Source organism: Oreochromis aureus, linkage group 20 (assembly GCF_013358895.1).
Source record: "Oreochromis aureus strain Israel breed Guangdong linkage group 20, ZZ_aureus, whole genome shotgun sequence".
Taxonomy (NCBI): Eukaryota; Metazoa; Chordata; class Actinopteri; order Cichliformes; family Cichlidae; genus Oreochromis; species Oreochromis aureus.
The window spans coordinates 23,846,987-24,381,990 of NC_052961.1; the positions used below are offsets into that span (position 1 = coordinate 23,846,987).

Sequence of the window (535,004 nt, forward strand, 5' to 3'; positions counted from 1 at the left end):
GTTTGATTCAATGTAATAATATTATGTAATAATGATGATAATAATAATAATAATAATATTAATAATAATAATAATAATAATAATAATAATAACAAAGATGGTAAAATTGTTGTAATAAAACTACACCGTCTAACAAAATGTCTCGTGTAAATGCAGTTTGTTTTCTGAATTGTACATTAACAAGTTAAGAAAATGTTGTGCTGAATGTAGCTGTGTTTGAGCAGATTCTTTTGTCGAGAACAGAGATCTAAACTTTACCTTTGAGTCCTTACATCGATCTGCTGGATGCACGTAACGTAAAGACGGTCTTCCTCTGCCTGGAGCAAACAAACAAACAGGTGCAAGGCAAAAGTCACAGCTGCAAAAAGAAAGCCTGCAATCTGGCTACCTGCGTTCAGGTGATCTGCCAAAGCAGTGTGCGCACGGTTGTTGCTAACTGTGGACATAGAAAGTTATCCAAGAAATAAGCAGCACGGCTGTTACAAATGTGAACACAGAAGGAAACAAAAGAAAGAAAGAAAAAAGAAAAAAAAGAAAGAAAGCATGGACGTCTCTCCGGTAGGACTCTGCTGGTGGAGGCGCCGTGCATGCGTCAAACAGCTGCTGGCCGCTGCTTGTCCTGAGGGCAACATGGTTCTTACACACACACACACACACACACACACACACACACACACACACACACACACACACACACACACACACACACACACACAAATCATAGCTTGTAAGCTTGTAAAGTTGCAACCACAATCGAGCTCGAGCCTTGGACCTGTTTACGTGTGCGTGTGAATTAATGAAGTTAAAAATAACCTCTGCAGCTCCAGCAACACACGCTGAGGTATCAGTAGCGGCAACAGCCTAAACACAAAGTTTCTGTAAGTCTTTAAATTAAGAAAGTAGTTTTTATAGCACGAAAAAAACCCCATTTAAATAAACAGGAACAAAAACAACAAAATAATATTTTATGTTAATTATAAATACTGTAATAATGATCAAATTATATTAAAAAATGTAATTCCAGTATTACAATACGACCTTGACCTCGCCACCATACCTCACTGCGCTCACCGCTGTGCTGGAGAAAACCAAGCAGTCGCTGTTAAAGGGGGTAAAAATCCAAGAGGGTGCTGGCAGGAGCTGAATGGGGCGGGTGGAGGGGTGAGAGGGGGGTGGGTGGGGGGGTGGAGGGGTAAGGGGATGGTAAGGGGGAGGGAGGGTGGGAAGGTGAGATGGTGAAGAGAGAGCAGGAGGAGGAGGAGGAAGAGGAGGAGGGGAAGAGATAAGTGATCTAAAGGGGAGACGATAGGACAAAAAAAAAGTGATGATGATGAATACATTGGAAAGTTTTTTGGCCCCGGCGAGGGTGTCAGATTGAATGGCCTGTGCGCATGTGCGAAGGTATCACAACTGACAATGCTGGTGAGATGAAGATAGTGTTGTTGCTGCTTCTGGGCTCACGGAGGACGACGAGAGGAATCTACAAGCCGACAAGATGAGATCCAAGGCGAGGGCGAGAAAACTGGCCAAAAGTAGGTCTTATTTTTTTCCCCCTTCTTATCGCTTTCACCCACCGGCTCCAAACTCCCTTCTCCGTAGATGTCCACTGTGTCCTTGTCATTTGCCATATCCTTAAGAGAGGATAGGACTACTCTTTGTTCAAAAATAACTTTTCCGCTGTAAATATGTCCCGTTTCGGCCGCTCAGTGTCGTTTCCCTGCATGTTGCGGTCTTGGCTTCGCTGGTTCCAGTGTCAACAAAAAAGAAAAGTTTTCATGTGTGATGAGAAACGCCGCTGGTGTTTTAGCTGATTACACTCCGATAAAAGGCACAGATAAACACTGTCTCCCATAATTGAGCCTCATCTCGTATTTTTGCTCTTTATCGGTTGTCGGGGGCTTCCGCGAAGGCGCAGATTCCTCTCCTGAAGCTACCGAGAAAGTTGTCGAAATGGATAGTAACTTTTTTTTTTCATAGAGCCGTTTCAAGTCTTGTGAAATAATATTCCCTGCTTTTAAAATAGTGGGCGCTGTGGCACTGCTCTGCTGCTCGCTGCAGAGCTCACACCGAGCCTGGGCTCACTCTTTCATTTGCCTGCAAACTGAGACGCAGAGATGCGATTTTAGAAAGGAAAGAGCAATATTTTAATAAGGACTTTTCTTCTTCTTCTTTAATTCGATCCTGCTCAAATCTCAGCAGATATTGCTCTCCCGCTAATTTGTTTCGTCCCAAAACCCAAGGCCACCGGACTGCAGCAGCAGGCTGTTTCCTCCTCGAGGGAATGCCAATCAATAATGTGTCTTGAGAGCGCCCATACGACGACTTTTGTGGGCTGCTGGTCGCGTCACACGGAAAATTCATGTATTCGGTTCTTTTTTTTTAGTGTGAGTGTGAACATGAGCACTTTGTTGTTGGAAATGGACCATGTTTATCGTTTGACATTTGTTTGTTGTTGGTGGGTTGATTTATGAATTACATTTACTTAAACCGCCGATTTTATTCTTGCATGAATGCACTTTGGCTTCCACAGCCCTGCGTGGATCACTCGGCTTTATTTATCCACAATTCATTTGAAAGACAAATGCTTCACAACATCGCGATTTCTATTGCGGGCCTGTTGTCATTTTATTTTGTTTCTGCCTTGGTGTTTGTTTTCTTCCAAACCATAGTGACTTGAGCTGTGGTTTTGTGAAAGCTTGCATTCTAGTTTGTATGTTGTTTTATTATAATGGGGGAAAAATATATTATTTTAGGAATATGCTGTCTCGTATGTTGGACGTGCTTTATTTGGGTGTTTCCAGGCCCTTTCAGAAAACTTTGTAACTTTGCCTCCCTCCCTGTTAATTCAGCGTGAACCTCGACCTCACATTAGACGCAATTAAGGCTTTTCAACAAAGTCATTTCAGACCAAATACTCCGTGCCAAGCATTTGAAACAGACATGAAATGTTTATGTATTTATTTATTTATTTTATTTTTTTGGAAAAAGAGCTTTACTTACGACACGTCCCAAATAAATCTGTTCTATTTTAGTGCTGTTTAATTCATTTTCAGGGAGGGGGTTTCAGCGCTCTTTCTTTCAAAGGAAAAACAACGAGAATAAAAACAATAACATTTTCCCCTCTCCCCAGTTTGCAGTCGTGTTCTTGTTGTTATCGTGTCACTTTCACACGTTTGCCATACACGAGAGGACAAAGTTCCCGTACAAGTTTAAAACAAAGCAAGAAATACATATACATAATGTTTTTTTTAATTTATTTATTTTTTCAAAGAAAATGGGTTAAAGGAAAAAACGTAAACTAGGCTGCTTTGTGAAAATACTTAAACGTGTGGAGGACCCAGCCTATTGCCAGTAATTGCACTTGGTCTTGATCTCTAAACAGCCTTGATAGTCTGTTGATCCGGGTGCTAATGAACACAAATACCTGGCTTTGTAGCACTCAGCACTGGGAGCCTCTGCAGCTCACAGGCCTCCAATCTGTTGTGTTGCAGCGGTAGGAAAAACAGAGCAGACAGAAGGCATGAAAAATATCATGTTCTTCCTTAACATTCAAATCGTGCAGGCCCACAACTTTTGAATGCGACGCGGGGGGAGTGCGTTCCCCCCTTTTTTGATGCTCGGGTAAAACACTCTCTTCTGCAGCTGAGTACAGTAGGCTGTAGGCCCACGGCTATTATGCAGCAGCTGTTTTATCGTTTTATAATTGTTATTAATATTTTTATATTATTATGTTATTGTTCTCGCGGACACCGACTGCACATTAAAGGCCACGATATTAGAAACTTTTCACCTAAAACGACTATGTGAGCGCTTTAATGCAAAGTGGCATTGATCTCTAACAAGCTATGTATTAGTTCTGGTGTGTTGACATAATACTTTCGCGTCAGCATTAAAGTGTTGATGAGTGTTTTTGTGTTTTGTTTTTAGGAAAAAATGGTTTTACTTTCTGTTCCTCAGATTTTTTTTTTTTTGCTGAATATTATATGAAAAGGTGCAACTTTTAATTTGAGATCAACGTCTATTGTATTTATTAATTTTTTTATTAAAAATATTAAACAGTCTATTCTAAGCTTTGATTTTTATTTAATTTAATTTAACTTTTTTCTTAACTAGTGAATGACTCCATGGAAACACTCGAGCCTTAACGCCACATCTCATTTTATCGAACGGAACGGATTTGATATGGGACTTGGCCTCTTGTTATCTTAAAAAACTAAAAAATCAATACAGCCAATCTAGCTGAGAATAAAGACGCAAAGTGACAATATAATTGCTTTTGGCGTTATTCACGATGAGGTTATGCGTGAGTATGTGTGTGTGTGTGTCCGTGCGCGCTACAGAAGGCTGATTGTGTTTGAAATGTTTAACACCTTGCGGCGGTTTTATTGTGGTATTCTTAGGGGTCCACATGTAGCGTTAAATTGTGTGTGTGGGTTTTTTTTTTTTTTTTCATCAATTAAGACTTCCGGTTGAGTGGGCGTACATTTATTTTCAGGTATTTTTTTTTTAGTACACAGGTGAGAGCAATACATAAACACGCACGCGCTGTTCTCTTCCTCTACTGCGCTAAAAAAGGTAATTAAAAAAGAACCGTGTGCTTTCTCACTTATGGTGAAATGGAAAGCCAGTGAATTTACGCAGATTATCGATTTTCTACACCGATTTTAATCTTCTGCATAATCAGAAAATAATTCTTGTTTTTGTACAGTCTTGCTTTTGTGATTTTGTGTTTGGAAAGATGTGCACAATTTCAGACAGCTTTCCTCTCTCACGGCCTGTCTCTGTCTCTTTCTATCATGTACTAATCGCAAGATATCCTATTGATCTTCGTGTTAAAGGCCCCTTATTAGATGGACTCCCAGTCATGAACTTGGCCTGGCTCAACAGCTTCTGATGTTTTGACAGAAGTAATAAAACCCAACCCATAACACTTTAAAACCAACAATGGTAGCTATGTTGAACTTCTGGCTAAACGTTCAGGGACCCAATATGTTACTGCTATGCAGCGGTAATATGTGTCAGATAGCACTCCTTCATGTTCACAGATTAGAGCCTGGACATAAAAATGATAGGATCATCAAATGCAGAGGAAATCCACAGTAGCAAGATTTTCTTTCTTTCTTTCTTTCTTTCTTTTTGTGTGCGTGTGTGTGTGTGTGTGGGGGGGGGGGGTTACTTTTATGAAACTGTAAATCTCAGTTTTAGTTGCTTTTATTTTGAAGTGCACCGGTCAGTTAGTGCAGACAAATATTGTTAATGACTGTTATTTTGATGGTTTGAGAATAATTACAGATTTTTATCTGTTCCTTTATGAATTCTGGCAAAATCACTTTCAGTGCATTTACAGTACCCACAGAGACATTTGTTTATGCTGAATGTCAGTAACGCTGGATAAATTGTGAAATAAAAATACCTGTGAGATCTTTGCTTTATTGCTGCAGACCGTGCATAGCTAAAACAGGGAGGGAAACTTGAGATTCTTGTGGTTCCATAGAGCCCATTTGCATTCATGTGTGATGATGTGAATGATCTTTGCAGCACCGATTCAGGCATCACCGTTTGGCTGTCGACGAAATGTGCAGACCTTGCTACTTCTGCATACTACAGCCTATTTTTTTTTCTGTTACAGACATTGTTCACCACCTTGTTATGAGGATGACATGCTTTGCAGTGATTTCTAAAGTGAAGTTTTCAATATAGTTTTCAATTTATTTTATTTTATATGGTTTTGGGGGATTTTGATCTGAGCATTTGGACTGATTTTAGGACCATTTGTGTCAATTTCTGAATGATTGAAAAATTGTGTAGCCTGACTAATTGCATCAGTCCACACTTGGCGAGGCCACGTTTCCTACATAAGTACTTGATTATAGAAGTTTTGGATTTGGATGTCATTTCCTCATTTTGAGTGTGTACATGTGCAGATTGCAGATTCGTGCATGTCGTGAGGAGGGAGGTTCTGACTGGTTTTCCATGTTTATTTCCTTTTATGATAATTTTTGTCCATATGCATTTAGTAAAATGCTTTTGTATTGACATGTAACTGTGTAACCAGAACACACTGTATGATGTCCTTTGAAAGGAGTAGCTTTACAACTGACAGTTAGAAAGCCAACAAAGATTTATGTGTGACTCATCTGTGATTTTTGCATGTTTGTAACATATTAATTTGTTGCAGAGGAAGCTTCTCTAGTCGAAGTTAGGACAAGGTCATGGTTATGGTCCGTTCAGTGTCTCGTCTTGAGTCTCATGGAGTAACATATGGTCACCATTTGATTCCTATGGTGAAAATAGTTTTTATGTAACCGTTCCCGCAAGTCTGCATTGAGCTTAGAAAGAAAACTTATATGATCTCTCGCACCTGTGCCAGGAATACACACAGGTGATAAGTAAACAAATGATTAACTGATGATTTAAGCTATGATTTACTACAGCTGTAATGCTTTTAATAGAATAATTTATCGAACTTCAAGTATATCAGTTATTATATACAGTATTTTATGGTTCTTTTTTTCCTCGGACTGTTTTTGGTTCCTCCTTTTCCCAGCTCAACAGTGAAACAGTGTCTCAGGAGAAATGCTTTTATTGTTATTCAGTCAGTTAGTCTTATGAATTTGCTGCTGCTGTTTTGGCCAAGTGTTCACTGGAAAACAGAGACTCCAATCTGGTCAAGGGCAACTGCCATAAAATGTAAAAAAAAATGTAATAAAGTGGATAATGAAATAACACGTGAATCAAACAAATTACAGAAAGCCTTCTTCTGTCTTTCAGCAATTATGAGGATGAAATTACTTGTTCGCCCCTTTCGTCATTGTTTTTTTATTTACTTCTATTCTAACATTTGAATGTCACATCCATCATTTGACCAAGTGATCCCCAGCACGTACTACAGCACTCCCTATCGCATTACCTTCGAGCTATCTTGATATCACTTCAAATGAAAAGCTTGTGTTGGCTTAATTTTATATATGGCCAATAAATACCTTCTTATCTAGTGTATTATTTCAATCTGCACAAAAGAGACAGAAACAAAGACATTGATTTGGTTTGGGTTCTCAGAATGACAATAAATGGCTTCTGCTTCATTTTAGCAGAATTATTGGTATAGTTTTAGCGGAGTAGTGAAGTCCCAGTGACTCCTCGCTGTTGACTGGGTTTCACTGAAGACTTGCTTTGAAACATTTGACTTGCCTTTCATAGTTCCCTGCTTTCCAGTGACACATACACAAGCACGCACTGAAGCCATGCATACAGTATAATGCAGATGGATCCCGCCTGGTCACACTTACACACACACACACACCTCAGTGGTGACAGATTTTTTGTGCATTGGTATGCTTTAACCCCAATCAATCACAAACTAGAAAGGTTGAGTGTAAATGTCATCCAAACAGCAGGAGCCGGCACTGTTGGCTGACTAAATGCGTGCAAGTGTGTGGGAATCAGTGTGCGCACCATTTTGTACAGTTATTGGAGGTCCTGTCACTGTTTGGAGCTTTGACCTTGGCCAAGTCTGGCACAGCGATGGGTGGGCACCTGGACACACGCAGGCGCTCTCACACTGAGACACACACACACACACGCACACGTATACACACTCACACAAATTTTAGCTCCGTGCATCTTTTTCCGCTTCGTTGCTGACCAAGTCAAATTTTGAGTTGATATACAAATACCATTTTATTAAGCTCTTGCACATGGCTCCAAATCCCATTCATTTTATTGATACGTTTACCTCACCATATTCAGATGGCAAAAATGTCTGTTTGTCCACTTGCGCTGTGACCTCATCTGCCATGTTTAGAAAAACAACAGTCTCCAAATCACTTTGTAGTGGGGAATCTGACATGCCTGAGAGGGTTTCAGATATAGTGCTGATGTTCACTTTTTCCTGTTCTTTTCAGCCCCCTGTTTTTTTGTCTCTTCTTATGCTTTTTGTTTTCAGCCTGCAGATGGGGGCAGGGATCTTGGTAAAAATAACTGAACAGAATGAGTCATATGTGTTAATGAAAATGAGGTGAAAAAAATACGAAAGGCCTGAAGTAAAGAGCATTTTATCTTGACCCATGGTTGCTTATCAAATTATGTCCAGCCACTGGTGGGTCATGTCTAGAGTATTAAAAATACATCACGACTGCTGGAATCATCCCATTGGAAATATCCCATCTTTACTTCCGAGGATGCTGATTAACGCTAAATGATTAGCTCTATGAGTGTCTTGTGTGATTGTGTACCACCCACTGCTAAACAGTGTGTGTTGTTTGCAAAACAAGGGGGCAAATGTGTCGACTCCCTAATTAGTGTGTGCTAACAGCCCTCATGATTCCCCCTTGCACTGTGATATCCCAGGGATTGCTCAACATTGTGACTAGTCTTATCTGAGTCTAATCCTGATTTGTTTGGTATTAACCCTCGCACTTTCTCCCTCATTCCCACTCACTTCTTTCCAATTCTACATCTCCTTTCCCTTTTATCCATTCATGAACTGACCTTTATGTTGCTTTCACTTTAATTTACTCCATGCTCTCTGCTCACTGCAAAGCTGTTTCCATTGTGTGCTATATTATTTCAATATTGCCAGATCTTTAATCGCAAGGAGACGACATATGATCGGCTACTTTTTGTGATCCAAATTAAGGATTCAGCAGTTGTAATGGCGAATTTCCAAAAAAGAAACAGTCACTGAACTTTTTCTGTATATACATACAGAGCTTTTTCAAATGCAGTGTACTAAAGCATATTTTAAATCAATATTTTGGTATATTGTGTGATCCATTTGCCATATATAGATATAGAGTGTACCTATGCACTGCAAATGCATGAAAACTAATACTGCTACTAATATGCAGGATCTTGAAATGAGCTATTGGTGTGACCTACCATCAGCCATCAGTACAATGTAATGACAAGGTGACACAAAACCAGCATAAAAATGAGCATAAAAATGCATTTAGTGATCACAAAGAAATGTGGCACTTCATTTTCCAGTTTTCTTCTTCTCTTTGTCTGAATCGTAGCTCGTGCCTCCATACTCACACATACTCACACATACTCATGCAAACACATGCTGTCTATTTCAAGTCCCAGTCCGGCACAGCTGATGATGGTTCATCCTGTTCTGATATGATAAGCAGACAAACTGCTCTGTCCCCTGGGCTGTTTGCCTGTCTTTGGAAACAAACAGTGATGTGTAGAGGCAGTGTGGCTCTAAACTCCCACTGCTTGCTTCCCCTTTCATAAGACCGCCAGTTCAAAGCCTTGGCTCCATCTCCACTTCTATCTCTCCTGCTCCCTCCCTCCCTCCTCCTCCTCGCTGTCTTTCTCACTGTGGTTCGTCATTACCACAAAGATGGGCAAGCAGTGTCTCATTAAAGGGGATTAGAGACATCTCCATGTCTCGCGGGGGCCGAGCGGGACATTTCTCCTCTCTGGTCAGCCCCCCCACCCTTTTTCTCTCAGAGATCAGGTTCTTTGATTTGGCCAGATAAAGACCTCTTTCATGTCGGTTGGGACGGTTAGCGATTACACTGTCAGGCCCATCGTTTTGGTGCGTTTGACAAATTTGTCATGCTGGGTGGGGCGGGTGTGGATTGTATTATGAGAGGCGGGGGTTGTACATGGAGATTCACAGTAATTGAGCTGTCATTATCCAGTGACCCTGCCAGGCTCTGGCGCATAGGGCTCACCGATTCTCTATTTGTTTCATACTTTCCTAACTTTCTCTGTGAGTATGATGGATAGAACAAAGAGGAGGGAGAGGAGGAGAGAGTGGAAGCTGGGTAGCAGTTCCCAGATGAATGCCTCTGCTTATTTGACCACCTCTCCTGAGCACTCCTGTCCATGAAAATTGGCTCCACTACATCGCTGCTGCAAGTTTCTTTTCTCACCCAGCTCCTCCCTGATGCAACACAATTAGGCCCATATCACCAGCTGCCATTTATTTTCATACAAAATGAAAACTGGTGGCATGTTGATTACTGAATTCCCCAGAGACAAAGGGCCACGATTGGTGTGGTTTAATTTCATTAAGTAGAGTGTGGTGCGCGGGATAAATATATTAGTGCAGCCCCCCCCCGCCAATTTACCTCAGTCACTCTGTATGTTAAACAAATCTTTTGGTGTTACAGTTGTGAAATTGGAATAAATCTCACGGAATGGTTTGGTGAAAAGCATCTTTACACGAAGCACCTACGTTTGTTCTCGACTGCTCTGTGTTTTTTGATCCATTTTCTGTTTCTTGCGTGAGCCTTGAAACATGAAATGAAACCCATGTTGGGCTTTCTGAGTGTGGTTATGCGCTTTTCCCAAAAACACATATAACCATTGTATTTTGGTTATGGCTTGGTCTGCCCTGTGTATTTGAGATGTGGGCTAGAAAGATGCAGTGTGGTGTGAGTGAAAAAAAACAATCTTTTCCTGGCGGGATAGTGTGACTATATTAGCGCAGAGATTTTGATGAAGGAAATAAGAGCCGTCCTTGTTAACCTGGAGTCAGATTGGTTGTGAAGCGATGAGTAGGGTGGAATGTGTGTGCTATCGTTCGCGAGTGAGTGCACACTTGTTTGTGTGTGTGCGCGTAGGTGTTGGAGGGGTCTTGGCTAAAACATTTCAAGATGGCCCATTAACTGGCGTAGGCCCGTCCCCTCCTGACACTAGGATTCCTCTGTGCTGACCCCTCTCCTCCACCTCTCAGCCCCTCTGTCCCAGAGGCCCCCAGCCTCATCCTGCCAAGTGTACGGTTCCAAAGTAACGATGAAGCTGCCTGCGTGTGAAAATATTGAATTGCAAAAACATCCCTGGGTGAGAGGGTGTGTGAATGGAGCTTTCAGCGCCGGGCCCGACCCGGGCTCTGCGCTACTGACTGACGGACAACAAATGGCATTTTGTGTCCAGAGAGAGCAAGGGAGCGAGAGAGAGGGGACAGAGAGGAAAGGGGAAAGAAAGGAGGAGAAGAGACACAGTGAAGGGAGGGGGGGGGTCTTGAGATTTTTTCAGGCCTCTTCAGTCTGGGGCCCTACATGCAGGTCTGAAATGCCTTATCACATGACCTGTCTGACCCCTGGCCCCTATTCAGCTAAGGCTGTCAGGCTGCTCTCAAACAGGGAGCACAAAACCTCATAGCTTCAATGGCTACTATTCACCCCCTTGTGCAGCCCTTCTCCAAAGGTAATAGGTAAAAGTAATGTCAGTGACCTTCACTTTCCGTCGCTCTACAAGAGGGCAAAACTCTTAAGATTCCCAGATAATGTCAGAGGTAGGGTGGCCGTTTTCGCTCCTTATCCACTGCCTCTACTTAGCTGCCATGAGAAGAAGCGAGAGAGCAAACTGACTTGCCTCTTTTAAGACAAAGTGTTGTTTCGGTTAAGGATACATTTTCTAATTCACATCTTGAAAGTGATGTTAGCTGAGTTGGAATATGATAGCGTTTACAAACAACGTGATGCCATTTTTGTTTTGTTTTTGTTGCCATGCGCTGGGAATATACTTGTGCCTGTGTGTTATCTAAGCGTGTGTGGGACATTAGTGAATTTCTGATGTCTCAAAGGAGCGACTGGGTCACGGTATGACCGTAACCTCCTGTCTCGCTTTGCAACCCACACACTGGCATCTCTCCCTCTGTCTCTCTCCTGACCGGTCCTAAGATTCTTTCTTTTCTTCTCTTTTCCTATTTCTCCCCTCCTTCTTTGGAACACTGGAGTTTCTCTCTCTCTCCGGTCCCCTTTGAAAAGATGCGGCGTCTTTGTCCGGCCTGATAAAGGATGCCATAGTTCCCCTTTTCCCCTTCTTTGTGGCCCGGGGCTGGCGGCTCCTGTAGAAGTGCAAATGGTATCCTCTCGGAGGGGCTATCCCCGCGGGCCCTCAAGGGCCCTCTCTCTCCTCCAGGCTTGGCTAATTACCACCGTGCCCCCACCTCCCCCTCCTTAGCTCCCTGGTCCCTGGAACCATGGACGGCACATTCCCACAAACAGCACCTGGCCTTCTTTTCTCCTGGTCTGCTTTGATGGCTGACACCCCAGACTACCCCCCTGCCTCCTTCCTCATCCTCTTCTCCTCTCCGCCCCACTACCTCATCTATCTCTCTCTCCCTTCTTTTAACTTCTTCTTCTCTCACTTCTCTCGCTTTCTTTCTCTCTCACTGACTCTCATTAATAGAGGTTTTAAATTGCTTTCTGACCCCGGCAAACCGCTCTTGTTGAAAAGGGAGATGTTGAAGAGGAAGGGCAGCGGATGTGAGGAAGAAGTGAAATAGATGAGAAGGGGCAGGAGAAAGTTATCTATAGTCCATTATATGTTTTGTGAGATGTGTATGTTTACTATTATATATTCATATTATTATATTAAAACATGTTTAAGGAAGACTGGTGGAAAACTAGTGGCTTACCTAGATCATGGCGTCTAAATCATGATCATGATGAACTTATACAATCTAACAAAAAACTGTACTATTAATGCTCTTATTGAAGTGAATGGTTGTTTTGCTCAGAAGAGGTTTAAGACTGATATTTCATTTGGAAGTTCACGGTTTATAAAACTTCATCAGAAGCGGACGCAGGTTAAGTGGATTTCAGTGCAACAGCAATGCACGCATGCACGCTCACAGCTGTCCGCACACACAAGCACCAATATCTAATTTAGTTGCATATTTGTGCCCCTATAGCCATAGGCCTAATCAATGACCAATCTCAATGGATTTGACCAATTCATAGCTGGCCTTTGTGCAGTCGAGTGATCCCAGCGAGAGCGTTTGGACAGCTTTCTGAGGAAAACAAATAGCTCTATTACAAGCATGCGTCTGTGTGATGCTCAGTGTCCCAAAGGCAAAGTGCTCAGCCTATATTAACTTTATATTCTCCATGCTGGAAAAGGTTCACCTATAGACACAGTCCAGAGATAAGAGCGCTGTCATTTAGAGTTGAATAACCTGATTCTGAACTGTTGGATATCACATAATCACATGTGACTTTACAGGAAGGAGAGATTAAAATACTCACGGCACTTTTTTTTTACTCTTTCCAGTCAAGAAACACACAAGTGCACACAAGTGCACACAAGTGCACACACACACACACACACACACACACACACACACACACACACACACACACACACACACACACACACTTAACCCTCCATTCAACAAAGAAAAGACACACACAGAAGCTAGGGGTGGCACTGCGAGCTGCACACACCCAGACCAGTTACACTTGTGTGGCAGAATTTGGTTTTGGTTTGTAAAACTGGGCTTAGCTTGCAGACTTTAATGCTACATGGGTTTGAGTTTGATGTAAGGCCCCATGCTAGCTTAAGAAATACTTCAGCTGGCTTCTGATGGATGTAAACTGAGCTAAGATGGGGAAAAAAATATTGCTCAATCATTTATTTGGTTCACATCAAAGTGAACAGAGATTGGAATTGAGAATTTTTGATTCCCTATTTGTCACATGAACAGCTATTATAGTTATAGAGTTTTACGACTCATGAGAGATTTAGTGCTACTTTCTTTTGCTGGCAATTACATCTGCTCTAAAACATCACCAGCTTTCTAGTCTGGCCCTTCTAAGCAACTTACTGTTGCTGCCCTTCCCTGAAGAGATCACACATCATCACCTACAGGACTCGAGCGATGCCACGAACTGGGCTGCCTCTTCCGGGTCTGTCGTAACCAAATAAGCAGTCATTGGGACGTTGGGTGATGGATGGTGGATAATCCTTGCATTTAAAGGAAATTCCACAGTTGGATTCACTTTCAGTTTGTAATCTTTGATGCATGCCAGAACTTTTTTTGTTAATAGGGTGTGCATGTATTGTAACTGCTGTAGAAGAGCATTAATCTTGGGACACAAAAGGTTTTATTAGGGCTTTGGTACAAGCGATACTCTGTGTTCACACTGATTGACGAAACGGTGGCCTCAAAATTTTAATCAGGCAGACTATCTTTAAAGTCTGAAATGACATAATTAGAATTTCTAAGTTTGGTTTAAGGAGAGGCTTCCCAAGCCTTATGTCTCCCTCACTTTCCACCTCTCTCCTCATCAAGTCTAGCCACATCCTCTTTTTCGAAAACAGAAAAGGAAAGAGGAAGATCCAGTTTCGGAATTGTGTTTTATGAGTGGTTGAAACGGCCACTTCTGCGGTTTTTGTCTGTCCATGCTGACCGTTCGACTCAGAGTTCTTGAGGTTTCCAGACATGCCAATTAAGCAGTTTTAATTAGGAAGATGTTGTTCCAAACAAATGTTTGCACTCAAGGACCTGCATGTTGGTTAAGTTTGGGGGTGGATTCCACGGGCTGTTACTGTTATTTCTGTGCTGTTTCAATTGGCTTTGCAAATCAGTTTCTCTTCATTTTCCTGAATGCAGTAAAAGTTCACTTCGATGACCGCAGGCACACATGCGCATAACTGACAGAGGCATCTTGTTTTTCAACAGCACTGAAGAGCAGTAAGTGCTTAAGAATGGTTAAGCAATGACAAAGCAAACAAAAGAGGCAGGTGGGTGAGGCTTCTACTGGCCTCTTGTCAGACTTTGCTTCATTTGAATTTTTATATACGGCAGCGTTTTGTTTTTAATGACGTAAAAATTCAAATTTTTCTTAAAAGACTGGGACATGAAGTTAAATCTCCATTATTTCAGATTTCTGCTAGATTACCTGTTTTTCTAAGTCATTGGAAAGAAAGGAAAATATGATTAATCAATGAGGTGAACGCATTAATGGCGGCATTCAGATCCACATGTTTGCACCATTTTCTTTGATATAAGGTAAAATTTTAAATTGAAGTTAGGTGTCATGGTTTCCATCCCTTCTTTTAACAGCTTGTAATTCATTAGCTGGACAGTTTTTTCGGGGCATGACCCACCTCACAGGAGGGATTTTTTTTGTTGTTTTTGTTTTATTTGTTGTTGCTTTTAAAGAATTGTAGGTAACTTTGATGCCAAGTTCCTCCACAGCAAAAGGCAAGGACCCGACCCAGCACATCTGAGAGTACTTTGGTGAAATAACAGCAAATGTTTGTCTTGTATTGTATGGCACGCTGCTGGAGGAGCACTAAAGCCCCTTCTTCCAGCGCCTAAAGCACCTCTTAATAAAATAGTCAAGAATAACTCCTTCACCTTAATCTTCCCCTCAGATTACTGCACTCAGGGCGGGAAATTAGCAGCAGGCCCACACGCTTCCCTTTTCCTTTGACACTGTTCCATCTTTATTTGTAAGTGCCTCACTCTCTTACTCCTGCTTTCTTTCCCTGTCCATTGTAGGACTGCTTAGTTGTTTTTCTCATGTCTCTCCTTCTCTCTGCGAGGTAAGATAGGTGAACTCTGCATGGCGGCAAGAATGGCATTTTATTGGGTCAGTATTAGAAGCAGCATGAGGCTAATAGGTGGCTACCTTTTCCATGGTCTGGTCCTCATCAGTGGAGAAAATGGGCCTAAACAACTAAACGTGGCTGCTGACAATTGATAGGAGCCCTTTTAAGTGGATCTACTTAGCTGAGGGGGCTTGGAGGATATGTGTGTGGCTAAATGCTCATGCATGTACAATATGTGGACATTTGCTATTGCATGTTAATTAGATGCTAGCAGTTGCAAACACACACCAGCACAATCCTTTGGGGAGCTGGGAGTTTGTGTGTGTGTGTGTATTTGTGTGTCCTTTGTGTCCGGGAGTGTAACCTACACCTTTAGAACCGCAGCGGCAGTAGCTTTGAGCGTAGTTTGTCCTGCCGTCTGATCTTCGTAACCAGAACTCTCCTTTACTGCTTCCTGTCCGCTTTGCCCACCTTTCTTTGCCCGCCTGCCATCTGGGTCTACCACGAGACACACGCGTGCACATGCACAGTGCAGCCAGGACAGTGGCCGTCATCCTCTTAACCGTGTCTTTCACTTTCAGCCGAACCTTTGAAACCAATAGCACAACGACGAGATGCAATCAGTGGAATCCATCTATAATCTCCGCTTTCTTCCCTCCTTGTTTTTTTTCCTTTTTGCTGAAAATTTTAGAAAATTTAAACAATTTGTCTTTCGTTTGTAAGATTTTGGTAATTTTTGAGCATTTAAAAAATGTTACAAAATATACAAAATAAGTGATTCCAAGAGTTAATGTGGGGGTTTGAATTTATGTAAAACTACAGGGAGCAGTTGCACAGTTTTTCTACAGCTTTCCCATCTGTAATGTCGGAGGCAAGGAATTTTAATTTCAAAAGTCTCTTTTAAATTGTTGAAATGTTTGCAGCTCATTTCCACAGCAGAGAGGCTCATTAAACTTTGAACATTCAAATTGCACCTTTTAAATTCTTAAGTCTGACAAATCGAATTCTATTGTTTGAACTCTTTCCTTGTCAAAGTTTAGACTGCAACATATTTGAGTCTTTTTCTGTTTATTTTCAGAAACACAGCACCCTGTATCAAAAACTACTGTCATCATTACTGGCTGAAAGTAAAGAAGCAGTGGTGTGACTTAAACTTTAATCCTCCATTAAACTAACATCAAAGCGTTCTAGTACTCCAGTGGGGTATCTAAATTACGTACCTGTGTAGATAGCGTTTCCGAGCAGGGGGCACTGCGGGTTTTTAGTATCAGAGGTTCTGGTTGACACTTTGATCACTTCCTCCGCTCTTCATACCTTCATTGTGTTCAAGATCACATCACACACGGACACACACAACAGGTCTGAGAGGCAGTGTCAGGTGTAGCGGGGGAACAATGCAAGGATGCGTAGAGAAGAAGCCAACATGGTGTCTCTTCTCCTTTTTCAGTACCTACAGTTACAAAATCCGTGAGTCCTGTTTCTTACTCGTCTGAAAAAAAAACTCAACAAGTAAATCAAACTGAAAAAAAAATATGGGCTTGAGCATCTTGTCAAGATTAGTTGTTTAATGCATGCACATGTAAATAATGAAATGTTTTTGCAGTATTTTGACCAAATAATAATTAAAGATAATTTACAAGTATGTCTTTGGGTAAATACTTTTAATTTTAGTTATTTTTCTGCTCATTTCAGAACACATATTTCATAGTTTATTTTACACATATTTAGCATAAACAGCTACTTTATATATATATATATATACATATATATGTATATCTCACTATTAAGGTTTATGAAACCACATTTTCCTGCAGCATTCCTGACCAGAAGAAATACCCAGAAAAAATATCTATGCCTTTTTTTGTAATTCAAATATATTTTTTGTTTGGGAAAGAAATTGTTGTAATTGTTCAGGCTTTATAAATATAGGAGTAAAATCCAAAATTGTCATGCTTAGATTAGTTGTGAGTTACCTATAGAGCCTACACACTCAGTTAAAAGTCATCAGTGTTTTTGTGTGTTTGAATGCTAAATGTGATTTATAAAAAGGATTTCATAAAGTGAAGGCTGCACAGAGGGTAGGAAATACCTGTGGAAATGAGTAAATATAATTGTTTCCATGGGTTGTTCATAAAACAACGAGGGTGGATGCAAGGTTTCGGCAAAAAAAAAAAAAAGTATTTATTTCCAGTGCCGCAGGTGCCCACTCACAGCTTATTGGTTTTTTTGGATGACTCCTTTACTTTAAGGAGAGCAATTTATGTCTCTCTCTAGTTTCTCTCCAGAGGCAAGGGCTGAAGTGGCTCGCTTATTTTAGCAGGGTCTCGTGGTCATGACTTGTGGTGACATATTAATTGAGCGGTTCCTCTAAAGAAAAGAAAGGCCAGTGTCTCGATTGGTCCAATGGTGTTTGTAGAGCTTTGAAAATTGGTTTTGTTTGGCTAGAAAGCTCTTCGGTGTTTATTTACACGTCAGAATGTTTCAAACGGCTGCTGGCTCACTCTCCTCTTTCTGTGTGTTTGTTTGTCCGCGTGTGCATGCCTGGTCAAATATATGCTGCATTTTCTCAGTTGCCTACATGCCAGCTGTATAGAGCCTGTGTGAAAGATAAAATTATCGGGCACAGAGAGAGCGAGAGACAGAAGAGAAGAGGCGAGGGAGGCAGTTTCCCTGGCTTACCTGGCTCTTGAGTTTCCTCGTAGCTAGTCGTCCTTACGGTCCTCCTCATTTATTATTGAATACATTCATTCACACCGTCCTCTAGATCGCAGTGCAGCTTCTACAGACAGTCTGGTCAGAGTCTGTTGCCAAAGAAAATAGCTTCCTGGATTATTTTGCACTCACAAACATCTCTGTAAAAGAACAGCAAGTAAATTCAGATTTAACAGTTACCTCTTTGGGGTTTATTTGTTGGGACCAGAGTTAGGCTTTATAGCAAAGGCCATGTTCTGCAGGGAAAAATGAAAAACTGATACTTATCTGGCAACGTCTGACATTCTTTTTCTTTGTGCTCAGACTTCGTAACTTGCAACTGGAGGCTTTTTGCTGGACAGTTAGGAAGAGGGTGGGCGGCGGGGCAGTTGCACTGGCCAAGACAGCATGGACTCAGTGAGTCTCTTTAATGATCAAGTCCAATATTCCTTGAGTTCTACCTCTGACACTACATGTGTGGCTTTGTAAGGAGAAAAGTACATTTTGCTTTCCCAGCTTCTCTCCAAGGAGTGATCTAATCAGATTGCTGTCATGTGTGTGTGTTCATTCTTATGAGCTCATCATTGTGGCAAAGGTGACCACTGCAGAGTATAAACTGTCATCAGGATAATTTACAGATTTGTAAGACATTTCCTCTGTCAGAAATACATTTAGCACACACACAGAGACTCAAACACATGTGCACGCACATGCACAAACACGATAAATGGCTAGTTTCTTTCCTGAAAGTGCTGAAAGGGAAAGGAGCTCAGCTGTTCACCTAAGCCAGTGAGTGACGGAGAGCGACTGATCCAGAGCCTCGATTTGAACACAGTTACCAAGACAACAATTGTTTTAGCTGGCATTTCTGCGGAGAGGAACATTGAAATAACAACATGAAACCACAACAGATTAGCCAGCTGGAAAGCTGAAAAAATGACACATTTGTTCTGTATTTGTTCTGTACCTGTTTCAGGAAAAAAAACACAATAATCTTCCATAATCTTCTTTCTTTTATTTTTGTTTTCCATCAACTGTGATTGGATTTTTTTTTAAGTGTAGTTAGAGACTAAGGAGTAAGTTTGTGCACCGTAGAATAAACATTTTGTAGAATGCACCGTATAGGTTGAACGGGCGTTTGAGTTGACTTAATAACTCTTGCAGTCTTTCTGCCTAACTGGAGTATCAATAATGAGATTTATCTTTCTTCTCCCGCAGCCTTGATTCAATTATCTCCATCTCTCTTCTGCTTTCTCTTCCTCCGGCTCCCTCCCTTTTTGCCCCTTCACTGGGGATCCGTTTCCAATTGAAGGCCGGTCATGCTTTGTGTTTCTCTTTGTCATGACAGGGTTCCTTAACGAGTGGAGGCTCCCTTCCACTGTGGCTTAATCAGATCTGGAATAGAGCGAGGGAGGGAGGAAAGGATGAGGAGTACAGAGGTGGGGGTAACCAGGTAAACGTGGGGTCACAAATAGTTTACCTCCAGATCCTCATTGTCTCCATTTCCCCTTTTTAGGAAAATTAAATTTGTGTGGTCCCTCCTCCTCCTCCTCCTCCTTGTAATGTGTGTTTTGTGTCCAATCTGAGATCTTTGAAGTTTGAAGGGTCCCTTGCCCCGCCACATGCCAAACCTCAGGAAACCCCCCGACTCCAATACCCCATGCCCCTTATCTTCCCCCTCTGCACCTACTTCCAGACATACCTCATTACCTGAGGCCGTATTGAGTGGCGACTAATCAAATTGACTCTACTGGTTTTCTGCCATCACAGGAAGTGCTGGTCAGCGAGGGGTCATTGGTTCAGTGCAAGGCTACAGAGAAAATGTTATGAAGTGGAAGCAAATTAATTAAAGAGACCTTTAATTCGTTCTAATAGGTGTATTCTCAGTTACCTCTTTCCCCCCTTTTTCCTTTGTACAAAAATGTTCATGACAGAAATTTTATATTGACAGAAAAGGGATCAGATTAGTTAGTAATGGAAACAGATTGTACTGTGTATGAGCAGTGAGCCTTGTTACTCGGAGCCTCTCTCGCTATTACCTGCAGCTGTTTAAAAAATACCACAGAACAAGTAAACTCCATTAAAGAAGAAGAAGAAGAAAAAGAAAACAACAAAGCCCCATTTTAACATGAAAGCAAAAAAAAAAAAAAAATGAAAGTGAGGGAGAATTCAGAGAAACAGAGTTGAGTCTGTTTACAGCTGGCAGCTCTGGAGTGTGAACATCTTGAGGTGAGCCTCTGGCTAACTTCAGAGAAGCTGTGAATGAAGTCTTTCTTATGGCTGGTGCTATGCAAATGTATTCATGCGTACATACGTAGGGTAAGCGAACACGTGCACAAAGCGCCTCCTCCGGCAGAAAACCACAAACATTTACACACTCACTTCACTTGTTGGTGCACATGAGGGAGGAGATAGGGCAGTGCCGCTGCAGAAGCAGCTAAAGGCATTATTTGGCAGCTTTGCATGGGCTATAACCAGGTATGAGGAGTGGTGTCTTTCGAGGGTTACTAACCGTTTTTATTACTGGATGGGAATAAATTGGTCAAAGAAAATAGATGTCTCCATGATCTTGCCAGTACATGCCTTAGTATTTCCTAGACATTTTATGGAAAAATTCATGCCAAATGACTAATGAGCTACCATTTGCTGCTCTCTCAGATGTTGTTACGCAAACATTTTATCTCTCTCATTGACACGTGAGGCTTGCAATGAGCTGCTGACAAAGGAAAAGCAGAGAGAAATTCAGCTCCGCAGGATACATGGATGATGATGGGCTTTGGTTTTTGTTGGAGTCAGACCACAGGAGACTTTCCTAACCAGAGTACCAATGTAATGTCGTGTTATCACACAGTGATGCCCAGCGTACAATATTTTTAGCAGAATAATCCAGCTTGTTTTATTCTTCGTGTGACAGCTGTCATCGGCCTGTTCTACAATAGCTGTATCATACAAGTTGGCATATTTATGATCTGCGTTGCGATGGCCTTAAAATCCACGAATTGTTCCGTTCCACAGCTGAGTCGTAAAAGTTGGCCCATGTGGAAAATTTCAGGCAGGGCCACAATAACTTTTACAGTGTATTGTTGAACAGGCCATTTATATATTCACAAATAATCAGTTTTGTCTGTTTTTTGTGGGGTTTTTTGCACACACAATTCAATTAAATGTATTTGTTTAAAAAAAACCTGATTCTTTTTTCTTGTGGTTGTGTTTGTGACAGCTAATTTGACCTCTCATGACTGTAAACCTTTGAGTGACACAGAAAAAGAAAATTGTGATCAAGGCCTCCAATGGGCAGTAGAAAGACATATCTTTGGTAAGCGTCTTCTGGATTTGGCTTTGGGTTGACCTCTCACCCAAATTAAACTTTGACAGTTCCCTGCCTCTCCTCTCCTCCCTCAGCCTCTCTTCACTGCCCACTGCTAGGCACTTTTGTTTTCACATGGCCGACTTCTCAGGGAACACGCTCATATTTGTGGCTTTTGGGGTTGGCAGCAGAGTGTGCTGTGCCTATAAAGTTTTTTTCACTCAAACTTACCCCAGTACCCAAATTGAACTGTTCAGTCATTTCCTGCCATCCCCACTCAACCACCTCCCAGTCCCAGAGTTGCCAATAATTCAAATTTCACTGTTGAGTCCGCCTGGGTAAAACATCATGTCCTGTGGTACGGCGTTTACACTGTGCAGTAGTCGTCCTCTCTGAACTTATAAAAAAAAAGTCCCTCCAAAAACACAATCACTAAAAACCTCTTCAATCCAGATAAAAAAAAACTTGACAGATGGCTTATGGAGCCTCCAACAACTTTTGGCTTCAGAGGAATACATTTGTTTAAATGACCTACAAAGCAAAAGCAAACATTTTGGTCTTATTGAGTACCCACAAAACCGTTAGCATGAGCACATGGTTAGGGGAATCCTCCAAGACTAGGCCAGGCTCATCCAAAGCGTATCGCTTAATGTGAGAGAGAGAAGGAGAAATGCAGAAAGAAAGGGAGAGAGCAAGATGGTTATCTGAAGTGAGGTCAGAAATGAAACATGTCATAGCAAATTAGACCCATGTTGTTTGAATTACTTTGGCCTGCTTCTTAAAGAACAGTCTGCCCATGGAAAGGGGGGGAAAAAAAGTGGACAGAAAATGTGTATCGAGTAGGAAAAGCAAGACACAGACGGCGGGAGAAAGCGGGAAAAAAGAAGACATGGGAAGCGATTTACAGTGGGAGCAAAAGAGATAAAGACATGGGATGATATGAAAAGAAAGAAAAACAGCGCAAGTTAGTAAGAGCGAAAACAGAGAGACAGAGAGAAAAAGCTTGACAGAAAAAAAAAAATGTTTTCTCTGGAACAAATAATGTGACTTGGGCTGAGTCATGGGCCTGCTGAGGAATGATGATGATGATGATGATGATGATGATGAGAAGAAACCTTGGACTCATTCCTGTTTCGAGCTAAGTTTGGGGCATCATTTACCAAACTACTGGAGAGGGGCCCCTGCGTGTGTGTGTGTATGTGCAATAATAACCACATTCTCTAAGCATCTTCGGCCACCGGGGCCTGTTTTTATAGCTGGGAACAGGGATGGGCCAACACTCGTTAGGAGGACTATTTCGGCATATGGGAGGGAAAAAAATGAGGGGAGAAGGATGACCAGAAAGGGGTGTGCAGAGGGACAGCGTGCCCGCAGCCTCACCGACTGGCCCATCCAATCACTCCGGGTTGCACCAGAGATGAGAGCTGGCTTTCTCTGGGAAAAAGGCCTCCTGAGACGGGGATTCGAACAGGCTTCCCGGACAGGATTTCACAACTCTGCAAGAGTGAGAAACACACTGAGAGCATTTTAAACAGTGACAGAAAGGGAAAGTTTAGCCGGGTCGACTGGAAATTACTCAATAAAATATTTCGAAGAAGATGTATCCTCATTATTCTCCCTGTGCAAAAGCAAACTCGATTCTTTTCGCTTCTCTCATCGACTTTATTTGAACACTGTCAAATGTATTCTGCACTGATTCCTGCCAAAGATGGAGACGTCACCAAAGCACAAATGATGTGTACATTTATGTGTGCGAGTGCAATCGAGAGATGGAGCAAGATATCTCGAATTTGGCGTATTATGTAGACGGTTATGCATGCACACGTGCACTAACACTCACACACACAGACATACACACAAAAAAGGGGAAAAGTGCAAAACAACCAGGGATAAAGCTGAGCTGGTAATCTGTCCTTCAACAAAGGAATGCTTTTACGAGACACGTGTATTTGTCTGTTTGTGCGTGCCCGTATGTGTGCGTAAATGTGTGTGGCTGTGACTGTGTATTCGCACGCCCACAGTGTAAGTATCTCATTTTGTGTTTGTATTGTGTAGCAGTATGCCACAGTGCAAGTCATGCCACCATAAACACAAGGGGGGGGGACAGGCGTCTTTGAATAGCAGCAGTGTGTGTTGGAAGACATCAGGCGGTGAATCCATCACGTTACCACTGACAGGCCCAAGGATGGGAAATAAATATTTACTCTAAGCTTCCCCAAATCACATCCAGAGATTTCTCTCCGTGTCTCTTTCTTTCTGTCTCGTCTTCTTCTCTTCTTCTTGGTTTCCGTCCCTCTTTATGTCTCTTGTTTGCTTTTTTAAACTCCTGTTTTTCCTCTTTTTTCTGTGTTCTCTTTGATCTCTTGTTCTTCACCTGTGCATTGTTTCACTGAGTCTGTCTCATCCTCTGTGAACCAAACACAGCACAGTAGTGTAGGGTAAGAGTAGGGGCCCATGTAGATGTTAAACACAGGTCGTGTTTCCACTGGAATACAAAAACCCCCCCCAAACGGTCCAAACCTATACACAAACATGCCCATCATACGCACACAGGGTCATTCGGAGATATCCATCTGGGATTTGTCATGTCAGACATGGCCCATGTCTCTCTCTTCTGTAATTATGGCAGTATTTATTTTTTCAGATCATCCCGCTGGGTTAGGAGCGTCCCGTAGTGTGGTTTGGACTTGGAAACACACTCCGTCAAGACATCCAGCTTAGCAGAGAAAAGGGCACGCAGTACATTGACTAGAAATTGGTAACCCATAATTCGGAGATTTAATGTAATACGAGTGTGAGCTCTGTATTTCTTTTGAGGACGTGTGCATGTGAATTTGTGTGTGCAAAGAGCGGTCGGTCCAACTACGGCAGAAATGGAATAAGGTGGTAATTTTTCACAGCAGTGTTTGTGCGATGCCAAGGTAGTGATATTCAATATTATAATGCTTTATTGCATTACATAAAACTTATGACCCACCCACGATGCTTATGTGTGTAACAGCTCTTGCATGTGTAATGTATTTATAAGTTCAGACTGTGTTGTTGTGCATAATCTGTTAATCTAAATGTTGAGAATCGGAGGACACTCCTTTGTGCTTTGTGACATTATAGTGGACACTTTATACTAGTGTTACTCAATTTAAAAAAATACTTGATGCGTGTTGTACGTGAGAGATATTCATATTTTTCACATATTGTTCACAGATCACTTAAATAATACTTAGTGATAAAAAAAGATAATTCTCTGTTTTGGCACTTTTGACAGGTTTAAATTTCAGTTAGGACATCATTTACTGCTGATTTTACAGAGACACAAAAATCTAATATAATTTCCTTTATATTTACATGTGATCATACAGGTATAAAAGTTTTTTTTTTTTTTTTTTTTTTTTTACCTTATCACTGGTCGTGCAATTGCAAGCCTGCACTAGAAATGAAAAAAGTAGTATTTGCCCCCCTTTTCAGGGCATATGAACGGCCTATTTAAGGTCATGCCACAGCATCTCAATTGGATTTAAGTATCGATTTTGACCAAGCCAGTCCAAACCCTTAAATTTGTTTATGTTTGAGCCATTCAGAGGCAGATTTGCTGGCGTGTTTCAGATCATCTGCATAACCCAAGTGAGCTGGAGCTTCATGAACTGGGCATTCTCCTTCAGGATTTTCAGGTAGAGAGCAGAGTTCATGTTTCCATTAGTTACGGCAAGTCACCCAGGTCCTGAAGCATCAAAGCAGCCCCAGACCATCACAAAACCACCACTGTATTTCTTTTTATGAAATTTAAGAGGACTCGGACCTTCCAAAAGGTTACATTTTGTCTTGTCTGTCCACAGAATATTTTTCCAAAAGTCTCATCAAGATGTTTTTTTAGGAAGATGTGAGCCTCTGTGTTTTTTTGGGCAGCATTAGTTTTCTCCTTGAAACTATCCCGCGGATGCCATTTTTACCCATTTTCTTATTGTTAAATCATGAACTCTGACCTTAACTGAGCCAAGTGAGACCTGCAGTTCTTTAGATGGTGTTCTGGGTTCTTTTGTGACTTCCTGGATGAGTCATCGATGTGCTCTTGGAGTAAATAGGAACTTAGCAGAATTTGGCTTTCCAAAAAATGTGATTAATCATAATTGACTCATGATTTAACAAGTGGGGCAACAGGGCCAGGTAGGCTTGGATAGCTTTATCCCCTTAGTTAATCAAATCATCATTTAAAAAACACATTTTTGTATTTACTCAGGTTATCGTCATGTAATATAATTTTTTTTGGATGATCAGTGTGACAAATATGGAAGGGTCAAATACTTTTTCACTGCACTGTTTAAATCTGTGAATTTAATTTATATGTGAAGGGAAAGTTCAGTTGGTGTTTAAGTAGTCTTTTACACTTACCTACAGGTCGCCTCTGAGACCTTTTTCTCTGAAATCAATCAATTGTTTGAATTAAAATTCACCGTCAGCACAAACTACATCATCTAGGTTACTTGTCAGCATCTTTATAAGACTGAAGTTTTATGGAGACAGGATTTATTGAGGGGCTGGCGTATATTAGAGTCTATTGGGTAAATGGTGAAATTACCCCATCTGAACCCTAAGCCTGGAAAATCCTGCCCTGTCCTTAAGATGTCTGTGTCTGTTCTTACCCTTTTCTCTTTTCCCTTTGGGCTGCACGACTCATAGTAATGACTGTGCGTGTTTGTGTTTGTGTGAGTGTCTCCCCAGCTGAGTGGAATCACCCTCTGTCCTGGGCACATTCAGTGAACTTGGCACTCACAGCACCTTATTCAACACTCCCTGCCTCCTTTCACATTTTCTTCCCTGTCTGTCTGGCTCCTCATTTGTCTTCACTCCATTGCCTTACAAACCCTTTACCTTCTCACTGTCTTTTTTTTAATCACTTTCATCTAAGCTCCTTTTATTCCACCCTTGACAAAAAATACAGATGAGCCTCCTTAGAAAAAAAAATCCAACAAGATAGAGATAATGGTTTACGTTCAATCGGCCCGTGGTGCTAATCAGGGACCATCGTGGGAAAAGCACAGAGGGATGGGGGCGTTGGTGATGGTGGAGTTGGAAAACCAGGCCCATTGTCCGAGGGAGATTAAAGTCCCCGAAAAGGCAGCATTGTCCACCGACGGGGATAAATCTTCCTCCTCCCGTCACTCAGGCCCTGAATTCAATTCTCCTCAACCCTTCCTAAAAGAGAGGCTTATCTCCTGCTCAATAGCTTGTTGCGCTACAAGCCAGGCAGGAATGCACCGAGTTGTATCCCTGACACCCGCTCACTGAGTTAAAAAGGAATTAGGGGTGAAAAAGAGAGAGTGAGAGAAAGTGAGTGCCTGAATTGTGACCTCTATTTTGCCAGAGGATGTGCGCTGGGAGGCAGATTGAGGTGCAGATAGAAGCTGACAGAAGGAGAGGGGACAAGAGAGCGGGATTGATTGACTGCTGCCGGGGGATAGAGGCCAATGGAGAAGAATAGAGCCCTGCTCAGTCTCCTTTCTCCAGCGCTGCGAGCAGCATGGTAAACTGCTGCCCCATTGGACGACGGACAGCGGAAGAAACCACTTGGGAGCTCCTTGCACGCAGTCTTGATGAAACCTTACAAACTCTCTGCCTACTTCCCTTTCTACGCTCTCTTTTGTCTGCTATTGCTACAGCAGCATCTCTCCAGCTCCAGTGCAGGGGGCATCACCAGTTGCTAAGACCCACTTCTTCACAAACTTGGACACTCTCACACCCCCTCCAAACAGATTCAATTCAGACCCCCCTGGTCTCAAGAAAAGAGATAGACACAGACAGAGAGAAAGGATGGTTGATAAATAAAAAGAACTTGCACAGACTCAGGCCCATAGTCCCGCTCTGTTTAGCTAGGGGAGAAAAACAACCCCAAGCGTCCCCATTTTTCAGGCCTTTTTTCTTTCACTCCACCCCTGTATTAGAGAGATATCTCCAGGAAGAGACACAACAACAGAGAGGAAAGAAAGCAAGAAAAATGGATGGTGAGAGGCGGAGAGATATCGATATAACATTCACTGAATGCCCCTTCACTGTACCACTCGTCTCCATAGAAAAAGTGGAAATAAGACTTTTTTTCGCCCCCTTTTCATCCCATCGTTTAGACTCCTTTGCCCCTTTATACCCTGTTGCTCTTGTACAAGAAAAAAACACAAGAAAACTGTATTTCTCCACTTTGCCAGCTATTTTGCCGTTTGTTGTTTTGCTTGCTCTGTCCTCGCTTTCACAATGCACCCCTCCTACCCTTCACCCCCTATTTACCATGACTTGGCTCTGCTTAATGACTGCGCTTACACCTGCTTACAGGATTAAATTAATTAGCACGAAACGGGATCGGTGGAGGGAGTTTGGGGGGTAGGAGGGAGGTGGAGAAGAGGAAGAGGCGGGGGTGGCAAAGGGAGGACAACAACAGGGGGTCAGGAGAAAAGTACAGCAGGAAGCGGGCACAATAAAGAACAGGCTGCTTGGTGGCTGGTGCTGGGCCTCATGTTCGGCCGGATGCTTGGGGTGGCAGCAGATGAAAGAGGGGGGCTGATGGCTTGTTTTCAGAAGAGGAAACAAGGTTGACCAAAGAGACGGGTTGGTCAGTGTGTTACAGGGACAAATAGTCTCCTGAAAATGTTTGGGTGTGTAGGGTCAGAGGTAACTGCGACCATTGAAGGGACGTGTCTGCACATTGGCAACACTGCCGCCGCTTTTTCTTTCTGCTTTTGGTACAGAAGAAAGACAGACTGTAGTTCAGAGAAGTGGCACCCAACTTGGTACTCAGAAGTTTTCATGGATAAATCTGATGCATGATAGTGGTTAGAAGATGGTAAAAAGCTAAATGTTGGTGCTGCTGTTGTGAAATACTAGCTAGTCGTCAATTTCTGGTTTAGGATTCAGATAGAATTCGAAGAACAAAACACTTCTCAGTTGAACTGATCACTTTAGTTAAAAGTAATAGGGCAGTGTATGGAGGCTTCATGTGCAAAACTAATTAGGAATCATTCACACAGATTACCAAACAACAGCAAATATGCAGAATTATAGAACAAACTTGAAAAAGACACAAGCGAGAAAAAAAAGAGGCTTAGAGCAATACCAGGAGAGAATACGTAACCACTGATCCAAGTATCGAATTACTTCCAAGATTCATCCTGATTTTCTTTGTAAGTCTTCACGTAGTATCTCCCATATGGCTAAAATATCATCCATCTAGCCAACCCCATGAATCCTGCCGTCCATTATGTGATTACTTACTTTCACTTTTGATTGATTCAGTCTCATAACGTGCTCTTTATTTAGAGAGGAGTTTGTAAAAATGCACAGACCTCAGCTTTGCCCAGCCATTCCTTCTTGGGCTGGCCTATCCTCTCCTCTGTCATCATTTCTCATGACCTCAGTCTTCTCCCTATCCCTATATCTTTGTCCCTCTCGGAAAGCTAGATGTGTGGTTATAGGGCTGTATCCATCACAATAAGCACTTACAGATGGGCCTCTGCTAGCCTTGTCGTGCTAGCGCAGTCAAATTTCTTCCTTTCTGAAGTGCGGGTGATGTTACTCTCATATTTGCATATCTGTAGACATCTGTAGAAAACAAAAAAACTGGCATTTGCAGGTCTCCAAAGATACACTAAGGTGTTTCTTAGCTGACTTGTAATTATTGCAATAATAATTCTGCATGACTGACAGCACCAGATGTCCACGTCAATGACAGTAAGGCTTTGAACTTTGAAGAACTTTGTGCCAGTATTTAAAAAATGAGAGGCAATAACTCACATATGAACAAAGAGTTATCCTTACATACAGGTTTTAGAAATGGTTTCATAACTACATGATTTATTCTGCTATGCCTATTCTACTACTCTTCTACTACTATGCCTATTATGCCTATTAATGTCTTTGATCCCAAGCAATGCCCCTCATTCTCTACCTCATCACTCACTGTCCTTCATTTGGTTTCAGAGTGTCCCCTAAATGCCCGACGTGTAATGCAAATGTTACACACACGCACACACACACACATCTACGCATACCAAAACACAAACAAGGGGCCTAGTGACAGATGCGGTGTGGTCCAGCCCTTTGCATGGCAGTGGTCACTTCAATCCCTTCCATATGACAGTCATTAGGCAGGACGCACATAATTCTTGTAGATCCCTTCTCTGCCATCTAACACACACAAACACACCAAAGCCAAAAGGAACACACATAAACTCCCCGCTCCGACTCCCACAGTGCCTGGCTTAGCACATTCCATACCTGTATTAGCAAACAGCTAAGCTATTTGCTTGCCTTTTACTAGTGTGTGGTGCTCTGTCTTTGTGTCTTTAGCTGTGCACTAAGCAGAGTAGGCGTACTGCAGCACAGTTGGACTGACTGTAGGGTGTTTGAGTTTCAGCATTAGAATCTACGTTCCCTCATTTAAACATAAAAATATTCTGGCACAGTATTTCTGTGTGTCTGATGTTCAGACTTTTGATAATGAGAGCTGCACTTGTGGAGCTGAGTGTCTGGGATTGCTATTTGGGTGTGAGTCTTGTGGTGTGTGTGTGTATCTGTGTGAGAGACTTTACAGCTGTGACAGTGTGTGGCCTTGCCAAATCGCGCCTCATGCTGATAACACCCTGACAAGATACAGGCAGACAGTGTTGGTGGACTGTCACAACAGTTTATTCACCAACAGGTGAGGACCAGAAGCTGTAAAAAGTTGAAGATAAGGACGATAAAATATCTTTTATAACAGCGTCAGTGTGTAGCTATAGTGACAGATATTTTAAGAATCAATCACCACACAGTTTATGTTCGAGGTCACAGGAAATCAAGCGTCAGTCTTTATTGTTGAATAATTGTGAATGTAGTGGCCAAGTTTTTAAAATTCCAATTTGTATCTTGATTGTGGCAGAAGAAGAAGTCCAGATCAGCTGCAAAAATAAAGAGGAAATAACATTCTTTAAATTAGGGATGTCACAATAAGCATATTTAATGTTCCCCGTGATCCTGAAAAATGTAATATCTCTATAATGCCAGTGATACACATATGATAATATTGTCAGTAGCGGTGTTTGTCTGCTTAAGAGCACTCTGAAACTGAAACCACACCATAAACAAAGTTATAATATGATTTTGACTGTTATTATTATCAAAATAGCTATCAAAATAGTCAAATTGTAGTGTTACTATGGTTATCTGAATTTTTTTTAACCGCTCTTAAACCTATATATGATGCCTTTTCTCTTGTCTTCTCCCTCCTACCTCTATTTTTCCCTCTTGCTTCAGTAGAATCTCAGTGCACAAAGTTTAGATGGTTCAATGGCTACCCACTCGCCATCCCCTGCTGAATGCAATCAGCAGACACTGCTGGTAATAACTTTCACTCACACTTTTCCCTCCTCTATCTTCTCTCCTTGCTTCCCTTACATCCCCTACCTTTCTTTCCAGTGATTATACTCTACCTACCCACTGACCTACACTGTTGGATAAAGGTGTTGAGATGAGTGACTGTTCGCTGCGCCATGATAAATCATATGGTCAAAATTAGTATTCATTCACCAAGAAACTGCAGAAAAAGAGAGAAAAGAGGAACAGGAATTGGGAACAATACGTAACACATATTTCCTTTTTCCCACACCGATATTAATGCATTTGATAATATATCTATATTTACACTAAAAGAAAAATTGCTGGTATTCCTCTTTTTGGACAAAAAGGCTTTCAATGTGTTTACAATATTCTTATTGTCAGGATAAATGAAGAAATAAAACAAGAATATGACCTTAAAACAATAATAGAATAATTGAGTAACACAGTGTGAGAAAAGTCATTATGGCTGATGGTCTATTCAGTGTCCCAGAGAAGAATGGGGGATGTATCAACACAACCTGCTGCTGGCTTTTTGAGATTTTCTGGTCCTGACAAATTGAGAGATAAACTTTTACAAAGTCTATAAAAATCTGCTTTCATGCCTGTTTCTAAAGCTATCTGGAAATGCCTGTCATATATAAGTAAACAGGCAAGGTGAGCTGTTAGTCTGTTAAGGTGGAATTGTTAACCAAACCAGTTGATGACAAACCTTTCGTGGATTACGAAGAAAAAGTTTTTATGTGTTGTTCTCATGGACACCTTTTTGTTTGTGTTTTAACAGCACACATTAATCAACATTACAGCATTGTCCTCTGTGGTATTAAGTCGTGTGATTGCTTGTTGTCGCTACTGCATGATCCAAATGATGTCATTGAAACAACAAAAGTGAAGGTGGTTGCCTTCAGAACTGCCATTTGCCCCAACCACAAGATAAATTGCACTCTCAAATTTAGCATCAACACGGGCAGGGGTGTGGGGGGTGGGTGCAAAAAAGACAAAGCAAACAAGGGCCAATGGCATCAAAGCAATTAGTGGCTTCCCAGGTAACGCCCCCCCCCAGTTCTGCCCCACCCTCATCCTCTCCTCTCTTATCAGGCTAATTGAAGACAAGCTCTTTGAGACTGACACACAAAAGAGCCAACGGTAGAGTGGCATTTCAGACTCAACGGGTGGACTGGAGAAAGGGAGATGGTGTATTCTATAAGCACCCCCACCCATCTCCTCGTCTAAATCCCTTTTTTCTGTCTTTCTTTTATCCCATGGCGTCTCATTCAGGGCCCTACTTGACATAGCTCGACCTCTGAACCCAGAGTTTATGAACTGAAGCAGCAGCTATTTATTTGGTGTGGAACTAATGTGTGGCCTTGTCATTGTGCAGAGATTTGAGGCGATGTTAGCATTGTGTTTGAGTTGCTGTGTGTGCTTGGATAAGCTGGTGGTCAGCAGTGCTAATGCTATTTCAATGCCACTGACAACTAGGGTTGAGTGAATTGTTATTTGTTAGTAAATCACTAAAGATATGGCAGAAGAACAAACACGCGTTTTTATTTCTTTTTTTTTTGACCGGTCAGGTTTACCCTTCCACCAGGATTAGTAGTTATTGTTTTTACTCCCCCCAAAAAACCCTTCTATAGCCTTTGAAGAAAGTTCAAGAGCAGGGGCCTGTATGACAAAGGCTGAGCCACTTTCAACTGGGATAGATCAACACCGTTGGTACCGAATGCTGCAAGGCTGACCACCTCCAGAGCAGATTAACTTAACTCAGGAGAACCAGATCACTGAAAATATGGAGTTTCCAGTTTCGCTGGATGCTAACACAAACTCGAGATTGATGATATATTGGATATAATGCTTTTTGGTGGTGCTATAGCTTTACAAATTCAGTGTTACCATTTTACCTCAACTCATATGTAATTCATTCAGGGCTATCCCTGTCTAGCCCTATCCACTTTGTATCTTACTTTTGAATGCGCTCATAGCTGGTAAACCCAGAGCCAACATCGCCGGTTAATAACTTACTCAGTGATATCCAGGATGCTCAATATTAGGGTCAGTGCATGATGAGTCAAAGTGAGTAAACAGGCTGAATGTCTTCACAGGCACGAAATCTCGATTTTCTTGTTTTAGACCAATGTGAGCACAGGCACCTGTCTTTTTAAAAGTGGAAAAGGATTGCACCATTCCTAAATCCAAGCCTCCACCCACTGTGTAAACAGCGGTAATCTTTATAAAAAGATGAGTGTTCATCACTCATAGTTCAAAGGTGAGATTGTCACAGCTGTCTCTGTGAGTATTTATCAAATTCTGTGTTGTTTTCAACCCTACCTTCTTTGATCTGTCTTTGCTGCTAACGTTTCTAGATATTTTCCATCTATTCAGCTCTTCAGATTTTTCAAGTAAAGTTGAAAAATCAGATTTTTAAGTCTTTTATTTCTGTTTTTATATTTATACACAAATGTGTGTTTACATTTTATTGCCGTGTTTGCAGTGTGTGGCAGTAGGACTCTACTGCTAAAATCTTGAAACATAAATTCATGTCTTAAAAAGAAGAAGATTAACCCAGGTTTTTTTTTTTGTCAGTAAGATGGGTGCCTTGAAAGGTCTAAGTCACAGATTAACAAGCCATGGCCTATCTGTGCGCTACCTGCCCATGTTTGTGTGCAGGTGTGTATGTGTGAGCCGGTAAAGTTTTTGAAGTGATTGCGTTGTAGCAGTCTCTTTGGAGGACATGCTGCTCCAAGCAAACACAGAGCTCTGCTTAAACAAACAGGGGAGGACAGGAGAGCAAGACTAATGATGGGATCGACACAGCTTACGTACACATGCATGGACACACACTCATACACAGATGCATGTATGCGCTCACAAGCCCACTAGAGCAAAGATGAGAGGAATTTGTCCCCGGAAGAGGAGTGGTGCAGATAGACTTTTCCTTCTTTTCATCATCCTTTAAAGTGCATCTATGTCTCAACGTCACGTTCCAGCTCCCTTTATTTACTTCTGGGTTTTAAACAAGGCAAACGCATTGTACGATAATGGGCTATTATCTATTTTTTTCACATATTTTAACTGTTTTCGCGTTAACAGTACTTTGTTTTGATGCTTTATGCTCGGTCGAGCTTGCGCTAGTGTGCAAACGTGCACGTGTGCGTCTACACGTGCATGAGCCCACGCCTGCCTGAGCACCCTGACGTTATTGTGTAGCAGAGTCCTTGACAGAAGTGAATTAATCAGACCCCTCTAGCCCATTTGTCTCTATTTGGGGGACTAATTGGAAAAGAAGCAGGTGTTAATAGGGAGAGGGGAGCGCCAAGTGTGTGTGTGTGTGAATTTGCGTTTCTTTTGCGCCTGTGTGCGTGCACGCATGCATGTAATAGAAGTCTCAGAGCTAAGTTAACCAGTCTTAATTAGGCGTGCTCAGGCTCCAGCCAACCTTATGTATTTTTCACTTTATCTGAGATGAAGGCGATGCAGCGAGCTAGAGGTGGAGTCCGGGGAAGAGCAGGGGATCGCAGACGGCCTTTTGCTGCCTGCCCAGCTGCATGCTCACAAAAAAACTAAATAAAACATTAAACATTCAAACTAAAACATCAGCATGTCCACACGGATGCGAGCGGTAAACACACACAACCACACAAAAGTTGAATTTGCGATACCTCATGCTGTTTAGAGTGGGCACTGTGTGATAGACAAAGTTGCACACCATGTAGAAGATGAGAAAGAGCGGTCTCCTGTCTGCAGACGTTTACCTCCACTTCTGGTGTGTAGACTGTTTGTTTGAGATGCTCAATTTCGAGTGCATGGCAGGCCTGTGTCCTGTCCTGAGGGTAGCAGGCGATAAAGTTTGAACCTGTTTGGAAGCGCAATCAAAGGCCCCACTAGCTCGTTAGCTCCCTGCATATTTAGCTGTCTAAGTGATGTCAGCAAGTTTTAATGGACGGCAGCTTTTCTCAATTACGCAGGAGGGAGGCAAGCAAACTGTATCCAGTGCTACATGCGTATATGTGTGTGTGTGTGTGTCTGTGAGAGCGTGTGTGTTTTTGATGTGGTGTTTACTCAGTTGAAAGCTGTCTCCTGTGTGGTCTCGCCACAGAGTTATCCCCCTCCAGATCACACACACGCTCACCTGAGGCAGTGTACGCATGTTTGTTATGCACAAGCGAGCATGCGTGTCTTCAAGGAGACAAGTAGGTGTAGGTACAACATGTGATGAATCTCTATAAATCTTTAGGGGGGGGGGGGCTCGCAGACATATAGAGTGGACGCGCACACATATACAGAGATTCAAGACGTAAACATACAACAAAATCTTCCATAATATTTAGATATTTCCCTGCAGACACAACTCCAGACATACGCGTACACCCGCACACACAAAGACACATTGTTCTGAGTGCTTTCCGACCGGCTTCATATCTGTTTTTGCTTCAGTGTCACACACACTCAAACGCACAGCAGCTTGGGTGCTTCGTCAATTAAGCACCCAAGCTTAACGCATTCCTGAACCGTATATCTGCATGAATATGTGGACAGGCGGAATCTAGCATTAAGCATCAGAAAAGTTCAATTTCAATCTTTTAACCAGGTTTAGAGTATATTATTTTTTTCAGGCATGGGCCGTCTATGGCTTCTTCTGTTTGGACAATATTTAGCACGTTCGAAGTTTGCTTTCTTTTGTTAAAGGGAATTTTGTAAGAAAACGTTTTTACATATAAAGTATCAAAAAGGTTTTGTTTTTGTGTGTATTAGGCCTAAAAATGAGAACTCTTGAGACGGTCCCTCGTCCCGTCTATCTAGTGAGTCATCTGTCTGACTTTGTTTATTCTCTGTTGTCCTTGGCAGATCCTTGTAAGAACACAGTAATGCCATTCTAAATTATTCATTTATCTCAGTCCGGTTATTTTACATTCGTTTAATCGCTACAGATCTTCCTACTCTAGTATAGCTCACATTATTTTTCCTTAATCCCTCTTGGCTCTTTCCTTGTCCATCTCTTAATTCTTTTCCTCATCTGTCTTCCAAAGCCGCTCGCAGCTGGTTTCTCCGACACAGTCAGTTAAAGTTTTAGCTGAACTGAGGAAAGCTGTGAAGGTGTTTATTTTTTTCTATTTCATTACATATTTACTTCTTTAAGGGAAAGTTTTGTCGAAATTGTTCAAAGCTAATGGGTGTCTTTGTGTGAGCGTACGCCTGTGTATGTAATGGGTGTGTTAATGTGGCAAAATATGCATCTATGTGAACATGCTGCCCTCCTGAACCTGGTATGCCCCCTGACACACACACACACACTCACTCACACACACACACAGTCAGAGGTGGGATGGCTGCAGGCGAGGAGGCAGGTCGGCAGCGATTAGAGAGGCTGTGTGTGTAATGGTTGCCATGTGCGGACCCATCTCATCCGCCATTACACACACATGCAGCGCCTACCGCCCGAATCCCTCCAAGATACCATACACTTTTAAAAACATTAGCCACTAATGCTTTAATGCCCTCGTGTCGACGTGGGGTTGACTGGAGCTAAAATGGCAGACACACAGGAATGCTGGCTTATTGTAGCCTGTGAGGATGGGCGCTGGCTTACTTTTGATTCAGACGTGATGGAGCTGTAGCCTGGCTGAATGCTCCTCGAAATATTTCACTGATGTGTTAAACACCATAATGCACTCACCTTGTTTGTCTTTACTTATTCTAATTCCCTTGCACTTGTTGTGTCATTTTTTACTATATTTACATTGCGCATACTGAAGTATTATTTTCGCCGGCTTAGATCATTAATCACAGGCTTCCATGCAAAATGCTGACCGGTGTGGATATTTACATGAGAATGGTGTGGCCATGCTGCTGAGCGAGTAATGACTAACGAATGCTGGGCATGGCTAGTGGCCTTTCTCTAGAGCGTGCCAGGTGTTTGTTCCAGGTCAGGCTGCATGAAAAACAGCATCTGACCTTGAGATGGGTGGCTGAAACCAGAGTTACCTGCACCACTTCTAAACGCCGGGCACCTGAAATAGTCTGAAGCCACACCTCTCGGCTCCCTCTTGTTTGTTCACTTATTCTCCTCCCTGTACCTGTTGTTCTTTATATATATATTTATGTATATTTATAAAAATGGGAAAGTACCCTCCTCCTGTGTCTTTTCCCTCATCTCCTCCCACTTCCACCTTGTGCAAATACAGAACCTTTGGTCAGTGGACACTGAACAGCTTCCTTGTCTGTGAGCTCGGTGAATGCAAACACCACCAGAGAGGGCACAAAAACAAAAGTGTTATTGCGAGGGATTCATTGTGTCAACATCTTAGTTGGGGAGCTCCACAAGGAGAAAAGGGAGCACAGTTTAGCTTATTTACTGACAAAGGTAGAGGCCTGTACAAGAGCGCTATTTAATGTACAGTTCGACTTTACTTGGAGCTGGTTAACTAATCAGTAAAATCAACATTTTTCTCACGAGAGGTTGCTGAGATCCTCCATTCAGTTTCATTACCCACACGTTGCTGTACGCATGTTTCACGTTCACAGGGGAGGCATGAAAAAATTCATTGTTCACCCAAGAGTTTAGGCGGGCAGGAAAATGATGTTGAAAACAAAGTCTTTATGCTAGCCCCTGTGAATATTGCCACTGAGAGGTTTGTGGCCAAGCCTTTCAGATATCGCAGCCTCTCAATGGTACATTTGCTAAATATTGTTGGTCTCTGTTTCACTGAAAGTAGAATTCCTTGGCGTCTGAATGCTTTTCTTGAGCTTGCTCCAGGAAGGCAGGGCAGTGAGACAGACATCTACATAGAGAAAGGCCCCACCTGACCTACAACACACACACACATACTCACACACTAGAATGATTAGGTGTGGCAGAAACCCACTGGAAAAAAAGACATTATCAGCGCCACATTTTTCTACTCTGTGAAAAGTAATTGTTTCTCGGATCTTGATTAGTAATTTAGGGAAAAGAGTGCTAATGAGACTGCTGGTAACTTGGCACTTGAGTGCAATTAGCGAAATCAGATTGAGGTTATAGACACTGTAAGGTGCTCTCTCCCTCTCTCACTCTGTCAATAGAATAGACTTATTTCTTCCATGTGTCCTGTAGCTGTGTTTACGTTTGAAACCAATTATCTGTTACACCTAAAGTTGAAAAAACTAGAGGTAGAGAAACTGTCTGTTTGTCTTGTAGATGTATTTTGATTTTAAGAATTAGTCTTCTGCATATTGTGCACAGAAGGGAATTTATAAATGGATATGTTTAAAATGCTAAAAGATTTTTGGCAATCTAGCTTTAGAGAAATCAATTCCCTTTTAAAACGTTGTAGTAAAATACATGGGAAAAAAAAGTTGTCTTCCTAAATTTGCATTGTTCTCTTTCAAATGATTCCTTCAAACTGTAAAACTTTTTGTACGTTTACTAAATTAACTAATCAACTATCTGCCTTTTGCTACAATCTATCACCCTTCGCCTTTAAACATTGACCAAGCAGGGATCAACTTGATCGATATAGAAAGAGCTCTCGCTTTTCCCCCTGCTTTGTTAGACTTTGTTTCTCTCTCAGTCAGTCTCCTTCACAGTTGACCTGTCCCCCGGGTAGGGAGATTTATTAATGCCAGTTCTTTTACCATTCAGTGGAATGCAGGAGGAGAATTTTATAGAGGTTCTTAATGAACTTGCTGCCCAGTGTTGGGCTCAGCACCAATTAGCACAGCTTTTAATTATGGCTCTAATCAGAGAAGCTGATGGAGAGAGTCCCTTCAACCCTTGAGTACAAGTGGCCCTCTGTGACATGCAGATACACGCAGGCACATGTCCACAGTATGACTGATTAAATGGAGAAAGTAGGCTTTATTAGAGAGTATATGTATTTAATAGAAGAAATAGTAAATCCTTACCCAGCCTCCCATCTCATTTATCTTCAACTTGCCTTGTTTTATTGTTGACCCTAGATCTGTCTGACCCAGCTAACAGGGATATAAACAGAGCTGGCCCCAAAATAGCCTAAAATGCTTTTATTTAGAATCTCGAAGGCAGCAAGTCAAGGGTACATGTTGCCTCCATCCAAAAGCATGAAGCAACAGGAAGAGAATGTCTACTCGAGGAGTCTGCCAACTTCCCAAGCTGAAGGGAAAAATTGGTATTTTTATTATGAAGAAAGGACTCTGACTGTTTGACTTAGAGCTCATAGAAAAGTTCCTTTCTGTCACTGGGGAAAGAGAGAAGACATGCGACAGGCCGAAATCAGTTATTAATGTGTTTCTTTTCTTGAAAAAGAAGCACTGTTTTTGCCTCAGTGCCAAGCTTGCTTGATTCGGTGCTTCTTTGTAGTAATAGCAGTGGAGGTTAAGCTCCTCGGAGTGCACGTGCTATTCTGGAATTAGTTTGACTTCTTTTGGTAAAGACTGTCAACAGGACCTGGAAAGGACTCCAGCATTACTCAGGCTTCTCAGGAATATTAGAGGGCAATATGTAATTTTTGGCAAAAAAAGACACTCGTAGTAATCTGAGCTTTGTCCATATGAATCTGATTAAGCATGTATTGTAATATCTGTGCACACTGTCTGCTTAAGAGGTGAAGCGTGAAAAGCGCAAACACAACGCTCCATGGCAGGGGAGGTCACACTAAATTTAGTTTATTAAAAAAAAACAAAAGAAAAAAAAACACCAGGATCTGATGGACCCTTGTTTGTTAGAGGTATATAAAGAGGCATTAGAGAAAAGGGTGCTGCCACCATCAACGAAGCAAACATTGATTACCGTCATCACAAAAAAGGGGAAAAGACCCAAGGGTGTGTAAGCATCATCCTGTTTTGCTAATGTAGGTTGATGTGAAAATTATTTCTAAGATGAGTGTGAATGAGTAAGATGATTGCATTATTAATAAACTGCAATCAAGTAGGATTTATTCATGGTTGAAACTCTTTAGGAAATATAAGATGTTTCATTAATGCAGCCATCTCACTCCGCACCGAAAAGAGATTTGATGGTTTTTTGAATGTTTTTCACTCTAAAATGGGACAATTGATGTTTATTTATTAGATGGAAGACTGAAGGAATAAAGATGTCTTATGATTATGGAAGACTGGATGATTATTTTTGAAAATTGGGTAAATATATACAACATAAATATCCATCTTTGTGTGTTGAAAGCAGTTCTTTCTAAGATCCTGGATCAAAAGCCAAGGTCACGTGGCTCAGCTATTCTCAGCATGGTGGCTGAAATCAGCGACCTATGAAAACCAAATATGCAAATACACCACCCACAAGAAAGTTACAAGTTATCTTTAGGATTTTCCTAACAGACGCACTGAAAATCAGTGAACACAAAAAAGACAAACCCAACAGACGCAGCAACAGAATGTTTTCCAAGAAAGAGAGACAGAGAAAAAGAAAAGTGTGCCATCACTCAGTTGTGTTAGAAAATAAGCCAAAATGTAAGTAACCCCAACCAGGACAAAATTTAGCAGTTTTCAGATATGCATTACAGTCCAAAACCTTTCTAAGCATTAGCTCAGAGAAGTGAATGCAAGAATGCACATCCTGTGAAGGCTGATTGGCCTGCACTGGGACTAGGACTAGCTCACTAGTACAAAGTCTGTACGATATCCAATTGCGTCCACGTGAGAATACTGCTGCAAGTGTCTGGTGAATTCACAGGGTGTCATGTGTGCTGTCTGTTGTACACCCTATCCAAGCAGCAACATCTTGTGAACCAAACAGAGTGTTTTTCTTCTATTAGCAAGAGCATGTTTGAAGTGGACAATATCCTGCTGTGTGCTAAAAGTGACGATACACCATCCATGACCATTGTCCTGAATTCAGAATTGTCAGATATTCTCTATATCTTATCTGGAAACATTTCTGTTGACTCTGTTGTTTAACTCTGTTTTGTTCTGCACAGAGTTGTGTGTGTGTTGTTGGGTGCAAGTATTTACAATTTGTTTGTTCATGTAGTCACATGTGAGTACATATGAGCACATATGAGTATGTGCAGTGCATAGATACTTTCTTAATCAGCTTCTGTTTTGTTAATCAGAATATATTTCCTTATCTCGCAGTGCACTAATCTTTCTCTGTGATGTCACGCTTCGATATCAAGCCTGAAATATGGGCATTGGTTATGTGCATGCACTGCTTGAGCGTAATTTCTTACCTGCAAAACCTGCAGTGTAAGCTAATTTGCAGTTGTGTCTGCATGCAAGTATTTATGAAATTCTTCCATATAACACCTGGTATTAAACATGGCAGTAGACCCTTCTTAGAGGTGTCAGGACACAGAGAAACAGAGCATTTTACTGTGATTCCTTCTTCGTCCTTGTCATTTTATCTCTATTTCTTTCTTTGGCCTTTTTCGTTTTGCATATTCACTGGGAATTGTTAGCAAAGCTCACCTACTGTTTCTAATCAGCTGCTTTTGTAGTTCCCCAGTAGCAGAATGTAGCTCACCCTGGCAACACTCGCATACACACACTTATCAAGAAAAAAAAAGCACTTTGGGGAGCATTTATAAGAATGCCTTTTCCATATCTTTGCCTTTGCACTCTGTCTCAACTTTGGCACAGATATAGGTAGATACATGCATGCAATCTTGTGCACATACAGCCAGTGTGATAGCGTAGCAGACAGATTGGCATTAAGAATGACAAATAGAGGAAGATAGATAGTAAGGTAGACAGAGAGAAAACGGCCCAGACAATGACCCTCCTTGAAACTTGTTAGAAATCGCGGCATTCAGCATGGCACTGGCATGGCAAACTTTAGGAGAACAGCCCATCTGTCTCTCAAAAGCAGCCCCTCTCCCCTGTCTCTTTCCTCCTCTCTCTTTTTTTTCCGTGTTTCTTTGTCACTCTCCAACTTGGTTGTACTTCCTGTAACCCTGGTAGCCTTTATTCCTTTCATTCAAAGAATGAGTTTGTAGTTGCACTGCAGCTCCCAGCACATTGTGTTGCTTTAGTGCGTCTGCGGTCCCTTTTCTGCTGTGGGCATGGAGAGAATCGAAACTATCTTCCTCGCTTTAACATTTAGTTAAAAGTGTCATTTAGAATGCATTGTACCGTGTGTATGCGCTATTATATTTGCATGCAGTAGTTGTGTTGTGAGAGATTGCCAAGATGTCATGCCAAGACAACTTTTTTGATAAAATATATATTTTTCTCTTTTTTTTCTATTCTGTTAACTATGACATTTTCTCTATTGTTAGATGTTTTTTTCCACAGAAGAACAAAGTCCTAACATTAGGAGAAGTTTTACACTAAGGACAGCTAATGACACAAAATATAGAATAACACAGAGTAAATATGGATGGATATATCTATATATCTTTTTCATGTAGTGTGTAAATGCCCTTTCAATATACAAAGTATGTTTATAAAAGCAACATATAAGACAATATAACTTTTTATATGTTTATGTCTAGAAGCCACTTTCTGTAGCTGTCTGTGTACAAATTGAGGCTGATTTCAAAGGGTTCTAATTCTTTCATCACCTGCTGTGTTTCATTATATCAGCTTGTAATTCTGAGCCCTGATGCTTAAACAATACTAACACGCACACACAGACACGGGCACACAAACACACATAACCTAATTAAAATGGTCTGGTTAAGCACCATGCGTCAGGGCATAGTAGGGTAGGTGTTAGGCTTTTGGAGGAGGTGGGGTGTTGTAGGCTGGGAGCGCACAAATCTCAACTTAAACGTAAAGAGATTAGACAACTTTTGCAAGATATTAGCTGTTCAAAAATGAGAAAAATGTCCCTAAGCCTCTTGTACAAGCGCTGCATGTGGACAAGGCCCCCTTTTGTTTCACAGGGAGGCATGAAGCAAAGTGTGATTAGCGTGTGTGTGTGTGTGTGTGTGTGTGAGTGTGAGAGAGAGTCACCAGGCCTGTGAGGTATAGGATGCGAGGACAAGACAAGTGTGTGTGGCGGCTGCATCACCATCATGCCATGTATGACAATAAAATTATGGTTAGCCCACATTTCACTCAGGTTCTTCAAAACATGAAGTGAAATAAAAAAAAAAATAGTGCTCTTAAGCTGTTTTATGACCACTTCCCAGATTTAATGATAGTCAAGTGTTATCGTGGCATATAATGAAAATGGGAATTGTAGACATAACTCTATAGACACAAGGTTATTCACCAGATACTTGACCTCATACATGTAAGCCACTGTTTAGTATCAAATCAAAAGGCTTATGCTACTGCTAAAATAATGTAGTACAAGTGCAACTCATGATAAGACATTGCATGGTGCCTACGTGAGTGTGACCATCATGCACTGCTCATACATATGAGGCCTTATAAGGCATATTTTACGTGACATTCAGGTAAATAAATGGTGTTTATAACCATGGATAACAATTTGTCAGTATGAAATAAATAAGTTGAATGATCAGAAGGTGGCACTCTGCATGGAAATGTTACCCTGCCATTTGATTTGATATTTGAACTTATTATTTGTTGTTATCAGATTTTTTAAAGGAATAGTTCATCTATATGCATAAACACATAAAGTCTGTGGTCATACTTGATGTGTGTTAAACACCCACTGACTGTATTTGTCTGAAGCAGTATTTTGTGTTGTTTCTGTCAAGCTTTAGAGGCCAAGAGAGATATGGAGGGATAGAAGAAAGGGCATTTAATGATGCCCTCTCTGCATGATAAGGAGAGCCACCAGAGTCCCTGGTGTGTGACATGGCCTGGCCCCTGTCATCACAGAGCTCCTGTTGTGGCTGAGAAATATCCTCCTCTACCCCTCCCTCACCCTCACCTACTTTCTCTCATCGCCAGAGAAGGGGGGGGGGTCAGACAGACAGAGTCCAGACAGAGGCCATGTGAGTATGTGTCATATGGAACAGATTTAGTGCTAATGACCCCCACCCCTGCACCAACGCATCAGCCCCGCCCCAGCGCTACACACACGCACATACTCTGTGCCCACCTTCTGCCACCTATTCCTCCAACCCCCAGCTCTCATTCCTCCATCCTGGCCAGTATCATCCCTTCGCGAGCAAAGTGGGTTTGTTCCAGCACCAGTGTCCCATGGCTTCACCCATTCAAGCACAGTTGCACCCTTCTCACCCACTGCCTTCCCCCCTTCCTTCTGGTCATCCCTCAATGGCGTCTTGGAGTTAAGACAAAATTAGGTCATACAAATTAGGACATTAACTTTGTTTGATTTTAATGTCAAGTCTCATTTTAGGAACTGGGAGCATTTAAAAATCAAGCGCTTCCCCAAAAGGGGCTGGCATACACCTTTGAATTTGCAAACCTTCTTCTAATATATTCTATTATATTCTACTGTTAGCTACAAAATGAGGGTAGGCCTTGGTTCTGAAGAATTGAAATGAGCTTTGACTAAGAATTTGGACTTAACTTCAGTTCAACTTGAATGATTTAAAACTTGCCGTAAGATCTTTAAAGTTTACTTAAAACATACTCTGACTGGTCTAGAAATACTCCAGGCTGGGGCAGACTCTAGGCTCTCTTTGAACCCGTAAACAGGTGTGTCTTTCTGCAGGTTGGGTGTAAGGAGCTGATACTTTGTCAGGTTAGGACGAATGAAGAAAATGACTGAAGTGTCATTGACAGAACCGGGGGGGATTAGAGAAAAGCGCGACTATCCAGGGCAGACAGTGTTGAAAAGGTTTAAAAAAAAATGTGAGAAAGTGTCGACAGAAGGTGGATTTCGAGTAAAAGTGCTGCTGTCACTTTAGATCCAAGCAGCAATCACGCGTCCTGAAAAACATTCTTCACTGAAAGTCTCAAGAGCCCCATTTTCACCATTTTTTACAATGAATAAGATATATTGTTGTATTTAAATGACAATGTGGAGACGGTGTTATGGAGCTTCGACCACTTTGGGACTTGACCTCAACATCGACCTTCACTCAGCCCATCGGGCCTCTGCACTTCCCCTATCTATGTCACATTGAGTCTGGCATTCTTTCACGTTAGCGCATCGCAGCGCTGCAGATAGGTCTGCCAGACACCTCCTCTTCTCTTCTAGTATCTCTGCAGCACACTCACACACACACACACACGGTTAATTGGTAACCAGAGTTTATGAGTAGCTGGGAACTCATAGTTTGACGACGCAGTACGAAGACGCGTGAGATAATATGTCGGCTTTCGGTGAGTTATGATTACACATGTGAACGTTTGAGATGTATGTCTGAGGTATGGGACTGCGTGAAATGTGGGTCAGCGTATACGTGTTGTAGTTTGAGGTTGTTTCGAGTTGTGACAATGCTTCTAGAGAGGGATGGTCACGGGCTACTTGGGATAATACTAAATATTTGTTTAGTGTTATCATGTGAAGTTCCTTTAAAGCACACGTTTAATTTCCTCCTGCTGAGAAATGCGAACATCTATAACCGCCGCATGTGCAACACATCCTTTTTTTTCATATCATTGAACAATAACTTAGCGAAGGATTCTCTTTTAGACGGAAGTTATTTTACCCCTCTGCCTCTTCAATCAATATCAATAAAGTGCTCTGGTAATCTATTTTTACCCTCCTTCAACAACTCAGAGATCAATACTCATCTGTCATGGTTTCACCGCTGAATGTTATCACTTGTGCTGGAGATTAGCCTGCTGGAGCATCTTATCCTGACATTTTCTGTTAGCCTGAGTTATGCAGGTTGGAATCAGAGATCCCTGTCTTTTGCTTATAGGTTATATTTGTCCAGTGATCACATATCAACTTCAAGTAACAGAGGAAGATCCCTTAAATATTACCTAAAATGTGGCCCACTTTCTTTCTTTTTTTGTTTTTATTTAGTTAAGAACTTATGATTTTTTTAATTTCCTTTCAACATATCTGAATATTTCTTCCAAGGATGTCTCTGTCAAACTTTTAAAAAGCAAAAAAAAAAACATTCTTGTTCGAAGGTGTTCCTCTTATTGTTTTACAATTTATTTTCAATGTGATTTACATAGCGCCAAATCACAACAACTGTTGCCTTAAGGTGCTTTTTATATTGTAAGGCAAAAGCCCAACAGTATTAGACAGAAATCCTCAACATTCAAACGACCGGCAAGGAGCAAGCAAGTGGGAAAGAAAAACTCACTTTTAACAGGAAGAAACCTCCAACAGAACAAAGATCAGCCCATCGGCTGTGACTGGTTGGGGGTGAGGTGAAAGACCAGGGAGCAGAGCGAGGTAGAACACACCGTTAGAGTTTCCTGTTTTGGTCAGCTTTGCCTTTTTTTCTTCTGAGCCTCATGTCTTCAAAGTTGTTAGTTACACAATGGCTCTTTGCTCTGTTTAAGTATTTTTTGTATCCTCTGACTATAGCGTTTTCCTCTCACTGGTCAGTTAACCTGCCTGGTTAATGGGAGCCTATTGCTCTGTCACAGTAGTGAAGACGGTCATCCATATCCCAGACTGACACAGCACCCAACCAGGGCCATCCTTCATCCCATTCTCATCCTTCAAGCCCTGACCACTCTCTTCCATCTGTCTGTCAGACCGGGACTTGACCTCTCACCTTTGGAGGCCCGCCCATCTTGTTACCCCTAACCTTCTCTCAATTGTGCCACTGGCCAGCAATGGTTAATGTGTGTGTGTGTGCGTGTGTGTGTGTGCATCTGAGATCATTTTTTTTCAAAACTGTTTCTGAAAAGCCTCTGAAAAGGTTTTTGTGATATTAAATAGTTCATTTACGCTTAGTTGGATGTAGTTGGAGTAGGATTGGGTCACTCCATTTTAATATTGAGTATGAGTTTGTTTTTCTTTTTAAAAAAACAATAGAACATCAATATCAGCCAGTTTTTCCATTTTGAGAACAACGGCATTAATATGTTATTACTGGTATTTTTTATCTGTAGAAGCAATCACTTAACTGTAGTCAGTTCACAAATGCATTCTTCTGACATGTAGATATCTTGAGATTGACACTATTATGAGAATCAAATTCAAATCAAACCACTTCTAGCAATGATTTTGGTTTAATGGTGAGCTTGATGTGGCCCATTTGGACCGGTTCAGCATCCAGCCCAATTTGATGAATGGTTCTAGCTAAGGTAGCGTCAGTGCTCCCTTGCCCTTGTTTCTTCACACACACACACACACACACGCACATGCACACACACACGCACAGCCACTCATTGCCACCAGACCAGCCATGTAATTGATGACAGAGGTCTAACATTTGCAAACCAAATGTGGAAGAGGGAGAAAGCGCAAACTCTACTTCTAACACCTCTTTCTTTCTCTCCTTTTCTATCTCTCTGCCTCTCCACCTCCTCTCACTGTCTATACGCCCACTCTTTCATTAGGCGTTTGTCACATTGATATGAAGGGCCAGGGCAGCATTGTGACATGCTCAGAAGGCAGTATAAATATTTGATTAGCTCTAATGGAAATCGTCACAGGGCGCTAATTGCACCACACATTATCTGAGGTGCAGTATCAGCAGCGGACATCCCCTTTGATCCTCCCTCTGTCTGCCCCTCTCCTCTTCCTTTAACCCATCGAAGCCTCTTTATTCCTTTGTTTATGCAGTTTATTTTGGGTCATATGTCATTAAGTGACCTCACCAACCCACCCCTCCTGCCTTCCTGCCTTTTATTGTCACTAGCCTGTCTCGCTGATATCGTTCTCTCAACGCACTGTGACGTCGCAGTCTGCCTCTGCTCTCCTCCTTAACGTATTTGTGTTGTTGTTTCCATATTTCCTTCTGTGAAGTAGGTGAGGCAAAATAGCGGCAAGGGCTGCATGCCCACGGAAATGTATGCACCCACGGGTGACCAGAGGACAGTAAACAGAAGGGAAACCACATGGACGCTTGCTTTTATCTGCAGCCAGTTCAGGATGTAAAACTAGCTATACAGACATGAAATATTACCATGGGAGGGTTATAAAATATAAACGGATATTAATGAAATAAAAATCAATAAATTGCTGGTGCTGGGTATATACTTTCTAAAGATATGATGATTGGATGCATATTTAATACAAATTTTACGCAAAAAAAAAAAATCAGGCTTTATAGCCTGAGAATAATTTTTTCAAACAAATTGAAAGTCCATATTTTAACCATGTTTTCGTGTAGCTATTCCAGTAAGACTCAGTTTTTGTTGCACCTGTCACCACTCAGCTCAGTAAATGTGCTCGTATTACTGGCTGCAAGCCTCCATTTACTTGCGTACTTCCAGTGTTGCTTTTAATGCGAGCAACTCTGTTTTTTTGGTTTTGTTTTTTTTATAGCTGCTTCTAATGCATTACAATTTATTTTCTTAACACATCCTTCCTTAACCTTCGTTCTGTTTGTGTTTACTTGTTGTTATTTACGGTGCGTCTCCAGCAAAGATCTGTGACATTGTTTGCTGTCGCTCCCCTTTCTTTCTCTCTTTCTCTCACCCTCCCTCAGACGCTTCCATTTAGCCAAAGACAAAACAAGTTAATTAGATCGGAAGTGCGGGCCTATCAATGGGGAATCAGTATTCAGATCAAGACCTTGTCTGGACACAAACAGCAGGAAGCCAAACAAGACCCCAGCGCTGCTGAATGGGAGGACGGGAGAGGGAAAGAGACACGGAGAGAAACAGAGAGAGTGTGAGAGCCTGTAGTTGGTAGGGTGAATGGGGGCAAAATGCACTGTTTGGCTAATTCTGTTGTATCTCTGGGTTCCCTTTCATATTTGTGTGCCTGAACAACACCTTGTCCTTGTAACACAAAGTTGGTATTGTTTTGTATCATTTTTTATTTGTATTTTTTAATGTTGGTTCTAAATTTGTTTATTTGTGAAGTTTGATTTCCTTCATGTATTCTTCTTACCTTGCTCTGTTATTAAGCATTGTGAACTTGACTTGTTTATAAAGTTGCCACTTCCACCTTACAATTAAGCAAGATGCTACTGCATGCTGCTATTGTTAGGACACTCTGAATAACATTGAAGGTCAGTAATGTAACTTTTAAACACAGATGACAATGACCTGATTCATAGTTTGTAAGCTTTTAGCATTATCCCCCAAAAACAAACATGCCAATTGCTGTACTCTAAATTCAATTCAATTATGCATTGGAATTCAATACAATTTTATTTATATAGCGCCAAATCACAACAAAAGTCGCCTCAAGGCACTTTATATTGTACAGTAGATCGCACAATAATAAATACAGAGAAAAACCCAACAATCATATGAATGTAAGTAAGTATTCAGTGCAGGATATGTAGTGTGTTGCTACTACACTACATATAAGGGAACGTATGCATTTTTGTGAATAGCAAATATAGTAGCACATACAGCAGCAGATATAGAGATGGGGGAGAAGCGGGGAGACGAGAGAGGAGAAGGAGAAGAAAGTGGAAAGGGGAGGGGGTGGGAGGTAGAGCTCCCATTATCTCGTGCGGAGGTCCACCTGAGCTAAAGACAGCCATTTGTTCCCAAATCGACCTGTCGACCCCTCCTAATTACCAGCCAATTATTTCCAAATGGACCCACGTTCACCCCACACCCTGCGCACTTAAAGTGGAGAGGGACAAAATTGCCTGCCTCTGTCTTTTTCATTCTCTCCATGTCTGCCTAACCCTGCCTTTCTTTTACTCCTCTCTCCCTCTCTCTTGTTTCTGCTGGTTTTTTTATTCAGTCGGAAATATTTTTGCAATTATTGTTGCACTCAGTTGCCTAGCCATATCTCACACATACACACACACACACACACACACACACGTGATGGTTGTATGTGTGTTAATTAAGAGTCGTAATTATGGAAGGAAGTGACACTCGACCTGTACGTATGCATGTGCTGGTGTGTGATGCATGTGCATAGGTATTTGATTTCAAGGAACAGGACACATTTTGATGAATCCATTTTTTTGCCACATGCGTGCATGCGTAGAAACACAGCAAAGAAGTGAGATAGAGTACAGGGATGAGAAGCAGTTACCTAAGCACATCATATCTGCATTATGTATTTATATTCTCTCTTCTCTCTGGCACCGGTCAGTCTCAGCCAGCTGATGTGTATCGATGGGTCTGGCATTCAGGAGCCACCCGAAGGAGAAGAAGTCTGTGGCTATGTTCCCAGAATTCTTTGTGGTTGGCCTCCATTGTTCTCAACCACTTGTATACAGTATTGTCAGACTGATTGTGAGCCTCCGCTCGCGCTCTCTCTCTCTCACTCCGAGGACAGCTAAAAAGCGAGTCGAGCAGAGGAGGGGGACGGAGGTGAAGTGGATGAGGAGGAAGGGAGCAGTAAGCATTGTGTCCCTCGCTCGCCATTCTCCTGCCTTCCCATCTGTTTCCCTCTCTTCCTTCCTGTTTCTGTGGGATAGTGAACAGATTAGTAATAACACCGCCACCGCTCCTAATAGGGGAAGTCATGGTCGGGAAATATGATGGATAGGTTTGAGATATCATCTGGCTGAGTGGTGCAATAGTTTTGAACTCTGACACCTAGCTGCTTGCTGAATTACTTTGATCACTTTGGTGCAGACTCAATGAGCGTGTGTGAAAGTCAGAGTGTGCTGTATTATTATAACACCATGCTGATGTGCGTGAGAATGCAGTGTTTTGGGTTTTTTTTTTTTTACATTTTTACTAACTATATCAAAGTAGTCAGTTTATATGTTAATGCACACACGCCTGACTGCATCTCCATTTACACGGGATGAACATGTGACATGCATAGTTTTCATTCTCTAGTTCTCTCTAGTCCATTACTTGATGTCATTAACATCCTTTAAACAACTAAAATAAAATCCGATCTATTGGAGGCTTCGGAGAACCACTATTTACTGAAGGTATTGCTTTACCTTTCATACTTACATGTCTTTGTATCCCTATATAACCTGTTCTTTTCCTGCGATATAAATCCTATTGAGTACTAGCTTAATAGCCCCACGGGGATCATTTGGCTTCATTTGATCTAAACTAATATGCATATTGAGGAAAGTTCACAGTTACATGGCTTAATGTGTCTGTGTGTGTTCTGCTCATAGTGGGCAGAGACGGGTCTGCGTACCGGCCTCCTGGCTGAGTTTGAAGCTAAGTGGATTAGCATATCTCCCATGTCAGTTCCATTCACTGTGACAGGCTGATGACATGGGACTGTGTGATGGCCGTGACCCACCTGACGTCCAGAGCTCAGGCCTCCCAGCAGGTGGTCTTAGTCTGGTAGTGAGGGAGAAAGCAGGAGTGAGAGATGAGGGAGTTCTCATTCGTTATTAGAGTAGAGATGGACCGCAAACATAACTTCCTGCAAAGCTCTGGGTAATTTCTTGGCTTTTCTAAAAGTCTATTAAAGTCTGGTCTTATTTTATCTACATTATCTGCCATTTAGTAAATGCAAATACAAATTGATAATAGAAGCATTATGTATAGTTTGCATTGGATAATGCCCTTCCTACAAATTCTGTATTTTAAGTTAGATGCCAAATGACAATATATATATTTGCATGTTGCATGCTCTCTAAGACTTATATGCAATTATGTGTTTTATGCAGTCTTGTAGGATGCACAGCACTACACCGCAAACAATGGCTGATAATATTAAAAGTTTAGTTTTATTAGTTTATTTTTTACAGTGGGACAACTATATTACATCAACTGTTCAACACACCTCACCATTTATAGCCTTAGCTGGTTTGCAATGCCCGTCCCTATCTGGGCCTTTAAAACACACACAAAAAAATCAATAAGGTGTACAAACTATATAAGGGGTGCGCACATGTATATGTACAGTTTGAATTCAGAATTACATAAGGTGTAGTTACACTGCATTATACTTGAGGAAATGACTTTGACTTTAAACAGGAACCCTTCAGCAGCTCCACACATTCAACTCCATAAGAGCTGATAAGCTTTAACCTTGAGTACATTTGCTTCGCCGTAGTATAAATAACCTACTTTAACTGTTCAATAACAGAACTCTAAAGTTAAACATATTCAAGTGCACAGAGACTGAGTGCTGAATTCTGTTGCTCACATCAGCCTTTCGTTTTTCTGCTGTACCGTCTTCTCTTTATCTTATGTCCCTTGTTTCCCTCACACCTCTTCTTTTCCATATCTTTACATTTCTTTCTCCTTCCCCAAAGACCAAAAGTCTCCCATGACCCTTGTAGTCATCTCGCTCTCACTCTCATACTTTTCGCCCACCACCTCCCTTCCCTTCCTCCTCCTCCCCCACCACAGTCTCGTGCCGGCCTAGCCAGGCAATGCTAACACTTTTGTCAGGGTGATTAATAGCGTGCTCGATTGTCGTTAATTCACTGGCTAATGACTGCAGGGAGCGAGAAAAAGAGAGGAGCAGGAGCAAGGCTAAAGAGTAATAGACTGATGTATCGGTGTATGCTGCGTCCAGTCTGCCAAACCACACTGACTAACACAGACACACACACACTCAGCATGCACACACACCCAAGTGCATCCATGTCGGCTAGGAAATCTGTTGGCCATGAATTCCCTCTCTAGATTTTCATCCAACTATGATAATCAGGCAGGTCAAGACATAGAAGTATTACTGAGGTGGACACAAGACGATATTGACCAAGATACACATAAATAACTGTGATTATTATTTCACATTTTACACATTAAGACAATATAGACCCATCCTAAAATAAAAAGTTCAACTGAATAAAGTGCCCTGCTTCGAAAACATACATGCACACATACAGACGCACAAGTCAAACCTCTCTTTTCCCTGGTTAATTAGAATGGATGGGTTTGTTCTGAACACTGTCTGCCTTGGTGCTCCCCTAGCTGCTGTCTGGCCTCCCGAATGGCCTGCTAAATGAAGCTGCACAAGAAGTGGGTGTAGGGACTCTCTCTCTCTCTCACACACACACACACACACACACACACACACACACACACACACACACACACACACACACACACACACACACACACACACACACACACACACACCTAGAGACTCACATATAGAAACGGAAAGAGATCGACAAAGCACAGTGCGAGAGTCTGTTCCTGAATAGTGGAATCTTTTAAAGCAACCATACGTTCTGTTATTCTGTTGCCTTAGATGTGATGTTTTTTGATACATTAAATAAAAACTGTTGCCATAAATTATTTGCCTCTAGATTTGATTGATTTCTGTTACTTCTGTGGATAGTGACTGTGCTGACTACCTTCCACCGGTAGTGAGGATGTCTTCATAAATCGGACTCACCCTCTTTATCCCAGTGAAGCTGTAAAATTAATTCAAGACTTGCTTTCCATGGTGGTGAAACTTTGACTGTGGTGTTTGACATTCAAACTTTGCTTCACCGCCTTGTTTGTGTGGATGTGCTGTTGACCTTCGCTCCTTCGTTCAGTAGCCTCAGGGAATTGGAAATATAAAACATTTAGCAGTTATGCTGATTTATCTTAGCGTCGACTTTGGCGTCCTCTTTAGCAATGCGATGGTCTGATACGTTAAAGTAATGAGAATAGCTTTGTTCTGCCTGAATTGTTTGTTATTGATTCTGATGCTCAGTTTAAAATAGCTGATTTAGGTGGTCTCTGTTATTGTGACGTGTAAATGTAAAGGGTTTTGCTTAGTTTTCACTGTTAAATCGTGTCTAGACTATTCACTGTTGTTTGATTCCTTCTTTTCACCTTCTTCTTCTTTTTTCCCCTGCTGCTTTCTTCTTTTGCACTCAGTATTCTTCCTGTTTTATCCACCTCCTTTCTTCCCCCTTCTCCCTCCTCTCTCCATCCCCACCCCCTGGGTGATGTTTGCAACTCAATTTGGCAAATGTAACTCAATATTGATTATTATTAATATTTATCATGTTTGTGAACATGTTTTCCTAGTGCTATTAATCTGCCCTGTTAATAAATGTCTGCAGCAGCCTGGTCCCCAGGGTCCCTTGGGACTACAGGGCCACCACACACACTTATACACGCACACGCAAAAACACACCTGCTCTCAGCTGCAGGAGGTTGCCTGCTGTCTCCTACTTGCCTGGAGGCTTCATCTCAGTGTATACACACACTCACACATGCACTTTATTGGAGGATGGAATGGCTCTGGGCTGCTCAGCACAAATGACACATCAATACATCAGCCATGTTGTATTGATGCTACACACAAACATAAAAATGCACACTCACTCTCTCCATTCTGAGCTGCAGTGACCAAAGACTTATAGCCTTATAGTCACAGACAGTAAGTGATGCGACTCAGACAAAGAGACACCAATATTAAAGTAAATGTTGTAAATTCTGCCAAAAAACAAGGTAATTGGTTCAGGATGCGTGTATTTAAACCTTTTGAGAAATGAAAATTAAATTTCAGTTTTGTTCTCACGACATTTTAGTCATGTTAGTACTTAAAGAAATAAAAATCACCTACTTTTTACCGCACTTTTTGTCAATGACATAAGCATTGTAAACTGTGGCTTGTAAAAATGTAAACTTAATAATAAAATAATGTAGTCCTATAGTTCGAGTATCTTATTGCTGAGACTGTTGCATAGCAAACAATCCCAGTATATGTTGCTGTCGGATAAATTCTTTATTATAGTTATTATTGTTATTGTGTAATTATCTGCAGCATTACATGAGCAACCCTGTGGAGGGGAAACGGGCCTTCAGATGGTGCATTGGCCTTTTTCTTTCTTTCTTTCCTTCCTTCTTACTTTCCACCTATTCCAAAGTAGCTGTGTTATAGTTTTAAGTGTTGCTTGGAAATGCTCCCTGGTGCTTTTACAAGGGGAAACAGTGTGGTGTTCTTGCTCGGAGAGCCTTTCGCGTATTGCAGATGATCGTGCCCCCAATGCTCGCTCACTAGTTCCACCCACATGGAAATGCACAAACCTTCTCCACTGAATGCCCTCCTTTGGCCGCCTCGTCACATGCTTCCATTTACACGTCATTTTGAATATATGGTACCCCAGTGTCACTGTGGAAAAAATCACTATTGTACACTTTTCTTTCTTTCCTTTTTTTTTACTGCTCACTCTTTCTACCTTTTAATTTGCCCCTGTTTGATTTTTTACAGCTGCATCCCTCCTGTTTTAAATGGGGAAGTGGGGGTGGTGGGTGGCAGTAGTGGTAGTGGTGGTGGTGGTGGGGGGGACTCTCTTTGTGAAGGCAGAATCATCAAAAGCCTTACTACAGAGGAACAGGTACCAATATCGCTCTGTAGCCCTGTGACGCAGCTAAGTGGGACCACATTGACACAATATAGTGGCACAGGCAGCAGATTACACTTGGCTTTGCACACTGGCCCACATGCACACAGAGCTCCCACATCAAAATGTTTGGTCATTTATTGCTCAACCACCTAGCTATTTTTCATATCTGTCATGGTCCACACAGTCTCCCTCTGCCTTGATTTTTTAAAAAATGTTTTCATTCACCAGACGATCTTTTCCCCCCATATTTGGAGCCTCTGCTGAATTTTGCATAGTTTTGCCTTTTCCCTGGATATTGTCTTTTCATCAGTGGCTGGCTTTCTTTTTGAATTAAACCAGATCAATTTACGGCCAGCCAAAAGATGCAGTCTCTGTGTGTACTGGAGAAGGCAGTGAGGGAAATAGGATGTGTGTGCTTTATAATGGCCATCAATGGGACACACACACACACATTTTTTTCAGCTCTCTTTTAATGTTATCATAGCCACAGCCATGACCTCACCATGCTGCTTATACACCTGGCTCTGAATAATCGGGCTATTTTTGGCATCTGTTCTATCCTGTACTGTGCAGTTCTTTTTCTGTTCAATATTTGTATCCCCTCAAAACAAGAAAAAAATGCACCTTTGAGCAACAGCTTTACAAAGATTTGTAATTTTTTTTTTTATTTTCACTAAAGGCATGACTGCTTACTCTGCAGGAAATTAGTTGGTCCTTATTATATGCATTAGCTCCTTTCTCAGAATTCGTGTATGCCGTCAGTGTTGTTTCCTCCTTCTCTTCAGACTACATCGATAATACAGCTCAGTCCATATGCCACAAGGCACATGTGTTTGTGTGCGTCCAGGCAGACGGCAGAAAATTACTCCAGATCTCTATCTTTATGCATTTAAGTCTAGAGTGCTCTGATTAAACACAACCACAGAACAATTTGCCTTTTGCAAGGCCCTCCGATTAAACCGCTGATTTTCAGCACCGTGTCAAGTTATTTTGCTATGGCAACGCTGATTACAATGTTATCAGCATTTCATATTTTATTATTTTTATTCAAAAAAAAATCCTCAGTAGCTTCTTCTAATCTTGAACGGATGTTTTCTTTAATATCTTGTGCTATTGTTGTTTGCTTGTTGTTGCAATAAATAGTTGATGGTGTCAGATGTGTACTTTAGGCTAGTGACTGTAAATGCTATATCTGTGTCATATCTTGTTCTTTCCCTTTGACATGTAGTAATTATGAGATATCATCTTTACCTACAACACCATCTGATCTCTTGCGCATGTGTTTTGAGTACAGTAACAGCTCCTTCAGTTGCAAACAGATGTGTGTTTGTGTGATACCCCGCATCTGTTCATACGTGCCCTAAAATCTTTGTTATTGCAAGCCATGCTACAAAGCAAAGAGCTCCGTTTATGGCACGCATTTACAATTTATCAAATAAATGGGATGCCTTCATGTGGCCTGTGCCTGGCTCTCAGGCAGAGCAGAGTAGTTTTCCACTGGAATAACAGCCGCTGAACAAGCAGCCCATTGTAGCCATGGCCAGCACCGGGACCCCCAAGGTGCGAATTAATGATTGACCCCTGATGTAATCAGGATAAATAGCTCCCCGTAAAAGAGAAAGAGATGGCGTAGGGGAACAGAGAGAGAAAGAACAACATAAGGAGCCAGGGAGAGGAAGGCACTATCTGGCCTGGGTGTTTTTTAAGAAGCCCTTAGGGAGGTGAACCTAACATCTCTTTCTGGGACGTTTGAGACCCAGAGCTAACACACAGCTGTTTAAAAGCAGCTCAGTCATTGGTTGCTGGACTCTTTGTCTTTTCCTCTTTGTTTTCTTTCTCACCCTTCGACTTATGAGCCTGCTTTGTTTTCTCATTTGCAGTTTCTTTTTTTTCCATCATCAGTTGAACATGGTATTACAGATTGGCAAAGAACATTCGTCTCTGGTCTCACATGCTTTAAAAAAATCGTTTTCTTTTTAGGAATTAACAAAGTTACGACTGAAAGTTGAACATGTTTAATATCACACCGTGCTTGCCATTTCTGCTGTGGTTTACTGCGCCATGCGTCTCACAAAAGATGTTTTGTTCATTAAGATTAAGAGGAATTTTTTTTCTTTCTCTCTCCTTGTTAGTCAATTATTTGACGTAGCGATCTGTGCATTTCGGGGTTTTTTTTATTCATAGAGGCTCTTAAAGCCAAATGGTATTTAATAGATTTTCCGAGGCTGTCTCTCTGCTTGTCAAAATTGCTCTCAATGGGTCAAGTGCCAGTGAGAGTGGGGGAGTGAACAGAAAGAGAGAGAGGGAGAGAGGGAGTAAAAAAAAAAGTTTAACAGTCTGAAAACACTTTTGATTGTGTGGAAGGAGCAGCAGATAGGGCTGAGTTATAAAACTTTAATTGATCTGTGAAAAGTGGAAGCTACTGCTGGCTCACATGTTCCAATGCTTAATTGCACGCCTGGTCTGAATCCCCATGAAACAGTCATCATTAAAAAACGGGTTCCTTTCCAGTCAAAATCACTGGGATGACGCAAAATCACTAATAAAAAGCTGACTTTTACTGCTTCAGCTTTATGTGATAAGTTACCCAAATGTATGTGGACACGCTGCAGGTTTGCCAGGCCCTCGTCACATGCTTCCAAAGTTTCACGTTTCGCATTTTAAAGTTACATGTCTAATTACAAGATAGCAAAAAAAAAGGTATCCACTACACACTGTGTGCTTTTCTACACTTTCTGTAACGACTGTTTTGTTATTTGGATTCCCTAACAGCATATTCAGCCTGTATCTCTCTGCCTTTCTGACCTGACATAACACAGAAACAGCATTTTAGAATGAGTAAACTCACGGAAATAAAACATCCCAATTGTTAATTGAATTCAACTTGCATCATTTTTTAAATTAAAACCTCTCATTACAAAATAATATACTTCCACACACTAACAAGCACATTTTTAAAATGTCATGTTGCAGCTCCAGTTAAAACCTGGGCAGCGACGACAGGCTTGGCAGCAGGCTAGATGGAGGTTAGGAGGGGGGAAAGCGCTTGATTGGAACCACTCCTGCTGTAATTTTGGGCCTAGTTGGCCTGCTGATTGCCAGTCCCTGTGTTTAGATAGCAAAACTGCAGTGGTACTTTGACTTAAGACACCAGGACTGTCTAGAGAGGGATAACAAAGAGACATGTATAGATGCGCTTAAGAAAACACACAGAGACACAAACAAATAGGTACAGATCTGTTGAGGGCTGGATTGAAAAATGTGCATTTATTTCATATTTATAAGCTTTCTTCTCCCTTGATGCCATTGGTACTGATTCAAATTCCAATGTTATGCTATTTACAAGGGAAAATTACTACACATCTTCATCTGCTTTACTGAAAACTTGATATGCCGTACTAAAAAGCCTCTACTCAAAAACAGCCTAAGGGAATGATACTCACCAAGAGGCTCTAGTGCATACAAACTTTCATTTTACACAATAAATGCCTGAATTATACAATATGAAAAACAAAATCATGAAATTTGAAGTTACCAAAACCATACTTGCTGTTCTTGTTTTCACTTATGTCAGAACGGCAGGATCCTGGAGCGCCGGCACAATCATGTTGTCAGGTCTTAAATGTGAAAATAATAATGGGCGACGAGGCCCACCAGGTCAATGATAGATATAACGAATTATTTGTAAGATGAGTCCTGGCAGGACGTGGTGACCACGATTAAACTGAGAACTATTCCCACGAAGGACTTGGCCACTATCTCTGTGTTTCTGGCTGTTCTCAGATAACCTCTGGAAAATCAGTGAACTAAGCATTTTGTAGCTGAAGCCAGTCAGATGGATAAGTACGACTTTCTGAGGACCACTAAATTTCCTCATTGTGCTGTGTGGTTTGCCGACAATTTAGAGGTTAGGACATTGAAGTGCATTTTGTAACTTAAGGCCAAGAGCTCCTTGCATGCGTAGTATGCCACTGGGCTTGGAAATATGATTTACAGTATTTCAATTTCTGTCTTCAATTCCAGGGAAGCTATTCACATAGATTTATGGCTAAAACCAGATTTTCTCTTCCCGTCTATAATGCTGGCATCGAAATCCAGGAGGTTACAGATCCTGTCTGACATCTCTGTGTGTGTCTTTGTCTCCTAGATGACAGTGAGCCAGTGGACAGCATGTACGACACAGAGGCTGATCTGCCAGGTTTAGCGGCTGGCAGCGGAGGTGGCGCCGACAGCCCAGAAGACGACGCAGAAGACGGCATCATCAACATGTCCCCCTTGCCCTCACCGACTCCCTCCCATCCAAACAGCAACCACCACCACCTGCTACACCCCCATATCTATGCCTCCCACCACCACCATCTCCACAACAATAGCAGCAGCAGCAATGACCAGGACTTCACCACACCCAAGGAGGGCTCGCCCTATGAGGCGCCTGTCTACATTCCTGATGACATTCCCATTCCCAGTGAACTGGAGCTGCGGGAGTCCTCTGTGCCCGGTGCAGGTCTGGGTGTATGGGCAAAGACCCGCATAGGTGCTGGTGAGAGGTTTGGTCTGCACAGCACAAAGCATCATGTGGCCACAGGCAAAGACAGTTCCTTTGGATGGGAGGTAGGAACTATCACAGCGTCTCTGTGCAGTCATTATAGTTGCTGTTCTTTTAATTAGTTTTATTTTATTTCACATAAACTGTGGGTCACTTTTAATCCGCTACTGGTAACGCAGTACAACACAGTAAGACACGAAACAAAATAGAAGTGAAGAAAGTAACTAAAGCAATGAGGCACTTTTCAGATTTCACATTTCCTCAAGAGAATCTGTCTCATCACCATAGATGCCCATTCTGTTTCCATCATGTGTATGATTGGACCTCATCTTTGATTGTCGCATACACTCAAAGTCATACGCGCACAACACACTTATCCAGAACTCCGGCAGCGCAGCGTAGCAATGTCAAATGGAAAAATCTGGCTGATTAGCGGTGGTATCAGCTTTTCTGGGCGTCGGTCTGAAGCGAGCAGACTCATTTGGTCACGGCATCTGATATGGAAATGGAAGAAGCGTGGCCCAGTGCGGTGGCGGCATATTGAACTATTAATTTTCATTTCAACATGACATTAGAGGATATTGAAGTTGCTTCAGTAAGCTCATTAAGGAAAAAAAGAAACTCCTGGTCTCTGTCTCTCTCCGTCTCTGTCTCCCTTTCTCAAATGCCTAATTAGAGGTGAAATATGCTGGCCTGCTTTTCATTTCACTGACTCCTTGACTGTTCGTTTTTCAGGAGGACTGTCATTCACGTAGTCTCATATTACATTCATACATAACAAAGGATAGAAGCCTGGACAAGTTAATCATTGGAACATCATTCTGAAAAGGGCAGGATGTGATTGAATTAGACACCAGCAGCTGATGGGCACAGTTAAAAAAACTTTAACCAACAAGGCAGGGAATTTTTTTGAGAATGTTGCCATGGTTTCATGCTCTATACTATGCAATACATAGTTGGCTCACGTTGATCAAAATACCATCAAAAAAAACAGTGAGATGAAAATTATGTAGATAAATTAACAAAAAAATCCCAAAGGATTCCCATCATAGTTTCAGTCCGAAGAAGTCTTTTTTTCTTCTCACCAGTTGTAGGAGCATGCAGGCGATTAAAACACTCAGGCACACGCTATGTGGCAGTGTGCCAGGGTGAACATATTCCTTTTTAAACTTTGTATTATGGCCAGCCATTTGGGGTGCAAGAGGCTTCTCTCCAAAAGCTACACACTCCCCATAGCGCTCGTGTTTTCTCTCAGTTTTCCCTCCTCCTTCCTTTTTTTCTCCCCAGACACCCGGCTAATGCATATTCATCAGCATAGCTTTAGCTCTTTTGCTTTAGGATGAGGCTGACTTAAGCTCTAAAGAGACACATCCACACGTCCCCACCAAAGTGCCCTGGCAAAAACACTCGCACCTGGCCTAAAAAAGGAAGAAACCCAGCAAATTTAACACTCTGTCTACTCCTTTTGGGCTTTTAAAGAGGAACATACAGTATATCTCAGCATGTTGAAGGATATTACAAAGATAGTTTTCTGTTCAATTGTCAGTTTCAGTTTCATAAGCCACCCGGAAAGGTATGTACGCGAACACAGCCAAGATTCAGCTGATGCTGGAACATTTTGGCGTTTTGTGACATTTTCAATATAGTCTTTCCAGATCAGTATGCATGTTGCTATTAGCCTGAGGTCAGTTTTGTTTCTCTTCAAGGTAAAATCTTTGATCTCTGCCTCCCAACCTGTCAAAAGGGAACAATAATTCCATCTTCTCTTCTTTCTCCTTCTGAATAGCCATTGGAGGACTGACCCTGGCTCAGGCTGTATTATTTTTTAAAGATATCCTGTCTGGGCTGGGGCTGGAAATCTTCAGAGGCTCTTCTCTCCCAGACTCTTATCACAGATAGTCATAACAGTCAGCCTGTTGATAGTCATCAACAGACTCCCTTAGGAGTCCCATACACCCCATTTCTCCCCCCTTTCACCATCTACTCATCTACTGCCCCTGGTCTTAGACAAATAGACAGGCGAGGGAGTGACAGAAGCTTGGCTAAGTACAGAAAGATGTAAGTGGACACGAGAAGGCTTGATGCTTTTTGATAGAGGGAAACCGTAAAATGCAAAAAACCCCAAAATGTTTCGAACAACATCAAAAATGCAGGAAGATAACGTGAGTGTTCGTTAAAGGTCCGTTGTGTGTTTTAACAGTCCCCTGCCAAAACACAGTGATGTGTTATGAGAGATAATAGGAGAAGTCACCCGAGACCTTTGTGTGATAGTATCTAACCAAGACCTCATATGTTAGAACTCAGCAGGTACTGTGACAATTTAGATTAAAAGCTGAATGTAATTATCAGAGTGATTATCTTTGCATAACTGTGCTTCCATTTTATTTAAAAATACTTTATTTTATTTAAAGATTTATGATGTTGGGTGAACCCCAAAGGCAACACCGCTCCTCCCCCCAAACAATCTTGGTTTCTTCTTGATGACAGCCTCATTTTAAGTTATAGAATTATGTAAAAGTCAAAGGATATTGATTAAACTGTAAGTGTAGCCCTGTAATTCCTAAGAATACAAAATTGCTAAAATTGCAGTCACAAGGTTTTCACCCATCAACAGTGATATAATCCATCTGCAGCAGCATTGCTGCATCCAAAACAGCTTAAATACACTGTCTACATTTCTGTGGATTTTTGACTTTATTTTTTATTTGTTCTTTTTTACTAAGACTGGCAATAACTCATCATGTTGGCTTTGTAAGCTCTGTGGTCTACCAGTGAACCCAAACAGCTCAGTCACATGCTCGATGCTTTAGTGCTCTCTGGATCTCTGAGTAAAAGTCTAGATGGGTGCAGAGAAACACGGAGTAATAGAAAGAGAGTGTGAAAGGTTAGGAACAACAGAAAGAAGAAAGGGAAAGGCAGAGAGGAAGCCTACTATTGTCTGTCCTGGGGCACTGGGAACTGGAAGAGGTGTTAACTCAGACTCATTTTAGTGAGACGGACAGCTCAATCTAAGAGCTGCTTCGCTGCAGGCCATGGCCATTCTCTTCTGTCTCAGACGCCCTCTCTGGGCCAGCACTGAGTCATCCATTTAAAAACCATTATGCTCCCCCTTTAGCTAAACATGATAGAACGCCAGAGCCCCAGGTCCACCTTATGTGTGTGTGTGTCTCTATCTGGTTGGGTGTGTAGGACTGCTAACCCCTGAGGATAGGAAGGCAAGCAGAGAGAGGCAAGGCCCACAGAGAGTCCAGTGTAGGGATCTAACTGTCAGAGCGACTGCTGCTATTATCTAACTGGTAGATTGGCTTGACTTGTCTATTGATAGAGACATGTCACCATACAGTAGCTGGAGGTATTGTGTTCTTCACTGATTGGCACTGACTAGACTGTATGATCATACTCCCTTAGGTGCTCAGATGGCAGGAGGCATATGGGCAACACATCTGTGGTTGTCTTTGGCAGCCACACATGTTAATAAAAAATTTACATTTACTATAGAGCTAGGAAAGCTACTAACAGTGTTTCATATAGAAGTCAAGAGATAAAAGGTTAAAAATGCAACTTGACTTTGGTCTTTAGGAAAAAAAAAAAATACATAAAATCAAATCGCTGTTTGTATTATGAACATTTGTTAAGGAAACAAACCGTGCGACCAAGCCCTTTCAGTGCGATATTAATGGTGTTTGCACATTCTCCTTGCCCTGTGATCACTGGGCGTATCTTTGCAGCTCTGAATCATGGCTTTTAAAACTCACCTATTAGGTTTGTCTTTTCTCTCTATCTTTTGTTTCTCCAGATTGTGCTTGCTATCTCACCAAGTTTTTGCGTGAAGGTCACACATCAAGCCTTGCAGCACATTCTCACCAACTTTGCGAAGACAGAGCCATTTGCTTGTCTGTTTGCTACCATTTAATGCTCATGTAATTAGCTGTTGTTGGTGTTCTGGCTCATTGAGTTTAGGGGATTTAAATATTTCACAGTGGAATACATTAAAGGGGATTATTGTGCATTTTTACATTTTGATATGCGCATTGATGCTGACCCTTTGGACAAAGTCAGCACATATGTTTTGACATATAGAAATGTGTGCTTTAGAGTCCATTTAGTGGACCTTGGGATGACTTTGTTGCCAGGCAAACTTCCTTCTCCCTGTCCGTCATTCTTTTTCTGTTTACTTTTTGTGGGGTGATTTTCCATATCAGTATCATTCATCCAGTGATGTGTGGAAAGAGGTGAAAAGAATGCTAGCTCTTCTGTTTAGCCAGTTATTGACTTAGTGATAGGCTAAGTCTTCTGGCGGGCACTCTAATGTCGCCTACGTCCTACGTGACAGATACCCATCCAGCTATGGCAGGATGTATCTCCCTCACCATGTGTCAGGCACTTAATAAATAGTGTCACAGCTCACTTTTTTATTGTTCATAACCTAATCGCTGAGCTAAGCTAAGGCCTTCTTTTCAAATGCTTTGGAGGAGAAGTCCTGGCGCACCCTGACACTTATCTGTCCCGACCCACCTCTTGTGTCTTGAAGTGTTTGCTTGGCTTTTGTGTTTTGCCCGAGGAGGGCAGATGGCCAAGTTCTTATGCCCCACAGGGCATTCAAGGTGCAGTTTGCAGCTTGTCTGATCTGTTTGCCTTTCACAGGAAGGTGTTCGTTATCTTGATGTTTACCCTTAAGGTGACTGGCACTGAGCTGATAGAGCAAAAACTGCCCGACTCTACCTGAGGACAGCAGACACATCAAGCAAGGATAATGTGAGAGATAGAGAGAAAGAGCTGAATTAAGGCAGCAAGTCGCTGAGTCATTTCCTGGTTGATTTGTGGCTAATGCGTTTTGCAGTTTTTGCACAATGACAGCCATGATCTGATGTAACAGTTGTGTTTAAGATCACATTAACCAAAACACTGGAAACAATATCATTTAATTTGTTTTCAGTGTGAATGTCATGGTTAAACCGACACTATGTAGGTTATTGTTTGGCAACTCTTCATGTAAATATATTCATTATCATGTTTTTTAGTTATCAAATGAAGACCATGCTCTGAGAACCATGTGGCCTTGAGCTGAAAGTACTTCTTAGCTGGAGTAATGGCAGACCATGTTAGCTTCATGTCCTCAGATTTTGCTTTGTTGGAAAGTAAAAGGGAGTTATATTTTTAAATTTCACATCCCCTAAATAACTGATAAAAAAAAAAATAGCCGCTAATATCATACAGTTATGAAGCTAGTTGTGACTAACATCTTCTGCCTTACAACAACTGCTGTATTTTGCCCTTTGGGGAAACTAAATTTTGCACAGCAATGGCACAAAAAAATATCAGCATGATTAGAGACTACTGATTCTAGATTAGTTGTAAAACACATATTGTTGAGTTTTGCTACATTAAATCTTTACCAAGGATCTCTAGTAATTATTGTTAGTTTTAGAAGAAAGTATTCCCAACATTTAATAAAGCTGTGAAAAAAACATAATACTGAATTTTACTGCTGTAATTAAAAATAATTGCAATATTGAATCTTTTGATCCAAGGAGTGTTATTAAAACCTCAAGATTCTGAAAACTATACATATGTATAAAAATTGCACATACAGTTTTCGTGATGCTCATATGAAATCATTTGTTAACATAAGGAGTTAGTTTGGCACACGTGCCTACAGTCCCACATCATAATGAAAGGGATATCAATTCTGTGGTTTCTAATAACAGTATTGACCAACACTATGTGGTTTTCTGTCGTCGTTATTTGACTTTGACAGAAACCCCAAGTTTACACACGGAGCAAAAACACCAAAGAGAGAGAGAGTGTAACACCACAAATCCTGGGCCTGTGCTGTAATATCTTCCATTCAGATTCATTTTATGTAGGTTTTAAACATGCCATTAGCCAATTTAATCCAATTTTCCCAGCTTTCGGAGCACTCCAATGGAACAGATTCCGTCTAATATTAAACATATGGTATCCGTTGCCCCTGGAAACGCCACAGTAGAGCAGTTTTTTTTTTTTTTTTTTATAGGGACCTGTTAAAGACAAGCCTCCTGTGTCCCAGTGCAAACCATTGTCAATTATGTTCAATGAACATTGTAATTGATAATGAGGAAGCAGGGCAGCAAATTAAATGTCAGGTTTGATTAGAAGCCTGATGCCTTATCATTTGTTCATAACTCGTTACCAACATCTGTTAATTAGTTAATAAATTAATCAGCTGGGCTCAGATGAAAAGTGGACGGGCTCCTGAGGAAGTACACGGGGCAAAGTCATCTATCTTTGAAGGAAGTAGAACTCAACAAATATTGTCTCTGGGATTTGGACTGTTTTTACTTGGTCACTGGTTTCAGACCTCAGCCACTTGAGCCAAGGAGTCTCAGTGGATCCTCTTGTTTGCCCGAACAATCTCCTCACACATTCGCACCACAGTGCTATCTTTTATTGCGTGAGGCTTCCTTTTGCAGTCATGCTTTAAACTTTAATTTAAAAAATCCTCACATCAGGGCATCAGTAGTCTGTGGTGAAGCACAGGTAACTGCCGTCCAATCGTCTTCTGCCCTTCTCTTTCTTTTCAGAGAAACCCCATCGTTCATCATTCCTCCGATGAATAGTCCCATCAGTTACAGCCTCGAGGCAGAAGCAGACAATGACACTGTTCTTTGCTTCACTGGAAAATGATGACATTTGTCAAATGCTGTTTTTGTTGGTATTTTGAATTATGCTCTTCTGAAGAAATGGCCTTCTGTGCTTTCAGAATTTTTGCTTGTCTACAGAAGTCGAGGTACGAGTCCTCCAATGTGAGACCACTGCTGGTTCCAGATCACTCACTTTCTTTCAATTTCACTCACTTTCCCCCTTTCTTTCGCCCTCTCTCTCCATTTAAATCTCAATCCCTTATGCTGCTTAACATTTCTGTGACTCAAGCTGGAGGTGGTGACCTAATAATCAGGTTCCCGTGGCTGTTGTGATTACCATTTTCCATAATCAGATACACAACATGGCCCAAACGCCTTAGCTGTAGGAATACTTATTTTCATTAGCTTCTTAAGGCTCCTGTGCTGTACTGTAGACCTCGGTGCATGAGAAGTGAGCCTAGGAGGAAAATGAAGCACACAGCTGTGCCTTTTAATTACTTTTTATTAGGTGCAAAGACTAGCGTTCTACACAGTGTGTGTCTTTGTCAGAGTTAAACAGGAGTATAAAGATCCCTCATGAGCATATGATTGACCGTAGAAGGAGATGTAGGACTCGTATTGACCAGTATTTCATTATGAAATTAAAAAAAGGTTCAGTTAACTTTTCTGTTCTCTGGTTTTGCAAGTGTATTTGCTTTTAAGATCTCCAGAAAAATATTGATATTAGTCTTTGTGATTCAACACATATATGTACAGCCATGAAAACTGTACAAAACTACATAGTAATACATCCACACAAGCATAAAGAGGCAGAGCCAGGTTAAAAAAAAACCTTCTCCAAAGTTTTTCTTTCCTTTACTCAGTTACGTAGCATAACAGTGTAGAGTTAGAAGTAAAGCACCATGACGACATTAGATCTGAAAACAGTGTTGAATTATTGAAGTGTCAAACATGCTCCGACGTCTTTACTTTGGAAAGTCTCTGGAATCACTTCAGTGTTTCTTTTTTTTTTTTTTTTGCTCATTTTTTCCACTACTGTCATTTAGAGCAAGACCTGGCGTCTTGTCAGCAGAGACAACATGGAGGTTTTGACAGAATCATGATTTATAGGCACCTGTTCAGTGCGTCTTGTGCATGCAGATGTTCATGTCCACATTTCTGTTAATCATCTTGGGCACTGGTCCATCCTCCTAAAATCACAATTCTCCCAGCAAAGACAAGATTCCCTAAGCAGTTTGTTTTTACATCTTAATTTAGTGTGAGATCTGCTGTCAAGATGACAAATAACATTTCGAATAGACGGTTCTCAGACATTTAATTGATAATTTTATCCCCTCATTTGATTTATTTGCATTCTTCTGAAAACCAGTCATTGTAAATCTCGAGGTTTGTTGTGCATTATGAAGCTCGAGTGTAGTTGTGTGGTCGTTAATGTTTCTTATTGTCCTCATCTGAGAGCAACTACACAAATGTAGAACAGATTGAAAAGAGCTTGGACGTGTATTGTTAAATATTGAGTGATTTGCAGCTAGAAATGTTTATGAAGGAACTCCCTGCTTGTTTGTGTGGTAAATTGGGCCTTCGTTAACCAGAAGATTGATTCATCATGGCTGAAACCTAAAGAAGGGTTGGTGTCGAGTGAGCGTGACGACAATCAGCCACGTGAAATTAAATAGACTTATAAAGACACTTTTACTTTCATCAGTTTCTGAGGTCAAAAATTGTTTCCAACAGAGGAGCAGGCACAGAAATAAACAGCAAATGGAGCTAACAAAAAAATAAGCAAATGAGAACAAATCTGCCGAGTTCTGATTAAGCTGAGTTCAATTTGGATGTCAGCAAAGAAAGGGAGGCTGAAAGAGGCTAACTTGGCTTGTGCAAATCTTCTTAATGCTCCGAGCGGTGTACTGCAAGCCCCTCAGTCCTCCTGTCCTTGATAAATGTCATATGATTCTGCTCTGTGCCACTCTGTCTTGAGAGGAGGTGACCTGATGTCGGTGCAACTGGTACACAGTGGTACTGAGACGCTAATAGGTCTGAGCCATGTGAAGTTAAGCAGTTATGCCAAACAACAGAACAAAAGCAAAGCACTGTCATACTGCTGGAGTTTGGGACTGTGTGCCCTTAGGTGCACATAATACCAGCATTCAACTTATAGGACAGTCATTGGGAATTACAATCTGTCCAAGGTTTAACTACTTCCATAATAATAAAACATTCAAATTTTTAATATAATTAAACAGGTGATTTAAAAAAATATAGAGAGACTTATTATATAATGTTATGTTTGCTTTTATTTTATTGAGTTCTTTGTGTTTCCGGTGACAAAGCTTGCTCCCCTCTGCTGGCCGAGACCTCACAATGGCACTTTCTGATGCCAAGTGCGAGTGTTTATAATGTGCAGCTGAGCACGTTTCTTCATAGTGTCAGACTTTTTACTACTGTAGAGACACATACAGTGTGTACAGTGCAAGAGCATGCCAACTAATGCACAAAGCACTCACACATTTTTCACATACGCATGGTTTCACACGAAGCTTACCAAACTACTCAAGTAACACAAGTCATCACTTTTCTAACCCTTCGTCTTCTTCCTCTCCCGTGGAGTGGGCTGAGTGGGACAGGAGTCCCACCATAACTTGCTTTTTTAACACTATCCTTTCAATTTTTTGTCACCCCCTTTTTTTGTTGCTTTATACCTAATTGTGTAAGTTTCACATCTCGTGTTGAGCAGTACACTTAAAACACTTATGTCCAGTTCTAATGCTCACAGGTAGGAGACTGCGGTCTCCTTTTACATGCCATTGTACTGTCGAGTGTTAATCTCTGTGCTTTCATGTGCTTTTATGACAAAATACACGACACGCTTTAATTATACCAAGATTACACACTCAGATCTTTTCTTTTGTGAGTCATTGATTTTTCAACCTTCTTTCTCAACCTTACACGGCCTCTCTCGCTATTTCTCCTCCTTTTCTTTCTGCTCCATCCTCCTCTTTTCCTGGCCTCCGGGGTCCCAGTGCTTCTAATTCGGCCTTATCAGTGAAGTAATTTAGCTGCCACAGCTTGGGTTTCTGTTGCGCGGCGAGTGGCCCCATTGTCCTGCCCTGCTGTTGCTGAGATAAACCCTCAGATTGAACAAAGTCCGCGCTGACCTTTACAAACTCCCAAATCTCACTGTGTATACCCCTCCAACAGAGATTCTCTCTACCTCAAGGCCTTTTCTTTGGGTGGCAGGGCTTTGGGCACATCAACTGGGAGGAGGAAGGGGAATGAGGGTGTGTGCGTGGGTATGTGTGTGAAAGAGTGAAAGTGTGTGGGGTTAGGGTGGATTGAGTGAGCGTGAGATGGACAAGGGAGAGGGATTAAGATGGCTGACTGAGCCTGTCTATATTTCCAATGGCACTTCGCTCTAAGAGGGAGGCAGAGAAAGGAAAAAAATGCACCGCAAACAAAGCATTCAAGTGTGCATTTTACAGACTCCTTCAGACTGATGAAGGGAGCTTTGAAGAGCAACATTATCTGTCCTTTCTCCCATGCAAAAATATGATTTCTCTTTGATGTACAAAGTGAGTTTGTGGTTGTTTTTCTTTTTGTCCGAAACAGCTCATTGAAAGAATTGTGGCAAATGCTCAGTTGATCCCCATTTCTTACCTCCATTGTTATTTATCATGTCCTTCATTCCTTGGCAGACAGCCCAAGAGGAGTCTGTTGGGATTTTTGCTTTGACCCACAGTGAAACGACTAGAGTGGAACGGTTTAAGCCAAGTGGTTTGGGCAGTGGGGAGGTGGGGTCATTGCTGTGACAGCGAGGTTTGGGCCACAATGCAGCAGAAGTACCCTCTCCACTGTGAACTACTGTCATCCTTCAGAAGCCACTCAACGAGCTCTCCACAGTGCAAATCCTTTCTCTTCTCTATTCCAGCTGTCTGTCTGTCAGTTAGACACAGGACCTCATCAAAAGGCTTTGGAGTCGGGATTGAGGAAGACTGTGGAGGGAGGCAGGGTGGGAGGGGAGAGAGGAGGAAAAAAAAAAAACGTGCTGTTACTGTAGTGGGTGGTAATGCTAAGCAAGGTAGCATGCCATGGGTGGGGAAAGGAGCTTAACACGGTTATAAGTTCAGGTGTGAGAATAGTTGGTGATGGAGGATTGGAGTCAATCTACACATCCCTCCTCTTGGCACAGCGACCCATTGTGCATCCCACTCTCTATCCCTCCATCCATCCTGCTTCCTTTCCACCTCCCCCCACTCACAGCCACCTGCCTGCAAGCCACCACCAGTGTTCCCAGGGAGATGAGCGCCATGGAGAAGAAGGCCCACAAGGGATTAACTTTTCACATGGCTTGGAGTCCTCGTCTCAAAAGACCTGACAACCCCAGACGGCTTGATTAAAAAAGAAAAGAAGAGAAGAGGAAAGGAAAGGGGGGAGGGAGGGCAAAGGAGGAGGAGAAGAGGGGGAATTCTTCACATGATGGCCCTGAGAGAGGGATTTTGGATATTGGGTGTCTTTTTTTTTCTTCGTCCAAAGCCCCCATGTCTTGGTTGAGAATGAGCAAATTGTTCCTCCTGTTCTTTCACCATTCCCTGTGTTGCCCAGCCTAAAGATGTGGGTGGGCATCCACTCACATTATTGACTCCATAAGGAAAGCCTATGGATAAAAGCAAGAAATCATGGAAGTGGTAGCTTTTGATTACACTTTTCATCCTCTTTTATTCTTCTTTTGCCAAATGTACATCAAGAAGAAGATATAATAGAATATTCAGTGATCAGTTGCAGCTCGATACAACTATATGATAACATCACAATGTATTTATCCATCATTAATCTATTATCAAAACCCTTCTGTTGTTCTGTGTATGTCAGCATTGCATTACAGGCAAGGAAGACATTGGCAGAGGGAGTCGGCCAACCGTTGCCGGCTTAAAGTTCTAGTGTTCAAGTGGCAAGGCGCCCTATTTCCCCTCACTCTATCCCAGATAAATTGGGCATCTCAGGTTTGTCTGTGAGAAAGAGAGGACAAAAATCAAAACAAATGCTCCCACTGAAGTGAAGATGGGAGAAGGGTTGACTTTCCTCTCTGGCTAACGGATCAGCAACTCAACCTTGCGGGATAGCGGGCCACTTTATACCTCCCATCTTGTCCAAGTAACAGAGTGGCCCGACAGAGAGGTCAAGAAAGGTAGCAGGGTATCATTTTACAGATCACCACTCACCCTCTGGCTTCCTCCACATGGCTCACTTACCCTCTTCTCATCTCCACTGCTGGGATAGACTCACCCTCTCTTCCCACACCCCTCGGGTAGGACACAAACATTCATTGAAAACGGTTTCGTGGAAGTTGCATCCACTTTCTCTCTAAGGTTGCTGGCTGATCACATCAACAACATCCTCGAAATTCCCACATTTCATCAGTTATTTAATCAGTTATTCTGTTATTTATTTTTTCAGTTTGAACTTTATTGATTTATTTGGCATTCTTTGACTTACAAGCAACAAAAGGCTTGAGGTAGGAACAAAAAAACACAAATAAAACACAGAATGTGACAGGAACAACAATAGACTAGGTTGCATTAAGGGAGAAATCCAGATCAGGAAAGCTATAGGAAAGTAGATTTAAAGAAATCTAAAGGCATGTTTAGGATGACTACTGTAGAGCATATGACAGGAACCAGGACCAATAAACACCACACTTATTTCTGACTACTTTTGTAGTAGCTGCAGTGTTTTAGTCATTTCAGCTATCAATGCAAGAAATATCAAGAAACATCATAGCTAACTGAATAATTTCAGTCTAATATCAATCCAGATTTGTAATGAATAAATCTGCCCAGTATGGCCCTAGACTCCAACACGGTTCTGGACCTGTTTTGTGTGCACTTAACTTTAATTTAAAGCTGATTTCCATCATCCAGGATGGTTTAGGCATTCTTTCTGGTCTGAACAGAAAGAACAGAAAGAACAACTGTAATATTACAGTAATCTACAGGTAGCTGGTGGTTTTTATCCCAAGAAACATATCTTGAACCAACATAGAAAATAAACACGATCAAGACCGATGTCCAGTTAAGTATGAGAAACACAATAAAAGCATTTAATTAAATATATTTTATTTAAATATCAACAATAACTGTTGTGTATTAAATATCTGAATGTGTGATAAAAAATAACAAGAATAATGCAAAATGTCAGATTGTGCAGATTGTGTCTTAATCATAATCGTAAAGCAAATAATTGTGGAAGTTATGGACAAACTTTGGAAAAAAATACACACGCAGTCTCGCAGTATGAGCAGTAGGGCTGCACTTTGTGTTAATGTGCGAAAAAGTAACAGAAAGTATGTAAAGTGTGTGACCTCTAATGATACCCACACAGAGCTTGAACCCCCGCTATTCCTAAAGCGACAAAAATGACAGAGGAGATATGATACACTGACTCATATTCTTCTGACCCTCACACTAAATCAGTATCCAATCAGTATTTCTTTGTCTGAGCACTCCTTCCCTGCAGCACAGCTATCATTAAGTGACTCATTTAGGCCATCACAGGTGTAGCCTGCTGGTGGCTTTTAATGGGGAATGTTCTTTCTACTGTAATGCATGCTGAAGTAGCTGGGGCTAATGTGACCCCTATAGTTTGGCACTGCATTAGTGCCAGAAGACCCAGCAGTGAGCCTTTAACCTGGGGACGACAGGGCCATGATTATGTTCACCGCAGGGTAGGCTTGGCCAGAGGACAGTCAGCGATACACACAAAGGGATATGCCTACAGTGACTTACTCAGACACAAGGGTAATTACTAGCTTATTCACTGTAAGTTAGTTATATCTGTAGTCATTATGCATGACCAACTTTTAGTTCAGAGAGCCGGCTCCTCTTGTCTTTATAGGGTAAATTTAAAGAAAAAAGCACTTAGAAATGTATATACACAAGTATCTCTCCTTTTCCTTTGTGTAACTTGTTGTTGATTTTAATTTTTGAACATGAATAGAAAAGTAAGTAAGCATACATGCATGCTAGGATATGCAAACACATAAAAAAGGTCTAGCTCACGTAAAATTGGCACACTTACTCTGCCTGTCCCATTTCCCTTTCACCACTTTAACAGCTCTAAAGTTACCATGTTTACTGTCTCTGCTCACTTACTCTTTCTCTCACTGTCCCTTTTGGACACAGACACCAACACACACACACACCCACACACACACACACACACACACACACACACACACACACACACGGAGGTTCCAATCGTATTTCAAGACAATTCTCTCTGCTCTTGCTCTTCTTGTCTCAGTATCCTGAGCCACTAGACACTGAATGGACCACAGGGAAAGCTGATCTCACAGACAGACACACACGGTGCATGCACACATACGTGCACACTCACAAAGCTGCGTGTGGTCCCACCATTTCAGTCGTCACCGTGTTTTCTAATGCTTCATCAGGTCCCATGGTCAGGGTCTCGGACTTAAGACTAATCTTTTAAATTCCCTTCACTGTTTCATTCCCTTTTGTCTGATCAGAAGTCACTTGCCCACCTTTATCACTTTCTCTTCTACTCTTTCTTTTGCGAGGCTTTGTCCCTGTGTGACTGTTGAAGGTTTGGTTGTTTTCTTTTCCATCTTACTCTCTGCTCTTTCTATTTTCTTCCTTCTTCTCCTGTTCGCGCTTTGCATAATTTAAATCAGAATTCCCATGTGAGTACCTTGCTCTTGACCTAGCTTAGAAAGCTCCTGATTGCTTTAATAGCAGTCTTTGGACCTGGAAGGTGGGTGTCTTTAAGGAACTCTGGTGAGAATCATGTGTGTGTAGTGCGTACTACCAAAGGGTGGTTGATTAGAACTGACCTCAAGAGTGTCAGGGGGAAAAGAAGCACAAATATGCAAAGTGGGCGTGTGTGCTTGCATAATTGGGCCAGAGAGGAATACAGCAAGGTCAAGTAGAACAAATGGTCAGTGGAGTGAACACTATGAGTCTATTAAAAAAAAGAAAAAACTGAAAAAAACTCACAATATACATATGCATGTTTAAGGGGTACTGGTCACTTTGAGGTTAGAAAAAGGATGCTGTGATGGAGAAAGTTGTCAGTTCTGTTCCTACCCAGGGATGAGTAGAGACTTATGGTTTGTATTGCAAAGCTTCCAAATGGAAATGAGTGTATGAAGTATAGCATTGCTGAAATAAAAAAAGAGGCTTCATGCTTTGTGGGCTTACCTTTGGTAGAGTGCAATTTAAAATTTCAGCCGGCATACACAAAAGTATAAAAGCAAAGCAACATGCTTTGCAGAAGAGGCACAAGTGTGCACAAGGCTAAGTCCTTCAACAGTGGGATTGCCCTAGCATTAGCAAAAGTCAGGAGGCCCAAAGTAAGCCCAGCTAAGGTTGGGGTGAGGCCTGTCAAACCCAAAGATTGAGTTTGAATTAGGCACACCATTCAAAGCTACTGAAAGGAGTTCCTGAGCCTCCTATTCTCTGCCAGCAAATTGGGAGGAAATCTGGCTATTGTGCAGAGTTTTGAAGAGGCTGCCGATGGGGAGGGGGCTGCACACTGTGCTTACCTATAGACAAAGGGTCCTGGGACATCCAGGAGAGGCTTTGAAATCGCTTTTGGGTAGAGACAGAGGCAGCCTGGAGTAGCTCCTGGTGTGGAAAAGGTCAACAGTTCTCTGTCAATGTAGACACCAAAAAGAAGGAGGCTAAACTTGAGATTTTACACGAATAGAAGCAATATGAATAATTGCAATTCAACAAAAAAGTTACATTTCTCTAATTTTGAACATGTAAATACGTCTAATATATTAGTTATACCATGTATTTCAGTTAGTTCACTTCAACTGATGCTCTTTTTATAATCAATTAACAAACATGGGCTTTAAAGTGGTTGATGTTAGCTGAAGTTATTCACTCCATTAGGTGCACGTAGTAGATCACAGTGTTGTGTAGTAGAAGAAAGACACACTTCCCAGCAGTGGTGCTGAAACTGCACCACTGTGTCACAACATAACTACATTTCTCCCTCTGAATTAACCTGGTTGTTTATCCAGTGAACTAAATGTTATACAGTACATGGCAAGAACCAAACTGGTATCGCAATAATACAGTAACACTTTTATAAGTGCCTTAACTCCGTATTTATAAATTAAAACAAAGCAAAAGCACAATAACAAAAGATATTGAGTGTATTTTCTTAAGAAACGTCCCAAAAAGCAGTAAACCCACCACTAATGTACATATTAGAGATAGAGATTAGAGATTAGAGATAACATACTAGCAACATATGTTATAATATTGTCATAATTTTGTAATATTTGTGAAAAGAAGTGCTTATTCTTCAAAACAAAAGTCTGTTTTATTTGTTACTGCATTACGCTTGTATAATATCTAGTCCATAATATGGGGCACCAAACTACATGCATACTGTTACATAAATTGGTCGGAATCAAAACACATCTTCAGCAACGAGGTTCATTTACTGTGGAATTCAGTTTTCCGTTGTTTCACTTACCATGGCAGCAGCTGAGCTTCTTGTGTGTGAAAAAACTAACAACAAAGCAACTTGTAATGATGATGATGATAATGATGATGGTCTTCTTTTGGCTGCACTTTGATGGATGAGGATTGATGTGACCTTCGCTGAATTGTGTGTGCCTGCATGTGTTTTTGCGTATGAGAGAAGACAGACAATCCCTTAGGCTAAACAGCCCGGGCATCACCAGACTCACACATAAACACACACGGTTTAATGGGCAGACTTATGCTGCAGCTACCCTCTTCCTGATCAGCAGTGCAGCCCAGGGCTCTTCCGGAGTCTCTCTCCCCTACAAGAGTCCAGCTCCCCACGTCTGGCCTACTATACCAATGCCACCCCTCTCTTCTCATTTTTGTTCTTCCCGCTTCGCTCTCTGTCTCTCGCTCTCTCATTAATCAATGTCAAGCTGTCCAACAACAAGGCCGGCATTCTTTCGGTTCCTTGCATATGTCATTGTGACCCTCCCTCCCCCCACTCCACCAAGTGAGCCGCCACCATCTTCCTTTCACATGGCCGCAGAACTGAAACCGGGGCCCGCTCTGCCAGCTTGAAAAGGTCGTCCAGCAAAAGGAAGGGAGAAAGGTGAGGAGGAGGCAGTTCTCTCACTTCTGTCTATTCTTCCTTCATTTCTCTGCCTTCACTAAGCTGGGGGCAGAAAAAAAAGTACCATAGTCTAATATAATTACCTTGAGACGTAGAGTAAAAAAAACCCAAACTTTAGATGGAGCAGTCAAGGAGTTGGAGGAACGTGCATGTCCCCACTGCACAAACTGACGTCGGAGTGACGTCATTTATATGTAATTTTTGGGTGTCCAGTTTTGTTCCACTGAAGGGCTTTTTAACATCTACTGAACATCTAGTGTTGATGTCTGTTTTCAACTCATTTTAGACGTCGTTTTTATACTGCTTCTATAGGCGCTGTAGTCCTGTGTTTCCAAAGGGTGGAGGACGTGTTTTCTATAGGCTACCAGTTAATTTTTCGGTAGCTTTGTTTACACTTGTGAATGCTTCTCCACATCATCATCTGCAGCTGAGAAAATCAAATGAAGTTATTGGAAAATGATGTGGAACAGTACGCCTCCTTCTGAAATGGGACTAGATCATAACAGTTATGTGTGAAGGAATGGAGAGTGATGATGGCGTGCTAAAACAAAAGTGAACAGCTACACGGTGGATTTCAAGCGCAAATGTCCCCACTTTCTCACATGCACTTTACAAAATCTGCTCATTGACAAAGACTGTCAAGCAGATAGTTCAGTTCATACATACACACTTGCACAAACTTCTCGTACTTTCCGTCACAACTTCTTTCACTCCAGCTACAGATCACAACCACATTCACTTCCTGTTACAATCATGAGATCTTCACAATAAAACAGGATACTGAAAATTAACTATATATAATGCAAATGCTCTTTTAAACTTATTAAATGCATTGGATCCATCTTCCCTGCTTCTTTCCACTGACCACTTATTTGCACAACTGGTCATTAGCCTACAGAAACAGTCAAGTAGGATTCTTTCTATCAAGATATGCCACATCAGGAAAGTTTTTTTTTTGTGTGTCTTGAAATTTTAAGGGTCTCTGCAGAAGCAAAAGTAATTAACCTCAATATACTGTCCTTATCAAACAGGAGAAAGGTAAGAAACGCCTTTATATAGATGAAATTAAACTGATGTTAGCCACACTCACAGATACATTCACATGCTATTCACATTTTTATACACACAGAAACCTCAAAATCAACACCTGCAGCTTCTTTGTGTATCCCACGGACTGTTTTATGGTTACTATTACTCATGGGTGTCCATTTCATTGTCACAGGATGCTGTTTCCCTTTTTTCCATACTGTATTTTCACTATTAACCTAAAAAATGAACAAACCCCTTCAGAGACCCTCCTATCACTAATACCCTTTTTAAACACTTAACTGTCCAGGTTTACATTAAATAATGAGGCCACTTCTCGCATGAGCTCCTCAGCATGCTGTTTGTTTATAAAGAAGCAGATTGCCTCCAAATCAGCAATCATTTAATGGGTGGGGGGGGCATGTGCTTGCAAATCCTTTCTCTCTCTGTGCCCTCCTTCCCAGAGCATCTGTATGTATTTGTTGTACTAATGAATGGAACAAAAGTTTCCGGGGGCCCAGCGTGAGGGGGGAGCAGTCTGTGAGGCAAAACAGTCGTGGTGAGCCTGAAGTGGACTCTGCTGAGTGGTCAGTTGCTGTGAGGTTGACAGTGAGAGAACAGTAGACAGCGAGAGTGATGGAGACTTGACCCGGCAACCTCTCCCCTCCAACCCCTCTCTCTCTAAATGATAGATGGCCGTTCCTTCTTCTGCACGTCAAAAGCTTTTGCCCCCTCCAGACCTCCAAGGTCACATGCTTGTTCTTTACACATGTCCAAATACACATATGCTCACAAATGGCACATGGAAATACTGATGAAAACACAATCATTCTTTTCATCTGTGCCTGTGGTCAGAGATTCAAACGTCTCAGCTTCAGACTGACTCAAACCTCTCAGCTTTACCTGCAGAACTTGCCATAAACACATATATACAGACATGTGCACTCACTGTCACTCCCACTGAGACCTTTACCTTCGGGCAGCAGGTATGGATTTGTTAAGAGTTAGAGTTAAAAGAATGGACAGACAGATCAGTAGAAGGGCAGGGAGAGAGGCAGAGAACAGTGCAGACCAGACACTGAGCAGTAAATTACTTTGCCAATCAATCTTTCCCCTGGGTTCCCTTGATGAAAGCTGTCCAAACTTTCCCCCAGCACTAAGTAACCCTCCCACAATTTGTCAGTAGAACGCTGGGAAATAGGATGTACAAACAAGTGGCAAGATTAAATGTTGCTGCAAGGGTAGAGCGAAGGAGAGCAAAAGAGTGAAAAATTGGGAGCTCAAGCTGGAGAGAAAATGTGTCGTATGTGTGAAGCGAATGGGATGGCAGTGTTTGGATTAACAAAAAGAGAGGGATGTGTAGTGGGATGGAAAGAGACACTCATACGGTATAAAATGTGGGAAACTGTTAAGGAAGATTTGCACTGAGGAATGCATACTATTTTCCTCAATTTGGCTTCGGTAGCCTCTGACACAGACGTACACACACTCGCATAAAAGCTTAGGCTCACGGGTCTCCATGGGTGGTACGATGGGGTGATACGCTGCGACTCAAAACATGCCGGGGTGATACATTGTGACTCAAAACATGTGACACCTCCCAATTACAGCATTTTTTTTTAAGCAACACTGGCTACAATTATAGAATCTCTCCCCCCCACGCACACTCACACACACACACACACACACACACACACACACACACACACACACACACACACACACACACACACACACACACTCACATGCTACACACAAACACACTCAGCTACATGCACCCATAGAGCCTTTTCTCTTTTACACTTGTTTTCTGGCAACTTTCAGAGTGCCTCTGCCCAGAACAGTGAAGGGAGACTGAGGACTGTTGGGAATGTTAATTTGGTAATTTGTTGTTTTATATAAGCAGAGGACTGATGGTGGCGGTGCAGTGAAGGCAGCGCACACACAGTTGGTGTGTTTGTCTGTTGGGGGGTGTGGTGGATGTGGGGTGGGGGGGGGTTCGGTGAAAGGAGAGGATAACTCTGGGTGACAAGGTCCGGAGCAGCGATGCAGATGACTCCCGACCAAGTTATTTTTCCTCGAGAGAATTGGGCAAAAATGCCACGACGGTTGGAGAGAAAGAAGCGCCCCATGCCCATAGAAGGTATTAAGATGTCTCTGATGCATAGCTGCCCTCCTCCTCCTCTTCCCCATGTCTCTTGCTCTCAGTTACTCTCTCACTTCTAAGTCTGGGATGGTGGCCAAGTGCCACCAAGGACACTAAGGCTAATAAATCATCCTCATTTCAACATCTGTCCAGTTCCAAAGGGCTGCCCACTGCCACCACCCCACCCCTTGTGAAGATGGGTCCTTGGCTTTATTCCTCTTTCAGCATCCTTCCATACTCCCCCACGAACACCCCCTTCCAGACTGACAAAACGTCCATTGTCCCATGCCCAAGTGAAGAAGAGACCCTCTTTTCCCCTCTTTGACAAAAGCCATCTGAAGCCAAGATGGGGACTGCCAGCCGGGATGCCTGGGACCCGGCAGGGGTGCCCCCTCTCCCCTTTTTACTCTACTCCCGCCTTCTGGTTCATCCATCCCTTGCGCTCGCTCTCTTTTTTTCCTTTTAATACTCCCCTCCTGTGGGGGTCACTCACTCAGCTCACCCCCCACCCTTTTCATAGTGGCGAACTCTCAGCCTTGCATAAAGACATCAAGTGACAGCAGTGAGAGAAAACAGCCAGATTTGGCAGAAAGAGATATTCGACATGGCTGTCAGCGGCCATTCTGCATGCCTTTTGTTCCCTTGGGTGTAGTTGAAATAGATAAATAAACAGTCATAGGCTGAAAAGCTGGGATCAGAAGCTTGTCGCATTTATTCATATTGAACGGAGAAGAAAAAGAGGCAAAAACCTGCTGCTGCCAATTAAGAAGAATGAGACAAAACTCAATTCACACTGTTTAGATTTGTTGTCATGACTGAGGCTAAAACTAAGCTATTCAGTGGCTTTCTGTGGTTTGCTCTAAAGATGGCAGTAGGTCTTTAGCATTGTGGGTGTCTCTGTGCGGCAGAGATGATCCGTGAAGTTGTCTTTGGGCTCATCGGTTAAGAAGCACTCTCGCCACGGTTACTCACAAGGCTTCATTTACTGTGAATGCACAGTGTTTTTTCCCAGCACCTCCAGTTCACCCCCAGCAACAGGGAGTACCGCCCATAACTGTGGATGGGCCAAGCTCCAGCTATATTCAAAAGACTGTCTGCATATGTAAAGAGCAAAGTCACACCACATTGGTTTTTCAAAGCAGACATAATAAACTGAGTTAAACTCTATGCTATATATATATAGCATGCATCATCTGCTTCTTGATGATGCTGATCTTGCTTCTTAGCCCAACTTTCTTTACGGTGAACATCTGAGCAACTGCTGTTCTTCTCGGCTATTACAAGATATTATTACAGATGAAGTCAAGTGAACCAACACAGTTGTTTGTTGAAGCCACATGAACTCAGCTTGCTGCAGGGACTGAGCCTCGAGTCATCATCGTGTCCTGGTGCTGATAACAAGGGTTAAGGGTACGTGGTAAGCTGTGGACACAAGTGCAATAAATCTTAGACCAAAAACAAAACCTAGCCAGTTGGCTAATCCTGGTCTCTGATGGTTGGTTGCCAAGAGTGTGAGCCGCTGTTAGGTTTACTTTTTGTAGTTGCTGACTGCCTGTCATTCAACATCATTGGTAAGAGGTTGTAAACATAAATTGATGAAGGAAAGGCAGAAACAACCAATCTGGAGGTACAAAGTAGTATTATAAGATAGTACAAGCCAATGCTTGACATAACTGACATAATGCCTAATATGCATAATTCTTTGAACTGCATAACACTGTTATTAAATTCTGATGATTGATTTTGAAATGTTTTAATATTGTTGTAAACTGATAAATCTTACATTGGACCCTTTACAGTATTTAGTTTCACTTTTCAGTGTTTACTGGTGGGCCTCAAACCTTAACTTCATGCAAATGTTTTCATTTTGCTGAAACTGCTCAACCAGAGAAGAACATTTACCAATAAGGTCCTGTGATGAATTACTCAATTAGTGTTGGTGGCATTTTTGTTTCATATTTTATTCTGAATTATGTAGATGGCGGCACTGTAATTAATGTTTCTTTTTTTTTTTCTTTTTTGTGGTTTGGTCATTATGCATGGAAATGTATTTGCTTCTAATTTAGAGTTTAGAGTATTAGCTCATTATAAGTGGCAAGGGTTTCGGGATGGGAATATGTCTCCGCAAAAGGTTTTTGACAAAAAACTTTTTTTCCCCCAGTGTCCATTTATTGTTTGGGTTCTTAGCATTTCTCATTTGCATAATATTATTCTGAGTTAATTCACATCAGATGTCATTATATACAAAAAGATTATGTCAGTTCTGATTTAGTAAAAGATGATCTATAATCAGATTTTCTGCTTCCTTGCAAATCATATCCTGTCACTGCGCTTCTCTAACCCTGCAAAACATTTACATTTCCAATTAGGCACCGAGAAGAATAGCTAATTTACCACAGCATGCAGGCGCCTGATGTCTCAATCTGCCCGGTGTCACCAGTGTGAAAAGGAGTACTCTGTAATCATGCAGACACATTCACTTATAGAGACGCACATGAAAGAAAACAGGCTGTACGGAGTATGAGAGTTGCGGACAGACCCAGTCCAGCAAGGGGAGTGCACGAAAAAGTTAAGACATGAAAAAAGAAAAATAAATAATCGACTCACACTTAAAAAATGTGAAGAAGGGTCTTATTGAGGCTCTAGAGCAGCAGGACAGGCAGCAGTTCAGTAGTGGCCCCAGATTGACTTGTCTCTGAGTGGACAGCCAGCCAGCTCCTCCACACAACACCCACATTGTCCGCTGTGCCAACGAGCCAGAGCAGGGCTCCACTCCTCAGGGGGCTGACTGAGACGAACACATTATAGATACATGTTAGCCTTGGCCCGACCTTCTGTATACCGTGTGAGGCATTCAGCGGAAGGGAGACAGAGGAAGGAGGGAGGAGATGAGAAATGAAACGCATATGGAAGTTATTGAAAGCTACATAATGGATAAGCCTATCCGACAGCTTAACAGCCTCGAAAAAGAAGGTCTTAAAAAGTCTTATAAGGAGAGGACACACATCACTCTTACCCCGACTGAATTTTAGATGCTGTGAAATGAGATATGCTGTTTCTGCACAGGGATGAAAACAGAGAGAGATAAAGGGAGAGGGAGGCTGTTTTTTGAGACGAGATGTTTGCAAGAATCCATTGACTTTGTAGACCAGTAGCTCTGTCTTTAGCTGTCTGGCAGAATCATCTTACTTGAGCTTCCATCGCTTTCTTGGTGCATTGTGAGGCATCCTTGTTGATCTGATGGGAAACCTCAGAGCTGCAGTATTATCATGCTGTTTAATAACCACCCGTAAATTGCAGAGGTTCCTCCCCATGCCCTGTTTTTTGGGTCTGTTTCCCAAAAACTAAAAATCGTTACTGGCGCTGTCTCATTTTTACCCATACTCCTTTTTCTAGCCTGCTGCTCAGTACACATTGTGTTTTAATACAGTGTGTGTAATAATATAAAATGTTTCTGTTTCAGCTTTTATCTCTCCAATGTCATTAACAAGCGGCTCAGTGACGGACACTCCCCACTCTATTTACGCATCTGCAGACTTATTCACTTAAGGCCCATCAGCTGCCACAGTCTTTATCTCGCCTTGCGATAACACTGTTAACAACAGTAATGCGTGGCGCAAAGGAGCCACTGGAACTGCCACTGTCGGGGTGAATAAGTGAGGTCAAGGGCTTTTAGCACCTGGTGATGTTGCTCCAGAAAGGCTCCAGCTCTGCTCTATGGTCATTATACTCCTGTGAAATGTGCAGCTTAGTTTCGTTTTTAAATCTCTTCTCTAAACCCTTCTCTGTTTCTGTGCTTTCCAGTGTTAGCAGAATTGGGAATAAGAAAAAAAAAATCTTGATGGAACTCGGCAGGACTGAACGGTGCCTTTTCTCCCCACATGCCTTAGGGAAAACACTGGTGTTATTTTAAAAATCGCACTGTTAAAGATTAATGTGGGCCTTGAGGAGTGTGTCATCGTTCCTTAACGACAGGGCCGAGGCGCCGAATAAAGCCAACACTGTTCTGTCCCTCAGCCCAAGGACAGATAAGTTTCCTCCCGCTCCTGCTTTCCCTCGTCCTTTGTCCAGTGGCTCTCTCCCCCTAAATCATCTCCTGGAACTGCAAGGGCCAAAATGGGCAAAAACATTAATGCCTGTTGGCTTAAAAATCTATTTCTTCTTTTGTCTTGGTCTGGGCTGTTTCTGTTATTTAAAATAGATGAACGAGTGGGTGCAGAATAGAATACATCCTGGCTTTGGGGATATAATAACAAAAAAGAAGGTCAAGAAGCTATTTGCAAACATTTTCCAAGCTGATTGCTCTTGTTAGATGACTAATGGAAAGTCCCAGCTCTGAGTTGTGACTATGCAACTCCCCCAATAAAATCATCAGTCATCATCCCATGGACAGGCCAGACAGTCAGACAGCTATAAACTAGGGTTCATAGACCAGAATGGCGCATCCTATCTGTACATATTGTACTAGGATGATCGTGAGGATGATGATGAAAAGCTCTACAAAAAAAAAAAAACTGTTTCACGGACACCGGTGAATAAAATGATAAGTGTGATAAGACCTGTGAGGTTTGATGGGTCTCATGTCTGAGGTGTGCAACTGGGACTTAGTGTCCCTTGCTGAAGGTTTGTGCTGATAACGGAAGTGCTCGATAAGCTGGGCAACATGAATCTTAGTGACAGAGATAGTCTCTGCTTCACTCTAATAGGGCTGTAAAAACCTTGGCCTTATATGGCTTAGCTAATAAACTCATTTTTGATGAGCACGAAGGTCAGAGGAGTAGGTATTAATATTCACCTGCACAGAGGTGCATTTTCTCTTCAGCAGTCTGACGTAGGAGCTTATAATTGCTGGTATTGATCGAACAGTTTTTGGTTTATATGCAATAAGAGCAATTGAACTTTGGAATGACATGAGGTATCTGTCAGATATTAAAATTTTACTTGGCAGCGTCTTGCACCACAAAGTCCACTCTTGTGCAGACTTTTTTTTACGTTCAGTGCTGGGATAAGCAGTAGCATCGTATCATTGCTTTTGCAACATCATAACCCCACACTCTTTTGAAGTCTGATACCATGTGACACTTCAACTCATCTTGGGTTTTGATGGCAAAAACATCAGATAATGGCCTTTGTACAAGGGAGTGGAACCGCTACATTATCTCCAAACAGTTATATCTTATATCTTTGAGATGTCCACAAGGCCAAACCAACATGCCAGGCTGATGAAAGAGAAACCAAAGATGTAACTGTATCACTGTCAAGCAGTGGTGGGCAGCATGTCTCACAACTTTGCTTTTACCACCCATTACTGGTTTAACCCAGACAGACAAACTTTAGGTCAGCTGAGGGGAAAAAAAAGGACAGCGGTGAATCATCTTACTACAATGTTCTTGGACACTGCTGCTATAATTGAATTCATTAGCTTCATTAATCATAAGAGCTTGACATTTATTGTGGAGGTGATGGGTTAATCCTGTGGACTTAGAGACACTTCCTGAGGTGATAAATGTTGCTATCTCTCGGGAGCAAGGCTAAACAGAGTATGACTCCAGGAAGACAGAAAAGAAAAAAAAGCCAGACAGAGCACAAGAGCCCCATAAAGGTGGCCCTATAGCAAAAATCTGAGAGAGCAAATCGCTAAGTGCAGAAAAGTAGATGATTCTTTTCCACAACCCGTTTAATCAGTCATATCTTGATGTTACCTTTGTGTTTTTAAAGTGCAGCTGCTCTTCAGTCTGTTTTTCTTTTTCGTTATTTAGTAGACATAATTTTGTAGTCACCGTCTTCGTCATTTGGATCGTCGAGTGTGGTCATTTCTAAAATCCCCTGATAAAAAAACTACCCATGTAGTGAGTACAGAAAGACTATAGAGGCTTTTAAACCATTATTTAGAACATATGCAATTGCCAAATACTTAATGGCTGGTGAAATAAAAACATATGAAACTAAAAAAAGGATTTTGGGACCATTATTTGCACTTGGCAATCAAGTATGTTACCTTTTCTTTTTCTTTGTATAAACCCTATGCTAAATTTCTGGCCACCATAGTAAAAGAAGTCATTTATAGCCAATATCTCCAGACAGTATCTTTTGGCAGTAGCAACTAGCTTAAGTGCTCTAGTCTTTATATGTTTCCACCGTGTAAATAATCTGATTGGCCACCAAAAGAAATCACAAGGATAAACAGCGCTCTAAGTTACAGTCCATTTGTTATATACAAATGCTTTTTGTGCTTTATCGTCACATCGTACTCAAAATAGCACACATGCTAATAGCAGCCATTAAAACTATTAAGCTGCCATTATTATTGCTGGTATTTATATTGTGCACAAGCTTCAGTTAGGGATAATTGCGTTTGAATTTATTCGGTAAAAAAACAAAAAAAGCTTTAAAGGTTTTTAACTTTGTTTTCTGGTTACAGCTGAGAATGCTGACTCAGACTTAAAAAAGCATTTTTTTATTCATTTGATGGATCTGTTTCTGTAAAAGAAAGGATATTCTTAACCAATGCGCAGCTTTGTCTTAGTCATTTCATTGCGTGTTTGTTGAAAAGTATATTAGCACAATAAAAACAAAGCGCTATACCATTTACTTTAGTCCTACTGATAACCTAAGACCTAAGTCTAAATGTCTTGGTAAACACAGAGGCCAGGACCACTATAAAATGACTACTCAGAGTAAAGACTGGCTCACAAATGTGTATACCCACACTAGATTGCACCGAAACTGCTGGAGGTGCTTCATAATTGATCTGGATTACTGTTAGTACTGTAATTATGTAGCCTAATGGTTCTAGTATGTGTATAATTTGTCACTGTTTGGTGCATCAGATCAAACATCATATTTCCAAAGTAAACTGCCGGGCACAAACAAACACTCTCATACTCTTGAACAGGAAATTCATGTTCAAGCCTTGTTTGTTTATCTGCCAGAGAAATCTCATCAGCAAGTTACTTGGCATAGCTTTGGCCTTCTCGGGCATCATCGTAATCATCGTGTGTAGGACTTGACCTTGGTATAAACCCATGAAACCCTTAAAAAAGCCCTTACTTGTCTTAGGCATTTTCAAGGGGATGCCTCACTAACATACACAGCACATATGAAAGCCAATATACAGACTTGTAAAATACAGTTTTTCAAGCAAAAACTTCCTCAAAATGTCTTTGCGTTTTCCTCATTTTCTCCTGTCTTGCATTTTGTTGAATATCTGTCCACATGTAGTCCCCTTGTTTGAGCAAGCCTATTCTTTACATACATATACTGGGTTTAAAGTAATGAAATGAAAAGCTACCAAACCCTTGCTGTTTATGCTGAAATGTGCTTATGTTGTAAATATTTAGCCTGACCCTGATAAACTATATGCAATTTACTCGCCAGTTGTCAGTCATCACATGACAATATCTCAGTGGTTGCTGTCCAGAAAAGCCTTAATGTGATGAGAGATCTCCCTGTCTGTGTTTCTGTGCCCTTTTCTACCTACTAAAAGGAATTCCTGGTTTGAATTAGGGATTCATATTGGGACAGACAGTGTGGTCTGATATACGTAAATACACAAATTCAGTTTGTAAGGGGAAATAAAGATCTGAAACATGTGACACTGCTGAGCTGAATAGCAATATCAGATTTACGCCATGCATCGATGTAAACATTGAAATATGCACTGGATGTGTTTGCATTTTGCTCAGCTGAAATGAAAAGTATCTGTGGCATGACCTTTGATTGAATTTATATGCCCCAAGGTCAAGACTCTAAATCTTACCCCATAACCTTGTGCTTGCTAAGAGGCAATATGTGTCACAGAAAGAATAGGAGATCATAAGAAATAAAGCAATATGATTTTTCTTCCTGCTGCCACGTGTCGATAAACTGCAACCTTTATCAAAATGAATAGGGAAGACGCAATATATCATTATCTGAAAGGCATGCCACAGCAGCTGCCGATGCTGTGTAGGCAATCCTCTTAGGCCAAAAGGTAGGGTTATTTATTGGGTCTCAACCTTGCGGCTGTCACACCATCTGCTAGCAGAAGATCTATTGGCACGCCTTTATTCACTTATGATTATTACTGATCATCTGCCCAAATGACCTATCAATAAAGTGGAAGCCAAGCAGATAATTTATCTGTATGGTTCTGTCGATATAAAGTTCAGAATCAAAGGCCTTAAAAGGATAAGGGGTCTTGGACGTCAGGTGATGAATGGTCGAACAAGGCGCCCATGAAAATATGGCCCTTTTAATAAATTTACAAAATCCAGCTCTCTTTCCTCCTCCCTCCACCTCCCTTTGCATTCCTTTTGCCCTCTTTTTCATGAAGTGAGCTTCTTTCCCAAGGTCTGTTTGCTAAGTGCAAACCTCAATTTGAAACATCACTTTCCTACAAAGAAATGACTTCAAACTCTGCAATTGTATGAACGCAAATATTTGATCTGCTCAATCGTACTGAGTGTGGCATCTCGACTGCATGTCTAAGCAAGATCTGCGAATCATACAAGACACTGGAATGATGAGACAAGCCTGTCCGGGGTCGGTGTAAACCTCTGCCAGTATATTTTCACTATGCCATTTTCTTCATAAATCACACAAAGACTCTCAGGACACACGGGGTCAACGCTTGTTCTGTAAATATCAGCCGCTTGTATTTGACAAGTGGCCGTGACTTTCCAGAGTCACACAATAGTTCTGAGTGTTTGCCTTCCAAATCTAACCTTTGTGCACTAATCTCTATCTCACCAACAGTTCTCAGTTCCGTCACAGGCCGCACCCTGACCCATCTGGGTGTAGGATTGGGTAACAGAGAGCTTTAACGCCATGCAATAAGTGTCTGATCTCCCTGATCCTTTTTTAGTTTTTACTTTTTTTTTTTCATTTTTACTGATAAAGTGTGTAGTTTTCTCGCATTAAGTTTAACAGAAAGTGTAGGTAACACTAGGTAATCAGTGGTTAAGCACATAATAATCTTCTATAGCGGCTAGAAAACGAAAGAACGGGAGAAAGAGAGTGAAACTTTCCTATCAGCAGTGCCCCTGATGTTTGCCTTGGCCAAAGCACCTTAAGTCTTCCACTTATTAAAGGCATCATATTGTATCTGATGGACGCCCAGTTTCCTGGTATTTAGCAGTGTGAATTTCAGCCCTGTTTCCTCTTCTCCTTCCTTGGTCTTCATACTTACCTACTTAATCTTTGCATGAAACCTCATTGTTGAGGTATGTTTTTAAGAAGTCATAGCCCTGGTCTTGTTTTAGGTCAACTGTCAAAGCCACTATCTCTGGGAAGTCCTGAAATAGCCACATTTTACCCCCTTTTAAAGAGCACGCCAGAGAAAGGACTTGGAACAACAAGCAGGCACTATCTTACTTGATGCTAAAAAGCAGACTCAGTCAGACAAGCATCCTTACTTAAGCAGTCTCTGGCAGGAAAGTGTAAAAGGTTCATTATCAGGGATTCCAAATGATAGCAAGAGACCATAGACAAAAAAAAAAACAAAGGAGACTTTTTATCACTTCTACTTTTGTTTTTGTTTTTTCTTTTCTTTTTTGGGGTAGTTGTGACATTTTATTGATTGTAGTGCTGCGAGCAAATTTGCAACTGTGTGGGAGTTAGAAGAGTTAGATCCATTTGTAGAGATTGTGTTTGACATGATGGTTAGTTCTGATTTTAAAGGCTCCAACAACTTTTTTGTTCTTTTCTTTTCTTTTTTTAAAATTTCTTGCTCAATGACAAAAATATGTTTTCTCAACAGCATATTATTCAACTCAACCCACAGTGAAAGACCGCTTCCTCTCCATCTATACGTCAAAAAGATCAATAACCCAACCAGGGCATTGCCACCACAATGAAAATCTGTCAATGTGCCAAGAAGCTCCAAAAGATCCCAATAAATGCGTAGCAAAACTTTCAATTTGTGGCTTTCTTGGTGTGGCACTTGCAGCCAATGGGTTGTCAGTCAGGGCCCTGGTTCAAAAAACCCTGAGGTTTGTTTGCTGCTGGTTCTTTTTGGAAACTTGTGGCTTTGTGACATCCTCGGCCCTCCATTGGGCCGTGTTACTGTATTGCCTCATATTATCCAGGGTTGAGGAGAATTGTTTTTGGCAACAGAATGCTAACATTTTCCTACGATGCAAACCTCCAAGTGAGGCCCTCTTCTTCTACTCACTCCAATGGATGAGCAAGCTTTGTTAGGTCCTTCTCTACCATGGGAACCATGGGTACTTTTCTGATCTTATACCGGTGAATTTTGTGACTATGAGAATAGTGTATGGTTCATTCTTTAAAGGACTGATTGTACATGCAAAGCATACATATGTGCCTTTATGGGCTCTATAAAGAGACCCCGTTTGGGGTTGTTTTGCTGTTTTTTTAATAGAATGATTTTGCTCTGTCATGTGTTTTAGACTGTGACAGAGCTTGCAAAAACAATAAAGCAGTCCACTCACTGAGTGTCTCTCGCCACGTCATGTTTTCTTTTGTCCACTTGGTCGTCATGTCCTGTCAATACGAATGGTGCTAAGGTGGCGTTGAAAAACTCCTGACTCTGTCCAATAACAAAAGTTGTGCTATGAAAAACTAATAATGGAGGGGTTTTCCCTCACGGTCAGGTCGAAAGCACACGCCACAGACACAGTCTCACATGTACAAACACACACAGTTACGCATATTCCTAATGAGGGTCTGGACAGCTCTCGGTGGAAGGATTCTGCAGGTGGCTGCACTTTCATCAAGCCACGACTGGATTTGTTTATGTTTGAGGTCATATGGGCCAGAGAGAGACATTTGTGTGCCCAGACACACATTTTACACACTCTGTCTAATTACCCTCACTTCAGTGTTTTCTCTTTTCCATAAGACATATTGACATGTCAGCATTCAGCAGGCTAGATACAGAACAAATGGACAATTTTACCTCTCTCTGTGTGTAGTGGAAAATCTATCCCTCTCAACATAGGCCGGTCTGTATTTCGACCTGTCTCTCCAACCAAGAGTAAAGTCACTTTGAGGCGACGGTGACACGTGCAATAAATCATAGGTCTGCCAGTCAGTGGCCAATCACATTTTCCTTCCCTAATTAATAGCTTATTTATTTGTTTGGCAGAGTCCTGCTGCAAGGGTACAATATTCGTTGCATGTGTTTGTCTGGTAAGTGTGTGAGGGTATTATGTGAGTCAGTGTGTACACACAACTTGCCAGTGTTGAAAGAGCATCTCCACCTGTCTTTGTGAACTTTAGATCACAGAGTACCCTGTTAACCACTAGTCTTTATATTTAACTTCCAAAAAAAATGGGTGGCTTCACAATAGACAATCTAGATTACAAATGCATAGAAATAAAATGCAAGGAAGCTTTATAATTAGTCGGCCATATTTCTGACAATGAGCTCAGTGTTTCTGGACTCAGAAGGGAGGTTTGGACGAAGGAGTGCCCACACAGTCCCGACCCCCAACCTAAAGCTGAAAGGCATTAAGGCATCAGTAAAACCACTCATGTCTGCTTGCATGTCTTCTAGAGTTTTAGGTTACTCTTGCACAATTTGATACACACACACACACTTGGCATGTAGCTGAGCAGAGCAGAGGGAAAGTCCAGAAATTGTCCTATAGCTGTTGAACGCCTGGTAGCATTTTAGATGACCCAGCCAAGCTGTTGGTTTTGTAAACTGTTGCAGCTGGTTTGGTGTATTACAAGAAATGGGACAGCACACTCCAAACTGCAGCCTCTCTCTCTTACACACTTTCTCTAGTTTACTGTCACTCTATTCCAAGTTTTAAAGTTCACGAGCACTGTTTTTTTACCTCCCAGGCAGACGTAGAAATCGGATATCTTTCTTTCTAATAAATAGTCATGTTGAAATCATGTTAAAGCCGACGAGGCCTACTTTTGTTTCACAAAATTAAAAAAATTGTCTGTTTATTTTGTGCCGGTTTGTGACCACTTGTTCCTTTAAATCATGACGTTGGCATCTGTGGCTGCTTTTTTCATCAAGAATAAACTTTGTCGTGGTTTCGTTTTTTTCATCCCTATGCCCCTGTAATTTACTAAACTGAAATAATGAACATAAAATTGGATATACAAGAAATGCTTTATAATAAAAAAAAATAAATAAAAAAAACGCACAAAATTGGACGATCGGCAAAGCTTGGTCTTTTTTCACTGACTTATGCTAACATGCCTGTAACATAAGTTACCAAATCAGCAAGGACACTTATATTTTCATCTAGCAGCGCAGTTTCTATGTGCACATTTTGAAAACAAGGGAGCTACAGTCGCAAGTGAAAATTCTTCAATTTGATAGCATGTTTACTGTTGCTTTGTTTGGAGTGGATTTCACAGGAACAGGATGCGTCTGTAAAGGTTTAGATGATGTGTACAGTAAGTAGGTTGAAAACACTTTTGTAAGTGTCTGTGGTGTAATTACTACCATTTGGTGAGGCTTAGAAGCACATCCCTAGACAGCTTAATGTAGAAAACCATCGATTAAGGTACATCCGTGTGCATATGGCCCATCTGGTTCACTGTTTGGCAAGGGGGAGGGAGGGAAGAAGAAGAAAGAGTCAACTTTTCTGCACTACTATGTACTAAAGTTCCTTTTTTTTCAATTTTAACTAAAGAATAAACAGTTGGAGAAACTCACAAGCTCTTTTTTTTTCCTGAGGCTCAAGCAAGTGGGCATAACCTAAATCTCATGCACATAATTCATAATAACTTCCTGTGAATTACAGCCTTGTATTGAAAGGTGCATAAAAGACATCGCTGTGAGCCAGAATTTGAAGAATAGCTCCACAGTCTACATGGAGATTCCACAGCAGATAAATATCTCTTTTCCCATCACGGTGGGCCGCGTTGGTTAAGGAAATACAAACTTTAATATGTCAGCTCTAATATAAGGGCAGCCAGTCTTGTCACAACGCCCAAACAACATGCATACTGTTAAAGGGCAGATGGGGAGGATAGTGAGCAGGAAAAGGAAGGTTCAGATATGCTTTAAGTCTGCACTTGGGGAAGTTTTATAGGCCTAATTTGACCTAAACTCAGTAAAGTACTATGCTGATCCTCAGCTCCACCCCAAACTGCTCTGAAAACAGTCTGCATTTCTTCTTTGATCCTCATTTACCGTCAATGGGCTTCAGAGAGGGAGAGAAAAAGACAGGCAAACTTAGAGAGACTCTGGGTTACCATTCTATGTGAAATGCCCTCTCACTGCAGTAGAGTAGCCCCATCTCTTCATCATTCCCCCACTTCCTTCATTTCCTCTAGCAGACACTGGGAGCATTCTACCACCCATCTGCCCCCAGTAAATATTGCTTGAAGGCTTAATTATACACACACACACGCTGACACACACACACACACACACACACACACACAGATATTCTCAGTGAAATTTCCTGCAATGCTGAAGTGGAGAATTAACATCAAATGCGGGGTATTCATTCATCAGAATGTGTGCAGTGTTATGTTTGCTTCTGTGTGTGTTTTTGTGACCTCTTAGTCCATTATTATATCCCTCTGGTCACATTTGTAGCCCAGAGGGTGTGTGTGTGTGATGAACTGCGAACACCCCGTGCTTTTGTCATCAAGCACCGACGGTCAAACCTTATTTGAAGTGCTGGAATTGATGTTTTCTTTTAATGCTTTGACAAATGTATTTGACTCTCAATCAAAATCAAAACTTGTCTGGCACACTGAAAAGATATGTATATTATATATGTTTTTGTGTTTGTTTCGCAGATGATGAATGACCATGAGGATGACTCCCCTGATAGCTGCATCAAAAAGGTAGGATAGTTATAAATCGTTATACTTCTGTGCAACCCGGATTGCTCCCTGAATAACTATTCTGCTGGTTTTTACCAATAAATCAAAACTATCAGATTTCTTGGGAGGATGAAGTAATAGACTGGTATTCTGTAGCAGTCACAGAAAAGTGGGTCTTTTATTCCACATTTGACTGTGTTTGTGGGATCTAAAAAAAATCACTGGCCTCTGTGTGAGGTCATATGAGCTTATATTTTATTACAAGAACCTCCACTAGCAATTTTTTTAAAGCTCTGTGATGAGCTCTGTGAAATGTGTTCATCCTGTTGCCCATCAGTAATGTCCGTCCATGTGGTGCACTGCAACTGCATTCATTGGCTAGCGTTTAAGTGACTAAAGCCTTTATTATCACTGAAGACTGAACAACAGTGATCTGCATTCTAAGAAACCCTCTCTTCACTCTGATAAAAAAAGACTGACGCGCACACACACACACAGACACACACGCAAACACACTATGACCGATACGTCTCATTGACCAGTCAGTGACCACTTTATGAGGTGATAAATTTATTGAAGAGGCTGGGCAGTTTGATTTTATGACCAGTGTCACTAGGTCAACAAAGAACAGCAAGAGAGTTCATGTCCATCTAATGGTCCATGAAAGAACAATGGCTTCTGGAGAGGGCACGCTCTTTCTGAGAAATACTAAAGCCATTGCTGGCATAGCCAACTCAAGTCAGTGATTGAGTAGTCGGAATCAGTTGTTGAAAAACCAACAGCAGTAAGTTATATTGTTTAGCAATACATATTTACAGTATCCCACCAAAACCATCGAAACCCACTGAGAGCTGATTTTTTTTGCCTTTAGATTGCTTGAACTTGTGGTACAGTAGCTCTCAGATCTTTGAGATGGCATTGGTGCAACATTTATTATATTTATACCTTTGTGTTATCTTACATGACAAAATGGTCAAATATGAGTAGGCTGCTTTTTTAATATAAAAATCTGACTACCTTTGAAAAAGTAATTGTGGAAGAGGACAGAACATCTGCATGGCAAAATTTACTTCAAGTCTTTTTAGTGCAGTTTATAATTATGGCTCTTAGAAAAGAAATATGAAATAAGTGTACTCATTTGCATTTCAGGTCAAGGGTCCTGTTGCTGCGCCATCTATAAACAGGCAGGCATGTAAATCACTGACTGCTTGGTTGATTTGAAATCCTACATTAGTCAATGAGCTTATTTTAAGAGTTGACCGCAAGTGGTTTGGGCTGTTCTGTCTTCCCCACATGTTCATACAATGTGGAAAAACCTACTTGGTTTTATAAACTACCAACCACCTTCCACATAAGAGTGACCCATGCACTCCACTCTGCACGCACATGATCTCATACACACACACACACACTCACACGTAGTCCTCATGCTTAGGCGTTTGCATACATGCAGTGATAGGAGCATAGAGTTGTAATGTGTATACACTGAGGCTCACACAGATGACAGAACACAGGCTTACAACATGCCTACCTATGGTTAATAAAAAAAAAGCCCAACAGACACACGCACAAAAACACACTGGCCACATCTCATTATGCAGTGTGTGAGTTGCGGTGGGCCCTCATCGGGCGGTGGCAGACCACATGCCTGTTATGAATATGAATGAAATTATGCATGAGCCATTCCTTATGACATGACTCATTCATCCGCATGCAGTCACACACAAACAGAGGGCATGCACGCACGCACGCACACACAAACACCGGCTTCTTCTGCCTCTACTGTGTCATTACCATTGCTATGCTTGATTAAGGCAGAATTTTAATTTAGTCGTAACTTGTGAATAAACTAGTTCATTGCAGAGAGATGTGTTTGCATAACTGCCGGTTATTAGTTCTCATTTGTTATACTGCGTCACATTCCAGCGAACAGAGTTGCAGTTATGTGTGTATATATATATATATATATATGTATGTTACATATAGTATATTTTATAGATAGTGATGCATATCTACATGCTGCTACTGTGTGCATTATTGAGTTATCATTAACAATTTCAGATTATTTTGTATGGGTAGGCTACCAGCCTCTGCACAAAATGGGCAGAATGTGTATGACTTGATGAATAAGATGAGAATATGACTCACTTTTGGTTTCTTTGGATCCTGTAATTTTATGGTAATTTGGCATAGTAATATATGACTTTCTTTTTTGTAGAAAACTATGCAGCAAATTAAAATTAGATTAACAAAATAAATGAAATTTCAAGAAAAATAAAAGCACAAATAGATCAGAAAAGAAAAAATCGAAATCAGCACACGCTCTCTCACATTGCAAGAGATTTAATAGTAACCCTACCGTAATCTTATATAGAAATATAAATTATGTTCGTCCTTTCCTTGTACTAACATTCCAGTTAATTTTATATTAATGTGTCAGTCTGAAAGGTGAGTAAAGGCTAGAGGGAGGCACCATTAGAGCCAGGGACAAGGCAGGGGATAAAATAGAAGCAAAGATAATACTGCAGTTTCTTTCTTCCACTTACTAAAAGCTGCCCAGTGCTGACCTTATAGCTGTGTGTGTGTGTATGTCTGTGAGTGTCGATGTTTGTATGTATGAAGTTTTTTACTGGCTTCCATGCATGCATCTTTACACCACACAAACACGGCAAATAAAAAGGTCTGTTATCTGAATCCCTCTTTTGCTTACTCTCTCCATCTTCTTCCATTCATTTTATCCATCTCTTTTTCTCGGCACATAGGATGGTGTTGTTGTAGCTATAGATTGCTATCAGGGGCTATTGGTGATAGGATCAGGGATTGTTTGGTTTGGTCTGGTCTGGCTATACAAAACAGGACTATCTGTCTGTTTAGCTGTCTAGGCCCTGCTTATGTATATTCCCTTTCACACACTTCACATACACTTAAGTGTATGTGTGTGTGTGTGTGTGGACATTAACAGGGTATTGGAGGACTTGTGTTTCTTTTTGGATTTCTTGGATTTAAGGGTGGTAGTTAGATACGGAGCAGGGGGAAAGACCACAGTCTGTGCAGTGTGTGCGTGTTCGTCTGTCTGTGGGTCTCTGTGTGTGTTAATCCTCATCTTCAGAAGAGCGCTGCTGTCCACACCGACGTGTGTAAACACTCCAGCAGATCAGATGGCAGATAATGACTTCCAGATAGACACCCTCCATTCAACCAGCAGAGAAAATCAATGAGCACTGATTGCTTTTTTCCCAAGACGATCATCTCCCCCGAAGGGCTACTATCTATCTCTCTCTCTTTCTATCTCTCTTTCTCTCTCAATTTCTCTGTCTCTCTCGCCAAGCCCCATTCATTCACCTCTCAATACCACTGAGATTGAATCAATTCACACTGCTTTTCACAGGGGATTTTCTGTGAAACGATACAGGGAAATATCTGTTTAAGACAATCTCTTAAATCTCTGTTAGTCTCCTTGTCGCTCTTCCTCTCTTTTTTGTCTGACAAAAGGTGGGCATAGTCACCTAATGTATCAATATTGGATTGAAGCATTCCTCATAGTGAAACATGACTTCATTCTGTGCTCGGCAGGGATCCTCATTTATACTTTTATTCACACTTAAGCACCAGACTTTATTTAATCTGCAGCGTAATGCAGTTTGCAAACTGGAATATGACATGGGTTGACAAGAACTTTGACCTAGTAGGTTTTTCCCATTCCATGTTGAAAGCCTAGGGAGCCAAATGGGGATCAGCTGCAGCTCTGAGTCTATGGGTGTGTGTGCACACACACTGAGTATCTTTTTTTTCTTGTCCATATCAAGCTGGGGAATTGAGTCTCTAAATACACAAGCTAAATGACCCTAAATGTATGAGGGCTATTATGTGGACAGAGGGAGGCTCATGGGTCACAGAAGTGATCCAGCGCTTCGGGCCATGGTTTACCCTCGTCCAACAGCCTCACACTCCCCCATGCCTCCGCCTGCTTAAATAGGCTCATGATTGATTGATAATTATGATAATTTGTTTGAAATGATTATCTGGATATTATAATCACTGCCACCCCAGTGTGCCACGGGGGCAAGTCATTTTTCATAATGCTGAACGTCACAAATACCCCCTGGTTTCAGGGGGAGGCTCTCTGCATGTGTGCTTCAAACACAAACACACGCATCAGCACAAAGCGTAGTGCAGGTCTAAAGTTGGATTGTACAAAACATCTCTGTTACACTCAGAGGATGTGAGGTACGCATACACTAATGGAGAGCTGAAATGAATAACTGCAGGTCTTTTTTGGGATAATTCAGTAATTTTAAGTCAATTACATGTCATCAATTCATAAATATGAATTTGTGTTGCTTTTCTGTGAAATGTTATATTTTTTTGTGGGCTGGGAGAAAAAATTCTATATAGTTAGATAGGTAGTCACTCACTTATAGCTCTATGCATGAACTTCGTAATTATCAAAAAATATATAAACCATTCCAGGATCAGGAAGTTCCCAAACATCTTCTTGTCATTCTCAGGCAGTGTGCAAACACAGCACAGCTCCAATCATCCCGTCTTCCTTGTCATCTAAAGGAAAGAAAAGGGAGGAGTGTGCAAGCATGCGTGTGTGTGTGTGTGTTAGGTGTTCGGGGGGCTGCAGGAATAATATTTGTGGTTTTTGCTTCGCCCCGAGATGACTTAATGATGATATGGGTCTCTTTCTTCTGCTGGGCAGGGTTACGTTTTAATGGGGCCTGACTGACATGTTTTCACTTGGCTCCATGCCCCCCACCCCCTCACCCACCAGCACCACCACCACATCACCACTGTCATCCCCTTCCCCCCTTTAAAATATACACCACGAAATGCTGCACTGTGTCTGGTCCAATGAGAGGAAGAAAGTGTTCTGAAACCAGGAGATAATCAACTCTGAGCTTGTAGATAGTTTGTGTAGAGCTTATGGAAAGATGAGGCAGGCAGATATGCAGAGAAATCATGTATGTGAGCAAATGCTGCAGGAAGATCTTCTAGCTTATAACCTTTGCCTCCTGATATTGTACTGTGTATAAAAATAAAAGGTTGATAAGTACATTATCTGTCTTTCAAATGCCCAAAATGCACACTCAGCTCAGTCTCTACAAACTGAGCTGTTTAATGATGGTTTATCAGTTACGTAGCAATAATGCTGCAAGAGCAATTTAAGAGGCTTCGGGTGAAGCTAAAAAACGTCTTAGAAGCATCAAGTATTTAATCCTAGAGATAGATTTTTTAATATATTTATTTATTTATTTTTTTCAGGGGGGAGGGGGTCTCCTAAATGTGTCTGCACTCACTGGTGACAGTAGAAGATTCATTTCTCCAGACTTTGTTAGCCAATAGTGTTGATTTGTGGAGGGTCACATGCTCCAGACAAAGTCAGGGTTGTTGGAAAAGAGGTGGGGAGTAGGAGGAGAGGTGAAGACAGAAAGAAATGGTCTTTCTCTTTCTCTGCCTGTCTTGTCTGTGGGAACTGTCCCAACTATGGTTACTGCAGAATGCTGTCATTATGCCTTGTGAGGAGCATTCACTCAGAGCCTGCTGCTGTGTGTTACTGTACTCATGTGTGTGTGTCTGTGTGTGTGTGTGTGTATTTGCTCTCTCGAGTGCCACTTTTAACTCCCATTGGCACTTTTAACTTGTGTGTGTGTGTGTGTACAGCGTGTGTGGGCCTTGACTGACGCATCTCTGTTGTTATCGTCAATCAAAAACCAACGTCACATCGGAGTGAAGCGCTGGGAGAGGAATTCAAGTGGGAACGAACGAAAGAAAGAGTGGAACAGATAGAGAGAGACAGAGCGAGGGGGCGGAGGAGAAGCACGAGGTGATCGGAGGCACTTTCACATCAGCTGGCTCTCTGACCTCTGTCTTTCTCTCTCTCTATCCCTCACTTTATTTTCTTCTGCCTTTCACTCTCCATCCTTCACTCATTCCCTCTCGCAGTCTTTGTCTCGTCGTAATCTCTCTCCCAGTGGCCATTCCCACCACATTCTCTAGGGTCACCCAACAAAAGAAGGAGGGTGATACTCTGACAGTTGCGGGGGCTGTCATATGAGTTTCCTCACACATATTGACCTCACACATTCAATTTTACTATGCTTGCGGGGACACTCTTACTCCCTGACTGCAATCTTCTCAACACAAGTCTAAAAGTATAAAAGACTAAAACCTCCCTCTAGAACGGTTGAACTTATTGTCACCTTATTGTCATTTCATGTAATATTAGTCAGGTTTTTATATAAGCCCCTATGAATAATGATAAACAATAGTAAACAGGCTGTGAGAACCATCATCAACCTGAAAACATTTTGCAATTTTTTTTTGTTTCCTATTTTTCAAACTTTAAATCAGCACTCAAATCCAGAAGCCCCCTCCCTCAAACAGTAGCCTAAATGAACCATCACACAGTTCCATCACAGCTTGGGCTACTTCTGCAGATCTGTAGTCATCAGTGTGTAGCATTCAACTTTTGTCTGTTTCCCGAATTTGGTGCTTTTCATACATTGTTTCAGAAAGTGGAATTTCCTTTGATGCTCATGATTCTCTTAATCCTAATGCAGAATTCTTGTCTTGTGTGATTCTCTATAAAACACACACACACAGACACACACACAGAGTCTTGTCTATCAAAAGAGCAGTGAGTCCATTAAGGCAGACAGAGTGAATGCAGAGGGTCGGCTGGTCGAGCACGGGTGATAAAAACATGACGATCCACATAGTGTTGCCACAGAAACTTAGAAGCATGGGGGAGGGTGAAAGGAAAGAGTTGTGTGGTCCTGCTTGTCAAAAATAATATAAAATAGTATAAAAATACTTTCACCTGTCGAGTGAGGGAGATAAAGATTCATCTGCACTTTGTGCTTTGATCATAGCTGTTTACTTGATTTAGAAAAGAGCACGCCGACTCTGTCAAGACTTTGCATAACTTTCATATTTATTGTTATTTTTCCCAACGCTTCATCAATCAGCCCGAAGAGAATGCCAAAGAAAGGGAGACAGAATGAGAGCCGGCGAGCAGTTGATGCAACTCCATCTCTTGCCAGTCTATAGATAGACTGGCAAGAGATGGAGTTAAAGCAAGAGAGTATGTGTCAATAAAGATGGAAACGCTCAGAAACCAACAGACAGCCGGAGGCAGGGGGATGGGGGGGCATGACAGGGAGGAATGCCAGAATGCCCAAGAGAGGCAAGAACTGCCAGCCCAGTCACAGACAGGGCCCGTCTGGAGAAGAGAGACAGAGAGTGGGGGGAAAGAGCCTGGCCCTGTCAATACAAGGTCATGTGAAAAAAATACCGCTCTCTCTTCACCCACCCACCCGTCCGACCATCCTTCCCAGTGTCTACGCATCACTTTGCCCTCTGGAATATTTTAGGTAGACAAACCACGTTAAAAATTCATCAGAAATTAAAGAAGAGAAAAGGAGGAAAGTAAAAGAACACGAGGAGGTGGAAGAGGAATATAAAAGTGAAGGATGTGGTCGTGGCGGGAGACAGAGGGAGTGTGTCTCAGTGTAACAGGTCTTAGGGGAGCTTTTAGCCACAGGGTGGTAAGTGAAGCGTGTCATGTGTTGAAGCAGCTCTAGTCAACTATCTTGATACTTCCACAAAGAGCCCCAGATACACATACAGATATTGGAATACTATATGTGTGCTTGTGTGTTTTAAGCCTATCTGAGCTCCAGATAGGCCAGAAAATGTATTTTTTTAAAAAAATAATAAGTAGTTCTGAAAATGTATCAGTGACTTTCTCTAAAGCCAAGAGGATTTTGCAAATGGGGCCCTGGGTTGCTCTTCAAGATCAAAAATGCAAGATCCTTAACCCCTCCCAAAAATGCTGGTAACAGCTAATGGGGATCCAAGTAAATCAACACAAAGATTACACAAAAGATCGAAAAACACACTTTTATGTAAAGCAGGTAAAACTAACTTTATGACTCATAAAGCATCAGTGTATTTTTCCTGTTTTGTCCTGCTACAGATGTTAACACTAAATAAGAATATTATACAACCCTGCAGACTTGGAGCTTATTGTTTTAGCAGTGCATACATTTTGCCTTTGAGGTAGCCGTAGTTCCCAAGTACAAGGACACATCCTCACCACTAAATGGCTGAGAAAGAAAGTGGAACAAACACCATTTTAACTGACAGACATCTTCCCCGGATGTTCTTGGAGAGCAAAAAGGAAGTAAAAAGGTAATAAATACTGTCTAATGTTAGAAAAGCTTGAAGCTTGTCAGGAGTGGTTTTTACTTTTTAGTCTTGGTATTCACAGTGTGTGGTCTTTGACTTCACAGTCAAAATTGTGGCATCTCTTTATTGGGTTTAATGCATTAAATTGCTGAGGTAAAAATGGTTTTAACCATAATCATATGCAGGTTATTGTTTGAACTTTGCAACTTTTTACTGCTTCAGCAGATATTGTTGATATTAATAGCTCTTCTGGGTTTAAAAGGTTTTTTTTAAACTCTAATTACACATTATTATATTGCTGCTAATTGATTTTAAGTCATTTAACGCTTTGCTGACAAAACCCCTTTTCCAAAGTGGTTCAGACATCTTGATTTAGAATACACAAAAGAGAAGTGAAATATGTGGCGTTACAGCTCCTCAAAACAACTCATTTTATGGGCTGATTTTTCTCTATAGTTGATGGTATCTGTACCTGTTGCTGCAAATTAGGATAATCCACCCTCAAACACATTGTGAAAAGCAGGGTTTCTGTCCTCTCTATCCCTACTTTATCCTTTATCCTCACTTCCTTCCCTCTCCCCCTCCTTTCATCCTTCCATCCTTCCCTCCAATCTCGGCTGAACAGTATGGTCTTTGACTGAGTCTTAATCTTCATTACAGGGCATTAGTCCACTGGGGAGGCCCTGTCTCGTCTCCCCACAGCGCAGCCTGGCACTGTCCCACAAGGGACGTCCTGCCACGGCACAGCACAGACACCCTGCCAACCCCTCTTGCCTCCCACTGGCTTCACCTTGGTTGCCCCTTCGCTCAAATGAACTGTTAAATAAACGGCAGGCCTTAATCCACATGAAGGAGTGGGGGTGGAGGTGGCGGGGTGGATGGCATGGCTGGTCAGAAAGAAACAATAGAGTTGGCCCTGGACGCCTCCATTTAAAGCAACCATCAATCATACTCACCATGAGATTTCACTCGCTTTCTTTTTTTTTTGATGTAGATTTTATCTTTCATGATTAAATCCCAGGGAATCAAGGCACCGGTAATCTGAGGCATGTGGGCGAGCGCTCATATGCGGTCCATGAGCATGGCCTAGCGTCTGATGAAGTATCTGTTAGGTGTTTGTCGGTGTGTAGCCTTAAGCAGGAGCACTAGCTTCCCTTTTATGCATGTCTTCAAGCTGTCCCCTCTGCGTCGTTTTATTCATCAGAGCTCTCGCTCGTGTACATTAATGCATACGCGGTTATACTGCATACATAGCGTATCACTTCTTTGAGCGTGCTAACAAGGACAGTTGACTTGCTGTGAATTAGATAATTAAAGAGGATGGCTAATTGAGTAAACAACCATCGGGGCCGTCACCCCTAATTAAGTGATTACAAGGAAGAGCACACTCAGCCAGCACAGTGCCAATTAACACACACACAAACACACACGGAGACACGTGTGAGGACATGGAGAATTATCTGTTAGAGAAACAATGATTAGGCTGAGTGGGGGATCCCAGGAGAGGCAGGCACTGAGAGGATATCACACACACACACAGATGCAGGCAGGCTCACACAGAGCATCCTCCCAAGAGAGGGTATTCTGTGTCCTAGCAGTAATTCATAGTGGATAATCCTTTTATTCTGCTAATAACACTGAAACTAATGGGAGAAGTTCACTGCAGTCACAGAGCGTGGCCTACACGCTGCTGATATGAACCCTACAGACAGTGCCTTGGCACTGAAGGAAAGAACTATCTAATACGACAGTTAGGGATCAATTTACATGAAATTGCACATCCTTTCTTTGTCAGTGGTGATTACTGTTTTAAGTACTTGCGGAAAAAACAAATAGCCAAATGTAAAACTCCAATCAATGCTTCTTTTTTTTTTACAGAGTACAGAGTACATTCATGTCATATTTTGCTGTGTTCTAGTGTCACATATGTCAGTAGTCAAATCCATTTTATGGGAATAGACTATACACTGGGAGTGAACCCCACTCAAATCTCAGCTGTGACATTTCAGATCAAGATGCTCATATGGGGATATTATCATAGAGAGTGTTTCCCTCGGGAGAATTATCCAGAACATTAACCAGGGAGTCAAAATTATTATTTTGCCCCATTTCTCCTTGGGGAATATAGCAGCATGAATATGACATGATTTATTTGAATATAAGCCATATCTAGTCAAATATTTATGTGGCTATTAATGGCTTTGCTCAGAGAAAACTGATTCAATCGGGAGAATGCGAAAGGTCAGGCTGTAATTGAAACTATACCAAATTCAAAATCAGATCTTTGGGTCCAAAAGTCACATTTAATTTCACACAAAAAGAGATTATTGCATGTTTTCATAACTCGTTTTTAATCAGCTGTTTTTTCCTTAATGCGCCAGGTCAGATGTAATATTTTCCTGAATGTACAGGATTTTCACAGCAGAGCTCAAAAGCAGATCAGCTTGGCTTAAAATCCACTTACAATGAAAAAGAAGAAAGAAGAAAAAAAAACATGCATTAATTAAGAATCGCTCCGGGGATGAAGTTCAATTATTTTTGGGGCAGAAAAGATTTTCCGTCTCGGTCAGGATAACTGTGGTGTGGTGTTATCTGCTAACAACAAGGCCAGCCTCTCTACTCCCCTACCAGCACCATTGTGAGGCTGATTTAAGATCCCCAGCTAATGGGCATACCTGCCTGACAAACATGACTTCTTAGCAGGTGACTCCTGTCAAGTATGTCTGAAATAACAGGTAAATGAATTAGCAATAAAATGGACTTAGGGTTAACAGGCAGGGGTGCCCATTATTACAGCTCCTAATCACTAAAGAGATGCCATTCACTTGCCTTAAGAAGGCAGCATTTTTCACCGCTTGCTGGCCACCGGCCCCCTCAGAGCCACAACACATTTCTAATGGAAGGCTCTCTGCTTGAGTTCCAACCTCCCGAAAGCCCCCAACCATTTCTTTCTTTCACTCTCTTTTCTCTCCTCCACCTACACCCCACTCCCCCCTTTCTCTCCTGTAAGATTATCAGTTTTGATTACTGCCGGCAACAGGCTCTTACCAGCGGTCGGAAGCGGCGTCTTACAGACCTGAAAGGCCCTCAGCAGGTTGCAAGAAGCTTTTGAAATTATGGGGCTTGGCTCAGAGGGAAAGTGCTCTGCGCGCCGCTTTGTGGCCATTTAATCAACTCCTGACTTTTGATAGTCAAATAATGGCTAATTACAGTAGCACCTGCCCACAGGGTTAAAGGGTGGAATAGATTTAATGAGAGAAAGGGAAGAAAGAGATGGAGCGAAAGAGACAAGAAAATGAAAGAGAGTGAGGAGCAAAGAAAGATGGAGAGTGTGTACTATTATCTTCATGTCTTTCTGAATGGGAGCAATGAATCACTAAGCTCTGCATGCTCCCGTGTGCCACCACCTCTTCCTCACAATTAGGAGTTGTTTTTCTCATATGGAGCACATGATTGACGAGGGTGGCGTGGCACTACGTGAGAAGAAAATGAGACTGAGAGAAGCAAGATTGACTTTGATTAATGGTTTGTGTTTATATATATATGGAAAAACACACAAAAAATGTTGAAGGATGCTTATCTGAGCTTGCATTTTTCTTTCCTGCCTATTGTGATAGGTGCTGGGGTTCAGCTCAGCTAACATGTATTATTTCGGGACAGCAAATAGTCTTTCCCTAGCACGAACAATAAGTTCATGGCTGCAGAAACTGACTGTGAATTAAAATAATTCATTTACAATGAATTGCTTCATAAAATTGCTCCCCTCAAATTTTCGGTCCATCTTTGTCTGCTTCTCCACGTCTCCAGGGAGGCAGTTAAAGAGATAATGAGTGAAGAAGAATGGGGCTATTAAAGGGACAATTTGATAGTTCACACACCATATCCGGCGTCCAGAAACAAGATGTGCTTGATCGGGCACACCCAACAACCCCCCCGAAGCGCGCATGAACACACAACCAGCTGGGCGGCAGATCAAAGCATATTAAAAATGACCTATGTGTCAGTGCATTGATCTAAGACCAGGTGGCACCCATATATGCAGGCCGAGTTGCTTGTTTGCTTTTTTGCCCCCTCCTTTTTCTCTCTTTCTCTCTTGCCCTCTCTCTCTTCCGCCTTTCTTGTGACCAGCGACAACTTAGTCCCGGAACTCTATTGTTCAGGCACAAAGGCTATGTAAAGACACGTCAGCGATTACAAAGCTGCAATGGCACAGCTCAATTACTCAAACGTTGCTGTGTACCATGGTGGGATACATGTGTTTGTCGGTTGAGTGTGTGCGTGCTAGAAAAAAAAACAAAAAAACGTCAGTGTACTCACAGTGAGTGCGTCGCCCCTGTGAGATATTAACCGGGTTGTGGCTGTGTCAGCAGCGCCGCACTGTGTTTTTACTCTTTCATGTTCCATTTATTTGACCTCTGACCCTCAAACACACAGCAGCCCCGCTCCAGCCCCCTTCGTGCACACCTCTGCACCTTTGTGCACAAACACGTGCACACACACGTGCAAACATTCACCCACCTACACAGACACACACATATCTTCAAATGAAACAGAGAAATCCATTTCTTCTCTTTGACCCTCTCCCTTTTTGAGCTATTACAAACCATATTTGCCCCATCCAATCAGTTTGATTAATCATGCGCCAGACCAAAGGCTTGCAATTAGATGACCAGAGCATTGTGCCCCTCTCCTCACATAAACACACCCGCGCACAGACACGCACACACACACTGGCGCTTGTGGGGAAGTATTTCCCCATAGACGTCCTCAGTGTGACAGCACCATAAACTGGCCATTTATCAAAGTGTCCCCCCAGTGCGCACACACACACATACACACATTCACTCACACACACACACACACACACATTCACACACACACACACACACACACACACACACACACACACACACACACACACACACACACACACACACACACACAGATGATTAGAGAAGTAGTCCCAGGCCATTGTCTTAGTGGTGGAAAAAGCTATTTGTTAGTAGCAAATTGTCATTTATTCATGTAACGAGACATACAACTTATCATCTTCCATTTTTCAGTTTTCTCCGGCTCCTGACTGTGAGTTGTCAGTTATTATAACATTATTATTTCTCATGTTGCATATGTAACTGCATATCAAACAGAAAGGGATTCAGCATGGCTGGCTTTTCAGCAAGCTTATTATGCTTTTGACATGTCATTATTAAATAATATGTATAAAAACAATCCATGAAAGTTTTTTTTAGTGCAAAATCTGTTCAAGAGGTAGTCCCTGTATGCCCTGAATCCGAGGAGGCACATAAATGTGTTTGTTTCTGTGCTGGAGAGTCTGTTGCCCTTTAGTAGTATCCACATGGCTAAAGTAATGCAGAGCCCCTGCCATTCTTTATGGCACTGGGTCAATAGTAATAATAAAAGAGATATTCATAGACATGTGGGGGGGCTTTCACTCTCCTATATCAGTTGAAGATTTAAAAGCCCCCGTTTTTTTTCTTCTTTACTATTTTTTATCTCAGTATTTCAGTCTGTTTACTCAAAGTGAATGTAGTGGTGGCAACAAAGCCAGCTCTGCTTCAGCCTATTGATTTCTACACACATGCATATTTCCTTTTTAACTGCTCATGACATTTTTATAAATTATGGGGTTTTTTTTGTTTGTTTGTTTGTTTGGTTTTTTTTGCAGGTGAGTCCTCTATCAGTACCTAAGTACATGGCCCCATGCACAGTAGGAAATAAAGCACAGTAGATTAATGTCTCTCTTCACAGTTACAGCGTCCGTCCGAAACAGCTATTCTATCCATGCAGGCGGGTCTGCAGCGGCTCACTGAAGCCTTTTTTATTGCTGGCCTGTGTTCCGGAGGGCACTCTGTGTCAGTAATCAGGATATGGGGGTTATCCTGGCTGACCTATGTATTGAGCCTGCTAGTGCAGCCATTTCCAGTGCTAACACAAGGTAAAAGCAGCAATTTTCTCTGCTGCAAAGGGAGCTTCTGGACTCTTGCCTTTAAACAACATGGCAGGCCAGGAATGAGCTGGCTGCCTGACCTGGCATCAAATGTTTAGCAAATGTTTCTAGAAATATTGAAGAAGTACAGTCAACATTACGACCATAGAGAGTTTACGCAACATGCAAGTTATGCAGCAGAGAAATAACACAGATTCTTAGTATGAATGGTTCTTTGGGTGGTTTTTTAGGGTTCAAAAGACACTCTGCAAGTAGAAAACAAGTATTTCTACTTCACTATGGTGTGCTCCTCATTTCTTATATGTTTTGCATCATTTTTCAAAGCCATGGTTATTACAACTGAAGCATTGTTAGAAATATTGGTATTCAGTAAAGAGTTTTTGCAAAATGTCCATCAGCGTCAAGAAGGCCAAGACGCTCGTTGAGGGAGGGAACAACATGGCAGTTGATTGTTTTCTAAAGGAATTAGCTTGGCCTGACCCTCTTGAGCCTTGCCATCTTTTGAATGGCTGACACTTTATTTGTTTTGTCCCTATAACAACAGAATCTCCCAAGCACCACTCGCCCTGGTATTGTCACAAGCAGCGAGACTCACTTTTCCCTTCCTTGTCTCTGTGACAAGGGAAAAAAAAGCCCCAGGGTTTTTACACAATCACAGGAGGCAATGCAGAGGTATGTGTGTGCTGTGATAAGACAGAGCGATGGGAGACAGATATGAGAAGGGCAGTGGTGGTCACGCACACACACACACACACACACAGACACACACACACACACACACACTCACTCACTGAGCCGCACACACTGGTCCAGCTAGTGTCCAGAAAGGAGACTCAGGGAACATCGTGCTGTAGATGTTAGTGATGAACAAAAGAATGCCATAATGAGAAAATATACTAATGTTTGAACATGTTTCATCAAATATGTCCCAATGAGACAAATGTTTCATGGACACAGTCTTTTCTTTTCACATTTTGTGTGCATTCTCTGTGCACTGGCGTTACTTGCATGTCCAGCTGTGTGCAGGCGCCCCCTATTGCTTAATATCCTTTACTTTCCTCTCTGCAGAAAGGAAAGACATGAAAAGTTCCACACACAGATATGCATAAACTTCCCTAAACATGTGTGTGTGTGCGTGTTTGTGTGTGTGTGTGTGCGTGTTTGTGTGTGTGTGTGTGTGTGTGTGTGTGTGTGTGTGTGTGTGTGTGTGTGTGTGTGTGTGTGTGTGTGTGTAGCAACAGTGGTGTTATCGCAGATATATTGCAGATCATATCATCGTATCTTCCACTGTGGATCATTTTTATCAAAAATAATGTCAGACTTTAATAGTGAAACAAAGGTGCTTAGCTTGCATGATCTCATAATAACTCTCCACATCACTTCCCTTTTTCTGCACACACACAAATAATTCTCACCCATCAATCCCCGCATGACCCCGTTTCAAATTCATTAACAAGGCTTCAGAACTTGCAGACACAGCAATCACCCCAAGCAAAATAAATTCCTGCGCCAGAGGATAGAGAGAGCCTGTGTATTTGTGTGTGTGTGTGTGTGTGTGTGTGTGTGTGTGTGTGTGTGTGTGTGTGTGTGTGTGTGTGTGTGTGTGTGTGTGTGTGTGTGTGTGTAAATTATAGCAGTGCTGTATCGTCCACTGCAGAGTGGTGCGAGGAATCTGTTTGGACAACTGCTGGATGTTTTGGTTCCCCCACAGTGTCTTGGAAAACCAGGCAGCCGCTGTATCTTTTACAAATTAGCTCGTGTTGTCTACCAAGCACTTTCCCTTATCCCTGGTCTTAGGCTTGTCTGCCCATTGCAGCACAACCCTGGCTATGTGTGGGGCTGCCAAGTAGGGTTAACAAGAGGAGAGACAAGGAGAGCCCAGGAAAGATAACTGACATAATCTTGTCTGACAGTTTTCATGTTTTATTAAACAGGTACAAATGCTTTATGAGCACGATAACTGAATGTAAAGTGTTACATGTCACGTCTGAATTTCAAACATGACTGTGTGATGGTTAAAGATGACTCTGTGTATTTAATTTCAGCTCTTGAAAGTTATACTTTTTGAGTTCTGTGATGTCTGTGAACCTTTGACATTGCCTAAGCTGTTTAACATAGCACAAGATGCAAAATCTCGGTCATTTATAGCCATCTAATAACACATGGCATCCCTAAATTTCCTTTTTCTACACTGCAGCTACTCCATCTACTCTCTTTTTTCATTAAAACTGCAACATGGGCAGAATTTGTGAGCTTGAATTCTTTTTCTGATTTTTATAGTGATCTTGTCAAAAGCAGAAGAAAAGGGACTCATTCATGGGGCAGGACAGTTAATTACAAAAACAGAACCTGTTAGAAACACGGCACCAGAAATGAGGCTGCAGTGTTGAGGTTCGACTCGGTGTGTAAAGTTCTTTCCATGTGCTGTCAGTTGTAAATGTCCATCTGCGTCTGGTTAGCAGCGCTGCTAAAGGCTACAGTAGGCTGAGGTGAGAGATATTTGATGGAGAAGGTCAAAGCTAGTCATGTGACGAGTGGAGCTGCTACACACAGAGATGTTTTTACTACTGATTTATGATGTAAAAGCATTTGGGCTGGGAAAGCGATAGAAGAGAACCCATATGTGAGTCAGGCAGTCTATTAGATGGTGTTGCACAGAGCTAAGGGTGCATCTGTAATGAAAAGTAAATTGCTCATTGCCAAGCTCCATTTTTGGTTCGGGTTATTAGAAAAAGTATGGACTCCGATGTACATGTCCATCTTATTGAGGCTAATTTATTGCCTGTGCTGCACTTTTAATAACAAAAGTACCAAAGCGCTGATTTTTTTTTCTAGGCAAAACAAGCATGTGTAAACTTTCTATGTAAGAAATGTTCATAAACACTGTAGAACGTCTCCAGGCTTTTTGGCTGTTTGCTGTGTTTTGTCCCATTTTGTGGTTTTAATCATTTTTTTTTTCTCTTATATGCCATGTGTATTTAACATATGGACGAAGTGAGTGGTGAGCTGTTCAGTGGATTTCTTTCCATTTTTTACCAGTTTAATTGAGTACTATGAAAACACATAGGCAGTTATAGTGATTGAATTTGTAAATATTTAAAAGAAACACTCAGACCTTCATGCCTGTAGGGTAAAAGGTTGCTAAAAAGTTGGTATTTTGTCAGGAAATGCAACTAATATTTTTCCCTCATTTATTTGCACATTTTATGCTATTTATAAATGTATGGAAGAGGATGGAACATTTGCACTGTTTAAATAATGTGATTCAGTGCTTGAGGCTTCAAGCTGGAGAGAGGCAGATTCATTCATAGAGGCTGTGTCATCTTTCATACATACTGTGTAAGCGGCAGCAGTGTAACAGTCCATACATCACTAACATATGTCTCCTTATCAGTATGACATTCATTAAAATGAAAATGTCACATAGTTTGCAGAGGAGCAGGGAGACCGATGAACTTTGCAGCAGGAGTTTTTCTTCCTCTAAAAGATAATGTCAGCAGCTGCCGTGAACATCAAATGTGTCTTACACTGTTATAGCAAAGATGAAAAAAGCAATTAAAAAATATTCTGTTCATAGACTAGTAAAGAGTGTAATTACACTTAATGTATACTGCTCTTGTTCTGTGGTGGCTGGGTTTGTTGTTAGAATAATCTCCTTGTGACACTCGGGTTTCTCTCACTGAAGAAAACTGAAAAATGATAGAAGAGTCATGAAACCTGCAAGTTTTTGACAGCTGGTAAATACCAAAGTATCAACAGGCATCTGTTGTAATGTTTATAGTTATAAATGAGCACTTTTAACTAACCCGGGCTTGTCTGTAATTGTAACCAGCAGTTACATGAAAATAACATAAACCAGAAGGAGAATTATTTCTGGTCTGTATTCATCCACTTTATTTTAAAGGGTCCTGATGAGTGGCTGTCAGCTATCTCCTTTGCCAACACACAGACCATGTGTTAGTGGCTGTTATCATGGGCACTGAGTGGATATTTGTGGTAAATAATACCCTTCAAAACTTACTCCAGTTTTGATATGTTATTATGCTAAAAAGTTGGTAATTTTTTTCCCCCCAAAATTAATAAGATACTTATATTCTTGACTAATTCCCCAGACTGAGTTCAGAAATTTTCTCCAGCAATGGAAGTTCCACCCTCTCTGTATCTCTCTATGAAAAGCACACAGGAGGCAGAGGTGAGAAATAACAGAATGGCCAGAAACTTTTTTCTGGGGCCTTCCTGGGTCACTGAGCGACCATCTAACATGTCAGTGACCCTGGGTTGTTAACCACTGCACGCGCACACGCTCCAAGACCAATACAAAGTTTGGTCTTTGCAACATAAACACATGCATATGCATGCACACTTGCACACTCAGAGCTAGACACCCGAGGGGGAATGTTCTCTGATGGCGGTGGTAGTAATTGAATCAAGCCAAAACCAAACTCTGCTCACCCCCCTCCACTCCCTTGTTACATTTCCCCGCCTGCCCTCGCCTCAGCTTTAAAAAGGTAAGCCTTATAGCTGATGGGAAGCAGATGTGGACTGAGCCCTGCATGGTAAAGGTGCAGAGTCAGACCCCCACATCCACCTCTGGCCAGGAATATATCTTCATTGAGGGGAATAAGGGTGTCCACTTACATCTGGTACAGCACATCAAATCACACTCATCTGTGTGCAACGGAGAGCAAAAGGGTTAACAATAATGTTTTCTGTGTGTGTGTGTATGTGTGTGTGTGTGTGTGTGTGTGTGTACATGTGGGGACCCCTGGGATGTGACTGACACCCATCCCTATCACTAGACCCTGACAGTTCTGCACGTCTGGCTCCAATATCCCTCCCACTGTTTCTGCGGAAACACCATCCCATACTGCCATCCATCGCATAGTAATACTTGTTAGCGCGTGCATGAGTGTCTGAGTGTGTCTGTGTGTGTGTGTGTGTGTGTGTGTGTGTCACTATGTCGGCTTAAGCAGTAAAATTGAATTGTAAACTTCAAGCTGACAGCTGAAATGGAAAGTTGAGACTTGTGACCTGTCTGATATATCTCTCTTCAAATGGAAAGGTAAACATTTAGGTGGATCTGTAAAGCTTTGCCCAATATATATATTTTTCTATATTAAATATGAGAAAATATGAGTGTTTTTTTATACTCTTAAATCTAAATGATGTCAGGGACAGTGGATAACATGGTCATGTCAGGCGCAAGTCTGTGAACATGCTGGCCTCACCCACCGTCTGCTCAAACCTTCAGTTTAGAAGAGGAAGCCAATCAAAAGGAAGAAGCCTCAAAAGCCTATATGCCTTTAAAATAGCGTGTTACACAAAGTGGATGAACTGTATCATTTGTAGTATAACTGTATAAGGTAATAAGCATCATCTTGACCTGTAGGCTATGTCATCTTGAATTGATCATGCAAGCTTACCATAGAAGAGTCCAAGAATGAAAACATTAAAACATCTCTCATAATCTGCTGATGTCTTTTTAGAAATCTCACAATGAAGTGCACTCAAGAATGCTGATGAATTAAATCTAACTATGTATAAACTGTTTTCAGGCTCATTTCAGGAATGTTGTCATGGAATTTATCTACAAGAATTGAATTTGTTAATTACCAAATATCCACTCCAAATAAAATAATATAAGGTAATCTTGAAAATCCCCTCTTTTTAACGCAAGATCCAGCGCTGACTTTTTCACCAACATCAGTTTGTCTTAATTATGCTTTTTTACCAGACATTTTCTATTTTGCCCCTTTCAGGCTTTACATGTGTAATTATGGTTTAAAATGCTATATGTTGGGCCTAAATCTGGCTTGTTTCTTCAAAACCTCTGGATTGCTTTCCAACAGCTTACGTTGCTGTAATTCTCTCCAGCTGTTGCTTAAAACCTATAGAGGATGGCACAGTAGGCATGGAGCACTGTTACTAAAATGTGTTTAACACTTTGTCGTTTGGCTCTGGTTACACTAATAGTGTTTGATGAATAAAAAAGGAAACAATTCTTTTTACAGTAGAATATTGTACCTTATCAAAATTAATTTTCTTTAAATGTGAGTTTGCTTCCTGTTGAGATCAAATTTGGGGAAATTTAGCCTTCACCTTTTCCTCAGAGGATTTGTCCTGTCACTCTCATCAGCTCTTAGAAAACAAGAAACCAAAAGAGATACTAGGAAACAAGCTGTTTGCTTCCAACTGTGTTGTAAAGCCTGAGATAACAGAGGAATTCTTGCTCCTGTCACAAAAAAGACTTCACTGTGCACTTTACATATTAAATTATTTTGACTTTCTTTATTAGAGTTGACAGTTCACATGTGAATATATTATTCCTATTATTATTATTATTTTTTTTATTATTATTTTTTACTGTTTTCTTGTTACTTGATGCTTTTTGGCAGTAGCTGTTATTTGTGTCTAACTCATCAGTAATGACAAACATAATCATTCCCTTAATGAAATTTTGAGGTGACACACTTGAACACTTGAGTACTCCCCCAAAAGAACAGGCGCAATTACCATTTCTCGTGTAAAGGAGGAGGCTGATTAAGGAACATTTATTACATTTAACTTATTGATTCTTGTAGCTGTTTCACTCCTTGAAAAAAACATTTCTAGCTTTGTCAAAGGAAAACAACAAGATCATTCCCAATCTTACCTAAAGTTTTCCAGTTGTTTTGATTTATTTCCCAGTCAAAACACAGGAGCCTTTTAGACCACTGAATAAACGTGTCTTTAAAAAGTATTTTTAAAAGTTTCACTGGTGCGGAAGGAGGCTTATTCCAGTTTGCATAAGGACAGATTAAATTTAAGACGATCCTGCATACCATGTCGGATTTCACTTAATCAAAAATAGCAAAAGACTTCACAAAACAACAAGGCATCCAGGGCATCCAGTAGCAGGGAGATAGGTGAGACTCTGATTTAAAGATGGCAGAAAAGACTGACCAATAAAATGCGGATAAAGCAACAGAGAGGGAGTCAAAATACTAGACAAGCAAGAAAGAGATATGCAGGGAAATTACAGACTAGGCCAAAAGAGAGCTAAGAGCAAGAGCCAAAAACAAGGAAGGAAGGAAACGAGGAGATGCAGAGGCAGCGCAAGAAGAGACGTCCCAAGAGAGAGATGGGTAGGGTGAGTTAGCGAGTGAGTAGCCCACTGACAGACAGACTCAACCGGAGATGAGTGGGGAAATTCCCTCTGTGCACACATTCAATAAAATCACCCAGCTGCACAGTGTGTGTCTCTGTGTATGCACACAGTGTAATCGAGACAGTCAGAGGGTGTATTCAGTTTATACAGTGTTTTCTACCCTGAGGACTCCCTGTCTATATTATGTCATCCAAAAGCACTTATACAGACCTTCTGCTGGAACACACACGCACACACACACACACGGTCCGTCTTTTTCACATTCACTGATACACACATACACACACGCACACACACTGAGGCCCTAATAGGCTTCCCACTCTGTCAGATGGCCGGGAGCTGTTCTGTTCGTTCGGATATATTTTGGCTACGGCTTCCTGTGTGATTTTGTCTTAATATTGTTCCAGGCTGTATCTGATGACCTTAGCACACATATGGTTTTTATGTCTGTCACACAAACACACATTTGCATCCTTATATATACATCTTTACTCCTATGACTGCAGATATCAGTTTAAATACCTGTATAATGGAGGATTTCAACATAATTTACAAAGCCACTGGAAATTACTTTGTACATGAAACACAGATAAACTCCTCAACAAAACATTTTCATGTCCATGCTAGGAGCTGAGATCATTGATATCTGATCGGTGAATGGACGTTTTGGTGCCTGAACTTAAGTTGTCTTGATACTTGATGAGCAGCTCTGGGTGGTGAAACAGTATAGATATAGAACATACATATTTTCTTTATCTATATCTTCATATGATATCACATATCATATGTTGACTCTACAAAATGCTTTAGTTCCATTCCCATGCCATTCAAAGACTTTGGTGCTCATAACTAGAAATGCATGACTAAGCCTCATGCATTTTTTTAATATACATTCATCAAACTAAATGGTAATATTTCTTTGTCCTCAGGTACTAAGATCTTTGCTACTATTTGGAGATCTCAAGTTCCAGCAACTATAATCTGTCTCTGACTGGTTCAGGCCACAAAAAGAACAAATACATGCTTGGTCATTTTTGTGCCTCTTTGAGCCCAACATTTAGCTGTTAGTGCTTAATTGCATGTAGGTTTAAAAGAGAACCCTTTTAGTACTCTGAGATAACACATAAGTAGGAATGACAGTAGACGTGAATGAAGACACAGGAGCAGAGGGAGAAAAGATCCATGACTTATCGCGTCAGCCTCCCACAGTGCGGGACTAAATATGACACCTCTTCACCCCAACCCTGTCTTACAAGAAGAGTAAGAGAGAGAGCGAAAAGGAGAAAGAGACAGAATGCTTGGTAGTGACCCACCTCGACCCTGCCAGCTCTTCCTGACCTCCCTTGTAGCCCCATGCCGCTTAATTCTCCCTAATTACATTCCTCACTGACAGAAAGTTGGCCCCTGACCACCCCTGCAAAAGGCCCAGGTAGCAAAACTCGCTATAGCGCGGCCGGAGGATTCATCCACTGTGGAGGTGAAGGCAGGGGGGACAACCGGTGATGACAAATTAATTAATGCAAGTGGAGTAGAAAATGCGCAGAGATAAGTAGACATACACACACATGCTTAGGTGTGTGTGGCTACCGTGCATTGGTTTGACTGGCATATCCAGTGGGCTCTGTAATGTGTTGATATGGCAGGCATTGATGGATGGTGTTTTGTGTTAGACTCAGCAGTAAGTGGAGAAAGTGGGGGCAAACCTGCTCCACACTCACTTCTTAGAGACTGCAGCATGTGTGAATCTCCCTGTGACAGCCTGCAGTAAACTTCGAAACGTTACCGGATATTGGAAACAGCATAAATAAGCTAAATTTAAACTTTCTGAAAGTGGAAGTATAAACAGCAGTTTCACGTAGATAGAGCCCCTTGTACAGAAAGAGGGAAGTCTGAAGGCATCGCATTATGTGGTGCGCATGAAAATGCAAGTGCTGCTCTCCAGCTCATTGTTTTTACCAAGCGGTGCAGTCTCAGGCCAATGTTTGGTTCAGCTGCACGGTATAGAGTTACAGGAGTTTGCCAGCATTTGTCTTTACAATGTAATTAAGGGATTTTTAGGCCCTATGGCCTCAGAATGACAAACCCCTCTTGCTCGGGGAGCTAAATGCGTGATAGGAAATCTATCGACAAATAGAAAACTAATACATCTTGTAGCCACCCCACAGGTTGATGCTTTTGAAATACCTTTGATTCCTAGCTTATTTTTCTATATGTGTTTATCAGGGGAATGCTGGTGTTGCCATCAAGTTGTATACTTCTGCTACGTTTAACTGTAACATTAGTAAGCGATTTCACTCTCCACTCAGTGGGCCACACAAATTTATCTCAGTCTATTAGCCAAAGTTCAAATGTCACCTCTGAAAGAGTGGATTGTCACAGAAAACCTGTGCATCCCCCTGGCAATTACCAAGCCTAAACTCAATACAACAGTGTAGGCCTGCATTTGATATTCCATAAACATAATGGTCTCATGTGACTGTGTGTAGATAAATATCATGGTCTTAGCCTCAGGGAGAGAAAAGGGGGGGACGCTACTTTTTTTTTAATATCACATAATACAGCTCTTGTGTTTCCACAGAATACAAGGGGGCCTTCTCTTGGCCCCCTCTACTAAATCCCTCAGCTATCTTTCAAACAGTGATAGTTACGGAAATTAGTGGCGCAGAAATCCATAAGCGTCCATCATCGGGGGGCTTATTAGCGTCTTTGTGAGGTTATGAGGGGAGGACAGAAGGCTCGGAGCACCGCAGGGGCTCGGCTGAGAAGCTACCTTGACATAACACGCAGACACACATGCACAAGGACATGTGCACTCAAACTGACACTCAGAACTATGCAGGAAATAAGCACAAGTAAACATCCTCATGCATAAATAGACAGGGCTTAAAAAACTATGACTTTTTTCTGGTTCTGGTGAGAATGTAGGAATGCACACTTGTGTTAAGGAGACTTGAAAAAGACTTTTTGCCACAAGGAGGAGTAAGTGATTTGGTGTTTTCTGTCAGTGAGGCAGAAAATACTCCTGTGAATGGGCGTCTGAAGAACCATCACCGGGATACATACACCTAGCTGACTCTCCATTCCTAACTAAGGACAGTATGTGTGCTGTCTAACTATACTAACCTTATTATTTATCAACATGGCTTCTGATTTGTTTTTTGTTATCATATTTTTGGTAATTATGGAAAAAAAATTAAATTTGTTTTTTATTAACTGCCCTTTGGTCTTGTTAAAATGATGTCACATTATAAAAAACAATTCAAAAACTGAATTATGGGCATCTGAAATGGCCATTGGGAGACAAGAAACCTTATTTACTTCAAAATCTCCAAGTCTTTGCTTATCTTTGGGCAAGTTTGCTCTAAAGCACACACACACACTCAGAGATTCACAAGCCCAGCAGAATTTCCATGCTATAGAACTTCCCAATATACCCCCTCCATCTCATTTCAGTTTATGTTGTGTGCATGTGTATTTGCTGTATATGTGTGTGTTTCTGTGTGTGTGTGTGTGCGCATGTGCGGTTGTTTGTTGGGGTGGTGGGGGATAATAAATGGCAGCAGACATGGACATCGATTTTGGTAATAACACGGAGAGCAGAGCAGAGGCAGTGGCAGACGTCAGCCTGAGGTCCATCCATCTATGAAACAGGACATGCCAGTAATAGGAAAACACCACACACCGTTATGGCCAGGGGCAAAGCACACAGGCAACTTATCACAGCACTGAACTTTGATGCTTCGTCGCGCGCAGGGGAGAAAATATATATAATTCCATTATTTCTTCACAGATGATGAGACACAGGCTGTGTGTGTGTGTGTATGTGTGTGTGTTTGATGTGCAGGGAGCGTTGTACCTTTGTGAACCCAAAAGGAATCTTACATCCGTACACACACACACACACACACACATACACAATGGAGTAGTAGACTGTTTCTGCTGACTTGGGAAATGCACTTGTTTATTTATTGAATTATTATAATACCTTTTTCTCCCCCCCCCCACATATGTGCTCTCTAGGGGCATGGCCAATTGACTGCTTTGTGAGTGTGAGCATCTGTGAGCTGAAGTACACCTTATATGTCTTTGCAGTCGCACCTTAATGTGCATGTCATGTAACTGGATTGTGCATTTATTTTCAGGGTTATTTAATAAATCAGGAAAAAAGTCTCCCATCTAAAGATGAGAATGCAAAGTTTTGCACATGCCAAGCTTGCTGCTGAACGGCAAGCTGTTGATGTAGGATTCAAGGCAAAGCAGAGCTTCTTTAACACGGCTTAAAAACGGCTGCTGGCCAAACCTCAGCTTCTATCTTCAGAGCAACATTCCTGACACTAAACTTGATAAAACATCTGAAAACTTTGCAGCGGGTTGAACTAACCTCTACAGTGACAGTAATGAAGAACATGGACTTGATGATTTACATGAAAAATCAAGTGATGAAATAAAAAAACATGTCCATTTACATATTGTTACGCATCTGGAAGAATCACAGAGAACTTGTGGTTTGAGATAAAAGCCTTGTTAGTGGAGACCATAGTTTGATTTAACCAGTAAAACAATATTTTATGTTGTGATTGAACCAATGCCAGCTCAAAATATTCAATATCAGACAAAAGTCTGGTCCTGTTTTTCTTGGCTTTTGAGTGTGTTGATCTCCATTTCACGCCAAGAAAGACAAATATCATTACATTTGTTGCCTTTTTTCCCCCTAATTGCAAAACAGCTTCTCCAAATGGAAAGAATCATTTATCATTATTTTTGAATGATGCCTTTAATTGAAGCTTGGATAACACTCAAATATACACAACATGGAGGGATTTATTTTGTGGCGAAAAATATTTCAGTAACCGTTCAGTTTGTAAATTGTCATGCTTACACACAAATGCATGCACACTTATGCCGGGTCACGTTGACGAGGACTCTCCCTGATAGACTTCATTCCTTTTTTTTTTAGGTTTTTAGGTTGTGTGCACAAAACACACCCACCTACACCTCTTTAATGAGCGCATCGGTGCTGTGCTGTGACAGCCTATCGCTCACTCTCATCCAGAAGAATCTATACTGCACTTCATCTCTTTTATTCTTTCACTCACTTGTCTTTCTTCTCGTCCTCCCTGTTTTTTCTGCCTTGTTGGCAGCACAGTACTGTTTACGTCACTCTTCGTGTATGTCTTTCAAAGATAGACAGAAATATATCATGTTTCTGAAGTGAAATTCTCTTTTAATGAGTTCATTTGCACTTAACTCTCAAGCTAATTTTCTTCTTTCTTTGCTTAATCTTGTATGTGCACAACATGTTGGCACAGTATGTGTCCAATGTTTCTCTTACAGCACAAAAGTGCTACATCACTTCCTCCTTTTTTCGTCCAGCCTTCCGCCCCGTTCTCCCTCCCAATAAACCAATTAAAAGTGCTGATTCAAGCTAAAATATTCAGCTGAGATGTGTGTAAGAGAAAGAGAGACCGAGACAGAGGGGCTTATGGGTAGTTTGGTTAAAGGGATCTGCAAATGGTGTGAAAATTAAGTGCCAGTAATAATTGGAAGCTTGCCTAGAGAATCCAAATATAATCTTACAGCAGGAACTCTTGTAATACATTGGATCTGGAAATGGGCCCAGAACACGCACACACATATACACATACACACATGCACAAATGCTCACGGTGGTTTCTCCTCGTCTCCTATAACAAGGGAAGATGGCATGCCAGATGCTGACAGTGCTTGCAGATGTGCTGGCCCCCTGTTAAGCTTCCAATCCTCTACCCCCATTATCTCCCATGTAGCCAAAAGAAACATGGCTTATATTTTACCTGGCTGGCTCCAGAATTCTTCTGTTGTTTCATTCACTCTGTGTATGTAACTTGGTATCAGTAAAGAGCAGTGACAGTGCTGATCCAAATTTCTCATTGAGTGATTTCAAACAAACAGTCCAACTCTCAGTCCCATAGAAGCTCAGTTTTCTTGGTAAATGACTTAAACATTTAAGTGATTAATAAAATTGCTGATAGCTATTAGAATCGAGGAAGAGCCGGGTTCTTCATGTCCCGCAGCCATCTCTAGCAGGTGCCAGCAGCAACTTGTCAATAACTGTTAGGAGGAAGCCGGTGGTCGGCCCGTGCATTCCAGCGGCTTGCCTACCTCAGGTCCCTTGGCTCGCGCTTCATGGCCCGCCACAGAAATGCCAGCTTCTCTCTCTAACTCTTTCTCTTTCAACACAGACACACACACACACACACACACACAGCTGCTGGACCTCACACTCCACCAATATTGTATTTTTAGCTGTTGCTGTTTTGAAATCCCCATTTAGTGCCCATTTTTTTTGCCTGGTGGCAAGAGTTAAAGGTTTATTTTAGGAGCGCTTGTATTTCAGGCCCTGGGAACCAGGTACTGCAATCATTCTGTGAGGTTTGCTCTGCTATAGCGGGAGGAAAGAACTTCCTAAGCAAGGCATCTATTTTTTTCTGTAGGTTGAACTGGGGTTTTTTTTTCCCCCCTTCTGGAAGTTTATGGGATTTTTTTTTCCAACAAAGCAAGTTTGTGGGTTGTGATGTGTTCCTATTTAAATCTGTGTTTCTGCTTGGGATTGACTACAAAGATTTATGGAAACATGATACGGACGTTTCTTTTTTGAATCACATTATTATCATGCAGTCAATGAATGACATATTTAAACAGAGATGGTGTTATGTCCTTTTTTTCATACCCGCATTTGTGTGTATGTGCACACATGCATGGCAGGATGCTGCTGCTCTCGCTAGGCCTGCTCTTTGTCACTGTAATTCCCCCAAATGAGGAGGTGGAATGAGTCTCCCTCCTTTACTGCTCACATTTACAGACCCCATATCAGATGCCTTACTCTCTACCCACCAGCCGCAAGCACTTCATTTTTATACTGGCCCACAGACCAAAAACCCAGCAAGCCTCAATCCAGCTGCCATTTGGGTGCACAGTTCTCCCCCACCCCGCCTTGCTCTGTAGGCTTCCAGAGTGAGCCCCCCCACCCTTATTCAAGCTGTAAATGTTTTTTTGAATTACTTCATGTTTTTCCAAGCAAAAGGAGGTGTAGCATAACAATAGAGAAAGGTTTACGTTTAGTCTCCGTGCCTGCTTTGCCGCTCTGACACTAGTCTTTTCCTAAGAATGTGGAATTCCTCCTCCTCCTCTACGTGAACCCATTTCCCGTTTTTGCAAGTGCTACACTAAATCTTCTCAAACACCTGCCGTTTATTTTTCTCCTGTGTTGTTTTCTCTGCTCTTCTCTTCGCTCTGCACTTTCCACCTCTGAACTGTGATTATTTTCCCGGCATCTCCCATGACACCTTGTTCCTCTTTGGAGAATCTTGTCGGAGCTTGTATGTTTATCTTAGAGTCGGCAGTTTTCAATAAACTCGGCCCCTGCACTCCGGGATCGTGCACATATATTCACAATCACGTCTTCCTACGCACACACAGGCATTGATAATTAATGTAACATAAACACGTAGCCTCACACATACACATGTATTAGTCACAAGTACCGTGTAAGAAAATAATCACGACAGAGAATGGAAGTTTTAAGCATTGAAACATCCCTCCGCCTCTTAGTTTAGATGGGAAAATGAACTGAAGCGATCTGGAGGACAAACACCGGTGGCCATTCTGTAGACAGATGAGACTGCAAGCCGATAGCGGCTACCACGTATCCTGTTACCTCACATGTTCTGCGATTTCATGAGGCGGCTTCTGAAAGTGGTAGGAAGAAAAGTTAAATGTCTGGATAAAATAACTGATCACGAATCAAGAGAAGAATCAGATGTAAGAGCAGTTCTTTCAGGGTTTTGCATTCGCATGAACCTATATAGCCAGGACTAACGGGAAGACAGGTCACACAGGTGACTCCAGGGTTAAAGGGGCATCTGGAGGCAGGAGATCAGACTTCACATGGACATGCACACAATACCCGAACAGAGAACAAGCCACATCTGTGGACTGTGAACAAGCCATAGCAGGAGGGAAAGAAGGGCAGAGACAGACAGACAGAGAAAGAAAGCTGAGCTGCTGGACCACACAGATAAAAGAGTGTGCTCTGTTCTTTCTCCTATTCAAGGAACCTGAAGGAGGAAACTCCACCTTTGGGATTAAGGCTTGTATTTCCCCAATTTACTGCCATGGCTGCCTAAGACAATATATTTCTGTTCTGCTCGTTTTGTACTATTGCTTCTCTTCTCTTCTCTTCTCTTCTCTTCTCTTCTCTTCTCTTCTCTTCTCTCTTCTCTTCTTCTCTTCTCTTCTCTTCTCTTCTCTTGAACCCTAGCATTAAGAAACCACTTATTAATCCACTCACACACTTATATTACTGTTTTCATATAAATAAATACGTATGACACATACTTCTTTCCGGCTCACGATTAGCAGGGTTTACTTTATAACATGCTATAAATAGATATCTGTGTATGAAGCAAGCTAGTGTTTTTTCACACAATTTGTATCTTTTTTACACACTGTTTTTATTTTACAGTACAGATGAACTGTATTGTGATCCTATATGGTATAACATAACACGAGGTCATGCTCTGGTCCATTTGGTGGTGGAATTATCAAATTTGCTGTGTACTGCCCCTGAACCACCCTACCTAACCACAAGAGAGACCTCAAGGAAGAGATGAAAGGTCTACCCAAACGTGAACATACACACACACACACACACACACACACTGAGTCTGTCCCAGCAAAAGGGGATGCTCTGCACATTCCACCTAATTGCTTGTTTCAAGCGGAGGCTGATTGCGGAAAATTATACCCTTTGCATTTCCCCTGTGTTCCCCCCCACCCCCTGCCTTTTTTTTCTTTGTGTCTGCACATATGCATACATGTCAAACGACCAAATGTACAGTATGTGACCTAATATGTATTTCTGGCTATGTGTGACTGCTTCCATGTGTGTCCATGATGTGTGTGTGAGTGCTTAAGGTGTATAAATACATCCATCCAATCTCTCATCTATTTGCATGGCCATTTTATTTGCATGTACTTTTGCACACGTGCATTTTTGGGCTTCCCTTCCTTTTTTTGAAGCTTACCTTTGAGTTCAAGCTATTTCTACTTTTCCACAGATGTCGTGTGCTCACTATATGCACACAAAAAAAACGCTTAATAGAAATTACATGTGAACATGCATGGAAGTGCATGTTTCAAACGGGACAAATTTGGCTTCCTGGAGTTGTAGTTGGATTATAGCAGGAAATGGTGTGTTTGTAGCCAAATGACTGCAATGATTTGGTTAGTTTATTAAAATACTAGCTAAATATCAGAATATTGCTGAGAGCAAGTCATTTAAAGGTATTATATTGAGGAGTAAATGTTAGTTTTTTTATATGAAATACAACAATCTATCCAATGAAATAAAAATGACCCTTCTTGGTCCTTTGTTACTCTTCCTCTCCCCACCTCTTTCTCCAAATATGTAGCTTTCTAACACTGACTCCTGCCAGCATCACTAAGTATATAAGTGCATTGGCCAAGAGCAACGTATAGGTCTAGGAAAAGCCACTTAAAGTGTGTGTGTGTTTATGTGTTTGTGTGGGGCTGTGAACTAGGTGCCTCTGGCCACAAGGTAGGCTTTGCAGGAGAGGTTGTGGTATAGTCCCACTACTGTAACTGCATAAGTGAGGAAATTAAATAAGTGGACTTTGGAGAAAAGGTGAGTGTAGACTTTGTGTGTGTTGAGGTGGCTGCTATATTTAAATTAAGCACACACACACATGCAAAGAAGGTGGCGAGTAAAGAAAATGTCCTAATGCTACACGATTCTGACAAACAGCAGCACGTAGCAGTAACTATATTAACAGATTCAATGCATTTGTAAAAAAAAGAAGTGAAGTGTTTAAACATGAACATACACACATATTTTTCACACTCACACACACAGAAATGTAAGTAAGTACGTGCCCAGTCTGGTCTGAGGGGCCTCATCTTTTTCTAACAAGGCCTCTCTTACAGTATATTCAGCCTTGCCTGTCTGGTGCATTTAAGGGGCCAAGTAAATCTGTCATTTTTAGCCCCTGAACATTCAATTATTCACACATGCATACACACACACATGCGCACACGCACACACCATCAGAGCCTCGCAGCTGGAAGGAATTAGGCTGTCTCTCTCTATACCGGGAATGATAACCTCCAATACTCACCGACCATGATTGGAGAACTATGAATTTAGCCATTAACAATATATCTGTTAGTCCCTATTGACTAAACCTGGAAGGACAGAGAACCTTTAGGGATTAGGTGAAAGGTAAAACTTGTCGCATGTCGGGGAGTTGAGCTACTGTATCCTTTAACTGGACGTTGGAACGGGTGGTGTGTGTGTTTACACATATAGCTCCACGGGCAGTCCAGCTAAAACAAACATGAGCTCGGTACAGTTTTCTCCACCACAGACACACAGCTCTTCATTGTGCCTTTCACCGCAGTGCAACTTATATTTTGTTGTCAAATCTGAAATTTTGGACACACGGAAGCCAGCACAAGCTATGCTGACATCTTGGCTGTTTCATATATACTTAAGTCTCAGTGTGAAACTTTTGCTCCCTTTGCTGATGTCAAACTCTTTCATGGTTCACACAAAACATTTGTGCATCCCCTGGCTACACAATATTGTATACCACATAGCCTGTATTTAAAATGTTTTTATTCAGTGATACACTTGACATCAAAAGAAAATGAGGACAGCAGGGAGAGAATAAGATGGTGAAACATGTAAGGAATGTGAGTGTGGAGATCCAGGGTAATACGCAAACAGATAAAGCGAACAGAACCTCCCTGTGTGGGTTTTCTCCAGCTGCTCTGGTTTCCTCCCACAGTTCAAAGACATCCTTGTTAAGTTAACTGGGAATTCTAAATTGCCCATAGACGTGTGTGTAAATTACCATCTTTCAGGGTAAGTCCTGTGACAGACTGTGTACCCCGCCTCTTGTCTGAAGTCAGCTGTGATAGGCTCCAGTGATGGATAGGTGTTGGTTAAAAAACGTTTAGCTGCCTCTCAACTGTCTCCTTTATTTACCCAAAGAATCAGGACGTTTTAGAATAGCAGTGCTAATCTGAAGCCTATTATAGTGACACATTCACCCTCAAAATGTATTTAAAAAAAACGAATCAGAAAAGCTAGCCAAGTCCTTTCTGTGGTGAAAACAACATGTTTTCAGATGGTTTTTAAATAGTGTATTGTAAATATTATGAACCTGTAAGCCGCATGCTGGAATTAATAATGCACTTGATATTAATGATAATGTGTTTTAAATATGTTTCAGTGTGGTAACTACAACTAACCTGCACTTAATTTGAACATTTTTCAAATGAAGTCTTGTGTAAGCAGTAACTTTCACACATATCACAGCTCCTAACTTCTTTCATCTTTCAAATATACGCAGTCAAAAAACGAATGAGCCCATCAAACTGAGGTGGTTATCACAGACGCACCCAATCCTTTGATAATCACTATTGGATCATATTTTATGTCCAAAACAGGAAGTTTACAGACTCTAAACAATCACTAAAAAAATGAACAAAAATAAAACCCCTGCAGGTAGCTGTAAAGAAATTGGACTGTTGTGTCTGTTCAATGAACTCACCGCATTTTTCCTAAATTCACTTTTCAGGAAGAATCTGACATCAGACCTGAAGTGTTTTGTTCCAAAAAGGGCAAGTGAAATAAAGTTTGTGAGCAGCCGTAATGTCTTGATCATCTGTCCTTCCCGTTTCAATGTGATGTCATTCACCCGCTGTAACCTAATAGCATGCCTTTAGCGTAGCTTGCTGGCATTACAGACTAGATGATAATGCCTATAAATACACTCAGCGGCAGCAGCAGCCAGGCGCTGTCTGTCTATCGCTACCCATCTCACCATTTTGGAATGTATGACCTAAAATAGTCATATATGACCACATTTGTACACAGACCACCTTTGTCCAAATTTGACTTTTGAATCGCAAACTAGTGTAGTTTCAACCGTATGAACTTTAAAACGTTATTCTTTTGAAATTATAAGCACATAGACAGTATATACGTTTGATTTGACTTCAGTGTGAACAATAGCTATAGTGTTTTAGGTCTTTTTAAGGTTGTATTTTCTGCTTTTTGATCATTGAACTATTGGACCAGATCCTTAGGGTCATTTCTATTTTTAGCACCTATTCTATTCTTCTATGTTCTATATATTTCCTTTGCTATCCGTTGTTTTCCTGCTCTTCCAAGCAGGTTTAATCCATTGTTCTATTCATTAATCAACATCTGTGCACATGCGTGTGTGTGTGTGTGTGTGCATGTGTATGTGAGTGTGTGTGTGTGTCTGTGGCAGTGAGGGGAAGCAGGTTACCTAAACGAAGCTACTAAGAGAGCGAAAATGAGAACAAGGAAACACAAGGAAATAGGCAAGAATGCAGTGTCTCAAAAACATTGAGGGCATACAATTTTGTGTAGGTGTGTAGGTAGCTGTGAATATATGCTGTGTTTGTGTGTGTGTGTGGATGTGTGTTTGTACGTGTGCATTTGTGGCAGGTGCTTTCCTCTGGGAGCTCTCGTTGCCAGGAAAGAATGAGGATGTGAATAGATGTGAATATAGGATACGTACACTCGGGTGCACCTGCAGAGATTGTGACAAAGACCACACACAACAAAACAAGTATGCACACACACTAACAAACAGCACAGGAAGGAAACACGAGATTCCAGCGCACATTATAACTTCATTTCATTGGTTTGTTTCCAAACAGGAAAAAAAAACTGTAAGAAACAGCCTGGATGTTATTAATGTGTCGATAAAGTCCCTGCAACTCGTCTGTAATCGGGTCACAATTTAGAGTTTCTAGGAAAAAAAAAAAAATCATTTAACTATTATGTTTTTCTAATCCTTTACAAGACGTGTGGGTCTATGTTAGTGTGTTATGTTATGTTAGTTTCACATTCACATTGGTTGTTTTATCACTAAGATTATGTGTTGTTTTGTGTTAGTGAAAGTTTGATTTCAGTGGGTTTGGAACATTTTGGTCTCTAGTCTTAAGACTGTTATCTTGAGACATTGTGAAGATAAATTAATCAATTATCGAATGAGATCAATAATGAGTAATCGGGAATAAAAGTAACTGTTACTTTCAGCCCCAGGATTTTTTTCTCACTCTGTGTTGAGCAGTAACAGCACTGTCCCTGGAGTACTATGTTCTACTGCTGCTGCACTGTATGTTATCACAAGTGTTTAGACAGTTGGACTGCAAATAGACTGCTTTAATGCTGCTGAACACACACACACACACACACACACACACACACACACACACACACACACACACACACACACGTACACGGACGCACACCTTGGTCTCGTTGTCCTCCTCCCGAGGGAGCCGTGGTCTCCATTCTCTCCTACTGGCTGCTGCAATGACTGTGGGGTCGTGGGGTCTCCCAGATAAGACCGCAGGGGTTTTGTAAAAGGAAGCTTGACTTTCAGAGCACAGGAAGGAGGGATGAATAACCCGGAAGAAAGGAGAAGAGTAGGGAGTGAGGTCGAATGAAACTCCAAACCACCTGTGCATCTGATAAGGCAGCACGCATTAAGGTGAGCGTAAGAGAGAAGGTTAGGAGGGAAATGTCAATAAATGCCCAGAGAGAAGAGAAGCGGGAGCTAGAAGGAGAGAAATGAGAGGGACAGAAAAAGAAAAGCTGAATCTATCAAAGAAAGATCATGCACTATAAATATGACAGGCTGGGAGAAACAAAAGAAAATTGGATGAATGAATTATCAATGAAAGAAAGACTAAAGCTGAAGACTTGAATAGATGATCTTTGCCACAACACAATGCTGCTTTGAAATAGAGAAGTTCACAATCATTGGAAAACACCAAAAAGATTTACACCCAGCACGCTTGCCAATAGCCTCCTGATTGAAATGTGTTGTAGTTTCTGCTCATTGACGTATTGAGCGGTTATGACAAATGAAGTGTGGGGGACCTCAGGTAGCTCTGCGTGGAACCATTGATTTTCACTGTCCTCACAAGGCTTGATTGATAGGGCAGTGCTGGAGTCATTAGATACATTTTCAACCAGCATCTTAATACATACACACATACAGACACACACACTCAGACTGTGGAGTGTTTGTGGATAGAAAAAGATGGGTGGGGAGTGAACAGAGAAGCAGTCTGGGGGAATGAACTCCAACATTGCTTACACTTTAAACCCTTCATTTCATGAAATTAAGTCATGCATGCTGTCATACAAGTATAGACATTTCTCGTACTTGTCTTATTCAAAGATGAGGCAAGAATTTTGGCATAACGGGAAGCTAAATAAATCTAAAAATAAACCATTTGGCTGGAAGATGTTCTCCACAGGTCTGTGATCAGGCCTGACCCCTGTGCCCTGTTTTCATAAGCTCTGTATTTATGGAGGTGCTGTGAACCTAAGGCCAAGGTGGATGGCTTACTTTACAGATCTTGCCATAAAATATGTGAGACTTGGCAAGAGAACTTGTCTACCTTTGGGATCCAGTTGCAGATTGGGTTTGTTTTAACCGGGCCTGGACAAGATGTGCTCCCAAGAGAGACATACAGGGTCACATTAAGCCATAAAGACATAGATGCACAAGTGCTGTGAAGTTGTGTGTGGAGATCACTGTCTTATTTTGCTTAAAAGCCTGAAACAAAAAACTTGCCTGCTTGTGTACTCTCTGCTTGTATCATTAGTCCTATAATGTGCCATTAGGCAATGTTCTCATTCTCTCTGTTGTGTCTTTACAATAGTCCTCTCCTGCTATAAAACACAAGAAATAGTCCTAAAGTTGATGCTGACATTTACCATTTAAATAATGATAGCGCCAGAGGGCCATCTTGGCCACTGAGTTGGAAAATGTAACCTTTTAAGAGGGATAAGTCAGGATGTGATATTTTCCTTCAGAAATTAAGCTATTTTCTCACAAAGACAATGTAAGCTGAAAGTGATACAATTAGTAGAGAGGGTTGAAAGCACTGCAAATTTAAGATGTTTGTTTTGTGAATAATTGAACATTTTCATTGAAGTATTTCTTTCTTTGTGAGTTGGTACACACACACACAGGCTACGTGCCCACTTAGCATTGACAATTTCATGCAATTTGTAAGGATTTACATGTGTCAGGCTTCGGTGACCAGTGACAGAACTTGTATTTGTCTTGTATTGTATTTGTATTTGCCTTTATTTGTTATTTAAATCTTTTCTGTAGCCATTTCCACTTGGAGCCTTGAAAGAATTGAAATAATTGAGTCTGCCTGAAGAAGAAATTGTCCTGAAATGACTCCTACTTTGGTAAACTAGAGGCCTCCACTTGACGTAAACTGCAGAATTACATGGAGTAAGAACGTCTTTTATCAGAAAGTATTTACAGATTTTGTTCTCATTTAGCTTTTTTCATATTAAATCCTTTTCCTGCAGGGAAAAAAAGCATGTGTGTTTTGAGGCCTCTGTGAATTTCCTGGAGGGTCTTTCCAAAATGTCTGCCCTGAAAGGTGAAAAATCCGGTGGACATGCACAGGGGAAAAAAATCACAACATATTACATCTGACAGATTGAGACTCACGTGTGTTTGCGTGTTTAATTCTCTAGAAACTAGGAAGTTTAAAAGTTAACAACTCTCATTCTCCCACAGTATCGCACACAAACACATCTGCACACACCCGAGGTCACAATCCAAATTCTGTGACTTGTTGGCCTTTCTCCCAAATGAAGCATTCCACGGATCAGCGAGCCCATCAGCCTACCCTCTCCCTCTTTTTGCTCAAATCTCAGCAATTATATTTGACATGTAACATCAATAATCTCATTTATTTCTGCCCCCCACCCCACAAACGCCCTCCCCTACTCTCACCTAACCAACCAAACACGTGCACACTCTCATGCAGACAAACACACGCGCGCACACAGAAGGGTCTGCTCACTCTCTTTCTCTTATCTGTGTCTGCAGGAAATGTGAGCCATGCGGCATTCGATAAAAACAATTTTTTGCACCATTGATCCCACAGCGCTTGTTTCTCCCTCCTGTTTTTCCTTCCTTGTTGGCCCTCCTGTATGAAAATAGTATTTCTGGAGAATTTTTAGCTAAACAATGAAGTAAATGTTAAGAGTTTTATAAAGAGCCGTGGGAGAGAGACTGTGGCAACTCGCACAGAGATTAAATGAATAACTAGAGAGGAAAAACAGCACGTTGTAGTGCACATATATGCTATATGCACATATACTGCATATAGCACAAATTGCATGCCTATACAAAGTGAATGTGCGTCTGTGTGCAGGTACGAGAGAATGAGAAGTGTGTGAAAATCTGTCTATGCCTGGCTTTTCATTTGGACACTGATGGCATTGTCTGCACTGAGTAAAGAAGCCATGCAGGCTCAGAGGGTGCCACTTTCAGCTCCCTCCACCACAGTGCCACAGATCAATATAGCTAAAGTCACCCACCTTCTGTAATCATTCTGTGTTCTGCTTCACTCCCCCCATTGGCCAGGTTGTTGTTTATCCTATTATAGCTCTAATTGCCATGCTTATGGTAACCTTTCTTCAGCTTGCAACCCCCTGCACTAAACTAATGGGCAATAGCACAGGAAGGCTATTGCAACCAAGCTCATTTGGCTTGGCTTATATGCCCACATGGACACCTCAGTGCACCACAATGCCCATGTCTATCATTCTCTTACTGTTTTTCTCCTTTTTCTTTATGTGGCTTTCCTTCTTTCACAGCTAGCTAGCATTAGCACTCAGTGCAACATGGGGCACAGAAGCAGGTTGCAGCTAATGAGTTACCTTCATGCTCTCAGTGCCATGGCTTTTTAATTAGTGTTGCAGTGCTAAGTGTCCTATGCGAGCCCTTTCAAAGCCCCCTTTCTTGTCATCCATCACCCGTTCCTTTTGTTTGTCTTTCATTTGCATATATGCACAGACCCCAAATTAGCTAGTGGCTCGTTAATTGCACATGTGGGAAAGTAAATGGATGGTAGCATTGCGGGGTGGAGGTGCAGTCAACATGTTTACCTCCTAAATACCTCCCAGGACTACTGAGCTCAAGCACACGGGGAGGTCATAGTGAATACACCCCTCAGGCTTAAAAGATCCAATTTGCTGTTTGGAGTAATTAGTACAACTAACAAGCTCAAGCCCACATTCAGACAAATGAAAATCCATTTTGTTCGTTTTATTGTGGTTACAGAATACATGCAAGATTGCTGGTTTATCATGCCCTCAAGTACTGAAATGCTACCAACAGTACAAAGAGTAAAAAAAAAAAGTACATTTCCAGAGACTGAAATAAATATTTTTACACAAGGCATTTTTTAAGGGTGAAAATTTCCTTATCTATTATACCATAAAATTAAAATGCATTCTATTCACTTAACAAAGTCTATAAAATTAAGTTTATATGCCTGTATTGACTCCTCTTAGCTGAACTGATCAATAGTGGGTCAATAATAGATAATGATGTCTAAGTGCTGAGAGATGACCTGTTGCACCTTAGGTGTCCTTAGTGTTATTGATCAGCTTCTATTCACTGGCAGTAGATTTTGTTGTTGGGTAAAAGTCACAGGGGAAAGCCTCACATCTCCAAATTTTAATGCTATTCAGGAATGAAAACTGCGAAATTTGCAGTTTATTTTACATAAATTAAACAGCAACTACACTAATAATTATAATCGTTGGTCCAACTGAGAGATTCAGCCAGCAGGTTCCTAACAGAGGATATTAAGCAACGATCAGGATTCTGAAGATTTAAAGGATAACAGATGTAAATAAAATATTAAAATTTAGTCTAGATTCCACTGGTAATGACAGAAAGGGCTAACTAAGAGCTAAACTAATGTCGTCACGTATCTTGGAACAAGATACAAGCCAAACAACAGCAGTTCTGACTAAACTGTAAGCTGTCTTCTTACTGATTCTGGAGTGCAGTACGTTACAGTAATCAACTGGAGGCGAAGGACATGTGATTGATTTCCTGAGCCTGAAAATGAAAGAAAAGGCCTCGAACTAAGCTGAAGAAAACTGAACTGCATTAATAAAAAATAGATTTTGGATGTGCTGTTTATGAGTGAATAATGGTCCCAAAGCACGCACAAAATGATCAATAGTTTTGTGATGAGCAGCAATACGTTTAAAACCTGGCTTTAAAAAAATGATTGGAATCTGTTAAAATCTGTCAAAAGAAATCAGATGTGTTGGGAGTTTCTCTAAAATCTAAAAAAATAAAATAAAAATGTATTCAACACTCATGGATTGACTGAAGGTTTCTTATGAAGGAGACCAGAATATTTGGAATTACAGGGAAAAAATGAGAGAGGATAGATTAAGAAAACCATATTTCCATCCTTTTATCGCAACACCTGACTCTGTGAAAATAAATTACAGGGGAATTCAATCATCATCAGTGAAATAAAAAGGGTCACCTTATCATCACAAACATGCTACTACACTGGAAGTGGTTTGCAAAGTCTTGAATATACATGCATTAACCTGCGAGTGATTGACAAAAACAAACTCTGCATTCTGAAAACATCTTTACATGAGTGATCATTCCTAAAGTCTTTGCACATGTATATGACATTTCTTACTGATTGGACCTTTTAATCAATGCATATTGTGGGATATCTCTGGAATGTGTGAGCAGCTGTATCGGTGCATGTGGCCTCCTTAACAACAAAATACATGATCTATATAATTTTTTAAGCAATGCCATAACTGTAAGATCAGATTGTGGCCTTTTTTTGTATTTTTATTTTTTGTTTGAGGTCTTGTGTTCGTGCACTGTCTCAAACAGCTACACTGTGTGAGGTATATTGTTGTGTTTGTTCCCACTGCTGATTGGCCAATTATGCCTGATTGTGTTCCTTTAGGGAAGCATTCTCCAAGAGTTGTTAGTGAATGGCCAAATTATGCCTTAGCTTTTAATGTGACCACGGGGAGCCTCAGACTACTCCAAAAAGTTTTTTTCATCTTTGCAATGCCACAAGTAACTTGTAATGACAGCATTATTAGTCAAAGGATAGTTTGAAAGTCATTGTTATTTGCTGGTGTGATTTTAATGGCGACTCGGACGCCGTGGGCCGTTTAAGCTTTAATGAGAAGTTTCCAGGTGGGAGTTAAAGTTGGGCCTGCGCCCTTTCTCTGTCCCTCATGACCCTTCTGTACCGAGCCAAACTCTGTGCATCAAACAGCCACTGCATTCAGTATTTCATGTCATTTATTTCTCTGCAATGAAATGAATAATATGTATATATATATATATATATATATATATATATATATATATATATATATATATATATATATAAATATATATACATATAAAAACACTACATTTTAGAATAAATATGCACATCAAATCTCTGCAACCACTGCATACTGCCTTTTAATTGTTGATGCTAGTTGGCTTTTTGGTGTTCAGTGTGTGTGTGTGTGTGCGTGTGCTTTGTTGTAAGTCATGAGCTCTAAAAGAAAAGTATGCGATCCTGGAAGCAGTAATTAAGCGATACTCTGTGTCCTCCTTCTGTCCTCCTCCTCCATCTCCACACTCCCTCTGTGTGTGTGTGTGTGTGTGTGTGTGTGATTGATGACACTACTAATGGTGTGTCTAAACACTGGCTGCCCTGTTATCTCTTATCTGACAGAGAGGAGAGGGCTCATGTCAGCAGCCGCTCTTCCTCCTCATTTATCTCCTCATTTCTTCCTGCCGCACCTTTTTTTTCTTTCTCCAAAACAGCCTGCTTGTTTTGAATTTTTTGTCGCTTGTGGTTTGCGATAACTTTTAATTTCTCCTATGTGTAGTCCATGTTCATTGTTGTTTAATCTTTTGATAAATTTTGAAAACTGTTATCTAGTGTTAAAGGTCGACATCTTCAAATTGCTTTTGTTTAACAAAATCTTTTTGTGACTGATAATTTTATTTTTATTTGTGTTTCCTGGAAACATCTCCTCAGTTATAAATAACTTCAAAGTCTCCCACTCTGGGCCCCATTTACTCCATGTGCCTCAATCACCCTAATGTGCCTGTTTAGGCATTAGGTTCTCTGAGGGGGGCCCATATCCATCCATCTCTTCCTCCATATATCCCATCATACATTAAAAGGCAGATAACTGACACACTGTTAATATTGTGTCTAACACGAACCAGATGACTGCAGGACCCTTTGCACCACAGTCCGCTGCCCGCAGCTGATTTGACCGTTTCCTTTTCTCTTGGGTTAAGGGATGAGCGTTCTTAATTAAAAGTTAGATATATGGGCCTCTGGGTGGAGATGCTCGAGCAGGATCCATTACCTGCACACTGGGGGCCCCGCCAGAAAAAGAGTTAGGGCGAAGGTTAAGACAGTGAGATGAGATATCAGGCACGGGGGTATCGTGAGTCTGCTGGTGCTGCATCTTGGGTCAAAATCCAAATTAAGGGTTTGCAAAGAAAAGAAAGAAGTTGTTATAGTGGTTTGAGCATGAGGTGGTGGCTGCGGGCGCTAAAGCTAGCACAGAATTCAATGCAGGCCGAGAGGTGCTAACCGTGATCTCAATAGCCGTATTGTGTTCGCACTTGAACGGGAGCCAAAAAATCCTGTGAAATATCAGAGCAGAAAGAGGGAGAGAGACGTGTGGAAATGAAACAATGGTTTACACAACAGTGAAATGGGTCTTTTCCTCTGTTTCTTGCCAGCAGGCCCAACACTCAGAGAGAGAAAGCTTTATTGGCCTTCATGTCCTGGCTAGTCTCAGCCCCTGGTTTCGGGGAAAAAGAGGGGAGCACTGGGCTCTACATGTGTGTAACGTGACGTAGAAGCTAGTGTTGGGCTGAGACACACACTCAAGCAGCCACACAGAGAGCGCTGACGAGAACACACACATGAAATCAGTCCGTGGCAGAGATGAGAATAGCCAGATATTCATCTAATCCTCTATGAGGAGAGCAACACGTCTCATAGCATCATTTATGCCTCTATGCCTACAGCTAATCTTAGTGGGCATTCTGTGCCTCACAACTGCCAGACACGGAAGTCGAGAGAGCATAAATGCAGTGTTTTTTTTCACTTTTCCTTCCTTTTTTACAACAAGTAGGAAAAGAGAGGATTTTAAATATATTTCAGAGGAAAGAGAACAAAGCTGCCTATCACTGGCTTGTTCTAGCAAAAGTAAAATCTCTTTTTTTTTGGCAAGTTAGCCTCAGTTAATTTCATTCCTGTTTGCTTTTCTTTTTATTCTGTGCCCGAATGCAATTAGAGTATTTTGCAATATAAAAATTCACAGCCTGAAGCCAGTGAGTTTATAAGTCAGAACTGCTTTTTTTCTAACTATAATTTGATTGTAATAATAAAGTTGTATCCATTCTTTTCATGTTTTCCTGTCATAGAAGCACATTTTTTTTAATGATAAAACAATCGCTTTGCATTTTTCTTTATATGGAGTACTGTGAAAAAGTTTTAGGTACCAAAAGTTGTTGGCTCAAAAATAAATTTTTAATATCATATAAAATGCAGTGAACAGAAAACTAAAGTTTGGTTGCTTTAGAACAGCAAAAGTTGACACATTTGGATATAGGTTCCTCCAGTCTACAGAAAAATACATTTTTGTTAAGCTGATACATCTGCCTACCTTTTCTTTTTTCTTTTTTTCTTTAATTTGAAAAAGACGTTGGCTAGAAGTCGATCTAGCAAAATGGAGTATTGTGTTATAGTGATGAGGCTTTTGTTTTTATTGAGTCATTTATTTGTAAATATTTGATTTTCAAGCAAATCTTTTAATCTCGGGTCATCAGACCGAGGAGTAAATCCTGGCCGTACACTAATGGTGAGAGAAGAAATTGGAGTCTGGTTGTTATAGAGAACCCAAAGTTAAGCTCAGATGGTTCCAATAAGGCCCAGGCCTGCAGCCACACAGGGGTTCTGCCACATGCTGTCCTGGCCAGCTGCTCTGAAATACTTTTTTTTTTTTAATTCTTTTCTGTGGAAGGGAGGGGGCACTAATATCTTGCACAATGCATTTTTGCTGATTTAGCCTCTCAAATTCAAGCTTCCTGCAGAAACCAAGGTGGACTAAAGGTGATGACAACAGTGAGAAGGAGACACATAATGAAAGCACAATCTGTCGCTGTCTGTCAATCTCTTGCTCTCTTTACTTTGAGCACCGTTTACTGTATCTAAGTGTTCGTGTTTCATCTTTTCTCAGCTGTCTGCCAACACATGATGTCACTACAGACAAGGACAATCCAACTTTCTACAATGCTGCATTAAAATGGCTTTCTCCCAAAAGTGAAATTTAAAGAAGATGGTTGGAGACATGTGATGTCTTCTGTTTTGTGTCAATCTGCTTTGCTGAGATTCAAGGAATGAGGTAGCGGATAGGACAAATGCTGATTTGATATTGAACAGCAACTGAATAAAAAATTTGAGGGAGGAGGGGAAGAAATCTGTCGGTTCTTCTTGGAATTGTCTGGTTTGGATCACTAGGAACATGATTATGAATGAATAGATTTATCAGTGTGTATCTGTGTGGCTGTGGTCTCTGCTTCCATTTCCCCTTCATCGTTCTCCACGGTGTTATATAAACAAATAGCGAGGAAGTTTCCTTTTGCTGCCCTTTATCAAAACCTCTTATTACTACCATCTGCTGAAAATCTCATCTTTCCAGAGCTTACCTTGGAAGGACTCCTTTATTTAGGTGTTAATAAATAATTGATAGTGTTACAAGTTCTGCAAATGTGTCCTAAACAGCACTTCCCTATTTGTGTGCGCACAGTTCCAGGAATTGTCCCATTTTGTGTTTCGCTTCCGATGTCAGTCAATAGCGTGGAGGTCAAGTTGTGCCAGTGTTGAATGCCAGTTTCCTCTCCTCATTATTATTTCTTATTATTCTTGGCATGGATGTATAAGATTTGACTGATTTAGTTGCTTCTTTTTTTTGTTAAGGAAACTTTAAAAAAAATCACCATCGTTAAGAAGAATATGATCAACAACGCTTATAAATATTATTTGCTTAAATATGGAGATCTGGCTTTCACTGTCCTCATTAATATTTGACCAATATTTTTGGTTGTTTTTATTTTTGTTTTTTAAGATTACAAAGCATAAAAAATGTTTAAAGCTTTACATTATGTTACTTTTGTTGTTGTTGTTGTGGTCGTGGTAATATGTGTTTTTATTTTTTCCTGATTTCTTATACTTCAAAGATATTAATTAATTTCTTTTAATTAATTAATCTGTGGCTCAATTCACAAATATACTTGTTCTGGTGACAGAGGCAAAGTTTTATAAGGATATTATATATTTTCTATATTTTTAAGGTATAAGCATCCAGAGCATAACACTTAAAAGACAAATACAAATGAATGACACTTTTAAACATCTGTTATTCTAATTCTGTATATAAAATGTGAGACAAAGGCAACATTAGACATTGTAGTCAATAAACAGCCACTTTGCTCAGTGTGTGTTCTTTCCAGCCACTAAACACATACTTTGCTCTTTCTTCCTTCCTCTTATTAAATATTTGGACAGACTTTGTTTTTTTCTTAAGCCTGTTAACAATTGTTGTAGCTGACTTTTAAACGCCGTAAACATTCTTTATTAAATGTATGATTTCTTTGACAGAGGCCACTATAAGAAAGCATTTCCTCAGTCTGGCTCTAACTGATTCAGTGTGTGCGCTCCTGTTTGTCACACACATAAGTCTAGTTGTTATCCTTCAAACACTGCCGACAGAGTGTGTGACCCTGATGCACCGTTCATATATTTCCCCATTTGCGGTGCACCTGTTTCTCTATAATGAGCCAATATATCTGCTCACTAATTGCCCTAAATACATATCATAAAGACCTGCCTATAAAAGGCTGTGCAACAGTAAAACAGGCATAGTGTGATGGGAACTTCTGTGCACCAACACAAGCGCATATACATATATGCTGGACATATCACGTGACATAAAACACACATGTACATGGGCAAAAAGTCACATACACCTGCATATATATATGTATACATGCATGTGCATTTACACACACAAACACACACACTCATTCAGCGTTTAACAAGGGGCTGTAAATAACACAAAGCCATTTCATTAACAAGGACCAGCCTGAAAACTCACTGCCCCTCTTCTCTTAAAAACATGCACGCTTCCTGTTTTAAGTTACTCTAACATGGCAACTCTGCACATGGCAACCTGCTCATTCAAATGAGCTGCAGGGGTGAGCAGGGGGAGACATGGAGTGGCATGATGCAAAACAAAAAAAATGCACTAAAGTTGCAGATGCATTATCGCTGGCTTAACTCTTAAAAAGCTCCTATTCTCTTCCAGTTAGATATATTGCCCATCAAAGTTTAAAACTAAATTTATTGGATATGCATTTCATGATAAGTACTTGTTTGCGATTGGCAGTCCAATAATGCAAAAATAAACAATGTCATAACAGCTGTAACTTTACAGTATAATAAAATGTGCCTCTGTAGTAGAAGCAGAGTGAAGTTTTTTTGGCACAACTTTTTTGGCACAACTTCAGCTGCTTCCAAGGTGCACGGAGGAAAACGCCTAAAGACATCAAAACTCCAGCAACAGTTGCAGAATATAAAACAACTTTATTGCTAGACCAACATGTTTTGGTTTGTGGTCACTATGACCCTGATGAAGGCCACAAGCAGAAGCACACTGGTTTAAACGTAGTTCTATATAGTACAGATTAGTATGGTACAGTACAGTATAATAGATACAACTGATTCCTGAATCTCCTGATAATGTACTAATCCATATTTATCTGCTCTGTATATGTGTATATATATATATATAAATATATATATTAATGTATGCATAATATTATATTATTCAGTCATTAGACTACGTTAGGTAATATTTGCATATACTGTATATTGAGCTATTGTAAAGAGCCAAGCAAGAAAACAAAAAAGATTTGACGTGATCGTGATCAGACCAGTGTTGGGGACACCGGGACTTTTTTTTTTATGGCATGTTTTCAGTGTCGCACATGCACACTCACCACAAATGATAGCTGTGTGACGGTGATTGTAGAGACGCTGATTTAATAGGAGCGAGTCGGTTCATTAGTGAGCAGGTCCACATTCTGACACTCAAAATGCAAGCAGACACACACGCTCGCACTCTCACTCACACTACAACCCAGATGGCTTTTACAAGGCCCCAGGCCCTCTCTGGCCTGCCCGCCTAGTTTTTAATTATGTCGATGGCCGCCCTGGCCAGATAAAATGGGTCACATTTAACAAGCCTTCACTCACCTTCACACACACACACATGCTGGCACACACTGCCACACCTCACATGCATGCATTTTACTAGTGATACAGCTAAAGCTCACACAAAATACTGAAACGCACTTTTTTCAGTGGTATTCACCTGTGCCTTTGACAGAGACAAACTCTAAAGATGTGATATTCAGCGTGGCCTCTTACCTCAATAAAATGTGTGTACTCCGTGCAGGCCTGAGTGTGTATGTGTGTGTGGATTTACAGCCTGTTTCCTTTTTAGCTGTCATTAGGCTGCCAGACATGGCTACACAGGTGTACGATTACCAGCATCAGTAATAAGCCTTACAGACACACACACACACCCTCACACATTCACTCTATATTTAAAGGTCCAATCTATACTCACAGTAGGGCTCCTCCTGATGAAATACTCTGCCACTGACTCTCTTTGTTTGGACTCACTGATTTCAAAGTTTTATTGCTAAGTTATTGAACATGTGTTTTAATGCATTTATGGGTTTTGAAGAAAACATTGAAATAATGTTCGAATGTCACTGCAGTTAGTAGCTACACCAGCTCATTCGTTGGCCGCCTGTTTATTTGTTGCATTTTTTTTTTCTCAGCACAAGTGAATTGGTGTTTGTTTGTTCGAGAACAGCGTGTGCATGAACAGACAGGAAAGATGAGACGCTGTGGTTCTGACAGATTAGGAGAAAAAGGAAAATGTGTGGTGTAGAGATGTGGAAGGCTGAAATCAATTCGTGCTGTTTGGACATAATGTCTGGTTAAATCTCTGGGCTGACTATTTTTTTCTGGTTAAAAGGAATGAGTCATGCTTGACAAATACTGTCAACTTCATTGATCATATTATTTCAGAGGCGTGCTGAAAGGAGCACATTTCTCTGGTTGGTTACAGTGCTTGGTGAAAATATCATTTTGAGCTAACTGACATCTGCACTTATTGTTTTTTTTAATTTCTTTTTGTTTCTAATTTATCAATTTATCATTTTTAAGCATTTGATTTCATATAATTGCTGTTATTTTCTATTGGATGAAAATGCAGTCAGTAAGAGTTTGTGTGAGAAATGATGACAGTGTTCCTGATTGTTTTATATTTTTTATATTATAAAAAAATAAGAAATTTGTGAATGTTGTTGTTAAAAAGAATGGACAAGTGTATAACTGTGACAAAGGTGACACAAATAAAGAAGTAATAGTTGCTTTTTATTATTATTTTTTATGACGATGAACACTGATTTATTTTGTTTACAAAGTTTATTTGGGTACTAATAAATACGAATAAATACTTCAACTCCCACGCTAATACGTCAACAAATTTAGTGTTCCGATTTTACAGATATTATAAATAATAACTTGAAGTACAATCACAGTTATTTCTTTTTTTTCATCACACCTCTTCATTTCCTCCTCCTGTTCTGTTTTGTTTTTCCACTTCCCTTGCGGATCATCCTCACCCAGCTTAAGTCCACTGAAGTTTCAAAAATATGAAAAATTTCTTTTATTCCTTCCTGTCTTCTTCCCTCGGTGTAAGACGGTGCTCACTGGCACGACCCCCTCCTGTGTCTCTCCACTTCTTACGTCCGCACACATAAACATGCACACAAATGTGGACAGACACACTCTTTTAGATCATTGAGTGATGTGGCATGGTAGGTTCTTCTCCCCACACACACACACACACACAGTCACACACACCCACATAAGAATGAGCACAAACACACTGGAAGCTGTCATGATCTGTACTCAATCAACCACTTTATTAGCCTGCCAGTTTGTGCGCACGTGTGTGTTTGTGTGCATGTTAAGAGGCCTCCCAACTGGAAACAGACCCAGAAAGGATACACACCCCAACACACACACTTCTTTATTTCTTGTTAGTCTTCCTGCACCTTAATTTGTAACACCTCTAACAACCAGCTCCGCAGCCCACTTCACAGCCACTCAATCTGTCACTGCTCTGTTCCATGACTGTCCTTTTTCTCAGGGTGAAACAGAGTGTATTCATGTGTGTGTCCATGTGTAATTCTTTCTCTTTATACCACTTTTATTATCTACAGCCACCATGGCCGTGTTTATATATTTAAAAATCCATGTACAGCTATAGAGAGGGCAGTTTTATTTCTTTTTGCACTTCTGTTTTCATGCCAGGCTGCCCCCTGCCTCCTTTAAGTTGAACTGCACCCAATCCTCCATATCTTTCTTTTTCTTCGTTTATCTCTCTGTCCTTGTTTTTTCTATATTTTCACACATACCCACTGTAGATCGAGCAAGATTGATACTTTAAAAAAATCTCTTGTTCTTTCTTTTTCCTCCTTGAAACAATGTTTTTTTCATTTGTTGGCAACCTCCCCGGGACATTAGCAGATGAACCAGGAGAAAGTCTGCCATTCTCTACATGTTTAGAGTGCTTATTTTCCATTTTCCAGAGCCAGAAAAACTTTTGATTCAAAGAAATCTTTCAGCTAACTTTTGTTGAAAAAGATCCTGCTTAACTGCCTGGTTCCTTCTTTATTACCTGAACCAATGTGTTAGGTTTGTTGGTCTGAAAAATGGCAAATCAGTACGGCTCGCTTATCTCCTATCCTCCAAAAACCTTGAAACGAAAACAAACGTTTCTCTATTTTCTGGGGGGGAAAGTAAAAATAAAGAGCTCTCGGTCCTCTACCACACATGTATACAAATGCATGCAAACAAGGGTGTGTTCACACGTTGAACACCACATCAGTGTGCAACAGAGCACTAAGATCACACTTTGTAAAAATATTCCCTCAGAGACATGCAATAACCCAGGAGTTATGTCTCACATGCTTCTATCTCAAGCTCACATCAAAATCACAATCACCACTGCGCTCTGAGCTGCCATTTCCATTTTCTGTCCTCCTTCAAACAGAAAATAATATGTACCTTGTCACCAACGTCTACCCGTACGAGCAACTTTCCGCCACTAATTCAGCCCAGTGCAGCACACACATCCGTCAGATATAACTGGCGGAGGAGAGGGCATGCCGAGACAGCCATTAAAGGTTCCTAGCTGTCAAAGGTTCCCCTTTGTGTTGTGAGGAGAGGTATAAGTGTCGTGCTCTTATCAGAGCTTCCTGTGGAGTTTGCTCTGCATCCTGTCCACTTAGAGCTGCTTCTCTTTCAGTGAAGTCTCATTGTGTCTCTGTGCACATGAATGTGTTGGTGTGTGTCTGTGTGTGCATGCTGTCAAGTGAGTCATTTTGTAATACTGTTCATAGTATAGGTCAAGTTCTGAAATTGCTTTTCTTAAAATGTTTTCAGTGAGGGTAGTACTGTATATCAGTGATGTAGAAGTAAATGAATGTGTGAACAAACATACTAAGTAAGACGGATCTTTGTCTTTTAAAAATACATTATTGTATAAATACAACTTCTACGATCTCAGTGATTAAATATAATTACAAAATCTATGAATACCAAAGCAATAAATAGATGGTTTTACAATAAACTGGTTAATTGTGTATGATCTTTGGTAAAAGATTGAAGGATATTCAAGAGAATCTTTAAGAGATTGAGATCAAAATAATTTGCCAGCTCATTCTCCTTTTGACCAAATGAGAAGAACTGAAAACTGAGTGAAAAGATTAACGCACAGCTACCATACATTCAGCGGAGATGGGTTTGGTAATATAAAGACTATTTCTGATATCATTACAGCTACAGTGTCTGCGTTCTAATCACTGAGAGAAGCTTAGGGGAAATCTTTGAGTAGCCGAGTTTTCTTTCGCTCGCTTTGTTTGGTTGAAATTTGTTCACACGTGGAGCTGATGATTTCCAGCCGGGTCCTCCTCCTCCTACTCCTCCATGTTACATGTGGATGGAGGAGGTTGAATGGGTGAAAAAAGGTAAAGGTAAATAAACAAACAATCAGCCGCAAGCTTGTTCTGGCTCTCCTTCTCTGTTGCCCCTCATTTGAAGCCTTATAAATCAGGCTTCCACCCCGAGACAGGGTGTTAGCAGGCCTCCCAGACTACACACATACAGGAACACACACAGGTCTGCTGCTCATTAAATCCATGATCAGATCTGTGGGTGTGTGTGTGTGTGAGTGAGAGAGAGTGATGCAGTAGAGTGAGGGGGGCACGAAATGAGACTGTATGAATACAACTATGCCCAACATATAGACATTGCAGTGTTCACATGTACATGTGTCCAAAAAGAAACTAATAACCGCACACACTCTACACCTGGATCGCAGCTTTTCTCCATGTGTTCATAAAACACTTATGATACCTGTTGCAGCTACCTTGTAACCTCATGACAAGTGCACTTTGATTCCACCGGCAGCAGGAAAGATATTGGGTGAAAGACTATAGTGTGTGTGTGTGTGTGTGTGTGTGTGTGTGTGTGTGTGTGTGTGTGTGTGTGTGTGTGTGTGTGTGTGTGTGTGTGTGTGTGTGTGTGTCACTGACTGCTTTCACACATAAAATGAAGGCCTGGACTCTGTCAAGCCAAGTGCTTGGACTTTAAAGTGCACAGTGAGGAGACAGTAGCTGTAGATCTGAGGAGCATGAGGAATGGAGAAGTTTTTTTTAATTCATTGGCTTGTTCGGTTGACAATATATATATATAGAGAGAGAGAGATAGATAGATAGATATTAGGCTTCTGAATATCTGAGTGTGAGTTATGGGGAATGCATAGAAGCAGCTGATTTGCAGTAAACTGTCTCTTTCCACACTCTTACAATCAGGAAACACACAACAGCTGCTGCAGCTTTCGTTCTAGCCTCGCTGAACGGCGTTTTCAAACACCTTTAGGTTTTAATAATTATTTTCAGCCAAGGCGCTAACAGGCATCATTGTTCTAAAGAAGGCGCAGTCACTGTAGTTACTTCGGTAAACTCACACCTTGGCTTGAAAGTAGCACGGCACTGCTGTTACATCAAGCTGTTGCCTTACCGTGCATACGTGCGTCCGCCTAAAACAGCTGCCGTATTCGTACAAGCACGCACATGGCGGTTCTTCCACACCTCCGTCCAGACCCTTTACATATTTACTCACCAGACTTGGCACCTGCACCCCCATCCACAAAAATACACCTTCCGCGTGCATTCAACAACAAGAACATAGGCATTCACACTTTACGAGCTGGAGGGGAAAAAACATGAGCATGGCTTTAGAAAAGCAGGCAGTTAGAGAAGTTCGCGAACCTTGCACATCTAAAAATGTCAGAGGGTTTGTTGGTTCTTCTCCATCACACCTCGATTTCCTTCAGCAGGCATTTCACTGTGATTAGGAGTGCACCGTGTCATACTAGAAGTCAGGGCTGAACTCAAGCCAGGCTGATTGGTAGTTGTAATTAGAGGAGTTGCTCAGTCTCAGGCCAGGTCTCCCTGGAGGATTCACACAGGCTCAGTATCACATGTAGGACCAGGGAGAAATCGGAGCTTCGATCCCAGCTATGTGGAGAAGAGCCCGGTAGTTTCTGCCAGCTCCAGATTTCCCATAACCAACCAACTCCACCAAGCAAACACAAATTTCCACCACCAAAGATTCCTGCAATTTCTGCGCAAATTTCTGTCTAATCTAAAAATATGAACATTTTATTGCAAAATTTCTGTCATTCCAAAATTGTCATTATTTTGCATTTTACTTCAGGAATCAGTTTAGATTAGCAGACTTTAATTCTCATTGGCAAAAGCTATAAAGCATTGTTAGTCACTCCTGGTTTTCCCCCTCACTCTTCACTTCACAATGAGCCCCTCTTCTGTTCTTCTGCTCCTCCTCTTCCTGCTCCACCACTACCTCCATCCTCCTTCATTCTCTGTGAAAGCAGGTAACGTGAAACCCACTCTTGGAGTCTCAAGGGTCTGCAGGGGTTACAAAGGGTGATCAATATGTGCCAGGGAAAGTCTTTAGACAAGTGAAAGACACCACAGTTTGTGTACTCCCTCCTCTTTTCCCTCTTTCCTCTTCTTGTTGTCAGGATTGACAAGGTTAGGTGGCCCTAACACCCACTGACATGTTAGCTCTGTGCACCTTAAAGTTAAGTGACATCAAACCCTTGGCCCACACACAAATATTTAATCACTGTAAACACACCAACTGCATAACTACACTAAAAATCACTTGATTAAATCAAGTCAATTGAATAGTCGTTGAAAAGAGTCTCATGCTCGTTAAACAAACTGCTTCAGTCTGTTTATTTTTTAATATCTAACCTGTCACTTTTCAACAGGTGGTGGACGACATGGGCAACGTGAAGTTTGCACTGGACACGGGACCAGATGCCGCCGGCAACAGCTGGCTCAAATACGTCCGCTCTGCACCGTCATTTGAGGAGCAGAACCTCACCGCCTGTCATCTCACAGGAGACCAGGTGGGTGCCATGACAACATTGTCCCGTTGGATCCGTAGTCCAGATACGAAAGAAATCGCACCACACTGTCAGAAATGGGCAGAGACGAGTGGGGGGTGGCAGTTATTCCTTCCCATCTACTAAGAGTAAATGCTGGCTTGATGTGTGTGAATGGGTGTTTTTGTGTGTGTGTGTGCTGCAGAAAAGTGTGTGCTAGTAATGACCAAGGAATGGCTCCATTGTGTGTCTGTGGCTGGGCCGGTTGCCAGTGCTGTTAAGAACTGACCCATGTAAAGAGGCTGAAGAATAGTCTGACACTCCTGAGTCCCATAATAACCGTTATCCAAGGCGCAGTCTTCTTCTGTGGCGGCAGCAGTTTCTCTTTTTGCTTCTTATCACCCAAACACCCCCACCCACCACCCCCTTCTCGCTCTCTCTTTCTCCCTCAAACCTAAGCGAGCTGTATCGGATCCTTTTGGAAAGATGCCCAGCCATTGCCTATAAAACCCCAACTGCTTAACTAGGCCCTAACCCTAACCCCATGCAATGCGTGTACCACAACTTACACTGCTGCAACGTATTAGCATAATTCTCCGTTTCTGTTCATAACACAGAGACAGATTTTTTTTTTTCTTTCCCTATTTTGCTCTGCTGACTCTTGTCCCAGTTTCTGCAAATTAAATACTGGTGCTGTTACTTAATACGCATTTCACTGTCAATTCAATCTGCGTCCAAAGGAGAACTGAGGATGGGATCTTAAATGAGATGACACCAGAAGCTAAGCAGCATGACAGTAGCCAGATCCGGCCGTATGATTCCTCTGCGTGTTTCCACATTCTCGTCACTCCGCTCTCATTTGTTTTCTAATCCCTGCCTACGCGGCCCTTCCTGACTCCGTCTCCAGCCGCCTGTTCCTTGCCGACTCTGTCTCCTTTCTCTATCCCGGTGTCTTGATCTGCCACCTGTCACCCTGTCACACCAAGGGGACAGGCTGGTGTGTCCATTTAAGCTTCAGACATTAAGTCTGACCGATAGAGAGAAAGGGGGCTTGGTACCAGGCGTAAGAGACTGAACGCACGGGGGCCTCCGAGATTGACAAGCACCAATTGGCTGGCAACACCAGCCCGCCTAATCCTTTTAAGATTTTCACATCAGTGCCCCCTGCCACTGCCACACAATGTCAAAGAAAGAATCAGGGCACCAGAGAAAATTGTGGAGAATTATCGGACCACGAAAAGGCCACGTGCACGATTGCTTTTTGATGTGTTTTGCAGTTGTTTGTACTTAGCGAACGGCTTTTGCTTTTGTTTGCTTGCCCAGTTGCTTGGTGTTGTGGCTCGCAGGTATGACCCTATCATTTATTTACAAACACAACACAAACACACACACTCACACTCACACACACACTTATGTGCAGCCACTCAGTGCTAAAATGTATAATTTAAGAGACCATTCACTGATTTTTCTTTTTTCTTTCTTTCTTTTTTTATAACTGCATGCACAATACATGAGTTTATGGAAATATGTGCACACTAGGCAAATTCAAATGCAGGCAGTAACCTTTTAAAGAGCAAGAGGAGAAGTTATGGGGTTGTTTGTCATTAATGATGCAAGATGAACAAATGTGTGCATGACTGATCATAATTCAGACATTTGTGGCCGTGCATTAATTTGGCATTGTTTTTATAGATTTGTCTCCATTCTGTCAGGTGTGAATTTCTTATTTTTTCTGATAATAAGAATATGGCTCTCTGTGTAAGCATCTACAGACAACTGTATCAGTTGCATTCTTCTCAGTTAAAATCCACACATCTCCAGCAATTGCTCTCACTTAATATTGCTTGCAATTTCACCTTAATGCAATATTCACGCTCCTTAAAGATGGTTGAACAAAAGCAGACGAATCAACAATTTCCCATGTGTGTGTGCCTCTGTGTGTGTATGTGTGTGTGTGTACGTGTACCTAGATTGTTCTCATTCATTTATAACCACAAACAATTGGCCAAAATGGGTTTGCAAGTGCACCCATTCACTTTTTCGAAGGCCAAGTTGCACTGAGAGGTGGAAACAGCTGAGAGAGCTATGAGTGGCATGTGAGATGGGTGGGTAGCTGATGGGGGGTTTAAGGAAAAGATGAACCTTGTCCACCTTCTTGTCAACTTTTCATCTTTTGTGTTTTGGAGTGGAGCCCTTTCCAGTGCTGTTTGATCTGCCCTTCTACCCCCGGACGGATCCATCAATTCATAGAGACAAGTGTGTGCATGTGCAAGTGTGTGTGTGTGTGTGTGTGTGTGTGCATGTGTATTAGGCCATAGTAGGGGATTGTTGGGGGCCCCTGTGGCTGGCATTGATCGATGAGGCATCTGTCTGCTGAACACTGGACAGAGATGGGAAGAGGTCAAGACAAGTCTATGTGATCAGACCTTACTGTAGGACACACACACACACACAGAGAGAGAAAGAGAGACAGAGTGAGAGAAAAGGCGAAAAAAAAATCAAATTAGGCATCCAAATATTAATTAAGAATGTAATTAAACCCTCTTAATTATTAACTGACTTGTATTCTTTAAAAGGAAAAAAGTGTCATATTTTCTGATAATGTTGCAATTAATAATCTTGACATAAAACCGGAAAGATGTGTCATTAATATCATAAATTAAATTACACATAAAAGAGCTGCAACATAAATTAAGCATAAAAAAATAGAAAATAAAAAAAGACTTTTAGGGATATTGCGACGCTCTTCATCGTGTTTTACCTCAGTGCCCACATTCGTGTCTGAACGAGTTCTATTTGTTTTGTTTACCCGCTGTAAATACGATTTAATTAAATGTTTGAAAAATAATTAGCGATATCCGTAATCGATATCTTTTTTTCGTCAAAATAACTTTACGACGTCACACAAGCCTCATAAAAATAGAAATTCTACTCTTTTTTTTACGTTTTATTAAAATGCGATCTTAAACCATTCAACTCTGTCAAATTTTCTTTTCTTCAAGCAATTCTTTTTTTCTTTTAGATGAAAAAAAATCTAAGAGGCAATGAATTTATGTTCAAACCAAAAAAGTGAAGCACGAAGCAAAACTTAAACTAAGAAAATAAATAAATAAAAAGGCCTGTTGTGTGTCTGTGTGTCTATGTGCTTGTTTAAGCATGTGTCCGGCCTATGAATGTGTGTGTGTGTGTGTGTGTGTGTGTGTGTGTGTGTGTGTGTGTGTGTGTGTGTGTGTGTGTGTGTGTGTGTTTGTGTGTTAGAGTGACCGACAGAATGACTGCGAGTCTGTCAGGCTGCTTTATCTATTATTTACATCAATAGTAGATTTATCAAGCGGCCAAAGCGGCGGCTGGGATCGGAGATGCGGGGAGGGGTCTGTGCCGCAGATCCCTCAATCCTTTTGGCTGGAGATAAGACGAGGAGGAGTGGCCGACGGGTAACCGAGAGAGCACTAAGGGGCAACAGGGAATCACTAATGAGAGAGAGAGAGAGTCAGAAAGAGAGAGAGAGAGAGAGAGAGAGAGAGAGAAAGAGTGCGAGAGAGACTCATCATCATCATCAAAGACGCGCTCACTGACTAGATTAGAGAGTAACCCAGCAGAGGAGCGTCAGGCTTCATCCAACCAAACGGAGCGATCACCGACCGTCTCCAGCTCCTCCCGACCGACCCGCGACCCCTTCTCCCCGGCCCTGTGCGCTCTAGCGCCCCGCTCCCTCTCGAGCAGACCTACTATGGGTTGTGTCGCCAACTCCACCGGGACTGAAGTGCTACTGCAGCTGGAGGCTCTCCGCAGCGCCGCGCAACTTTCTCAACTGTTCCGTCTCACGGAGAAAAGAAAGGTCAGGTCGAAAAAGCATAGAGAGACAGTAGCCTATTTGTGGTAAATATAAATACGTTGTAATAATAATAATAATAATAATAATAATAATAATAATAATAATAATAATAATAATAACAATAATAATAATAATAATGCGTGTAGTTTTCGTTGATTTTAGGCCTTTGCTCTTTGTCTCCTCTCTCTCATCTGACGAGCGCTAAGTCTTAAAAGTTACTTTCCCAGCCTCTCTGTATGTTTGTGTGTGTGTGCGTGTGTGTATGTGTGAAAGAGTGCTTCTGTCCGTCTTGTTGTGGTGACAGTGTACAGCTGGTGCAGAGCGCCCCCATGCGTTCACAGATCACGCCTGAAGTGGTTTGCGCTGTGTCATAATAAGTAGGATGCACAGAGCTGCAACATGTAGAAGTGTCATGTAAAGATGATTTATTAAAAAAAACACATCAACTTTGAATGTTAATTATCATCTTTATAATTTATTTATTTATTTATTTGTATTTTATGAATCGAGATTTAAGCTCAGTTTGGTTTCCTGTACTGTTGGTTTAGGCCTCGGCTCTGACTTACCTTTAAATACTTTAACTTGAATCCGATTTCTGTTGTATTGAAGCAAAACAGCGAAAAAAATGAAACCCTAGTGTCCAGCAGTAAATTATGTCCGAGCACACTTGTCAAATGACCTCAATAAAGTGATTTGTCGTGTGCAGTTAAAGACCTGACATTTCCCGGTTTGCTGCAGCTGTAAAACAAAAACGCACGACAGAAGCGGGTCTGTTTATTTTTGCTTTGACCCGTCAATTTCTTTTAACAAATGCTTTTGTCTGGATTTCTTATACAATTTCTTTCGGGTGTTTATTTATTTTTTAACAAGAGTGCAGATCACGTTTCGATATGTAACAGAAACCAACATTTACGTATTTCCGTTCGTTTTATTTCACAAAGTTCGGGTAAATCTGCAATTAAACAAACAGCTGATTGTTTTGTAAAATAAAAGAAGGGGGAGTTTTTATGTTAGTAAAAATGAATTGTTTAATATTGTGAACAGATGAGAATGAATTATGTTTCAATAGGAGGACAATGTAGCTTACTTTATATATTCGTATTTTTTCCCTCCCTGTTACCAACCACATTATTAGAATAATATTGGGTTCCACGCGGGCCCTTAGCTGCGACAGTAAATATATAGGGGTCCAGACTTATTAATCCTTTCCTGACCTAAGTTAAAGTCTCCCTTGCCTTTTTCTCTCTCTCTTCAGATTTATTATAAAGCTGTCCGGGACATTGAAGCAGGGGAGGAGCTCTTAGTGTATATGAAGGACGGTATTTTCCCTGAGGGATCCATGGCACCCAACCTACAAGGTAAGATTAATGCGCGTCATTAGCGCACGTTTTAAACAAACTCCAACCTGCATCCTGTGCCGCTTTCGCGGTCAACACACTCCATAACTGGGGGAAAAGACACCACTTCTCCCTCCAAGATTTTTTTTTCCCTACTCAAGAAATGTGAATTATTCGAACCATAAATTTCCAGGATGGAATTAAATCCCGCATTAAAGCATATGGTTGAAGGCCGTTTTGGATCTGTCATTTAAAATAGGCTTGCCAATATAGAAAGGATACCCGTAAGAGTCTGGTCTGAATTGTGCTCTTTTACAATGCTGCAATATAATGGGCCTCTTTGCCTGAAATGCTGTATTAGGGCGTCAATTGGCACTTGTCATATTCCATCCTATGCGAGTAGAAATTTTCTGTTAACGGAAAGCTAAGATCAAACAGAAATTACTCGGTAGCCGTGCATATTATTAAGAACATATTATGGGAGCAAAGGGAGAAAAAAAGCGTTCATAGGTAGACCAAGAGGGGGAGATAGATTAAAGGCATTTAGTCGGGAAATATTAGTTAAAACGCTGACTCGTTTCAACCACCTCAGGTCTTCATCAGAGTGAAAACCTTCAAACAAACACCTTAGTGCTGGAAAGGTAAGGAAATCACCATAAAGCGGACTGGCATCAGAACACTATTACTATCCTAAAAATGAAAATGAATAAACAATAGAGTGAAAGTCATGAGTTTAATTAGTGTCTCACCGGTGTGCAGCTTTAAGAAGGCTGTTGGTTAGAGACGGTTTACAGTCTACTTCCTCAGTCAAACTTGGATATATAGGTATGAGGTTTCCGTTACAGCGGTTTTTTAGGCGGTCGGCCCTTCTGATGGATTGTTCATTGACTTCTTTTCCAGTCCCCCCCACCTCAGCAGCCTGCCATTGTATTGGTGTTCAGCAAAACAGTCTAATCAGGAGTTTCCATTTAGATGGCACTGTATATTTATGTTCGCTCGCTCTGCCTGTCTGGCGTTTCTCCGTGCGTCCAAGCGACTTCTCTGTAGCGATTTCAACCCCTGGGAATCCCGAGTTCCGACTGAAAAGAAATGGGGAGAGAGATGCCTCTGTCTAACCTGTTTAAGTTGTTTCAGCGTGTAATTTAATTAGTGCTTAAAAATAATGAAGAGAAAGCTACAAAACAGATCAGATCAGAAGGAATTTTTAGATTGAAAAATTACCTGTCAGTTAATTGAATATAATAAAGCTTGAAGCTTTTTTAGTCTCATTGTTGGATTAGTTAAAGATTATACACAATATAAATAAAATCGTTCTCTTTCTTTCTTTCTTTTAATAAATTTCTGTGTATTTTATTATGACCCTTTCTTTAGATCTTCTGCCGTAAGTGCTTCGTTACACCTTCTTTTACACTGTCCTCTTGAAATTGGCTCACATTTCAAAGTGCGTCACATTTCTAGGTGCTCTCATCCACCCTTCTCCTCTCTGACTGGGTAACCTGATTCACTGTACTCAGTGCCTTTCAACCGTGCCCGCCTATGTCAGACTGAATATGTCCAATATTTTATCTCGCAATCTAACTTGGACAGCTGTTCACTTTTCTTTCAAACTTTACTTAAGCGGAAAAGGGTCCGTAGTTCCGCTGCGTTTTCTTTAAACATCTTGGACTTATTGTGCTGAAGTGCTGTTGTCAGGTAACATTGTTTTGTTGTGTTTCCAGTCTTTCTGGAACCACAGATGAAAAAAAGAAAATCTGATTACTGTTACTTGTCATTGATTAGAAAATTGTGGAGGGAGAACAAGATGTTCGTGAGATGCTGTGCAGTTCACCAGCTCCCCACCACCACCACCCTGCATGATGCACAGTTTACGCACAGGTCTCCGTGCCAAAGATGAAGGGGAGGGAGGGGGGGATACAGGAGCAAAGAAAGCTATATTATTGAAAAGAAGCAGATTGACATGTTGTAGGAGTGTGTCAAAGATGGAGCACGCTTATACATGATTTGTTGAATTCATCTGCCTGTATGTATGTGCATGAGGGAGGCAGACAGAGAGAAAATTTCACCTGCCAAAATGTCTGTGTCAGGGCCAAAGTATTTGGCTTTGTGCGTTGTGTAAGAGAGAGCTGAAGGCACACAGAAAAGAACATGTAACATACAGATGGTTTAGAGTTTTATGATGCTTACAGTATATGTGAATCAGCAACACTGAAATAAAAGGACGAGCAGTGAGACAAAGTCATCTCACCGTTGTGATGATCGCATCCGATTTGTTTTTCCTGTCTCCCTGCATTTGTGCGAGCAAGGGAGTGAGGCAGCGGGGTTGAGCAGGAGCTTGGCAGCGCAGCTCTGTTCTCTGTGTCCAGCTTATCGGAGAAGGAATTTGAAGTGGAGGACTTGAGGAGTCCCCTGAGACCTCACCCATGCTCCCAGATTAGCTGCTAAACTGCACATAATTGTGACTCCCTTCGTCTCCCAGAGAGCTATTAGTCTCCACTTTAACCCCCCACCCCCCCTCCACAAAACCCACACAAGCCAGACTTGCTGAAAAAACACAGGCACACCGAAATGCACATGCAAGTACCTTTGCTTATGTGCATCCTAACATTCACGCACACCCCTGAGTGTCCTTTTAGGTGTTTCCTTTCATCTTTTATTACTTGTGTTCCTTTTCCTAGAGGGTACTTGTGGGTCCTCGTTGTATATGAACCATGTCTTTATTTTTTTTTTCCAAAATATTTTCCACTCTTAAATGTCGCAGACAAAAATTATTTTGAGTTGTTTGTGCTGCAGAGGCAATCATACCCAACCCTCTCACGGTAAAATGCTCGCTCCCTATGAAATACGTCCACACAGTGGTGTCAGAGTGGCTAGTTAGTTTAGTGTTTGAGCTCTGTGTAATGGTCCATTGACCAGAAGGTCATTTATCCTTCTCCCCAAGGTTAGACACATTGATGTTGCTACACTAATGCCCTTTTAATGTGTCCAAGAAGTTCCAGCTGGATAAACGGCCACATGCAGTAGAAAGCAGGTGAGCCATGCACTGTAAGTCATTTTGGATAAACTCATTTAGTACAGCTTGAATTGATGGATGGGTGTGTGTGGCATGTTGGGACACCTGGGGGGCCGACTCAGACGCTGGCTGCTTGGGTCATGCCAAAGAGGGTATGGCAGGTTGGCGCTGAAATCACCATGGGGTCGGCGCCACCGTGGCCCTGCTTACCTCTGTTCATTTTGGCTCATTTTGGAAACATAAGCACGGTTACACACACACACACGTGCGCGCGCACACCCACACGCGTACACTTATTTATGCATGTGCACAAAGACACTCCGCTGGGCTTTCCCCTGATCTGTTGAACTTGGCGTCGGACTCAGGAACTTGCTATTGAAAGAGCTGGTCTGAGTTTTATGCATTTGACCTTGTTGGTGAGAAGTATTGTAAAGGTTATCAACATGGAAGGGGAAGACCAGCCCCTATTGTTTCCTCTGTGTGCTATTACACCAACACTCTAAAGCAAACACTTGTTTTAACAAGTAATTAACAGTTTTAATGACGGTTACATTTCACTGCTAATTGATTTCCATTTTATGGGGTTGCTTTCACCATTTGTTAAACCTGTCTATACAGCTGCGACTGAAACACAAAATAGGACGAGATTCTTCTTTTTGCTGTGTGTTATTATCAGTTTTTATCTTTTTATACATTTTAGACATTTGGTTCTGCATCTCTGCCAACATGCACTCCTCAGGAGTTAGTATACTAAGATGCAAATAAGCTTGTTCTACATTACACATTTTGATATTGTGTTGAATCTGATAGGGGAAAAAATGCAGTCTTTTTTGCACACATTAAAAGCACAATTAAATGTCAGCAATTAGCGCTGCTTGTAGGTGGTCTTAGCTTGTAATTAAAATGTTGACAAAGTTGATAAAGTTACAAAAACTAATTATTAATAATTTCTATTTACTTAAGAATTCCTACATCAATAGTGAAACTTGAGAAAAGGTTATGATGAGAAATGTTTTTTTTTAAATACACATCTCTTAATTACGTAAATGTTTGATGTACTATTCATATAGAAAGCTGCGTTGTGACTAAACAAGCCCTTGTGTATGCGTGTGTTTGCGTGCAGACGAGCAGATGTACCGCTGTGAAGACTGTGATGAGCTGTTCTCTTCAACACTTGAGCTGCGGCGGCATCAAAAGTATTCGTGCTCCAGTGCTGGCTCCATCTTTGACACACTGAGAGACGACTTCAAACAGGAACGTGAGGACAGCGATGATCCTGTCCATGAGTGTAAAGACTGTGAGAAGATCTTTCCCAATGAGTACAGGTGAAGTTCGGCCCATTCACTGTGCAACAAATGTGATTCATTGACTGATTTACTGATGAGCTTGTGTTTTCTCTATCAAGTCTGGGACAACACATGATAGTTCACACAGAAGAGAGGGAGTACAAGTGTGACCAGTGCCCCAAAGCCTTCAACTGGAAGTCCAACCTCATCCGTCACCAGATGTCACATGACAGTGGCAAGCGCTTTGAGTGTGAAAACTGTGATAAGGTACAGCACACCCGCCACGTAAGTTGTGCACAGGACACACAGGCTTTATCTGTTAGTAGTTCTTTAAGAAGACAAAGAAATGAAAAGTCTGCTTATGTTTTTACAAAATACAAAAAGGGGAATTTTGTGTAATTTTTTAGCATTGTTAGTCATGGCATACATTGCATTTTTTTATACACTTGTTTTAAATTTCAGGTGTTCACAGATCCCAGTAACCTTCAGCGTCACATCCGCTCTCAGCACGTGGGGGCCCGCGCTCACACATGCCCTGAATGTGGCAAGACCTTTGCCACCTCGTCAGGCCTCAAGCAGCATAAGCACATCCACAGTAGTGTCAAACCCTTTAGCTGTAAGTAAGGGCTTCGGAAGTTAATGATCACCTTTTTCATAACAATTCCTTTATTTGAGACTTTTTTTTCCTGCCTCGTTTAACCTCACTCATTATCCAGTCTCTCTTTTTTTTTCTATGTACACCAGCTTGTTTGCATGCTCTGAACGAGGCACAAAGGTCGTATTTGTCCTGCAATAAATTTCATTATACAATGTGAATAATAGATTTGATCTGGTTACCTAAGCTCTTTTTTGTCAAACTTAAAACAACATGACAGAGCTTAAATTGGAAACGGAGTGTTTTACAGTAAGGGAAAAAAACAGGCCTCACATATGTATTTTATTCTATCTGTTACATGTGTTCAGTAATTATTTGGAAGTAAAATATATACAAAGTAAATCGAGACCACTTTTTTCAGATTGTGTAAGTTATGCTGTCCATATGAACTAGCTCCTTCCTTTCCTAAAACCTTTCTTTTCAACAGCCGTTTACATTTAAATGTTCATGTTACTGTTGCTTTGGTATACAGAGTTAGAGACAGTGTTAAAACTGGTTTAACTAGGCCCTGGTGGGCTGCATCTTTTTGTTCCCCCAGGCGAGGTGTGCCACAAATCCTACACCCAGTTCTCCAACCTCTGTCGCCACAAGCGTATGCATGCTGACTGCCGCACCCAGATCAAGTGTAAAGACTGTGGGCAGTTGTTCAGCACTACCTCCTCCCTCAACAAGCACCGTCGCTTCTGTGAGGGCAAAAACCATTATGGCTCTCCAGCAGGGATGTTCAATCCTGGCATCCCCATGAGCTCCAGCCCCATCATGGCTAAGGCTAAGTCCCACCATCCCCACCTTTCTGGTCTAAACCAGTCAGGTTTAGGCTTCACTGACTACTTTCCTTCCCGACCTCATCCTCATGCTGGCTTGCCCTTTTCCCCAGGACCCCACGGCTTCCCATCCCTCCCACATGGTTTCCCAGGTATTTTTCCCCCATCGCTATATCCACGACCTCCTTTATTACCGGCCAGTCCACTGATAAAGAGCCCGCTGAGCAGCAGCAGTCAGGAGGTGAAGCTCCCTCAGAGTCCTCTAGATGCTCCTCCATTGTCTCTAGTTAGTTCCACAAATGGCAATGGCATTAACAGTTTGAGTCAGCATGAAGACAAAGAGAAGGAGAATAAACTGGATTTGTCTTCTAGTGGAGAAGCCAAACCAAAATCAAAGATGGCAGATATGTCTGACGGTAGTGACCTTGAAGATGTCAATACCACAAGTGGGACAGATTTGGACACCACCACAGGTACTGCTTCAGGGGACGGCTCTGACCTGGAAAGTGATGGAGAGAGTGAGCGTGAGAGAAGTGGTAAAAGAAGGAAGCCGTCTGGCACTGTATCAAGCCAAGAGGCGCACCAGTTAGAAGACACAAACCGTGCATTGATATCAGCCATGTCTAGTTCAGGGAACCTGTCGATTGATCGTCCGTTTCTTGCTTCTGCATCGCAGCACTCCTTCTTCCCCCCACCCGATGAGCAAGCCCTCCCGCCCACAACCACCACAAATTCTAATGCAGCCACCACTGATTCCATAAAAGCCATCGCTTCTATTGCAGAGAAATATTTTGGTCCAGGTTTGATTGGACTTCATCAGGAGAAGAAGATGGGTCCACTGCCCTATCATTCCATGTTTCCCTTCCAGTTCCTGCCCAACTTCCACAACTCCCTCTACCCCTTTAGCGCTGATCGAGGTGCTCTCAATCCTAGCATGTTTTTTAAAGCAGAGCCCAAGTCGCCACGTGAGCAACTGCACAAGATGGTTTCTAGTTCCCCGGCAGCTCCTGCTCCCACAGTAGAATCACCGTTCGATCTCACCACGAAACCCAAGGAGGCCAAGATAGCTCCTTCAACACCAACAAACACCTCAAACCCCAACAATAGTACTGGGAGCAGTAGTGGACATTTAGCAATATCTAGCAGTGAAGAACAGCCATTGGACCTCAGCATTGGCAGCCGGAGCCGAGGGAGTCATAATGGTGTACCAGCTGAGCCACATAATCGAAAGAACCACATCTATGGAGGTGGAAAAGGGGTCTCAATCAAGGATGAAACTCCATCTGGTTTTCCACACCCTCATTCACAGTCTTTGCACCAATCAACCATCACCCAGCACCAGCACCAGCAGCCCCAGGCACAGCCACACCAGCCACCACCACTGCACTATGCCAAGCCCTCAGCATTCTTCATGGACCCCATATACAGGTATTTCAGCCCGGATTAGACCAGACACTTCCACAACCAACATCAAGGCATTTTTGTAGATGCATTGAAGAATATGAGGTTGGGCATTCTAGATGAAGTTTGACCTTGGTACGTAACCCTCTGCCTTGATATTGGTCCAGCAGGGTGGAGAAGAGGAAGCTACTCGACCCGGTAGGAGCTCTGAAGGACAAGTTCCTCCGGCCCTCGCCGCCACTCTTCCATCCCCAGGTACATAGTGCACACATGATCACGTCTCAAACCAAGCTAGCACTTTTTTTTTCTTTTTAAGAAACAGTAAATGCTACGTGCACATTAAACTGAAAGTACACCAAGAGACTAACAAGCAGGGGAATTGACCGCCAGGTATTGCATACAAGCTGATTATTCCCAGATAGTATTGACTATTATTTTCAAACTATGTATTATGTGAAAATACCTCACTCCTGCCTCCCACGCTGCTTAAACCTGAATTGATAGGACCCAAGCGCCATCATTCCAAAGTGTTGATGTTATTTTCTCAAGGGTTCTGTATGATTTCTTCCTTTGTTTACGGAATGGCGCCTGTGTACCTCGTCAGCTTTACCTTTTTTCAGAAGACACAGCCTGTTATCGCTGCCCTTTGATAATCAGTCACATTGTTCCACTGTCCCCAGACCTTCCCCACCTCTACATATCTTGATTACAAGCAATGATAGTATTAATAAAAGAGAGAATAATAACCATTTGAATTGTAACAAACTGCCTCTCTTGGCCACGCTAATCTTAGTTGTGGCATTGTTTTATGTAGTGGGAGCCCACAGGCAAGCTAATAACTCAAACCCCTCAGAGTTTTTTTTTTCTTTTCTCTGTGGCTGGCTGGCTGGCTAGATAATAACACCGTGTCCGTCAAGGACATCCTGTGTTTGTGTCCAGGAGAATGGGGGGCTCTCATTGGGGAAACGGTTTAATCTGACCTGGAAATCTGTGTCCTCTATCAACCGTGACTTTGCAATACACACATCTGGTGCACATACAGACAGATACATTTACACATGAACATGCGTTCGCATATCCCACATGCGTGATGTCATATCGTTAGCCAGCATAGATTTTTTTTTTTTTGTAAGGTAAATTGCAAGAATTTTTTTTTTTGTATTGGTACCTTTTTTCAATTACAAAATCTTAAAAACATGATGTCATGACAAGGCTTTAAGCATCAAACAGATTTCCTTTCCTTCTTTTAAAATCTCATCTCATCATCTCGTAGATTGCGAACTTTTCGCAGGCTGCCCTGCAAAAACTTTTTTCATATTTGAGCGTCTCAGCTGTGATCCTCTCAGTGATCCAAACACAATGCCACCTCTAATTCAGTCTCATGACGGAATCACCCCGCTCCCCCTTGCACCCGTTCTCAGACTGCGAATAAACACATCGAGACGGAGTGTCTGTCCCTGTGTCTCTCCCGTCCCGTATTCACTAAAAAAAGGAAGGATGTAAGCTGTTTTTGGCAAATAAACTCCTACATAACTGGCCTCTTTTGTTCACAAGCTTCTAGAGGGGGAGGGAAGCAGCTATCAGTTGGGGGTATCACAAACTATATTGTATTGCTCCAGTCATGGCTCTTGAATGCCTCATTTAGCCAGTTTGCAGGCTTGCAACAGCAGCTTTGGCAGAAGAAGGTAAGAAGTAGAGAACAAAGCATTAGTTGAAGCTGAGGTTGTACAGAGAGGGGGGCACTGGAGGAATAGTACTTGGGCATTTGTGAATGTGTTATAGGTCAAGGAGGTGGCTCGCCTTGAGTACAAACAACAAGGCTAACCTCTAATATGCTGCTTCCTCAAAGCTTCCTCCCTGTATCTTTCCCTCACTCCCTGTTCTTTCTTAAATTGTCCCTTTGTTTTCAGTGCTTTCTTTTCTTTTTTTAATACACATAAACATGCTGCCATCATTATGTAACACACGCTACGTGCGAAAAATTAAAACTGCCCTTATAAACTTTCTAATTTGAACCCATAACACGGTAAATAACAACAAACTCTGGTTGAATTATTTTTATCCAGTTTTTAAAACATGAAACAAAGAATTTCTCAACTTTTTTTAATCTTCTTATTCCCTAGATGTCAGCAATGGAGAACATGACAGATAAGCTGGACGGCTTTGGAGCACTAAAACTGGACGCACCGCCCAATTCGCTGCAACACTCAGCCCATCCACTGTTCAACTTCCGCTCGCCACCACCTTCCCTCTCAGACGCCATCCTTCGCAAGGGAAAGGAACGCTACGCGTGCAGGTCTGCACCCCGTTTCATTTAAACTAGTTGCTGGAATATGTGCAAACGTGAAAGTGCACCATGTCGTATGCTCACTCATCCTCATTGTCCTTTTGCTCTAGGTACTGTGGGAAAATCTTCCCTCGCTCAGCAAATCTCACCAGACATTTGCGGACACACACAGGGGAGCAGCCCTACAGGTATTCATTTCTATTTTTAATTCAGAGAGTCGTGAAAGTTTCTAAAATACCCATAGATGACATATTTCCCTTTGTCACAGCTATTTTTCAAACCTGCCGTTACTTTGTTTGGTACGTCGCTTTCTGTGAAACTTCAGAGAAAAAACAAAGTGAATACTTTTAAGCAAATCACAAGAGCCTTAAGTGGTTTCTTGCTCAACTCAGCAGATAAATAATACAGCTTTAGGGCCCTTCTCACTCTACTGCTCTTTCAGCTGACATTTAAATACCCCTGTTCTTCTTCGTCAGGTGTAAATACTGTGACCGCTCATTCAGCATCTCATCCAATCTTCAACGCCATGTCCGCAATATCCATAACAAGGAGAAACCCTTCAAGTGTCACCTGTGCAACCGCTGCTTTGGTCAGCAAACCAACCTCGATCGCCATCTCAAGAAGCACGAGCACGAGAACATTCCTGGTCAGTTTGCAACTGCAATGATGGCTGTGCGAGCTAGTAATGTAGTCTTTAAACAGGAAGTGTTTGCTTGAATCCATTTTCACACGTGGGTTACTGAAAAACAGTAAGGAAAATGTAAGAGCATAACTTATACAAAACCTTTTTGTTATCATGTTTATCTTCCACACAGATTTTTGTAAACATTTTTTTTTCAGTGTTTTGCCTCTAATATTTTCCTCAATTAAATAACTGTGTGATGATCATCACACTAATGATGCTTGTGTGTCTTGGTATGGCATGTGGGCTGTCTGTCCGTGTGTGTGTGTCCATGTGTTTTTATGCATATGGATGTGTGTGTCTGCATCTCTTTCCCCAACAGTGAGCCAACAGTCTGGGATGCTTTCCAACTTAGGAACGACCATCTCCTCGCCAAACTCAGAGCCAGAAAATCATGCACTTTTAGATGAGAAGGAGGACTCGTACTTCTCAGAAATCCGCAACTTCATTTCCAACAGTGAGATGAACCAGGCCTCCAGCTCCACGGATAAGAGGTAAGACGAAAACCCGCTCACACAAATTATATTTGTACCATGATTCTCACAGAGATCTCTAACGATTACTTTCCATCCATGCGGCTAACTCTTTTCTGCCAAGCTTCAGTTCTCACCCGACCTCATCCTAAATTTAACATTAATCCTAACTATAGCAGAAAGAACTTGTCAGATGTTGTCAGGAATGTTGTAATGCATCTCCCTTATTTAGGACATCTAATCTTAGGCATGAGAACGCAAAAAAACAAACAAAAAGTTTGTTCAGTTAAAGTAAACAGCTGCTCTTCTACATCTCTAGCGCCTTCCTCCTTCCCGCAATCAACAGTACAGACCCAAGAAATTGGTACACAGTGCTCCCTAGTGGCTAGAACACACTTGGTGCCATTGCACTAAAATAAATGAAAAAAGAAAAGAGGTCTTCTTAATTTTTCACCTTTCATTTTTTTATGTAAAACATAATTGTAATTGTTCAGTGTAACAATTTTCACACATTTTAGTTTCTTTAATGTTTAAAGTTTAATTAAAGTGTTTGTGAAGGTCATGCTCAGTTATAAATACTCTGCAGACCAGTAGCACAAGTGATAATCCTGTTAGTTTCTCTGCACTTTAAAAATTATATGACTTGCTTAAAAAATAAGGAAAAAAATTTTTTTGTAAGCATATTTTTAAAATATGTGCATAAAAATAGAAACTTCCTGCTTTAAGTTCTTAAATGCTTTTAGAGTTAGCACTTCAGAATGCCAGAAAAAGGCAAGAAATGTGTTTTGGAAAATAAAAGAAGGGCGATTTTCTGGTTTGCTCTCTTGATTCTTCGTCTCATTCTGGATTCCTTTCTGGTAGTCTCACTTTCTGCCTGCCACTTCCTCATTCTCCCCCCACACCCCCTTTTTTCTTGTCAACATGCATTATGTCCAAAAGACACAGTGGCAGTTTAGCCCCTCTGCCATCTGGGATCAATACTGAGTCTCATCCACAACAACCTCGTCTGACATTTTAATATCTGTAATTCAGACTAAGTGTTGTGCTTTCTGTCCTCCCACCAGACAGCCTGCTGTTTATTCTCCCTCTGAGTGACTGAAGTCAAATGCTGAACACAAACACACATTCATGGATGACTATCTATAATCACTCCTAGCTGCCCCCACATCACAGTTCCCCACCCCCTTCAAAATTCCCTTTTCAGCATCATAGCCAGTCAAAATAAAAGCCCCTGGGAGCCTTTATTTTTGTATAAAACTTTGACCTGTTTCCAAACTGGTGATGCTGCAGTTGCTGAGGCAGCACTGCTGCTCACAGGGTGGGACAGAATGAGAAAAGTTAGGAAGTATAGGTGTGCACGCATATTTTCAGCTCCACCACAGTGTGTAAGGACTGAGGGGCATCTGTCTCCCCGCCTTTGGCTTGAGTTTTAGGTTTGGATAAAACTAGAGTTGGAGCTGCTCCCTCATCTGAGACTGGGCTGCAATAGCTCTCAGTTTGGACCCTGAGGGGGACTCGGGTTGAGGCATTTATCTAAGAGATCCACTGATGATTGAGCTCTTCCCCTATCCACTCACTGTGTACCCATAGCCCCAGTCTGCTAACACAAACACCCAACTGACGTGTTTAGACTAAATGACAAAACCCAGGGCCCCCTATGTCAGAGCTACGCTTCTCTCTCCATTCGCAGGCATGTACTTTTTCCCCGCCAGCCAGCTCTGCAATTTGATTATGGTGATATTTAATCTAGACTGAAAAAGAAGAACCCCTCCCCACTCCCACAAAGTCCCTCTACCCACATTCACTCACCCAGTCTGCGTGACCCAATCCTGTCCCCGTGCACCCCTTCCCAGAGGTAACCCTGTCTGATTTGATAAATGTCCACTGTGTGGCAAAAAATGAAAGGGGTAAATTTGCCATCCCAAAGGAAATGATATCATGAGCCATGACATCGTGGTCTGGGGGTGATGGAAGCGGGGGAGGTGGTATTGGGGTGCAGGCTGGAAAATGTACAGATGGCAGGTCGTAATGGTAGTGTGCTGATAGCCTGTTTGCAGCCAAGCCATCATCTTCCTTCAGTCGTGCAAACTGTGTTCCACCACTACAATGCATTGAGGAGTGTAGAGGACTTAGTCTGAGGTGGACCATGCCCTGGTCTGTTTGTGAGGAGGGGGTCAATTAATCATCTGTGGGCCATCGGAAAAGTCCAGGCAGACTGTCAGCACCCATGTTGTTTGTGTGGACTCGGGAGTTAGACTTTGCATGCTGTCATTAGATTATTTTTGTTTCTCTTGCTACTCACGATGAGTCAGATCGTTAAAAGGTTAGGAAATGGTAACAGCCGCCCAGCCAGCTCAAGAGTGGACATAGCCTCTATCTCACATTTTGATCATTTGTGGTGAAAAAGTAAAAAAAAGATCAGGAATTTACACTAGCAATCATATTTTTTTTTTTTAAAAAAGAAAGAAAGAAAGAAATGAAACTCCCGTTTGGTTTGTCTACATGTGTTTTTAACTAAAATCCAGGCCACTATACTGCCCATGATTCAACTTTTCTGTGTTCCCATTGTTTCCCTCTGGCCCCTCTTGATTGGCTTGGGAGACTCAAACCTCTTTAACTCAGATGTCGCACTTCTAACATTTCCTCCCTGCTCTGACCTTTGCTCCCTCCGCAGATCAGACCAGCCTGAGGAGGAGCACCCTCCCAGCCACAGTTTGTCCAACTCCAAGCTAGGTCTCCAGGGTCTGGAGGAAGAGGAAGAGGAAGTGGAGGGTGACGATGAAGAGGAGGAGGAAGGCAGCCTGACGGAGAAGTCGCACGACGAGGCGCCCGAGTCCCCGTCTCCTGTCACAACAGGAGTGTATGAGGAGGATGAGGAAGAGGAAGAGGCAGAGGCGGCTCCATTAGCGATGAGCTATGAACACACTCGCAGGTATTTGTCTGTTTTAAATTTGCAGAAAAGGTCAGAGTTCATTGACAAGATTTACCCCAACCTATCCCAAACAACCACAGAAATGTACAGCAAATGTTGAGTTTTAACAAAATTTGCAATACTTAACAAGCTAACTAATGCATTTTCTAAAGAGCGCTGTAAATCGACAGGGGCAAACAGGGATAACACATGTACTAAAAATGTCCCCCACACAGATTCTCAAAAACGTAACCCAAAAAGTCAAGTGCTTTGATTAGGCTAGTTTCTTTAACTACTCTTTAAACGCCTCAACCCTTTTCTTCCAGTTTATTTCCGCTGTCCGTTGATCCCTTTTATTAATCATACCTTTACTTTTCTCTTCACTTCACGTTCTCCCTCCCCTAATTAACTCCATCCCTGTTTTTTCTATCTTTCCATCAATTTTTCCTATCCATCCTCCAACCAACCCATCCACGCTGCCCTATTTCTTCCATCCACCCATGCTTCGGTGTGCAGGTGTATAGAGGAGGAGGGCTCTCTCTTGGACCTGGAGGCACTGCCCAGCTTTCCCAAGAGCTTGGATGGTTTACGTAAAGCAGCCAGTGACGAGCAGCCTTTCGATGTTAAAGACATTTTTAACACTTCACTAGAATCTGAGGCATTGAAAGAGACATTGTACAGACAGGCTAAAACCCAGGTATGTGACTGGCTTTTGGATGTCCGTTAAAAGAGGGAGGGACGAGTCGCTCAGATAAAATAGGAGGAAGGGCAAAATATGTTCACTGGAAAGAAAGATCAGGGATGAGATGGATGCTTTTTTTCAGGAGCTAAACAGCACCTCTTTTCCTACTTTCCTATATCTTGAATTTCACTTAACTTACTAACACATCACCTACAACCTTCTCTATTCATTGCTGGTGTATTAAGTCTTAAAACAGTTTAATGAAATTTTGTTACAAGGTATAAAGTCATGAAATTTGAGGATAATCACACTTGAGTGAAACACCAGCAACCAGATGTACTGTAATCCTTTCATTTCTGGACGTGTCGTTGGACACAATGAAAGCTTACTGAAGTTTCTGTATCTTCTTAAAAATCATCGGTCTTCTTCTTTCACAGGCTTATGCAATGATGCTGTCTCTCTCTGAGAACAACCCTTTGCACGCGCCCTCCCAGAACTCTCTGGACGCTTGGCTGAGCATGGGAGGTGGACCGTCTGAGACGAGCAGCTTTCACCCACTCAACCACATCTAAGCGAGATAGCGAGAGAGAGAGAAAAGGTGGGAGGAAGAGTAGGAGGAGGAACATTAGTTTCACAAAATGGAAAGAGACTGAGTGGACATGAGTGGGGGCAAGACAAAGGAGGATGGAGAAGATTTCATTGTCATATACATTCAAGATAGAAAGAATGAGTTTGTGTGGATGTGTGTGCTTGTTTTGTGTGTGTCTGTGTGTGAGTGTTTGTTAAAGAAAGAAGGGGAAGATTTTCCCCCAGGTGAAGGGTCTTGCAAAGACTGTCAAAGCGAACGCACTGCTAAGCTCCTGTTGATGTGAAGGACATGATGAATGCTTCTCAATAGCATTGAAACTCTGCATTACTCTGATCCTCCCCAAGTGCACAAGGCTTACCGCAGCATCACAGAGACCCTGCGTAAGGCTCTCATAAAGACTCTTAATGACTGATATGTCTCTAAAGTCTGTATACACCGCCTACTACAAACACTGCAGCGACATGCTGCATTGGCACTGCATGTCCACAAGGTGGCACTATTTCACCAAGAATAGAGTGAGAGTGTTGACCATCGTCTCCATGTTTCCCCCAACAACCATGGGTGACTCATTTACTGATTTTGTTTCAGTTGTAACAGCAGAATCAACAATAGCGCCACACTAAATGTTACTTAAGGAATTGGCAGATACAATAGACTGTTGATTTTTTTTAAAAAAGAAATTTATTCTATGTTCAAATGTGCTTTCAATGAGTTATCTGGGCCACTAGCCATTGTAATTGGTTATTCAAACTTGATCATGCTGAAAATGGATTTAAATCATGTTCAGAAAAAAAAAATGAGGAAAGTCTTTCTCTGCTTGTTTCATTGTCATTTGTTAATTTTATTCACATTAATTTTCCTTTCCTCTTACACAGTATTGTTTCTTTGTAGGCACCGCAGTGCTTAATTGTTAATATAATTAATTTAGAGAAGGACCAAAATTGTATGATATGTCATATGATGTACAAATTAACCTAGATGTTCATAGGAAGAGTGGTATGTGCCAAATAACCCATAGAAAATGTTTTGTTCTCTGACAATCATTTCATTTCCAAGGGGCTTGCATTTGCTGTCATAGTTTGTTTTGTTTTGTTTTTTTCTTACTAAGCGCTTATATATTTGATTTCAGAAGTGTGTGTTTGTATTTATTTTTGGTTGTTTTGTCATGGCAGGGGGAGTGAAAATGAAGAAGTCATTTTATCTCTCTGTTCTTGTTGCTGAAGGAATGGTAAACTATCAGAACACGAGGAGATTCTGAATCTCTGGTTTTGATGGGTTAGTGTGCCAAAATGAGAAAAAAATACAAAATCAAAAAAACAACAAAAAAAAACAAAACATGAAATTAATTGTTTTTATTTATAGTGAAATATAGCTGTAGTTAGTCTTAGATCCTATTTGGCATTGAAACATCCTGCAGTGTTTAGCCTTTTTATTTCCTTGTTTTAGTTGAACCATTTTACCCAGTAGGCTGAATATGTCTTGTTCAAAATGGTTCAAGTACTAAAGGGGGCAGGCTTGGACAACCTTCGTTATGGATGTCATGAAAAGGGCATTACATTGTTACACTATTGAATCTGAGTAGTTTCTACAACATCGAGCTCCCCCTTTCATCTGTTTGAAATTTAATACATGTCTTATAACCAACAAATACTGTTGTTTTTTGTTTTTTTTAATGAGTTGTCCAATTTTATACGGTCCAGAATTCAAAAGCACACAACAACAACTGCACGAACATGGCATAATCACTGACTATTTGAGAAGAAAGACAACAACTCATTAAACCAAAAGAACTGATAAAAACAAACCACAGAAAGTATTAAAACGGGCATCGTAATTCTGCTGGTCGGTCCATTCAAATTAAATGTCTAGCTGTCTAGCTGGATGGGGAAAACCGAAACACTTGATAACTTCTTAATCTGAAATTCTTCTTCTGAGATCATACTGAAAACTCATTCCATATGGTCTACAAGGTAGCTGTGCCGTGGAGGGGCGTGAGTAATTTACTGTAGATAGCTGCAAAAAGGTGGAGTGTGGGCATTGTTGATCACTGTTCCTCTCCGCATACTGGGACTTTCCTAACTAGGCCTGATGCTGTATTTTGAAACTAGCACTTAAATCATATGGGTCCAAGCCAATAATTGATCATGCTTAGGTCCCTGAATGTTAGAACAGATACATTTGGTTTCACTTTCACTAGATGGGCATGTTGTGCTCAACATGGAGAGGTAAGGATAACAGAAGCACTGTAATTTTTCTTCATGACAGTAGGTGGTAGTGTGATGCTAGGACTGCTGCATCATCTCAATTTTCTAAAGACAGATGTCTTCTTTTTATATAATTCTACTGAATGAGATTCCATTCATGGTAAATGCATTGCTTTCCAACTTGTGGTTACAAAATGTAAAGACTTGGGTCATTAAGTTTTAAGGTTGACTGTTTGTAGTAATTCTTGTCATGGACTACTGTAATAAGTACGCGCTGTGTAAAGCAAAGGAACTGAAGGCATATAGGTATTTCATTTTGCCAGCTTCAGAACGTAATCTGGCAAGTGGTCACTGAAATATGTTTCAGCAAAATAGAAGATGGTTGCTGTTTGCCCCCGCTGTTACAGGAGAAAGTAAAAAATATACATAGTTTCTTTTTAACTGTATAGTATTTTAAAGAATGAAAAACATGGTGCATTTGTCTGAAGAAAAAAAATCATTGAAAAATATGGGTTTAAATGGATGGTGCTTGTTTTGTTAAAATCTGAGTTGTATATCGCCTCTGTTATGTTTATTGAAAGCAAACAAAAAAAAAAGTTATTGTGCATGACGTGTTAGCAGTCATAATGATGTCCATTTGTGAAACGTGTATCAAATCAAAAAATTTAAAAATTAAAAAAAAAGAAAAGAAGGAAAAAAAAAGAAATTCGTAGATGCACTTATTGTACATGTGGTTAGGTTAGTATGTTTGACTTCAACTTCTGACTGCCTTACAGATGTTTGGACAGGTGGTCCCGAAAGACTTAGAAAAGACTTGTCAGAGAAGACATAATGAAAAACAATAAAGGATTGTAGAATAATATTGAACAATTCTGAAATTGCAGTTCTTTTGATGCTTGTGATTATTGCAGATGTACTTTAGAGAAATTTCATTGAAAAGATATGACTCTGATGTTAATTCTGTAGAATAGCAATGTATACCAAATGTAATCTTTCCAATGCTATGAAGAATTTATACATGAAATTGATATGCAATAAAACCTGTGTGCTTTTTAAATGAGTCCTCCGTTGTTTATTTGTGGGCTAGAAGTGCCTGAAATAGTCACTGCTCAGCAAACATAGGTGACAATGCTTCGAGCAGCTTCCCTCCACCCAAAGCAGCCACTCTAACCAGTTCAGTCTCCTGTTTGTGAAGCTAAAGGAGAGTGAGAGGCTGAATCGAGGCCTGGTGTAAGATACTGTCAATAAGGTTTATTTTCTAAAAGAGCATTTTTGCTTCTTACTAACAGAACTTACACACAGTATTATTTGCCTTGACCGTACTATGTAAGTCCATTTAAATTACTTATTTTGCTCATTGTGTGAAAAATATTGAAATTAATTATCATATAGCTATAGAAATTGTTTTTTGTCATAAATATAACCTTCTCACCTTTAACCCATGGAAATAAAAAAGTTGAATTAAGTGTTGGATGTCCAGCCGATTGGGCACCTGGAGGAGATTAACTTTAAAAAAATTTAAAAATAAAAATTATTGTAATTCTTCCCAAATTGCAGTTTCTGTTGATTAAATTGTGTTTAAGAAATGGCGGTTTCTTTTGTAGTTGTCGAGGTCAAACAAAAATCTAGAAACCCTTTTAGATTTAGATGTAGTTAAAAGTGCAAAACTACTGGGTAGAAAGAAAGATTTGATTGACACTGTCGTGCCAGTAAACAAACACGATCTACATGAAAATGTAGTCAGAAGGAAACATTGCCCAAAGGTTCACAATCAATAACTTATCACTTTTTGAGGAGGAAGGAGGAAGTGTGGAGGAAAAATGAAACAAAAAATCATAATGTAAGGACATATTTTGTTAAATATTCTTTTACTGCTGTGGGCTTTACATTGAGGATTATATTAAGTTTTGGGTTGTTGTTGTTGTTTTTACCCCAAATCCTTTTTATAAGCTTTAAGCTTCTTATAAGCTATTCTTCTTTGAAATTTAGTACATAAATCATTCTACAATTAGGTTAGGATGTGTTTTAATTGAGCCATTAACTCAGTTTAAACACAAGTCCAGCAGGATTGGAGGTGAATGGTACATTCAGGAGAAATGCGTTCTGTGATTTGAGGTCCAAGTGCAAAATATGAGGTTAAGAGTTGTGAAATGGAAAATAGATTTAAAAGCAGTCAGTATCAAAGTCAGTTGCATAAAAACTTTAACTAAGCAGGTGCTGCATTGTTAATGTTGTAAGTTAGTTGGAATAGACTCTTTCATTTGGGAGAAAGTTAAACTGCAAATAAGTTGGCAATAATATGTGTTTGTGATGCATTAGTTGCAGCTTGTCCATATTTCCAATCAAATGGTGGGAACGTATGTGTTGGATGAAGTCTGTGCTGAGGTGTAGTAGTGCAGGTGTAAAACAGAAGCCATACTTAATGGCAGCCAGGTGTTGATGTAAGAAATCCAGGTGTAAGCCAAAGGTGTAAACTCTGTGGGACATCGCAGGAGTTTTTCATGGAGTTGAAAAACTAAACTTAGCTATTTGTTTAATTGACTGTAAATTGACAAGCAAGGGTTTAAAACAGTTACAGTTACAGTTACAGTAATGCACAGCTTTCTTTCTGTATTTGCTTTCTAAGGAAATAGATCGTGCTATATTAACATGGTTTTATAAATCACAAGGTATTTACGTGTAAGTGCATTTAAACTAAATTTGTGTTTAAGTTCTGCGTCTGATACTATTCAACTTTTTAAAAAAGTAGAAGAAGAAGCAAAAGAAAACATTTAAACCAATCTCTCTTTTTAAAAAATAAAATTTGCCAACAATTAAATAAAAGGCTAAACAAAGTAAGAAAACATGATGATAGTTTACATAATTCACATATTCATACTTGTGGCTGCTCAGTCAGCTTCATATCTAGTAAAAATGCAGAGTAACTAATACACTGGTAGAGTGTGATTGCACTGGTATCTTAGGCTGTTTTTCTTCTCACATGGGGAAAAGCAGATGTCCACTGAAGGTGGTGTGCCGGTTTACATTGTCAACAATCGAAGCGCCTTTCCACAGTCGCAAAAACACCACATCTCCTACCTCTAATAGCAATGTGACACCATTAGAAGAACTGACTGAATGAGGACTGCTCGAATGTTCGTATGCAATAAAGATGTGCTCTCCATTCTTGACCAACACAGCCCCTGTAGGATGTGGATGATGTCCAAATACGTAGAATTCAAAGTGGTACGCTCCTCTTACTGGTGCAGTGAAGGAACCTGTGGGACGTTTTTTTAAATTTAAATGGAGTAAACATTGTCATCAAATCAAATTAATTCTAAAAAATGTATGTATTTGAGTACCTGTGTGTGAATTATAGGCATTTCCAATATTGGAAACAACATATTTGAAGACCAGAGGCACGTGTGTGTTAAATGCTCCAATATCTCCTGAGCCTGAGCCTGTGGCTGAGAAAGCCACACGTTTGACTGAGAGAGAGAGAAACACACGTGTTAAAGTGACTGATGTTCCAGTAACTGTTTCAATAATGAGATTGTTTCCTGTTCAACAAACCTTCTGCTTCTCTCTTCAGGGCCTCCACCTGGTTTTCTGTGATGTTTGCCCTACTTTTAATGGTGATCAGCTCTCCTCCCTGTGCTGGAATTAAATGAATAATTACAATTTTTTTAAAAGATACTGTTTGACTGTGAAAATTGTTAATAAAATCACTTGTTGCTAAGCTTTTGAGCTAACTATTTCTCCGTGCTACAAAATGCACCTGGTTGAAGTGGGATTTGGGTTGTTTTTGGTTGTTTTTTGTTTAATGCTGTCTCTGTACACACCACAATGGATTTTACAGTTTTTCTCAGTTGCTTTGGTGCATTTCTCACAACAGAATTAAACTTTGCACAATAGTTAGTTCAACCTCCACAACATGTAGTCGTTTTGGCACAACCTTGTGGCGGTTTCATGTTCATTTCGTCCAAAGGCAAATGCCTTTGGACATGAAGCAGTTGAGTAAGTACAAATATCTAAAGAATGGTCACTTTTGACTTGCTATTCATCACTATCTCCTTGCTTCTATCATGAATGTCACAATTATTTATACTTGTACCGGCTGAATAGTCATTGTCCATACAACTAATAGTCTTCATGTCATTGCTTGTGTCAGTGCACTCAAAATTGTTGAACATCTTGTCAAACAATTTGTACATCCATTTTGAAAACCCTATTTTAAGGAGTTTCCATGAAAATCTCCATAAATTACTTTTCTCAGGTGAACCTTATCTCACACTAATGAAAATTGGTGTGTGTTACTCTTACTTGCAACCAATGAAAAGCCTCTTCTACACAGTCATAGGTGAATCGCGTTACAGTATCCCCTACTCTACAAGTATATATATAATGTAAACCAACAGACAGGATTGGCATGAGGTGCATACTGAATCTACAAAAGCTTGTGATGACATCACAGCAGAGTCCTGCAGAGGGTGGATTCGCCACTCCAGGAGATACTTTCCTCGCTGCATTGCGAGGATAACATCTGTTGAGATGTAGATGAAAATATGTGGCCAGACAGACAGGAACGTCTGGATGTGTCAGAATGATTTACTGTACTGTTACATGTGCTGTTTATTGTTCACATTAGTGCACAGCTCTACCAAATGGGTGATTTTATGTTTACATGTATTCTACAGTGAACAAGTGACTGTAGCATATTTTTCTTTTGCACAATTCTGTAGGATTACAAACACTTCTACACAATGGAAATGTGAAACGTACGTATTCAGTGTCTCAGTTACTCCCAAGACTCCCATAACATCTACAGTGACTTCACTGCACATTTCAGATGGCTGTACAGGTAGGCCATAGTGCTGTCGTCAGCATTTTCAGGTGTCACCAATTGTTTTTGCAATGGGAAACACTGAAATTATAAACTGTCATAGTGGAAACATGACAATGCCATTTGACTATCTTGTTCATACAGATGGTGTCAAGACTTTTCATTTTGATGGCACTGGCAGTTTCATTGACATGGATATTTGCTTTTGCGGTATGGATAATCAATTCTGTGCATGTGACGTGCTTTTGCAGGCTATCCACTAGGTTTTGCAGTTTGCACTAATTGTTTTGGGAAATGCACTAACTGCTGTGCAAATGTTGATGGTGTTCTGAGAAACGCACCAAAGCGACTGAGAAAAACTGTAAATTGAAGAGTCAAGATGTGAGTGAAATGCAGGCGTGCAGCTTTGATTCAACGTGTTTAATAAAAGTATTGAAATAACTGCTTCTGTATTACAGCCATTTTTATTGTCCTCTATTTTCCAAGGCTCAAAAGTAATTTGACAAATTAACATAATTTTAAGTACAATCACTTCATGAAGTCAAGAACCCACAGACATCACCAAATGCTGTCTTTCCTTGAGATGTTCTTCTAGGCCTTTGATTCAGTTGCTGCGTGTCACACTCAGTTTGGGTAGAAATCTATATCTATCTATATCTCTCTGGTCCTCATATTGAGAAATCTAGCAAACTACAGGTCCCTTTCCCTTATGTTTGTCAGGAAACAATGAGGGAAAGGGCCTCACCTGGCCATGAAAGTGGTTATCAGTACACTATCCAATTATTTAAGAGTCTTTGAAAAAAAAAAAAAAAAATATATATATATATATATATATATATATATATATATATATATACACACACACATATATATATATATACATATATATATACAGGTAGATAGATAGATAGATAGATAGATAGATAGATAGATAGATAGATAGATAGATAGATAGATAGATAGATAGATAGATAGATAGATAGATAGATAGATAGATAGATAGATAGATAGATAGATAGATAGATGAGATAGATAGATTTATATTGGCCCATTTTCTGTCGGAGCCAATAGCCAGTTGATCGTTACTGCGATTACTGCTATTTACAAGCTACTTCAGAAATGCACTGCAAAATTTGTTGTGTGTGCTTGTAAGTGAACTCACTCCTCCAGTATTTGACATGTGAATATGATAGGACTCTTATTTATACTAAAACTTACATATTTATTGGGGAAACTGTCCCTCACAGGACATATATCCTGTTTCTTAATACAAAATGGAAGTAACCAAACATGCATCGCATCTTGATTATTACAATTAGTTATTCTATAGGCTGAGCAAATCATCCCTGGATCACCTGAAAAAGGTCCAGAATGCTGCTGTATTGCTACTAGTTAAACTCCAACTTGAGTGTGCTTCTCACTGATAAATAATAAGGTAAACATCTATGTTTTAGTGTTCTTGCTATGTTATGTTTAGAGTAACTTAGTTCAATGAGATTCTCTTGTCCCACCCAGTTTTCCTTAATTTTTTGAATTTGTTTTCAGGTACAGTAAATGTTTCCTTTGAAACATGACTCTTCTGACAATGTCCCAATTTGTTGCTTATAGGGAGTAAAATCTAACACAGCAACCAGACACAGAGAAAACCCAATAAAAATAAACTATTCACCCAAAACTAACCTTGGTGCTGTTCCTTCAGCTTGTCCAACTCTGTCTTTTGTAACTCCAGTTCTCTGACCTTAGCTGCCTGTGCTAAAAAACAGAAAAAAATTAAAAGTAAGACATAATTCAGTGAATCAAAGCAGCAGTTTCTTGTGCCATTACATACTACTGTACCTTCATTCTCTTTCTGTAAGTGTCTAACCTCTGCTTTCAGTTCAGCCAACAAGGCACTCATCTCTCTCAGAACAGAATTGATGTCAGGTTTACATGTTTGTTCAGGGTCAGAGGTTTGTGCTGTTTCCATTCCCCGATTTAAAAGTGGAATAATTTTGCTGTCAGGGTTTATTTCAAGTCGAACTGTAGAGAGAGTGCAGATTAGCAGCAACAATGGAAAAAAATATTGTCATGTTGGATCTCATGGAGTCTGTGCAGTTCAGTGTTTTTTCTATCTTAGCTCCAGCCTTATATAGTGTCTTTAGTGTCAGTGACTGTCTGGTCAATCATTACCATGGATGTTTCATCAGAAACATTCCCGGAGACAGCACTGTTACTTTGGACTTGTTGTATTTACACTACCCTTAAAATGTTGTAACTATAAAAAAAATCCCTGTTTTTTTAATAACAACACATTTTTCTTTCATCAAATGAAAATAAAATATTTTAAATCAACTATAGATGTGATTGTGAATGGCTGTCTGTCTTTCTGTGTTGGTCCTGTGGTAGACTGGGGCTCTGTCCAGGGTGTACTCCACCTTTTGCCAAATAACAGCAGGGACAGGCTCCAACAAACCCACATTTGAACTCTACAAGTGGGCAAGAAAATAGATGATGGATTTTACTACAGACAGAACTATTCTGCAGTGCCAGTGCCAAAGACTCACGGGCCTATAAACAAAAATTCTTTTATCTAGAAATTTGATAATCAATAATTTGGTTGGGTTTAGACTTTGACTCTTGGGTGTATGTGTGTAGTGTTTTCCAGCGGTTTTGTGGTTAAAAACAGTATATAGGTACGGCTACAAAAAGGCCTCTGTGACTTAGATACAGGAGTGATTAATGACTCTTATTGTATTTAGGATATGTAGCATATTTTTGGTTGTTTTTGCTGTTGTTTTTCTTTTTACATATAAAGCCAGTGTTCTTCAAAACGATTTCAATAATTCGGTACTTCTAAGTGTTGACAAGACATTGCATGGCATTGCCAAATAGAGTGGTCCCCTTCATTTCTCAATACCTCTTCAATCACTCAATCAATTTAATTTATATATATATATATATATATATATATATATATATATATATATATATATATATATATATATATATATATATATATTTACAGATATAAAGACCAGCATTGACCAGCCATTCAGGATGTGAGGTTTATTTTCCTTGTAGCAAAGACAATGTACTATTCCTTTAGCTCAGTTGTGCACACGGCATATTGAGTCTATTCTCACTGAATAAACGGAGGTAGAGTTGGAGCCTCCACCTGGTTTTCTGTGGTATTTGTCTTAGCTTTAATGGAGATCAGTTCTTGTGACTGTGCTGTAATCAGAGTAATTGGTTAAAAGAAAAAAAACAAGCAAAACCTGAGTTCCATTGTAAATATTCATTACTTTGGATTAAGTTACTGAAAACATATATTTAAATATATCATATTTCATGATGTCCAGAAAAAAAAACAGACCGAGCTTTTTCCTCATCGTCTTTAATTTTTCATCATTTTTCACTGCTGAGTATATATACCTTGATATTGTTCCTTCAGGTTGTCCACCTCAGTCTTTTGCAACTCCAGTTCTCTCTCCTTAGCCGCTTGTGCTAAATAAATAAATAGATAATTAAAAATAGCATGATATAATATTTGCAGACACCATGCCAGTGGTTTAATTAAATGGATTCTCATACCACACATTATACTTTACCTTCATTGTCTTCTCGCAAGTATCTGACTTCAACCTTCAGTGCACCCAACAAGGCACTCATCTCTCTCAGCACAGAATTGACATCAGTAACACAGTTGTGTTGTTGATCAGAAGCATTTGCTTGTCCTCTCTCCTGCGATCCAGTTTCCGTTAACTTGTCAGACTCTGTTTGAAGCCTGGCTGTTGACAGGAAGGTCAGCAGCAACAATAGTGTCCAATTTACTGTTGTTTCTGTCTTAGGTCCAGCCTTATATAGCGTCTTGATTTTTAGGAATTTTGGGTCAATCACTGGCAGAATTATTTTATTATGAACACGTGCAGGAGATAACACTTGGTACTTCTGACCTACTATGGCCTTGAGCTACCCCTCACTTCCTTTTAGTTTTCTTCCAATGAGACAGACTTTCTTGTTATTTTTCTTAAATAGTCTTGAGCAATAGTTCTCCAGGTTTTCTGAAAGCCTTTCAAAGTTGTTCTTTGGACATAGGCTGCTTTTTGACTCATTTAGAAGGAGTCTGTCTCAAAAACACATAATTGGTTCGGATTTCTTTAGTTGAATCTATGAAATAGACCAAAGATAACATAGTTTGATGGACAATGAATAGTATTTGTACATCAACAAGATGACTACCAGCTGAAGACTTGGCATATATCAGCATGGTGTGCAGTTTCGTTTTTTTAAGAAAAAAATGAGGAAACTCTGCAATTGGAGGACAAAAGAAAACATGGCTGGCCCAAAAAACTATTTACAGCAGACCAACAGTTTGCATTGCTGTTAATAAAGTTGTATCTTTTCCATTGAAGCACACATTGTGATGGAAATCAGTAGATCTAATCTACTGGTTTAACTAAATCAACTTGCAGCCACTGTTAATCTATTTGAAATCTTTGACTAAGGTTATTGACTGCTTATTAAGTACAATGACATTGAGAAACAGCATCAGTACTAACTGAAAGTTTAAGAGATCAAACTTATTCTAATCATAAAGGCATGTCTCAGTCTGAAATATGGCTGACTGAAGGCTTCAAAGGGGAAATTACAAAACGCAAATGTATTTGACAACATCAAATACATTTTGTAAACAGTACAGAATTACACATTGGTGTGTTTAGATGAGTCAACTTTTCTAATTGTTCACTTCTAATGAAAAAACAAAGTATTGAAATCAAACAGCTATGCTTTGGTGTATGTGTATATGTATATGACAGCAGTAAACAACCTTCCACAAAAAAACAAGTTACAGTCATAGACAAAACATGGTCTTCCTCAAGGTGTTAAATGGTTGTAATTTCATAAAACATGGCTTGGAAGACAATTCAGATGAGCATTAAAGACCATTTTCTGTTCTTCCTCAATAAACTGATAACCCAAGCATGACAATAAAGTCTGGATAATAAAGAGCAAGGAGACAAACAAAAACACCCACTTTCATCCACATGTGATCTTCGCCCCCCATGTACATCAACAACTCTCTGAAAAACAAGTCAAAGTCAAGCTCAGATTAAAAAAAGTTATTGTTTTACAAATGTGTTGACCTTTCCAGTTAAGTTAGTCACGATGGACTGTTCTGATTAAGCCTTTAAAAAAAAAAAAACCCAACACAAAACAAAAAACAGTTCAAGATTAATACTCTTTCTCATTTTGGTTAAAAACAACAACAACAAACGAAAACTCTAATCAGTACAAATCATCATTACTAGTCTGCAACCTGCCCCAAGACTAATGTACACCCAAGCATCAGGTAAAGCAGGGAGACAAGTTTATTTTAACACTGTAATATAGGTACAAAGCATTATCGTTTGACTTCCGAAAAGTCTCTTTTTAAAGCAAAATGCTGGTTTATTAGATAATTTTCATTTCTGGGCAAACTGCTTCTTAAACAGTACACTCTTTGTAAACCTGTATTTTCAGCTCACAGTTCTCCAGAGTTTCCACTAGAGGGAACTGTTATAGTTAATTTCAATATGAAATAATTGTGAGCGTTAACTTATCGTCCTGAAAACCGAATGGAAAAAAAGTATCTTTAAGTTACTTTTTTTTGTCCACTACAAAAGGCATAATGAACTGACTGGGTCTCAGGAGCACACCTAGTTCGTCATTTCTTATTAAGGTGATTGTTTTCAATTATATTTAATGAGTAATATTTGAAATACTGATGGGATTTGGCATAAAATTTCCAAAAATGAACATGGAAGAGTAAATATAAAAAAACTGTCCAAGATTACAAATTAAAAAAATACTTCCTTGATTAAATATCAAGCTACATGCTTGATTAAATACTGCTGTAGCACTGCGTTCTCAATAAACTTTTATACAAAGGAAGTTTAATATTCTTGATACAGCTTATAAATGTAAATATTATTACAGCAAAACTCTTAATACTGATAGATCAGTTATGAAACTTCCTTTGATGAGGATATACTACAAATGATTTAGACTGAACAATGTCATACACACACACACCTTCATACATCAAGTTACTTTTTGCATAGTGCTCAGTCTTTGTTGTCATTGTTGCAGTTTTGCATTGCACTATCTTGTGTCTGTATCGTTCCGTTCTGTCTGGTGTTTCACTGTTTTTTGCAATTTTTGCGCGCTTGCACTTTATGTAATCCTGCGTTGATTGTCTGTTATATGTATGTTATATGGTCTTTCACCGTGTACTGTACCACTGTAAATGGGTGAAATGACAATAAAGACACTTGACTTGACCTGACTTACCTGGTCAGGAGGTTATGAACCAAATGAATCTTATTACCATATTATTGTAGTATAACTATCGGGTTGCTGTGGCTTTAACTGTGATATAAAACTTACATGAACAGCATATTCAGGGGTATTATAGCAAGTGGCAGTACAATTATTGGATAATTACATGATAATAACTTCAATAGAATAATGCGATAAAAACTAGATCATTACTTTAGATCCTTTCCGTATCATAGCAGTGATAATGATAAAAAAAAAAAAAAACTGAACCAACCAATCCAAACACCTGCTTTAAAAAAATTAATTATACAGTAGATAAATTATTTACTGGTAATTAGATGGGTCAAAAACACCGTGTCCCTGAACTGAAGCAACAGGGAACTACTTCCTCGTTACCCCCACAATCACAACATTATTTGTGCGCAATGGGTAAATCTGCATCGTCGGGAGGAGATTTTTAGATCTAACAGTCGGTGCACATCGTTGGGAAGCTCCGGGAAACGCGTACGTTTCATTATGCTTCAGCTCAACGACGCAATGGAGCCGGAGAGTCCGGGCGCTGCGGTTCTCCACCCTGCAGAAACCGAGGAGGGGGTCGAGGTTGCCTTCACGCCGCCCGAGGCCGGACGAAGCTTTGGACACGCTGCTTCCATGGCCTGCTGTCCCCCGTTACAAACGCTGACGCCTTTTCATGTGCATAACCCCACCATCCAAGCGAAAGTGAAGGACTACTTCGTGTTCAGAGTAAGTTGCTCCATCCATTCCAGCTTGCGATGATAAGCCCGTTTGTTTTTATATGATCCACTCGCACTTATCGTATGCTGCTTAGGTACCTTTAAGTAAACACGACCACCCCCAGCCGTAGGCGTCAGTGCAGGGCAGCATGTTGTGACAATCACAGTAACAGATCACAGGGAGGATGAGGCTCAGATGATTTACGGTTGTGTGATGCTGATCTCAGCCAGGTACCATTGAGCAGGCGGTGAGCGACATCAGGACTGTGGCACTGCCGTCCGAGGATGGAGAGGTGCTTAGTGTCTGGCTGCTGGCTGAGTAAGTATCCCGGAGGCATAAAAATGAACACTTGTGTGAACTACTGTTTTCTACAGAATTGATCACTGGAATAACGAAAAGGAGAGACTTGTGCTGATAACTGATAGGTGAGTCAGAATCATACCTCATCTTTAAGTGTACATTGTTACACTATTGAATCTGAGTAGTTTCTACAACATCGAGCTCCCCCTTTCATCTGTTTGAGATTTAATACATGTCTTATAACCAACAAATACTGTTGTTTTTTGTTTTTTTTAATGAATTGTCCAATTTTATACGGTCCAAAATTCAAAAGCACACAGCCACAACTGCACGAACATGGCATAATCACTAACTATTTGAGAAGAAAGACAACAACTCATTAAACCAAAAGAACTGATAAAAACAAACCACAGAAAGTATTAAAACGGGCATCGTAATTCTGCTGGTCGGTCCATTCAAATTAAATGTCTAGCTGTCTAGCTGGATGGGGAAAACCGAAACACTTGATAACTTCTTAATCTGAAATTCTTCTTCTGAGATCATACTGAAAACTCATTCCATATGGTCTACAAGGTAGCTGTGCCATGGAGGGGCGTGAGTAATTTACTGTAGATAGCTGCAAAAAGGTGGAGTGTGGGCATTGTTGATCACTGTTCCTCTCCGCATACTGGGACTTTCCTAACTAGGCCTGATGCTGTATTTTGAAACTAGCACTTAAATCATATGGGTCCAAGCCAATAATTGATCATGCTTAGGTCCCTGAATGTTAGAACAGATACATTTGGTTTCACTTTCACTAGATGGGCATGTTGTGCTCAACATGGAGAGGTAAGGATAACAGAAGCACTGTAATTTTTCTTCATGACAGTAGGTGGTAGTGTGATGCTAGGACTGCTGCATCATCTCAATTTTCTAAAGACAGATGTCTTCTTTTATATAATTCTACTGAATGAGATTCCATTCATGGTAAATGCATTGCTTTCCAACTTGTGGTTACAAAATGTAAAGACTTGGGTCATTAAGTTTTAAGGTTGACTGTTTGTAGTAATTCTTGTCATGGACTACTGTAATAAGTACGCTGTGTAAAGCAAAGGAACTGAAAGCATATAGGTATTTCATTTTGCCAGCTTCAGAACGTATTCTGGCAAGTGGTCACTGAAATATGTTTCAGCAAAATAGAAGATGGTTGCTGTTTGCCCCCGCTGTTACAGGAGAAAGTAAAAAATATACATAGTTTCTTTTTAACTGTATAGTATTTTAAAGAATGAAAAACATGGTGCATTTGTCTGAAGAAAAAAAATCATTGAAAAATATGGGTTTAAATGGATGGTGCTTGTTTTGTTAAAATCTGAGTTGTATATCGCCTCTGTTATGTTTATTGAAAGCAAACAAAAAAAAGTTATTGTGCATGACGTGTTAGCAGTCATAATGATGTCCATTTGTGAAACGTGTATCAAATCAAAAATTTAAAAATTAAAAAAAAGAAAAGAAGGAAAAAAAAAGAAATTCGTAGATGCACTTATTGTACATGTGGTTAGGTTAGTATGTTTGACTTCAACTTCTGACTGCCTTACAGATGTTTGGACAGGTGGTCCCGAAAGACTTAGAAAAGACTTGTCAGAGAAGACATAATGAAAAACAATAAAGGATTGTAGAATAATATTGAACAATTCTGAAATTGCAGTTCTTTTGATGCTTGTGATTATTGCAGATGTACTTTAGAGAAATTTCATTGAAAAGATATGACTCTGATGTTAATTCTGTAGAATAGCAATGTATACCAAATGTAATCTTTCCAATGCTATGAAGAATTTATACATGAAATTGATATGCAATAAAACCTGTGTGCTTTTTAAATGAGTCCTCCGTTGTTTATTTGTGGGCTAGAAGTGCCTGAAATAGTCACTGCTCAGCAAACATAGGTGACAATGCTTCGAGCAGCTTCCCTCCACCCAAAGCAGCCACTCTAACCAGTTCAGTCTCCTGTTTGTGAAGCTAAAAGAGAGTGAGAGGCTGAATCGAGGCCTGGTGTAAGATACTGTCAATAAGGTTTATTTTCTAAAAGAGCATTTTTGCTTCTTACTAACAGAACTTACACACAGTATTATTTGCCTTGACCGTACTATGTAAGTCCCTTTAAATTACTTATTTTGCTCATTGTGTGAAAAATATTGAAATTAATTATCATATAGCTATAGAAATTGTTTTTGTCATAAATATAACCTTCTCACCTTTAACCCATGGAAATAAAAAGTTGAATTAAGTGTTGGATGTCCAGCCGATTGGGCACCTGGAGGAGATTAACTTTAAAAAAATTTAAAAATAAAAATTATTGTAATTCTTCCCAAATTGCAGTTTCTGCTGATTAAATTGTGTTTAAGAAATGGCGGTTTCTTTTTTCTAGTTGTCGAGGTCAAACAAAAATCTAGAAACCCTTTTAGATTTAGATGTAGTTAAAAGTGCAAAACTACTGGGTAGAAAGAAAGATTTGATTGACACTGTCGTGCCAGTAAACAAACACGATCTACATGAAAATATAGTCAGGAGGAAACATTGCCCAAAGGTTCACAATCAATAATTTATCAACTTTTGAGGAGGAAGGAGGAAGTGTGGAGGAAAAATGAAACAAAAAATCATAATGTAAGGACATATTTTGTTAAATATTCTTTTACTGCTGTGGGCTTTACATTGAGGATTATATTAAGTTTTGGGTTGTTGTTGTTGTTTTTACCCCAAATCCTTTTTATAAGCTATAAGCTTCTTATGAGCTATTCTTCTTTGAAATTTAGTACATAAATCATTCTACAATTAGGTTAGGATGTGTTTTAATTGAGCCATTAACTCAGTTTAAACACAAGTCCAGCAGGATTGGAGGTGAATGGTACATTCAGGAGAAATGCATTCTGTGATTTGAGGTCCAAGTGCAAAATATGAGGTTAAGAGTTGTGAAATGGAAAATAGATTTAAAAGCAGTCAGTATCAAAGTCAGTTGCATAAAAACTTTAACTAAGCAGGTGCTGCATTGTTAATGTTGTAAGTTAGTTGGAATAGACTCTTTCATTTGGGAGAAAGTTAAACTGCAAATAAGTTGGCAATAATATGTGTTTGTGATGCATTAGTTGCAGCTTGTCCATATTTCCAATCAAATGGTGGGAACGTATGTGTTGGATGAAGTCTGTGCTGAGGTGTAGTAGTGCAGGTGTAAAACAGAAGCCATACTTAATGGCAGCCAGGTGTTGATGTAAGAAATCCAGGTGTAAGCCAAAGGTGTAAACTCTGTGGGACATCGCAGGAGTTTTTCATGGAGTTGAAAAACTAAAGTTAGCTATTTGTTTAATTGACTGTAAATTGACAAGCAAGGGTTTAAAACAGTTACAGTTACAGTAATGCTCAGCTTTCTTTCTGTCTTTGCTTTCTAAGGAAATAGATCGTGCTATATTAACATGGTTTTATAAATCACAAGGTATTTACGTGTGCGTACGAAACTAAATTTGTGTTTAAGTTCTGCGTCTGATACTATTCAACTTTTTAAAAAAGTAGAAGAAGAAGCAAAAGAAAACATTTAAACCAATCTCTCTTTTTAAAAAATAAAATTTGCCAACAATTAAACAAAAGGCTAAACAAAGTAAGAAAACATGATTATAGTTTACATATTTCACATATTCATACTTGTGGCTTCACATCTAGTAAAAATGCAGAGTAACTAATACACTGGTAGAGTGTGCTTGCACAGGTATCTTAGGCTGTGTTTCTTCTCACATGGGGAAAAGCAGATGTCCACTGAAGGTGCTGTGCCGGTTTTCATTGTCAAAAATCCAAGCGCCTTCACACAGTCGCAAAAACACCACATCTCCTACCTCTAATAGCAATGTGACACCATTAGAAGAACTGACTGTATGAGAACTGGTCGAATGTTCATATGCCATAAAGATGTGCTCTCCATTCTTGACCAACACAGCCGCTGAAGGATGTGAATGATATCCCAATACGTAGAATTCAAAGTGGTACGCTCCTCTTACTGGTGCAGTGAAGGAACCTGTGGGACATTTTTAAAAATTTAAATGGAGTAAACATTGTCATCAAATCAAATTAATTCTAAAAACGTACGTATTTGAGTACCTGTGTGCGAATTATAGGCATTTCCAATATTGGAAACAACATATTTGAAGACCAGAGGCATGTATGTGTTAAATGGTCCAATATTTTGTGAGCCTGTGGCTAACAGAGAGGCTGAGAAAGCCACACGTTTGACTGAGAGAGAAACACACGTGTTAAAGTGACTGATGTTCCAGTAACTGTTTCAATAATGAGATTGTTTCCTGTTCAACAAACCTTCTGCTTCTCTCTTCAGGGCCTCCACCTGGTTTTCTGTGATGTTTGCCCTACTTTTAATGGTGATTAGCTCTCCTCCCTGTGCTGGAATTAAATGAATAATTACAATTTTTTTAAAACATACTGTTTGACTGTGAAAATTGTCAATAAAATCACTTGTTGCTAAGCTTTTGAGCTAACTATTTCTCAGTGCTACAAAAGCACAGAGAAATGGGATTTGCTAGGAGACAATTAACCAAATACTAGTGTGGCTGTATGTGTATATTTTAGCATGCATGTATAAATTATGACCCCCATGTGGGTTACAGTTACTTGTGCATCCAATTCTTATTATTTAAAGTAATTAAAGATGTATGAGACACCATCATTTCACCCTGGAAAAACTTTAAGAAGTTTAAAGAAATGATTAAGAGCTCAAACTTGCTATGACATTCATGTCTGTGATGAGTGTATGCAAACTTGTGAGCACAGACGTATATACCTTGGCTGTCTTGCTTCAGCTTATCCATTTCTGCCCTTAGCAACTCCAATTCTTTCACCTTAGCTGCTTGTGCTGACAAAGAGAGTGATAAAAAGAAGAAGAAGAAATAAAAGAGATGATATATGGTTCAGATCAGTAGTTGGAAGCACTTTTCCCATTAGTATAATAGCTGTAATATACTACTGTTAGGTTTGGGTTGTTTTTGGTTGTTTTTTGTTTAATTCTGTCTCTGCACACACCACAATGGATTTTAAATTGAAGAGTCAAGATGTGAGTGAAATGCAGACCTGCAGCTTTGATTCAACGTGTTTAATAAAAGTATTGAAATAACTGCTTCTGTATTGCAGCCATTTTTATTGTCCTCTATTTTCAGAGGCTCAAAAGTAATTTGACAAATTAACATAATTTTAAGTACAATCACTTCATGAAGTCAAGAACCAACAGACATCACCAAATGCTGTCTTTCCTTGAGATGTTCTTCTAGGCCTTTGATTCAGTTGCTGCGTGTCACACTCAGTTTGGGTAGAAATCTATATCTATCTATAACTCTCTGGTCCTCATATTGAGAAATCTAGCAAACAAATACAGTTAGAATCAACTACAGGTCCCTTTCCCTTATGTTTGTCAGGAAACAATGAGGGAAAGGGCCTCACCCGGCCATGAAAGTGGTTATCAGTGGAGAATAAACCTAACCTGGGTGTCTGTTGTCTTGTGTAGTCTGGAGATGATTGAATGTTGGGGTGGGTATAGTTTCCTTTGCGGTGGGGTGGGGTGGGCTTCCCCAGGTCCTGTGGGGCTTAGCGGTGCTGCTGCCATAGGCCCCGGTCTGGATGGGCCTGGGCTCCCTTGCCTTGGTGGGTACTAGAGGACGGGGTGCCTACTGGGGTCAGCGGGGAGTTGGCCCTAAGGAGAGGCATCTTGCCCTCCCTTCTTTTCCTCCCATCCCGGCTGCCTCCCTCTTCCCGCTCCACCACACCCACCCACACAGGTAGGGCCTTGGGGTGCGGGTGTGTCACCAGGGTGCAGGGAGGCATTCCCCCCTCTGTCCCCTTCTGGCCACCTGTGCCTCAATTTTATTTCACAACTTAGACATCCACATTATTCACACTCTCATACACACACACACATATATATATAGGGCCTTGAGGGTGACCACGTTAACGGCGCCCAGAGGACGGTCTGTGTATTCAACCCTACCTCTGGCGCCGGTGCCCACCTCTCAATTTTAAATCCATGTAGACATTGAGGGTTCTCGGGAGGGGCCGTGCTAACACCTGCTGCTCTCTGGCAGCAGCACCATGCCCCCCTTGTTTTAAATGCACTTTAGAACAACACGCAGCAACACTACACATGAGCGGGAGGAGGGAGGTATGGGGTCTTCACACACCCCGTTCTCTACTAGCCATCGGGGCGGGGGCTGGGAGGAGGTGTTGGCTGTCCGATTGGCCTCCCTGCTGCTGCGGAGCCTGGGGCAGTCTGCTTGCCTCCACCCCGGGGAAAGGGTCACATCTCTTGGGTCTGGTGCCGTTTCCCCTCTGGGGGCGAGGGTACCTGGACCCGGGGCATAGAGTATGTTTGGGGAGTATGATTGTGTGTACATGTCTATGTATGTCTATCCCTACGTTGGGTGAGTGCTGAGTGTTTGTATATGTGTGCATGAGGGTGGGAAAGCATGTTTATGTCTGTGTGTGCCTGTTTGTCTGTGTCTATATGTCAGGTCGGGTCTTAGACTCCACCTCCTGGGTACTCCCAGGCCCTCCAAGTGTGGAGGCCTATCTCCCCTCACCACACCCCTGCTGGTAACTGATGCCCTCAGGGGTTGGTGCATTGGTGGTTCTTGGTGTCCGGGCTGGGCGCTCAGGTATGCACCAGCTCACTCCCGGTGGCTACTTGGCGGGGCCTGGTGCCTGTCGCTCAGTCAGGCCTCTTCCGGGGCAAAGGGGGCCCTCGGGCCTCGGGGCCTGCAACTCGGTTCACTCTGGCACAGCTGGCTGCCGGCAGAGCCGGCGGGCACGCCAGTCCAGCCCCCTCTGGCTTCTGCCCGTGGCTACTGGGTGACCCCTCGTCTGGGGATCTCCTCAGCCCTTCCCAGGAAGGTGGCACGGATGCCCCTCCGGTGGTACTCCTTGGGCTCTCGCACTCTGGGGCTTCTGGATGTCTGGAGCCTGGATCTCCTCCATGCCTGCTTCATGCCCTGGGGACGGGGCTATGGGCCTCCACACCCTCTAGCAGACCGTTACATGGGGAAACCTTTTGTATACAAGCGCGCGTTGATCCACACAGGTGTGCACACGGGTGTTCACTGTTCGTAGACATAAACTACACCTTTCTTAGCTGCTACTTCAAAGCACATTGTGCGCTGTCTGTCCCTGCGTGCTGCACAACAACTTTCAATATTTAGTATTTACTGCTGTTCACACTCAGCTAGATTAACGTGATGGTGTTGTGTTTAGTATGTTGCTTTGTTTTTGTTTGGTTTTTTTTTGCTTGTCTTCTCTTCTTTTTCTCTCAACAGGTGATCCAGGAGATTTTTTTTTTTTCTTTCTCTTTGTCTTTATAAGTGCCCTTTCTCACTGTCCCTTTTCCCTTCTGTTTTTCTTTTCCTTCCTCTCTTTCTTTCTCCCTTTCCTATCCCCCAGTCATGTCTGTCCCATCTGTAACAACTGAAAATAAAATAAATAATAACAACAAAGTTTGATCAAATGGACCAATACGGCAATGCCATGATGATCCATTTGGCAAAATAAATCCATTTGGTATCCTTGTTGGTCTTCAGACAACAATTCTGACGGCTAAAGAACCAAATGGGACAGACAAAAAAAAAAAAAAAAAAAAAAAAAAAAAGAAAGTGGTTATCAGTACACTATCCAATTATTTAAGAGTCTTTGAAAAAAAAAAAATATATATATATATATATATATATACACACATATATATATACATATATATATACAGATAGATAGATAGATAGATAGATAGATAGATAGATAGATAGATAGATAGATAGATAGATAGATAGATAGATAGATAGATAGATAGATAGATAGATAGATAGATAGATAGATAGATAGATAGATAGATAGATAGATAGATAGATAGATAGATAGATAGATAGATTTATATTGGCCCATTTTCTGTTGGAGCCAATAGCCAGTTGATTGTTACTGCGATTACTGCTATTTACAAGCTACTTCAGAAATGCACTGCAAAATTTGTTGTGTGTGCTTGTAAGTGAACTCACTCCTCCAGTATTTGACATGTGAATATGATAGGACTCTTATTTATACTAAAACTTACATATTTATTGGGGAAACTGTCCCTCACAGGACATATATCCTGTTTCTTAATACAAAATGGAAGTAACCAAACATGCATCGCATCTTGATTATTACAATTATTTATTCTATTGGCTGAGCAAATCATCATCATCATCAAGAAAGGTCCAGAATGCTGCTGTATTGCCACTAGTTAAACTCCAACTTGAGTGTGCTTCTCACTGATATATAATAAGGTAAACATCTATGTTTTAGTGTTCTTGCTATGTTATGTTTATAGTAACTTAGTTCAATGAGATTCTCTTGTCCTACCCAGTTTTCCTTAATTTTTTGAATTTGTTTTCAGGTACAGTAAATGTTTCCTTTGAAACATGACTCTTCTGACAATGTCCCAGTTTGTTGCTTATAGGGAGTAAAATCTAACACAGCAACCAGACACAGAGAAAACCCAATAAAAATAAACTATTCACCCAAAACTAACCTTGGTGCTGTTCCTTCAGCTTGTCCAACTCTGTCTTTTGTAACTCCAGTTCTCTGACCTTAGCTGCCTGTGCTAAAAAACAGAAAAAAATTAAAAGTAAGACATAATTCAGTGAATTAAAGCAGTGGTTTCTTGTGCCATTACATACTACTGTACCTTCATTCTCTTTCTGTAAGTGTCTAATCTCTGCTTTCAGTTCAGCCAACAAGGCACTCATCTCTCTCAGAACAGAATTGATGTCAGGTTTACATGTTTGTTCAGGGTCAGAGGTTTGTGCTGTTTCCATTCCCCGATTTAAAAGTGGAATAATTTTGCTGTCAGAGTTTATTTCAAGTCGAACTGTAGAGAGAGTGCAGATTAGCAGCAACAATGGAAAAAAACATTGTCATGTTGGATCTCATGGAGTCTGTGCAGTTCAGTGTACAACAATAAGCTCCAGCCTTATATAGTGTCTTTGGTGTCAGTGACTGTCTGGTCAATCATTACCATGGATGTTTCATCAGAAACATTCCCAGGAGATAGCACTGTTACTTTGGACTTGTTGTATTTACACTACCCTTAAAATGTTGTAACTATAAAAAAAAAATATCCCTGTTTTTTTAATAACAACACATTTTTCATTCATCAAATGAAAATAAAATATTTTAAATCAACTATAGATGGGATTGTGAATGGCTGTCTGTCTTTCTGTGTTGACCCTGTGGTAGACTCGGGCTATGTCCAGGGTGTACTCCACCTTTTGCCAAATAACAGCAGGGACAGGCTCCAACAAACCCACATTTGAACTCTACAAGTGGGCAAGAAAATAGATGATGGATTTTACTACAGACAGAACTATTCTGCAGTGCCAGTGCCAAAGACTCATGGGCCTATAAACATTTAACAAAAAATCTTTCATCTAGAAATGTGATAATCAATAATTTGGGTTTAGACTTTGACTCTTGGGTGTATGTGTGTAGTGTTTTCCAGTGGTTTTGTGGTTAAAAACAGTATATAGGTACGGTTACAAAAAGGCCTCTGTGACTTAGATACAGGAGTGATTAATGACTCTTATTGTATTTAGGATATGTAGCATATTTTTGGTTGTTTTTGCTGTTGTTTTTCTTTTTACATATAAAGCCAATGTTCTTCAAAAAGATTTCAATAATTCGGTACTTCTAAGTGTTGACAAGACATTGCATGGCATTGCCAAATAGAGTGGTCCCCTTCATTTCTCAATACCTCTTCAATCGCTCAATCAATTTAATTTTTTTTTTATATGTATATATATATATATATATATATATATATATATATATATATATATATATATATATATATATATATATATATATATATATATATATATATATATACATATATATATATATATATATATATGCTGTAATCAGAGTAATTGGTTAAAAGAAAAAAAAAAACGAGCAAAACCTGACTTCCATTGTAAATATTCATTACTTTGGCTTCAGTTACTGAAAACATATATTTAAATATATCATATTTCATGATGTCCAGAAAAAAAACAGACCGAGCTTTTTCCTCATCGTCTTTAATTTTTCATCATTTTTCACTGCTGAGTATATATACCTTGATATTGTTCCTTCAGCTCGTCCAGCTCAGTCTTTTGCAACTCCAGTTCTCCCACCTTAGCAGCTTGTGCTAAATAAATAAATAGATAATTAAAAATAGCATGACATAATATTTGCAGACACCATGCCAGTGGTTTAATTAAATGGATTCTTATGCCACACATTATACTTTACCTTCATTGTCTTCTCGCAAGTATCTGACTTCAACCTTCAGTTCACCCAACAAGGCACTCATCTCTCTCAGCACAGAATTGACGTCTGTGTTGTTGATCAGAAGAATTTGCTTGTCCTCTCTCCTGGGATCCAGTTTCCGTTAACTGTGGAATAATTTCATTGTCAGACTATGTTTGAAGCCGGGCTGTTGACAGGAAGGTCAGCAGCAACAATAGTGTCCAGTTTTCTGTTGTTTCTTTCTTAGGTCCAGCCTTATATAGCGTCTTGATTTTTAGGAATTTTGGGTCAATCATTGGCAGAATTATTTTATTATGAACACGTGCAGGAGATAACACTTGGTACTTCTGACCTACTATGGCCTTGAGCTACCCCTCACTTCCTTTTAGTTTTCTTCCAATGAGACAGACTTTCTTGTTATTTTTTAAATAGTCTTGAGCCATAGTTCTCCAGGTTTTCTGAAAGCCTTTCAAAGTTGTTCTTTGGACATTTAGAAGGAGTCTGTCTCAAAAACACACAATTGGTTCGGATTTCTTTAGTTGAATCTATGAAATAGACCAAAGATAACATAGTTTGATGGAAAATGAATAGTATTTGTACACCAACAAGATGACTCCCAAGTTATCAGCTGAAGACTTGGCATATATCAGCATGGTGTGCAGTTTCTTTTTTTAAAGAAAAAAATGAGGAAACTCTGCAATTGGAGGACAAAAGAAAACATGGCTGGCCCAAAAAACTATTTACAGCAGACCAACAGTTTGCATTGCTGTTAATAAAGGTGTATCTTTTCCATTGAAGCACACATTGTGATGGAAATCAGTAGATCTAATCTACTGATTTAACTAAATCAACTTGCAGCCACTGTTAATCCATTTGAAATCTTTGACTAACGTTTCTGGCAGAAAACTGCTTATTAAGTACGATGACATTGAGAAACAGCATCAGTACTAACTGAAAGTTTAAGAGATCAAACTTATTCTAATCATAAAGGCATGTCTCAGTCTGAAATATGGCTGACTGAAGGCTTCAAAGGGGAAATTACAAAACGCAAATGTATTTGACAACATCAAATACATTTTGTAAACAGTACAGAATTACACATTGGTGTGTTTGGATGAGTCAACTTTTCTAATTGTTCACTTCTAATGAAAAAACAAAGTATTGAAATCAAACAGCTATGCTTTGGTGTATGTGTATATGTATATGACAGCAGTAAACAACCTTCCACCTAAAAACAAGTTACAGTCATAGACAAAACATGGTCTTCCTCAAGGTGTTAAATGGTTGTAATTTCATAAAACATGGCTTGGAAGACAATTCAGATGAGCATTAAAGACCATTTTCTGTTCTTCCTCAATAAACTGATAACCCAAGCATGACAAAGTCTGGATAATAAAGAGCAAGGACACAAACAAAAACACCCACTTTCATCCATGTGTGATCTTCGCCCCCCATGTACATCAACAACTCTCTGAAAAACAAGTCAAAGTCAAGCTCAGATTAAAAAAGTTATTGTTTTACAAATGTGTTGACCTTTCCAGTTAAGTTAGTCACGATGGACTGTTCTGATTAAGCCTTTATAAAAAAAATTTAAAAAAAACCCAACACAAAACAAAAAACAGTTCAAGATTAATACTCTTTCTCATTTTGGTTAAAAACAATAACAACAAATGAAAACTCTAATCAGTACAAATCATCATTACTAGTCTGCAACCTGCCCCAAGACTAATGTACACCCAAGCATCAGGTAAAGCAGGTAGACAAGTTTATTTTAACACTGTAATATAGGTACAAAGCATTATCATTTGACTTCCGAAAAGGCTCTTTTTAAAGCAAAATGGTGGTTTATTAGATAATTTTCATTTGTGGGCAAACTGCTTCTTAAACAGTACACTCTTTGTAAACATGCATTTTCAGCTCACAGTTCTCCAGAGTTTCCACTAGAGGGAACTGTTATAGTTAATTTCAATATGAAATAATTGTGAGCGTTAACTTATCATCCTGAAAACCGAATGGAAAAAAAGTATCTTTAAGTTACTTTTTTTTTGTCCACTACAAAAGGCATAATGAACTGACTGGGTCTCAGGAGCACACCTAGTTCGTCATTTCTTATTAAGGTGATTGTTTTCAATTATATTTCACGAGTAATATTTGAAATACTGATGGCATTTGGCATAAAATTTCCAAAAATGAACATGGAAGAGTAAATATAAAAAAACTGTCCAAGATTACAAATTAAAAAAATACTTCCTTGATTAAATATCAAGCTAAATACTTGATTAAATACTGCTGTAGCACTGCGTTCTCAATAAACTTTTATACAAAGGAAGTTTAATATTCTTGATACAGCTTATAAATGTAAATATTATTACAGCAAAACTCTTAATACCGATAGATCAGTTATGAAACTTCCTTTGATGAGGATATACTACAAATGATTTAGACTGAACAATGTCATACACACACACACCTTCATACATCAAGTTACTTTTTGCACAGTGCTCAGTCTTTGTTGTCATTGTTGCAGTTTTGCATTGCACTATCTTGTGTCTGTATCGTTCCGTTCTGTCTGGTGTTTCACTGTTTTTTGCAATTTTTGCGCACTTGCACTTTATGTAATCCTGTGTTGATTGTCTGTTATATGTATGTTATATGGTCTTTCACCGTGTACTGTACCACTGTAAATTGGTTATGAACCAAATGAATCTTATTACCATATTATTGTAGTATAACTATCGGGTTGCTGTGGCTTTAACTGTGATATAAAACTTACATGAACAGCATATTCAGGGGTATTATAGCAAGTGGCAGTACAATTATTGGATAATTACATGATAATAACTTCAATAGAATAATGCGATAAAAACTAGATCATTACTTTAGATCCTTTCCGTATCATAGCAGTGATAATGATAAAAAAAAAAAAAAACTGAACCAGCCAATCCAAACACCTGCTTTAAAAAAATTAATTATACAATAGATAAATTATTTACTGGTAATTAGCTGGGTCAAAAACACCGTGTCCCTTTAACAGGAAGGAAATTAAACGGGGGAAGTGAAGCAATAGGGAACTACTTCCTCGTTACCCCCACAATCACAACATTATTTGTGCGTAATGGGTAAATCTGCATCGTCGGGAGGAGATTTTTAGATCTAACAGTCGGTGCACATCGTTGGGAAGCTCCGGGAAACGCGTACGTTTCATTATGCTTCAGCTCAACGACGCAATGGAGCCGGAGAGTCCGGGCGCTGCGGTTCTCCACCCTGCAGAAACCGAGGAGGGGGTCGAGGTTGCCTTCACGCCGCCCGAGGCCGGACGAAGCTTTGGACACGCTGCTTCCATGGCCTGCTGTCCCCCGTTACAAACGCTGACGCCTTTTCATGTGCATAACCCCACCATCCAAGCGAAAGTGAAGGACTACTTCGTGTTCAGAGTAAGTTGCTCCATCCATTCCAGCTTGCGATGATAAGCCCGTTTGTTTTTATATGATCCACTCGCACTTATCGTATGCTGCTTAGGTACCTTTAAGTAAACACGACCACCCCCAGCCGTAGGCGTCAGTGCAGGGCAGCATGTTGTGACAATCACAGTAACAGATCACAGGGAGGATGAGGCTCAGATGATTTACGGTTGTGTGATGCTGATCTCAGCCAGGTACCATTGAGCAGGCGGTGAGCGACATCAGGACTGTGGCACTGCCGTCCGAGGATGGAGAGGTGCTTAGTGTCTGGCTGCTGGCTGAGTAAGTATCCCGGAGGCATAAAAATGAACACTTGTGTGAACTACTGTTTTCTACAGAATTGATCACTGGAATAACGAAAAGGAGAGACTTGTGCTGATAACTGATAGGTGAGTCAGAATCATACCTCATCTTTAAGTGTACATTGTTACACTATTGAATCTGAGTAGTTTCTACAACATCGAGCTCCCCCCCTTTCATCTGTTTGAGATTTAATACATGTCTTATAACCAACAAATACTGTTGTTTTTTGTTTTTAATGAATTGTCCAATTTTATACGGTCCAAAATTCAAAAGCACACAGCCACAACTGCACGAACATGGCATAATCACTAACTATTTGAGAAGAAAGACAACAACTCATTAAACCAAAAGAACTGATAAAACAAACCACAGAAAGTATTAAACGGGCATCGTAATTCTGCTGGTCGGTCCATTCAAATTAAATGTCTAGCTGTCTAGCTGGATGGGGAAAACCGAAACACTTGATAACTTCTTAATCTGAAATTCTTCTTCTGAGATCATACTGAAAACTCATTCCATATGGTCTACAAGGTAGCTGTGCCATGGAGGGGCGTGAGTAATTTACTGTAGATAGCTGCAAAAAGGTGGAGTGTGGGCATTGTTGATCACTGTTCCTCTCCGCATACTGGGACTTTCCTAACTAGGCCTGATGCTGTATTTTGAAACTAGCACTTAAATCATATGGGTCCAAGCCAATAATTGATCATGCTTAGGTCCCTGAATGTTAGAACAGATACATTTGGTTTCACTTTCACTAGATGGGCATGTTGTGCTCAACATGGAGAGGTAAGGATAACAGAAGCACTGTAATTTTTCTTCATGACAGTAGGTGGTAGTGTGATGCTAGGACTGCTGCATCATCTCAATTTTCTAAAGACAGATGTCTTCTTTTTATATAATTCTACTGAATGAGATTCCATTCATGGTAAATGCATTGCTTTCCAACTTGTGGTTACAAAATGTAAAGACTTGGGTCATTAAGTTTTAAGGTTGACTGTTTGTAGTAATTCTTGTCATGGACTACTGTAATAAGTACGCTGCTGTGTAAAGCAAAGGAACTGAAAGCATATAGGTATTTCATTTTGCCAGCTTCAGAACGTAATCTGGCAAGTGGTCACTGAAATATGTTTCAGCAAAATAGAAGATGGTTGCTGTTTGCCCCGCTGTTACAGGAGAAAGTAAAAATATACATAGTTTCTTTTTAACTGTATAGTATTTTAAAGAATGAAAAACATGGTGCATTTGTCTGAAGAAAAAAATCATTGAAAAATATGGGTTTAAATGGATGGTGCTTGTTTTGTTAAAATCTGAGTTGTATATCGCCTCTGTTATGTTTATTGAAAGCAAAAAAAAAGTTATTGTGCATGACGTGTTAGCAGTCATAATGATGTCCATTTGTGAAACGTGTATCAAATCAAAAAATTTAAAAATTTAAAAAAAAAGAAAAGAAGGGAAAAAAAAAAGAAATTCGTAGATGCACTTATTGTACATGTGGTTAGGTTAGTATGTTTGACTTCAACTTCTGACTGCCTTACAGATGTTTGGACAGGTGGTCCCGAAAGACTTAGAAAAGACTTGTCAGAGAAGACATAATGAAAAACAATAAAGGATTGTAGAATAATATTGAACAATTCTGAAATTGCAGTTCTTTTGATGCTTGTGATTATTGCAGATGTACTTTAGAGAAATTTCATTGAAAAGATATGACTCTGATGTTAATTCTGTAGAATAGCAATGTATACCAAATGTAATCTTTCCAATGCTATGAAGAATTTATACATGAAATTGATATGCAATAAAACCTGTGTGCTTTTTAAATGAGTCCTCCGTTGTTTATTTGTGGGCTAGAAGTGCCTGAAATAGTCACTGCTCAGCAAACATAGGTGACAATGCTTCGAGCAGCTTCCCTCCACCCAAAGCAGCCACTCTAACCAGTTCAGTCTCCTGTTTGTGAAGCTAAAGGAGAGTGAGAGGCTGAATCGAGGCCTGGTGTAAGATACTGTCAATAAGGTTTATTTTCTAAAAGAGCATTTTTGCTTCTTACTAACAGAACTTACACACAGTATTATTTGCCTTGACCGTACTATGTAAGTCCATTTAAATTACTTATTTTGCTCATTGTGTGAAAAATATTGAAATTAATTATCATATAGCTATAGAAATTGTTTTTTGTCATAAATATAACCTTCTCACCTTTAACCCATGGAAATAAAAAGTTGAATTAAGTGTTGGATGTCCAGCCGATTGGGCACCTGGAGGAGATTAACTTTAAAAAAAATTAAAAATAAAAATTATTGTAATTCTTCCCAAATTGCAGTTTCTGTTGATTAAATTGTGTTTAAGAAATGGCGGTTTCTTTTGTAGTTGTCGAGGTCAAACAAAAATCTAGAAACCCTTTTAGATTTAGATGTAGTTAAAAGTGCAAAATTACTGGGTAGAAAGAAAGATTTGATTGACACTGTCGTGCCAGTAAACAAACACGATCTACATGAAAATGTAGTCAGGAGGAAACATTGCCCAAAGGTTCACAATCAATAACTTATCACCTTTTGAGGAGGAAGGAGGAAGTGTGGAGGAAAAATGAAACAAAAAATCATAATGTAAGGACATATTTTGTTAAATATTCTTTTACTGCTGTGGGCTTTACATTGAGGATTATATTAGGTTTTGGGTTGTTGTTGTTTTTTTTTTACCCCAAATCCTTTTTATAAGCTAAAAGCTTCTTATAAGCTATTCTTCTTTGAAATTTAGTACATAAATCATTCTACATTTAGGTTAGGATGTGTTTTAATTGAGCCATTAACTCAGTTTAAACACAAGTCCAGCAGGATTGGAGGTGAATGGTACATTCAGGAGAAATGCGTTCTGTGATTTGAGGTCCAAGTGCAAAATATGAGGTTAAGAGTTGTGAAATGGAAAATAGATTTAAAAGCAGTCAGTATCAAAGTCAGTTGCATAAAAACTTTAACTAAGCAGGTGCTGCATTGTTAATGTTGTAAGTTAGTTGGAATAGACTCTTTCATTTGGGAGAAAGTTAAACTGCAAATAAGTTGGCAATAATATGTGTTTGTGATGCATTAGTTACAGCTTGTCCATATTTCCAATCAAATGGTGGGAACGTATGTGTTGGATGAAGTCTGTGCTGAGGTGTAGTAGTGCAGGTGTAAAACAGAAGCCATACTTAATGGAGTATGGAGTTGGAAAAACTAAAGTTAGCTATTTGTTTAATTGACTGTAAATTGACAAGCAAGGGTTTAAAACAGTTACAGTTACAGTAATGCACAGCTTTCTTTCTGTCTTTGCTTTCTAAGGAAATAGATTGAGCTATATTAACATGGTTTTATAAATCACAAGGTATTTACATGTGCATAAAAACCTAATTTGTGTTTAAGTTCTGGGTCTGATACTATTCAACTTTTGAAAAAAAAAAGGTAGAAGAAGAAGCAAAAGCAAAAGAAAACATTTAACCCAATCTCTCTTTTTAAAAAATAAAATTTGCCAACAATTAAATAAAAGGCTAAACAAAGTAAGAAAACATGATGATAGTTTACATAATTCACATATTCATACTTGTGGCTGCTCAGTCAGCTTCATATCTAGTAAAAATGCAGAGTAACTAATACACTGGTAGAGTGTGCTTGCACAGGTATCTTAGGCTGTTTTTCTTCTCACATGGTGAAAAGCAGATGTCCACTGAAGGTGCTGCGCCGGTTTTCATTGTCAAAAATCCAAGCGCCTTTCCACAGTCGCAAAAACACCACATCTCCTACCTCTAATAGCAATGTGACACCATTAGAAGAACTGACTGTATGAGGACTGGTCGAATGTTGGTATGCAATAAAGATGTGCTCTCCATTCTTGACCAACACAGCCCCTAAAGGATGTGAATTATGTCCATATACGTAGAATTCAAAGTGGTACGCTCCTCTTACTGGTGCAGTGAAGGAACCTGTGGGACGTTTTTTTAAATTTAAATGGAGTAAACATTGCCATCAAATCAAATTAATTCTAAAAAATGTATGTATTTGAGTACCTGTGTGCGAATTATAGGCATTTCCAATATTGGAAACAACATATTTGAAGACCAGAGGCACGTGTGTGTTAAATGGTCCAATATTTTGTGAGCCTGTGCCTAACAGAGAGGCTGAGAAAGCCACACGTTTGACTGAGAGAGAGAGAAACACACGTGTTAAAGTGACTGATGTTCCAGTAACTGTTTCAATAATGAGATTGTTTCCTGTTCAACAAACCTTCTGCTTCTCTCTTCAGGGCCTCCACCTGGTTTTCTGTGATGTTTGCCCTACTTTTAATGGTGATTAGCTCTCCTCCCTGTGCTGGAATTAAATGAATAATTACATTTTTTTTAAAAGTTACAATTTGACTTTGAAAATTGTCAATAAAATCACTTGTTGCTAAGCTTTTGAGCTAACCATTTCTCCGTGCTACAAAAGCACAGAAAAATGGGATTTGCTAGGAGACAATTAACCAAATACTAGTGTGGCTGTATGTGTATATTTTAGCATGCATGTATAAATTATGACCCCCGTGTGGGTTACAGTTACTTGTGCATCCAATTCTTGTTATTTAAAGTAATTAAAGATGTATGAGACACCATCATTTCACCCTGGAAAAACTTTAAGAAGTTTAAAGAAATGATTAAGAGCTCAAACTTGCTACGACATTCATGTCTGTGATGAGTGTATGCAAACTTGTGAGCACAGACGTATATACCTTGGCTCTCTTGCTTCAGCTTATCCATTTCTGCCCTTAGCAACTCCATTTCTTTCACCTTAGCTGCTTGTGCTGACAAAGAGAGTGATAAAAAGAAGAAGAAGAAATAAAAGAGATGATATATGGTTCAGATCAGTAGTTGGAAGCACTTTTCCCATTAGTATAATAGCTGTAATATACTACTGTTAGGTTTGGGTTGTTTTTGGTTGTTTTTTGTGTAATTCTGTCTCTGTACACACCACAATGGATTTTAAATTGAAGAATCAAGATGTGAGTGAAATGCAGACCTGCAGCTTTGATTCAACATGTTTAATAAAAGTATTAAAATAACTGCTTCTGTATTGCAGCCATTTTTATTGTCCTCTATTTTCCAAGGCTCAAAAGTAATTTGACAAATTAACATAATTTTAAGTTCAATTGTTGCATGAAATCAAGAACCAACAGACATCACCAAATGCTGTCTTTCCTTGAGATGTTCTTCTAGGCCTTTGGTTGAGTTGCTGTGTGTCACACTCAGTTTGGGTAGAAATCAGATGACTGACCTGGTCATTGGAGAATATCTGACTTATTTCCCTCGAGAAATTCTAATGTTTTCTCCAGCTCTTTTATTTTAATGATGGCCTCTCTTGCACTCATATCTCTCTGGTCCTCATATTGAGAAATCTAGCAAACAAATACAGTTAGAATCAACTACAGGCCCTTTTCCCTTATGTTTGTCAGGAAATAATGAGGGAAAGGGCCTCACTTGGCCATGAAACTGGTTATCAGTACACTGTCCAATTATTTAAGAGTTTCTGAAAATCATGGCCTACGTACAACAATCAACATGATTCCTAAACAGCTAATACATATACACATATATATATATATATATATATATATATATATATATATATATATATATATATATATATATATATATATATATATATATATATATATATATATATATATTATGGAATGCCGTTTAGAAAATATTATATATATATTACAATCAAAGTCTGAATATATAGAATGAAACTTGAATATATAGAATAAAACTTGAATATATAGAATGAAACTTTAATACATAGAATGAAACTTGAATATATAGAATGAAACTTGAATATATAGAATGATCTTCTGAATATATAGAATGAAACTTGAATATATAGAATGATCTTCTGAATATATAGAATGAAACTTGACGTCAAGGAGGCGCTTGCGCCATCTAGTGTTTTCCTTGTTTGTACCTGCGAGGAATGGCACTATGAGCCAGTCCGCACGGAATCTTGTGGCCCAAATTCTAAGTAATGAGGAGCTAATAAACACCCTGGCAAATGCATGTTCTGGCCAACCTAATATTAGTACCAGTGTACCGCATCGTACTACTGATGAAGAAATTTATTCACTTTTTCATCGTGGAAGACCAAATGCAGTGAACCTCTCCGGTCAGATAGCCCCTGGTTATCCAGCTAACGTTATGGAGAACGTGCCTTCCACATCACAGGAGTGCCCCACAACGGGTCCCATCTACAATCTTAGACCTTTCACTCGAAAGGGCCCAAGGCAGAAGAGGTAAGAACAGAACTAAATGCACTGAAATTACTAGTGGAAGGTTAGTAATTGCCCGTAGGTTTCAATTGCTCGACGAAGCTAAGTAAACAAAAATATCACAAAAAAACAAAACAAAAAAACTGTGCGATAGACTGACAGCGTGTGGAGACTAAACTGTGTACAACAGTTAATTTGTTTAATTGTGGAAACATGCGATTTCTATAATATTTCAGGTCCCGTAGGCTTAATCTGCAAACATCGTGTAAAAGCAAAGCACATCAGTTGTTACAGTACATAGTTTTTGGCAGTATCAATTTAATGAAACTTTTTTTAAAGCAACAAAAAGTACTCCGTGAATTTAAGAAAATTTTTTATGTGATTGTTAAGTTTCTCCACCCACCCATCCCACTATCTTACATCATCTATCCATCCATTCATCCATCCATTCTCTTCCACTTATCCAATTCAGGATTCCAAGAGCCTATCCTAGCTACCACGGGGCTAGAGGGTGTTTATTAATGCAAATTGGACATGTGTACAGCATGGTGTATTTTTTTAATTAAATGTACTTCATTGATCAGAGAAATGTGAGTATATTACATGCAGAAATGTTTACTTTACCTTTATCCTCCATTAGGTTTCCAGCACACAGCTAAGCAGGTCACATTCTGTGGCTCAGTCTTTCACCAAAGAAGTGATTCTCTTGCCAGACCATCTAACTACACATGTGCCAAGGCGTAACAAAAAAGCTTGGCTTTTTGAAAATGGACATATAAAATCTGCACTGGAGTTTAGCTGTGACTGGGACTCAGACAAAGTAATGCAGGCAATAAGGACTGCCTTCCAGCCAGTTGTTGAAGGATGCAGGTAAGCTTTAGATCCTTTTTTATAAAAAGATTTTTTTGTTACTTAGATTATTATACTATTAAAGGTCAACTTTGGGTATTTCCAAAAAGGATCTGGGAGCACCAATCAGATGACTGGATTGATATCTTTTAGAGTTAACAAAAATTAAGCCTTTTAATGTATTGTATTGTATTGTAGTCTGTTAGCCTTAACAAAAATTTCATATACACTATGTTTTCTTCCTCCCCTAGGCTACAGATTCTGCTGGCATGCCACACCAAACTAGTTGAGCCATCACTCACTTCCAAACAGACTTTGAATGGAGACCTTGTGAAAAAACTGTTTCATCAGAAGTCAATTTATGTCAGACCTGACAAGGTCATCTTATGTGAGGACAATGAATCAGTAAGTAATCCTGAGCATTTCAGCAAATGTATGTATGTTCATAAAATGAGAGTCAAAAAGGCAAAGATGGATTTTAAACTCCCTTAAACATTGTCACTTGTATTATGTTTTAATAAACATATTACTAATATTTATTATGCCATTTTGCGGTCAGTATAATGAAATGTATTATCTGTTTTAATTTACAGACATATTCTGATGGAGAGAGTAGCCATACAAGCAGGCAGGATTTCACAGAAACGTTGAATACTGACAAATGTGGTAAATATTTCTATCTAAAAGTCGCTCCAAATAAACTGGAAATTAAGTTGGTTCAGTGTCTGTTACTTAGTCATCTTAGGCATTGTGTCTTTAGTTAAGTGTCAAGTCTTTGTTAAAATCATATTTAAATTTAGTTTAATATTTTGAGCAGGAAGAAATGTACCCCTAAATACATGAAAAGTAAAAGCTATATATGTGATTAGATGTTATTCAAAAGTTAAACTCCTGTTCTTTGTGTTCTCACAGTTGAAATTTCTAAAGAAGTTCCCTCAGCCATTCCCATTGTTAACACACAGTCCATGTCTGTTGATGATGAGGTCATCTGGTGCGTTGCTACCCAAGATGTTTGTACTGTTGAATCTTCCATCTCTGCTGACACCCTCACAATGTCCACCAATCCTTCTATCATTGCTACTGATGAGGATGAGCCTTACTCCAGTGGAACATCTGCCTCTGTCAGTTACAACACACCTGGCTTATCAGTAGGTTCTTCTGCCAGTGTTACTGGTGACACACGTGTCTTCTCTAGTAACACCTCCAGTGTGTCCAATGGACCTACCCAGCCAAGTTTATCCAGCACATCCTACAGGTATGTGTTTTGTACATGTTTGTATCTTTTAATCTTTTGAGCTATATTGTGCAAAAGTCATGAGCCACCCCTGCTTTCTTTGTATTTTGCTGGAAAAATAGGAAAGAAGCGCAGTGATTTACTGAAGTCTACAAAATTATGTCTACAAACAGACATGGAAGCGCAGTATATTAGAGTAGAACAAAACTTGTAGAATTTTAATGAGCTTAAAATTCAAAATGTGATATGAGCTACTTTAGTCTTCAACATAGCTTGAACTCTCTTATCCAAGCTTTCTTGATGGCGATGTCTTCTTTTTATTGAATTTCTTTAAGCATGGTTCAGGAATAGTTTTCCAGGCTTTTTGTTCTGTTCTCTGTCAAGATGATCCCACACAACTTTAATAATGCTGAGGCCAATCTATGTATTGTGATAACATAATTATGTCAACATCATTTATATGTAATTTAACTAAATAATTTACAAAACATTCTGGCTTTGCAGTACATATCTTGGCCTGTTTGAGGAAGAATACCTGTCAGATGACCCCGAGCTCCAAGAAGCCATTTCAAGGTCTTTAGACTCAAGTGCAAGTGAAAGGTCAGTACAATACAAACTTTTACTTGTCATGTTGAAAGGTCAACATATTAACCATTATTTTATGTTTGTTGCGGAAAAGGAGTCACTTACTGTCTAGTTTTGGATCAGTTTGAATAAGCAAACTACAAACTGCAACCTGTGATTTCTGTTGTCATTTGAAGATTACCAAGGCTATCAGATTAATTATATTTTACTTGATATATGTTTTGGTTTATTTTTACTTTTTTGAATGGAGGTTGGTTGTCAGTGTTGGATCTTGTTGTTTTGCTTGTATTTATATAGTGTATTTATACTATTTATAAATAATAGTGTATTTATGACAAGATCAAAATTTAAACTTAACTTAAATTTAATCTTTTTTCCATTATCACAAACATTCTTGATTTGTATCTCTTTTTTGTTAAATATCAGTTACAGTCTTAAGGATGGTACATCATTATTCTGTTGGTGGGTTATTGCCATTGAGACTAGTATATTTCTTTACTGGTTTTTTTTTTTTTGTGTGTGTGTGTGTGTGTGTGTGTGTGTGTGTATGTTTCAGTGACGTCCAGAGCTTAGAGAGAATCTTGGAGCAGATTGTTACTAGAGTAAATAATGACAGCACTGTACGCTTCAACATCATAAGGCGAAATGTGTGGGATGGAGCATCCAGAGCCCTGGGCAGATCCAATTTTTCACCAGAGAAAAAAATAGATGTGAAGTTTACTGATGACTATGGAATATCTGAGGGTGCTGTTGACAATGGAGGACCTACTCGGGAGTTCTTCCGACTTTGCCTCTGTGAAGTCAAGGACAAACTTGGCATCTTTGAAGGTCCACCCAATGCTAAAGTTCTTACGTGCAATTCTAAAGGTACTTATGATTTAATTAATTGTTGCCATTTGATTTATTTTACATCAATACATTATACATCAATTGGTTTGTGATTACATGTACGAGTTTAGTATCTCATACAGTTAACTAAACACATTTTTTTGGCAATGATAAAATTTTTGTACCACCACAGAGGATTATAAAAATTAAACCTAGATTGACTGAGGGGCAGATTCTCTGCTTTAATTGAAAGGTTTGAAACAGTACTGCATATTTAGAAATTCTGGCCATTTTTATACATGCTCTCTCATTTCTCAAAAGTAATTATTCAAATGACTGATATGGTGTAATTCAACAATCAGGAGATGCACTTATGAATGGAAACACAGATGTTTTAAAACAAGGTGCAATAGTAAATAACTGGAAGGACTTTTCCAGAAAACATCTAAAAGAGCTATGCTATGCTACTATGAAGATATGGACAGATGACACCAAGATTAACCAAAATGATGGAAGGAGAAAAGTATAGTAAAGAAAAGAATAGCTCAAGTCACACATAGTGGAAGCAGTGTTATGACACGGGCATGAGTAGCTGCCATAGAACCAAGCCACTACTGTTGTCAATGATATCACTGGTGATTTGTGAGGTGTAAAGGGCAATCTGTTCAGATTCAGCCAAATGCAAATGCTAAATTGATTGGACAGTGTAAATTGATAATAACCCAAAGCATACCAAGCCAGCTCAGTTACCTGATCTGACTGTAAGGCTGTAAAGAATATTAAAGAATTTTAATCCTTGTATTAAAAATAATACATAAAATGGTGTTAGCTTTCAATCACTTGTCTAAAGCAACCATCTTTAAAGATGGTGGATAATGTATAAAATTGACTGTAATTCCTAATCAGCTGGTGCCATTTTTTAAATAAAATATCTCGAAGGAATTGCACTTCAGTATCATCTTGATTGTTTGGTTTTAAAATCCAACGTGGTGGTGCACAGCAAAATTAAGATGATTTTGTCATTATCCAAACTCTTATGGGTGCAACTGTATGGGTTAATATTTTTCAGAAATAACATTTGGTAACTTGTACTATAAAAATGCCACAGTAACAAAAATAGTGATGCAAGCTTTTGAGATGATGTTTTATTTTATTTGTTAACAGCAATGAAAGATAATGGATACTACTATGCTGGCCAGATCATGGCAATGTCAATTGCCCATGGGGGACAGAGTCCATGTTTCTTGTCTGAACTCTTGTATGAGTGTCTTCAAAAGGGTCCAGACAATGTAAAAGTCAGCAGTGAGCATATTACTGATGAGGAAACAAGGTCACAAGTGCAGTCGGTGAGCATATTTTCCTTTGGTTCTTTCAATTTCATTGTAGGTCTTTTTTTGCTTGTCCAGCATTTTTACTAACACTTTCCTAATTTTTCTTGCCCGAGTCCTACACCTTTCTAGTAAAAGATCAAACATTTTAATGGCTACAAGAAGGAAGAACTAAAAATGTGTGTGGCAGGTTATGGTTCTGTTGGTTACTGCCCAAGAAACTCCAAGTTTCAGTTTTCAGAATTTAATGATTGGACTTGTTTTCCAGCTTAATAACTTATACCTCAGCCTCCTGATGGGTTATGGGGTTTCATAGGGTTAATGTACTAATTAAACACTGAAGCTACTAGTTGTGTATGTTCTACTAAATAGTACAGTCAAATAATTCATTTTTAATTTCCTCATATTGTTTTTAGATCGTACAGGCCGAGAATGATCTACAGCTGCAAGATGCAGTTGCACAGGCAGCCAGCTTGATCAGTCTTGCTGGTCACAATGTTTGCATAACACTTCAAAACAAACAAGAAACTGCTTTGGATCTGGCTCACTGGTATGTCCTTCAACGGACCCGTGCACCTTTTGAAAGGTATGTCTAAACACATACTGTAATGGTAAAAATTAAGCCTGTCAAACTAAAGTCATTGTGTTGTGAAACAATGGTATTACCCTACTTATCTTTATTTGGTGGTACAGGTCTGTAGCGCTCCATTCTAGTACAGTTCATAACAAAACAGATATCTTTCATTCATGAAATTAAAATTCACATAAAACGTTGTATCTGTGCCAATGTAGGCATGTGTTTAAATATGTAAATAAAAATAGAATAAAATTGAGTAGCATTTGGGTTGACTGTAGGCTGACAGAAAAGTTATGCCAATGGAAAAAGAGATCAGATGTATTTGAAAGCAATTTGTCACTTTTACTCCAATTCATGACAAGTCCCTGTGTATCATATTTCAGCTCAGTTGTTCCATGTATAGGCATTCTTTATCTGTATCTAAGACAGTCTGGCCCTGTAAGGGAAAAATGTTCTTCACCCTGATACAGCAGTCCACAGGAAAGTAAAATGTAATTAGTTCAGAAATGTCTCTTAATAAAACCTCAAAACCTCTTGTTATGATACAGGTTCCAAATCCCATCAAATACAAATATAATAATAGTAATATAAAATACAATTTGATTTTGTTTTATTTTGGCTAGGTTCAGAGATGGCTTGAGGTCTCTAGGTGTCCTAGATGCTCTACAGACATACCCTCTTCAGATGAAGTGCCTTTTCGTGAAAGCTGGAATGGCTCTGAGAGCAACTGATATGGAGAATCTATTCCAGATCATTCACTCTGAACGAGGGAGTAATGCATTTCAAGACGAGTGCCGGACCCTGGCTTTCTGGCAAGACTATCTTCAGGAGGCAGAATGTGAGTTTACTATTTGGCACAATGTTTGACCATGAATCAAAATTCTCACTTTTGTGCAGCAGCATCATGAAATTACAGACATAGACGCCATAACAAAAAAGGTAGATAGATAGTACTGATGCAAGTGCTCGATTTACAAAGAACATTGTATCCAAAAGTGATTTCAGTTTGACTTCAGTGTATTAACAGGATAAATAAATAACAGGATAAATAGGAGGATAACTAAATAAATAAATTATTACCAATCCTGTATACTGAGTACAAATAATAGGCTATTTCTGCATCCACGTACGTTTAATATGTTGTGGTCTCCACTAACTTCTTTTTTTGACATTGTGGTTTCACTGTATAGCCTAAATAAGCTTCATGTGTGTCTTTCAAATTACAGCTTAATTTAAAAAAATATACGTTTCACTTTTGATTTAATCTTTTGGTAATTTAATGTATCTGTACATCAATAGTCTTAGTCAGAATCTCATTATCATTTTGTATTTTTCTATCTTATAGTTGAAAATGATGTCTCTTTGGAAGATATTCTTGTTTTCTGCACTGGATGTGACAGCATACCAGCCCTGGGTTTTTCTCCAAAGCCAAGCCTTGAGTTCGTCACTAACTGCAGATTTCCAGTGGCCAATACTTGTGAAAATATCCTTCGTATACCAGTTCATGCAGTGTACACTACTTTCAAATCAGACATGGATTTTGCAATACGGAATTCACCAGGATTTGGAAGAGCATGATGTGTTTCCTTAAGGATTGTTGACATGATGAGGATTTTTTTTTTTTTTTTTCTATTTTGCATATGCATTTTTAATTTTCTTGTTTTTTGTTAATGTTGTTAAGCCCACATCAGAGTACACCCTGGACAGCAGTAGGACTGTATAGCCTAAATAAGCTTCATGTGTGTCTTTCAAATTACAGCTTAAATACCAGTTCATGCAGTGTACATTACTTTCAAATCAGACATGGATTTGATAAGTCAAGAGAATGGATGGAATAATTTTGTTTCAGTTTATACATGTGAGGCATTTTTTGTTTTTGATTGTAGTTAATTTGTTTTCCTGCTTATATGGCATGTTTTGTCTCTGATATGACCCATAGTAACATTAGATTATTTAGTACCCCTGCAGTGAGCAAAATAATATGCCACAATCTCATTGTTATATAGAATTAAGTTTTCTCAAATGCTTCCTCTGTTCAACTATTCCACATAATGTGAATTTTCAGATGAGATGAGTTAAGCTTTATTTCAGTGTCCCATTTGAACATTTATGCTTTACACAGAACTTTGTATTAATATCATTTACTTTTTAGCTTAACTCACAGGTTTAAAAAATGTTTTTGTTAGGTTTTGGTAAAGTTTTGAAAAGTATTACAGTAACCCTACATACTAAAAGGTGGAAAGACAGTATCTCCAACACTGGCAGCAAAGTTGTCTATAAATGTGACAGACATTGGTTTGATCAAACTTGGTTATGTTACAGGTTGAAATATGAACATTATATCACACTATATGACATTACAATCTTATCAAATTATTATATGTTATCAAAATATTATAAACAATAATAATAATGATAATAATAATGATAATAAACATAACCTGGTTTGCAGGGAGTGTTTTAAGGATTTTGTTTGCATATTTTACTATACTACTTGATAACACATGCTCATTGTAGATTGTTTGTTTGTTTTTTTTCCTCTTTCATTTGTGTTTTTTTAAGACCAGCCCTATTACTGCAGAATATTATTTCCTTCCTCTGGGTACTGGAAATACACAAATAAAGTGTTCTGTCTTCCTACTTTTTATGTAATTTGTGTCTTTTTTTTTTTTAAAAAAAGAGAGTTTAAAATGTATAACATATTTTATTTAATGAATGAATCATAATTCCTGTTTATTAACAGATAAATTAGTACATCATACAATCATATGTAACATATACTGTAACATTTTGTACTGTGACAAGTATGGTTTGTCATGAAAAAAAGTGTAGTCTAAACACTTTATTTGTCTACTTTTATGATTTAAATGGCACAAGTGAATATGAAGATAAAACCAGTCTTTTTACCTTACCTTACTTTTACCTAAATAATAGTCTTGGACCTTTTTCAGTATCATGATATTTCACAATTTTTAGTGTCTGGCACTCAAATACATTTTTTAATTAACACAAACAAATTTACTAATAACTTAACTGAAGCATGCGATGCTGTCAAAAAAACTTCTATCCCATGATTTCCATCGTCACTCAAGGGGTCGATCTGCCTCAAGTCAGCCGTCAACTGCTGGTGATGGTAAGAACGATGTCTGAAGTGCACTTGACTGAGCGGTCTGTGATGCTGAGGAAGTTGCAACATTCCAACAGTCCACAGCTGCAGCGGGGAGTTATTTTCCATTGTCCTTAAGCTGTGATGGTTCCACTGATTTACAAATTCATCCACAGATCTGTTAATTCTTGGAAGATATACATGGTGAAGAGCCCTAATATGAAATGGGTCAGTGCTATCTAAAATCCCAACATTTTCCATAAAGAGGAAAAGGTCTTTAAAGTATGCTGACACAACTCTGTTTAGTTCACCCCACAATCTTTCAATTCTTTGATTATGCACACTTCGTCCAACCATAAAGCTTCTTCTGTTTGGCCCTCGATGTTCAATCATAAACCGTGCAATATCAATATTCTCACTGCCAGCATCACCCCTGACACGTTGTGGGAGGCCAAAGAGATCAACGGCGCTCTGGAAAAGTTGCATAGCAGTTGATGCTCTGTTATCTGTGCAGCATCTCATGTAGGTAATGCAGCGACTATAGCCGTCAACTCCTCCATGAAACACAAACCCCAAGGATTTAACTTATGGTTTGTGTCAATATGCCTGGAATAAGAAGAAATATATTATTATTATGACACTAGATGTACATTAAAATAAAGGTCTGTGACTTTGACATTGTACTTCTGTCATGTAACCTATTTCTGGAGATAAACAATATTTTAAACCCAGACATTATACAACATTGTTTATTAAAACACAAACAAAATATTATATTACTACAATGCAGGAAGTAATAATTAACATTAATCAAATTTAAAAAGTGAAAAAAGGCATACCACACTTGATTTGGGACAGTGACATTGTAGACCCTCCTCTGAATTGCTCTCCGTCTTCTCAAAGCTCTTCCCACTGGATCAACTATTCTTAAACGTTCTCACTCGCCACCGCTGAACTCTGATTCCTCTTCCTCTCAAACTACCACTAATGTAGGATTCTCCTGAGCCAGGGGTATGTGTAAGAATCTCAGTAATGAGATGATCAAGATCCACATTTGAAATATTATTAAAAGTTCCATAGTCCACTAAACCTAGTTGTATCCTGTGGTTGTACAGTGTTCGAACATTTACTGACAACATTTGAGATATGGCCATCCAACTAAACCCCAAGTCTCGCATGTCAGTCAGCTGAGTAGCTGGTATGTTGTACCTAAAAGAGTTAGACACAAAATAACAAATATGTTAACTTCTTTCTTATTTCTTGCATTCATTATCTTGTTTGCCATCTCTTGACTCTCTCAAGTGCCATACACATTATGAATAAATTTGTTTCCATTTTTATCACTTACCTTGGCCTTCCTCTTTGAGATGTAGAATGGTATAATGAGCCCATAACATGTGCTTCAGCTTCTGCTCGAAGTGTTAGCTCAGTTGACATCTCCATCAGTGATTGATAAATTCCCTCAAGAAGTGTGCATAATCTTCTCCCAGAAACGTTTTGTTGAATATTATTCATGAGCACTAGAAATGTTGCAATAATGAAAACGTGTTCTTCAAGGTGACGTAGTATAAATTCCAAATTATTTCTACCATTTGTAGTTTGAACAGCTGTCGCAAAACAGTTGTCAAGCTCTAAAAAGTACTGAAATAGTTCAGCTGATGCCATTTTGTAAAGGCAGAGATTTCAGAAACACCTCATCTCTAAAAATGAGGTTCATACATTCTATATATTCAAGTTTCATTCCATATATTCAAGCTTCATTCCATATATTCAAGTTTCATTCTATATATTCAGAAGATCATTCTATATATTCAAGTTTCATTCCATATATTCAGATGATCATTCTATATATTCAAGTTTCATTCTATATATTCAGAAGATCATTCTATATATTCAAGTTTCATTCTATATATTCAGACGATCATTCTATATATTCAAGTTTCATTCTATATATTCAGAAGATCATTCTATATATTCAAGTTTCATTCTATATATTCAGAAGATCATTCTATATATTCAAGTTTCATTCTATATATTCAAGCTTCATTCTATATATTCAAGCTTCATTCTATATATTCAGATGATCATTCTATATATTCAAGTTTCATTCTATATATTCAGAAGATCATTCTATATATTCAAGTTTCATTCTATATATTCAAGCTTCATTCTATATATTCAAGCTTCATTCTATATATTCAGAAGATCATTCTATATATTCAAGTTTCATTCCATATATTCAGAAGATCATTCTATATATTCAGATGATCATTCTATATATTCAAGTTTCATTCTATATATTCAAGCTTCATTCTATATATTCAGATGATCATTCTATATATTCAAGTTTCATTCTATATATTCAGAAGATCATTCTATATATTCAAGTGTCATTCTATATATTCAGAAGATCATTCTATATATTCAAGTTTCATTCTATATATTCAAGCTTCATTCTATATATTCAGATGATCATTCTATATATTCAAGCTTCATTCTATATATTCAGATGATCATTCTATATATTCAAGCTTCATTCTATATATTCAGATGATCATTCTATATATTCAAGTTTCATTCTATATATTCAGACGATCATTCTATATATTCAAGTTTCATTCTATATATTCAGAAGATCATTCTATATATTCAAGTTTCATTCTATATATTCAAGCTTCATTCTATATATTCAGATGATCATTCTATATATTCAAGCTTCATTCTATATATTCAGATGATCATTCTATATATTCAAGTTTCATTCTATATATTCAGAAGATCATTCTATATATTCAAGCTTCATTCTATATATTCAGATGATCATTCTATATATTCAAGTTTCATTCTATATATTCAGACGATCATTCTATATATTCAAGTTTCATTCTATATATTCAGAAGATCATTCTATATATTCAAGTTTCATTCTATATATTCAAGCTTCATTCTATATATTCAGATGATCATTCTATATATTCAAGCTTCATTCTATATATTCAGATGATCATTCTATATATTCAAGTTTCATTCTATATATTCAAGCTTCATTCTATATATTCAGATGATCATTCTATATATTCAAGTTTCATTCTATATATTCAGAAGATCATTCTATATATTCAAGTTTCATTCTATATATTCAAGCTTCATTCTATATATTCAGATGATCATTCTATATATTCAAGCTTCATTCTATATATTCAGATGATCATTCTATATATTCAAGTTTCATTCTATATATTCAAGCTTCATTCTATATATTCAGATGATCATTCTATATATTCAAGTTTCATTCCATATATTCAAGCTTCATTCTATATATTCAGATGATCATTCTATATATTCAAGTTTCATTCTATATATTCAGACGATCATTCTATATATTCAAGTTTCATTCTATATATTCAGAAGATCATTCTATATATTCAGACTTTGACTGTAATATATATATAATATTTTCCTAAACGGCATTCCATAATATATATATATACATACATATATATGTATATCTATGTATGTATGTATATATATATATATATATATATATATAGATATATATATATCTTTATATTGGAAGTGAACTCACTCCTCCAGTATTTGCTGAGACTGTGATAGGACTCTTATTTATACTAAAACTTAAATATTTATTGGGGAAACTGTCCCTCACAGGACATATATCTTGTTTCTCAGTACGAAACTTTTATGGGACCCCTAACTTCTGAATGTACTTCCTCCATTAAGAGCCTCGGTGTTACTTTTGACAGTGCTTTTAAATTTGATAAACAAATCAGCTCCGTAGTCAAGGGATCTTTTTATCACCTACGGATTTTAGCTAAAGTCAAGTCCTACCCGTGCAGGAACGATCTAGAAAGGGTGGTCCATGCTTTTATTACTTCACGGCTGGACTACTGTAACTCCCTTTATGCTGGTTTAGATCGTTCCTGTCTGCATCACCTCCAACTGGTGCAGAACGCTGCTGCTCGCATGCTGACCGGTTCCAAAAAGAGAGACCACATCACTCCGGTCCTCTGCTCTCTCCACTGGCTCCCAGTTGCTTTTAGGATTGATTTTAAAATTTTACTGCTGGTTTTAAGGTTCTTAACGGTACTGCACCTCCTTACCTGGCAGAGCTTCTTAGCATTTACTGCCCCAGGAGATCTTTGAGGTCAGCAGACTTGATGCTTTTAGATGTTCCCAGGTACAGATTAAAGACTAGGGGAGAGAGGGCTTTTGCTGTGGCTGCACCCAGACTGTGGAACAGTTTACCCCCTCACATCAGATTCTCCACCAGCCTAGGAACTTTTAAAACTGCTCTTAAAACTCACCTCTTTTCATTGGCTTTTAGCAAGGTTTAACCTATTGTTTTAATTTATTGTTTTATCAGTGAGGTATTTTATGTACCTGTGTTTTATAGTATTTTATATTTGTATTTTATTGTACAGCACTTTGGTCAGCCTTGGTTGTTTTTAAATGTGCTTTTTAAATAAACTTGACTTGACTTGACTTGACTAGTTAAACTCCAACTTGAGTGTGCTTCTCACTGATAAATAATAAGGTAAACATCTATGTTTTAGTGTTTTGCTATGTTATGTTTAGAGTAACTTAGTTCAATGAGATTCTCTTGTCCTACTCAGTTTTCCTTAATTTTTTGAGTTCATTTTCAGTAAATGTTTCTCTTGAAACATGAGTCTCCGGACAATGTCCCAGTTTGTTGCTTATAGGGAGTCAATTCTAACACAGCAACCAGACACAGAGAAAACACACTAAATATAAACTATTCACCCAAAACTAACCTTGGTGCTGTTCCTTCAGCTTGTCCAACTCCGTCTTTTGTAACTCCAGTTCTCTGACCTTAGCTGCCTGTGCTAAAAAACAGAAAAAAATTAAAAGTAAGACATAATTCAGTGAATTAAAGCAGTGGTTTCTTGTGCCATTACATACTACTGTACCTTCATTCTCTTTCTGTAAGTGTCTAATCTCTGCTTTCAGTTCAGCCAACAAGGCACTCATCTCTCTCAGAACAGAATTGATGTCAGGTTTACATGTTTGTTCAGGGTCAGAGGTTTGTGTTGTTTCCATTCCCCGATTTAAAAGTGGAGTAATTTTGCTGTCAGAGTTTATTTGAAGTCGAACTGTAGAGAGAGTGCAGATTAGCAGCAACAATGGAAAAAACACTGTCATGTTGGATCTCATGGAGTCTGTGCAGTTCAGTGTTTTTTCTATCTTAGCTCCAGCCTTATATAGTGTCTTTAGTGTCAGTGACTGTCTGGTCAATCATTACCATGGATGTTTCATCAGAAACATTCCCGGAGATAGCACTGTTACTTTGGACTTGTTGTATTTACACTACCCTTAAAATGTTGTAACTATAAAAAAAAAATATCCCTGTTTGTTTAATAACAATACATTTTTCTTTCATCAAATGAAAATAAATAATTTTAAATCAACTATAGATGTGATTGTGAATGGCTGTCTGTCTTTCTGTGTTGGTCCTGTGGTAGACTCGGGCTCTGTCTAGGGTGTACTCCACCTTTTGCCAAATAACAGCAGGGACAGGCTCCAACAAACCCACATTTGAAAATAGATGGATGGATTTTACTACAGACAAAACTCTTCTGCAGTGGCAAAGACTCATGGGCCTATTAACATTTAACTAAAAATCTTTCATCTAGAAATGTGATAATCAATAATTTGGGTTTAGACTTTGACTCTTGGGTGTATGTGTGTAGTGTTTTCCAGCGGTTTTGTGGTTAATAACAGTATATAGGTACGGCTACAAAAAGGGCACTGTGACTTATGACTTAGATACAGGAGTAATTAATGACTGTTATTGCTCAGGGGATTTTTGTTGTTGTTGTTGTTTTTCTTTTCTTTCATATATATATATATATATAGTATATATATATATATATATATATATATATATATATATATATATATATATATATATATATATATATATAAAGCCAGTGTTCTTCTAAAAGACTGCAATAATCCCCTACTTCTAGGTGTTTACAAGACATTGCATGGCATTGCTAAATAAAGTGCCCCCTTCATTTCTCAATACCCTTCAATCCTTCAATCAATTTAATATATATATATATATATATATATATATATATATATATATATATATATATATATATATGTTTATAAATATAAATATAGCATAAATATAGCATAGCATATCTTTGTTAATACTTCCCACAAATGTTCCTCAGGACCAAAACAACTCAAACTTAGATTTATATGTCTCTAATATTTTTTTCAACATTCTTTTGCCCATCCAAAACCTTTACTCTGATTAGCCTGTTCAATGTGTCTTTTTTTTTTTGCAACTCTGCTTAGAAGTCCAGCATAAGTTACTTCTTTACTGATGGCAATTCGACCAGCAGATTGCTGTTTTGCTAAGGCTATTTTATGAAGCTGCCATTCAGGATGTGAGGTGTATTTTCCTTGTAGCAACGACAATGATGTATTCCTTTTGCTCAGTTCTGCACAGGGCCTATTGAGTCTATTCTCACTGAATAAACGGAGGTAGAGTTGGAGAGGGTGTAAAAGAGGCTGTAACCAGAAGTTTACAAAAGCCTGAAAATACAACAGCTATGCATTTATTTGATGCATTGTGTGTTATGTTGATGATATCAGTAAATCAGTTTCAAATATCATGCTGGTCTGCGATGCCTGTATTTATTAGCAGCACCTGTAGTGTTGATGGTCACTAATGGATAGCATACTTCTTACATCTTTGTTTACCATCTTCATTTTGCCCTCTTGATGTGATCACACTCATTTATGCAAAAAAAAAAAAAGTAAAATCAAAGTCAACATTGTTGCTGTGTCAAAACAACAAATAAATTAAAAAAAACAATTAAAAAATGTGGTAGCACATTATAGTAAAGTCACACTATAAAGCATTAGTAAGGTATGTTAAAATCTCCCAGTTCTTTTAATCTTTGGGCTGAAGGAAGGACAATACTCGGTGTATAAATGCTCAATCAACAATTATTTATTTCCATATAATTCAACACTTAAGAGCATAAGAACCATCATGATGGGGAGACCTGCCTGCAGAGGGTCACAGCAAGTCTCAAAATGGTGACGGGTTACTCAGCTTCTTATAGCCCCTAGTGGCCCCCACCTAGTCATAAAAAGCCTAAACATTCACATGTTTTCTCTCTTACGGCGCCTAAGTTATGACCTCGGCTCCCTGTCTTTCTGCTCTCTGTAAAGGTGGGGGTATGGAATGTGGTCGTCTCTTCTATTATCGGCACAAGGTCTTCTGCACACAACATTCTCTTCATGATTCAGCAGTATGAAATGTCAAGAAACAGTGTAACACATTCAACAGTGTCGAGTAATACAGGTCAATCAAATAGATCTAATGATTTTCACACTCTTTTAAGTCAGAAGTATAATGCAAACTAAAACTACATACTGATCACACACTCTATATTAAGGGGTATAATATGATCTACAGCAGTATCATAATTCAACTACTTTGATTACAGATATAAGGTAACATATGATAACAGAATAATCTCACAGGTATTAGCAAGTGCTTAATTCAGCATTTAAATATCATAAGTCCTCCTTAGCATGTCATTTAAAAACAGATATGTTTCTCCATCTGTTGCACCATGTACAGCTATCCCTGCTACTGCATCACTGCTAATAATAATCATAGTCATAAAATAGCATATGTGTATTTCTAAATGTCAGAGGAGTAATGCTATAATGCTATATAAACACTATAAAAATGATGAATTAAGACTCGGGATTATGGGTCCATTGCTCATGACCGTAAACATTTTCTTGGAAGAGTCAAAATGGTAAGAAATTCTTTGAGACAAACAGCCGGGACAGAGAGCAGCACAGATTATGTTGGAGGCAAATGAACATTCAAAACACAAGTACACAGGTCATCAACATCATGCTCAGAACACTAAGCAAATACTGCTGCTGTGCCACACTGGAACTGATAAATACAGGGCTACCATTTGCAGTTTCAATACCAACACTGATACTTTCAACCTATAGAGGCAGCTTATTGAGGGGTGTTTACTATTACTCCATTTGCTGTTTGTAATCTGCACTGGTACAGTGCTGGCTCAAAACTACCTAAAGCTTCCACTAGAAAGCAATGTTGCTTTAATTTTAAGACTTGCTCCCAACTTAAGTAAAAGTCCACAAAGAAGATGGTAATATTTCATTAATATATACTTTATTATGGTTATGATTCATACAATTATTATCCAAATGACATCAAAACTGGATTGATTTAAAGATTTAAAGGCAAATTGGGAATTGTCTTCACATAAAAAGTTTCTACAAAGCAAACGAAAAATAATTTCCCCACTTTTCTTAGAAATTTCTGCACCTAATTAAATCTGGCACAGGATTTATATTATTCGGTGCTTTGGTGCATTGTGTGTGTGTGTGTTAAAATTAAAATTTCAGTAGTGATTTTATGAATAAAAAATACTAAAACATGTTTTATTAAATAAAACTCCACACAATGTAAGAGAACTTGATAGTATTTACTTAAATGTGCATTTTATTATGATTGTTGCAAAACATGCCTACAGTGTTTATACACAGGAGAAAGAAATAGATTGTTTCATGGATTTGTAACTAAATTGGGAATTCTCCTTAACACACAGAGCACTTAACCAATAAGTTTTCTGCTGAACAAAACAAACAAAAAATAACATCCATTCCCATGATTTTTTTTTTTTTACGAATTTCCGCACTTAATTAAATCTGGAACAGGACTTTCATCTCTCAGTGCTGTGGTGCATTTTGATGCAAGTAAAGATATGCAAATGAAAAACATTCTTTGATTGTTGCAAAAATTATTTTTCTTTTGCATTTATGTCATGTTTATACAAATATCAGTACAGAGAACATCTTCAAAGCAGAAGGTGCTATGGTGATTTTCACTGCCAAAAATCCTTGTTAACCAACTGATACAAAAAAACTCCTAAGCCTGGTGGAAAAACTTCTGAGAAGAGTTGAAGCTGTTATAGGTGAACGTGGAGGGCTGACATTATATTACACCCTTTATATTGACAATAGGATACTATTGTCTCACTCAAGGCGAGGGAGACAATAGTGTTTGCTCACTCAAGGCGAGCACATTCTTTGGCAGTATAATGTACATCAACATTAGAGCACGCAGAGATAAAAGCTGATACATGAAAAAATAAGCTTAATTTCTGGGCATTTCTCATTAGTCTCATTTCTTTTTTTTATTACTCTCCACTTTGTTGGAAAAGTTAAATATCACTGCCAAAGAAACAGGTAGGCAAAGACTGAGGCTGCAAGCCTTCCTGGCACAATGAGAGCATTCAGTTAGTGAGAGATGTGGGTTACCCCTGGATTATAAGTGATCCATTAACTCATTCCTGCTTGCCAAAATGTTGACATCTGTTCATCTCAGGCCAAAATGTAATAACCGATAATTTCCCCGGTGAAAAAACATTAGATTTTTGTTCAGTAAACACAGTAATGATGCTTTATTAAATGGTTCCCAGTAGTGCACTACCACTGCTTAAATGGTTTGTAATCTGGACTGATACAGTGCTGACTAAGAACTAACTAAAGCTTCAACTAGAGAGCAATGCTGCTTAAATTTTAAGCCCATATGAACTGAGATATTATCTCTCTTTCTGTCTCTGTCTCTCTCTTTATCTCTCTCTCAAGTTACGTAAAAGTCCACACAATGTAACAGAACATGCCAAGATTTAATTTAATATATATTTTATTATGATAATGATTGCTGTACAGCTTACTCGATAAACAGAACACAAAGGTTGATTCTTTCATAGATATAAAGATATAAAGGTAAATTGGAAATTGTCTTCTTCACATAAAACATTTCTACAAAACAAACCAAAAAAATAAAATAATTATATTATGTACAGTTGTCTTAGAAAATTCTACACTTAATTAAATCTGACACGGGACTAACAGTCAGGTGCTGTGGTGCTTTTTTAATGCAAGACATGCAAATGAAAAACATCTTTGATTTTATTTCTTGTTGCAGATGTTATTTTTGTTTAGCATTTTTGTCAGTCAGGTTCATACAAATATCAGTACAGAGAACACCTTCATACTGCTGTGGAGTCTGCACGAGCAAACTAACAACTGTTTTCTGCTCACATGGTAAAAAGCAGATGGCCACTAAAGGTGCTATGGTGATTTTCATTGTCAAAAATCCTTGAGTTAACCCACTGACGCAAAAACACAACATCTCCAACCTCTAATAACAATGTGGCACCATTAGCAGAACTTCCAAAATGGGAATTCTGGTGTTCATAGGCAATAAAAATATGCTCGCCATTCTTGATCAACACTGCTCCAGTAGGATGAGCACCATGACCATGTGCACCAATGTAGAACTCAAAGTGGTAAGCTCCTCTCACTGGTGCAATGAAAAATCCTGTGTGATGTTAAAATCAAATAGAGAATTGTCACCCACAATCATCTCAACTTTGTCATAAAGTCAGATTTTTCTTTTTTTCATAGATGCATACCTGTATGTGGATTATATGCATTTCCAATATTTGAGACGACACGTCTGAAGACCAGAGGTGTGTGTGTGTTAAACGGTCCAACAGTTCCTGACCCCGCAGCTAGCAGAGAGGCTGAGAAAGCCACTTGTTTCACTGAGACAGAGGACAAAAGCACGTTAAAATGAGTGATGTTACATTGACTGTTGCAATAATGAGCTTGTTTCTAAATTCACAAACCTTCTCTCTCTCTCTTTAGAGTCTCCACCTGGTTTTCTGTGGTATTTGTCTTAGCTTTAATGGAGATCAGTTCTTGTGACTGTGCTGTAATCAGAGTAATTTGTTAAAAGAAAAAAACGAGCAAAAACCGACTTCTGTTGTAAATATTTATTAATTTGGCTTCAGTTACTGAAAACATATATTTAAATATATCATATTTCATGATGTCATCATTTTTCACTGCTGAGTATATATACCTTGATATTGTTCCTTCAGCTTGTCCAGCTCAGTCTTTTGCAACTCCAGTTCTCTCATCTTAGCCGCTTGTGCTAAATAAATAAATAAATAATTAAAAATAGCATGACATAATATTTGCAGACACCATGCCAGTGGTTTAATTAAATGGATTCTCAGGCCACACATTATACTGTACCTTCATTGTCTTCTCGCAAGTATCTGACTTCAACCTTCAGTGCACCCAACAAGGCACTCATCTCTCTCAGCACAGAATTGACGTCAGTAACACAGTTGTGTTGTTGATCAGAAGCATTTGCTTGTCCTCTCTCCTGGGATCCAGTTTCCGTTAACTGTGGAATAATTTCATTGTCAGACTCTGTTTCGAGCCTGACTGTTGACAGGAAGGTCAGCAGCAACAATGGAAAAAGCATTGTCATCTTAGATCTCATAGTGTCCAGTTTACTGTTGTTTCTGTCTTAGGTCCAGCCTTATATAGCGTCTTGATGTCAGGAATTTTGGGTCAATCATTGGCAGAATTATTTTATTATAAACACGTGCAGAAGATAACACTTGGTACTTCTGACCTACTATGGCCTTGAGCTACCCCTCACTTCCTTTTAGTTGTCTTCCAATGAGACAGACTTTCTTGTTATTTTTTAAATAGTCTTGAGCAATAGTTCTCCAGGTTTTCTGGAAGCCTTTCAAAGTTGTTCTTTGGACATAGGCTGCTTTTTCACTCACTTAGAAGGAGCCTGTCGCAAAAACACATAATTGGTTCAGAATTCTTTAGTTGAATCTATGAAATAGACCAAAGATAACATAGTTTGATGGACAATGAATAGTATTTGTGCACCAACAAGATGACTTCCAAAAATTTGAAGAAACTCGGCAATTGGAGGACAAAAGAAGAAGTGGCTGGCCCAAAAAACTATTTACAGCAGACCAACAGTTTGCATTGCTGTTAATAAAGGTGTATCTTTTCCATTGAAGCACACATTGTGATGAAAATCAAGTAGATCTAATCCACTGGTTTAACTAAATCAACTTGCAGCCACTGTTAATCTATTTGAAATATATCCTTGACTAACATTTCTGGCAGAAAATTGCTTATTAAGTACGATGACATTGAGAAACAGCATCAGTACTAACTGAAAGTTTAAGAGATCAAAAGATTATTCTAATCATAAAGGCACGTCTCAGTGTGAAATATGGCTGACTGAAGGCTTCAAAGGGGAAATTACAAAACACAAATGTATTTGACAACATCAAATACATTTTGTAAACTCATAAAACTGATAAGACAGCACTTATCAGAAACATATCATTTATGGCATATAAACAGATAACAGATCCATTAGTCCAACAGTACAGAATTACAATTTGGTGTTTAGTTGAGTCAACTTTTCTAATTGTTCATTTCTAATTTAAAAAAAAGTACTGAAATCAAAACAGCTATGCTTTGGTGTATTTGTATATGTAAATGATAGCACTAAGCAACCTTCCACAAAAGGTTGCAGTCATAGACAAAACATGGTCTCCCTCAAGTTCAGATGAGTATTAAAGACCATTTTCTGTTCTTCCTCAATAAACTGATAAACCAAGCATGAGAACAAAGTCTGGATTATAAAGCACAAGGAGACAAACAAAAACACCCACTTGAAGGCTACAGCATCCACGTGTGATCTTCGCCCCCCCATGTACATCAACAACTCTCTGAAAAACAAGTCAAAGTCAAACTGAGATTTAAAAAGTTATTGTTTTACAAATGTGTTGACCTTTCCAGTTAAGCTAGAGAGGATGGACTGTGCCGACTGAGCCTGTGATGGCATAAAACTGTTACAACAGAAAACTCAACTTTAAAAGCAAAAAAACCTAAAACAAAACAAGAAATAGTTCAAGATTAATATTCTCTGACATTTTGGTTAAAAACGACAAAAAAACAAACAAACAAACAAACAAAAACTCTAATGAGTACAAATCATCAATATCATCATTACTAGTCTGCAACCTGCGCTAAGACTAATGTACACCCAAGCATCAGGTAAAGCAGGGAGACAAGTTTATTTTAACACTGTAATATAGGTACAAAGCATTATCATTTGACTTCTGAAAAGTCACTTTATAAAGCAAAATGCTGGTTTATTAGATAATTTTCATTTCTGGGCAAACTGCCTCTTAAACAGTACACTCTTTGTAAACCTGTATTTTCAGCTCACAGTTCCCCAGAGTTTCCACTAGAGGGAACTGTTATAGTTAATTTCAATATTAAATAATTGTGAGCGTTAATTTATCGTCCTGAAAACCGGGGGGTCTTTCAGTTTTACTGTTTTTGTCCATTACAGAAGACATAATAAACAGGTTGGGTCTCAGGACCACACCTCGTTCGTCATTTCTTATTAAGGTGATTCGTTTGTTTTCAATGATATTTAATGCCTAATATTTGAAATACGGGTGGCATTTGGCATATAACAACCAAGAAAATTTCCAAAAATGAACATGAAAGAGTAAATATCAAAAAATGTCCAAGATTACTTAATTAATTAATTAATTAATTAATACTTCCTTGATTAAATATTCAGCTTAATGCTTGATTAAATACTGCTGTCGCACTGCTTTTTCAATAAACTTTTATATAAAGGAAGTTTACTATTCTTGATACAGCTTATAAATGTAAATATTATTACAGCAAAACTCTTAATATTGATGGATCAGTTATGAAACTTCTTTTGATCAGGATACAGTACAAATGATTTAGACTGAACAATGTCATATACGCACACACACCTTATACATCAAGTTAATTTTTGCACAGTGCTCAGTCTTTTGCACAACCCACTGTCATTGTAGCAGTTTTGTATTGCACTGTGTTGTGTCTTTATAGTTCTGTTCTGACTGGTGTTTCACAGTTTTGTTTTGGGTTTTTTTTTTTTTTTTTTTTTTTTTGCAATGTTTGTGCACTTGCACTTTATGTAGTCCTGTGTTGACTGTCCGTTATATATAGCACCATAGTCTTTTACTGTGTACTATATCACTGCACATGGTTGAAATGACAATACAGGCACTTTACTTGACCTAAAAGAAAAAGTTTTTTTTCCTTGCCATTCCCAGACTTACCTGGTCAGGAAATTATGAACCAAAGGAATCTTATTACAATATTATTGTAGTATAACTATCGGGTTGCTGTGGCTTTAACTTTGAAATAAAACGTACAAGAACAGCATCTTCACGAATACTATAGCAAGTGGCAGTACAATTATTTAATAATTACATGATAATAAGGTCAATAGAATTATGCGATAAAAACTAGAACATTACTTTAGATCATTTACGTATCATGCAAGTGAAAATGATGAAAAATGGAACCAGCCAATCCAAACACCTGCTTTAAAAAAATAAATTATTTACTGGTAATTAGCTGGGTCAAAAACACCGTGTCCCTTTAACAGGAAGGAAATTAAACGGGGGAAGTGAAGCAATAGGGAACTACTTCCTCGTTACCCCCACAATCACAACATTATTTGTGCGCAATGGGTAAATCTGCATCGTCGGGAGGAGATTTTTAGATCTAACAGTCGGTGCACATCGTTGGGAAGCTCCGGGAAACGCGTACGTTTCATTATGCTTCAGCTCAACGACGCAATGGAGCCGGAGAGTCCGGGCGCTGCGGTTCTCCACCCTGCAGAAACCGAGGAGGGGGTCGAGGTTGCCTTCACGCCGCCCGAGGCCGGACGAAGCTTTGGACACGCTGCCTCCGTGGCCTGCTGTCCCCCGTTACAAACGCTGACGCCTTTTCATGTGCATAACCCCACCATCCAAGCGAAAGTGAAGGACTACTTCGTGTTCAGAGTAAGTTGCTCCATCCATTCCAGCTTGCGGTGATAAGCCCGTTTGTTTTTATATGATCCACTCGCACTTATCGCACGCTGCTTAGGTACCTTTAAGTAAACACGACCACCCCCAGCCGTAGGCGTCAGTGCAGGGCAGCATGTTGTGACAATCACAGTAACAGATCACAGGGAGGATGAGGCTCAGATGATTTACGGTTGTGTGATGCTGATCTCAGCCAGGTACCATTGAGCAGGCGGTGAGCGACATCAGGACTGTGGCACTGCCGTCCGAGGATGGAGAGGTGCTTAGTGTCTGGCTGCTGGCTGAGTAAGTATCCCGTCATCATGTTTATTATCAGGCAGGAGGCATAAAAATGAACACTTGTGTGAACTACTGTTTTCTACAGAATTGATCACTGGAATAACGAAAAGGAGAGACTTGTGCTGATAACTGATAGGTGAGTCAGAATCATACCTCATCTTTAAGTGACTAATATTTAATGAGATATCAGGTAGCCAATAACATTGTCTTGACATTCTGTGCAGGTCCCTGTTGGTGTGCAAGTATGACTTCATTAACCTGCTGTGTCAACAAGTAACCAGGATCTCTCTCAATGCTGTGGACACGATCTCAGTGGGCGAGTTTGAGTTTCCACCCAAATCCCTCAACAAGTATGTCAGAATTTCAGCTTGTCAACAGCCAATTAGTATTTACCCAGTTCCATTAGTAAATAAATGTGTAAACATTACAACATCAACCTTTAATATTAGCAAAACAGAAAGATGTGTCTTTTAATTGTTTAAATAGTAATAAATACATACAAAAAAAATGTTTCCAAACTCCACACGGAAGTAAAATGTAAAAACTTACAAAATGTCTTTTGTTGTGGTCCATCTCTGTGGTTGTGCTGCATGAATGTCATCGACTGTCTGATATTCTAATTTTATTAAAACTGTTGTATTGTCAAACAGAAGAGAAGGCTATGGGATTCGTGTCCAATGGGACAAACGTCCCCGGGCTTCCTTCTTTAACCGCTGGAACCCCTGGTCCACAGAGATGCCCTACGCCACGTTCACAGAGCACCCCATGGCCCATGCTGATGAGAAGGTGGCCTCTCTCTGCCAGGTACACTTACTTTAACTAAATGAGGTCAAACATGCATTTTTATTATTTCCGGTAATAGGCTACTTGATGTTACGAAAACTAAGCGAATAAAGCTAAAAACTGTAAGGTCCTTTCTGTGTTGTGAAACAATGGTGACGGCTGGTGAATGGTTGTTTCAAACAACAAACAGTCACAGTTCAACTGGAGACAATAGACTGATTGCTTGCCTTAAAGATATAATTCAGCCCTCGAGATAAAGACAGTTATTCATACTTTTCAACTTGGTATATCAATAGATATTTTTAAAGCCATTTGTTTATATCTTACTGGCAAGACAACAGCTGTGCCTTGGGCAATTTCTCATCCAGGCATTGCTACATGCAGTGAATGAAGCTCATTCTACTGCAAAATCTCAAATGTATTCTTTATTCCAGAGCAACCTCAGATACTTAACTCCAGACAGCAACTCCTATTTTAATAAATATATAAATTGTGCACTTTTGAAGTGGCTGTTTATTAGGTTCATATTTTTTCCTTCTACTTCCCAAGTTGGACAACTTCAAAACCCAGCTCGTGCAGGCAGTGAAGAGAGCCCATAAGGAGCACCCCATCCCAGGTCGAGCTAACGGTGTGCTGATCCTGGAAAGACCCCTGCTTATTGAAACATATCTAGGCATAATGTCCTTCATCAACAATGAGGCTAAGCTGGGCTACTCCATGACACGTGGCAAGATTGGCTTCTAAATTCAGTCGTTTCTCCAAACTACAACAGTTCAACTCATGTGTCTGTGTTAAACTACACTGTCTGAGGGAAGCTGCAGTGTAATGTGTAACATGTCTGTGCGTGTATGCAGAATCCAAGAGATGCCCACACACCTTCCTGAGTCGGTGTAATGGTCAGCCAACTGTACGTAAATGATGCACAGCACTGTACCAACTGTCTACTCATTCATTTTTTTGTGCCCCTAGTCCCCCCTTTCTGTCAGAGTTCCACACAAGTGTGCCCCACACACACACACACACACACACACACGACCTTCAGGAGTGTGTGGCCAGGCTATAAGAGTTGGGAGATAAAAGGCACAGCATGTACTTTACATTGAGCTTCTTGAAGTCTCACGTTTCTGGTTTAACCACTAAATGACAGACTGTCAAAATGAATGTGATATTTAGAACAGTGAAACCGTATCAGCGGCCAAGATGAGTTCCACGTTTGCTACATGATATGGTTTGTGTTTGCATTATTTGGACCACAGAGCCATAGAGTAGCTTCTTGGAATGGAAAAGCAGCTGATGAACTGAGTTGGCTCGTCGTGTCACATAATTACTCAAATAAATTTATGTAGAGATATGGAAGGAAACTAGATAGGAGAGCATAGCATCTGCAAGGCTGTGCACTGGGCTCAGCTTTGGTACTGATTTGCAGAATGCATGGGCTTGTTCAGTAGTAATGATGAATTACATATCAAAACCCTCTCTCTTGTATTTAACCCGTGTTTTATTTTCAGTGCTTATATTTACCTAAATGATGTCTTTGCTTAGAGCAGGGAGCTACCGTTTGCAGAGCTGTATTAGCTACAATAACAAAAATGTTCTTTTTATGTCAGAAATAATATGTGCAATGTGAACATGTAAATCTTTGTTTGTTTTGTGAGTTGCCATTATGGTGCTGCAATTTGCATTTGTTTTAGACATACATTTGCACTCAGCTGCATTAAACTGTGCAGAGGGCGGGTTGGGTTACAAAGTGGCACACATGCAGATAAAGCTTTGCATAAGTACATTAACTTCCTAGAATGTGTGCGTTGTGGATATTATTGTCCAGCCAAAGGTTACAGACCATACTTCCATGCATCGCCAATACCGACAGAAAACATCTCAAAATGCCTTTTTTTCTGGTCTTATTTGTGCATGTTCCCTGCATGTTCAGTCTGCATGACAGGTGTTTTTTTTTTTTTTAAAGAAATATCCCAAGTGAATCTGTAAATACTGATTGTTTTGTTCATATACATTTTTTTCAATGCATTTGACTTAAATGATCTAAGAATATGGCTATACTATTAACAGTTCTCAACTATTTTATTTAGGGATATTAACTCATTACTACAAATACGTGAAGGTTTTGTTTTTGTTTTAGATATCTGTAGCACAGTAGCCACTATGGAAAATTAAAAATGCCTCCATTTTTAATATCAGGGCTGAGGCTTGGGGTGGATATAGAACTGCATTACGATTACGTTTGTACTGTCAAGGACTGAAACTACATGATTGAAGTTACAGTTCAAGTGGCTTTAGAGCAAGATGATGCCTTGAAGACAAGAAATACTGTCCTGATATATTTAGTACTGCCTGTTGCTGTTTGGATTTCTTACTGACATTTCAGTCTGGTCATAGCGGGTAAAGCCTTTTACAAGTAATGATGCAGTATTTGCAGGTTAAAGATAATGCAACTTGTTTCATGAAGAACTGCTTTAAAATTACCAACTAAAGAAAACTGTCTCATGTCTTTGCTCATGTCAACTGTGCGACTACATTTCATCAAGATACCTAACTGTAACTCAGCTACTGATTTCAGTAACATGACATACACCAAAAACAAATCATCTTGATTAAAGGCTGAACACACTTTTAGAAAACTCCCATAAGCAACTATATTTATGACAAAGTTTATTTAGAACAAATATAAAATTTCAAGGTGAAACAGGAAATTATAACACTAATTGAAATCTATAGAAAATTGGAAACTTTCACATTTTCACAGTGTTTGCAACTAGTGCTGAGTACATATTTATCAGTAGGAATCACTTTCAATGTTCCAGTAGCCCACACTTTTAAGAGCAGCTACAGTCCAGCATATGCAAGCTAACATGTTCAGGAGTGTTCTCACTGGTCATTGACTCAGCTTGTGTACAGCTAAATAAGACTGAACTATGACCCAGTTATTCTTCTTTTGTGTGCTTTACTTGTCTTCTTCATCAGTTTCCATGTAGCACAAACACAGCTGCTCCTTTCCAAGCAGTATCAAGGAGTTGCCACTGCAATGCCAGTTCAGAGAATGAACTTGAAAACCACCTGGCAGGAATAAAAGTGACTGTGATGTCAATGCCTTTACACATAAACATGCTCATAGTAAGAAATCAGTATCTAAAAATACACTTCAACTTTGTGTAATGAGATTTTCAATTTCAGGGACATTTAAAGCAATAAATGTAAAGAAACAACAGAGACATTCTACATGTAAATACAGAGACAGTAAATTGATTCTATTTTCAATTAAAAACAACACAATCTTAAACTAAAGGCAATATGTGACTATGTTGCTGTGAAACTACTTGTTCGTTTACTAACAACTTGTCAATCAAAAGTTGTTATTAAATGAACCTACTATGGATAAGCCTCCTTTTTGAAAGTATGACCAAAATAATGTCCATGTCTGTAACAGATGGTATGCCCTCACAGACTCTGATCTATGCATCACTGAATCAGTAAGGGTAGGCAAATAAACTTTGATGAACAACTATCGAAGGTTATCCATGATGCCCAGAAAAACCTGAGCACATAGAAAAACTGTCCAAATATATTTCAGAAAAACTGGTGTAGTTACAATACTTTAGGGTTTCTTGTTTTCCTGTAGTTTAGCAAACAAAATGTTTTTTAAAATGGTTTGGTCCACTAAGAGCAGCCTGCATTCATTGGTCCTTGTTTTTTTCTTAAACGTCTAACCGAGATCCACACTGAGTGCTCTTAAGCTCAGTGCAACGAAGTGTAGATGAACTAGAATTCCAGCCAGCTCTAATTTTGTTGTTAAAAATTTTGGCAACAACCTTTGACTAAAACTAAACTTTGATGCTTAAATTATGATTAAAACTAATAATGTTTAAATCAAAAGACTACGATTTAAACTAAATCAATATTTGTTGATTTCCACTCTTTTCAGCCATGCTGTTTTAAACAATTTGAGAATAACAAAGCAAAAGCATGTTTGGTGTCAATCGTAAGTTCTATTTCATGATATCAGTGTTTAATATTCTATTAGTGTAAAATATAAAATGAATGAATTTAACAGCGACCTTGTGGTTACCATGGAGATTAAATAAAACGACAGGATGGTTTACTGGAGTTCTGCTCCTTTCCTATATCTGAGAACAATGTAATTAAGCTTTGGACTCCAACTACTTGAAAGTTCAATTGTTTTAGTAACCAAGGAAATTACCTTCAGTAGGGACCTGAACAGCAACACAGCCTCCTGGAGACCAGAGATAGAGCTTGGTGTTGCCAGTACATAGTGCCAACCGGGGGTGGCGTGGGTCCCACTGAAAACATCGTACAGCTGATGTCTGCTCCAACACAGCCTCCAGGCTCATCTTCTGCATGTTCCACACCCAAACAGCACTCGCCATATTGTCTGCAGTGACAAAAATAGTCATACACATTCAAAACCACGCTCAGCCGAAAGAGCCAATACTAGTATCATAACAAATGTACACAAAAAGGTCAGTCAGTTATGTACTATATAGGGTCAAAATTATGCAAACAAGGTCAAAAACATACAACAATCTTCTTTATTTATTTATAGAGCACATTTTCAGCCATACATAAAGCAGCCATACATAAAGCAGCACATATTTAGTTAAATGTCCCTTAGCACACTGCACCTTGCACCATCAGCATAATTCTGGTTGAAACTGAGGTAATTCAAATCAACTTCCTCTCAGCTGAGGGTGAAAGCAGTTTCTTTTTAAAACCTCTGCAAGTGGAGTTACAAAATACAGTTACAGACACAGCTAAGGTTGTTTGAACTGATGATGCAGGAATCTGCAGTTGTTTAGAAATGGCTCCAGGACACATTACAGACTTGTGTAATTCAGTTTCTCAGTTCTGCACTATACTTTTGCCTTTGACAAGTTAAGAGGCTTTTTGGGACTTTCACCACCACATATTTAAGAATCTAAGTGAGTGCAGATTATGTTGTGCAATCATTTAGGCCAAGAAAAAGAGCTGTTCACAGAAATGATTCAAAGGTCAGTATTAATAAAACATTCCTGTCAACAATTAGTGCAACAAGAAAGTTCAATAAAAAAGGTAAAAGAAAAAAAATCTCACCATTTTTGGTGGCTAGATAGTGATTGTCTGAGCTGAATGCCAAAACAGAGACACCAATTTTGGGGTTGGCTCGGTCTGGGTCTGGTTTGACCACAGGAATTTGGACTGGCAGTGAGCATATCTCATCTAGATGAGGCAACAACAAAGAGTTTATTAATGAGACAAAATTGGTTACTTGACCTTGGTAATTTTAGACAAATATCACTTTAAAAATGAATACTGCTTACGTACATTTACTCTGGGTGTTGAAGAGTGTGCTGCCAGTAGTGATGTTGTGCAGAGACATTTCGTCAGTGCCAACAGCTGGCCTTCTCTCCACTTCTTTATACACAGTCTAAAACCACAAGAAGGAGTAATTAAATGACAATCAAACAATGTCTTCCAGGCCCATCAAAAACGCTCAATACTCACAGCTTTTGTGCTTTCCACTGTTGCAGGGTGCTCAAACTGTGCGATTTTTTTCCATGTGATATGATTGATGATGCGCACCTGACATAAAGATAAAAGTGTCTTAATTTCACTGATACTAAAAATTGCACACAACACATTCTGCTCAAAATAAAAATGAACCTGAAACTATACTAAAACTTTTATTTAAGAGAGAACTCTAGAAATTTTACACATCAAAGTCTCCTTATAGGTCTTAAAAATCAATGAAAAAAGTTGTGAAGCTTTTTATGACTTCAGGAGGAACTGCATGAAATTTGTAGCACGGAAGACCTCATCTTAAAAAAACAAAACAAAAACAAGCAATCATCAGGAAAGAAGCAAGATTTTTTTGACATCATCCATACTTTTTCATCATAGCTGCCAATTGCAAGGAACTGGCTACTGGGGCTCCAGGACACAGACTTGACACCCAGTGACCATTCATAGGCACTGTAGGTTGACAGCAACCGGCCATCCAAAGAGTAGAGCAACACCTTATACTGTGTAGAGGATACATAGATACATACACATGAAACAGCATTAATAATAATGCTTTTATTCTGTTGCTAGCACTTAAGTATAGTGGTTAAGACAACCTTTAGTAGACATAGATGTTGCAGATAGAGGTCAGTGTGCTTCATTATTAAATTTAGAAAGCAGTATATTTTTTTTAAATATATGTGGATTCCCTTTAACTTATGCATAACACATCTCTGTAAATCTGTTATGTTAGGTGTGGGAACTACAGAATGTCTTGTGTTATGACTTTTTTTATGACTTTTTATACAGCGTAATTACATTTTGCAGTATTCCTGTTTCCAATATTATGAGACTCTTGTGAGGTGATCAATACAAATTTGTCCTATCCTGCATAAGTGTTTACATAAAGAACACTTGTACCTATTTATAGTACACCAACCATGCCTCAAAATTTAAACTGCAGATAATGTTGTTTTATAATTTAAAGCTGACTCTTTGATTACTGTCTTCCTAAACTGGAGTTTTTAAACTATCCACTTGCCATTCTTGCCAGGGTACACTGTGTTAACACTGGGTTAACTGAGATAGGTAATTTGACATTAGGTAATTAGGTAATTAACTAACCTCTAGACAACTGTCCCATACTGCCAGCACACAGCCATTTGGAGACCACTCCAATCCTGCCAGGTCCTGTGTCTCAGTCTCAAAATGCTGTAACAAAAAAGTGGCATAAATGAAGTTAATTAAGACATTCATTAAAAAAAAGTTAATATTTTAAACTTAATTTTTCCTCATATCTAGGACAATATAAAAAGATAAAAGGAAACAAAATAAAAAATATTTCAGCTGTTCCCAGAAACACTGTGTTGGGTGCCCAAGGTTCATAAGTGCACACAAATACCAGTCTGTCTGATCTGGTTGAAACAGAGATAAAAGAGAAATCTCGGTAACTGACTCTTAGTGCTCCTGGCTCCTTTCATCAGGGCCCATTATAGGCCCTGTTAAAAATTATGACCCAGTGACTTGCACAGCTCTGCCCTGCTGTAGTCTTGTCGTTTAAGTTGTAAACTGGATGATCTCAGACATCTACTTAAAAACAATGCAGCTATTCAAGTAAGAGACATGAATGCTAATGACTTTATTAAAACTAGAATCTATTCGTCTTTTATGGGATGAGCATTTGCTGCGTTACAAACATGTGCCACCTGCTGCTAAAAAAAGCATAAAAGCAAGTGTCTCTCAGCAATTTGTCCCTTACAGCACATACTGTTTTTAGAACTTTCGGACTAAAATTTAAGTACATCAGATATAAAGTAGTTCCTCAGCAGAGCCTGCGGAGAATGATTTCAAATCCCATGTTTTGGAGGGAAATGGGGAAAAATGAAAAAGCAGTAGACTCACACAATGAGATCAAATCAAACTGGTATGAACAAATTACACAAACACCATAGATTCAATTCTATGTGTTTTAAATATAATGTAATGGAAAGTGGCTGTGCCGCTTTAGCAGCAAATTTCACGTAACAATAAAGGTAGTCATAATGTATGGTTAATAAGTCTATATCTTTTTGGGAATCTAAATTAAGGTCCCTTTCACTGTAGTTTACATGTCTTACTCAGTTGATGAGTACATTTAAATGGCCTTACAAAAAAATCTTATGCAGCTGTAGTTCCACTTACCCTGAGTAAATGCCAGTCGTCACACACAAATATACTAACAAAGTCTTTGCAGTCACGACGTTCAGCCAAGGCCATATAGGACCCGTCTCTGCTGAAATCTATACCTGTGGGTATACAAATGGTTTCTATGGAAGATCAAGAGGGAATTTGAACAAATTCCAAAGAACAAAAAGTGAGGAAAACAACTCTAAAATGCCACTTTATTTTCCAAAAACCCCTCACTGGTAAAAGGGACCGTATTAACAATTTGAGCATCAATGACACATACAATAATCACTTTTCCTTCACAATTTTTATAGAGAGTATTTAGTCATAGTAACAGAAAGAATTTCAAAATAATATCATCTTTCTTTAAAACATGTCTATGTAACAGTTAGGAAAAAAGACAACTGTCCATTCTGATCACATAATACATGGCTTAATCTGATTTTCATTATCTAATTCTTTGGCACCATAAAGTCTGGTATGCAACCATCATGGCGATATTATTTATATGACAGCTCTGAAGATACACAGGTTGCAGAAGGGCATGGTATTACATGTGGAAAATGGGGAGAGTCAGACACAATCATTTTTCCACTAGTTGTTGACAGGCCTGTTATGAAGAGCATGCCCCATTTACTGAAGAGAGCCACAGCTGTCAGCATAGAGGACCATAGTTTGGACCCATATCCTTGGGTAGTGCCACAAGGTAAAGAACGGCATGTGATTCATGGGGAATGCCAAGGCATTTAGACTGCTGGCCATGTCCTCAGGTACACTCGTAGTACACATACATTCATATCATATCAGTTTCATACTCACCTTTCTGACATGCTTTGGGATACTTGATGTAAGATACAGCTTTAGTGCACAGTGACCAGACGGTGATTCTCAGCTGTAACCAAAACAGAGAAAACAAAGAAAAGGAAACCATATATTATCTTCCAAGTTAAATGATGGAAAAGATCATTCTACCAGACAATAAAAAGAGTGTAAACACATCCATCCCTTTAACCGCAATGACAAATTCAAACTATCTGACCACTGGTCTTCAATAAGAAAATTAAATTATAAGTTATTTGGTAAGTGTTACATCCATATGGCAAGTGGTTGTCAATAGACACTAATATGATGTCAGTCAACCAGAACACTTTTCTATACATAAAGATCAGCTATGCAAATCCAGACTGCATTTCCCACCATGCACTTTAACAGCTGTGGAAGGACTGTCTTATGTCTTTGAAGGGACAAAATCTCTGTGAGAGTCAATCAATCTATCATTAGACGATGGCCTGGAAAGGCCAAGTGTGTGGAGTGTTGTCAATCAGTGTGCTTCCCCAGGGAATGAATACACATGTTTAAGAGCTGTAGCCACTGAAAGGGACCAAAAGAGGTTACCCTGTTTAAATTAAGACTTGAGCACATAAAATTAACAGATACAAAACAACATCTCAACACATAGCAGGAATAGGACCAGTCAATTTAGTAGCCAAGATGTAATGTCAGACATGTTTGCCACAAGTGTGACAAATTGACAGCAAGTTGTGTGCATTGCCACAAATGAGAAGCAGCTATCTGACCACAAGTCGGCATAACAAAGAGAACACATGTGTTAATTCTAAGTTTTGACAGCAGTCACTTAAATACCCAGCGGCCTCACTTCAGCCAGACTCATGCCAACAAAAGCAAGTGGCCAAACATGACAGATAAGCTGATCTAAGGCGTATGACAAGCGGTATCTTGACCTTCAAATAAGGAGCACCAGAAGACTCTTGGGACACTGTTACAGAATACGTGGTTTGTACTGCCTATGTGTTAAGGTGTTCAGAGATTGACTGATGAAGTTAGATTCAGCAGCAAAACTCAACCTTGTTGCCAATTTTCCCCAGTGTTCACTATAATACAATTGCAACATTACCATTCCAACAACAAATTTCTAAAACTTCCAGATGCTAGAAAAACAAGTTTTGTGATATCTCATCAACGCAAATTTTCTGGGCTGAGCAGATGAATCACTTTTTATGTTTTGTCTCCAGTTTTGTGCAAAGGAATATTATTTTTGAATCCTCAATTAAGACTGAAAAAGAATTTTTTCAGTCTTAATTTTTAAGACTGGTCAATGTGAATTTTTTTTCAATACTACAACTTTTTTGTAATTGTAGTATTACATCTGTTTAAATAGTAATGGCAAAAAGTATGCTGAACAAAAATGTGAATTACAATTTGAACACAGAACAGCATTTTACTACAGTTAAAAAGGCAAGGGCTTTTTTGTATAATTTAAGGTTATTGAAGAAAAGCATTTTTATCCTTGGAAATAAATGGTTTCATTTGAGTCTGATAATATGAGTAGAAGTAACAGCAATAATAAATTATTCTTCAAATAACACTTTATTTTTGGCAGTAAAAAAATAATGTAATTTCCATTTAAGAATGGGCAGAGCTAAAACTACTGAAGTGACAAGGCTTCAGTATCATCAGAGTGTCCAGACAGATATTTGAAACGGTCCAAGTTTGTCACCTGACTGGACTGAAGTGTTGACCCGCGTGTTTGGTCCAGACATCCAGCTGTGTAGGCTCTGTAATAACACCACACCGCACGCTTCCTGGACATCCCCTCAGACATGGTGCCATGACAACTAATACCAACAGCGCTCAAACACAAACAGACTTACACTTCTTAAATACCCTGAATCCACCACATAAGGGGCGCTGGGAGATCAAGACCCAAAGGCAGTGTAACTTTAAACCTGGTGGAGGAAGGTTAGCATGAGGAAAATAGGTGAGAAATGCTTTTCCGTGTAGAGTGAGACTCTTATGTGGTAAAACTACCCTTTAGATAAAGTATCCTCACCAAAGGTAAGCAGAAACGTAGGACTACGGTCTGGGGGCAGGAGTGGTGTTAAAGACAAAACTCTCCTAAAAAGGCTGCTGTTTATTTATCAGAGAAAATGGTTACGAAAAGCCCTTGGAGACTATACTAGAAGGTGGAGCAAATAATAATCATGACATATTATGACAAGTCAATATGCTTAAAATGATGTCAAATATAATTAGTGGGGTTCATTTATACCACTAAATACATGTAATATGTAATAAAAGGTATTCTTACAAAAAAAATAAAATCAAAATTTGGGGACCTTCCCATCAGGAAAACCTGTAGGCAATATGATAACTACAAGAATGTAAATACTACAGTTACTGACAGCAATCTGGAATAAAACGTACCCATCAGCCATTCTTGTTGCATTCTTATTGCGCGCCTAAGCGAGTGTGAGAGAACGGTCGAGTGTATTTGATGCCATATAGGCCTATCTGTCAGCAGAGGATTAGTTTGTAGGCATTCCACGTAGGAAGCCATCTCAAACCAATATAGCCTATTTCTCCTGTTACAGCCTTATGATGCTACCAAGGAACAGGAGCCTTTCACAGCCCACATAGGGTATGGGTGAGCTATTGTCCCCTGCTGCAGTGCTTAGGCTCCCTAAATTTACAGTTCGGTCCGGTAGCATTGTTGGCAACACTGCCACATTGCTGCCAACAATGCTACACGTTAGCAAGGCTCCAGCTGTACTAGTAAAGAATTCTAAGGCTAATCTGATCCCAACAATGTAAAAACCATTAGACAAGTCAAGCTCAGCACTGTCCTTGGCTGGACTTTTTCCACCCTCATTTAGTAAAGCAGGATTAATGTGGATGTGCGAGTGGCATTTTGTGAGGTCCTAAGATAAATGAATGGAATTCAAACAGGAGACCAGTTGCGTGAAGTCTCACAATACATAGGCTAAGTTTCAGCAATGTGACTTTGTATTACATCTATGACAAATGTTTTAAAAATTTGGGCAAAAACAAAGTAGTTGGCTTTAAGGTGCTTCATTTCACAACATTTCAAGTAGTGGTTAGTGGTTCTGACTTCTCCTACAGCTTTTGTTAACACTAGATGGAATATATATAATCATTTTGGTACAGCTACAATGACAGTTGTGACCTAGAAATTTGAAAGATCTTTTGCTTAAAAAAAAAACAAAACAAAAGAAAAAACAACTGAGACAGCCAGACAAACACAGACAGCAGATTTATTGATACATAGACAGACAAACACATACACAGAGGCATGATCCACACCACAGGCAGCTGTCCCTAAACAAGTTAATATAGCAGGCTGTTTATGAGTGGGTTGAAATTTAAGCCTGACACGAACACCCGCCTGGCACAGTCTTAATGAAATCTTGGGCTGGGGTGAAGGTAAGTTCAGTGGGCTCTCTGGCAATGCCACAACAAGTTCCTAATTTTTCTCTGTTAATTAAATTGGTTTTGAAACCTGCACCACAAAAGGCTGCTCAGTAAGCAGCAAGTAAACCTACTTACATCCAGCCAGTTATGAGAGAGATGGGAACTACAGGTTTTTGACTGCATAACCGCAAAGATTAAATGCTTATACTAATATAAATATATTTTGACAAAAACCTAGAGTTTTTGACAATGATTAAAGCTCAGTGTTACTTCAGCAGAAGGTTTGCACAATAACCATATTGAGCAGCAGCTTCACCTGTCACAGACAGACACAGCAGCTGCAATTGTTCACACAACAGTGGCACTCCATGCTGTCTGACATTGGCCTTTTAAATTGAGTAATGACCATTAAATGTAGCACATAAAGTATCATATCACCTCTCCTTTCCACAGTACATGCAGAATATTTTCCTCAAGTGCCAGTGTATTATAATCGGTCTGACATCTGTTTGTCTTGGAGCTTGTCTGTTTTTTGGGGCTCATTTCTCAGATTTGTTTACCAGAACTACTTGGTTTGATTTGGTTTGAACAAAATAGAACATTAATTTATAGATACACCGTTCTCAGACTGAACTTACATTTTCACTTGTCTTGATAGAAAGATAAAATAATCTGCACTGGGTAGACCTTTCAGCCTTAGCGGTTCTACAACGAACGCTAAAACATCAATGGCACAAAGCTGCCATATGACAAAAAAGGGAGCAACTTGGGGTTCCTTGCCCAAGGACGTTTCAACATAAAGAGGGATAGGGACTGACATGGGAAACCTCATCTACTACCTGATCCCAGTGACAATATCAGTACAGCACAACATACTCCAACAAACTCACAAAAAACAGCCTTCAAAATAAAGGAAAATGAGCTCTACAAAAAAATTCCATATAACACTGATTTCAGGCTAAAACTACAACAATTCTTTCTATTCTAGCATAATTTTTCTTTTATAGTTTTACCTTTTGACTGTGATTTGAACCAAAACTGCACTTTGCTATACCACAAAAGGTGCAAAGCTTAACAACTTAATATTAGCTACATGTAATTAATGAAAACAATCATTTTTTTTTGTCCTAATGATGGATACAACTTTTTTCCTCTTTTCTCCTTTGGTTGCTTTTAAGGTTTTTTAGAACCTTTTTGCAGCACTTGGATATTGGACGAAAAGGTGATTAAAATGTAAATAAAAGTAACGACATCAGTTTCATTTTCTAATAGCCACATATAAGTTAATTAAAAAGGCAAATGTGTAGTTGAGAAATGAAAGAAAGAACGCTGACATTTTGTTAGAGAAACTAAAATTAAGTATCAAGAATCAATAATCATCACAGCAAGGCACTGGCAGCAAGCAATTTAAATGAGGTTATGTGGAATGTGTTCACAATTCAACGTAGAAACATTAGAAAAATGAGTACAGTTTATATTAACCATTCAAAACTGCCCACACACATGCTCAAATGCAAGATTACTGCACTAAGATTGTCTATTCACTAAGCTGTAGACAAATGCCATAGCTCTTTAGGGGAGGAAAATGCATTCCTTTCAAATTCTGTTCCTTTTTAAACTTTACTTATCAATAAGATTCTGACTGAAACAAAGCAGACATACCACAGACACTTGCACTCCTTGCACTCTACTCCAGACAAGACACAGTTGTGTATTAGACCACAACACCTGTTAAATGATTCCTGGAATCAGGTTCAGTGTTACTGACATGGCCCACCAGTGCCTCCGTCGTATTCCACAAGCCCCAAGGGTAGCTGCTATAACAGCACCCCTTACAACATGTGCTTACTATGGAGAGAATATAAGAGGAATTTGGAGGCACAGACAATTTATTTGGTTTGTACTTAGTTTTATATACTTGCGCAATCTCAAAATCTCCTCAGCTGGAATTTGGTGGGTGCATGTACATACTGCATGTTACTTCAAATTTCAAATATTTTTAGTAATGACATAAAACATAAAAGATGCAATCTTAAAGACTTTTGTCTGTACTTCCCCCTTAGAAAAATAAGCTATTTCTGGTATCAAATATGTACTCCTGTTTTGCAAGGTCATTATTGTGGAGTGAAGGAATGTCCATCAGTCATGACTACTGATGATTTCCACATACTATGTATTCTTGGATCTGATGTTTAGAGCATACTACTATCAGCTACAAGTGAACCACAACTAATAGTCAAATAGTCATCAAGGATGGAAATGATTATAAAGTGCCTTGAGGCAACTGTTGATGTGATTTGAACTGCTCATGTGATTTGGCACTATACAAATAAAATTGAATTGAATTTAAATAAAATGAAATGAGCATTTTGGCTCTTGTCTTATAAAACATATTTCTGCTTGGCTTTTTATTTGGGCAGTAAAAGTAACAGCCATATAAAGTATTAATGTTATTCATTTAACCTGCTCCTGGTTAGTGTATGGCATTTCTGATCTGGTTGGTTTTATTCCATCAGTGTTGGTAAGCCTACAGTTACTGTATTTTTATGACCAATAAAACATCATTAAATAGACTTGATGCCAAACAAAATACCAGACCTCCATCGGAAGGGCATATATACATTGCACTCGTGTTCCAGAGGTACTTGAAGCCCATGTATGACAGGACGCTAACAGGAGGGCAGCTATGAAATCAGGCTGAATACATGTAGCAGGTGGGGGGTGTAGGGGGCAGTCAAGAAAGGCTCTGGTGTCTGGCTATTTTCAGGTCCCCCGTTCCTTGCAGGCCAGCAACAGTTGAAACCAGACAAGCATAAAACACATTTCCATGTGCATCAATGCACACACACACATGCACAAACCAACTTCACACTTACATGGAACTCGGTGGTGTTGAGAATGTGACGTCCATCTGGACTCCAGCGTGAGGAGACTAGTCCTATTGAACCCTCATCAATCTTGCAGTGCCAGTCCGGCTGTTCAAGAGACCACACCTGAGAAAAAAAAAGTCAGAAGGAAGACAGAGCGCGACACCAGGACAGCAAACGGCAATTACTCATGACATCCTTTACACACATCCTCTAACTTTCTCAGTTTGATTTCAAACAGTAAGAACGCATCAGACACAATGAAAGACTGGCACTGGATACCCTTTCAAAGGTAAGCAACTTGAGCTACGATGTGCATGAAACTGACATCACTTCAGTAACAATAATTACTGCAATTCTGTCACTTTGAACACTATCTGATCATCCTAAAATAAAGAAGTTAAAGCACAATAAAAATAAACAGCATGGTTCTAGATCATCCAATGACAGAAATAATGAATATTAAAAGTTATTGCACCTTTTTGAATGCTAAATAGTGAGTTTCACTGAAAGCAGTCTCAGACTACTTCATCTAATGTGGACTCTACTGTGTCCTTAAAGTAACAGCAATAAGAATGTATGTATAAAAAAGTTAATTAGTATACATTTTTAAGACTAAAAGAAGGATGTACATGTGATTGAGACTTTAAACGGGACATGTCTGAAGCCTCCAAAAATTTAAAGTACAATATACAATCTCAAAAAACTACAACTGAAGATACGGAACATTTGTTCTGAAGAAGTATTTCTGTATGTCATTAAATCATTTCTAAATTTAGGGAATGTGGCATTACTGGTCTATTAGTAGTTTGATTAAATAGAGCCTGTGCAACTAAAATCCACATACATCACTTTAGTAATCAGTTTCTATCGATCCAAAAAAAACCCCCAATATTATTTATAAGAATTTGTAATTATTTGTATAATCGTGAACAGTGTTCAACTTGCAGACTGATCACCTTTATTCACAGCACATAAATGGTCAGATAACCACATTACTTTTCTCTCAACCTACCTGTACTAGTCCTCTCTTGTACATAGCACACAGAATAAAGAGAGAATCAGAGGACCACTCCATATGGGATATTTGGTCAAGGCAGGTATACAGGTGCATAATCTGCAAGGTGCTCACATCTCGCACCACTAACCTGTACTGCACACATGTAGCCTGAGGAGTAAAGCCAAAGACAACAATCAGCAAGGAAATTACCTATTTCCAGCTTATCCATAGAAATAGGTAATTTAATGGTAACATAACAATGGTAACATAACAATGGTAACAGTAACATAACAATGGGAATGAAAAAGATTTCTTTCTACCGAAACAATTAAAATACTACAAAAAATACATACTGCACTACTCAAACACTTACCAAATACTTTCCATCTGGGGAAACTTTACAAAGCTGATTGGACTGCTTGAAGACCTCAGAGAAATTCATCTTACAGTGACAATTGTTTTGTCACCTATGAAGCACACTTCCAACTGAAATGAAATTGATTAAGATATTAAATCTTTTACGGTAAAGGTCAAAGGTTGGTTAAAGGTAAATCAGCTGTAGTAATTTCAGCTAATATTATTTTATTATTATTCACACTTTTGGAAATATGTTTCCAAAAAAACTTTTCTCTATTTTTCTTACACTATATTTTCCATAACTTTATTTATTGTAGTTATAATTTATTATATTTTTATAATAACCTGTGCATTGTGAACATAAAAGCCCAACAGGGGACACGGGTTAGAAATTAGCAATAAACTATGTGCAGCACATCAGTTTCCTGCTCCGCACTGGGACCATGTTAAACGTCATTGTCCTTTTCAAATACATAAAATTTAACTAAAACAACTGCAAAAGATTTGCAATTTGTACCACTCATGCCAACTCACGTAGTTTGCAGGTATTAACACGTGATGGCGCTAAAGGTCCAAGAAAATAACTAAGCCTCAAAAAATAGGCATGCAGAAAATACACAAAAAACTGTTTCCTACAGGAAAAGAACTCGACTTATATGGCAACTACTTAGCTGCGTAAAACGGACTTAATCCTTTCCCACATCGAGCATCATCACAAACAAAGAAATTTTCGTAGCTATCTTGGTTTAGCTAACTCTTAAGAAACACCTGGAGGAAACGAATTCGTCGAGCGAAGCATGTCTGAACGATGTGTTTTACTGCGATTTTTGTCGTTGGTATAAAATTATTTAACCAGTGGATAAGAACTGACCACTACATGCTTAAGGTAAAGTTAGATGTTTAACTAGCTGTCACCAATGACTGAGCTCGCTCAAGGCTAGCATATAATGCTACTAGCAACGAAGGACTCTATGGTAGCTTTCGACCAAATATCACCGTTTAATGCAAACACTTACTTCCAGCGTTAATTGAGTTGTTTTTGTCACTTAAAAGATTAACGCAAAAAGTTCAAGAAAGACTTCAGAAAAGTTTTTTCTCCACATGACTGCCTTCGGGTGCATACACTGTTGATTCAATTGTTGATGGTTTGTTTGGATGAATACATGACGACATACTGGTGTTCTCCAATCAGCGTCTGCTGTTAGAGTTTTCTTGCCTTCTGGGAAATGTAGTTTATAATTGTATTTTCACTCGTTTCCTACTGCTTGTGAGCGTGTGTTTCTGTACCAAATCAATACAAACCTATAAGCATCATATTATCATCACAGGGGTATGGGCTTTTAATCGTGTAGTGTAATTTAGAATATTATACATTTTTTTCATTTCTCTCATTGCCTTAAGTTCTTCCCCATCATGTTTATTTCGTTCTTAATTGTATCCTACAGTTGTATATATACATATGTGTATGTATGTATGTATGTATGTATATATATATATATATATATATATATATATATATATATATATATATATATATATATATATACTTGAATGTATAAAGGGCAGTCTAACACATTTTTATTATCCCCCAGCATCATCTCCCGGTTGAGCCAAAGCTTTCCCGCTTATATGCGGCTAAACCGCGCTACCGCCTCCCTGCTCTCCCAGCGCAAAAAACGCTTCACCTCCTCCTCGGTCACCCTCAGCAAAGATCACACTTCTCTGGAGAGCATGCAAATCAGTTTTCCTCTTGAATCCGGTTAATATTGCTTCTCAGAAAAGTCAATCAACTCTAGTCATTGTTATCAACCTGAGTCAATCGATTTTTTCCATTTTTTTCCCCTTGTTGCTATTTTTTATGGAGGGTCACTCTCTCGGCACGTTCGATAATAAACAGACAGCTGCTGGACGCAACATATTTCCTGGGTGTTTGGCTTGGAATAAGAATAACCTTCAGGTAGGCTCACGTCTATTAATGTTTAATGAGCTATATGTTACAAATGGTGCAGGTCTGGATTTTACTTGTGAGCATTTTTTCCTCCCAAAATGTGACACATAGGCTGACTTTTTAAAGCTTATTCACAAGACGTATTGAGAAATGTCAAAGGATGGGTAAGAGTGAAATGTAAAAAATAAAGTAAAATATTACTGTCTACATTAAAATCCTTTTGGTTATTTTGTTGATCAAGGTCGTGGTTTGGATAGCCTAATGGTCTGTTTCACATGGCTGATTCTTAGGGCAATAGCCAATACAAATAATAGGCCCGCTACCAATAATGATAATAATAATGATTTAAATTTAATACTGGGCCTTTTGAAAAAGCATTAGCGTACAGCAAACAGAGCCTATGCAGACTATAAGGCCTTTGTTGCAATTTATTATTTGATTTGAGTAACCCACTTATACTTTTTATCTTTGTATTTCTTTATGAATTTTTTGGGATACATTTCAAGGTAAAACTTTCAATATGGTCAAGGAGTGAAACCCAAATGCTACTTCAACCACGACAACGCTATGAATCCTCAATATTTCACGTGGCCCTAAGGAGGACCGAATCTAAGACCGTATTTTTAAAAATTGATTTATTCTCAATTGAGACTCTTTTCTCCGAATAAAATGGCCCTTGGGACGGCACCGTGTGTGTATGTGTGTTGTCATGGGTGCTGTAACCCTGGAGTGGAGATACAAAATAGAGACAGGTGAATATCACAGAGGCGCAATGTCATATTCAAAAGGAGGGCGAGAGTCAGGAGATACTATTACTAGCAATGTTTTATTGAAATAAAACGGTAATGTTTCTTATATTGGAAAAGTCGACATTTACGATAAAAATGTATATAAAATCATGTTCAAATCAATAATAAGTACATGCCAAATCGTGCCAACGGTACTTTCATTCAATAGGCCTATTTCATTTTGAACCTTTGTTTTTTTTGTTTTTTGTTTTTTTCAGGTTTGAATGATCGACTTTTAGTATCTATCTATCTATCTATCTATCTATCTATCTATCTATCTATCTATCTTGATCAGTTAAATAATGGGCTAAGTGTAAGTTTTTTTTTTCCCTGTGGTGCGGGCTAAGTGAAAAGGAGGTAGGCTATGCGTCCAGGTGGAATGCCAATTAAGCTTCTCAAAGTGGGGAGCGGAGCTGCTGTCTTTTCTGCTGCTCGTCCCGCATTGGTTCTTTGTCAGATCCCCTGTGCGAACATACTGGTTGATTTGGGATTTTCAAGGCGGCACTGAAGGACGAGCTAGTGGGAGCTGGTTTCTGCGGCGGCATACTCCGCGGGAACAGCGGGAACCTGAAGCCACACAGCTGAGCTGCAGCTCCACAGTTCCAAATCACAAGTGTCCACTTACGTGTGCGCGCAGCGGGTCTCTTAAAGATGCGCAGTGCGCCTCAGTATTGTTTTAATGCCAAATGCGCTGGTTTTTGTGCCATGCATAATCCGCAAGCTTAATGGCCACAAGAACAGTTAAAACAAAAAGTAAGGAAACTAAGGAAAGCAGCCTTTGTTCAGGACACATGACATCACTTTAGATGTTTACTGGGTTGGATATCGTCAATCGATTCCGTACAGACCAAAGTGAAAAGACCTCTGTTACTTGGAGATAAGGCTATAGGGTGCAGTAGACTTACAGATGAAACTTAAACTCCTAAATTCGTAGAATTTGAAATCTGTATCTCCAGCCACACTGGCTAAAAACACCGAAGATTTGCGTTTATTTATGTACTGCAATTTACATCTCTCCAGCCTTGCACCTTTGCCACAGTTTTTGCCACAATCCTGCAGAGGGGTTACTAAGGAGATGTGACGCGCCATGGTGGGTAGCAGTGGGTAGGCCCACAAAAAAAACGTTTGTAGGACCAAATATGCCCGACAGGCTTTTCAGTTGGATGTGTTCGTCAGCAAATCGAGCTGGAGACTCAATGGAAAATCAAGACATCCCCTTATCGCCTTTCCTGGTAGGCCTGTAGTCCGGTTATGCTTCTATTCTAGGTTTTTGCAAACGAGGCTAACTTTGACAGCTCGATACTTAGTTAACACTGCAAACATGCCCGGATGTGACGAGCACCTTCCTAAATTTCCACAATCATGCCATCATTTTAACTTAACAAGAGACGATACTATGTTTTCTGATTAAAGTTGCGTTAATATTGTGAACCGTGAAGACCTCTTCGTTCAGGAAATCAGATGCGCATCTACTCAGAGCTATCCTGACTTGCGTTTTTGCTTAGGTGACTCCAGTCTGAATACATTTTCGAGTTGTAGTGCAAGCGTTATTTCCAGACAGAGGCGGAGGATGTGAGGTTCAGCCTTTGAGGGACAGCCTCCCCTCGGAGTGAGACGGTGATGAGTGAGGCAGGCCCGGGCAAGCCCAGGCCCCAAGATACCTTGTGCCACCTCAGTGGGACTACATTAGTGCGATCACACCTGGATGAATGTGCGTTTGTGGTTTGAACTTTTGTCTAATATATTTTTTAACATGGAAAAAAAACGACCATATATTTGGACTTGCACTTTTTAATTTTTCAAGTTAAAACTCAGTTTTTCGGTAATTGTCTCAGTTACTGCCGCCCTACATTTTTAATTAAGAAAAGAGATCTTTGTGTGACTGTCCGTGCCTGTGTGTGTTCTTTGTAGAGTGGTCTGCCCCTCGCCAGACTACCCATCCTCTAAGATGTCCCAGTCCACTGTTACTGAAGAGGGAGGCACCTTTGAACACCTGTGGAGCTCCCTGTGAGTGTCAACATTACCTTCTGAAAACTGATATACTTCCCATCATGTTTTCCAAATTATATAATGATCTGATTAAAAATGTAAGTGTATCAAGTTAAATATATGATATATCTCTCCATTATCTAAAATATTATTTTGTTACACGGACAAATCCTAATATGTGAGTAATTTTAATGGCACAAATTTATACATAATATGAAGGAAAGTGACGTCTTTTTCCTGTGTAACACAGTGAAACTATTAAACATGTTTACTACAGCTAAAGATAAATACTTGCCTTTTCTAACAGCTGATTTCATTTTTCCCTCTGTGTGTGCATTATTCAGCAAACGCTAAAAAGTACTGCTGTATTTTAATATGTATTGGTTAAAAAATGACAATTTTTCTTACTGCATAATGCGCACAAAAAGAACAAAACTGTCACTATGAGAATTCAGACTTGATTTCTCGTGTTATGATATTTTATTATTTTGGATGACAGGTTATTTATGCAAGTAGGATGATATCTTTAAATTTCACAAATTTGCTAAGAAAAAAGTATATTAGCATAAAATTATTTTTTATTAGCAGATATTTCGTTTTTACTGTGCTGAAAGAATTAAAGATAAGCAAATAGTCCAAAATCTTTAAACTAAGCAGCAATAGAAAAGGGGAAAAAACCCACATTTGCCTGCTGTCTTCCTCCTTAAGACACACAGCAGGAAATCTACAGCTGAAAGGCTCAAAAAGAAAAGAATCAGGTTGTATAATAATAATTGTAAGGAATATAAAGGATCATATTAGGTTAAAATTTATGGAAGAAAGGATAAAAAAATGATAGTACTTTGTAGAGATAAAGGGTATACTTGTATTCTATGACTTGCATGGATAAAAAGTCCTTTTTTTCAAACTCTTCTTTTTATATCATTCTCTCTATTATATGACACAAAAACACACTTGTGCTATAATTACTTTTTGAAATCCCACATTTCATTAATCATCTTATATGCATTGTGTGTTCACAGAGAGCCAGACAGTACCTATTTTGAGCTCCCCCCAGGCAGCCAGCCAGGTGAACAACCAGTGCCGTCTACCAGCAACCCGGGGAACCACCACAGCACTGCAGAGGTCTCCATGGATGTCTATCATATGAGAGACATGAACGAGAATGTTATGGTAGGAAAATGACTTCATCTCACACATTGTGGTCAGGCTTTGCTTTTATGTAGAATCTGTTAAGTTTTTCTTCTCATTATAGGATGTGGTAGTTTATCTTGTGAGAACACACGCACACATCTAGGAATGTTTTATTTTGTTTCCTTGTATTTTCCCTCCAATGCTGAGGAGATTCCCTTCTGTGTTGTTTCCCTCTCCTCTGCAGCTTTTTCCCTCTCTATTTCCCTTCTGAGTGGCCTTTAGGGACTGTGAGATGTGTGTGGTGTGTGTGTGTGTGTGTGTGTGTGTGTGTGTGTGTGTGTGTGTGTGTGTGTGTGTTTGTGTGTGTGCGTGGAGAATGGTCATTAAATACCAAGCAACAGCCCCTTGCTGCTCCACTGCAGAACCATCTGTAGGCTGGGGTGTGTCTGTGTGTACATTACAAGCATGCACACACCGTGCAGGTGTATCCACCTGCTGGGGTTACCATCCACAGAAAAAAATGCATTTTTTTTTTACATTCCCATTTACAAAAAAACAATTGGGAAACCTAAAAATGTGACCAAAACATAGTATAGTGTACTGCAAATTCTTTAAAACTTATATTTATGACAAGATGAAAGAGAGACATTTTTGTTGTTTCTTGAAGAATGTAGTCATTTTTAACAAGACTCTGTAAAGTCCTGTGAATCTTTTTCTTTTACTATCAGTCTCTCACATCACTGTGGAGGAATTGTGGCCCTCTTTTCTTTGCAGCCTTGCTTCAGCTCATTAAGGTTTGTAGGCATTTGTTTATGCACCAAAGCATTTACTTGGTTGAAGTCTGGACTTGTACTGGACCATTACAACAACCTGATTCTTTTCTTTTTGAGCCTATCAGTTGTAGATTTCCTGCTGTGCTTGGGGTCATTGTTAGATGACCAAATTTCAAACAAGGCCTCAGCTATCAGACAGATGGCCTCACATTTGACTCTAGAATACTTTGGTATGGGTGATTCAGTGACTGCAAAATAATCAGGTTCTGTGCCTGAAAAAAAAAAATGCAAATGATCACTTTGCCACCACTGTGCTTGACAGCTGCTATGTTCTTCTTAGATGGGAGAGGCTTTCTCTGGGCAACCATTCCACACTTGCCATACCTGTTCGGTCCTTTTCTAATTCTACTGTTACCTGAGGTCTGCAGAATTTGAGATGTAGCTCTTTTTGGGGAAGTTTTTTTAGTCTTTTATATTCTAATGTTGAGGTGAATTTACACAAATGTCCACTCTTAGGAAGATTGTGGAATTGTGCTAAATGATTTAGCGCAGAACACAGGCAAAATGTAAGCTTTTATAGAGGTGTCACACCTGCTGGTGATCCATTCATTCTTATTTAAGGATTTCATAGAGTCCTGTGAAAACATTTTCAGTTTGATGTCTGCAGAATTAAAAGGTCAGGACAGGGTCACGTTTCTCACTGTGCGACATACATTTTTATTCCAACAATAATTTACTTCTGGGAGACTTAAACAGCATCAATATTATGGATTACCCTAATTATTCATAAGATGATGAAGATTGCAGAGCTTTTCCATTATTTAATTGCTCCCTTTTTTGACAATGTTTTGCTATCACCAAATTCAAAATGAGCTTAAAAATGTACAAATAGATTCAAAATATAGATAAATTAAAATGTGTTTCACTTATGGTGTCTTTTGAGTAAAATATTAGAAATGAGCTTTAAATTAATTGAATACATTTCCCATTGTAGGCTGTGTGATTGAAGAAAAAGAAGGTTTTGACTTGATTAGAGATTCAATAGCAGTTTTATCATTTCTCAGTTTTCTTAGTTTCTTTTACAGTTTTTACAGAATTTATTATAATATACACTTCTCATTTTGCCTAATGGTTCACTCCAACCACTTGATCTTTCAATATGAAATCAAAAGGAACTCCTAGCTACACTCAGGGTTCCTCCCCCTTCTGATCTGGAGTATTGGTCAGATCTAATCTTTATCTGGGCAAGCCTGGGCCTGCCAGGCTGGTTAATGAATAGTCATGAGAGAAAGAAAAGAGGTGGAGCAAGGATTTGTTGTTAGATGCAAAACAAGGAGAAGGCCCAGTAAAGTAAGGGAAACAAGTGGAGAACAGAGGCAGGACATCTTTTTTCCCTCCATCATGCCCTGCTCTAGAGCAGGTTCACCTAGCAATGGAGAACTCAGCTATTACAGTCACCCTTGAACTGAGTCTTATGAGAGACATCATAGAAACACAGCTTATTTTTTTAGAAGCTCTAAGATGCTGTTGGATGTGGTAAGTGAACGAGTGTAATTTGCTGATGTTGGGTCATATTCCATCCTTTTTGCATTTGGAAACTGCACACTTAGAGGAGAATATCTCATATTACTTTGTTTGAAGCTTGGTTTTCGTTGTAGAGCAACTGTTTTTCAAGTCGATGGCAGTGCTCATTACTCATCATGCTGTTAAGACGCACGGATGTGTAAGATGTGCTTGAATTGGAGCTGCTCTTGAATTAAAACAATTTGATTAGTTTGGTGGAGACATGGAGTTTTATCACTCCTTTGACAAACTGGATTTTTATGGAAATTATATGATAAAGCACAAGCAGACCTCTCAAACACATCCATATCATATCACTATATTCCAATATTAATCACTGGGTTTTAGAAATTGATCAAAACAATAATGTTATTTACTTTTTGTTTGAAAATTCTCTACAGAGAATTACAGCGTCTACAGATCACTGTGAAAATAAAATTTATATCCTATTCCTGCTCTTTGGAGATATTCCCAATAGAGGGCAACCTTCTTACACCACACACCACTCTTTACCTCCACTTCTACTCACCTCTGTTTAACATAGCTGGTGTCGTTTAGACATGCTTCACTTTTGATATAATACCAGACCATTCATTTATGCAGCACAGTTATTCTTTTTGGTCATGCTGTTTCCTTATATCAATTGGAAAATATAAATAATTGGGATATTGTGTTGTTACGTGCTGAAAGCTGTTTCATTCAGTAAGTGGCTCTGAAAACAGGTCATTAGGATTGAAACCGTCTCTTTATCCTCAGCCTATTATCTTTCACTCATCTTGACAGGGGAAGGTTGCTGCTGCTGCCTGAACTAAATGTTTTAAGCCTTTAAAACTTTTCTTTGAGTGGCAGCTACCAGGATGACTGCCCACAGGGGACATCAGACGCTGCTGGGCTGGGAAGTGTAAACACTTAGACACATCGTATCGCACAAACACATTTACTCACATAGTTGCAGTGGAGGTTTTAGCTCTGTTTCAACTTGTTATGGATTGAGTTTTGGTATTAAGACCAAGCACCTGTGAGTGTGAGTCTCTCTTGCTCTCTCAGTGTGTGTGTGTGTGTCTATGTGGGGGCGTAGGCGTGGGTGTGTGTGGCGTTTTCTGTTGTTGACACATACACCTGGGCTTCTCTTGTGCCTCTAAAGCCCCTTTGATAATACCTATTAGATGGAAAATTTCAAAGGTGGTAAGCGCTAAGATACTAGAGGGATGTCAGAGTGATTTGTATGCACCTTTCATGAGAAGACAAATAAAAGCATTAATGCTGATATTTGTCATGCTACACGTTATATACATGTTCATCTAAGTTGATGCTATGAATGTGTGTCTTTCTGTTGTAAGATTAGACATTTAAGACATTTGATTGGGAGTTACTGCCTGCATGGCTATTAAGCATCAATTAATTTTCCCTCTTTATCTGTTTATCCCAGTTGTATCCTGTGTGAGGTGCCATCTCACATAAACTCAAGTTAGTGTCAATGTATGGATCCAAGGTCCCACGCATGCATGCATCCTCATTTAACCTGCATCGTTTGCATTAAGTCTTGGACATTGACCTGTGCTTTTGCTTTCAGCTGCTGAACCATGGCATAGAAACACATGAGGTTTACGTATCCTTGTGTAACTGTTAAATGTTGTGTCCTTGTAAGTTTCAGCGCTCAAACTTAAAGTAATAAGTAGAAGAGCCCTGGGGAACGATCATGTGGTGAAGTGACCCAATATAGTTTCAGTTTATGGTGAAAGTGAATAGAACAAGACACAATAATGGAAAAAGGAGAAGTGCAGTGGTGGGCCAGGTAAATGATCACTCAGCTTTCCCGTGTGACACATGATTTCAAATTAAAAAAAGAGGCTGCCTTCTTCAGATAAATGTCCCTGTGCATTCAGATTCATCTCAGATTCATCTTACTTCCAGTCATAGTTTATAGATTTTTTTAACTAGTCCCAGTCTGAGAATTTATAAGCGGTATAACTGCTTTTGTACTAATTAAATATTACTACCCTAATCCACCTTCCCACACAACCTTAGATGAAACAGTTTGTTTAATAATATTCACTGTAATTACGTGCTCATGGATGGATTTTGACTTAAGCGAGTTTCATCCTTCTTTATTAAGGCTACCAAAGTTTTGAAAAGTCTGTGCTAATTTCATGTTGTATTGATTGTGGGGGTACGACTGAGTGGTGGGGGTATCTGACCCTTGAACGCTTGTCCTTTCATATGCTGTTCTTCTTGCCTCTCTCTCTCTCTCTCTCTCTCTGCCTCTCTCTCTCTCTCTCTCTCTCTGTCTCTCTCTCCCTCTCTCTTTCTCTCTCTCTCTGTCAAACCAGACAGTGTTTACTTAGTGCAGGCCTTCACAAGGTGTTTTGGAGCATGTGTGTACATGCACCCCGGCATTGCCGTCTATGTCCGGGCATGCCATAATTAGAATGTCGTACAATTTTTTGGGTTCCCATCCCTCTTTCCCTTTCTGCTTCTCTCCTCTCGTCTCAGTCTATCGTTTCTCTCTCTCCTCACCAGTCCTCACCTTTCTTCCCTGTCCTGGCAGTACATGCGCCTATGTGTGAGTGAGTGAGTGAGCGTGGTATGTCCACTGATGCACACCTTGCTTGAACTCTGTGGTTAGGCTCTGGTCCAGCACTCTCTTTGGTTTGCTGTGTTTGGACGTTTGACTGACTGAAGATTTGACAAATGAGACCAAAGCAGTAGAGGATGTACTACGTGAAGAAGAAGGTAAAGGCTTTTGTTTTTGTTTGGTTTTGGAGGGGTTTTTTTGTGTATGTGTGTGCAATAGAAACGGTTCAACTGGAAGCTGCCATCAGCTTCCAGTTGTTTGACACGTGCACAATGCGGGCAACAAGGATGAATCCAGGAATGTGTTTTCACACTAAAGATTATTTTTGGTTTTCAGAATATTCTTTGCTGCCGACTTTTTCTTGTTCTGTCTCAGACAACTGACTATCTATTGGTTTCATGTTATTCACTGATGTTCAAATTGTTTTATTTTGAAGAGCGGGAGGTAGACTGTGGTGGACTGCAGTTTGTGGTTTCTGACCTTTCTTGAAATCATATGTTTTTAATCCGTTTTCCTTCTACTGTAGCTTTTGAGTTTAAAAACAAAATGCAGGCCTCACACGAGACACTACCACAGTTCAGTACATCAAATCTTTTTTTTTCCTCAGTCATACCGAAGAGAGAAAAACAGAATGGCAGGCAATTAGGCAGATCACTCCTGTGTTTTACAACTTGTCTCTTATAGCCTCAAGGAAGGTACTGTGTGGACCTCACTACAAGTGCAATTCACAGATCCACCTCTACACACCTGTTGATGTCGTTTTTATGTATAAATCATAAAATAGTTACGCATGCCCCCACACACACTATGCATCACGCGCACTACCCACATCTCCCTTCCAAGTGTAACCCGACCTTCCTTTAAGCCTCTAAGCCCCCGTCTCTGTGACACCTCTACCTGTGTCCTCCCTCTGCCTTTTCCCCTCCCTACCTCTTCACCTCCCTCATTGCCGTTTCTCTTCATTTCTTCACAGTCCCAGTACAACTTGCTGAGCAGCAGCATGGAGAGTCTGGGGAGCCGTGCGACATCCACCAGCCCCTACAGCTCCGAAAACGCCTCTTCGTCGGCCGTGCCCACCCCCTCACCTTACTCCCAGCCCAACTCCACCTTTGAGGGCTTGTCGCCTGCCCCTGCCATCCCTTCTAACACCGATTACCCTGGGCCACATGCCTTCCAGGTGTCCTTCCAGCAGTCCAGCACAGCCAAGTCAGCCACATGGACCGTGAGTATACACACACACACACACTGTTGTGGCTATGATGTGTGCTGGTGTATGTCTGTGCATGCAGGCTTCTCTTACTCTTTCTAGCTCTCTGTCTTACTAAGTAACTCCCTCGAACACACATAAACATGCACACAAAGACACTCGTTCACATGGACACTCACTCAAGTCAGTACATGTGCAGGCGTGCTATGTGTAAGCGAAAGTAGTGCACAACTCAGTGATTCATCTTGTCCTGTACTCACCTTTTATGAGTCTTTTCTGTGGTAGTCTTTTGGAAGACTTTGTTTGGTTTCTTTAAGCATTTCCAGTAATGAATAAAAATATCATATCATATCATATCATATCATATAAGTTAATGTTTTAGAGGTAACTTTGATTTATATATTCTGGTGTACTGTCTTTGAGTATATTAGAAATTGCTGCTTCATGTGTTGTTTCATTTTATCAGTGCAATAATCCATTTTAATGATAATGTAATTACACAAATAGTCTTTTAAGGTTGCTTGATTATGGCAAAAATCATCATCATGTTTTGTTTTTTTTTTGGTCAATATCAATAGGTCTTTATTTATAGCCAATGTCTGAGCAGATTGTAACACAACTTCAAAAATGTAGACATTGTGTTATTTTCTTAGCTGACTGTAACTGCATGTAGACTGATTTCTACTTGATCGAACTGGGTTAAACATCACATTGGATGTGATGTTTGCCTCTTCTACTCCTCTAGAATGAGATACATTAACAGCTTTCAGCTGGAATTCAAACTTTTGAGGTAGTATTTTAAAAAATAATTAAAAATCAGAGGAATATTAGTATTGGAAATTTACACACGAGTTATCAATTCTAATGAACGCAATGCACACAACCACTTTGTGATGTGATTGTGGTGAGGGGCAGGTGAAATAGAGACTGTGTGTGTTGTCATGACCTGATGAGAAGTCTGTTCTCCTCAAAAAGTGTCACCTCCAACTGTCTCACAGTTGACCTCCCAGAAACAAGTGAAACAAGAGACAAAGTGCACTTCCTTCTGTGCGTGTGTGTGCGTGTGTGTGCGTGTGTGTGTGTGTGTTTGTCTCTGTGTGCACTGAGGCCTATGAATGTGTCTGTGTGATAGATTGAGATCCTCTGCGTATGTGTTTGTTAAAGTTAATCATGCATGGTGAGCTTCTTCATTCAGCCCTCAGTGATGTAAGAAGATCCTCCTCTGGACATTGGAACTGTGGTCTTTGACCTGTTGCTTTTCTTTCTCTGTCTCTTTCTTCCTCCGGTCTTAGCACACACTCATGGCTGTCACCTCTGGCGCCTAAAGTTCCCCCTCTTCTCTCCTCTGCTCTTCTCTCCTGCCCTTGAGTATACCTGTCATCTCCTTTGTCTAACTTGTATTCTCATCCATTTCATTAAATCTTCTGCCAAAACAAATCCACAGAAACCAAAGAAAGCATGCACAAAAATATTAGTTTGACCTGATGACTTACTGCCATGAAATGATCCGAGAACTTGTTGTGACCTGTTTGGTTTAATGTGATGCTTACTACTTTGCTGTTCAAATTACCCTGCCTTTTTCTACCTAACGTGCCATTTTGAAGTTCAGAATACATCTTTTGACTTCATTCAGAAAGTACATAACATCCGAAAAAGAACTCTAACAATACCATTTAGCTTTGAATTCAAAAAAAGCCTGCAGACCTCTTGTTTTTACAGCAAAACTCCTCTTAATTGTTTTTGAAAACTGTATTTTGAAAACTTGCTACAATTTTAACAGAACAGAAGAGAAAGAGTTTTTTTTAACTGCCTAACAATTTAAGTTATAGCGTCTTGCGTGTGTGTGTGTGTGTGTGTGTGTGTGTGTGTGTGTGTGTGTGTGTGTGTGTGTGTGAGTGTCTGTGCGCTATAAGAAGAGAAACAAAGGAGTGTTTGACTGGCACACGACTTAAGATACAAATGATGAGGCAGCAGAAAAGGATTGTGAGGAAACCTGTGATTATTCAGATGCCTCTGCTGCCATTAAACAGGAGGGATTAGAACAAAAAGAGAGACTGGGTGATTGCTCATAGCTTTGGTGGAGTTTACTGTAATGCTTTGTTTTATCTTGAATGCCTGATTATAAGACCGGCAAATTATAAGTGTTATTATATAGCTATGGAAAAAAGAAAATGTTTAATCTGTGAAATGACGGAGTATGATAATATATGATTTTCTACTGTATAAAGCATTGATTTCTTTACAGGAAGTGTTACAGATGGTTAAAAAAGAAGTTCACCACCTGTAATACTTCCAGAATATGCAGTCGTTTGAGGTCAAACATCCTGGAATATAGACATACACTCTTTCCCAATAAAATGACAACATATTTACATTTTACTGAAAAACTCCAGTGAAGTAAATAAAACAATAATCAGAAAGAAAAGGCATTGCAGTCAAGTCTCTCAGGATGACTACATTTCTACTAATGGTAGGGGATTACCCAAAAGATTGCATGAGGATTTATGTGTGTCTGAAATGTGGATGCAAATATGGGTGTGCGTATTTATGCGAAATTCAGTAAAAGGCCCAAGTTTGAACTTGTTTGGAAAAAAGGGATGACTATAAGACTGAGTCACCTTGTCTGAATGTAGAAAACAGTCCCCGAGTTTCATGTGTATTCCTTGTGGCCTCAGGCAATGTGGAATACCAAATGGCGTAGGGGCATATTCAATACGAGCAGCTTCCTAGCTGCCCTTCTTCATGCCCCTCTGCCTTTTCCTCTCAGGGGAAGATATCTACTTATTCCATCGAGCATTTTTCATTAAATCCCATCGTCTCACATTCCACGTTATCAGTTTAATCAGAATTGCTGCCATTATTTTTCATAGTAGGGATTATCTGATTACTGGGGGTTTCTCCTTAATACTGTAAGGTCTTTGCCTCGAAGTGACTATTGTTGTGACTTGGCACAGAATAAATAGAGTTGACTTGACATCATTAGTGACTGACAAAGCATTAGGTTGTGGTATATAGAACTTGTCATTAGATTAGTCCAACTCTGGTACCTTTCAAAGGAAAAGAGACGAGAAGTCAGGTGAACACAGAGGAGGAGACACAATTCTGTTTTTCTCATCTATCAAAGTATTTCCACATAGAGTTAGTCCATCCAAACCCATGTTAAGCTGCTCAGGTAATCAACCCCCCACCCCCACCCACGTCTAGTCAAGACAGCATCCATTAGTGATAATAGCTCTGAAACTCTGCCGCTCTCCTGCCTCTTGAAGATGATTCCTCTGCTTGGATGCAGGCAAGCATCACCATAGCTAGAAATGAGATCTAACACCTTAGTATTGTCATATAATAAGACCCCTTTCCATACAATCAGACTTTAGTTTGCGTGTAAGTGTATATGCACACGCACGAGTTTTTGTGTGTGTGTCTGTGTGTGTACAGTATGTGGCAGTAGTAGGAAGGGGTGTGATACACTCAGGATGCAGGCTCGAGCATGCACTACACAGCGGCTTGTCAGAAGCTGCTCTTCCCAGCTATTAGCCTCTCTCCGTTAGAACACACGTCCCAACATGTTCTGCACAATGCATCCCTCCCTTCCTTTCCTGATGCATCATCCAAAGCCACATCACCATTGGTTTTCCTGCCAAGCATCAAATGTGGGAAACCAGAGTTGATGAGAAAGAGAATTCACACATTTGGGATGCATGACATTTCACAGGGGAAATAAATGTGCTCCTAGTTGGAGGACTGATCGTTTTGTGTTGTAAAACAAGTGCTTTTGTAGTATACAGTGTTTAAAGAAATCAGCCTAATTAGCTAATATCTTAACTAATTTCACTACAGAACAGGGGCTCTTGTTGATGTTCTGGACTCTTAATTGATAACACAGCTAAGCGCCAGGGAGGAAGCTAATATTTTAAGCATTAGGTCATGCTGTGTGTCCCATAATACTCTGTGTAACACAGTGTTTATGTTAATACTCTAAAAGAGTTAACCGTAAGGCTCCATGGACTGTGCATGTAGCTACTTGAAAATCACTAAAGTCGAATTGTTTTATCTTATTTATGTTTTATTTATTTAAAGATTTTTTTATAAAGCTCTTAAGGTGCCCATATGGTTCCCTCGCAGCCTAAGCGTTACTTTTTGGATTAGACAAAAAAGATTACTATATTGTAAGATTGTAATTCATTATGGTTCATTAGATCTTTTAGCATGGGTGACTTTTAGGTTTCCTATACTAATTTCATTCCAATACACGATGATTACAGTGTATGAAAAGTCAGCTTATATGGTACTGTATATCAGCTCACTGTGTCTGTGTGCATATGAATGTGCATAAATAAATCCGATATTTGTTATGCAAATTTACAGCGGGCAAGCTGCTGCCTGTGAGTATGGATGACAGTTTGGCAATTAACACCTCTTCTCAAGGAACCTGTCAGGGCCTGTCTCCGTTGGTCCACCGTGTAGAAGCAAAGATGAATGGATGCATGGATGGATGGATGGATGAAGAGATGGATGGACAGCTGGCAATAAAATTTCTATCCCTACCATTATGGCATAATTTTCTAAACTTGATCACGCAGGAGTCTTTTGGTGTGTATTTATGTATGTTTCTGACCAAGACAAACACGTGAGCTTCTAATGCAGATCTAATACACTTTTACTGCAGTAAATCACAAACTCAAAATGACACACTGACCAAAGGAAATACAACATTAAAACAAAATCTTGGCAGTGGGAAAAAGCACTGCTCGCAAAACTTGTCCATCAGAAAGTCAGAAAGAATTTTGTAAGAGTTAATAATTTATCACAAAAGCAGTAGATTAAAAAACAGTTTTCACTAAATTGGTGAGTGAAAAGCAAGCTTTTACTTACTTTTCAAGTTTCCTAAAAGTTTCATTTAGGAAAAAAAAAAAATTAGACCACTATTTATCCGAACAACTTTAAACACAACACTACACTTCTTTTGACTCCCAGCAGGATACGTGCCAAATTTCTCCTTTTCTTGTCAAGAAAAGCATAAACAGACAGACGTGTATAAAGAGATTGCTTCATTCAGTTTTTAAATTAATAAATTGTATTCTTACTATTTATTCTTTTACCCCTCTGTCCATTTTTAATTTCCTTTTCTCAGTCACCACAGGATTTATTCCAGCTCAGTGACAAAGCAACTAATCCAAGTTTGGCATATTTGTTCTCCTTCTCTTCCTCTTTCTCTCTACTCTCTGTCCCTTTTATGTGTTTTGAAACAAAGCCCAACTTGTCCATCACTCAGCTTCTCCTGTCTGTACAAGGCGATACACATCAGATACTGCAGTTCTTTTAATAGCACTGCACTTCTGACACCAACACAGGGAGCTACATTTACACACAGAGACATATGTCTGTGTCTGTGTGTGTAAAAATGAAATTTTAAAAAAGTAATATAGGGGAAAAAAATAAACAAAAAAGAAGGAAAAAAGAATAGTGTGGTCGTGATAGCCGCTGTCTATCAGTTACGACTGAACCAACTCACAAACACGTTCATGTGGCCTTTCCTTTTTATTGTTGGCCTCTGTAATGTAGAGATACGTGAATCCCGAGAGTCAGATATCCTGAGAATGAAATTCTTCACTTTTGTCTAATAAATTTCTTACTTTACTATCACAAATAATTCTTTGTTTGTTTGTTTGTTTATTTTAAGAATTGCCAACACACTGACCTATACTTGTCATGTAACCTGCCGTGTTCCATGAGTCTCTCTCTATTATTTCTTCTGTCCGTGTTTCTATTTCTTTTTGCTTTCTATAATCTAGAAAATGCAAAGAGACAACTTCACGCGGACTCTTTGTCAACACAAATGTTGACCTGTGAGTGCTGTAGTTCTCCCATATGGTACACATTTGTATTTCAAGCTCACTTTAGCAAGTCTACACAGGAAAGAACAGACTTTTTATTTTTTTTTCCTGGAAGGTCGTAGTTTGATCACGACAGGAGAGATTTTTAAGATTTTGTGATTGTGTTGGGGCATGTTTAGGCCATTTCATTCCTTGTGATGTCTTTGGGTGCATGTGTAATGGCATTTCCACGTGCACATTCATGCGAAAGCGCATGTATGTGCATGTGGAAATACTTGTAAACTGAGGAATTAGTGAAGACTCTGGTTGTGCACAGATCAGCATATTTTTATTTCACTTTAATTAGATGACTGGTACGCTTCCTGTAAGAAACTTTTTTTTTAAACTATTGTCCAGAGAGAAGGTGTACAGTTACGCTTTTTCTCTATCACTTGCAGTATCTCACATTACTACCCACAAACTCAGTCTGCTGGGTAATTATCATGTATTCATGCTAAATAACACAACATTTACCTTTACAACACAAATGAAAATTTACTGCTGACTGGCTGATGTGTTTCTCTTTTCCATTCATACTCCTCTGCTCTTTATTTGACAACATTTGCTCTCATTCATGGTTTTATGTGGTAATTATAGTGTGCTGCTTTTACACCAAACTTTTTTATTATCATATTATCACCCAGCTCTTTATCTGTCCACCTTGTCTTCTGTCTCTTAGAGACTTATTTTTTTGTCTGCTGATAGGTGACTTAATTGTAGGTTATTTCATTTTGAGACAACAGTCCCACCTCCTGAAAGATTATTTTTGTAATTATGTCACTGGTAGTGTAATGTGTTCTCTTATTACGTTTATATATAACTATTCTTGAGAGCATGAGACGAAAGTCACTGGAGCAAGACTGCAACGCCTCATTGGCCGTGACCTTTTGATTGATTTGTTTTTGCTTTTTTCACAAGCACATTAAATTCCCATTTAGAAGTTCAGACCACTGATTTGAAACTTGACCATGTGTGTTCTTTCTCTACCCAGTACTCTCCCTTGCTGAAGAAGCTCTACTGTCAGATTGCCAAGACCTGTCCAATCCAGATCAAGCTATCCTCCTCTCCTCCGCATGGCAGCATCATCAGAGCCATGCCCGTCTATAAGAAGGCGGAGCATGTGACTGAAGTGGTCAAACGATGCCCCAACCACGAACTAGGACGAGACTTCAATGATGGTACAATCTGCTAATCTCTTCTTTTGAACACAAGTAATTATGCTGACATACTTTATATTTTTTTATATGTCTCATTAGTGTTTGGCTAATTCTTGCTTGCATTGGGGACTGCAGAATGAGCATGTAAAATGCAAGTAACAGAGAGCAGCAGAACGTTAAATGCAGTTCACTTAACAACCACAAGCATCATTAAGAACAACAGTTTTCTGGACGTTATACTACACAATAAACTGTACCGTCTGGTGTCTGCCAAGTTTGGGGGGTTTTCCACTTAGATAAACCAACTCTCTCTCACGTTTATCTCCTCAGGTCAAGCAGCTCCGGCCAGTCACCTGATCAGAGTGGAGGGAAATAACCTCTGCCAGTATGTGGATGATCCTGTTACTGGCAGGCAGAGCGTCATCGTCCCCTATGAGGCTCCACAGGTTGGTGGTAGTGTACTTGAGCTGCAGCGGGTCATAACAGCAGAGATATACATATGCATTGTATCAGGTATTTAAAGATACACAGAAAAAGCCTCTGTTAAAATTTAGTTGTTTGTAAAATGGACATTTTGCAGATATCTCTTTTGCTTTTGGACATTAAGCCAAGAGAAAAGACGAGACATATGATGAACAAGTCAAAGAAACAGTCAGCTACAGTTAAGAATTTAATACGAGGCTCATCTATAAATAAAGATGCCAGACATGTCCACACAAACACAAGACTCATCATGTCTGTCATGAAAAAGTTAATGAAAAGTACATTTGGCTCTCATCACATCAACGTGCGCTACAACACCTCCCTCTGGTGGTGAATTGTTGTTTTCGAAAAAAATTACTTGAGCGATGAAAAGAAATTAGGTTTTATAAATACCGAGACCTAAAATGGTGTACAGTTACAGTTACACTTCTCACCATTATATTATGCTGATGTAAGTACTTATGGTGGGAAAATGTGCACTAATAAAAGCAAAGTAAAAAATAAAACCTTGTTGCTCTGTGTTACAGGTAGGGACTGAGTTTACCACCATCCTATATAATTTTATGTGCAACAGCAGCTGTGTGGGCGGCATGAACAGGAGACCTATCCTCATTATCATCACTTTGGAAACCAGGGAGTAAGGCAACAATTCATATTTCATACACAAACGGAGATATTTGGTTTGACATTTCATCACTTTTTTTAAAACATGCTGCAATTAGTACATTTTCTTCTTCTATATAATCTCTGCAGCGGTCAAGTGTTGGGCAGAAGGTCATTTGAAGGTCGGATATGTGCATGTCCGGGCAGAGACCGCAAAGCTGATGAGGACCACTTCAGGGAACAGCAGGCCCTGAATGAGAGTGTGGCCAAAAATGGAAGTGCTAACAAGCGCAGTGAGTTGAAATAAGACTTTGAAAATGATGGGGAAAAAGTTTGTTTTAAATTTTAGCTCATTTTAGCTTTTAAAGTTTCATTCATTTGTGTTTTCCTAATTTAGTTTTCAAATATATAAACAGTCTAGCCCCAGAGGAGCATGGTGAATGTCCAAGATCTAAATTTGGACAATAAGTAGTCTCCATAAAGATCAACACACTAACAGCTGAAATCCCAGATATTAAATCTTTTACACCCAGTTGAATTGATACTATACTTTGCCATATAATTTCATAACTATTCTTATTTGTAGAATCATATTCTAACTAGTGTACATTCTTAAGTGTATTATTTTAGTTTCAGGTCGAAAGTGTGCTATAGTTTCATGCAATGGAAGACTGTAAATTTTTATATGTGTATTGTGGTTCTAAAAAACCCAACTAGGAACAAGGACTTGAAATTAGCAATATTCATACCCCTCTGTATGAATGAAACTAGCAATAATTATGTGCAGCACATCAGCTTCATGTGAAACCGCATCATCACTGTTAAAAAAAATGTAATAATAATAATTTTAATTGTTGTTATACATCATGCTTGGTTGTTTGCTGTCCAAAACAGTAGTATAAATCTGCTTAATTATGCTTCTGTTTCTCTTATCTGCAGATTTTAAACAGAGTCCAACAAACATTCCCAGTCCAAACATTAACATGAGGAAGAGGCGGCATGGAGAAGAGGAGGTTTACTATATTCCTGTAAGAGCTTTCACACACGTATAATAAGAAAATTTAGATTCATCTATTAGCTTTCTAACTGTCAAACTCACAGTTTGTGAGTTTTTTGCTAATTTATTAAATTGCTGGAACAAATGCACTATTTTTACTGGATGGATTGATTCAGCAGTCATTGATGGCTTAGGATAACGGTTGTGTCATGTTTGTGTGTAGGTTCGTGGTCGTGAGAACTTTGAGTTGCTGATGAAGATTAAAGACAGCTTGGAGCTGGTGGAGCTCGTGCCACAGCAGCTGGTGGACTCCTACAGACAACAAGCACAGCAGCAGCTGCTGCAGAGACCGTGAGTCACTTCAATGCACATACACACATTTGGCTCTACATATAAAAGTTGTTTTTTTTATTTATTAGGAATGTGCATTGGATTTGCCCATTTTGCTGTTGTTCCTGCATGACCATAATATTGTCATTCCAGGTTTAATGTCGCAACTGAGCAACACTCAATAAAAGTAATGTATCACACACTACTTGTTACTTTTTCTTTAAAGTAATGCAGTGTGTTACTTAATTACTCGCTGGAGAAAGTAATTCAGCCAAATTTAGGTTACTGATTTTGTTTTGGTTGTGATAGTTTTTAAAAGAATTTGCTAACTTCTTGGCTAATGCTAACCGAATGCTCAGTCAACGCGATTGGTCAGCTGCAATGATCCTGGTCTGACATTGTTATGATGATGTAGGAACAACATCAACACAGTGCAAAATTGCAAATGCAAATTGAGTCTTGTGTACTTCATCAAACTGTAAAGTGTCTGTCATGCTCAGTAACACTGAGACAAACTCTTTCTCTAATCTCTGCAACATTTGTCTTTTTCCGTTAGGAGCCACGTGGCATCACCCTCCTCCTATTCTCCACTGTCCAACATGAGCAAGCTGCATTCCCACGGAGGCCTCAGCAAGCCACCCTCAGTCAACCAGCTCGCAGGACAGCAGCCCCAGCAACACCACACTGCCCCCTCTTCCATGGCTCATATGGGTGATTATCTATGTGTGTGATTTCATTTCGAGACATTACTTTCAAAGCTGTTACAGTACTTTATCCAGGGTTGCTGCTGTTAGTTTTATTGATCACCCGTCCCTTTCCTACAGGTCCAAACATGCTCAACAGCAACCACATGCAGGCAAATGGAGAAATGAACGGTGGCCACAACAGTCAGAATATAGTGTCTGCTTCTCACTGCAGCCCGCCCCCTCCGTATAACCCTGACCCCAGCCTTGTCAGGTACCTCACCCTCCAATGACACTCCTCCTTTACTCACCTGTAAAAATAAAAAGGCCGGTTGACAATCAGATGCACTTGTCTGGTTAAATGTAAACTAGTGGCATATTAATGCTTTATTTTACTTGGCCATGTTCACATAGTATTTTGTCAAACAGTGTTTTGGAAACGTTCTATTTTGCCACAAAATGTGACAAGACTGAGCTGTTTTTTTTGTTTTGTTTTGTTGTTTTTTTAAACATAATGTTGTGGCTGCTTTGTAAAGGCTTGCAATAACAATACAGATCTGTAAACACCCTTTGAGAGTGCCATAGTGAAGGCCCACTGGAGACTTGGTAGCATGGAAAAAATGTGTATACATGGCACAGTTAAAGTGGAAAAGAACAATAAGTAGATAAGTCAAGTCAGTAATATTTAAAATAAAAGTGAAAAGAACATTTTTTGTTTTGGGGGTTGTTTTTTTCCAGTTTTGGCCCCTTTAATATTAAAATGTTCCTGCTCCGTGCAGAAAAAAATGAAAAACAGAAAACAGCAAAAAAACAAAAACAAAAAACAGCAATGCTTTCAGCTGGCTGGATTTATTATTTCAGGTTTCTGCTAGATGCATATAAGTGTCTGAATCCACATGTTTATCAGCTCTCATTAAATAATACAGCATAACCACTCGAGACTTGTAAAACCTCTGCTATGGATTTGTTACCTGCACTTGAAAAGCAGAAACTGTGTGTCTTACCTAAATTCCTTCACACTGACACTGTGTAAACAGCCATTCTTTGCAATGCAATGCAGCAAATTTTTTTCTTCAAAAGAAATGTTTAATTTCTATTTAATTTTAAACTATATTTTTTTCTTTTTTTTGTTAATTTTACTTTTGTAAGCTATTTTGTCCATTTTGCAGTCATATGACTTGCTCTTGCAATTTTAGCATTTTTGATACAGCAGGATTTGTCTTTTTGTTTTTGCAGACTATTATGTTACTTAAACCGTTAAATTGTACAGCTAGCTTCTTTTTCCAGTTACTTTGTATGTTACCAAAACGTTAACATTCATGTATTTATAATAAAGCTTCTTCATCAAAGCAATAATGGCCTTATGAATCATTAATATTGTATTAATGTATGTTTATGGTTTTAAGTTCACTACAGTACAGCAGATGTATAGTTTCTGTATCCTTTAGTTTAGATCTGTGCCCTAAGTCTCCCTCTTATTTTACTTAGAATAAGCTATAGGGACTTGTCCCCCCTATAGAGATTGCTACAGTAAATCCAGAAAATACTTGTTTTTCTATTTCAGTTTTTCTCAGGAGTAATGTTTTTGTTTAAGTCCCAGTTTTAGGTTGTATCTCTGGTCTAAGCAGGCCTTCTTTTCTCCCCATACAGCTTTCTCACCAGTCTGGGCTGTCAGAACTTCATTGAGTACTTCACTTCCCAAGGCCTCCAGTCTATCTACCATCTCCAAACTCTCTCCATGGAGGTAACCAGTTTGTTCCTGCACATACAATCTACAAGCAGTAGAAATAATGGACATAATAAGAAATGTTACATGTAATTGAGGTTTAATAAAACATATAAAAGAAAGAGAAGAAAAGGTAAAAACAGCAACAAAAAAAGAAACTGCAATAAGAGACACAAAACAGAAAAGTAAAGCAACAAGGTACAAACAAATCCCAGATAATTACTGACAACTAGTGATAATGATTACCTTATTAACCAGGCTTAATACTTCCTGACTTCCTTTTCCATTTTCAAGCAAACACGTAAAGACATACGCACCCTCTTATTGCTTTGTGTTTGCTTTTTTTGCTACACTCTTAAACTCCTCCAATGTCTGTGTGCCCTCACTAGGATTTGGGTGCACTAAAGATACCAGAACAGTCCCGCCTCATCATCTGGCGAGGTCTGCAGGACATGAAACAAGGGGCTCCCCTGCAGCTGCCTGCTTCTTCTCATCATCATGACTATCATGGGCAGCAGCTGCTTCGCTCTAGCAGCAACATGACTGCCTCCGCGATGGCGGCCATTGGGGCTGCAGGTGGGGAACTGCAACGCCAGCGGGTCATGGAGGCTGTGCACTTTCGCGTCCGCCACACCATCACTATCCCCAACAGGTCCAGCGTTGTTGGGACATCAGGCATGACGGCTCCTGATGAGTGGGCTGACTTTGGTTTTGACATGCCTGACTGCAAGGTGTCACGGAGCAAGCACTCCATCAAGGAGGAATTCATGGAAAGTGACATTCACTGAGACTGAATAAAATCTTGGATCTTCTTTCCCAGAAGTTATTGTCAACATGAGCTTACTGCAGTGTAACTACGTGACTAGGGTTGTTAAATATGTGTTTAGGTGCTTATGTCATATTTTGATGATCAACTTTGATCAATTTTGATTCTGAGACATTTTCAGTGTGCTCATGCACTTTTCATGTGCAGCCAGAAGTTTGTGCTTGAACTGTTGTTCCACCTAATATTTGAAGATAACATAAAGTTTACGTCTTCAGTCTTCAAAGCAAAACGCATTGTAACAATATAATTGTCAAAGCAATGCTGAACACACATGATCTGGACTTTGCTTTTTGAGACGCTGATAAGTGCAGAGGCATTTTATTTTGGGTGCACTGTGCAATAAGTAATAACACATTTTTCTTTTACAGCATATATGACATTGTTCACAGTAACATAAATGTCAAAAGAGGTAAATCACCACTGCATTTTGTGTTTAGATGCCAAAAAAAGTTCTCATCTGACTTATTTATATTTTTTCTTTAAGTTGTCCTTCACTTGTACAAATGTATATACTGTATCCTGTAAATGTTTTGGAGTAGATGTTGTTGGAAATAATAGATTCATCATGATGTATCTGCTGTTTGAACCAAATGACTAGAACTGGGTAAATTGAACCCATAACAATGGGAACACAATTGTGTATTTTCAGTGGGTATGATAACGTGATGACTGTAATGTGGTTCGATGTGGTGGTATCGTTTAAGTGTAAAAAAGAAAAAAAAATATGGGCTTTGGTGTTAATAGTTGTACGCTGACACTTATTGTTAAAAATTAGGTGTTGCCTAATACTTTTATTACGTTCTAGAAAATATGCCGCTCATTCTTTTATAGTAACACACTGCAAAACAGATAGGAGACAATCAAACAAACAAACAAAAAGCATACTCAGTATTATATCTTAATACCAGGGATTTGATTAGATTTGTGAATGGATATTATGCTATCCCTGTACATCAAGAAAACTAGATAATGAGCAGGATTTTTGTCCTTGTATTTGTATTTTGAAAACCTTGCAGGGCAAGGTACTCATAAATTCATTATAGCTGACTCTGTAGCTTATCTTCATGGCACTTGTTTGTAGGTATTTAATAACATTCCACTTTAATTTCTGGATTGCCATCCATGATGCTGAATGGTTCTCTTATTGTGTTATATTTGCTTGACCTTTATTTGTACCAGGACGAAGGTTTTTGTCTCCCTTTCTAAGGCCCATTCTTGCAAAGAAAAATTTTCGTCATTTTTCATCTCATTATTACAAATGGTCAGAGAGAGAGAGCACTTTAATGCGATTAAATCATTTAGGTATTTCAGTATTATCACCACAGTGTAAAAAAAACCATTTCTCCGTTTCTTGTTCAGTTTTTTTTTTTTCAAAAAGAATTGTTTACTGGTGTGTTTCTATTCATGAGCGTTCATTCGTTTCTGCTGTTGTTAAAATCACGAATTAAATTGGTTAAAACGTCTGCCTCTACGGTCTCTTTTTTCCAAGTGATAAGGTTTGCAACCAAGTGGTCGGAAATCGTACTGAATGTTAAGGAAACAAACCAACGAGAGGAAACATTCTGATGCTGCGCTGACTTTTTATTATTTGAACCGAGAAATCGGTTCGTTTGTGATCGTTGAGGTCTGAAGACTCACAGCGAATCGAGGTGTTCGGATTTTTACTACTCAGCCTGTGTCCGCGAATCCTCGCGGAAGTACTGACGTGTACACAGCAGTTTACACGAGAAGTGGCTAGTTTAGCTAGCTAGGTAGAGCCGGGTAGTGTCACAGCGGCCGTATCAGGTAAGAAAGAACTGCCATTGACAATTTTTGCTGTAATTGCTAATTGTAATTGCTACAGCTTAGAGACACAAAGAGGTATTGAATCGAAGAATCAACATCGATTGTGATCGCATAAATTACTGAATATGGACGTGTTTAGTATAAAATGGTTATATTTTAACTGTGCTAGCTAGCTAGCTAGCTGTGAAAATGTTGGCAACGTAGCACCGGAAGTGAGTTGTCAATTCTGTGAAGTCCTTGCTGGGTGTTGTAGTTTAAATGTGTCCGGAAACCCATTCTTGCGACCTAGAACTAGTCAATAATAAACTACCAATTATTTTTACATACTTTTACATGAGCCCAATTGGAGTTGTGGGAAATGTAGTCGCATACGTTCATTGTAACGGCTGAAGGCGGTCAAATGAAGCTGAACAAAACTACATCACCCATACAAACGTTAACTGGGGCCAAAGGTAGTGTACGTTTCGATGGCTAGGACCGCTTTCGGGGCTAATTTCTAAGCTAACGCGAAGAATTTTAAATAATATCAGATAAAATAATACCTCTAGTACAACTTATTCAATTTGTAGTGTACACCGTAGTTATTTTCCAGTTTGCAAATGAGCCTATTTTGGTATATATTGCTTCCTAGATGTCATCCTGCCTTCCTCAACCTGTTAGCTAGTTATGCAGCTAATGCTAACCAGGCACAACCACAGCTCCTCACGGTCCTGTTCTTTTCCCCATTAAAATAAAAATAACAAATCATTAAATGTCCTGAAGCGTAATGCGCAGTTATCTAAGCAATGAACCTAGGCTGCAGTGGATATAAATGTTGTTTTGGTGAGCAACCGACAGCGCACCTAGAGTATTTATGATCAGCTCATCAGTTAAAATTCTAGTAAAGGGCCTATGTTAGATTTAATTAACAGAGATACATATTTAAATTGTTTATTTGAAGAAAATTACAAAGATTTTGTCACCTTGAGTATTTGCGCCTTGATAGTTATCTGATTACTCTGATTGACCCGTCTTCTGGACTTGTGCACCTCGCGGATACAGGTCTTTCCGGACAGCCTATGTCTATTGTATTTACTTGTATCACAGTTTACAGAGTATATATTACACAAACTGAAACGAAACGTGTGTTCCAAAATGTGTAGTTCTTGGTAAAATCGTTCACAAATTTTCGTTTTACTGGGTATTTATTTCCAAAGCCTTTAAGACAAAATGGGCACAGAAGAGTTTGTCATTTGTCAATTTATCACCTCCATTTTGTATCTTCAACTGGGGTCGTTGGTAGACATGGTCATGCTGAATAAGAGTATTGTGCAGTACTCTTATTAAAGTAGATTAAGTTCATACACCGCTAATCAAAATCTTTTTGTTGTCCCAATAAGAATGTCAGAAGGGGACAGTGCTGGGGAGTCAATCCATGGGAAAACTTCTGTTGTTGCTGCCTTTTTCACACGAGTTGGACAGGTAACGTGTGAGATCAAGCATATCAGATTCCTTTAAATAGGTTTAAATTTAGGGATGCACTGATTGTGAAAATTCTGTTTTTTTAAAATGCCTTTTTGATCTATCTATCTATCTATCTATCTATCTATCTATCTCTCTCTCTCTCTCTCAATATATATATATATCTGTTTTTAACCAAGTCATTAAACAAAGACATGCCATTTTAAACATTAGTATTGACTGAGCCAAACCTCAGTAGAGAAATTTTTAAAACTGACTTGCAAATATAAGTATGTCAGAACTGATGTTCACAACAGATAAATATGAACTTCATGTTTTTCAGCACTTCTGCAATGGTTTTCTGGTTTCTTTTTGTCACAGGTCTATCAGTCATGGCTAGACAAGTCAACACCATTCTATGCAATGCGATGGGCAGGAACTCTACTACTTACTCTTGTCTACATGATCAGAGTATATCTACTACAGGTAATTGTGTATTTCTGTGTGTTTTTCAGATTTATTTTTAATTAGTCAGCCAAGTTGGAAAATGTTAATGAGGAATTCTAAATACTTAAAGTTTTTGCTTGGCGTATAATAAATACTATCTTTATCAAGTTTAAAATGCCAACTCTTTGGGGCGATCGTGGCTCAAGAGTTGGGAGTTCGCCTTGTAATCGGAAGGTTACCGGTTCGAGCCCCGGCTCGGACAGTCTCGGTCGTTGTGTCCTTGGGCAAGACACTTCACCCGTTGCCTACTGGTGGTGGTCAGAGGGCCCGGTGGTGCCAGTGTCCGGCAGCCTCGCCTCTGTCAGTGCGCCCCAGGGTGGCTGTGGCTACAACGTAGCTTGCCATCACCAGTGTGTGAATGTGTGTGTGAATGGGTGAATGACTGAATATGTAAAGCGCTTTGGGGTCCTTAGGGACTAGAAAGCGCTATATAAATACAGGCCATTTACCATTTAACTCTTTAGTTTGAAATCCTCATTCACCTCTAGTAGTTTTTAACCAATTGTATCATAATTTCAGATCAAGGTTATTTCATTTTGGTATTAGTCATTAAAAGTAAAATAATGCATTTTATAGTACATCTCTCTGTCTTTATTATTGTCTTGTTTTGACGGGGATCTTGGTCTATTCGTTAGGTGTTTATATAATAAAGTTCTTATGTGTCTTGTCTGACTCTAGCAAAGACGTCCTTTAATAAGGTTATTTTCTGATGCTCCTTTTCAGGGTTGGTATATAGTAACATATGCTTTGGGAATCTACCATCTCAACCTGTTCATTGCTTTTCTGTCGCCAAAAGTGGATCCCTCACTGCTTGAAGAAGGTTAGTCAACTCAGTCTTATTAAAGTAGTGTTTGTGATGTGAACATGGAAGTAGGCTACCTCATGGGGTATTACAAAACTGTTCATTTAGACCTTAGTACTTGCATCTAATCAAAAGTCTAAGCCAGCAATTGCCCAATTTTTTTTTTTTCTGAGAATTTTCTAATCCAACTTTTAGTTTATTATGAAAGATTTTAAAATAGTTACTGGAACAATAGATTATTACTGTACACTTGCATATTTAAAAGTACGTATCTCAATACTGAAATGGATGGGTCCATATATAGAGAAAAGGGCACCGCATCTCAGTAGACAAAGTCTCACAGTTTCTTCCCCTGTGCCATCTATTACTACTACTCTTAGGCACTTTGCAAAATGTTCTCTCATCCGTGCCTTTCTATTGTGTGCCTTCCTCCTGTTTTGTATATATTCCTGTGATCTGTTATTTATTCTTGCTCTCCTACTATTTATATTTTATACCATGCACAGTTGGCGTGGAGCACCCAAATGTGGTTTTATAGTAGCACTCTGTTTATGAGCAAGTGACCTCCTTGAATGGAATGTCTACAGTAGTGACTGTTCCCAAAAAATATATGAATTAGCCATTTTTACTGTATGTAACTGAAATTGTCCTATTCCTAAAGTGTACGTTGTTGTTGTCGACGTTCTTGTTGCTGTTATGGGATAACTCAACTGGTAACCTATATTTCCTACAGATGAGGGCCCATCCCTTCCTACCAAGCAGAACGAGGAGTTCCGCCCTTTCATCAGGAGGTTGCCTGAATTCAAATTCTGGTGAGAGTTCAACATGGTCACCCAGGGAAATTGCAAATTATTTTCTTTAGAACAACCTGTGTGCAGAAAGAGTATATTAAGCAAAGCTCATTTAGAAATGGGTGTAGCATTTTAGGGTGAAACTAAAGACACAGAGTTTAATTCATTTTTGTATATTTTGATTTTACCTCATTATCTCAAATTAATTTCTACTTCATTGACATAAAGGTTGTGTCTGTAACCCTGATTTCCAAAAATAGTTTAAATACAAACACTTTGTTCAGATTTTTTAAACCACAACTTAATTTATTTTCACAGCAGCAATAAATTTTACTCACGACCTGCTGGTAGCTTAACTTCGCATCAATTTCTGCTATTTCCCACGTGTGGGACTAATAAAGGTCATCTTATCTTATCTTATTCTGTGCTGTACCAATTTTAAATTGTGTGTTAGGCCTTGAATCTCATTTGCATTTGCAAATACTGTGTTCTCTTATATACTAAAGAAGAAAGAGAGGGAAACACACATTTGCTTGATATCTTTTTCTTTATATCAGATATGTACCTGATACATGAAAATGTCATTTTTGTTCCCTTTACATGTTTATCTGCTCGATTAAAGAAATTTGACTTTCAATGTAACATACTTACCTATGTTAAGTGGATATTGGGATATAACGATTAGAGGATTAAATTATTTGTTCATTTGTTGTTTGGTGGGTTGCTAACTAAACTACAAATTTTAAGTCTTATATTAATATTAAGTCTTGCTAAGAACATTTTTCTGGTTTCTACTCAAATTTGTGTCAGACTACACTTTGTTGCATTTTACACTAACTTCTCTTTGTTAATCTCCAACCGTACCTAGTGATTTAGTACTGTGTAAAAGATTTAGGCAGAAAACAAACAAATCCATCAGTACAAATTATCTTAGATACTGTGGAATACAAAGTACATGTAGCTGGTCAGTTCTTGAGAGAGTATTCAGTCTGTGTTGGACCTATTTATTAGAAAGGTCTCACTCTGTTTTACTCTTAAAAAGAATCTCAAGCCTGCGGTCTAGTTTCAAACTAAACTTATTAAAATGCAAAAGCCTAACCAGATAAAAGTTTTAGTGCTCTGTCTACTCTATATGCAGGCATTCTCTTTCTCTTTATAACTTACATTATCTTGTTTTTCTGTACACGGCTGTACATGGACTCCTTGTTCTTGTTGCTTAAGATAACACTTTGACTCTGACTGTATGTTTGGGGTTGTTGTCATGCTGCTAAATTTAGGACACATTTAAGTGCACAGCACAATCCCCATTTGCTAAGTTACCTAAGTGTTTAGGATGATGATTAATTCTGATTCCTTATTTTAATCAAAACTTTAACAGTGACATTGTTTTTACTGAGTTTCCTACTTTTCTTTTCAGGCATTCAGCGACAAAAGGCATCGTCATCGCCATGATTTGCACATTTTTTGATGCCTTCAACGTGCCAGTATTCTGGCCTATACTTGTAATGTACTTCATCATGCTCTTTTGCATCACCATGAAGAGGCAGATTAAGGTAAGTACAAACAGACATCTCTTTGCTTAGTACATATTGATCATAGCTGCACTAGATTAACAGTAAAAGGGTGCTTTGAGTCTGGAGGAATGTTTTCATCATCCATTGTCCCTATTTGAAACCTTGAGCTAAGTATTCCGACCAGTGACATCACGATGTATTTTGAAACATATTGTGACAAGAAGTATGTCTAACTGAGAAGCCAAAGTAGCTGGAACTTATTAATTAGAAGGTAATGATGACTAAAGCGCAACTCATTTTTGTCTGTTTAGCATTTATCTTAGTGTAATTGTATTTAATTTAAAAAAAAAAACAAAAAACAAATCACCTAGTAATAAAGATACTATATCAAGATATGATATCATGTCATAAATCAATGAAGTAATTTTGTTAGAGCCTACATAGCTGGATTTTGTTTTTTTAATCTCAGAGGAGTGGCCCTCTACTGGCCATTGTAAACAATCATTTCACAGACCCAAGGTTACTTGCATTTTTTTATATACAGCAAGCAAGGACAGGACTATTACAGTTCTTTGAACTCTATTAACAATATTGAACAATAGTCCTACACCAACTGCTTCCCTGCTGTTGCAAAACTAAATCTTACTGTTAGAGTTGTCATTGTTTCTGAAGATATGTTGTTCAAGAGTGAGCTCCCCAGTGTCTCTATGACAGTTTGGTCTGAAAGTGCAGTAAAAACATTGCAGTCCACAAATTGCTTTTGGGTTAGACAGAGCCACAGATTTAACCTTGTATTTTATTGTATGAAAAGGGTGTCATTGTTGTTATCTGCAGTGCAGTTTATATTGTGGTTCTGAATGTGTTGTAAACTATGCTAAGTCACTAAAAGTGTATGCACAAGCCTTGAAGTAATTGTTGCTAACTCTCCTTTTTACTTTGTCTTTTCTAGCATATGGTCAAGTACAGATACCTACCCTTCACACATGGGAAGAGGACATACAAAGGCAAGGAAGACACAGGGAAAGCTTTTGCTAGTTAAAAAAACTCCCACTCTCCCTTCCTCTTTGTTGCATTTAAAATTTATTGGCTACAGCCAGTGGGGAATGATGAGGGTTAGAAATGTATTTTCTTTTTGTCAGCTGAACAGTAACATGAAAACATGAAAAATACAAGTTTTGATCCACAGTGTTCTCAGTGTTGGACGAGGATATGAGCAGCATGGATCAAATTAGTCTAAAAATCTAAAATACTCCCTTTGTCTATTAAGGTTTTTTTTCTGTTTGTTTGTTTTTTGGGGGCTTTTTTTTGTTTTGTTTTTCAGGGATTGATCTGCAGTTACTCAGTAATAGTTAAGACTAAGTGCTACCTTTTGCCTTTCTAACCCTAAGTAAGAGTAACAGTAAAGTCATCAAAACTGAAAGAAATTTGCAGTAAAATGAGTGATTTTTTTTTTTGTTGTCATTTTGTTATGCTTTGTTTCCACTGGTTTATTCCAGTACACCCCCTCTCTAAAATTCACTAACTTTTAATACATGTAATTTCTCATTTACGAAAATATGAGTAAAGTTGTTAATGTGATATCAGATGGAAATGCAAGAGTCTTCAAATTAAAAACTTTCATCTTTGCGATGAGAATATCCTGCTGCTCTGACTTAAATATCTATGGCACTTGTCCTTTGTTCTAAATAAAGATACTTGGAGAAATTGGCCGCTTTTTACGTGAATATGCATTCATGAAGGGCAGTGTATCCCCCCCCCCCAAAAAAAAAACTTCCTGTTAATCTATATCTATGAAATGAATTACATCCAGCCAGCACAATGTTTAAAAACTTTGATTGGACATTTGATTTGTTAGCTACCCTGTATAATTGTGTAATTCAAGGAGAGTGTCACTAATCCCAGATAATTTAGTTGCCTGTTGTCTGCGGTCATTCTTAAATCACTAATTTCTACTTTTCCGCCTTAATAGAGTTTAACTACTGGGAAACTGGGATGAAAATCATTTTGGGTGTAATTACCCCAGGGGGATATATTAGGTGACTGAGCAATTAACATGAAATGGCAAGTCAATGAATTTGCTTTACCTCAGATTTTTAGACCATTAAGTGGGTATTTATTCAAAACATATTGTGTCCTAAAGTGCATAAACAGTATTCCAGATAAATTCATAATGTGGCTTATTTGATAGCAGTCAATCAAGCAAGTTTATTTCAATGACCCCATCTCTTTGAAATATTTAGCAAGTTTTGTTTCAAAGACTGAGGCTCATTTGGAATTTGTAGACTGGCTGTTGTCCTTCACATTCTGTGTAAAATCTTTTAAGAGTTGTGGTAAATGTAGTCATTCCAAGCAAACTGTTGTTCTCTTTCTTTTTCAGAGGAAACATAAGAAAACAAAGATTGAGAGCTTTTATTAAAAGAAATGGATGAAGTGGGTGGCGATCACATACTTTTCTATGAACCAGTTGATTTTTTTTTTTCCTTTTTATTTCAAAATGCTGCAAATCTGTGATTATTCAACTTTGATCAGCACTGTAGTAAGGGATCAAAATTTTCCTGTAAAAAGTTTGTGTTTCAAAAGGTTGTCTGGGTTTGTGTGTGTATATATATATATATTTTAAAATATAATTATTTTTTTTTTTTTAGAATTTTTTTTCATCCACCACCATACTGTTTGAGTGTGAAAAACTATTTCAGTTGAAGTTTATGGAAGTAAAACCGCTAAATTGGGTTCCAGATCTGATAAATTAAATGTTTTTCATGGATTGCATGTTATTTTCTTGTGCTACAGTTACAAACAGAAACTTGATTTTAATAACTTAAGTGTAATTTTTTCACTCCAAATGCTATTAAAGAGGCTGTGTCCCTTTGAACAGTGCATTTGAATCTTGGCTTCATATTTTATAAGTATTCATGGAAAAGGGTAGCCTTGCAACTAAAGACAGTTGGATAGGTCCAGTGCATTTCTGTTTATCCTAATCAAAATTTATTTTCGTACAGCTCTTTCTTTGTAATTGTTTTCTTTTTTAGGTGCATGGCACATATGACTAGAATCTGGATATATTTGGTCACCTCTATAAAATAAGGAAATTCATTGTTATCTTTTGAGTTGTGTCCAGCATTATCAGATTAATGAGACAAAGTGGCCATTCAGCTGCTGATCTTTGCATACTGATTTGTGAATCCTTCAACGATAGATATTCCTCAGAGGCTCCAGCATTACCAGCATCTCATAACATCAGACACAGAGTGTTAAGGTTCACCGTAGACTGGTAAATAGTTTTTGAATTGAGAATGAAAAGCATTGTTGTTTATCAGTGTGTACTGGGATGTTTTCTATATGCTTTGGCTCAATACACTCTTTCAACATCTGAGTTTCGGGTGGAAGGAGATTATTTGATAGGTGGACTTTTTGATATTCATCAGCTGAATGACACTCTTCTTCATCAAAGACCAGAAGCCATTGACTGCTTGAGGTAAGTTAAAGTTTGTTGTGTACTTTCTTGTGATAAAACTAATAAAAACAGGAAAAGTTTACCTGATGCTGATTAAACTGGTAATAGAACTCTTAAACCAGTGAAATGAATTGCTGTGTTATTAATATTTATATTTTTAAAGTCAGCACTGCTGACATAGTCATTTAGCTAGAAATCCTATTTTAAGTGATCTTAATTATTCAGGGATGTCCAAAATTGCACATATTTACTACAAGCAATATTGAAACAAAATGTGTTACTGTCCATCTCCCCACAGTGCACCTTTTATTCTGTCCAGTTATCGAAGGTTTCAAATGATGAGATTCTCTGTAGAAGAAATCAACAATTCTACCAAGCTACTGCCAAATGTGTCACTTGGCTATGAAATATTTGACCTCTGCACAGATACTGTGAGTTTCCCAGGACCTTTAAACCTAATCTCTGTTAATGGTTTAATCCATCCTCTGGAAGAACCACACAAGAACTTATCCAAAGTTATAGCAGTGGTCGGGACTTATACAAGCCCTCAGGCACGAGCTGTAGCCCCACTGTTCATGATGAATCTCATTCCAATGGTAAACCTATGAACTCTTATGTACTTTGACCTTCTTTAAACTATATCAATATTTTTTAATAAGAAATATTCTTTACAACAGTTAAAACAAGAAATGATTTTTTCCATGTTTAAAATAATACAAGTTTCAGCAGCATAAATGAAGGTTCTTGTTACTGATCACAGTTACATTTTCTCTGTTGCTCTTAACAGGTCAGTTATGGAGCTTCCAGTTCAATCTTTTCAAGAAAACAGACCTTTCCCTCTTTCTTAAGAACAGTGCATCCCAATGAAGAGGTCATAAAAGGCATTGTTAGTATTGTCAAGCGATTCAACTGGAAATGGGTTGCTTTTCTTTATGTTAATAATGATTATGGAATCGATGGCCTGGACTTGTTTTTAAAAGCAATTAATGAGACTGACATCTGCCTTGCATATACCAAAGGCCTTGATCAAGATACAGATTACAGTCTAATGTTTAGACAGATTGATGCAGAAAACATTAATATCATTATTGTTTTTGCACCTGAATGGAGTGTTGAAGAACTCATGAAGTCAGTAAAAAGAGAAAATGTTACAAACAAGGTGTGGATAGCAGGGGATGCATGGTCCCTAAACAAAAAGATAAGAGACCAGATGCAAGAAATCAAAAATATTGGAACTGTACTTGGGGTTGCTCAGCCTAAAATGTCAATACCTGGTTTTAGTGAGTTCATACAGTCTTTCAAAGCCCAGACTCACTGTGAAAATGCAGAGCAACAGAAGTTTTGTAATCAAATTTGCAACTGCAGTAGCCTAACTGCTGAGGAAATCATTGATGCAGATCCATCGTTCTCTTTTCCTGTTTATTCTGCTGTGTATTCCATTGCTCATGCCTTACACAATATCTTACAATGTGGAGCTGACGGATGTAAAGACAATATTACAGTCTACCCCTACATGGTAAGCATGCTAATTATTTGATGATTTCTCACTTTACTTTTTGAAAATTATCTAAGAGTGAATAATTGTTCTTATCCATATTAAAACCAGTGATAGTGTACATGAAGTATGTGATAAGCTAACTGGAATCCCAGAGTTAGTTAAACCTGTAGTTAAATAAATAAAAGAAGGCTAAAAATGTGATTTGGGTTACTAGACTTCATCATGAGCTACCAGTGACAAAAGGTTAATACAGGTATAATTAACTAGATTCTCCCAGAAGATTTCCAAAGCATTATCAAAAAACTCTGATTTAAACCAATCTAACTTTACTTGTTAGTCCAATGTCTATATACACAGATGAGGCACTCATCCCTCTAAGTTGGGCCCTACCAGTATATCTGCCAATGCACCATAGAAAATATCTGAGCAAAGAAGACACCTAAATCTGTGCTCATTAGACCATAAACATGAAAGCTGACCTACGACAGAATTATTAGGTTAAGCAAATTGTGTTTGTCCAAACCTCATTCATTGTGAACTCAGTGTTACTGTTGTGTTCCAACATCAGGTTCTTACAGAGTTGAGGAAGGCAAATTTTACCCTTTTAAACCAAACCATTCAGTTTGATGAGAATGGTGACCCCATGTTTGGATCCCACTCAGTCGTTTTTTGGGGCCCCAGTGGTGATGTGCAGGAAGTGGGCTCTTATACTTGTCATCCATCATTCCATTTCTTCATCAACGACACCAAAATTCAGTGGCATACAAGGGCACAAGTACGTAGTAGTAATAAGAAGTTTTTTATTTGTATTTTCAACACAAAGATTAATAATAAAATTAAGTTTTAGCAATTTCGTTTTTTAGACTTCTACCTAGATACATATGTTTATAAGCACACAGCAGCTACCAGTTGTAGGTGTTCAACTGGTAGCTAGATATAACATGCAAATACTTTTACATGTTACAAAACAATTTTAGAAATTCAAAAAAACTGCGTGAATGTATTTACTGACTGGTACTTTCCCCATAATTTACCGTTACAGTAAATGGTAGGGAAGTGCAGTATCTTCTTTCTGACCTTAAATGTAAATTTTTTATAAACAATTTTCTTGTGCAGCTACCAACTTCAGTGTGTTCTGAAGAATGTAAAATGGGCTACAAGAAAACACAACTCAGAATCCACAAGTGTTGCTTCAGTTGCACAATTTGTCCACGTGGGACTTATATCAACAGCACAGGTAAACTGTTTTTGAATGACAGTAGAAAAAGAGTGAAAGTAGTGCTGTCACTTGTAATGGAAGCAAAAGTCATGCTTTTTAAAGACTATTATTGTTTTCATATAGACAAAGCCATAGTTTTCCATTTTTGTTCCAGCCACTGCTCATATCAAAGCAGCCAATTATTAGTCGTGATAGATTTACACTAAGGTGTATAACTGCAAACTGTAAAGTACAGGGCAGGTTTAACATGAAGGAAAATCTTTAGAGAGTATAGTGTATCACAGGTCAAATGTTTGTAGTTTAAAACAGACATAAACCCCTTTGAAGCTTTAATTTTTTAATTCTTGTTATTTTTTCAAGCAATTTTGCATGGTTCACAGTCTTTCCTTGAATGTTGGTACGGCTCAGTTCATAAACAATGAGATGTTATCTCTTCCTCTAAGCCCGCTTTCTGATTGGCTGTGATTTTGTGCTGCTGGACGCCTTTTCTACCGCTTGCCACCACGGAGGTCATGAGAACTGTAACATGACAATGGATGGGTCAAACATCAGAAGGAACAAACATTTGTTAAACAATAATATTTGCTTATTTAGGGGCACAATAGTAGATCTAGTTTTTCAATCATAAGCTGTGCTTACAAGTTGATCAGTCTGAACTTTACAAAATCTTGTGCTTCTGACTACTGACGACGAACGACTAACTAAACGACTAATAATTGTGTGTGTCTAAATGCAAACACAAAGCATACATGTATGAACTCTCAGACAATGGAGAAAGGTATCATGGGTCTACTTTAAAGTTGACCATATGCTTCTTTTCTGCCCATCTCTCTTGTGAAACAGACAATCCCTCCAAGTGCATCACCTGTAACGACACAGAATGGTCTGAAGAAGGAAGTACATCATGCAGTCTGCGGGTAAAGGAGTATACACCATTTACAGACATTTGGGCTATAGGGATCATGGTCGGTGCCTTTATCTTGGTGTTCATCTCACTGGCCTTGTCTGTTCTCTTTGCCCTGAACTACAACACGCCTGTTGTCAAATCTGCTGGAGGACCAATGTGCTTCCTAATTCTAGGTTGTCTCAGTCTGTCTAGTCTTAGTGTATTTTTTTATTTTGGCAAACCAACAGTTGCTTTTTGTATATTAAGATATTTACCATTTTTTTTATTCTTCACCATTTGCTTAGCATGTTTTGTTGTACGTGCATTTCTAATTGTTTGCATTTTCAAAACAGCTACCAAGTTCCCAGTGCTGTACAGCTGGTGGATAAAATATCACGGGCAGTGGATGTTCATTGCTGTGGTGTTTGTGACACAGGCAATCTTTCTTGTTATTAACTTTACATATGCCCCTCCAAGACCTAACATTGACCTGTCTTGGAACTCAAAAAAAATTATACTTTACTGTGAGACTGATTCTAAAGCAGCATCTGCTTCTCTGATTTTACCTTTATCGTTGTGTGCTCTTTGCTTTGTTTTCTCCTACATGGGAAAAGACCTCCCAAAAAATTATAATGAAGCCAAAGCAATAACCTTTTGTCTCCTCCTGCTGATGCTCACCTGGATCATCTTTGCCACTGGGAGAATCCTTTATCATGGGAAGCACATTCAGCCTCTGCAGGGCCTGGCAGTGCTCTCCAGTCTCTACTCCTTTTTGTTGTGGTATTTCTTTCCCAAATGTTACATTGTAATTTTTCAACCTCACAAAAACACACAGCAGTACTTCCAAGGTCTCATTCAGAGTTATACCAAATCAATTAACCAGGAGATGCCTCGAGTAAATATTCGTTGATATAGACAGAGGATTTCAGTCTTTGTATTCTGGTAATAATAGGTCCTCTTTAAAAGAGGATAGGGTGGTGATTGTTTCAAAGAATAACTTCATATCACATACACAATGATCTAAATGTTGGTCTTTAAAATATATATTCAAAAGTTTTGTGTAACAAACATTATTTTGTTTATATTAAATATCATTAAAAACTCATAGGAATTAAGTTAATCAATCTTTAATAGATAAGTGGCAAAGAAATACCTGAACGTATAGGAAGTGACTTATTTTGATGTTGGAGGATAATGAGATGACATGACAAAAATTTTATAAATTTATCATGTACAGGTTTCCTATGGCTACATGTTTAGTTCATCAGTGGACACTACTGTTCTTTATTTTTGTTCTTGTTTTTCCTTTTTTTAATGTATTTGTCACACTTCAATATTTCAGATCATCAAACAAAAAATAATAATATTAGATAAAAACAACGTGAAGAAATACAAAGTCGCTGTGGAGGAAATTTGGCCCAATTTTTTGCGGAATTGTTTTAATTCAGCAATATTAAGGGGTTTTCAGGCATAAACACTTTCTTTCAAGTCATGTCAAAGCATTTCAATCAGAGTTAAATCTGAACTTTAAACGGGTCACTCCAAAACCTTAATTTTTATTTTCCCTTCTGCTGCAATACCCAAATATGTTTGACATGTTACTTGTTACTTTTTTAAAAAAAGGATGTAATGTAATATGTTACTTAATAACCCTCCAGAGAAAGTAATTGTTACACCATTCATTATATTACTTTTTTGTTACCCTGTAAAATGACCTGAAAAAAGAGATTTCAAAGCAACTGCCACAGTAATTTTACTGTAGAAACATGAACAGGTAGAAACGGAAGCTGCAAGCCTGACTGCTCATCACTGCCTTTTGATATCTTTTTAAGATCAGGCTCTGGCTCCTGGGCTAGGGCTGCCACCCACTCAGCTTTAACATCTTTCTGGATTCTTGGCTAGCTTTGTGGCAGAATGCTGTTTGATTCTTGCAAAGAACTGAAGTTTTGTTATCAGTTTAACGCAGTTGTTTCTTTCTTGGATGAAGTTTGCAGTTTATCATTGTACTCTTGTCCTTTTGTGAAATAAAAATAAAAGTATTGTCCTCATCACTGTTCCACAATTTTCCTCCTCCTGCACATGAACTGAAATCAACTGACTGTAGCTTAAGTGCACAGGTTGAAAAAATGTTATTTGATTTTTTTTTCTTTCTGTCAGCTTGGAGTGCAGATATTTAGGATCCTTTGTAGTTCTAGTGTCCACATAACTCCTGACTGTAACTGTACTGTAATTACAGAATTTAATACAGTAATACAACACATTACATTTCTATATTATTGAAAAATGTGATTAAGGTAACGCATTACATTCATCACCGCAGAGAAGGAGGACTGGTCCGGGACAAAAAAAAATTGTCTCCGTCCTACCGTGGTCTACCCTTCAAGCTCAGGTCCTATATCAGAGGATTGGGAGCTTGAGGGTCCTACACAGTATCTTCCTAGGACTGCGCGCTTCTGCACAGAGTTGTTGTTGCTGGGATCTGCTGGAGCCACCCACCCAGTTTGTTCCTGATTTGCTATCACTTTGTATAGCTGCATCTTTCACTACAGCCATCTTCCTCACTACAACCATCTTCCTATATTAATTGATCATAACTGTTGAGGGATGCCCAAAATTTCAAGTATTTACTGTGTATAAACAGTATTAAAACTGAATTTATCAGTCTTCTTCATCTCTCTGCAGAAGAAATCAACAATTCTACCAAACTACTGCCAAATGTGTCTCTTGGCTATGAAATATTTGACCACTGCACAGATACTGTGAGTTTCGCAGGGGCTTTTAACCTATTTTTTTTTTAATAATGGTTTAATCCGGCCTCTGGAAGAACCACACAAGAATTTGTTCAAAGTGATAGCAGTGGTTGGGACTTATACAATGTAGATTTATGTTACTGTGACTGATTATGTTGACATTTCTCTTTTACTTCTTTAACAGGTCAGTTACGAAGCTACCAGTTCAATTTTTTCAAGAAAACAGAATTTTCCATCTTTGTTTAGAACAGTGCATCCCAATAAAGATATAGTTGACCTGACTTTTAGCATTTTGAGGGAATTCAACTGCAATTGGGTTGCCTTCCTTTATGTTGATGATGATTATGAGAGAGATGGTCTAGAATTATTAATAAAGAAAATGAAAGACACTGACATCTGCCTGGCTTATAAGAAAGCCCTGGATCACAAGTCAGATTACAAAGTTATATTGATTTGACCACTGGAACACTTCTATATTTGAGTTTGAGCTGGAATTCATGAAAAAAAAGGTTGGTTGACAGTGTGTATTTTAACAATGAGATAGATAAAAAAATAAATAAATGCACTATATTAACATTAAAGGAAGTGGAACTGTTGATGAGCAAGTGATTGCCTAGAAGTGAAGAGGTCACAGCAGTAACTAGCAGAGTTAGCTGTTTATCAGTAGAGTTAGCTGTTTATCTAAATGTAAGCCACTGGAATAGGCCTTTTTCTTAAATCCAAGTTGTTGTTATTATGGAATCTGCAACTTGAACTTGAACTTACCCAGCAGCCTATATCTAGTGTAAATGAGAGCTTATCCATTCCTACCAAACAAAACAAGTTCGACCCTTTCATCAGGAAGTTGACTGAATTCAAATTCTGGTGTGAATTAAACATTGTTACCAAGAGAAATTGCAAATTATTTTGGTTAGATCTGCTGAATGATTATGTAATGCAAAGCTAATTTAGTAAAGGATCTAGCATTTTGGGGGAAAGCAAAGATAGTGAGTTCAATGCATTATTATATATTTGTTTGTATATCATTGTCTGAACTTCATCCATACCTTATTCCTGTCCCACAAGGTTATGTCTTTAATATTGACTTCTAAAAATATATTAAATACAATAACTCATTTTTCCAAGCTTGACTGATAAACTTCCATTGCAACAGTTATTTTCTTTAAAGAGTTGTCTTAAAATTATTTTGAAGCTAGTTTAACCTCAAGTGTTGCAGTTCTGTGTTATGCTGTTTTATGTGTTTCAGGCCCTGCTAACATTTGTTTATGCAAAGGCAGCATCCTCTTATATACTAAAGTAGAAAGAGAAAACAGTATTCCCGACAGAGACATGCAAGAGAATGAATTTGCTTGATATCTTTTCATTTATCAGACACATGACTGACATATGAAAATGTAATGTTTGCTTCCCCTTTCCTTGTGTTACTCTATGCTCTGTTAAAATATTTTAGTTTTTCTCAGATTGATAAACAAAATTACCATGGTGGTTTTAAAATGATAAGTTAACTATTAGGAACTGTCATGTTTGTACGGTGATTGTTTTAATGACAAAAAGTTGATTTGAATAAATTAAGTGTAATTTTTACTCCCCAAATTGTATTATACAGGATATGTTGCACTGAACAACACATTTGAGTCTTGGCTTCATATTTTGTAGGTATTCATGGTTAACTATATGCTTGCAACAAAGACAACTTTCGATAGTTCATAACTCATATTGTAAACAAACTATGTTTTGGCTATTTATATTCTGTCTCCAAATATCTGAATTTAGTATAAAGTAAGTATAAATTCTTTCTTTCTATGTAAATATTTTTCAGGACTTGATACATTTACCTACACTAAATATGGAAGAAAGTTTAGTTTTGTAAAACATCTAGTGTCATCAGATTAATAAGACAAAAGGGCCATTCAGCTGCTGCAGCTGAGACCATTTTTGCATACTGATTTGTTAATTCTGGAACCATAGGCATTCATCATACATCCTCCATGAAAATGATCACAGAGGCTCAACCATTTCCAGTCTATCCTAACTTCAGGTATAGTCAAATTCTGTTATAGTTCACAGTAGACTGGCAAATAGTTCTTTAAGAATGAGACACATTCTTGCTTATCTGTGTATGCTTGAGTGCTTTCTACATGCCTTTGATCAATGCACTGTCCCAGAATCTGAGTTTCAGCAAGAAGGAGATTATTTAATAGGCGGACTTTTTGATATTCATCATGTCAATAGCTCTGTTCATCATTATAGACCAGAAGCAATTGACTGCTCCAGGTAAGTTAAACTGGATACCTTTTGTGATAAAAAAAAAAAAAAAAAAAAAAAAAATACATAAAACACATATATAAAATGGCTATTATTTAAAACTCTAAGCTTTAACTATAGTCCAGTAGCTGGATTTGGAATATTTCTGTGTCTGATTATCTAAATGAGTCTCACAGATATGAATGTACACTTGAAGCCATTTATAATTCTTTAACTTGTTTGATCTCACCACGAACAAGCACACGCATAAATTTTTGACCTTTAACTGTATTTTCACAAGTTTTACAGCTTTACCAACCGATTAAAAACCTCCCTTGTGGCCATTCATACTACATAAAATAATTAAGCAATAAAGTATTAAATGATGAAAAAACACAAACAACAACAACAACAACAACAAAAAACACAAACAAAACAAAACTGGACAGTCTGGGAAATGAGCTAATGAGCTTGAAGTCCAAAGAGTCATGCTGACAGATTTCTTCGTTTGTCACAACAGCTTTTTCTTTATCACGTAGAAAAAATGTTAAGGATGTAACTTCTTTACACTGACAGAAAAGGGAGTTTCACTGGTCTGGCTCACTTAAGATCAAAGTGGGCTGTATGTGGCCGGCCGTGTAAAATTATTTTGACACATTGGGCTAAAGGAAAAACTATCAGGCATTACAATTGCTTAATTGTCGTGGTTGTTAACATTTTCTTGCTCTTCTGTGTTGACTAGCAATATTTCATCATGATCATGAACTTTTATCATGACATGTCAATGGCCATCTACTGCTCCATGTAAGTTTAACAAAGCTATAACAAATCACAGTTGATATTTCCTTCCTGGATGAAGAATTGTAAAATAATATTACTTCAATAGTTAAATAAATATCTTCTATACTACCCCCCAAAATATTTATTTTTAGCTAACAATTACAAATGATAGAAATAAAACACTATGAAAAGACATCAGAACACATAAAACTGCTCAAAATGCCAAAAGTAAAAATAATTATTTTGCAGAAAAATGTCCCTCATTAGTCTTTAATGGAATAGTATGTGTTCACAGTTGACTTCATTTTAAATACTTTATATTCTATTTAATTGCAATCATTATATTCTATAAATCTTGTGTTTTTAGTGGCTGTTCATGAGCTCAGAAACACAGAACAAAGTCTATTAAAAATATTAATAATAAAAATAGCTGAATTAAAAGGGTTGAGGAGTGTGTGACATGGTTATGTGTCAATATCTATGTGTGGGGGTGGGAAACAAAACAAGAATCAAAAATAAAGGTGGAGTATTGTCAAAGCAGCTGATTAAACTTATTATATTCAGTCATCTCATAGATGCTAATATCAAAGTGCTGCTGAGCATGCATCAGGTCAGCTTGCCTGTTGTATCAGACATGGACATTATCAGAGCTGCAATCCCCTATGCATCACGATCAACATACCATGCTAATTTATGAATAACTTACATTTACAACTTTTTCAAATCCCATCTTCTCTACATCACGCATGTTGGCCAAGGTGGTTAGCAAGATGAAAGTCATCTGCTACGGAATAAATCACAAAGACTAGCTGTACTTCAATATAAAGCACACATTGTAACAGATCTTTGAGAAGTGAGAGCAGAGTCTGCAGCAGCTTGTTTCATGCGCAGGGGTCCTATCAGTTTATCGACAATATGCATGTGCAAATCACCAGAAAACCTGCTGGCCTCTTAGCTCCAGTCATTGCTAACGGGAGATGGGCACAACCACGTTACAAAGAGAGCTACAGTTTCCTGTAAGCATGAAATGGCTTTCAGTGACAATAGCTGACTGCTGCAAGAATCTTTGTTCATTTTATGTTCATACATAACTGATATATGTAGTCAGCCATGCAACATTTTGACAAAAGTTTAAATAAGATTTTTTGGGTTGTGGTGTTTAATTATGCATATCACATTAAAGAATAGATGTTTGTTTAATTAATTACCTGAACGATTCAAATGAAGTGACAGTTTTATGTATCTTTGCTAGATTTTGTTTTTTGGTGAGTTAGTTTTCAACATTCTGTATTAATTATAATATTTTCATGTACAGCTGTGTAAAAATAATTGATTTAATTAAAAACAACAACAACAAACAACAATTCGTATGTTTTTGTCATGTTTTAGGATTCCTGTAATATTAATCTCACCGCTAGATGGCACCACGGCACAATGTCTTTCATTCCTGAGTTCATTACGTTGCTGAAAATGTTCAAACTGTCACTTCTGTCATTACATTACATGTAAATATACAGTATCTTTGGCTTAATTTTAAAAATAGGCCTAGTCCATTCAAAACATAGTAAACATCTCTAAGATAAGTTACTCTAGTGTGAATGAAACCAGCCACTCTACAATTATTTATTTGCTTATTTTCCAACATTGTTCAGGTTGGTGGAAAGGCTAGTATAGGCTATTATTGGATCAGAGATCAAATGTTTTGCTTCGTATTCCTTCTTTTAGTTAATTGTGTACTATTGCTATTGGGATATTTTCTTGCCTCACACTTACTCTATAGTCAGACATAGAGGTACATGCAGCTGCTGAAGGCCAGGTGTAACGTGACCAATGGATGGACTTTCACTTGTATTTTTCCACAGAGGGAGTTTGCTGGTGGGTAGTGGAGCACCAGGGAGGAGGTCAATTGAACAGTCATATGCTAAATACTACCTGGATCTTCTTGGGGGACTGTTGTTAGTTCTGGTAGGTGATGATGGCTAGAAGATCACTGTTTAGTGCTGAAGCAGTGATAGGTTATTTGAGTGGTTTAATGGAACGCAGACTTGTTCAGTAAGTGTAAAGTCTAAAAGGTTTTGTTCAGCTGCAACTAAGGCTTGCAGAGGTGATGAGTCATAATTGTAACAGAGTGTGGCAGGAAGAGTAAGGCTGTAAAGTGCAGTTTGTAATAAGCCACCCACCAGTATCTCCAGCTTTACTGGCAGTCTGCCCTTTTGGCAAGAAGCAATGAAATGACCTGGTTGACCACAGTAAATGCAAACTCTATGCACCTCTGCCACTCCTCCCATGATAGTTGGGCTCACCCAGTTTGCATCAGCTCTGGGTTGTTAACACCTAATAGGTGAGTCGGTTGACAATATGATAACTTCTATACTTCTATGACAACAAATGTACACAGGGTGTAAGTGTGTTGTTATATATTGAACTTTAGCTACTAATTTAAATGATGTTGACAACAAACCTATGTTTCTCTTTAATTTAGTGAAGACTATTGTTTTAAACATACACTCTGAAATCTCACTAGATTATACTGCATGTAACTTAACACGCTCAGGACATTTAGTCTTTCAGTTCTTTCTCTTGAAAAAATTAAATTGAATTAATTTTACATTCAATCATGCAGCGTTTTACATGAGAAAATGTCATTCAGTAAAATATCAGTGTGGTGTCTGTTCAGCTGTGTCGAATATAAAACGCCTTGAGGCGACTGTTGTTGTGATTTGGCTCTGTATAAATAAAATTGAATTGAAGTCCAAAATGTCCATCAGTTTAATAATGTGTGTAATAATGAAAAAGGACTGAACAAATAAATCTATCACTAATTAGAAAACAATCCTGCCACTTAGTAGAAATTAATATCAGCTGGTACAGTCCAACCTGATGGCCTATAAAAAGGTATCTCATTACCAGGGTGTCACACAAGAAACTTACAGTATCACGGCTGTGGATTTCGGATAAAACCATGTATGCTTTCTATCATATCTACTCGTGCCTTTTTCCATTTGGGGTAACAGAAAAGTGCCTCTTGGGGTGTTACATAACTAGTTGATTTGACTTTTTGATACAATTTTTTATTTATTATGACCAATTTCTCACTAGTCACTAGAACATTCATGAAAAAAGGTTGATTAACAGTGTATATTTTAACAGTGTGATGAATGGATACCAAAAAATGCATGACATCAGCACCAAAGGAAGTTGAACTTTGTTGATGAGCAAGTGATCGCATAGAAGTGAAGTGTTCACAGCAGTAACAGGTTGTGAGTTAGCCATTTATCTTACTGTAAGCAACTGGAATAAGCCTTTTTCCTAAATGCAAGTTGTTGCTGTTGTTGTTGTGTAATGTGAAAACTACTAAATCACCCAGTAGCCTATATCTCCTGCAGATAAGTGCCCATCCCTTCTTACCAAGCAGAATGAGGAGTTCTGCCCTTTCATCAGGAAGTTGCCTGAATTCAAATTCTGGTGAGACCAATGTGGTCACCCAGAGAAATTGCAAATTATGTTCTTTAGAACAACCTGTGTGTTGAACAATTATGTCATACAAAGCTAATTTATTAAAGTATGTATCATTTTAGTGAAAAGTAAACAAAAAAGCTTAATTTTTGTCTATTTGTTTGCAGAGCACCATCTCATGATCATCTTTACTTCATTAATGTCATACGGAGGTCAGGTATGCAATAATATCTTCTAAAAATACATTAAATATAATAACTTCATACATTTTTCCAAGCTTGACCTGACAAACCTCTATAGCAACAGTTTTTAAAGCAATTTTCCAAAAGTTTTTGTATGCTGGTTTAACCCAAGTACTGCAGTTCTGAGTTATTTTATTCTTAAATTGTGTTCTAGGCTTTGGTAGCATTTGTTCATGTAAATACTGTATCTTCTTTTATACTAAATTAGGAAGAAAGGAAATGGTTTTCCATGAGACAAGAGCACGCATTTGTTTATATATCAGACATAAGCCTTATGTGTAAAATATGGCATTTGAATCCCTTTCCATGTGTTTCCTCTACACTTAGTTATTCTCAGTTTGATAAAGAAAATTACCAAGCTGGTTTTAAAATTCTGAATTTACTACTGGAGGACTGAAATATTTGTTTGTTGTTTGATTGTTTCATGAGTTGTTGAAAAAATCAAAGATAAAAAAATAATAATAATCCAGTGGGACAATTAAGCCAGTGTTAGCCAAGAACCTCTTGGTTCCTAAATTTGTGTGTCATTATACTTCCCTGCATTGTTCTGCATTGATTTTATGCAGATAACAACAAAATAAATTGGTTGTAAGGCAGTACCAGTTCTTGTGCGAACAGAGCATGCTGTAGGTATTAAAGCTATTGTGCTGCAGTACTTTGAATCATATCTATCTAATAGACTCCAATTTGTTCATGTAAATGGAGAGTCCTCTTCACACACTAAGTTTAATTATGAATTGCCACAGAGTTCCATGCTAGAACCAATTCTGTTTACATTATACATGCTTTCCTTAGGCATTAGAAGTCATAGTATACATTTTCACTGCTATGTAGATGATATCCAACTTTATCTTTCCATGAAGCCAGATAACACACACCAATTTTTAAACTGTGGGAATGATCTGGATGACCTTCAATTTCCTGCTCCTAAATTCAGACAAAAAAAAATTATTGTACTCAGTCTTAAAAATGTTAGAAATATGGTATGTAACCAGATGCTTACTCTGGATGGCATCAACTTGGCCTCCAGTAATACTGTGAGGAACGTTGGAGTCATTTTTTACCAGGATATGTCTTTCAATGCACATATTTAACAAATATGTAGGACTGCTTTCTTGCACATTTGCACAATATCTCTAAAATTAGAAACAGTTCATATCTCATTAAATGCATTTAATACTGGCTGGACTTCTTCAATTCATTATTATTAGGAAATCCTTAAACTCCCTGAAGAGCCTTTAGTTGATCCAAAATGCTGCATCGAGAATAAAGCCAAGTACTAGAAAGAGAGAGCAGATTTAACACTCGTTTGTGCAGGTGAAGAAAGCTCTCTGTGGGGAACCCCTGCTCCACACGCCTAACTTCTCCCTCCCTTTTATTCTGTAGACTGAGGACTGGGAGCCGTTTTGTCCCAGCAGGCAAGGGGGGTTGACTGCCCCATTGTGTACTTCAGCAGGAAACTGTTGGAGTGGGAAGCCAGGTACAGCACAGTAGAAAAGGAGTGCCTGGCCGTCCCGTGGGCGGTCACTCCCTTAGTTATTACCTCCTTGGCCACCCTTTCACCCTCTGTTTGGATCACGCCCCGTTGCAATGGCTCAACTGCATGAAGGATGCCAACGCCCAGATCACACGGTTGTATCTGGCTCACCAGCCTTTTAAGTTCAAAGTGGTCCATAGGCCGGAGTGCAGATGGTCGCGGCTGATTTCCTCTCCTGCTCGCAGGGGAGGGGAGTAGGCTAGGTTGGTAGGCTCCCCGGCCTAAGTTGGGTGTGGTGAGGTAAGGGTGTGGTGTCAGGGAAGGCTGGTTTTCACAGCCGGCAAGCATCATCTAATCATGCCTTCCCTGATTCAGTCGCGGCTGGGCCAGAGAGGAGGAGAGCTGCTGGAGTAGAGTGCCGGTGCAGATCCGGAGCGGGAGCACTGTGTGCTGAAAAGTGATGCACTGAGTGTTTCTTCTTCACTCCACTTTTTTATCCACTCACTGGTGTTTATACACCACTCTGCATTTAATCAGTACTTATTATTAATCCCTGGCTTTGTTCCACAGAATGTTCTTGTCCTGTCTTCCTCCCCTCACCCCTAACTGGTCACAGCAGATGGCCACCCCTCTTTGAGCCAGGTTCTGCTGGAGTTTTTCCTTCCCACTCTTGCCAAAGCGCTTGGTCATATAGAGGTCATCTGATTGTAAAGGTTTACTCTGTTATATTAATTAAATTGAACTGAAATTTAATTGAACTGTTGATTTTTTTTTTAAATATTTGGCAGTCTTGTTATTATAAATCTTTAGGCTGTGTTTGACCAACTCATGGCAATCCTGAGGTACTTCCAAAGTAGTGAATTTAAGATCCTGCATTTTTCCAAATTTCAAGGAGTCATTTATCAAATAAACTTTGAAATCAAATTTATCAAATCAACTGTGTTTTGGGGCACGTCCATAGACTATAATATAAAACTCAGTTCGCTTGGAAAAATAAACTGGGTGAATGAACAATTAGCAAAAAAAAAAAAAAAAAATAATAAAGCAATCATTTTGCTTTATGCAGATATTTATTCAAAACATGCTACTGTATGTGCCAAAGTGCATAGGCAGTATTTCAGATCATTTTATGATGTGTTTCAAAGACTTAGATTCATTTGGAATTTGTAGACCAACTTTTGGTGTACTTCATATTCTGTGTATAAACTTTGAAAAGAATTGTACTAATTGTTTTTATATTTCTTTTGCAGAGGATAAACAAGAAAACAGAGATTGAGAGCTATTAATAAATGGATGAAACAAAATGCTGCAAATCTGTGATTACTAATGGATGGATGGATGTTTAGTTGAAATGTAGTAAAACTCCTAAAAATTGGGTTCTAAATCTGTTAAATGTAATATCTGTTTATATTTTCATGACTTGCAGTTACATACCGAAACTTCATCTTGAACTTAACTAAACATATTGGATGCATTTGATCACCTGGATAAACGAACAAACATTTAGTTTGATGTTCAGGCCCATCTGATGAATAAAACAGTTGGGCCACTCAGCTGTTGTATTAGTTGAGATCATTTTTGCATACTGATTTGTGAATTCTCTAACCTTAGTTATTCATCATTCATCCTCTATGAAAATGACCACAAAGGCTCAGCCATTGCCAGTGTCGCATAACTTCAGGTGTAGTCAAATTTTGTTACAGTTCACAGTAGACTGTAAAAAATAGTTATTTAAGAATGACGCACATTGTTGCTTATCTTTGTGTGCTTGGGTCTTTTCTAAATGGCTTTGATCAGTGCACTGTCCCAGAATCTGAGTTTCAACTAGAAGGAGATTATTTGATAGGTGGTCTGTTTGATATTCATCAAGTCAATAGCTCTTTTTATCACCACAGACCAGAAGCCATTGACTGCTCCAGGTAAGTTAAACTTTGCCGGATACCTTCTCGTGATAAAACAAAATTGATCATGAAAAGTATGTGAAAAGGTTATTATTGAGTACTCTTGCCTTAATCTTGAGTTTAAATGATTAAATATTATAACATTTGGCTTAAGCCACTGAAATTAATTGCCGGTTTATACACATTGTTCATAGATTTAAAACTTACTGACCTCAGTCACAGTATTTACTGTGGACAAGCAGTAGTGAAACTGAATGTATTACTGTCCTTCATCTCCCCACAGTGCACCTTTTATTCTGTCCAGTTATCGAAGGTTTCAGTTGATGAGATTCTCTGTAGAAGAAATCAACAATTCTACCAAGCTACTGCCAAATGTGTCTCTTGGCTATGAAATATTTGACCACTGCACAGATACTGTGAATTTCCCAGGACCTTTAAACCTAATCTCTGTTAATGGTTTAATCCAACCTCTGGAAGAACCACACAAGAACTTATCCAAAGTTATAGCAGTGGTCGGGACTTATACAAGCCCTCAGGCACGAGCTGTAGCCCCACTGTTCATGATGAATCTCATTCCGATGGTAAACCTATGAACTTCTGTACTTTAACATTTTTCAATACAGATACATAATTAAAAAAAATATTCATATCTATTTCTTTGATCAAAAAAGGTTGCAGTTAAAAATACTAAAATTAATTGTTGAAGTTATTAAAAAAGTTATAATAGCTCTCAGCAACAAGTTATTGTGACTAACTATGGTGACATTTTTTTTTCTATTATTCTTTTAACAGGTCAGTTATGGAGCTGCCAGTTCAATCTTTTCAAGACGACAAATTTATCCATCTTTTATGAGAACAGTGCATGCCAGTAAAGATGTAACTGAAGTGATTTTTAGCATTTTGATGGAATTCAACTGGAAATGGGTTGCTTTCCTTTATGTTGATGATAGTTATGGCATAGATGGTCTACAATTATTTCTAAAGAAAATCAAGGACACTGACATCTGCCTGGCTTATAACAAAGCCCTTGATCATTACTCGGACTACAAAGCAATATTCAAACAGATCAATGCACAAAATGTAAATGTCATTATTGTGTTTGCACCTGAATGGACAGTTGAAGAACTCATGAAGTCAGTGAAACAAATAAATGTTACAAACAAGGTGTGGATAGCAGGGGATGCATGGTCCCTAAACAAAAAGATAAGAGACCAGATACAAGGAATCAAAAGTATTGGAACTGTACTTGGTGTTGCTGAGCCAAACATGACAATACCTGGTTTCAGAGAGTTTATTTATTCTTTCAAAGCTCAGACTCACTGTGAAAATGCAAAACAACAGAAGTTTTGTAATCAAATTTGCCACTGCAGTAGCCTGACTGCTGAGGAAATCATTGATGCAGATCCATCGTTCTCTTTTCCTGTTTATTCTGCCGTGTATTCCATTGCTCATGCCTTACACAATATCTTACAATGTGGAGCTGACGGATGTAAAGAAAATATTACAGTCTACCCCCATATGGTAAGTACATGATCATGTATTAAATGTATTCACACCTTTATGAAAATCATTTGAAAGGGTTGCATAGGTTTCAACCTTAAAACATTGTTTCGCCATTCATACGGTGCATGATTTTAAAGAAGAATGCAAGGGCCTAAACTGACACCAGCCAGAGCTTACTGGATTCAGAAGTTAGAAAAGGAGGGGAAACAAGACTGAAAAGAGTCTGCATTACTTTGAATTTACATCCATGCAAGTAAACCTTTGAGTTATAAGTAAAAGCTTTATACCATTGGTGTTAATATTATCCTCACAGAATGAAAAAGATATCAAAAATTGTCTAAAACTTTGAGTGAAGTTGCATAACACTAGACATGGTTACAAATTATTCTAAATGGTGTAAGTAAATATATAACGTAAACAAGGCCTGTGATGCTTTGAAAGTCAATAATAAGTTGAACAACAATTCTGTAACAGGTTGCTAATGTAGTGTAGTGAAGATGCGAGTTTTTCCTCTAATTATGTTTGTCCAAGATTCAAGAGGAGGAAAATGCATAAATCCAAATGTGATTTGGAAGGCGAGTTTTTAAAAAGTCCACTGAAGTAGAAAATGTTTTACATTTTAGCGTGACATTTTTCAGTTGGAGAAAACATGACTGTGTGGCCTGAGTAATTAGTAGGGGGAAAAAATGAATTAATAATGGTCTATTCTTCCTACTGAATCCTGCTGTAAAGGTTAGACTGTCAAAATAGCTTTGATAAATTAAAGCCAGGGGTTTACTTACTACCAGGGATAGTCAGTGGTTTTGATAAAGCCAAAAAACATATTTTTCTAGAATGCTGAACATGTGTAACACATAAAATAACACATTCTAATAATCCAATATTTTTGTGTCTGTATCAGGTTCTGACAGAGCTAAGGAAGTCAAATTTTACACTTTTAAACCAAACTGTTCAGTTTGATGAGAATGGTGAACCCATGTTTGGACCCTATGCAATAGTTTTTTGGGACCACGATGGAAGTATACATGAGGTTGGCTATTATAATTTTCATGGATCATTTGATTTTTCCATCAACAGCACCATAATTAAGTGGCACACAGCAGATCAAGTAAGTGAGTTTTTTAAAAAAATCGAATGTTTAGTAAATCCTTGATTAAAAATCATTTTTTCCACTGCTCAATTCTTGTGTATATGTTTGCCTCTGTTGTTCATAGTATTGTGTTTGCTGTCCTTAAATTTGACTTTGTTCAAAAATTGTGTGCAGGTGCCTACTTCAGTGTGTTCTACAGAATGTGATGTAGGGTACAAGAAAACACAATATGGAATCCACAAATGTTGTTTCAATTGCACAATCTGTCCAAATGGGACTTATAACAACATCACAGGTGAAGTATCTGCTTTTATTTTAAATCTACGCAAATCCATCACTGCACAAATCAGTGCAGCAATTATTAGTCCCTAAGTCATATGACTGCAAATTTGTGAAGTATTTAATCAAGTAAAATCGCAGGAATGCATACAGTATGCTTGATTAAAATCTTGGGACTGCTATGCTCAATACTTGCTTAATAAGAGATGTAACAGTTGGGAAGTAACAGTAAATTTAGTATTTGAAATACAAGCTCCATTAAAGCTCCATTAAAAATAATCCGTCTCTCTGCACTGTCACTTATAACTGCTAAAAACAGCTCGGTGTTAAAAAAAGAAAAGAAGCAGCTGAACTACATTGTCTATATGCAAAATATCTTCAAATAAATTCTAGCCAAAAGCAAATTAGCCTGATTATGAAGACAGACTGATTTAAATATGATTTCACTATAACTATATAACACTACTTACTTCCTACTGCTTTATAGACTGAACCTTGTCCAGCATCAGCCTGCTTGGTTTAGTAGTCAGATGGTGATTAATGTGTACAATGGAGCAAACCTAATCCAATAGCATTTTTAAGTCAAAATTAATGATCATTTGTCCTTTCGTTATGTAACACAGAGGATCCCTACAGCTGCATCAATTGTAACAACACACAGTGGTCTGAAGAAGGAAGTACATCATGCAGTCTGCGAGTGGTGGAGTATACACCATTTACAGACATTTGGGCTATAGGGATCATGGTCGGTGCTTTTATTTTGGTGTTCATCTCACTGGCCTTGTCTGTTCTCTTTGCCCTGAACTACAACACACCTGTTGTCAAATCTGCTGGAGGACCAATGTGCTTCCTAATTTTAGTCTGTCTCAGTCTGTCTAGTCTTAGTGTATTTTTTTATTTTGGTGAACCAACAGTTGCTTTCTGTATCTTAAGATATTTACCATTTCTCTTATTCTTCACTGTTTGTTTAGCTTGTTTTGTTGTGCGCTCTTTTCAAATTGTTTGCATTTTCAAAATAGCAGCCCAGATACCCAAACTCCACAGCTGGTGGATGAAATATCACGGACAGTGGCTGTTCATCACTGTGGCATTTGTGACACAGGCAATCTTCCTTCTCATTAACTATATATATGCTCCCCCGAGTTCAAAAATGGACATCTATTGGAACCCCAAAAAAATCATACTTGATTGCGATATTGATTTTAAAGCAGCATTAATTTCTCTGGTTTTACCTTTATTATTTTGTTTTCTTTGCTTTGTTTTTTCCTACATGGGAAAAGACCTCCCAAAAAATTACAATGAAGCCAAAGCAATAACCTTTTGCCTCCTCCTGCTGATCCTCACTTGGATCATCTTTGCCACTGGAAGCATCCTTTATCAGGGCAAGTACATGCAGCCCCTGCAGAGTCTGGCAGTACTCTCAAGTCTCTACTCCTTTTTGTTGTGGTATTTCTTTCCCAAATGTTATATTATAATTTTTCAACCTCAAAAAAACACTCATTGTTACTTTCAAAATCTTATTCAGAGTTATACCAAAACCATAAGCCAGTAGCTGCCTCGAAGACATATGAGCTGATGTAGACAAGAGACAGATGTGCTTTAGATTTATACAGTGATGTGAAAAAATGTTTGCCCCCTTCCTGATTTCCTATTCTTTTGTATGTTTGTCGCACTTAAATGTTTCAGATCATCAAACAAATTTAAATGTTAGACAAAGATAACACAACTAAGCACAAAATGCAGTTTCTAAATGACGGTATTTAGGGGAAAAAATCCAAAACTTTAGGGCCCTGTGTGAAAATGTGATTGCCCCATAAACCTAATAACTGGTTTGGCCACCCTTAGCAGCAACAACTGCTAAGGGTGGCCAGGACTTTAACTGGTCCATTCCAAATTCTCCATTTTCTTTTTCTTCAGCCATTCAGAGGTGGACTTGTTGCTGTGGTTTGGATGATTGTCCTGCTGCAAAACCCAAGTGCGCTTCAGCTTGAGGTCACAAACAGATGGCTGGACATTCTCCTTCAGGATGTTTTGGTAGACAGCAGAATTTATTGTTCCATTTACCACAGCAAGTTTTCCAGGTCTCACGATAATTTACTGCTGGTTTGATGTTGGTTTGATGTTCCTTTTCTGAAATGCTGTGTTAGTTTTACACCACATGTAATGGGACACACATCTTCCAAAAGGTTTTTGTCTCGTCAGTCCACAGAGTATTTTCCCAAAAGTCTTGGGGATCATCAAGATGTTTTCTGCCAAATGTGAGTCAAGTCTTGCATTCTTTTTGTCTACAGCATGTCAGTGGTGGGTTTCTCCCATGGATGCAGTTGTTACCAGTTCACTGGTAATAATTTGCTTTTTAGATTAAATAGTTAATAGCATGCAGTGGTTAAATTTGTGTTAAACCTTTTAACTTTAATCTATACAATTTTTTATGTCATTGTTTTACAGATACACGTGTGTATAGGTGATGTGTGAATGATAAAATTAAACTAAGTTTCAGTCTCGTAACTTTTTTATGGTATTTTGAACAAATCTTAAAAAACAAATAACAAAAAACAGTTTTGAAACAAAGGTTCAAACATGTTGAGGCGAAGTGTAACTATTTCACAGTCACACATGTATATATGTCAAAAAGCAGTTACATCTTGTACTCAAGCTATTAAATAATCATTTCTGATATGAAACTTAGATAGTTCTGTTAATCTGTAAACTAAGAAATCTTACTGGATTATATACTAATTAATAACCTAAGGAAATGTTGTGATGTTTAATTTTATTGTCTTAAGCAATTTCCTAGTTTAATATTATATTATAATGTTAAGATTAAAGTCATTACCCTGGAGTATTAAAGAGATGTTCCTAAGAAATATTATATGCAAATAATATTTTAATTTCTCAACAAACTGATTTACATTTAAGTTGACCCATAAATGTCACCATTTGGCTGTGTGGCAGGCAAGGCATTACCCAATAGCAGGACTTGGAAACAAACGGGTAAATTAACATTCAGAAAACTCACTAAAATACAAAAGTGCAAAAACTAATGCAAGGGAACAAACTAGCAACTTGGGAAGTGCAAAACCTGGAAGCTAAGAAACTCTGGAGAAGACCAGGGAAAAACACAGACAACACAGAACTCACAAGGAAGACATCGCTTTAGTGGGCGATGAGACAGCGAACAGATGGAGATGCAGACAACATATGTACATAGAGGATAACAAGGGAGCAGGCCACGGTATTTTACTCTTTATTTTATTTTATTTTGTCCATCTATAGTTCCATCCGTCCTTTCTCTTCCACTTATCCAATTCAGAGTTTCTGGCGGGGGAGCCTGTTCCAACTAGCATAGGGCAAGAAGCAGGGTACACCTGGAGAGCCTGAAACATTGTAACCCAACAACATATTTCCAGGCATTCAGACATTAGTCTTATGCAGTTACACTTAAAAATGTTATTTGCAATTTAGATGACCAAAACTAAGGAAAACTGTCAGATTGTCCAGAATTCATGTTTCACAGTTTTATAACAAAGAACCAGTGTTTCCTACAAAGAGATTTTAAGATGTAGGTAAATGAACAGCTGCTAGCCCCAGACCTTTATGGCTCCTATTTTTTCCTTTACCAGCTGTGACTGTCCTAAATCACTCAACTGCAGTTGGACAGACTCTTTTGAACTGTCTTATTAGATTATTTAAGAAAGCTTGTACACCACACCCCACAAAAAGAATCTAAATCTGTGGGAAGCACTGAGAACTGTGTTTGACTCAATATGCAATCAAAGTGCTTCACCTTCTGTTTGCCATCTCTGGACATGAAACGCCGCTTCATCTGTTAGTCCAGGTTTTGGAAAACATCAGTTTTCACATGCTAACTAATCCTCCTCTATCAAAATCAGTTTTGTTTACATGAAGCAGCAGTAGGATCATCTTCTTGGACAGGGACAGTAGCACAGCTTCTTGAACATCCTCTATCTCCTGCAGGTTTAGGATGTCATCAGTGGCAGCCTGGGAAACATGACTCTCACCTCACTAAACATTAGACATGCAGATCGTGTCTATATTGGGTCCACCAGTCCATGGCCAATTCTGGACATCGTCCATAAAGTACTCAACATTTGAACTTTGGACTTGGTAATTTTTTTGAACGTCATGTGGACGTCATCACAAGTGCAGGAAATTTAAATGATTGATAAAAGTAATATTTTTTTTTATTTACAAATATTAACATTTTGGTTATCAACATGATGCATAGGACTACAAATTATTTATAAACAAACACGATTCATCTTATGCCTATTTATTTATTTATTCAGTACATATGGGGTTTTTTGTTATTTTACAATTTACTGTATTGATTGCTTTATTAATTAACTTATTGTGTGAAATATAAAAGTGTTGAAATCCATGTTAAAATGTAAAATAATAAATAATAAAATTCCTTTCAAGAGGAGTACAACGTTCAAAGAGCATTTGCATTATACAGTGGGGCAAACAATTATTTAGTCAGCCACCAACTGTGCAAGATGCGAGAGGCCTGTAATTTTCATCATAGGTAAACCTCAACTATGAGAGACAAAATGAGAAAGAAAAAATCCTATTCTAAGAAGCCTGATGCTTGATTGACGGGGGGGATAAGTCTTTATTTACAGAGTGAACGATTTGTGCTTTAGGTCAGGTGGTTCTCCGGTTCTTCATTTACTAGCTGAAAGGTCTCGCTTTGCATGCTCGGGATACCCGCCGCCCAGCCGGCTTGTGAGCAGACTTTAATCCAGTGGCAGGCGTTGTCTGCGGTTTAGACAATTTAGACTCCAGCTGTTACCTTCTTATCTCCATGCAACGTTGTGCTTGAGCTGCAGCTGCTCCATGCTCTGACCAAAGCCGCTTGTCACCTGTACCTGGGCCCGCTCCCTCTGCACTGAGCCACCACGCACTTCGCTGACAGTGCGTATAACTGGGTCAACCATGCTCAGCAGGGCCAATCTCTCCCCGGCTACATCCATCAGAGCGAACCCCTGGCCAGGAAAGGCACACTACACTTCCTCGAGGGCATGTGTGTGGTGTGTAGACAGTGCCCAACATGAGGGGAGCAGCGCTCAGTTCCAAAGTGTTGTAATACATCTCTATGTTTTGTCAAGACCCATGAGTGCTTTATGCATCAAGGTCGACGTGCCACCCATGTACAGATAATCTTTTTCCTGTGGCTGATTGGTACATAAGGGGCCTTCTTCTAACTGCTGACGGGTTAGAAGTACATCACAGTGTTGACTGGTTTACAGGGAGGGCAGGAGATTGAACTCTGACTTCTGGTTTTCATTCATTGTTGAGGGGAATTGGTAGGGAAAGACAACTATGGTGCATTTTGTTACATTTGTTTCACCTTTGTGGAAATGTTAAGAAAAAAAATGTCTCAAACAAAACCTGAGATCTTTGCTTGCTATGGTGTTTAGAGCCTTATTGCAACATTCTTTAAGTGTTTTATGCCAAATCTTACTGGCAACCAAGTTTAATTAAAGTGCTCTCTTATTAATTTTCTCAGTTAGTCATACATCTATCGAAGTAAACAATACATCTATGGCAAAACACAGGATCAGCAATGGAAAGTACAGTTATCTTAACCTAAATGTTAGTATTCACCTACTGATTCTGGTTAAAGTGAAACAAAATCAGTAATAGGCCACCTTTATATTACCAGCATTTATCCTGCAGGGCGTTTAGCTTCATCTCAGCCCTCTCAGGTCTATAAAGGACACAGAGGTAGCCACCATTCAGTAGATTAAGTCTGGCCAGCATCCGGGATCAAGTATTTTGCCTGTGAGCGCAGACTGCATTTGTACCGATTTGACTGTGTAAAGATAAAGAGACCACAGGGATGACAATGAGGTAGAAGTAACGAATAGACAGGTAAGTTCATTGGGGAGGGGGCTGTGAGCTGATACTGAGGATGAATTTATTCCACTTGACACTGAAGTCTTGCGTCAGGTGTAGTGTGGAGGCTCTCAAGAGGGACTTTCCCAGCTACAGTGAGAGAACAGGAAAAAAGGATCCCTTAGTCTACTGTACTAAACAGAATAGCAAACTCAACCACAGTAAAGACATTTTATAATCAGTATATTTAAAGACAGCAAGGTAAAATAAATAATAATTCTCAAGACGCACAAAAAAACCCTTTATCGTTACTGGAATATCACAAATAAACTTACAGAGTATGTCACCAGTTCTGCTGACAGCTGCTTTGTTCACTTTGTATTCCTTCTGCTGGGACCTGAGATGAGAGGAGTGCATGTGTAACTTTGGCATCAGCATTATGGACAGCTCCTCAACCAGCAAAGAAAATGAGTTTAAAAGCAAACAGCGATGTAGGTTTAATCTCATTACTCACGCCCTCAACTTCGTCACCGCCTCCAGTCTCCGCAGTGCAGAAAGAACATTTTTCTGCATGTCAGAAGACAGGACTTCAAAGGTGTGAAGGTCACCTGCAAAAAAACCAAACAAACAAGCACCCCACAAACTGTAAGTTATCTGCAAGTTACCAGTAGGGATGGGAATTTATAAGAATTTTGCGATTCCATTATTGATTCTCACTGGCTCCACTTCGAGAGTCGCGACCATCTCTAAGCAGCATATCAATGACATTACATTCATGTAAATTAATTACAAATTTCCTATCTTAGTTGTGATCAGTGTTGGGATCATTACTCAAAAAAGTAAAGTAAAAAAGTACATTACTTAACTACACCGAGGAGAAAGACATTTGTTATTCTACTCATTACAAAAGTGATCTTTCTCTAAGTATTTCGCTATGAACACAAAGCTGACAACACAAATCAAAGATAAAAACCAGCACAAAGAGATTTTAAAGTGATCGTCACAGTGACTCTAGAAAGATGAACAGGTAGAAACAGAGGTAGCAGCCTGACTGCTCATCAGTTTGTTACCTGTTGAAGTTCAGCAGCGGCTTCACCGCAAATGAAGGCTCACTTTATCAGGGTGCTGGGGTCAGCATTTACTCAGCTTTAACGTAACTCTTGGTTCTTGGGTAGCTTAGCATTAGCATGCTGTCTGTGCAGGTGCTTGCAAAGAGCCTAAGTTGTATTAACAGTATAATGCAGATTGGAAAAGTAATGTCCATATCCACGCTGGAGACTGTCTCCAGCGTGGATATGGACATTACTTTTCCAATTCGACACACAAACTAAAATCAGCTGATTGTAGCGAGAGTGCAAGAGTCAATAAACGGGACTGATAAGCAGGCTGACTAACGATTCCAAGCATCTGGGCTAATGGGAACCAGTTCTCTACAAGAACCAGTACTTGATCCCTAGTTACCAGGTGGGAGAGGACTCTATTGGTCAGAGGTCATTCCACAGACTCAATTTTACCTGAGTGGATGAGTTTTGTAGCCAGGTTTCGCACATCAGGTAGGAACTGTTCCTCAGTAAACACGTGATCTTCCTTTTCACACAGGTACCTGAACATCAGCTGGACAATTAGAAAAAAAAAACATTCCAGTGAATTAAAGAAGAAACTAATTAGCTAATACTTTAATAAAATGTAGTCAATAGTAAATTAACAATATTAACAACTGCTAACAATAAAATGATTGGTAATGTTTTCTAAATGGTTAATGGTTTAGTTGTAAACCATCCGACCATGGTGACTGTAAAGTTGTGATTAATTATTTTACTATGCATCTGTAAGTCTATAAACATTACACACAAGACTAAAATAAAGTTGTAATTGACGTTTGGAATACCAATTTTAAAGCACATAAGTAGGACATGTTTAGTATCTCTTCAGACTCTGTGATGTGAACTGCACCCCCTCTCTAAAGATGATCTTAATATATTTGTGCTGTATGCAGGCAAACCATGAAGTTGACAAAGCTGTATTTGTCTTACTAAAGACAAAAAGTTTTCAAATTCTATAAATCAAGTTTTTAATAAAGTTTTGGTTTATGGTCATAAAATGTGAAAATATTAGTGAAGTGAAAATATTTAAATTTTATAAGTTTAAAAGATGAGAGTACAGCATGTCCTTTCATGTTGTTAGAAACTATGCCATGATTGTTAGTCATAAATATTATCTGATAACATTTTTAAAGTGATTCATGTTTAATGACATTTCTTAGATCACACTAAAAGGTCCATAATTTGTTGGACATTGACACTTTTTGTGGTTTTCTCCTCAAGTGAGGGAGCCATCATTAGGCTGAAAAACCCACATAAACCCAACAGAGAGATAGCAAAAAAACTTTAGGAATGGCCAAACCACTAGTGAACGGAAGGGTTGCACCAGCTATAAAATCCACTACCAAAACATCTGAAAGATCACAAAAGACAACTTAAACTAGATGGTGATGGAATTATTTTGATTGTTAAGAATAACAACTTTGCAACATCTAACCAAGTCAAGAACACTCTCAGGAAGGTAGGTTTTATCATGGTCAGTGTTGAATCCAGAAAGCCTTCAAGAATGTTTAGGTGTAGACCACTGATTACACATGAAAGAGGAAGGCCAGATTAGACTTTGGCAGAAAACATCTGAGACGGCACTAGCAATCTAAGAGTTTTATCAACAAAGAAATGGTCGGTAAAAATCAGTCATCTGACCTCAACTCAGTAGAGCATGCTCCTTAGTTAATGAAGACAAAACTCATAGGGTGAAAGCCTCATAAACAAGCAGCAGCTGAAGGAGGCTGTAGTAAAGGCCTGGCAGAACAACTCAAGGGAGAAAGTACAACATTTGGTGTCCATGGCTTCTAGACTTTAGACAGTCATGGACGAAAATACTGTACATTCAAAGTATTAAAAAAATCAGTTCATATATTTAAAAATAAAATCAGTAAATCCGTCTGCTTTCACTCATTCTTGTGAGGATCACCTATAGGGTAAGAGGCAGGGTACACCCTGGACAGGTCGCCAGTCTGTTGCAGGGCTAACACATAGAGGCAGATAAACATTTGCACCTACGTGCAATTTAGAATTAAAAAATAACCTAACCCCACATCTTTGTACTGTGGGAGGAAGCCACCAAACATGGGTAGAAACCCCACACAGAAAGGCCCTGGGCAGGTGGTGGAAGCGAACTCAGGACCTTCTTGCTGTGAGGCAACAGTGCTAATCACCACACCACCATGCTGCCTCTATATTTAAACGGGGCAGGAATGATGGCTAGAGTGGAGCTGACACCGCTCCGACCGTGGACCTACTTCTTTCCTGGCTCGGATTTTGCGAAATGGAACAACAGAGTTGTCAGCAACCTGCTTTACTATCAAACTAATTAAATGGCTTTGGTCACCGCTGTTTTCCTCGTCGTTGGGATCCTGAACCCTCCAGGGACGTTCGTAGCCATAGCTGTGGTGTCGGCCTTGTCCATGGTTTCTGTGTGGGTCGAGGAGAATGGAGCTGCAATCAACTTTAAGAAGCAGAAACCTTCAGCGTTTATCATTTTGATCATGACTGCCAGCTGCATATTGATTTCCACGCTGGGGAGCATCATGGTATTCATGTGGGCCACTTTACCCCTGATTTTACCCCTGATTTACCCTGATGCTTCATGTCGCCTCTGCAATATGAAGAATAAACTGGAGAGCAAGATAGACAGATTTGGACCAAAGTAGTCGTTTATGCTGGATGCTCTGGGTCAGCAGGAGGAAACCATTCAAAAGATCCACAACTTTCTGGATTAAAAGTGAAAGAGTGACTGGATTTGAGAAGAAGCAAATGCACGTGTGCTCTTTTTTTGCCAAAGATTATGACTTTTCTTTCTTTTGCTTAGATTTCATACATTTCTGTTTCTCTCAATCTAAACCCCTTGAAGTTTCATGCACAGCTGGTGATTAGGAAAGCAAGATTGTTATCTGAAGGGCTTTATCTTCACCTCAGGGCTTCTGTCACCCTACCTAGAACTTGTCATTTCTATTCTTTGAAATCTCTAATGATGAAATAGGATTATGTGATTGTTGCTTAAAGTAGAATTAAACTAATCTATACAACAAGTTCATTCTTTAAACAAATTAATGTGGGGTTGAAAACAGTTGCAATTAGTGTACGTCGCAGCATGTCAAGCTAATAAAACTATCTGACAAAAGTGGTGTTTGTAATCAAATAAAGTTCCAAATTAAAATTGTAGGAGGAGAATTCTGGATTCAGTTCTGCTCAGAACAACCGGTGTGCATAATATGTTGTTCACAACTGTCACTCCTCACTAAATACACTTAATCACAGAGAGAGATACTCAAGTTAAAAGGACCTGATATGAGTCTAAGAAGGGTTGCAGTAGCTTCTGCAGAAAGGATAACACTTCCAGCCCGGTTTCCAACACGGTCACTTCCTGCTGACTGGTGTGGACTGCTCCACATTTCTGCAGGAGTGAACATGCCTCCTCAAAGTCCTAAATAATGGAGAGACAGATATATGCAATATGAGTAACAATAAATATATACCCACGATAATAATAATCTATCTCATGGTTAAGCATACAAGTGTGTATGATTATGACAGTAGCAAAAAACTTAAGGACCATAAGCCCAAAATTTCTTTGGTCAGCTTTTCCCAAGAATGGGATAAATGAGAGGCTACAGTGACCTTGCCCTTGACTCAATTCATGCACAAAATAATGCTGATCCTGACAAACATGTTACCTGCGCTGCCCTGCCAGGGATAAAGATAAATTCATCTGAGAAGACGTCCCGCAGGAAGCAGAAGAAGTTGAAGAGCTCATCTGTGAACAGAAAAATGGGTCACAGCTAAACAAGATATGTCCATTCATGAGACTGAGAATCTGTAACTGCACCTAACTCTTACCCTTCCGTGTGCTTTTTGTGATGTGGATGGCTATAGCAAGTATTCCTGGACGCACAAAGACATGCAACGCCTGATTCCTGTAGGAAACCAGCATCAGCACCACTACTGCCATCCTCATCACACCTTCCTCTGGGCTGAGTGGATCTTGCCTCGCAGAGTCTTCACCCTGAACCAGGTAGATGCGGTCCTCTTTATGATGGACAATGGAGTGATGAAGAGCCACGGTGGATGACATCACTTCTGAGTCTGGGATGTGTGCTGGAAAATGCAACCTTCACATTATCTCTGGGTTTCAAGTTTGAGGGTCACATGACCTTCAGAAAGTCATGTGTGTGTGTGTGTTTAAGTGTGCACATGTGCCTGCATGTGTCAATGTTCACACACAGGACACCTGTGAAGTGAGACCATTATAAGGCCCATTATAAGCAAAGCCTATATTGATCTTAGCCCTAAGCTTGATGCTGCTGCTTTTCTACACAGTATAATTAAAATAAATTGATATCTTTGAAATCTATCTGGCCCACCCACCAGGCCAGTTCAGACGGGCCCCGAAATCCAGCACCAGCTTCCTGAGCCAGAGGGTTTTTTCTGTGAGCTGATGCCACTGCAGACCCTCTTCCGTTAAAGTTGTGAATGGAGTCTGGAGCAACAGGCAGGCCACCAGAGACCAAGGGCTGATCAAAGAGCCCTCCTCCTGGGTTCGCACAATCAAATGGGCCAGCCAGTTCACACAGTCCTGGGTCTCTGCAGTTGGCCTCTGGGGAAGATTTCTGAATAGAAAACAAGACAGATTCTAAAGTTATATACAGGCTGTGCCTTGAAGTTTTGAAGGTTTACAATGACACAAATATTAATTTAAGTTATATCATTATTAAACTTGTTAATGTTTTTGTTAATTTGGTGCATTTTACCAAGTCATTTTAGTTTAGTTTTTTAGAATACAATAGAATAGAATGCCTTTATTGTCACTATACGGTTGTACAATGAGATACAGAGCATCTCCTACTCAGTGCAAACATGCTGGGGGGGGGCACAGTTCTGCAGCACTATATACTATATACAGCACTATATACAGTATTAACAGAGAGAAAAATATATATATATATAAAATGTACAAATATACAAGCCGGTTTTAAAAGAGTAATATGTAATAAATAGTGTTGTGTATATACAGTTGGGTTATTGCACATAGAATTTGGTATTGCACAGTGGTGGTTCATTACTCACTGTAAGTAAAAACTTTATAAAATTACAATTTTAAAATGTAAAGGTTTTTATATTCTTCAGTTGAATTACCTGTATACAACTAATGGAGATTACATTCAAAGAATATATAGATGATAAATTACAGTAATTTAAGTTATTTAGTACTTAGACTTTATAGACTCTATAGACTTTTTGTATTTAGACTTTGGTTGGTAGATACTCAATATTCATATTTGTACCTACAGCCATGTGTGATATTGGCAAAAAAAGAAAAAAAAAAGGGTAAATCTGTACCTTGGTATGAGGTTGTACTCGCTCCAATTTATCTTTCCTTCACACAGCTGTCGGGCAGACAAGGGGCGGCCAAAGTTCACATGCATGCAGCCATAATCATCCTGCAGGACTCCGCTAGCTTTAAAGAGTCCCTGCAGGGAAATAGTGAGGGCAAGAAGCATGTAGTTTCATATCTTTCAGAACCAAAGATTATTTTTTATCAAGTCATAAATGAGGCTGAAACTTACGGTGATGCTTTCTTGTGGTCTGGGGACACCCAACAACTCAAGTGCAAGCAATGACTCCTCCAACACTCTGTCATAGCTGATACTGATGGGCACCAGGGTAATGTCAAACACCTCACCTTTAAAGTATGGCTCCAGCACCATGTCCATCATACCTGCAGAAAAAAAGGTGAACAATAAATATTAAAATTATACATGAAATGACCAGTAAACTTGTTTGACTTTTAACACTTAAAATATCCTAAACTTTCAGAGTACAACCCTTCAGTTTAAGAGGACTAAAATAATAGAAAAACATGCCAATGCAGGACAATATGACCTAAACATAAATCATTAACCAGATAAAGAGCTCTGTAATTAGGGTCGTGGAGAAGAGCTTTCAGAAAAGCAAAACAGAGAAAGTCCATCACATGTATATTTAATTGTAACAGTGTTTATGTTGTATGTGATTCCACTTGCCATGTTAACCACGATGTATTTGTGTATTGTGATGTTTACTGACTCAATGGCGCCCTTTTCTCATAGGCAGTGGATTAATACCACTGGCAGCATTACAACATTGCCAGATTACGAGGGACAAGCCTGAGGTGGGTTGTATATCACAGCACTGTGCATGATCATTAGATTTTGGTATTTGTGCAACCACTATATGGAGGATATTCAATTCAGTTCAATTCAGTTTTATTTATACAGCGCCAAATCACAACATCAGTCGCCTCAAAGCACTTTATATTGTAAGGTAGACCCTATAATAATACATACAGAGAAAAACGCAACAATCATATGACCCCCTGTGAGCAAGCACTTTGGCGACAGTGGGAAGGAAAAACTCCCTTTTAACAGGAAGAAACCTCCGGCAGAACCAGACTCAGGGAGGGGCGGCCATCTGCTGCGACTGGTTGGGGTAAGAAAAGAAAGACAAGATAAAATACACGCTGTGGAAGAGAGCCAGGGATAATAACGAGTGTGATTCAAGAAAGGGTCTATTAACATATGTTGAGTGAGAAAGCTGACTGGAGAAGAAATACTCAATGCATCATGGGAATCCCCCAGCAGCCTATGCCTATTGCAGCATAACTAAGGGAGGATTCAGGGTCACCTGATCCAGCCCTAACTATATGCTTTAGAAATAAGGAAAGTTTTAAGCCTAATCTTAAAAGTAGAGACAGTGTCTGCCTCCCGAATCCAAACTGGAAGCTGGTTCCACAGAAGAGGGGCCTGAAAACTGAAGGCTCTGCCTCCCATTCTACTTTTAAATACTCTAGGAACAACAAGTAAGCCTGCAGTGTGAGAGCGAAGTGCTCTAATAGGGTGATATGGTACTATAAGGTCATTAAGATAAGATGGGGACTGATTATTCAAGACCTTGTATCTGAGGAGCAGGATTTTAAATTCAGTTCTGGATTTAACAGGGAGTCAGTGAAGGGAAGCCAATATAGGAGAAATATTCTCTCTCTTTCTAGTCCCTGTCAGTACTCTTGCTGCAGCATTTTGGATTAACTGAAGGCTTTTCAGAGAGTTTTTGGGACATCCTGATTATAGTGAATTACAGTAGCCCAGCCTAGAAGTCATAAATGCACAAACTAGTTTTTCAGCGTCACTCTGAGATAGGATATTTCTCATTTTAGAGATACTGCGCAAATGAAAGAAAGCAGTCTTACATATTTGTTTAATATGTGCATTGAAGAACATATCCTGGTCAAAAATGACTCCAAGGTTCCTCACAGTGTTACTGGAGGCCAAGGTAATGCCATCCAGAGTAAGAATCTGGTTAGATACCATATTTCTAAGATTTTCAGGCCCGAGTACAACAACCTCAGTTTTATCTGAATTTAGAAGCAGAAAATTAGAGGACATCCAGGGTTTTATGTCTTTAACCCTCTCAGGCTCAAATTAAGTTTTTTGTTGCTAATGCACAACCAAGTCTTGCAGTGGTACTTCTGAGTAAAAAAAACTCATAAAATATGTATGTGGGGTAATTAGGTTGTTAGTTTTTCACTGTTGCAAATCTGCAACGCCTGCCTTGAGAGGGTTAAGGCATTTCTGCAGTTTAACTACTTGGTGTGTGTTATCTGGCTTCATGGATAGATAAAGTTGGGTGTCATCTATATAGCAGTGAAAATGTAAGCTATGCCTTCTGATGATAAGCATATGGCCACTGCAAATTGTCTGACTGTTAATAAGAAGAGTTCAGGTGAATTGTTGCCAGTGTGCGGTGCTAAAACAGTCACATAATAGTATTGTACACTGGCTAGCTTAGCTAGCAAGCTACTATGTTGCCATAATATGCTATTACCTTTGCATGCGGCTCAAACACAGCACACTACAATTATATAACCTACCTGACCAGTACATATTCTGTTCTTATCCAGGTACACAATATTTATATTAATGTACTTGTTATATTAGTTTTCAGCATTAAAACATTGCCAGATTATGAGGGATGAGCCTGAGTGTTCTGTGTTTAAGTCACCTGCAATGAGTCAGCCTGCCTGGCCAGTACATATTTAGTTCTTATCCAATTAATAAATGGCAGCACTAAAAGATAAGCAAGTTTCATCCATCAATTACTACACAAGGCAGAGTCAAGTGATATTTTTGAACCAGTCAGTTAAAGTATAATTTAGCCTAGTTACATAATGAAATTAAGCAGGACAGAAAGCAAAACAAAAAAAACCCTCCAAAAAACAAGGTGTTAAATTTGGACACTTACCAAGTTTTGGCACCAGAGACTTCAGTGTGCGACTCCTGAAACCTTCTACATAAAACTCCAAAGGAGCATATCCTGTCTACAGAAAACACATTATGCTGTTGGAACCCTTGTTTTGATTGAAGTTGATTACCAAAGATGCATTAGGGAATATGCTGAAAAGTCATCGTCTTACCCTGACAATTGTTTGTACGTATTCTAAAAGCACCGCCCAGTACAGCTTGTCAGAGCCAATTGCTCGTCGGATATAAAAAGCTCCAGAGCGACGCAGAATCCCTCCAATAATCGTCACGTCTGCAAGACCTTTAAAATGGAGCAGAAGAGACAAAAATTTAAAAAAAAATATTTTTTTTATTGCTACACTATAATTAACTGGATATAATGTAGTATGATTAAAAAAACATTTTGTTGTCTTAATATAAATAGATACTTGCGAATTCCTGCAGCAATGACAGGTACTGGGATGTCGTAGGTGAACAGGATGTAGGAGATAATCAAGAAGTCCACATAACTCCTGTGATTGGGTATCAAGATCACAGGACTCTCCTGGATGGCCTGCTTCAGCTGCAGTGACACAAAAAATTCAAATTTTCCAGAAATCAGTGAAATTACACACTGCACTAGTAGGTTCTATTCGTAGTACTAGTAAGATGGAACAAAAAACATCCTAAGTGCTAAAAAGTAAAATATAATTACTAAAATACTGTGTAGCTGAAGTATGTTAAACGGCAAACCTCCCAATCCTACAGCAAATATATGAAAATACTGGTGGTGGCCAGTTTCACCCCTCAGCCTCCTTGTAGATGCACCAACTGTATCAATTTCAAAATTCTACGTCGTCATTCTCAAGTTATCAGATTCACAAGATGTACAGAAAATTACACCACTGACCTCCAGCCTTCAGGTCAAGGTCAATGAGATTCAAACTCATCTGAGATTTTTAGTAGATACCCCTACAGTATTAATTTGAAACTCCTACATGCTTCGTTTTCAAGTTATCAAACCCACAAACTTAGGTGTCCACGTTACCTGCCTGCTTGCCTGCCCGCTGAGGGGTAAAATGGTTTACTATACATATATATATATATATATATATATATATATATATATATATATATATATATATATATATATATATATATATATATATATATATATATATATATATATATATATATATATATATATATATATAGATATATATATATATATATTCTACTATATATGTCGAAACAAACTGTTAAACAATTGATTAAAGTGTGTTGACTCTGATGAGTCCTGACCATGTTGAGTCCTTCCATGTTGACATAGATGCTCCTGTAGAGTCTCTTAAACACCTTGTTTAGAGTGTAGCCCATTAGCCTGATAAACCCCAGCTGCAGATTGTGAGACATTTCCTTCAAAATCACAGAAGCATCTTCTTTCACCTTCTCCACGGATGACCCCGTCTCCATGGCAATCTAAGAGGGAATATGAGCCAAAAAGACTCACTCTATATTGACAACGCTATAGTGTAAAGCTTCATTGCCTTTAAAAACAAAAAAAGACTCACCTCTTTGATAATAAAGCACAGATACTGGGACTCCAGTACAGCTTTGTTGAGGTCGGAGGTGGAAAGGGTTGGGGCTCCTTTGTATGGTTGAGGATTAAAGGTTCTCAGGGCATAACCAAGATCAGTGGTACGCCTCCTCTCCTCCAATATATCCGTGAACTCTTCATCATCCTTCAGGCTTGCAGTGCCTGAATCTTTACACTGGAGGAAGGAGTAAGGTTTATGTTAAAAGTCGTAAAGTTAAGATGTTGGACACCTGTAACAGGATAGAAAACAACAGACCAGAGGTGTCCAGAGGTGTGGGCAGCAGCTCAGGACACCGTTGTTTTGGATCCATTAGCATCACGTTTTATAGCGCAGACTTTCAGCTTTACTTCAAGGGATTCAACAAAAGTATTTCATTAACTATTCGGGAATTACACCCATTTATATTGTTTTCAGAGGTTCAAATTAATTTGACAATTGACAAGAAATTTCAGGAAAATGTAAAGTGGAAAGATCCTAATAAACCTATCAGAGATATAGCAAAAAATTTTAGGGGTGGCCAAACCAACAATCACCTACATTCCTAAAAAGGAATGCACTGGCTATTGCTGCAACACCAAAAGGCTGAAAGGCAATAGAAGACAGCTCAAGTGCATTATCACAGCATTATTTCTAAACTCAACTAAGTCAAGCATACCAAATCATCTGTCAAACATATTGGAGGCCTTGGTATGGCATCGGCATGTATGGCTGCCAGTGGTACCAGTTTATCAGTATTTATTAATGATGTGACTACTGACTAGAAGTACCAACATGAATTGTGAAGTGTACAGGGCTGCTCTTTCTGTTCAGATGCAGTCAAACACTGCAAAATTCATTGGACACCACTTCACAGTGCATGCGGATAACAATCCAATCAATACTGCAAAACCAACCCAAGAGTTTCTTAGGTCACGAAATACGATTTTCTTTAGTGGCCAAGTCAATAATCTGCTCTTACCCAATAGAGGATAGTTTTGTTTTGTTTTTTAATGAGGACAAAGCTGAATGGAAAATATCCCAAAACAAGCAGCAACTGAAGGTGGCTTCAGTGATTTTAAATGATTTTAGTTTGTTCCATTACTTCATTGCTTTTTACCCTGTTAAACCTCTTGAATTTAAACAACCTGGGGGTCTGTACTTTAGTCACTGTGAGGCCGTCTGATTTATAACCCAGTGTGATGGTGTACACAGGGAAAACTACAAAAAAGGGTCATTGTAATTATGGATCCAACTGTAATTTTGTGCTGGATAACTGTTATGATAGTACTATCATAACAGTTATCCAGCACCAAATGGTGAGGATATAAAATAAAATTTCTTTGCTACAAAACCGGAAGCAATACAAGCAAAAATGAAAGAACAAAGAAAGAAAGAAGACGGATGATTGCTATTCACAAGCGGGTTCTTTTGAACAATTATTTTGTAATTGTACATCGCTATAGTTATCCAGTTAATCTGCTATTATGCTGTAGCCTACTGTGTTCGCCTCACATTATAAGCAGGGGTTTTTTTTGGGGGGGGGGGTTGTTTTTAATTTTTGACACCCGAAATACTTTCGAAACCACTTTTAGCCAAAGCAAAAGTGATGAGAATCGGAATCACATACAGTGGATATTTATAGTTTCTGTTTCTCTTTACAATAAGGGAAAATTGCGTTTTTGGTTTTGTTTTTATTTTGAAAAGTGGGTTAAGAGAAAATAAATATCCTATAAAGAATACAAAGTTTATCGAGGAAACCCCGTAAAAAGTCATTATCTCCTCACTGCTATATTCTGCAGGCTGCTGTGACCTGCCAACACTGGCTGGTGAAAAACTATTAAGCAACACCGGCTTACATACACTTACATACACCCCTGCCTGCGTCATTAACAGCAAAAACCATCCCTGCTTGAAGAACATTTCATGGTAACTTTGAAAGGTTTAAAGAAAAGCGTCGACAGGCCCGAAAGAAGACGATAAAAACAGACGCTTTTAACAACTTGCTTCTTACCGTACTCGTCATTCTTTATGGACACTAACACGAGTGATTGGCTTCATTGACTTTCGGTTTTTGTACTTGGACGCTATCTTCGCTCAACACTTGTGATGTATGCAGTACTTGGGCCAATGGTGTGGCTGGGTTTTGGAAACTCCTCCTCCATATTGTAATGCTCATCCCTCTGCTCTCAAGTAACCCCTCCGCTATTTTGTAGGATAGATGTTTCAAGTGAACTGGAGTTTGGCTATTGTAGAAAAAATGTCTGAATATTTTGGGATGGCACATAACCAGGAATTAAACGTTAACTGAAAGGCACGTGTAGAGCGGGGCTTGAGCCCCTGCCTCTTTCCCGATGGGTGCCCCAAGTACCCTTTTCTTGAGGCATTTTTTTTTATGTGTGTGTGCGTGTGGAGTCCTGCCTGTGCCCCTCGACAACAACATTTAACTATTAATCAAAATTTTGAAACGGATCTGGCTTGCATCAGTCACATGACTACCATTAAACAATGCTCGCCCTTGACGGCAGAGCGCGCTGGTTCCAAGCCGGGAACGAGCTCGCCAAGAGCACGCGCATTTTTTGCCGCCTGAGCGATGTGGAGCTGTAGGAGAAACACAAATTAATTGGCTGATGCAAAGAAAACCAATAGCACACAGGAGTATTAGGTTATTATGTACACGTTAGTAAGTTGTCTTGTGGCAACTTGAATTGAAAATGAGCGTGCTGTGTGTGCAACAGCGCGATCAAACATTACCTGTCCTTTTATTAACTGCAAAAGCATGCACTGATTTTACAGCAGCAAAATTATTGTATCTGTACAGCAGGAGTCGGCAACCTTTCTGATGAAGAGTGACATCTAAAATTTCCTCAGAAGTCAGTGTGCCATATCAACTATTGCATTAGCAATAAATTTGATAATGCTCTAAATCAACAGTTACACACTATAGAACAACTTTATAGAACTATATTTGTTCGCAGGTGTTGGCAAAGCAAATCAGCTATTTTGAAAAAAACAAAGCAAACAAACAAACACTTTTTATCCATAACAAGAACACCAAGAGCAAAGGAACTATACAACAGAAAATGCAAATGCTATTTATGTTCTCCTCAAAACAATGATAAGAAAAAATAAACGGGGCCAATATAGCATGTTTTTTAACACAGGGATACACATGTTAATGTGATCTCTGGTCTCGTCTCTGAGTGTCCAGCAGTCAGACGGCTACGGGAGGCGCTGACGACACTGTTCGTGTGAGAGAAAATCTGCTCACACACACATTTAATACTGTCAATAAGGCCTGTGCAATGTTCTTAAGACGGTTAAAGTTGTCAGTGATGTCCGACAGGTGAAAATGCAAGCTCCGTGAACACGCACAGCTACAGATTCCACCTGCGTTCTTAGTTCTGCAAACTTTGACCCCCACAGAGTCGAGCTTTTCAGTTCAGTCATCTGCATTTGGATTTACACAGTGAGTGTAAACACAAAAAATTATTATTATTATGTATTCAGGTTGTGTATCATGTTTTTAAAAAGTAACAAAGTAACTAATTACTTTTGAAAATAAGTAATCAGTACAGTAACAGGATTCATTTTTTGAAGAAGTAATCAGTAATTAGTAACTAATTACTTTTTTCAAGTAACTTGACCAACACTGGTATTTAAGAACTTTGTTTTCTTCCATCCAGTGTTGCATTCTCCCTCATTCCACACTGTGTTCCGCCTGCCTGCCAGTCTGCCTCTCTGTTTAGTTTAATTTGGATTTCCTGTTTGGTTAGTGTCTGTTCCAGGTGTTCAGCAATAAAGCTGTTTTTTGAGTTTACCTTTTGCCTTCTGGAGTTTGCATTTTGGGTCCTCTAGTCCTGCCTGCTGCACAGGGCCCGTGACGCTAAGAAGGTGGGGACATTGCTCAAAATCCACCGTGTAGCTGTTCACTTTTGTTTTAGCACCAAGAGCCTGTGCCATCTCCATCAGCTGGTCACTCTGCTTTCCTTTACACATAACTGTTATGATCTAGTCCCATTTCACAAGGTGGTGTACTGTTCCAGATCATTTTCCAATAACTTCATTTGATTGTTTCAGCCGCAGATGAAAACTGGAGACGCATCCAAAGGTGTAAACAAAGTGAGAGAAAAATTAAATGGTAGCCAATAGAAAACATATCCTCCAATCTCTGAAATGAGTGTAAGTTTGACATTGAAAAGACATCCACAACAACCACATTTGAACTATAAATAGCCGGTACACGAAGGTCTGATGGACAACCACACTAGGCGCTCAGTAGACATTGAAAAAAGACGTCATCTGGCTTTACAAAACAACTCCTTCAGTGGAGGAAAATTGGACGTTCATACTTTATCCCAGACAGTTCACACAACATTTGAAATACACAGCTGGCTGAAGCAAAGTTAAAACTGTATTTACCTTATTTTAACAAGGCAGTGTGCAAAGGTGAGACAGGCCCTTATATTACCCAATATGCCAGTAGCTAATTTGTTATCAACCAACTTTACTTGCCACAATCTCACATTTCTGAATAAAAACTCAGACAAAGCAGTTACCTTCATTATTACTTTCAATGAAATGGTAACTCCATAAAGGAAGCATATTTGACACGACAGTTTACAGTACAGAAGTACCTCCCCAGTTCTGTGTGAAAGCAGCCAGTAAATTTTAAAATGAAAATTTAAAAAAGCCTCCTTCGCTGACAAGACCTGCTGTGGGTTCACAAGGGATCACTGTTTAATGGTGCCCTGTCCATAGGCAGGCGGATCCTGGGGGCCAGTGGGGTGTGCTGCCCGGAGTCTGTTGCTATCTGGGAAAGAGAGTGATCACTACTGATCAAGTTTTACCTTAACGTAGTATGTCAATCATATTTTATTACTAATTCACCTTGTCATGGTGTATGCATTTTACTTCCTGTTTTATTTTGATAGCGTCCTATCTCATGTGTGATGTTCAGTTGTGTTCCCTGGTGTTTCCTGTCTTCCTATTTACCTAGTGTGTATATATTGTCTGAGTTTCCCTTTGTTCGTGTCATCCCTCATAGTTGTGTCCTCCCTTGCAATATGTTTTCTCCAATGTATCCAAGATTAGATTTTCCTGGTTTGCTATTTATTTTATTTTGAACTTTTTTTTAGTTCAATAAATCCATCTTTAATCTACCCCTCATGTTTCTGAATCCTGCATTTAGGTCCTACTCTCGCCTTCACATTACTAATATGAAAACAACAGCTAACTGATGAGATGGATGACAAGTAGTATGTTTTCCTCTCTTGCCTCTGCCAGATGTTTTCTACAGTCATTGTGCCAGATATGAAGAGGAGAGGTGAGCCATCTCACCACCTTGTGGCAGAACTTAGGATTGCATTACACTTAAGACCCCTAATGAAATAAAACATGAAAATTTGTACAATTTAGAAGATTAAGGAGTGTGTTTATTGGAATTTTTTAACAATTGAATACTTTAGGTAATATAGTGTATTACAAACAGTTGTACTGTAATTACTAAACTATGTGCATGTAAGGCTGTTGGTGTACCATTAAAATTTAAAGATGTGAAAATTCTAATGTGAATAATTTCTCACATCTCTCTACATTAAATGCCAACTAGTGAAAAAAAAAATTACATTAAATCTGTGTGATTTCTCTCTTGACATCATGTTAACATTAAACTCATCACATAATTTTGTAACACTGTAAAATTACATGGCTTTGGTTTACATAATTGAAATGATGCAGCTCAAAAACAATTGTACACATAACACTGGATCTGGATTTTGTTTAACAACGACACAGTTTGCTTGAGTGGTTTTAATGATAATATTGATGAGATGAGAATGGTCTAGAGGCCAATTCTCTTACTTTGAATGAAAACAAAACTGAGATTGTGGTGTTTGATAGGCATATCCCTCGGGACCAGTTAGCCATTCTATTTGGCCCCCTTGCCAGCTTCCTCTCTGACACTGTAAGCAATCTAGGTGTTTTCCTGGACAGTTCATTTAAGCTTGATAAACAAGTGTCCTCAGTAGTCAAATCTGGCTTTTACCAATTGCGCCAAATCTCTAAAGCCAAACATTTTATACAGGGCAATGACCTTGAAAAACTTATCCATGCTTTTGTGACTTCCAGATTAGACTACTACAATTCCCTTTACTTTGGCCTTCATCCATCTCCATAGACTTCAGCTTGTTCAGAATGCTGCAGCTCGTCTCCTAACCGGAACTGGAAAATTTGCTTCCATTACTCCAGTTCTTGTTGACTTACATTGGCTACCCATCAAATATCGTATTGATTTTAAAATCTTGTTGCTTACTTTTAAAATTATAAATAACATTGCGCCTAGCTATCTTGCTGACCTTCTTAGCTTGTATACAACCTAGTCGAGCCTTGAGATCATCTGGTCAGTTACTCTTGGTCCAACCTAGGTCCCGCCTGAAGACCAGGGGCGATCGTGCTTTTGTCTCAGCTGCACCAAACCTCTGGAATAGTCTTCCTGTTACTATTCGTGCCTCAGACTCTATTCAATCTTTCAAAACACGGTTGAAAACATACTTATTTAATTTGGTGTTCCCCACTAGCTAGTGCCCTTATTTCATTTATTTTAACCTTTTTACATTTTAACCTTCTTACTACATTTTAACTTTTTAACTTTTTACTGCATTATTGCTGATTCTTCTAGATATTATTTTATACTTATGAATTGACTCTATCTCTTAACCATGGCCCGACATCTATTTTATTTAGCCCATACTTCTGGTTTAATTAATTCTTCCCATCTGTTAGTATTAGTACTAGTGTTTGTTTTTTGTACTTTGTTAATGTTTTATAACAACGTCTTATTTCATTATTTTGAAGCACTTGGGTATACCTTTGGTTTTAAATGTGCTATATAAATAAAATTGTATTGTATTGTATTGTGTTGTAGAGGTGATCTGGTCAGTGCCCAGTAGTAGTAGTAGCAGTAGTAGTCAATTCAGTTTTATATAGTGTCAAATCACAACAACAGTTGCCTCAAGGTGCTTTTTATTGTAAGATATAAATATTACATTAATCCATGTCAATGGAAAATTGTACTTAGTAGTCAGTATAATCTTTTAATGATATAAATTTCCATATATGCTTAGAGGTGTATAATCGATTGTGTAGTGATAGGATGTGTGATCTTTAGTAGGATCTTTGTGTGCATTCCAGGGTGTTCTGGCATTTAAACTCACATCCTGGGAGCATGGGAAAAGGGCATACCTTCTTTTATTGTTTTATGATAGGATAAACGTATCTATGTCTGTTTTTAGCTAAGTGCCTTTTGTTTAGATGAACTGTTGGACTTCCAGACCAGCAGGTTTAGCGAAGTCTTTATGGGGTCACACTCTGACACCCCCCCCCACACACACACACACACACACACACACACTCACCCAATGATGTATAAATAAAGACCAGGGCAGTGGCACGGCGCGAGTCTCAGAGCCCTCACTTCTGTGCGAGTACTCTGTGGCTGCCCTTGCTTGCAAGTAACTAACTGCAGTGTGTGTTTCTCCTCTCTGACTCTCAGCTGAAGAAGTGTTATTTAGAATAAATCTCTTGACAATCCATCATCCAGGAAAGGCTATGTGTGCATTTTTTCCTTTGGATTCATTGTCAAACATTAATTTTTTGACAAAAATAGTGGTTACTGATCAATGGAAAATACATTTATTTTCATCTATTGTCTCTGGCCAGATATTAATTTACCAATATAAAATAAAAATAAAAATACCTATCAAAAATATCACATACAGATGATATAATATAATATAATCATGTCTTAATAAGCTGATGACTGATGCTCACATTGCTCTCCTCCATGTTAGCTGCTAGGACACATGCACTGCGGACATTTCTTGACTACCTTTCTTAGCATGCTGCCAATGGCATTGAATTGGATAAGTAACAAAAAATAAAGAATGTAAATAGACAGGAAACACTGCTATATTTAAAAAACATAATTTAACAATAGCATCTAAGAAAATAGGTTAGTGACATAATAGTTATAAACTATTAGTATGTATCTGATTCTAAAGCTTTTGTTAGTTTTAAAGTAAGTTTGTCTGTAACTCAGTAGCCTATATCCCCTGCAGATGAGGGCCCAACCCTTCCTACCAAGCAGAACAAGGAGTTTCGCCCTTTCATCAGGAAGTTGCCTGAATTCAAATTCTGGTGAGAGACCAGAATGGTCGCCCAGAGGAATTGCAAATTATTATCTGGTGAACAACCTGTGTGCTGAACAATTATTTCATGCCAGTTTAGTAAAGTATGTTGCATTTAAGGGGAAGGCAAAGATACTGAGATGAAGTTTTGTGTATTTGTTTGAAGATCACTATCTCACCTTCATTCCAGACAAACAAAGTTCATGTCTGTAATAATGGCATCTAAATACATTAAAAAGAGTGACTTCATATGTTTTTCCATGCTTGACATAACACACTTCAATAGCAACAGTTCATTTTATTTAAGCGGTTTTCCAAAAGTTCTTTTTGAATACTGGTTTAATATAAGTGGCGCAGTTCTATGTTATGTTATTTTTAAGTTGTGTTCTAAGTCTTGGTAGCATTTGTTTATGCAAATACTGCAGCCACTTGTATAACAAAGTAGAAAAAGAGGAAATGGTTTTTCATCGGATAAGAGCATGCATTTGCTTATATATCGGGCATAAGCCTGACAGTCAAATTCTGTTATAGTTCACAGTAAATTGGCAAAGACTTCTTTAAGAATGAAGCATGTTCTTGCTTATCTGTGTGCACTGGGGTCTTTTCTACATGGCTTTGATCAATGCACTGTGCCAGATTCTGAGTTTCAGCGAGAAGGAGATTATTTGATAGGTGGACTTTTTAATATTCATCAGGCCAATAGCTCTTTTCATCACTACAGACCTGAAGTCATTGACTGTTCCAGGTAATTTAAACTTCACCGGATATCTTCTCATGATAAAAGACATAAAACACAGATATAAAATGGCTATTTTTAACTGTTCCTACTTTGCACTTGAGTTTTAATATTGTGATATTTCCCTTAAGTGACTAAAATTAATTGCAGGATTACCAACATTGTTAATGGATTTGAAGTCTACATACTTGGTCTTTTTATCTTGATTCCTATTTCAATTTATCGTGTCATTTCAAATTAAAAGTATTCATTGTGTGCAGGCTGTAGTGAAACTGAATTTTTTCACTCTCCTTCATCTCCCCACAGTACACCTTTTATTCTGTCCAGTTATCGAAGGTTTCAGTTGATGAGATTCTCTGTAGAAGAAATCAGCAATTCTACCAAACTACTGCCAAATGTGTCTCTTGGCTATGAAATATTTGACCACTGCACAGATACTGTGAGTTTCCCAGGACCTTTAAACCTAATCTCTGTTAATGGTTTAATCCGGCCTCTGGAAGAACCACACAGGAACTTGTCCAAAGTGATAGCAGTGGTCGGGACTTACACAAGCCCTCAGGCACAAGCTGTTGCCCCATTGTTCATGATGGATCTCATTCCAATGGTAAATCTATAAAAATGTCTGTAATTCAGATACATAGTTTAAAAAAAAGATAAAAAATTATTCTTTGATCAAAAAGTTGCAGTTAAAATTACTAAAATAAATTGTTGAAGTTTTAAAAAAAATTACAATAGCTATCAGCAATATAGACTTATGCTATTGCAACTAACTATGGTGGCAATTTTTCTGTCACTCTTTTAACAGGTCAGTTATGGAGCTGCCAGTTCAATCTTTTCAAGAAAACAGAATTATCCCTCTTTCATGAGAACAGTGCATCCCAATAAAGATGTAATTGAAGTCATTTTTAGCATTTTGACAGAATTCAACTGGAAATGGGTTGCTTTCCTTTATGTTGATGATAGTTATGGCATAGATGGTCTACAATTATTTCTAAAGAAAATCAAGGACACTGACATCTGCCTGGCTTATAACAAAGCCCTTGATCATTACTCAGATTACAAAGCAATATTCAAACAGATCAATGCACAAAATGTAAATGTCATTATTGTTTTTGCACCTGAATGGACAGTTGAAGAACTCATGAATTCAGTGAAACAAATAAATGTTACAAACAAGGTGTGGATAGCAGGGGATGCATGGTCATTAAGCCAAAAGATAAAAGACCAGATACAAGGAATCAAAAATGTTGGAACTGTACTTGGTGTTGCTGAGCCAAACATGACAATACCTGGTTTCAGTGAGTTTATTTATTCTTTCAAAGCTCAGACTCACTGTGAAAATGCAAAACAACAGAAGTTTTGTAATCAGATTTGCAACTGCGGTAGCCTAACTGCTGAGGAAATCATTGATGCAGATCCATCGTTCTCTTTTCCTGTTTATTCTGCTGTGTATTCCATTGCTCATGCCTTACACAATATCTTACAATGTGGCGCTGACAGATGTAAAGACAACATTACAGTCTACCCCTACATGGTAAGTATGTAAATTTGGTATTTACACCTCTGTAAGTATTATTTAAAATGATTGCACAAGTTTTTTTTACATTAAAATATCATTAAGACATTATTTTAAAAAAGAATGTGAGGCCCCAACATCAACTGAAGTTAACTTCTGGATTCAGAAGTTAGTAGACGTTACAGTTTAATCAAGGAAATGAGACTGAAAGTGAGTCTGCATTACTTTGAGTCATAAGTAAAAAGTTTATACTAATGTTGTAAGGAATATCCTGACAGAATGAAGAGGATATCAAAGGACTCATCGTGAAGTTGCATAAATTTAGACATAGTTGTAATTTATTCTAAATGGTGTAAGTAATTATATAGCATAAGCAAGGCCCGTGATACTTTAAAAGTCAATAATAAAAGTTTAACAACAATTTTGTAACAGGTGGTCAATGTAGTGTAGTAACAATGCAAGTGATATAATTCTGCCTTCAATGTTAAAAATCTGACAGCTGAAATTTCAACAAGACGGACTTTTGAATAAGTCTGGAGAAGAGAAAAATACATAAATCAAATGTGATGAGATGAAGGTTTTTTAAAGATTCACCTGAAGTAGAAATTGTTTAACTTTAGCAACATTTCTTAATTGGAAAAAAAATTTCATTTAAAGGGCCAAAAATTTAATAAATTAATATTGTTCCCATTGAATCCTATTTTAAAGGTTAGACTATTAAAGTAACTTTAAAAATCAAATCTAATCAAATCTAATCTAATCTAATCTAATCTAATCTAATCTCTGTGCTCTGTATTAGGTTCTGACAGAGCTGAGGAAGTCAAATTTTACACTTTTAAATCAAACTATTCAGTTTGATCAGAATGGTGACCCCATGTTTGGATCCTATGCAATAGTTTTTTGGGACCAAGATGGAAGTGTACATGAAGTTGGCTTTTATAATTTTCATGGATCATTTGATTTCTCCATCAACAGAAGCAAAATTAGGTGGCAAACAGGGCAAGTGAGTGTTTTTTCCTTTTAATCAAAAGTTTTCCAGGTACTTTTTTTTTTAATTAAAAATACCTGTTTTTGTTTCCCCACTTCTCAATGCCTGTGTATGTGTTTATATCTAGTTGTGAATCAGGTTATTTGAGGGGATGTCCTGCTATAATTTGCAAATGTAATGAGATTTCACAAAACATTCTAAAATTCTAAACACTGAATGCATTTATTACCGTGGTTCTCTATTTGTTTACCTCTGTCCTTCACGGTATTCTCTCTGCTGTACTTACATTTGATTTTATGCAGGTGCCAACTTCAGTGTGTTCTAAAGAATGTGAAGTAGGGTACAAGAAAACACAAGATGGAAATTACAAATGTTGCTTCAATTGCACAATCTGTCCAAGTGGGACCTATATCAACACCACAGGTAAATTATTTTCATGTGATGGAAAAAAGGATAAAACCAGCATTGTCAGTCTTGACTCAAAATGTTAGGGCAGTAAGGTATTTTAAAGGCTAAAATGGTTTGATATTTATAATGATTGGATGCTATAGACTTCCATTTTAATTTTGTTTAAGTCCACCACTGCTCAAATCAGAACAGCAAGTCTTAGTCTTGCAACAATTACTATTAGTATTAATAGTTATAATTTGATGCTCATACCCAACCCTTATCTTAATTCTTGGAGTATACTATCCTTCATACACTTCATGTATTATTCCATATAAAGAATCAGTATGTTCCGTTTGCCAGTGAGTAGATCATGAAAACAAACTTTATACTGTTTAATGAGCATCATTTCTTTTTCATAAAACACCAATTTTACTGTTGAATCATACATGTTCAAGAACAAATTTGACAATATCTCAATGTAAATGAAAGGTGAACAGCAGAAATTTCACCGGCAACAAAGATTCAGTTATGCTGTGATCAATACTTGCTTATTATGGGATGTAGCAGTTGGGAAGTAAGAGTGAATTTAGTACTTGCAGTACTCTATTTAAAAATAATCCATCTATGTTCCTGTTCATATGTCTATATAAGGGAAATGCACTAAAACGATGACTGAAAGGGAAAACCTAAGTAATTATTCTGTCACTAAACTACTCGAGAGTCTCTCTGCACTGTCACTTATAACTGCTTGTGTATGTATAAAAACAGCTCGCTATTAAAAAAGAAGCAGCTGAACTACATTGTCTATATGCAAAATATCTTCAAATAAATTCTAGTCAAAAGCAAATTAGCCTGATTATGAAGACAGACTGATTTAAATATGATTTCACTATAACTATATAACACTACTTACTTCCTACTGCTTTATAGACTGAACCTTGTCCAGCATCAGCCTGCTTGGTTTAGTAGTCAGATGGTGATTAATGTGTACAATGGAGCAAACCTAATCCAATAGCATTTTTAAGTCAAAATTAATGATCATTTGTCCTTTCGTTATGTAACACAGAGGATCCCTACAGCTGCATCAATTGTAACAACACACAATGGTCTGAAGAAGGAAGTACATCATGCAGTCTGCGAGTGGTGGAGTATACACCATTTACAGACATTTGGGCTATAGGGATCATGGTCGGTGCTTTTATTTTGGTGTTCATCTCACTGGCCTTGTCTGTTCTCTTTGCCCTGAACTACAACACACCTGTTGTCAAATCTGCTGGAGGACCAATGTGCTTCCTAATTTTAGTCTGTCTCAGTCTGTCTAGTCTTAGTGTATTTTTTTATTTTGGTGAACCAACAGTTGCTTTCTGTATCTTAAGATATTTACCATTTCTCTTATTCTTCACTGTTTGTTTAGCTTGTTTTGTTGTGCGCTCTTTTCAAATTGTTTGCATTTTCAAAATAGCAGCCCAGATACCCAAACTCCACAGCTGGTGGATGAAATATCACGGACAGTGGCTGTTCATCACTGTGGCATTTGTGACACAGGCAATCTTCCTTCTTATTAACTATATATATGCTCCCCCGAGTTCAAAAATGGACATCTATTGGAACCCCAAAAAAATCATACTTGGTTGCGATATTGACTTTAAAGCAGCATTAATTTCTCTGGTTTTACCTTTATTATTTTGTTTTCTTTGCTTTGTTTTTTCCTACATGGGAAAAGACCTCCCAAAAAATTACAATGAAGCCAAAGCAATAACCTTTTGCCTCCTCCTGCTGATCCTCACTTGGATCATCTTTGCCACTGGAAGCATCCTTTATCAGGGCAAGTACATCCAGCCCCTGCAGAGTCTGGCAGTACTCTCAAGTCTCTACTCCTTTTTGTTGTGGTATTTCTTTCCCAAATGTTATATTATAATTTTTCAACCTCAAAAAAACACTCATCGTTACTTTCAAAATCTTATTCAGAGTTATACCAAAACCATAAGCCAGTAGCTGCCTCGAAGACATATGAGCTGATGTAGACAAGAGACTTCTTCTTCAAACTTCAGACTCTATCTATCTATCTATCTATCTATCTATCTATCTATCTATCTATCTATCTATCTATCTATCTATCTATCTATCTATCTATCTATCTATCTATCTATCTATCTATCTATCTATCTATCTAGATATATATATAACCTTGTAAATGAAATGTATTTATATGTAATGTACTCATACAGTTTAACAGAAATACTGGAAATCTTTTCTGACATATGGCTCTGATTGTTTCATGGAACAATAAAATGAAACAGAATTCCTTGTATGTAATAATATGTAATATATGTTTTTATGGTTGTTGTGAAATAAATCTCTATAAAACAATTTTAGGTTCAAAAACATTGGACATATTTTGATTTCACAGTCACACATGTATATATATGTTAAGAAGCAATTGTATTGTATTTTGTACTCAAGCTACTAAATAACAATATTTCCGTCATGGAACTTGTACTTTTGTTTATTTCACTGTAGAACATGTTTTTAAATATACAAACACTTTGAAATCTTACAAGATTATATATTAATTAAAAGGCTAATGAAATTCAGTGATATGTATAATTTTATTGTCTTAAACATTTTAACATCAAAATGTACTGCAGTTTAATAACAGTAAATTTCATTCAATTAAACTCAGTTGTGTAGTGGGCTTCATTTTCTGCTCAGCTGTTTGGTTAATGTTGTCATATAACACAAATCTGACCACATGAGTGCAGGACTCCATATAAAAATTATTTTCTTTATGCATATTTTAAAGAAATACTTGATACAGATAAATTTTTCATCGAATTGAACTGAATTACAGTTGACCCATAGGGGCATAAAAATACCTGAACACAAAACACAAGACGAACACACATGATATTAGGAGAAATATTTTTAAAAAATGATCAGTTTTATGATGAATACTATGTTGACACTTCAGCTTATGTCTGGTCACTTGTCATTGTCATTCACAGTGTTGTGTGTGCAAATGATCTCTCCAATGTCCTGTTTGGTCAAAGGTTAGGTCATGCAAAACAGGATGTTTATGCAACAGGATGTATCATTTAGGCATAACCCAAAGACACATCCTTGAATTATTAATACAGTTTGCATGTGTGCATATGCCTGTAACCCCATGTTATTTTCCAGCCAAATCAGTACTTGTATACCGTCATACATGGATGTTCCCTGTAGCAAAACCTACATTAAAGAAAACTCAACATCATATTAGACTGCTGAAAGGTTGTAATAATTTAATCAGTTAATTAGTTCTCTGATTTACATGGTCTTACTAACTGTCACTTTTCCTTTGTTGCTCTCTTTTAGAGATCTGCCAGTGAATCTATGGTGCCTTCATGGTTTAGCTGAAAAAAGTGTAACAATAAATAACTGTATATTGAATAATAATTTATCATAAGAGAAAGCAACACTATATATCATGCTTTATCAGTCTCTAACAAAAAGTATATTTTGCCACTTTCTTGCAAACCCTTAATCAAAAACCTTTTACAACTTTGAGCATATTTATACGTAGTATAAGCCATTAGGGATTGTTAAAGACAGTGGTATTATTACATTCTTTTGAAAATTTATTCTAACCAGTGTGCTGCCAGTATTCATCAAGCTTCTCCAGTGATTCTTGGCTTAAGTTTTGTCATGCAGTTTTCAGGCATTATGACAATGGGTTTCTGCTTGGATACATTTTTTTTAAAAATAAATCATTTTTGGTAACATATAATCAAGTGCAAGTTAAAAGAATGCCTCATTTATCCACAACTGGGGGCATTTCAGTTACTATCCAGTCATCAAAGGCACTTAGCAGCTTGGATCTGTTTTGCATACTAATTTGTGAATTGTCTTCCAACCATTAACAAGTACGTATGTAAGATATCAACAGCCATGCATCACTAAGCTCATGGAAATAAATAGTGGTAACTTGCTCATACAAGTAGTGCATTGCTTCTTATAAGCACAGTGTAATCTCATTAGATGCCACATCAGACTGGCAAATCGTAACTATGAGGCATTTTCTTACTTCTCTGTATCTGCTGGGAACTTTTTTACATACTTTGACTAAATGCGCAATGTCAGCCACAGACTTCCATCTGGATGGAGATTATTTGATTGGTGGACTTTTTAATATTCATTATGCCAGTGGCGGTCTTTATCAAACGAAACCACAGGCCATTGACTGTTCCAGGTAAGCTTTCTAACCAAATCTTGATATGTGGAACTCTAAATGTACCAAATGAGACGCCTTACATTATATAGCTTCACCTAAACTAAGTCACTGAGTGTAACTTAGTAGCACATTTACATTTACTTCTAACAAAGATAACTACATTAAGTCAGTTTTGAACAATTTTTATGTTTCGTTTAAAAACTTTTACTCGCTTGCTCTGTCAACAGTCAACTATTCAGTCTCTCAGACTATCGGAGGTTTCAGATGATGAGATTTGCTGTGGAACAAATTAATAACTCTACCTACATACTGCCAAATGTGTCCCTTGGGTATGACATATTTGACCACTGCTCAGTTACAAAGAACTTCCCAGGAATTTTAAATCTTATCTCAGTAAATGGCCTGATTCAATCTTGGTTTGAACCACTCAAGAATTTTTCCAGAGTGATGGCAGTGGTTGGCCCTTTTACAAGCACAGATGCCCTGACTATAGCCCCACTCTTCATGACAGATCTCATTCCTTTGGTAAGTTAGCATTATAAACTAAAATGAAGTTAACCTAAAGTCGTGAATATATGACCAGAAATAGTAAAAATGTCTCCATTACTCTTTCAACAGGTCAGTTATGGAGTTGGCAGCTCTCGCCTATCAAATAAAATAAAATTTCCTTCCTTCCTACGGACAGTGCATTCCAATGACGGAATGATTGAAGTCATTGTTAAGATTATAGTCCACTTCAATTGGCGCTGGGTTGCTTTCCTTAACAGTGATGACGATTATGGTCGTGATGGCCTAGATCTTTTTATAAAGAAGATCGACGGTACTGACATCTGCCTAGCTTATACGAAAGCTCTCAATGACAATACAAACTACTCCCAAATATTCCAACAGATAGAAGCACAAAAAATACATGTTGTCATTGTTTTTGCTCCAGAAGCGACTTCAGAAGCTCTTGTTGAGACAGCAGTACAAGTGAATTTCAGAAATAAAGTGTGGATAGCATGTGACACCTGGTCCATAAACAAAAGGCTTTCCAAGATGAAAGAAATCAGAAACATTGGAACTGTACTAGGTGTGTCTCAGCCAGTAGAGACAGTACCCGGCTTCAATAATTTTATCTACTCTACCAAAAGACAAACGTTTTTTAAAAATGAAGCACAAAATGTGTTTTGTAATCAGGCTTGCAACTGCAGCTACGTGACTCCAGAGGATATCATTTCAGCAGATTCATCTTATTCCTTTACTGTTTATTCAGCTGTGTATGCCATTGCTCACGGTTTACACAATGCCTTGCAATGTGGAGATGGTAAATGCAGTGATAATATTACCATGTTCCCATATATGGTAAGTGTGCCAACTCAAGAGGTTATGTGTTTTATCTTACTGACAACTGTAACCTCTATGTATGTCTAAACATTTTAAAATACTGATTCTTCCTGTTTTTTTTGTGTTCACACACTGCATAGAGCATGACATATAAGGTAGGGTAAACTAGAATAAGATGCCACCTTCTCTATCTCTAATTTTATTGAGCTTAAAAGTCAGTATCAGAAGTAACATCAGAAATAGTTCTCCAGGCTTCTTGAAGGACATTGCAGCTGCATTTTGTTCTATTATCTGTCAAGATCATCCCATACTGCACCAATCATGTTAAAGTCTGGACTCCTTTCTACTGCTTATTATCCCAGCACGGTACCTGTTTAAGGGGAGGGTGTAGGTGACAAATTGTGTGTGTTTTCTAATAGGCTTTGCTAAGTTGTGTGTCACCTATGGACACAAAGCTGGTTCACCCTTTGAGTTAGGGGGTGTTCGTATTTTTGAATGATTCATAGGCCAGCGTTAGGTGGCTTAATGAACAAAAAGCATTCTGCTGAAAATGGTCAGGACTGACAATAAGTGAAAAAGCAGTACGAAGACCTTCAGAAAGACCATGTAAAAATACAAATCAAACAATATCACAGTTTTTTATTTAATTCTAGCAAGGTCACTACCATCTGTGAGTAAAGCTATAATAAAATGGACTCAATGTAATTGTCAGAAGGGGGATATTCTACCTTGGGCAGCTATATGTGGTTCTTACTACTATATAGTATCAAACTTTACGTCTCTCAGAATGCATCCATCCAGCAATTACCTCCTACTTCTTGTGTCCTCAAAATCCTTAAAATGTACATTTCCTGTAAAAGGGTTCACCATACTGTAGTTTCTCCCTTCTCTAGGATATTTTAACAACCTATGTAATCAGTGTGAAAATGCTGTTAAAGTTACCTCTTTATGCCTACAACAGGTTTTAGAAGAGCTGAAGAAGTCAAACTTTACACTTTTAAACCAGAATATTCAATTTGATGAGAACGGAGATTTCAAGTCTGGATCATACTCAATAGTTTTCTGGAATCAGACTGGAGATGCACAGGAAATTGGCTTTTACAGCTTTTATCCATCTGTTCAATTCTTCATCAACAACACCATGATTAAATGGTACACAGATGGAGATGTAAGTTGTGTTTTTTAATCTTCTCATACAGTATATCAACACTTTAGTTAGTATAAAGTGATCAAAATCCTTTGTTGTATTGTTTTTCCTTTCAAATGATACATTTGTAGATAAAGACACACTAGTGTAGTTATTCCAGGGGCCAAACATACTATCAGGTAAATAAACAGATGGAGGTTGTCAGTATCTAGTGAGCTGCCCCAAATTTTAAAAACTGTGGCTGCAGGTCTTTTCCTGTTGTCTGTATATTTTACAAAGTAATATCCTTGAACAGGTACCGACTTCATTTTGTTCAGCAGAATGTCCTATTGGATATGTACAAAAGCAAACTGGAATCCACAAATGCTGTTTCAACTGTGAAATATGTCCAAATGGAACCTATATCAACGTCACAGGTAAATTACAATACATTAAACTCTTAAAATAAGTAAAGGTTGTGTTGGTTCATTTGTTACTAGAGAGTGATCATTATGTACAACAGAGTAATGAAGCACTCAGTAGCATTTTCTTTTTCAAACATTAGTTTAATGATAGTCTGTCCTTTTGTTGTCTAAACAGAGGATCCCTACAACTGCATCAACTGCAAAGACACGCAATGGTCTGAAAAAGGAAGTACATCATGTGATCTGCGTGTAGTGGAGTACATGCCATTTACAGACAGCTGGGCTATACTGATCATGGTTGGTGCCTGGGCCTTAGTGGGCATGACATTATCCATGTCTGTTCTCTTTGTTGTTAACTACAACACACCTGTTGTCAAATCTGCTGGAGGACCAATGTGTTTCCTTATTTTAGGCTGTCTCAGCCTGTCTAGTCTTAGTGTATTTTTTTACTTTGGCAAGCCAACAGTAGCTTTCTGTATTTTAAGATACTTACCATTTCTCTTATTCTACACTATTTGTTTAGCATGTTTTGTTGTGCGATCTTTTCAGATTGTTTGCATTTTCAAAATAGCAGCAAAGGTCCCAAAGCTTTACAGTTGGTGGATGAAATATCACGGACAGCAGCTAGTCATCACTGTGGCATTTATCACTGAGGCTTTCTTGCTTCTTATTAGCTATTCATATGCCGCGCCCAAACCCTACCAAGACAAAGTTTGGTACCCAGACAAAATCATACTTGATTGTGAAATTAATCCTAAAGCAATATCTTGCTCTGTGATTTTACCTTTATTGTTGTGCTCTCTTTGCTTTGTTTTCTCCTACATGGGAAAGGACCTACCAAAAAACTACAATGAGGCCAAAGCAATAACTTTTTGTCTCCTCCTGCTGATCTTCACCTGGATCATTTTTGTCACACAATATATGCTTTACCATGGGAAATTCATCCTAATGTTTAATGCTCTGGCTGTACTCTCCAGTCTCTACTCCTTTCTGTTGTGGTACTTCCTCCCAAAATGTTACATCATAATTTTTCAACCACACCGAAACACACCTAAGTACTTCCAAGGTCTCATTCAAAATTATACCAAAACAATTAGCCAATAGCTGCCTTTAATAATGTTGTGTCTCCATAGGGAGAAAAACAAATGTACTCAGGGCCTTCTGCTAAAAATGTTGCTTTTAAGTAATTTTCTTATTTAGATCAGGGGTTTTCTTTTGATAAATATGCTTATGGATTTTTGTGACAAGAGTTAAATGAAAATGAATAAGAAGATGATGCTCTCTCAAAAGTTACCAGTCTTACTTACACTTATGTTGCTCTAAATAAATGAGATAAGACAATTAATTAATACCTGTGTTTACAATGTAATTACATAAATATATATTTTCCTTTTGACCAAGATAATCTTGCTTTTTACCTTGTTCCTAGGCTTTACGATCAATTGGTTCGGACACTTACTAATAGAACCTCGTTCTTCACAAAGCCGTAGGAGAGTGGTATCAATTCTCTCATCTAATTCACAAGAAAGCAATTATGTGTACTGTATAAAATGTAAACTTTTCTTGAATGGATGGGTTTCCTTTGTTTGTGTTTCTGTAGTAGCAGCAGTAGTAGTACTTTTCACTCATATTGTGCTTAATTAATAAGAAAAACTCAACAAAGTTTTGTTATTGTTATTATGCCTAATGACTTTAACTATTAGCATATAATTGATTCTATATGAAAGCATTTCAAACTACTGACTATTGTTAGTTTTATAGCGCTTTGGGGTCCATAAGGATTAAGTATAGCGCTACACAAATACAGGCCATTTACCATTTAAGTTTATCTGTAATATTTTGTTGCATTTGGTCTTAATGCAGAGTTATAGTTGAAACACCATTTTTTGTTTATCAGCCCACAGCCTCACCAGATGAGACCTGTCTCTTCCCATTAACCAGAAAGAGGTGTTCTGCACTTCAACCTGGGAGTTACCTGAATTCAAATTTGGGTTAGGGTTCTTGTCATTCATCACTTTTATCTGCTGAGTGATTGCAAATTTTGAATGGCCTGTGTGGACACATGTTAAATTACGTAGGGATCATTTGTAAGGGGACGTGGTCACTTACTATTTGCTAATGATCATGAGGTGAGTTGTTGTTTTTGTGTCTTTTGTTGCTCTAACCTACTGCGATCAAAGTTGAAGTACACATTTCTTCCAAAGGACAAATGCATTTTGACACATTTTCTGCAGTGGAAAGAGCAGCTTGTAATTAGCATTAGTGTGCTTCAGTCATTTTAATAAATATCTACAAATACGAATAAATAGTTTGACAGTGGACGTAATGGTTTTGTGATAGTGTAACATGATTTAAAAACATAAAACATTTGGGCATTGATTTAAAAACCAAAGGGCTTTTAAATCAATGCCCTCCAGCATTTCAGAATTCTAGGTTTGGTTGCCTCCAAAGAAGACAAAGATATTTTAAAGACCTCATATTTGTCATGTAGTGATTTAAATCTAAAGTAAATGTGTTATAATGGCTAAAGAAAGGAAATGATTCATTGAGTTATTCCAGATAGAAGCATTACACTAATTTGCATGTGAAGGTTGTGCACTTCGTGCACAACAGCAGCTTGGATGCTTTTGCATACTGATTTGTGAAAGTTCATTCAACCATTTATAGGTATGTACTAATCACACTCGTGCATTGCCACGTGCATGGAAATGATGACGGGAGGGGATAGTCACCACCATATCATAACTCACTAAAGGCAGACGAACATTTTGATAGAGTGCACAACAGAACACTAAGAAAGAGCTTCAGCAATGAAACATTTTCTAGCATCTTTCTGGCTGCTAGGAACATTTCTACATGTCTGTACTCAACGTGCTATCCCAGCCTCAGAGTTTCAGCTGGAAGGAGATTATTTGATAGGTGGACTTTTTGACGTTCATGATGACACTGGCTCTGTGTATCATGAAAGACCAGAAGCCATCGACTGTGCCACGTAAGTTTTATGATAAATCTAGTTGGATGCCTTTACAAAGTCAAATTACGTAGTATAGAATTTAATCTGATCTATGTCCTTGTTCAATTGAATTTATGTAATAATAGCAAAACTACAGAAATATTAAGCTTTTAAGCAATAGTTCATATTTTTATGGTTAATCCTGCTGTCTTGTCTTCTTGTCCTCAGAAAACCATTCACACTGTCAAATTATCGGAGATTTCAGATGATAAGATTTTCTGTAGAGCAAGTTAATAACTCTACCGACTTACTGCCAAATATATCTGTTGGCTATGACATATTTGACCACTGCTCAGATACGCAGAATTTTCCAGGTGTTTTAAAATTCATCTCAGCTAATGGTTCAATACAACCTTGGAGTGACAGACAAAGTGTTCCGTCTAAAGTAATAGCTGTGGTCGGTCCTTTCACAAGCACTCAATCCCTGACCGTAGCCCCGCTATTCATGGTAAATCTTGTTCCTATGGTAAGTTATTCACAAATAATATGACAAAAACAGTGTTATAGATAGATTATGATTTAATTTTGTCATTATTTATTGTACCTGAAAATGATCAAATTCTCTATTATTTTCTATTTAACAGGTTAATTATGCAACTTCTAGTTCTGTGTTCTCAAATAAGGCAAAATATCCATCGTTCCTGCGTACATTGCCTTCCAATTCAGACATGATAGATGTGATTGTAAGAATTTTGCAAAAATTCAACTGGCGCTGGGTTGCTTTCCTTAACAGTGATGATGATTATGGCAATGATGGTCTGGATTTGTTCACTCAGAAGATAAAGGATACTGAGATCTGCCTACCATACTCCAAAGGCCTGAGTGACAGCACCAATTACTCTCAAACGTTCAAACAGATAGAGGCACAACAGATAAATGTCATTATTGTTTTTGCTCCAGAAAACAGTGTTGAACCTCTCATTGAGTCAGCAGTGCTACTGAATGTCACAAATAAGGTGTGGATAGCAGGGGATGCATGGGCCTTGAACAAAAAACTCCCCAAAATGAAAGGAATCAAAAACATTGGAACCGTACTTGGAGTAGCTGAGCCAGTAGTGACAATACCTGGTTTCAGTGATTTTTTGCACTCTTCCAAAGCCCAGCTTCATTGTAAATATGCAGAGCAAGACAAATTTTGCAATCAGAAATGTAACTGTAGTTGCATGAATCCTGAGGATATCCTTGCTGCAGACCCATCATACTCTTTTGCAATTTACTCTGCCATATATGCCATTGCTCATGCCTTACACAATACCTTACAATGTGGAGCTGACAAATGTAATAGCAATATCACAGTGTACCCCTACATTGTAAGTATACAAGCCTTTTTTTAAATCATCTTGAGAACTGTATAATAATGTTATGTAAAGGTGGTAATAATGTGTAAAGTACAAGTTATTACCACTTAATTACCAATAATATCCAAATAATAGCCAAGTAATTATCTTGTATCAACAGTGGTTATAGTTGAGTAATATTACAGTGAAATTTATATAAATGGGTAATAGCAAGCCAGAAATTGGAAGTAATATTGTGGGACCAAATATATATCTACGAGGCAAAGCTGATTAAAAACTGTGTTGTCATATTTTGGAAACAACATGATAACCTGCAAGAAATAAAACTGTAATATATTTGCATTAGGATTTTTAGATGCTGAGTTGTGGTTTTACTGTAATAATAGAATATTGTTATCATATTATAAAGCTGGAATGTTGTTTAATTTTGTGGCTTATTACCTGTAAATATCTTTGGTTGTTTTTTATATAATAACCAGTAATCAGGGCTGCAAGGTGCACAACTGCAGAATGATGGCATATCTTCATAAAAGATTCACTGATGCAAATGCAAGAAGCTGGGGCTCTGTAAATATGCTTTGATCACACCGTAAGACCTGTGTAGGGAAACAAAAAAGAGCAGTGGATTACCATACTTTAACATCCTGACCATTGCAGGCAATTGAGCTTAATTGCCTTTTATTAATAAAAAAAATTCCTCTGAAAATGAAATAGAGTGTACATTAATAATAATTTAAAATTGTTCAAAACTATATTCAACTTAACATGAAATAGTACGAGTAATAATTGTACAGTTGCCCTGACAGCAAAATATACAAGACATAATAACATGTGAAATGTGGCTTCAACTCATTATTGTGCTATCTACTGTACAATATAAAGCGCCTTGAGGCGACTTTTGTTGTGATTTGGCGCTATATAAATAAAATTGAATTGAGCTGAATTGAATTGAATTGGATTTAAGAATGTTTTAACTTATATATGCTTCATTTTCCGGCTAAACACACTTTAACAACCAGTTTGGGTTTTTTTTTTTGCACTCCTGAATCCAGGTTATAATATGAAAAATACTGTACATATTTCCAGGTAATCATGACACTTCCTGGAAGGTTTTTAAAAAAAAAAATATGTTAATAATATGGCATTATTTAGAAGCTGGCAGTCTTGCATTTTGCAGCCCTGATTTCTGGTTATTACCACATGCTTCCAGGTAATAAGCCACAACATTAAAACACAGTCTTTGCATTTTTATCTTGAAACAAAGTAAAATACTGAGCACCAATGTAGGATTAGTTTTAACATTATAATAGGATAAATATGTCCCAGAGTCTTAAAGCACTAACCAATATTACCTTATTATATTTTATGAGGTTACTACCACAAGTCATTTTTTTAATTTAAATGCACAGGTTATCATATTACTACCACCATATTAATATATTGTATTATATTATATACTATAATATACTATACTATTACCAACTGGTTTCGTGGATAATGCTTTGCTAATTAACTGATAATAACTTGAAATTTCTATATTATTACTTTCTTTTTACCAAATTACCCAAATATTACCACATCATTACAGACAGAAAGTACTCTCTATGCTGCTAAGCGGTTAGAACAGGGTATTGCCTTCTACTGTGTTGAATTCCATCTTTTAACAATAGCCTGCAAGTCTTTTGAAACTGAGATGACGTATTATTGTAATTCTGAAACCAAACTCTTTTTCAATAGTTGTAGAGCTTTTCATTTCATATTGTGAAAAAGTTTGGGTCTACTATCTATATCATCAATATATGTTGTTGTTTTTCCTTTTAAATACAAAGATTTAATGGTTGTGTAATTTTTTTTCTGCACACATCAGGTTCTAGCAGAACTGAGGAAGTCAAATTTTACACTTGTAAATAACAGTATTCAGTTTGACGACAATGGAAATCTAAAGCAAGGATCCTATTCTATAGTTTTCTGGAATAACAGTGGTGATGCACAGGAGATTGGATTTTATCAGTTTAATTCACAAGTGCATTTCTTCATAGATGATAACAAAATTGAATGGCACACCAATGGAGAAGTAAGTTTTTATTGTTGTTATTATTATTAATACAACATTTAGTTAAATATAATATATGAAAAATGTTTGTTTGTTAGTTTGTTTGTTTGTCTAAAGATGATTTAACAGCACCAGCCCTACAGTCAAAACACAATATCTCCCCCTCTGGGGGCGAGGGTACCTGGACCCAGGGCATAGAGTATGTTTGGGGAGTATGATTGTGTGTACATGTCTATGTATGTCTATCCCTACGTTGGGTGAGTGCTGAGTGTTTGTATATGTGTGCATGAGGGTGGGAAAGCATGTTTATGTCTGTATGTGCCTGTTTGTCTGTGTCTATATGTCAGGTCTGGTCTTAGACTCCACCTCCCTGGGTACTCCCAGGCCCTCCAAGTGTGGAGGCCTATCTCCCTTCACCACACTCCCTGCTGGTAGCTGATGCCCTCAGGGGTTGGTGCATTGGTGGTTCTTGGTGTCCGGGGCTGGGCGCTCAGGTATGCACCGGCTCACTCCCGGTGGCTACTTGGCGGGGCCCGATGCCTGTCGCTCGGTCAGGCCTCTTCCGGGGCAAAGGGGGCCCTCGGGCCTCCGGCCTCGGGGCCTTCAACTCGGTTCACTCTGGCACAGCTGGCTGCCGGCAGAGCCCGGCGGGCACGCCCGGTGCAGCCCCTCTGGCTTCTGCTCCGTGGCTACTGGGTGACCCCTCGTCTGGGGATCTCCTCAGCCCTTCCCAGGAAGGTGGCACGGATGCCCCTCCGGTGGTACTCCTTGGGCTCTCGCACTCTGGGTCCTCTGGATGTCTGGAGCCTGGATCTCCTCCATGCCTGCTTCATGCCCTGGGGGACGGGGCTATGGGCCTCCACACCCTCTAGCAGACCGTTACATGGGAAAACCTTTTGTATACAAGCACGTTGATCCACACAGGTGTGCACACGGGTGTTCACTGTTCGTGAGACATAAACTACACCTTTCTTAGCTGCTACTTCAAAGCACATTGTGCGCTGTCTGTCCTGCGTGCTGCACAACAACTTTCAATATTTAGTATTTACTGCTGTTCACACTCAGCTAGATTAACGTGATGGTGTTGTGTTTAGTATGTTGCTTTGCTTTGTTTTTGTTTTTTTTTTTTGCTTGTCTTCTCTTTTTTTTCTCTCAACAGGTGATCCAGAGATTTTTTTTTTTCTTTCTCTTTGTCTTTATAAGTGCCCTTTCTCACTGTCCCTTTTCCCTTCTGTTTTCTTTTCCTTCCTCTCTTTCTTTCTCCCTTTCCTATCCCCCAGTCATGTCTGTCCCATCTGTAACAACTGAAAATAAAATAAATAATAACAACAAAGTTTGATCAAATGGACCAATACGGCAATGCCATGATGATCCATTTGGCAAAATAAATCCATTTGGTATCCTTGTTGGTCTTCAGACAACAATTCTGACGGCTTAAGAACCAAATGGGACAGACAAAAAAAAAAAAAAAAAAACCCACAATATCAAAGATCCTTTGTTTTTATTTTTTTTGTAGTTTTTTTGTCATTTGTTTTTGTATATAAAGCATCTTTTTGTGCTGTTTTTTCTCCCCAATCTGTTGCTACCCTTCAGAAATGGGTTTTGTTTTGTTTTTTAACTTATTTTATGTGCTAAATAAATGTTTTGTACAGGTACCTACTTCCTTATGTTCCCCAGAATGTCCTGCAGGATATATAAAAAAGCAAAATGGAATCTATGAATGCTGCTTCGACTGTGAAATCTGTCCAAATGGAACTTACGTCAACATTACAGGTAATGGTTCACAATGTGAATAAATATGCAGGCTCATCATGGGAAAAGTACATACTTTCTTTAAGTACAAGTTTAGATACATGTGTTAAAAACGCTTTCATAAAAACCAAAGTACTGATTCCACTTCTTTTGTCACATAAAAGTGAAAAGGCACAAGCATTAATAAAAAGTATTAATATAATATATATATTTTTTAAAGTTAGTACATGGGAATACAAACTTTTCACACCTAAAAAGAAAGAGTACAGTCAGGAATTAAAGTGCGACTCAGGCAGGTTGGGAAACACTAAAATCTGTTGTAGGGTCTCATCAATATAGTACATTTAATCAACAGAAAAAACTCAAAAAGCTTTAAAGACAAGCACATTTACATTTCAGGTCTCTAAAAAACTGCCTTCTTATATTAACTCATTATTGTGGAAAGTACATGACAAGTTGTTCTCCCCCCTAAATACGCTGTAAGTATCAGTATCAGTATTGGAATCAGCAATACCGGTCCGGTACTTACGTGGTATTGGATTGATACCTGAATTTGCACAATCATATAGCACTAACTGCGACCACAACTTATAGACATCTGGACCAAAAAACAAATAAATAATGCACCGTTCTGTCCTACTTTAACCCCTGAGTATAATGATATAAAGCATACAAAACAGCATACATAAATTATAAATTATATGTTTTTTGCCTCTTTCTTCTGTTATTACAATAAGCAATTGTAATAACAAAAAAAAAGTACCTTAAATGCATAAAATCCGAAGTAACAAGCCAGTTCTGAAAATCTAATGAATAGCACAGACAATTGTGTTAAAATGTAGGGAGTAAAAAGCTGTTAGAAAGATGAATACTAAAGTAAAGAGCAAAGTACAGATATCTAAATTCTACGCAAGTGCAGTAACAATGTTTTTAGTACTTTGTTTCTTCTCATAAAGATAACTATACTTTTATTTCACGTGGTTTTAAAGATTCACCTTGATCCTTAAAAACTAAATGGAACACTGTCTCCTCAATAGTATTGATGCAGTTTTTTCAGTTATTACAGTTATTTTGGGTGTAATGAAGCTATGAATAATGTAAACAAATTTGATCAAAAACTGAACATTAACAAATATAAATCTATTAATATTGTTTATTGTGTCTTGTAAAACAGAGAGTCCATACACCTGCATCAAGTGTAAAGACATCGAATGGTCTGAAGAGGGAAGTACATCATGTAATCTGCGGGCTGTGGAGTACATATCAGTCACAGATATTGTGGCTATACTGGTCTTGGTAGCGGCCTGTGTATTTGTGGGCATGACATTAGCCATGTCTGTTCTCTTTTCAGTCAACTACAACACACCTGTCGTCAGATCTGCTGGTGGACCAATGTGCTTCTTAATTTTAGGCTGTCTAAGTCTGAGTAGTCTTAGTGTATTCTTTCATTTTGGTAAGCCAACAGTCCCTCTTTGTACTTTGAGATACTTACCATTTCTCTTATTCTACACTATTTGTCTAGCATGTTTTGTTGTGCGCTCTTTTCAGATTGTTTGCATTTTTAAAATAGCAGCCAAGATCCCCAAGCTCCACAGTTGGTGGGTAAAATATAATGGACAGTGGCTGGTCATTGCTGTTGCATTTGTCATTCAAGCAATCTTCCTCGTTATTGGATATTCTTGTAAACCTCCAAGCCCCTATAATGAAACATCATGGTACGCTGACAAAATCATACTCAGCTGTGACATCAGTCTCAAAGCATCTACAGCTTCTGTGGTTTTACTGTCATCAATATGCGCTCTTTGCTTTATTTTCTCCTACATGGGCAAAAACCTTCCTAAAAACTACAATGAGGCCAAAGCAATAACCTTCTGCCTCCTCCTGCTGATCCTCACTTGGATCATCTTCGCCACAGAGTGCATGCTTTACCGTGGGAAGTACATACAGCTTCTTAGTGCCCTGGCTGTACTTTCCAGCCTGTACTCTTTTCTGTTTTGGTATTTCCTCCCAAAATGTTACATCATTCTTGTTCAACCCCACAAAAACACACAGCAGTACTTCCAAGGTCTCATTCAAAATTATACCAAAACAATTAGCCAGTAGCTCACTTCAGGAAATGTATCAATCACTTCAGATAGAGAAGTCATAGATGGATCTTTTTTAGTTCAATGCTCTAATGTCAAATCCTCTTTAAAATATATGTAGATCATGCCCGAGTTACTTAAAGCAAACAGTTTTATTTTTAGAAATGTGCTTTATATTCTAAAGAGCCTTCACATAACTCATATCTGTAGTCAGCTATGTGACTTGTGTATTCTGACACAAGATTAAATTAACTATTTGGGGGTTATGGTTTCTATTTATGTATATCATGTTAAAGAATGGATGTATAGTTTTCAAAATCTTTTAAAGTTATATGCATTTCCATCACTTTGAAGCATGAAGTAAATATACACATGAATGAATTCTGTACTAATTCTGATATTTTCATGTACAGCTGTGTAAAAATCACTGATTAAAAAAACATGAAATAAGATGTTTTCCTATTTCCTTTTTTGGTTGCTGTAACACGAATGTGACCACTTGGTGGCATCACTTCACAATATGTCTACAAGCAGGCCATGGGTTCAACCATACTGTACTTCAACGTTGCCAGTGCAAAGCCAAACTCTGGTGAAAAATATGCAGTTTTGTATTGCACTATGAAAAGAATTGTACATGTTACAGTGAAGAACTGTCAAAATTGGATAGTGAACACAGGCTTCTGGGCAAATTGAGCTTGTTAATTCATACACTTACCACTGCTTTACATCGACTATGAATAACTTCCAGTCTGTGACTGACCGTCATTTTGTAAACATACTTTTATTTCAATTTAATTTTAAAAAATAGGCCCAATGCATTCAAAACCTATTACACATCTCTGAGACAGGCTGTTCAGGTGTGAATTAAACCACTAACTCTGCAATAGTCCGTTTGATTATTCAGCAGCATGGTTCAGATGGGTGATAAGTTTAAAAGTAAGAGCTAAATGAACACCAACAGCTTGATTTTCCATAAGTGTTCGGGTATTCAGTAAACGTGAGTAAAACTGATAGCTGGCAGGCACAACTTTCATAGTGAAGTTTTATTGACAAGTTAAAGAAAAATAAACCTTACTGTCTTCACTTAACCTTACTGACATCGATGAAAATGGTACATTTTTTAGGGGAGATAGATATTTCATTTGGATGCATTTTATGCCAACTGAACATAAAAAATGGCGAGTGTGTGCGTTTATTGGTGATCTTAAAGATGATCACATGCAGGGATCTTCACTCGTTTTTCTTTGTAGGCTATTATTGGATCAGAGATCAAACGTTTCCCTTCATATTCCTTAATTTAGTTACGTGTACTTTTGCTGTTTGGCCTCTTTACCAACCTCGTTTTGTTACTCTCTTCTCTGATGTCCCGTCAAACTTATAGCCAGACACAAACTATTGAGACAGCGCTGACAGCACTGATGGTCAAACACTTCTCTCTCCATTTGAAAGTCAAAGTTTCACGCCGTGACGCTTAGTAGGATTGGGATGCCCCGCGAAGTGAAACGGAAAGAGCCTTCCCGCAGGGGGTATGCAGCAATTCGAGAGGGTAAATTGCCATTTTGTTGTGGCCATTCAGCTTCCTGGCAGGGAAAAGGGGAGGATGGACCGTGAAAGTAGGAACGAATTGGTGAATGGTGCCACTTAGCATGGCATATGGCGCGTTTGGAGGGCTATACGCTGACACCAGCAAATTGACAATTTCATACTGATTTCAGAGTTACATTCGCCACACACGATGTTATGCAGAATTTCAGTGTGATTACCAACTTCAGCAATTCAACTGGGGTGAAATGAGCCTATGCTTCCAATGTGATATGACTATCTCCAACTTATAACAGACTCCAACAGCTTTTTTCTATTTAACAATTTAAACTTGGATTAGCCTCGCATTAAATGAATTTCTTTCCTTAAAAAAAGTTGGTTCAGCTAAGGGGGCACACATTTCTGTCTGACAAAATATAGAGCGAGGAAAATCAGGGTAACGCCCCACGCCTTTTCACTTCTACCTTTCAATTTTCCACTTTGCCCAGATAAAGGGAAAACCATGGGAAAAAAGTTGGTCAGGAACTGGTCCCCCCCTAAACGCAAAAAACAAAACACATTTTTAATGGAGGCAATTTGCATTCGGTGTCCATATGGGATTTTCCTTGAACATTATATACCTTTTTTATCGAAAGACACAGATCACTCTAAGGTCAGAGTCCATACACGAGTTTAGATTAACACATAGCTTCCATTAGTTCAGTGTTAAGGATTTATAATTCCTTATTGTGTTTAGGAGCAGTTAAACTGGAATATTATTGAAATGTTTTATCTTTGTGTCTTTCAGAATCTAAGTTTAAAAGCGCTAACGGCTAATTAAATGACTGCGCTTGAGCAATTTTTCAGTCTGCTCATCCTTAACACAAAGCCTTTAACTATCTCATCGCTGGGTTGCTTTTTTGTTTGTTTGTTTGTTTGTTTTTCGTTTTGTTTTTTGTTCTGGCCTTTTGTTAAATATTAACACGTAATTTAGTGTATCCCACCAAAGTAAGAGTCTTTAATAAGCCTTTAAATATCCCGAGGCTAGTCTGTAGAAATCTGTGTCTTCTGTTATTTGACCAGAGCCTAGAACTTTCATAATAGCTCGTGGCTTTTCAGAAAGTCCCTTAAGCATCTGAAATACTTTTGCACCTGTCCGTGCAGCTCTATTCACAGTGGTCTTTCTACTCACAATAAGCAGTCACACCAGCAAGCCTCTATCATTATAGGGACCTGTCAACATTAAAGTAAGACACTGTGAGTTGGACTTAGATTTAGACTAGATTAAACGTCTGCAAAGAAAAAACAGTATTGCACCATTACAGTTAAAGAGGGCGTCATGTGTTGATCCATCTGGCCACACTGACAAAGGAAGGTTTGATGTTTTTTAAACCTGAAAAACAAAAAGGGGGAAGGAGGGTTTCAAGTTGCTCATATGACTGTTGTTTTACGCACGGCTAAAGACACCGCGCTAAAGGCTGCTTGGTTATTTTTATTTAAATTTCGCTCTAGTCGTTCAGAGTAAATGGCAGATGTTTTGCAATTCAAGGCACATCAATACCCATGCGCTTTAGTGTTTAACAAAGGCGCCCTCCTTTTGTCAGGCTCTTGTGTCTTTCACAACAGAGCCCAACAAAGGTTTCATCCTCCAGCGAGTTATAAAGTTACTTTCCAGTCAGTTCATTTCGGCCCTTGAGAAAACCTTAAGCGATGTTAATGTGCACCTCTGTCCTTTTCATGCGGTAACCCCGGCACACACAGGCAAACACAGGCCATTATGTTGCCAAACCAAAGTAAGAAGTCTTTAAATAACCCGAGGAGCAGTCTATAGAAATTCATGATGCCGTTTCCATTTGATGTGTGATCAGAGCTTTGCCAACAGGTCCGTCGCGTGGCTTTTCAGAAAATCCTGTCAATATTTCCAATATTACTTTTGCAGTGCACCTGTTCGTGTACCTGCTCTCTTTACTGTGGCCTTGCTACACAACAATTAGCCTTTTGGACGCACCAGTGCTGCCTCGGGTCCAACTGAATGGGAGGCGGTACATCGATTTGCTCCGCTCACGGTGAGCCAACTTTTGGGCCCAAGTTTGCATATTTTAACAGGTCTGCAAGGCCATGAGGAGTGGCTATAGAGATTGAAAATGTGACGTCATTGAGGGTAAAACCGCAAAGGATTGTGGGAACCCAAGGCAAGAGGTACTAGCGCACGCAGGCTTTCAATTGAAATAAGTTACACAGCGATAAAAGAAACAAAAATGCCAAGAACCTGTTGTATTATTAACTGCACAAGCCGGGAGAACGACAGCCGCGTGAAGTCGACGGGAAATGCGTTTGGTTTTATCGGATTCCGGCGTGGAAGAGAAATTCTCAAGCCATGTCTCCGAAGTCACGAAGAGGCGACGGATGGCCTGGATTGCCGCTATCAGAAGACCTAATATAACGTTCGAAAACACTCCACCTCACATGTTAGTCTGCTCCAAGCATTTCCACAACGGTAAGTGTTTTGTGGTATTTAATACGTCTTATATGGCGCTGAACAGAAATCATCACGCTATGCTCCTTTGTTTATTGTGGCTCTGTGTAATGTTTGCTGTATTTTGTAGGCAAACCAGCCTACGAAATGCTGGAATGCGATCCAGACTGGGCACCCTCTCTCAAACTGGGCCACACAGAAGTTAAAGCTTCTACCACTGCTAGATTTGATCGGTTAAAACAGAGATCGAAATCAAAACAGCCACGAAAAGGCCCGCGTTCCTCTGGGGCAGAGACAGCTCATGCAGGTGAAATCCATCCAGGTAAAATTGTCAATGTACATAAATAAATACCACTTTTTCCACATTAAGCACTGTCTTATTTTTGCACTTTCAATGATCTTGTCTTTGTCTGTGTGCATGTATGTCTTTCAGCACCAGTCACTACGGAAACTACAGCTGAGAGCCAACCACAGCAGATAAATCCAAAGCACCAGGATGAAGATCTGCAGGAGTGTAAAATGTGTTCTCAAAGGTTACAAGAAATAGCACACCTTCAAGAAGAAAACCTAGTGTTAAAAAAAGAACTGTCCAAAAGAAATTAGACATGGAATTCTTGAAAGACGAGAACTCTAAAGTTAAATTCTACACAGGGCTGCCTTCTTTTGCTTTACTAATGGGGTGCTACAACAAATCAGCCCGAGCTTGCCAGACACTGACAGGAAAATTTCCCAGTTTCAGATGCTCTTGCTAACTCTCATGCGTTTAAGACTCAACCTTCCGATTGCACATATTGCACACCTCTTTGATATTAGCCGGACAACCACTTCCACTGTGTTTAACATTACTGTAAATGTGTTGTACGCTCACCTGAGTCCATTGGTGCACTGGCCTGGAAGACATTGCATACAGGCCAGTATGCCACACCAGTATGTAGAGATGTTTGGTGACGGGTGACAGTTATTATTGACTGTTTTGAACTGTTCATAGAGAGGGCACAAAATTTACGTGCCATGGCGGAGACATATTCAACATACAAAAGTAGACACACAATGAAATATCTCATTGGGATCACACCACAGGGGACCATCTCTTTCATTTCTAAAGGATGGGAGGCGTACAAGTGATAAACGAATAGCGGAAACTTCTGGCTTTACAGAAGCTTTCACCGGGGACATAGTGCTCGCAGACCGGGTTTTGATATCAGGGAAAGTGTTGCCTTAATGGGTGCCACTTTAAAAATTCCAGCATTTACACGGGTCGCAGTCAGCTACAAGCAAAAGATGTGGAGGACACACGAAAACTGGCACATGTCAGGATCCATGTTGAGCGTGTTATAGGCTGTCTCACGGTCCAAGTACACTATCCTAAACGACACCATCCGTCTAGGTTTTGTGGTGCCATGCGAAGGTGAGAACATGACTTTGCTGGATAAGATAGTTGCTGTATCATGTGCGCTCACAAACATGTGCCCAAGTGTTGTTGTAAAGCAAGCAAGTGATGAATAACTGTTTTCCAATTTGGTCTTGTTTTGTTGTGCAGCTATGTTTTTTAACAAAATGAAATAATAATGCACAACGGTATATTATTTTGCCTTTGTCCTGTAAGCTTCGATAGTAACATGTAAAACTTGTCAGTTATAAATAAAAGACAGTCCTGATGAATGACTTGTGCAACACTTACTTTATTTGTATTGGTTCTGACACTGTATATTAGTACAGTCTGAAAAGAAAGATTGCGTATGGACATAAAGAGATAATAATTTACAGCACAGCTGTAGAGTGCAGTGGTGTGAGACACATTTATTGCAATTTTAACACGTTATAATAATTCACTGTGCGTAACAGAACAACAGATAACAAACCATAAAGTGCAGAGTACAGGAAGATGTGTCCACCTTAATGTGACACTAAACATGAAATCACAAGAAAGTCCTTCAATATAAGAGTTGTCTCAGAATGTGTGTAACTGAAATACTTTGATTAGTTTTCTATGCAAGCTTTTGTCTTTTTTTTTTTTTTTGTCACGGTGACATCCATGTAATGTGGCCCTTGTGAAACACTGGTTTCTGGATCACTGTAGTGATTGGCCAAGAGCTCAGGCATCACAACTTTGTAGAAAAAATCCTGAGCGACAGGCAACATTTTAGTCCACAAGTCTATATCTGGCATCACACGTGTAACAACACAAGCTTTTGTTGTCCACACAACAATGTCACAAAAGTGTGACTTTGTAACATAGATCTGTGTTTGTACCTGCTTGTAGTAAATGTGTGTCTTTTTCAACTCAACCCTTCCATCTTTTAACCCCAAACAAAACCTGTCATCTTCACAGGCCTGCAGGAGGTTGTTGTTGCGGTGTTTATATGGGCACTTAATTTCACACATCCTTCACCACAACATTCACATTTACTGAGCGCATCAGGGTGGCACCTAATTCTGGGAATGCGGGGTTGATTATGAAACCACACTTATCAACTTTAAGTTCTCTATGCTGCACCTTTCCTGTGAGGTGTACCACTTTCGCGTGCTGTGTTTTCATTGTCTCTTCCCACTTGAATTGTTGCGGTTCTTGGTTGGAGAGCTGATGTGACAGTTTTGTGGGTAGCACACTTTCTTTACAGTTGACAACGCAGGACTGGCAGTGGAGGTGGACACAACCGCATGTATGTTTGACGCAGTGATTCTTCCTGCTCGTGCTGTGTGCCAAAGGTCACATTTGTGCTGCTCCCTGGTTTTCTCCTCCAGTGCCTCTGCCTCAGCCTTTGAGACAACGACACAGTGCTTCAGGCGTTCACAGTGCTGCAGAAGGACAGATAGCTGACAGCCCTTCAACTGTGGGTCAAAGATGCGTAGCAGTGATTTGGGGAGGACACGAGGCTGGACAGGGTCAGCATATAGGTGGCAGAAGTCCTCCATAACAGCGCATAGGCCTGACCGGTTTTCATGCATGAGATCTGTGAGAGACTTTAAATCGGCCAGTGTGCGCGACTTGTAGTGAGCTGCCACCAGTGCGAGTCCGGATTTTGGGTTTAGGAGAACAGTCACTTTGTCCAGCACTACATGATTGGTCGAGTGCCCTTTTTCTTGCTGCACTGGTGGTGTAGTCAATTGTGTGGCCTGGTACTCCTTGCACTCTCTTGATGTTGGAGGGCATAATCCAGTAAGCTTTGACATCTGTCGGCGTGATATTACCTCGTGACGCACAGTAGTGTCAACTTTGTAAAGGAGAGCCGCTACATGCACACACTTCTCTGCCACACCAGCCATGCATGTGCAATGTGCACTTTCAACGTCCCCATTAGATTGCAGAATAACCCAGGGCTGAAGAGGCTTTTGGCTGAGGCGCATGGAGTGATTTACCTGAAACAGTCAATGCAGAAAAACATGTTTGTGAGGACAGAATGTACAGTAAATGTGTAGCTTTGCATAAATGGTAAATTGTCCTGGCAGAATATTGCGTATCGCTTCTGTTATTACCATGGTACATAGACAACAACATATACTTTTATTCACAGGATATATGACAGATTTTTGTCTCAGTGATTGCCCAGTACGATTACAGCATACAATATTATTATCACTGCTACATTTCTGTAATGCATACCATATATTCTTTGCACTACTAATTAATTACCGTGAGCTAAAAGGTCCTATTTATAAACGGTTCACGAATGTGTATTTATGAAGACGATTTGTGAGACAGGTAAACTTACCGTTGTGCGTACGATGGTCTTGTGCTCAACACGGTGCATTTCCAGGTCCTGTACCCATCCGTCCGTGAACTGCACCTGGGCCTGTTGCAGTGACCTGAAGTTACTAAAACTTCATGAGTGTATGCACTCACTCCAAGAACCATGTAATTATAAATCTGAGCGTGGTTAAAGTTGGGCAGCACGCTGATGTCTTTTGTCCAGTCTGTGTGCTCGTAAAGGGTCTAACCCTTTCACTCCTTTGATTTTTTCCAAGTACCTTTTCTTTGCCTTTTCCTCGAGTCTGTCTTTGTACGGACCGGCATTGTTCTCCTTCGTTTTGTACATTATTTTTGGTGAGAAAAGAAAAAGCAAGACGGTATTGGAACGTGAGAAAAACGTTTTGCGGTGCTGCAAATGCTTGCATTTGATGCGGTAATTTAAATGTCCTGCCTTCACTCCCGGCATGCAATGCGCGAAAGTCACGTGGTCTGTCAATCTCTATAACCTGCAATGTATTTCCATAACACGGGCTAAAGTGGATATAATTAGAATACTAAAGATTTAATTTCTGCTGTTTTTACATTTTCATTTTTCTTGGCCTATTATATTTATATATATAAATACACTTCACTTGCATCGCGTAAATAAGCATTGCTTTATAGCTTATATATAATATAAATGTTGCTCTACAACTATAGTTTTTAATTACTTTTTAAAATAAACTATTTTGCTCTGACGTTTCCTAACATAAAGATGACCTCTGTATTTCTACCTACGTAGCCTACTGTTAGGCACAAGTCTATTGGCTTGCAAATGCATCACTTTCCCTTTAGGAAGAAAACAGTTATTGCAGTAATTATATAATTACCTCACTAATTGTTGTTAACAAGTTCCCCCTATAGTCCAATTATTACCGCAGCTTTGTCAGGTCCCCTCAGGAATCCATGACAAAGGTCCAATCGCGTTAATGAATGACCTGAGGCTGAAAAGTAAAAGTGGAGCGAAGGACCTGTCCTTTTTGAAAACATACACTTAACTTGTCATTTAATGGCACTTGTATTATGATGCCCGTTGAGGACACAAGTTTCTCGCTGCGCTATTCTCATGGGTAGATGATGGCGTAAGAACTTATGACAGAGGTGAGGCGGGTTTTGGAGGAAAACAGTTTCAAAGCCTGATTGCATTCCGCCACTTCAGAAACAAGACCACCTACCCCTACCCCTTTTCATTTTGGAAATCTAGTTTTCTTTCTGTTGTTTCTTTTTTATTCCTTTGTCCTAACGAAAACATCCAACACTAATTGAAATTACACCGAGTAATCAGCGGAGAAATCGCTCCTCTGTGACACAGAATAACAAGACAGGCCAGTGTTTTGATGCCATGACTCCACGCTGAAATCAGCCCTCCACGGTCCTGTGTTAAAACCAAGCGTGAAAAAGCAGATAATGTGACGGATATCGGACAAAAGGCATCAGAAGGCCCACTTACACCCAGAGCATTTCGGCCAAGTTTCATACCGATTAAACGCTGAAGCATAACACCACAACTGTGTCCCGCAATTTTTCGGTTTTTACTCAATTAGTTACTCCTGACACAAGTCTGCCAATTCAATTCATTCGACTGAGTGACTTCACGGCTGTGATTTAGTTCTGCGAAGGCAATGAATTTAACGTCAGCCTTGGATATCAGAAGCCCGTTAAATGAAATTAAATGTCCAGTTGCTAAAAGGGTTACAACCACTTGCAGGGACATTATAGAAGTTGTCTGATTACCATTTCATAGCAGGATGAAGAGGAAACTAGTGTTGGTTCAGTTTAGAAGTGAAAGGAATCTTTTGATGCAGACTGTAGTTACAAATCAGAGGAAAAGAAAAGATCAGTGGCACACCGCTAAAAACTGGCCTCTTTTCATTCTCGGCCTCTTCAGACTGAATACAAATATGCCCCTCCTTTAACAGGGCCTCACTCATTTCAACACACGCATTGTACACCAACACAGGATCGGGCAGGAGAACATGGGCAGTGTGAGACAGGTTTTCTCTACTGTGTCGCGTGTCCTTCAAATAAACTTTCCTGAAGTGCGCAACCAGCTCTATACATCTACTGAATGAACTGCATACACAGAGCCCATTTACCTTAAACAGCGATAAAATAGAGTGCGCCGTAAGCTCTTGTTTACTTAATCCCACCTCGATCCCACAACCCTTTAACTCTCATATATCTCATGCGTGTTCTATTTTGGGGGGGTAAAAGACCGAAAGTTGAGTCACACAACGATGTGTGCTGCTGGCAAAGTTTCTGGGCTGCCTTTCCTCATAACAGCCATCCCTCAAGAGTCTCTCCATCTAAAGCAATGCATTGTCAGGGACTGTAACATCTAGTCCTTTTAACTGAATCAGTCAAAAATGGACACCGTTTTGTCAGTCAGTTTTTACTGAGTTTGCATCACTGCATTTTGTGTTTTGTTTCGCTTTGTTTGTTTGTTTTTCAGTGGGTGCTTTAAAAATTACAGGGTGCAGAGTTCCTGTGGGCCACACCACATGTCCTGGTTTAAAGTATCACCCACTGTCAGGGAATGAGTCAACTAGCACTTATTGTATTTTGTCGTGCAGTCAGAACAACTGCATGTGGCATGTTGTGTTTATAGTTTTATATAAAAGAAATAACACAAATGTTATTTTAAATGACTGAAAGCAAAATGATCACAGTGTGGGCTATACTACTACTACTACTACTACTAATAATAATAATAATAGAAATAATAATAATAATAATAATAATAATAATAATTATTATTATTATTATTATTATTATTATTATTATAAATATGTGGATTTTGCGTGTGAATAAAACTTTTTTTAATTAAACTACTATAAAAAAGTTATTAAAGACATTTTTTACACAATAAGCCAATTACATATACAAAAACTATGTAATGAATGAAGGGATTAATTATGTTTTAATACTAAAAAAGCTGCGTGAACATTTTGCTGATATTATTTTATTATTGGGTTATTCTGAGATCCCGGCAGATAGTTCTGGTATGTTACACATCTTGGTAAGATGATTCATCCCTATTTTTCCATTTTCAGATGGTCTGAGTTTGAGCACAAAATGCCCAGTGGACTGCGGTGATCCTATGGTCAATACATTGTTTCAGCTGCTATGACTTTCCCAAGGCTCAGTTCCTTTCAGCGGGAAGTGTGGAAAATCGGGAAGCGAGGGAGCAAGGACAAGGGGCGGCCCGCGATTCTCCTCGGTGCCTCACTGAGGCTGGTATGAAGACAAAAACTGCTGACGCACAATAGTGAAAGAATGCTAAAAGTGTAAAAGTGTCCTCAAGGCACTTGGAACCTCTTCTGCTTTTTTTGTTCCAGCATCTAGGGTGTTTATCGTGTATAGTCTCTATATAAATATATATGAAAATACCTGCATTGTTTGCCTTTAAAAAGTAGCCTGGCTGATGTAATAAGATGTTGCAGGTGCAGAGGTTTTACTATCAGCGGTCACCAGAAAATCGGAGTGTTGTGGAGACACGACGTGAATTTCCACGGTGCTGCCTTCAACCTGGTGGCGTGAAACTCACTCACAAAGACTGAATACAGGAGTCAATAGTGTCCATGCTGCACGCCAAGCAGAACCATTATCATTATGTTTACTATTTTTACGCTACTTTATACATTTGCCACACAAGTTGATTATTAGGGGAAGGGATAGCTCAGTAGGTAGAGTGGTGGCCCCATGATCGGAAGGTCGGGGGTTCGACTGAACAGCTACCCTGAGGTACCCCTGAGCAAGGTACCGTCCCTACACACTGCGTCCAAAGGCTGACCACTGCTTCACTGAGTGAATGGGTTAAATGCAGAGAGGAATTTCCCCACGGGGATCAATAAAGTACACTTTCTTTCTTTCTATTAGACACCAAGCAGACGCTGCACAAGCAGCAGACTGTATAGACTCTATATAACTAGATCTGTTCTCCCATTAAACTCTAGTCTGGTTATTCATCTGTGCCCTGCACGAACCTGCGTTTGAGGAAATGAAGAAAGAAAAATATGAACCAGGTAATTAAAAAAAAAACACTTCCAGGCTGTGTGAGTTTGGATTAAGGTGAGATAGATTTATTCTCAGTTATTAAACATGGAGCACCATAAAAAATAGATTTTCAAATAATTTGAGTCTTAATCTATAGTTAGTGTGGGCTTCTAAACCAACTATGGCTGCCAGTGTTGCCCATTTGAGCGCGAGAGACAGAGGCGGGCCTGTTTGCATTGACATGTTAAGTGGGTGTCTCTATATAAATCCACTCAGTGGGCCAGAGAGAGAAAGAGATTAACTTCAAGGAAATCAAAACGGACTAAGAGAATGGTGGCGACGACAGACTGCGTCGAGAAAGTCAAACCCACTGCTGGAAACAAGGTGTGTAAAGGAACATGTTAAAGGGAACTCAATAAAAGGGCGAATACCTCACAATTATTACGAATTATCGAAGCACGGAGTGTTGACTTTATGTGCTTTATAGGTGTCCAAACCACTCATGGAAAAAAAGCGAAGAGCTCGCATAAACCAGTGTTTGGACCAGTTAAAATGTCTCCTGGAGAGCTACTACAGCAGCAGTGTAAGTATGAGAACCACAACTTTAGAGCTAGAACAGTTTGGTTTGCTACTTTTGATGAGGTAGCTTTTTTTATGAAAAAGGTTTAAGTAATGTGATCTCTTTTCTCAGATTCGAAAGCGCAAACTGGAAAAGGCTGACATCTTGGAGCTCACCGTGAAACATCTCAAGAACCTCCAAAAAATTCAAAGCTGTGAGTTATGTCTTCATTCTTGAATATGTATTCGTGTATTTTTGAGAGCACAACTTTATGCAGAATTTGAATGTCTCTGACTTTGAGATGCATTTTTTTTTTATGATTTTAGGCGCAGCGTCTGCTTTCGACGTTTCCGACTACCAAAGTGGCTTCCGCAGTTGCCTAACCAACGTCAACCAGTACTTGCTGATGGCAGATGATCTAAACGCGAGCGACCGCTGGATGTTATCGCAGCTTTCCAATAAACTCTGTCGCTCTCGGAGAAGAGCGGAAATCTCCAGCACCATGGACAGCGGCCTGGAGCAAACTGACACTCAGAGTGGGACGCAGAAACTTTCTCCATCCGCATCCGGAACTGAGGAGAGAAAAACGACCGGATCGAAAACTCTGAAAGTCCACAGTGCAAGCACGTCTCCTTTTCCACCTGCAGAAGAAGCATTCCGCTCCACTGAAGCCAAACAGGCTGTTCTTTTTGCGGCTCCTACTCAAAATACTAGTAAAAAAGGCTCCAGCTACATAAATGAAGGCGCAAACGGTCAGCAAAGCCTGTGGCGACCTTGGTAGCTTAAAGTCTGTAAATATCCTGTAAATAAAGCTTGATTTAACTGTTTATGTTTCTTATTGCACTATAGTTTTCCTGGACATGTTGTTACTTATTGTTAATACCGTATTATTTTCCTAATAAACGTGGCAAAAGAAACGTCCCGTTGTGTTGTTTGTAACATGACATCAACCTTTCAGTCTGAATGTCAAATACAGCATGTTGTGTACAAAGTGGCACATGTATTAGTTTAAGGACGGATTAGTGTAAAAGAGGGAGAGAGAGAGAGAAAACAATCCAAAACGACACAGATTACTGTAAAAAATGTAAACTTCAAAACGTTGATTGTGATTGTGGGAAGCCCGAGAACCTGTGTGTGCTTGAAACTTTAAAAATGAAGCGCTTCATAATTTCTATTTCTTTGTGGCATTTCTCTAAACTTAATTTGCCTAATTTCATGTGAAACTATGACGTCATTTTGTGGATTTTAGGGAAAACGGACTCGGTGGGGTTTGACTGTCATTTCTTCCATTCTTCTCTGGTTTCACGCGTAAGTACCGAAACAGTAGCAGGGAAATCAGATACTTGTCGGACAGCAAAACAATTTTCTGCTGTATGCAACTAATTACACGCTCAATGTCCTCTAGATTTGGATACACTTATTTGATTCTGATCTGAGCTTTATATTTAATCATGTTATATTTCAATTTGAATTTATCCAATTTTTCTTTTTTCACCTTTTGGATTTTCTATTTTATTGAGCTCCTTCTTTAGTGGGATTTCCCACTTTGGGGTTAAAGTGTCTCATTTTATTTAAAAAAAAAAAATACCATTATTATAGATTCATTTAACTCCTCCCTGGACTTTATATAGTGAAGTTCCAGACCATATTTGTCAAATTTACTGTAAACCTCATTAATCTGAAGTCTTTTCATTCTACGTGCGCGTAATCCACAGTAGAATGGAAAGTAGGAAGCGGGGCAACTTTTTTGGGAAAAATACATCTGAAATTTTTCATTTTGTTCAGCAGTGGTGAAGAAGTGTTTGTATACTAGATCACGTAGTTTTAAGGATAACTGCATAACCACATCAACTTGTGACACTATGTCCTGCGCTGGCTTTAAGGCTGCTGTAGACCTCTTTTAAGTGCCCTTTTCTTCCGCTGTTTCAGCGGAGGTGCCATAAAGTGCCTCCCCTTTCTTTACTAACAGCGCTGGAGAGGATAGCACCTTACAGCGAGGAGAATTGCTGCAACGCCCACAGCTATTTCAGGCGACCCATGCTGAAAGCACTGCTGTCTCGCAGAAGAAGTTTCCATGTGATACGGGCAGCCTGTTTTTGTTTTTGTTTTGTTTTTCGCTGCCAGAGAAACCTCAGTTATTACCCCGTCTCTGTCCAAACTGTTTGTTATTCCATCTTTGGTTGTTTGTTTGTTTGTTTTGACTGGTCTGCTAATAAAACCCGGTGCGAAAATCTCTCCTGGCAAAGTCAAAGCTGAGCTTTCCATGAGACCCGTACAAGAGTCTCAGACCACGGCACAAGAAAAGTTTAATACAAGAAAAAAAAATGCCACGTGACCTTCACACTGAATGACCTTAAAACTATTTCTAAGAATTTCTATGAACTCTTCTTGCACTGGCCTAGTTTGGTCCACTATAATAGCTAACTATATTAGAGCTGAGAACCTAAGGGAGATAGAGAATACTTTATTAGCATTAAACTGCGCCCAGTGAAGCGCACTTAAGAGAGCAGACGTGGATGAAGTGCGCTGCAGACGTCTCTGTTCCTTACCAATAAAAGCAGACCTGGCTCGCCCGGGTTCAGCACAGCCATGTAGTGCTTTAATTTATTTTGATGATCAGCGCAATTAAAACTGTAGTCTACAGAATGCTGCCACAGTCAGATGCACACACACACACTAGAGATTGTCATTGGTTTCAAGCTGTTTCCAAACCGTGTGAATGACCTTTTGGCACATAGAAGGCGACGTGAACATGCTCATTGTTGTTAAAAACAAAACAAACAAAAAAGAAACCCTCTGGCTACAGACAACGCCAACTTCTCCACAAATTCTCCATTACTTTAAAATAATGCTCACTGTCGATCAGCAGCTGAAAGAGAACAAAGTAACTAAACACTGATCATAAAAATAAACTCGATCATCACATTAACAGCTACTTAAACTTCGGGGATATTTCCGATGAAAATCAAAGTGACAACAGATGCACTTCAGTGGTAACAAGATAACCCACAAAGAGGGAATGGTTCTGCACACTGTAAAAAAAAATCCTAATATAAAAGTATTTTACTGTGTATTTTACAGTTTTGTTCTGTTCTTCTAGAATATCATTAAATTTACATAAATAAACTGTGATTTCACATTTCAAATGTAAATTAACGTAAAATCACTGTAATGTAATAAAACATAATTTTCTTGTTTTTTAAATGTATCTGTCTGTACATATGCATATTTAGATTGTTAAAATACATTCACAAATGTATCATGATTTCACAAATATGTGTCCGTTATTTGAAAGATTGAACTGTTAAATTCAAATGTAATGCTATGGAAAAATATATAAAATGATTCTCATAAACTTTTTTTTACATCAAATAATAATAATTATTATTGCTATTTAGGGCGATCGTGGCTCAAGAGTTGGCAGTTAGCCTTGTAATCAGAAGGTTGCCGGTTCGAGCCCCGGCTCGGACACTCTCGGTCGTTGTGTCCTTGGTCAAGACACTTCACCTACCGCCTACTGGTGATGGCCAGAGGGGCCGATGGTGCGATATGGTTTATAGGTACTTTCATTGTTTAATCACATTAACATGTTCCTAATTTAATGTTTAAAAGCACTTGAAAAAGGCAAAATCCCATGTAAAATTAGGGCAACAAACTGTAATGTCATTACTGAAAATAACCGTATTTTTATGAGAAAGTTATTTTCTGTTATTTTCTGGTATTATTTTGGCCCCCCAGCTGCCGGAATATTACTGTTTTTCTAGGATTGTTTTTTTTTAACAGTGTAAAGGCGAGCTCAGAAAATGTGTGGCTGTACTAAACTAAGCAGAACTAACCATTGTTAGTCAAACCTCAGTCTTTACCGAGGACTTACTGAGGTTTGGTTTCATCTGGCCTTGGTGACACATAAAATGATGTCATCTCTTTGCCTGTCAGGGAAATTCTGCTCTGTTCCACTAAAAGCACATATTGTACAAGCAACAAATAAAGTGGACCTGAAGCATCATCTTGTGAATTTAATCAGTCATATGTTTTTAACAAAGTCATCATCTGAACAAGAAAATCATAACATTTAACATCATTCATATTTGAGTCATAGATCTTTGAATATGTTACAAAATTAGATTATGATATAATAAACACAACAAAAATCCCAAAAAACAAAAAAGTCTATGACACAGCAAAGTTTGACAGGGGAACATGGTGATATGCTTCCAAAGACAGATACATTTCAGCTAACTTCTCATCTCCATTTTAATACCTGCAGGTAAAGGCAGGTGCACCAATATATCAAAATTAGAAAGTTTGCACGACTGCAGATGACTGATAACTTTATCACTTGAATAGTATGGGAAAAAAATCACAACTAATAAGGCTTTCAAGGGGAATATGTTGTTTTCACTTTGTCCACATGCTGTAATATCTTTGAAAACTTGCACCTAACTTGTGCAAATCAGCTACATTCACATTAGAAGTTAACGTTAACTGAATTTGGTTCCGCTATTATTATTTTGTTTTTTAAGTCAAAGAATTTTCAGTCATTTTTTAAACAAATTATCACTGTGGTATAAATTAGATGTGACTCTTTAATTTAACATCACCTACACCATTCAGTTCACTTTACTGTCTATTCTGAGTGAGGGTGCTACGTGACAAAGCCTCAGAAAAACACTTACTGTTTAAGTGTCATTGAACCTTTGCACCTTACAGTGTCAGATAATCACAGTCTCTACCCAAATATAGAAATAAATTTAAGCTTCAATCCTTCAACAGCATTACTCATTGATACTTTGGCTATGTTTATATTTAATTTGCTTTATCTTTGATTTTGGTTTGACTTTGATTAATCTGGTGTTTTAAAAAAAGTAACATCACACTAAAAAAAATGCTCACAAAACAGGTCATACCCATTATTTATCTTTTGTGTGTTATGAGTTGACAAGTGAAATATAAGGTTGGGTTTTTGCTGTGTGTGGAAAATTACTAGAAGTATTGTTCAATTAAAAGCTTTTTTATTTAAAACACTCCTCATTTGTGCTAACATTATTGAAGGTTTAAGATGCGACAACTCCATTTAAATTATGCTACATCTCAATCACATCCTGAAGGCTGTGATTATTGAACCTTTGGACTAGTTAGCAACTTTTAAGGGTTCTGTCTTAGCTGGCTACTTAAAAAAAATCCTTTCTGATATTTCTAAGAGGTTGACATACTGCGCTGTCATGAAGATGAAGTACCATTTGCATATTAGTCTGATGATCTATGTGTATTCAGTGTGAGGAGCAACTCATGTGCCTCATGATAGCCAAAGATTTAAAAAAAAAAAAAAAAAAAAAACATTGGGATATTAAGACTTGAGGGGAAATGTTCTAACCATAGGTCTAATTAAACAGAAAACACTAAAACCATTAATCAAGATATCCTCTATATATATACACGACATGTCAATCTTCTTTAAAAAAAAAAATGACTTCACATTTTCATTAAGGATTTAGGGGTGTTCAGGCTATATCTCAATATCTCACAGAGTAACTGTAAAAGTATAGGCATTTCAGAAACTGGAGTTACCCTCGCAGTTTACTTCAACATAGGGTGCTTGAAAAATAGGTTTTTTATTATGTTGTGAATGATGATAAAAATAAAAATAAAAATGGTGGACATTATTATAAAAAACGCACATATTTAAAATGTCAAGCTCAAGGTACATTGGCAGTATTCAGGGAATTCTCTTATCCATTCACCAAAACACACACAATCATTACAGGGCAAATTGAAAAAAAAAAGTTTTTGAGTGACAAAAATAAAGAAACGCCACCATGAAAAAAAAAAAAAAAACAACCCCTCCAATTCTTTGAAGATCAAAAAACACCAAAATCCGTGTTAGAGGATGTTCACACGGTTTAAAAACTATTTCTCTGCATCAGTGATGGGAAAAAATGTCCTCAGTGGATACTGTGATGTAAAAGCTGAAAACTTTTTTACTAACCTACATAATAAATCAACAGGCCCATTCAAACAATATGTCCACAGCTCCTAAGGCCATTTAGCATAACAGATATTTATTGGTGGTATATAGTTAAATAGAAGTGTGGCATGAGTAAAAAGGCCGGAATATTCCAGTATGTCACTTTTCGGTTACCACCAATACCAGTGGTTTTCATTATGATTCAGTAATGATGTTGATATAAATAAGGAAAAACTTGTCTTTTACATGGTAGAACCTACAGAATCAGACCGAAAGGTGATATATCCCGAGGATGATGCCGAGGGTGTGCTTGCAAAACTGTTTGTGCTTCCTTTACTCTCAGCCTTGCTCAGATGCTTCTGTTGTACCCATTCAGCTCCAGCACCAGTCCCAGCACCACCTCCTGTCCTGGGCCTAAAGCCAGAGTGCCCTGGTGACTGTCGGCTGCACCCAGGCGAGCCCATTTCCCCCTGCTGTTTGCCATCTCGCTGGCGCTCTCGACAGCCTTTCCCAGAACCACAAGCCCCAGGACTCTTCTTTCCCGCAGGTCTGTCTGGTTTGGGTGAACCCTCGGGTGAGTTGACCCTACTACTGCTTCTTTTGTGTTCTGACAACCGCCTGAGCACTTGAGGCTCACGCTCAAAGTCTGTGAGTGGAAAGTGGGGAAGGACTGTGTGCTGTTCATACACATTAGGGATAAGTGAGATGGTGGACGCACGTCTCGGGCTCTTTCTGGGGCTCGGCAGCGGCGTCTCGTCTATAAAGTTTATCACTTCGTCGCGGCTGAAACACCGCAGTTCATCCTCGTAATGCTCCCCGCCACATACCACGCGGGGTAGATGCCTGAGAGAGTGCATGCTATCCTCAGAGCGTCGCCGCTTGCGGTGAGGGTGATGGTGACGGTGGTTCTCCTCGTGGTAGGAGACCAGGCTGCTCCTGCGCCTCTCGCGGCGCGGCAAGGTGGAGCTGTAATGGGCACTCACTATCATGTCCTCGGTGGAGCCCCATCTGTGCAGGTATGAGGGGATCCGCTCGCTGGTCCACATGTCGGTTTCGTCGTGGGAGTATCTTCTTGTAGGGGGCACCTGGATGCAAGACACAGATCAAATCTTTTAGCCATTTCAAAACTTTTACATGAATTTAAATTTTTAATGAATGCTGCACATTATATGAGATACATGTTGAGCACTAGTATAGCTTGACTACATTATCAAAGACGCAGAAAAGTACATGTAGGATTATTCAACATTATCTGGTGGTTAATGTCATTGTAATAGTTCAGTGCAGTTTTAGAAGCGCTGATTTGCACTGAAGGCATTTAGCTCCCAGAAAACAAAAGAAAGTTTTTGTTTGTTTTTCTAAACCTGATTCTGTTGTTTTGCTTGTGTAAAATCCTACATGTAGCATGTATTAGTTGTTTATTGAAGACCCTACGCATAAAAGTTTAACCTTATTTTTAATCAATCCCATAAGCCATGCATGACACACATCAACAAGATCATAACTCTTATAACTTATAGCTCTCATCTCCATTATTTGGAGAAGAAAACTGAAAACGCTGACAGTTTCCTACATGTTATACTCACATTCCATTCAGTTCTGACAACTATGCAAGAGAGAGAGGGTTCGTCAAGGTGACGTCAAGAGCCTCAAGACTGAAATCAGCCTGCCCCCCTGTGGTGGCTTTTAGTAAATGCAGAGAAATTTAAAACAGCAGACGATACAGTAGCATTCAGGCAGAAGTGCTGTACAGCAGAGGGCAGCATAGGCATTAGAATGACTTAAGATGCGGGACAAAAAGAGACAGAGAGAGAGACAGAGGGAGAAAGTGACAGAGAGACAAGCCAATAAAGCTGGAGGAGCTTTATTTTGCAATCGAACCGCTTGAGAGGCATCACAGCAACTCTCAGATGGGGGTGCTATTTGATAATGACTTGAAGAGGTTGGTGGATTCATTACTTATTTAGGCCTTGAGCCTTTCAGGGCAAACGGCAAAAAATGTGATGGAATCACACTTCAGCCAGTCGTCCTATAATTGAAATGTAGTTCTTACAGTCAGAGATACAGCAAGGAATAAAACAGCTATAAAGTGCTTTGCTAATCTGAATCTATTATCAGGTGAAAACAAACATATGACACAAAAACTATGGATGGAGTAATGTTTGGTTTAATGATGTGATGGCTACTGTATACATCTCTGTTTCAAGCTTTTTTGTAAAGTCAAATAGAATAGACATTGAACTCCACATGAGCGTTGGTCTTTGAAGGGTCCATTATAGTGCTGGACAGCTGTCCAGTTGTTGTACCAACTTCAATGATTGTTTTCAGTGCATGTAAATGTAGCAGTTTGGGCTACAGGCTGTGGAGCCCCCATCAAAGTAATACAAAGATGACACAGTGTTTTGAATCTTAGCAAAGTTTAATAAAGTGTAGGTTGCACCGGCTGATTTTAAAGTTAGGTTTTCTAACCACAGTCTTCCAGGCCAAGTCTAGCGAGTCACAATCTTCTCTATTTTAATTAATAATTTTAAATATTATTGATTTAATATTTCAAATTGACCCAGACTTTTTGGTGTTGTTGATTTGCCCTAGAAGGCTGCATGTTAGATCAAGCTTTGTTAATGTAGCTGAAAATGATCATTTCATTGTTCTGCGTCTGACTGGGATGGATGCTGGATCCAATGGTGACCATGCATTTGGGCAGAACATGAGATAATGCTTATTGTGTTTCTCTGAAGCCTTGAAGGATTCCTGAAATGTAGAAGGTAAGTCCGTTACTAAACACTTACCCTCTTACAAAGTAAAAATGTAGTCAACTGCTTGCAGGACACATTGCTTGTTTTAAAAAAAAGCGCATATAATGAACTGATGGGATTTCTGATGGTCATATTTACCAAACAATAGTCAGCCCGAGTTTGTTTTTGATTTCATGTGAAAAAAGGACAAAAATCTGGGAGATATAGCGTCACAAAATCTAATAATTTCAGAAAATTCAGTTAAGATGTTGTATAGGCCCACAAGGCCATTTCACCATGCACATTAACAATAAAAGGATTTCAACTGATCAAGTAAAAGAAATGAAGAAAATCAATAAAAAATATACCTGCAAATACTGCATTTTATCTTCCTGTTGTTCCCTCAATGGATACCCTTGCAGAACCCCCCTTTCTAAGGTTGAGAACTCATACTTGGCATTACGGTCTATCGTCACGATTTCAGGCGCCGAGCTATAGTCATATGGTCTGTCATATATTAAGTCGGCATGAATTCCTCCGTCTTGGCTGTTTTCTGCAAAGTGCAGAAAAGTACGAGCGTCAGCATTAGAGAGCAACGGACTCAATACACAAGACAGACAGACAGACAGACGAATAGATAAGAGAGACAAGTTCAACTGTTCTCCGATTTGTCGACTTTCCTACGTGTCTGCTCTGAAATATGAGCTTCAGATTCAAGAGAAAAGGCTTTCATTTCAGTGTTTGGTTCAAAATTTTGAAGTAATGCCAAACAGTTGAACAGGACAATGTCACGTGTTCTTAGTGTAGAAATACCCATCTCCCAAGAATATTTTCCCAATTTCTACATTTGTGTTCATTAGATATATCAATCGGGGATGGGTGTAAAATGCTTGAGGAAAATGCTTGCCAAAAGGATGAAAGATGAAAGTAGCTATGTGCACAAGCAGCTTAGCATGCATGTCAGTAGCTTCGGAATAACAGGAAACAATCCTTATACATACAACTGTGACGAGTTATACATGGCAAGCCCTCTGGAAAAAAAGCACAGAACTGGTAGTGTTAATTATCAAACAGAATAAGGAACTATCTAATGTTGTTTTATGGCTCCTGCTGGACAATGAGCAGTTCTGAGGGAGGGTGTCATAAGAGAGGATCAAAAGGTTTGGAGGGTTAAAAACAGGAGAGAAGGGATTCAGGTTGGGTTGAGTTTAAACAGTGCCAATAGTCAAAAAAAAAAAAAAAAGACAGGTGGTTCAGTTTGCAATAGCTGTAAATATCATGGACCTAGTTCATGAGCGCATGATTATCATGTGACCTAATTTTGGGACCAGATTTTGCTGAAAGTGTCTGTGATTTCTTGGTGAACAGGTTAGCTTTCACCCCCCTTTGAAAATCTCCCTATAAAATGTCTAGTAAGTGATGTTTAATAAATATTTCTGCCTTTAAGTCGCTACAATCTGACTCAAAGTAAAAATCCAAATAAAAAAATTAAAATAAAAAATAAAACTAAAGAAAGAAAGAAAGAAAGAAAGAAAGAAAGAAAGAAAGAAAGAAAGAAAGAAAGAAAGAAAAAGAAAACAAAATAAATACAAATAAGTAAACAGATGATTTTTTTTTCAATATTTATGTATTTTTGAGTTGTACTGGAAAAATCTTGGCTGTATCCTTTTGTGACTTGAGGAAAATATGACCATCATAATGACATGAAAGTGGTTTTCAGCTTTACGGCAATTGCTCCGGTTTGACTCTGGACTCTAAGAAATAAATGGGAAACCATTTATTTTAACATCCTCTCACCAGGGCATTCTGGAGGAAGACTGCCCAGTTTAAATCCAGAGCCGAAAAAAGACAAAAGTGCTGCAAGGTAAATATGTACTTTGCCCAGCCCTATTTCTTTCCTTTTTTTTAAAGAACACAGCAAACATTTTAGAAAAGTACACAGCATGTACAAAACACAGAAGATACACTGAATATTTAGAATTAAATTACACAGACACTTGTCCCTCCAGTTTCATCTCCTGACAACAAAGGTCACTTTATAGGTCACATGATAACAACTGACCACTGATTTCAGACCTCCTACCACAATAAAAAACAAAAACTAAGAATATCCACCCCAAGCCAATTCTATTTAAATCTAAGAAACATGTACCAACAGCCCAAACCATGATGACTAAGCAGATGTTAACTAATCTGCAAATGGTTTTCTAGAAGGAGATGTTAAAATTGTCCATCTAAATAGTTAAAAGCAACAATAATAGTAGCCTAAAGCTAGTAGACAGTAGACAGTTTATTAAATTATCATCGTAAATATCTCCTTTTAAATGCCTTCCACGAAGGCCTGATGATTTTAGGATGTAGTTACAGGTATTATCTGCATCAGTGAATAACATCATTTCACTAAAAGATTTCCTTTGGATTACAACATTTGTGAGTTGTAACTTTACAAATGGGATGCATAGACATTAAAGTCTGTTAAAAGGCAGAGATTACACCACACTGTATCTCAGGGAGCAGAAGATGACATCACTACCAAGCATTACACCATAGAGAAAAGAGTTTTTGACTCGGTTCCCTTGCTGCAAAATTGCTTCTCTCTCTGTCAAGAGACAGCCCAGAAGTCAACACAAATGAACCTCTACTCTGAGAGTGATGCTTTACCTTTCACTGTCAAAGGAGATTTTGTAAACATATCAAGTGTAATTTAAAGTTAACATATTTATCAATTTAAAACATCATAATAACATCCCATTTCTATCTTTAAAGCCCACCCTTTCAGTTTGGGCATGCCTTCACAGAGCATTTAAAATCTACTCTTAATGCTCAAACTAATCCACATGTATTTCCTAAGAAATACCAATCAATATTCACATCATGAGGTGAAGAGGAAGGGAAAAGGAGGTAGGAGAGGAGGGAGATGCTTAACAGTAGCTTACCCTCATCCACATCGTCGTTGGACATGATGGCGACACATTTCTCCCACACCATGCGGATGTCGGCCCGATAGCGGTCGCATGCCCAGAGGAACATTGGCAGCAGGATGGACTGGGCAATGGAGCACCACAGCACACACAAAACCATCCAGTTGTATGAGCGGTCAAACTTCAGACTAGCAAAGCTCACCACCTGCCCAGGGTCAATAAAAAAAAATATTTTAAAAATCTGTTATAATGAAGAGTGACGATTTGGACTTAGAAAGTTTCCCCAGTTTTGTTTAAATCCACTCCGCGATGCACAAGATATGGACTGGATGGATAAATCAGTCGGCAGTAAACCAGTTAATATTTACTCAGACTGTAGCAAGGTAAACATACCGAGTTAAGCATCAAATGTTTATGGCAGCACTGCTTTCCAGGCTTAAGAGTTTACTGATAATAGATCTTAAGAACACAACAGAAAGAACATCAGGTATCTTTTACAGGATCACCACACAGTACTTCCTGGTTTAAATAAGCAAAGTGAGCGGGAACAGATACATCTCTTAGACATTTACATTGGTGGCAGCTCGTTCTTAATCTTAGCATAAACCAGTAAATGTACCTGTTTACAAACTTTAAACAGTCACCTCAGCAGTTCAGAGACCCAACTGCATCATCTCCCCCTTGGGAACATATACTCCTGCTAGTGTATTTACAGTATCAGATAATCTAAGTTAAAATAATTTGAAACAGATGCAAACAGTCCAAAAGTAAATGGAAGAAAAAAACCTCCTGTGAGAAGCATTTCAGTTCAGATTTTCCAGTGCCAAATGAAAAAACCTGCAGCCAAGTGCCTACTTATCTGTCAGATCCACTTCTATATGTTAGAAAATCTTATTACCCTCTATCATCAGTTCTATAAGCAGCCTATGTATGGCTATCATAGCCAGTATTTACAAGGCAAATACTATGTCCTTTGTCTGCCACTACCATTACTTCAATAAGTGATTAAAGCAATAAATAATAATAATAATAAAAAACAGGCAGATTTGACAATATTTCAAAGTATTTCTTTTACAGTGACAAATTTTCAAAGTGGCTAACTACAATATACAAAGGAAGCTTGAAGAAACTAGAAGAATCAACTGATTTATCGCAACACTTTTGCAGTTGCAATAGTCCAATGTATGTTTACATCATGAATAACTTCCAGCATCAACAATTATCACAGGACTCTATGAAGTCCTGGGAAAAATCAATCAATCAATCAATCTTTATTTATAAAGCACTTTTCATACAAAAAAAAAAAAAAACTGTAGCACAAAGTGTGAAGTACTCCCTTAATGTTTCCATAGGAATGTGCAACCATGTGCAGCTAATAAAACCTAGTTAACTGATCAACAGCAAGTGTGACCACCCCTATAAAAGCAAAAGGTCCCAGTTTGCTGGACCGGAGCATTCAGGTGTATCTTAGGACAACGCAACAATCTTCCTAGGATTGGATGTCCCAGCAAATGTCAGAGAATGCAATGTTCAGAAAATGTGCAAGACCCAGAGCTACATCTCGGAGTCTACAGGCTTCAGTTAAACTTTAACATTTAACATGCTAAGTCATCATCTCAGTCATCGGGCCACAACAGTGATTACAGTAAAGCTTCTTTCAGCTGCTAGTTCTGCAGGTAGTTCCGCATGTTTGAATTGGCAGAGTTTTATGCCAGGCACCCTTTCTGACACAACCACAAAGGTGATTTATATCTCCGGCTGGAATTGAACCCACAACCTTTCACTTGTCAAGTGAATGTGAAAACCACAGTGGTTATTGCAAATTTAAAATTATCTCAGGTTTAACCTCCTTCGATCATGCCTTGTGCTCAAATACCAACCATTTATCCCTGTTGCTAAGAGACTTGATAAAGTTGTAAAGCCATAACCTGATATTGCCTTTGTTTGCCTACTGAGACAATAAAACACACTGAAGTTAAACAGTTTTTTCTCCACTTTACCACCCCATGAGTGATGCTCTAATAAACATTTCCCATAGTGTGACTTTAAACTGTAGTTTAAACTGACTTTAAACTGAATCTTTTTCAAGGGGTACTGATGTAGTTTTTATGAAGATTTGAAGATTTTAGATTTAAAGTTGAGAATACAGAACTTCATCTTCCTTAAGTTAAAGAATAGCTTCTTACAGTTTTTACCCAGAACTTTTTACACTTTGATATAAAAATCCTGGAAGTTATGAAGCCCGTGTTTTCACATACTGTATATCTGCCCCTGGAAAATTCATGTATTTAGTCTGTTCACATAAATTAATTTTTATATTTAACAGTAGTGATTCTATTCTGCTCTGATAATCTGTTCCTCTGTATCATTCTTTGTAAGACCATACAGTTCACAATAAATACATGTGCTCATTTGTATCTGTTAGAGGTTTCTATGCATTTAAATAGCTCATTACACCCGGCCATAAAGATGGCTAGCAGGCCTACTGTTGTTTGCTTTACTGCATCTGAAATATGATCTTTTCCTCAGCACCCCACCTTTTGTTTTGCACACATGTAAAGTAGTAACAAAATATATTGCTATAAGTGTGTACAGTTGTCTTTTTTAAATAATAATAATAATAATGATAATAATACTTTCTAGCTAATGAAGCAAAAGGAATTGAGTTTTACATACCCTGCAACATTTTAATTCACAAGTGTAATATTGTGAAACCTTATGGGTAAAACCATGACATACACCAAACACCACAGAGCCATTACACAAAAATAGTTGCAAAGAAAATTTAATTACACTTCATAATTCACAAATTCCATCCATCCATCCATTCACTTCCGCTTATCCTTTTCAGGGTCGCGGGGGGCGCTGGAGCCTATCCCAGCTATCATAGGGCGAGAGGCATTCACAAATTCATAAACAATTTCCGAGGATCTTTTTCTGAATACATAACATATTTATTAGACCCCCACCCAACCTAAGGTGTATGCCCACACACATAGGAAGCAGAATTATTGTTTTAAACCCAAATTTAAGAGCACATTAAAAGCTAAGAGCTGCATTTAATTTGAAAATAGCAAAAATATTGAAGAGACTTGTCATAAAATAGCCAAAAAATAAAGATTACTACTGAAAGCATCTTTCGCAATGATGATATTCTGTAATTTTTAAAGTGTTCTTTAGGCTTTATGAAAGTCTTTCAAGTCTTTTCTTCAGAAATTGGCTGCTTTTTCACCCATTTTTTTCAATCTAGTCCTTGTACCTGATCATTTTAAGATTTTTGTTTGTTTGTTTGCTTGTTAAACCACTTAACACTTACCTATGACACATAAAAAGGCACCTAACTCAGGGTTGTATCTACACAACCATGGTGTACAGCATCTCTTTTAAAAAAAACAAATAAATAAATTAAAAAAATGGACAAGTACAAAAGAACAAGTGGCACGCCTAAAATGATTTACCACGCATGAACAGTATCCTGAGTCCTTAAGTCCTTAAGAAATAAGAAAATCCAGCAGATTGACATGTATCTAACCCTTCAGCTCATCCATCTACGGTTCACTGAAGCCTCATCAGAAACAGACTCAATTGAAAGTTTGTTGTCAGGATGCCATTTTAAAAGAAGGGAAAACAGGGAGAAAAGATGGAATCACAGGCAATTGGCCTTACAAACTAATGATGTGTGCTGATTTCAAATTTGAAGGTTTTTGGTTCAAATCATCAGGAGGTCAGGAGAGAGTTACAATGCTGTCTACAGCCATCTGTAAAATGTGCACACATACTGAACCAGTGGGCTCCACTATATGTATGGTCTATAACCATTTAGAATATTTAATATCAACTTCTACTGTTACCCAGGTGGCCAAACATGAACAAAAAATACTTGTTCCAAAACAAAAAACTGTCCAAGTTCATTTGCCCTACTGAAAACGCTCTGCCAAGTTGGCTCTCTTTACAGAAGACAAGCTGGTTGTTTGGCTGCATCACAAACAATAAGCCTTGAGCTTTCTGCAGGCTCTTAAGTTTGTATAGAAAACCAGCGAGCTAACTTGTTAAAAAAAATAAATGAGAACCTGAGGTTGGAATTTGCAAACCAAATGGCGACTTAGAGAAAAGCAACTCACGCTTTCACTCACTGATGTGAAGGCATGCCACCTTGGCAGGAGGAAGTCGCTCAGTTTTTGAAGTCTGTTTCCCCAAAAGACAACAGCATGATAATGATTTCAGTGCTTACCTGTTTTTCAGCCTTAGTTTGCCAACATGTTTTTCTTGTCACTGTTATCATCGCTTTTATTGTTAATTGTTTTTGGTTTTTTATCTCTCCATTAGTGGGCTTACACTATAGAATATGTAAAAGAAAGGGAACACAAATCTGTCCACATTTAACCTGACCTCCTTACAGCCTCAGGATGTATGAAATATTTTTATGTGTAACTTCCGATTACAGGTTGCCTCATTGTCACATGTATGTCACATAACTTTATTAATGAAATCTTCACCTTCAAGTGGAAAAGAACAGTTAAAAAAGTATGCCATTAGTGTGGCATCACTATCTTAGTGTGTGTAGCTGTTTTCTTAGAGGCTACACCATTTCAAAAACAAGCATGAAAACCTTACTCAAAAAAACATTAAAAGGGAGAGTCAAAGGCTAGAACTTTCTTATACTTCAAACTATCACAATTCATAATTATGACAGAAGAAGTTTAATCTTATGTGTGTATAAACCTGTATTCAATATGAATCAACAGTGAGTTAATGAATAGAGGTGCACTGCAAAATATCCTCTCTAATTGGCTATAATTGTCTTTGATTGTGATTTGATTTAATTGTGATTGTACAGTGCATCACCAGAATTAAATGTACATTATTATTATATTATCAAGTACATGTTCCTGTTATAATGTTTTTATAATCAAGCAAGAAGAAGAGTGAACTCACCAGTATGGGGAAGCCAGTCAGGAAGTCATAGATGAAGACAATACCACTGATCAGGTAGGTGATTTGCAGCGACGTCTTTAGAGGTTCTGATCCATCGATGGATGACCTGCGTTTTCCCTGAGCATCCTCCACCACTATGGTGGGAACATTAAACTTGTTCTTGTCAGCGTTGTGACCTGCCTGAATCGAGAAGGTCTGAAAGAGAGCGATGCCGATGCAGATCACACCCATGGTCACACTGCCACCGATCAGGAGCAGAAAGCAGACTCCGAAGCCCAGGCCGATCTCTGTCACAATGAACCGGCAGTCAGAGGTGTAGAAGCGGTCAATCGTGTCATGCCAGCCCACTGCTGGAAGTGTGGACAGGATGAAGGAGACCATCCAGATACCCATCACTGTGTGTACTGCCTGCTTCTTTGTGTTACTTAGCCTGGAAAGAGAACAACAGATTTTTGCAGGAAGTCAAGTGAAATTCCCATTGGCTTTGATTTCTGTGTTGTTCATTAGAGTGTAAAACCTGTGGATCCTAACTTGTCTGATCTTTAAAATCACTATGCTCAGATCCCTAAAACCAAAAATATATACAAGTACACACTATAAATGAGTTTCTAACAAAGAGAAGTAACAAAAAATGGATTTGCATTTTATCTTTTTTTAGAAAAAGGAAATCATCTTTAATCACAGTCATTTGATCCTTATTAGATTCTGAACAAAATAACCTCCATCACTCTAATGCATTTCAAAGGCAGTCTTTACCTGGATAAACATTATAGTTATCAGCATGCTTTAGCCTGCATTTACAGTTCCAAAGAGCAAAAGCATGACACATTGATTGCTACCAAGATATTACTCAACCCCATTACCCATCCTGTCTTTACAAACCTGCCCTGCCAAAATATATCTAAATAAAAGTCTCTCCTGCCAATCTTTGCTGGTTTTCTGTTTAAGAAAGCATACTGAACTATTTTTCTAACTTACATTATGTCTTTTCTATCCTGGGATTACAGAACAGGACCCTCAATCCTTCTCACTTGAAACAAATTTTAAAATACATTTTTCTGCCTGATTTCTGTCTGGATTTCTGCACAGAGTTTTATTTATTTATTCATTCATGCATTTTAACTGTCTGTGTAGCTCTGTAATTACATATCTATGTTACTTGGTGCAGATACCACTATGCTACTGTGTTCAGCCTCTTCACATACTTCAAACTAAAGCTGAGCCACTTTTATGTCAGTGTTGATGCACTGAAGAGTTGATGAAAATTGTAACTAACATGACTGCACAGCTAAAAGCTATAAAAGAAGAAAAACGCAGCCCATTCCATATTACATTTTGTTTCACAGAAAAATGTGTAGGCTGGTTTTAATATTGACGTGTGTCTTTGCTCGGTTTGTTAACAAGTACAGTGTGGTCTGCTCTGGCTGTACTAAAGTAACTTAAGAAGGCTGATAAACAGAAACGAGCTTGAAATTTGCAATATTATTAGTACATGGAGGATTTCAGTCTCCTTCTCAGAATCATTACACATCAGAGACACACACTATACAATATCCGCAAACAGTGCACCTACAGTAATTGCGATCCATCCTCAACAATTCAAACAAAATGATTCAAATAGAGCACTGATAACGAGGTCTGTGTTTGACTTTTTTTCATGGTGAGGAAATCTGACCAGTATTACAAGTAAAACAGACCCCAACCATGGAAAAATACTGTAAAATGGCAGATATGAAGCTGGGATACATAAGCTGATAAAAACATTAACCCACATAGGCACAGCTTAGATAAACTGAAGATGAATGTGGAAGGAAATCGATTATTTGTTGATGGTAAAAGATTGCCTTTGATATCCCTCGGTCTATTTATCATGTAGGTCTATTTCAACACAAAGAGATTTCTGTTTCCTCTCACCTCCAAGTAATTGTTACAGTCGAGCAATTTGCTGAATGTGTTTGTGACCTCTGGCGATGTGGCACTTTTCAAGGTTTGCAGAAACAACACACATACATCTAAAAATATCTCAAGCAGTGACTGGCGTTCTCATTTCCCAAACATGACGAAAGAGTACGCTATCCTGCCAAAACATTTGGATAGATTACTGTATTCAAGTATTACTGAGCTGTTCCAGACATAAGCAAAAATATACAGACACACACAAATGTAGGTGTGTGTGTGTGTGTGTGTGTGTGTGTGTGTGTGTGTGTGTGTGTGTGTGTGTGTGTGTGTGTGTGTGTGTGTGTGTGTGTGCCATACATTAAAAAATTCCTTTTCAGTTGCTAAAACATGTGAATATAAACTATTTTATGCCTCTGTTGTGTAACAAAGTACAGTTAATATGGTTCTACTGGTTCATTTGTGTTTTAAAAGATTCTTTAATTCATTAAGCATCAGCTCTTTTAGCGTAGGAAGCCAAACATACCTCTCAATGAGAACCAAAATGCATATCACCAATTCCCTTCTCCATTTCCATAAAAATGCTTTGGAGGCACACTGGCTGGATATACCGTAGAATGGATGGCTTTACATAAAAAGCTTGGCAAAATAAAATGGAAAACATTTGAAAGTAGTAAAGCATAAGCCTACATGCACTAACGCAATATGAGTACTACAGTAGTCTGCAGTAGCAGTCACATTAGTACTGCAGTAGCCTCCATCTTTGCACTATGGCTTCGTTCAAAGACAAGTAGGTCTTGTTGTCACAATGAGTAATAATGCTAGCCTTTCCTGATTGTGCCTGGGGTACATGGGGACGGTTACATCACCAAGCTGCATAAATCTATTACCAGACTGAGAGCATTGTGAGCGGAAAAAACCCCTCCTAAGAGATAGTGAACGCAGGGTGATGAGCACAGCTGCCTAAGTACAAGGTTGGAATTCATAATTCAGGCCTTCAGTGTATGTTAATGTCAGAGTAGAGGCAGCCATGCTAGCTCAGCAGGGCAAATGTGGAGCGAAATTAAATGAAAGATGAACAGCAATTACACAGTGCATCACCTGAGCTATCACTCCACTATATCGTTGTTAAAGGTGACTTGAACACAAGAAGACAAGCTGCTGAGTGGAAAGTGTTCCCAGACAGGGGACCAGAGAGACTACAGTCAGATGAGTGAGGGAACAGACGAGGGAGATAAAAGCATCTGTGTAAAGCTTGATATCACTGTGTGGGCATCGGCCAATACTGGCAGCTGCAGAAGCAATATAGATAGCAAGATTGGGTTTAGATTTAAAAGGAAGTTTGCATATCTTATTTGAATGTCTGCTTATCTGCAAAATTGGCCAAGTTGAAAACATGCTTAGTGTCTGCAGGCTTGATGCCACAGGACGTAATCGCTCGTTGATTTTCAGCAGGAGAGAAAGAGTGACGCAGCACAAGACTGATGTTCACCACATGCACCACATTTTAGTTGGTATGTGTTCTGCAGATACGACAGCTGATTTTATAGGTTCTCTGGCTGTTTTGCTACAGTATTTGCTTTCAAAATGCATTCGACTGCAAATGATTATGCTGCACCTGATGGGCAGAGCTTAGAGCTCTGAATGTAACAGCTAAAATGCAACAAAGCCAAGACCTCTGAGCTGTGCTTCAAATTTTCTTAAGATGCACCAATTACAAACCTTCACATTAATCATTTATACAGTCAATATGGTCTGCTGTGCAACTCATTATCATGATAAATTACAATCTTATCTTAGAACAAACCAAGAGGTGCTTCTTAATAATCATTAGCATGTGTCAGTTCAGAGCAGCACTGGTACATATCAGAAGAGATACAGCATCCAAATCTCATTTTAAAGGAAAGGGAACCTTTCCTTAGAACATCTGATTATGTGTGAACAGCAGATTTCTTGGAAGTCTTACAGGACCAAAATGGTGTTGTTAGTGTGAGGTGAACCTGATCTTTATTATTCAGTGTTACTTAGTATTATCACATGTTGTGAGGAGCCAAATGAAGGTGAAAGCTAGAGCTGGCAGATGCTCAGTCTAGAAGGTTTCGCATGGTGTTACCCCAAATAGCTGCAACCAGCAGATGTGTTGGCAGGGGACAGTCTTTGCATGATGAAGAGCATCACACTCAAAATCAAAGGTAAATAAGGTGATGGGCCACAAAAATTGAAATCTGTCTATATCCTATGTGAGAAGTTGTCAAAGGAAGAGGCCCAAAAAAAACCTGAAGCTTAACTGTAGAATCTTTCAAGGATTCAATGCGAGCCTTGCAGGAGATTAACATCTAAAGTGCCTTTAAACACATTTATGTTTCCTGTGCTAAAGATCACACTACATTTTAGCGCGCCTGATTTATGTTATTTTACTTTTAAAAACACACATAATACTGTATCACCTATACTGACATTTCTGTTATTGAATATTCAAGCAAACCTAAAGATTTGGTTTCCCCTAAACTACAAAACAAAGTATTATTTCTTACTTTGGTCTATTTTTATCTGGAGATAAAACTAGACAACAGCTTATAAAGCAGCCATTTCTTCAATAGAAAGTACTTCCAGTAATGACTGTTCAGAGCGAGGAATGAAATGTACTGGGTTGAAAACATCAGAAGCAGATGTGTATAAACCATAGCGAATAAAGACTGAAATATATAAAGTGCAATACCTTGCTTGAAACTGAAATTTGGATGAAATGGCCATTTAAAATTTAAGCAACCTGAACAAAGATCATAACTAGGGTCAGTCATAAACAACAAACAACAAAATCAGTTGTCTTACCTGTAGTTTACAGGCCAGCGAACCATCCACATGCGGTGATAGGAGAGTGAGGTGACCGAGAAGCAGGTGACCAGTGTGAGAGTATAGAAGGTAGACACAAACACTTTGCACAGACCCTCATTCCACTCGTAGTTGGAGTGCTGACGCCGCAGTGTTATGACACAGTACATGGTAATGGGGATGGCCATGTTGAGGATATGTGTGCCCGCCAAGGTGCAGATGAGAAACTCCAGCGGCTTCCACTTCTTCTGCTTGGCACTGACACTAAGGATACTCCAAGTGTTGGCAAGGATGGACACGCCCGAGCAGACCAGCCAAGCCAGCGTGTTGGCGTTGATGACATCATCCTTCATGGTGGTTAAATCATCCACCATGTTGTAACGAGGCAGGGTGGAGCCTGGGGGGCCGCAAGGAACTGTTGGCAAGAGCAGGTACACACAAGGAGAAGGAGGAGGTGGTGATGGGCAGGAGGGGATGCAGGGCATCAAGCGGGGCAGGCATCCTATCTGGGTGGGTGTGCACTCTCCATGGGTCGGGCACAGTGGGGAAAAGACATGACTGTGGTGCAACGCAGTGTGATGTTAGAGGAGGAGGATGGCAGACCTGGGCCAGTTCCCTTACAGTCCTAAAGCTGAAGAAACGGGGTGAGAAACGACAGAAGCAAAGTGGTCAGAGGGAGTAACAATTTTAAGAAATTACATTGGTCGATCTAGTTCTAAATAATCCTTGACCAGACATAATTCCTTATCAGTGAATTAATGGGGTTATTTTAATCACAACAGATTAACTCTATGTGTTTAGCCTGAAAATTTTCCATTTAATAAGGTTAAGAGAGAACAGTAATTAGTAAACAGGTCTTATTTTAAGAAGTCCAGTTGACACAGATTAGCATGAAGCTGCAGTCATGCAATCCACACATCTGTACTGGTGACAGTTATTCAGGGATATTATGGAAACACTTTTGACATCCGTAAAAACAAGGATCAAGTTATATAACAACGATGAGCAATGAGTAAATAAAGCACTAACAAAAAAATCAAACATTAAAATATTGAGATAAATATCAATACCACAGAAGTGCACACTTAGTCAAGTAATTGAGTGGGTCCCTTTCTTGTATAATTAACAAAGTAGACTAATCAGTAACTTTGACAATCAGCTATTTGTTAAGTCGTTAATTAAGAAAAACAGCTGCTGCTTGCAGCTCATTAATTGTGAAAATTTACTGTCCTTCTTTTTTACATTCATTTTTTTTTTCCTGAATGAGTAATTCATCCGAGGTTCTATTAAAGTTGAGATGGGAATTTATCTTTCTTTGACCAATTTATGAACTTATATATAATTAAGGCAACAGAGGCATCATCCTAGTTACATCCTGAGAGGGTTTTGTTTTTCTTGGAGATGCTGATTCAACTGATTCAACTGTAAATCGCTAGGCAACACTTTATAATTGTGTGTGTATTGTTTTATGGGTTTTTTTCCTGCGACAATTCAGATAGTAGATTCTTTTAAAAGGACAAAAAGCATAATGTAATTATATGCTATCTTTTGTATGCAGCTTTTGAAAGAACACGAGAAATAGTTTGCAATAGTTTGTTCCTTTTTTAAAGGTCATTTCCAGCATAATACACAGAGAGAATCATCAGCAGATGAGAGCTTTTTGTTCCCACACTCTCCAGTGAAAAATGCTTGGCACAGCTGGAGAGTGTTGTCACATCTATGCCCTGTCTTTTGGCTTGTCCAAACACTGATATGCTGTAGGCAAGACCCTCGGAGGGGACACTTGAAATGACAAGTATAGCATCATCATAACCCTGTTCTCTTTGGTGTGGCATGAAACAATGTAACCAAAATAATAGTATAACATCAACACCTAAAATACTGGACACAGTGCCTAAAATGCATTGATGCCTCGTGCACGGAAAGAAGAGAATTTCGTTGTTGATTACATCACCCCTCCTCTCCCGCTCCTCCATTGTGTGTCAACCCAAGCCCTTTTGTTAAATGTTTATACAGTGCATCTGCTGAACAGGAAATCAGATTTTATTGGTATATTCACTCATCTCTTCAAGTTCACCAGCTGCAGAGGAACAGAACAGAAAAGCACAGCCAAAATGAAGACTGAATCCAGAATCAGCACACTCACTGACATACTGGGTACCTGCTATCAACAGTGGCTCCATCCATTATTATTTTTCATTGCAGTGATGCTTTTCCTGCTTTCACAGGTAAAAACATCTCAGTGATAATGTCGGAACAAGGGGCACAGTGTGGAGCTTCTATAGAGTCTTCAGTAGTGCTAAATCTTTCACATTATGGAAACTCATTATTGATAAATGTAATGAAATAATTTTAACTTAGACAGTCTGGGAACCAGTAAGAGTATTGACTCCACTTTTGGGGGCAATGGCCAATTTTTCAAGCTATATCCTATCCAGGATATTTGGTTGGTTTATATACAATTCAAGACTTTGTGGTCTCTTTTAACCCTTGGAGGGTCCTTAAAAAGACATCCTTTCGAGGCCCTAAGGACATAAATGTCCATTCCCCAAAAAGTGCTATAAAAACTTTATATATTAATATTTTTTTCCACTTTAAATTGGTCAGTCTTTTAAAACTACTTCTCCCTAAAATATTCATATAAAGTTTTAATTATATTTTCGTTGTTTTAACCCTTTAAATCCCAGTTTTATTACATGAGCGCCCTGTTTTTTTAGCCCCCAAAAACAAAAAAACTAAATATTTAAAAAAAAAAACATTTGAAGTAATATTTGATTGTTATTATAATTAGGCCTTTAGATGGACCAAAGATTGGCACCAACATTCATTTTAACCTGCCATTATTTTTTTTGCAGGAGCACATTAAAAAAAATGCATCCTTTCGAGGCCCTAAGGACATAAATGTCCATTCCCCAAAAAGTGCTATAAAAACTTTATATATTAATATTTTTTTTCCACTTTAAATTGGTCAGTCTTTTAAAACTACTTCTCCCTAAAATATTCATATAAAGTTTTAATTATATTTTCGTTGTTTTAACCCTTTAAATCCCAGTTTTATTACATGAGCGCCCTGTTTTTTTAGCCCCAAAAAACAAAAAAACTAAATATTTTAAAAAAAAAACATTTGAAGTAATATTTGATTGTTATTATAATTAGGCCTTTGGATGGTCCAAAGATTGGCACCAACATTCATTTTGATCCTCCATTATTTTTTTTGCAGGAGCACATTAAAAAAAATGCATCCTTTCGAGGCCCTAAGGACATAAATGTCCATTCCCCAAAAAGTGCTATAAAAACTTTATATATTAATATTTTTTTTCACTTTAAATTGGTCAGTCTTTTAAAACTACTTCTCCCTAAAATATTCATATAAAGTTTTAATTATATTTTCGTTGTTTTAACCCTTTAAATCCCAGTTTTATGACACAAACACCCTGTTTTTTTAGCCCCCCAAAAACAATAAAACTAAATATTTTCCAAAAAAAACATTTGAAGTAATATTTGATTGTTATTATAATTAGGCCTTTAGATGGTCCAAAGATTGGCACCAACATTCATTTTGACCTGCCATTATTTTTTTTGCAGGAGCACAGTAAATATAATGTAATGGTATATCATGTTTTTCACTCTTGCACATAAATACGTTTTACCTTGTTGCCTTCTAAAATAAAATAAAAAACATGATGTAAATAAAAATACAAGATCAGTTTGAAACAAATAACTATTTATTTTCCAAAGATGAACCAGAACCTGTTGTTGGGAATGGGGAAATGTATGAGAGAACGAGGGAGAGCATGTTAGAGGGTGAGGGAGAGAGAGGGGTGTGTGGCTGGGTGAAAAAGTCCTCCTCAGGTGGAGCAGAGGCCGCAGATTAACTGGCTGTGGTCTCTGCAGATAAACCTCCCGCATTTGCTGCAGATGTTCCCAATTCTCCGTCTTCTGTTACAGCAAAGCTCGCACTGCTTCCTATCCCTGCTTTGAATCGGTACAGACGGGCCTGCGGCAGTAGCATCCCGCTCAGCTGTAACCATTTCTGCCGCAGCTGATGAGCGGGGAAGGCGCACTCTTTTGATCATATGTGGCTTGACCAAACTTTCGCCCACCTCTTCAATGTAAAGCCGCCTCCTGTGGGATTTCTGCTGCTGCCAAGATGGATCCACTGATATCCACAGCACATAGGCGTTATACAGTGACACGTCTATCATGTTGTGGAACAGGGCCATTGGCCAGCGTCTTGTCCGCCTCCTGCATGTGTAGGTGCCGACAACCTAACAAAAAAAAAAAAAACAACAAAAAACGAAAACATAAAACCTATGTATATTTTACACAAGAATATAATAATATATATAGCAAAAATTACACCCACCTTATCCAGGTTGTCGACACCTCCTTTGCATCGGTTGTACTCTTCAATGATCACGGGCTTTCTTTTATCTCCATCGGTGACATCCGGACTGCGATGCTTGGTGCTGAGCAGGAGCACATTCTTGCCCCGTCGGGGAATGTAGGAGACCAGTGTGTGCTTTTTTGTAAAAGCAAAGATGGATGAGTAGATCTCCCTTCCTCTTGCCTGGCGCAAAGCAGGTGGAATTTCGGGCTTATATTGGCGAATCGTGCCCACAAGTGCCAGTTTCCTTTTCAGCAGTTCCTCCGCCAGTGCATACGATGTGAAAAAATTATCACAAGTGATAACGTGACCCTGGAGCCCCTCGGTCATTTGCAGCACAACCCTCATCCCCTGGTTAACTTCGGGTGGAGCGCCAGCTGCTTTCCCCGTATACACCTGCAGCCGCCAGGCGTATGATGTTTTCGTGTCACATGCTGCCCAAATCTTGATGCCATATTTGGCTGGTTTTTTCGGCATGTACTGCCTAAAGCCGCACCTGCCTTTGAATGGGACCAGCTGCTCGTCTACAGTGAGGTCTTGGTCGGGGTTGAACAGCATGATCAGGCGTGATGTCCAGAGGTCCCATACCTGGCGGAATGCAGCAAACTTGTCATCGTGGCGTCGGGAGAGCTTGTTGTCAAACCGCATTGCCCTGGAGATGTAACGAAACCTTTTGTGGGACATCGTTGCCCGGAAAATGCTCCGTCCCGATTTTTCGCTCCAGAGGCTCTCGGTAGATTCATGTTTTGACCGGTAAACGCCGGCCAAAACGATGAGCCCCACATAAGCCCGGAGCTCGTCCGCGTCCAAATCTCGCCAGGCTTTCATTGTCCGTCTGCCGTGGAGGTTAGTCATAGCAACGATATGCTGCACGATCTCATCTGTGAGAAACAACATGAAGCTGGAGATCGGGTCAATTATCCGGGCGGCGGCATAGTGGGTGGGTCCCGGAGTAAGCCCCGTGGCTGCCGGGAAGTAGCGCAGCGTCTCTGCATTCGTGGGGGACCAAACTATCTTCCCGTTTTTCGTGGTCCATCCCGCTGCTTCATCATGCGTCTCCCCTTCGCTCTCATCTCCAGAAGACGATTTCGAAGAGGACTCCAGCTGATCACTGTGCACGGATGAATCCTCCGAGTCATCCCCGGAATCGTCGGCGGGTGACGAGGAGTCTTCCTCGGCGGGTGACGAGGGGAGATCCTCGCTGTCAGACTGCATTAGGATATCGACAACTTCTTGCGTGCTGTAATTGCGTGCCATCGCTAAAATGCCTACCCCCGCGCTAAGACTTATTCTTATAACCTCTGCTGGAGTGCACCTGCATAAACAAACTCAGCTTGAAGAAAAAATAAAGTCTGATTTGTTTTTTGTTCTTTCTTTTATGTTAGATTTGTTTAATGAATGTCTGAAATGCCATACTGCATTTCAGCAAATGAAGTCCCTCTTTTACTTCACTGCCTACCTGCATCCAAACAAATATGAATAGTCAATAAAAGACTAGAAAATGATTACCAGGCATGCAGATATCTCTTTATTGAGATTGAGGTTAAGGAGACATTGTCATATTTTGTGTCAATTATAAATTCAGCCTTTAGTACTTATATTTCTATACATGATTGTGCTACACAAGAAGAACTCAAGGGGACATCACAACCAATGGAGCTGCATATTTGGCAAGGATTTTTAAGCCGGACATGCTTCCTGATGCAACCCTCCACACTTTATCCACACTCGGGAGAATTGTAAACTACCTAGAAGCACACTAGCTTACAAACACCCGAGGTTGGGAATAACTAATGTGCTATACCAAATATATTTAAAAGGACATTTGTGACTGCATTAGATAATTTTGTAAATGTAAAATGTATAAGACATTTTACTGGTTGCTGACAACTAGCTAGGTAACATTAGCATGTATGGAATTTGTTAACATTTAAACAAAATCACAATCTCTATCCAACCTTAACCAACGTGTTTAGTTATCTAAACTATGCACATTACAGTCTCACATTTGCATTGACTCCAAAATAGCTCAGAAATGCAATGCTTATTAAAGTGATTCAGCCAGCAAACACGCCATCTAAGTCTGTAACTGGATAAAAATGTTGCATAAAATGTAATTTCTACTGTATAGGTTTGATAAATCACCACAAGCCAGTTGTGTTTTTAACACATTCTGAAATAACTTGCATTGCATGAGTCATATTCGAGCTCTTGAAATGATCACATCATATAGATGACTCAGCTCCCCTTTTTTGTGAGTCGGAAGTCAAAATGTATCCTTCAGTTTTTAATGGTTTGACTCATTACTGATAAGAAGCACAATTAACAGACTTGATTAAAAAAGTCACAGCTGATGAACAGCTGACCGTTTAATATGATGAGTTTAAAAGACTTCATTATACCCTGCTTTTATTTGTCGAATAATCAATCTATGATTATATCATCTTGTGTTTGTCATAATTTTGTACATATCGGTTTAGTAAAAAGAGAGAGAACAATTGTACAAAGAAAAAAAAGCAATTTCAGTCACAGTTAAAGAACTGACTTTTCTGAGTCATAGACATACAAACAACTAAAAGTGTGTTCCATAATAAAGAGAACTCATGTTTCACCTCAGGCAAAAAAAAGAAAATTTATTTAAAAAAAACTATTTCTTTTTCTGTTTATCTAGTTGCATTTGTAATTTTCAAGTGTAAGATGAGAGCAGTGACCATGAACCTGGAGCCCTTCTGCTTGGATGACTCACAAGACTCAAGAGGAACAGCAGCTTTCCATTTAATACAAGAAATTGTGTTAAGCTCTAACATGTTTATACCAGGATCTTTACGGCCAAGTCCAATTTTTTTTTTTTTTTACCTCTGGGAGCAGCTGAAGGTCATACGGATATTATAAAAAAAACACATAGATTATATTTTTTATGCACACTTTAATTCCCCTTTTGTACTATGACAATGTAAAAACCCAACTTCAAAACTGTCATTCTAACTTAAGTGAGCAAATGTTTTAGAAAAAACTGAAGTACCCCCAAAATATAAAATTTAATAACAGGTATTAAAGGCAGCTGAAAATGTTAAGTACAGAAAAATTCAGATAGCAGTTTTCCCATGTAGCAAGGTAAGCCCACTGCCACAGTAAGCCCACTATACAGTATCATATGACACCTCAAATTCAGAGGTTTCACTTTAACTGCTGTATTGTGGAGTGTGCATCCTCAAGTCTGCTAGGAATGTTCCACATGACATAAATTTCACCAGATATTGAATGCAAAGCTCCAAATCCCATGTGCACCCATCAGGATAATTGGTCTATATAAGACTGTGGCAAGAATTTACAGATTACTAGTAAATGTTTGTTAAACTACTATCAGTTCTCCTTCTGTTTATTTGTGCTTGGTGGAATTCTTTGTCATTCTTAATAAATCTCAATTAAATTTCAATTAAGCCTGCAAATCTGCTAAAGCAGCGAATAACAAGGTTAGAAAATGAGAAAAAAGTTCATTAAATTGCCCCTTGGCACCATGTTCATAAAATAAAAGGTAGTGTCAGTTAATTACATCTACAATGTGGGTAAAATGCAGTGCAATTTAAAGTACTTGAAACAATTCTCTTGACATCCTATTTAAAAGGTGCTCAAAGTGCCCTACCCTGAACCTTTACTTAATACACTGATATAAAATACAAATTTAAAAAAAGAAACCAACATAATCATTAGTAAATCATAATCTGACTAAAGAAAATGCTATTAGTATTATTACTGCTGGTTCTACTGTTACCACGTACTGTAGTTTTACTGTAGTTCAATCTGCTATTTACAAAAGCTTGAAACCTTGGTCTCAGTGTTGGGCTTGTGTAGCACCATGTATAAGTTTGTGTATGCATTATTGATGTTGTGGTTGTTAAAGGAGTATTAGAGGTATAACAGGAACAGCAGTGGTAGCAGTAGTAGTATTTGTAGCACTGGTTTTATCCAAATGCTTGACTGACAAGCTTCCTAACCACAGTGAACCGATCAGCTCGATCAACCACAGTCCCTCAGGCCTCAAAGCCAAATTAGTCTCAGTGTACACAAGAGAAATCAGTACTGGAAATTACATACACATGACGCAAAGACTTTCTCTTTCTAATGCCAAGATACTTAATGATGAGTTGTTAAAATGAGTGTCTAGTTCACCATAGCACTAAAACAATAAAGATCAGAAAACATATAAAAATATATCCTGCATTTTAATAATTAATTTACAATCTTTTTTTTTCATTATGCAATGCAATGTTTTATAGGGTAATCATAATTGTAATCATGATTACAATATGACAGTAACTGTAAATGTGCCCTGGTCATGTTCTTTAATCCCTCTCTGCAGCGCCTTCTACACCTGTAGCCCATATTATGAATTTGTATCCAGATGAATATAAACAGCAGAGGAAAACACACGGGTGAGCTCTCAAAAAAAATAAAATAAATAAATAACACAACCACAGGTGGTAAATATTTTCCATCTTGTTTAACTGAGTTTGAGCACCAGTGATCACTGATGTTAACACAGGGTCTGCCTTTCTCATCTCACTGGAGTCTTGTGTTCTCTCACAGTGGAAAAATCTCTCTAGGGGTAGAAATCGCAGAGTAACCCACAATATGATATAACACTATCAGGATACAATATGTTGCTCAAACCAACAACAGTTTGAGGATATCACAATTTTGGAAACAGAATACTGTATATACACGACAGAGTTCTGAAGGTGTGCTGTTCTTTATTAAATCTTGTGCCATCCGTAATTATAAATACTGCTTTCTTATTCAACAAGGATGAAAAACAGCAAAGGGAGCCACTGGCTGTCACATCTTCATGTACAGCCAATACCCTTTAACAGTTTTCAGGCAAATGTGAAGAACCACTTCACTGTACCACAAAGAATCACCACTTCAGTGTGTTACACGGACACCCTCAATGTGATGTTCTTACCTAATTTCCCATCAATCTGCTATTAATGGTGGCATTAAAAACAAGTTAGCTTCAATCATCATTGATGGGTATGGTACCTTTGAGTATCTTCTAGGTGATGTTGTGTCCAATATTGTGTTAATTGACCGACCAACCGATCCGAAATCTCATTCATTATAATCTGCATGTTTGAGCCAAGATTTTACACCGGATGCCCTACCTCACACAACCCGCCCCATTTTCCTGGGCTTGGGACCATCACTTGGAGTACACTGGCTTCCCTCCTGCGTCACCCAAGCAAACATGTGAGATAACCTTTAGTGCTACAATATATCTAAGCAATAAAGTAACAATAAACAGTTAAATATGCAAACTGCTTAAATATATTAGTATTTAGAGTTATTAGTTAGAAGATATATCTAGTTTAGAAATGTTAAGTAATACACAAGATAATTAAATCTGCATCTTCATTGAGAAAATGGAGAAATATTAGCCAGACTGAATGAATGCTAATAGTGTACACATATTATGCACTATAGTGCTTCCTACCACGATATTATGTGTATGCTTGAATATATATTACACAGATCTCTTTATTCTTTTTACATTTTTAAGTGCAACAAATGTAATTTATTACCACAGTTTCTTTGTCAAAGACATTCGTAGAAATACTTTGTGGTGGCCTTGTGAAACTGCTGTGTGAAGAACAGTGCTTTTCTTCTGCTGGATGACTAACTTATCACTTTACACATGAGTCATATTCTGGACTACTAAAAAAAAAGGACCAAACACTTTTTTTTATTCTTCATCTGAAACTATAATCAGCTGAGATACAGAGAGAAGAGGAGACAAGGTTGCCCAGACACATTTTGGCAGACATTAAGATAGATTTATCTGTTAAAACAAAGGCCAGAATAGATGACAGTGTGTCTAAATGAGATCAGACGAGTAATTACATAGAAAACTGTTCCAAGGAACATGATGATTTTCAAGGATGCATCTAACCATGCTCATCGGCACAATGTCAGTGTGTGCAGTGTAAACTGAGAGCTGGCATACATGTGTGATGCTGACCCATATCTCTCAGCTTCACATAAACCAGGGAGTGGACCACTTTTAAAAGCTCCCTGCTGACAGGTGTGATGCATGGGGTCCTACTGCCGGACCAGCCATTCACCCCTGGAGCCATCAGAGAGGAAAACATTTTGCTCTGTTAGACAGTCCTGCTCTACCCAGTGCACTGCCACCCTCACGATTTAATATTACATCAATGATGCTTATAGATTAATTTCAAAGTAAAGCAGCTGTAAAGTCAGCAGGAATGATTTTCCTGCAGTAGGCTATGCAGCATCATACACAACAAACTGCGATGTATTGTGTATTCAGAAAACTTTCCATTAGAACCAGCATGAACTTTTTGGGGGGCAATTTGAGTTACAGTAGCTCCTCTGTTGGATTGGACCACATGGGCCAGCCTTTGTTCCCCATATGCATCAATGAGCCTTGGCCTTTCATGATCATGTCACTGGTTCACTGGTTCCTTCCTTGGACCACTTTTGATAGATACTGACCACTGCAGACAGGAAACACCACAAATGAACAGCAGTTTTGGAGATGCTCTGTCCCAGTCATCACAATCTGATCCTTGTCAAACTCACTAAAAACTTGTCCAACACATCAACTTTGAGGATAACATACTGTATCACTTGATAGTATGCTTAGGTGCCATGATGAAGAGATAATCAGTGTTTTTCACTTTACTTGTCAGTCGTCATAATGTTATGCTTCATAAAGACACATTAATTTCCATTAATGCATTTATGCATTATAAATGAATAAACCTACCTAAATTATGGTAGATACCTATCTACACTACTCTCATAGCATTCCAAAATATGATTTATTTATACTGTAAGTGTCACTATTTAGTATTGAATACATTTATTATTAAATATGTCTGCAATTCAACCTGGAGAAATATAATTTCAGAATATATTCAACAACTGATAAGACACAATAAAACAAAGCTTTTAGGCAGGTTGTCTTGGTTTATGTCAAATCCAGTCTCCACAAGGAAACAAATTGGAAACATGACTCCAAGACCTCATAACCGAGGGAGAGGGTAAGAGTATCATTAGGCTATTAAATATAAGATGAAACATAGCAAAATTGGGTAGCACTGGTAAAGGAAGATCCATATCCCAGTAACAGAATGTACATGGCCATTCTAATCACCAAGCTGAATTCACTATAGCACATGGATAAGCTCTTCTATTTTGGCACAACTGGAAACTGATGTTTTAGAAATGGCTCAGACAATGCAAAGCACACATTCATGAAGTCATGGCTGCAGACGACATCCAAAAAGAAAATGACTGTTCACAAATATACATGATTAAACTTTGCCGAGAAAAGGTGTGAATGAGTATTCAAACCACATTTTTGGTCAAATGAAACCAAAATCAATGTGTTTATATGCAAATCAGCATGTTTGCCATGGACCTGAGCAAGACTGCCACAGTGACTGCAGGATAACAACCATAAAACATGGAAGTGGAAATGTGCTGGACTTCATGAATGCAAAAACATTTGAGGAAATAACTTTTTATATTTGTGTAGCTGAATACTAAAAAAAATGACTCCCAATCTAAGGAAGCTTGGAAGGAGAGTAATGTAGCAAAATTACCCCCACCCCCAATTATATTTTTTTCCCAAAGAGTTTTTTTTTACCAGAAAAAACTTTGAGCTGCCCAATCCTATAAATATGTACATCAGCTGTTGAGGAACCAGGACACACTGATGAGAAGTGGGCTACTGGAACAAGAAGGTATAAGTGGGGAAGAGATGAGAACAGAGTGTTGTTGGAATGCTACTATGCAAGTAACCCCAGTGGAAGAGGTTACATGAAGAGAATGTGAAACCTCTGGAATCTTCGATACCCAGCATCCACACTCATGGTGAAAGAACTAGTAGCTCAGTGTTCCAACATTCAGAAGAACAAACTGCTATCACAACTGGAGATCGATGAGGTACAACACAAATGCTATAGCAAGGGGGAGCCAGGAAGTCAGGTCATGGTGGATGATAGCAAAGCTGGAAACCTGGAACCTCCGGAGCCGGTTACCAAAATTAAGTGAAGTACCCTCTGAAGGTCTACTAGAAGTCATCTGCTCCATGGAGAAGGAGACAAGAGGCCAACATCAAGGTAACATGGAGGGAAGTTAGCCAACTACTGAAGCTGGAGAAAGATGCAGATGCTAAGATGTACAGCAAGCTGTCCATGCCTGAGGCCTCGGAAACTTCTAAACAAAGACTCACAGCCTTGGCCAGCCACTTGAAGAGCCAGAGAGATAGAAGGCAGAATAAACTAGCTGTACTCTACTGAATCATCCAAGGTGTGCTCTTGGTAGCAAGGGAACAACATAAGAACTGTACCACCAAGGCTGTAGATAGAGAAGTACTGAAAGGGAGAAGGACGCAACCCATAACGGCAAAGCTCAGTGACTAGTGGATCTAAGAGCAGACCACAGCAACCTCCCCGAACAGGGACCAGTAACCATCACAGTGGCAGACATCCAAGAACTGGTCTCCAGCATAAAGAATTGGACCGTACCAGGCCCTGAAGTTGACTGTACTCCATGAGCATCTGGCAGTACAAATGAACCAGCTGCTAATCAACAAGAGACACCTGGAATGGCCAACTGAATGCCGAACAGTCCTACTCCCAAAGGATCTCCAGAACGGACTGGTCCCAACTACCAGCCAATAACCTGCCTCAGTACCACATAGAAGCCCTTGTCAGGCCTCATAGTGGCTAAGACGAACAAGCACATGGCTAAATACATGAATGGGACACAGAAAGGAATCAACAGGAATACCAGAGGTGCAAAACATCAGCTACTGGTGGACAGAATTGTTGCTCGAGATTGCAAGACCAGGCTCACCAACCTAAGCATGACCTGGATTGATACAAGAAAGCCTGTGACTCAATGCTCCACACATGGATCGTGGAATATTTAGAGCTATACAGGATTAGCAGGACTCTAAGACACTCATAGGACCCTCACCATCAAGTGTGGGATTTACCAGGGAGACGCTCTGCCCCCACTGCTCTTCTGCATAGGCCTGAACCCCTTAAGTGAGATCATTGACAAGACTGGCTATGGATACCGACTATGAAATGGAGCAACTGTCAACCATCTCCTCTCCACATGGTTGACATTGACATCTGCAGAGGGTCACGCAAGTCCTAAATAATCAGCTGAATGATAAAAACAAGATCGTGGTAATCAACACCTACGCTCTGCCGGTGGTCATGTACTCTGCTGGGATATAAGCTGGCCAAAGGAGGAGATAGAAGCCACCAAAATCAAGACAAGGAAGCTCCTGACTATGCATGAGGGGTTTTACCCCAAATCCAGCACCCTGAGACTGTCTTGAGACTGCAAGATGCTAGCAGGCAGGGCATGCATGGAATGCCAAAACCAAGTGGCTGGCATAGTATACAGGAACATCTGTGTCGAGTTTGGAATGGAAGTCCCTCGTTCAAAATGGGACACACCCCATAGGGTGGTTGAGAATGACCGAGCTAAGATCCTGAGGGACTTCCAAATACAGACAGACAAACTGGTGAGGGGTAACCACGCAGTCATAGTAGTGGTGATGTAGCTATGTCTTTCTTTACATGCTGCATAGCAACTTCATTATTAATATCTAAAAATATACATTTTTATATATACAGGAAAGAGATACATCATAAATTGGAGTCTAAGGAGCTTGGAAAGAAAAGCGTCTGGGCTTCTTTGAGTTGCTTGAAGACGTTTCACCTCTCATCCGAGAAGCTTCTTCAGTTCTAAGGGTAAATTGGTGGGGAGTCCCAGATTTAAACCCAGTGGGAGTTTCCCCCCCAAAGAGGGACAAAGGACCCCCTGATGATCCTCTACCTAATCACATGAGCCAAGGTGTGAAAGCGGGTGGGGGTCCTAATCAGCCAGGGTTTCGGGTGAGCTCATTGTGAAACCTGGCCCCACCCTATCATGTGATTTCCTGAGGTCAGATGGCCCAGGATGTGAGTGGGCGTTAAGGCGTCTGGGAAGGGATCTCAAAACTGGATTATAGATGGCAGACAGTTGGTGTCGTAAACCACCACCTCTGTTCAAAGATGGTCGCTCACAGTGGACGTAAATGGCTTCTGGATGACTGAGAACCTTCACAGACATAAATTGGACTATAATTTTTTTAAAGATTTGTTTTTAATTGACTATACTACTTTAGATATATGGAAGTAATTAAGACTTGAGTAGGTAGATAGATAAAATCAGGGGGATTTTTATCATATTATTTTTTAGCAAAGTATAAGAACAATGTGTCACAAGACAACTTGCATAAGTTCTCAAAGCTCCTCAGAGGAAGGCGCATGAAGTATGATGTTTATTAAATGTGACAAAGCTGACAGGAATGCCTATTGATGCCTAATGCCTATAAGACTGAATGGAAGTTTTATGGGGCAGCCAGAAGCTAAATTTTGAAAATCAGTGAAGGTGAGGAGAGAGTTTCTGTGTTTAGAAAGAGGCTAAAATTTGTAATCTCTCTGTACCTCTTGTTTTACCTTTATAAGAGAGCCTAGTCATAACTGGCCTGATCAATATGCTTTGTACTGAGTGTGGCAATGCACAAATACAGATAATGGAGACAACAGAAAAATTGCTAAAAGCCATTACAGGAGTACTTACTTTAACAGTGCGTTCACATCCCAACCAAAGGAGAAACCATAACTGACTGTTAGAAACATTTTAAAGCAGCTTCAGAAATTGTTGATCTACTTGGATTTCCCTTCACAACCATCTCCATGGTTTACAGAGTATGGTTCGAAAAGAGACAATATCCAGTGATTGGCAGTTCTTCAAGGGAAAATACCTTGTCGATGCCAGAGGTTAAAGGACAGTGGCCAGACAGCTTTGAGCTGATTGGAAGGCAACACTAACTCAACTACTCGTTACAAGAGAGGTATGCAGAAGACTGTCTTTGAACACACAACGTGTCAAACCTTGAAACAGCTGGGCTACAGCAGCAGAACAGACAAAGTGCCACTTCTATTTGCTGACAACAGGAAACTGAGCAAGGGCTCAAAAAATTGGACAATAGAAAAACATGGAAAAATGTTGCCTGTGTCAGCACACCAGCATGATAAAAGATCACGCTGGTGTGCTGTTTGATGTTCCTGAGACACTTGTGAGTACTGGTCTTAGCTGGGTGGCCAGCTTGTCACAGAGTAAGGAGCTGAATTTTCCATTACAGATACAACCCTTGAGGCTTTCTTCCTGTTTATGTTAAGCTACCTCCAGCTATGACTGGAGCAGGATCACTGGGCACCATATGGCAGCAGAACTAGTGTTTTTCTTGAAAACAGGCATCTACCGCAGTTTAAGCTAATCAGGTAGTAGATTAAAGCCATGCATCACATTATCAGTTTTAAATGTGTATAAGCAAACTTAAGCATCTAAAAAATATCATAATAGTAAAGATCAATATCAATAATGAACGCATCAACTACCATATAACGGTGCATGGGAAGGTGGCCAGTGTGTTGCTGTAACATTTGTATGGTAGGATCGTTGAATCAGTGATTAAGGCTGCTTGCAGTGGTGTAAAGATGTGGAAGATATTTTCTTGGTAAACTTTGGGCACTGGTATCAACTTGTTTTAGTGCGACAACCTATCTGAGTATTGTTTCTGATCGCGTTATGATCACAGTGAACCCAGCTTCTAATGACTGCATTCAACAAGAAAGCATGCCATGTTATTGAGTTCAAATCAAATCAACCTGGTTTCTTGAACATGACAAGAACGACATTCACTTTACTAAAATGGCCTCCACAGTCACCAGCAGACCAGTCAAACCCAGTACTAGCAAAGTGTACCTAATGAAGTGTTTTCTGAGTGTATAGCTTTCTCACCACAGTCAAAACCCTTTGACCACAGTAACCAGCTGTTTTCATTTACATGGCAGCCATTAGCTAACAACATCTGACAAGCCATTATGTCTTTATGAGATAAGCGCTATCACGCTGGGGCACCAGACTGAATGTCTTTCTTTACATGCTGCATAACAACTTCATTATTAATATCTAAAAATATAAATATATATATATATATATATATATATATATATATATATATATATATATATATATATATATATAAAATAAACATATTTTTAAATGTAGATTTCAATTTATGATGTATGTCTTTCATATATCTATATCTATCTATCTATCTATCTATCTATCTATCTATCTATCTATCTATAGATATATGAAAGACATACATCATAAATTGAAATCTACATTTAAAAAATATGTTTTTAAAAGACTATACTCATTTAGATATACGGAAGTAATTAAGACTTGAGTCTCATTCTAAATATATCACAGTTTTTTAAAGGCTGAAGCAGGTAAATTTAAGGTTGCGGTGCAGGGATAAAAAGATTTTCCGGTTGCTACATAAATTAGGACATAGATTCCATGTGGAACTCAGAATCAAGATTTACACCCATTTACACAAACGCTCTCACACATATGAAAGGTGGAAACTTGGGGTTCGCAGTCTTAACTAAGGATACTCCAGGTCTGTATTACCTCTTGAGTCACAGCTTCCCTAGTATGTATGAAAAACAGTTTGAAGCCAAATATCTGTACAAAATCCTGTAGTCAGCAACACTCCATAGGTGCTGTCAGTCTGAAGTTACTTACAGGCAAAACTACAGACAAGAAATATGCAAGTAAGCATAGACTCAAGCACTGAAACAACGATGATAACATGTTGTAAGCACATACCCCTTCCACTTAATCACAGCATTTCACTAATGCACAGCAGGGTGGCAGAGCTAGTTGGCAGCCGGCTCTCTAACCAGATTCTAGCCACTGTGCCAGCCCTCTTCGCATGAAGTCTCTAAACCAAGCCAGTGAAAGGCTGCCAGCTCCAGTCAGCAGAAAATAGAAAGGCCCAGAGGTGCTTTGTGCCCTTGACCTTTGAACCTCCTGCCAAGTTAAGCTAAGATCATGTATCTATTAAAGAAAAATCAATAAAAGTGGACTAATCAATAGAATTAGACCACTGTGGTTTTTGGTTGCATTGTGTGGGTATGAATAAAGAACTTTATTTGTATTCAGTTTAATTTATTTGTATTCAGCGAATAAAACTGATTTACGAGGATTAAGCCAGTTGAGACCACTTTGCTTGCATTTAGAAAATGGACAAAACAAGGACAGAATAGAAGATGTGCCATTTTCTCTTGCTTATGACCATCTATTCAAGTCAAGCTTGACACTATATTCTTCAAAACGACATGGAGTCAATACAAAAAGTAAGCTTCCCAGACTGAAACAGCACACCAGTGTGATAAAAGATTACTCCGGTGTGCTGTTTGATGTTCCTGAGACACTTGTGAATACTGGTCTTAGCTGGGTGGCCAGCTTGTCACAGAGTAAGGAGCTGAATTTTCCATTACAAATGCAACCCTTGAGGCTTTCTTCCAGTTTATGTTAAGCTACCTCCAGCTATGACTGGAGCAGGATCACTGGGCACCATATGGTAGCAGAACTAGTGTTTTTCTTGAAAACAGGCATCTGCGGCAGTTTAAGTGAATCAGGTGGTAGATTAAAGCTACACATTACACTTGTATAAGCAAAATTAAGCAGCAAGAAAAGATCATAACTGTTACACGCTATCGTCATTACCATTAATCACGACGTTACATTACCATATAATGGTGTGGAGAAAGGCGGTCAAAGTGTTGTGGGCAAGTAAAAAATAGAATAGTGTGAACACGGGCTAGCGCGGTCACAAAATGACAGAGCCGAACGTGTGACAAACAAAATGTCACACATGCCCTGCGAAACACTGAGATCTGTTGTGAGGTTTTGTGGTGTAGAAGTAACTGTCACATGCAGGCTACAGCAGTTTCTCTGGGCAGTAAAAGTGATCATTGGCTTGCATGGCCACTTTCTGACCTTTGACAGCATTCAATAGCTCCTCGGTTAATAATTCTCTCCTTTGGTTAGTGTATTAAAATAGCATTTGAAAGAATGTCATCAGATTCCTGCCAATTCTCTCTCAATATAAGGGGCTAGAGCGAAAATACACTGGTAATGCTGTTGTATATTTAATATATATATTGGACTGCACATGTTTAAAGTATAGGGCCACATTTGTTAAAAGTTATGGCTCTGGTAAGAATCTTATGAAAAACAAGAAAGTGTAGGGTTTTTTTGTCTGAAAGCTTAATTATATAAATGTGTTGAATAAATGACTTGGGAGGAAAATAACAATATAAATCAGGTATCCTAGTGGTAGAGCAGTAATTACTTTTACTTAGTTAACCCACTGTGTCACAACACTATGTCTCACAAACACAAAAAACAATAAATATTATTTAGGCTTATTTTTTAGGTTTGGAAACCAGTAAATCCACGTATATATACAGTATATACAGTATATACACTGTATACTTATATACAGCTTTTGTTTAAAAAAATGTCTGTAAAAGCACACGAAATGCATAAGATTTCACAAATCAAAACAAAAAGCAGACATGTAGAGCACAGCTTAAATTATGTTAATTTCGCACAGATCATTTTTAAAATTGCCTAAGTTTACATGCTCTCTGCAGGCCTACGTGTGAAAACCAGGGTTCAGTATTGTTTAAGTTCAACCTTGTGTCTGCACAAGTACTGTATCTAGGTTACTGTCCCTTTTACTGATGCGTTTCTTGTCAATCAGCGCCATGTGCACTAATTACCACACTTACATCACACAGATTTATTGTAGGCCTAAAAGCTGCTCGCTCTGTTAAGTTAGTGTGCTGTATAATAGTTGACAGTAGCCAGCGTAATAATTGCCATTCCATCTTTCAATTAGGCCACTTCTCCATCCGCATTTGTCTTTCAAGCGTTTTAATACCAATAAAATCCTCGATATATAGGTCAGTTCTGTACTGTGGGTCCACAGGAATGTCACGTTTCGATTCATAAATCCAGAAATACACTTTTTAGTATCACCTGTTCCTGCTGCAGGACACCACCTGTTTGGATGGAGCTCTGTTGTTCTCCTTGTTTTTTGTTTTGTTTGTTTTTTGTTTGTTTTTTTACACCTAAGCTAATCACCGGCGAGTCTGACGTAATTATAACCAGCTGTGCGGGTCTTGGCTTACCTTTCACGAGATGTTGAGGCTCCTGACTGCTCGTTGTTTCCGGGGGATGAAGACTGTCGTTCATGGCTTCAGGTCCGTTGAAGTGGCTTCCAAAGCATTTCCATCCCTGAACTGAACAGCGTCGGGAGTGTCAACAGCATCAGGTTAGAGGAATGACCTGCGAAATGAAGGATGAGAACCCGAAACGGCACATCACCACAGCTGCACTCCTCTTTTATCTTATTGCCCTCTTTTGTCTCGTTGACTGTGGAGGGGGGGGAGATAAATTATCGAGTAGTTTGGCAAAATATGTCACTTTCTTTTCCACGAAGCGGGCGGTCGACCGATAGCACGAGAACAAAAATAAAACGGTTTATTTTAGCTGAAAGGCAAAATTCTTCTTCTGTTTTCCAACACTGACGAGGCGAGCGACGGATGAGGCATGACTGCTGCGCGCTCCCGACAGTGTAGGCTCGTTCTCGTGCAGACGCTCCGTGGTCGTGGGAGTGAACCGCAATAAGAAATAATTCATGGAAAAATAGGTCGGTATTTTACCAGAGCAGAGCTGCTGTTGCGTGCTGAACATTTTCTTTGATTTTTTTACAGGCCCTGCAACCTCTGAATGAACATCAAGAGCTTACTTTCGTCAAAGGTCTCATTTGAATGAGTTAAAATAAAGATCTGATGCACTGCAAAGAGAAAACGGGGCATTGTTTTAATAGCTTACTACGGTTGAGTGTGAAAACATGCACGAAATCTAATAAATGTCGTCATTCTTAACACTTTTCAGCTGGCTCTTCTGTTATTTATATCGCGCTGATGCTCTTTTTTTTCTTCGTGCCATTCATGCTCCTTTTTAAATGGGTCTTTTAATTGACATTATACGACTTGTTACGTAAGCCTCCTTCCTTGGATGATTCTGTAAGAGCGGCTTTCCTCCCGCAGGGTGAAGATTGTACCCAGTGAGAAAACTGATAGGCCCTACATGAGAGAAGAGACACAGAGGTCCCCGTTGCCTTGGTTTTTGCCACTAGTGTAAAGATTATTTTTCATTTATTCGCCGGATGGTCTGAAAAGCAGTGCACAGCCTCCCAGCTTCCCATTCATTAAAACAGATACACAAAACCACACCTGGGAGCTGCCCGTGCAGGGCACAGCCAGACTGTTCAGTGATGAAGTACCTTTTAAAAAAGCTTCTCCAGACACTGAGTCAGGATTTCTTCACAGCTGATCCAGTCACCACTTAGAGCATTTACATGTTTATGGCTCACAATATAGTCACGTTTTAAACTGGTAGTTCATTGTTAAAGGTAGCCATGTTGTATTTGGAGTATTTATTTTGGACCAGCTTTCCTTTTCTTAGTCTTGCCTTTGCACAAGCACGTACTCCATCAAATAGCTAACATTTCTCAGATTTATTATCCAGACTGTGTTGTTTCTGTTGCACTATGATCTGCTAAATTAAAATGTAATCCTTGCAGCTGTAGTGTATTTTTTTCCTCAATCGAGAATTTCATAAAATTCCCATAAAAGAGTTTAAATAAGAATATAATATATATATAGTTATATTTATTTGACCTGTGTTCCCGGTGAATAAAGTATTATCTTTTGGTAGAGCTGCAACTATATACGTCAATATATAAATCCTCATGTTGTACTTCTGTATGACAAGTATGTCCGTACAAGCAAATCATAAGAGTGAGTAATCAAAAAGACTGACAACTGCAATTTATCATGCAGAAAAACGCTTGGCCTGCCTTGCTTCCTGCGCTACTGTATGATATAATGCTCATTGAGGCATTGGAAAATTAAAACATTTTATTTTAGAAGAGCAGTAGCTAAGCTTGCCAAAATGTTAATTTTACACAACTTAGCTATATAATTAGTTTTTGCTACAATTTCTTTCACTAGTTTCAGTGCTACTGTTGCAGATCATGGTTGCTGTTTAAAGCACCAGGTTTTAAGAGACTATGATCCAGAAAATCATCACAAAAATAACTCGATTTTACTGGGATAAACTGGAGATTTTATATAAGCCTGCCTGGCTGACTGAGCGCTCATGTTGCTCACCATGTTGGATTTTACTAGCTGTTTCTAGAGATGTGGCTGAATTCCTTAACTAGAACTGAAGGTAATTTAAGCAGCCTATTCCAAGTTGAAACTATTCATTCATCTATTCAAGTTGGAATAGGCAACAACCATTTGCTATTCAAAGCAAATGGAATTTCACCATTTCACGGTGAACCTTTGAATATAAAAACTGCTTTGACTGCATTTCTTGACCAGGTAAAAGAAAGAAAGAAAGAAAGAAAGTTACAGCTAAATCGGTTCATTTACAGCTCATAAAACGTTTGCACACAGTGCGTAGATAAAGACTAAAGAACTATGACTGTGTAAACACTACAGCACTGCATTGTGTACATGTTTTACTTTGTAAAGGTCTGGTAAGGGGATGATTCTACATTCACTGAGTCTCCTTGTCTGCGTTAGGCTTTCTCAAAACTTCAAACAGCAGTAGCAGAAGAAAAGGCACATTTGACGAAAAACACCCGGAGAAGATGGAAACACGATAAAAGAAGAGAAGCTGATTGTGTTATGATTCATGGGAGAGAAGAGCTGAATAGATACATCACAGACAGATCTAACTACAAGTGAGCTTAATGAAAGCTGATACAAACTTCCAAGATCATTCTAATCCTTTTCTAAAAACAGAGGAAGTACACGGAAGGTCAAACAGAAGGTAAACAGATGAGCAAAGAGGCAAAACTATGTGCATACTGTTCTGACTGGACACAGGTGACATTAGCGAGAGCAGGGCACACAGTCACATGAAGAAAAGGAAGCAAAAACAGATAATCAGTATGTGGCTCTGGGTGGTTTTTGGCTAAAAAACCTGGGAATTCTACAATATTATGGCTTCTACTTGGAGCGCAGGTGCTGCATCTTAAATATGATGCATTAAAGAAAAAAATGGTGTACCTCACTTATGTCTAAACTCTGGTTTCAATCCTGCTTGGATACAGGGGGGAGCAAATCTTGATAATAAGACAGGCAGTAACTGAAACAAAAAGACAGGGAACAGAGGAAACTACAGGAAAGCACACAAGTGACTTGAAAATAAGATTAGAAACAACTAAAGGATACAATAGAGACCACAACAGATATCTATGTGTGTGTGCGTGCATGCATGCAACTAGTATGTGTGTGTGTGCAAAAACACAGAGAATAAAGAAGAGGAAATGAACAAAATGAGATGGCATGTGCACTTTTAAAGTAAATGGCACAATTTGATTAACAAATGTGTCCAAAGCATAATTTTAGAGAACAACAGTGTTACATTTGAACAGCGTGGCTCAGCTGGAGCACACCCAAATCTACCTTTACTTCACAGACTCTTTGGTATGTTCATTATTAACTTGTCAGGGTAAAATGAGTCAGGACTGATTCAGTGGGTGCATGAATTAGCAACCCATTTATAAACACTACAGTGGGCATCAATTAATGCTAGGCTGTTGGCTTTTGGAAAACAAATCCGGCTTAGTTTGAATAATTTGTGATTTGATTTCTGTAACAAAATCTGGAATTTGTTACTTGGTGTGAAGATGCATGCAGGTGTAACCTGTTACTGATGCTGTTTTAGACTCAAGTAAACCCATCATCAGTACTGGACATGGCAAGGGAGCTTGAGTTTGTGTGATGCTAGGTGACCTGGAAGTAAAAAGTAACAGAAGGCATTCCCGCCCACTGGCTTCAGTGTCACTGGGCTGCCCCATCTACCACCGTCAGCTCCAAGATATGTAGGCACAGGCACAGCATCTTTTTAATACTTAATGCTATTTTCAGTGTCCTATCGATGTGCTCTCTCAACTTTTCCAGGCTGGCCACCACTCTGTGCATCAAAGTTTGTGTGCCTTACACTCAAAGGTAGCCAAATTTAGTTGTACCCCAAAAGGTCCACTGTGGCTGTAAAAACAAAAAAGGGAGGTTCCAAGCTAGACAAAGCATGATCCATCACCTACTCCTCCGCAAGGAAAGCCCTGCTGGCTCCAAGCCCAGATTACACAGGATGGTTGAATGTAATGCTCATAACTCAGTTCTTTGAAAATGTTCCAAGGAAGAGTTTTTTTTTCAGACATTTTGCTGTTAAAGTCTTTTGTTCTTACACGTCAGCAGCTTTTGCCAACAAACTTAGCAGAAACGTTGTCTCATGCAAATATTGACAGGCATATTTACAAGCGTGACCCTGAAGTGCAATAAGCACATTGTTCAGGTTACAGAGTTTTGTCTCACGTGTGAAATCAAGGCCTCGCTGCAAGAAAATGACTGACGAGAGATTCTTGAGCTGTGAGCACAACGAGCAGAAAATGCAAAGGAGGCCACTCAGCAATAAAGCCAAGAGTCTTCTGAGCACCACCTCGCTTTATCATTTATCCTTTCCTCAAAGTACTTAATGGTTCTTGTGCCGCACCAGAGGATCATTCATCTAAGTAGCCTCTGCACGGGGATACAGCGGTGAGAGCACTGCTGTGCTTTCATTTATATATGACATGCAAATATGATATCAGATTTTGGTTTTCATTCAATGTTTCTGTAATTCTCAGTGAGAAAACAAGTTTGGCATATAGCCTCATTCATGTTTTTAACATATTAAATATATACTGTAGGTTTATGTCAGTCAGACACAGAATTTATCTTCATTAAAAGCACCCTGTTGCTGTTGGTGCTAGCTGAAAGAGAAACATCTATTTCAGATAATGTCATTGTCATGATACTGTACGTATGGCGAATGCTTTTCCATGAGTTCATATTTCTCGGAAGTCTCGTCTTACCGTATGACATGCATACTGTCTCACTGTATTGTTTTCTGCCTTCCTGTGCTCGCCTCCTCTCACAAGACGCTTCTGCATAACTAGGGTTAAAAATAGATATAGCCCCCAGTGCAGCTTGGGCCTAACTTTATTTTCATGGGGGAAATGAAAAGCACACATACTCTGTTGGCTGGAGGGACAGAGAATAACCTTCATGATCCAATGACAAATCATTTTCTGTCCATGTCAGAAAAGCAGTATGAGGAGGAACAAAGGTCTAAAGAAAAGAAAACTTACAAATCTTTAGACTTTTGTCTCTGTCTGAGCTTCCACATTGGACTTTAATAATCTTCAGTTTCACTTTGGTTTTGATCTGAAATTAGTCCCTGTCGTCCAGTGCGCAGCCTTGCCTACACCTCTTGATGAATCTGATTCTGGTCTAACATGAAATAAAATCCAAAAGAAAAAAATGAAATATAAATACCATGGTATTTATGGCTAGTTAATGATCGCAGGGTTCAGTCTTGGCATGGCCATATAGCCATGGCCATGGCAATATTGATTTCTCACTGGCCCGATTTATCCTTCTGATTTTACCTTGTGCACACACGCACTTACAAAGGACACATGAAAAGACACTAATAGAGACATTTTTTCTAGTTCAGTTTGTTTATCAGACAATGACGAATTTTCAAATGTCATCTGGAGACAAAGAGAACAATGTGGGTACAAGAGGGAACAAAGGAGACAGACAGGTAAATAAAGAGAAACTCAGGAGCAAGAAAGCAACATTATGGGAGAATGGAATTGGATGAGAAGAGGTCGTAAGGAGGAGAGGGAAAAGAGAGTATGGTAAGGCATAGTGTGACAGACAGGCAAAGCAGGGTGAGAGCAGAGAGGAAGTGGGAGGGGGGATGTGGGAGAGATGCAAGTTGAGTCAAAACCCCCAAGCTCCGCTGATTTCTCTGTGAAAGACACAGTGCTGAAAAGATGGATAGCGTGTGCCCTCTGTGCCAAGGCATGCCCAAGACAATGACATCACCATCATCAAACTAGCAAGGACACAAGGCGAGAGCCCCAGACTAGCACTTGGATCTTTTATTCATTATTACTCACTCGCTTATTCATCAGTTTCCTTGTGCTCAGATTATCACTTTACACTGACATGATAATTAAGTCTTCAGATCTTCCACAAACAAAATAGTACTCTTCTACACAGAGACAGGAGACAGCGATTCAAAAAAAAAAAACAGTCTTCATACGTCATTAAAATTCTCTCCAAAATAAATTATGTACTCTTACATACATATACAGTATATGTGGATACTTTGGTGTAGCACAGGAAAAATAATAATCACAGGTTCAGGTTCAACAGAAAGCAATAATCATAAAGCAGAAAATGTTTACTTTGTTTCCTTCACACTACATATTGTGTGGGGTTAATGTATTGTCGCTGCAGGTGTTAAATTCTGAGTGGCGGCGTCACTGCCTGCGCGTCTTATCTGACAGTCTCTTCTCTTTATTTTGGAGGTAACGTGCTTTCCCCTCGTCGAAACGTCTCTGCTCATCCTCGCCTTCAACCTAGAGGAAAAGAAAACAGACAAAAATATTTGTTTTCAGACACATCTATCATCTACACACAGGAATGTTTCCCCTCTAATTATTATATTAACCGTGGGGATGAAGCTCTGATCTAATTGACTTGACAGTGCTGCTGAAATTGCCATTCGTCTTCTAGGTGAAATATAGAACAAATGAGTCTGACTCTAGGCTTGTAAGGACCCAGCATGATATACAAAATATATGAAGAAGACTACATATAAGTGAAGTTGAGTGAAACCACATGTGACATATGCAGAACTCTACCACATATGAAATTTCTGCATTTTAAAGGTGTGTGAATGCATTTATCGCCAGCAACACATTTTATATTAATGCAACACTAATGGCAAGACTGAAGAATGGTGATGAGTCAGCTGATCAGGTTGTCCATGAATCCATTTTCTGGTCATAGTAACAACTGCTACTCGCAAGGTTAGACACAACCTGATAATTAAGTAAATAATGCAGTAAAAGTACATAAAGGGCAATTCCTGTAATTTGTGGTGAGTGTTAGCCTCTCAACTCATGGCATCATCTCATCAAACCTTCTCTTGACCAACCTTGACCGCACATTTCCATGATAGTGTGTTCTATGCACAGTGCCAGTGCAGTATTATTGATGTAGCAGGCATCTGGAGACACTCTATAGATTTACAGCTGTTATGAATCATTTTTACTGTTTAATTCTGTGCAGTTGTTTGTTTTGAAGCTAAATGTGGCTGCTGGTTTATAGGAGTAAGCACTTGATGTTCTGTACAGTTTAAATAGACTGTTGGCCAACCTTATGATTTGCAACAATACCACCACCAGTGATCATGTCACACTTTCTTTGAAGGTGCTGACTGATTTCTCCTTTCCTTATCTTCAAAACGCTGTAACAAAGCAGGGTACGTGAACATGTTTGTATTTCATATATAAAGCGTACTGTAAGTGAACGCTAGAGCTAATGACATGTTCTGATGGAGGCTCTTTGCTGCGTACACACCAGGTGGTTGGCAGATTCAAGAGCACCTGCCACTCACACAAACAGGGTGCAAAACTGACAGATGGCACCTTAAATTTAAGGAGAGAGCAGGGTGGTAACAAACATGACAAAACATAATGCCGGGGACAAGCCCAAGGGGGTCATTACTCAAATGTGACGAGAATATTAAAACAGTGGCGCTGAGCTACAAACACAACACCAGTGGGAATATCTTATCTGTAGAACAGGTTCAGGAGCATACAGCTGTAATATTGGTGTGTTTGTTGTATGGCAGTTATATAACAGTCAACATACTGCTCAGTCAGTTTTGCTTTTGCCATTCAACTGAAAGTAATGGATAATTCCAGTTCATTGAGTTTGAAAAGAGAGAGAGAGGGGGAAAGAACAAGTTTTTCAGAAAAATAATATACACACATATAATATACAATATCTGGGCGCCATGTAATATAACCAAGGAACTGACAAGTCATGACCATAAAAATGATTACTTATGTATCTTACATATTCACATACTTAATACCTGCTGAAAACAACATACTGTGCATCTGTACATAATGTAAAATGTAAACGTGGTTCCGTTCAGTCAGAATATCTACACAGGTAGGTGAATAGGCTGCAAAAAGAGTGAAAAAAATTAAAAACACAAATAAAATTATTTATAATTATATAAGGTGTGTGTATTTATATAAGTGATTACTGGTGTGATGAAGTTCCAACTGGGTTGAGATGGGTTACAGACTGCGAGTTACAGAATCAGGCAGGGTGGGTCAGATCAACTCTAAACAAGCTTAGCCATTGCTTTACACCCCAAACAGGAACCAAATGTAGCGCACTGTGATTGTAATGGCCTCATATATGCATGCATACATTGTTGAACAACGTTGATCCCATTTTTCCATTTTTGCATCAAATGTTCCCATGTTTTAAAAATTTCAAGGTCTATATTTTACTACTACTAATACTACTATTACTACTACTGTTACTACTGTAGTATGATGATCTTTCTATAATGCAATGACACAATTAAAAGGTTTTGAAATGTTTTAGCAAAACTTAATTTATGTAATCCATTTCTTTATGGTGAAAAAAGCATGACTTAAGTTGCATTATTAAAAATTTAATTATTAGACATAAGTAAGCACAATTAAAACAACATTTGAGTTAAGGACCACAAATAATATAAAACAGTTAAACGCAGCAGTCAGCAGTAAAAATGAAAATGAAGAACTACCAGAGTAAATAAAACGATTATGAGATTATGAGCAGAACATATGCACACAACGTTCTGCTGTTTTATGAAAAAAATGCATTGCAAAGTTTACTATATTTAAGTGTCTGTACATTAACTAACTGTTAAATGTACAGATGTTCCAGCGGCATCTGTAGCGTCTTAACTGGTATCTCTGTGGTGGCTAAAAATTAGCATATTATCTTTTTTTGTATTCTACAAGCTACAAGTCTATCCCCGCCACCATAGGGCGAGGCGCAGGGTAAACCCTGAACAGGTCGTCAATGTGACGCTGGGCTTATTTCTGACGTATCTGTTTAATATCTATTAGCATACTCTATAACCAATGAATTTCATTTCTATTCATTTAATTAAGTATTTGTAAATATGTGCCCTTATATATACAAATACTTTTTTATTTAGTGGTTATTCATTTTCTTCACGTAAGACAAATATACTGACATATATTTAATTTTCAAGTCACAGTTACTCAGTTAAATGGTGTTTCCTTCCTCGCTGTTATACAGTTTATTATAAAGGTGGTTACAAATGGTTGCCTGTTGCAATGTTGGAAGGCAGACAAATACACAAACATGACCTATAATGTCATAATTCCTTTTGTCTAACTCTGTGGACAATCTATTGCCTAGCCTAACAATTCATTGAGTGCATTAATGAGACAGAGGCATCTTGCTCTATCTAGTTAACACTTTGAGCTGTGCAGGGAGCTGCATTATAGCATTATTGAAATAACCCCCAACAAGGTGATTTAGGATCCTAACACCAATTAGAGGGTTATAAATCATCCTTCTTGAACAGGCTGGAACAATCCAAAGACATTATTGTTTATTTATTTAAGTCTGAAAAACTGCAGCCATGATATCAAAGCTAAAGAAAAAAAAAACATGTTTACATGGTGAGACTATTTATGATAAGACAGAACCGTAAGGACGTCAAATTAATTTAAAAAATGAATTAATATATTTTATTTAACTTTTTTAAAGAATAAAAATTGTACTAGTAAATAGTAAAAATCACTCTTTTTGAAACCATATCGATGTACGGCTTGAGATGAGTTAACAAACCAGCAAAACGAAACTGTATACCTTACTGCTGCTGATGAATCATAGCTGCAGACTGTCTGACAATGACAGCTAAAAATGATTCTGGCAGGAAAAATGTGAGATTCGCTGTCTGGCTGAAGAAGAGATTTATGTAAGCATTGACTATTAACATACCAAAGGTTGTTAAAATAAAATAATAATTATTATAAAACATTTTTAACGTGCAATTTTTGCTGCACAGCTTGAAATTGATTTGAACTAATTACATGAATATTTTGTTATTGAATAATTGATTTATATTTCCAGATACCAATTTGTACATTTAGCTTACCCAAACAGTAAAAACAAATTCCTGATCACTGTTCAAACCTTGTTTTTTTAGCCTTATTACTTAATAGTCAGTAATTACAATAATAATATTACTAATAATAATAATATGCACATATGGCCCGTGCACATCCATCTACACACATTACCACAGGTTACATGTGTCGTGCATATGTTAACCATTATGTTGATTACATTTGCATAACTCAATAAGGCAATTCATTTTCTTATTAAGGTCCTTGTTGTGTTCTCAAGTAATTTGTCTTCACTACAGAAATAAAGCAGAAATATCCTTGCAAAAACCAGCATGCTTGTTATATTGTATTTAAGGCAAATGCCTATACTCCAGCAGTGTCAAGTGACAATCACTACATGTATTGGCATTCGGGTAAACTGAACTATTTCATGTTTCATCAAGGTTATTTATCTTTACAATAAGAATGATATCTGACCCTAGCTGTTGAAAAGACTCAGCGTCTACGGCCATACAAGAAACTTGTTTTTGGTTTTTGGTAAACTAAATACTAAAAAAAAAATCTGCAAACATCTAAAGGTTAACAGGGCTGTCCTTAAATTCCCATCTATTCTGTTCATCAATCAAAGTACTGAACAAACAAAAAAATTGATTGTGACTGTTAAATCATCATTTTGTTCAGCATAAGAGTTTGTCCCTGTGTTGGTGCTCACCGAAAAGTCAGAAAATTACTCATCCATTATTAGTCTTGATCATCAATGACTTAACAGGCTGGCATTGCAATTTCCTGACCCATATTGTGTATCTGCATATATAGATATGATCAGATGAAACATGATGAAGATGATACTAGGGTTAGGGTAAGATGGAGGCAGATGATCTGATGTTACGAGCCCAGAAGATGAAGAAGAAGAGGAAAAAGAAGAATTACTCTCAAAATCTTCCAGTGAGATAACATCAGAGCCCAGAACTTTGGCTGTTTGGGTCAAACAGCCAAGACAGATGTTTCACCTGTTGTTAATTAGATCCACTAGGTGGACAGCTGAATGGAGCATGAAAAACCAATACGGTGTAAATGTGGAACAGGGACAATGCATGTAAAGGAGATTTGCTCAGACAATGCCAGCAAAATGCCAGGTGGGTTCCGTTGTGTTGGCGCGAGCTGTTATTAGAGTGGGCAAGGGGCATCAGTGGCACTGGCAAATGTCACTGGGTAAAGGTAGCACAAAGCTGTAAACAGCCAGCACAAGACAAATAATAGCCATCTGGACTAGAATGAGCCTGGATACTAACCTATATATCTGTGTGTGATAGAGGGACCGAGAGGTATACACAAAGGATGACATTTTAGACAAAGCTGAAAGGTATTTCATTTCTAGTCATAAAATGAATCCTTTTATATCAGCCAGGCTTTGGATGGTGAAAGGAGCTCTTCCAGTGGATCTTTTCATTTAGTCATAAATGCTTTCAGTTTTTTCACTGCAGCTATCTGATAATGCAGACATGCCAAGTTCTTATGGGCTTCATCGCAGCTTTGGCAACAGCAATGAAGAGTCTGAAGTATACAGCCTCAGTTGGATACTATTTTTCAGCAGTTTACTAATGTAAGATAGCTGACCGATATGATACTAAACTTTCTACTGTAGTATGAAAGATTGATCAGGTAACTTTGAGGGAAAATACAACAAAACATTAATTTTTTCGTTTCATTTTTTTCAAATTCACTCTGATGAAAATTTTAGATCTGAAAATGATCAATTGTTACTTATGTAGCACTTTAAATAATGCATTACATTTGCATACTTTGCAAAAGTGTTTGTAATTTAATTTATAGAACAAGTAATTTGCAGTTACAAGAAAATTAGAAGTGACATTGATCTCTAACAAAGATTTTCTGAAAGGAAAATTTAAAAGCACTAAAATACTACAAGTACTTTTTTAATAAGACTCATATTTAAGGTGTGGGCATTTTTTCTAGCATAAATATGCTAAATTACTCTTTCTAAATATAACAAAATTATACATTTTCATTATGATTTAGTATCTAATTTTGAATTTGATCTCAAAATAAAGCAACAACATGACAATACAACATCACAGACAACATTTATTACCATTTTAATCTTCTTTTGGGTGCTGCTGACAGACATAATGATATTTATCGGAAAGTAATAAAAGTTAAATAACTGTAACAAAAAAATCGTGTTCTGTCAAAGAGAAAACTGGGTTTCACTGAACTGAAGAGAATTTAGTTCGAGCTGTGAATACACAGTATTTTGTGTATGAGGTAGAATGATAACCCCCTGATGTGCACATTTAGCAGTGCCTAACAGATGCAGGCATGATCTGGGCGTTAAGTTTAACGGGTGTACCCGTTAACACGTTTCTGATTGTCTTAAATGGGAGGTATCTAAAAATAAACGAGCATCACTTCATGTGGACTACATGAGGTTGCCATGACGACCAGGCTTGTTTTCGTGTCAAGGGAGGCCAGCTGAGTCTTTGCCAGCGAGGAAGGAGGGAGATTGAAAAGAAGGAAGAAGGAAAGATCGGAGGAAAGATGGACCAAGAAGGCAAGAATAAGGGAGATATTGTGAAACAATAATTAAATCAATAAATGGAGATATGCAATAAAGAAAAACACACATAACCAAAGACACAAAGCTTTTCTTTGTTCAGCAGGGATGAATGGACCTATTAACACTGTATTTTTACTAACAATGCATTTTTTGTGCTTGCTGTTTTGAACAAAATCTACATTTTTATTCCTTTCCTTTCACACATCCACACTCCGGACTTAGCTTTGTGTAACCATGTTCTTCTACTAAGAGCTGATATAAGAGCAATGACCACTGTCTAAAGCTCTTCTAGGCACTGATTATTTCTATCCTGGCCTAGCATGCATATACACTATATTTCAGTAGTTCATTTTCAAGATTACTGTTATAGATAGGCAAGGCATTCCCCACTATCCTCTGTGCTCCTGCTGTCCTCATGCCCCACTTCGGCATAACCCACAGTATGCTAACATTAGTGACAGCCCAGCTACACATACACACACTCCCACCATCCCTAACTCCCTAGTGAGCTGAAACAGAAAAATCTAAAAATAGTGATTGCACTGAGCTCATTGGCAAGAAATCAAGGAAGGGAAAATGGGAGGGAAAGCACCTGCAGTCAAAAATAGCAGAAGTCATGTCGATCAGACTATTTATAGAGCTCAACTGGGGCAAAAGCTGCCATGAAATAATAATAAGTGATGGTTTGAGCTTTCAGGACTGTTTTCAGTTTTAATTTCAGCAGTACTAAAAAAGGACAAAAAACAGACAATTGTGTTATAAACATAAAAGAGAAGCAGGGAGAATCACCTTTTTTTCTTGGTTTTTGTTTGTTTGTTTTTTAACAAACGGAAAGAATCAGAGAGATAAAAGAGAGGTGAAATGTAATCTCGTAATAGACACTGCTCAATAAGACTAGGGGAATACCAGATGATCACAGCATAACATAAAGTCAGTTAAACAAGGGCACTAATTCATAAACCATTGTGAATCAGTTTCACCTGCTTTGGTGCAAATGACAGTGACGACAGGTGCGCTGGAGAGATAAAAACAAGGCTGCGTAAGGAGTGCAGCTCATACATGATAGCACATATATATACGCTGTCCCAAGAAGATGGAACGTCTTGGTTGGAATGGTCCACAGTTAACGTCTCACGCTACCAGTAGTGCTTTCTACATTTTATGTCGACAGAACAGAAGATTTTAAAAGACTCTAGTTGTAGTTCTTTTTTATAGCCTTTACCTACTGAAAAAGATCAACAACGTCAGGAGAGACGGAGAAACATTTAGGTGTAGGTTTCCATAAACATGGAAGGTCTTTATGAAAGATAAATGGATTTAGTCAAGGTATTGTTATTATTATTTAGTTCTGAAAGTGCACACTTGGGTGTCTTTGTCATACATTTTAACAACTTACAGTAGCCAGTCCGTTTTATCAGAGTGCCTCAAAGTAACTCAATTTATGCAACAGTACATGCAGTCATTAGTATTGTTCTACTTGCATGCAGAAAAGTCTACTCATTTGCATCATTCCTGGCAAAATAATACACAGCCAGAATAAGTAACAGAGAAACAAGTTTGTTTGTTTTATAAGGATTTTCAGTATTCCCTGATGAAAAGGGCTATGGGGTATTAGAAGATTAAAGGTATAAGAGGAAGCAAGTTTAGTATTTGGGGAAATGAAGCTTAATTAAATTTTATGCCAAGCCAAACAAGCTTTTTTTTTTTTTTTAACTTCAGTGAAAAGGTTAAAAACAACAAGCATTGCACTGTTCATGGGTAACAAAATTACCCATCTCTAAAGGTCACATTAAGTTGTGGTCACATACAGGAGTATTTTTAGCTGATACAGTGACTTTGAGGACTCTTGAAGTAGCAGTCTATGTAACACTGAGTAATAACACAATCTGTCCCACTGTTGAGCATTGGTAGATAGCTTTTGTTATGTTTAGACAGGGTGGCTGCTTCAAGGTTTCCACTCTTTGTGCCAAACTAACTGCTAACTGTCAGACACGTTTTGTGTAATCACGCTTTCATGCTAGCTCACAGAAGAAAAGGTTTTAATTCTCTGGAGGATCTTTAACACAGAGACAGTAAATACGACGGCTTACTATTTCTGGGAAATAGCTGATGATACTATTTTGTAAAGTACCATGCAAAAGTCTTGAGCCAGTCCTTGTTTCTTTATGCTTTGCTAGGTAAACCTGGCAATAGGTGCAATGATTTACTGAAACAGGCAAATGTACATGTATATTTGCAAAAATAGAGTTTGTATGATTCTAACAGGCTTGAAAGTCATTGTTTGGTACGACACCTATATTTCTACACAGCCTGAACACAAGCGTTCTTTTAATTTTTTAAACTAGTCTACAGTAATAGTTCTCCAGTCTTCTCGAAGGACATTCTTATTTGGATGTTGAGTGTCTTTGATTCTGTTCTCTGTCAAGATCCCAAACTGCTTCAATAACGTTGAGTGACAGTGTTTTATTTCTGTCCAGGTATGCTTTTACTGCATTGGCAGTGTGTTTGGAATCACTGTCATGAAAAATGAAAAAAACTGAAACTGTTGCCAATCATACTCTCTCCAGATTGTATTGCATGATGGCTCAAAAAAGTACTGTCCTGTGTACGCGATCCCAATTTGACAAGATCCCCAACACTGCTGGCTGAAATGCAGCCCCAAACCATGACAGAGCCTCCACTGTGTTGTAGACACTGATTATTGTACCTCCTCCAAAGACACTGATGACGACTGGACCCAAAAATTTCAGATTTATATTTTTCATTCAATAAGAGCTGATGCCACTGATTTTCAGTTCCGTTCTTTTAATTTTGCATACAGCCTTTTCTCCCTGTTTTTCTTCCTTAACAGGGGCTTCTTGACAGCCACCCTTTCACTAAGACCATTTTTGATGAGGCTTCACTGAACATTAGACAGATTAACTGAAGGGCCAGAGGCATCTTGCTCCTCTCCTACTTCTTTTGTTTTCCACTTTTGAAGTTTCAACAGATTTTTTAAGGACACAGAGCACACTAATGCTAATAATATTTGGGGAATTAGATTGTTAGTGCCACAATACAATTTTAACCCTCTCAAATGGTACAGGTCCCAAAGCTTATGCAGTTCATCAACCCGACCATGTTCAAAAAGTGAACTTTTTTTTTTTTTGCCTTTGCCATCCGAAGGTCATGACAGTGTGACCTGACATAAAATGACAATGAATGAAGATTTTTGCATAGATTTGACCTTGTAATAGCATGTGGTCCTAAACGTTATCAGCTGTAAAACAGCCTGTTTCAGTTTTCAATAATTTGCATGCTTGAAAAAATGTTTTGTCTCACTCCCATTTCTTCTTGTTGCATGTTCACAGTCTACTTGGAACCTTGTTAAGGTCAAACCATGCAAAATATGATTTTTTGCCATTTTTCAAGTGGTCTTAAACTTTTGATTGGGACTGTATAATCGTTAGTATTTTATACAGATTCAACAAAAGAACTGGAAACAAATGATATGTTTTTGTGCCTAAAGATATCATTTAAAATAAAATATTTGCTATTTTGTTTGGTATGCATAGACGAAATGCTTTATTATATTTGACTGATTCATAGGTCAGTATTAAGTTACCAAAAAAAATAAAATTCCTCTAAAAATGGTCGGCCTATGTTTATTACTCAACACTATTTTAAAAATTACAAGTCTCTGGTCTTTGGAAGCAGAATATAAAGAAATGAGGGGGGAATCAAGACTTTTGCACAAGACCTTTTATGTGGTCGAAATGTAAGGATGTGGAGGCCAAATACACAAAAACATTTGGCTTCCACATCCTTCCATTTTGATTTGTTCTGCTCACTATCATCTGACTTACGATGCTATTTGATGTGTTTATTATCTTTCCAACTCCCACAGTCCCATCTCTCCTGTTAGGGAAAATTTGGGTGTTAATTGGACTGACGTGTTGAACCTTATTTCCTGCACATGACGTTTCTCGTGTACACACCAAAGACCAACAATTATGAAAAGGTTTACTGCCATCAGTAGAGTCAGAGTCAATCTCATCTCATGCTTATGCCCCCAGTAAATAGTCATAAAGCCAGAAATAGCACCGATCGAGCCTTGTCCTCCTCCTCTTGCTCATATAAATAAACACACACGCATTTGTGCTCAATGATCTGTTCCATGCATGTGCACATTCACAGGCAATGCTCATTCTAACACATGCAGACCTGCACACAAAGGGCTCGTGTTTGTGTACGTGCACTTTCTTCATAACTCATTCACACACACGTTTCTCGTTTGCCCTGCCCTTGTTTATTTGACAAGCTACATCAGATCCCTGGCAGCCTAGGCTCCATTTAGATTTCCATTTATAGTGTTGAGGATAAATTATTAAAATCACCAGGAGATTTTTTAGCCTCTCTTTTGATAAAATTGAGGTCTGAAGAGAAATTACAATGAGTCTAATCACTGCTACAATTCCCTCCTATTAAAACAAAAGCAATGAGCAGCTTACATGAGGCAGAAAACCAGGTAATGAATGCATGGAGGGAGAGGCAGACAATGGGCAAACCAAATGCAGGTTTTGTGAAATGGAAATCAGGGGACTGACAGACACTTTTGAAAAGGCCAACCAAAGGCGTCATGCATTTGATGAACACTTCTATCTGCAGGGGCATCATCAGAGAAGTCTCGAATAAATGTGCTGTGGTTTATAAAGGCTAATACTGCACCTTCAACTGTGACCTGATGGTCAAATGAGTCACTGCTGCACTTGTGGCATGACAACACACCTATAACAATCCTTTTTCACGCTTCATTCTCAACCACAGCAGCTTTCTTCCTGCAAATTTCTTATTACACGCTCATGGTACTTGAAACATGGAAGGACATGGTGTCATGCACAACTGTAATGCAGGGGGGAGTTAAAATACATTTTTGTAGAATACATGTATTATTGTCAAAAATCAATGATTTATTATTTCTATTTTTACTTATTATCATACCATTTGTTTTTCTTCTTTGTTCTTCTGTTGCTAGTATTATTGCCTAGTATTATTGCCTTTGGCAATAATATTCTACAAATACTTCTAGTTTAATTATTAGTCCTGGTGTAAACTCTGTAAAATTTGTACAAGTGTGCACTTGAGGAAATAATGACCTGCTGCTGGTCGGCCAAATTTGAAACTGCCCACCCATCTCATTTCATTGTTGCAAAGCTAATGGTAACATTACCAAATCAAGAAAACTGAATGCAGTACATCATTAACAACAACAACAACAACAACAACAACAACAACTCAAACAAAACATTAAGTGGAATTTGAATTGCTCAATTACAAAATATGGAGTGAAAATCTTAATCTTGACACTTAAAAATAATGTGAACCTTAACACAAACTGCATTGCAGTGTTTAGAATATGGTTTTAAAAGCTCCTCGGTTGTGTGAAATTGCAAAAAGATAGCTTCTCATTAATATTAATGACTTAAACAGATGGGCCATGAGCTCAGTGTTTGCATAAAAACAAGGTTTGGATCGTTATGTGTTGCAGAGCCTGAACAAACAGCAGGCATCTCTCTCCTGTCTGCAGGTAAGCATGAAGTCTTTGCTTGCTGACAGTAAGTGCTGAGTCAGGCATACTCATCCCAGAGATACTCATCTCGGAGATCTTGTGGGAATAATATCATTCAGCCCTGCTCACTGCTGAAGGATAATACCCCAACACTACGAGGATTTGAATGCTTTCTAAAGAGACTGACATGTGGAATTCCTAAACAATGGGCAGTATCTTTGAGCTTTCCAAAAATCATGTCTGTGAAGACAGTCTTTAATATATAATCTTAAAAGTATTACATCTTTTTCATATTTATGATTTTTTTTTCAGTTATCTGGAAAATTTTTACAGTGGTTTTGGATCAAAGATCAGTGTGACCCAACTCAACATTTTCTATAAATGAAGGCTGCATCTCCATTGATCCAGTCTTGTAATGGCCATTTTACATGTCATGATAAAGAAATATTACTAATGGAAATGTTATCAGCAGTGAGAAGAGAACAAACTACAAATAAGTAGCCTTTAAAAGATGATATCGCGGTAAAAAGGCAACAAAATCCATGCCCTGATTATTTTCCATTATAACAATACTATAAAAAAAACAGGCTTGACTGTCAGTGTTTGTGAATGTAATTACTCTATATTAATGGATAAGGATGTAAAAATCGTATAACATCACAAATTCTGTATCAAGGTTTTAAAAGACAGGCAGACTTTAGAAGGAGACTGGACGATACCAACCTTAAGGGCGGGGACAGGCAGGGGCTTATTGTCCTTGTCCAGGGAAATGAAGGTGAAGAAAGCTGAGACAGCACGATATTTCCCCTTCTCTGCCTCCACCAGTGAGGACGCGTCTACCAACACCTCAATTTCCATCGATTTGTTACTGACAAATGTGAGTCGTCCCGTCACCGTCACCACACACCCTTAGGAAGAAGAGGAAAAGGATATTGAGCACTCTGATTTTCAGTGTTTTTAAATAAACCTAAATATGTTGCCATTTAGAGACATTTTCATTTTTTGACATTTACCATAACATTTTCTACCATTTCTCAGACATAGCAGTTATTTTAAGGTTTCACTTAGTCTTATAAAGGTGAAAAAAAGAAGTTGCACAAGTCATCGGGTTTTCACACAAACACTGCCTCATCAAAATACTAAATAATGTAAGTAAACTCATACTAAATATCTTTAATTACACAGAAAATGATCTATATAATAAACCAGCAGAGGAAGATTTCAGCTCTTTTCTTGCAGTCTCTATCACATTGTTGCATCATGGACCTTTCCAGACAGGCCGGCGACCTCTGGCTAAAAGCTCAGACTGAAGTAATATTGAAGCTGCACTTTCTCAGATATCTAATCAATCCACTGTGTTTCACTCAAAAATGTGCTCTCTCCTGCTTTTGTCACTGCAGCGAGGTGGGAAAAAAAGTCATCAAATAATATTACAGAGCATTGTTGATGTATTTCATTATTCTCTTTGATGTGCCTGTACTGTAATATTACTGCAGTTGCCATAGAGACAAGGAAAGAAGGTGTTACTCCTGCAGTCAGGAACAGATCGCAAGTATATGAGTGAGATCTTATAAAATAGTCAAAGTCCTAAATAATAAATGATGCACATAAAAAGAGGGAAAAAAGGCTTTTATCAGTGTATGAGCTGCAAAGCACTCTGACACGATGACAACAATACAAGAATTCTACCAGAATTAGACTTGACTGTTGTTCAGTTACAGATCTCATATTCATGCAGGATACTCTGCAAAATTCATGGGTATGAGTTCGGTTTTCATGACAAGCAAGCCTCTGTTGTCAAAAGATATGTTTATAGAGTCAATAATTGGGATTTAACAGTAAATCCAGGTTTGTTACCCTAACCCATCCATGCATCCATCCTCTTATCCAATTCAGGATCACAGGGGCCTAGAGCATATCCCAGCTGTGACAGGTTGAGAGGCCGTGTACACCCTAGATAGGCTGTCAGGCTATCACTTGGCTGACACAAAGAGACAGACAAGCATTCACGCTCACATTCGAACCTAGGGCCAATTTAGAATAGCCAGTTACCCTAACATGAATGTCTTTGAAGTGTGAGAAGAAGCCCAGAGCGCGCGGAACGAAAACACACGCAGGAACAACGAGACTACATTTATAAAGCAGTTACTTTTTAAGGCTCTAACAAACAAACTTTTTGTTTTGATTATGGTTTTCTGTGATGCAGCCTAAAACTGAAGTGCTGAGGGTAAAAAGTAAAAAAATAGAGACGGCAAGGAAATGCAAAACTGCACACAGGTTCAGCATAGGCACACAGGAGAAAATAACACACTCTAAGTTTATGACATGCAAAAAATATCCAAAATCTTAAATTACAAACAACAAGAATTCTAATGATATAGAGAGCTTAACAAATTGATTATCACCACCAAATACAAGGTTTAGGCCACAGCTGCCTTAAATTAACAGTATTATTAATTACCTAAGTGATTTTTTTAAGTTTCTGTAATGTTTAATCCCACAATATGCACAAGGTCTTTAATCAAGTTGAGAAAATTCAACTTTTTAGATTTTTATATATGTTAAGATAACTCTTACGCCAAATATTATCACACATTCAGTAACCTTGGATGCTGGGATATTTAGGAAATGGCAACAAGGTGACCATGAAAATCCATATTGGTGAAGAATTTTAAACGGATAATAACGTGCAGTAACTGCGGTGTGGTCTTTTCAGCATACCTGACAACCGAGACCACAAATTTAAAGCATTTCATTTCGTTTTTTGTCGACTGACCTTTAGAGGCTTTTTTTAATGCTCCCATGTGTCAAGTCTCATTTAGATAAACTATCTCTTACTACGATTTATTAGGCTCAGTGAAACGACCTCTGCTTAGTGACATTACACAAAAATGAGGCTTGATGATGGGGGACTTTGAAGGCCTTCAGATTAATGCAGAATGTAGCTCTTGACTTGTGCAGCATTGGAGGTCAGCCAACCAAAACAACTGGCAGCGTCTCATGTCTGAAGAACTGATAAAGCTAATCTGCTTTCATGAAGGTACCCAGTCCATGTCCAGGCTCAGTGCTGTATTCACTGAAGTGGGAATGTAATACCACACAACAACAGATTTGTTATTTTACTTCCACAGAGTCTAGGTTTTTCTGTTAGTCTTTTCACTGACCAATAAATTGCATTAATACCTTTTTTTAATGAGTCTAACATGATGAAAACTCCACTACGTTTCCATTTAAAGAGTAGATTTCAGTGTCATTCCACAGGTCATTTTTTTCTTTAGCCAAACAGTTCATGGATGTCAGGGTTTTAACAAATAATTCTTTCAATGAAAAGAAATGTACAATTAATAAACAAGAACGACATTGTGACCATTCACGACGACACACTGGTCGTTTTATTTTTTCTTCTGTATCACATTTTCACTCTCGCCATCAGGGCTCCAGTCCCTGTTCCTGAAATGTCCTTTCATCCAACCTTTTGAAGTTTCATGCCTTTCTTCTCATTATTTGTACCTCTGGTTGTTTTGCTATAATGGATCACAGAAAAGACCCCTGCCTGAACTCTCCTATGGTACATTATTGACTACTATATTATCACCGGTGCATCCTCATCAGTGCCTCTATATTTGAATTATTAAGATTCCTTTTTTTAACTATAATCATGGTGTTCTTTGTGTCTTCTGTGGTTTTTTGAAGGTGGACCTCTGAGGCAGTTCAAAGCAGAACCCACCAAAAGCCCATAAACAAATCTTAGCCTGTTTAACATTCTGGGTCTTAACTTTCCACTTTAGTCATTTAAGGCTCATTGTTGTCCATTTGTCTTCACATGGGGTTGAAATTTCATACATACTAGTTAAGTATTCTTAGACCCTTTGTAGTATTTGTAGACATTTTTAGTATCAAATGGTGCTTAAAAGGAAAAATCACCATCCTCTCAGGTATCACAACTAGGTCAGTTTTTGTAATGTTTCTACTCTATTACCACAATTAAAATTAAGCTATCCAGATGTCCAGCGCTTAGTGACCCAGGACCTTAATAGGACATTTGTTTGTTCCTTTATATATTTGTGTGGCAAAGGTTGAAATGCCAAAAGAAACAGTAGCAAGACAAAAATGCATAAAAATAAAATGACAAAATAAATCCAGAGGTAGAGTCGACAATGCTAGTGGCTGTTTTTTAGGATCCTTTTTGTTTTGATACTTATTTCCATTATTTTCCCTAAACTTACCTCTTAACTTTTTTTTTTTTTTTTTTTTTGCCTGACCAGCTAGAGCAAAAATGAGAACTGTAGAAGTGACATAACCCCTAAGTCACTGTGGAGCCAGGGGAAATCATGTCAGCACTAACTGAACTGTGAGGACAGATGAAGGTAGCAAGTGGAGCAACTAGGGGCAGATGAAAGATGTGGTCATGGATCTCCACCACTCTGTGCTGTTCAGTTTTGTGTTCCTCACACTCCTGAAAGGAGGGTTTTAAATGTTTTAAAGGTCCCAACTCCTTCACATCCTGCCACTCTGTCTGTGTAGTTCAAACTGTTGGAAAAACAGTGAACTGAGCAAATGTTGCAGCATGAAAGTTGTATTTAAAAGCACATATACTGCACAGCTGACCTTGTACACTTATGCTAAGCTGTAAAACTATTAATTACTCAACAGGGTTGCAGAGATGTAGCTGGTCTGTTGTTTTCAAATCATAACCTAGCAATATGAACATTATGTTTAGTACTGAGTACTTTAGTACTTATTTCAGATTTATTTTTGATTTGCCACATGTTGATGCCCCCCTGACACAACCCATTCACCAGCCCTAGGAGTCCACTAGTATTTCAGTTCCACTGGCACAAGTCTCTTTGAAAAGACACAGTCACTTCTGAGGTGTTAAAATTCCACAAAATGACAAAATAACAAACTGTACGAGTTGGTGGAACAGCTAACAGCACAGACAGAAGATAATGAGCCTGTAACATGCAAGATAGATCACAGCCCTGAACTTAACTGAGGAGGTTGCAGTTATATTGTATTGTCAAACATGTATCATACATATGTCTGTTATGTGTGCCTTTTTCGGGAGACTATGTTCCTGCCTTCTTAGAATTGCTTTTATTATGACTGTCCCTGAAGGACTTTGGATAAGCTCGCTTATCCAGGAAGTCCTGGCAATAAATTCTGCACTCCAGTGTTCGACTGGACACATTTTCCAACTGAAATATCAAAGGCTACATGGATAAAGGTATTTAGAGGCTTAGAATTTGTTCATCTGAACCTTTCAGACTGTGAGGCGCTTACAGCAAATACAGTATAAATAGACAAAGTTTGGTAATGGAAAATAGTTCGGTCATTATTAACAGTGGTGTGTGTTTCCAGATGTAGTGGCAGCTCTACAAAACACAGTTGGCCTTGGATAGCAACCGTGTGACAGCTGTTAACGTTGGCTTAGTTGATTTAAAACAGCACCGCCCGAGGCTGAATTGAAAAATGCTTTAGAGTTTCCATTTTATCATCTCTGGTCAAAAGGCGAGAAAACGTTTTGCTCTATCCACGACTTTTGACTCCCCCCCTCACCTTTTTTCCTCTCTCTTTCGATCCCTTTTCTTTTTCTATTCCTCCTCCTTTTTGTTTTTATGGTATTATCTCTCCTCCTGTCTTTTGCCAAACTGGCCATCAACCCCATCAGCAGCAACATAATATCTACTTAGGTAATAATGTAAGAAAATAAAGATAAAAATAAATAAAAAATACTAACAAGAGGAGTGTATAGAGAGTCTACAGCGTTCCTCTTGGTAAAGCAAATGGACAAGACAAAAAAAAAAGGCAATAATTACGTGAAAATATCTCCCTGCATCTCTGGATATTTGTAAGTATCAGAGATTTAAAAGTTTGAGTGTATTCTCTGTGTTATCCTCACCTTTCTTGATCTTGCGATGGAAATTGATGGCATCCACTGAGGCAGTGACAACATTGGTGTTGCAGTGACGAGCTGCCACAATGCCAGCGACCTCATCCATCAGCTTCATGGTCACACCTGTGTCAAACACACACACTTTTAATTTATTGCATGCAGTCCAGCCAAAAAAGAAGCTGCATAGATTACCATTTTACACCACCCTAATCTATTTTTCTAATTCCACTATAACTCTCTTGAACAGTATGACACTAACGACACGATCCGTCCACCATCAGTTCTGTAGAGATGCAACGTGAGGAACTATGTGAATATCAGCTAATGTGCTCCACTTTCTGCTTAAGCTACAAAATAGCTTTGTTGTTTGTGAGTAACAAAAATACATTTTCAGGGTCAAGAATGAAGCAAAACTGACCAACATGTGATTGTGAGCCTGTACAACCTGTAGCATCCTGCACTCTTTTCATCCCCGGTGAAACTTGACACTCGCTTGTCTTTAAATCGACAAAAGCTTTTAAAAGAAAATGTAGTCATCAAGCTGCAGCCAAGTTCGAGACACGGTTTCACTGAGAAGAGATTATTGGATGTGGAGGCTAATGGGATTCCTAATGCAATTAGAAAACTATCCACCTAAAGTTAAATGCCAAATAATGAACAAGTCTGCTTGCCATTTTCTCAACATTACCTTTTCTTTCAGACGCATTAGTCTAATGTGTATGAGCTGACTGTCTACCAGAAGTGTTTCCAGCCAGCTCACTGTCAGCAGAAATATGTCATCGGGGCTCAATTAAATAAAAGGCATTATTAATTTTTATGTTTCCCCCATGTTTGGGAATAATTCAAGTTAATCTCTTCAAATTACAGCCTGTTTATCCACTGTAAACAACATATAATGAAAAGGCAAACTGAAAAAACACTTAAAGACACTACACGGGTCATTTGTCTGCACCATTAAAACAGGATAAATTATATTACATTTTTATTTACATTTTAAATTAAAACAGGACAGAGTAACATTACCAAAATCTATTTTTTTTATGTTAAATCTAAGTACCAATATTTTCTCAAATTAGTACATACAAATAGTTTACAGGCAGTAATTGTGGCATTTTTCCTTCATTGCAATGTATGACTGCATACAGTGACCACTGGTTGTGCACTGCTTTTTGTGAGGCACACTGTGAGTAAAGCGGGTATAGTAATACTCACTATATATTCAGACAAACACCATAAACTGGCAAACTGTTTATACAGCCCTGCACATAATGAGTGTCCTAAGAAGCCTGAAGAGACTGAAGAGTGTAAAATTATTATTCCTGCACAAAACGTCTGAACCAGTGTTGGCCAGGCAAGAAGCACAAAGTTAGGAAAAATTGCCGTCTGGCCAACATCTAATTCCCAGTAAAACTGCAACGCGTCGTCGTTACTGTTACAGATCAAATAAACATTAATTAGTGAGCTACAGTCACGCTTCAGACAGAGCCAGTAAGCCCCTGCGTGTTTGAAACGCATACAGAGATAAATGTTTGTGTTTGCTGTGCAGTCAATGTGTTTAGCCCAATCTTGGTAAAAACAGGGTGCTTGTAAGTATCTGGAACACAACGTGCACGAAGACAAAGAGTTGTTTCTCAAGAAAATGAAAACATGTGGTCGTAACACATGTGAAGAAGACTTGGATAGATTGTGTGCCGCAGTTTGTTATTACAGTCGTTATCAATGACTGCGTACTCAGTCTCAGCCCTGCAGCTGTTCCAAAGTGCAACAGTGAAGTCTGTTCTCTGTGAGAGATGAAACTACAAAAGCTCAATAGCCTCCTTTTAAAGTCAACAGGAGGGTGTGCATTTGATTAAGATGTAGACAGATTTAGTGTAAAGTATCACATTTCAAACAATTCAACAACAAAAAAGTTTACAGACCACCTTTTCACTCGCAAATAAAGCTTGCAAATAGTCTGAAGTGCAAGAAAACACTTTGAAATCAAAGTTTAGAGATTACATGAAAGCTTTGCCATTTATACGACATGTAACTTGGCAACTTGTGTCAAATGCAAAGGAAGCAATTGTTAGTTGAGCTCTCGCAGAAAGCAAGTGTGTGGCTTAAAATGAACAGAAAAAATAAAGAGGATGGCGTCTGCTTGTCTTCTCTGTGAAAGAGTGTGTGCACTCTTCCACATGTGCTTTTGTGAACCTATGCTCATTTGAAGACAGACGTACCCTCCGCTAGACACTCCGGTTGCCTCAGTCGTTCCCTCTGAGCTGCTTTTTGTATAGCTTGTGTTACAGCAAATCAATAAGTGAGCTTTCTGATTGCTGATTTGGCTCCCGAGGGTTCATACCATCTGCACTGTGTAGCTCTGTTTGTGACAGCCAAATGTGTGGGAGTACAAACAGAATGTACCGCTTCTCCAAAATGCAGCATTCACTCTAAAAAGTGGGCCCACTGAGTTGATTAAGAACTAAACACGCTATTACTGAGACATGCTCTTACCCCAAATCATGTCCAGAGAATAATGGTCATTTTATTTACCGTACCAGTGTCTGCAAAGGGACACTGTCCAGGCTAAGTAGAACCATTACAGACTGTACTAGTTCATGACTTTCCAACAGGACGTTTTAAAATAGAAAATGGATTAGCGCTGACTCTGATGTGTGATTATTTCGTTCAACTCAAACCCAAAACAAAAAAGGGCTGATTGATTAAGTATACTTGTCAAAAGTGCTCTCTGATTGAGGCTGATGATATGACTACATTTAAGGAAATGCTGTTGCCACACATAAATGGGACAATAGCATGTTAAGCTAAAATGTGTTTGGGCAAACCAAATTATGCCCTTAAATCTGTTGCAAAGTTGTTTTTCTTGGTTTGTTTTTTTTGCGTTTTGCTTTGTTTTTGTTTTGTTTTTTTCATTTCTGCTATGTTGTGAAAATTGATGGGATCTCACCTAAGATTGAAAATTTCCCCTGGGTACAAGGCACAGCAGGCTACTATGATTCAAAGCCTGGAGCAGTCGTGTCTGAGCATGTAACACTTAATGGAGATGGATCCTGACCTGAACAAGAGGATAAAATTGAAAGTAAATGCTGCATTACATCAAAGTGGCAAACCTCCTGACTTTAGTTTGTTAGGATCCCCCTCTGACTGAAAGTTTCTCTCATCTCACTCCATTTTATCTACCAACAAATTTAATCATTACCTTATAATAAAAAAAATCAAAAAGGGAGACAATAACATTTTCTCATAGTACTGTTTTCAAGCAAAATGGGTCACATAATCACGCGGCTCTGCGGTTTCACTCCACCCTGACATTTATAACAACTTCTAGCTGTTGTTTCGGATTTCAGCTGCATTTATTTTTTCCGTCTCACAGCTCTGATCGATGTTTTTAAACAGAGGAAGCAGCTGTTTTCAGGGAAAATCCCCCATCCAGGACTAGACTACATGCAAAGTTAGTAACCAGCTCATTAACGGAGTGAAGGATTTAGCAGCAAAAGGCCAGATATTTCACTGTTACAGAATCCGATCTGAAATATCAGTTTCTGTAAGTAGATATTGCAGATTCTACACAATGTAAGTAAACAGCTCTCCTTCCCTTTGCTACATTATGCGTTTTACCGTTTAGGATTTTAGGAAGACTTTTTTTAAAGGTCATTTCAGTTTTTGAATGATGAGCTCAGAGTTTCTTAGTTCGAATAATATTGATAATTGGCTTAGCAAAATCTTGCTTCCGTGACATAAACTGATAACCATCCAGGCATCGGGCTGTTTTTCAGCTGTTAACGAACTGCAACATTTTATGCAAATCTTTTCCACTAAAGTTAAGGCATTTGGTAGCGAAACGATAATTTATTGTATTATACATCAATCATACAGTCGGATTTGTTACAAAGTTATTACAATTAAAGCTGAAATCTGAGAGTAGAATTTAAAGCAGCAATCTAACTGAGCCAGATAAGCAGTAAGTACATAGTGCAGCTCCATTTTCTACATTAATGTCTTTTTTTCTCGTCATTTCAAACAACAAAGTATCTGAGTCGGAAGCAGCCGTGCGTCAACAGATAAACCCAGAGACTTCTGGTGGCTAAGAATAACTATGAGCACTTTTTCGCTAAAAGTTTAATGGCTTAGCTGAAAGGCAATTATGAAGAATCGTCTACATTATCTAAATTTTTTTAATTTAGTTTTGTTTTTTTCCACAACATATGCTTGTCAAATTACGGGAAAATGGTTTAGCATTTCCCAGACTGGTTCATTAGCATTACTCATCAGCAGCACTAAAGTTATAGGCTGTGTTTACTTCAGAGAGCTGCTATTAAATTAAGCTGTTTTTGGGGAAAAGCAGTGTGTGCCAGTGTGTATAAAGAGTATGGGGGATGCTAGGACCCCAGTTGTTTTATTAAAAAGCTGACCAGAGCTAAAAAAGAAACTTTTGTTAAGTGGACAGAACATGACACACTATATCTATGACGTGTAAATTATTAAATGGTTTGTTAAAAGTAGCAATAGAAAGCTTTAAATAAGGAAAACATTAAATATATAATAAAAACGTGTTTTATACAAATAAAATCTATAAGATATAACTTCTCTCATAAAGCCCTTTACTTTTTTCATCTGCACCCTGCTACATGCTACCTCTTGCCTATTTAAAGTGCTTACCTACTGTGTATACTTCCTTATTGACCCAACATTTAAGCACACAAGTGGCTGTGTAACATGTGCGTGCGATGTGCAACTTTCTGTGTACCTGAACTACATGAAAACGTACATAGGAGGAACATCAGGGACAATGCATTATTGACACTTAAAGGTTCACTTCTGTCTGGCAGACATTTTTTGTACTAATAGAAATCAATTTTAAAAGCTAATTTTAAAAAAAGCTAAACTGCAATTTTGGTAAATGCGGTGTCTTATTTACTGTCCACAGAAGAGATAACAGTCAAAATCAGGTAACTGCTGACAACTCATTTTAGCTGCACATAATCCACATTTCCTGAACTCAAATAAATGCTTGCATATCATTTATTTCTTCCAAGATCAGCTTGGATTCCCAAACTAGCAAGTGCAACAAAACCCTGTGACTACAATGTTGTGCCACATCAAGTTAAAGACTGCACTGTCCTTGGGGACCAAAGATGCTTGTCTTGATTAATCACTACCGTCAGAGGAACTGCTAATGCAACTCCTGCACAAAGCAATCTCCCTGTACAGTCAATGTAAAAGGTTAAAGTGAGGCTCAATGTGAGACTGCAAAAGAGGACATGCGAGGCCAAGTCAGCCCTGGGCCTGGCGTTACACATTCACAGAATGACATGGCACACTATGACTCTCCCTTTGCCGTAGGGTGGGAACACAGAAGGCGGGAGGGGGAGGGGCAGCTTGTGTGTGAAGAGGAAAGACAGCTCACTCCAATGGGGAAAAAAGGGCAATTAGCAACCAAGTCCGTAGTGCAGCCCAGTTTGCCATGGGGCAGAATACCTCAGTGATTAGATTCCTTGTGACGATTTTCCCAAATCTTCGCGGACAATGCTCTCCATAGGCAACAGGCACAATGAGAACAATGAAGGAAGTCTTCCAGGCAGCTCTTGTTGCCCATCAACTCTCTGTACTAACTTCAAGCACTTTTAATTAGAACCAGCTCCGCACATTACGCAAGGCACCCATGGATGAAAGGCAGAGATGTGGGAGACCAAAGGATATCGACAGCAAAGCATGAGCGGCCTCAGCCTCTCTTACGCGTTCTCCCATGGCCTCCTATACTCACCCCTTCGATGACTGCCTCTTTATTTTTTTCTGTCCTGTATTTTGTCTGTCCTCATCTACCGCTGACAATTTTGTCCACAATTCTGCCCCCACCCCCCAACACGTGCTTTAATCATGGACAGTATCAAATGGTTCAAACTGCCTCCTAATGAGCTGTTACTATAGAAACAGGTCTTGTTAACATTACTGCCATGCAGCAACCCACCCACATCTTCTTACAAAGTCCCATACGCTACATTTTTTGTATATTTTAACGTTCTGGGTGAGCTTTATTAAATAGTGTGTGCCTCCTAAAAAAAATGCTATATGTGCTAATTGCAAGCACAGTCATAGTTACCATTTACCTGATGGCACAGAAAATGACTTATAAAATTCCTGTAATGGAATTTCTGTTAAAAAAAACAACCAAAGAACGTGTTTTTGGATAAAGGGATTCGCCACCTATGAAGGTGTGTTTCATCTTCTCCTGACAATTATTTTTCAACATGTAAACCTTGGCCTTCATTAGAGTGATTGACATGGCTGCTTTCTGTTAAGAAATACCTGCTAATTAATGGTAAGTAACATACGAATAAAATACTAGGATTTCATTCACCAAAACAGCAATTCGGAGGACAACCATAAACATGGATACATGTAAGATTTATTATAATTTCACCTGGTGAGTTATAAAAAACAAAATTATATGAGAGGGAAAACTATCCATAAAGACTAAAGAGCTTTTTGAGGAGCTATAAAAAGTTCATTGCTATTCATTTGTAAATTTGGGCATTATAAAGTGGGGGTGCTGGCCTGTTTCAAGCAGCTTTTCCAGGTACTACAGTTTTTGGTATTTTCATCTTTCCTTAATTCATAATTTTCATCACTGAAACGTCTGCACTATTTTGGGTTAACTGTATTGTTCCTTCAAGATGCCTCTATGCATACCTTGGTTGTAACGTGGTTATCTGACTAACTTTTGCTTTTTTTATCAATTCAAAACAGTTCAGCTAGTCTTCTTTGACCTCCAGAGAGCTGCGTTCTGTGTGTATGTCTTTTTCTGAGCATTCTCTTCTAATCCCTAGAGATGGTTGTGTGGGAAAATCCAAGTAGATCAGCAGTTTCTGAAATAGACCAACAACTGCTGAAGTCATTTAAATCGCACTTCTTCCCTTTTTTTAATGCTCGGTTTTAACTTTATTGGTTCATCTTGATTATATCGGCATACCTGAATGCACCACGTTGCTGCCAAATGATTAGTTGATTAGATTTTTGCTTTAAAAAGCAGTGGAGCAGGTGTACCTAACAAAGTGGCCGGTGAGCATGCGTGTCCATGTGAACTGGACATACAGACATCCATAAGTATACAAACAGGGTCAGCAGAGGACCATATGAACTGGACAGGAAACCAACTTTAACAAGAGACAATTGGCTCAAGTCACTTTGCTATTCCAAAAAAACAAAACAAAAAACAAGGACACACTCACAGTTACAACAGTGCAAATATCTGTCTTAGACTGCAGAGACAAAGCGGGAGACAATCAGGAGACATTTTCTCTAGATGCAGAGGGAGATCAGTGAACTCCCCACACACTAAGCACACAATGGTCATGCTTTAAAATTGGCTACACAAGCTGATGAATCGCCTCTTTTTATATAAGAGAAAGTCTGACCTGCATAGACCCCACAATTAGTGTAACTTAGAGTTGAGGTGTATCAGCAGAATTCAGCTGAGGGGGCAGAGTGACAGAGTGCAGAGATAAATAAACTCACATAGGGTCCAACATAGGCTTGTTATACCAGTCTTTCAGCTTGTGATGCGCTGAATCAATCGGCTGTAGTTAAAGTTGGTGCATTTTCTCTCTTCTACTGATTTCAAGTCATTGTTTAAACAAATGCTTCTCTAACACTCCTCCCTGCTAATGACTGGTTTTAACATCATGTAGCTTCTATAAATATGACTATAAGCAGTTTGAAATATTTCATTTGTAGTTTTTAAAAAGGTTTTTGTAATGCACATGTTTTTGAACAGCCAAACAATCCTTTCTTTCATATAAACCTGCACAGTATTGGAGATCGTCTGATTGTTGAGGTGTTCTCTGAATTATTGTAGGGTTGTTGCCTTACAATATAAAGCACCTTGAGTTGACTGTTGTTGTGATATAAATAAAACTAATTTGAAATTGAACTTAATTATAGATCAAACTCAATTTAAAATCAGGATTAAATATTTGCTTTCTAAGTGGGATGCATTGGTTTAGCTCTGCAGGAGAGGTTTTCTGAGATATAATTGATGTTTTTAGGTTTTGGTTTTTGGTTTTTTAGAGATGTGGAAAGCGAAAAAAACCTGTGCACAGAACCAAAACGTGCAGATGCACACATTAAGCAGTGGCATGAGAGACACTCTGTCTATTAGCAGCCCACGATTTCTTCGTAACATGGCATTTGAGTGGACAAACCTTACAAAACGCAGCTTACAATGTTGTCTTTTTATTTTTCTCTCGCTTTGTTTTTTTTGTTCTAGTGGTTTTAATCGGGTCGCAGTGGTGTCCACCTGTGGCAATCAGCTGCTGTTTCCATAGAAACAGGTGGCACGCTTCCTTAGAACACAATGGGTGGAGGGAGCAGGCAGAGAGAGCAGAGAGAGAGAAAGAGAAAGGGGGCAGGATATAATAAGGAGAAGTAAGCAGATGGTAAAGGATAAGCAACAAAACAAAGAAAAGTTTTTAAAAAAAAGGAAAAGGAAGACCTTTCACCATTTTGAAAGCACTAAAACTGCATTTCAAAATCCACTGATGTGTTTTCTCATTTACTCCTGGCGCTATGTAGTCATGCATATAGTTTTGGATTTGTGTGACTAATTTTTGAGACATCTGTCTCTAAACCACCTGCTGGGATGAAAGGAACCAACTGTGCTTCTCAAACAGTGCTCTACATCACCACATACCTCAAAGGGACTATATTCCTCAGTAGAAATCAGTTTTAAAAATAATCTTTTGAAAAAATATTGGAAGTTTGTTGAATAATATCCAAACTGCATTGCATCCGCATGCTAGAAACCAAAAAAGGTCAAGAGGTAATTGATTTATTTAGTAAACCACCAGGCCTTCCTCAACTGTTACCAGTTACCAGTTGATCTGGGGGTGACATAAGTGATTCCAGCCAATCACGTCTAACAGCTGAGGAACACCCACTCCTTTTCTGTACAGACTCCTTACACAAGTGGAGAAAAGACTGTAAGGTATTGAGAGCGTGTACCCTGGCTCTGTGACCTGACTTGGTTATGTAAACAAATTAAGTGTAGTGAAGGCAGCAGAAGCGAATAACAGGGAACACTGCCTAACAAGCAACGGCATGTACAGAAAAAGTGGGCAGCGTGTGCATACATGCGTTCTAAATGACCTGCATGCTTGTTCCACATATGATTTTTAATTGGGCAAAGTTCTCAGCGAGCCCTCCTAATTAAAAAAGGCAACCGTGACACGTGTGAGACTTATATGTCCCACCTTGCTCCCCCGCCCCTGCTGCCCCGTCCTGTCTCCTTTTCACCTCTCTCTTTCTCAGTCAACATCTCTCTTCTGCTTCTCTTCCTCCTTATATATACTGTGTCTCTCTGATGGCCTCTTTACATAGCTGACCTCAATAGAAATGTCAGCATGAGGCAAGAACATCGAAGCCCAAACAATATATCTCAACTGATAAAAGGCATCTGGTCTGCGCTGATAAAATGCTGTTTTTTTTTTACAAGGGCAGCCTGAATGCCTTCTAGTGAGAGTTTGCTTATTATAAGGTTGGAACATCAGATAAGCAGATTTTTTTTGTTACGCTTGGCTTAAACATCAAATCTGACTACGCTACCCTTGTTGCTTTCATTGTTTGTCTTGCCTTTAATCTTAGTTCGCTTTCTGTTTGCACAGTGCTTTGTTTCTCTTTTTCTCTAAAGTACACTGGAAAAAGGTTGCTTTTAGGGGGAGTGTGGATCAAACCCAGCAGCATCCAGGGGGAAACCAAAAAAAAGTAAAAGATCTGTTCAGGAATGTACAGACACAGTTTTTCAAATATAATACTATTAAAAAAAATAGTTTCTCTGCATAAAGATGGCAGAATTTTCCTAGCAAGAACTCCAAGTAGCATGAAGTACAGATAACAAGCACATGTACCTCCTGTTACAAAGAGCTCCGCTCGCTGTTTCAGTGGTTCATTTCCTGCTTCGTTGTTCAGCATTTTGTTTTTTCCCTCATTGCAGTCCTCCCCATAACACCAGAGTGCCGTTATGCAAGTAACACAGAACGACAACCACCCAAGCAGTTACTTAAGCAATGCAACAGTGCACACATGCACATAAATGTTCTCCATTCACTTAGGACAACAAGAGCACTAAAAGCAAGAAAAATGCTTCTCAAGGACGTTTCTCCTTGGATTAAATCTGCAGTTCTTCGACTGTGCCTCTGTGGTTAAAGGTAAAGTCAGTCGTGCTAATCCAAATGCTTATTTTTACAAATTCAGCAAATAGTTTTTCATGGTCCATAACCTGTCTGTTCTGTGTGCACACTAAAATAACAGGGATAGTTTTTGCACAAATTCCTCTACAAATGGGAGAAATAACTTCTCACTCACAGACCTCATAGCTTTAGTCACAGCTTTGTATTCCATCAAACTAATAACAGGGATCCTTCACGCTCAGGTTACTTCTATGAATCCCTGCATGCTTTCTATGAGGGTTAATTAAGATACGTTTAAAAACACTATTTTTAAACGACTTTTTAACCTGCTCAGGTGAGATGGTAGCACAAAGTACCAAGCTTCTAAAGCTTCCAAAACATATCTGAAAGACTTTGAGTATTTTCTTCCCTATTCATAGGGGAAGGTTTTACCCAAGGAACCAATTTTGTCATTATCTTGGTTTTTATATGTAGATTCCTTTGTTTTATTATTATACTCCAATTATGGTTTACTTCCTGCCTTTCTTTCCTTTTCCACTTGTTTGACTAGTCCCTTGTTACCAGTTCTTTCTTGAGGGATTTTGTCCAAATTCGTCTTGTATTTGATCTGTGTTGCTTCTTTCTCTGTCATTATTATTTCTTCTTTCAGCCTTTGTGTCCTCTTGTATGACTAGACGTTGTAACTATAAGAACAGACTCAAATATAGCACTGCTCATGGAAAAGCTCAAGGAAGAAAACAATGAGCCCCACCTGAAGAAACGTTCCTTTACAACAGTGTTGATTTTGAGGATTGTGTCATGTATGCTTCTCTGTATGTTTCCAGTAACCCCCAAGCTAGGGCTAACATGAGGCTGTAAGTGTAAACCTGGATCCAATCTTTCCATTTGGTCTGCTAGCTTCAGACAGTTGTTTACTTGGCAAAGCATTGAATCTGGCAGTTTCCCATCTGATTCTGCCCACCAAGATTTCCTGGAGCCACTCTTTCATAAACCCCCCCACAAAGAAGTGATGCTCACAGTGACCTTCTTCTCACCTATTCTTGAGTCTGTTTCTGGGTCAGCTGTTGATCTCTCATGATCCTGGGCCAGTGAAGGTCTCTCCTGCTTCTAAATGTGCTGGACCAGCCAATGCTTTTCCTGTCCCTGAGTTTGTTGCCAGTCCAAATGACCCCTCTCATCTACAAATTAACCAGCAACTATTTCTGCATATGTGTCGGCTGAGGTTTTCCCTGTTCTCAGTCACAGGCAGTCAATATCTGCTGTGTCACGGTGTCTGCTTCTGAGGAAAAAGTCCCCTTGCAGTCTGCCTGCGGATCATCAGTGCAGTACCTAAATCAATCTAACAACTAACTCACTAATGCTTGATGCTGTGCTTCAGTTCGTTTCTGTTGCTTGTTTGACAACATTATATAAGATGGGGTTTTTTTTGGTTCAGCAATGAGAAAGAGATATCCATTTAACATGCCATCTAAGACTGGAACATTCCTCTTTGTTCACCTGCACTTAGAGGTTAAAGTGGGACGGAACGATCCAGAAAAGCGTTCCTGCGCCTTCAGTTAATGAGTAATTACAACTGATGGACTTCACGTCCTGCAGCTATTGCCACCGAGGCAGTTAAGTCACCCCAGGGACCCGCTTACATTTCCTGCAACATTTCAAACAGCTCAACAAATATGAGCAGTTTGGCGCACAGTGTGTCTCCTAGTTAAAGGTATAGTTTCTGTATTTTTCAGGCTGAAAAAAAATGCTAATGTGTGTTATTTTATTCTTCGAGAAGGGGAAAGATGTAATAAAGAAAGGACTAGACATGAAGATGAGAGACTATTGTCAGTGCACAGCAGAGCACAGCAGGCTAAACTGGGTGATTTGCAGTATTGTTTACAGTTTTCAGTGATGGACTAGATGCAGTGGTGCAGGGCAGAGTGCGGTCTCCATGGTCACCATTAGGTAAGGTCATGGGTTGCAGTAGAGACATTATAAGAGAGAGAAATGACACTAAATTTATAGGAGAATTTTTCAGCTGCAAAGATGGTGGCAGATACACCTCCCAGAGAAAAACAGCTTTTATTTGTGAGACAAGTTGGCAAATTCTGAACAGATATTCTGTGCATGCAGTTTTTGCTTTATGTTTTATGTTAATCAAAAATGTGTGTTTAAGTATGGCTGCAGAAATCGCTTCTAGAAGCCCTTTAGAAAGAGTCATCGATTTAAATTTAAAGCAATGATGCTCTTTAGCAGCACTTGCCAAATGCTACTTTTATGATGCCTTTATACTGGCTAGATGCTGGAAAGTAGCCCTGATGGTTGATTTAACATATGTATTGAAGAACAAAAACCACAAAGAGCATCAAGCCTGAGAAACAGACTTATTTGTTATGGAGTCATTTCCCTCCAATGCACTGTTACACCAGTATTTATTGTTCCCCCACCTGCAAAATCCCACTTTAACCTCCACCTACACAGACCCTACACAGATATTCTCATCATTGGGTTACTCTGCCTTTACTTTAACACAAGCATTAACACCAAAAAACAAACACACATATTCATCATATATTTAATCAATTTATTATTGTTTTGACTCTATATTTACGTCTTTCCTCGCTGCTATCTTATTCCGCAACTCTGAATCTGTCTCACTTTGCTCAAACCTTTTTGCCTTACTGTATGTTCTCCACTCTAAGCAGCTGTTTCATCCTCCACAACTCCCTGCAGAATTTTCATACTGTACTGAGGCAGTGAATGGGCTGACCTGTCCCTGCGTTGAATACTAAACAGCATGTCGTTCGTGCTCTTTGTTTCACTTGCGTGAGAATGACAAAGAAGTCTGACAGACGCAGATGACAAATGGCAGACGGCAACTTGGAAACACTGAGCTCTGAAATGGCTTGTCAGCAGCTGTTAGTGAATCAATCACACAGTGTGAATGAAAACTAAAAGCACTTTTAAAATTTCACTTTCTACTGATTTGAAAACTACAGGATTATCAAACGGTCTGATTTGAGCAAATAGCAAGTTTTGGTTGTTTGCTTACATTATCTTTGATGTGCATATATTATAGCTACGTGAATTTACACATGCACTCACCAGCTTCTTTCTTAGGTACACCTAATCAACTCAATAAAGGAAATATCTTATCAGCTAATCACATAGCAGCAACTCAGGGAATATAGGCATATCAATATCTCATCTTCTGCTGCAGCATTCAGATATTAGGGGCAGAATTTGGTGTCAACAACATGGAAGCATGGATCCACCCTGCTTGTTTTAGTGCTGCAGGTGATGGTGATTTAATGGTGCAGGAGATTTTTTCATGCCAAACTTTAGGCTCCATCATTTAAATACCACAACCTACTTGAGTATTGCTCTTGATAGTGAGCATCCTTTTATGACCACAGTGTACCCATCTTCTGATGGCTGCTTCTAGCAGAATAACAAACTATGTCATAAAGCTCAACTCATCTCAAACTAGTTTCTTGAACATAACAGTGAGTTCCCTGTATTGAAATGTTCTCCACAGTCACCAGATCTCAATCCAATAGAGCACCTTTGGGATGTGGTGGAATAGGATATTCACATCATGGTTGTAGAGCCAATAATACTGCAGCAACTGTGTGATGCTGCCATGTACACATGAACCAAAATCTCTGAGGAATGTTTCCAACACTTTGTTGAATCTATACCAAGAAGAATTAGGTCCAGCACAGTACAAGTGAGGTCTACCTAATAACGTGTCCAGTGAATGTGCATACAATACAGTAGTATCACCTATTGTTGTGTGTAGGATCTCCATACAAATAATTAGTAAGCGCAGTCACCATCCAACCCATACATTCATGCAATATATGTTGTGAAGAAAACATATGCTTAAGACTGGATTCAGGCTAAGAGGAAGTATGAAGCCTTCATTAGTTTGAACCATGTAATGCTATCTTAATTTGCTCTCTTTGATAGTTTGAAAATGTATTTCTATCTTTAGCAGCTTAATAATTTATTCTATAAATGAAGTTTCAGTCATGACTAATGAGTTTAATAACACTGAGTTTATAGAAGACATTTCTTATAGCCAGACTGTAGTTAACCTAAATAATCTTCATCAAGAATTTAGTGTGTTTTTTCATGTCCCCTCATGCTGCAGTATAAAAAATGCTAAATCCTCAGCTCTCAGAAACATATTAGTGGGTAACTCTGAAATTTGCTGTATAACATTTCATCAGTGAATGTATCTAGAAAAAGAAACAGACTCACCTCCATGAACATAGTCATGCAATGTACAGTCTGAAGGGCCCACCAGATGAATCAGACTCGACTGGCTGAAGCCAACAGTGTGCTTTTCTGCAAGGCAAACAGACAAACACACATTCAACAAAAAAAATAAATAAATAAATAAAAAATTAAAAGCAGAGCTCAACCAACAAGGCTTGTGTATCAGCCGATATAAGCCATTTACCAATATATTGGTATTGATAACCAGCAGTGACAAATTAAGATTTGAAAAGAAAAGGGAAGGATAGGATGGGAGAAACACCCTTCAGACATGTTATGTGGAGTGATGTTGGATAGTTTGTCCACTAGAGGGCACTCTTGCAACTTCCCTGTTGGCAAGGCATGTTGATAAAGGCGCATACACAACAACCAGCTGATCCAATCAGAGCTAAGCAGAGCATAAGCAACTAATCCACAATTTTACTGTTATTTTCTTGTAATAAGGGCTCAAAAACAAGTGCACACAATAAATAAACAGGGAAATATGTTTGTTTTGTGTTTCTGAAAGAAACAAATATCGACCGATATACTGGGCTTTTCAATCACTAAATATCGGTATCAGTCGTAAAATATCTATATCGGTCAGCCTCAAAATAAAGACCTTAATTTCAAAATAAAACATTGCGTGAACAAAGCAAGCCACTGCCAACAACACCTTCATGCATAAGCAGATTCTGCCAAGCTACTTGCGGATCACATACCTTTTGGTGGATCCTCTGATGAAGCAGTGACAAAATTAGGGAATTTGATTAGAGTCGTTTTAATATGGATGAATACATGTATATAGCACTTCATGATAAATACAATACTTTTTAATGCATTAATTTATGGTATCACTCCAAAACTAGCTTCCAGCAGTGCACCAAAATATTTTAATCTCTAGTATAGCCCAGTCAAGCATTTCAGCACAGTTAATTTCATAAATAACACCTGTACATTTATAGCACGTGACCACTCACTCCTACAACATGTAAACAAGAAGCAGAGGCCTGACTACTTATAAAATATTACAAAATAAGAAGCACAAAAGTAAAAAAAAAGAAAGAAAATAAAATAGATGTCTTTGCCTGGACATTTAGTAAGAGTGTTACTGAAACTGGTGAGATCAGAGTGTGAATGTTAGATTAAAAGCACTTAAACTGAGAAAAATATTGTTGAATGAATGGGTGAATGAGCCATGTTGTGTGAAGCACTTTAAGTGATCAAGTGGAGTAAAAAAGCGAAATATAAGAACCAGCCCATTTCCCATTCATGTGTGAAGACAGTCAAAGTAAAACACATACTTTAGTGGCACTGAAAAGAATCGGTTTGGGAGGTGTTTTTAAAGCTAACTCAAGAGGGTATCACCCCCTGCCAGAGAAAGAAAGTCTCAGAAATGAGAAAAGAAGTACCCACGCAGCGGTGTTTCCAAATGGATCCATTTCTGGGTTCTTCAAGTGCTCTTGTGAGGATGCTAGGGCCCACGTGTTTACATGTTAAATGTTTAAATGTATTCCTGTGGATGCGCTCTGAGAGCACTCCAGGGATTCTTCACTTGCTTGATTTATCATTGTTTTATCTTGATATTCAGCAATAATATCCCTGTGTTTTAACTCTGCAAAAAGCATTTGCTTTTGACTTTCTGCTGCAGCTCAGCGTGAAGCCATGGTGCCAGCAGTGAAAATACATCAAAAAACCAAATTGCTTTTCCTGTCACTGCATTAATTGGGCAACAACAAAGATGGCTGTACAGTATTTTTAGTATTTTTATGGCATACTATTCGCAAACCCCATGAGGGAGGAGTGGAAGAAATTTCACTCATATCTGCATCATCACTGCAAACTTGTAAGATAGGAAAACAACTTCTATAGGTGTGGTTTTGTGTCTGCAAACTGATATAGGACCCTGAGCTTGAATATATTACCTGGGTTGGGTGGAGATGGCATCACCTCTTCAATCCTCGCCTTGGTCTCCAGTCTCTCCATCTTCTGAGCCTCATAGCGCTTCCTGCCCTCCTCTTCTTGTTCAGCACTAGCATACTGTAGAAAGAATATATTCAACATGCTGAACACTTGTGCGTAGATCCACTCAAACACCACTCTCTGCACAAATACACGTGGAGTAAAGCAAAGACTTGAAACAAGCATGTATTCAAAACAAAGATGGGTGAAAGGGACTTTTTATTTTATTAAATGTCAGCCATTTCTATCTTGACTTTGCTCGTGTCATTTTAGACATGGGGCCGTGAGAGGAGGGGTGGAAAAGTCATTGAGACAGAGAGAAGCTAAAGGATAAGATGCCACAATTTTAAGATGCAAGCAATTTGAGTTTCCGTGTACCTTGACGGGTGGCACCTCCATGATCTTGTCAACATTTCGCAGAGAGCAGGGGACGTACCACAGCGCTGCCTTGTTGGCCAGCTTTTTGGCACCTGCAGTCACAGAGAAAAGGTTGAGTACTCATCTTAGGGAAAATGTCAGGGAACGCGTCATTTCTACCAAATGAAGAGGCAACGTTTTTGTGACCATAATCTAATTGGTGAGAAATTTTGACATCTTGATGTCTTTCAAATAAAACAACAATGGAGCAAAGAATTTTGAAATGGCTGTTGTCAAAACAGACACTTTTATTAATACCACAATAAAGGCCACTTCAGTTTTTAACAAGTCAATTGGCGCTGCCTATTTGCAAAAGATTAGTCTTTCTTGTGAAAAGAAAGGGAGAAAAAAACACTTTGTGTTCAAACACAATAGTTGTTGCCCGTTCACAACACAAGTACTCGCAGTCACGTAGCTAGCTAAGCCTGGCGTATCTGTAAATCCTGAACTTTCTGCATTTCAGTGTTGTAATTATGAAACCAATGAAACCATGGCAACTCATTCATCATCAAGTGTCTGCACATATATGTATGTTGGCTATACCACAGTGTAATGCTTTGGCAGTTGGAGGCTGTAGCACTGACTCTGAATTCCTATAGAAAGTTCAGAACGAGAGGATCAGAAAACAAAACTCATAGAAGTCGCATTACATCGCAATCAGCCAGAGAGGTTGTCATAGTGATATATCTGTTCTACTCTGCCCACACTTTTTCACTTAATTTGCTAACACGGAGAGAGAGAGGGGCTATTTTAGGTTGGCGTTGTTATGGCACACAGATTAAAGGCAGCATCGGGGCAGCAGGTTGAAGCGAAATTACTGTTTTAAAGGGGTTTTTTTCCTACAATATGCGATTAACTTTTTCAGCTTTCGAGCTTTGAAGTCCTTTTTGAAGCCTGTATGAGCAAAATGTTTTATTGAACATGTTGCATTTTTATTATGATAACTTGAGTCAAATTTCATAAACGTGCATGACTACAGGCTTCAAAATAAGGCATATTTATAGCTGGAACAGCCTTACTGAAAATATGTCATTTAATATGTGTCTCATCAGTAAACCAGCCGGGCTCTTTGCATGAGGACATGTGAAGTTAAGAGAAGAGAGCAGGAGCGAGCAGCTTTTAACAGGCTACTCCTGGGAAAATAGCATTTGCATTTTACACCCGAGTTAAAAACTGTGCAGACAGCCAGGCCTCGTTGCCATGCCAACCGCGCTTCTTTCCTCCTCCTCTCATTTGTGCCCGCCCTTGTCAGCAACCAGGAAGTTGCCCACAGGAGAAAGGGAGGGATATTTACATATCCTTGACTCTACCCAAGACTGAGTGACTCTACTCTATTATTAGCTACTGATGGACCTTGAAGTGAACTGTGTTTAGGGTGGAGGGAGAAACAAGAGAGAAGCGAGAAGAAGGAACGAAGGAAGGAAGGATGGAAGAACCATTCCCAGTACAACTGATGCCCTTTTTGATCGGAAAGGAACCAGATAACCGGCTTTGAATTTAAAATCCCTCTACATCAAATGGAGACAATGTCAATGTTTGACCATGTCCTCGCCCGGACTTCAACCTTGTATCCTTCACAGTACATCCACTGAAACAGCACATATTCTTTTGCACCATGCTTGCAGGCATAGCACATTTTGAAGGCAAAACAAATTTGAGGCAGACCTTGAAAATACAACAGTATTCACAATGTGCCCCTTAGGGCTAATTACGAGACCTTAAGATAACTCTGCATGGTTTTCTCAGGAACACAAAGTACACATATGTTCCCATGCAGTGAAAGTTCTATATTTTCACTGTTTCTTCAAGATTTTTATGTGCAGTATCAGAAGAAACAGTCTATGTTCTGCCAAATACAAACATAAATTATGCAAAATCTAAAATTTACCCTCAGCGCAATAAAAAAGCATTTAGATGACGTTCATTTAGCATCTGTTGTGTATAACGGGGACAGAGGTTAGCATTTACTTCACAGTAAGAAGTGTATGAGTTTGAGCCTTTCTGCTTTTTTTACTGTGTCTGGTGATTTTCTATGCACCCCAGTTTGCTCCCACAGTCCAAAGTACTGCATGTTCGATTAAAGATAGATAGATAGATAGATGTTAGATACTAAGTGTGCTGTAGGTCCAGATATGAGAAAGCTAAAGCTTTATATCACCTGTGAGACTAGAAAAGTGCTGCACACATGTCAGTTTAGTCCCAAAAGTAGCAATTTATGAAATATAAATCAGTAGGTTTCCTCATATGTAATATGGCCCCCTTTGTAAAGGTATATTGTTGTCTATCATTACATCAAGGAACCTTAAGTTTAAGACTGATCTTTGTAGGCAGGCACCAATCACTACCCGCTGTCAAGGGTACAACCATAGACGATACAGCCCCAGTGACAAGTTGATGCAGCCTTTAAGTTGCTTTCTGAGGTCAGTATCATCTGCCTGTCTGCATGTAAAAGTGACCATTACTAGAAAAGTGGTTGATTTTGACACGTGTCTACAGACTCACAAAAGCTGGGTCTGAACTAGCAGGAGGAACAGCTTGCTTACTTAGTTAGGATTAAAGAATTGCAGAATAGAAAGATTTTGGCTCCATGAACCACGGGCACAAATCTGCTCTGTCAAATTTCTACATTCTGTGCTAACGGATCTCGCTTGACTTTGGGGATGATTTTTCAAGTTCAGGCGGTGACAGCTTTGGAACAAGGGCCTCCATAAATGGTAAAAGGCATTATGACAGCTGAGAGAAATGGCACCTAGCAGTGGCAGGCACCTTTTTTTCCCCCCCTCCAATATATATGGGGTGTCAGTGGAGCAAGACCAGTGCAGCAGTGCAGTGAGTGCTTTAATGTGCAAAATCGCAACTGCCTGTGCAAGAAAGGATATTACACGTGATACAAGGCAACTAGTATCACTTGGCTCTTTTTACAGGAGTATAACGTCAGCAAAAGGACAGCTTCACCTTCTGAAGAGACAGGCAAAAATAAAACCCCTCATTATGGAGCAAGAATCCAATAGGTGTTGTTTTGTAAGTACTACACAGACACTCTTTTAGCGTAATACGCAGCAGAATTCAAAACACTAAGCTGTGTCACATTTAATTAGAAATAAGAGCATTTTGGGGTTGAATCTCACGGCTTACATGGGTGCTTATGTTGGTGGGGGTGGCAGGGGACGACGTCCTCCAGCACGACTCATACATCTTCCAATTCCTTTAATCTAAGTTTAAGTCATCAATCAGGACTTCATGGTAAAATTCACACTTTTTGTTCAAATGAAAACATTTTAGGCAGTCCCAGTCTGACAACCTCAATGTCTGTAATTTCTCACCTTTCCTGCTCTTCCTTCCTGCCCTTTACCCGATATCTTTCCTTTTTCTTTCACCATGAGCTATTTCACTTGATTTGTGTCTTTTACTGATTCACCTCTGTGCTCTCCCCTTGGTCTCTTACTCACTGGCCTTAATTCTTTCTCGAAGCAGAAAAAAGACCCTTGTTTTCTTTTCTCCTTCCTGAACAGCCTGTTCCAGGCTCTGAGACAGTGCAGAGGGGATCGTTCTTGGTACTTGATCCCCGTGATCAAAACCACAGATTTTCCATTGTGCTCAGCCAAGGCTCCATTACTTTTAATTATACTACATTCCCGCTCTGGGGAATGTTACAGCCTGATAGGAATAGATTAAATCATGGCAGCAGTGGAGTTTCTAGCAGTGCTTTCTGAGTGAGGATTATCCGATACTCAATTTAAACTTTTTTTAATATTTGTTTGTGCTCAGCACAGTGAATTAAACATCGTTACTGTGAGGACCTCTCTTCTCAAGCAAAATAAAGATCTGGAAATCCAGCTGTGAGACAAAAAGCTTTTGCACAGTTGACAGACTCCAGAGTGAGTCCACATAAACAACTTCCATGTTAAACTAAACTAACCTTCATTTTCTTGCAGCATCAAGTTTAAAAAAAAAAGTAAGAGATGCCTTCAAGTCAAACCAGCCTTGTGCTTTATTGTTAAGGTTTTTGTGTGGTATTTTTAAGTATATTGTTTTCTGTGTTAGATTTAAACACATTTTCTTCGCATAGATATATTAATGACAATTACGCTATTAACAAAAAAAGCATGATAGTTTTTTTTAATGTTGTTGAGCTGAATTTAAAGCTAAAAAAATCCATTTTATATGTCTTTGTATGTTCTCGTAGCACTCTGAGGATGTGAAGTTCTGTGACCTACCAGGACAGGAACTATCATGGTTACAACATTTTAAGCGTCAAACCCACAATGCAGCGCTCTCAGCTCTCTCCCTGCTCATTTGTGTTGAACAGGAGGGATTTGTGTATGTCGTGTTCATGTGAATGTGCGCCAGAGTGAGCATGCAATACAAGCAGCATTGCATCACTCTGAATTTAGCATATGTATGTGCGAGTCCCATGAGTGTCTGAGCACAAGCACATTATATGAAAGTCCAGAGCGCACATGTGTTTTCGTGTGCATGTTTGTGTGTGTGTGAGAGAGTGTGGCATTTCATTATGCATGTGTATTCTCACATCTGCAAATCTGCACGTGCTTTAGTGTGTGTAGGTCTAACCGTGAGTGCGCATGTGTATGTTAGTACGCATGCGCAATCCCCCCAGCAGGGACAATCATCACGGCTCGTGCCCACAGTAGGCAGCCTTACCCTGAGGGTCTGTGACTGAGGCCTGCCTGACGAGATGCTGCCTGACTGACTGTGGAACCTGGATGATTGCCTCCTCCACATACGCACGCACACACACACACACACATACATACTAAATAAATGCAAAGATCCTTGCACAAAGAGCGCAATATACAAGGAGCATGCACATCAACATCTGCACAGAGCTACAAAAGCATGCACGGCTGCACAAATGCACACCCTGTGATGTACACCAATGTGCATAAAAATACACAAAGTGCATATTCTGGTCTACAACTAGTAAAATCCTTTGTTCTGTGTTCCTGTTTAAGCAATCTATCAATCTTTTGCCTTGGAAAAGAGCTGGTCGGGAATGTGTAAAACCTGCCAGTCGTGTCTCGGTATGTGTTCTCTTTTAGTAAGAAGGAAACTGTGTTCATTCAGTGTGGGTGTGAGAACACGTAGGTGTGTGATTTTTTTTTTTTTCTGTGTCTAAAGTGTCCACATATGAGGCTCTGCATGCATGCAGGTCATCCCTGCACAACCACGTGTGTGTATAGGCGTGGGTCAGTGTGTTGGGTACGTGCATGCGTTGTGATGGAGAATGTGTGCAGGTACATCCACTTGGCATCCGTGTCTGACTGGGCCACATTGTGTGAGGCCTGATGCTAAGCCAATATGACAGAAGCAAATAATGTCTGCTCCCGTTATCTTCTCTTCCCTCTCTGCCCTGCAGGAACCTTTTAAAGGGCCAAACACCGACAAAAACCCACATGCATGTATGAAGTGCGCATGGAACGTCCAAATATGCATTCAAAGAAGTATGCACAAAAGTGCACATCTAACAAGAACACAAACTAAAAACATGTGCTCGGCCACAGCCGAGCGTACTGTATTCTACTGAGATTTGGACAAAAAATAGATCCATTAAATGCACAACCATTGGCTTTTATGGATAGCAGCTGCGCCAACTCAAATGCACAGCCATAGTTACAGTATACAAACACATATGACCCACTTCCTGTAAATATGACCTACTACACCACCAAGCTGCTGCTCCTTCTCAGGCTCTCCTTTAAATGTTTAATGAAGTCTTTCACATTGCCTGCTCACTTTACTATATGCAGGTTTCGATCGCTTCAAATGATTAATAAGTGTAGCAGTTTTGTACTTTTGTTTTGGGGGGGTATTGGTGACTGACATAAGTTGCTGTTAAGTGTGAACCAGGATAACAATGTACTTTTTACAGTACATAAAATTTAGCATACAATATAAACTAATTCTATTACTGTGCTTGGCCCACACAGCCTCCAGAGACCTCAGTAGCAAAGTTTGGTGTCCCAGAGGAACTCACCTCCATGCCTGCTCCCACCGCGGGCTACAGCTCCGCTTATTTACACTACACCCACAGTGCCCTGACACTAAACCTACACTCAAACCCTCAGAACTAATCCTTTTTCTTTGTTTATGTGAGTATAGTTATAGATTTTTCACTCTCGAGAGAACAGAAAATTTAGAAATTAATAATGATTGAAACTACCAGCAGATGCATTGTGTCATTTTCTATAACTGTGGACTACTGCTTTAAAACTTATTACATATTGCAATGCAAATTAGGATTTCTTAGCATGTTTTATAAGACAAACTTGATGTGGCTAAATAGTGAATATAGGAATGGAAGCTAGATTCCATTTTATTGAAAATGCCTCCCCTGTTAGCAATGTTTGAACCAAACTGAATAGTGCTTCGAGTCCATGAGCTCGCTTCCTGATCTCCCCCTCATTAGGGGTCCTTCCTAACAGGCCATTCACTGTAGAGGGCTGTCCATTCCGGTGCCTGCACGTATGTATGCTGCTCTCCACCTGTCACCTCATATCTGTGCCTCCACCTCCGTCAACCTGCTTTCAGCCCAGCAACCAGCCAACCAACCAGTATAAGCCTGTTGCTAGGGCAACGGCTGTCTAGGGGATATTTCTTTTGTTTCCCACACCTCCTTTTCCTCATCCTTCTTTCTATCTCTTCGCTACTCTTGCTATTTTTCCTCTTAAATTCTCTTTGCTATCTTTTTGCCCATCAATATGTCTGTCTGCTGCTCTCCATCTGCCTCTCTTTCCATTTCCTCCTGTCTTTAGTTTCACCAGCTGGAAGATGGACACCACCACTGCACAACTATTAAAATGTGCTTTTCTTTCATACTTAAAAACTGCACCTGGTGTAAACTGCTAAAACTCACAGATAACCCCCCAATTACATACTTTACAGTGCCTTAAGACATTTAATTTGTATAGACATTTACCACAGGCAGACTTCTGTCCCCGTGCCATTTAAAGGTTCAGATACAGCACTAAGTCAACCCAAAGTGGTCTCTGCATCTTTACCTAAGGTCCTCTGAGAATTGTGGGAGCCTGTGTGTTCAACTTAACCTGCACACATATAAATAAACTGTACTATGTGTATTACAGAATTAGAAACATCATCAGTTGCCAAATACTCTAGAAATCAGCATCCCTCTTACATTCTGTTCCCCCATCACAGCACATAATGCAGTCCCTTGTGAAAGCAGGGTTTCATTATTCATGCTGCCACAAGCAGTACCACTTACTATGTGCTGCCCTCTTGTGATCAAACAGCGGAATATCACAATGAGGTCATTTTTCATTGATCGTTAAGCATTCCAATTTTCCGGAAGTGACAAAATAGTTCCATAAGAAGTCTTTCCCATTTAAGAAATAATGCATGCAGCACAGAGATAATTTAGATTCATAAATATTTCTGCCTGACCGTGAGACAAAGAGTTAAAGACAAAACTAATGTTTGACTTGCACAAATAACCAGACAAAAAGTTGAACCTATGCACTTTTTACACCATAAAGCTTACTGCTAAACTTTCACACACACGTTTTGTTTCTTTTTTGCTTTTTTTTAATGCCACATCTGAATTTTTTGAATAATTAACAGAGCTCTTTGAGAACTGATTAAGATATTTCCAAGCAAAAGCTCCAAATAGTTACTGGTTCCAGATTCCCCAACACGAGATCATTAGTTGCAGCCCCAAAATTTACAGTATAAGCTGTACATGCAGATATTTGTATATCTGTGTTTGTCAACTTTATCTTTCTGTAGTCGACTTCCTGTTTCAATGTTTACCATGCCATTGGTCCTCTGAAATGATAAGAATGAGGCTAAAGGTGAATAGTGATCCACAGGTGAATCAGTGTGACTCAAACAAAATCATCCAGGAAGCAGAAATCCTACATCAATGTGCATGTTGATGAGCAGTTAACCACTGCTGGTTAGATTCCACTGGACACATAAATCCCCTTTGGGTTTGTTTAGGACGTAAAAATCTGTCAATTAAAAACATTGCAGATCTTTCCGCTGTGGTTGCCCCTTGTGGCAAGGGAGCTGTGAAAAGTAGCTTGCTTAATGTTAAATTTATCGTATAACAAACAGTTTTTCGATAAACAAAGCAGGATTTAATTCGTTTGTGTGAATTAAATTCCCTTTCATCATTAACTGAAAAATGCAATCAAACAGTTTTCAAACAAGTTTAATGTGTGTGTGTCTATGTGTGTGTGTGTGTACCATGTTTACATATCTTTGTGGGGACCAAAAATTGGAATGTTACTATACTTGTGGGGACCAACAGCCCTTATGGGGACAAAATGCCCGCCCCCACAAGTTTGAAGGCATTTTTGAGATTCAAAATGTGGTTTTAGTGAAAGGGTTGCAATTAGGTTATGGTTAGGTTTAGGCTAAGGGTTAGGGTTAGGCATTCATTTTTGAATATCACAGCGACTCACCTGTGAGGATATTCTCAGCCATGACTTTGACCTGAACCTCCAGCGAGTGCTTGGAGGTGTACGTGATCTCAGCAGTGACGTGGGCGACCTCGCCAATGAACACGGGGGACAGGAACTCTGTCTTCTCCACCCGAACCAGAGCTGCCAAGCAGCGGTCCTATACAAGACAAACAGCAGACTCAAAACGTATACACACAAAATCAGAACATTTGACTGCAATGGCAGGAATCTGGAAATTGCTCTGCTGGAAGATCAGAGGGAAATTCTGGTTTTAAATCCTGAGTCGCTGAGTTGATTCCCCCAGTTACATGACTGTACACTGAGAGATAAAAATAATACCACTGAGCACGGTTGTATAGTCCAAATGAGGTTAATGATGTGTACAACTACAGATGTCACTGTCTGTGAGGCACTGTCGCCTTGCAGCAAGAAGGTCCTAGATTCAAATCCAGGCTGGGATTGCGTGTTCTCCCCAGTGTCTGCATGGATTCACTCTGGGTGCTCTGGCTTCCTCCCAGAAAGACATGCACAGGGTTTAGATTAATTAGAGATTTTAAACTGGTTTTAGGTGTGAATGTGAATGGTTGTCTGTCTCTTTATGTCAGCCCCGTGAATGGCAGGCTATGTCCTACCCCAGCACAATGAATAAGTGGAAGAAAATAAAGAAAATAAATGGATGGATGGATGGATGGAAACTTCACTAATTTGATGAATGAATATGTTTTTAATGCTGCTATAACTGCAAGTTAGACAGAAATAACTCCCTTTTGACATTTTTTTATTTTCTTTATTGTGTTTTTAATGACTTTTTCACATTTTTTCACATTTTAAAACTTGAGTTCTAAAAGTAATGGTTATCATTTCTTAGTTTCTTGCATTAGTTTCTGTCAATTTACACTTATAGTACAGAAAATTTCAACACTGTTATTCACAACATATTTTAGTCTCTTAATTCAGGTGTTAAAAAAGAAACATTTAGTACTGCAGTAATGTATATTATATATTGACACCTCTCTGCCACTAAAAATGAACATTAGCGGAAATTATTGAGAACTTCCTTGAGTTCAGTTATCCAACAGTACAATAACACAGTCCAGAATGACAGTGGCTGTTGTCTCTTACCCCATTCTGTGTGTTGCAGTGCCGCGTGCCGACAATGCATCCAGCTTCCTCTATCATCCTGAGGATGTTGCCACCGTGGACGTTGCCCACAATGTTGGCATCATCTGGTCGCATAATCCTGCAATAATAAATGAATGCGTTACTATGATTCAATTCAATTGTATTTACACAGCGCCCAATCCCAACAACAGGCGCCTCAAGGCTCTTTATATGACCCATGACTGTAGGTCTGATGACACATTCAAATGTGTCATTATCTTTTTTATTACATACCACCAACTGTATTATAAGCTTCCTGAATAGTGTTATCAAGCAGTCCACACAGTATGTTTTCCTTCTTGTTTTTCAGTTTAAGTCACCTTAAGGTTAAGTACCTATTAACCACTAGTTTTCTGAAACTTTGTCCAAAAAAACGCAAAGACAAAAATGAGAAACTTTTTTTTTAAATGCCAGAAAGTCACTCATGTGCTGCATGTTTGCACATAACAAGCTGATAATGCAGCTCTCCATGTCTCCACTCTGCATCACTACTTCAAGACAGTATCATTATCGCTGACAGTGCATGACGTGGCTCCACTTCTTCAGTGTATGGATAAACGAGTCGTACCAGTTATACCTGGTCTAATCACTTTACGCACTGTTAATCCAAAATGTACAAATGTCAAACCACAATAATGCAGTGCACCACTGCACTGACTAATTCTGTGACACACATGGTTAAGGGTTTGACTTTTGTGTGTGTGTGTGTGTGTGTGTGTGTGTGTGTGTGTGTGTGTGTGTGTGTGTGTGTGTGTGTGTAGAACAAAAAGCGAGATAATACACATCTTGGCAGCATTAGTAAGCCCTTATGTAATAGAAAGGTGACCAATAACTTTCCATAAAACTCAAAAATTCTCAGTTTTCTATTTACTAGATTTCACAAAACTCCTCACCATATGTAGGAAATGACTAAGAACCAATACAAAATGATTGAAACAGACTGTGTGTGTGTGTGTGTGTGTGTGTGTGTGTGTGTGTGTGTGTGTGTGTGTGTGTGTGTGTGTGTGTGTGTACGCATAAGCAACCAAGTACCTGCTAAGCTGATTTTTGGGATACTTCCAAGCTCCAGTCTTCTCACCCTCCCTGACATCTTTGCTTACTTGCTTACTTTGACTATGTTGCTGTTTCTCCACCACTGCAGTCGTCTTATCCACTTCATCTGAAGCCTGACTCTGCTGAGCCCTAGAGCAATCCATCGCTAAACACGGTCTGGCTCTCAGTCTTCCTCTCTCACCTACTTCCCCTGTGTATGAGCTCTAAGATCCCAGCTTTGGAGATTTTGAGATCTGACGTTGATGGTCTGAGTGATGTCATGGAGTATTACCGCTCACACCACATTAACTGGTCAAACTGGATCTCAGCAGTTGATACAAAGACAGACAGGAGTTATCTAGTAAAATATGTCATCATCACACTGAGGTTTGAGTCATGCAGCTGACAGAGTTTGACAGTGACAAATCTGCCAAGATGTCCTGAGACACATGTGAAGCACCAGATGAATGAAACTTGTCTCAGATGCTTAATTCATGAGAATGTTTCTCCACTTTTCTATAGTAAAGACTAAATTTAGAAATTTAGGAAACAAACTGAAGATACCTGGCCAAGATTACAACCACCCCAGTACCAACTAATACAGTTTAATATGTTCAACAGAATAGCAGGCTTAAAAAAGTAAAATAAAGAAAGGCGAGTCCACGAACCTTTCAAATCACACTTACGCACCTCCAAATCAGGATGTAGTTGATTAATCACTTGTTTACTCATGTAAATCAACCAACATATCTATAATACACAGATTATATACACAGGTGAGTAAACATTAAAGCTGACGGTGTTTCTGGTTAGAAGCAGCACCACTGGACTAACCATACAAACAATATATAGATGACAACTAAATGAAAATGCAAAATATTGCTGTTAATGGGTGCCTAAGACAAAATCTTCTGCCTGTTGAAACAAACTCTTATTTATTCATTTATTTATTTATTTCATTTTACCTGCATCGAGAACAACGATAGCTGAAATGCCGAATTAGCTTCACAAACCGGAGTCTCAGTGTCATTTCTCTCCCAGCCGTCCACAGAACAAGATCACAGCACATGTGTGAAAGTGATTTTGCATCCAAGTGTTTAACTGCAAGCATACTTACATTACCACGTAAGACAGGCATTTGCCAAACACACTCCCACCTCCATCCACACATACATATCGCTGTATGTATAAACAGTAAGGGCCATATTGTCAAAGGATGTTGTCTTACCACTCGGTGTTCTCCTATTCCGTAGTCCCAAAATAAATTGTTTATATTTTTTAGCTTTTCACAAAGCTGCTGTAAGAAGCTTCTAGAGAGGAACAAGCTAAACTCTGAGCAAACAGTTGGAAAAAATATACCTTCCTAGTGTTTTGCAGAAAAGCAATGTGAAGTTCTTAATAGTGCCAAAATGAAAACAGACCAATAGTCAAAACATATTGGATATGAGGCCAAATGAAAGTCAACAATATAAAGAGCATATTGCTTCCAAATGCACTCTAAAACTAATCATGAGGGCGCTTGGATGGATCCTGTTTAGCTTCTTATTGCAGCGAAGAAATCACAAGGAGCGCATCTTTGATAAAAAGTCAGTAAAGCTGACTTAAAGAAGAACAAGATGACTAACTTCCTGTAAATGCACACACCCCCACTTTTAACTGTTCAATGACGGTAAAGATCATTGTGCAAAGACAGAATATCCAATGGATCAGTCAGGGTAACTCCTCAGGAACCTAAATGACTAACAAAAAGAGCCGTCCTCTGGACTATACTGGGTGTTTACAGTCGAAGTGTTGTGGTAAAGTGGCAAAGTGGACATGTTATTAAAAAAATTTTTATGCAGTACACATTTTCCTTATGAATTGAACTTTAGCTCTGCAAATATTTATTCAGTCATTTTACACTCCATTGATTAAAATAGGCACCTTTTCTGAAAAGCTTTTATGGCAGAGGGCCATGCTGGGACGTTCACATAATAAACTTGCACTTCCTGGCCTTGCTCCCTGTCATTTGTGCACAATGTTCACGAACCTGTTGACATCAACTCTGTAAGAATTTGTTTTTGAGCATGTAGAGGCGTTTGCCAGTGCAGCAACAAGAGGAAGGAGAGAAGAGAGCAGAATGAGTATACCACGAGGATTTTGGGTTTAAGCTGGGCTCTCAGTGACTTTTCCACACACACGGCCCAAAAGGTGACGTTCTGGTGATTGAATAGTTTGTTTTTGTGCTTTTGTAAAGGACTGAAACACTTTCAGCACTTATATGTTGAAAATATGCACTCATACTGAATTATGTGATTTATCTAGAAGCTGGTGCACTGAAGCATGATGAAGATGATGTATTCGATAAGTGAGTGCACCTTTTATACAGTGAATCATCCAGTCAGTCTGTGACGACCTGTGGTTGGTGGGATTCTTTTCTTTGCTCTTTGCTTTTAGAAATTGCATGGTTTTCATGTTAGTTTAGCAAGGCTAAATCTGTTTTGGGCTTGTGGTAGCATAGCTGAAGTAGATAGTGTGAGTTTATAGCATAAGCTTAAATAAATATGTTCACTGGCCCAACCTGTGACTGCCGCCTTTGTTTTCTGTGATCATTAAAGATATTCCCATAATCTTTGATGATCACTGTATTATTATCACTGTAAACATTACATTTTTTATGATTACAGAAAAGAAGTTCATATCCAATAGAACTACTAGCATCTTACTGCAACATCCCAGTAAGTGGAAACTTACTCCTACATGGTCAGTCACGTTTCAGTCACCTAAAGGTTTCAACACATCACTCATGCAAAGCCAGAAATACTTGATATCCTCCGGGGGGGGTGGATCAGACCCAATGTTTACAGAAACTTTTGAAGTTATGACTCATTAATACTAATACTGTCTGGCTTCAGGAACTCTTCCGAAGACCGTGGTAAACTTCTCAGAAACTGAACACTGAGCAGTGAAAAATGAGAAAAGAGATTATAAAACTTAGATAAATGTAAAAAGAAAAATGAACATGGCCCTATAAATGTCATAGTGACTTATATAAGTATCATATGTTGCTGTTTTAGAATAATTTAAATCTTTTTTTGATTGTGCGTTATTGGTGTTTTTGTCGTCTGTTCTTCTGTTTTTACTTGAGAGAATGTTTTATTTTCCTTTTTTTCCTTTTCTTTAAATGTAGGCATATACTTCTAACAGAACAGGGGTGTGCAAGAGAAGTTTGGCTCCATCTACGGGCGAGCGCAAGTACTACCACATATTCTCTGGAAAATTACGCGCCGTTGAAAGGTATTTTAATAGCTCGCAGTCGTGCCCTTATTATCACAGATGGCTGTTTGCTTTCTGGCCTCTACATCTGTTCATCATCTGAGGAAATAAATAAAGGGGCAAAGTGCGGACTGATTAAACTAATGTCCAGACAAATTGAGTCACGCGATAAACTTTCACGCGATAAAGTATTTTCTTTTCTTGGAGTTTGGGTTAAATGGTTCCGACTGTAGTGGCCTTCGTCCTTGGCCGTGTTTCGCCTGTCCTGACGGAGCTAACCGCGCTGAGGTCATCACTTGCGAAACGCGGCAGAGATGGTCCGCACCTCTGACGAAGCTCGCACAATAAACATCCTGAAAAAAACGGCGTCTCGTGTTTTATACAACAGCACACGACAAACATCTTGAACCAGCGGCTGAACTCGGGCGATGGCGTCTGCGCAAAAATATAAAAAGAAGCAGAAGCAGATTATCTGGGTTATCGTCCTGTCAGCAGCTCTCACGCAACTACGCCGGTAGCCGCGTTGTTCTCGTCATTTGGCGACCAGCACGTTATTAGCATGTGTGTGAAGGTAGCACTCGTGTAAATGTGTCTTATTAAACGTCCTACCTGCATATCTGAAGTGGGGATGCTGCCTCGCCCGTCTGCGGTGCCGACATGGTTCTGATGCTGATGAGCTCTCGGAGGCTGTCGGTCTCGTGTTGCAGTGAGATTCGTGTGTGATGTGAAGGGAAATCACTCTCCCGGCGTCCGCCGGCTGCTGTGGTCACAGTGTCTTTGCGAAATGGCTCGATGAGAGGAAATGTGCAGAGCTCATAGAAATTACCTGCTAAATGTTTTGCAAAATCTGTTCTTTCAAATTGCCCTAAAATAATAAACTATTATATTATCGATATAATGAGCCAGAGAAGATCCTTTGCATTCCATAGCTTCCTAAATAGGTAAATGAGAAAGGCATGTTTGAGAAACAGAAACCTCAGCTATGTCAATACCTATAATCAGCCAGAGGAGGGCAGCAGAGACCACACTTTCTCAAACTTTATCCATTCAGAAGCATTATTTTCTGCTGCCTGCTGTGGGCGCATTTGACCTCAAAATGCGTTCCAGAGTTTCTGCAGCCAATGGCGTCAGTTTTGTTCACATCTGCCTGACAACTGTGTCATATAATACTTTGTTCATTAACAATAAAATAATGCATTCAATTCTCTGCGCCACGTTTTACCTCAATGTCAGTTTTTTAATGTACACATTGATGCTGCATTGTCTGCTTCCTTCCTGGAGGACAGTTCATAAGTCAGTTCATACAGCAGGTTTTGCTTTGCAAATTTGCTGCTTGCCTTGTCCTGCCCCTGCCCTTAGAATTTAAATCACAGTCATATTTGTGTGTGAAGAGTCCAACGAGCATTTTTCCTTTTATTACTGAGTAAACGATGCATATCAATAAACCTGTAAAAGACCAGAAAGTCTGAGCAAAAACAACGCGAGATCTAACTAGTTTTATTTATTTATTTATTGTACAACATATACAATACAGTTTGCCGTAAACAGCAAAAATACAACACATCCCAACAGAGATACTCACTGCAGACATTTTATGTCTACAAAGTTCATCTGCACAGATTCAGGACTCTGAAGTCTGTTGTGCAAATTCATACATAAACTGACCCTTTGGGTCTTACAGGGCTGTTTCAGTGGCCCCTGATTACTTAGTCCGCGACGAGGACTAAATATTTAACGTATACATACATGCAGATTTTAGAAAAATTCAAATATACACGACTGTCTACACTTGTCAGCTTATACAGGACAAAAGACTCGCGCGCAAAACGAGTATACAATACTCAACCAATACGATGAATTGTTGCTTTTCATCACGGAAACCAAGCTCTAAATCACTGTGTGTATTTACAGGTAATGCTCGCTCAAGATTATTCCCAACATTAAACACATTACAGTCTTTTTACAGCTGTCGGGAAACCACTTAAGAAATCTACCAAAATCTCCACACTGCAGCGCTGGCAGTCTGCGGGTCTGACTGCGCTTGGTTGGGGACCACTGCGCTGCTGCGTTGCTGGCTCCCCACCCTGGAGCTGAAGCTGGATTTGATGCTCAGGAGTCTCTGATGGATCTGAGGCAAAGTCATCGAGCTCTGGGCGCAGCAGTTCAGGCAAGTTGGGGTGACGGTGGCGGATATGGACTGCTGGACAAAGTCGTTGATGCGCTGGTGTGCGTCTGAATCCAAGTTGGTTTGGGGAAGCAGAGCAGATACGCGTTTGAGGCACGCATTATAACCTTCCCCGTAATTCTCTACGGAACCTGAAAAAACAGATACATTTTAGATTTGCTGTTCATCTAGTCTGTTGTTAATACGTTTAGAAATAAAGGGGTTAAGTAAGTCATAGATAACTTACTTTTAGTGTTAGCAGGTGGAATGTCACCAAGGAACCGAACGGTCATTTCCAGGATGTCTGCTTTCTCAAGCTTGGAGTAACGAGACTGCTGGAGACAAAAAGGAAAAGAAGATGTTAGATACATGAGTCAAAATGCTGTGCTGACTATAGTCAGTTACATCTGCAAAGTGAGTGTAATGAAAATGTAAATTCAAACAACTTACATCTCTGCCTGTGAGGGGGACGATTAGGCTTTTTAAGCGGTTCAGACTTTCGTTAATACCGGCGCGTCTTCTTTTTTCCATTAGTGGTTTCATAGTCTGAAACAAAAGGACACATAGAATTTAGTATTCATTCATTACAACATGTGTGAAGTATCCGGTAAAATATTTAAGGAAATGAAACTGAATTTAGTCACTTCGCCTACCTTTCTCAGTTCAAGAGCCTCTTTTCTTTTGGCAAGAGATAGCTTTGGGGAAAAAGATTGGGGAGCTTCGCATGTCATGTTCGGAGACATTTTCAGCGTCGTCTTTGTCCCAGAGTAGTGTTCAAAGCCAAGATAGGCGAAGTTGTGCCTCTAACGGCCAAGTACAGGGGTATATATCCAGGTCCGTGGCGTCGGTTTCCGTGCGTCATGGGTACGCCCCCAAGCCGCCACGAAACGATTTGAACTGGACCCATATTCTACGAAAACAAGACAAAAGCATCACGTTTAGTCAGATAACCATCTGTCTTTTACTTTAATCCAAGCATAGCTGCGGTGCGTGTCTGCGTTATGATCCATAAACCAAACAAAATCTGCGCCAAAAAGCTGAAGAAATGTGTGTGTAAAGAAGCTTCCAGTTTTGACGCGTCAAATGCTAATTCATCAAATATCCATTCATTGAGCCATACATTTTACATCATATTTTAAATGTGGTGTTTTAATACAAAGAGAAATTCATTTTTTTCTCACATAGTTGATGGAACTGAATTTTGTTTTGTTTAGAAAACACGTCATTACTGGTGCGTAATGACGCAGTGCTCTGAGATGTCTGGAAAAAAATATAGGCTATAGAATTCATTTTTCTTGTTTAGCTGTGAAACATCACAAGCTACGTGTATAAAATCACATTTTATCCGTATTTTCACTTTTCAGTGGCTTTTATTAAGATTTTCTTTACAGCTGTTGCTGTTCAAATTTGATCGTTTACTTTGATATAATGCGTGCAATTATGGCACAATATTTTTCATATATCCTCTGCAGGGAGCTGTGTATTTTAAATAAATATAAAAACTTAAAAAAAAAAAAAAAAAAAAAGAGGATGCAGTACATGCATTAGTCGCACAGGGGCCAGGCTTGCATTCAAGAAAAAAAAGTGTCCACATGGATATAGACTCTTACCCCAGGCATATACCCAAGCCACGCTACTTTCAAAAAACATCTGTTCTTAGATTTTTACACCAATGGTTTTGCATGTGACGTTTTTATGCAGTCTCTGCCCAGGGGGGGGTCTCTACCTGTAGGGTGTATCCCACTACAGCTAACGCATCATGCAGTGAGGTGGGGGATGAAAAAACAAAGGGTGGGTGCTGTGGGTGCATTTTATTTAATCACAATAGCCATAGCAAAATATAAAATGATACCAGGTTGTAACTTGCTGACAAGGCGTTTTAAATGTTTTTGTCCGTTTTACCTGTTCGTAGTCTAAAAGTATTTAATAACCTGTTTCATGCCAAGTGTGAACCAACTTTAGACGATAACTGTGATATTACTGTTATTATTTAAAATATAAACTGGATAAGCCTGACAACCCATCAAATACCACTGCACTCTGGGGAACCACGCGCATAGCACGCGCCACGGGGACCAGATGGCTGTCTGTTACGGAGCTCCCAACTCTACCCACCCCCAACCTCCATTAATGACCCCCACACCCCACATACTCCTCCTGCACCTCTGTAGCATCCGGAGTAGGCAGTCTCCTGGTCCAGTCTATGCGCGCGCGCACATACACACAGAGAGACTGTTCCAAACATTTGTGCTCTTTTTCTATAAACCTCACACGAACGACACACGATCTCAACGCGGTTTTTGGCGTGGGTATCCCATCTGCAAGCTTCCAATAGGTCCATGTTGTTAGGGTCCAAGTGAAAGAAGCATCCTGTTTTACTCTGTGCTGCAGTTGTCTCCCATAGCTTGCCTCTGTTTTGTTTTCTTTTTTTAAGCGTCCACGCTATCGTGACATGGTTGTTTATCATAACTACACGATAACAAAGTTCAATCTGTTCACGGAGATGAAAGATGTTTGTGCAGGAGTGCATGACTCTGTAGATATCTTTTCGAAGGAGCATTATTTTTTCTTACTGGAAACAGTGGTAGAAAAAATAAAATAAAATATGACTGTAAAATTCTAAATTCTAGTACTAAATTATCTAATATAATATATATCCAATCTTTCCACCTGGTTCAGTTTGAGTTAATAATTTTTGAGTTAATATTTTTTTATGGCGCAATAATATTGCAATGGGGTCGACTTGTGAAGCTATCTTAGTTCAGTATTTAACTTCAAATGTAAACAAATAAACACTAAAGGGGTAAATATGGAGATCAGAAGCCTACAAAAGATCTTCAAACGAAGTCAAACCCTGTCCTGAAATTGAGAGGCACACTTGCTGCACGCGCCCCTCGCGCCCCGCTGGGATTGCAGGATGATGGTGGTGGGAGGGGTCGGCTACTCTCCGTTTTGCTCTTACGGTTAGAGTCCTCTTTTGTGTTTTCAATCAAATTCAGCGTCGACAAACCATCTGTGCAGGCCGATAACAGCGAGCCTTTGTCTGAAATGTACCGACACTTCATGGGAATTAAGGGTGGAGAGACTTTTGCCTCAACTCGAGATTCGATGCTTTTCACGACTCAAACAACGGAGAGCACCAAATTCAGTATTTTTCTCTAAGCATGTACAGTTCACCTATTTTAGTGGAGGCTATCACTTCAGTGGAAACGTAAAAATATAATTTGTCGGTGAATGTAAAATTGAAAAAAGTTTGAAAGAGCATGAATACTAATTACTTCAGAAGAGTGTCAATTAGGCTAAACTCCCCAAACTGAGCTCTTACTACAACGTCTATATGTCTGCTCAAGTGCAGAGCGTCAAACAGGGAGTTAAAAATCTAAAGAGAAGTGATATGAATGAATATGAATCTCTTTTTACTACTTCACATAAGCATTTAAGCCGTTTTTTCTGACACCTGAACTGTCAGTTCTATGACAACTGACTGTTATCATAGACTGTTCTACGATAACATCAGAACTATGGAGAAATAAATGAATGAAACAAATGAAAGTAAATTCTCCTACTGTGCAAACGTTTTAGGCAGGTGTGGAAAAGATGTTGTAAACAAAGAATGCTTTTAGAAATATAAATAATGATTGTTTATTTTTTATCAGTTTACAAAATGAGCAAACAACCAAACCAGCATCAATTCTCATAGGTACACTTGCACAAATTCAGAGACTTTGTAGGATTACAGTCAGGTGATCAACCAATTATACCAAACAGGTGCTAATGATCAGAAACAGCTGTAAGAGACTTAAAACTGGGTGATGAACAGCCAAGCTCCGCTACCGAGGTGAGGTTGTGAAAGACAGTTTCATGTCATGGCAAGATTGAGCACAGCAACAAGACACAAGGTAGTTTTACTGCATCAGCAAGGTCTCTCCCAGACAACGATTTTAAGGCAGACTGGGGTTTCAAGATGTGCTGTTCAAGCTCTTTTGAAGAAGTACAAAGAAACGGGCAACATTGAGGATTGTAGATGCAGTGGTCAGCCAAGGAAACTTAGTGCAGCAGATGAAAGACACATCAAGCTTATCACCCTTTGAAATCGGAAGATGTCCAGCAGTGTCATCAGCTCAGAACTGGCAGAAGTTCTGAGCTGATTCAATCTCTGGCCGTACTGTCAGGTACACCCATCTACTGTCCGGAGAAGTCTGGCCGGAAGTGGTGTTCATGGAAGAGCTGCAGCCAAAAAGCCATACCACCGATGTGGAAACAAGGCCAAGCAACTTAAGCATGCACGAAAACATAGGAACTGGGGTACTCTGGACGAACAAGTCACAATTTAAAATATTTAGCTGTAGCAGAAGGTTGTTTGTTCATCGAAGTGCTGGAGAGCGGTGCAATAATGAGTGTCTGCAGGCAAGTGTAGCATGGTGGATTTTACTTGAAAGTTTGGGGCTGCATTTCTGCAAATGGAGTTGGAGATTTGGTCAGGATTAATGGTGTTTTTAATCCTGAGAAATACAGGAAGAGATGTATCCATCATGCAATACCATCAGGCATTGCCAAACACACAGCCAAAGTCATTAAGAACTATCTTCAGTGTAAAGAAGAACAAGAAGTACTGGAAGTGATGCTATGGCCCCCACAGACCCCTGATCTCAAAATCATCGAGTGTGTCTGGGATAACATGAAGAGACAGAAGGATGTGAGGAAGCCTACATCCACATAAGCCTACATCCAAGCCTATATTTCTCCAAGATGTTTGGAACAACCTACCAACCGAGTTCCTTCAAAAACATTGTTGCAAGTTCACCTGGAAGAATTGATGCTGTTTTGAAGGCAAAGGGTGGTCACACCAAATATTGATTTGATTTAGATTTCTCTTTTGCTCATTCATTTTGTTGATTGATGAAAATAAATGATTAACACGTCAATTTTTGAAAGCATTCTTTGTTTGCATCATTTTTCCTCACCTGCCTAAAACTTTTGCACAGTACTGTATATACACAGTATATCAGTTTATCTGTAAATTTGGGTTTGTTTTCAATAATAAATAGAGTATTTTGATCTTAGGCTCAAAGGACACCCCTTAAGAAGCTTTTATGTTCTATCAAAGTAAAATGCTTAAATCAGTTGGACTTAACATAAACACTAAGTAAAAAAGACAAACACATTTAAAAAAAAAAAATCCTATCTGAGTTAATATCAGTTAGGTTTTGGGTTAGTCTAGCCAGCTGGTGTTAGACAGCCCAGTTACTTAAATATACTTCAGCCCTTGAGTAAAATGGAGGGACAATATCCTGGCATAACCACCAAACTGAACACATGAGAACAATCCATATAGGAATGGGACAAGTGGAGGGTTTTTGTAAAGCCTGTTGACACTAATATAGCGGTACTTTTTCATTTTAGAGGCAGAAAATGGGTAAATGGCACATGGTCATAACATCAGAATGATCTTTATTTGGTTACATTTGTGCACACAAAAAAGGAATTTGCTTCCAGTTTACTTTGCTCCCTGCATGCAAAGAAAAAAATATTTTTTAAAAAGTAAGAATTAACAAGTCACAGAAATTCTTAAGAAACTATACAAACTTTAAGTGAACAACTTGGTAGTGCAATGTACATACGTGCATGTGACCTGAACAGTATAACAGCGGGTTATTTAACTGTGTTCATCACAGTGACAGCCTGTGAGAAGAAATTGTCTCTGTGGCGGCTGGTTTTCGTAAACAGAGCTCTGTAGCACCTGTTTGAAAGCAGCAGTTTGAACAGTGTATGTCCAGGATATGAGGGCTCAGCAGAGGTGTTTTCTACCCATTTCCTTTATTAAAGCTGATAATCTGAACTCCAATCACATCCTAATGTTTTCATGTAAAATGTACTGTGGTAGTGCAAAGAGGAAACATTGTAAAAACTCTATCATTGTATCAGTGTCCAAATAATTATGGATCTAACTCTAAGACTGACATGATGGAGCTGTTTACAGCAATGTTCACAATAATGTCCATTTAGTGCATTTCTTTTGAAAGCAAAGAGTATTTATGTGAATCTCAGTCATATAACTGTCTGATGACTGGCTGGTGCTGGTAAGTGCTGGCAAACATCTACATAAATTAGAAATGTTAGATATTTCATGGCAGAGCAGAATTCATTCTCTATTTTTATGTACAAGTTTAATCCTTTTTTCCCCGACGACAAAACATCTTTGCAAACAAATGACTCTATGCCAGAACTGGCCACATGTTTTTCTTTTGGCTATGCAAAATGGCAAAATATTCTGAAATACTTTACTTCCTAATGTTAAGAAAAAGTCTTTGCTTTTGCTCACCAAATGAGTAATTCCATGGAAATTCAGTGAGCCTCCAATATGACCCCATTCAAATCAGCAAGTTGCAATTATTGGACTTCGTCAAGTGTATTTCACATGTTTTTGTAAACATCAGTGTGTTTAATGAAAGTATGCCAAATTTTATCATCATACTATAAATATATCACATGTTCCAGGCCCCCAAAATTCTTTTAAATTAGCATTTTGTTTTCCAGAATTTTTGAGCCTTCATAATTTCTTAAGCATGAGACGTAGCCAGATTGGGTTCTCAGCACTGGGAAACAAATTTAAGCTCTGTTAAAAACTGGAACCAAATCAATTTTACGCTTTATCCAAGTGTCCCAGTCTAAAGCCAGAATCTCTTTTGGTTTCTATAACTAAGTTTAAGCATCAGTGTACCAAAACTGTACCGATATAATATCAGTGAGTTATTGTGACAGAAACAAGGGCTATACATGGATGTTTTATCTGTTTTCTGATAAGTCACTGTAGAAAAGCACATTTTGGTTAAACCTTCAAGGGTCGTATCATCATGTGGGATAGGTGGTTGATCAAAAAAAGTTATAGTATGAAAGGTCACCTTTTTGCTCTTTTTGCCAGTCTCATCTTCTAGCCATGATTTCATCTATTAATTGATTCATATGTTCTTTTTCCAATTCAAGGTCATGAGTAGACCCTGGACAGGTTGCCAGTCTATTGCAGGGCAACCAGAGAGACACAGACAACCACTCATCACACCTATGGCCAATTTAGAATCACCACTTAACCGATACATGCCCATACATGTCTTTGGACTTTGGGAAGGACCTGAAGTAAAATAAGATAAACCTTGATTAGTCCCACGCGTGAGAATTTTTTTGATCACAGCAGAAAGTGGACAGTACAAGTTAAGAGCAGCAAAAAATAATAATAAAAAAACAATAGAATAAGATAAAATAGAATCACATATTATGCAAAATAGAATAAAATACTATGTTGTATCAGGGAAATTGCACTTGGTAATATTGCACATAAGGGAGACTGGGTGAAGGCTATGATGGTGTATTGGATGTGTGTGTGTCTGTCTGCATGTGTGTGGTCATCTGCAGAAACCATGTTGTAGAGTCTGACAGCAGTTGGAAAGAAAAAAACTGTGTCCCACATCGTGGGTGCTGCAGCCTGCCACTGAAGGAGCTGTTCAATGCTGTCAGAGTCATGCAGAGTCCTGCATGGGGTGGGAGATGTTGCCCAACAAGGATGACAGCTCATCCGCCATTCTCCTGTCGCTCACCACCTCCACTGAGCCCAGAGGGCATCCTAGAACAGAGCTGGCCCTCCTGATCAGCCTGTTCAGTCTCTTCCTGTCCCCAGCAGAGATGCTGCTGCCTCAGCACACCACACTGTGAAAAGATGGCTGAGGCCACCACAGAGTCATAGAAGGTCTTCAGGAGTGGGCCTTTCACTTCAAAAGACACAGGTACCGACTGCTCTGCCCTTTTCTGTAGAGAGCATCTGAATTGTGAGTCCAGCCCAGTTTATTGTTCAGATGAACACCGAGGTACCTGCAGCTATCTACAACCTCAATGTCCATACCTTAGATGTTTAGTGGTTGCAGTGGAGGATGTTTGTGCCTGCAGAAGTCTACCACCAGCTCCTTAGTTTTTCAATTGTCTGCTAGCACCAGTCCACAAAGCCTCGGGTCAGTTCTATGTACTCCTTGTCATCCCCATCCGTGATGAGGCCAACTATTGCAGAGCCGTCAGAGAACTTCTGCAGGAAGCACTGGGTGGAGTTGTGAGAGAAAAAGAGAGGAGAAGACATGTGGGAAAGGGCCAGGGGTCGGACTCAAACCTAGCCCCACTGTTTTCAGCCATGGTTGCCTGCTCATCTGACTGAGCTAAAACGGCGCCGAGAGAGAATCCAGAGTACCCAGTACCCAGAGAGAATGCACGCAGTCACAAGAAGAACATGCAAACTCCACACAGAAGGGTTCCCGCTGGCTGGTGGAGTCAAACCCTGGACCTTCTTGAAGTGAAGCAACAATGCTAACTGCTGCACCACCATGCTGCCCCATGATTCAATTTGTGTCAAAATAATTTATCATCAAATCAGATTTTAACACTCATGAATGTAGCTCATGGCTATGAAATGGAGAAACAGCATAAGAGTTCAGGTGAAACAACTAAGAGTTTTTCGCTGATATATTATAAGAAAATAGGTAAAACACCCAAATCTCTCTAAGTCTGAGACCAAAATACAAAAGGTAAACATTTTTCAAAGTCACCATTAATGGGAAAAATAGATGAAACACATGAAATAATAAGTTCATATTCCAATTGTTAAAATCAGTATTAGGGGTTCTAGAAAATGTGCCAAATAACCAATTTGTTTTTATCAGATGGCAGCTGGAGCCTGTTTAAACCTCTGATAGGTCTAGTGATCTCTAAGATATAGAAGTGTGTGGATTCATGGCAAAAAAAAAAAAAAAAAAAAGTGCAAAGGATCCGTTGATACGAGAAATATCTCCAGGAAATGTTTTCTATAACCAGAGTACTGACAGTAATTTGACCACATAGGAGGACCCTCAAATATGTTGCAACTAAAAGAATTATGCATGAAATTGTGGTCAGAAATGTGATTAATCATTCTTATAAGACAAAGGCTGAATCTATAGATCTATAGAAAAAATACCATATTGAAAGCTGGCATGTAAGTGATATAAACTTAAAAATGCAGATGTATGTTTCTAGTTTTTAAGAAAACATTTTAAAATGTTTTATTTAAATTTCCAAATGTATACATTCGGCAGTATATATCCTTCTCATGTCAGCAAAAGAAGCATCTAGATTCCTAAAGATACAAACTATTTTTTTTTTAAATGCTACAACACCAGCAGCTATGCAACACAGTTTAACTTAAGCACCTGAGAAATGTCAAATGCAAAAATAAATTCTTCAAATACATTTCTGCATATTTAATCTCCATAAAGTAAAACTATCTTTGTTCTTCATCATCTTCTTTTTCATTTTTTTAAAAGACACATTGATGCTTTAGGTTGTGCACGGTCACCATATGGGTTGAAAATAAATTTTTAGTTAACTTAATAATTCCTCTTAGATTACAAATGTTCCTCATTTTGAGCTCATGCTAGTCTAACAAAATTTCTACACAATATGATTTCTGCAAGATTCTCTGAAACCTTTCATATTATCATTTGAATCTGAATAAAACATAATTATAAACGGCTTCCTCTTTTCACAAACTGAATGTAGATAAAGCATGTGGATTAGCTACACACCAAATGTGTTTTTGCAAAAGGTGTTTCATGGTTTTCTGTAATAAGGCTATACATTATCTAAAAGCAATACAAGACATATACTGGATTTATATATGGATATGGACATATATATGGATTTATTAGTGCGGATGCTGATTAAGCATCCACAGTATTGAGATCCTAATGTTTATTATTATATTTATAAAAAGTGGTTTGTTTTCAGGGTCGACAGATGACGATATACCCATCTGTTAGAAATATTAAATAGTATAAATGATGCAAAATAAATGTACTCATAAATTTATTACACATTTACTCCTCTGCTCGTAAAGATTGTAGTTTAATATTTATTTGTAGGTTATCATTTAAAACCTACTGAGAAACATTTGTATGTTTTTGAGTTGTGTCTAGTCTGTTGTTACTACCGCAGTAATCTCAGTGTGTTTCCTGTGACACAACCAGTCCCACTTCTTCCCACAGATTTGGCGGCAACTAGAGCGGCGCCTCACATCAGCAACAATAGAGCAGCTGCTCAGCAGCATCAATGGGCTCTGGATGACCTGTGGCTTTGTGCGTTTGCGCGCCTTTTTGCTTCTTTCATTTCCCCGAGAATCGTCTCATTAAGGCATCCGGGGTCAGTGATAAATTTGAGGTCCTTCAATCACCGCAACAAAAACGATCAAACACCATAAACATCTTTGTTGAGCATACTTTTATTGAAAATATTTTGTCATTGACAAAACAGAAATGTCACAAAACGTGTCTTTTCTTACATAAATAATATATAACCCTAGTTAACACATAGTGTTTACAGACTATTCTGTTGCACAGACCAAAATACATTTAAGTCAATCGTGCAAACCTCAAACAAATAACCCGTGGGGTTTACAAAAGTGTTGTCTACAACCCGTAACTCTGAAACCCCAAAGAGGATTGCATTTTTTAAGTTCAAAGACTTCAGTTTCTTTGATATCTGTGCTCGAGCCTTCTGGCATTAAACGCAAAATGACTTAAACTTATATACAGCTCCAACAATTCTTCTTCACCTTACTCACTAAAACTACCACTGATTTAGTACAAATAGTAAACAGCACAAAATAAACAGGCGTGAGATAACTGTCCATCTAATCTACCAAGGTCTCCACATAGCAGCGCTGACAGCCTGCGGGTCTGCCTGCGCTCTGCTTGGAGCCACTGCGCTGCTGCTGCGGTGCTGAGTCTCCAGCCTGGAGGTGAAGCTGGATTTGAGGCTCATAATTTTCTCTTGGATCTGAGGTAAAGTCCTGGAGCTCTGGGCACAGCAGTTCAGGCAGGTTGGAGTGACGGTGGCGGACATGGACTGCTGGACGAAGTCGTGCACCCGTTGGCACGCGTCCTGGTCCAGGCTTTTGGGAAGCAGCGCGGAAACGCGCTGGAGGCAAGCTTTGTAACCTTCTCTGTAACTGTCTGCGGAGTCTGGAGAGAGGACAGGAGAGATTTGATCAGTGGCTGGGATTATCACAAGAAGTGTGTTTAAAACTTGGAGAATAACAGTGTGCTATGCATGTCGTAGAGGTAAAGCTCACCTTTGACTGGGGTGGAAGGAAGATCTCTGAGGAAGCGGACTGTCATTTCCAGAATGTCCGCTTTTTCCAGCTTGGAGTAGCGTGCGTTGTCTTTGCCAACAAGGGGCAATATCAGGCTCTTCAAATGATTAAGACTGTCATTGATGCGAGCCCGTCTTCTCTTCTCCAGCAGGGGTTTAAGAGTCTACAAAAAATCATTTAAACACTGTTACTAGGCTGTACCGGTAGAGTTAACGCAGAACACATTTCCAGTAACAAAAATAGCTGCGTAGTGGCTCATCTTCTCCTTACCTTTCTAAGTTCGTTGGCTTGTTTTCTCTGGGCCACGGTGGACCTTGCAGGGAGAGGCTGGCTGGCCTCAGTAGTAAAGCTGGGACTCATTCTGTTTGCGTTTTCTTGTTGTGCTTTTTGACGGGAGATACTTGCTTCTTGAGCGGCTGAGCTGAAGTGTGCAGCTGAGCTGGCGAGCTTCCTATTTATGTGGAGCCGGAGCGTCAGAGGGGAGGGAACACAAGCCATTGCAGCGGGGGGTTGACACAGGGGGCGATGCCCTTGGGAGATGAGTAGAGATTCTGTCTGGACCATCTGGCCCCCCGTGTCTGTATGTTGGTATGCGGAGTTTCGTGATGCTGCTGCGTTTTAGTGCATTTAAAATTTAAGGCTTCAACGTCTATCCGAGATCAAATTACACGTGCAGAGAATGAAAACTTGTTTTTTCCTACAGGCAGACAACCGCTATTGTAAATATCCACAGTGTATCATTTTTTTTTCTTTTCGTGACGTTGTTAGTTAATAACTTGATTATTAAAAGTCGCCTTTGTATCATTTTGTTTATGTTTGTATTAAGCACTTCATACAAATAAAGTCAACATTTTTGTATGAGACACATACAAAGTTAAACAGCTATAAATGAACAATTATAAGTTAGATTTAAGAAAACACATCCTGCATAATGAAAATACCGTGCATTTATTTATGGTTTCGTTCCCGCCACAACAAAACAAAAAGGAGCTAGATGAATGAGTTTGAGGTGAGGAGACTAATCTATTCCAAAATTAATAAACCAGATACCCAAGCCACGCCATGTATGGACTAACATCTGTTTCTGGACCCTCAGCAGCCTGCTTTCATTATCGACAACACGGTGTTTACCTGTAGCAGTGGGGGAGGTGACGGACAGCTCGCAATGCAAGCAAAAGGAAGCGTGTATGTGCAATATATGATAGCATATCATAACCGTGAAATACATGTGCAATACAATACACATGTTTAAAGGAAGAATTGAAAAAAATGATAAATACTCCCACGAGTCGCACTTAAATATGAATTTTGAATTATGAATTATGGAAATGTTAAGTACTCCCTACAAATTATGTAAATACAATAATAATGTAATCTGTAAACGATAACTGTGACACATATAACATCAACCTCCAGAACTTTAAACAGCTTTTATTTAAATGCTGTTTTAAAGAGTGTCCGTTTTTCGGTCCTGAGCTGCCAGTAAGATTCACGCGTTCGGCACGCGCCACGATCAGAGCAACAGATGGGACCCCCAACCCCACCTCACCCCCGCCTTTCTAGTCTCCCGTCTCTATGCACACCCTACCCTCCCCCGTCTGCCGCTGCTGCACCACTCTCGCATCAGCATCCCAGCCCCTGCTCCCGATGTGTCCTCTCACCATAAATGTGATTCACTGGTGTTTTGTCTCTTTCTTTTCTTTTCTTTCTTTTTCTTTTTCTTTTTTTTTTTTTTTTTTTTGCGAGGGAGGGGGCCTGTAGTGGGGGGGGTGGGGGCGGGGGCCATGACCACAATGGTGCAATTGTTGTATTTTTGTAACAGTCAAGTTAAAACGACATGATAAGTAGAAAAAGGAGAAAACATCTAGAGTACCCAGACATAGGGGTTCATAATAAAAATAAACAAAACTGGAAAAATGCATATAAACTCTCTCTGTTTTAAATGATGTCAAATAAATTTAGTTATAGATCTTTTGGTGTTTAATGTCATTGGAAGCACCTTAGAGTTTTATGGATAAATTTTGCGCAGGGAATTCTTGACTGAAATACTCCAAGGAAACAAGAAGGAGCGAGAAATGTGCATCACACTGAAGTAAATTTATATACACGTGAAAGCAGATATGCGGCACAACAAACTAATAGTTTAGGCAAAGATACGCTGCCCCATCGAATGCAAGCTGCTCTGCTCTATAGCTTCAGGGATTTAACCTTCCTATTTTGTCAAGCATTACACATGCACGGTTTCCACGCGCCCTGCCCCATGGGGCCTCAAATAACCGCCACCAAGTCCAGTATGGGAACTGGCACTTCGCGATAAGACGAAAAAAAAAAAGTCCAGGAAAGGCTTCGGTTGGGACCCTTTTTTGTCTTGGTTTCAGCGTGGGTATCCATCTGTGCATGATCAGGGCACAGTGATCCTTTGTTGAAGGCTGTACAGAAAAGTGGAGTCACTCAAAGTTTTACAGCAGCTGTATGGGAGAGGCACATAATTTGTCTCGTTTTTTTTTTCTCAATATAACTAGATATTTAAATCCCTATTTCAGTTCTTCAGCTCAACCAAATGAAATAAACTGTCAAATTGTTTATTACCGCGGAAATAAATCAATAAGAATAAGAATTATAACATCTCCAGTATAATTTTGGACAAGGTACAATCTGGATGAAGAGATGAAACGGCAAAGAGCTATCCTGTGCATTCAAAGAAAACATCTTTAAAATCCTAATCGTTGAGTTTGCCTAAGAGATTTAATAGAATTTGGTTGTATGAACGGCATGAGACTGACACGAGCCAAAGCGTTCAGACAGATGGAGCTGAAGCGCACTGAGGCGTAAAACCAAAAGCGTCGACGGACTCTGCTCTGCCAAAGGTGATCGTCTCCACTACCCACATGAAAATTTCCAGACATGGAGATTTTCCAGACTTCAAATCGCGACTGCACCCTAAACGATGTTTGGCGACCCAAGCCAAATTCTACGCTACCATTATCCACATGACACGAAAGCATCTGCTAGACGCAGGACTGACGTTTGTGTACGGAGCAAAGGGTTTAAAAAAAACAAAAAAAAACTATTTTATTTTATGTAAAGTAGGCTGAAAATTTATATACCAAATACAAAACGCTATGTTCAAAAATACATATTTTCAGGAAATGCTGAAAAAAAAGACACATCCAGTATTTTTCTGTCAGTTTCCATTCTTTAATTGACAAACTGAACTCTTTATTGTCATTGCACGATCATACTTTGAGCAATATACAACGAAATTAGAGTATTTTCCCATATCGGTACTAAAAGAAAGGCAAGCAGTAAACAATATATATGAATACAATATAAATACTCAAAATGAGCAGAAGCATTAAAGACGATAATTATATAAAAAATATAATCTTTTTGTTTGTTTTTATTTTAAAATACGCCCTTTCCACGGTCACTAATGTCTGGCTCCACATTACTCCTGTTAAGATCAAGATTATCAGAATTTCCCACAACTCTGTATCGTACATTTAGTTGAAAAAAAAACAAAACATATATTTTAAATTACACTAAATGTGTTTAAAAGAAGTCTTTGTAAAGCATGCTTCATACAAATTTAATTATCACAGTCAAAAATCTGATTGTAATCAATTATTAAGCTACTTATACACATAGTACAGACATATAAGCAGAAACTGCTTAAAAATTACAAACATCCATCCATTTTCCTAAACATTTACCCAGTCCAGGGTGCTGGAGCCTTTCCCAGTTGTCACAGTGCAAGGTTTTACAAAAAGCAAGCCACAGCAAAATGATGGCAAGACCAAGAGGTCACAAGGCGTAGCAGAAGCCATGAGTCTTATTTTGATCTACAAAGTACCACAAAAAACAAAAAGACAGTGCCCTTCTGTTTAGGCTCAAACAAGAACTGACTTTTGTTGATGTGATACTGTGATGATCTGTGCACTCAGTGCTGGACTCATGAGAAACATAAGACAAACATTTCAGTTGATTTTTTTTTTTTCTTAAAAGCATATCAGCACTGGGGTATTTATCATTATTTCTTTTTCCCCCTGAAAGCTTAAACAAAAATGCCATTCCAGATGCATGCTGCTGAAACTTTAAGTCTGAAGAAAGTCAGACAAATTTGATGAAAAAAAAATTGATTCCTTTGTTTGACGTGATATGACAACCTGGTAAATTGAATAGCTTGGATTTTCCAACAGATAAGACACAAACAAACTGCGGACTGACTTTGGCTTTGTAAAAAATGATTATGGGCTTAATGTTTGCCATTTTCTTAAGAAAAGATCAATGGTAAACTAAATCATCTGCAGTGCACACTTGCTGTAAACTTTTAATAAGGTTTTAGCACCATGAAGATGTTTAAACCACTCTAATTTTCTTTTACTGTCCCCCTATATTCTCTGTAGTTTGTAGTAGAATTCACATTACATGACTGAAGTATACCCACATAGCAAGCAGGTCTGGCCCGGATCTGGTATTAAGCCGGCACTGCTGGCTGACTTCTGGCATGATAAGACGTCATGGCAGGGTGTATGTCAATGATGACACTGTTTATGTTTCTATTTTCCTATTTTAGTTAGAAGACCCAAATGCCATGTTGCAATACTATACTGCTATGGTAACCAAAGTTTAAATGCAGGTTTGACAGGTTTGTGAGTGTACACTCTATCCAAAACCTAGTGAGGGTTTGCTTATGTTTCCAACTGGGTGGCTGTAGCTCAGGAGGTAGTGCAGCTCACCTACTGATCGGAAGGTTAGTGGTTCGATCCTTGGCTCCTCCAGTCTGCATGTCAGGAATGTGTATGAATGTAGTTAGGAAGTACTCAGTTTAGAGAAAGTGTGTGATTGGGTGACTGTGGCATCTTGTATAGAGCACTGAGTAATAAGCGAAAGTAGGAAAGCACTATATAAAAATCAGTCTCTTCACAGTTTGGTCATGTTACGTTTGCGCTATTATGTTCCGGCACATGTTGTTATTACATGGCTCGATTAAGGTACACATTAGGCTGACATCTGGGGCCAGAGCTGCAACTGTTCTGGACCAGCACAGGACCACCATTGTGTCTGCAACTGGCCTTGTGCTGGCCCATGTATGGGCCACCTTTGGCAAGCCAGATCTGGGCCACCAAAGGGCTGTCATTCTTTGCAGTATGTGGGCCATGTGTAAGCACATTGTGTGGGCCAGATCCGGGCCATACCAATTTTGCTATGTGGGTACTGGGTCACCTACACTACACCTACAGCAGCTGCTTGGCCATGAGAAAACCACAACTCAACGATCTCTTTAAAACGACCCATTTTTTCAGAAATGTAGCCGACTGTATGGCTAGGTGTTTGATTTTATATATCTGTGGCATTTTTGGTATCATTCATTCATTTCAGGAAACTGAGCTTAAATGTTTGAAAATAGAAAGCTTACACCTTAGACTTAACTTGCCAGCCAGACTCCAACCCCGAATTTGGCATGTAACAAGTCTGATTTATTATATTCAGAATTCTGTGCGAGTCCATCTCAATAAGGCACATCAAAGTAGAACCAGTAGTAACGGTTTTGGGGTGGATGTGGGACAATATCATAGACAATGAAGGTAACTCAGTTTCAAAAAGGTAGGACGCCGTAAATAAAAACAGAATGCAATGATTTGCAGATCTATAAACCCACATTTTAAAACTCAAATCTTTACATTTGGAACATGTATCAATTTAAGAAAAAGATTTAATCGTTCTAAAATTGATTGAAGCAACACATCTCAAGAAGTTGGAACAGGGCCATGTTTGTCACTGTATAGTATCCACTCTTCTTTGAGCAACAGTCTGTAAACATCTGGTAGCTAAAAAAAAAGCTGCTGAACATCTGGGAAAGCGGTGTTGTCCCATTCTTGTCTGACTTAGTGTTTTAGATTATCAGGAGGTCTGGGTCTACTTTGTCATGCTTATCATTTCATGATGCTCCAAATGTTTTCCATTAGTGAAAAGTCAAGTACTGCAGGCAAGCCAGTTCAGCACCTACAAACCCATTCTGTTGTAATAAATGCTGCATGTGGTTTAGCATTGTCTTGCTGAAATATGTGAAGCCTTCCTTGAAGAAGGCTTCGTCTGGATGGGAGAAAATGTTGCTCTAGAGCTTGCATGTACATCTTTCACAACTGATGGTGCCTTTCCAGATGCACAGTGCACCCTTATACCATGATCAGCATTATGCAGGCTTTTGAAATGAGTGCTGATAACAAGCTGGATAGATTTCAAATTCAGATTTGTCTGACCACAGGATGGTTTTCCACTTTGCTGGAGTTCATTTTAAATGAGGTTCATCTCAGAGAAAAAGGCAGCATTTCTGGATTATGTTCTTTGCATAACTTCTTCTTGCATCATTAAGCTTTAATATGCACATTTGTGGATGGCACAGTGAATAGTATTGGCAGTTAATAGTTTCTGGAAGAGTTCCTGAGCTCCTGCAGTGATTTCAAAGATTGAATTATGCCTGTTTTTAATGCAGCGCCATCTGAGGACCAACAAATCACAGAAATCTAGTATTTTTAACCTTGTCGTTCGTGCACAGACATTTCTCCATATTCTCTGAATCTTTTGATGATATTATGTACGGTGGATGATGAGATATTGAAAGTCATTATTATGAAAATTTTCCACAACTTATAGGCAGTTTGATGGACTTTTGCCCATCTGTACCTCTGACTCTGCAACGCTGCTTCATCAAGATGCTCATTTTATACCCAATCATTTATCATTGATCATATAGTTCATGAACATTAAAACAGTTAAATACAGGAAACCCATCAGAACATTATTGTAATGGGCGATCGTGGCTCAAGAGTTGGGAGTTCGCCTTGTAATTGGAAGGTTGCCGGTTCGAGCCCCGGCTCGGACAGTCTCGGTCGTTGTGTCCTTGGGCAAGACACTTCACCCGTTGCCTACTGGTGGTGGTCAGAGGGCCCGGTGGCGCCAGTGTCCGGCAGCCTCGCCTCTGTCAGTGTGCCCCAGGGTGGCTGTGGCTACAACGTAGCTTGCCATCACCAGTGCGTGAATGGGTGAATGACTGGATATGTAAAGCGCTATATAAATACAGGCCATTTACCATTTTAAAACATTGTTTTAACAATTAACTAGGACCCATTTTATGCAGGTCCTAGGGTATCCAAGTCATGCCATATACAGACATGATAAATAATGTTTTCAGTTTTAAGAGATGAGCAAATGGTTTGTGTTTCTGGTTTACGTGTTTTGACAATTTCGAAATCCTGGTTGCATAGCTACTGTCTGATGTAATCAGAGATCCTTCAGATTGTGTGTTTGTGCTAACGTTGTTTGGTTTTCTTGTTAAAAAGTCTTTCAACCCAATTTCAATAGAGTTGAATTCAACTGAAAAGGCTCCTATTTTCCCTTCAACATATTGTTATAAAAAAAACCCTCAGAGCCCTAGCTTACACACTGCTTCTTATCACCACCAACTTGTCGCAGAAAATAGCCGCCCCTCCCTGAGCCTGGTTCTGTTGGAGGTTTCTTCTTGTTAAAAAGGAGTTTTTCCTTCCCACTGTCTCCAAGTGCTTTCTCATAGGGGTTCATCTGATAGTTGAGTTTTCTCTGTACTATTGTAGGGTCTTTACCTTACAGTATAAAGCACCTTGAGGCAACCATTGTTTGAATTTGGTGCTATATAAATAAAACTGAACTGAATTGAATTGAGCAGAATTGAGCAAAATTATCCATAATGGACCCTCCTCCACCTCAAACCCAGGCAGCTATATATCATGACTCCCCTTCTACTGTTATGGGTCAAATTCTGTCCGTCTCACTCACTAAGGGAGTTCATAAGTCCTGTGATCCAATACAAAGAACACTGAATAAAAGCTTTATTTTAAAGTCTTAATTTACTGCAAAGTCTTTGAAATCCTATTAAATTGAAAATTTAAAAAAATTATAATATTCAAGAAACAATTTGAGTTTTACCAATAGAATCTTAATAATGTATCACTTGGTCTTCCTTGGCCATAAAATGTGGACACTGCAACGCCTGTCATTTTGAAAAAACAGGGCTCTGTTTGCCCAACCCCCCAAAATGTGGCATCAATACAAAGCCCAAGATGTCCTGGTGACTCTACAGTAGGACTCAGATATTGCATAAATTCTGTTTGATGTAGAAGTCTCAGACTCATTTCCTTCATAGAAGAGAAGAACAAATTCCCGGGTCTTGGGAGGACATACAGTATATAATCTCTGAGAAGATGACAAAGTAAAGTCAAGACTTTACAAAAATGAGAATTCCAACAATCTCCCCTTGATGGCTGGTTGAGTGTAAAATCCCCTGGACATAGTGTGCCTGGGTCTCTCTCTCAAGTGGTGGAGATGAAAAGACTGCAAAAAATTACATTTAGAAAAGATTCAACACTGTAATGTGTCTGTATACTACACACTGCATTGATTTCTAAGAAATGGCATCCTTGGTAAATAAAAGGAGGCATGCATTCTCCCAAAACCAAAAATGATTCCTGGATCACTGATCTCCAAAGAACAAAGCAGACCAGGAAGTTGGACTCAACACCTTTGAGATGTTGCAAGGGTATCCTTTTTTCTGGTATTTGCTTCAACTTTGGCTCTCACTACATTCAGTAAGATGCAGTTCTGGATAGCTGGCTGATCCTTCAGCTCAAAGTGGAAGTGCTTTGTGTAACTGCCACTGTCCTGTCCACAGTGCTGAAACGTGTAAAATAAAAACATTTGACAGGTTAAAGTTATGGTTTGGTGTCTGATTCTGTCTGTGCATTCATCCATCCAGACCTGACAATCCATAACACAATGCTCTTTGTGTGTGGAAAAAGCATTTTATTTTTTTTTATTATTTTGCATGTATCACGTTTCAGATCATCAAATCCATAAACTATCCAAGCTTCCCTGCCCCTATTTCATGTTCAAAGCAGACACAAACAGAAAAGGAAATTATACTAAGATAATTATTAGATTATATTAGATTATACTAAAGTCTCATTTCACTTTGTTAATCAGTTTGTGGGTTCCTCCACATACAGTAAACAGCTTTGTTTGTGTAATAAAAGAAATGACGCTTTTTGAGCATCAGATGTGGGGACATATGCGTATGCTCATGTTTTTACATATCACCAGCGTTGTTTTTATACATGTCGTCAAAGCGCTGATGTCACATTTTATCATCTGGGGACGCAAACAAACACTTATTACAATGTGCCAACAAGCCCCCCACGCTTAAACCAACGCCGTTTGTATAAGGCATCTGCAGATTGGGGAAAATCCAAACTTTTTTTTTTTACCATGCACGACGACCATTTGACGTCACTGAATCTGTACCCTGAGCGTCCCCTCAGGTCACGTGCTATAGGAGACAAAAGGTGGATATTCTTATATTTTCATTTGAACTTAAACTAACCTGTCTTATTAAAACACCACTATCAAATAATAAGAAATCAGGCCGATCAAACTGTTATATTGGCTCTTTATTTATTTTAGATGTTAACAGAATATCAAAATCTAGAAATAAACATGATAATGAATAATATCAGCTATTTTGTAGTCAAATATTATGCTATGATTGTTATTTTATTGCTATTACCACTGTTATCAGTGCACAGAATGTATTATTTTTTACACAATGGAAACATGGTTAAAACTGTGTTTGCACATAAGAAACCTGACTGAATAAATCCATATTGTCATGTTGCTTAACTCCTGACAAAAGACAAAAGGATGAAATATAAACCAACCAGTAGTAACTGTCGATATATTAACTGTAACGACATATTTATTGATTTTTTCTCTTTCTTTTTCTTTCTTTCTTTCTTTCTTTCTTTCTTTCTTTCTTTCTTTCTTTCTTTCTTTCTTTCTTTATTTATTTAGCTGTGCCCTCTTTAAAATGAAATATATTGCAGTGCAAAACAGCAAGCCTAGCGTGTCTGTCGTCTCGGAGGCGGGGAGATATTTTCGTGTAATTGCGCATTGCCCAAACTAAAATGATGGCTCAGACAGGATTTGAATATCCAAAGAAGCCTAACAAAGCCAAAAGCCAAGCTCCAAGCACACATCTGGTGACGCACATTTGTTTTGCTCTTCAAAGTTGACATAGGTAAACTTACAGCGTCTCATTGGCTTCTCCGCCAATAGCTGACGTTCCCAGCTCTGACACACTTTTCTTTCACCTACTTCAATGCACCAGCACACAAAAACTCGACTGTGCGTCAGTGAGTTGTCATGTGTACGTCCTATAGTCTATAGAAGACCTAGCTGTAACTCCTTTAGTAAATAGTGAAGTATAGTTTGGGTAAGAAAAGGAAGCAGCTTCGAGGCAGGCATTGGACAAGCAGGACATGCGGCGTGGTGGCGGGGTTTTTGAATATTGGATTTCTGATCGAGGGGAATCCATTGTGCAGCCGTATCAGGGGCACGAGAACAGCACGAGCCAAGAGAACAAAGGCACCAGATGGCTTCCTGCTTCGATACATTATTTTTGAAGTTACACAGACACAGGGGCCATTAAGAGCTGCCCGAAGGGAAATCAAGAAGTGGGCAGTTAATCACGAAAAAAACATAGGAAAAAAAAAACCATTTTTACTACAGCAGTGCCCGAAATAGAGAAGTGGTCTTTACAAGGGGTTACTTTATGTTCTTAAAAGTCTTTATTTGATTTGCCATTTATTATTTCTACAGAGAATGATAAAAAAAGAAAAAATAGCTTAAAAAATAACAACAAAAGGCGAAAACGCTCGAAACAATTCTTCTGCGTTTCTTTATTTTCAGAATGCAAAAGCAAATTAAGACACTATTGAAATGCTCCCCTTATAGTTAAACTGATGAGACTTTAGCTCGCAGTCCAGCGCAGAATATTAAAAGCAAAGGTTCAACTTCAGAGAACTTTAAAACATTTAATCTCGTTGCTGATTTCTATTTTTATTTTATTTTTTATTTTATTTCATTTTATTTAATTTTATGTTATTTTTTTCTGCACCATTATAAGTTCCTGCACAGTCCTTCAACCAGTGAGTGGGCGTGGTCTGCAGGGGTGCCCGCCCACAGACAGAAGCGTCTCTGTCAGTGAGCCTCCAAACCTCGTGTTCTAAAAGTGCGCTCAATACAACCTCAGCCATCAGACTGACTACACGGGACTTGATCCACGAGCACAGGATCGGCGTGTCACACGTGGTATGTTTTTCATTTTCAATTTAAACATACCCTTTATGATTACAAAATATATAGATAAATGTTAGATACAGTGTAGTAGTGTGGCTTTTTGTAGGAGATCTCAGCTATTTATAATAACATTTGTCTGCTGCTGTTTTATTATAATGGATGTATATATTTGAGATATTTGGTGTCACTATTTGAAGAAGACTGTGTTGTTTGCGCTAGTGTTTGGCCAACAAGCTGACACCTATAACTAAAGCTGCTATAACACGTGACCATGGGGTTTTACAATATTGTAGATTATCATTAACAATGCTTGCAAAGGAAACTGGGAGTCCATCTTTTGAGTTAGTTCAATTATGTTTATCTGCAGCAGAATAATATAACTGAGCTTAACTTTGAAAATAAGCTTTTCTTTTTATTCGACTTTTATCACTAGAGCATCAGAGTGCTGCCAAGGCCTTTTTGATTTTTTTGCTGCAGATGTTGCATTGTTAAAGCTCCTGTCTTGTCAAATTAGTTGTCCTGTTTCTGTCCGGCACTAATGACCCCGAGTGTGAGAAACTCTGACCGCAGATATTCTCACTGCAGCTCACGGATGACTGGGTCGTTGTGGAGCAGACATCAGGGCTGCAGGGTAAGTTCAAGGGGACACAAGACGTCTACGTTTTGTCTCAAAGGCTGTGAGAACTACAGTAAAGGAAGTTTAAAGAAAGGAACTTTAGCAATATGATGGTAGGACTTGTCATAATGCCTTATGCTTAATATTTCTAAAAGTGCATTGTTCCAGGTATCATAATAATGCAAATTATTCGATAACCATTACTATGATAAAGAATGCAGATTATCTCTTAGGGTCTTACATGCCTGGAGCTTATTAGTCTGAGAAGAAAAATGTATAATTTTACACAACATCTGCGCTCAACCGCAGATGTTATAGAGTAAAAACTCATTTATATGTTCAAACTGCAGGTGCACTCATATTTAAATTAAAAATAGGAACATTATAAAGGAATTACATCCTTTGTGTCTTTAGAGCACAAATGTTCATATTTTCTAAATATATATTGTAGCACAGACTTAAGCTGCAGAAAACTGACGTTTTTATCAATATAGGCCTATACAAAAACTTGCAGCTACAAATACAAGGTTTGTTGTTAATTTAAATATCTGGAGTATGCTTTATTTCTCATTACTATAGTAATTCAATCTATGCATTGTATTAACTTTTTAATGCCTGATATATGGGACGTTATATAAACAATATGCCAGTCAAACCGAGAAAGAAAGAAAGAAAGAAAGAAAGAAAGAAAGAAAGAAAGAAAGAAAGAAAGAAAGAAAGAAAGAAAGAAAGAAAGAAAGAAAGAAAGAAAGAAGGCGTTTTGGGGATGGGAGAATGGAAAAGAATAAAGTATTTTCCTCGCTTTGTGTGTGTTGGTCTTCTTTCAGCAAATAAAGTTTATTTTTGGTGTCTGGTGTCTTTTTTATGAACAGTAATCTTGCCGCAGTCCTTTTGTGGGTTCTTTTTTATATTAGCCTACATAATTACCTTGTTTATTTGGGAAATTTAGATTTGACACGATGATAATAAAGGCACACCTGTGTCTGTGGTTGAGCATGCCCTGCTGCACACCGGAGGCCCCTTCCCTGCACGCGCCCGAGTTTACCCAATCCAAAGCAATTCCTCTGTGGCACGCGCCGACCAGCAGGCTGGACAGGGAGCTATTACTCTGGCATATAGCCTAGTTATAAACGGGCTTTCAAAACTGCACCTCCTCACACGGAAAACTGAGACTGAAAACTGAATGAATATATGGTGGCTTTAATAAAGATGATAACGCATTTATCTTCAGTAGGTTAAAATGGTCAAGATAAAGTTACATTTTCCAGTATTTAAAGATGAATTTCCCCCTTTTTTCATAAAAAAGAAGTGTACTATCTGTGGCAGTCACTGACCACAGTAAACTCTCACGTCTAGATTATTTTGGGATCTTATTGTGTCAGAAATACTGAATTTTTCGGTTGTTGGGTTACAAGAGGTTGGTCCGAACTTGGTAGAGAATATCTCATTTAAATGTTCCCGCGCAGCAGCAGATGTGAACACACAATGGGTTAGATGGGGCCCACGCTCTGAATAATCGAGTCCAATTTGAATAACTGTCGCACTTCTGACGCGTGCAAGAAATATCCCAGCTTTCCCAGGCTCTGAGGGAGGGGAAAAACCGTTGGCAGCTTCTTTCCAGTTCAATGGGGATTTGGCTCCTCGCTGGTTGAGGTTGCTGGAATGTCTTTTAACAGTCCCTGGGAAAAGACTCCACAATTTCCTACACTTGATTAAACCCTGTGTTAGACCGACCATCAAAAGCTACAGCTGCAGCACAAAAGTGCCCCGTCTTTTGCGTCTAGAGTCCACATACCAAAGTGGGAAATAATAAGCCCAAAACAAGGAGATGGATTAGTGTGGCAGTCAAATAATCTATACCGTATTTAATAAACGGGCAATTTAATTTTAGTGAGTAGCTAGAAGTTGAATACTCTCCTATAAAAAGGTCGACAGTTTTTTAAACTGTGGGTTTCGTGATAAATAAAAAATAAACTTGTGTCTGAAAATAAACAAACAGTGGTAGCTTATGGAAATGTGCGAAGATTTAATAGTGCCCATAAAACGACCACAATGTGCTTTGCTTCCGAGCTAACGGACTTGTTCCACATATATGTACTTTAGGCTGAGCTAAAAATCTTCTGGGTTAAATGGCCTCTCCTCCCCCCTCGTTTACCACCATTACTGTCCATTTCCTCTGGGGATTTGTAGTTAGCACGCTCGTGGGAATTCCCCCCTCCTCCTCCTTCAAATTGGCGCGCGGTGTCCATGACAGTTGGACCTGTGAGACAGATGGGGCGAAGAGGCACGCGCCGAGCACGAGACTCGCCCATACCCCCCGCCACCACCTCCTCCAAATACTCAGCAGTGAAACCACCCGCATCCCGCAGAATTTGCTTGAGCGGAAAAATCAATCAACCTAGTCTGGCAGAAAGTTAACCTGGTGTGAAGCTTCATTATTTTTCAACATTTGCTCCACATCTAATCATTTAAATACCCTTTACACACTCTAGTTATAGGCTGTAACTATAGCATGCACAGTCTTATTTGAATCCTGCTCTGGCAGTGTATACCAAGGCTGTATGTTTACAAAGCAGTTAGGGGAGCATATTTCTGAGTTTTGCTTATTTTTAAAGATAAAAATTAAGACTTTCAAATTTGTCGTTTTTTAGATGTTTTATCTGTGCCGTCCAGTGTGCAAGCTTATTTAAATGTGTAATTTTTCAAATAACTTGACGCATGAACACCTGTACCAGGTGGAGATAAGCTGCAGAATACAAGGCTTTCCTGCCACCGTTTGGTGATGAAATGTATTACATTTCGTTGCAATATGTTCATAGAAATACAGACAGCCGTCTGGATCATTTGCATTGAAACTTGACCTTTGAAACTTTTGTTGAAACTGTCAGTAAGGCGACGTAGAAGATAATCTACACCAGCATGTGCTTCTATACCTTATTGAGGTATAGCTGCTAAACGTTTGAAGTAGGTAGCTTTTCCACACTATGGACAAGAGTACTGAACATCTATACATTACACCTACAGGAGCTGCTCAGCCCATGCCATTGAGCTCCCGGTACAGATTTTGTGCTGACTGTAATGCCAGAGCAGGTTCGCAGCCCTGCAGTTATTGGGTCAGTTGAGCTTTGGAGACTTTTACTCAATATGCGCCTCAGTACTCAGCGACCCTGCTCCATAACTTTACTTGGTCTGAAACTTTATGTCTTAGTTGCTGAGTTTCCTTCAAATTTGCAGTAAAACCACTTACAGTTAGTTGATCGTTAAACATCTTCCATAGGGGGAAATATCAAGACATTTCAATGGCATCCTATCACTAATCGTGCTCCAGAAAGACCCATTTTTTCACAAATATTTGCAAAGTCAGAGTGCGTGGCTAGGTGCTTGATTACTGAACACACATGAATTCAAAGATGTGTGTGTGTGTGTGTGTGTGTGTGTGTGTGTGTGTGATCAAAAAGGTGTGGCTCAATGCGTTTTCTCCATAAAGTGCAGGTTGGACTTCAGCAGCGTTGGAATACACATTTGCATTCTTATATGTAATGCAATAAATAAATAAATAATAGAATAAAATCATAAATTGCTTTTGCAATCTTGCACTCATTCATTGTGCATTCATTATCATGAATATTTACTTTGTCCAAATGCAAAGAAAAACAAAAAACAGTCCCGTATCTGTGCCTTATCTTGCTATTGAATAACTTGCCATCAGCATTTTTTTTCATTAAGGGAATGCTAATTTGAGCTATTTTATTTCATGTTTGGCACCCAAACAATGAAACACACATCACTGGTGTAAGTGCACTAAAATGCATAAACGATCAGGCCGCAGGATACGACTACTTCTCATGATTTATCCGGTTTCAATATCACGCATTTATTCCTCAGAAATAACTTGCTCATCTTTTAATCTGGTATCATTTAAGATGTATAACTATTTCCAATTGACGTATTAACATACGGTCTATAATGACAATCAATATAATTACTTTTTTTTCATCTCAGTGAGGAACCGACTTTTATTGGGACAATATATTGGCTCGGTGCAGAAAAAAAGCAGTATGTGTTCAAGAGTAACATTTGAAAAACTGAGAAAGGAAAAAGCAGGTCTAGTGACAGCTTACCTGTGAATTTCTACAGCCTGGTTATGCGCTCACCCAATAAAAAAATAACAAAAACGTTATTTTTTTTGGGGGGGGGGGTTAAACTTCTGCGAAACGCCACTAGATGGACCTCTGGAGTGCAAAAGTATGCTCTGGTCCTGTGATGCTGATTTTACTGCCACATGTAATATTAATGCTGTTTGCAAACAGGATCTGGGGTGTGTTCACAAAGTCCATTGCTGAATTAATGTTTCCTTGTGGGTCTATCTTGACTGACAGCGACGAGCACCTTCACCCTAGCAGCATAATTAATGTATATCCAGAGTTGTAAGTAGCATGTACGTACTGCTCCTTTAATTTCTGAGCCGATTTCCAGAAAGCAGCAACCTGTAACAGGCTCAGTGATCCTCCCCCTGATGGATTATTTAACAGGCGCTGAGTCGTCCCATGTCGCCATCTGCTATAGGAAGAAAAACACAGCGGAATATTCCCTGGGGCGCATGATACGCGATAGTTATTCAGCAGCGAAAAAAAGGTTAATAAACTAATGTTTGGGGGAAAGATAGTTTAGACCGGCTGGTAACCCAGAACACAACTTGTGCAACAGGTGGATGCTATTGGAGACAGCAGAAGCGGATAACCTACTGAGCTACAACGTCGGGCCAGACAAAGCCTAAGAAAGAGGTTAGTTTGTCAGTCGGGTATGAAGTTTTACTTCAGCATGTAAATATTGCACTACCTGGAAAAAAACAACTAATGAACGATAAAGGGATCTTGCATTTGAACAGCGCTTTGGGAAGACCCATGGAGCGATAACTGAGCGTCTCTCCCACCACCACCCCACCCCAAAATTAACTAGGCTACTGACATGATCCACTCATTTATAAATACAGCTCTGACCCTATCCGCACTATCTGCACGGTGATCGGGTCAACGGAGTCAACCAAAGGAAGGAAGGAGACGCGCAATCTGCAGCAGTCATGGTGGTGGAGGGTGACAAGACCCTGCTGGCCGCAAGGCAGGGGGACGTGCAGACTTTGAAAGTGCAATTAGCGGCAAATGCGCTGACCAGCGACGTCAAGGATGCGCTGGGAGCTTCGCCCGTCCACCACGCAGCCCGGGCGGGGAAGTTAGCCTGCCTGCGGTTTTTGGTGGAGGAGGCAGGGCTGCCGGGCGATTCTGTGGCAAATAACGGGGCAAGCCCGGCGCACGACGCAGCAGCAACCGGCAACCTGACATGCCTACAGTGGCTACTGACCCAAGGTGGATGTCGGCCAGAGGTGAGTTGTAGCTGGATCGGTCTAAAAGTGTAGCAGACAGTAGCCTAACTCTGCTTCATCCGACCTGGCTGTCATTTCTCATCTGTGGAGCCTACTCCAACCTCCCTTTGAATCAGCTCTCCTCCTTAAAGCACATTGCATCTATTTTAGTGCCTTAAACCTACACGTTTTTCCTAACATACACATTAAAATCCTTCTCCTTAAGAATAAAGTCCTTAAGCTTTTATTTTAACATAACCTTCTGTGGGGTTTGCGGGTTGTTTTGTGTCACTGTCAGGTATTTTGCTCCCAAGTCCATTTGGTGTGCTCTAAATGTCCTGATGATGTTGTTAATTCTCTTGTAATCTTTAAAGTTTCGACTCTAAAAGCAGAAGGTTTAAAAACCCACTGGTCTTTTGCAAAAAACGGACCTTCCCCTTTCACAAGGCACTGAAAGTTGTTTTCATGTTGTTTTGGTAAGGTACTGAAATGCAACAAATTCAAACACTGTTGTAGGTATGAAAGAAATCACATTAAATACCTGCAGTATAGTAAGTACACAGAAAATACTATCAACTATAGGGCACTGGAAATGGTGTACAATTAGACTTTTTCTTTTTTAATTTAAGGCTAAAAACCTAGTTTTCACTGTTATGTCATGTTTCTATGGTAATAAAGTATGCAAAACTGGATTTGCAAATCCAATATCTTCTGTATAGTAAAAACAGTGACTCACAAAAGGCACAAAAAGAAACACATAATGACAGTGTAGTTTGATATTATAATGAGGGGTGGTGTTTGGTGCTGTAAGGACTGAAGTTTCACATGATGAAATAAATCTTATTAACCCTTTTGACCTTTTATTGTTCCTATTTGTGCACATGGTGTTTTCTCACCTGGGAAGGAGTCATAGTAAAAGCTCCAACACAATAACATAATCCATACCATAAGTATTCAGTGGGTTTCTTGTTTTTTCTTATTAGGTAATACATTAAATCTCTCAGCTTTAATTTGTGTAGGTTTCCACCAATACTAAAAGGCCTGTTTGAGGAGTTTTATATCCCTCTTAACACAGTTCTCCGGCAGCTGTGCGTCTTTTTAGTGCTCGTGCACATAAGAGCTGATGGAGACTAGTGAGTTGACATTTAGACTCATGTGGAGTTGTCTGCTGATATTAAGAATAAAGTGTTGACAGTGTCACTAAAGAAACCACTGGACCCACAAAACAAAGAGACTCAAAAAGCACAACTCTGTCAAAGAGGTATCAAAGATGCCTTGTAAAAATAAAAATTAGACTTCAGTTGAAAAAAATAGGAACACAGGAGCAGAAATCTTGTGAATAAGTGCAAAATCCACTCGAGAATGATCTCAGGGCATATTTTTGCTTTATTTGAATCTCAGACGATTCTTAAATCGATTTGTCTTTTACTATTTAACTCTCAAAATGTGGACACCTCGTAAAGGTTATTCTATATTGATATCATTCTTTTCAAATTGAAGCTGAGCATTGCCTTACGTATAATTTCTCATGAAATACAGATATCCAGATACAGATTTACATTTTGGCATGGCCCTAATTTACAACACTTAAATGTATAAACACATAAAAGTTGTTCTTGTATATACTTTGTAGTATACTGCATATTCCTGCATATTCCAGAAAGATACACAGATGTCTATCCGTTGTGCCCTTAATAGGAAATTCAGTTTTAGAGTTTACCAATATGTTAATGAAGAGGAGGAGGAGGAGGAGCTTTGCTTGACTCACCCATGGGTCTGATTTATCTTCACCTTCTTGAGCAGAGGTAAAAGCGAAACTGACACAGTGACAAATCCATATTATGTCTTGAGTACAACACAGTTCTACAACCCAGCAGTATTAAGTTATCCACGTGAAGAACAGTCATAAGCACTCCGTTGTCAAGTGACAAAGAGTGCCCACAAATGAACTGACAAGATACTTGACTGGTATGTAGTCAAAGCTCTCAGTTACCACTTGCACTACAGTACACTTGAGTGCTGGCTTTCACTTTTGTTTTCTTTTTTCTTGTTTTTGTTACAAAACTATCATCATGAGTCTACTTGATGCTAACACCATTAGTCTGTAGCAGTGCACTACCTCAGACCTAAGCATCTGTGTTAGTAAGATGTTAACAGATGACATGTCTGTTCAAGGACCACACAAGTTTGGTCTTTTAGGTTTTCTGTGTTAGCTATTGGTCTGCCTCTTGTTAAAGCTAATTGTTTTATAGCACTGAGAGCAATTCTGTGCTTAATATTCTTGCTACTGTGGTAATTTGTGAAGGTTTTTTATTTATTTCAGAAAATGACAATTGATTCCCCTTCCTGTAACAGTGAACAGTACAATATACTTTGTAGCCAGTAAAAGTGGTTAGAAAAAAGTATGGGTATCAACCATTTCCTGGAAGTTATTGTTTTCTTAGTTATTGGAAAAACAAGTAACCAGTTCAAATTAAATTAGTTATCAAATCATCATTTTATAATGCAAAGGAGGGATTACAGGACTTCCTAGTTCAGCGAGTTCTTTATTTGTTTGCTTTACAGGCCAGAGACAGTTCTGGTGCCACTGTTCTTCATCTCGCATCCCGTTTCAGTCACCATGAGATCACTGATTGGCTGCTGAAGAATGGTGAGGTGGACCCTGGGACCCCCACCGATACAGGTGCCCTGCCTGTTCACTATGCTGCTGCCAAGGGAGACTTGCCCTCTCTCCGACTGTTACTGGGGCACAGCCCAAAGTAAGAGCAACATGATGTCGTCTTCATAATTTTGTCTTCATCCTGCTGTTGATTGATAGTCAAATAATTTGCTAACTTGTAGGATTTCAGTTGATGTTTTGAGCAGGAACTGCAGATGCCTTTATTTAGAACATAATCTCTAAAAGCAAGTCGGGTGCCACCGCCTAAATTTTAAAATACTCAACAAAAGTTACATAATATTGTATTTAAATGGGTGTGTGTTTGTGTGTGTGTGTGTGTGTGTGTGTGTGTGTGTGTGTGTGTGTGTGTGTGTGTGTGTGTGTGTGTGTGTGTGTGTGTGTGTGTGTGTGTGTGTTTGTGTGTGTGTTTGGGGGGTCATATGCACTGTGATATTTGTATAAAATGCAGTTCACTTTCTTAACTGCATATTAAATAAAATTTTCAAGAATACAAAAATTAATGCTAAATAGGTTACAGTAGATCAATTCCACAGATTCAGGTTTCAGACTTAGTAAGACCACTTAGTAAGTCTGATGCTGACAAATGACTTACCATGATTTACTAAGGTTAGCACATCACCTATTATTTCTTTTCAGAGGTTAAAAATGTTTAAGTCTGCTACAGAAATAGCAGAAAACACCAGCTTTCACTCATAGTCTGTAGAGTACAACTTGGCACTAGTGGGAAGTAACTTGAATTTAAAGATTAAATTTGATACCTGATACTAAATGCTATCTAACAATATATGAGCATTTACCAATATAAATGCTCATATATTGTTTTAAAGTTCTGGTGCCACAAACCTCTTGGTGGTTTAACTTTCCCAAAATACTGCGCACTACTCCACCATTCGTGCTGATTAAGTAATAATGCTGATACTGGTCTGTATAGCTGCATTTTCAGTATATATTGTATTGTACATATTAAAAAATTTGGTAAACCGCAAGACATAAAAACCTGTTTTTATAATTAATTAATCATCAGGTTATTTTCTTGATTAATCAATTAGCAACATCAGTGCAAAAGTCTCAAATACTGGATTTCCTAATACCTGAAGTCCAAGAAAAACAGCACATTTGTGAATATGTAACTAGCATTAACTTATATTAATTTTTTAAATGTCGTTTTATTTAACAAGACAAGTCCTACTGAGGTAACAGAGACATGGACAGCACCATTACAGGTTTTAAATACAACACCCGCCTATAGAATAGTTAATTGACCAGTCATTGTAAGATATGAGTGCATATGTGAATGGGTGATTGCCTCTTAATGAATATTACCCTAATCAATGATAATATTTGCTCGTATTAGTGCCATGGAGTCATTGGTTGAGTTATTTGCAGCAGCAAAACCAGATAAAATCTTTTATGCATACAGGGTTGTACCTATATGTTGTACCTGGGATCTTCTGGAGCCACTCGCCTATCTTGGGATATATATATATATATATATATATATATATATATATATATATATATATATATATATATATATATATATATATATATATATATTCTTTTAAAGAAACCAGTCGTCATTTTACAATTAAAGTTTGCCTTAGCACTCATGTCAGATGCATTTAGCTAACACGTACGACTGTTAGTTAACACACCCCAGAGCCACATACATGGATTAGGTGCTCAGTCACATGGCTGTTGTTTGGTTTGTTTATTGCTGTAGCCATCACTAGCTCCATTATTACTTGACATACTATAAAAGTTATAAAACAGAAAACATTAACTGCTCAGTGAAAGGATATTCTTTGTGCTTGTATCTGAACAACTATCAGTAAGAATCACATACTGCTACCATAAAGAAACAGAAATGAAATAGTGGCTCAGTCTTTAACCCAAACTCTTTTCTAGAGCTAGACTGACTTAACATGACAAGCATGAGCCTTGTGTGTTGCCCCTCCAATATTGTGTGTTTGCACCCCAGATGGGTGCATACCATCTGAAACTTTAATGAGGCTCATGGACATGTTAGCTCCCCGATAGCTGGGCTTCATTCACTCTTCTCCGCCACCCCTCCCACTGTTGCTGTTTACCACCATCACCATGGTGACACACAGTAGCTCCAACTGGTGATAAGATAATGAGGAAAACAAATCCATCTGAAAAGACAAGCTGCTCTCTAAGCAGCAGCCTCGGGCATTGTTTAGATTGCAAATTTGCAGCCGAGAGATAAAATTCTTTATTACAAGCTGCAAATTTGTATTAATGAGTTTTAAGAGGCAATTGCATAGCTCAGAGTTTGCTCTGCTTAAAAAATCACCAGGATAACCTGACTCTTTCTGTTACATTGTCACAGCCTAATGATGGTACAACATAATGACAAAGTGGATATAGAGACCCATTCTCTCTGTTTACTGACAGATAGTAAGCAAGCAACACCAACCAGAAAAAGAGGTCTTTTTATTCTCACAGCATTGTTCACCAGTGAGTTCAAGGTTTAGGAAATTACTCCTTATACAACATCAAAAGAGTGAATATTTTTATACAAGACCTCATAGAGTACGTCCTCCTATACTTAGTAGTCTTGAGCTACACCTCATTTCTTTGTATTTTGCCTCTAAGGAGTTGCAAGCAATAGTCTTTGAGGCTTTCTGAGCGTCCTTTTATTTTTCTTTGGAGATTTGCTGCTTTTTTGTTTCGTAAACCACTTAACACTGAAATATGAAGTATAAAAGCTGCACAGAACCCAGGAGATCAATCATTTTTGTGTCTACACATAACAAACAACTTAGCAAAGGAGCAGTTTTTAATTATATCTTTAGGCACTTTGTTGGTAGTTTCCTGTCACAAACACATTATTTGTTCCTATTTCTAGTTGAATCTATGAAAAATAACAAACGTAACACAGTTTGGCGGTGTTAAATTAGTATTTCTGCACCAACAAGGTGATTCTTAAAGAGCTTTTAACTGAAAACTCAACAAGTCAGAAAAAAATTGAGGAAACCGGACAAGTGGAGGACAAAAAAAGAAGTGGCAGTCCTTAAAAACTACGTACAACTGATGAACAGAATCTGAAAATCATGTCCCTAATGAACAGGAAGTAGTCTAAAGACCTGACACAGGGCCTGGGACCTTTAGTTGATCCATCTACTGTCCACTAAACCCTCATCAGAAATGGTCTCTGTGGCTGCCAATAAGCTGTTCTTAAGGAAGGCAAACAGGGAGAAAAGGCTGAGGTATAGCATATTACACAAGAACTAGACTGCAAATTAGTGACAACACGTCTTATGAATCCAAATTTGGAATTTCTTTTTAAAAGTCATCATCAGTATTTATGGAGGTCATGTGGTAGTTTAAGGGCTAACGCCAGTTACAAACTACAAAGTACTGTTTATCAGTTGCCTGTAGTGTCCCCCAAAAGAATTTCGATAGACAAATTATCAGCAAATGATGAGATACGCATAAGGTTTGATAAGTAGTGTGTTTTTGGCAATTCATCCTTATAAATAAAACATTTAGCTTAAATCTTAATAATAATCAGCTTGATGCTCATGAACTCATGAAAGCAAGAACACACCCCTTTGAATGGCAACAAACATCAGTGTTTGGGTGCGCAATCAGACCGGGACACGTTAGCGTCTTTACTTCCAGGGTGTTTGTTTGGTTTCAAATACACATCTAAATTGGTAGTTCACCCCCACCCACGTCCCAGTGAACCAAAACGAAAACCCTCCTGTGCTGTGTCTCTGCTGATAAACTCAGTACACAAAAGAGTGAATGAATGTGAGATGGTGAAGGAGGGAGCGAGCGTGAGAGGCTACAGACAGGTTATGCAATCAATTAGTGCAGCTTAAGATCTTTGGCCATGCCACAGTTTCTACATGCAGTCGAAAAGGTTACACTTCTGCATTAAGATAATCCAGAAAAGTGGCCGCCTGAACCTCCTCTGGAAACATGCAACAGGAACAAGCATCAAATATTTGATTACTTTTCTCAAATCAGCTTATTTATTTCTTGCTTTTCACAGATGTGTTGTGTAACTGTTGCTGAAACAGGAGTGGTTGTGACTGAAATGGTTAGCGCAATCCAGAATGCAAATCCATTTCTATTAACAAAGCATGTCCTCTCCCTCCAAGAAATAACCTTGTGTCGGGTCGGGTGTCGCTCATGTTTCTGAGCATCTGAGCATCAAGAGCATGGGAAAACCTCCCTGCTGAAAAACATAAGAAAAGACAGAACATTATAACTAGTTTAAACATTTATATAGACCACAGTGCTTAATAATTTGCTTAATGTTATAATCCAGCAGGTCTAGCAGCTCACAACTGGTGTTTATTCTGTCTCTCACTTGTTTAAATATAATGTCGTTTGACTTCATGATCAGATACACAGAGAGTAAAGGGTAAACAGGTCAGTGGAGTTTTTTAGTCAGCTTGTGGCTTAGCTGCACTTTTTTTTTTAGTTTTAATCTTCTTAATAACGTCTTGGTACATGTTGAGTAGACCCACTTTCTGCTCTCTTTAATAAAAACAGGTTTAAACTGAGGGGCGGTAATGTAAATAGGCTGCATTTTTGTAGTGCTTTTCTAGTCTTAGTGACCTCTCAAAGCGCTTAAATTACAGCCCACACTCACACAGCACTTTCTCATTCACAGATGATAAAAATAAATCAGGTGCCCAGTGTCACGTCATCTCACAGACTGCAGTTGGGGATCAAACCTTCAGATTAGTGGGCATCTGAGCCACAGCTTTCTTTGTCAGGCTTCTTTCTTTATCAAGCAGGTAGCACCCCTGCCATCAGGATAACATCTGTGCAGTGCATTTCTTAAAGTGAATCAATAAATACTTTCACAGATTTCAACATGAATAATGTTTGGTTACGAAGGCAAACGAAGTATGTTTTATTCAGTTTTCATCATGCACAGTGTCAGTTAGAGATATAGGCCAGAAGTGTTGCTTATGTTTAGAACCACATCAGACATCCCTGTATGTTCCTGCTAGTTTATATCTCTGTTTCAGTTATATCTTTGTGGCTCTGCTGTCAATTACTGTATATAGAAAAGGTGCAGATTAGAGCTAAGTATCGAGCTATCAGATTTCCATTGTGAAATATGTAAAAACATACACTTTCACACAAAGAACTCACAGGTTGGGAAGCTAAATAAATCATATGCATTCGCCCACGACATTCTTCATTATTCAGATGGGAAAAACCACTGAGCGGGTAACAAGCTTTTATCAAGCAAGAAGGCCATTAGTGCGACATCAATTACTTTACTAGTAATGAAGATAACCTTGGTCTTTGTTACCGCGTACATGAATGGCTGACGAGGTAGCGTCCCTTGTGCCACTTGCTAGCTGTGTTGTCACACAAGGCTAAACACTTTCTTAGCTCTTTGAAATCTACACCAGTTTTCCACTTCTTTGGTAGAGAGTATTCAAGCCTTTTCACTTTGAAGAGTTGTTACAAAGGGAGTGTGTGCTTTGTTAGCCTGGTAACCATAAAGATTTTCAGCGATGATTAATGATAAATAGACATTTTCGTCTACACGGACGGCTGTGTGCAGATAAAATTGTTCCCACTTTTGTTACACTCATGAATAAATAATTTGACTGCCCATTTCCTGATGACAGGAATGCAGATTACTTCCCCTTCTTATTTTGAAATATTTAGTATGTACTTTTTCTACTTGGAACATTTTTCTCAGTCACCCAATAGGCCATCCTTTTTTAATCTTCAGAGACCAAGCATATACTCTTCCTGTCTCAGAATAGGACCTATCTGATTGTCATTCACATGTAGCGTTAAGTGAGGCAAATCCTTTTAAGGGAAAGCACGACAGGTTTGTGTTTGACTCTGCAGGAACCAACCATCCACTTAAGCTCTGCCTCTCAGTTTACTCAACTTCTGTTGCTCTCTGGCTACTCAGTTTGTCTTTTCTACTTGCACTGTTGGACGAGCACAAAGCAAACCAGGTAAAGCCAGTGGAGTGATAATCCTCTTAAGCGACTCCTTGCTCATTTGTCAGAGTCCAAATAAAGCACTACCTTATAGGATTTAGTGGAGATATGTTTGTTCACTCTCTGACCTCCCGTTGTGACTATAAAGATCTGGGACAAGAAGGGATACAAGCATCAGATGAGGTTTTGCATTGAAGGCGGAGCCAAGGGTAATAAAGGTGAGCAGGATCAGGCTGTGCATCACTGCTGTCTGCTCTCAAAATAGCTGCATGTTGATGCTGACAAGTGTATCTTTTCCTGTCCCAGCTAATTGTTAACTACAGCCTACACTTTCACGTTTTTAGATTAATACCATTGCTTACATGTGAAGATTTAAATAGAAAAGGCTTGTGTTGTTTCAGGTTATTTTCATAAAGCACTCTGTGCACACGACACAACTAATGTTTTGGCTAGCAAATAACATGCACACCCATTGTTTTGTAAGGAGCAGACACAGCCGGGTTTCTTCTCTTCAGTATAAAGACTGCCATCTTTTGTCAGAATTGCCACAAAAAGACTTTTTTTTGTTTCATTTTTTTGCCTTTGTGACAACTAAAAGTTAAAATCAAAACAGACATTTTATGGCAGCATCAGAAAGAAAACATTCTACAACAGAATGTATTTGCCCAGTCATTAACACCTGATTGAAATACGGTGGTAGGACCTTAAGAGAGCTGCGTACAATCAAATACCCACAAATCTCAATGAACTATAGCAATACTGTAAATAAGAGTGGGATAGAGTTCCTTCACAACAATGTCAGAAAACGATCGTTTCATGTTATTTTTTCTAAAAGCTACTGAATCATGTGGTGTACTTGGCTTTTCTCACACTGCTTCTGGATTTTGGCTGTTTTTGTTACACAAATAACGTCACATGTCACATGTTGTTGCTCTTCAGCGGTTGTTTTAAACCAATTTAGAACCTGGTATGGAGCAGATGATTTTTCTTTCATGATACATTAAAGCATAGCATTGAAACAGGATTTTACATGTCTGTAATATCACCAATTTGGTTTTTATTTTTCTATTTGTTCAGAAATCTTATATTTTCCTTTCTGATTCACTTTCCTACAGCCTTGTCAACTCCCAAACTAAAAATGGTGCCACACCACTCTACCTGGCCTGCCAGGAAGGCCATCTGGAGGTTGTCCAATATCTGGTCAAAGACTGCGGAGCGGATCCAAACATTCGAGCCAATGATGGGATGACACCTCTGCATGCTGCTGCCCAGATGGGCCACAACACTGTCATTGTCTGGCTGGTGCGTTGAACACTGTAGATCATGTCTTAATAATGGAACAGTTCTTCCCCACTAAATGCATTTTCCTTTTTTATTTTTTTCTCCGAATCGGAACAAGTGAAGGTGAAATACTGATATTTATGATCAAGGAAATTACTTTAAGTATAATATGGTTGTGATATCTAAAGTAGCTTGTGATATCACAAGAAGTCACAACATGATTGAACTTTTAACAAAAATTTTCCTTCATCATTTGCTTGAAAAATGTGCCAAAGCCACCGTTTACTACTGGAGTCACAAAATTTGGACCAAAAGCTGCTGAAATCTTTCTGATGACTGCCAAGCATTAACGTTCATCTCGTCTCCTGCAGATGAGTTTCACGGAGATCAGCCTGACAGACAGAGATGGGGACGGAGCCACGGCGATGCATTTTGCAGCCAGTCGTGGTCACGCAAAGGTCCTCAGCTGGCTTCTGCTGCACGGTGGGGAGATCGTCACTGACAACTGGGGAGGGACCCCCCTCCATGATGCTGCAGAGAATGGTGAACTTGAGGTGTGTGTTAGGTCTTTAGGATCAACACAGTACGTGTAAAGAAGCGCTCTTTCAAGAATTGTAGTAGACTGAAAAAAGAGTAGCTCTAGTTGTCCTTTTAGCTGGGACATTTACAAACAAACAAAAAGGGATTCATCCCATCTTTTTCTTTTTTAAAAAAATGCTGACAACAAAGTGCCTCTCCTGGGATAAATTTGGCATGGTTCTTGTTGCCTTTCCTATCCTTTTTCATTAATATTACCAGCTCTGGAAGTATTGGAAGAAGACATATAGTGCAACAGCACACTGTGTTAATAACATTCAAATAGTTTCTGTAGTTGTGTTGTGATTCTCTGTCCTTACATACTCATAGTGGATGTGGCAGCCATCTGTTTTGAATGAACGGTATCTTGGTTATGGTTTTCAATACTACTCCAACCTAACACTTTGACTAAAAACTTAGCTGCATCCAGGTGTGCCAGGCAGCTTAATGTGTTGAAGTATATTGAGAAAACTATGTTTTTCATGATTATGTTTTGGTGGGTTTTTGGGGGGTTTTTTACAAAAGAGTTGATCAGTGTGGACTTTTAAGAAGCTCACTGAAACACAAGTCAATATGGCAGAACAAAGGTTGCTCAGTCTGAGAACAACAAGCTTATTCCAGCTTCCACTGGTGCTCGGTAGAAAGCTTGTTAAATGCATGCTTTAAACTATTTCCAAGTTTCGGTAGATTTTGAAACAGAAAATTTTTCGTGAGAGAGAAAAATGAATGATAACAAAGATCAAAGAAAAGCATGTGTAGCATTGTCCTTTTAGCTAGGACATTTACATTAATTTGGGGACAAGATCGTGGCTGTGAATTAGATGATCAGTGAAGAATACGGCAACATTTCACATCACAGAGGGAGTGTGGTGATATAATATGGTGTTTTTCTGGTCTGACGCAGTGTGAACCAAAACACAGTTTGTTTTAACATGTACTCTAAGCCTTGCATTTATCCACTCAATATGTCAAACATTTTACATGCTGAGAGTCTGTCACACTGAACTGAGTGGAGAGTTTATGTGTAAACTGTTTTTATTGTCGCTGATTGAAGATGAGTTTAAGCAGTCTGTTTCACAAACACTGACATCAGTCCGCTCTGGAACTTTCTCTGTCTGCTTTTCAGTGCTGTCAGATCCTTGTTGTTAATGGAGTTGACCTGGGCATAAGGGACCAGGATGGCTTCACTGCAGCAGACCTGGCCGAATACAATGGCCACTCTCAGTGTGCCAAGTATCTGCACACTGTGGAGAACATGGTAAGAGTACAACATGTCTAAAAAAAATGTAAATGTTGGATATCAGCGGATAACGATAGATAGATAGATAGATAGATAGATAGATAGATAGATAGATAGATAGATAGATAGATAGATAGATAGATAGATAGATAGATAGATAGATAGATAGATAGATAGATAGATAGATAGAGCAAAAGAAAAACATAATCATAAGAATAAAATAATGCAGACAATAATGTTTAGCTTTCTATGAACCTGCCTCCCATGACAGACTCAGATAATTAGTCAAGCTACCTGACACACAGTGCTCTCTATGGCATTAACCCTCTGAAGTTCCTGAGTGGCCAGGGGAATAATTCTTCCTCACAGAGCTCGTTTGGCATTGGTGACATATTTCTCTCGTCTTGTGCTCTTTCTCATGGGGCGCATTCAGCCAATTGACTCCTCCATTGTGGGAAAAGCAAAAAGATCCCCAGAGCCGTTCTCACTAGCTGTGAGGCGTTTCATTAGTGTGCCTGTAATGCTCTTCTTCTCCTCGTTAAGTCACCAGGGACTGAGTGGCAGTGAGATTTAACAGCTGATGAATGAACATGTAGATTTTAATAAGAGCCAATTTGTGAGCCTGCTATAATGACCCTGTATCTTTCAAGATCTAAAAATTAATGAACCGGATGTGTTTTATTAATTATTAATGATGAATAAATAATTAATTAATGTACAAATGCGTCTTACTTTGTTTTAGTAATGTGAAAATGATATCCATATGTCAGACAACCAAGCAGAATAAATTAAACGATCATGAAAATTAAATGTTCATAAAACTCGTCCCCTCGCAGAGTGTGGAGCACCGCGTTTTGTCCCGGGATCCCTCGATGGACCTTGAGTACAAGCAGCCAGACTCTGGCCTGTCCTCCCCAAACACCACCATGCCTCCTTCCACCCAGGCAGCACACTTTGACATTGGTTCACCATCCAGCTCCCTGTCCAACTACGACTCAGCCAACTCCAGTCAGTCCAGTACTGGGGAGAAGAGGAGCAGCTTGACAACGTCACGCGGCCCACCTGCTCAGCTGAGCGCAGTTGCACACACAGGTCTGCTGCTCTTTACATATTAAGGATATAATATGTATCTTTTTCAAGCATTTCAGAATGACAAACAGCTAAATATACTTTTAATCCCATCATAATAAGAATGTTGAATGAAAGCCTTGCTATCTTCAGTCTTTATCCTGACTCTACTACTATGGTGTTTCAGCAATAATACAGTCAGCAAAGCGCAGGAAACAGCATGGAGCAGTTTGCTTGCTGTCATTTGATGTCAAAGGTGCCATACTAGTGCTGCACCCTAGTGGCCTGTGTGCAGACGTCATTAGTGTGACATTCATGTTTCTCATTCATCTCTCAGTTGTGTAATCAGAAGTAGACTGGAGGAAATGTTTTACAAATGCACACATTTTCCTTCCTGTAAGAGGCTGTTGTTTTCACAGGTGCACCAGAAACAGCCATTTCAGACATGCAGGCATACATGGATATGCTAAACCCAGACATCAGCTCCGATACGCACGAGAAGAATGAGGAGCCTGATGATGCAGACTCCAAACTTCCACCGCCGCCGCCACCGCCACCCTTTCCCCCACCGCCTCCCCCAGAGTCTCCTCCGACACCCCCTCCGCCCCCCAGCTACCCAGCTCCACAGCCTCCACAAGAGCCATTGGGAGCCGAGTTCCTTAAAGTCAAAAGCAACTTGCGGCGTGTGGACAACAAATCCCAAAAAAAAGAGGCGCCGGTAAGCTCCTGGTTCAGCTCAGGACAAGCTGTTTGTTGGAAGTGCCATGAGGTTGTGCAAATATTTCCTCCCCTAGAAGAAAATCAGACAGAAAAATAAAAGCAACCATATTTATATAGATCAGTGTTTGTGCATTTATCTCAGCAGAATAGGAAGTAGGTTTTCACAGCCTGGCTTATTCATATCGCAAGACCAGTAGAAGATTTCTTTAATGTGACTGCACACAACATTAGCCTGAGATGGCTGGTAAATAGTAGCTTCAACATGCTTCCTTTTAGTTAAACTTCAGATGTCAATAATTTTGGGAAAACACCAAAAGTGACATGATGGGACCAATACTAGAGAAACAGAAGCAATTGGGGGTGGGGTGGGGAGGTGGAATAAACTGGCCATTAGCTGTTATTTTCCCTTGTGCCTAATCAGTGGAGCTATAACTCTTATGTAACAATGTGCCTTGTCTTATACCCACAATGATGTTATTGTGTTAGCATTGCTAACGAGGGCAAAGAATATGCTCATTACCGTAGCTGGGCTCTGGCTTGACGCACAAACAATGGTTGATGTGATGGGTTTGAGCTTAATGCCAGTAATTAATCTGGCCCAAGATCACTCAAAAATATAGTTGACAAGAAGCAGCGATTAGGACTGACATAAACGTTAGTGTCTGTAATACTTTTGTTGGTTTAGGGCTGCTGTAAAGTATTAAAAACTGGTTGTGTTGGTGTAATTATAATAGAAACGTAAAGAGCTGTTCTGGGAACACTGCAGTACATGTGAGTTTTTTAAGATATGAGTCTCTTTCCAGTTACAAGTTTACTTGACTTATACATATATATATATACATATATATATATATGTATATATGAGAGAGAGAGAGAGAGATAAAAAGGCCAGGAGGCAGTAGAACCAGCTGACTAAACAAAAAATCAATTGTTCAGACAGGGGCCGTGTGTATGGTTGTTGTTCGCTGTCATCAAGTCCACCGTTAAGTGAAAGTGTCCTTTCGCCATAGATTGTTTCCATGGTGAGTTCTGTGTGTATTTGTATCTAGGAGCATGTGCCGTCAGCCATGTGGAGCTTTTAATTAGTACCCCCACCCCTCCCTCCCTTCTCTGTACCCAGGTGACCGGCCCTGGGTGCGCCATCATTAACATTTAACAATGAAAGCACACATAAGATCATTGTGTGCAACATACATCGGAAAGAAAACAAATTACCGTGAAACAGTGAATGGTGACATTTCATAATCTAGTAAAGGAACTTCATGTGCAAAAAAAGAATATTTTAAAAGCTTACTAAAAGATATTCTAAAATTTATTGAATTTATCGTTAATTTAAAGGATTTCTAATGACTGACTTTCTCTGATGGTGCTTCTCTCTGCTCATTTGTCTGCATTTGCTTTAACTTAATGTTTCATGCCCAATTTGCCTTTCATGTTTGTTTTCTTTCTTTTTTGGGGTGGGGGGGTTTGCATGTGCAGTCTTTCTGGAAAAATTTGGACTTTGAACTCTCACTTACTTACACTTACTTTGCTGCTAATTCTGGGCCCTGAAAGCTAGAAAATTCTCATAATCCTAAAGCCTGGGAGATTTGCATGTGACTGACCACGGTCAGGGAAACACATGGGTGTTGGTGTTTTGCATAAGAGGAAACGGGCAGGGTTGAGGAGTGGTTGCTCTACGGGTTAGTGGTGACATCACTGCCAGCGCTGTGGCCGGCCCAATAGGTTATTGATGAGGCCTGTAGGTAAAGTGAGAGGGCAGGTAAAGTGACAGGCGTAGCACTGAGGAGAGAGGAGGTGAAGCTCTGGATCTGGTGACAGCTACCTTCTTTGCTCTGCTGGGTTTTTGTGGATGAGACTGTCTGTGCTGGAGGAGAGCTATAAGACAGGACTCTCAACGCTGAGGTAAGGTGTTTACAGGAAAAAGTGCTGTCATGTAGGGGAAAAGATGAAGAAAAAAGATGCTACAAATTGTTTCACATATTATCTCCAGGTTCAGGTTGGAGCGGTTTAAGCTGCTGTATGAACGATGAGTGTGTTGCATAAAAAGTCATGCTTGAATTTTAGACTTGGATTTACTTTACTTTTTAAAAGGTTATTTCAGTAGTTTGCTTTTAATTTTTAAAGGATGTCAACATATTTTAATACGACCGTGCCTTTTGCAAGGCTACATGCAAATGTGCTGAACCTCTTCAACAACAAACAGGTTAAACAACCTTCAATAGTCATGCATACTGACCAACATACCACTTTAAACAGGGATGTTACATCTATCTATCTATCTATCTATCTATCTATCTATCTATCTATCTATCTATCTATCTATCTATCTATCTATCTATCTATCTATCTATCTATCTATCTGTCTATCTGTCTATCTATCTATCTGTCTATCTGTCTATCTGACTGTGGGTGTGTGCGTGCCTGTGTTTGTATAAAACATATGACTTTATGCTGAGAGATAGATCTATATAATGGGAAGAAAGATTGTCTGTGTGCATGCGTCTCTGTGGCTGATGGGAGCGGGGGGCAGCTATAATGCTTTGTACACTTGCTATTGTTGACCCACCTCCCTGGAGGATGACAAACCATCTGTAGCACTCCCCAGCTCACATTACTCTCCCACTTGATGAGTGCTCAGGGACCATTTCTGTGACAGCAGACATGAGTCAACAAAGCTAAATAGACTTATAAAAACTCAGAACATGACACCACAGAGGAGGAGAGGTCAGGGGTCAGCCATCAATTATTGGTTGCGTTAAACACTGTGCTCTTGTCAGGATTTTGTGCGAAGCCATGGCCTATACACGCATTACAATGTAAATGACCGCAAGTCTGTTGCCTAGCCCTGGATTTGAAAGGCAAAGTAATTGTATTTTTTTTTTGCGTCGACAGCTCTCTCACGCTTGTAGCTGAAAGCTTTTAAGGTTCATTTTTGACGTCAAACAGTAAAAATGTGGTGTGTTGTCTTTTACACATACTTTGTAGTGCAAACTTTTGAAAATCCATTATTTCAATTGTAAAAAGTTTTAATTCAATTTGATTTGAGTTGAGTACTAAATGCAAATTTGAGGCATTTTGCATTAGTAAAATCTGTCCACAGAAAGAAAGCATGTTAGTCATAATGCAAGGTCGCATCCATCGCTACTGTCTGGTAACCTGGTAACTCTCATGTATATGCACGCTTTAACCCACACACAGTTTCTTTTAACAACAGCAGACGGTAAAGAATCTTAGATTGAGAGCTTTGATATCCTGGCTTTACAGCTCCGATTGTCGGATAGATGTCGGAGTGGAAAGTGAGAGTCCATAACTAAAGGTCCAAGTTGGTGACTTCTAACCTTGCTCTTAGAGTAGGGTCTCCCTTACGCTGGTGTAAAAGTCGCATTGCATGTGGACCATTATGTCCTATAGCTCCACAAATTTAGCATGAAATATCAATGCCTATTGAGCCAAACTAAAGCCTTGTTGTGAAGTGTTGTGAGGGAATAAAGCCACTTTGGTCACAAGAGAAGGCTAATCTGGGAATAAAAGATGGTAAATATGTTGTACACAGCATCACAGAATGAAAGGTTCACTCCCAAAGCATTGAAAATGATAATAAGTCACAATAAAATAATTCAGTGCAATTCAGCACAATATAAATGATTATGCATTTTTGCATCCAAATCCAATAATCAATTTATTGATAGCAATCATTCACTGACTGTTTTTACATGCACTGCAAGCTAAAAAAGAAAAACTCACGTGAGTGAACGTTAACTTACTCCTGTGAAAGTCAGTGGGTTAAACAACAAAAATTATACTTCTCCTTTCTCTCCCTTGCTTGAATCTCTTAATCAGTTGACTCTTGGAGAGAGCCACGACAAATTGCGCCGTGTGGATTCAAACAGGAAGTCAAGGAGTTTCAACAAGCAGCCCAGCACTGGGGACTACTACAAAACCCTGGGGAGCGACACGGCTGAGCCCTGTGGGAGCAAAATCATGGCACCCAACGAGGAGGTGAGCCCGATCTCTGCTGTTTACGCAAACTATACATGGTTAAAAAAAGATAATAATATGTCTGCTGTTAAATAGGTTTGTTGTATTATATGTTCTTATCTTAATGTATGTCCTTGTCTATATGTTTCTGAAAATGTGTGTGAAAAATGCTTTTTTGCTCTGGTATGTTTTTTTTATGTGACATGCCTTTTTTTTAACAAAAGGGAGCTTAACATTGTGGGGATTATACAAACATATTAATTAAAAATACTTAGTTATAATTCTGTTATCACAAAATTGATGGTCACATTGAAAGTCAGTGCATGAGCTGGAAGCCTGATGGATGTAAGGTTAGTAGTGGGTTGACATACTGTGCCCTGGTTCTTCCATGAAGGCTCCTTTTCTCCTTTTTCCTTTCTTAACTCCTTATAAGGTCATTCCAGTCTGAGGTTTAGCTTGCTGACGATGGCATTCGGTTACAAAACTGGCGTCACTATTTGCCTAAGCATTGCCACTCGGCATGTTACATAATGTTGCGTCCTCTTGAGCTTTTGTTTGCCACCTGATCCAAATTATCCCCTTATTTCCATTGCCTCTTGAGTCTCCACCCCATTGTGCAAACTGTCCAAGAGGCTACAGTGGATCAAACTCTGTAACGAAGCACTTAGCAAGAAATCACCAACGAAAGGGACACAAAAAGGAGAATCCCGCTGAAGCTGAACGTATTTGTTGGATAAGTGGCCAGCTTGTATGTGTTAGGCTGTAATAAAATCCCCCACTTGTACATCAGACTGCAATGTAAACATTTTGATAATGCTTTTTTATTGACTTAGGCACTATTTATTAGCCTACTCGGTTACCATTGAAATAATGCGCTTACACAACAGAATTTCCCTGGAAAGGACAAAAGGTTAGTCCAAAATTATGTGCCATTGTAGGTGCCGAGAAAAGTTGATCAAAGAAAAATTCTGATTCTTTGCTTGTCAATCCCAGTATTAAATGTAAACTGTGTGCTTGTTGCCACATACCTTCACAGGCAGCTGAATGAATAGAATCTGGCAGACCATCACCAACATCCCTAGAGAGGTGTTCTTATAATCTCATGGGTATCAGGGGTGGGGGTGTTTTGGGTGACATGGGTTATAATCCTCATTGAGCCAATTAAGGCCTCAGTGGGGCCCCTCCTGGTCTCAGCAGAACCCTAGCAGATGGGCTGGCTAATCATCAGAAGCGGCACGTGCTGCCAAGACCCATCTGGACAGGGCCAACCCCCTTCCAACTCTCTGGGGGGTTTGAAAAGTAAAGGCGGCAACAATGACAAGCACGCGTCTGAGGAATAAAGGAGGGGTGGGGTCGAGTTAAATGTCATGGTCTATTAATTTGTCTCCACCAGGGGTACGACACACTTTCAGAGCGTGTCAGACGCATGCAGTGGGCGGGGCGGGGAAGCGACAGATGGCTGTTTTCCCCTCAGACCTTTCCCCCTTGAGATTATGTCATATTAGCTGTTATTAGCAAAAGGCATTGTGTGGCTATGAGTTGATTAAAGACAGGAGGAAGCTGAGGTATCATGCCACTATACATCTGCGCCTGTCAACTGCCTCAGCGCTGGAATCTTAAGCTCTCTCAGCTCAACAGGAATTTGAATGTGCAAGAAATTCACTTTACCATTTAGTTTTTTGGCTGATTATTTATCAATACTGAAGTAATAAATAAAGTTGTTTTCAGCAGCAATTGAGTTAATTGTTTAAGTTAATCCTATAAATGTTTTAGATTGTTAATTTTTAGATCATTAAAATATAATTTTAAATAAATGTCGTGGCACCTTTTTCTCACCAGTTAAGTTTTTTTTAAGGCAGAAAGAAACTTTCAAAAGTATGCAAAAAATATTTAATTTGTGGAGCAAAAATAAGTGTCATTTTAATTCTTTCAGGATAAACCAGTGTTTCCAGTTAACAACAATGTAGTTTTTAAGACAAAACCTCAGAATTCAGAATGAGTGACATTTTCTTACTCTCCCTTTTGTGGGTTCAGGGTTCTGTGTTATTGGAGGAGCCAACTGAAAATCCCGCCCAAAGCTCTGAAAATGGGACTACAGAGGAATCTGTCCCTCAACCACCACCTCCTCCACCACCACCTCTTCCCCCAAGCAATCCGATGCCAACACCCCCGCCACCTCCTCCTCTGCCTCCGGAGACACAAACCCCTCAGAATAATGCCAGCGTCACGCCCACCAACCAGCGACGCCCATCTTCGTCGTCAGGAAGTGAGTCAACCAAACCTGCTTTTTTTCCCTAATCTCGAGCCTTTTTTCCCCATCTTTATTTCCTGCTATATTATTTGTAGAAACCAGAGACTGATGTATTAATGGGTACCAAGTAATCACCCTGGGTAAAGATGAGTTGAGTCTGACCCTAGCATTCTAAATAACAGATTATAAATTAATGATGTAGTGCTAGCATTACCCCGAGAACTGGTTTAGTTTTCAGCCATTTCCTTAAGTGCCCTGGAGGCAGTCTGATGGTGCACATGCTGCTCGAGTTGTGGGGAAATTTTAACTTATGTATAAGGTTGTTTTTTACATGCTAAAAAATGTGGAATTTTAAAATACACGAGTGTTTCAAGATTCATGAATGGAAAAACAAAACTTGTTCTAACGTCGATTAATGCATTTCCTTTTTCTAGAAACTCATTAATATAGAAGGAAATTCACTGAAAGTGAAGGTCCTAAATTTGATTATGACAAATCCAGTTCTTGTAGCTGACATCCGCCATTCTTTGCATACATATCTACATACATAACTTCCTGCTTATATGACTGGTCAGTAGATTACAAAAGCAAACCGGAAACTGACCAAAAATCTTTGCTTAAAGAATCTTAGTTCGATATCAGCTTTTCCTGATAAAGATATTACATGAAGAGTGACGACATACAAAACACTTTCCTCTCTTGTAATTCTAAATACATTGATGTCGCTTGGTAAAAAACTGTCACTTTCAATTCAGCGTTGCTCTTCTGCTTTATACGTTTCTGTTTACATGTTCTTTATCTCTCCTGTTTGCTCTCCATGCACTTCTCTCTGTTTTGTTTCTTTTGTTTTTTCCCTCTTCTTGCCTGCCACTGTGTGCTTTGTCAAGGCGGAGATAACTCTGCCTCACAGGCAGAGGGAGGAGCACTTAGACAGATGAAGAGTAAGTACAGACTGCGAATCAATTGCATTTAAGCTAAATCACTTCATCCTGTTTAGATACGTTCGGGGTTCACAGTTGTCCTTCCTGTTTACATGACATTTTATAATATTTGTCTAAAGCATTTTAACCTGTCCATAGCTTTTTATGTAAATAATTTGTCACTTTTTGTCATCAATTTATATGAGATATTGTCTCAAATCATATGTATCCAAATTATAAAAGCAGCTGTTCTATCACCCTTTGAAAACTGAACTGAAGGAAATTTACTTTTAAGTACAACCTGACCATAAATTGCTGTTAACAAAGGATGATTAAATTTTTTATGTATTTTTACCCAATGGCGTATGGTTTTCATGTCAATACATTGAGGACTAGTATTAGTGTAGAGTGACTGTATTCCAGGTAAAACAACATAAAAAAAGAATTTTTGCTAAGATTTCACAATTGGTGAAATGGCAACATAAAACACAGAATAACAGAAAATTCAACTTTAGAATCTAAGAAATATTTTGGCTATAGCATAAGTGACAAATTCTACTAAAGCTTTCACATTTCAGTTACACCTTTTTACAGTCTCTTTTTGTTATCTGTATGCTTTGTTCAGCAATTTTCCAACTGTCCTATCTGTTCATGCTCCTTCTCCTGACTAATGGTAGGAGAGCAATAAAAGACTTAAAGCTAAAGAGTGGTGTGTGCTCGCTAATGGCATGAGTCACGTGACACTGTTAAACAAGTTGTTTAGTGGTCATAAAATTAAACACCACCAACTCGTCTGAGAGCTTAAGATGAATTTACAGCTCAAACACTCGTTGATGCCACAGCAGCAGAACAGGTGGCTAATTGGAAATGCTGCTAAAACAATGGCGATTGTTACGAGTCCTTTAGTGTTCTGGTGCTCTTCTATTGAGAACAACCGCTTACCTTTTATATTGTACTGCACACATTTTCATCTGATGAGTTGTTCGACACAATTACCCGTTGGTGATAAACAGGGCATAAAATTAAAAGCCTTCTATGCATCTCGAAGCTACAAACCAAGTGGTTGAATGAAGACGTTTTTGCAGTATTGTGGAAGCTCCCTGTGGTTTTCTGTTTGTAAGGGTGCAAAGGACCCTGCTTTTTATATCATAGGTCACAGCTGACCTTAACAGATGTAGCAACACACCATAGGAACATGTCACACTGTGTGAGTCTGTTCGTCAAACCTCCACCCTCTCCACCCACACCCCCAGGCTAAATACAATCGCAAAGACTCACAATCTTCAACTCAAAAACATGCATTTTAAGTCTCTTTTAAAAAAGTTGCAAGCACACCAACTTAGAACCTGTGTCTTTTTTTGAAAGATATAGCTGTTTAGTTTGCCAAAAGTTTGAAAAAGCATTAAATCATGCTTATGTGCAACTGATCTAGTTACATTTTAGCTGAGGATTTTTTAGATTTGTACCTCCCGTGCGATGTACTGAGCTTTTTAAAATGAATTTAAATAGCTGTCAAAGGTGTGTCAGAGATCTATTCAGCTCTTTCTTTTTTATCCTGAAGCTTTACACAGGCCACAGTTTCAATCAAGCACACATTGTAAAAGGCTTAGTGGTGTCACACACAAGCCACTCTCTCTCTTTCACTCTCTCGCTCTCTTTCTCTCTCTCTCTCTCTCTCTTTCTCTCTCTATGTAATGCAGAAAATATGAGGGGCAGCTGTATGTGTGTTTAAACAGTTTATCAGGTCTATCGAACTGAATCTTGGTCCGGCTGTGGGCACTGAGAAGCCGGGGATTGAAAGGGCTGACGGTGTGTGTGTGTGTGTGTGTGTGAGAGAGAGAGTTTGTGTGTGTTAATTCCTAGCTGGCTTGCCAACGGCTGGCTGTCACTTCCAGTTACGGGTGATTCCTTTAGATTTCCCCCAACTGTGATGATAGGTCTTTAATGGAAAGCTGTTCTCTCCTCCCCACGAGAGAGACACAGAGAGCAGGGAGAGTGAGGAGGGGTGGCACGCTAGCGAGTCTTTGTGTCCGGCCGGAGCATTGCGGTTGCCTCAACAGGGAGCACTTTTGCAGAAGGACTCTTTTTTTTGGTTTGTTTTTTTCCATTCCGCACATAGAGGATGAGTAAACAATGAAGGATTAAGGATATTTATTTTCCTGGGAAAAAAACATTTGCAAAAACAGGTGAGGTGTCCCTTTGTGCATTTACTCCAAAATATCCTACGTTTAAATCCTGGAAAAAAGAGATGCGTAACTGTTAGTTGTACACTACAGCATCATCTTTGAGCTTTTTCCATTTACACTTTAAATGTTTTTTTGCTTAATAACTAAAACGACAGCTGCAGTTGTGCTTGCATGTAGTACTTTATGCTTTTCTTTATGGTTAGTGTAATCATTTTGAAAAGCTTATCTACACTTAGAATTGCATAAATTAGCGGCATATTTTGACAATGCCTGATATTACCAACCATAGTACCAATTTTATTTTTCCTTTAAAAGTGAAACAGAAGCTAATTTTCAATTGCATTCAAACAGAGTTTGAAGTTGAAGCCTAGTTAAATTTGTTAAAGGATTCATTCAGTAAATTATGATACGGGAGATGAATGTATACCTTTTTCGGGGGTTTAACAGCAGCTGAGCTGTAACGATAATGGTCAGATGACACTGAAAGAGACTGTGTGTCTCTGTTCTTTGAGTTCACTGTAATGAAAGTATATTTAATTGCTCGTTCTCATCTAATCCTGGCTCACTCCAGCTGTTGGCTGATTTAACAGTTGCCCAACGAGATTTATGTCTCCAGCAAACATTCGACCCCAGCAGGCATAAAGGCAGATGCCAACCAGAGTAATCAAATCTAAACAGAAACTTATCTAGCTTATCCATGAGTGAGGTTTAGAATACCATTATGACCTCCCATCATTGTCCAACATGCTCCAGGTCAGCATTGTTACCTTGCTGATTGGATAAAATATTTAACAGTGAAATGCCACACAAGCCCTTCTTCTCCTCATCAGTCTATCTCTCTCAATCTGTCTGTATCCATCTCTCTCTGCTCAATCTTTCTACCTGGTTTCACTTGCCTGCTCCATCCTTTTGTCCGCAGGCACAAAATCTTTCAACATGATGTCCCCCACCGGCGACAACTCGGAGCTGCTGGCAGAGATCAAGGCAGGGAAGAGCCTCAAGCCCACGCCTCACAGTAAAGGCTACACCACTGTGTTTTCCAACAGCGGGCCCACAGGCAACAATGTAGGTCACCTAGCTTCTTCAGCTACAGACAGTGACTCATGCAGAATGGATCGTTCTGAAAGTTAACTCACAGTTTTGACTATCAACTGAGGATTTGATGTCACGCTCTCTATGAACTACATGCAAATCCAACCACATCCTGGCCTGATTTATGAAAGTCAAAATTTCACTTTTTTCTAACCACATGTGTTAACATTTATGTGACTCCTGTTTGTTTTTTTCCATCTGTGCCTTTATTTCCCTTCAGGAAAACACTGCATCTCCAGAGAGTCGATCATCTAGCCCACCAGCCAAACCGCCATCCCCTCCGCCATCCAGCGCACCAGTGACCTCACAACCCACCAATCCGAGCCCCAGTCCCAGTCCCAGCCCCAGCCCCAGCCCCAGTCCCAGTCCCAGCCCCGCTGGCTCCGGATCTGGCAGGACCGTGTCAACATCTGGGAGCAACGAGCAGCTGTCCTCCAACTCTGTGATCAATGGGAACAGTGGTGGAGGCACAGCACAAGCGGATTCAGGGCGGAAGACGAGCCTCACAGATGTTGAGGCTCTAGTGCCTACTCACGATGAACAAGGGAAAGCCATCCCTGAATGGAAAAGGCAGGTGATGGTGCGCAAGCTTCAGGTCAAGATGCAAGAGGAAGAAGAGCACAAACGCAAGGTAGGCATGATGGCTGAGTGTTGTTAGCTATCCCATTTGTGGTCCTATAAATTTACCAGTGTACAGTAAAAGTGACTAGAAATGACTTCAGATTTAGATAATGAGCAAAACAAAGGGGATAGCTGTTGCTTGGATTTGAGCATGGAAGTTTGGGATTTTGAACCACAGACAGTATAAAAGATGGACGTAGCTACTGTGACATCACCCACTGCTTCTGCAGTCTTGTTTTGAAACCTCAAGATGAGCGTTTTCCCCTTCACCATCTTGATTTCGGAAAAAAAGGATGTGATGAGGACGTTTGATTTTGAAACCACACACTCATTGGCAACAACAAGTCATTTCCACAGATAATCCACCATTTTGAAACATGGTATGAACAAGATTTGCAAAAATAAACTTTTTAGCAGGTTTAAAGCACTTCCTTCTTCCTAGCCAGAAACTACATCCATGGTTTATACTGTCTATGCTTTGAACACTGGCATTGTGTGAAGACATGTATAATTTAGTTCCATTTTTGCATGAGATCACTTTTGCTCTTTGTGTTGGCTTTTCTTACAAGTCACTAGTTTAAAGCTAAGCATTCAGTGGGGTCACATTTTTCTCAAGGACTACAGCCAGCATACACTGATGCACAGTTAAAGCACTATATTATGAGTATTTAGACAAGATGTTAATTCGCAGTTTGTACAGAAACAATCTGAACACTTGCTAATCCTGTGTAATACAAGAAGGACCCTAGTAGTATGTAACATGCTTGATTAAATTTGACTGATTAATAATTTACTGCTATCTAAGGAATTGTAATGTTATACCACTAACTGAGCTTAAAGACACTGCTCACATGCAGTGTTTTAATTGTTTAGTTCTATTGTTATCATAAAAACATCAAACTGGTAACACATAAGCTAATAACACATGAAAACGTGTTCACTTCCCCAAAATGATCATCTCCCTGTTCTCACATTTTTCAATTATATATCCACTTCTTTTGCATTTCTTCACATGTTTCTTGTTCATATTTGTACTTTTTGTCAATAACAGACGTTTTTGGAGTGCACTGAATTGAATACTTGGCTACAACAACCATCACAGCGTTTGGCACACTTGACTAATGGGTTCACAGTGTGGGCTGGTGTTTGATGGTGGAGTTTTGCTGTTCCAAGTTCTTACATGCTGATTCAGTGGTGTGATGCCGGGTCCATTCACACTACAAGTCAACCATTATTGATACCAACAATAACACAAATAGCATATTAACAATACTGAAAACTTGTGTCCATTGAGGATTTTTTTTTTTATTTAAGTCATCTCTATCTAATCATTGTAACAGTCTTTTTTTTTATTTCCCCAACATCTTTTTTTTTCGGGGAGGAGCTAGCAGGGTGCGAGCAGATCATGATCTCATAAAGAGTAACACCAATGGTTTGCAGTGTCAGCGTCCTTGTAGTACAAGCGTTGTGTAGATGCATTTTAAAGAAATATCTAGACAAAAGTAAACAGAATAGAGCCTTTGAAGAGGCATTACGCAAATGATGTGAAACATCTGTAGTGTTAAGTGCCTAAAATACAAATACTAACATGTTGTAACTCTTGCATGCCAGTATTGGTCTAGTTAACATATAATTTCCCACATAACTCAACAAAGTAGTCGCTGTTCTTTGACTCAAAATTCCATTAGAAAGCTTTGTGCTTATAATCAGGCAGTGCCATTGCACCACTAAATCCATGTAAATCCTGTGTGTTAGGATGGATTTGCACTGAAGCGTGTGTTCATACCAGGAAATTCAAGCTGAAGGAATCCCTCCCTCCTTCCTCCTTTTTTTCTTGTCCTGTTGGTCTCTTTTGACCTCTGATTTAGTTTGCATCAACTGGGCACTACCAGCCTCTGGAATGGCACTACTCCCACACCCACAATGCCATTTTGGGTCCATTTGGTGAACTGATGACTGAGGCCGACCTGAACCGAATTGAGAAGCAAATTGAGAACCTGCAGGTTATGCATAAGGTATCAGAAGTCGAGAAGGAACTGAGTGAATTGGAGCAGGAGCTTCACCAGCTTCTACCAGTTTCTGCTGCTCTCAATCAGGGGCACTTCTCAGTCAATCCAAAGCAGGTGCATGGCAAAGCTGAAGATCTTCCAGCCTGGTGCAGCAAGATTTCTACCCTCCTCAAGAGTATGGCTATCCTTCTTGCCACTCTGGGAGGCAAAGAGATAGACATCTTGGATCTTATATGTCCTGGATATTCCCAAGAAGAGACAAGAAATGTAAGCACAGGTCAGTCAGCGGGATCAGCTGGTACTGGAATTATGGGACGCTCTCAATCCTTTTCAACAAGAGAGGATGTAGAAAAGGAAATAAAGCAGTGCGGTGTTTCAGTGAAGAACCTAAAGGCTAATTATGAAGTTCAGAATCAGCCACAATCTGCAGATAACCAAGCAAATAGGGTTTACAAACGCAAGAGGTCACTCCCTGTGGTAAGTGAGTCTAGTTATCATCCAGAGACAGTCTGTGAGGATGAGGTCCCTTGTTCCTCTGCTTCCGTACTGGAATCCAATACCAATGGTGGTTTACCTTCAGTGGAGGAATCAGTCTTACCACTTGTTGAGGAACCAGCTATCATCGCATCTCATGCTCCTAAGACATATATGTCTTCTGAGGCAATGGCGCCAACTAATATTGAACAGTTCAGCCAGGTTCTTTCTGCAGACCCTGTTTTAAATAATGATCAACTAACAAGAAGCTTGGAGGTGCAGACAGATCTAAGCTATGTCCAGGAATGCATTGAAATGAGGAAAGAGAGAATTGTCTTCTTGTTTCTTGAACACTGGCGGAAGTATACGGTCTCTGAATCTTATCAGACTAGATATACTGGCAGGAGGCGAAATCATTTAGACGTGGACTGGGAGGACTACAGCCAATTTAGTGCACAGATTGGTGGAGAGATGCACAGTGAAGATGATAAACTCCTCCTATTTATGAAATCAAAGCAGGTAGTAGGGAATCTGATTGGCCACTGGAGGGCAATCATGAGTCAAGTGCCCACACGCCAGATCCGCCGGCTGAGTCGCGCTCAGATGATCTATTGGCCACAGCATTTCCTGCCGCACATCAACGGGTCAACTGTGAGCTATGAAAGCCTAACTCTTGACCTTTTCATGCTTGGATATTTCCAACTATTGGAAATGAACATGTCTCGAAGTGAGCGGAAATTCCGACACCTTTTATGCTATGAGATGTTTGACCGTCTTGGCAGCCACAAATGGGAGGTCATAAGGCAGTTTCACAAGGAGGTCATGGAGGAAATTGAGTGCGAGAAGCGCGATTGGGCGGATGGTTTTGAGGACATAAAAGTCAAGTACTTCGGAGACTCAGGTGAGGGAGGAGGCATGCTGACAGCATCGCTACGTTCCATGTCTCCTGACATGTCCATAATGCCAATGCAGGAAACACTCCCTCCCCCACCATCCCACCCACCACCTCCACCACCTCCTGAACCCCCACTTTCGAATGCACACTCTGCACCACCTGCACCATCACAACAACCCTCCTTACCAGTCTCCCAGTCGGGGGTTTCTGAAGGTTCATCCCCTGCTGTGGCTCATGATGGTCAGTGTGTGGACCAGAGACCCCCCAAGGACTCAGTGGAGGACAGTGTTCAGGGGAATGTCAGTTTAAATGAGCCTGCAACTTCTAATGGGAAAGGCTCAGAGCAGGACCACATGCAGGACTTGGCAAGCATGCAACATGTTGAACCAACAGCTAAAGTTGAGACACTTCCAGACACAACAACAGCATGTCCAGTGAAAGATGCCCAGTCTGTTACTGTTAAAGTCAAAGAAGAACCCCATGTTGATAAACCTCCACCCAAAGAAGAACCCAATGAAGATTCAATTAAAGTCATCTATGAGCTCAAAGAGTTCAGCAATGAGGAAATCATCACATACATTGACCGAAGCTTTGCTTTTTGGAAAGAAAAGGAAGCTGAACTTTTTGATATCTAACAGCTATGCAGGCTAAGGTTGTGCTGAAAGTTCACTGCTAAGATCAATTCTGGAAAACTAGCACACACAGTGGAACATGCTGACAAGAGAACCTAATCTGCTTTGTTAATGTTTAGGTCATGTCACATAATGGACTTACCTGCAACAAAGAGCATCCATGCTGCTGTGCTGACATTACTGCTTCTGTATGTTTAAGTGGAGGAAAGTATGCATTGTATTACAAAAGATGCACATATTGCGTGGAACCAAGAGCTTTTCAGACAAAGTACGATTGATTGCCACAAAACACAGTTCCAGAAAAACAAGTTTTAAAGGAAAAGATTTGCCATAAAAATCAGTGTTGTTTGTTTGTTTGGGTCATCTTTGTAACAGGGATGATTAGTAAAACTCTGCATAGTTGTTTTACACTGACTGCATTTATGTGAGTGTTTTACCCCTTCTCACTTTCATACAGTAGGTGATTAATTGGAGCTGGTATATGTAACGAGCATATGAACTTGTGGCTCACTTTTAAGTGACAGACTCAGGTCTATAACATTCATATATTCCACTGACTTTAAAAAATGACATGGAATTGCACACAGTATTTGCTACATAAAAGTTACATTTCGGTTTATCTTTCTTTCTATGCATACGATCAAACATGTGTCCCTTTTCTCCTCTTTGTCACATTTTTAGCCAGTTGGCTAAAGGACAGTTAAACACTGGCCTCAGTGAACTCACACAAAAACAGCAAGTGACGAACGCTGAGCAGCATCTGGCCTCTGTTCTACCTTCATTCTTGATAATTAGTGAAGGGGAAAATGGCATTACCATCTAAATGGTTCCTTTTTGCTTGAACTGTAAGAGCAAAAGTAGCTCGGTCTTTAGTGGGTTTGAAGTTTAGAACTACTTAGTGGTTCACAAATGTCTTAAATCCGAGTGGATTATTTGTTACTTATAAGGTGTGCCTTTTAATAAATATTACAGAATTGATGAAATATGGTGAAAACGGTTCAAAAGTTTCTCTCCATATTTTAAAGCATTCATCAGTCAAAGCTTTAACTTAAATGAAACATCACATTAAAATGTTACAACTGCTTTATGGTGTTTATTCCATTGTTTTGTTACTCTGTTATTATATAAGTATATTTCAAATATTGGCTCAGAGTTTCCATAACTGATTTCATGTTCTTCTATTTATTGGTTTCTAGGTTGGTGTTATAAGTAAATAAAACTGACATTTTTGGGCATTAGCAGATTTAAGCAGCAATTAACCGTTTGGAGTTATTGCACTGATGCACCTGTGTGGAAAAAAGGCCAAAACAATAGATTACCGAAGATATTGTTTCCATCTTTGTGAGAACTTACATAATGACACTGATTTACCAATGAAAGAGCAACTGTCAAACACAGGCCTCTTCAATGTGTAATCCTCAAGTGCAATGCTTGTCAATGCAACAAACTGCACACTGCACACTATTCTCATAGTGTCTGTTCTATTGCATCAAGATTACCTTGGAATAACCCTCTTAACAACCCCTGCTGTCATTCTATCTGCGGCTTACAGGAGCCATAAGGAGGTTACGGTGAATCTTTATCAACTCACAGCTCGCACGAGAAGGCAGTCAGCTGGTAAACCTAAAGCCACTTTCTATAGAACTGTTTCCCCTTTGCACAGTATTACAGGCAAAGTTGGAGCATGTACACGATACAATAAAGAGTGATATTAGTAACAACACTGCCTTAACAGATGGGTAAAACTATAATAGGCTATGATGTAATCTGATGAGCTTGCACAATGCACTCTTGCATATATGGAACTGGCTGCGAAGCCAATAATAAAAATAGCACAAACAACAAAAGAGGTCAGAGGTCTTCAATTGGTGTTGTAATTACAGTTTGAACGGAATTAGTCTCGACTGAACTACAGTTTATTTTTTTATTTTTCTTTCATTAGACAAAAAATAATGTTAGAATCAATAACATTACCTAAAACTTTTATTGATTATTGAAGTAAACACCCGCTAGCACAGCAAAGTCTAGGCAATAACCTCATCTTAATAATGCAACCTCATTTTCACACTTCCAAATTTATAGATCTAAAACCCTACTGTTGTTATAATCCCAAACAGTATGCAGGCACAGCAAAGGGTTGTGTGTTCTGACCCTTGTGGATGTCCACTGACACAACAAATATGGCCCACAAAACCCCAAAACTTTATTAAGCCCATCAAGAGAGCTGCTTAATTCGAATTTTGCAGCTTTTTCTTTTTTAATTGGTTAGCTTAACTGTTGCTCTCACTTAACTGCTAGTCAACTTGATAACATTTACTTTTAAACCTTTAATAGGTACTATCAGCTAGTTTTGGTGGAGGGTTTTGGTGGGGGGTGGTGTAAATTTGTTTGTTTTTGTTTGTTTTTCCATGTTTTTTCTTCTTCTTCTTCTTTTTTTTTTTTTGAGCCGAAATTCCCAGGGGACTCATTAAATATTAATTCCATAGATAATCTTACCTGGATTCACGCTGGCTAGGGCAAGTGAAATCCTTCAGTAAAATGAATGCAGAAGGGTAATGTGTCTAGTTAGGCAAAGATGAGAAATCCAAGATGGCTGCCCTCTTTCTCTCCCGCTCCACCTCCAGTTACAGCCTGAAAGGGAAAAAAAGGATCCAGTTACCATATGTGCACACAGAGAACATCCTGTAAAACACTGTCCTTTTCAAAGGCTTTGTTTCATTTTAAACAAACAGCAGAAGCAGACATTTTGTGAGATCTGTTTGCTTTTGTGGGTTCATACATTAGTTTCAACTATATTGGGTTACCATTGTTTAAGTTCTTAAGTCTTACATAAAGACCATTTGTATAAAACTGACATTTGAGAATCTGCACACACAAACAGACTGGACTAACATTTCATTACAGTTGTTCTTTATGCAGGTGCTTGCCTGCTTTAGTGATGATTTATGCGGTGCTACCAACATAAATCATCTCAACATCACCACCATCTATTATTGCATTCACATGTATTATAACCAGATATTTAAAAATAGTCAAACATAATTTGTGGTTAATGTCATATTTTATAAATTGCTTTATTGTGGTTAATGTGATTGATACATATATATTCTGATAATATTTTATCATTCAGTGCTTGAATGTTTCCCATGCCTCCTAGATTAATAGGATTGATGGCAACTGAACCTGTGATCTCATGGGGCACATCTGTTCATGACGGTGTGCTAACCTAAAGGTGAAGACTGAGATTACTGGAGGTTTTTTTAAAGAAGAGGGTTGCACACAAGATGATGCCAGTGAAGTCTGTAGCAAAGTCAGCTACTTAAGTGATTGAAGAACTTGCTCACATTTACCAAATACATGTCGTACACATTTTGCACTCGAGATTCTTCTTAAACTTGACTCAAGTCTCCTCACAACGGAGGATACTTTAAAAGTACGAATTTATTGCTGACTGCTGTGGGCCCCTATCTCTGTCTCTCCCCGTACCCCTCTGTCCCCTTACAGGCTGAGGAGGAGGCGGCACGCCTGGCGTCAATGCCAGCCTGGAGGAGAGACATGATGAAGAAGAAAATGGATGAAGAGAGGTGAGTAGGCAGCACATCTCAAAAGCCTTTTTTTGTCACCAAAATGGTGACATAAAGGTTTTCTGGTCTGGAATTAGTTGGTAGAAAACACTTACTGGCTGTGATGCCACCAAAACATACAACCAATTTTTTTCAAGATAAAATGAGTCACTTGAGATGTTTTTTTCACAGGAAAGTGCTTTAAATTCTTGCCATGGCAGGCCTTCTTTATTAATATACTGTTTATTTGCATTTCAAGAAGCTCTTCTGCACACCTCTGTTTTACTTCTCTGTTTTATCTGCTGATAGTTGATCAGTGACTCAAAAATACCCGGCTTACTAAATTTATTTTTTGTATTTGCATTGGGAAAATCTTGGAACAAATCAAAATTGCAGGCAATGCAGGTGCCTCATATACACTAAAAGTAAAAGGCTAGTTTTGTATTTGTTTTTAAATCCATAAATCAGAACCCCGAAGAAGTAAAGGAGTCGAGGACCTTATATTACAGGTTTCCTTCATTTTTTTCCTCCAGTGGAAGCAAATATATATTGACTATTTAAGCTTTAACTCAAGATTTGTGCAATCTTTAGCCTTCTTTGGGACATTTTATTGTTGAACAATTTGAACTTGATGTTTAGAGTATAAAGTGTACTTCCCACTTTGTCACTTGCAAGCGCTAAAATTATCATTTAATTGTTGTAACTTGGGGATTAACTGCTGTTGCTGTTTAAGATATTTAAACCTTGTCTTCTCCTGCTCGCCATCTCCTGATGTGACAGGGAACAGAAAAGGTAAGAAAATTTGATTCATTCTCCTTTATACACACGTAACACAAAATGTGTTGGATGAGAAATTTGTTAGGTGCTGTTAGTCTGAGATCAATCATTCATTCATTCAATCAGTGTAGGCTATTTGAAAGCAGATTTGCACACTGGGCATCTCAGAGTTACTTATTTAGAAACCTGATTACACACACACTGATGTAAATACAATTTCATATAATTTTATGTATATACTTGATTGAAAACTTCTTTGATTATGTTTAAAAAGAACAAAGAAAATAGAATTAAATATACAGAAAATACAGTACTATTCTTTTAACAGTAAATACTGCCCAAAACGTGAGATGCCTTGCCAGAGGTTTGTGGTTCTGAGTGCTTCGTGTCTTGAGATGTGGTCATTTGCAAATGTTAGAAGTAACAACTATAAACTGAAGATTTACTGTACAACTCTAACTACTGTGAATTATCCTTTATGGGTGCATGTAGAAAAGAGGAGGAGCAGGCCAAAAAGGCGAAGGAGATCGAGGAGAAGACGGAGTTGGAGCGAATACGAAACCTAGGCTATGATGAGACCAAACTGGCGCCCTGGCAGCGGCAGCTCATTTTGAAGAAAGGGGATATACCCAAATAGTGAACAAGATCGTCTCCCCATCCTCTGCCCTGCAGCGCTCCCCACCCCAACTTATACCAATGCCTCCCCCTCCCTGATCCTGCATCCCACACTGTGCACAGGTCCACAGGGGAAGAGCTGGTCTTCCTCTAAACTGTGTGTTACTCTTTGGCCTCCAGGCACACAGGGCCATGCTGTGGCTGCTGCTGTCCACACAGGCTCTGAGGCTCAGCTTGGGATGACCCTGCACCTGTTTTATTGACACAAAATCTTCTTTTTTTCCTTGTTTTTTTTCTTCATTTTTTTAACATTAACAACAGTTCTGAGATGCACTGATTCGTGTTACCCGATAAATGCATGTGTCCTGAATTTAGCATCTATCCGCTTTCCTGCAAATCACTAGACTAGAAGTTAGAACATTTAAGAGACTTACAATAGAAAGAGACTACTTTTAAGCCTATATGCCAGACTCACTCACCTTTATGTAATGAATGGGGAAAAAATACTCATGAAGCAGCTAATGCATTCTATATGTAGATAGTGTTACATCTCCATCATGGCTTAGTCATGACATTTTTGTATCAGTCTCATAGAAGCGCTTTCTAGGCTTCATTTTACTGCCACAGTTGTAATTCTTTTCAATTTTTTAAAGCAAAATCTCTGCTCAAACTTATCAGCTTCTTGTAGTTAAGCTTGTCGTAATATCTCAGCGGATTTCAAAGGATGATAAAATATCCTTTTTTTCAAAAAGAAAATGCAAAGTGATATAGATTGACTTTCACTGGAAAAGGATAAAAGGATCCAAAATTAGATTTTTCAGTGTGGGACCTAAACTTTAAACTTTAAGCTGTTCTGAGCACAAATGTTACATGTTGTGTGCATGTGTTGCATAAAGCGTATCAAGTTGTGTTGTATTGTTAGGCATACTTGACCCAGGGGTTCCTGGATATTCTCAGAGTAACAGAAGAAAAGAAAAGACACACAAATTGAGTAAAATCCCTTTAGGCACCTTCTATGTGAGCATAACCTTTAAAATAAATGCATATCAGCAACTTACAGCAGTCGTCATCTGCCCACTAAATATTTCAAAAGTTAGAGAAAAGACAACATTTTGTCCTGTGTCATGTTCCGGCCTTTGTCCCACTAACCTGGAGGATTAATCTTTGATGAGCAGATCTGCTTACACACATAGGCACGATACAAATTTAGTGAAACAACAGTTTCAATAGTCGACCCCAGTGATTACAAAAAAGCTGATTTTTCTTTTGCTTTTTCAAGTATTCTTAATGATTCGCACATCTGTTGGGCACAGGTTTGCCAGTTTTGGCCTACAAATGGAAATTCGGAAAATCTGTGTTGAATGCTTTTGGCAGAACTGAGGAGACATACAGACTGCAAGTTTTACCTGTTCACGCATTTGCACGGTGGCATTTAAGAGAGAGTAAAGCTCTTAAATGAAATGAATGATTGGTTAAGAACATCATGTTTCATTTATGTTGGATGCACATTTTTACAAGTATGCACATGATGTCACCATGAATATCATGGGACTGTTTGATCATTTGGATACATTCTAATTCACTTTCATCGGATGCCATATGATATTGAAATTGAGGATGGTGTAAATGTCATTGCCATTTGATTTTCTTTATATATAAACTGTGTACATAGTGACCCTCAGCATTTTGTCACCTCATTGTTTCCACATTGCATTATAATACGTGTCTCAGCCTTGCTTGAATAGAATATTGGTTAATGTGTAATCGTATGTTCAGACTGTTAAAGTTGAAGAAATTAAATCTTAAATTACCAAAAAAAGAAAATGTTTGCTTTGTTTTTGTGTTACTTTCCAAAACAAAAATACTTGTGCAAGACTAATTAACTCCCATACAAACCTGTAATGTATACTTTGTTAAAGAAGCTTAAAATCTTTACTTACATGGACAGGAACACATAGTAACGTGACAAAGTATTTGCCTAGACATAGACATAGATAACTTTAGTAAATACAAAAGGCAGCTTTGTTTATGGTGACTTTATTTATCAAGGGAAATAGTTATCCAAACCTACCTGGCTCTATATGAAAAATGAAATTGTCCTCTGAACCTAAAAACTGGTTGTGCCACCGTTGGCTGCAAGAAGTGCAATCAAGCATTTGTGATAACTATCGGTGAAGCTTCGCAGAATTGTTATATTTCAGCTACATTGGAGACTTGTTGAGCATAAATGTTGAAATGTTTAATTAAATTTAAGTTCTGACTTCGAATGGGCCACTTCATTTTGGGGGGTTTTGAGCCATTCAGAGGTGGACTTGCTGGTGTGTTTCAGATCGTTGTCCCATTGCATATGCTTGAGCTACAGGGCGTGAACTGCAGGCATTCTCCTTCAGGATTTTCAGGTAGAGAGCAGAATTCATTGTTCCATCAATTGCAGCAAGCTGTCCAGGTCCTGAAGCAGCAAAGCAGCCTGAGACTATCGCAATACCACCACCATGTTTGACTGTTGGCATCTTTATGGAATTAGCAAGATGGTTTTTCTGATGTGAGATGGGCCTTTTTATTCTCTTTGGTCAGCAGTCTCCTTAGAACTCTCTCATGGATGCCATTTTTGCCCAGTCTCTTTTTTATTGATGAATCGTGACCTCTAACTCTAACTAACTGAGACATTGAGCCCTGCAGTTCTTTAGATGTTGCTGTGTTTTCTTTGGTGACCGCCTGGATGAGTCGTCAATGCGCACTGTTTCGGATTTTCTCATAATGGCTCTCACTGTGGAGTACCTTTATCTGTAAAGTTCTATTTAAGTGCTTTTTAAAATTAAACACATCTGGCAGTAATCAGGCCTCAGTGTGTCCAGTAAAATTCAACCCAGTTTGATTCATCATGATTATACAGGATTAATTCATAATTTAATAGGCGGAGCAATTACTTTTTCACATAGGACCAGATAAGTTTAAACAGATTTTTTTTTCTTCAGTAAATGAAATCATCAATCATAATTTGAATCTTATTAAATTTGTTTGTGTTTGATTTTTTTTTATCACAGCACTATATATAGCACTTTTTTACTGAATTCGAGTGTTTAGTGTTTCTTTACTTCCAGACTCATTCACCCACCAGGCTGGATATAATTCACGCAAGCACTTCTTTTAACCTACCCTAACACTACAGTGGATACAATCCTGACTGGAAATTCAGGATTCAGTATCTTGCCCAAGGATACTTTGACATAAAGGGTGAAGGAGCTAGGGATCAAACCACTGACCTTCAGCTTATGCTCTACCTTCTGAGCAAAATGAGTCTAAGATTTGCTGGCTCAGCGTTAGTGACATGTGAGGATATTTAATGGTGATATTTTTAATCTGCGAGGAAAATCAAATGGAAGTTGCAAGTGCAAACAAGGCTTAAACAAGAGTTGTTTTTTTAATGATTTTTTAATTATTTGTACAAAAAAAACAGATTACCACACAAAAATGACTGAAGTCTAATAATAATCATTTTAAAAAACAAATGCATTACTCATTAATGACTCATATTTGGTTAAGCTTATGAAAATCTGGACTTTTGTTTGAGGAACACACCCATTCACTTATATTAATTGGTGACGAGTGTCATGCCCCTTATTGGTCACTAGAGGGGGACAACGAGCTATGTGTTACCAATCAGGTAAACAAAAATCAGAAAAAACTATTTTTGTCATTACAAGTTTAAGCAAAAGGGAACACTTTATCTTTATGTATTTGCAAATGGATTTCAACCAGTCAAATGTCAAAATTCTGCTTGGTGCTCTATTTTTTTTTTTTTTTAAAGCCAAGGTTTGTATGACCGAACCTAGACTGGTAAATAGGATAATCCAGCATCACAGGGGCAGGTGTTAAATATGAATGGCTAAATATAAGGCTGCTTATCCGTGAGAAGCTTTCTCGCGATCTGTGGTCCTGCTTTCATCGAAACGGTCGCTTATTAATGATTGATTGACGCTCGCGCACCTGTAGTGACGTAAGGGGTTCGCTTTAATGGGCGCCTGCAAACAGAGGAGGAAGTGGGCGAGTAAAGACGAAGAATGTGACAGAAAGCGGCGGAGGAGTGCAGCTGCTGCTCAGTAAAAGCTGCACTCTTTCTGCGTGTCGGACAGCAGCTCCGGGAGTACCGGCGGACTGACCCGAGCTGTCAGCGAGTAAACGAGGCTGCTGTCAGAAGCTCTGCTCACTCAGGTAAGACAGTTTATTGGACCTCTCCCAGTCTCGGTGTTGCTTGCACTTCGTGTCACCTCGCTGTTTTGAACTGTGGGAATGCGAGGCAGACATTTTTTTTCCCTCTCCCAACCTAATCCGTCTTACAGGCAGCGAAGTTATTGGAAATCAATTTGCGACTGAATGTAAGGCGAAATGCACGGAAAAACCAAAACATTTAAAGTGGATTTAGAGCAGCAGGATTTTATATTTGAAACCCACATGCAAAGCTGATTTCTGACTGACTTTCACCAGGCTTATTTATAATAATGTGTTTATAAGAGGTACGCATGTTATTACGGGCTTGTGGGTCACAGAACAGCACAGGAGTAGCCACCTTATTAAAAAGTTTGTTTTCTTGTGGTTACTTCGGCGCACAGATTTACAGGCCAGCAGTAAGTGGTGACTCATGGGTTAAGTCCCTTCATATGAATTTGAAGGGTATCAAAACTCTGTGTGCTTGTGTGAGAGCGGAACTGGATCACAAGGTGGGTCACTGGAGATTATTTAGGGCCAGACTGTTGCCTTGTTTCTATCTAAGGGCCTACTTTATATATTATGCCAATGCTGTACTTTGTCCATTGTTGTAGTTGCTGAAGAGCCCGACCAGCCAACATTAGGACAGGAGGACGCCATGTCTCAGAGCCAGTCAGAGGACTGCCAGGTCCCTCAGATCGTGGAGAATCAGTTCGCCACAGAACTACATATATACGAGTCGGGTGATGAGTGCCCTTTGCCAGGCTCCGCAACACCTGAGCCTGAAGCATCCGCACCCGAGGAGCAGGCGGAGAATGAGGAGGAGGATAAAGTGCACAGGCTTGCGGTGCCTCAGCAGGTGGTTCTGAGCACAACGAGTCCTGCTGCGTTGAAGGCTGGCAAGGAGCAAATGATCCCCAAGAAGTTAGCAGTGTCCAGCCGGCCTAAAAACCGACACCACACCACCGTGGTGACATTCCCAGTGGGACTGGAGAACTCCAGCAGCGCAAACCAAAGCCGTCACTCAACCCCGAGGCCAGATGTGTCCTGGGATGATTACGACAGTGATGGAGAAGGTTTTGGTATTAGGAGGAACCGCAGGAACCAGTCATACAGAGCGGCAATAATTAGCTTGAATTTTGAAACCTTGGCGACGGAACAAGCAACTGCAACCGAACTGAAACCCGTCAGAGAGGGCAGAGCACCCAGTCCTGCCCCAGTTCGCACCCATGGACGTAAGGTACATAAGCTAAGGCCAGGGGGTCTAAAGATAGTGCTGTACTCTGCCCATCTGCCACAAATATACTGTAAATTAGATGAGAACTTGTATGTATGGCACAGTTTGATATTAGCTTATGAATTGCATAGAAAAACAGGTATTCAAGCCAGTCCTTCTAATTAATCATACCTCAACTTTTCCAATTACTTGGAGCATGTGCAGCATCATTTTCTTTGTGTAGTTGTGACCTTTAAACACATACACTTCGACTGGGTCTGTCAGGCTGTTTCAGTCTGGTGTAGCTACCAAAGTTCTTAAATGAGCAGTCTTGCCTTTTGATAGGTGACGGGGGAATACCCGATAGTGTCAGCAACATTCAACTTTAGTAATAAAGATGATGGCGTGTTTCCATGATCGACTAGACTAGTGTTCAGGAAGTTTGTTAAAGGCAGAATGAGGAAAGAAAGGAGAAAATATCAGTGTCAATAACACACATTTATTCCACAGTAACTTCAGGCTGCACTGCTGTTTTGTTTCTAGGGAACCCTGGGGAGAAAGAGGAACCAGAGACAACGTGGATCATTCAAAGATGGTATGTCCACCCATGCGCCGCGTTGTCTGCCTCTCTTAATTTGGTTAAAGGGCTTCAGATACTCAGAAAATACCAATTATGTTTGACATTTTGAAACTAGATTGCAAATGAATCTTATGCTCAGTGATGAAAACCTCATGCAGAGAAAGCTATAAATTCCATGCCATAGCTTGGAAAGGAGGGGACTGAACCGGAAATCTTTCTCCCTAAACACTCCCGGTATGTTAAATACCTGCTGGGCCCTGAAGGTTATCCTGAACCTTCAGGCACTGCGGCATCTCCTTTTTGAGACATGATTTTTCAAGTCAACTCTCAGATCTAGTTGTGTGGAATTGGGAAGAAAACTCAGTTTATAAAACTGATACTGAAGCAGCTGATTGAGAACTGCCTGAACAACACTTCTGTTTGCTCGTTTGCTTCTTTTTAAGTCCTCGAGGATCATTCGATGTTTTCCCTCTTCGATCTTTAACCTGCACATTTAACGTACTCTCTGTCTACCTGATGCATTCTCACCTCCCTCGTTTTCATTCTCAAATAATCCATCTTAATATGGTGTTACAATCCAGCTTTGTCATTTTATCTGTTATATTTTTTTAATGTACTTTTTTTTTTTGCACATTTGTGGGTGAAAAACAGCAAAATCCACACGTAACGTGATCATGAGAGTAGATGCTTTTAGAACTGTGCATTTAGGACTCTGACTATAAAATCTTCCGAGTTCAATTTGATGTTGATGTTGTCCTCAGCTACACCGCACCTCTACCAGGAAATCCGTGAGCGGGGGCTGCAGTCCACTCAGCAAGATGAGTCCCTTGATGAGTCTGTGGTGGCAGAGCCTGCTGCAAATGATCAGGGCATTGTGATAAAGAACTACCGACCAACCCAGCTCACCTGGAGCCAGCTGCCACAGGTACATGTCCAAATGCAATGAGAGAATCAAGTATATGCTAAGAGCAGTCTGTTTACCTTGTGGGTTTTTTTTCTTTCTTTCTTTCTTTTTTTTTTAATCAATTTGAATTAAAGTTATCTGATGTAAAAGCTTAATGTTACTGTACTGAATATGTTTTATATACTGGTCTAAAAAAAATCTTCAAAAAAAATTTAGTTCAAACTATTGATTCTTTTTATATCGCTTTTAAAGGTGAAGGAGACTGGTATTCTGGACTCGGTCACACCTCAGGAGCGAAAGCGTCAGGAGGTAAGTGTGTGTGCTTACATACCTGCTTACTATATCAGGTTGGCCTGGAAAGGTGTTAACTTTACTGTGTAACAAATCTCAGATTAAGTTGTCAACAGAAGAGGACACAGAGGAAGGTGACAGATTATGGCCATGGTTAAGGACCAGAAGAAATGTAAAAAAAAAAAATGAGTATGTTTAGGTTTATTCGTTTAATATGGCACACAGTGGGTAGGTGCATATTGTCTTGTTGAAGGTATCTGGTTCATGTAATGAAATGTTTTTAGCAATGAATGAAATGTGCACTGCAGGCTGTGGAACTGAGTAGTTTGACATCCAGCAGTAGTGGATGAACTAATTTGGTCAATCATCATTAGTTTAAATTTAAGCTGATGCTGCCCCTTATCACTTCACAAACTCAGTCTTTGTAGTAGAGGTATGGGTGAAAGACAGCCACAATATGAGCTGATGGTGCAGTTGGCTGAATCCAGAGAGACCAGTAAACCTCTGTGTCACAGCAGCAGTACAGATCAGGTGATCACAAAGCCTGGGCATGAAGAAAACAAGTCCACGATGACTACAATACAAACCAATTTGGTAATTTCCCCGGCACTGCTATGCTGGATTAACCGGTTCCCTCATCTTCCAAGTACTACTGACCCCTTTTCTGAGAGGGATTGTGGTGTGCTTCAGCATGCTACAGAAAACAGCACACCACTAAAACTCTGTGGCTAAACCATAAATGCAACCATAAAACATGGCACATTTGACAAGTTCAAACCATTTCAGCCAAAATGTTTAGAATAAGAATGGCAACTTTTTATACTTGATGTAATACTTTGATGTGACTTAAAGTCCAGCAGTGTTGTGCTGCTTCTGTTCACTCAGATAAAAAGAAAAGCAGCCACAGCATGTGGTTTCAATGAAAACTGATTGATACCAGAATAAGAAAGCCATACATACAGTGACTATTAATATTTTTTTATACTAGATTACAGTTTATTAATGTAATGATTATTATGACATTTTGTAGTTTAATAGAACGAGGGACACACAGGAAATTGTTTTGGGGTTTTTTTTAAAGGGGATTAAATTGATTCAAGCAAGACATGATTACCGAAGGTGTCGTAAGAAAAGTCAGAATTCTAATTTAGCTTAATAGTATAGACAGAGTTTTTGTTTAGGGGGAAGAAAGTTAATCCTAAATTAATTTCCTGAATGGAAACCTGTTCTCATAGAATTTGTCTAAAGGCTCTCTAAGCAGGCTAGGAACCTGCTAAGGTGGGTTCAAATGAAGTTAATGTAACAACAAATCCAGTTATATTTCATTCCAGAAACTTCAGAAAAGCCAACAAACATCACAAACTGATACTATCTGTGCAGTGTAACACTATCCCAGGGTGGATTTTTCCCTCACCAGCCATCTGAGATGTCAGCTGTTGTGTCAATAGCAAAGGTCCACCCTGTATGCACTACAGACCCTGAATAAAGCCACACCCTGTCAATGTAATCATTCTCTGGCAGTCTCATACACAGGTGCTTATCATGCTCCTTTGTACTTTTGGTCACCTCATAGGTCTACTTTAAATGGTGAACCAGTTTCCTGCAGTCGTCCAAATTATGTTTTAGGAACTATGAAAGCATTTTATTGAAATTTAGGATTGCTTAGGTTAATGAAAAAAAAAAAAAAAGTTGCACACCTTGTGGATAGACTGTAGCTTGAGTGTAATAGACTGTAATGAAGATTTCAGATTTCAGGTTCTTGCAACAGAGATCTTTACCCACTCCACCACGCAGTCTTACTGTTACTTATTGACATTTAAAGCTTCAAGTCAAAACTTGTTAGATTTAGCTTGGCTCATGCCCTTTGGTCATTCCTGGAAGGTGTGTCGTTCCCACCTCTTCGTTCCTCCAAGGTTCTAACCACAACACAAGTGGTAAACTAAGATAATGTAAAACATAGTGTTTATTCTGTCATACAGCTGAAAATACACTGTCACTAATCAAGCAGTGGTGAAGTGTCTGCTGTTGGATTCATTAAACTTAAGTGTTCTGTGAATTTTAAGATTAATATCTGCAATAGTAACACTGGATTTAGGCATTGCTCCAACCTTTGAGCCACCATTTTTTTTTAAAACCACAGCAGCCTTGATAAACCAGAATGCACAGCAGCAACAGCTCATGTTTTATAATGTGTCACCTGCTGCACACTGGGTTTTCTGGTTGGCTGTAATGTAGTGATAAAACCAACAAAGCCGAATGCAGTAAGAAGATGTTATCTCTCTGAAAGGAAGGAGCAAAAAGCTAACGCTCTAAATGAATTCTGGGATATGTAGGAACTCACTACATCACACACGAAATAAGGAACATGGTGAATTAAAGTGAAAGAACTTGACAGCAGCAAGTACATGTTGCAGAGTGAATGGCTCATTCCAATTTACTTGGTTGTGTAACTTGTTGTCTTCACTTGACAGGCCATTTTTGAGATCATCACCTCAGAGCATTCATACCTGCACAGCCTGGGTATCCTGGTACGCAACTTCAAGGAAAGCGAAACACTCAGGAAGACAATGACGGCCACAGAGCACCATCACCTCTTCTCCAATATTGCCGTCATCCGTGACGTTAGTCAAAGGTCAGCACCTGACTCTTCAGGATCTCATAGTTATATCAGTATGTAAAAATGGGGCCATAAAATGCTAGTTCATGAACTTTACTGTATTTTGCTGATTTCAAAAACTGACTTCAAAAAGACCCTCTTAGTTTTATTTTTTCTTTTAATTTTCCGGAGAAAGCAGTGATGTCTAATTCATCTGAAACATAGTTTCATGTGGGGAAAAATGTTGATTCAAAAATTCCGGTTGAACATTTCCATTAGCATTTCTGTAGTGTCCTGTAGGCCCCATAAACATGTTAAAACTTGCTAGTCAAACTGGTTCTGCTGCCTATCTGCTCAGAGTGGTATTCCCAGGCTTTATAATGATAATGTGTTTGAAACCAGCCTGTGTGTAATGCAAGCAACTTTATTGACAAAAAGAAATGCCCTTTCATCTTTGAGCCTCTTCTTCTGTTTCCAAGTAAAACAGTATCTGTGAAACTAGTGAATGTGCATTGGAAGCTGCTGTCTCAGTTACAGTACCCGTGTGTGTGTGTGTGTGTGTGTGTGTGTGTGTGTGTGTGTGTGTGTGTGTGTGTGTGTGTGTGTGTGTGTGTGTGTGTGTGTGTGTGTGTGTGTGTGTGTGTGTGTGTGTGTGTGTGTGTGTGTGTGTGTGTGTGTGTGTGTGTGTGTGTGTGTCCTGTAGTTGGTTTATTGGCTAGGCTGTTTTCAGGTGTCATTTTCATCCTTTTTTGTTTGTTTAAAATGCACTTTTGAAGGGCTGGGCTAAAAGTCGTTTTTCATGTTGATGTTTGTTATTTATCTGTACGAACCCAGAGAGAAAAAAGGTCAGAAGTCATTTCTTCCTGTTACTAAAGTTGCTTAACATCGCCACAAACTATTTCTGTGATAAGTGATAGGTTTATCCCAAATACTTTGATGTAACTTAAAGGTCATTTTTGATTTTAGATTGTTGTGTCAAAGTCATAGATTTTTACTAACATACAGTTCTGTGCAAAAGTCTTGAGCCACTTCTTCTTTCTTAATTTGTTAGAAAAATTCTCTTCTTCTCATTTCTTTAAGTAGTTTTCAGGAATAGTTCAAAAGGTTTCTTGAAGGACGTTTAAAACTATTATTTGTGTGTTGGCTGCCTTTTGATCTGTTCTCTGTCAAAATGATCCCACACTCCGTCTGGACTCTGGGGATGCCAATCCAAGACCGTTAGTGTTTCATTGTGGGCTTGTCTGTCTAGATGTGCTTTTACTCCATTGGCAGTGTGTTTGAGATCATTGTCATGCTGAAAAATGAAGTTGTTGCCGATTAGATGCTTTCCAAATAGTATTACATGGTGGACCAAAATCTGACGGCATTTTCCTGTGTTCATAATTCCATCAAGCTAATAGCTTGAGAATCGCATTGTTGGTGAAAATTTTTTTTATTTCTGTCAAACTGTGTCATCAGTTTTTCATTCCTTCAACTAAAGAAATGGTATCAATTGGGTTTTAGTTTGTGTTTTTGCAAAAGGCTTCTAGTAACAAAGTGCCTAATTAAAAATGCCTAGTTCAAATGGGTTCTTTACTAAGTAGTCTGTTATGTGCAGATACATCACTGGTTCTACCCTCTAATTAGGTGCTTTTTTTGTGCTTGAATAAATCATTGGTCAGTGTTGAGGGGAAAAAAACATAACTATTTAACTACTTATCAAGGGGACTTTAAAAAATTTCACAGAAGTCTGGCTTATTGGAGTAAAATAAAAATGTGTGTGTGTGTGTCTCAGAGGGGGTGCCACAAGATTTTGCACAGTACTGTAAAATCAGATACATCAGATATATTGAAATGTAAACTCTTGAGTGGTCACACTCAGTTCAGCCTAAACACGCTCTGTACATGTCTGAATTGTTACTGAACTCTCCTTCACAATCCATCATCAGGTTTTTTGAGGACCTTGAACGACGTCACTCTGAATACCCAGTGATCACGGATATTAGCGACATTGTTCAGACCCACGCTCGTAAACACTTTGAGCCATACATTAGCTACTGCTCCAACGAGACCTTTCAGCAGAGGACCCTGCAGAAGCTACTGTGAGTAGAAGAACAAGCAAGCTGTTGAGTTTCTCCAGTAACATGGCTAAATGAGATGAACATGTATCTTTCTCCATCTCTTAGGTCAAGTAACAATGCGTTCAAGGAGACCCTGAAGCAAATCGAAATGAGCAGTGAATGCAGAGGCCTGCCCATGCTCTCCTTTCTCATCCTTCCCATGCAGCGAGTAACCAGACTGCCACTACTGCTGGATGTCAGTTTAAGCTTTGCTTTACTAAATGAGTAAAAGTTCTTATTCACAGCTCCTATGGTTAGAGATGTATAATTTGCACTTTTGTTTTTCCTTTTTTTACTTTTAGAGTGGAACATACAAAGAACCTGAAAAAAATGGGTTCATGGTCAGGAGGTTCTGTGTGTATTTTCTCTTTTTGTCAGAATCATACATTCATTAGAGCCTGACTGACACAGGATTTGTTAGAAATCCAATACAACGGCCAATATTTTTTTTCTTTCACACACATGAAACATAAACAGAAGCCCTGACAATGCAGTTTAAAAATATTCCTGGTTTACTATTTCAACAAGTCGTGGATTGCTTGTTTATGCTCTACCCTTCTCTGCTGAGATCAGCTGATTGTTTTTGTAGTGTTGCAAGATAGTCGCAGAGTGCCCTCTGGTGGATAAACTTGGTTGAAGGGTGTTTCTACCAAGTCTTTATGTCCGTCCATCCATCCATTTTTTTTCTTAATATTTTTTTTTAATTTAAATTATTCACCAATTCTAAATGCTGATACTGGTATATCAGCCCTGCCAGAATATCAGTCAGGCTTTTCTGTACTAAGTGTTAACTAATACACAAGAGAGTAACTGGTATTTGTTTTCTCCTCAGACAATCAGCCAGAAAACTCCACAAGGAACAGCGCAGTACTTTGCTGCTATTTGGGCATTGTACTCCATCAACAAGGTACTGAGCACAGCTCAGCTAGGATGCATGTAAAGCACTCTGCAGCTTCACAGTTATCATCTGTGAGCGGACCGTGACATTTATGCTGCTATTGTTAAAATTATTATGCCAACAGCTGGTAACTAGCTGCAATGATGGAGCTAGACGGATGGAGCGAACTGAGCAGATGTACACCATCGAGAAACAAATGGATTTTGGTAAAATCAAGGTGTGCTTCCACACAGTCAAGAAAGAATACACCGATACATACATATGGTCACATTGATTAGTAAAATATCCTAAATAATTGTAGTAATAAATAACAATGTCATTTAAAAATGCATATGAATAAAACCTCTGAGTCCACTTTGCTAACCTGGAATGATAAATCTGTTGATGCTGACAGGCATTCCCACTGGTGTCATCATCACGGTGGCTGAAGAAACGCGGTGAGCTGCGCCTCTCACTTGAAGAGTTCAGCATATGGAAGGCTTTCAGCACCAGAAGCTACTACCTGTTTGTCTTCAGCGATGTACTGATTGTTACCAAGAAGAAGAGGTGAGTGGGAATGGAGTGCCAACAATCTGGATACAGTGGGAAATTTTGAAGCGGAGTATAAAGATGACTGTCAGAATTAGTTTAAGGGTTTCCCTGTGTATTGATTGAGTTCTTTCATTGATTTTGATGACAAATATTCAAATGATGTATCTTATGATGATTCCAGGTGGACCATGAGTAGTGGACACCTAAAAGATTAATTAAAATAATGGTAGAGTACAGCAGAACTTGGCTGGACATCTGCTAAAGCGGGCAAGAGAACGCTTAAACCCACTAACAGTTTAATTCACTTGCTTGCTATTTCCTTGTGACTGTAGTGGATACTAAGTAGATCCAGCTGCTGACCGAATATGAGAAACAGAAGAGAGGAGGGAAAGGGACAGAGCAAGGAGAGAGTATGGATGTGGTGCTTGCATACTTGAGATTCTTCAATCCTGCATTCAGCGTGTCAGCTCGACTGACTACAGCTTTCTGTTTTGAGTTAGGGAGAAAGCAAACAATGTCAGCTCAGAGGAAGGAGTCGCCCACAACACTGGAGTCATTTAGACAAATTTTTAAGTCAAGTGATAGTATGTAGGAGAGACAGTTATCAATCAAGTGATGTAGTTTTTGCTGCTTGGGATCTAGGTACATTGACACATGCATAAACTAGGTTTCACAGCAAGTTTGGCAAGATGACACAATAAGTTTAAAATTGCAATATGATGGACTTTTGTTTTTTGTTTTTCTCCCAATTGTCTGTCCAGTGAGGAGAGTTTTGTGGTGTTGGATTACGCTACTTTACAGAATATTGAGGTGGAGATGGGAGAGGATGGAGAGAAAAGGGCATCTATGTCTCCCAAGAACCACTCTAGCTACCTTTCTTTTAGACTACTGATGAGCAAGAACAGTGAAGGGAGAGCAGAGCAAATCTCCCTACTGGCTGAATCCAGGTACTGTGACTTTCACACTCCTCTTAAGCTCAGCTATAAATCTCTCAGAGAAGAGTTTACTTACCCAGAGGTCTAACAACTTCTAATGCTTTATATCACAATGTGATTCTAAAGTATTGCTTTCTTTCAATACTGATAGTAGTTATTTATTCAAAATCACATTTACCACCTGGAAGACCACATCTGATAGTTTGTGTCTGGCGCTCTCTACTGCCATGAATCTTAATGGCAGCCTAAGATCCTCCCATGTTGAGAATTTCACTGTAAAAAAAATGCTGGTTTGTAGTCTTTTTCTTTTTTTCTTAATTGTGCTTTATATTTATTTTCTGTTACCAAGGGTGGACCGGGAACGATGGATAGTTGCTCTTACAGAACACAAGCAGCCAGTTGGCTCCACTAATACTGATGGTAAGCTTGTATTATTATAAAGAATGTAAGTTGAATCGCAGTGTTTGTTTTCTTGAGATGTTATTCATTTGTTATGAACTCCCTCAGCACAGTGCAGCACAGAAAACAGATGATTTGCATTCAGTTTTGCCGACATATTTGTTTACACAGCTGCAGTGTTCCTTTCTTCTTTGGTTGAGCTTGTTAGATTTACTTTGATCCATAAAAAAACTACATTGCAAGAAAAGGTTCCAATAATTCAGACTTACTACCGTTTAGACTCAAAAAGCATCAAATAGTAAAAGTTTTTGGTTCCTCTGTTGACTTAGATGTAGCCAAATGATTCAGATTACCCGGCCAGTAACCTTTGCTGCTATAAGATCAGAATAGATACATTTAAATGGTTTTCAAATTAAAGCATTGGTATTTTAAAAATGAAAAGTGCCAGAAGAACCAGTCCGTTTACCATATCTACAGCAAACCCACAATAAAAGGTGGAGTTGCATAGCTGTTGACATTCGGTTTTGTTATCAAAGGGTGTGCCACTCAAAAGAAGTTATGCTATGTACTTTGGTGTAATTTTAAACCCCGTTGGATAGAAGTTACTGTCCTACAAAGGAGTAGGAAAACTAAGATGTTCCACATACAGTTTTATGAACTTCACTGCCATTTACCCTTCAGGTCTGCCACAGTATGAGGCCACCAAATCCTACATGCCAAAGGAGCCAGATGAACTGGGTCTGAAAGAAGCCGAGCTTGTCATTGTCCTACAAAAACAAGAGGGTGAGACATTCTTTCCTATCTGTAATACAATGCAAATTTCACACCATCAAACACAAGAGTGTTGCTGTTCTTTTTTGTAAGAGCACAAAATAAAATGTAAGGTGCTTTTAAGTTGACCTTAACAGTCATCTTCTCCTAGGATGGTGCTACGGGGAGAGAATGCGAGATGGAGTGAGGGGCTGGTTTCCCAATAGCTGTGCCACAGAGATCACCAACCCTGAAGCAATAGAGAGCAATGTACAGCGTATGAGGCGTCTGCGCAAAGAGACCAATGTCTGAGAGACTGCACTGCTGATGAATCTTACTAAACACAAACTATCAATTATAGTCAATGTGGTCCAGCAGTCCATTACCAACAGCCTGAAAAACATTTACTAGGCACAGATAAAACCATAACTGACCATTAATGCTATTCTCTGGTCTCAGATGAGATGATTCAGGTTCCTATTTCTACCTTGTGACTTTCATTTCTCTCTACCATCAGGCTATCAGAACACATTATTTGAAACTGTGTCGATCTCTTTCAGGAACAATTGAACAGTAAGGATTTTTTTTTTTTTTTTTTTTTTCACCTGTATGAATGTGCAGCACAAAGACTTCCTGGCCACGTGTACATTTTAGTCACCTTGTACAGCTCACTCCAGCCATTTTCTTCTTGCTAAAAGCTGCATTTTAATTTCCTTGCTGCCATAAAATGATCTTTAGATGTGATGATCTTGTGGATAAGTACTGGTACTACACTGTTAATGTCTAAGATGTTTCAAAGGGTTTTATTATTGTGCTGTGAATAAGTGACCAAAGTTCTGGTTAAACATTTACCATTGTAAATATAGTTTATGATAAACCACAGCATTGCTTAAGTCCCTCATCTTTATATGAAGTGGGGAATAAAAAAAAAACCTTAAACTGTGTCCTCTGTAAATGAAAGCGAAATTAGATTGTGCCTTTTTTCATATCCTGTATACTTGAAATAAAAACAGCAACCACTCCAAACATTTTTCCTGGGTTCTGGACTTTTATTTGAGCTTGCATTTTGTTAAAATGTTTGAATACATAAAAAGTTATTTAAAAATGTCAAACTGACCAGATATCAAATTCCATTTTATCTTTAAAAACCATTTGGTGTAAAAACTTAGGACAGATTTAGAAAAACATTTGCTGTTTCCCCAAAACTTTTTGTAGCTGTCACATAAAAATAATGGAAAAAAAACAAGTCTGCATAGATTCTGCAGGCCATCGGTGGTAATCTGGTCAAATGCATGGTGCAAGCTTGTGACGATCGTCAAGTCAAATCTTTATTGCTCAGATCTTATTTGATGTTTCTTCTTGTTGACAAAAAAACTGTAAAAGAAGAACATTAGCAATTAGTCCACTGTATGTTTTTATTAAACATTCCCAGCCATTTGGGTTTAGACATTTTGCATGTTGTATAATGAAATGCCTAAAAAAGTGCATCATGAGAGATACTATTCAGAGCCGCTGTTCAGACAGCACTGAGACAAAAGTGATGGAGCTCAGTGGTGCCAGACTGTTTGCTTAATCAAATCCACTAGATTACCTCAGGCTTTCGGACTGTCCACTACAGAGCCAAAAAGTGTATAGGACAAGCTATTCAGCTCTACAAAACACTGCTGTAAGGCTGCCTAGTTATTTTGCTTTCAGTCCCAGATGCTGAATCTGATGAACAAATGTGAAATTAGACATAAAGAATATGGTCAAAGCAGACCCAGACTCACCCGGACGATGGTAAAAGATGGTAGGTGCCGGTGGGCAGGTTATTTCCTACTCAGCCCCACCCTGCTGGGCCTCGGGAGCGGACGTTTTCTCTGCCGATGTGTCACCTCCTGTCTTGGCCTCCTTGTTTTCCTGGCCAGGTTTGCCACCAGTCTGTTGGCGTCTGCGGCGGTAATTGAAGTTGCGGCGGTAGCGGCGCTGGCGGGGCTGCTGATTCTGACCACCCTCGCCGCCCTGATTCTCCTTGTCCTCCTCAACGTCCCGCACCGGTCTGGGACGGGGTGGACCCCTAAAGTTAACAAGCAAAAAGGAAGAAGCTTTAAGCAAACAATGATGGTACTCTTAACTACAAAATAAAAATACCATGCAGAAAAAAAACAAAACAACAACAACAACAACAACAAAAAAAAAAAAAACATCTACTAAAACAAGATGCAGGATTCAAGTGACTACCAAATTACTGCTGAAAAGCTGCAATTTGTGGATAGGCTGCAACAAAAGGAGAGCTTCTCTATCCAAACATGTGGTGATTATTTGATTCTTTTATTAGTAGTAGAGAAATTTTTGTTGCTGGACACAAGACCAGGATGGAAACAGCCCAAAGGTTTATTCGCCTATTGTTGCAGCCCTGCATCAGTGAAGCCAACATGCAAACCTTGGTCTGAACCTTGGTCGGAAGCCTCTGTAGTAGTTCTGCCTCGCTGGTTTGTTGCCCTGGTCTTGACCTCCCTGGTTCTCGTCACCCTCACCTCCCTGAAAGCAAACAGATCAAACTGGTCAAACACCTTCTGAACCATAGTTCAGTAGTGACATGCAAACTTAACCTCCTAGGACCTGGTGTCCACATATGTGGACATCACATTTTGGGTTGTGTAGACTAAATTTTGCTCTACAAGGCCATATCCACTTACGAGGATGTTATACTGCCACTGTTCTATTGAAATGTAAAGCGAATGTTCTCATATGTGGATCTCATTTTTCTCAGAAACAAAAATTCGGTGTAATCAGTGTGTGTGTGTGTGTGTGTGTGTGTGTGTGTGTGTGTGTGTGTGTGTAGTAATTCTTTGTCTTTACATTCATCAGGTCCCAGGTAGTTCTCCGTAACAATTATGGGGCCTTATTAGAGTCAATTTGTAAAATACTGGCAAGGCCCCCGATACACCATTGGTCACAACCACGTGAGGGTTAGGAGAGGGTTAAGAGCCGAGTATGACATAATCATATTACGGTCCCGACTTTAGGGACAACTGGGTGTCTGTTTCAGGATAGTAGCCTGTGACAGCATACCTCAGTCATCTCTCCGCGTGGTGCGTTGGTGTACGGGGGCCGGCGGCCGTATCGTCTACGTACAAAGTATGGTGGGTAGCGGCGTCTGCCAGGGTAAGTGGGTCTGCGCTGCTGTTGCTGCGAGTCTCCTTCAGGGGCGTTCTCTCCACCCTCTCTGCTTTTGTCACGTCCTCCGCTGCCTTGTTCGCCCTCTCCATCACTCTGGTAGTTCTCTGGATATTCTCCTCCACGGGGAGGGCCCCTCCTTCGGGGGTACCGCCTATAGCGGTTCCTGTCAGCAGCATACTTGCTTCCCTGGACTGCAACACCTCCTGGGCCGGTGACATTTGCAGCCTCTGCTCCCTGTGTCCACAGTAATATTTATTTATTTATTTATAACTAGAGAACATTCATTCTTTAGAAGCTGCCAGACTACAAAACCGAATTACTAACCAAAGAACAGCTTACCTTCTCTCCCTCGACTACATCAAACTCCACAGTTTCTCCATCTCCAACACTGCGAAGATATTTTCTCGGGTTGTTCTTTTTGATGGCTGTCTGAAATCACAATGTTTCATGTTTGAAATGTTTCTAATCACCATAATCATCAGATTTTTTGTTAAATTATGAAAAAGAAATACAATATTGCAAAGCTTACCTGGTGTACAAAAACGTCCTCTTTTGTATCATTCCTATGAATATTTAAAAAAGTAGAACACCATTAGAAGTATCCTACTGAGCCACAAAAAGCAGTGATACCTCTGCAGACTACAACAAAGCGAATGAGTGTAAGGATTAATAGATGCATGCAACCAGTTTGGAGACGAGTAGATAATTCATCTGGGCAGCTTTGTAAGCAAATCACAGCCATAATAGGATTGGGAATGTTCTTCCTCACACACACAGCTGTTATGAGGGTCTTTGGAAAGAAGGGATAGGCGAAGTCTTACCTGTTGATAAACCCATATCCATTCCTGACGTTGAACCATTTGACTGTACCCAAGACTTTTGTTGCTTTAAAAAAAAAAAAAAATGAACATGTATTAATGATCATTTTAGATACATGTCTGTATTTAATAATTCTTCTAACAATGACAAAGTGTAAAATAAGAACAGACCATGAGAAAGTGACACGTTTGATGTGGAAGTTAAATATAACTCCCAACTGTCATTCCTATTATAGATCCTGGCGCTTAGGAGGGTCTTGTGCCAGCTGCATTTGGTGTGAGGTATGAACCGTCACGAACACCATGCACGAGTACCACGAATGAGTACCGACTAGATTACTTCTCGTGTGAATTTCAAGACTTCATTACCCCTATTTATAACGTCCCTTTCTACTGTGATGCCATCCAAATCAAAGATTTCAACATCATCATAGCAGGCCGCTGTAGCTAAACACATTGACTTAACTACAGCAGACCTACTGCCCCATTTTAGACGCACTACTGAGCGTTCACACGTGGTAATCGCGCCCGGATATGTTAGCAAGCTCAGCTGGCTTGTTAGCATAGCTATGTAGCTGAGAAGGTCTGAACCATGTGCTTGGATTACTGCCAGCAAGCGGAAATGAACATAACACATCGGACAGCTTCTATTGTGACCAAATGCTTAGCACGTTAAAAAAAAAAAAAAAAAAAAAAATTAGAAAAAATGCCACGGTTATACTGGTTTCAATTAACAACCAACGAAATGGCGAAAGAAATCAGTGGAATACACGGCGGACATTTTGGATGGCCTCTTTAGCCATGTAAATAGCTCAAGTTAGCTGGCTAAGCTAACATAGCTTCGCAAACAAGCCAGCAACCGTCGGTCGATCGCTAGGCCCTAACGAGACCTCATCAATTCCACCGAAAATAGTCGACCGCTGACAGTTGTGCTCTGGTGAATTTCCGATCAAATCCAAATATAATTCGCTGCTAGCTGTAACAATTAAAAGTCTGAACATAGTTTCGAGTGTTATAGATTTTTTTTTTTTTTTTTTTTTTAATATTTCACCAGGGAGCAAGACTCGTGCGAACAAAGGACGGCAAGTCGCTAACGCTAGCTTGATTTCGACATAATTTGTAACCGGTAAAGCCAGTGGATATCTCGGTGTTCCACAAACACGGCATTAAAGTTAACTTTATTACTTTAATACATGATTTCCCATTAACTGTCTGCCTAAAATCAGCACCGACGTTGGCGTATATACACAGGATCCGATAACGGCCAGAAACCACTTCAGCGACCATTTACGTGACGGCCACCCGGTACCACGGCATTCTATGGCGTACGTTTGACGCGAGGAGGCCGATGAACAGGAAAGATTAAAAGTCTAAAATACCTTATTAATACCTTTTTAATACTCATGTCGTCTAAAATTATTTAATATGAAGGCCAAAGTGTTAGCTATTAAAGCAGCGATGTATAAAAACTATATATAAAAAAAAAAGCTTGCACTGTCTGGCTTCCAACCGATAGTTTAATTCTGTATCGCTAGCACGTAAACGTCTAGCGTTTTTCAGACATCAAAAGAAGATTAGTTTAACTTTTCCTAGAAAGCTTCTCGTTAGAAAACGCCAACACACTGAATAGAACATAGCCCATGAAATAATTCAATTTTAGCCAACGGGATCCAAAACTATACTGGGTCCCGTTGGCTAAAATAAAAATTTCGCTACCATTACTTAACATGTGCTAACGTTGTGCGGCTCAACGGCCGTTTCTAACGAATGTATTTTAGTTTAAGGTAGACTGAGCTGTGGATCGAGTTAACAACATTAGCAGGACCACTTTTGCGCATTGCCTCTGTGCCGTAAAACACGTTAGCTATCTAGTTAGCTTAACTAGCTCCAGCAGTCTTACCGATGACCTTCTTATCCCCCGCGGAAGCTGCGGCTGCCGGGCTGGATGGGCTCTCCGCATCGGCAGCAGGCTGCGGCGGTTGTTGCTGTGTCTCGGCCTCGCTGCTCATTGTTACTTGTTGGTAATGGCTTCAGCCGGCGGCGGCTCTTTGCTATATTTCCCGGTGCTAGATGGTAACCTGGGCCGGCGGTGGTGGGGGCTACTGCCTTCGGGCTCTCTGCTTTCCTCTTTCCGCTCCCGTTGCCGATCGAACTGGGCAGAATGAGATGAGGTGCCGGGGAATGTTCCTACTCGGAGGTCCGCCCAACTGCCATTCTAATTGGTTGGAAAGTGTAACAGGAAACACTCGCGTTCCAATTAGCCAGAGTAACTGTCAATTTCGCTTCAGAAACGCGTTAGGTAAAATGATTGGGCAAAGGAAACCGTACCTGTCCATTCTCACCACCCCTTTATGATGTCAGAGCCAGACGAATCAGACTGCATAACCGTGACAGTTTTGGAACAGTGTCTACTTACTAAAATCTTGTTCTGCTGACGGATTTGGACCTAATATGCATATAGTTTAAAATATAATTGTAGTTATCACTATGCAATATATAAAATTGCAAATAGTGTGATTATCGTGTAATCGCATGCTTTAAATTCGGAGCAAAGTCAGCAGTTTAAGAGATCTAGAAACACGAAAAAAACACGGGCCCATTAAACATTCAGGCATTGTCTTAAAG

The 535,004-nt window shown here is 39.2% G+C and overlaps 26 protein-coding genes, 1 long non-coding RNA gene and 1 pseudogene across 53 annotated transcripts; 16 read left to right on the top strand and 12 right to left on the bottom strand.

The window, feature by feature from the left end:
- The first annotated feature begins 1,271 nt into the window (after nucleotides 1-1,271).
- prdm16 (PR domain containing 16) lies at nucleotides 1,272-169,031 on the top strand. 3 transcript variants are annotated; one of them, XM_039604745.1, is made up of 16 exons: nucleotides 1,272-1,532; nucleotides 58,886-59,349; nucleotides 92,936-92,983; nucleotides 145,742-145,882; nucleotides 150,949-151,051; nucleotides 155,164-155,365; nucleotides 155,446-155,611; nucleotides 155,789-155,942; nucleotides 156,520-158,173; nucleotides 158,314-158,401; nucleotides 160,270-160,442; nucleotides 160,544-160,621; nucleotides 160,910-161,079; nucleotides 161,438-161,609; nucleotides 164,263-164,520; nucleotides 165,619-169,031. In XM_039604745.1, exons 1-16 carry the CDS (start codon nucleotides 1,496-1,498, stop codon nucleotides 165,629-165,631), a joined length of 3,921 nt encoding a protein of 1,306 aa, XP_039460679.1. In that variant the 5' UTR covers nucleotides 1,272-1,495; the 3' UTR covers nucleotides 165,632-169,031. The 3 variants fall into 3 exon arrangements, with proteins under 3 accessions (XP_039460679.1, XP_039460678.1, XP_039460680.1); XM_039604744.1 differs by having other exon boundaries at nucleotides 155,446-155,593; nucleotides 156,487-158,173; XM_039604746.1 differs by having other exon boundaries at nucleotides 155,446-155,593.
- A 1,643-nt stretch (nucleotides 169,032-170,674) lies between these two features.
- Nucleotides 170,675-174,879, bottom strand: LOC116331659 (cerebellin-1-like). The gene is made up of 5 exons (XM_039605064.1): nucleotides 174,633-174,879; nucleotides 174,477-174,548; nucleotides 171,527-171,610; nucleotides 171,316-171,441; nucleotides 170,675-171,231 (listed from the first exon to the last, which is right to left on the bottom strand). Exons 1-5 carry the CDS (start codon nucleotides 174,760-174,762, stop codon nucleotides 170,951-170,953), a joined length of 693 nt encoding a protein of 230 aa, XP_039460998.1. The 5' UTR covers nucleotides 174,763-174,879; the 3' UTR covers nucleotides 170,675-170,950.
- A 4,595-nt stretch (nucleotides 174,880-179,474) lies between these two features.
- LOC116331629 (tumor protein p63-regulated gene 1-like protein) lies at nucleotides 179,475-181,056 on the top strand. The gene is made up of 3 exons (XM_039605065.1): nucleotides 179,475-179,837; nucleotides 180,055-180,146; nucleotides 180,203-181,056. The coding sequence occupies exons 1-3, from the start codon at nucleotides 179,610-179,612 to the stop codon at nucleotides 180,255-180,257; spliced, it is 375 nt and encodes a 124-aa protein (XP_039460999.1). The 5' UTR covers nucleotides 179,475-179,609; the 3' UTR covers nucleotides 180,258-181,056.
- Nucleotides 181,057-182,686: 1,630 nt separating this feature from the next.
- LOC120435428 (titin homolog) lies at nucleotides 182,687-190,666 on the bottom strand. Of its 2 annotated transcripts, XM_039605062.1 has the most exons (8): nucleotides 190,458-190,666; nucleotides 190,282-190,353; nucleotides 188,854-189,036; nucleotides 188,698-188,769; nucleotides 184,942-185,013; nucleotides 184,461-184,544; nucleotides 184,248-184,379; nucleotides 182,687-184,164 (listed from the first exon to the last, which is right to left on the bottom strand). In XM_039605062.1, exons 1-8 carry the CDS (start codon nucleotides 190,516-190,518, stop codon nucleotides 183,884-183,886), a joined length of 957 nt encoding a protein of 318 aa, XP_039460996.1. In that variant the 5' UTR covers nucleotides 190,519-190,666; the 3' UTR covers nucleotides 182,687-183,883. The 2 variants fall into 2 exon arrangements, with proteins under 2 accessions (XP_039460996.1, XP_039460997.1); XM_039605063.1 differs by lacking the exon at nucleotides 184,248-184,379.
- A 2,882-nt stretch (nucleotides 190,667-193,548) lies between these two features.
- On the top strand, nucleotides 193,549-194,379 carry LOC120435391 (tumor protein p63-regulated gene 1-like protein). The gene is made up of 3 exons (XM_039604920.1): nucleotides 193,549-193,888; nucleotides 194,106-194,197; nucleotides 194,254-194,379. The coding sequence occupies exons 1-3, from the start codon at nucleotides 193,661-193,663 to the stop codon at nucleotides 194,306-194,308; spliced, it is 375 nt and encodes a 124-aa protein (XP_039460854.1). The 5' UTR covers nucleotides 193,549-193,660; the 3' UTR covers nucleotides 194,309-194,379.
- Nucleotides 194,380-201,219: 6,840 nt separating this feature from the next.
- LOC120435090 lies at nucleotides 201,220-202,009 on the top strand. Its single transcript, XR_005609511.1, has 3 exons — nucleotides 201,220-201,352; nucleotides 201,583-201,736; nucleotides 201,925-202,009. It is a non-coding gene; the product is annotated as an uncharacterized LOC120435090 (long non-coding RNA).
- Nucleotides 202,010-202,383: 374 nt separating this feature from the next.
- Nucleotides 202,384-207,673, top strand: LOC120435223 (G2/M phase-specific E3 ubiquitin-protein ligase-like). Its single transcript, XM_039604335.1, has 7 exons — nucleotides 202,384-202,586; nucleotides 203,070-203,165; nucleotides 203,707-204,017; nucleotides 205,143-205,324; nucleotides 205,723-205,892; nucleotides 206,507-206,721; nucleotides 207,229-207,673. Exons 1-7 carry the CDS (start codon nucleotides 202,384-202,386, stop codon nucleotides 207,459-207,461), a joined length of 1,410 nt encoding a protein of 469 aa, XP_039460269.1. The 3' UTR covers nucleotides 207,462-207,673.
- Nucleotides 207,674-209,906: 2,233 nt separating this feature from the next.
- Nucleotides 209,907-214,180, bottom strand: LOC120435224. Its single transcript, XM_039604337.1, has 4 exons — nucleotides 213,939-214,180; nucleotides 213,783-213,854; nucleotides 210,338-210,509; nucleotides 209,907-210,198 (listed from the first exon to the last, which is right to left on the bottom strand). Exons 1-4 carry the CDS (start codon nucleotides 214,168-214,170, stop codon nucleotides 209,907-209,909), a joined length of 768 nt encoding a protein of 255 aa, XP_039460271.1. The 5' UTR covers nucleotides 214,171-214,180.
- Nucleotides 214,181-218,748: 4,568 nt separating this feature from the next.
- LOC116318986 (complement C1q-like protein 2) lies at nucleotides 218,749-221,761 on the bottom strand. 2 transcript variants are annotated; one of them, XM_039604798.1, is made up of 6 exons: nucleotides 221,616-221,761; nucleotides 220,156-220,309; nucleotides 219,980-220,051; nucleotides 219,744-219,827; nucleotides 219,528-219,659; nucleotides 218,749-219,433 (listed from the first exon to the last, which is right to left on the bottom strand). In XM_039604798.1, exons 2-6 carry the CDS (start codon nucleotides 220,214-220,216, stop codon nucleotides 219,150-219,152), a joined length of 633 nt encoding a protein of 210 aa, XP_039460732.1. In that variant the 5' UTR covers nucleotides 220,217-220,309; nucleotides 221,616-221,761; the 3' UTR covers nucleotides 218,749-219,149. The 2 variants fall into 2 exon arrangements, with proteins under 2 accessions (XP_039460732.1, XP_031594044.2); XM_031738184.2 differs by lacking the exon at nucleotides 221,616-221,761 and having other exon boundaries at nucleotides 220,156-220,557.
- Nucleotides 221,762-223,375: 1,614 nt separating this feature from the next.
- On the top strand, nucleotides 223,376-227,380 carry LOC116319011 (tumor protein p63 regulated 1-like). The gene is made up of 6 exons (XM_031738221.2): nucleotides 223,376-223,805; nucleotides 224,023-224,114; nucleotides 224,194-224,244; nucleotides 224,333-224,458; nucleotides 224,759-224,912; nucleotides 225,441-227,380. Exons 1-6 carry the CDS (start codon nucleotides 223,578-223,580, stop codon nucleotides 225,633-225,635), a joined length of 846 nt encoding a protein of 281 aa, XP_031594081.2. The 5' UTR covers nucleotides 223,376-223,577; the 3' UTR covers nucleotides 225,636-227,380.
- Nucleotides 227,381-227,541: 161 nt separating this feature from the next.
- On the bottom strand, nucleotides 227,542-242,194 carry wrap73 (WD repeat containing, antisense to TP73). Its single transcript, XM_031738222.2, has 13 exons — nucleotides 242,039-242,194; nucleotides 241,039-241,151; nucleotides 240,681-240,833; nucleotides 239,675-239,791; nucleotides 233,388-233,460; nucleotides 232,584-232,687; nucleotides 231,528-231,614; nucleotides 230,789-230,923; nucleotides 230,406-230,483; nucleotides 230,226-230,328; nucleotides 229,995-230,120; nucleotides 229,105-229,296; nucleotides 227,542-227,963 (listed from the first exon to the last, which is right to left on the bottom strand). Exons 2-13 carry the CDS (start codon nucleotides 241,105-241,107, stop codon nucleotides 227,851-227,853), a joined length of 1,350 nt encoding a protein of 449 aa, XP_031594082.1. The 5' UTR covers nucleotides 241,108-241,151; nucleotides 242,039-242,194; the 3' UTR covers nucleotides 227,542-227,850.
- A 428-nt stretch (nucleotides 242,195-242,622) lies between these two features.
- On the top strand, nucleotides 242,623-267,140 carry tp73 (tumor protein p73). Of its 8 annotated transcripts, none has more exons than XM_039604722.1 (15): nucleotides 244,852-244,990; nucleotides 245,264-245,580; nucleotides 245,670-245,765; nucleotides 246,770-246,920; nucleotides 252,766-253,014; nucleotides 259,864-260,050; nucleotides 260,360-260,475; nucleotides 261,040-261,149; nucleotides 261,266-261,408; nucleotides 262,055-262,143; nucleotides 262,336-262,463; nucleotides 262,999-263,165; nucleotides 263,267-263,399; nucleotides 264,776-264,869; nucleotides 265,241-267,140. In XM_039604722.1, the coding sequence occupies exons 3-15, from the start codon at nucleotides 245,707-245,709 to the stop codon at nucleotides 265,637-265,639; spliced, it is 2,025 nt and encodes a 674-aa protein (XP_039460656.1). In that variant the 5' UTR covers nucleotides 244,852-244,990; nucleotides 245,264-245,580; nucleotides 245,670-245,706; the 3' UTR covers nucleotides 265,640-267,140. The 8 variants fall into 8 exon arrangements, with proteins under 8 accessions (XP_039460658.1, XP_039460656.1, XP_031594017.1 ...); XM_031738157.2 differs by having other exon boundaries at nucleotides 262,999-263,153; XM_039604723.1 differs by having other exon boundaries at nucleotides 245,264-245,469.
- An 84-nt stretch (nucleotides 267,141-267,224) lies between these two features.
- On the top strand, nucleotides 267,225-275,388 carry rer1 (retention in endoplasmic reticulum sorting receptor 1). 2 transcript variants are annotated; one of them, XM_031738189.2, is made up of 8 exons: nucleotides 267,225-267,462; nucleotides 268,842-268,923; nucleotides 269,284-269,388; nucleotides 270,133-270,229; nucleotides 270,945-271,023; nucleotides 272,420-272,555; nucleotides 273,466-273,520; nucleotides 274,894-275,388. In XM_031738189.2, the coding sequence occupies exons 2-8, from the start codon at nucleotides 268,843-268,845 to the stop codon at nucleotides 274,902-274,904; spliced, it is 564 nt and encodes a 187-aa protein (XP_031594049.1). In that variant the 5' UTR covers nucleotides 267,225-267,462; nucleotide 268,842; the 3' UTR covers nucleotides 274,905-275,388. The 2 variants fall into 2 exon arrangements, with proteins under 2 accessions (XP_031594049.1, XP_031594048.1); XM_031738188.2 differs by having other exon boundaries at nucleotides 267,227-267,462; nucleotides 273,466-275,385.
- A 157-nt stretch (nucleotides 275,389-275,545) lies between these two features.
- On the top strand, nucleotides 275,546-280,029 carry LOC116318967 (annotated as a pseudogene).
- A 4,296-nt stretch (nucleotides 280,030-284,325) lies between these two features.
- LOC116319002 (taste receptor type 1 member 1-like) lies at nucleotides 284,326-297,022 on the top strand. 6 transcript variants are annotated; one of them, XM_039604642.1, is made up of 8 exons: nucleotides 284,326-284,361; nucleotides 284,489-284,597; nucleotides 288,971-292,441; nucleotides 292,707-293,004; nucleotides 293,216-293,944; nucleotides 294,828-295,034; nucleotides 295,191-295,311; nucleotides 295,919-297,022. In XM_039604642.1, exons 3-8 carry the CDS (start codon nucleotides 292,260-292,262, stop codon nucleotides 296,845-296,847), a joined length of 2,466 nt encoding a protein of 821 aa, XP_039460576.1. In that variant the 5' UTR covers nucleotides 284,326-284,361; nucleotides 284,489-284,597; nucleotides 288,971-292,259; the 3' UTR covers nucleotides 296,848-297,022. The 6 variants fall into 6 exon arrangements, with proteins under 6 accessions (XP_039460576.1, XP_039460578.1, XP_039460577.1 ...); XM_039604644.1 differs by having other exon boundaries at nucleotides 284,329-284,361; nucleotides 284,556-284,597; XM_039604643.1 differs by adding an exon at nucleotides 287,210-287,312 and having other exon boundaries at nucleotides 284,332-284,597.
- A 5-nt stretch (nucleotides 297,023-297,027) lies between these two features.
- On the bottom strand, nucleotides 297,028-314,183 carry LOC116319004 (dihydroxyacetone phosphate acyltransferase-like). 3 transcript variants are annotated; one of them, XM_031738210.2, is made up of 16 exons: nucleotides 314,101-314,183; nucleotides 312,084-312,284; nucleotides 311,815-311,991; nucleotides 310,966-311,095; nucleotides 310,707-310,834; nucleotides 310,535-310,610; nucleotides 307,825-307,976; nucleotides 307,598-307,728; nucleotides 306,626-306,867; nucleotides 306,098-306,355; nucleotides 305,935-306,014; nucleotides 305,544-305,684; nucleotides 302,672-302,771; nucleotides 301,672-301,765; nucleotides 301,493-301,554; nucleotides 297,028-301,307 (listed from the first exon to the last, which is right to left on the bottom strand). In XM_031738210.2, the coding sequence occupies exons 1-16, from the start codon at nucleotides 314,110-314,112 to the stop codon at nucleotides 301,240-301,242; spliced, it is 2,052 nt and encodes a 683-aa protein (XP_031594070.2). In that variant the 5' UTR covers nucleotides 314,113-314,183; the 3' UTR covers nucleotides 297,028-301,239. The 3 variants fall into 3 exon arrangements, 2 of the variants coding, with proteins under 2 accessions (XP_031594070.2, XP_039460581.1); XM_039604647.1 differs by lacking the exon at nucleotides 314,101-314,183 and adding an exon at nucleotides 312,366-312,446; XR_005609629.1 differs by lacking the exons at nucleotides 297,028-301,307; nucleotides 301,493-301,554 and adding an exon at nucleotides 304,590-304,672 and having other exon boundaries at nucleotides 301,727-301,765.
- Nucleotides 314,184-320,835: 6,652 nt separating this feature from the next.
- LOC120435225 (taste receptor type 1 member 1-like) lies at nucleotides 320,836-325,897 on the top strand. The gene is made up of 6 exons (XM_039604338.1): nucleotides 320,836-321,017; nucleotides 321,315-321,612; nucleotides 321,814-322,542; nucleotides 323,324-323,527; nucleotides 323,815-323,935; nucleotides 324,969-325,897. The coding sequence occupies exons 1-6, from the start codon at nucleotides 320,836-320,838 to the stop codon at nucleotides 325,895-325,897; spliced, it is 2,463 nt and encodes an 820-aa protein (XP_039460272.1).
- A 2,054-nt stretch (nucleotides 325,898-327,951) lies between these two features.
- Nucleotides 327,952-332,096, top strand: LOC116318985 (taste receptor type 1 member 2-like). Its single transcript, XM_031738183.2, has 6 exons — nucleotides 327,952-328,133; nucleotides 328,343-328,640; nucleotides 328,734-329,459; nucleotides 330,403-330,609; nucleotides 330,884-331,004; nucleotides 331,168-332,096. The coding sequence occupies exons 1-6, from the start codon at nucleotides 327,952-327,954 to the stop codon at nucleotides 332,094-332,096; spliced, it is 2,463 nt and encodes an 820-aa protein (XP_031594043.2).
- A 1,706-nt stretch (nucleotides 332,097-333,802) lies between these two features.
- On the top strand, nucleotides 333,803-341,211 carry LOC120435226 (taste receptor type 1 member 1). The gene is made up of 6 exons (XM_039604339.1): nucleotides 333,803-333,984; nucleotides 334,174-334,471; nucleotides 334,590-335,315; nucleotides 337,171-337,377; nucleotides 339,009-339,129; nucleotides 340,283-341,211. Exons 1-6 carry the CDS (start codon nucleotides 333,803-333,805, stop codon nucleotides 341,209-341,211), a joined length of 2,463 nt encoding a protein of 820 aa, XP_039460273.1.
- Nucleotides 341,212-353,245: 12,034 nt separating this feature from the next.
- her3 (hairy-related 3) lies at nucleotides 353,246-354,255 on the top strand. The gene is made up of 4 exons (XM_031738181.1): nucleotides 353,246-353,299; nucleotides 353,403-353,498; nucleotides 353,607-353,688; nucleotides 353,801-354,255. Exons 1-4 carry the CDS (start codon nucleotides 353,246-353,248, stop codon nucleotides 354,253-354,255), a joined length of 687 nt encoding a protein of 228 aa, XP_031594041.1.
- Nucleotides 354,256-357,477: 3,222 nt separating this feature from the next.
- On the bottom strand, nucleotides 357,478-394,873 carry LOC116318956 (probable G-protein coupled receptor 153). The gene is made up of 6 exons (XM_031738145.2): nucleotides 394,298-394,873; nucleotides 374,759-375,389; nucleotides 370,031-370,460; nucleotides 365,111-365,300; nucleotides 362,543-362,727; nucleotides 357,478-360,524 (listed from the first exon to the last, which is right to left on the bottom strand). Exons 2-6 carry the CDS (start codon nucleotides 375,241-375,243, stop codon nucleotides 359,682-359,684), a joined length of 2,133 nt encoding a protein of 710 aa, XP_031594005.1. The 5' UTR covers nucleotides 375,244-375,389; nucleotides 394,298-394,873; the 3' UTR covers nucleotides 357,478-359,681.
- Nucleotides 378,527-380,402, bottom strand: LOC116318983 (piggyBac transposable element-derived protein 4-like). The gene is made up of 2 exons (XM_031738180.2): nucleotides 379,125-380,402; nucleotides 378,527-379,026 (listed from the first exon to the last, which is right to left on the bottom strand). Exons 1-2 carry the CDS (start codon nucleotides 380,400-380,402, stop codon nucleotides 378,607-378,609), a joined length of 1,698 nt encoding a protein of 565 aa, XP_031594040.1. The 3' UTR covers nucleotides 378,527-378,606.
- Nucleotides 394,874-400,167: 5,294 nt separating the features above from the next.
- On the bottom strand, nucleotides 400,168-449,948 carry acot7 (acyl-CoA thioesterase 7). Of its 4 annotated transcripts, none has more exons than XM_031738217.2 (10): nucleotides 449,594-449,948; nucleotides 444,659-444,776; nucleotides 443,537-443,693; nucleotides 435,054-435,145; nucleotides 434,639-434,753; nucleotides 433,436-433,450; nucleotides 432,717-432,803; nucleotides 418,294-418,410; nucleotides 413,115-413,299; nucleotides 400,168-400,665 (listed from the first exon to the last, which is right to left on the bottom strand). In XM_031738217.2, exons 1-10 carry the CDS (start codon nucleotides 449,641-449,643, stop codon nucleotides 400,567-400,569), a joined length of 1,035 nt encoding a protein of 344 aa, XP_031594077.1. In that variant the 5' UTR covers nucleotides 449,644-449,948; the 3' UTR covers nucleotides 400,168-400,566. The 4 variants fall into 4 exon arrangements, with proteins under 4 accessions (XP_031594077.1, XP_039459839.1, XP_031594079.1 ...); XM_039603905.1 differs by lacking the exon at nucleotides 449,594-449,948 and adding an exon at nucleotides 445,730-445,959; XM_031738219.2 differs by lacking the exon at nucleotides 433,436-433,450 and having other exon boundaries at nucleotides 449,594-449,945.
- An 897-nt stretch (nucleotides 449,949-450,845) lies between these two features.
- Nucleotides 450,846-451,923, bottom strand: LOC116318982 (transcription factor HES-2-like). Of its 2 annotated transcripts, none has more exons than XM_039604056.1 (4): nucleotides 451,802-451,923; nucleotides 451,599-451,694; nucleotides 451,396-451,480; nucleotides 450,846-451,300 (listed from the first exon to the last, which is right to left on the bottom strand). In XM_039604056.1, the coding sequence occupies exons 1-4, from the start codon at nucleotides 451,889-451,891 to the stop codon at nucleotides 450,975-450,977; spliced, it is 597 nt and encodes a 198-aa protein (XP_039459990.1). In that variant the 5' UTR covers nucleotides 451,892-451,923; the 3' UTR covers nucleotides 450,846-450,974. The 2 variants fall into 2 exon arrangements, with proteins under 2 accessions (XP_039459990.1, XP_031594039.1); XM_031738179.2 differs by having other exon boundaries at nucleotides 451,396-451,483.
- A 9,932-nt stretch (nucleotides 451,924-461,855) lies between these two features.
- Nucleotides 461,856-462,695, bottom strand: LOC116318979 (transcription factor HES-2). Its single transcript, XM_031738176.2, has 3 exons — nucleotides 462,583-462,695; nucleotides 462,292-462,475; nucleotides 461,856-462,181 (listed from the first exon to the last, which is right to left on the bottom strand). Exons 1-3 carry the CDS (start codon nucleotides 462,670-462,672, stop codon nucleotides 461,856-461,858), a joined length of 600 nt encoding a protein of 199 aa, XP_031594036.1. The 5' UTR covers nucleotides 462,673-462,695.
- Nucleotides 462,696-478,672: 15,977 nt separating this feature from the next.
- espn (espin) lies at nucleotides 478,673-514,801 on the top strand. Its single transcript, XM_039604001.1, has 14 exons — nucleotides 478,673-479,477; nucleotides 482,022-482,215; nucleotides 489,209-489,395; nucleotides 489,746-489,928; nucleotides 491,077-491,208; nucleotides 492,027-492,282; nucleotides 492,678-492,976; nucleotides 496,822-496,980; nucleotides 498,994-499,225; nucleotides 503,236-503,381; nucleotides 503,629-504,039; nucleotides 511,544-511,623; nucleotides 512,383-512,394; nucleotides 512,872-514,801. Exons 1-14 carry the CDS (start codon nucleotides 479,178-479,180, stop codon nucleotides 513,014-513,016), a joined length of 2,736 nt encoding a protein of 911 aa, XP_039459935.1. The 5' UTR covers nucleotides 478,673-479,177; the 3' UTR covers nucleotides 513,017-514,801.
- A 2,179-nt stretch (nucleotides 514,802-516,980) lies between these two features.
- arhgef16 (Rho guanine nucleotide exchange factor (GEF) 16) lies at nucleotides 516,981-529,427 on the top strand. Its single transcript, XM_031738191.2, has 15 exons — nucleotides 516,981-517,206; nucleotides 517,815-518,440; nucleotides 518,960-519,011; nucleotides 519,758-519,921; nucleotides 520,153-520,209; nucleotides 522,663-522,823; nucleotides 524,716-524,868; nucleotides 524,953-525,082; nucleotides 525,719-525,793; nucleotides 525,909-526,001; nucleotides 526,179-526,330; nucleotides 527,077-527,262; nucleotides 527,600-527,670; nucleotides 528,331-528,432; nucleotides 528,572-529,427. Exons 2-15 carry the CDS (start codon nucleotides 517,859-517,861, stop codon nucleotides 528,709-528,711), a joined length of 2,118 nt encoding a protein of 705 aa, XP_031594051.1. The 5' UTR covers nucleotides 516,981-517,206; nucleotides 517,815-517,858; the 3' UTR covers nucleotides 528,712-529,427.
- ybx1 (Y box binding protein 1) lies at nucleotides 529,427-534,548 on the bottom strand. Of its 4 annotated transcripts, none has more exons than XM_031738193.2 (8): nucleotides 534,280-534,548; nucleotides 532,383-532,446; nucleotides 532,091-532,124; nucleotides 531,901-531,990; nucleotides 531,454-531,795; nucleotides 530,834-530,919; nucleotides 530,169-530,455; nucleotides 529,427-529,773 (listed from the first exon to the last, which is right to left on the bottom strand). In XM_031738193.2, exons 1-7 carry the CDS (start codon nucleotides 534,386-534,388, stop codon nucleotides 530,215-530,217), a joined length of 966 nt encoding a protein of 321 aa, XP_031594053.1. In that variant the 5' UTR covers nucleotides 534,389-534,548; the 3' UTR covers nucleotides 529,427-529,773; nucleotides 530,169-530,214. The 4 variants fall into 4 exon arrangements, with proteins under 4 accessions (XP_031594053.1, XP_031594052.1, XP_031594056.1 ...); XM_031738192.2 differs by having other exon boundaries at nucleotides 530,822-530,919; XM_031738196.2 differs by having other exon boundaries at nucleotides 531,517-531,795; nucleotides 534,280-534,547.
- Nucleotides 534,549-535,004: the final 456 nt, after the last annotated feature.

What these genes read in the sequence shown, in the direction of transcription:
- prdm16 (XM_039604744.1), top strand. Translation starts at nt 1,496, where the DNA reads ATGAGATCCAAGGCGAGGGCGAGAAAACTGGCCAAAA. An exon ending in CTGATAGCTGCATCAAAAAG is followed by an intron (nt 92,984 to 145,741) that starts GTAGGATAGTTA and finishes ACTTTTCAACAG; the next exon opens with GTGGTGGACGACATGGGCAA. An exon ending in GTCATCTCACAGGAGACCAG is followed by an intron (nt 145,883 to 150,948) that starts GTGGGTGCCATG and finishes CTCTCTCTTCAG; the next exon opens with ATTTATTATAAAGCTGTCCG.
- LOC116331659 (XM_039605064.1), bottom strand. Translation starts at nt 174,762, where the DNA reads ATGGAAACAGCACAAACCTCTGACCCTGAACAAACATGTAAACCTGAC. An exon ending in CCTGAAGAGAGAAGCAGAAG is followed by an intron (nt 171,442 to 171,526) that starts GTTTGTTGAACA and finishes TCTCTCTCTCAG; the next exon opens with TCAAACGTGTGGCTTTCTCA. An exon ending in TGCCTATAATTCACACACAG is followed by an intron (nt 171,232 to 171,315) that starts GTACTCAAATAC and finishes AACGTCCCACAG; the next exon opens with GTTCCTTCACTGCACCAGTA.
- LOC116331629 (XM_039605065.1), top strand. Translation starts at nt 179,610, where the DNA reads ATGCTTCAGCTCAACGACGCAATGGAGCCGGAGAGTCCGGGCGCTGCG. An exon ending in AGGACTACTTCGTGTTCAGA is followed by an intron (nt 179,838 to 180,054) that starts GTAAGTTGCTCC and finishes TGCTGATCTCAG; the next exon opens with CCAGGTACCATTGAGCAGGC. An exon ending in AGTGTCTGGCTGCTGGCTGA is followed by an intron (nt 180,147 to 180,202) that starts GTAAGTATCCCG and finishes TGTTTTCTACAG; the next exon opens with AATTGATCACTGGAATAACG.
- LOC120435428 (XM_039605062.1), bottom strand. Translation starts at nt 190,518, where the DNA reads ATGAGTGCCTTGTTGGGTGAACTGAAGGTTGAAGTCAGATACTTGCGA. An exon ending in GCTGAAGCAAGACAGCCAAG is followed by an intron (nt 184,545 to 184,941) that starts GTATATACGTCT and finishes ATTTAATTCCAG; the next exon opens with CACAGGGAGGAGAGCTAATC. An exon ending in TGCCTATAATTCGCACACAG is followed by an intron (nt 184,165 to 184,247) that starts GTACTCAAATAC and finishes AATGTCCCACAG; the next exon opens with GTTCCTTCACTGCACCAGTA.
- LOC120435391 (XM_039604920.1), top strand. Translation starts at nt 193,661, where the DNA reads ATGCTTCAGCTCAACGACGCAATGGAGCCGGAGAGTCCGGGCGCTGCG. An exon ending in AGGACTACTTCGTGTTCAGA is followed by an intron (nt 193,889 to 194,105) that starts GTAAGTTGCTCC and finishes TGCTGATCTCAG; the next exon opens with CCAGGTACCATTGAGCAGGC. An exon ending in AGTGTCTGGCTGCTGGCTGA is followed by an intron (nt 194,198 to 194,253) that starts GTAAGTATCCCG and finishes TGTTTTCTACAG; the next exon opens with AATTGATCACTGGAATAACG.
- LOC120435223 (XM_039604335.1), top strand. Translation starts at nt 202,384, where the DNA reads ATGTCCACCAATCCTTCTATCATTGCTACTGATGAGGATGAGCCTTAC. An exon ending in GACTCAAGTGCAAGTGAAAG is followed by an intron (nt 203,166 to 203,706) that starts GTCAGTACAATA and finishes TGTATGTTTCAG; the next exon opens with TGACGTCCAGAGCTTAGAGA. An exon ending in TCTTACGTGCAATTCTAAAG is followed by an intron (nt 204,018 to 205,142) that starts GTACTTATGATT and finishes ATTTGTTAACAG; the next exon opens with CAATGAAAGATAATGGATAC.
- LOC120435224 (XM_039604337.1), bottom strand. Translation starts at nt 214,170, where the DNA reads ATGACAGTGTTTTTTCCATTGTTGCTGCTAATCTGCACTCTCTCTACA. An exon ending in CTTACAGAAAGAGAATGAAG is followed by an intron (nt 213,855 to 213,938) that starts GTACAGTAGTAT and finishes TCTGTTTTTTAG; the next exon opens with CACAGGCAGCTAAGGTCAGA. An exon ending in TCTCAAAGAGGAAGGCCAAG is followed by an intron (nt 210,199 to 210,337) that starts GTAAGTGATAAA and finishes TAACTCTTTTAG; the next exon opens with GTACAACATACCAGCTACTC.
- LOC116318986 (XM_031738184.2), bottom strand. Translation starts at nt 220,408, where the DNA reads ATGAGATCTAAGATGACAATGCTTTTTCCATTGTTGCTGCTGACCTTC. An exon ending in CTTGCGAGAAGACAATGAAG is followed by an intron (nt 220,052 to 220,155) that starts GTACAGTATAAT and finishes TTATTTATTTAG; the next exon opens with CACAAGCGGCTAAGATGAGA. An exon ending in GCTGAAGGAACAATATCAAG is followed by an intron (nt 219,828 to 219,979) that starts GTATATATACTC and finishes CTCTGATTACAG; the next exon opens with CACAGTCACAAGAACTGATC.
- LOC116319011 (XM_031738221.2), top strand. Translation starts at nt 223,578, where the DNA reads ATGCTTCAGCTCAACGACGCAATGGAGCCGGAGAGTCCGGGCGCTGCG. An exon ending in AGGACTACTTCGTGTTCAGA is followed by an intron (nt 223,806 to 224,022) that starts GTAAGTTGCTCC and finishes TGCTGATCTCAG; the next exon opens with CCAGGTACCATTGAGCAGGC. An exon ending in CCACCCAAATCCCTCAACAA is followed by an intron (nt 224,459 to 224,758) that starts GTATGTCAGAAT and finishes ATTGTCAAACAG; the next exon opens with AAGAGAAGGCTATGGGATTC.
- wrap73 (XM_031738222.2), bottom strand. Translation starts at nt 241,107, where the DNA reads ATGAATTTCTCTGAGGTCTTCAAGCAGTCCAATCAGCTTTGTAAAGTT. An exon ending in CAGTGGAAAGCACAAAAGCT is followed by an intron (nt 230,329 to 230,405) that starts GTGAGTATTGAG and finishes TTGTGGTTTTAG; the next exon opens with ACTGTGTATAAAGAAGTGGA. An exon ending in TGTTCAGGTCCCTACTGAAG is followed by an intron (nt 227,964 to 229,104) that starts GTAATTTCCTTG and finishes TATTCCTGCCAG; the next exon opens with GTGGTTTTCAAGTTCATTCT.
- tp73 (XM_039604724.1), top strand. Translation starts at nt 245,707, where the DNA reads ATGTCCCAGTCCACTGTTACTGAAGAGGGAGGCACCTTTGAACACCTG. An exon ending in TCATATGGGTGATTATCTAT is followed by an intron (nt 263,166 to 263,266) that starts GTGTGTGATTTC and finishes CCTTTCCTACAG; the next exon opens with GTCCAAACATGCTCAACAGC. An exon ending in TCCAAACTCTCTCCATGGAG is followed by an intron (nt 264,870 to 265,240) that starts GTAACCAGTTTG and finishes TGCCCTCACTAG; the next exon opens with GATTTGGGTGCACTAAAGAT.
- rer1 (XM_031738188.2), top strand. Translation starts at nt 268,843, where the DNA reads ATGTCAGAAGGGGACAGTGCTGGGGAGTCAATCCATGGGAAAACTTCT. An exon ending in TTTTCACACGAGTTGGACAG is followed by an intron (nt 268,924 to 269,283) that starts GTAACGTGTGAG and finishes TTTTTGTCACAG; the next exon opens with GTCTATCAGTCATGGCTAGA. An exon ending in TCAGAGTATATCTACTACAG is followed by an intron (nt 269,389 to 270,132) that starts GTAATTGTGTAT and finishes GCTCCTTTTCAG; the next exon opens with GGTTGGTATATAGTAACATA.
- LOC116319002 (XM_039604642.1), top strand. Translation starts at nt 292,260, where the DNA reads ATGACGCACATTGTTGCTTATCTTTGTGTGCTTGGGTCTTTTCTAAAT. An exon ending in GAAGCCATTGACTGCTCCAG is followed by an intron (nt 292,442 to 292,706) that starts GTAAGTTAAACT and finishes ATCTCCCCACAG; the next exon opens with TGCACCTTTTATTCTGTCCA. An exon ending in TGATGAATCTCATTCCGATG is followed by an intron (nt 293,005 to 293,215) that starts GTAAACCTATGA and finishes TTCTTTTAACAG; the next exon opens with GTCAGTTATGGAGCTGCCAG.
- LOC116319004 (XM_031738210.2), bottom strand. An exon ending in TGTGCTTTATTATCAAAGAG is followed by an intron (nt 311,992 to 312,083) that starts GTGAGTCTTTTT and finishes ATTCCCTCTTAG; the next exon opens with ATTGCCATGGAGACGGGGTC. An exon ending in GTCTCTGGTGCCAAAACTTG is followed by an intron (nt 307,977 to 310,534) that starts GTAAGTGTCCAA and finishes TTTTTTCTGCAG; the next exon opens with GTATGATGGACATGGTGCTG.
- LOC120435225 (XM_039604338.1), top strand. Translation starts at nt 320,836, where the DNA reads ATGAAGCATGTTCTTGCTTATCTGTGTGCACTGGGGTCTTTTCTACAT. An exon ending in TGATGGATCTCATTCCAATG is followed by an intron (nt 321,613 to 321,813) that starts GTAAATCTATAA and finishes CTCTTTTAACAG; the next exon opens with GTCAGTTATGGAGCTGCCAG. An exon ending in TTACAGTCTACCCCTACATG is followed by an intron (nt 322,543 to 323,323) that starts GTAAGTATGTAA and finishes GCTCTGTATTAG; the next exon opens with GTTCTGACAGAGCTGAGGAA.
- LOC116318985 (XM_031738183.2), top strand. Translation starts at nt 327,952, where the DNA reads ATGAGGCATTTTCTTACTTCTCTGTATCTGCTGGGAACTTTTTTACAT. An exon ending in TTACCATGTTCCCATATATG is followed by an intron (nt 329,460 to 330,402) that starts GTAAGTGTGCCA and finishes TGCCTACAACAG; the next exon opens with GTTTTAGAAGAGCTGAAGAA. An exon ending in AACCTATATCAACGTCACAG is followed by an intron (nt 331,005 to 331,167) that starts GTAAATTACAAT and finishes TTGTCTAAACAG; the next exon opens with AGGATCCCTACAACTGCATC.
- LOC120435226 (XM_039604339.1), top strand. Translation starts at nt 333,803, where the DNA reads ATGAAACATTTTCTAGCATCTTTCTGGCTGCTAGGAACATTTCTACAT. An exon ending in GAAGCCATCGACTGTGCCAC is followed by an intron (nt 333,985 to 334,173) that starts GTAAGTTTTATG and finishes TCTTGTCCTCAG; the next exon opens with AAAACCATTCACACTGTCAA. An exon ending in AATGGCACACCAATGGAGAA is followed by an intron (nt 337,378 to 339,008) that starts GTAAGTTTTTAT and finishes TGTTTTGTACAG; the next exon opens with GTACCTACTTCCTTATGTTC.
- her3 (XM_031738181.1), top strand. Translation starts at nt 353,246, where the DNA reads ATGGTGGCGACGACAGACTGCGTCGAGAAAGTCAAACCCACTGCTGGA. An exon ending in AACCCACTGCTGGAAACAAG is followed by an intron (nt 353,300 to 353,402) that starts GTGTGTAAAGGA and finishes TGTGCTTTATAG; the next exon opens with GTGTCCAAACCACTCATGGA. An exon ending in CCTCCAAAAAATTCAAAGCT is followed by an intron (nt 353,689 to 353,800) that starts GTGAGTTATGTC and finishes TTATGATTTTAG; the next exon opens with GCGCAGCGTCTGCTTTCGAC.
- LOC116318956 (XM_031738145.2), bottom strand. Translation starts at nt 375,243, where the DNA reads ATGCCCTGCATCCCCTCCTGCCCATCACCACCTCCTCCTTCTCCTTGT. An exon ending in TGACTGGCTTCCCCATACTG is followed by an intron (nt 365,301 to 370,030) that starts GTGAGTTCACTC and finishes GACCCTGGGCAG; the next exon opens with GTGGTGAGCTTTGCTAGTCT. An exon ending in CAACGACGATGTGGATGAGG is followed by an intron (nt 362,728 to 365,110) that starts GTAAGCTACTGT and finishes TGCACTTTGCAG; the next exon opens with AAAACAGCCAAGACGGAGGA.
- LOC116318983 (XM_031738180.2), bottom strand. Translation starts at nt 380,402, where the DNA reads ATGGCACGCAATTACAGCACGCAAGAAGTTGTCGATATCCTAATGCAG. An exon ending in GTGTCGACAACCTGGATAAG is followed by an intron (nt 379,027 to 379,124) that starts GTGGGTGTAATT and finishes TTTTTTTGTTAG; the next exon opens with GTTGTCGGCACCTACACATG.
- acot7 (XM_039603905.1), bottom strand. Translation starts at nt 445,893, where the DNA reads ATGGATTGCTCTAGGGCTCAGCAGAGTCAGGCTTCAGATGAAGTGGAT. An exon ending in CCCAAAAATCAGCTTAGCAG is followed by an intron (nt 444,777 to 445,729) that starts GTACTTGGTTGC and finishes TTATTATTGCAG; the next exon opens with GATTATGCGACCAGATGATG. An exon ending in TGCCTGTCCCCGCCCTTAAG is followed by an intron (nt 400,666 to 413,114) that starts GTTGGTATCGTC and finishes CTTTTCCTCTAG; the next exon opens with GTTGAAGGCGAGGATGAGCA.
- LOC116318982 (XM_031738179.2), bottom strand. Translation starts at nt 451,891, where the DNA reads ATGTCTCCGAACATGACATGCGAAGCTCCCCAATCTTTTTCCCCAAAG. An exon ending in AGGCTCTTGAACTGAGAAAG is followed by an intron (nt 451,695 to 451,801) that starts GTAGGCGAAGTG and finishes CTTTTGTTTCAG; the next exon opens with ACTATGAAACCACTAATGGA. An exon ending in TCCACCTGCTAACACTAAAA is followed by an intron (nt 451,301 to 451,395) that starts GTAAGTTATCTA and finishes CTGTTTTTTCAG; the next exon opens with GTTCCGTAGAGAATTACGGG.
- LOC116318979 (XM_031738176.2), bottom strand. Translation starts at nt 462,672, where the DNA reads ATGAGTCCCAGCTTTACTACTGAGGCCAGCCAGCCTCTCCCTGCAAGG. An exon ending in AAGCCAACGAACTTAGAAAG is followed by an intron (nt 462,476 to 462,582) that starts GTAAGGAGAAGA and finishes GATTTTTTGTAG; the next exon opens with ACTCTTAAACCCCTGCTGGA. An exon ending in TCCTTCCACCCCAGTCAAAG is followed by an intron (nt 462,182 to 462,291) that starts GTGAGCTTTACC and finishes TCCTCTCTCCAG; the next exon opens with ACTCCGCAGACAGTTACAGA.
- espn (XM_039604001.1), top strand. Translation starts at nt 479,178, where the DNA reads ATGGTGGTGGAGGGTGACAAGACCCTGCTGGCCGCAAGGCAGGGGGAC. An exon ending in CAGAGAATGGTGAACTTGAG is followed by an intron (nt 489,929 to 491,076) that starts GTGTGTGTTAGG and finishes TCTGCTTTTCAG; the next exon opens with TGCTGTCAGATCCTTGTTGT. An exon ending in AAGAAGAGCACAAACGCAAG is followed by an intron (nt 504,040 to 511,543) that starts GTAGGCATGATG and finishes GTCCCCTTACAG; the next exon opens with GCTGAGGAGGAGGCGGCACG.
- arhgef16 (XM_031738191.2), top strand. Translation starts at nt 517,859, where the DNA reads ATGTCTCAGAGCCAGTCAGAGGACTGCCAGGTCCCTCAGATCGTGGAG. An exon ending in AGGAGCGAAAGCGTCAGGAG is followed by an intron (nt 520,210 to 522,662) that starts GTAAGTGTGTGT and finishes TTCACTTGACAG; the next exon opens with GCCATTTTTGAGATCATCAC. An exon ending in TGTCCTACAAAAACAAGAGG is followed by an intron (nt 528,433 to 528,571) that starts GTGAGACATTCT and finishes ATCTTCTCCTAG; the next exon opens with GATGGTGCTACGGGGAGAGA.
- ybx1 (XM_031738192.2), bottom strand. Translation starts at nt 534,388, where the DNA reads ATGAGCAGCGAGGCCGAGACACAGCAACAACCGCCGCAGCCTGCTGCC. An exon ending in ATGTAGTCGAGGGAGAGAAG is followed by an intron (nt 531,796 to 531,900) that starts GTAAGCTGTTCT and finishes CTGTGGACACAG; the next exon opens with GGAGCAGAGGCTGCAAATGT. An exon ending in CGACCAAGGTTCAGACCAAG is followed by an intron (nt 530,456 to 530,821) that starts GTTTGCATGTTG and finishes TGTTAACTTTAG; the next exon opens with GGGTCCACCCCGTCCCAGAC.